A 538065-nucleotide genomic window follows, 5' to 3' on the forward strand; every position below is an offset into this window, starting at 1 on the left:
ATCTTTGAAAACATCGTTTCTCATCATAGCAGCATTAGGGTTGTTGTTTTTCACTAAGCTGTTCATAGGACATTTTTGATGTCAGACATATTCGCCTTATAATAGCTATTTTATAAAATCAGGCTTTACAAGCAGAGTATGAAACCATAGGTGATGGTCAAACAGAGATAATGGGTACGTGGCTTTTCCCCTTGGACCAAACTCGAAAGCACTAGAGTTACGAGGATGTGCTGCATAAAAGGTCCAGACAAGGCCCCAGTGGCTGAGCTCTCCCGTAATTACAGTCCAAACACTAATTTGCATGCCTTTTTGGGTTTGTTTCAAAATGGATTATGTCGCTTTTTAAATAGCCAGCTTCAGTTTCTAGGAAAGGCCCAACAGAGATGCTTATTACAGTCACCAGCTGAACGATATAAGTAAGTAGAAAATGTTAGGATTCGCTGCTCATTGGATCTTTATTTTGCTAATTAAGATTATCACACTCTTGGAGTCTCTTTCTTTTTTTTCTTTTTTAAATTTTTTTTTAAATTTTCTTTTTTTTGAACGTTTATTTATTTTTGGGACAGAGAGAGACAGAGCATGAACGGGGGAGGGGCAGAGAGAGAGGGAGACACAGAATCGGAAACAGGCTCCAGGCTCTGAGCCATCAGCCCAGAGCCCGACGCGGGGCTCGAACTCACGGACCGCGAGATCGTGACCTGGCTGAAGTCGGACGCTTAACCGACTGCGCCACCCAGGCGCCCCTCTTTCTTTTTTTTTAAAAAAATGTTTGAGTGTAGTTGACGCACGTGTTACATTAATTTCAGGTGCACAACATGGTGGTTCAACAGTCTGTGTGGGGCTGTGCTCACACGTGCAGCTAGGACCTGTCATCCTGCAACACTTTGTACTATGATCTGTCATCATACACTACCATTGACCATATTCCCGATCCCATGACTGTGACCGATTCCTTCCACAACTGGAAGCCTGTGTTTCCCAGTCCCCTCCCCCCATTTTGCCCCGCCCCCCAACCCACCCCCCTCTGGCGGCCATCCGTTTGTTCTCTGCGTTTATAGGTCTGATTCCACTTTTTATTTGTTTATTTGTTGGTTTTGCTTTTTAGATTCCCATGTAAGTGAAATCGTAGAGCGCTTTCTCGGACTGACTTGTTTCACTTAACGTCATACCCTCTAGATGCATCCATGGTGTCACAAATGACACGGCTGAGCAGTGTTCCATTGTATATACACACCACATCTTCTTTATCCATCCATCAGTCCATGGACGCTTGGGCTGCTTCCATATTTCGGCTCTTGCAAATGATGCTGCCGTAAACAACGAGGTGAATTAGTGTTTGACTTAGTGTTTTTGTTTTCTTTGGGTAACTACCTTGTAGAAGAACGCTTGATCGTATGATATTTCTATTTTTAACTTTTTGAGGAAACCCCACACTGCCTTCCACAGTGGCTGTTTTTTTAGAATCACTCATCTCTTAAGACATCTTTGATCAGGCGCACGATACAGCGAAGCGCTAGGGGATAAGAGTTTATGACACCGATGTTGTCCCGCGGATGTAAGAGATGGGTTCGTCCATTCCTCGCATCTTTCAAGCGTCCTGATCAAGAGTGGAGGGCAGTGGCTCACTGCCTCTTCAACACTGCCCAACCGCCCCTTCCAAATATCATAACCACCCCTGGGCCCGTCTCCTTCTGGGCCAGGGATGACTAACTGGTCGTAGGAGGTGTGATCATAAACAAGGGCCTAGGGACAAGGGCATTTGCCCGGGGTCAGCCCTGGGGTTGGTGTTTCCGTTCCTTGGTGCTCTTCCTTTAACTTCTCTGACCTGCTGGCCTCTGGATCTTTCCTGTCTTCATCTTAGATTTCTGTTTAATTCCTCAGGGTGTATTTGTGTCCTTAGATTTTTCAACTGATTATCTGCTCTGAACATAGAGGAAGGGCTCATTCTTTCTCTTTCGCAGACCTGGACTTCTCATCCACCATCTGTTCTGATCTTGGCGGCTCGACCGAGACTGGGAGCCAGGTCTGAGTCCTTGGCTGTCCACTCGCTTGCTGTCTCCACCCTGACCTGACCCATGGAGACAAGACAAACATAAGCGACGCACTTGGAGGCCACGGCACAGAAAGGGGAGGTCCGTGTGGATTGCGGAGATGAGGCAAGATTTTTCGGGGGGAGGTGGGACTTGAAGGATGGATTAACTCTGTCTTCCCTCTACCTGTTGGCGGGTGTGTTGCACGAGCCCACATGTCGTAAAGTGGAGTTTCTTTCACGTGCTGTGATACCGAGGCTCTTCGAATTCACACCGCCCTTTCTCGTTTCCCCATATTCTAAGACTTTTGTTTCCCTCGTATGCCGTGAACGCTTTGTGCTTTGAGTTGGTCGGGCATAGGGTTCCGCCTGTGTGCTCTCCCCTCCCGTCTTCCTGACTCGCTTCCGCACATCCACGCTTGCTAATTTTCCATCTTCTCAGGTCATAGCTCGCGGCCCCGAAAGCTCAGCTCAGAGCCGAAGATGTCAAGTCGGCCGCGTCTGCCGTATTGTGTGCAGCCATCCGCGTTACATACCGAGCAGCGAGGTCTGGGGTGGGTCTGGTCCAGGGCAGAAGAAGGGCTTGCGGGGCTAAGTGGCAGGCCTGCCCTGGCTCTGCCTGGTCTGATTCAGGGCTTGGAAGGGGAGGCAGAGAACGGTGCCAGGAGCTTTTTCTAAGAGCTCCTGTTCTTAGACCTGGCAGGCCTGGCTCGGTGACAGTGACATGTGTGGGGGCAGGACATGAGCTCCTTTATCGGGACTTTGGCAGCTCCTGCGGCTGTGGGGGTGGCTCCCTCGTCTTCCCACCCATGCCAGCTCTATAGGGGGCTCATCTCTTACCTCTCGTGGACTCAGCCGCTCCCTTCCTCCAACGAGCGTGGCATGACGTGTCTACCTGCTGTGGCCGGCAGGAGACTTTTGGAGACATTAAGAAATCTCAGCCTGTCCTGTGCTTTGGAGTCTTACCCGTGGGGAATCCTATGCGGTACAAGCTACTTTGCTCTTAAGAAAAGCATGCTGGTTCTTTTGATTCCCACCCCCCACCCTCATTTAAGGAAACCAGATGCAGAGGTTGGGGGTGAAGAGGCAGCCGGGTCGTGCTCTTGGGCTGAGGCATCCTGTGCTCACCCTGTGTCAGTAGAGACTGATTTGTGGTTGCTTCTGACATCAAGTGGCTCAGGGTCAGCCGCTCTCAATCTTTAAAATCAGCAGCGATGGGGTTACACGTAGGAGGAAGTCCTAGACCAGGAAACAGGAGCCCAGCTGTAACCCAGCCCTCGGGCAGGGTGCCCCCTCTCTCAGGCGCAGGTTCCTCACTTGGCTGTAAACTGAGAGGCATGGACGATGCTCCTAAAAGTCCCGTCCGTGGGACCAGTCTGGGATTTATGACCCTGAGTCTGGCTTCAACGTATGTCCGAGTCCACACGGTTCCTTGATGTGTGGAGCCATCTGGCAGCATCCGGTGGCACTTTCGGCCTGGGCGGGCTAATGTGTCTCCTTCTACACCTTTGCCTCTGGCCCATTGTGACAGCGAGCGTTTGTTTAAACCAGAGCAGAGATGCACAGGTAGAGGAGGGAGCTCCTCCGTGCCCTTTCTCACGACAGGCCCTCTGGGACATTGTATCTTCCACACTGCGCTCCCCGTACTGGTTTCAAAGTTGGAACTGGGGCGCCCGGGGGGCTCAGTCGGTTGAGCGTCCGACTTCGGCTCGGGTCACGATCTCGCGGTCCGTGAGTTCGAGCCCCGCGTCGGGCTCTGGGCTGTCGGCTCGGAGCCTGGAACCTGCTTCGGATTCTGTGTCCCCCTCTCTCTCTGCCCCTGCTCTGCTCACGCTCTCTCTCTATCAAAAAATGAATAAACGTTAAAAAAATGTTTAAAGCTTGAATTGGGGAGCCTTGTGGCCTGGATGACATGGGCAGCTTAACCTTCGTCTCCCCTGCCCCCCGTATCCCTCAGTTTTCTCATCTGTAGAATAAACCAATACTATGTACCTCGAAGGTCTATTATGAGGATTGAGTGGGCTAAGATTTTGTAAAATGTTTAGAACAATACCCGCTACGTGGTAAGTACTTGTAGAAAACCTAGGTACCCATGAAATGGAGCAGATATGCTATTAAAAATAAATAAATAGGTCCCCAAATAAAACAAGTTTATTTGGAAAATCTCGGTTGACCAAAGTCAAATACATTTTTTTTGTCTTTAGTACTCAAAGCAATGTGATGCTCTGCAGGGGAATTTGGAAACTTCACTGGAGACGCTGGAATTTTTTGAAATTTCCCAAGTTTTTAATTTTTTATACTATGGAGTTGTTCTCATGAAACACCTAATATTGCCTCAGGGAACCCAGGGGTGTCTCACGGAACACAGTTTGAGAAATGCAGCCCCAGGTATACAGAACCTGCTCCCCAGCACGTGAAACTTTTATTAAAGGTCCCTTCTGCTAGTTTGATCCTCAGGCTCTCCTCGTCCAAGGGATGTCTGTCCCTCATTGTGCCATCTTCTGTTTATACCTTTCATCTTGTTTGAAAGCTGCCTTTCATGTTTATAGCTTTCCTTGAGCAATTACTTAGTAATTTCAAAGACTGAGGATAGCTTAGATGGAGCCAGTCTGTTGGCTCTGCCCATCCCTGACCTGATAGCCAAGGGCTGGCCCTGTGAAGAAGGTGTAGTCTAGAAGCTCCTGGGGTTAATGAGAGCCATGCCCCCGGCTCCGTGGTGCATAGGATAGTGTCGTTTTTGTAAAGCTGGAAATCCTTCTCCCTGTGCTCTCGATATGACTTATAAACAAGCAAATGTGGTTACCTGTTACCTGGCTCAGCATTCCACGGGCCTTCCAGAAAGCCCAGCGTGCAGCTGAACTTGTGAGGCACAAAGTATGTGCCTGGGTGCCTGCGGACTCAGCCCAAGGACTCTGAAAGCCACAGGGATTGGATTAGGGATTGGAGCTTCTTGGGACCAAGGACCTGGGTGGCCCTTTATTACCTACAGAATGAAGCCCGAACACGTGGGCCCAGCAGGGAAAGCCTTCCCAAACTGGACCAACCTGGCTCCTCTCCCTCACCTATCACCGATAGCTTCCTGCTCACTCGCTGGGACCCCCTCCCCAGTGTGACCCTGAACTGTTTTGCCTCTGAACTTTTGCTTGTTTTCATGTCTTCTGTCAAAATCACATGATCTTTGGACCGAACTCAAAATGGTCACCAACGTTTCCCTGATGCCCGCCTATCCTCTGTCCGTGGGGAGATTCGGGGTCCCCTCTTCTATTTATACTGGTCTCGTATGCTCTTCATTGAGTGCATGTCTCCCCCTTTGCTTTACGTCCTGACTCTTGGGGGGGACATGATCTCCACTCCTGGAAAATAATGTATTTGAGGGCAGGGACTGTACTGCTTATATCCGAGTCCCCAGTTACATCTTAATGGGTCTGTTCCAAAAAAATCTCCTAAATCAAGTTGTGGTTTCCTAACTGTGTCACATGCAACATACATATGTGTGCGCAGGGTTATTTATTTTGTATCGTTTGCCATGATTGAGTCTCCTCTGGGCTAACTGTTCTGCAGGCACAGATGATTTTTCTTATTCTTCTGAGCTTACGGAAGAGGGTGTACATGCATAAGAGTGGTATTTGAGACTCTCCACCTCTGGGCTCTATATACCTTTATGCACACAGAGAAGGGTGTAAACTCTCCTGGTTCCCTTTAAAGAATAGCTGGGAGGGGAGGCCTGGGTGGCTCGGTTGGTTAAACGTCTGACTCTCGGCTTTGGCTCGGCTTATGATCTCAAGGTTCGTGGGTTCAAGCCCCGTGCCAGGCTCTGTGCTGGCGGTGCGGAGCCTGCTGGGGATTCTCCCTCTCTGTCCCTCCCTTGCTCTCTCTCTCTCTCTCTCTAAATAAATAAATAAAGCTTAACAAAAGGAGTTTCCTGGGTTGTTCTCTGGGCCTGCTGTATTGAAATTTGGGTTTTTTAACAACTCCCAGTGGGATTCTCACGCACCCCAAATTTAAGAACGGCCGCATCGCACACCAGGGCTTACTTATTTACGCTTTAAAAGATTATTTATTTAAAAAAATTTTTTTTCCAATGTTTATTTATTTTTGGGACAGAGAGAGAGAAACAGAGCATGAACGGGTAGGGGCAGAGAGAGAGGGAGACACAGAATCTGAAACAGGCTCCAGGCTCCGAGCCATCAGCCCAGAGCCTGACGCGGGGCTCGAACTCCCGGACCGCGAGATCGTGACCTGGCTGAAGTCGGAGGCTTAACCGACTGCGCCACCCAGGCACCCCAAGACTATTTATTTTTAAATACCCAGGGACGGTGTATTAATAGCACACGCACAAAACGGAACTCGGCTTTGATAGAGTAAAAAGTGGTGTACCTTAACTTCATTTTCTCTTTTCCTTTCTGAACTTAACTGCCTCCTAAACATGAACACAGTCCATATGTTCATGGGGAAAAAAAAATCTCCCCCCATTCCGGAATGCGAGGCTGGCCGGGCCACACCGGACTGAGTCTGTCCGGCGCTGAGAGCGGGCGGAAGTTGGACGCACGCTTCTCCGGCGCAGTGAGGGCACCTAGTGCGGTCACTGCCCTCTTTTCGAGCCTGCTTGGTCTGTGCTTTTTTTTTCCTGACCCGAGATGAGATATTTCTGAGGCTTAGAAAGAAAAATAAAAAGGAAAGCAAGCTCAGATAAGGCGCTTTTTGGCAAAAGAACAGGATAAAATGCATTGCAATGGGCTCTAAATCGGTTATGTTATCTGATTTCGATCTGTGTTTTTAGAAGCTAAGCCCCAAACTCGTAACCCCCCCTCCCACCAGCTCCCCAGTTACGCTGCAGGTAAAGTCGCCGAAGCTCTGAACCTAATGAACGAATTTCTGTGGGGAGAGTGTATACCCTTCGCCTCCTTGGTCACCTTCCACCGCCCAGCGACAGCACCCGGACGTCAGGAGATCGTAAGCTTTGCCGACTGCAGTTCAGGGCCGCACAGCTTTGTGGGCCCCATAGTCTGGCACTAAAAGGCGTGTGGGTATTGATCTGTGTGCTACGCTACACGGAGGATTTTCCTACGGCTCGTAACAGATTGGGAACAGGACGCTACCCGGACACTGCGTGGACCCCTCGAAAGAGCTCGTTCAGTGTCCTAGCTTCCTGGAAATGGAATAATGAGTGCCCTGGAGCTTGTCTAAGGGAGAAAACGGAAGCTGATGCCAGGGGAGAATCTTTATTGGAAAGACAGACCAGCCCAGTTTCCCACTGGAACCGCGTCTCTGGTTCAAAACGGACCGCACCTCTCGGAACTGCCGAACCCCCACGACGAAGTGTGAAAGCAGCTCTAGCTGGTGACGTGACGCCCCTGGGGGCCTTCCCTGACTTTTCTGCAATAAAATCCGGCCGCGCCCCTCTCAGATTTACGTCTCTTGTTTTATTAGCACGCTTGTGCCTATGTGTCGGGCAGTTAGGCTGGTGTCTGTGTGTGTGTGTAGATTACGGGGGTGTAGATAAAATACCAAATGGGGACTCAGAGATTCAAAGGCAGAGGGACCCATTTTTCACAGACATTTGCCAAAAGCTACTTTCGTAGATGCTTGAAACTTGAGACTGGAGGGATCGCTCTCGCTCGCCGGGTTCGCCTAATATTCTGGCTTCCTACAGCGTTGCAGCCTTCTTGAGGCAGAGGAAAAGGAAAGTGGCACGCCGGGAGCGTTTGTCTTTCGGTATTTCGGTTGAAGAACCGTAGGGAGATTTATGGTGTTTTATTCATAGGCAGAGTTCTTACGGCAAATCTTTTGAAAGCTGGTGGGATTTTCTAGATCTCCTTACCACTCCATTCCCTCTGGCTGTTAGCCAGCCCCCAAATCAGAACATGTCTTTGGTAGATGGAATTATTGGCCTCAATTCTTTGTTTAAAAAAATGTTTATTTATTTATTTTGAAAGACAGAGAGAGAGAGAGAGATAGAGAATCGGGGAGGGACAGACACAGAGAGAGACAGACAGAATCCTAAGCAGGCTCCACACTGTCAGTGCAGAGCCTGACACGGGGCTTGACCTCACGACCCGAGCCGAAACCAAGAGTCGGACAGTCAACTGACTGAGCCGCGGAGCTGAGCCCAGCAATACCCAGCCTGTGAGCAAGGATACGTGCTTCCTCTTTTAATCCACTGGATTTTGGAGTGACCCACTTCAGCAGGAACAAGTTAGAGCCAACCAACACAGTGTCCTTAATCCTTTTATCTCTCAAATTCATATATTGACGCTCTGCTCGGTACGGTTAAGGGCAAATAGATAAAATCTCCAGCCCCTTCAAAATGCCGCAAGGGCCGATGCTACACGTTGGCTTCAGCGACAACACGTTGCTAGAGACCAGCTCCTTTTTCTGATTAAAAATGATCTCTGGGGAAGGGATAATATCTCCTAAGCTCTAGGCATAAGGCACTGAGCTTGCACACGAGACAGTTCCGCCCAGGAGGGAAGGGCGTGACTTTGGGGATCCAACAGCCTCGGAATTAAGTGAAGCTTTAGCCACTTAACAACCGTGTAGCCTTGGCAAGGCCACTTAACTCCTCTGCATCTCCATCTCCCCATCCGCGGAGGTGGCCGGGAGAGAGTTAGCAGGGAGAAGGCACATACAGTGGCCGGCACGTAGTCGCTGTTAAATACGAGGCGGCTGTTGTGTGTGCAGAATAAATCGATGCGTGCTGCTTTCCGTCAGTGGTGGTGACCCGGTTCCCTTCACAAGGTACCTCTTCCTTCCTGCCACACACGGGACCTTCCGTGGGCTCTTTCCAGCGCCTGGTGGGTCTGGCGTTGCCTGTCAGCAACGTGTCTCCCTTCCCTAGTCCCTGCTCAGTCAACTGTCCACGTGGGCATCGAATAGTAGACCTGGTGGTCCCGGTCAGATGGTGTGCTCTGGGTTAACAGCAGCAGCAGAAACGATAATAGCGGACATTATTGAGGGCTTACTAGTTCAAATGCTTTACAGGAATGATCTCGTTTAATCTTTCAAGAAACCCTATGCTATGGACCGAATTGTGTCTCTCTGCCCCCCTCATGTCCTACGTTGAAGCCTTAACCTCTGACGTGAGGATATTTGGAGATTGAGCCTTTAGGAGGTATTTAAGACGAATGAAGTCATAAGGGTGGCGACCTGACCCAATGGGCTTGGTGTCCTTATAAAGGGAGAAGGAGACACAAATTTTCTCTCTCTCTTTATTATCTTATCTTATCCCAGCCCATCTTCTCTTCTCTTCTCTTCTCTTATCATCTTATCTTATCAAAAGAGAGAGAGCATGAGCAGGGGAGAGGCAGAAGGAGAGAGGGAGAAAGAGAATCCCAAGCAGGCTCCACCCTTAACTCGGAGCCCAGCAGAGGGTTAGATCCCACGACCCAGGGATCAACACCTGAGCTGAAATCAAGAGTCGGACACTCAACTGATAGCCACCCAGGTGCTCCTCTCTCTCTCTCTTTCTCACGCGCGTGCTCTCTCTGCTTATGCACAGAGGAGAGGCCGGAGGAGGACACAGCAAGAAGGAGGCTGTCTGCCTGCAAGACAAGGAGAGAGTTCTCATCAGAGACCAGCCATGCTGGCACCTTCACTTCAGGATTCCAGCTTACAGAGCTGCAGGAAAATACATTTCTGTTGTTTAAGCCACTCGGTCTGTGGTGTCTTGTTATGGGAGCCCGAGCTGCCTAAAACCCCCTACGTGGTCGATATTGTCACCGATCCATTTTGCAGTTAAAGAAACTGAGGCTCAGAGAGGTGAAGTAACGTGCCTTGCTCCTATCGTCCAGCAGGTGTGAGCCAGCATCCCCCCCCTCAGGGGCCCCACTCCGGAGCCTGTGCAGGGGTCACCCGGAACTTCTGCCTCGGTGGGCTCTGGGTGGCCTCAGCTGCTGCTGCAGGTGGCGCTCAGGCCCGAGGGAGGGAAGCGGTGGCCAGAGGTACACACAAGACCTGGTGAAGGTCAGATCCCGGGCCCTCCGCTCCGGTTTTATGAATGTGCTTTTGTGTAGAGTGGAATTTTGAGAAGAGCCCAACTCTGCTAGAAAGGAGTCCACCTAGGAAAGAGGACGCCCCTCCAAGAAACTGTGTTGTGGTTTTGGGGTAGTAATAAATTCTTTATGGTGTAAGCAATTCCATTCAATGCACATTTTATCAAGTCTCTGCCTGGCATAAGAAAAGTAGCTGGTTATATAATATTTATAAATATTCATAAAAGTACAATAGAGTATTTCTGAACTACCTCTCAGTTTATCTTGCCCAGGGGGCAGTTGGTTTCTCTCCCCTCACTTATTTCAGCATCGAGGCCCCAGAGGAGGTCCCAGGGCAAAAGGCATCTTGAAAAGGAGGAGCTGACCACGTGGGGGAAATTTCTGACACACAGAAAGTTCGCCATTGAACCCCCAGTGAGGCGTGGGGACGGGAGAGATAGGCGGAGCAAGGTAGGGAAGTGTCCATGTCCCTACCCCCTGCTCACCCCACTCCCAGATAAAACCCTGGGCTAGAGGGCAGGAGAGGGAAGTGATGCTGTGTGGTAGAAACATCCAAGAGGCTGAAGGTGACTGAGAATCTTGAATCTAGTGGCCTGCTTTCCTCTGCGTGGAATGGGGTGCTGTGAACCTCTAAGATAGATTTTCTCGACCTCGGCACTATGCATGTTTTGGGCCGGGTCATTTTTGTCGTTGGGGGAGCTGTCCTGTGCATTGTAGGATGGTCAGCACCTCTGGCCGCTACCTACCAGACGCTAGACTGTCTCCAGATACTGCCCGCTGTGTCCTGGGAGAAAAATTGTGCCCATAGGGACAATACTCCGTACTCAGTGCAGAGCCTGACGCGGGACTTGATCCCACAACGGTGGGATCATGACCTGAGCAGAAATCAAGTAGGACGCTTCACTGACCGAGCCACCCAGGAGCCCCCGCTGTGGCATTTTGTATCAATGGCCCCAATTCATTCGCTTGTTCCTCTTCCTGTACCTGTAGGACTAATGGTGTGGTTCCCTTTCTTTTCTGTAGCTGTGCTTAAAGGGACCATTTCTAGCATTTAAATCCTGTTGAGTGCTGATTTCTCATCTCTCAGTAGCCCAAATACTCTCAAGACTGAGAAGGAACTAAAGGGAGCGTTTGTTGCAGTAGATTATTCATGGTAAAGAATTTGCTGCCTCGGGAGCAACAAAGATGTGTTTGTATATAGGCTGCATGGGTGGCATCTGCGTCACCCTGGGCACCATAAGCAGAGCACTGGGCACTGAGCTTAGCCCAGGCCCCATGAAGTGGCCCTCAGTATCAATGGTCTGTAGACAGAGTTACTGGATACTTCTTAGCATTTCCCTGGCCGTTCTTTCTGAAAGAGCCAAGGACTCAATGTTTTGGAAGATAAAAGTCAATTACACTAAAATGAGTCTTTGTTTGTTTTGAATAGCTATCAGTTCCTATTTAAAAATGACTTTTGGTCAGTATACAATGTCTTCTGACCTTCCTCAGCGATCAGCTTCTCGTCTGGGTATGAAAAGTCCCCAGAACAATCTGTGGATATCCACAACAGCCTTCTGGTTTTAAGAAGGCTACATCTTCAGAATCTTGTGAAACAAAGAAATGCTTTTATTTTCGAATCATTGGTGCTGAGTAGATTTCATGATGTTGGGAATTAACTTTTATTTTCTATTTAAATGCTGACTGTGGTAGGTGAAGGATCGCCGGAAGTTCTCTGACACTCTTCCCATTGAGCAGCAGGTCTAGCCCTCCACCCACGTCTGGGTTGGCTTGTGCTGCTTAACCAACGGAGTTAACCAGTAAAGTTGTGGTGCTTAACCAACAGAGTTAACCAACAGAGCTGTGATGTTTAACCAACAGTTAACCAACAGAGTTGTGATGCTTAGCCAACAGAGTTAACCAATAGTGTTGGACTGTTTAGCCAATAGAGTTAACCAACAGAGTTAACCAATAGTAGTGTGCTGTTTAACCGACAGAGTTAACCAACAGAGTTGTGCTGTTTAACCAACAGAGGTAACCAACAGAGTTAACCAATAGTGGTGTGACAGTTAACCAACAGAGTTCGTTGTAAGTAACCAGGTGTAAGTCAGTAAGAGTTGTGATGTTTAACCGATGGAAGTGACACCGTGTCAGCTCTGGGCCTCGCCCTCAAGGGGACGAGCAGTTTCGCACTTCGCCCGTGGGAATGTGGCCGAGGGTCCGCGTGGGAAGTCTGACTACCCTGAGGCTGCCATGCTGTGAGAAGCACAAGCCACCCGGGGAGCCCTGGAGGATGAGGTGCCAAGTATGGAGACAGAGAGAGGTGGAGGGAGAGGGGCAAAAGGGAGGCAGGGTGGGAGACGGACAGTGAGCAGCGCACTATGGCATCAGGCAGGTGATTGAAGATGTCATGCCAGAATCCTAGAAATGGATCCTCAGCCCCGGCTGGAATCAGAGATGAGTCACCCAGCCACGCTCTTCCCCAATGCTTCACCCACAAAATGGCGAGCAAAATAAAATGGTTTTTATTTTATTTTATTTTATGTTAGGGTCCCGAGTTTTGGTGTAGTTTGTTATACAGTAATGGACAACTGACTTTTCAGCTACTACAGATCATCACTGAAGATAATTCTAAGAGACTTGTCGGGCACAGCTCGGGAAAGACATTCATTCTTGGGATGTGAAAGCTGGAAGGGGTCATAGAAACCATTGGTTCCAGTACTGTTATCTCACAGAGGGAGGAAACCGAAATCCGGAGACATTAAAAGAGCAACGCTCAGCCACTTGGTCACAGAGCTAGGGGCTTAACCATTGCCTCAACGGTTTTGTGACAACTTTCCCAGAGAAGAGCACTTCTCGGTCTTCAAATTTCTTCTGAGGAGAGTCACTAAGTTCAGAATCTCTCCTTCCCCGCACCTGCAGTCTGTGGTGTGCTCCTTCCGAGGGCCCCCGTGTCCTCCTGCTACCCAGGGTCCTTCCTTCCACCTCCCACCGCCTCATCCCCGAGCAGAATTTATTCATCTTCAAATGCAGAGAGAGCACAAGGGACATTGTGATTCATGCCACCAAGTTTCTTCCTCCAGGATAGGTGCTTGAGCCGCTCAGCCGGAAGCCAACGAAGGGCACGTCCCAGGAGAGCATGTTAGGGAGGCTCCCGGGTTATCTGCCTCTTGACTGGGTCCCTTGCCCGGGTCCCTGTGGTCCGCCCAGCAATTGTACACAGCTGATTACATGTAGCAAGCCAGAGCCCCGGATTCCCCATGGCACACACTGCTGTTTCTACAGCCACATGGTCCGTGCAGAAGCTGACCACATAGCTTTCAAGTTCACAGGGAAGGGCGTCTCAGAGGAGACCCAGCTCAGCTGACTTCCCTCCATTTAAACTACTCCTGGTGGGGTAATCCCTCATGAGGAAACCTCTCTGATAGTTTCTGTCACTGTCCCGCTGTGGTCCAGGATACAGCATTCTCCACTACATCTGCCCCTGACCTACTCAGTAAGGAGTCGCTTCAGCTTTCAGAGAATACGAAGCTTCCAAATGGGTTGGGGGAGGGGGTTGGAAATCCACCGGTGCAAATGAGGGGAATTTTATGCTTAGGGAGAAAACTGGGGAAAATAGTTAAAAGTCATCCCCAAATACAAGGGACAGAAAAAAAAATGTAAAGAGAGAAAAGCATAAACCTTAGGCCAGCATTTTTCAGAGTGGTTCAAGGGCCATTTGCATCAGAATTACATAGGGTGCTTACGAAAAATGCAGATTCCAGCCTTCCATTCTGGACCCACTGAGTCAGGCTCGGTGGGGGTGGAAACGTACATTTTCAACAGCTCTCCGGGTGGTTCTTGTGCTCATTAAAGTTTGAGAATAGCTGCCTTAGATTTGTTTTACAAACAAATTTCATGAAACATTTTCTGAGAAGTCCATGCAAATTTCAGCTTTGATTTATGTGTTCTTCCTAATGCCCACATGTGCACACGCACATGTATACACACACACACACACACACACACACACACACATGCACACACACACTGTTCTATAAGCTTCTAATGGGAATGGAGAGAAGGGAATGGATGTGGGCTAATTTCAGTCTTTATGTGTGGTTTTTAGACCTTGAGACATACCTCCCTTCCCGTTGGCTCATCTTCTCCCCTTTACCATTTCTTTTATGCATGAGGCATCCCCCCCCCTTCATGTTTTCTGGCCACAAGGGAAATTCCCAGGTGCGAGAACATTCAGTCCTCAGCCTCAGGAAAGACTCTGATGTGCATCTTTGAAGATGGCAGAACTTAAATATTAAAGGATCCACCAGGCGCCAATAGAGTCGAGCTGGAGTCCCAAAGGGGAATTTGTTTTCAACATAAACACTAATAATACACTGATTGTGAAGGCGAATATTGACAGTGTGTTGAGTGCTCCGATCAGCACCTCCCTTTGTGCTCTTGAGGGATGTCAGGGCGGCTAAGTCAGGCCAACTATGGGGAGGTGGCAGACCGGGAAGCTTGTGCTGAACGTGTGTATTCCTTCGTCTCCAGCCCTGACCATTTGGGGGTCCAGGCCTCTCCCCGCGAACCCTTGGGTAACAAAGCCTTTCTCAAGTGGTCTCACACACTGCAGAATACAAAACTTGGAACTCAGTAGAGGCTTGGACAAGCATCAGATAAAAACACCTGTTTTCATTCCAAAGAGCCAAATAGTGCTTCAATGCTACCCATTCTTCGAGATTTAGCTTGAATGCTGAATTCTCCAGGAAGCACTTACCATGTTACAAATAGTATTATGATACTCTTTTATCCGAATTAATGTTATAATATTACCTACATAATATAGAGACCTGAATAATATACTAGTTTTAAAATGCTGGCAGTGTTACTATGCTATATATTAATACCTGTAATAATATCACTCTTATCCCGTTAAAGTAATGCTAGCCGGATAAGGGTAACAGCCGTGACAATAATGGCTGATATTTATTGAGAACTTACTGGGAAGATGTCAACCCTGCCATGAGTATTATCACTTAATGCTTACCACCATTCTGCAAGGTGGATCCTCAAAGGGCTCTCACTGCAGAGGAGGAAAGGAAGCTTCTGTCAGCTGCTAAATGGTGGGACCACAGTTTGCACCCACAGCCCATTCTCCCAATCAGCAGGTTACCTTCCTCACTCCCCTGGGTCCAGACCATCGTCTGGCCTTTGGTGGGAGCCCTTGACCACGTGCTGCCTTTCCTTATAGTGATTTAGCAATTGCCCAGCTCCTGGAGGGCAGGATCCGGTCGGCCCCTGAAAGCGTTCATCCCGTGCCATTCAAATGTCTCTTGGATAGGTTAGAATTTCACCCGCCAAGAGGATCAGGCTTGCAGACGACAGTGGCAGTCTACCTTCTTCCGCATAAAGGGAGTGCCGATTATCCACGACGTATCTCGAGTGATGGCAGAAGGTAATTTCCACGCCAGTTTCCTCCAGCAAGGACCTCGGCAACTGTTACCCAAACAATTGCAAAGTGTCCATCAGATTTATGATGAGTCCGGCTGAGCTCTATAATACTGTAACCTATAATTACATACTACTATATGGAATACTATAGAATAACGTGCACTCAACACCTACCGTGTGCTGAGCACTCGGCTAAACCCTTGGCGAAATAATCCCATAGCCCTTGCCACTCTTCAAGGCAGATAGTTATCTTTTCTCTATTGAGGGAAAAGCCAGTGAGTCACAGGGTTTGGACCTGAAATCCAGTCTGACTCCAAAGTCTCCGCTTTTAATCATGTAATCGCTATTCTAACCAACCTCTTTCCCTCTTCCTTCCTCTTTGCTTTCTTTTCAAGAAACGTGTATTGAATGCTTCCTCTGTACGAGGTGGGTCGGGCGGATACTGCAGAGGTGAGCGAGCAAAACCTGGTCCTAGCCCTGATGGAATATTGGGCAAAGTCAGAAGACGGAATAAGCAATTAGGAAACCCAGTGGCGAGGGTATGGCAGAGTTTGCAGAGCTGTGAGAACAGAGGCGGGACGGCCATGACCTTGCTTGGCTCTTGAAGCGTAGTCGGATTTACACAGCAACCCTCTGGGCTGCCTGTCAGAAGCCCCGTTTGTGTGTGACAGTGCTGAGTTTCAGAGAGGTCCGGACACTTGGTCAAGCCCATGCAGATGGCAAGCGACAGGGCTGCTATTCAAGCCCGGGTCTGGAACACTCAAGGCTGGTGCTTTCCTCCTTGGACCAAGTCACCCGGAACCAATGGAAGTAACCTCCAATGGGATGACTGCTTTTTACTGTGGTAAGTGACGTGTTTTCTACTAAATAAGAAGCAGTCCATTTCTTTCTAGCCAAACCATCATCCGTCTACATACTTTAGGGCAAGAAAAAGCCCCAAATTCCTGTGTTTTGAGGATTCTTTCTGTGAGGGAAGTGGAGGAAATCCTTAAGGTAATCGACAGATCCCTTGACAGTTATTTCAGGTCCTGCTCGGATGGAGTTCGCTAGGTTAGTTATTCCTCAGTTTACATTTATTTAGATCTCAAGCCTGCCCACGTTGGATGAATGGCAAGGACCAACTTCATTTTGGGCTATGATGAACCGGTCAAAGACTAGCACTCCCTGCAGAAAGAAATGCAAAGAGGCTGATGTAGGTGACGTTCTCGGGTCCTCGGGACTTCACTGTCGACTCGCTGCAAGTCTGGGGACACTTCACCTCTTGTCAGTCCTCCGGATTTTCTGTACTTTTTTGTGAAATGAACACAGTAGCAGGGAAATGGCTTCAGAGGAAGGAGAAGCCACCTGCTGCTCGGAGAGCACTTACACGTTGCCTGGCAGAGGAGGTGACATTCTGAAGCTTCTACACTCTTCGTACACACCATGTATTCTGAGCGGCACCGGGCATTTTACAAGTATCTGGTTACCATTTTTGAAAACCGTTCTTGCGAACGGTGTTTGGACATGAGACAACTAATTTCCTGCGTCATGTGTGGATTTCCAGAACGATGCCAGAGGGGGCTGAGAATACGGTTACTCTGTTGAGAACAAAAAAATGCTTTTCACATCTGCCCAGGGCCAGAATTTTATCTCTCCCAGTATATTAAAAACACCACGCCGGGGAGTCAGTGTGAAGGGAAGGATGTATAATTAGTCGGGTGCTTTTGAAATCCTCTCTTTGAGTTCTGAGATAGCGCTGAAGAATCAAAGGCCCCAACTGGCACTGACCCTACTTACCTGAAGGCAATATTTAAACAGAAGAGTCTGGTGTCCCTCCGCCCCATCCTCTTGGCCCCATCACGCCCACCACGTTGGCCAACGTGACAGACGGCTAACACACTGTGCCAGTGGAAGTCAGTCTCGGACGGCCAGAGCTCCAAGCAGACCCCAGCTCAGGACAGCCAAGCCATCATCTCTTCTCAGTACTCAATAAAAGCATTCAGACACCCCAATATGTCTTTTTTTTTTTTTAAAGGCATTGATCTTCTGTGTAGGGAAGAGATGATTCTGAGCAAGATTCATCAGAGTTGCTGGTGAAAGATGCTGTGCTATGGGAAAGTGAAGCCAGGGCCTTCTCGGCCTTGCATGATACAAAATTAGGGACAGGAGGGGCCATGCGGCAAGTAAAAGCCTGTGAACAGGTGGCTCCCGGGCTACCTGGAGCCCTAAATGTGTCTCGTTTGACCTACACAGAGCTTTCGTAGAACTTATCATAAGATAAGAACTTATCATAAGACAAGAACTTATGATAAGTTTCGTAGAACTTATCATAAGAACAAATCATAAATCATAAAATAATAAATAATACAAAATAACAGTAAGTAAATAAAATAAAACAAAACAAAAATAATAAAATAATCAGCTCCAGCTCCTGAAAGGGGTGGGGAGACAAGAAAATAGAGGAGGATATCTTTGCAGTCTCGGGGTCGGCAGAACTTTCTTCAGATGGAACACCAAAACGGTGACCCATGAAAGGAAAAAAAAAAAAGCTGGACTTTAGCAAAATTGAAAACTCATGGTTTTGAAAGGCACTCTTAGAACAATGAAAGAGGAGTCACAGGCCGGAAGAAGTATTTGAAAATCACAAATCTGATGAAGGACGTATATACAGATTAATAAAGAACCCTCAGCACTCAACAATACAAAAATAACCCCATAAAAATAGGCAGAAGATTTAAATAGACGGTTCACCAAAGAAGATGTAAGGACGGCAAATAAATGCATAGAAAGATGCCCAACTGAACTGGTCTTTAGGGGAATGCAAGTTAAAACCACGGTGAGATACGCACATCTACAAAAACGACTCAAACTAAGAAGACTGACTATACAAAGTGTTAACACAAATAGTCAGCTATTGTACGACCTAGCTCTTCTGCTCCTAGGTGTTCATCCAAGAGAAACAAAAGCATATGTCCAAAGACTTACACAAAAACATGAAAGCAACTTTGTGCTAGTAGCCTCAACCCCAAACTAGAAACAACCCCAGTATCCATCAACAGATGAATGGATAAACAAATTATGGCGTTTGCATATAATAGAATACTATCCGGCTGTAAGAGGGAATGAGTTATTGATCCACACGCCATGAAGGGGACTCAAAATTATTATGCCGGATGCAAAAAACCTGACCCAAAAAAGTACATACTATACGATTCCATTTGTGGAAAATTCTAGAAAATGCCAATGAATCTGAAGGAACAGAAAGCAGATCTGTGGTTGTCCCGGAATGGGGATGAGGGTGAGAAGGCTGGATTATAAAGGGATACAAAAGAACTCTCGGGAGTGGTGGATGTGTTCATTATCTTGATTATAGCTCTGGTTCACAAGTGAACGTGTATATAAACCTCCTATATTGCACATTTTGAATCTGTGCCATGTATCGTCTGCCAGTTACATTGCAATAAGGCTGTTCAAAATGGACAGATCACATCTGGGTTTGGGAGATGCCACATTTCTCTTAAAAACTTACCAGCTGTGGGCTTATATTCCTGTATGACACCAACAGGCTAGCTGGGAGCCCTGCTGTCCCTGGACGTGGTGTTCCCTCCGTGCCCACTGCTCTCGTGAACTGGCTCCACTCCTCGTATTGAGGTCGCCTGCTTGGCCTCTGCAGGCGTTCAAATTTAGAATCCTCAGTCTTGCCACGCTCCTTGCGGGCATTACAGTCTTTAAAACTTCTCCTTGCTTCCCAGATTAAGTTCCTTTAGATAAGTTCTTCAAGAGTGAGCCTGGGGTCACAGATCATTATGACAGAAGGGCATCAGGGAACTTTATGAGAGTGACACACTTCTTTGGACTCCCGCCAGCAAGTTGAGACAATAGTTCCCTTGCTTGCGTGGGAGGCTGATTTCAACTCTTCAACTCATAAATAACTCTGGCTAGCATGAATCAAAGGAAGCTTTATTAGGAGAGAAGAGTTGAGGGGCTCCTGGGTGGCTCAGTCGGTTGAGCGTCCGATTTTGGCTCAGGTCATGATCTTGGCGGTTTGTGGGTTTGAGCCCCACGTCGGGCTCTGTGCGGACAGCTCAGAGCCTGGACTCTGCTTCATATTCTGTGTCTCCCTCTCTCTCAGCCCCTGCCCTGTTCGTGCTCTATCTCTGTCTCTCTCAAAAATACATACATGCTAAAAAAAAAAAAAAAAAAAAGGAGAGAAGAGTTGAGGGGCACCTGGATGGCTCAGTCAGTTGAGCACCTGACTCTTGATTTTGGCATAGGTCATGATCTCATGGTTTGTGAGTTCGAGCCCCAAGTGGGGCTCCACGCTGACAGCACGGAGCCTGCATGGGATTCTCCCCCTACCCCCCCTAAAAATAAATAAACATTTTTTTAAAAAGAAGAGAAGCGTTGCAAAGGTTTCTATAATATTCCATAGCTAAAATGGCAAGGCTCAAAGGTCGAGCAGGGCATTCCCCAACATGACTATCAGCCTGTCCTCGGTTGAAGCTTTCCTGAAAGCTGGGACTTGGCTGGCCTGATTCTGTCCCATAGTCCCTTGTGGCTGCCCTGAGAATACCTATCTGCTTCCCCAGGGCCTCTGACAAGTCTCCTTGAACTCTAGATTTTAGCATGGGGAGGCCAGGAAATGTGCTGATCTGGACAATTATTATAACACTTCTGGCCACCCAGGGGCAGATGAGGACTTCCTTTCTTTTGAGATCTATGCCTTCTGATAATGGCACAGAGACAAGGCCATAAACAGTAGACGCGGAGATCTTAGCGTGGGATCATCGTGTCTGCTCACCTCCATGCAGCCCAGTCCTTCGAAGCTCAGAGCTTGGTCTAGACCACAGGCTAGCAGCACACCAGATGGTTGAAAACTCTCCTCCAACCCCGGTGTGCTTCCTGACTCTCTACAGGGGGGTTCTCTGGTTCTTCCTTGAGGGGGACTACTCCGCATTTATGCTGGTGCTAACTTTCTGTTGGCTTTCTTTTTCCGAAGAGTCTCAGGACCCCATGCCTCCTGGAGCCTGCCTCAAGTCCCAAAGTCCTTAGTTTTCTTTGTTAGGAGCTAATTTGGCTGCACTGGCTACAGGGAAATTCCCCACCATTTTGAAAACCCAAGCTCTGTCGTCATTTCTGTCTTCTAGTACCTGTCTCCCTTCAGAATTTGCTTTGTACCACGGAAGAGTTTCACCTGGGGCTGGAGAACATCTTTGACTTTCTGTTTGCCTCAAAAGAAGCTAAGTGCTGCCTATCTATAGAAATTTATGCTATTTCTACAAGTGCAAACTGTATAACTACACAGAGCTTGGAGACTGGGGTTGGAAAGGGAGTAGTTCAGCTTGAATCTATTTTTGGCCAGATCCAATTTAGAGGAAGAACGCCACTTTCATGATGATGGTGATGATGATGATGATTACTCTTTGAAGGAGTAGCTCTTCTAGTGCCACGTGATGAGTGTCACGTGATCGGCATAAGCACGCACGAGCACACCCTCCGTTCTACATTAACGGAGGGACGGGAGGGAGGGTTTCAGTAAAATTTTTAAATCATAAGGATACATACACAGAGTCAGATGTGATGACTTCAAATCAATCACAGTTGTGGCCAAGCCGTATTTTCCAACAAAGCTGCCAGCTGCCACTGTCTGTAATGCATCCGGAACTCCTCTTTTTTGCTACCTTTTATAAAACCCGTGTCAGATTACTTGGAATGTCCTCAAGAACGTACAGATCTTTGGGTTTTTTGTACTGTGATTTTGGGGACTGTTCCCGGTTGAATAGTGAACCCCCCAAATTCACATCCACCTGGAAGCTAAGAACATGCAGACATATTATGAGGGCAAGTTTAGGGTGGATCCTATATCCTATATAACTGGTATCCTTAGAAAGAGGAGAGAAAAGAAGAGACATAGAGACAGAGACATACAGGGAGAATGCTGTGTGATGGACAAGGTCAAAGTGCTGTGTCTACAAGCCAAGAAATGTCAAGGATTGCTAGGGACCACCAGAGCTAGGAAGAGGAAGGGAAGACTAGACACTATAGAGAGTGACACGGCCCTGCCACGACCTTGATTTTGGACTTCTAGACTCCACAACTAGGAGAGAAAACATTTCTGTTGTTTAACCCACTCGGCGTGTGGTACTTTGTACGACAGTCCCAGGAAGCTAACACAGAAGCTAAGTCGGTTGACTGAGGAAGTAATCAAGCTGAGTAATTCTGCTGCTGATCAAACAAACGCTGTGATCAACCAGACCAGACAGATTTAAAGGACACAACAGGTAATGGTTGCCTCTGGTGGCGAGCGCTCTAACACTGGTACCCTTCGCGTTATCTCACGGGTCCTCGAAAAACTGTGGTGTGGTGTCTTAGCTCCATTTCATAAGAGGAAGAAGCTGAGGAGTTTATAGGTTGAGAAACTTGCCTGTGATGGTGCAGCTGGTCGTGGTCAGAATTTAAAGTTTATGCCTCCTTTTCTACACCACACTGCGTCTCAATGTCTGAGGATGACTGCCAAAAATGTTTGAGCAACAGACCTGTCTTTGAACTAATTGTACCATGCCCCAAGGTGACAGATGTGTAGAAAGGTTCTCTTGGACAGTTATCTCTGGCTTTTGTTGGTTTGTTTAAAAAAAGAAATCCTCTGTGATTACTTTCTGGCCACACCTCGTCTATGTTATGTTGGATTCTTTGCCTGCCTAACTTATATTCCCACTCCCTTAGGAGACACTGGGACTTCTTTTCCATCTTGTGCAGAACTGAAGAAGCTGTCAGCACTTAGTAAATAATCAGTACCCACGCCAGCACAGCGATCCCTACAAATTATGACCCTCAGGCTCTGAAGACTAAGAAAAATGTTCAGTTGTGCAATATTCCACTCTTTTAATAATCTTAACAGTGTGGGTCATGTTAGTCCTAGTTTAATATTATAATCCAAACAATATTTGACTCTGAATGCGGAGTGAGGCTCAGGACTCACCCGGGCCAGCGTATTCTAAGACGACTCAGGGTAGCCGGTCGGGCTGTTTTGACCTTTCCAGTACTTGTGAACTGGCTGGGCTTTTTGTCCATCCACTGCCTACATGGCACTCACCACACACATAATAATAGAACAATGGTGCCATTTTTCTTTTCCCTTTCTCTTCTTAAAATCTTGTTAAGAAGAACCAGCTCAGCTTTGCCGTTGTGGTAGATTGAGGGCCACCATGTCTGTTTGCTGGGACCACTTTGAATGGACTCAAGCTGGACAGGGTCCGTCTCCTCTACTCGGCTCTCCTCTACCCTACTTTATCTTTCTGTGTCCCCAGTCAAAGAAATGGGGCTCCCCTCAGGTGGAGAGGGTTTTTTGCAAACGGTCCTTGACACTTCGTGTCCCTCTTTTTCTCCATGCGGTGTGAGGCGTGTGCCAGGGCTCATGACATGGCAGTAAGGGAGGATGGTCTTGCTTGGCTGAAGACCAGCTTTGGGTTGAAGCCAATCTTAAATTCTGTAAGAAGCGTTCCTAGACTGTAGCCTTGGTCTCATGCTTCCTTCTCGGAGACGCTTTCTCTTTGTGAAAGAAAGTCTTTGACTTGTCTTCTTTCATTTTCCAGTCTTCCTTTGCTATAAGTCACTTATATCTATTTTTTCCTTTGGAATATCAGTGGCATCATCTCTTGGTCTGTCACACTTTGGGTTCAAAATTGTTTAATAGGTAGGCGCTTCCCAGGTAAACTTCAGAGTCTTTGGCCTATCGTTCAAGGCCCACCTACCCCTCAATCCCACCCCAATTTGTCTGATATTCATTGATTCAATGAGAGGCAAAGGTGCCATGAGAGGATGTAGGCAGGACACGTGACCCAGAATCTGAGGCCAAGAGACGCTTTGCAGAGGAAATGATGTCGAGGCTGAAACCCGACTACGAATTGGAGTGGCCCAGATGAAAGATAGAAAAGGTTTTCCTGGTGGGTGGAATGCCATGTATAAAGCCTAGAGGCAAGACTGCAGAGTGCACTTGGGAACTGAGAAGTGCTCTGTAGATGGAGGGCAGGGAGGGGTTGGGCAGGGACTGGGAAGGTGAAGGCTGGAGGCAGAAAGCAGGGACCAGATCCTGTTGGACTTGAAAACCTAGTGGGTTAGACTTTGCCCTAAGGTCAGTGAGGAACCATGGTAGGTTTTAAGCAGGGGTGGTGGTGGTGAGGGAACCCTTAAGATTTACCTTTTATTTAAAAAAATTTTTTTTAATGTTTACTTTTGAGGGGGGGAGGGGCAGAGAGAAAGGGAGACACAGAATCCGAAGCAGTCCCCAGGCTCTGAGCAAGCTGTCCTCACAGAGTCTGACGTGGGGCGCGAGATCATGACCTGAGCCAAAGTCGGACGCTTAACCGACTGAGCCACCCAGGTGGCCCAAGGTTTCCCTTTTAAAAAGATCATTCTAGCTTCCTCGAGGATAGTAGATCAGAAGAGAGCAAGATAAAGAGACTGGAAACCCAACTGGAGGCTGCAATTCAGACAAGAGATGATAGCAGGAAGTCGGAGCACGGCCAAGAGGGCGAGAAATGTGAACAGACTAGGGATATTTAGGTGTCAGGCTGGTTCCGAGTATGTTACCTGATTGCATTCATACCAAACGTGCTCCTGCTTGTATCCACAGAGACAAATTCTACCCACACCGATGCTGTCTCTACATGAAGCCTGCTCTGACCTTCAGCCCCCAGAACCTGTATAAATGCTCGAAAGCTTTTTTGCCCTGTGCCCTTATTTCACGAAGACAACTCATGTACACGGTCAGTTCTCGTTTTCATAACGTGTGTCTTTTCTCAAGCGGATGGCGTGCATTTTGAGCAGAGGCCACGTCGATACGTCTTTTATATTCTGTCCTCCTTAGCGAGTCCCACATCATCTCACGCAACGTGGATGGGGCGGTATTTGTCCCGCCGCCCACCCGCGATCGTGTTCCACTTCCAAACACCTGCTGGCTATTCTCATGCAGGTTTCCTTTTAAGTGGCACAACCAAGCGGTCAGTCTAGTGATCCACTCATTCATTTATTCATCTGCTTATGCTTTTCTTCACTCACTCACCACAGCCTTACTAGGCAGCTGCTGTCTCCCAGGTACTGTTCTAGGGCTGATTCTCTCTGCCTTTGGCTGATCGGCCCACTTCATTTTGGGTATGGTGTTTCTCGTCACGGAGCCAGACTCCTTCTCCCATTTGCCACATTCAACGAGGATTCAGTGTACCGGACGTGTTTTTCTGCTCTAAGCGCAGCTTAGCGAGTGGTACCCAGATGAGTCACATCATGGGGAGGAACAAAGGTGTGGAAAGATTCCTTTGGCTCCCCAGGTAGAGCACTCGCCTTCCTGCAGTTGGCAAATGTCTTGCCCAAGGGACTCAAGCTTTGGTATTTGAATGTGTACCGGACCGAGTTAATCCTGTCCTGTTTTTTGAATAGTTGCTGATGTTTACCCAGTTGAAAGAGAATTCGAGAGCGCCAGAGACTCCGTGGATGCATGAATCAGAAGAATGGCGGAGTCCTAATGCAAAGTTCTCCACGTAAAGACACATTTTGCCTCTTGCCCCCGACACGGTCCCAGCTCTCGGGCTGCCATTACCTGGTACCCCACCCTACCAAGAATGGGCATTGGACTAACTGCGGTTTGGGAGGGAAGCTTCTGAGTTCCAAGATTCTTCTGAACTCCACTTGCTTTAAGTGATTTTCACTGCAGAGTTGCATCAAAGCTCTTTTTTTGGCAAAGAAGTTGCCATATACGATTAAAAATAATTTGGGGGGCAGGATCTCTACCAGGAATTGAACAAACAATGTACTGTCTTAAGCTGGTTCCAAATTCCTAATGCATCTGTTTTGTACAGTCCCCATTTCATAAAACTACAATTCCTCATTTGTCTGAGTTCTTTCTGCTTGCGCGTTATAAAAGTCACACCCGTTTATTCCTGGCCCTGGAGGCACCTTCCCAAGTTTGGGAAAGCCTCTTGTTTGAAGTCACAGAAGCCCTAAATAATGCAGTTGTTGTCAGCATCTCTATTCAACATTTAGCAAGTTACCCCACTGCTTTTCTTGACCAGGACAGATGTAAAACGTCTGACTCCTCAGTTAATTTCCTGAAGATTTCACAGCCCTGATCCATTTTCTGGCCAGAGCCACGATCTTAGATCCGCATACCTCCCCTAGTTTCTCCGTTGAAACTCTCCAACGGGGCAGCCATGGCCACACAGCGTAAGTCCGCTGTTTTATTTGTTTAATTATTTTATCTCAAGGCGAATTGTGAGGCTATGGATCAGAAATTTCTAGGTTCGGGGCGCCTGGGTGGCGCAGTCGGTTAAGCGTCCGACTTCAGCCAGGTCACGATCTCGCGGTCCGTGAGTTCGAGCCCCGCGTCGGGCTCTGGGCTGATGGCTCAGAGCCTGGAGCCTGTTTCCGATTCTGTGTCTCCCTCTCTCTCTGTCCCTCCCCCATTCATGCTCTGTCTCTCTCTGTCCCAAAAATAAATAAACGTTGAAAAAAAAAAAGAAATTTGTAGGTTCAACAGGCTGTTGTCCTCGGTCTTCATCTCAGCTGTGATCATAGAAATTTTCCTGATTTGCTGACACCTAATTTAAACTTAGGCATTCGATTTGGTTTGTTTTTGATGCTGAATCTCTACATCAGTCGGTCACATTAATTTGCAAATTGCAACATCCTAGCCTAAACTGGCCGACACAAAAATGAATCCCCCGGCTTACAGAAACTGGCACCTCCAGGGGGCACGTTAAGGCACAGCGGGATTCGGGTTCACAGAGGATTTTCGGGACTCAGTTTCTCCCGGTTTCTTGGCTCTGCTTCCTGCGAGTGTTGGCATCAGGCTCACGGTCCATGAGCGGGAGACGCAGGACTTTGCAGCGACGGGAGCACAGCCTCCTTTCAGGCCCCGTGGAGACAGGTGGGTTTCTCTCGCCCCGAGGTTCCACAGAATCCTGAACCTGAGTCTTGTTGACCAGAAGTTTTTCACATACCCATCTCTGAATGGGTTCCCCTGGGTAGGGGTAGGCTGATTACTGTAGGACATCCCTGAGGGGAAGAGATGGGGACAGAGAGCCCTCCACACAACAGCAAGAAGAGATACCCACCTCAGCTCCTAAGTAAGATGGGAACCGTGGCCCGCTCTCTGTTCCCCCTTTGCCTGTCATAGGATCCAGGGTTGGGTTTCAAGAGGATCCGGCACCGTAAAACTACTTAAAACTCAGGCGTCCGGGTCTGAAGGAACCGTAACCGTGCGCACGTGAATGTTACGGTTACACTCGCCGACATGACTTTATTTTCGGTACGGTGACGATGGTGACTTTTTTCCTCCAGTTTTTATCTCCGGGGTTCTTTGCATTTCATGCCACATTTTCCAAGTGGGGTATTATTCTAGCAGACCCTTTGAAAATGACTCCTTTGCAAAGTTAACATGGCGTTTTGGACGCCGTTTGGGGAGGCTGAACCGGTAAGTAGGATGTGCTGGCTTTGACAAAGTTTACATAATTCAACTGTTGAAAGAGATCCGGAAGCATTATCTTCAATGGGACTGAATTGAAAAGAAGCAGAGATTAGCGTACAAAATCCTGTAAGTGTTGGAGAAATTTGGCTTAGTCGAGGCCTCTGTATTGGCCTCAACAAAATTGACCGAAGTGTCCTTCTTACAGCTCCTCATTCCCCTGAACCTGGCATGCCCAGGCCTATCTACGGTAATTATTCTTAGTGCTGCCTTATAGGCCGGGAGGCCACCCGAGATTTAAATAGAAGTGAGCAAACTTCTATCACCTCGGTGATTATTATTATTACCATTACTGTTACTAATAATGATACTAATAATGGCTGCCAGTTATCGAGCGTTTACTATGTGTATAGACTAGTACTTAGATTTAGAATTTCTTTTTTTTTTTTAATTTTTTTTTAACGTTTATTTATTTTTGAGACAGAGAGAGACAGAGCATGAATGGGGGAGGGGCAGAGAGAGAGCGAGACACAGAATCGGAAGCAGGCTCCAGGCTCTGAGCCATCAGCCCAGAGCCCGACGCGGGGCTCGAACTCATGGACCGCGAGATCGTGACCTGAGCCGAAGTCGGACGCTTAACCGACTGAGCCACCCAGGCGCCCCAGATTTATAATTTCATTGAATATTCTCAACAGCCGTACGAGATAGGAAGGATCATTCTCATTTCCAGGGGAGGAAATCAAGGCAAAAAAAAGCTCCCCTGAGATTTCACAAACTAGTACATTATAAACCTTGGGATTGACATACAGGTTAGCAAGTTAGTCAGATTTCAAAGCTCATGATTTTTGTTCAGGTCCTGTTAACTGGGAGACTTAGTCTTCAGGTCTATGGAATAGAAATACCATTGCCTTGGGAAGTCTTTTTCCCTGGCCCTCATTGACCAGGGACATTTTACCCTGTCTTTCATTTTGTAGATTTATTTTTCCTCTTTCTTCCATCTTTCAAATTAAAGAAAGACTGAAATTATTCTGGAGAATAACTGCTCACTTGGCTGCTGTGTAATGTGTCCACCGTCACCGTGTGGGGACCGGGCACAGTTTTGTGCGTCCGCTAGGTCCTATGTTGCTGTTTGTCACATTTGGACCTTCGTTATCTGTCAGTCCTCACACGGGTAAGCCACCTGTAAACGTTGCTACTTCATCATTACCTTGTCAGGTTTGGGAAAGAAGAGATTAAGGACATTGATTAAGACGGGTTGGAAATGCTACCACAGTTCATAAAAGCTGCATTTCTGTGCTGTACCTTAATCTCTGGGAAAAGAAGGATGAATCCATCCATTCCTGGACATTAGCATATCATTAAGAACAGGTGGCTCTCCATTAAGAGTAGGCTCAAAGTTCCGAAGCATCTTCAGGAAAGGCTCTTCAAGGAGAGCCAGCAGCCTTGTTCAAAATGGCTGACCGAATTTGTTGGCTACCGTAACTGAACAGTTCAGGCAGAATTCACTTCAGGCACAGCTAGGGCTAGGGGCTTAAATGGAGTCATCAGATTACCGAGTCATACAGCTTACTGTGGCTCTCCACCTTTCACCTCTGCTCTTTCTCTCTTGGCTTAGTGCTCCGGAAGGTTCTCCCCTTCTGGTGACAGAATGGCCACAGGAAGTTTCACGCTTACAATCTCTCAGCTTTCAAGCACAGTGGAAAGACAGTACCTCTTTCCTAAGACTTCTAGCACGAATCCTGAGAATGACACTTTGATTTGGCTCGAGTCACACACCCACCTCCTGAATCAATTACCGAAAACAGGAAAGAGAACTGGCCGGACTTGGATTGCTTGCTGGCCTCTGTAGCCTAAGAGTGGGATGGACCTCTCCAGAACCATAAATACTGGAAACGTGTAGAAAGGTGGCTTTTCGAAAGAAAATCAGGGCGAAGGGGGGTCAAAAGAACAGAACAGCAAACAATCACACTAAGAACCCCCAGTGTCGACCATGCTTTTTCTAGAACTCAGTTTCTCCACCTGGAAATAAATCCAGCTGCAGACTACTGTGTTCCCAGGTACCCCCTGATGTGGTAAAGCAGGAGGAGAAAGAGTGGTATTTAGGGGGACAGAGAAATGCTCTGAGCAGTCTCGGGGTCCAGCAGGCCTGGAGGCTCCTGTAACTGGGACAAGAGTGGGTCCCCATTAGGCGGGTGGGTGGGAGAGTGCAGGACCAGTCCCGAGGGAAAACGGCTGGATTTTCAGACATCTACTTGCGGTGGTTATTAAGTAAGCTTTTTAGAGCACTTATAAGGCCAGCGTCGTGCTCTCCCCTGCCAGGCTGCATTCTCAAGATGTGACATTGAGAGATGATGCCCACTGTCACCGGTGGCTAAAAAATAGGGTTGAGGCGACAAACTACATCAACACTACAGGACAGTCAGGGACAGGAGTGACATGGGGGGCACTGAGTTAATTAGAGGTCTTCTGGAAGAATATGCATTCGTACATTTTGCAGACATCACTTTATCATCAGCACGAACACGAAAAAGACCCGTGGCTTATGTTGCAACATTTTTTTAAAAAAAGAAAGATAACAAAACCCAAAGAAACATCTTGTGTTCCCAGTGGCAGAGAGTGGTCCTCACTCCGCGAATGTTATTAGATACAGAAAGACAACAAACCTTCGGTTCATAGCAGGGAATCCTGGGTACCTATTAGGAGATAATAGAATAAATTATAAGCCCTCCAGGAAAATGAAACAGAGGGCCCTGGCTACAAAGAGAAACCCAAGTGGTGGAGACGCTCTGCATGTAATTTTCATAACTTATCACAAAATAAAAATTCTTAGGACTTTCCTCAATTCTGGAAACTTAATTGAGTTTGATGTTAGAGAAACTCTCTTGTTGTTTTCAAATTAAAAAAAAAGAAAAGAAAAGAGAAAAAATAAAAGACACCCTATGTTTTGCTTTCCTGCGCTGTGATGAGTGACAGAGAGCTAGGCTTCGGGGACTAACTGGCGACACCAGGCGGGAAGGCTGGCCTCCGGAGGGCGGGCCGGGCGGCGGAACGGCCTCGATCCTAAAGTGGATGTTGGCCAAACAGCCAGCCCTGTGCCTGTGAAATTATAAGCTCAGTCTGGCATATGGGATTAGAGAGGGATCATGGAACCTCAGACATTTCCAAGAAAAATGAATAATATAAGCCCCGGCCTTGGACGATCTGCAGCAAATTAACCCCCCTTTTCCATGATGGCAGGCGGGTGCCGGGATGTGGGCTGCAGGTGGGAGGCACACTGTCCTGGGGTTTTGTTCTGTTCTCTAGGCTCCCATTAGGCACCAGAAGTATCCCTTTCCTGGCAGGAGCACGGGTGTTCGATTCAGTCTTTGCGTAACTTGGACGGCTGGGTGGGCCTTGAACTATCCGAAAGGGCCGATGGGAACCCCACTGTCATGACAGGCTCTGCCTGACCCAGCTTCCCCGTTCCGTCTCTCCGACTCTGGGTCACCGGAGAGGGCCCACACTGACCTGTCCCTCCTCAACTCTCAACCTCTGACCCACTTTGAATATTGCCACCAGATTTGACGTCTTGAATGACCACGTAGAATGAGGCACTCGGTCTCAGAAGTCGACAAGGATGTCCCTTTGTTTTCAGAAAAGCCCTCGAACCCTCCACCTCAGAGAAGCCCATGTCCTTCAAACCTTCTAATCATGCATTTCTTTGAGTCTTTGCCACTCTCCTCGGCGGGCCTGGAATATTCCCTTTGCGCCAGTCCCACTGCCCATCACCGGCCCTGTCCAGACCGCCCAGCTCTCAAGGATTCTCCTGCCACAGCTTTCTTGGATCACACAGTAGCTGCCCTTCCCCGTGGGAAGTCAATTCCGCCTTATTTTCTCTTTCTTTTTAGCACATTTTTGCACACTTGCGTTGGCGACACTATCAATTTCTTCCTCTCCTGTATCTCTCAGAAGGGTGAGAACTTCGTAGACGTTTAATAATCATTTATCGAGTAAATGAATACATAACTAAATGGTATTGGATAACACTAAAAACATTCTTGTTATGTGAATAAAATGTCATGTTAGAAAAGTTATAACCCAGCCCCCTTGTTGTTATTTCCAAATCTGAATTTGATCTACAAATAGGTCAGTGTGTCCGCCCCGCCCCATTCCTTGTTCTAAGCTGCAGCAAGAGAAGATACTGGAAATATCTTTCATCGGCGGAATATTCCTGCTGTCCCTCCTCTGCTTAGAGACCTACCGTGATTTCCTATGGGGACCTCGTCCATTTCAAACCGGCCTCTCTACTTCTCCTGTCTCCTGACTCCTTGCTTTTATCACCTCCCAGAAAGCTTAGCTGCCTGGTTCCTACCTTATTCGGCTTCTGGATTCTGACCTCATTTCTGGGGAGGGCTGACCGGCCAGCCTTTGCCACTTCCCTCACCGTGGCAGAGGGCTCCCTTCCCTGCCTTCTGGGCACAGAGCTAGGGCCCTCTGAAGTTTTATCTTTAAAGCTGTGTAAAAGCTCCTTTTAAGCTGGAGTACCAAACAGGCGGGGGGGTGGGGGGGTGCGAAATCTGACTTACCATTCAGTGTCTATGACTTGTGAGATTAAAAAATAAACAAAAGCAGGCATACTTGAAGCGTTAAAGGCACATCAATGACTTCCAGCTTGTGCTATTTCCTTTTGAACTGTCGTCTTGTGCATGGTGCGGTCTCCCTGCTCCTCGGTGCCTTTTCCCCCTTTGGGGGTCTGGCCCCGCCCTCCCGGGGAATCTCAGGGACAGGAAGCCCGGAAGAGTACGGCAGTCCCTGAGCTGAGCCGGCACCCTCATGACTCGGCACACCCATCTGCCCATGGTCCCTGATTCACAGGTGAGGGGGTTGGTGACAGCAATCCACACCGATGAGTGTGGCTGGAACACAGCGCCAGGCCTCGCTTTCCCCCTCGGCTGGCTTTTGCTTTGAAGTCCGCTTTACTTTCCTTGGAGGCAGCTCCACAAAGGGGCCAAGCATCGTAGGCCATCTCATGGTCAGGGTCAAATCTTCAGGTATGCTTTAGCCCAGAGACTGCTGGGGTCAGGCACTGCACTCTCTGAACTTCCCTGGGACTTCAGTGTCATGGAGGGGACAGGGCCCTGCTCACGGTGGGGTTGAGCATCGGTGAGAAATACACAGGCCAAAAGAACATCATGGTTAAAGGGATCGGAGAGACCAGTCTTCCTTAGATGGATGAGAAAACTGGGGCCCACCTGTTTCTGTAAAATCTTTCTGGGGGTTTCTTATTCACCCATTCATTCCTTCTGCCAACATTTATTTAAGGCTTACTACGTGCCAGGCCGAGGGTCCAAGGTCCCGCGCTGAGGCAGAACTGGGACCAAGAACTCCGGCTTTCTCATCCCTCGAAGTACTGTGCCCCCTACAGCATATAACAAGCCAGTATAGTCTTTAATTACTTGACCATTTGTCGAACACCTACCAAATTCCACGCACTGTGTATAAGTGTGGGATGTAATTATACTATCTTGGAAGACACGTGATGCGTGAGCAAACCGAGGTCCAGAGAGGTTGCACAGCATGCTGGATCCTGAAGGAGCCAGGGCTGAGTTGGGGGTCCATATGACCACGAAGTCCAGTCTCCTTTCGTGGTTCCTTTTCACCTGGCCCCCAGACTCCCCACTCCCCACCTAGGGCTCCACTTTTTTTCCCGCCACCACGCCTTGGCGAATGCAGTTCCCCTGCTTGGCCGTGCCTTCTTTTCTCCCCCTCTACCTAACTACCCCTGGGACTCACATCTCGATGAGCTCAGACTTCGGGAATGTTTAGGGATGATGAAATCTGGCCACCAAGGCTTCGCTCAGCTGAGCTTGCTGTTTAGGGAGACATCACTCCTTCGAACGCGTTTTCTTTTGTCTGGCTTTACTGACAAGCCCAGGTCAGACCGGCAAACAGGATGGCTACAAAAACGTGTGTCCCTGGCCCTTTAGAAAAAAGAGGGAAGACCTTGACCCGACTTCTTTCCTCTTGTCTGGAATAAATTGCTACTTGCCTGGAGGAGGTGGTGATTTGCTATTACCGGCAGAGTCGGGGAAGGCTCTGAATAATCAGATATTCCAATGAATAGAGTGGCGTTCCACGGATCATCAGCTTTCAAGGAATTAGAATGAAATGCACTTCACACAAATACTGTACGAAGCGTAATGTAATTTGCTTGCTGGTGTTTGCTGCTGATCCTGTGATCACCAGTTACCACTTGCCGGGAGTTGAGGTGTTAGAGAAAGAGCACTGGGGGATTTTGAGGCATTCACCCTTTCACTTCAAAGTCCTATTTCCTCTTCTGTAAAACAAACGTGGTGGGTCAGACTCCGTCTGGTATGCGTGTGGCAATCGAGCCATCATTCCCTGCTCCTGGATCCGGATCAGACATCGCTAATCGATTGTGGCACTTTTTCCTTCGATCTCTGACAGCCCCTGGATCCTTCTAAACCCAATATTCCAACAGGAGCCTTCAGTCGATTAGAGTTGGCACAGGAAATAAAATCTATTTGCCGTCATTGACCTAGATGACCCCCAGGGTCTCAGCTTTCATGAGTTGCCTGAAGCGAATCGTGCCGGATGGAAAGCTGGATGCTGGTTTGTGGTATTATGAAAGCACTAAGTATTTGACCACTCGACTGAGGTTTTCTCCTTTCTTTTTTATTCTTTTCCTTCAATTCACTGATACCCAGGCCAAGATGGCTGCTAAAAACGATGGTAGGAATCATATCTAAAATCCTCGATGGGTGGGCCCAAGTGAAGGGTGGTGACAAGGGAGGTCTGGTCAGCGGGGCTCTATGCCTAAGACTCAACTCAACTGTTACCTTCTCTTTGAAGCCCTGTTTCCTAAAAGAAATAGGAAGAAATGGTCAAACCCACATCTGAATCCCCCAACCCACAGCACTAGGCTGGGACGTGTCATTTTCTGGGACGGTGAGTGGAATGTGAAATACAACCCCCCAAGTAGATTATACGCCTCTTGGAATCAGGGAGAAGCTTCTAGTTATTTTCTGGATTCACAGCCTGATTCCACAACCAATAGGTTGTTTAACCTCTGAGAAGCTGCTTGACTTCTCTCTGCCCCAGTTCTTAATTCATCAAACGGGGAAATCATAATAGTCTATACTTGAGTTCTTCCAGCATATCAGATAAGATCATTGATTTAAGTACTTCCAAGACTGTCTGGTATATTGTTGTTTTTGCTGTTTTTGTTCTTATAAAATCACAGCCTAGCACAATGCTTTATGCAACAGGGGCTAACATAGGTTGACTAATTTCATTTTTAAATGACCATTAGAGATGAACATCCACCTTTTGAGACTGATCCAAGAACCATCAGAACGACATTCAGGGCGCCTGGGTGGCTCATTCAGTTGAGTGTCCAACTTTGTCTCAGGTCATGATCTCACGGTTCGTGGGTTCGAGCCCCGTGTGAGGTTCTGTGCTGACAGCTCAGAGCCTGGAGCCTGCTTTGGATTCTCCCTCTCTCTCTGTTTCTCCCCTGATTCTGCTCTGTCTCTGTCTTTCAAAAGTAAATAAAAATGTTTAAAAAAAATAATAAAAAAGAAAGACAAATATGACAGGGTCTGTCCACAAGATGGTGGGGAACTGAATGAGCAAAGTTAGCACAAAGGGTCTAGATCCATCTGCTTCCGAGGCCACTAGAAACTGCTGAAGGGAACCACGTGACAAAGAAGGAAGCTCTACTCAGTTTTCTGGGCTTGAGAAATTTTTATTCTTCTAGAATCTTCCATTTTTTGAAGAGTATTCACAAATCCTGAAAGCACTCTGTGAGAACACGTCACTTTTATCTCATTGTGTCCTCAAACACACTTGTGAGCTCAAGCTCAAAACAGCGTCATACCTATGTGACTAATGAGGGGAGTCTGAGGCCCAGAGAGGTTATGTGACTTGCCCAAGGACACACAGCTTGCGAGGGACAGAGCTTGGTGCTTAGACTCTCGGCTCCATAATCTCCTCCACCCTCCCTGCTTTCTGTTCTCTCCAAGAACATTTCAGTTGTGGGACTCCCAACAGTTTTTTCTAAACAGCATCAAAAAAGCACAATTGTGTCAATTTATTAATGTAAACAATGCGTTGATAAGGGACTTTTATCTTCCTCAAACTCTCCAACCCCATGTGTCAGATTTATTTTGCGGCTACAGGAAACCATAAATGTATAAATGAGCAAAACTTAGTCCCACAAAAGGAGTCTGCAAAGCATGCCTGGGCGTGATCGTGGAAAAAGAGGACAGGAACAGCATATAATGCTTAATGAAACGTGTAAGGGACAGAACTGGGCTTTTATTCGAAACACGATCTTCATTTTGCTGCCAAATAAAATAAAACGAGTATGAAACAGGCACAAACCACCATGGGATGTGTTTCCCAAAAGACTGGGACACAACGTGAAGCCAGGCGTTTGCGTGCTGCTCATTTAAAAACGAATACAAGGTGATGTACCTTCTAAGCAGACGGGACTTTTAGTTTTCTTTTCCATGGTGGGGATAAAGTTGCAAGGGACCATTATCGATTCATCCCTCCTTTCTCCTGGAGACCAGGATGTACAGGAGACCCATCTTCCAAAGCTGTACCCCACCATGACTTGCAATGGGTGGGTCTCAGTCACCAGATGCCCCAATGTCTGGGCAGAGTATAAGCACACCATTTGCTAGACAAATTGTGTTATTATGGATTGAATCACCTCCTTCTTCTCTGAGCTACTTTGAGTGGATGTTTGCTCCTGATATCCAAAGAGGTTTTACTTGGCATCATGCAGCTTCCTTTAACTGACATCTAGGTCGGTGGCTCATTCCAACCATCAGGCAAGTCTTCTTTATTTTAATTTTTAATGGGATGATTGATTGCGTGTTGAACATGTTCCAGAACCCGTGCAAAATATTTTAGTGCCTGATCTCATTTAAGCCACGCAACAATTTGGGTCAGTACAGACAACTGAGTATACTCAACCATCAGCAACGAACACCGTTTTAACCCAAGCCGACTGAGTAGAAACTAAGAATGAGAGTAGGAACAGGTGAGCTCACCCAAGTTCATGCAGGAAGTACATGACAGACTTACTGTTGGAACCTAGAACTGGGCATGGCCATTTAACCTTTCTTAGCTTTGGTTTCCTAACTGCATAATGGGACAGTAGTGTTTGCAAAGAACAAATGTTTTGAGATCTAAGGACACACACATATAAAAGTGCCTAACACCGTGCCTGACACTCAGGGCTTGCTGAATATTCGTTTAAAATAACAGTAAGGCAAGGATTCTTAATTGGGGTTCATCAAAGGGCTCCAGGAGATCTGATTACTCTCCCAAATTATATGCGGCATTATATATATATATATATATATATATATATATATATATGGCAACGCCCATTTCGGGGAGGTGGGGGGTGAGTGTCTGTTTTCAACAGTCTTCACACAGGTCTGTGCTGCCCCGCAGCCCCACCCAAAGTGAAAACCATACACTTAAGATTCTCTTTTGCCCCAACTCATCACTTACTCAGTCCCAAGAAGGAAGACTTTTGCGGAGTTGTGAGCCACGTGGAAATTTCATGCGAACAGTAAAAAGGGAAGTGCCTGACTTTTGCATGGGAGACCAGACCCTCTGGGCTGTGTCCAGAGTCATTTCTCTCTCTTGGTATCTGTGTGGCTGAAACTGTTAACACCAGGCTGCTTCCTTGGGAGATATTTGAGGAGAGGTGGAAGCCTTTTAGGTCTCTCTGTACCAGGCAAATAAATCCTCTTGGGTTCCTGGGTCTGAGCCTCACTAGTCAGTGGATAGGTGCCAAAACCTAGGGTCTTTCTTTGCCAGATTACCTTATCGGGATCTCACCGGTGGTGGCTTTTTAACAGGAGAGAATTTGGAGGTCAAGACTTCATCTGCTTTTCTCTCTGCCTCTCAATAGAATAGTTCAGTAGTCCCTCCCATCCTTTGTGATCTCTCTCCCTCTCCCCCACCCCTAACACACACACACACACACACACACACACACACACACAGTAGCAAAATCTCAGATGGAAGGCTTCCAACCATTCCACTGGCTTTAACTGATAAAGATCTAGGCAATTACATTTTCTCTCTTAGCTTCAAAATTTGGGAAAGCAATTTCACGAATAAAATAAGCCATTTTTGTCTCTTTTTAACAAATAATCCAAATAATAGTACAAAACATTTATTGAGCACTTACTTTATACTAGTAACTCAACTAGTGTGTTACATGCATCATTATTATTATTCCTCTAACCACCCCCGTGAGATTGGACATGTTATTATGCCCATTCATAGATTAAGAAGCCTTGGAGAGGATAAAGAACATATCCAGAGTCACCTGGGTGGGTATCTTGCTGGACACTTCAATTACTAAATTGTCACTGATTTGCCTCATGCAACAGTAGAAAGTGTGAGGTGTATTGAGTGGAATGCCATCTGTGAGGACACTGGGTTTAATTTTCATGTCTCCCACAGCAGGATAAATCAATTCTCAACGTTTCCATCCAACAAATCAGGCCTCCTAATACCTGCCTCCCACTCCGTCAATGATGAGACTTCTTCCTGAGGGTACACTCACGCCCCCAAAAGACAAAGACTTATTCAGCTTGGTTCTTACGTTTCAGATTCTTAGAGGCCAGCCAGCAATGACATACCTTCTGAACTCTGTGGGGAAGAAAATCCAGATTTGTTACTCTACTGAGCCAGCAAGTGGTAGAAATTAAAGTTTCAAGAACACCCCGTATCTTCTCACTTCCCTACTCATTGAAAAATGGAATTGTTGTATTAGCTCGGGCTGCCATAACAAGATAGCATGGATGGGGCGCTGAGACAACAGACATTTATTTCTCATTGTTCTGAGAAGTCCAAGATCACGATACTGGCCGATCTGGTTCCTGGTGAGGGCCTTCTTCCTGGTGTAAAGATGTCACCTTCTTGCTGGTCTCCATCTTTCCTCCTCTTCTTATAAAGCCATGGGTACCATCACGAGGGGCCCCAATCCCCCAGTCTCCCATCTAAGTCTAGTTGCTTCCTAAAGACCTAGTATCTCTGAAGAACCATCACACTGATGGTTGGAGGAACCCAATTCAGTCCATAGCAATTGTGGTTTAAAACAACTGGGGACCAATATAGGGCTGTTGACATTATTTTACTAAATAAGTACTTATTTAATTAAAATTAATTAAATGTGATTAGTTAACACGGGAACAGACCGGAAGAAGGTCCTTTAAATGAAATGCACTTAGATCAATAAAATATCTACTCCAGTATCCTAATATTTTTGCTTCCTAAGGACTGATGAAAATTGCCATGAAATGAATTTTGTGAACCATTGCTGTTGAAAGGTTTTGTATGAGTTTACAACTAAAGAGACAGAAAGCTTGCTTTGTTTTTTAACGAACGTATTTTGAGTTGGACTAATTTAATTTGTTCACTCAGTTTTCCTAATTTTCGAACCGTTGGGGTTCTGCTCTGAGGCGATACTTACAGACGAAGAAATTGGGAACAGTCATTGGTGGACATTCCAATGTAAGACAGGTTTATTCAATTTCAAGGACACTCAAGTGAACAATTTTATCTCTCATCTATTCATGGTTTATATCATCCTTGGTTATTCGGTGTAAAAACGTTGACTTTGATCTTTGATGAATATTAGGCTTATAGGTATGAACCCCTATAATTAATGTCTATCCCAACTAACCACATGCCTCTGAATGTAGTTGGAGAAGAATTTCAGCTAAGACTCAGGACATCCCAGCTCCAGCTGGGACTTCAAATGGTGTTTCCAGAACACAAAGAACATTTGATAAAGCTGGAGAGAAATATTTTGTGAAAATGTGTCACCAGGCAGCTTGGGAGTGATTTCACAGAACCATCCTACAGGGTATGAATTTAACCTTTGATCTCTGCAATGAAGGTCAGCAAATTTGTTTTTGCTTTGCATCTTTTATAGTCAACTCAACGTCTGGGTAAATGGGTTTCTGAGGAAGAGACTGTGCTTGTGGTTAAGTGATACTTTCACTCTACAGTTTTTAGTCACTTGGCCCTCTCTTCCCTGAATTAAATTCTACTGCTTCCCTCAACTTTATTTATTTATTTTTTTTGTATGTGTGAGAGGGAGAGATCTAAATCTTAAGATGTGATATATTAGAAGGGGGCGATATCATACTGGAATAAAACGTCCAACAAAATGTTTCAGTTATTTTTTTCTTCTTGGAGACAAACACATAAAAAGATGCGGTTTTTTATCTGTCAGTTCAGCTGATGTCTTCTTGCTAAATAAATAAAGTTTTATTGGAATGCAACCATGCTTATTCATTTAAGTATTTTCCCTGGCGGCTTTCATGCGGCAACGGCAGAGTTGAGTAGTTGCAACAGAGATTGTTACGTGCCACAAAGCCTAAAACATTTACTTTCTGGGCCTTTACACATGTTTGCCAACCCCTGCTTCAAATCAGAGAAAGAAGCTTGGAGTGGCGACTTCGTGAAAATACATCCTTAGCCCAGATACAGCAACGGCTTGGAGGTAAATGACGATGGATGGACACTGGTTTTAATTCAAATATTCACTTCGCAGAAAAGAGTCAGAATAACATCAAGCTGATGAAAAGAACAATAGTCGGGCATGTGTTGTAATGAGATATAGATGTAGCAGCCAGATTTACTCCTCTGATTCTCCGGCAGCCTATCTAATAAAAATATGTTACGGGAGAGATGAACCCAGAATCTTCAGCTAATGTCAGCCATTTGGGAATACGAGTTTCTTCTCTGCAGCAGATGTGTGGCTCAAAGTTCATCACAAGTGCGCTCACAGGGAGAGCACAGTATGTGTTGCTCTGTGGGGGACCAGCACTGGCCTGTCAATGGAATAACGAATTTGGGTAAAGGACACAGTGGAGGTGGGGCCAGGCTAGAACTTAGAACCAAACAGTTTTAACCCTTTCTGGGCGTGACTTTATTTACTTTAAAAAAAAAATCTTTATTTATTTATTTTCGAGGGGGAGGAGAAGCAGAGAGAGAGAGAGAGAGGGAAGGAGGGAGGGAGGGAGAGAGACTCCCAAGCAGTTTCCATGCTGGCGGTGCAGAGCCGACGCAGGGCTTGAACTCACAAACCGTGAGATGCTCTCACAAACTGAGAGTCTGATGCTGAACGGACTGAGCCACCGGACGCCCTGACTCTATTTACTTTTTAAATAACGATGATTCTAAGAAACGCCTATAGAATTTAAGGCCAGTCATCCATCAAGGGCCACGGGTTGCAAGCTCCAATCTCCGCTCTCCTGTCTCAGAAGTGGACTGCGTAGGCTCCCTCAGCTTCGCTCTCCAGACCAACCTGCCCGGCACCAATCTTCTGCCTGGAATTGTACTTCTTTCCTGGAAGAAGAAGGCCAGAGACCCACCAACGGGCTTGTGCATTGCCGGATTTTCTGTGTTCTGTAGGACGCTGCTTTGCCCTCTTTGGGTCCTTCCTCACTACAGACTCTTTCCATCTTCCTAGCAAACATGCTTGGGTCTCGCCTGCCTGAAAAATACGAAAATTCAAAACCTGGGATAAAAGCATTCCATCCTTGACTTTGTGGTTCTCTTTGCTACCTTTCTTCCTACCGGCTCTCTGTTAGCAAGGGCAGGACGAGGTTATGATGGCAAACACGCCCTCCATCCTGGCATGACAAGAATGTGTTGCTTCTTTGTGCCCCTAGAAGAGCAGGTGACTCTCCTCAAGGGTAGTTACCCTTAGTTCAGTGACTCGCAATCAAGGGTCTTCAGTCTTGGATTTTCTTATCTATCCAATGAAGCCTCTTCCATGACCACTGTGGCAGGGAGAGGGAGGTGGAAGATGCAGGCATGGGCTTTTCACTGCCCCATTTCAGAAGTGACTCGCTGCACATTTCACCAAAGAGCTGCCATATATGTCTCCTCCGAACTGCAAGGGCACCATCTTCCATGTGCTGGGGAGGGGAGCAGAACCAGGGATTGGGGATTCAGTAATGCTTTCCACGGAGTCCAAACTTCTGTAAGGAGGTGCCTACATGGTGTCATGACTTCTCCAGGGTCCTCTCACTGCCCTCCAGCCCATATCTTCAGTTGCCTTTGTCACCATCACTCCAGTCAAATTCCTTTGAAAATAATCTCTTCTTACATGGGTCTTCTAGTTTTATATCTAAACATATTTTCTGTGCTATTTCTTCTTTTGTCCCTATGGAATTTGACCGACACTTCAATCCTCTTCTTCCTAAATCCCCTTTTTGGCTTGCATGACAGCATTTATAGCATTCTGAGTTTCCCCATGTCCTTTTTTACCCACTTTGTTTGCAGAATCATTCAGTAATTTCTTTTGCTCTCCTGCCTGTTCAATGTAGAGAGTCCAGGAAGCTCCTCTCTGCACTCTGTCTTTGTGCTCCCTTGGGCTTCAACATTTTTACTCTAAGCAACTCCCCAGCCCATCCGTCTTTCCATCTACACATCCATCCATCCATCCATCCATCCATCCACACATTCATCCATCCATCTGTCCATTCACCCATCTATCCATCTTTCCATCCATCCATCCATCCATCCACCCATCCATCCATCTGTCCATCCACACATCCATCCATCTACCCATCTATCCATCTGTCCATCCATCCATCCATCCATTCATCCACCCATCCATCCCTTTCTCCAGATCTTCAACTATACTTCAAATTTTCACCCACATTACACTTGCACCTCTAAATTAATGTAATGTCACAGTTTTTCTAGAAAAAGCAAAAACTAAACCATGACCTTTCTCCTGACCTAAAAATTTCTGTTAACAGAGCTGTATACGTTAGAATGCTAGGTGATGCAATGGCTACTCGTGACAGAATAGCCCAACTCAATTGGCCTAAAATATAAGGACATTTATTATCTTCTGTAAGGAGAAGTCTAGGTGCTTCTCTGGGCTCTGGCCTGCTCTGTAGGTCAGTTCTGACTCATGTAGGTCCTGTCATGGTAGGTTGATATCCACAGCAGCTCCAGTGACCATATGAAGATACATCAGCCTCCAGAAAGAGAAGCCAGCTCTTCTCTGTGTGTGTGTTTTTTAAGAGTGATACAATGTTTTCCAGGAGTCTCTCTAGAAGTCTTCTTTTTGGTTCTTTAAGGAAAAATTAATAACTGCTTTATTGATATGTTATTTGCCTACCAAATAATTAACCGATTTAAAATGTACAACTCAATTATTTTTTGTACCATCACAGAATTGGCAGCCATCACCACAATTAATTTTAGAAAATTTTCGGGGCGCCTGGGTGGCTCAGTGGGTTGGGCGTCCGACTTCGGCTCAGGTCACGATCTCGCGGTCCGTGAGTTCGAGCCCCGCGGCGGGCTCTGTGCTGACAGCTCAGAGCCTGGAGCCTGTTTCAGATTCTGTGTCTCCCTCTCTCTCTGACCCTCCCCCGTTCATGCTCTGTCTCTGTCTCAAAAATAAATAAACGTTAAAAAAAAAATTTTTAAAAAAGAAGATTTTCATTGCCCTTGAAGAAATCCTGTATCCATTAATGATCACTTCCTATGTCCCTCTGCACCCCAGCCCCTGACAACTACTTTCTGTCTTTAGATGGATTTGCCAATTCTGGACAGTTTGTTTGAATGGAATCATATAATATGTGGTCTTTTGTGTGTGAATTTTCACTTAGTATAATGTTTTGAGGCCTCTCCATCTTTACCATGAATCAGTATTTCATTCTCCTTTTATTGTCAAATAATATTCCACTGAATTGATATACCACAATTTGTTTATCCATTCCCTAGTTGATGGACATTTGGGTCGTTTCTGCTCACTTGCTTCTTTTCGCCAAGAATTTTTGCCATATGCTCGTGCCTGGTCTGATTACTGGCAAGAAAATGGAGCCACCTGGACGTCTTGGACAAATCAATACTCCACCCCCTGTCCCCTGGGGCTAAGGATAGATGCATCTTCTCTGAAGCAGTGGCCAGTTACAGGAGGGTGAATATTCGAACACAATGTTAGAAGGGAGGGGTGACGGGGAATGTGGGATAGGAAAAAACAAAACAAAACAAAACAACAGGGTCTGCTACAACAAACAACCAAGGCTTTTAATCCTGAAATTTTGGCTCTTTCTTCTTCCTGGCCAGTGATCCAGCTGGTAGCCAGTGATCTTTTCAGTGTCTCTTCCCTCCCTCCCTTCCTCTCCCCTTCCCTTCCACAACTTTCGACCTCTCCCCAGCCCCACGGTCATATTACTGTCCACCTACTTTTTTTTCTAAGAGTCTCCTGCTTACCCTAGGCTTTCTGTTGCGTCCATCTTACACATCTTGGCAAGAGCAACATTTTCCACATCACGCATCTCCTAGAAACATCAGAGCCCCTGTTCAAAAGTTTTCACAGCAAAACTGCCTGGAAAACCAGGCCCCAATTCATCATGCGCACATTTGCAATTGACCGCGTCATAGCTTCAATGATTTTTTTTCTTTAAGTTACAAGTGCCTTTCCCTCTTGATGAAAATCCCACCCATTCTTTGAGGCGTCTCAAAGAATATTAGCTAACATGTATTAAGCGGTTGTTATTTGCTTGCACTGCTCCAATACTTACTGAGATTATTTCACTGATTCCTCGTAAGAAATCGATGAGACCCCTCCCCATCTCCCCCTCCTTCTCCTTCTTCTTTCTCTCCTGTCCCTTAAAGCGCTCTTCAGACTCCCCATACACGCTTATGGGGACCTGACCCATGTGGTGACCCGATCACTGACTTGACGCTGGTGGTTCAGCCAGGTGCTGCGGAACCGAATGAGGCAGGGCCACGGGGACAGGGGTGAAGCCATCTTCCCACCAGGTCGCACCTCCTAGTGCGCAGGGCCTGACGGCCTTCTAGAATCTGTGTTCCCACGTCTCCAAGCTCCAGGCTTGAGGAGACTCCACTCCGGACGTCACCTGCCACGTGGAACATACCACAGACAGGCAATAATAATAACAGTGGCTAATATTAAAGGAGCAGCCACGATACGTCAGGCACGGTGAGGAGCACCGAATGTGCTCCCGTCTTAAGGCACTCCTACCTCAGCCACCCCTCGAGCACCCTCATTTTATCAGTGCGGAAACGGGGGCCCAGAGAGGGTAAGCAACTTGGCCGACGTGGCACAGGCAGGATTCCAAACCGAGTCTGCTTGACTCCAAACCCCCTACGCTTTGCCTCCCAGCCCCAACATGCTGCCTGCACAGCGGGCAGGCCTGGTGGGATCGTGGTCTGAAAGCAATTAGCCCAAGCAGCTCTCCAGCAAACCCCAGAAACAATCCAATCTGTGGCAGGGGAGGGGAGAGCCATCTTAAAAGAGAAAGCCTTTTTCCTCCCCAGCTGGTTGAGGGGGAGCAGTTTGCCACAGGCTGCTGAGGGCAAGGAAGGGGCGGAATGTTCACTGAATGTTCATTCTCCCAATTGTTTGTCCATGACATTGAGCTCACACTCCAGGGAAAATGCAGGGCCTGAACTGAAATGTCGTCCAAAGCCATTCAGCCGGGGCTTTAAAAGACGCTTTTGTTGGTGAAAAATCTCTTGACTGTCCTGACTCTCCCTGGGCTCCGGATTGCCTGATAAAATACGGGATAATCAGCTCATTTCGAATTTGAGATAAATAACAAATATTGTTTCAGTAGTGTAAGTATGTCCCATGCAATATTTGGGACACACTCAGATGAAAACTGAATTCATTGTTTATCTAAAATTCCAATCGAGCTGGGCATCGCGTATTTTTATTTGCTAAATCTGACAACCCTGCCTGGGCTTTAAGGAGAAGCCTGTTGCCTTTTGCCTTGTGCCCAAGCAGAATCCAACAGGTTATGTCATTCTGGTGAGGGCAGCGGAATCCCAGGACACGTTCTGGAAGTTGAGTGCTTACGCTTCCTCTACCTTGAGCAAACTTTCAAAAAATGATGTAGGCTTTGTAAGTAATAACAGCAGTGACCATAATAATCCTTTCGGGAACCGGGAGATGTCCTGAGGGTTTGGGGGGAATCCACTTTCCACTAAAGTCCTGGAAGCTGCGTGGCACCATTCGCATTTAATAAAGAGCAGCCCCAGTGTCTCGTGCGGGAGGCCCTGGTCCTCCCCGGACGGGAGGCTCCTCTCCGAGACCCCTGCCCATGGAGTGTCAGGTGCAGGAGAGGGAGGAGGCTTCTGGGCCCGTTCTGCATCATCTCTTCCACTTCAGTGCTCCCTGCTTCCCTCTCCGCTGGAAATCGGAGAGCACATTCTTGGCATCGAGACTCTCCCCCTTGGACCCTTCTCTTTTCTCGGTTCCTGGCACAGCGAACTTGGCCGTTTGTTGCAGTGATGAGTCGTTCCAGAGAGCGCCCCGTCTAACCAGCAGCAGGCCAGCTGTCAGAACAGCCTCTTCCAAAGGGAAGACGCCCTGGGAGGGGGAGGATTTGCCAAGCAACGAAGTGTCCCCATGTTTCCAGGTGTTTAGTATATGTTTGTGGGTGTGCACAGCGGGGAGAACAAGGACCCATTGTGTGCTGGACCCTGGCGCTGGCTGAGGGCCTGGTAGGCAGGGTGGGTCACGATTCGCTGCAACTCAACACGTTTTTATTGAGCTTCTGAGCCCGACGCCCTGCACTCAGCCCATAAGAAATGTAAAGATAAGGCTGATCTCTGCTTTCAAGGGACTTAAAATCAAATACAGGATAAGGCAAAGAGACAGCAGTGTGATTTGCAGAGCAGGCTAAGTACCCTCAGAGGGGTAAAAGCCAAAGTTTTTAAGATGTTCAAGACAGAGTGAAAACATCTGCCTGGAGGAGAGTCCGGAGAAATGTGACAGAGGTGGCTTTCAAGATGAGCTTATTTTTTAAAATTTATTTATTTTGAGAGAGAGAGAGAGAGAGTGGGGGAGAGGCAGAGAGAAAGGGAGAGAGAGAATCCCAAACAAGATCCGTGCCGTCAGCGCAGAGCCCGATGGAGGGCTCGAACTCACAAACCGTGAGATCACGACCTGAGCCGAAATCAAGAGTCAGAGGCTTAACTGACTGAGCCGCCCAGGAGCCCCTCAAGATGAGCTTTGTAGGGTGGGTGAGATTGCATCAGGTTGTGCTTGGCTGGGAGGACGTAATTGACGATTTTTTTTTGTTGTGGTTCACACAGGAATACATCCCATTCCTAACATAGATCCGAAAGGAACGCCACTAATGGTGATCGTGGTCATACACGGGCAGTACTCAAAGCAGACAAGCAAGAACAATTTGATTATAATGCTTCCTCGCCTTGCTGTAACCTCAGTGGTCTCAGTGGCTGACGAGGACAGCTAGAGCAAAACACCAAGCCCACATCCACCTGCCAGACATCGTGCTAGGTGATTCACATGTAGTCTCTTATTCCGTATGAGTGCGTGGCCACTGCTTGGGTAATATTATCGTCTCAATTGCAAGATTCGGAATGTAGTCAAGTGAGTTCATACAAGCCCACGTCGCCCACCCATCCACCCAGATGCAAGCCTTCTTCCTTTATAGGGGGTGTTATAAAGCCATTCATCTACTCTGTTTTTCCCTCCACGTTTTTTTAAATTGATTTGCGGTTTGGGCCCATGTGTGGAGAGAGTAAAAATGACCAGTAAGACTAATGTATAACAAATTGCTGTTTTTTCTCCTTTATATCGCAAAAGTCTTGCACGAGTGGAATCCTGTTGTAGGGAATTTCACTATAACACGGGTGTTGGATTTGTTCGTAGTGGTGCCATTTTGAACTCTTGTTATCACTGCAGGCTGCTGCGTATGCAGATGTCACACACTTAATCAAGAAGCCATGGATAGTAAGGTTTTGGTAGTCTCTGATCAATATTTGTCCATCTCTTTAGCAATTTTTAAAAAAAACTTTTAACGTTGATTTGTTTTTGAGAGAGACAGACAGACAGACCGATAGAGCGGGTGCAGAGGAGGGGTAGAGAGAGAGAGAGACACACACACAGAATGTGAAGCAGGCTCCAGGCTCTGAGCTGTCAGCACAGAGCCTGACGCAGGGCTCGAACTCACGGACCGTGAGATCATGACCTGAGCCAAAGTCAGATGCTTAACCGACTGAACCACCCAGGCGCTCCTAAGAAACAATCCCCTTAAACTAGCCTCCTCCCCCCGGATATAAGTGGTAGAGTACCACTCCACTAGGTACATGATTGCTTTCTCTCAGGAGGGCCCCTGTGTGAGCTCATCAGAGAGACAGTGGCAGGAGTGAGGGCTCTCCCAAGATCCTGGGCAAGTTACTCACTCTCTTCTCACTTCAGTTTTCCCGTCCAGTACATGGGCATCATACTGTTGTTTCCAGAGCTGGTATGAAAATTCATTTATTCAACCAGAGGTACTGAGCACCTCTTCTGTGCCGGCTCTCTGCAAATAACAGCCTATGTCCCCTGCCTCGATGGAGTGACCACGTGAGAAGGGTCACAGCAGAGCCCACACGAGCTTGAGGGAGGCTACCGTCCTGGTTATGAGAAGTGCAAGCGTCCACAGGCCAATTTCTCAGCCTTCTTTGGGAAGAACATGCCAGGTGAAGCACCCACCAGTAGGGCACTACTTAGGAGTTCTCAGATTTAGGTAGACCCCAGAGTGAGCTTTTTCTAAGCCTGGAAGCAAGACGCAGGTGGGCAAAGCAGGCATCGATAACAACAATGCCTCATGATGGAAAGGTTTTCAAAGTAGATTCCTAAGGTTGGAAGTTGTTTTTCTTTTTAAATTTACCGTATTGACATATCTGTTATAGGTACACGCCTGTAGTTAGCAAGTGGTTCATGTGGATACTTCAACAAAGAGGTTTTTTTTCTTTTGTTCTTTCTTTGCCTCCCTCCCTCCCTCCTTCCGTTCCTTCCTCTCTTCCTTCCTTCCTCCCTCCCTCCTTCCCTTCTTCCTTCCTTCCTTCCTTCCTTCCTTCCTTCCTTCCTTCCTAAGAAAAGCATCAACACTAGATCTTACACTCTGAAAATCCTAATTAGTTCATCAACAAAGGACTTGTCATAACCCTCCATCTACTACAGAAATGGCAGTCGTAGTCCTATTAGAAATTAACCAATGTCTCCATCAATCAACGGAAAATGTCACTGTGGTGTTGCCATATTGGGGGTGACAATATGCACATACCTGTTATCTTACTTTACCACGTAAAAACACATTATTCCCTCTGAAATATTGAGGTCCGAAGCTAACTTGAGACCACGCAGAAGATCTTCTAGGACATTTCTTCTCAGTACAGACTATAAAAAGTAACAAAAACCGAGAACAAACTGAGGGTTGATGGGTGGTGGGAGGGAGGGGAGGGTGGGTGTTGGGCATTGAGGAGGGCACCTGTTGGGATGAGCACTGGGTGTTGTATGGAAACCAATTGGACAATAAATTTCATAAAAAAAAAAATTAACAGGGAATGACGCTTTTTGTGTCCTGGATATTTAAATGCCATATGGTGCAACCAGACTGTATTTCTAGTATACGTCAATGAACAAATCAATCGCTCCACAAACAGTTATTGAGTATGTGCTTTGTGCAAGATTCCATGTTGGATCCTGAAGGAGTTACCGACCCACACCCAATTTAAGTGAACAAATAACAAGACAGAATGTTTCCCTTTGGGAACCATGGATTTGGGAGAGATCACAAGAAGTTAATTGACAATTCAAAGCCAAGAGACAGTTGTTCCTTTCAAAAATGACCAACAGGAGAGTCCTGGGAGGGCTCTGTGAAGAAAGTTGGTCTTCAAACAGAGGTAGGGTTGAGGTGACTCATTTTGTAAAACTCGTATAACAAATTAGGGACACATGTCTTCCTAGCAGCTTCAGCTGCCATGTGGTGCAAAACAGACTGTATTTCTCATATTTATCAGCTAACAAATTCATCCGTCAACAAGCATTCCTTGAGTATCTGCTTTGTGCAGGAACTATTGCTGGATCTTTTACATTTGTTTTTTAATTTTGGAACTTAATGAATTTCAAAACATATGTGTTGAATATCTGAGGACAGACTTTCAACCTCTGTAGTAATGTTCTGGGGGAAGTTGAGCCCAGGTCCCTAGAGCTAGCCTCCCCCTCTCTTCCCAGAGCCTCAGAGGCTATGTAGTTGGCATCCCCCATAGGATAGATCATTTGAAACCCACAGCGTAAGAATGATGGCATTCTGCTGAGCCTTTCTCCACTCATGGGAACTTTGCATCTGAGTAAAAGGGAAGTCAAGACCAGGAAGCTGATGAATCTCGAGGGGCTACTTCCTTAAACTTTAAAGAAGCAAAGGTCCCTGTGTCAGACAGTGGAGTTGCTTCGGTTCAGAAGGAACTCATGCATGATAACCAAAGCGAAAACACAGACTTACTCCTTGTTGGTTTCCAGGTTCCCTGGACCTGAGCCACGAATGAAGAAGGGGTTGGTCCGTCAGGAAGGAAGGATGATCGGAGGTGCCGTGGAGCCGCCATGTTTGATGAGGCTGGGAGTGGCCGAGGTTTGGAAATATTTTTCTGCCTAAAGCTCTGAGATTGCATAGGTTTTCTTAGCCCTGAGGAATTCCTCTAACTGCCTGGGGATTTCTAGGTTTCTAAGAAGCTTGAGGTGGTTGTTAACCTAATACCCAGTTGAAGGGAGCCAAGACAGGCTTTCCATGCCAGCTGTGTAGTAGGCTGTCTTCTTAAAAGGCTCTTTAAAATCAGGCGCGTAAGGGAATCCTTCTTTCCTGAACTAGGGCGTCTGAAACTGGGTCAATGGTTCTCATCCCCATCTTCCAGTTTGCTTTGCCGAAGCACAGTGTAAGCAAATAAATATCAATGAATTGCTTAATGATTTTCATAAGGTCCCATATTTTCAAGGCAAGGGGCTCTCCTGAAATGTTTGATCTACTCCGTATGAATCTGTTTTCCAAATGGCCAGCACATGTTGAGGCCTGCTGCCCTCCGGGTTACAGGAAGATGCCTTTGATGGGTTAACCGCAGAGCAAGTGAGCTCTTTTTAAGTCCTTTTCAAAAGTTCCTTTGTCCTGCTGTGGATCTTGCCACTTGCATTGGATCAGCAGGAGACCGCTCCTGGCAAAGGGTTCTAGTACATTCTCCCTCTGATCCGGGTTGGGTCCCTGGGTAATGCCATCTGTAATCTGGAGTCCCAAAGGTTGGAGTTTAAGCACGAGGCAGCTGGGAAACAATTACCGAGCTCTAGGTGGGCCACACACTTTTCCAGCACTGTCCACCCAACTGTGAGGCCGGAATGAATTTCCTTAAAGCCAAATGAAATCACCATCATTCTCAACCATCTTGGGGGAAGGCTGGTCTTGCTATTAACGAAACTTCTTGGCAGCTACCTGATGCTGCCCTTGGCGGGATATGACTACGTTCGAAGCGGCCCTCCGTGTTCTATGGGCTTGTCCGTTCTTTTCCCGGCCTGGGCGGAAATGCGTAGACCATACCTTTCTTGACCCCTCACGCATGCCTAGTCAAAGGGTGATTCGGTTTGGCTTATTTCTACAGATTCTGAGACACATTCAGGTCACAGCATAATGAATGGACACACAGGGCTATCATCTAGTCGGGTGGCCATACTGGAGAAATTAAGGGCGAAGAAAAAGGCAATCCGGGTCCCTGCCGGCACGTGGGTGCAGTTCCTTGGGGACCCAGCAATCGTTGAGGACCAAGATATTATGTTTTAGTTGTTCTATAAAAACCAAACGTGTTGTGAGCAACGCTGAACTTTCAATCCAAAAGTGTCGTAACTACTTATAAAAACACAGCAAAATGTATCAGAGAATAAGATTTAAGAAAAGAGAAACATCTTTTCCTCTTTGTTCTGTTCTGAATGGTTTTTTTAAATCATAAATATTACCATTATTAGGTACTTCTTCACCCTAGATTGACTATATACTTCCGAGATAACTTTTATTTTTTCTTGCCAGCTGTGATCCTGGGTATTCATTCAAAAGCAACAACTCCTTACTTCTCTATATTGCTGGTAGCTTTGGTTCCATCCGGTCAACATTTATCAGGTGGTGACTTGGGCAGGCCCGGTAGTATCTTGGCCTTTAAAAGCAGATGATGTTTCTATTGCATGCTGTCTCTCTCTCTCTGTCTGCCTCTATCTCTGTCTCTCTCTCCCTCTCTCTTGATACTAATTTAGGTCCAGTGATGGCCAAACCTCTTTTTTTCTTTTTTTTTTTTTAATTTTTTTAAAACTTTTTTTTAATTTATTTTTGAGACAGAGAGAGACAGAGCATGAACGGGGGAGGAGCAGAGAGAAGGGGAGACACAGAATGGAAGCAGGCTCCAGGCTCTGAGCCATCAGCCCAGAGCCCGACGCGGGGCTCGAACTCACGGACCGCGAGATCGTGACCTGAGCTGAAGTCGGACGCTCAACCGACTGAGCCACCCAGGCGCCCCCCAAAGCTCTTTTTTTCAGGCTGCTGGCACTTAGTTCTCTTCGAGAGTTATTTCCTTCTCAGGCAAGAGAGTCTTGCTAATTTCAGACAAGCCTTCAAACTACATTTTCTGTCTGGACTAATGGAATTACGGTCCACACAGCCACCTAGTCCAGAAATCTGGGAGTCTCTTCTTTCCAACTGTCTTCCCACATCCAATCAACCACCAGCTTCTGTTGGGCTCCTGTCTTGCAAAAACCCTCATTGCAGAAGTCCGTCCTCCCACACTCCCACTGTGGACTCTTTCCCCACCTTCCACATTGTACCTCTTACCTGGATTTGCCTCCAAATGACCTGCTGATTATTCTCTTTGTCTCCATCCTCTGTCCTCTCCTCATCCGTTCTTGTCCTTTCTCGGGCAAAGGTTACGTTGTTCTTGCCCGAATTACAATGCAATAACCACGAAATCATGCAGCTATGAGTCAAACTCATTGGCAAAGCTTTTTTTTTTTTTTTTTTTTAATTAAGATTAGGTCTAGAATTTTACTGAATGTTTTCCATTATCTATTGTCGTACGTCCAGGAGATAAATTACATGACTGATTTTTGAATGTTAAACAATCCTTGCATGCCATATAAAATATATTTTATATGCTATTTATGCACACACTCACTTTGTATTTCTTGCTTGTATTTATTTAGTATTTTTGGATCTCTGTTTATATGTGAGATTGAGTCATCTTCTGTTCTTGTCTGGCTTCGACATCAGGATTATAATGGCTTTGTAAAATATGTTGGGGAATTTTTTTCTGCTTTTCTGTTCCCTAGAATGGTTATTTGTCAGGGGTTATTTCTTTCTTGAATTTCTGGAAAAAATTGTCTGCGAAATCTTCTGGAGTTAGTACCGCCCGTGGTATATTTTTGACTATTGAGTTCATTTCCCGCCACCACCCCCCTCCCCCCGCCCCATTACTGGTTGTAGGTTTATTCGGTGTCAATTTCTTCTTTGTTAATTTCCATAATTTATGCTTTCTAAAAACTGTGCAGTGTATCTAAGGTTTCAAATATATTGGCCTAAACGTTGTTCATGTGATTATCTCATGATTTTTAAATATTTACTTTTTCTGTTTCAATGTCTCTTTTCATATCTAGTACTGTTTATTTCTGCCTCTTAAGAAAAAATCATTCATGCCAGGAGTTTGTCTGTTTAATTACTTTCCTGAAACAACCAGCTTTTCATTTTGTTGATCAGATGACCAACCATTCACTTCTGACACCATCACAAGAGTAATTTTTAGGAAACCCAAATGCACGTTTGAAGACCCACACTGGGCTCGCCACCCCGCATCCAGCCTCTATCTTCTTCACCAGCTCCTATCACCGCACTGAGCCCCCATCTTCTCTCCCCTCCAACAACATCAGATTCCTTCGGGGCCCCAAAATGTCAGCTCATTTCATGCTCTGTATCTTTGCACAGACTTTTCTTTTTCTCCCCTCCTCCCTCCAAGCCCCCACGCTATTCATTTGGTCCAAGTCTTTAAGTTCCATCTCAAGTTTTCCTCCTTTGCACTGACCTTGTACCTTTTTTGCATTCTTATTTTTGCCTTCCCTTCTGGACCACGAAATCCTTGAGGGTAGGTGCAATCTATTTTTCATCTTTATCATGGGCACTTTTAACTTCTTTTTCTTACCCCCGTATCACTCCTTTTACAAACAAGAAGCATAAACAGCACAGACGAGATTACACTGTGTCTTTTCCCTCTATTTTAAGACAGGTTGGCATCCAAACCACTCCACGTGAGATACCAGCTAAATTAACATCCCTCTTCCTCCCTTGTCAACATGCACTTAGCATTGACCCACCTATTTGCTAACATCTTTAATCTTGCAATTTTTTAAGGCAACATTTATGTCTGGTAAGTTCCAAACTGCTTTGTGTCTGGACATCTCAATGCACCTCAAATGCCAAACCAGATCTGAATTGGGCTGTCTGATGTCTTCCTCGTTGAGAGTTTACTTCTAAAATTATGCACTGTTTAATGAAAAGGGATGATCATATTTCACGAGCAAGCCCCCAACTTTCCTACTGAGGCAAAATATTGCAAGTAGGTAATCCAAAGAAATCCCCATTCTAGCTCATAGTTTTTCTCACTGAAGAACTTATACTTGTAACAGTCAACCTAGATTTGCATACACCAAATAGGATGCTGTTTAAAAGATGCTATTTAAAACCACTTCGGCTGAGTGGTTCCCAAGCACAGGAGTTAGGAAGCCTGGCCTTGACCCCCAGCCATACCCCTTCACAGCCCAGCGGGGACTTCAACCCCTGAAAGTCTCGATAGTCAAAGAGTAACGATCATACAGTGACCAAATAGTGATGACTTAGGGCTAAATCATAGCGTTCGCAAGGAAATGCCTTGTGCGTTTCCCAGAGCACAGTAGTCTGGAGCACTGCATTTCAGTTGAACTTGCACGAGGAGAAGTCACAACTAAGCCTACCGTGCAAATGGTGATTTCTCATTGACAACACTATTACCCAGGCATCCAGCATTAGCCGATTTAAAGAAAATCCCGCTTTCCTTGAGGCTCCGTTTGCTTTCTAAACTTTCTGGCCCCGACCAACACCCTTTGCTAATCCATTTTATTTTCCTTGTTTTCCTCCAGGGACGACGGATCGGACGCTGGGATTTGGAAGCCCGGCTTTCTACGCTGAGCGCACACAGACCACCGAGTCGGGGCAGCTGGCCCCGCGATGCTCTTTGCTGAATGGTCAGAGCGTCCCTGTCCCTGCTCTGCCTGCTCGGCACTAACCTGGCCACGCTTATCACCCCAAATCGGGACATCGAGTTTTCCATTCGCGAGAAGACTCCAGCTCACGCAGTGCCTCTCTCCCTCTGTGAAGGCCAGTAACCAAGCCGAAATGTTCAGCCAAAAAAAACATTTGCCGACATCGCTTTAAAGTAATCATCTCCCCTCAGGGCCGGCCGCTCTTTCACGGGCACCCCATCCTGCCGCTGGGAAAGCAAACCTTTTCTGTGCTCATTCTGGGCCTTCACCAGAACTGTCCGGTAACTGAAAGTCATTTTGGGTTTTGGTCACCCTCCGGGCTACGGGCCCATGACCCATCCACTTTGCTACCGAAATCTGGGGTGAGGAGAGGTCCCGGGGGAGATGTGAAGAGCCAGCGGCTGGCTTTGGCCTGATCAGCTGAGCCTTGGCCTGCGGCCTTGGCTCCCTTGCCCCCAGGACTGATAGAGCCTTTGCATGTCTGTCCCCACGGCTTCTCTGTGTTCTTGGGGCCCGTGTGGACTGGTGTGGGACAGGAGGAGAGTGAGGGGGACCTGGGCCCCATCCGGGGTCTCCATGCTTCCAGTCTGCCTCAAGTTGTCCAGGAAAGGCTGACCCATATTCCACATACCAGCTCTGAGCAGGACACATCTGCTCACTCCTCCTCCCCTTCCTCCTCCTGTTCTCCCTCCTCCCCCTCCTCCTCCTTCCTCGGCCAACAGGGCAGCCAGACCTGCATACCCGGTCTCTCTCGTCAGCCTGCTGGCACGATGGGGCTCAAGGGGGCCACCAGGGGGTGAGCCCCCCCAGTCTGAACCTCCTGGCCTCCCCCCATCGCATGCCCTCCAGGAGCACGGCAGTAACCAGAAGGGTACGGAAAAGTCCATCTCTTGGGCTTGTTCACAATTATTTCCTTCCAGCCTTGGTTTTTGGAATGCTTTGCTGCGTTTCTTTTGAGTGGGCAGATGGCAGGATGCTGGAGGTGTAAAACAGCTATGAAAAACAAGATGATTCCGACAGAAGGAGTATGTACAGCCCCTGCTGGACCATCCCGATATTAATCAGGAGAACTGGCCTTTTGTTTTTGTTTTCGTTTTTTCCCCTGGGATCTTTAAAGTTTGCATGCCTTCTCTCTGCTTTCCAAAAAAAAAAAAAAAAAAGAGAATATGTAAATGCACCACTTTAAGGGCTTCAGCTGGGAAAGCTGGTGTCATTTTTGGGATTCAGTTTATTGTGAGGATGAGCTCGAGCTGAAGGACCTTAGAGCAAGACCCGGGGAGGCTTCGGGGAGGAATGCGAAAATGGAGCTTCGGGAGAGAAAAGCTGACGGCGGGTCACCAGCGATGGTGCCCATCCGTGGTGCAGGAGCCGTGCCTGAAAGAGATAATTTCAAGTTGAGCTGTGGTTTACCGCAGTGTCCTCGTGATCGGCTGAGTGGTCAGATGTCAGGGGTGACTGAAAATAAGTTCATTTTCCCACAGTGAGAGAAAAAAGAAGAAGGAGGGAAAAAAAAAAAAAGGAACAGCCCTGCCCATATGAAACAAATACTTGCACATTTCAGAGTCCGGCCGGAGCAGGCTTGAACGTGCACCATCACGCATGTGACTTTTGTGAAGCCAGCCGGGGAAGAAACGACAATTATTGCCCTGGATTAGCCTAACACGTTACCCCTCCCCCGCCACCCCCGTTGAGCACAGACGGTCTTTCACGGGGCGATCGCTGCGCCCCACTGTTGGGCCAACTCGGAAGATCTTTGGGGAACGAGGGTGGCGCGTCTATGTCATTATGTCGCCGGTGGGGATAAGGGAAGGACGGGTGGAGCGTCTGGTGATCCCACCCCACGAGTGTGGGACTGAACACCGACCAAGGGTTCTCTAGACCTTCCTACCCGACCCTCCGGTGCCTCCGGGCTTTACGGAGGTGCGCGAGCTGTGTGTGTGTGAAGGCTCTGGGACTCAAAGTGTTAAAGTGTCCTCTGCAATGGCGAAAAATGGCTTAACCGCAGACTCATCCTGTGTTGGCCTAGTTGTGTGCTTCTGTGTGTGTGTGTGTGTGTGTGTGTGTGTGTGATTTTTTTCTTCCTTTTCAAATACTATTCTCTTTCATGATCTCATATCCTAAAATGTCTCCTTTCTGATTCAGTGAGAGGGATTCCATGGTTCACCACCCAGCACAGGGTACTTCCTTCCATCACAGATGCCAGAAAAGCACTAAAGATCTCAAAGGTGGAAACGCAGAGCATCAAAGCACTGATCGGAAGGCCAGAGGCTTGATTTGCAAATCACACACCAGGCAGCCGCAAATCCCGCGTCCCGATGCCTTTTCTTTTCTCTTGTCCTTTTGTTCCTAATGCAATGCATTCTGACCCCATCTCTTCCATCCCACCGAGCCCGCAGCACCTTGAGCGATTCAGTGGCTGTAAACTCCCCGGCCGACTTTGTTTTGGCTGGAATCACAACCCATATATGGGAGAATCCAGCCGAAACATCACAGAGCTAACAGCGCGCCTCCGTGCAGTGGTGGCCGGTCAGCAGAAAAAGGTGACATCATGGCTATTCCAGGACTTCAGGTCTGCAGCACAAAGTGACTTCCCTGCTCTACATCAGAGTCAGAACTTGGATTCGAGACAAAAACAACTCTCCCTTCCCATAAATATCTGCTCTGGGGCTCAAGACTATTCGAAGCGCAACGGCTCAGAAATGGTCCCTTTCCTTGGAGACCCGTCTGATTTTCCAAATCCAATCACAAACTTTTTAATAGCATGTCATGAACCTCTCAGCTCATTATTTCTCTTCAAAGCCCTCCGGTTTGCCAGCTTAGAGCCTGTCAAGTGTTGTTTGATGATGTACTACGCCATAAATAAACGCATAGGACATGCTAGAAATCCACCCTTCACTACTTCTGGCTTTCCCGCTAGGAATACTGCCATATAATCAGGGATGTGTGATTTGCGGCAATTGCTCTGAATTGAGGGTTGTTTTTTTTTTTTTAACGTGTCCAGTGTGTAATGTAGGTAATATAACAGATTTATCACCTTTACATAAATCCCATTTGTTTTTCCTCTTCCTGTTCCTTCTACCCCCTCTCACGGTTAGGACGTTGGGAGCAAAGAGTAGGAATATAGACAAACCCTCTGAAATAGCCATCATGGCCTTACCCCTTCCTTCCAGCAGGAAATCAAGGCACTGGATAAGTTACTACATACACCTCTAATATCCACTGTTCCCTCCGATGTTTTTAAGTTGTGAGCAGACAACCATTTTACATGGGTAACTGGCCATGAAGGTCAGCACCAGAAGGGAGGTTACTGTTGTAATCAAATAAAGCTCATAGACGCTAATCTGACATGTGTTTTGACTAACTTTTTTTCACTCTATGGTAATTAGGCAAACACGACAAGCAGTCGACCCAAATAACTGTGTCATCTGTCCTGTTTTGTCGCATTTCGCGGTGAGATTAAGATAGGTTTCGGGCAGGGACATCCTAGTCTCAATCAGTGTCCTTCCCCCGGTGGTCACAGGGGGCAAGATATGCAGAGAAAACAATGGTATGCACAGGGACTTTTCATTAATATCTATGGCTGTGGACATAAAGCCCATTGCGTGGTCCAGGAAGCATCGTTAGCAAAACTATAAAGTGAGGTATGTTAAAGCTTGATATATAATAAGAGTATTATTAGGGTTCTCCAGGGAAATAGAGTCTATAGGAATATATATATATATGTGTGTGTGTGTGTGTGTGTGTGTGTGTATATATATATATATATATATATATATATATATTTCTCCACTGGAAGTCCCAAAGTCTACCATCTGTAAGCTGGAGAACCCAGAAAGCCAATGGTATATTCAGTTCAAGACCAAAAGCCCAAGAATTAGGGAAGAGAGGTTGGTGTAAATCCCCAGTCTGAGTCTGACAGCCTGAGAACCAGGAACTCTGTCTGAGGGCAGGAGAAGACAGATGTCTCAGCTCAAGCAGAGGGAGCAGATTTCCCCTTCCTGCACCTTTTGTGTTCTATCAGGCCTTCAACAGACTGGACCATGCCCACACCCATTCGTGAGGGTGATCTTCTTTATTTAGCCCACTGATGAGAATGCTAATCTCTTCCCGAACCATCTTCGTAAACCCGCCCAGAAAGAATGTTTTGTCAGCTGAGTGTCCCTTGGCGCAGTCAAGTTGACCCATTACAATTCACCATCACAATAAGTACTTTTGGTAGGCAGACTGTATGGCCCCTTGAGATGTCCACCTCCTGGGCACAAGATTCTGAGATTATGTCCTGTTGCGTGACGAGGAGGGATCAAGTTTGCTAGTCCGCTAACTCTAAAAGAAGAACACTATCCTAATTACCTAGGCAGGCCCCATGTAACCCCAAGGTCCTTTCAGTGTGGAAGAGGGAGGAAGAGGAGTGATCTCCAAGGTGATTCGATGGGAGAAGGCTCAGCCCGCTGTGGCTGGGTCTGTAGGAGGAAGGGGCCTCCAGGCAAGGAGGGTAGGAGCTCCCAGAAGCAGCAAAAGGCAAGACATCAGACTCTCACCTGGAGCCTCAAGAAAGGAACAGAGTTGTCCTGCTACCTTAACGCACCATGGGACCCACTTTGGAATTCTGCCTTCCAGAACTGTAAGATAATACATTTTTTATTGTTTTAAGCCACTAAGTTTGTGGTAACTTTTTACAGCAGCCACCGGAAACTCTTACAGTACTTGATAAATGTTAGCTAGTAGCTAGCGATTTAACTTTTCCCCTTATCAAGTGATATCCTTCCTGATTGGCGAGTTCGGGGAGATCCACATCACAGCCAGTGTCTCAGTGTGAATCCCGCCTCACCTCAGCATCTGCCTAGTGTTCTCAAAATACGTGCTCTGCAGGGCAGTTAAGAGCACAAATTATTCTTGTTGTATTGTTGTCTGACCGTAAGCAACGGAAACGGACTGTCTAACTGAAGCAGGAAAGGAATCCGTTGGCAAGATATTGGGTAGTTCCCAGAATTAACTGGAAGACCGGAGGATCAGACTCAGAAAATTAGCAGGAGTCAAGAAAGATTGGGAATCGATCAGAGCTGGAAGGGTTCGGAGGTTGCCCCTGGACACTCAAGGCCAATAACACTGGACTCCCGATGCCACCACTGCTTCTGTGAATAATTGTCTAACTCTCTATCTTTGTGTCCCTCAAGATTGCACGTTCTGGGCAGAAATGTCCGACTGAGATCCTGCAACTGTGACAGAGGTGGGTCAGCCTCTTTGGTGTTTACAGCGATTGATGGTGCCCTACCTGCAACCAAGTCATATACAGTGAGGGTTCTCCCAAGTAAGAAGACGTTGGAGCCCAGATAACTCCCCAAATGACACATATCTACTACACTTAAGTCCGTGCAGGTGGCTGGGATTGAGCACCATAGCCTGGGTAGTCTCTAAACAACAGAAATTTCTTGCTCACCATTCTGAAGGCTGTGATGTCTCAGATCAGGGTGTTGGCAAATCCAGTGTCCGGTGGGGACTTGCTTCCCGTGTCCCCAATGGCCATCTTTTCACTGTCTTCGTACGGCAGAAGGACAAAGGAGCTCTCTAGGGTCTCTTTTATAAGGGCACTAATTGCATTCATGGGGTTCCACATTTATTGCCTAATTGTCTCCCCACCTTCAAATGCCATCATATTGGGGATTGGGTTTCAACATAAGAATATGGGCAGGGGACACACAAACGTTCAGTCCATAGCACCGAGCATCAGTGTTCTTGCCCACACCACGGGCATAAGGATTTCTACTGATTCTATTCCACCCCAAGTGCAAGGTACATTTCAACTACAGCAGCTGCTGGGAGTTTCCTGAGCGCAAGCGCTCACCTTCACCCCTCTGCTGCTCCTTCTGTCTGAAATGCCATCTCTCCTTATGTGTCTTGTGACCTACCCGTTCTCCAGTACCTAGTGTGCTATTCCTGGGCCTATTGCGCTCTCCAGTTTTGGGTTCCTCTGTTCTGTCCTGCTCTGGAAGGGACCTACTCCGGCAGGCTATGTTTCCTGGGCTTCTGACTGGGTAGGCCACCGGGGGGCAGTGGCCGAAGATGGCAGGCCAGAAGAAGAGAGAAACCTACCATTCCCCCTGTTCCTTGGGTAGTATCTTCCGATCCAGCCGTGTTCCTTCTTTCTGGAAGGTCTTCGTTCCAACTTCTGCCAGGTGACCCTAGACCCCGAGCTTCATGAATACCAACTCTTCTCCTTGTCCCTAGAGATGGTGGCCCCGTGCTTCCTGCTGTTGCTAATCGGGGTGGGGGGCTGGCCTCCCCGTCTTGTCTGGCTTCTTAGCAATTCCACGACTTGGAGTTCTTGCTACTGTTTCTATGTAACAAATGATCCCCGAATTCAATGGCTTGAAACAACCGTTCTGAGGGTCGGGAGTTTGGGAAGGCACAGCCAGCAGGGTTTCTCTCTTGTCCACTCCGTCTGGGCCTCAGCTGGGAAGACAGACGCTGAAGGTGATGTGACGCCGGACGTGGCGGGGGGCGGGGGGTGGGGGCGCTGGAATCGTCTGAAGGTTATTTACGCACACGTCTGCTGCCCGGGGTTTTGATGACTCAAAGGCTAGGACTGCTGACCAGAGCACCCACACAGGGCTTCCCATGTGGTGCGACTTCCTCACAGCACGACAGCCTCAGAGCAGTCAGACGGCGCCCACAGCCGCTCAGGCCCCAAAGGCCCGTCAGTGTCCCATCCAGCAACAGACGGAAGTCCTCTTTCACGTCCTAACTTCTGAAGCGGCAGGGCATCACTGTCCCCCTTCTCTCTTAGTTGGAACAGTCATGCATCCACCCAGGTTCAACGGGTGGGGGGAACTGGGGGGTACAGACCACGACCCTCGATGAGACGAATGTCAAAGAAGCTTGGGGTGTTGTTTTTTTTTTTTTTTTTTTTCAACGTTTATTTATTTTTGGGACAGAGAGACAGAGCATGAACGGGGGAGGGGCAGAGAGAGAGGGAGACACAGAATCGGAAACAGGCTCCAGGCTCTGAGCCATCAGCCCAGAGCCCGACGCGGGGCTCGAACTCACGGACCGCGAGATCGTGACCTGGCTGAAGTCGGACGCTTAACCGACTGCGCCACCCAGGCGCCCCGGGGTGTTGTTTTAAAACCGCCATAGCTCGGTTGTCACCTTCAGGACAAAACGGCTCCATTTTCCTTACTTAGAATATTTGCTGTCTTCCCAGTCGGACCCTGAACATGGAGTTCAGTTCTTATTCGCTCTATTAAAATTTCCCAAATTCCCCTGATTCAAACGGGTGGCTCCCACCTTTGTGCTACTGTGACTCACGATAACATTTGGATAAACCATTCTTTTTTTTTTTTAATTTTTTTTTTAACGTTTATTTATTTTTGAGACAGAGAGAGACAGAGCATGAACGGGGGAGGGGCAGAGAGAGAGGGAGACACAGAATCGGAAACAGGCTCCAGGCCCCGAGCCATCAGCCCAGAGCCCGACGCGGGGCTCGAACTCATGGTCCGTGAGATTGTGACCTGAGCTGAAGTCAGACGCTCAACCGACTGAGCCACCCAGGCACCCCTAAACCATTCTAACCATACACGTTTCCCTCACTAGACGGTGGGGTCCCGGAGGGGCCAAAACTTATCTATCTCAGCGTGCTCCTTTTTTTTAAAAAAAGTTTTTTCTTGATGTTTTTATTTTACTTACTTGAGAGAGAGAGAGAGGTGTGGCAGAGAGAGAGAGAGAGACAGAGAGTCCGAAGCAGGCTCTGCACTGTCAGCACAGAGCCCGACCCGGGGCTCAAACTTACAAACCTCGAGATCATGACCTGAGCCAAAGTCGGACATTTAACCAACTGAGCCACCCAGGTGTCCCTCAGTGTGCTCATTCTTGGCGCATGCCTGGAACACGGTGGCCAACGAACGATATATATTGAGTGAATGAATGCATATTTTACTGTAACATCACCGATCGCCAGAACCATTTTGGACTCAATACCTGGAGAAAATTGGTTGGAAGCACCCACAATTTTGCAAAGATTTTGACCCTTACAGTGGAGCAACTCAAATGCCAGCAAGGCCTCCCTCGCAGGTAAATAAGCGAAGCAGGTGAATGCAGAGGGTAGCAGGGGTGAGGCGGGCTGTGGTGAGTGTTTGCCCCGTCTAAAAAGGCCACCCGAATGCGGCCCTTGACACTTCATGCTGCCTGGGACTGAGGGGGTGGCTTAGTGTCCCTAGAACTTCTGCTTTTGTAGGAGAAACTAGAATCTCACTATTTTTTTAAACACGAGAAAAGCACACAGTTTTAATTCTCTTTTTTACATGCACGTGGGAGTCTTTAAAAACTTTTAATTGAAGTTGACGTACAATATTATATTAGTTTTGTTGTTGCTTGTTTATTTGTTTCTTTTTCAGATTCCACGTATAAGTGGTGTTTGTCTTTTTCTGATTTATTTCATGCAGGGCCTAGAAAGTATTATACTAAATAGAATCTTGAATTTTATAATATCTTCTGATTTCTTTTTTTTTTTAATTTTTAAATATTTGTATATTTTTGAGAGAGAGAGAGAGAGAGAGAGAGAGAGAGACAGAATGCAAGCAGGGGAAGGGCAGAGAGAGAGAGAGGGAGACACAGAATCCGAAGCAGTCTCCAGGCTCTGAGCTATCAGCACAGAGCCTGACATGGGGCTCGAACTCACAAACAGTGAGATCATGACCTGAGCCCCAGTTGGACCCTCAACCGACTGAGCCACCCAGGCACCCCTATAATCTCCCGATTTTTAAGTGTTGTGAAGTAACACAACGGTTTTAAAACTCTTGTGCGGGCCAACCTTCTGCAAACCAAACTCAACATAACCAAAGGCAGGATTCTGCCGGGACCATTCATTCGTGTCTTCTGATTTAGAGTTCCTTGGGGATAATTCTCTGATAACTTCATCAACCCAAACTTTCATAACCTGAGCTCATTCGTCCTAAAAACGTAATTTGTGAGAGAGGCATATAAGTTTGTTAACTATTTAGACTCTTTAACATAACAAAACAGACAATAATTTAATAGGATAATATAGTAAACTGCACTTGAATTTGTTCAGTTTGCTTCATGATGCCAACCTTGTTTGCTTTAAACGCTGCCAACTGGGGCACATGGGTGTTTCAGTCGGTTAAGCGTCTGAATGGCTCAGGTCATGATCTCACGGTTCGTGAGTTTCAGCCCCGCTTTGGGCTCTCTGCTGTTAGCCCAGAGCCTGCTTCAGATCCTCTGTCTCCTCTGTCTCTGTTCCCTACCTCTCTCTCTCTCTCTCTCTCTTTCTCTCTCCCCCTCTCAAAAATAAACATGAAAAAAGAAAGCTGCAAACCTAAAATTCACAAGAGCTTCATCTTTGGAGGACAAACTATTTTCTCCATATTTTGCAACTGATCAAATGCTCGCATGTTCAGGGAGAAGACACAGGTTGCTATCAAGTGATTCTCTCACTCTTTGAGCTCCTCATACAGATGACAGGCAGGCCGATGTCTCTAAGTTACGTAACTAAAAGAATATAAAAGGAGAGCCTTGGACAAGAAGTCTGGGTAACTGTCCTACACTCTGCCTGACACGCAACGGGCACTGGGCGATGCTTGCACGAATTACACCCGAAGGAATGAGGAGCAGCCACGAGACTTTGGACAGTGCATCTAAGCTGTTTGTGTCCCTCAGTGTCCTTTACGTTTAAAATGAGATATTTGATGGGGCGCCTGGGTGGCTCAGTCGGTTAAGCATCTGACTTCCACTCAGGTCGTGATCTCCCGGTCGGTGAGTTCGAGCCCTGCATTGGGCTCTGTGCTGACGGCTCAGAGCCTGGAGCCTGCTTCGGATTCTGTGTCCCCCTCTCTCTCTGCCCTCCCCCGCTCACGCTCTGTCTCTCTCTCTCCTTCAAAAATCAATAAACATTGGGGCGCCTGGGTGGCTCGGCCGGTTAAGCGTCCGACTTCGGCTCAGGTCATGATCTCGCGGTCCGTGAGTTCGAGCCCCGCGTCGGGCTCTGTGCTGACGGCTCAGAGCCTGGAGCCTGTTTCAGATTCTGTGTCTCCCTCTCTCTGACCCTCCCCCGTTCATGCTCTGTCTCTGTCTCAAAAATAAATAAACATTAAAAAAAATTAAAAAAATCAATAAACATTAAAAATAAAATGAGATATTTGAAATAGTCATTTTACTTTTATTACCTTGGTGAACATGTCCAGCACAAAGCCCAGCATCATGATGGGCAGGCTCTTCATTTCCTTTCTGTGGTCCCAGCTCTAAAATTCTATAAGCAAGGGGTTCCAAATCGTATAGAATGCATTGGCTGGTTATGCAACTACCTGATGACATCTCTGTCCTCTACTTTTGAATCAGGGGCAGGGAACGGACCGAGATCTGAAATTCATCAAAAGTCTTGGACTGCAAACCCCGGCACACGCACACCTCATGCACACGCACACACACACACACACACATACACACACGCACAAGCGGCATCTGGTTGCTGACATCTTCTTGTGACTTAGGGCAGATGCTCATGGAGCTGAAGTCCTTGGACCCCCTGTGTTTGAAGATTCCTTCACTCCATATTTCAGTGAAGCTTTTTCGTGTGTCTGACATCAGCCAGGGAGTCTTTCTCTCTCCCTATGGAGTGCCACACCGCAGAACGTTTATCCCACACCCGAAGCGTGTCGGAGACGACTGCCCAGAATGCTTTATTTTGCTGAACGGACCGTCTTCTTCCAAGTCTACCCATCCCTGTGCACATCTGCAGAGACACAACTGCGGGTGACCAGTGACCAGAGAGCGTCCAGCAGGGGGGTTCCCCTGGTCAGCCCGTGGCTGGCCTCCCGCTCCATTGCATTTCCCTTCCTTCTTTCCTGCACCCCCAGCTCCTGTCCCAGCTCTGTTCTGTCATGTTGTACCTCCTTTCTGTCTCATCCCCACTACCCCGCACACAGCAGGCCCTCTATGTGTGACACGCTCTTCAGAGGGACCTGACGAACCTCTTCTGACAGAAAGTTCGGACAGTCCTCTAAGCTGCCAATCAGAGAGTCAGATTTTGTAATAATTCCTGGAAGGAAAGCCTTTGTTTTCAGTTCTGCATGTCCAACCGCCCACGCCGCCCAGCCTTCCACAGAGACGCCCAGACCTTCTGTCTCTGGGGACTGGGCTCGAAGCCGGGCTTCGTGCGAAGAGGGGGGTCCCGGGCTGCAGCTGGAGGGTCCGGGGACGGCAGTTTTGTGACCCCATCTTCGCCTGCCCGTGTGCTCTCCCTCCTGCAGGGCTGTGGTCTTTTTGCTATGAGACTCCTTTTCTGATGTTTTAAGATGCTGTTGAGATTCCGTCCACTGGGTCAAGGGCCCTGTCCTTAGTCCTACGAGCATTTATTTACCCCCCTGTGCTGGCCTTGGTTCCTCAAGCATCTTTCCCCCTGTCTGGACTGTAGACCCCTTGGGGCAGGACTGAGTTCAAGTCACCGTTCTGTGCTCAGCTCCTAGCTTGACCAGTTGACTACTCTCACGGGAGCGTGTTTCTGTCGTGCATGTGTGACACGAATAACTCTGCGGGTCTACACGTCACGGGACGCAGAGGCCTGTGGCTGTGGATAATCCCTGCTGAGATCACACGAGTTAGTGGTGTTCTGGGTTTCAGTTCAGACAATAGTCACCGGGGCAGCAGAAGGGAAGGGTCTCTTCCAACACGTGGGCCCTGAACACTCACCCAAAGTCTTTGGGCCACACCGAATTTTTCTTTGGCCTTCTGTAGCTTTGTCGAAGACAGAGGCAGTGTTTAGGGAAACGTTTGGGCAATGTCTCGGGGCAGCCAACTTGAGCGAGCTCAAAAACACTTCTCTTCTCCAGACCAGGCCGCCCGTGCGATTTACCCACCGCATTTTGGAGCCTCGGTCCCCGGCCAGGCCGGGGGCTCCGGGCTGTCTCTGCGGGTAGGGGGTAAGCTTCCACGATACTCTCGAAGTTGCCTCATCAGGCTTTGGCTCTAACACGACAGTGACCATCTGTCCTGCCCACTCCCTGAAAGGAACGACGGCTAAAGAGGCAGCACACTGACATTCAGGCTGGAGGGAGAGGGGCCCACGCAGAGAGACTTCTCCCTGGTCGCCCTCACGGCATCCAGAGGTGGGAGCGGGGGACAGAGTTCCACATGGGCTCTGTCTCTATAGACGTGTTTCTACAGGATGTCCGCACAGCCCTTGGAAATCGGCACCAGCTTTGCCCTGAAAAAGCTTGTGGTATCCTCTCCCAATGTCCTCGCTGCCTTCCCATCACCAAAGGAGTTCACGGGTAGCCCGCTGCCCTTTCTCTGGCCTGAAATTCACCGACATTCTGTGAAAATGCGACGGAGGCTTCAGAATTCTGAGCCAGGTTTCTGCCTTTCCAGGAAGAGAGGGGCTTAGTACCCATACGCTGCGAAGAACAAGAAGCTTGCCTCCAGCGCCCTTGGCACTTTTCTGCTCCCTGCCTCCTCCTCCTCCAGGCCCGGATCTGTCCCCTGCGGCCTGGCCCTCAGCCAGCTGTCAACTAATCCTTGCTAAGGTGCTAGGTGGCAAAGGCTCACGGTTACTAATCCTTGCAGGAGCCTTTCCACGTTAAACAGAACTTTGTTAGTAAATCAAAGGGCATTAAAAAATCATCGCCATAACATAAAAACAATTTCTTTATGCTCCCTATAAATCCTTACCTTTGGAAATGAATGTAGTTATGATTATAACCTATCTGCAGCATCTGGGTGGGCTTTTCTCCACAGAGAAGTACATTTCACGCATTTCTAAGTGTCCCATTCTTCCTCCTCGTGATACTTTGAAGGTAATTTCTGCACCATCGGCCCATCTCAGCAGGAACTCCTGCCCCCAAAGCCAACAGTCCTCCCCCTCTGCCAGCCTCCGCACCAATGAAGGGAGCCTGGGTGGGGGACCTCTGGAGAGCCATGACCTTGTGCCCACCTGTGCCTAACCCCTGCCACAGCTGAATGAGCAGGATGAGCGCCAGATTCAAGGTGAGTCTACCTGAGCCTTTCCCCTAGACGTGCGCCATTAAAGCCACGAGAAAGGCTTATCTTGTAGCTGAACCTGCGACATGTTAGCCGAGAGGTGGGGTTTCCCGCAATTATGTGCGGAGAGAGGTGGACGGGATGGTGCCTCCGTGGGGCCCAGGTCCATTCCCACTCCCGACGTCCGTGGCACACACCTGTATTTTTCGGTTAAGCCAGCTTTGGCTCATTCTTATCTCTTGCACATAAAAGAGTCCAAACTACTTACGGTAATGCTGATAAGAGCGGCCACGCTGCACATTCGCCAGAGACTTGACTCACACTGGCTCACTTAATCCCTCCCGTTACCTAAGGAGTTAGCTCAGAGATGTTGAGTAATTTTTCTAGGATAATCCACCTTAACGACTTCTGCCCTGGGATTTGAACCCTGGTCTGTCTGATGCTACTACAGTCTTGGTCTTAACTATCTATTACCTTATGTGGGCGTAAGTAGGGGGAAGAAATCAAGGCCTTCCAGGAATAAATTTCAGCCAATCTAATCTTCAGAGGCCGAAGAGAAGACATCATGAAGTAGAAACCACGACCTGCTCAGCCCCCTGGAACAACCCCGTGTAGATGGCAACACTTCTTCACGGTCCTAGCCCCTGGCTGCCTCCTCGAGCACTGCCCTCTCTCCAAAGCAAGAGAAGTGAGTGTTGAGCCTGTTGCCCAAATATGTCCATAATCCGTTTGGGATTATCCAGGGCACCTCTGTAAAGGGCTCTCTTGCCAGCCACCTGTGCCTGGACCACCTTTCCTTGCTTCTAGACCGTACCTTCTTAGGCTATTCAAACTAGTGCCAGTCCGTCTATCTATAAAATGTTAGTTGGCCACCGTCTACAGGCCTGTCCTAATCTTGAGCATGCAGGACAAATCAAACGCCATTTCTGCCCCCTGAGAGACCTCAGTGGCATTTGAAGATCCTCCCTCACCACACCGTGCATCAATACCAGATGAGAGGCACACCGGCTCTCTCCAGAGCTCAGAGGAGGGGGTAACTAATTCTGTCCGAGGACTTTGGGAGCTATGAGATCTGGCACTAACCTAAGGAGAGGAAATTCACAAGTTTTAGTCTACTGTGGTTAATCATCTGTTGGGAACTCACACTGAATTGCAAGGCTGTTTCCCCCACCCGTGTTTCCCCTCAAGGATACCATGATCTCAGGAACTGCCAGAATGGGTTACAAACCCCCACGTGCACTAAGGATTGTTAGCCAGCCGTTCAGGGGTATTGCCTCAGCCAAGAGGGAGTCTCTGAGCAAAGGCCTTGCTTCGTGCTCCTCATGAACAACAGCACATCTCTTCAGAACGTCAGCCCAGTGGAGGAAAAGGATGATTTTCTGCATCCTAGAGATCTTCAAAGATGGCCACTTGGAGCCATGACTCTACGCAAAGCTTATCTCCCTCCAAGATGGGCACAGGGGAAGAAAGTTGTAGCTGGAGCAGAAAGGCAGCTCAGGGTGGAGAATAGAGTTTCAGAAAATTCATACAAAACGACTCCGTTGGGAATATTTTTTAATCGCAGGCAAGTGATTGGGTAGGAAAACAGTCAGCGTTCCCAGTGCAGAGACTTTCCATTCTGGTATTGATCTTGCGGCGACTCCGAAAGCCGTTTTCAGGGAAACGGTCACTCTTTCCCTTTACATAATGTTCATAAATGTGCAGGCAAAATAAATGTGTCATAGATGAAATTGCCAACCAGAATACCACCCGGCTGTCTCCTGTGAGCTTGGTTTATGGATCCAGCGTTCTCCAGTGAGCATCGCAAATCCACATAATGTTCCCGGGTGCTAAATTTGGAGCTCTGATTTAGCTGACAGATGTTTAAAATCACATCGAGTTGGACAACTCCCTGAGGAGGACACAGCTGCAGATGTGAAAGAGAGCAAGTTATTTCCAGTTAAGGTCGGCGGGAACTCAGCCGGAAAACCTTCCATCTCCATCCGCCTTCTTCAGACAGGATGAGATGGGCGAAGGAACGTTTGCATGCTGATTCCACCCACCCTTGGCCAAACCTCACCCCCTTGTCAAACTGTTTGCCAAGATAAAAGCAGAAGTTGCATCTTGGGCCAATTGTGGGTGCTCCAGTCAGCCTTCATTGAGTATAAAGGGGGCTGCCAGCCCTTCAAAAAGTGTCACAAAGCCACATTTTGGAACCTCTCTGGTGGCATCTTAAGCCTGCGAATGAGGATGATCTTGGAATTCTGCACTTTGAGATTCTTCGGATGTCAACCACTCAGGATAGGTGGAAATTCATGTGCTGAATGAGGACAGAGAGGCCATGGCTCCATTCTCCCCACCGCCCCCCCCCCCTGCAACCGCCCACCCCTCCTCTGACATCCAAAACAGTTCCTCCTTCGTTTTTTAAAAACAACAAATTTAAAATTATCCTAGAATCTTCATAACAAAAATCACATATTTTAGACTTGTTTCAAGACTCAGACTGAAATGGATTTGTTTAAAAAAATTGTCTGTGCATTTGATGTGGGAGACTAGTGACCTTTGGTATTTTGTGTTAAAAAAAAAATGTTTGATGTCTAAAATTTCCCTACTGAGCTTGTATTGTTTCTAGTCTCTTTCCATGATCTTTCCAGCCTACATCATTCCCCATGTTCAAAATCAGTCCTTTATTTACTCAGCGGAGGTTTTGACATAGTTATGAGCTCATCCCGATGGCAGCTTCGAATCAATGCAAATCGCATTATGATGTCACAATTGATGCGATATGAGTGTTAAGTTAAAAGATCGTAAAACGATTTTAGGACAGAGCCCGAGAGACATTTCTCGTGCTGTCAGGGGAATGGCAGGAAGGGGGCCACCGAAGGTGCACTGCATTCGCATCAGGGAGGACTGTGTGCACAGGTTCTTACACAGTCCGCCTTATCATTGGTGGAAATTGATGGGCAACTGGCTAGGGTGACAGAATGGGTGTGGCTCACACTCTTCATGTAGTGTGTTGAACAGATACTACGTCAGGGGGGTGACAAACTGGGAACGTGGCAAGCTCAGCCCCGGTGCCAATTAATCCCGGGACCTCCTTTGCAGATGGTCAGGTTGGGAGGCGTCTAGCTGGGAAGAAGAATTCAGGCACAGGATGAAGAGGAAAGGCAGAACTTGACTCTAAGGCTGATGGGAGAATCTCAGATGGATTCCTGTGCCGCCATTTGTAAAGACTATACTTCCTGACTTCCTGGAGGAAGGACGTTTTACTATGTGACTCAGTCTATGATGTTAAAGTATGGATTTCCATAGTCTGGAGTGGAAGATTATACACCAATCCGTTCCCGCGGACAGCTTCAGGAGAGTGAGGTTGGAAAAAGAAAGGAGGAAGTGATGAATTTCAAAAACAGGCCTAAACTGTTTGGTTTGTTGCAGCAAACACTTATTTTATACCTAAGAAATATCAATACAATAATTGAATCACACGTGCATAAACACCGTCCTCCTCCTGACAGAAATTTCAACGGAGGAAGGGTCAGGAAACCAGAACTGACTAGGCAAATTCTTTGACCTCATCTCTGAGGAATCACGCTATTTCTGGGAGAATAAAATGCATCAAGAGGCACAGACAGGACTTTGAGAAGTTGAAAGGAGTCTGCAGTGCAAAAACGTTACTGCCATCGTTCATGGTGAGACGTAAAGGGTCGTTTATAAATCTTGCTGAATGGCTGTGATTTTAATGGTAATTCCTGTAAGAGAGTCTTTTGCTCATACATTTTCAGAGGACTTGGGACACTGAAGATAAAGGTTTAGGATTATGCATTTAGGGTTCTAGTTAATGAAATCTCATTTGACTTTTGGAAAGAACCGTCTTTTAAAGTCCATTTTGAACCCTGACCCCACCACTCACTTGTTGTGATAACTCTGGGAAAACTAGTTAATTTCTCTGAGCCTCCATGGCTATAAACAGAGGATGTCATAATGCCTTCCTCCTCGGGCTATAGTGAGAAATACATAATATGATAAATGTCCACTGTCGAACCCTTCTATGCATGGAAATCATGGCCACTCACTTCACTGGGAGGTCTCTAAGCAACGCGCAATTTTTATCGGATGAGCACAAATGTTTGTTCTTTTGTGCCAATGGACACACCGACGTAATGGGGAAACGATAAACTCAAATCTGCAAGGTGGATTACGGCAATGGTTAGGAACAAATCCCAGGCCTAAGATCCGGCTATTAGGTCGTAATGGAAACCATCCGACAACATTCTGTAGATGTTCTCTTGCCTTAGGAGTGTTTGGGCTTGTAACGTCTGGATGTCCGAAAAGACAGGCTCACCTTCTCACCCGAAACCCAGGGATCCTTGGCATAAAGATCATGAGGAAGTGGGGAAAGAAGAGTGGAGTCTATGGAGCTCTGCCACTGATGAGCGCACATCCCTCAAGCTAAAGAGCATTTTGGACACCCCAGTTTCTCCTGGATGTTCATCCTGTGGACTTTGTTCGTTTTCTCATTCTTTTTTTTTTTTTAATTTTTTTTTTCAACGTTTATTTATTTTTGGGACAGAGAGAGACAGAGCATGAACGGGGGAGGGGCAGAGAGAGAGGGAGACACAGAATCGGAAACAGGCTCCAGGCTCTGAGCCATCAGCCCAGAGCCTGACGCGGGGCTCGAACTCACGGACCGCGAGATGGTGACCTGGCTGAAGTCGGACGCTTAACCGACTGTGCCACCCAGGCGCCCCACGTTTTCTCATTCTAAACACAAAGCTAACAGTAGACAATGTCCTCACGTAATGGTTCCTTCCTACTTAGCATTAAAGTATGGTGTGGGACGTACCACATTAATCATCAGCTACGAAAGGACTGGTTTGGAAAAGTACCCGGGAGTGGGCTGAGAACACCTAGCTGGGAATCCCATCGGCGGGTCTCACCTTGTGACCAGTTGGTAAAGTGAAGGTACGAAGACAGAGGAGAGAGGGGTTGCTAAAGACCCCCACCTGTAGCTGAGTGAGCAAAAGGATCCCCATTTCCAACTTGGCAGAAGCCATCACATCAATAGATTTATAGGACATTAATTATAATTTTAATTGGGGCTGGAAAAAGGGGGTAGTTGCACAAATGAAAAGGAAATATATTACCTGCCATCACCGCGGGGAGTAACCTCCAGTGCCGAGCCTAACACCCTTCCTCAACTTAAATGGGCTTTAAGGATATGTGCTTATGGGTGCCAAGGCGTTTCAAAAGAAAGTCCTACTTGGAAACAGTTTACGCGACTGTCCCTGGGAACCAGGTGAATGAATTATGGCCTACCTGCACAACAGTCTCCACCTGTAAACTGAGTAAGGAAAATCTCTGTGCCTGTATTTATAGCTACCAACCGAGTACGTTCTGAAATGAAAACCCAGCTACCTCGCTGTGTGTGGCGTATGCTAATTTTTTCCCCAGGCGTATGAAGAATAAAACCGGAGGCACGGAATGTATACAGGACGAGGCAGAAATCTAAGTCGGAATTTTCAGAAGAGCGAGATTGATCGGGGCCGAGAGGAGGGGTTACTAAATATCTAACCGCACCCGAATCCTTGGCTCCGAGGTTAAAAGAACACATCCTCTGTGCCCGCTTCACGTCCTAATTCCTCGACCAACAAATCACTCAAGAGAACAGGAACTGGGAAGATGAGCGAACTTGGGTTGGTTCCCTTGGGTATCGCAGGCATTTCCTCATGACACCATTCTGATTTTTTCTTTCATCCAAGATCAGCAGATCGGCAGGTGTCAGTGAGGGCTGGCTTAAGATTTCTCTTCGCCAAATGCCTATCATTTGGGCAACTGTGCTAAGGGCTTTATAAACAGGAGCTCCTGCAAGGATATAACCCAACGCGGTAGCTCTATGAAGGTAGCTGTTATTTGCCCATTTTCCAGATGATAAAACTAAGACTCCAAGAGGTGAAATGATGTGACCGTGATCATAGAACAAGGCAGAGTTTGGACTGGAACTCATTTGGCTTTATAATGACTGACTGATATTAATGGTAATTCCTGTAAGAGAGTCCTTTGCTCATATCTTAGCTCATACTAACCCGACTTCCTGGAGGGCACTGTGCTTTTCAGGCCTCCGTGGAAGGGTCCTCGGGCTGATTTAGACAAACAGCAGTGCTTTCCTTAGCCTTGAATTTGTATTCCTTTCATCTGACCTAATTTCAGTACTTGACCAATCCACTGATACCACTAGAAAAGAGAATTGCCTTTTTGTTTTGTTTTGTTTTTCCTCTTTAAAACGAAAATCTCTGGGGCGCCTGGGTGGCTCATTCGGTTGAGGGTCTGACTTTGGCGCAGGTCATGATCTCACAGTTCGTGAGCTCGAGCCCCGCATTGGACTCACTGCGGTCAGGGCAGAGCCCGCTTACGGTCCTCTGTCACCCCTCTCTCTCTGGCCCCTCCCATGCTCAGGCTCTCTCTCTCTCTCTCTCAAAAATAGACAAACATTAAAAACACATAAATAGAAATGAACATTTCCTTAAGGAAGTCAGAGCAGACCTTAAGGGCATCGTGCTGAGATAAGTCAGATGGACAAAGACAAACAGTATATGATACCACTTACGTCAGACACAAGCGTTTGTGCTTGACATTAATGAAAGATACTACGATTGCTTAGCAGAAAGTAAGAAAGAACTTTTCATGACTTTAAAAAGCCTTACTGCAAAACAAACACACCGACAGCACATTCTTTATTGCTTTCTAGGAAAAAATACCGTATGCGTATGTGCTTGCCGAGAGCAATCGCCAACAGTTCAGATAGAATTAGGGAACGGATAATTCGGAGGATACCGGAAGGAGTTAGAGAAGAATTTGCCTAGATATGCTTCAGTAGTGAACATGAAATTCAGTGATTTAAGACAACAGAGATTTATTTCTCACCCCTACTATATGTCCAACGTGGGTCAGCAGAGGTGAGGGAAGCTTCACCACCGGATGACATTGCCTGCTCAGGACCAGGCTGTAGGGTCCACCCGAGCAGGGGAAAGGGTACCCGCTGTCAGATGATGATACACGGAGGTGACGGAGAGCGCTTCTGCTTAAATTTCATTGGTCAAAGCGAGTCACGTGGCCACGGCTACCTTCGAGAGCAAGAAATCTTGGTGAACCCTGGTAATGTGTACCCCTACCGTGCTTTCCCCTTAGGCTTATTGTAGGGATTAAATGTTAATTATGATTGTTACCATTTTTTTTTTTCAGTATTCGCTAAGAGGCGAGGCATTAGATGATTACAAAAATGAGCAGCATCGGACGTCTGACTTTGGTCAGTTCAGAGTTTAATGGAAGGAACAAAATTAAACCAAGAGCCCAAACACAATGGGGTAAGCGTCCCACCCCCAGACAGCTGTGCACTGGGAAAAGAGAATAGGGATCGGATGAATCCCTTCCGGATGGGCAGGTGGGGCATGAGGGGTCCTCATGGGAAGCTTCCCTGTGAAGGTCATGCTTCGGAGTTTTGACAGATGAGGGATCTCAGATGGTGGGCAATAAGAAAGGCCACCCAGATGGAGAAAGGAGCCTATAGAAAGGCTCAGATCCAGGAGAACTGCCCTGGCCTGAACGTTTGTGTCCCCCTCCCCACATGCATGTATTGGAATCGAATCCTCAGTGGGATGATTTTTGGAGGTAGGGGGGCCTTTGGGAGGTAATTGGGTCATGAATGGGATCAGTGCCCTTCTAAGATGGGTCCAGAGAGCTCTGCTCTTGCCACCGCATGAGGAAACAAGGAGCCAGCAGTTTGCAACCTGGAAGAGGCTTTCGGCAGACCCCAACGATGCAGGCACCCTGCTCTCAGACTGTCTGCCTCCAGAACTGTGGGGAATACAGTCTGTTCTGTTTGTTTATAAGACACCCGTGCGTGGTATCGTTAGAGTGCCCGAGCTAAGACAAGAGTGCACAGTAAGTATTTTCTTGGAAATCTAAAGACCAAGAGTTCATACTGAGGATCTGTGGGAGGTGATCTGTAGGGAAGTGGGCAGAGCCCAGACCAAGGGAGACCTTGTATGTCTATGTCATAGACAGCAGTTCTTTTTAAAGTGTATTTTTATTTATTTTGAGGGAGAGATAGAGAGCCATCAGGAGAGGGGCAGAGAGAGAGGGAGAGAGAATCTCAGGCAGGTTCCGCACTGTCCGCGCAGAGCCAACCTGGGGCTTGAACTGACGAACTGTGAGGTCATGACCCGAGCTGAAATCAAGAGTCAGACACTTAACCACCGGAGCCACCCAGGCGCCCCGACAGATTTTGTTTTTAATTGCAGGATTACTGGTGTGGTGCACATAGTCTGTGTTAGCCACGGAACAGCATGGTGCAGTGCAGAGCCCTCTATCCGAGTCCCCTCGGTGTTCAATTAGTTGTCAAATGAAGGGTGCTCATTAGCTCTGTGACCTTTGATATCTCAGGGTCCCACGACCCTTATCGGTAAATGAAAGGTTTGAGGCAGGTAAATTTTGACGTTCTTTCAAACACTGAAGTTTAAGGACTATGACTCAGCTATGCACTCTCCAGGGTGCCTCAGCCCCAGGAAGCCAGTTGACCAGATAATCTTACACACACACACACACACACGGTTTCAGCACACCTTTCTGGTACAGGCAATTCAATAATAACTACAAAAAGTATAACATTTAGGAGAAGCATTTAGATTTAGGCCTTGCCAAGCTTATTCTTTGGGCTTCAAAATCTGCACTCCATGGCGGGGGGTGAGGGGGTGGGGGGAAAGTATTTCCTACCATGAAATCACACATTTTCAAGGCCTTCTATATCTCAGAATTGCTGATTTGAATTACACTGTGGTTCCTGCACTATTCACAGGTGCCAACAAAGGATTCTGACCCGAGGATTAAGTCTGTGGCTAACAGCACATCTAGCATTGATCCTTGATACTTGTCAAGACATTGTAATTATCACACTTTATTCTGGGCCCTATGAAGTCTTCTCGGGTTCTTGTCTGATTTGCCGTGGCTCCTTGAAGCGCTGTGGGGCTTTGGTGAAGAATGCACATTTCAGAGACAGACTGTTTAATTTCTCAGGGCCCCAGTTGCCTCCTCTGAGAAGGGAGAACGATACAAAGTTTTTTAATAGGCAGCCAGACCCTGTCAGAATGGCTAAAAGTAACAACTCAGGCAACAGCAGCCGTTGGCGGGGATGTGGAGAAAGGGGAACCCTTTTGCACTGTTTGTGGGAATGCAAACTGGTGCAGCCACTTTGGAAAACAGTGGGGACGTTCCTCAAAACATTATAAATAGAACTACGCCAGCACCCAGCAATTGCACTACTAGGCATTTATCCCAAGGATATAAAAAGGCTTATTCCAAGGGGCACATGCACTCCCACGTTTATAGAAGCACTATCAACAATAGCCCAAGTATGGAAAGAGCCCAAATGTCCATCGATGGATGAATGGATAAAGAAGATGTGGTATATATATATATATGTATAAAACATGAGGGAAGGATGAACATGAGGGAAGGAAAGCAAAAATAATATAAAAACAGGGAGGAAGAAAAAAACATAAGAGACTCTTAAATACGGAGAGCAAACTGAGGGTTGCCAGCGGGGTGTTGGGTGGGGGGACGGGCTAAATGGACAAGGGGCAACCACACTCGTTGGGATGACCACTGGGTGTTATATGTAGGGGGTGAATCACTGGGTTCTACTCCTGAAATCCTCATCGCACTAGATGCTAACTAGCTTGGATATAAACTAAAAACTAAATAAATGAAAGAAAAAAAATCGGCAGAGTGAAAAAAGCTTAAAACCTCCGAGCAATGCCTGATGCACATGGTAATGCTAGCTATAGTGACTATTAAGAAGTTGGGTTGAGGAACACGAAGAGAATTTGAGTTCGAGCAGGTGGGGTAGGAGTCGGGTGCAGAAAAATCACAACGGTGGTTGGAGCGGGGGAGGGTGCGGTGCTCAACATCTCTGAATGCCTAGAACACCTTTGTGAATCAAAGTAAATTCTAAAATCCCAAACCAGCCAGGTTTTCATATATTTGGATTTGAAGAATCGTTATTATTCTTTCTATTAACCCTGTTGGCAATTACATTATCCCAATCAAAAGTGGATTTACTGGTAAGCTAATGAAGCTTAAGTTTTAGTCCTTCCCCGTTTGGGAGAACCCCTTCTAAGTTTATTTTCACATGTATTTTTTTTTAAAGAGAGCTTTCCACCACAAAAAGTATAAGCTTCGGCACCACCGCTCTCCCCACGCCCCCCCACCTCCCCACCCCAGCTGGATCTGCCCGGATCACGGTGACTGGGTCATAGGGAAGGATGGGTAGGGTACCAGGTACGAGTCAGAATGCCTGAGTTCAGGCCTCAGCTCAGCCTTTTGCTGCCTGGGTTACTGTAAGCAAATTACTTTCACACCCTGCACAGTTAGTACTAGTGGTTATGACCGGCTGATCTTTCCCTTTTGAGAAAGAAGAGGGTCTTGGTTTGTTCGCAGGTGATCTGAGCGTTCTTCAGTCGCCCCTTTAAGACTAGCGTCACACATTACTGTTCTTTGAATCCCTTTCCCTTCATCTCCCCAGCGGCTGGCGGCTCGTGCTGGAGAAATTCGCATAGTAAACGTCCTGAAAATTAGAGAAATGATTGTCCCTTCTGGGGTTTTCTTATATGGGGTACTCTATTGCCAGAAGATGCGCTGGTAAAACTTGGTTTGCATAGGTAAATTCTGAATGCTATTTATTCATTCATTCATTCATTCATTTGTTCATTTATTTATTTAACCAGGCTGAGGACCCAGGTATCTGTGAGTCATGAGAGCCCTTGGATAGGCAGGGAAGTCACTTCCCAGGAAAGCTCACCCTCTCTAAGCTTCCCCGCAGGCTCCCTTGAGAAGGTGAATGCCGGATTTGTAGCAGGTTTATGCACAAAGACCCATGAAGAAAGAAACACCGGGCAGTGGAAAAGAACGCTCGAGGCTGTGTCCTCCAGAGATTTGAACCTCAAATGGTAATGTCTGGGTCACCGAGGAGGCTGCTCCCAAAATAACTCCCCTGATTTCTGGCCAAAACAGAGGACTTCTCTCCCTCTACGATTAACGCAGAATGTTGGATGCCCAGCCGTCCCAGAATACTTTGCACTCTTGGCATTTCTAATTCCATTCCTTTTTAGAGTGGTGGAATATTCTCTTTCAATCAGGCCAGCAGCCTAGAAGTTGGGGGTGAGGCTTGATCTCCCAGACAGAAAGATGCTATTCTGGTCTTACCAGGGTTTCATCACGTCACAGTTCAGACCCCAGCTTTCAAGGCAATCTTGTTTCCTTTAAACAAGCACACGCACAGCTCCGTGACAAACGACTTCCACTTTAAGAATACCCACAATGCCATGTGTGCTGCTGGAGGAAGGTAGCTGGCCAGTGGCCAGGTGCTGCCCTGAGCAGAGCGGGGGCACAAGAGCTGGGCCGTTTCTGCCTGAGTCACTCCTTGCTCGCTCGGCTGATCTTTGCTCTGGCGCTCCAAGGGCCGGCCTGACTCAAGCTCAAGGTTGCATGTTCTGGCTCTTCCTACCTCCCGCTCCTTCCTTTCTTCTCGCACGGATGCCAGCCCTGCATCACTGTCTGGAAGCTCTCCCACCGGCATCTCACGGCCTGCTTTCCAGAACGCCAAACTGATCCACCACAGGTTCTATTTTTAATGAATTACAAATCTCACAGAGCGAAAACCCCGACAGTTTGGCAGATATTTGAGGATACGCTGCTGCAAGGCCAAGAAGCACCAGAGGAATGCTATGTTGGGTGCAGGGGTTGGGTTCCTGGAGGAAAACACGAGTGATATCTACTCCACACCTAAGTAGGAAGAGCATGTAACCTACAAACTGTAGAAATCTGAACAGTGCGGTCAGACCCTCACATTTTGGCTTTGAGTACGTTTTAAAAACGATGATACCATACGCAAAAATCAATTCAAAATGCGTGAAAGACCTAAACGTGAGACCGGAAACCATCAAAATCCTACAGAAGAAAACAGGCAGCAACTTCCTGCGGCAGCAATTTCTCACTAGGCACATCTCCAGAGGCAAGGGACACAAAAGCAAGAACGAACTATCGGGACCTCGTCAAGAGAAAAAGCTTCTGCACAGCGAAGGAAACAATCGACAAAACTAAAAGGCAGCCGACAGAATGGGAGAAGATGTTTGCAAAATGACATATCGGATAAAGGGTTAGTATCCCAAATCTATGAAGACCTTATCAAACTCATCCCCCCCGCAAAACAAATCATTCAGTCAAGAAATGGGTAGAAGACAAGCATAGACACTTTTCCAAAGAAGGCATCCACATGGCAAAGACACATGAAAAGATGTTGAGCATCACTCAGCATCAGGGAAAAACAAATCAAAACCACGATGAGATACCACCTCACACCTGTCAGAATGGCTACAATTAACAAGTCAGGAAACAACAGATGTTGGCGAGGATGCAGACAAAGGGAAACCCTTTCGCACCGTGGTGGGAATGCAAACTGGTGCAGCCACTCCGAAAAATAGTGCGGGAGTTCCTAAAAAAATTAAAAATAGAACTACCCTACCACCCAGTGATTGCACTGCTAGGTATTTATCCAAAGCATACAAAAAAAGGTTATTCAAAGGGGCACGTGCATCCCAATGTTTATAGCAGCGCTATCGACAAGAGCCAAATTATGGAAAGTGCCCAAATGCCCGTCGACAGATGAATGGATTGAGAAGATATGGTATGTATACACACACACACACACACACACACACACACACACTGCAATACTACTTGGCAATCGAAAAGAATGAAATCTTGCTATTTGCAACAACATGGATGGAACTAGAATATATTATGGTAAGCAAAATAGTCAGAGAAGGACAAATATCATATGATTTTACTCATGTGGAATTCAAGAAACACAACAGATGAACATAGGGGAAGGGAAGGAAACACAGGATATCAACAGAGAGGGAGGCAAACCATAAGAGACTCTTAAATACAGAGAACAAACTGAGGGCTGCTAGAGGGGAGGTGGGTGGGAGATGGGCTGACTGGGTGATGGGTGTTAAGGAGGGCACTTGGGATGAGCACTGGGTGTCGTACGTAAGTGATGAATCACTGGGTTCTACTCCGGAGACCGATACTACACTGTATGTTAACTAACTTGAGTTTAAACATATAAATTAAAAAAAACGTTTTAAATTAATTCATTAGTTAATTAAATGAATAAAAACTAAAGTCTTTTCAAAAAAAGAAAAAGAAAAAAAAGATGACCAATGATGGAAAAGAGGCCTGAGAAGAAATGGGGAAGAAAAGGGACATAGGGGCACCTGGGGGGCTCAGCTTATTAAGGGTCTGACTCTTGATTTCAGCTCAGGTCATGATCTCATGGTTCATGAGATCGAGCCCCATGTCAGGCTCTGTGCTGAGTGTGGAGCCTGCTTGGGATTCTCTCTCTCTGTGTCTCTCTGCCCTTCCCCTGCTTGTGCTCTCTCTCTCTATCTCAAAGTAAATGAGTATTAAAAAAAAGAAGAAGAAAAGGAAATAGACAATCTGGATGTGCAGACTGGGAAGGGCATACATGATCCAATAACCTCACAAGGGGCTCGAGGCCACACCCGCAAAGGATGAGAGTGGCCACGGCTGGACTATTCTCAGAGAAACTTGTATCTTAAACATCTTGGGAAGGACACCAAATTCTATGGGCTTACAATCCAAAGGGGAAACTTTGGTGTAAGATTTGCTCGTAAGCAGAAAACGTTCTGTGAACGGTGGGCGGTGGGATGCCTTAAGGATAGCGCCATGTTTTATTAAGGGCTTTTCATAGGCTTTTAAACTTTATTTTTATTTCTCTATTAAAGCAACACTCATTACATCTCTTCTCATATCTGCCACCAGTTCTGGGTTGGATTATCTCGGTACCTAACTCTACGCTTGAGGGTTTCTCAATGGAATCACCACTGATCAACCTTTGTTGGGCAGGAGAGTCCTGCACCTTTCAGACCATTGAACATCTGTGGCCCGTGTCCACTAAATTCCAGGTGCGTCCCCACCAACTAGTCCCTGGGACAACCAGAGAGCATTCCATATATTTCCAGATGCCCTCCCCTACCACGTTTGGTTGAGAAAAAGAGCCCTTCTGTTCTTAGCCTCTACACAGTGCCTACCACATAATGGCTGGGCATGGCTATGGCATTAGGCCCACTGGGGCTTAAATTCCATCTCTGCCACTTTCAAGCTAGTATGACATTAGTCACCTCAGTTTTCTTATCTGTAAAATGGAGATAAGAGTACCAATGAGACGATGTGTGGAAAGCTGTAGGTGGAGGGCCTACAGGGACCACTACAATCACTACAATATTGTTAGTGGCCTTAACCTATGGAAACCAGAAGCAGCAGACTCTTCCTTTCCAGGAGTGGCTCCATAATCATTGCATCAACTAGAACTCGTTCTGCCACAAGTAACTTACATAAGCGAGCTCAGGTTGGCTGAAGCCAAACAAGAAGTTATGGATTCTAGCAGCTATCCCGTCTGTCCCCGGGGCTTAGCACGCAGGCCCCTCCAGACTCTGCGGACTCGGGATAGGAAAAGCAAGGGCATCCAAGCAAAGTCTTTGGAAGGAAAGACAGTACATGTCAGAGAGATAACTACCAAATGTTCACTGGAGTGCGGATTGTTGGGAGTCTGCAATCACAGATGAGTGAAATTCAGGAAGGCCTATCCTCTTTGGGGAAAAAGCAATCTAATGCAAACTGCAGGTGAATCCGATATATCAGACTTCTTTGGGCACTTTAAAAAATATTTGGTAACCGTGAGATTGAATAAAATGTTTTCGTGCCCAAGACTCTAGTTTGGCATTCACAAAGGATGGACGTGAATCGACAGTTCTCTGAATAAAGAAGTATTTACGAGGGACTCCTGAGAACAGTTTCTCCGTATGTAAGTAGGATTAGTCTACTAAACTAAGGTCCCATGCTTGAAAGCATTTTATTAGTTCTTTTTTGTCCCTCGGTTTCCTATTTTTTCACTGCTTGTTGGATGCTGTGGCAGAAAACCAAAGGGACAGTGACATTGGCCAAGTCTCAGTTGTCATTCTCGTCCAACCCCAAACCAGGGCCCAGCCTAGCTCACTCCTAGAGGGAATGTGAGCTGGGGCAGGGGACCCAGGGTTCCCTGGGTCAGATGCACTGTTTGGATGCACTTGTCCCGCAGTGGGCCAAGGACAGAAGCCACGAACGTCTGAGGGGCGTTCCCAACAGTCACAGTGTTCCCGAACCAGGCCGCGAGGTCCTGAGAAGTCCCCCTTATCGGTGGTGGCTTCCACTGTCCTTTGAGGGGCCCCGAGGGGAACGCAGGAAGGCCTGTTTCAACCCCAAGAGTTGCTCCTTCGTAAGTGGCTGGCTTGTTTACATGACGAACAGAAATTGTTTGAATTGCGTCCTAAAGCAAACTTTGAAATCGCTTACCTCACCGGACTCCTTCATGCTTCTGAAGGTGCAGGGCTGAGATGAGGCCCCTACGCCGGCTGAGGACAGAAGCCTTCCAAACTCTGAGGCCATTTTTAGATTCCGGGACCCAGATGACCTCTTTGACGAGACAGGAGAGGAGTCCGACATGACGTCTGTTTCTACATATAGAATCCCTCTCAACCTGGGTACTCCTTGCTGTGTCTGTCCCTCACAGATGCAAATTGGACCCACCGGACCCCTCCTGTGGTCAGGGTCTCCTTTCTATCCCACGGAGCGGAGCGTCCCGCTTTGTCTTCGGGCCTCCCCCCACCGCTTTGTTCTGAGGATGGAGGGGCCTTTGCCTCAGTCTTCAGGTCAGGCACTTTAAGGGCAACTTAGAGGCCAACCTTGTTTGTCAGATACGGGTCCCCTTCAGCCTCACTTGCCTGTCTTGGGCCTCAGGGGTTCCTAAACTGGAAGTGGGGACCAGGAGTCTCTCCCCTGTGTGCTGTGACACTGTTTTGAGAGGGGAGCCCGTGCACTGATCTGCTCGGTGCTCCCCCCCACCCCGGCCCCGTCCCCGCCCCGGCCCCCCGTGAGTCTGGTTCTGCCCAGCATCCTCTGAGGCATCTGCGCAGTGCCCATCCTACAGCAGACACTCTGGAATGTTTGCTGATTTAACCCACCACCCGAATCTATGGGCCGGAGAGGCCCTCATGACATCCTGCCAGTTCATTTTTTGCCAGTCGGTGAGAGACCACATTTTTTAAATACTCACGTCTCACCACTGGATGACCATCCCAGATCCCAAGCAAACACCTTTCTGGATGACCCCAGCAGAACCCCAGGAATGAGCTCACTTCCCAGAAGGGTTTCTCCACCTAAACATCAAATCCTTGCTTCGGGGAAGCAAACAAGAAATTCCCTTGGAATGTCTCTCCTCGAGCTGCTCGAAAGCCAGGCTTCTGCGTGCTGAGGTGCCTTCCGCGCCGCTCGCCCATAAACTCCTCTTGGCGGGCTGGTGGCCCGTGTGATAGTCTGAGGTCTAGCAAAGATTCGGCTCTAAGAGGCCACCGAGAGGTCACGGTCTCAACGATTTCCTCTGTTACTTATCTCTGGCTTGCGGTGTGGGAGCCTGCCTTTGATAGAAGGCATTTCTACCACAACGGCACCAAATGAAGCATTTCAGTGCTTTGCTTTTTTTTTTTTACGTTTATTTATTTTTGAGACAGAGAGAGACAGAGCATGAACAGGGGAGGGGCAGAGAGAGAGGGAGACACAGAATCCGAAACAGGCTCCAGGCTCTGAGCTGTCAGCACAGAGCCCGATGCGGGGCTCGAACTCACGGACCGTGAGATCGTGACCTGAGCCGAAGTCGGACGCCCAACCGACTGAGCCACCCAGGCGCCCCTCGGTGCTTTGCTTTGAGGTGGAGAAGGGACAGCTTCTCGTGCTGCGTCGTGTCACCGAGTAAATCGGGGAGTATCTCACTCTGCCCTGTTCGGCTGAGCAAATTCATTTCTGTGGCTTCCCTGGAGGCGCTTCCCAGACTCGGGGCAGGAAAGGAATCATCTCGGCGAGGTCGACGGTTTTTCTTTGAGTAATTCCGTTTTCCGTTCTCTAGGAGGCACTCGTTCGGCCCCGAGATGGAGAGCAAAGCATTTCTCAGGCCTCCGGGGCGCGTCTCTCCTTCCCAACCCGGTTCTCGACTCCCCCACCACTGCCCTGATGCGACCCAGGGCCTCCGCCGGCCGAGCCAGTCTTCGGATGTCTCTTCTTGGCGACAGCGGGTCTTGGTGCAGTGCACGTGTCAACGGCAGGATCATCCCCCCCGTCTGGTCAGCTCAGCAGGTTCTTGGGTTCCCAGAGCCCCGGGGAGGATTTCTCAAGCTCATTTCATGAGGGTTTTTGCACCCCATCCTGTTTCGTTCTGATTTCGGACGACTGCTGTCTCTCCTCTGGGTCGGACAAACAGGGCTTGCATCTGATTTTGATCTGACGTGAGGGGCCTGAATCAAATACCCGGCACCGTGGCCCGGGAAATTGGTCGCACGCATTATGCCCTCTGTTCTTGTTGCATCGAGAAGCATCCCAGCCAATGGAAACGTTCGGTCCCTTTCTGTCCGACGCTCCACCTCTGCCCCAGGGTGCTGGGACAGAGATGTGCTGAGCAGGGCGGTGTCCATCACAGGAAATGACAGCACACTGGCTGGAGACGCAGCCACCTGTGGGACAGGATAGCTCCCAGCCCTGCCATAAGACCGGGCAGTGCACAGTGATGGGGGTGTGCCCCGGGGAGTCACATTCCCTCAACAGCCTGCCCCTTCTCAGGGCGGTCGACGCGTCCCAGCCTCTCAGCCCGTCCAGGTCTGGACAAAGGGAGAGCTGCGGGGACGGGGGCAACGGAGGACAAGGGCAGGGATATATTTCACGGGCCATAGTTTATGGCAGTGCTTTCCTATACGAAACCTGGTCCACATGGTGACCGAGGGCACTGAAGCCAACGCATTACGCAATAATGGCCACTCTTCACCATGTGTCAGCATTCTTGATCTTTTTTTTCTCTTTCTGTTATTTTAATTAAAAAAAAAAAAACCTTTTTGGCTCATGAAATTGCAATTGCGAACCACTTCTGAAACAAAGCCCATATTTTGAAAAGCAACACTGCCTTAGTGTATGTGGAACCTTCCTGTGATCCGGGTCCCTGGGCCCTTCTCCAGGGATTCTAATTCCGTCTCAGGGCCCCAAATCTGCATTTTGTGTTAGCCTAGCTCAAATAGGACGGTGGTGAGGGCAGGAAATGGCTCTGATCTCCCATCTTTCCCAAGTGTTCTGAATGGAGAGCCCGGTACAGAATAGACCCTTGACTGATGTTGGTTGAATAAGAGAGCGATGGAAAAGCAGGCGTGGCCTGGTGATTTCGATCCATGTCCTAGAGGTCACTACTGTGTTCGATATGTCTCCTAATCCTCTTCTTTGTGGGGTCGCATTTTATTGGACCATAATTTCAAGCTTACAGAAACGAGGCGAAAAGAGGACAAAGGTGTCCATGTATCTTCCACCTAATTTTCTAGTTTAGCCACTTTTCTTTTCCTTCACCCTCCCTTTGATCTGTCCGTCTAGCTATCTTTCACCTGTCCGTCAATCATCCATCACGTATCAGTGTAGCTATGCATCTATCAACCCATCTACGCACCTATCATCTATCTGCTTATCTACTGTTTTTTTCTTCCAAACGGTCTGAGAGTTCATGGTGAACAAAATGCCCCTTAATTGCTAAATATTCACTATGTACTATCTAAGAACAAGGACATTTTCTCATGCAGGTTACAGTGTGAGGGCCCCTAGACCGGAGGCTTCATGCCTTATAACTGGAGAGTGGGCAATGCTGATCTTCAGGTGACTTCAGCCTCCCTCCCAACCCCCTCCAGCACAGCCCCCCCCCATTGTATCTGTATTAGTGCCTTGGATTTTATAATGTAAACAGTCAGATGATCTCTAGACTTCTGAGCCTCAGAATTGCTTTGAGATCCCACGTGGAAGCAGCCTTACGTCTTCTAATCTGGGGATTCTCAAGTGCAGAAATTCTCTGACTGCCCTTGAACGCCCTGGGGAAATTCAAAGCAAATGCAAATTTCCAGACCTCAGCCCTGAGAGCTCCAGTTCAGATGGATGGAGGTTTGTGCCCCAGGAAGCTGCATTCTACCCCCCCCCCCCGCCCCCTCCTTTGTAAAAAAATAATTAAATAAAAGAATGAAGATCGAAATGTCTTCTGGTCTGAATGTTACCTATTTTGGACTTTGTCTCTTAGCAGCGTATCATAAGAATTATTCCAGGTAGGCACATTTTCAAGTGACTGCATTAAATGCCACTGCTTTGATCTATTGGAATTTATTAAGTCACTTCCAATCAGTGTTCACTTGGGTTGTTTCCAGCTTTTCACTATTATAAGTAATGCTGGAAATACACATATTGCCAACAAATCAATGTCTACATCCCTGATTATTCCTTGAAGCCAGATTCTTAGAAGCATGATTATTGAGTCAAAAAACATGCTTAAGAAACCGCATTTGATACATGCTTCCAGCTCACTTTGTGGAGAGGCTGTGACAATTTTAACTTCTGTTAGTTTTGATCTCCTTTTAGAATTTAGTAATTTTTAAAAAGATGCCACTTTGCATTTCACTGCGGTTTTTAACCTGCATGCTTTTGTTTACCCATGAAGCAGAACATGATTTTATATGTGGGTATATATGTGTGTGTGTGTGTGTATACACACACGTATATATACACATATATTTGCATATAAAGTATTTACACACACGTACATTTATATATATGTATATATAGACGTGTATATATTTTTATCACTTACTAGGCAAAACATAGTTATATATATTTATATGTGTGTGTATTTTGTTCCTCTTTTTTTTTTTTTGGCCATTTTTGTGAAATCGGCTATTAAGTAGAAAAGAACTATAATGAGCCTATTTTTCTGCTGTAGAGAGATGGTGTCATTCTCATAGATTTGTAAATATCTTTCTCCCCCTTTTATAAGCAATATCCATTCTTTTCTTTCCTTTTTAAAAGACTTGTGGTAAGATACACACACCATAAGAGTGACCGTTTTTAAGAGTACAGTTCTGGGGCACTCAGCACCCTCAGGCTGCACTGAAGCCACCACTGACGCCTACCTTTTGTGCTTCTCCGTCTCCCTAAAGAAACCTCTGTACTGTTCAACCTCAGCCCCCATTCCTTCCTCCCCGCCTTCTGCTGTCTGTCTCTGTGAATCTGACTCCGCTAGAAACCTCAGCTAAGTGGGAGCCTGTATATTTCACGACTGTCTTAAGTCACTTAGCATAATATCTTCAAGTTTGCACCCATGTTGTAGCGTCGGTCGGCGCCCCCTTCCCTTTTGAGACTTCATGATGTCCCGCTGTATGAATACACCACGTTCTGTTCATTCATGCCTTCATCCATCGACGGAAGCCAGTGGCTTCCACCTTTGGGCTATTGTGACTAAGGCTACCATGAACCCGAGTGTAGGCCTGGCTATTCCAGTCCCCGCTTTCACTTCTGGGCATATGCCCGGAAGACGGATTGCTGGGCCATGTGGTAAAATTCCATGTTGAAATTTTTGAGGACCCACCATGCCGTTTCCCACAGTGGCCGCGCCATCTGACATTCCCACGAGCAGGGCGGGAGGGTTCCAATTTCTCCGCATCCTCGCCACCACCTGTTGGTTTCGGTTACGGTTTGCTTTTGTTTGTTTGTTTGTTGTTGATAATAGCCATCTAGTGGTTGTGAAGGGGTATCTCATTGTGCTCATTTTCTGTTTTAATCAAATGAAAGATGACAGCTTGCCCTGATTTCCAGCAGCCGAATGGGAAATTCATTCTGTCATTTGGTGGGGGGTTGCAAAGGTTGCTCTCCCTGCTTTCCAGAATCAGGCCAGCGCTTGGTGCTAGGAAATTAGAGGAATGGTCTCTAACTCAACATCACCGCAATGCCCTGACGGCTCCCTGCCTACCCTTAGGGGCTCTTTGCTTCCAGGGAACATGTGTGGGCAGGGTTCTGGCTCTATAGGTGGTCTTACTATCTCTTTGAAGACCTACCACCAAGTAGGTTTCCCAATCTCACCCCCAAGCTGGACCCACCTATTTTAATTATGGGAAAATTCATCAATTGGCTTTAAGGTACTCCAGATAATGTTTCTCCTTTATTAATTCTCAAATTGTTATTTCAAAGAGATTACGGAAAAATAAAGCCTATTCCCTGGAACTCACAACTCAGTTTCGATACAGTTTAACATTATGCCTTGTAAAAAACGTTTATGCTATGCAAAAGAGACACATGCAAAGATAGTTATTACAATGTTTGCAGTAGTGCAAATTTATTTATTCATTTTTTTAATGTTTATTCATTTTTGAGAGACGGAGCACGAGTGGGGTAGAGGCAGAGAGAAAGAGAGAGGAAGACACACAATCTGAAACAGGTTCCAGGCTTCGAGCTGTCAGCACAGAGCCTGATGTGGGGCTCGAACTCACAGACCACTCCAAGATCATGACCCGAGATGAGAGGTCGGACCATGAGAGGCTTAACCAACTGAGCCACCCAGGCACCCCTGTTATAGTACCAATTTAAAGCAACTCAATGTCCATCTGTGGGGAAATGGATAAACAAACTCACATATTCATAAAATGGAAGACCGTAAGGTAGTGAAAGTGGCTGAAATAAATGTACGCAAACCAACAGAGAAAAATATTAAAAATATAACACAGAGGGGCACAAATTTCTAAATGACTATATACAATATGCTGTGATTTAAAAACTAAAGGAACGTTACCAGATTTTTATGAATACATAAAGTCAAAATATAAATATATGGGAGTGTGTAAATAATTTTTAAAACAAAATAAATAATAAATAAGATAATAAAAATTTAAATTATGGGAATAGTTTCCTTGTGACCGGAGACACTAGGTAGGAACAGAGAGATGGGACTTCTGTTTAATTTGTATTTCTTAAAAAAAAAAAAAAAAAGAAAATGCCAAAAATTTAACCTTGGGTAAGAAGTTTATTTTATATTAAAGATATTATACTTTTACTGTAAGTCATTTTAAAGTATACTTTTAATAAATGTCCCATAAACTTTTAGTCTTTTTTTTCTGACAGTTTTAAATATTTGTCTATATTTTCCTCTTTTTTTTTAATTTAGGGAGGATGCGTATTTGTTTATCTTTATCCATTTAATCCATCTGGAAATTATTGTAATGCAATGCATATCCAATGAGGATACAATCACATTTGATTTCTCTTTTTTCCCTTCCTTCCTCCCTCCCTCTCTTCCCTCTCCCCCCCCTTTCTGTTTCGTTCTGTTCTTCCTCTTTCTTTCTACGAAATAGCTAGCCAATTTCCCTCAAATCATTTGTTAAATTATTCTTCCTTTCTCATTGGTTTTGATTGCTTCCTTTATCACATTGAGTGCTATTATAGCATTAATTTCATTGATTTGTGTCATTTCTAGAACCAATGGTAAACTTCTTTATTTAATTTTACACTATGTCTTAATATCAGCTGATAAGTCCCATATTTATGACCTTCTGGCTCATAAACTATTATTTTCACCTGTTAATTTTTCTAGATGAACTTCAGAATTATTTTTTCATGTTAAGAAATTCCATTGTGATTATGTGGAATTCATAAATTAATGAGAGGAAAATGAAAAAAAATAACATCCACTCTTCCCCTTCATGGACATGACATATCTTCCTACTTATTTAAATCTTTAAAAATATTTGGTCAAATTTTGAGAACGTTTCCTCGTATAAATTCTAAACATATCTTGTTAGAGATATTCCTTTGTATTCTATGCTTTTATAACATCTTTATTTTTATATGTTTATTTAAAAAAATTTTTTTTTAATTTTTTTTTTCAACGTTTATTTATTTTTGGGACAGAGAGAGACAGAGCATGAACGGGGGAGGGGCAGAGAGAGAGGGAGACACAGAATCGGAAACAGGCTCCAGGCTCTGAGCCATCAGCCCAGAGCCTGACGCGGGACTCGAACTCATGGACCGCGAGATCATGACCTGGCTGAAGTCGGACGCTCAACCGACTGCGCCACCCAGGCGCCCCTAAAAATTTTTTAAGTTTATTTATTTTGACAGAGAGAGCGCACATGTATAGCATGGAGAGGGGCAGAGAGAGAGAATCCCATGTAGGCTCCATGTTGTCAGCACAGAGCCTGACGTGGGGCTTGAACCCATGGACTGAACCATGAGATCATGACTTGAGCTGAAATCAAGAGTTGGATACTTAACCGACTGACCTCCCCCGCCCAGGAACCCCGACATTTTAATTTTTTTAATGTTTATTTCTTTTTGAGAGAGAGACAGCATGTGAATAGGGGGCGAGGCAGACAGACAGGGAGACAGGATCTGAAGTGTGCTCCGTGCTGACAGCAGAGAGTCTGATGCGGGGCTCGAACTCACAAACCATGAGATCATGACCTGAGCTGAAGCCAGACGCTTAATCAATTGAGCCACCCAGGCGCCCCTCTACGTTTTTTCGTTAATAAAAATATGTACAAGATACATTTGCCTTAATTATTATGGCATATAGAAAGTTACTGATCTTTGAATATTTATACTTCAGCCTCTCTAGCCACTTTCCATTAATTTCAGAAGTTAGTTCGCCTGAGTTTTCCAGGAGTATGATCATATTGATGGCACTCATAACCATTTTCCTTTCTTTCCTTATGTTTACACTTCTTTAAATATGTTCCATGCCTTAATGCATACCCTAGGAATTTCAAGATACTGATGCAAGGATCTTTTACTTCTTTCCAATTTAATGTAAATGATTCTAGTGATTTGTTCTTAATTGTGATGTTTGTTATGGCTTTAAAATAGTCTTTATTCCTTTAAGGTAGCATGCCCCTTTTCTGAGTTTATCATAAGGTTTTACCAGTAATATATGTTAAGTTTATGACATGATTTTTCAGCATCTACTGAAGTAATTATAAAGTTTTTATTATTGCAACTATTAATACAGATTATTGCATGAATGGATTTTCTAATTACAGGCACATTCTGTTAGATCTTTTCTATACCATAGAGCTAATCTGTCAGAATGCTATTCATCCAGGATGGTCACTTTTCTCAACAGAGTGACACTTGCCAATTTTTTTTTTTCTCCATAATGGTCTCTGTATCATTAACATTTTGTTTTCTGACAAGCTTTTGGTTTGCAGCAAACGGTTTGATTGTCGTCCAAAGGGTAAATAAACATGACTCATTGTAATGGTTAAAATACATTGTGCGAGTTTGAGGTTGGTGACTGTCTTACAGAAGTGAGTAGTACAATAGGTCTGACTCTTAACACCTTTAAATCAATTCCAGTAAAAGAAGACCGAGGAAATGAACATGGAAGCCAATAAATCTTCATTGCACCATGGCAGAATTTGCTGCTACGGGTGCTTTACTTATTATTTGCACGGGGAAAGTATCACTTCTCCTGCTGTGGCACACGTTGTCCTCACACAAATGTGCTAACTACACAGGCCATTGTCCGTTACATGGACCACTGTTAAGTGTTGTACTTCTAGAATAGTTTCTCTTGGGTTTCTTAGGATGGAGTGCTCCTTTTCACTTAAACATTTTCTTCTTTTAATCTTTGAATTATTCAACAAAAATGTATTCAGGGTCTACTCTGTGCCCTATTGTGTGCTGGGTCCGGGGGAAACATTTTAGAAACTTTAGACATGATCCCTCTGGTTACAGAACTCGCTTACATATCCGTAAGTAAGATTCAAAGTGTTTTTCATGCTCGTTATTTGTACCTTGTCAGAGTTCATCAATTGTTACTTTTCTGTGTCTTTTGTTACATGTTTTAAGTACATAATACAGCTTAATTGTTGATGGTTTGAATGTTCTAGAACTAGTCATTCAGTATGTGCCAGGTAGGATTCTGGATACTGGAGATTCCAAAGTGAAGGAAAAAAGACAAAAATCTTTGTCCCCATGGAGGCTACTCTATTCTAATGAAATCCCAATTATGCCATCAGCACAGAGCCTGATGTGGGGCTTGAACCCACAAACCGTGAGATCATGACCTGGGCTGAAATCCAGAGTTAGACGCTTAACCGACCGAGCCACCCAAGTGCCCTGCTGTGTCCTTGTACGTCAGGCTCTGCTTTTGTGGCTCCCGTAGTTTGAGTGGCAAGTGGATGCAGAAGGAGTTAAGTACGCATGTGATCAGGATCACAAAGATGGGAAGATAAGATTGGCTCAAGGAAAACAGGATGCCATGTACGTTAATGAGCACAGGAAAAAGCCATAGTAGCATTTATTCATCCATTCACTCAAGAGTCAACAAAAATTTCTGAGCTAAAATGACTCTGAGCCCATATGTACAGTGGCAACTTAAATACGGTCCCTTGTGAGTTTCCATAAACACTGACGTGGCTTTCTAGCCGGGTCTAAAGTGTCTATACAACCTACAAATGCAGTGGTGTTTATGAGAGAAGATTGTCTTCCTACGTCATATTTCACTAACGATAATAGTAATACTAACAGCTAAAATTTATCGAGCATTTTCTACGTGCAGGGCATATGCTAAACCCTTTACGTGTATATTCTGTAATCCTCAAGAACCCTAAAGTAGGTAAAATTAATATCTCCATTTGAGCGATGAACATCCTGAGGCTTAGACGCCTGAGAAACGGGTCCAAGGTCACAGCGAGTAGGTGGTGGGTTTGAGACGGCATGGATCCACCACAATGTCATGGAATGAGCTTCAGTTTTAAACGAAGGTCAGGGACAGGAAATGAATCCGCATACTTCGCCAAACATGTTAAGAATGTGAAATAACTCTCTCCCGGTTTTCACAGTGTTTCCGAGTAAATAATCTTCAGCAGAATCCACCCCAAGCATGCAATTCTTTGCATGCAACATACATAGTCACAAAGGACAAGACATTGTTCACTGCAGAGAACGCTCCCACATTTCGCACCTGCCCTACTGCTGGTAATGACCTATCCTGGTTTCTTGTCAAGGACCGCATCTGAGCAAAACACCCTTTCCCCAAGCAACAGGTGTCTGCATACCCACTGGAGCAGAACAAGAGAAGGTGGCCCATAGCTGGTCTCAGGTAGACACTGCCATTCTGCTACACGAAGGTTTGAAGAAAGGTTTGACGCTTTGAAGCTTCCGTGTTTCGTCGGGTCTCCTGTCAACACACATGCTCGCCTCACCATCCGCTCTCCCAAATGTGCTACATAAATGCAGACAGAACTGGCTTTCACCCGAGCCTGGGGGCACCGGGAGGATCTGCCTGTCCTCTCCCTCCCCGTCTCTTTCATCATTGCCATTATCATTTATTAAGCACTTACTGTGTGTCCAGCACGCTGCTAAGGTTTTATCTGCATTCATGCCTCACAGCAATCCTATGAAGTAGCTACCTTTAACTCATTTCTCAGATGATAAAGCAGGCTGCGAGGTGGCTGAACTGCCTCAAGGTCACAATGAGGAGCAAAGTCTGGATTAAAACACGAATCTATTTAACCCCGGAGGATGTGCTCTTAACTGCAAAGCTACACTGCTTGCCTTAAAGGATTTACAATAGGGTGTAAGATCAAGGAACAATGGACCAGATGTGTGGATCTAAGATAAGCCTGTATTTACATAAAGTGATAGGGCTGAGATTTAGAGGTTCTTAATCTGGGGTCCATAGACCTCTGTGTGGTTAAAAATAGACTGTGGCGGCCTCGTAACCCTCTAGAACAGGAGGCAGCGATCTTTTCCTTTTTTCTTAAAGGACCAGATAGTAACTATTTTAGGCTTTGCAGGCCATATGGTGTCTGTCGCAAACAATCATCTCTACTGTTGTAGTGCAAAGACAGCCACAGACAATATACAAACGAACTGGCCAGGCTGTGTTCCGATAAAACTTTATTTACAAAGATAGGCAGCTAGCCAGCAGGCTCTAAAATGGTGTGTGAGTTCTATGTATATACGTGCATTTTTGCTGTCCTTAGAAGATCCGAAGTTTTCCGTAGCTTCTCACGACGATTCGAAATCCAAGACAGCCAGGAACTTGTCTAAATGGTCTCCAAGCCCCTCCGAACTGAGACATTCCAGCATTCTATGGATTCTGCATGTGTTTTAAATTAACATTCTCTTAAAGATTCTTTCTCCCTAACAGCCTCATTTGATGCATTCTGCTGTGAACTCTTAAGCGGATTATAATCCCCCGCCCGTCGTTGAGAAAGAAACGAAGGACGTACTGCCATTTCAACTTCCCTGGCTTTCCTGGCCAGATGGTAGCGGCTGGAACACGAATACACTCCCGACTGGAAAACAGCAGCTCGGTCCCGCACCAGCTAGTTTGACGTTTGCTCAGCCTTTTTCTTCTTCTTCCCAGAGATCACATTCTGTGTCCCACTGAGCCTTCACCACCGAAAGCACTCACTTGTCTTGACCGTATTGATAACGCAGTTTGGACTCATGCAGTCAGCCAGGTCGGCCCAGGTATGGTGTGGAGGGAGAGACGCCGTCCGATGCGTTTCACTGACACATCTCTGCGTCTGTTCAGAGACCGTCCCCCTCCCAAGAAAACTTGGTTCTTCCTCTTAGGGTTCCCCAGCTCCGCGAGCTGCAGCATCTTATTAACCGCCTGCAATGACACCCACGGGTACCTTTACCCTGCCTGCCGCTCTGTGGGACTTGTGTGCCCCTAACTGGGATCTTTGGGTGGACCTCGCTGATTATGTTCCATTTTTGTCCAGAGTCTGGTACCCTGCTTGGCATATCTGTTCTAGCTTTTTAGCACCAAGATCCCTGAGAGCTACAGCCAGTTTTAAACGCTTGCATTACCTCTGAAAATCAAAACAGTGATTGTCCCATCAACTCGAATAAGAAGCCAGATTGCTTTAAATTTGAGGGAGGAAAAAGGAGACACGTTCAAACAGGGAATCACAAATTTGCACTTATATTGCAGGTTTCTGAGCACGGCGCAAGAAGGGGAGAAAGGACAGAGGGCTGGAGGATGACGAACGTCGAGGCCGACAGGGGTCTGCACGCTGCTCCCCGAGCGCGCCTGCGCCCGAACTCGGCGTCGCCAGCGCGCGGCGATTTCTCATCGCGAGCGACCCCCGAAGAAGGAAATAAGCCCGCAAATGAAAATAAGGGGAACATCAGTCACTCAGCCGGGACTCGCGGAGACTTTATTCCAGGCTAGACGCGTGTATATATCACGTCGGCGTTAGTGCGAGCGCTCTGCAATGAAACCTAAGAGCGCCACGTGGTGTGGCTTGTCCCTCCAACTCGTGTTTCAGCTCGGCCTTCTGGTCGCTGTCGCCGGCCAGCAGCGTGGTGCCCCGTAAACAGAAATGGGTCGCGGGCGCGTGGGTTGCTCGTGTCCTGGCAGGTCATTATGTGACCTTGGCTGGCCAAGCCCTGTGCCTTAGTTTCCTGATTTGTCACGTGTAAGAATTCCCTGCTCTGCATACTGCAGAGGGGCGTTAGGGGGGCTGGAGTGTATATATATATATATATATATATATATATACTTGCACTTGGATGAGTATAAAACACCAGATAAATGTGAAATTGACCTTGTTCTTTTTGCTTAACAAGGTAGTGGGTAGGCGGGGGGTGCGGATGATGGCATTTTGCACAGAAGGCTTAGTGACTCAATGAAGTGTTCCCCCCCCCCCCCCCAGTAATATCTGGTCTGGGATTATTACCGCGTTCTCGGTGTTTCTAGACATCCTTCTCCCCTTCAGAAATGCCAGAGGTGAAAAATACTATTCCACTGCTATAATTTGTCACCCTGGCTGCCTGAGCAAGAAAGACCTGCATAGACGGTTTAGTAATTAAGCTTTTCAACACAGCATCATAAAGTTTTATTCTGGCGGAGGCTATATTTATCAGCTAACAAGTATTAAATCACCCCACTGCTCGAGCCGTTTCTCACTTAAATTCGCTCCTTTCAAAACAGAGCGGCTCTCCGTGGCTGTCTTGATTTAATAAACGTTCTTGTTTGGAAATACCGTGGTGCTGTGTGGTCCTATGGGGCTGACAGACACACGCCCCCGTCACCTCTCCCAATACTGCTGACTCCTATTTCCCCGGGGGGGGGGCATACTGGACACCCCAGCGCTGGGTCATTCAGGGCATCTTGGCCCTCTGAGTTTTGTGGCCCTCTGGGATGGCTTCCAGATTTTTTCTCTAACCATTTTAATTTCTGCAGGGAAAGAGGTGAATGAAAATAAAGAACACAAGCATTGGATAAATTTTGTTTCCTTATTTGAGCATCAGGAAATTGGTCTTTTCCTCGCAGAGAGGGATCTAAATGTAAGATGAGTTTTCAAAACGACTGAAATGATCCACCTACTAGGCAGGGCTGAGTCTTTTCCCATATTTGCCACAGAGGTCTCAAAACAGATGCAGCATTATTAGGCAAACATACTCGGAAGGAATTGAGATTTAAAAGCCCTCAGTAATGACTTAGAAAAATCTTTTCTCCAAGTAACTCACCCCAACTTTATAAGTCATTTCCCTTCTCTTTTCTTTGGAGGATGTGCATTCATGAGACAAACGTAACACTTCCTCAGACTTCAGGACGCTCTCTGTCAAATGGCTCCAGAATTACATTCATTAAAAACAAGACGGTTAACACGTTCGAGTCTTTTCTGCTAGACTTTAAGGGTAAAACCAAATTGATCAAATCGGGGCAAAATGATTAAAGGAATCTCAATATTCTTCATCATATCACACCAGAAATCACTTAATTTCCCCTTTTCTTTCTCTGCTTTCAAAAATAAGTGACATTGACCATATGTAGGCATTTCAGTGTTTCATGAGTTGGTTGCTAAAAGGACATGTAACAACATTCCGTAGGGTCACAAAGCCTGCTTTGTGCTACAACATAAGCAATTTCTGCCCATGCTTTCAATGTGTGTGTATATATGATACAAGGCATGTGAGTGTGAAACCTTCAATACCACCAAGGTAAGAAGTATTTTGTTGAACTGTTCATCGTCTGAGAGGCCGCAATAATGTCTTTCCTTGCACAATTATAAAATAGCACTTGCCATTTTGCTTTTCAAATTAGCAACAAGTAGCTTGTTTAGAAGGCCGGGGATCAATTTCTCTGCAGCCAGTCATTGGCAGGAAGCATGTGGGTCACTGAAGCATGTGGGTGATACGCTGAACCACTAAGCTGGCAAATATTGAACTATTTTAAGTGCATCTATTTTCTAGCTCAGTAAATTTTCTTGTTGTATTAAATTCATTAAACCTGACACAGTCTAAATGCCACAGCGCATCCTGGAGAGCGCGTGAAGGTAACAGCACCAGCCATCAGGGACAGCCGAAGATAAAGATCGATATATTTTCTCTCAGTTTGTGTTTAATTGTTACTTTCATATTAAGCCTGAATTTTCTTTTTAAGTTTAGAAACTATCGTAAGACTTGGAAAGTCCAGTTGAATCTGGTTATTTTCTGAAAATGTGAAGACAGGTTTCTTTGTCAGTTGATTGCCCTCCAAACCACAATCCTGGAGATGATGACACCTGAGACCTACAGGTCAGGATCATTTAATAACTTGAGAGACACAGAAAGAACCCTCCGTTATCCACAGTTCAGGGGAATCGAGTAGTTCGGCAATCTGCAAAAACATTGAACCAAGGTCATGCTCGAAGATTGAAAATGAAGATTTGATATTAATTATTCTTTATTTGGAATTGAAATTCTCAAAAGAATCAAGGTTTTGGAACATCAACTATTATTTTGATTTGACATACTTTTTTTGGGGGGGGGAGGGTTATTTGTTATTCTTAAACATTATTTTTTATTTTTCTTTAACAAGGAGTAATCATGGCAATTCAGAAACCCCCTGAAAGGTGTACTGTACAGAGAATCTTCATTGCAACTTGCATTGTAACTATCAAAATTACGAAATCGATTTTATACTCCATACGAAAAATTTTCCAGTAATTTCTCTCAGCAAAATAGAAAACAAAGTAATCTCTCACAGAGAACTGTGAAACCAGAAACCCCAAGCACAGGTAGAGAATAAAGATCCAGGGGCTAAATTTGGTTCATTAAAGCTTCTAGAACACACAGGGCAGAAGAGACACAGCCGTCGAAGTTGGACTGGGTGAACCCATCCCCTCCACACACAAGGAAAGGTTCCCGATGAAGAGTCAATTGGCCATGAGAGTTGGCAGGAGCACTTATCACCTAAAAAAGTTAAAAACAACAACAACAGACAAAAGGATTGCGATTGACGTTCTCTGCCCCATTACGTGATGTCAACACTCACCCGGGGAGTTCTCTACCTGCAGAAATCACGCTCGCTCTCAAGGAACAACGGCGCACAAAACGAGGACCCCTAAACCCCTCCCCTCACCCAAGTATTTACACCGACCTTCTCAAATGTCGACACTTTCAGGTGGTTGATACACTTAACCCAGGTGTGTTGAACTTCAAAAATAGTAGGTCACGATATGCTCAGTTAGTTGAAGGTACACCATTTTTTTTGATAAGGAGGGGGAATGATATTTGTGAAATCATTTACCGATTATTGAGTCCCGGCTATGTGCTAGACAAGGTAAACAGAGCAGAGATTTAAGGACTGTATCCCGAAGGACTTTCCAGCCCAGCACGGTCTGCTAGCATATAACAGTGTCTAAGGGCTAAGACAGGGTGAGTAAGAGGGTGCTACCTTGGGGAGGGAGGGGTGCCCAACCCAGCACAGCCGGATAAAGAAACCTTCAAAGGGGAGGTGACGGGTCATTTCTCTTGAGTTCTGCCGGATGCATGGGAGTTTACCAGTGTAGGAAACAGGCCTTTCCAAAGAGAATGAGTAGCATGTGCAAAGACCCCATAGTCCATGGGCAAGAGAGAACAATGTGTGTTTAGGAAACTGTGGGGTTGGTCACACTGTGTGTGTGTGTGTGTGTGTGTGTGTGTGTGTGGTAGGGCTACTCAGAGGAAGGGACATGGCTGAAAGGCAAGTTAGGAGGCATTTAGTGTTTCAAAATTAAAACGTATAAAACTTATAAACACAGGTCTATTAAAAATGTAGAACTGACTTACTAATAAGCCAAAAGGGAGAGAATTAGCTGAAGTCTGGGATTTATTTTATTTTATAGAACCAGGTTTATAACATTTGAAATGGTGAAAAGGGCATAGAGGTTATTTCCTGGAGAAAAAAAAATATATATTCTCAGACTTGGGATGAGTGTTGCTAATAAGCTTTGAGAGCTGGGAGAGTGAGCCGGGTGGTGGGGGGTGAACAGAGTCGTTTTGGACACTGAGATGATTTGGCCCCTAAAGCACCCCAAGCCCCTAAAATGCAAATCACACAAACTTATTATAAAGGCACTCTCTGGGCGCCTGGCTGGCTCGGTTGGTAGAGGATGTGGCTCAATCTCGGGATTGTGAGTTCAAGCCCCACATCGGCGCTAGAGTTTACTCAAAAAATAAATATATAAATAAAATCTCTTCTCCTATGAAAAAAAAAAGGCAATCTCGTTTGGGGTTGTTTCCCGGCACAACTTCAGGGGATGCCATTCACACAGACGACAACGTGGCAGTTCTGGTCTCTTACACGTTTTCACGGAAAGGAACAGACTAAGGCCCACGAAGATTTGCTATTTTAAAAATTACCAAAAACAAAAAATAATCAAGAAACATACCAAATACTATTTGGATTATGGGGCTGAGATTTGGTTTTAGATAGGTTGAGTTAGTACATGCTTTTACAACTTTTTAAAACCAGAAAAACTTTGCAGAGGTTTTTCAATTTACAGGCCATATTTTGCTTTAAAAAAGAGGTTGGGAGGGCGCCTGGGTGGCTCAGTCAGTTAAGCATCCGACTCTCGGTTTTGGCTCCCAGTTTGAGAGATCGAGCCCTGCACTGGGGTCTGCACTGACAGTGAGGAGCCCGCTTGGGGTTCTCTCTCTCCCCTTCTCTCTCTCTGCCCCCATCCCCCAAGATAAATGAATATACTTTAAAAAAAGGAAGTTAGGTACAGCTACTCCTTTGTTGAATCCCTAAAGATATGGACGTTTAAAGTCCCGTGTTGCGCATATTCGATGTAAACTTTGAAGAGTGCCTTCTCACTTTTCTAGAGGCCATCTGACAGGAGCAGCACCTTTCACACACGTTGTAGATAATCTTTGTTTTAAATTATGCCGTAGTTTTAGCTTATTGTGTTCAATTGCGATTTCATTTTTTCCTTGCTTTATTGAGGTATAACTGACAAATAAAAATTGTATATATTTAAGGTGTACAACGTGATGTTTTGATATGCGTGTATACATTGTAAAATTGTTGTCATAATCAAGTTAACATATCAGCTCATATAGTTTCCATTTTCTCTTTCTTTTCTTTTCTCCCTTCCTTCCTTCTTTCCTTCCTCTCTCTTTCTCTTTCTCTTTTTTCTTTTCTTTTCTTTTCTTTTCTTTTCTTTTCTTTTCTTTCCTTTTCTTTTCCTTCCTTCCTTCCTTCCTTCCTTCCTTCCTTCCTTCTTACCTTCCTTCTTTCCTCTCTCTCTCTCTCTCTTTCTTTCTTTTTTTCTTTTCTTTTCTTTCCTCTCTTCCTTCTTCCTCCCGCCCCTTCCCTCCCTGCCTTCCTTTTGGTGAATCACATTACGATGTATCATCTTGGTGAATTTCAAGTATACTATACAGCCTTGTTAACTACAGTTGTGTTGCTGTATGTTAGCTCCCCTGAATGGACTTGCTCTGTGTAACTGAAACTTCGTACCTTGGACCAGCATCCCATTTTCTCTCCCATGGCTCCTAGCATTCACTGCTCTGCTCTCTGTTTCTATGGGTCTGACTATTTTAGATTCTGTATATAAGTGAGATCACGAATTGTTTGTCTCTCCATAGCTGAGAATCTTGAAATCAGCTGAAACGATCTTTGAGAGGCTCAAAGAGACAGCACAGAGGACAGACACTGAAGAACAGACCTGGGCGTTCAACCAGAACCTTTAAACTCCTACTTTAGACAGAATTTAAACAGGTTGGATTATTTGATTTGTCGGTGAAATACTAAGGGAAGAACAAAGCCTTTAGGTTCTTATATATATTAATGACTTCAGAATGCGGTAACAAATAGTTTGAAAGCAAGGGAGGCTATAGGAACACTCAAAAACCAGATGAGGATGGGAAGAAGCTTGGCAGTCTGGTGCCATTGAGTAGAGGGGCAAAGAATTTTTTGACCCTTAATAGGCCCTGAGGGTGCCTGCTATGTTTTCCTGCATTCACTAATGCTCATGATGATGTCCCAGTATCCAAGAACCAGTCCTAATATGCATAAGATACTACTTGTGAGCATTTCTCGAATGTTCACCACAGGCCAAATGCTTTACGTGTGCACCCGTTTCATGAACACAGCAACCCTGCAGGGTGGTTACGACTATTCTCATTTTATAGAGGAGAACACTGAGGCTCGGGAAGACTGTCACCTGTCCCAGGACAGAGAGCTAGGAGGTGAGGAAAAAGAGACTCGGAGAGAGCAAGCAGACTCTGGAACTCATCTTTTTAACACTTTCAGAAACATTTCCACGAAGACGCGATTTAAATGAAACAAACACAAATGTGTGAGAGTCACTGACAGTTTTACGCATCTGGAAAACTCACATAAATGGGACAACTCATCCATATACATGTGTACGTATGCACACGTGTATAATACAAAAGAATGCATGCATGTATGTATGTATAATTTTTAAAACAAAACAAAAAATTTGACAGCCTCTTAGCTTAATGCACCTAGAAAATTCACATAAATGGGATAACCCCTTCATATGTATTCATATATACATACGTGTGTGTGTCTTTGTATAATGGAATTCTATTTGATGAGTGGCATTTTGAGTGGCAAATGCCAGATGGCAGGTCACGTGGCTGGAAGACCCGGCCACCCATGAGCCGGTCTGCAGTTTGGAGGAAATCAGTCTCCCTGCGTTGAGGTGCGACCGTCCATTTTGCAATCACCCAACAAGGAAAGTACGGAAACACGAAGCGTGTGCTCGCAAGTTCTTTCCCCTGAGTGATGTAGATGGCCCCTCGCTGGAGGGGCACGCGGTGGCCAAAGCCACAGGCTGTCACTGCGCTTCCAGCCACAGTGAGGAACCACAGCTCAATGGCTATGTTTCGGACGGGTGGCACAGCTGAACTGCCCCCTTGGAAATCCAGGTTGTGTCTGGAGGGTCAGAAAAAAGTCCTGCTGTATCAGCTGACGCTCTGGGTCGCTAATGCAACGCTTCTATATGCTTCAGTGATGACTGGACCAGACATATAAATTCGAAGCAGAAAAAGGAGTTTTATTTCTAAGCTGTCTTAGCCCCTGCGAATGTGTTTTACGCCTCTCTCCACCTGCGGCACAAAACGGAAACTCGTTGGCTCCCCGTGGAAGTCCTTCCATGACCATGTCTTCCCTCCATTCAAGCCTCCTCTCTTGTCCTGCCTCTCACCTTCCGCCATGTGTCCTGTCTACATTCGCCCTGACCTTCTGCAGAAACGCCCTTCCTTGTCATGTTTCTGTGACTTTGAACGAGCCATCCCACGCAGTGACGTTGTAGTTCTTTCTTCCCTGCCAAGAAAATTGCTCATCCCCAAAGAACTAACACAAATGTCGCCTGCTCTGAGGTCTTCGTGCCCTGAGAGGCAGGCTAAGTATCTTTTCAGGGTGTTGTTTTTATCTATGATGTTACTTGTTAGTTTGCACTGTAATTACGTCCGGTCTTGTCTCTCTTCTAGATTGTGCGCTTCTAAGAGCAGGGCTTGGGATGCACTAATCCTTGTATCCAAGTCTGGGAACGGTGCCTAGCCCCTATTAAGTGTGCAATAAATGTTTATTGAGTTTTAAAAAAAGACAATATTGTACACACAGTTGATCAAATGAAGGTCTTCGCAGGGAACCATCTACACAAAAAGTGTTATTCAGAGGCTCCCACAGGGCTGGGAGCAGCTCAAATGGAAGAGATACTGTATTTAGAATGTTCTCAATAATGATGAATGAAGGGCTGTCCTCTCCTCGCGTCTCAGGCTGTGAGCTGCTTTATGTGAACATCTTGTGTGTCATGTATTAAGTGGAATCACACAAAGCTGCTGATTCTGTACGTCAGGAATGCTAAATGTTGTCCATTTTTATACAGTTTAACCTGTTTCTTCGTACCATGCTTATTAGCTATAATGATATACACAAAAAGTGTTTTCATTAAAGATGAAAAGAGAGGCACAGACAAGAAGGCTAACGGCGACTTCAAAATGGCGATTACTGGGGCATGTGGGGGGTCAGTTGGTTAAGCATCTGACTTCGGCTCAGGTCATGATTTCATGGTTCACAGGTTCGAGCCCCGTGTCGGGCTCTATGCTGGCAGCTCAGAGCCTGGAGCCTGCTTTGGATTCTGTGTTTCCCTTTCTCTTTGCCACTCCCCTGCTCACGCTCTGTCTCTCTCTCTGTTTCCCCAAAATAAATAAACATAAAGAAAAATTCAAAATGGCGATTAGTAACAAAGCAAAGGTGATAATTAGCAAAAAAAAAAAAAAAAAATTCCAGTACACACACGACTATGCACATTCTTCCTTCCACACCTAAGCTGACAGCAAAAGACGGTCCTCGGGCTGTCAGACATCTACCCAAACAGAACGATCTTGCTGTTTGGCCGAGAGCATGGCTGTATTTTAAGTTGATTCATTCTAGTGGACTGTCCAGCCCGAGATTTGGTTCCTTAAAACCCACCTTTCTGAAATACGGCACTAAGTGATACCCATGCAGAGCTGGGCAAGAACTGAGGTCTCACAGAGTCTAATCTTAGGTGTGCAACCAACCTGATAAGAAAGTGAGGACAACGTTTAAACAATCAGGCTGTTAACACTGCATTTCCTCACTTGTCACGAATGCAAATTATACCGCCTTTCATTGAATCTAAGGCACCGTCGATTGGATGAGGCACCAATATTTTACGTACCAGTGAGACGGAAAATGGTGGCAACATGACACCAAGCTTCACACTTACTAGAAAGGCTCTTTTAGACTTATCTACAAGTAGATCTTATGCCGAGATAGAAAGGAAATAAGAGGGGAACACAGGCTCAGCCCTTCCAAAAACGTCTTCACATATAGAGTGTGACCCCTCTGCCCTTTAACTCAGAGTTGTCCACATCCACGGTCTTCCCCACATCGTCCGCCCCCTGCGCCTCCTAGAGCGTGGGTGACGGGTGACGTGACATTTCTTACATGGGTGACCCACCGAATTGTTCATGCTCGCATTTTCTTTTTTTAAGTAGAGTGTTTTATTTATTTTTTTAATTTGTTATTTTTTTTTTAACGTTTATTTATTTTTGAGACAGAGAGAGACAGAGCATGAACGGGGGAGGTTCAGAGAACGAGGGAGACACAGCATCTGAAACAGGCTCCAGGCTCCGAGCTGTCAGCACAGAGCCCGACGCGGGGCTCGAACTCACGGACCGCGAGATCATGACCTGAGCTGAAGTCGGACGCTTAACCGACTGAGCCACCCAGGCGCCCCCATGCTCGCATTTTCTGGGAGCCACTGATACCTGTCTCGCAAGTTCTGAACCATGCACTTTCTCTTCGGTGGGAAGGAGAGGTCTTCCGAGGGTGAGAGCCACCACGACTCGTATGCTTTTCTCAAATGGTCCTCAGGTAACCTGCTCGTTAAAATATCAAGGGGCTGCTGTGGAGGGAGGTCCCACGTTACACCAGCCGAAATCGCCAAGTTCACACGTGTGAAAACAACCTCCTGATGTGTCCTGATGCATACCGACTTGGTGGCATCTCACAACGGGTGAAATAATGGCAAATACAAAATGGGGGAAGGGGAGAAGTTTGGTGAGTACTTAATGTGAGTAAATGCCTGGCAAGTCTAACGATAATGAAAAACAGGATTCTTTAAGCAGGGCCTTTCCTGGTAACGGCGTCTCGGGTCCAGACACTGGGGTCTTCAGCATTGCTGGTTTAGAGCAATGCCAAACCCCAAGAAAAGGCGCAGGCTCAAGTGAAACTGACAGAGACAGACCGGTGAGCAGAGAATCGACTTGCTCCTTCGAACAGGTAAATGGACCGATTCCAGGACCGGGTGGGCAAATCTCCTCAACCGTGTCCTAGATGATCGGCGTGACCCCGCGAGCCAACTTCTGGCAGCCATCACTAATTGACTGTGGCGTTCTCTCCCGCTGAGCCCAGAAGTGGCCACAGCATCCTTCCCACCTCATTGCTTCAGGCAGCCACGACCAGTCCGTCGGAGTTGGCACTGGAGGGGGAATCCTGTAAACCCATCCTGGGTTAGAAGACTGCAAACACGGAATTAGAAATAAGTGAATTAAATATTCTTCGCTGTTTTTTGTTTTGTTTTGTTTTCTCTTTTCTCGTTAAGCCAGGATAGTCTGATGCATCGCCTTTGTCGAAACCAGACATGTTTCAACGCCAAGAATTAGGAGCACACCACGAGCCATTTCCTCTGGACGATGCCAGGGGCCCAATTCTAATTTTTTCTAATAATCTTCTAATCATCATCTACAGCCCTTGGTTCTTAACCTCCCTCCACACCGTCATCCCTCCACAGGTCACACCGGGGCTTTGACTGCCGGGTGAAGATACAAGGCACGCATTTTGGCTACAGCTGCATGCTGCAAATGTGAGCATCACAAGTATCAGGTCTTGTGGGAAAAGCAGAGTTGGAACAGATCTTCCAAAACTTCTAGAACCCTGACCCAAGCACTCACAAAAACAATACCCATCCTAGTAAAGTGACTAGCACAAGGAGTGTTCTCCTAGCCTCTGCGTCTGGTGATACCTTTGCAGCCTGAACTCTGCTTCCTCCTCCAAGATGTGGGTCCCGGGGGAGAGTTGCTCCGAAAAGAGACCATTTCGATCTAAATTTAAAATATCGAGGAGGGAGCCTTCATCAAGGCGTCATCTCACTAAAGGGGAGACATCTTTGCGAATTCTTCATTAGCACTTAACAATTTCCCCAGAGAGTTGACCGTGGCAGGAACCCCAACAGTTGTCAAGGCCACTGTGACAACCACCGTTTGCCCTAAAGAAAGGCACCTCCGGAGATTTTTCAAGTTTTTTTTCTCAGATTTTCCTATTTGCCAAAGCTTCGTCTCTGCTTGTGAGAAAACTTACCCCGGTCACTTGAAAACATAAACACGTACGACACCAATACGATCCCCCTATGACCCTAATTTCCTATTTCTCAATTGCATTTGAAATAATTCACATTAAAAAAAAAAAACCCACGTGCTACAAAAGACTGAGCAATTTTATGACTCTCTTGTGTTACATTACGTTCCGGAGGGTCACGTTCATTGGACGTGGGATGCCTGGGTCTGGACAAATGGAGATGTCTGAGGCATCACTTGCACTTTCGATAGCCACACTGAATATTTAAGTTGATTTCTATCAATTTCAGTGTCTGAGGGTGTCTCTTTCCTCCGATTGTCCCCGGAGTCCAGGGAAACCTGATTGTCTCCTGGATGCACACTAACTTGGTTGGGGCAAACTCTGAGTGAACATCTCCTTTTGCGGGCATTTCCCCAGACCATTGTGTGTGGGGGGTACCGACCACACTGGCAATAAGAACAGCAAGGAAGGCTGAGATGCAGTGGGGCTGATTCATACATTTCCTCACTTCCTCTCCTCGGCCGCCAGCGTAAACCTGAACCCATGCCATGGTACATAAACAGCAGAAATGGAATATTTGGTTAACTTATTCTTTTATAGCCCCGATGCAAAGCTCAAAGGTAGCGGTTCCCAAAAGTCAATCTATGGCAAGAAGAGGAAAAATAAGGAGAATTACGAGCTTTTTCACGGAGCCGAATGTATTCTATTTATAAATCGGGTATGAGGTTACATCTTTACTATTTTTTTTTTCTTTTGGTTATCCCTTCCATTAAATTCTGGAGGCTGTGTTTGTGCTTCTCAAATTCTTAAGGGCAGAACGCAAAGATAGCAATATTATACTGCTTCCCAAGACATTTAGAGGGATTTTACCGGTCCATGAAATAAAAACACTTGGACTGTTTTCCATAAAGCCGGGGTGCGCGAGGGGGAAGGGCAGAGGGGAGGCTTTGGAAAACCACCAGGAATCTCAGGTAACACTGCATAACCTTTGGTTTGGACTTGGTGAGTGGATGAGCAATTTTTAAAAAATGGAATAAAATCTCGTGTACGACTCATTTCCCAGAAACTTGCGAAGCCCCTCCTGCAGCCAAATATTAATCTAAACAGAACTAGAATCTAGGGTAACACGTTCTTCCTCTGTTCACCTGTGGCTGAACACTCGGGTAGTAAACACAGGGCTGCAGAGAAAAATAGGGATGGGGAAAGACTTAATCAAACGTAGAATAAATGTCTGCCTTCACACTCTATGACCCTAGAGAGAAAATGTTGTTTGTGTTGATTCTATGCATACATCTCCCCATTCCCACCATATTCTCAAGGCACTGATTTTAAGCATCTATCATATGCCTGTTTACAAAAAACGGGGAGAAATGTAAACAAATGAAGAGAGACGAGGGACTGTGCTGATGTTAGTGGAAACGTCTGTTTACGTATTTATAAATGAGGATCCAGCCCAGGGCCTCAGAGCAGGATGAGACCTCATTGTTGGGTCAGTTGTGAAAAATATTATCAACCCCTGAGCACTGGTTTTTTTCTTGAGTAAAAAAACTGTGTTCCATTGGCTAAATTAAAGATGTAATGTTTCTATGCTTTTATTTTATAAAAGTCCCTTTGGGGACTAATGGAAATACAATAAAATGTTGCTGATTCCTCTACACTTAACTCACCAAAATGCAGTTTGGTAAGAGATATTTGTTACTGAAAAGCCTTGCGTGTCCTCAGAAATCGTGAGCTACCAAGGCTGTTTTATTCATTTTTGTATTCCCAGCATCTCTGACCCCGCTGAACGTGGCTGCTGTTGAATAAATGTTTGCTCAAAGGACGTGTGCATGTGGGCCAACAAAAAAACTAATTAGAACTTACGAAGGTTTTAAAGTCTCAGAATTCAAAAGGTCTTTAAACATGGAGGAACTTTTTTTCTCTCTTTCTATGAAAATAATTTCCTTTGGTTTTTCAGTCTCTAAATTTTCCTTTACCTTCTGAGTTATGCTATTTACTTCCTTCTCTTCTATAACACTTAACACCTGCCAGTTGTCATTTAGTTCTTTAGCACTTGAACTGTCCAGGAGACAGCCCTTCGGGCCCCAGACTCCTTGTTCTGATGGCCCGAAAGCGGAATCCTCTGCCTCTGTCTGGCTCACCTTTTGTAGGTACCAGGCAAAGTCACCAAGAATATCTGAATCAGCCTGAACTTCAAAGAGCGAACGAAGATGGCTTCCCACCCAGACAATTCAGCCTCACCTTATAAAATGCTACTTACTGTTAACGACACCCTGGGAAGTGTGTAAGATATCACTAGATGAGCGTGTACGTATGAATATGCATATGTGTGTGATAGGATCTACAGAAGTTTGTCTTTTCTTTTTTTAATGTTTATTTATTTTGACAGAGAGAGAGAGAGAGAGAGAGCATGAGCAGGCGAGAGGGAAGAGGGTGACAGAGAATCTTAAGCAGGATCCACATCAGCGAGGAGCCCAATGCGGGGCTCGATCCCACAACCTGAGCCAAAGAGTTGGACGCTTAACCAGCTGAGCCACCCAGGTACCCCTGCCTTTATTTTTAAAAATGGAGACCCTAGTGACATGGTCCATGATATTTCCAGTTTAATGTCAAAGCTGCGGTGAGCCTGTGCAGACATAGTTACTAAATAATCCTTTATATAATTTTCTTTCCTGGGACACAGTGAATATATTCTAGAAAGCTATAGGTGTCAGGGAGAAAAGAAACCAATTTTTCTGGGTGACCTAGCCAATCTATGTCTATATTAAAAAAAAATTCTCTCATAGAACAGTCAACTCTCTGTGCTCAGATTTTTGTGGTGCAGCCAGAAATCATACACATATGGAATATATTTGCTGTATTATTAAGAAAAGTGATGATACGGGTTATTTCTTAACCATACGTTGCATATTATTGAAGATAAGTCTTACTGAGAACTGGGATAATCATGATAAATTGGAGTGCCGATTATTCCGCTTAGTCTATTTTTAGATATATTTCCTTAAAAAAGATTGCACTCCTTTTGGCCACTGATTTTTGAGGCTCTCAGTCCTATATTATCTTAGTTACAGTACTTAATATTCGTAAAGAGCTTTATCAACACACGGGTGCTTTCCCGCAGAGATGGTACATTTCTAATTGGTTCTTACGCGTTATGATCATTATCTCATCTTGCTCCTGTTCTATTCGTCTCTCCGGTGTTCTATTATATTTAATGGTGATTTCATAAGCCCGTTTCTTTGTCGTGCTTTAGGGGAAAGTTTGCTTGTGTTGTGGGCTCCTGGCTGCGGGGCTGTGTATCTGGTACCACAGAGAGCCGCTGTAAAATGACTATTGGTTGGAATACCCTATATGGGAAGAAAGTGATGTGGTTTGGCCAATCCTCAGTGGAGCTTTTCACTTTATTGGTATTTGTCTATTCTATTTTAATAAACCATGGGGTAGATGCAGGCAGAAAGTGCCACAAATCAATTATATGATCCACGCGGCAGCTCTAGTGGGGGCTTCAACTGCGAAGGACGCACTTTGCTGAAATTGTATATTCAATTCCTGAAGTCCGCATTAAATCCGTTTAGATCTATTCTACCTTTCAAAGTCCAGGAATCACCGGAGCGGTCTGTTTCGATGAGGAGTTGTTCACAAGTACACAATAAAGAATGAGATACTGTTTTCTCTAGTGCTGTTGCAGTAATAACAGACGAAACAACAGTCGCATTACAGTCCCCTTTAGAGTTTTTAATTTAATAGAAAATTGTCCTGCCCTTCAGCAAGTTTTCGTACATGCACGCATTAACTCTTCAAGCATGTGTCGTGTTCCTAGCACTTACCGAGCCTGCGGAGGGGGCTGAGGGCACAGACACCACTTCCTAGCCATGAGGTGACCTACCAGATGGGGATCCTTTTGTTTTTGCCTAAATATAAATGTTGCACCACAGTGTCTCAAAGGATCCGATTGCTTGGCATCCTAGGATGCAGAGGGCCAAACATGCTTTCGATTTGTGCGTCTGGACATAAATCTAAAATCATCCTTCCTACTCAAGTGAGCCTAATCACTACTTCTCCCCCGTTTAACAGCTGTTCAATTCCCCACCAGTTCAATCCTTGTCCCTTCTCCCACTCCATTTCCCGTCCTCTTCCTGAGGACCCAGAAGAATGGCCATTATTTCTTTCTGATCCTCACTCGTGCTGAACGGCCCCAACAGCTTTTTGTTTGCGCTGTGAGAATTTTGGCCAAAAGATTGCCGCCATTTTGATCTTCGGATCCAGAAACAACCTCCTTTCTACTGTTAATACTGTGAAATTAAAAGAATCAACACTTGTGCTCCTCAGAGAGACAATAATGGAGGATAAAAAAACCAGGGGTTTTAAAAACCAGCTTAATTGGGTGTGATTTATATGCAGTGAAATTCACCCTTTTTATGCTCACTGTTCTATAAATTTCAACAGTATACACAGTCGTGTTAACTACCACAAATACAATATAAAGAACATTTCTGTCACCCGCCCCCCCGCCCCCCCCATTTCCCTTGTGCCCCTTTGTAGTTCATTCCCTTCTCCCAATCATAGCCCCTGGCAACCATTGATCAGTTTTCTGTCCCTACAATTTTGCCTATTCCAGGAAGCCATACAGGTAGAATGATACAATAGACAGCCTTTGAGCATGGCTTCTTTTGCTAAGATAATGCTTCTGAGATTCACTCATGCTATTGTAGATAGTAGTGGCTTGCTTCATTTTATTACTGAGTATTTTTTCATTTACGGATGTGCAACCTTTTGCCCATTTACCAGGTGGTTAATACTTGGGTTATTTCCAGGGTTTTGGGGGGTTTTTTTTGGCAATTATTAATAAAGCTGCTATGAGCATTTGCAAATAAGTTTTTATGTGGATGCATGCCTTCATTTCTCTTGGATAAATCCTGAAGGGTGGGGTCCTTGGGTCAGATGGTAAGTGTATATTTAACTTTGTAGGAAACTGTGAAACTCTTTTCCAAAGGGGTTGGGGCCATTCCACATTCCCGCAGTGACAAGTGAGGATTCCATTGACATCCTTGCCAGTGCCCGGTACCTTCAGAGTTTCTGATTTGAGCCACTCTACTAGGTGTTCCATGGCATCTCATGGGGGTTTTAATTTACATTTCCCTGATGACCGATGATGTTCAGCATTTTTTTGCCATCCAATCTCTTCTTTTTTGTGGCTATCCATAATAGCCACTGGCAAACACTTATCTGCTTTCTGTCTCTATGGGTTTGCCTATTCGAGACATTTCATATAAATGGAATCATTCAAGATGTAGCCTTTGTGTCTGCTGGTTTCTTTCACTTAGCATGATGGTTTCAACATTCATCCACGTTGTAGCATCTATCAGTGTCTCATTGCCTTTTTTGGTCCTTCAAATGTTTAATATGTATATTTCTGTATAATTTCCCATAGGTCTTCTTCTTAGAAATATGTTGAAGACATATTTCCCACCTAACAAGTGATTTTTTTAATTGAGGTATATTCATTGCTTTTCATGGCTGAATAATAGTCCATCTTACGGACATGCCATATTTTGTTTATTCATTCATGTCCGTGATGGATATCCGTGCTGTCTCCATCTTTAGTTATCGTGAACAGTGCTATAAGTTGTTTGTGTATACGGTTTTGTTTGAACACACGTTTTCAATTCTTTTGGGTATACGGGAGGAAAATAGTTTGGTCATATTGCAATTCTATGTACGATTTATTGAGGGACTGCCAAACCGTGTTCTAGTGTCCAAACCATTTTATATTCTAGCCAGGAAGGCAGGAGCATTCCAGTTTATCCACATCCTTACCAGCATTTGTTCTTTTCCTTTTTCTTTCCTTTTTTTCAAATTACAGTCATCCTAGTGGGTGGGAATGGTATCTCATTACAGTTTTAACGTGCATTTCCCTAATGACTAAGGACATTGGGCATCTTTTCATGGGCTGGCTGACCATTTGTATCTCTTCTTCGGAGAAATGTCTACTCAAGTCCTTGACCCATTTTAAAATTGATTGCTTGATGGTTTGCAGTTGAGTTTTTATAAGAGTTCTTTATGCATCCTGGATTGTAGACCCTTATCATATAAATGATTCACAAATATTTTCTCCCATTCTATGGGTTATCTTTTTGCTTTCTTGATAATTCTTGGATGCACACAAGTTGTGACATTTTGATGAAGTCCATGTTATTTACTTTTTCTCTTGCTTATGCTTTTGATGTTATGTCAAAGAAACCATTGCCAAGGGTGAATATTTACCCTTACGTTTTCTTCTAAGATTTTTATGGTTTTAGCTTGTACAGTTAGGTTTTTAATCCACTTGGGTGAATTTTTGTGTGCGGTGTGAGTTCAGGGTCCAGCTTCGTTCTTTTGTATGTGGATATCCAGTTGTCCCACCACAGTGTAGACTGTTGTTTTCCATTGAATATTTTTGGAAACTTATCAGAAATCAATTGATCATAGGTGTGCATTCATTTCCAGAGTCGTGGTTCTATTCCATTAATCTATAGGTCTATTCTTATGCCATTACCACATTGTTTGGATTAGGGTAGCTTCGTAGTAAGTTTGGGAATCAGAAGGTATGAGTCTTCTAGCTTTCTTTTTTTGAGATTGTTTTGGCTATTTGGGGTCACTTGCAACTCCATACAAATTTTGGGGTATTTCTGAAAAAGCCAGTGGGAGTTTGATAGCAATTACAATAAATCTGTAGATCACTTTGGGTAATATTGCCATCTTAAAAATATTAAGTCTCCTGGGGCACCTGGCTGGCTCAATTGATAGAGCATGTGACCCTTGATCTTGAGATCATGAGTTTCAGCCCCACGAGGGACATAGAGCTTACTTAAAAAAATAAGTAAGTCTCCCAATCTATGAACACACAGTGTATTTTCCTATATTTAAGTCTTTAATTTCTTTCAGCAATGCTTTATAGTTTTCATTGTAGAACTCTTACATGTCCATGGCTATATTTCTTTTTTTCAACGTTTTTTTTTTTTTTTTGTTTATTTTTGGGACAGAGAGAGACAGAGCATGAACGGGGGAGGGGCAGAGAGAGAGGGAGACACAGAATCGGAAACAGGCTCCAGGCTCCGAGCCATCAGCCCAGAGCCCGACGCGGGGCTCGAACTCACGGACCGCGAGATCGTGACCTGGCTGAAGTCGGCCGCTTAACCGACTGCGCCACCCAGGCGCCCCCATGGCTATATTTCTATCTCTTCTTTAGTGAAGTGCTCTTTCAAATCTTTTGTCCATTTTTAAATAACTGGGTCATTTGTTTTCTTATTACTGATTTGTGACAGTTCTTCATATATTCTGGATACTAGTCTTTTATCACATGTATGTTTTTTCTCCAAGTCTGTGTCTTGTCACTTCATTTTCTTAACAGTGTCTTTCAAAGACACGGTTTTAAATTTTCATCAAGCCCAATTTATCAATTTATTATTTTATGGTTTCTGCTTTTTGTGTCTCATTGAAGAAATGCTTGCCAAAACCAAGATCATAAAGATTTCCTCCTATGTTTTCATCTAGAAGTTTTATAGTTTAAGGTTTTATGGTCTATGATCCATGTTTAGTTCCTTTCTGTACACAGTGCGAGTCATGGGTTTTCGAATCTAAAATGAGATGTTCCAGTTTCTATTTTTCGACTTATTAGTGGCATCACGTTAGGCAAAACCATGCGCCACGAGCCTCAGTTTCTTCATTTAAAGCAAAGAGAGTAATATTTACTTCCTGATCTGTCAGAATTGTCATGAGGATCAAATGAAAAGAAGTATAAAAGTGTTTTCTAAAACCAGAGCAAAAATGTTAACTATTATTTGTAGCTGACAGCAGCGAAAGAACGATGACAGAAGAATGTGTCATAATTGGGGGAAAGCCAGAGCTCAAGCAATTACTGGCAGTCGAGGGAGGTATCTGAATGCCTGTGTTTGAATCCCAGTTTGGCCACTTCCCAGGGGAAGAGCCTCACACGAGGGACTGAGCCTCTATTTCCCCACGTCGTCTGTGCAATGGAGAAGCAGACCCTCCACAGGGTGGATGGAGACTGAGCAAGTTAAGCACAAAGCGTGATGAGCTACACAGAGTGGGGGTAGGGGATGAATAAACGACTTTTTTGAGACACACACAGAGAGAATGAATATCTATAGAATACATAATGAACACACACACACACACATACATAGTGTAATAAAATGATGATGTGCACTGTCATGTTTTAAAAAAATTTTTTTTTTCAACATTTATTTATTTTTGGGACAGAGAGAGACAGAGCATGAACGGGGGAGGGGCAGAGAGAGAGGGAGACACAGAATCGGAAACAGGCTCCAGGCTCTGAGCCATCAGCCCAGAGCCTGACGCGGGGCTCGAACTCATGGACCATGAGATCGTGACCTGGCTGAAGTCGGACGCTTAACCGACTGCGCCACCCAGGCGCCCCTGTCATGTTTTTAAAAATGCTATAAAAGATGATGGCAAAGACCAAGGTACAAACAAAGAGTGCACCTTTCACTCTCCTGCCTCTGGGAAAGTGCATGTCTTGCTAGAATATCATGCTAACGTCATTCCCTTTGCCAGTTTGACTTCATTTTGTAGGAATCAGCTCAAGACACATCTTCTCTTAGGAAACTACGAATTACCACTCTCACCTCAAAACGCTCTGCATTCAAGACAATATTATACACACCTTTCTTTCAGCAAATTGTGCTATATCATGGTTATCTGATTCTTAGTCAGTTTTCCTGATTATATAGGAAGCTCCTTGAAGGAAGGGAGCTGTCTTTGAGTCTTCAGAAAGCTGTATGATGTCTGATTTAGAGTAGGAGCTCAATATATGTGTGTGAAATGGAAACATGAATGTACATCATTAATTTCTTTAAAAAAATTAAAAAAAATTTTTTTTAATGTTTTATTTATTTTTGACAGAGAGGGAGAGAGAGACAGAGCATGAGCGGGGGAGGGGCAGAGAGAGAGGGAGACACAGAATCCGAAGCGGGCTCCAGGCTCTGAGCCGTCAGCCCAAAGCCCGACGCGGGACTCAAACTCATGAGCCACGAGATCGTGACCTGAGCTGAAGTCGGACGCTCAACCGACTGAGCCACCCAGGCGCCCCTAAAAATTTTTTTTTGATGTTTTTATTTATTTTTGAGACAGAGAGAGACAGAGCATGAGCAGGGGTGGGGTAGAGAGAGAGGGAGACACAGAATCCGAAGCAGGCTCCAGGCTCTGAGCTGTCAGCACAGAGCCCAATGCGGGGCCTGAACTCACGGACTTGAGATCACGACCTGAGCTGAAGTCAGACACCTAATCAACTGAGCCACCCAGGCACCCCAAATGTACATCATTAGTTTCTAATATGGATATAAATAGTGTATGTCAGCAAGACTTTTGTTTGCTGTTTGTATAGCATAATACTGAGGTCTATCCTAAAGACCAAAGAGACTTACCCTTTATGGAAATGTGCTGGAATAGGGTCTATTTCTCTCAGGGTATCCACACCCATAAATAACATCCGCCATCAAGTTTTAAGTAGTAATACTGACTGCAGATGAATATATACAGCATTTGGACACAGACTGCTTTAAAAAGCTTTCTATAAAGCAATGCTGCTCAAAATAATTAGTTCTTCTGAAAAAGCGTCACACTGAATACAGGCAGGATTAGTCTCATGAGTACTTAAGAAAAAATGATTTAATTAAATGCATGTGTTAAAACATTTAATAGCTCACAGAATATGGAATTTTGTGAGGAGGGGAAATCTCTGCTCATATAAACTTCAATTAAACTGTGACTGTACATCCCTAATTCAATGACCAGAATTTCTCAGCCAATGATCTCACCTATATGCAGCTACCTCCTAATAAACTGAAGCAACTCATTAGTTAGGGGCCAGTGACAAAGAGGTGGGAGATGACTCAATGGAATGCTTAGGACTGACACCTGTTCCATGACTAGCTGTTGACAGATTGGGTCATGCCATAGTCCACTGATCCCGGAGGGCCTGTTTGGGCTCTCCGTACGTTCCCGTAAACTTACGGCACCTCGGCAAGAGTGCTCTTGTGGCCGTAATTTCACTCCAGGAAATGTTGACTCATGGCATAAGTGTGCTAAACGACCAAACTCTAAAAAATGTGCAAGTTGGTCTGGGAACAAATGGCAAGAAGCTGAAAAATCCATAAACTTAAAAAAAAAACCAAACAACTAATTGACAAAGAGTTCCTTGCATCCATAGACATCCACCTCTTTGGTCTCACCTTGCTCTGATGTCATTCAACAGTCCTTATGGTGTGACCGTCACAGCCCCTGGCATTGACTCAGTCCTTCAGAAACATGCCTGTCCACAGCTATTTGCGTAACTGAAGTCGAGAGTGCAGAAAAGAGAGAAACAGAAAAGACAGTAAGAGAAGTGAAAAAGGAGGCCACGAAGTGAAAAGCATGTGGCCATGAAGAGAGGGAGTCGAGGACAAAAACAAGGGATGCACGAGCTAAGCTAGTAAGAAATGACCCCACTCCTTCCCTTCTTCCTCTTGCCGTCCCTGTGTAGTAAAACCTACTCAGAACTTGCTGTGTCCTGGCATCTGCAGTAAACGTTTTCTACTGTGTTGTCTCCTTTCGTCCCAACGACAACCGCTGTGGGGTAGGTTCAGATGTCACCATTCACACACAGGCCCTGGGGCTCCGAGCGTCAAGTCTAGCTCGCTCAGAGCACACCAGGCGCCCAGCTTTGAACCTAAATCTGTCTGACTCCAAGGTCCAAGATCATAATCGCCTCGTTAAAAATCCAGAAATTATAAAGCACAGATATGGGGGGAAAATTACAGGACCAGGGACAGGATGAGCGATAGAGCATGATTTCATCGTGGAAATAAACTACAAAGCAACACACGGGATGTACTTGATTACTGTACAATGATTATTTCTTTTTCAACGTACCTATCCTAGAAGGCTGTATGTTTAAATCTGTGACAGTGCACTGGCCAATGTCTTTGAGGTGTACCAGCTTTTTCTAAAATGTTTTTAGAATCAGCTTACCAGCCACATTAAAAACAGGCAAATGTAAGTGTCTATATTTCTTGAGTTACATAAATAGAATAAAAACATTAAAGAAAAGTGTCAAAATTGGCCATCTATTTTATTAAGAAAAGGTTTTTGTTTGATGTTTACTTATTTTTGAGAAAGAGAGACAGACAGAGACAGAGAGAGAGAGAGAGAGAGAGAGAAAGACAGAAAGAGAGAGAGACAGAGAGAGACAGAAAGAGAGAATGAGCAGGGGAGGGAGACATAGAATCCAAAGCAGGCTCCAGGCTCCGAGCTATCAGCACAGAGCCCGATGCGGGGCTCAAACTCATGAACCGCTGAATCATGACCTGAGCCGAAGTCGGACACCTAACCGACTGAACCACCCAGGCGCCCTGTTGTTATTTTTCTAATGTTTATTTATTTATTTTGAGAGAGAGAACAAGTGCAAGTGGGGGAGGGGCAGAGAGGGAGAGAGTGAATCACAAGCAGGATCTGCGCTGACAGCCCCACATGGGGCTTGATCTCCTGAACTGTGAGATCATGACCTGAGCCAAGATCAAGAGTTGGATGCTCAACTGACTGAGCCACCCAGGTGCCCCTATATCTGTTTTTAGATGGGCTGTGTTGTGTGGTGGCTAAGGCCACAGGCTCTAAAAATAAAGCCGCAATAAAACGAGTATCACGATAAAGCAAGTCAAATGACTTTTTTTGGTTTTCCATGCGTATGAAAGTTATGTTTATAGCATACTGTAGTCAGTTAATTATGCAATAGCATCATGTCTTTAAAAATGTACATACCTTATTGGTACAAAATGTTAACCATCATCTGAGCTTTCAGTGAGTCCTAACCACTGAGCACAGATCACCACAATAAATATCATAATAATGAAAAAGTTGAAGATATTGTGACAATTACCAAAATGTGACACAGAGATGCGAAGTGAGGAAATTTCATTGGGAAACAAACAAACAAACAACCAGTGCTGATAAATTTGCTTGACCCAGCATTGCCAGAAATCTTAAGTTTGTAAATAACACAGTATCTGTGACACGCTAAAGCCAAGTCCCATAAAACAAGGTATGCCCGTATTTTAAATTTCTTTTGGTGGCGGAATGGTGTTTCTTTGAGCGCAACACAAGACCGGGCCATGAGGGGCTCTTGATTTATGCAGGTCATACTAGTATAACGTTTATAGCAGGTGCTCTTAATGCTGGACTCGAGGGAGGACCTTGGGTTGCTTATAAATCCTCATAATTGTATGCAATTTTTGTGGTCATGTGTACGTGTATATTTTGAAATGATGGGAACCTCCATGCTCATAGCGTTTATCAGGTTCTTAAAGAACTCATGCTTCTTCTAAAAAAATATGAATGGACTGCCACTGGGGAGAGAGAGGGCATAATCTTAGGGCAAAGGGCCACGTAAAGAAATGTAACTACAGAAGATACCTTATTACTAATCGTGCTGCAAAAGCTTAAGAGGCTAGTACGCATCCGTGTATTTTGTCAAAGATACCGATGTACTCATTCATTCACCACCTCCCTCTTCTCTTTCCCCGCCCCTTCAATTCCTCTTCTGATTGATTTCCTTGGTATTTGAAAACGCATTCAGTGTTTTGTTTTGTTTTGCTTTGCTTTGTTTTTTTTTTTGAAGAACATAATCCATGGGTGCGCTAAATAAAGTGGGGGGAAGGGCCACTGGTATTTTGGGGGACTAAAGAATGTGGGGAAAAGCAGAGTTACTCACAAGCAAATCAGACATTTCCTCTAGTTTGAGACAGGCTTCACGATGAGCCCCAGAACAAGGGAAAGCACAGCAAATAGGAGTGAGTTTCGGGGCCCTCAAACTGATCACCACGTCCCATCCAGGTATGCCGGAAGCCATTTTTAGTTACTACTCTCCTCCTGAAAGGGCTAATGTATCACACCAGTTACACAAATCTTAACACAATGCATCCCAGCTTAGACATCAAGTTATACTAACTGGATAAACAGTTCAATTATGGACGGCAAAGAGCACCAACGGGAAGACTAAGAACCAGGAAAACCTGCCATTGCTTCGCTACGTTTGTTCAAACCACCTATTCAAGCGTGTTATTCGAACCCACATGGGCGGCACCGAGTGGCTCCCAAGTCTTTCACACACGCCTTCCTCCTTCATCCGCCTCTTTTCTCCCGGCAGAGCAGCGCCCACAAGAATGCACCGTTTTCTTACTCAAGACCAAAAATTCAACTTCGTGTCTTAGGAGAAGGCCATCAGCAAATCCTCGTCTGCAGGGTTCTATGAGCAGAGTCCCAGGCACGCCGAGGGCATTTATTAAGTGCTTATTGAGTAAATGAGTAGCCAAATGAATAATGAGCAGACATCTTTCACTGCCCCCTGCCACCGTGGGCAAGTCACATTAGAGGCAGCCCTGGGCATGGGAGAGCAGCCACTTCCTGGGGGTGGCTTGAGCCCTAAGGGGTGATGCTCTCCTCAGAGGTTTGATGAGGTTAGGAGGTACTGCCTCCTAAAGGAACGTACCGAGGGAAGTCTGGGGGAAAGAGGGTGTGGTAGACAGAAATCATGCTGCCTCTACCAAAGATGGCCGCATCCTAATTCCCAGCATCTGTGAATGCTGAGGGAGCATTAAGGTTGCAGCTGGAATAAACGTTGGTAATCACTTGGACCCCGGATGGGGAGATTTTCCTGGATTATCTAGGCGAGCCCAAAGTAATCACAAGGTCGTCAAAGGAAGAGTAGGGGCAAAAGCGAGGGCCACAGTGACGCACAACAAAGACTTGACCGGCTGCTGCTGGCTCTGAAGGTGCGGGAAGGGCTCCGAGCCAAGGAATGTGGGCAACTTGCAAAAACTGTAACAGGCAAGAAAATGGATCCTCTCCTAGAGACCACAGAGAGAAAAACAGCCTGCCCACACTTCAAAACTGGTCTTGAACTTCTGACCTCCAGAACTTAAGGTAATAAATTTATGTCGTTTCCAGCTACTAAGCTTGTGGAGGCTTGTGGCCACAGCCCTCTGGTACAGAAGGTCCGTGAAGAGCAGGGAAGGACAGAGACGCTGGGAAGACTACCTTTGTCATGACTAGTCATGGGACCTCAGGGAGGTCATTCCATGGTTTTCTCATTGCTATAGTGGGCTAAAACTAGCCACCTCATCAGACTACTTCCGATACTAAATGGGATCACATATCGCAGTGGCCCAGCTCCTGGGCTGTCACACTGGGTGCCCATCATTGCTCTCTCTTTCCCTCTTCTCCCCTCCCCTTCACAGCCACTGGGTACCAGGATGCAGCGCAGGGACGCAAAGGAAGAGAAAAAAGGGAAACGATAAAATGAATGGAGATAAAGAGCCCATCCCGAGGGGTCTAGGATGGGGAATCCACACCACTCACTGCTGCCTGGTGTAGGGGACACCCATCCCGTGGTCTCTCTAGGGTTTTGTAAAATGAGGTTTTGAGGGGCTTTATCATTTGGCAGAAAGGGGGTAGAAAAGGAAGAGGCTAGAGTGTGAAGGATAGGAGATGTTTGGGGTGGAACAGGAGAGGAAGAGGAAGAAAAGAAACACAGGGTGGGATCCAGGCTGGAAGCAAATAGGGGTGGGATCTCCCCATTATGGGGACTACACTGCTGCTCAGAAATGAAGGGAACTTCCGAACAAGTTGGTTGTTCCTCTTTCTTTTTTGTCCCTGCCCCTACACAATCCTCCCCTTCCATTTATGCACATGGTAGACCACAGTCATGCACATACATCCATGAACTTGTTGAAGGTAGCTCAGGTGTTCCGGGACAGTGAGGGAATAACAGGTGCTTACATTGATGTCAGGTTTCAAAGGTTATGACGGACCTTTGAAAAGCACTGGAGAAATGTTCCCTTGGGAACAATAACTGAAAACTAGTTAAATCCTATTATACCTCTGGACCTGTCATTCCTATTCCTTTTTCTAAGGTGGTGTGGGAGATTATCTATCTATCTATCTATCTATCTATCCATCCATCCATCTATCCATCCATCTACTTACCTACCTACTTATCTACCTATCGTCTATTTCACAATATGGGCAAGATTTCTGCCACAAATGACAATGTTATGCTTTGTACCCTCAGGCTACTAGGAGAAGAGTAGCAAGGAGAAGAGTAGAGAATGCAAGCTTCTAAGTTTAAATGAAACAGCTCACTCCCTTTTAGACTCTGCAGCCAATGTAGATTTCATGACACAGAGCTGTAAACGCACTGGGACAATTTCAAGAGAGAACATCCAAATTGTAATAAAAATCATTGCTACGGCTTGGATGTACTTTGTGTTCAGATATTTTTTTATTAAATTTTGCGATATTGCACAACTTTGAATAGGTCATTTTGTGGTTAGGACAAATCTATTTCTATTAACGCATTAAATTTGAAGACATAAGGTGGTTTGAGCCCATCTTTTAAGTTTATTATTTTGCAGAAATCACAAGAAGAAACTCACAAACGATTGTTTCTTTTAAAGGAATATTTATAAATTGCCAAATGACTGTGTAATGTATCTAGCTTCAAATTATACCGACAAGATGATTTCCCTGTCTTCTTTTTCAAGTCAACCTAAAATGGAATTAAGTATCACTTAAAGACATTAGCTATTGGGATCTTTCAATGCTTTTTAGAAGGAAAGAGGAAAGTCTTCTAAAGTGACCATGATCTGTTTAAGTAAATATTTTCCCCAAAGGTTCACTGTATAATTGAACTTGAGATGACACGGGTAAACACACAGACATGCTGTCATATTTTAGGAAGTAATTTACCATTTCCTCTGATTTTGGATAGCCCTTTAAAATATACAAAATCTGCTGCAATTTCTCACAATACTGCTTTTGGGTAACCAATAGTGCGGATAAATTGGTTAATCAACAGGCTCAGAAATCTTGGGGAAGACACGTCACCGCTCCTTTTCTCCCTCTGACCTTCACTCCACTATCCCCAATGGCTTTACAACTGAGTTTACAGATCAAAAGATTTTTTTCTACAAATATTCACAAACTTCTGTTGGAATATGCAGAGGTTGTCGCAAAAGTCAACATTTACTTAGAGTAAAGAGCTTGAAGTCTGAGCCAGTAGAGTCATCAGTAGGTTGATCAAACCCTGAAAAACAGCTTGCATAGCTGAATTCTACAGGTATTCACCTTTGTCCCCCAAAGAACCCTGCTTGCGGCAGTCAAAACCAAAGTGGGAACTTAACAAAAATGAAAATTGTGGTAGCGAAATACACTAACAAGGTTAATCTAACACATTGCAAAAAACTGGGGAGGTTCAAGTGGTTTCTATATAACCACAGTACTGATTTAGAAAAACCCCAGAGAAACAGCTGCATTTTGATATACAACCTGCCTTGCCTGAATAGGAAACCCCGTATTTTCAGGGTGTGTAAGTCTTGAGATGCTAGTCTTTGAACATAAGCCCAGGGGAAATTGCGTGCATCGCTTATTGGGAAATAACAGGCTAAAAAGACCCGTAGAAGTTCACAGCCATGTACGAGGCAAACAAATATTTGCCCCAGAGATCAGATCGTCCATTTCTTTTACTACAGAGTGGCAAAGATGAGAAAAAAACATCATCAGTTCTGCTGACCCAGTCGGTTTGCTTAAGAAAACTGTGCCCATACCCCTGGATTCTCTGATTACCTGGGAATATCTCCACTTCTGGCATTTGGTGACAATTGGTTGAGGCAGACCTGGCAAAACGCTTTCCAGCTGCTGGTAGATTAGCTCCCGCACGTCCTCAGTGCTGTGCTCCAGGTATGTGACTGCAAATGGGACAGTGGTGTGAACCACCAGGGAAGGTCCCACTTCTGATGACTCTGGTATGAGAGGGACACAAAGACGCACCTTAAAGCGGGTAACACAGAAGCATCTGTCAGCGTTTCAAACCGGGTTTAAGAGTAAATCGTTGTAATCAGATAATACGACAGAAGAAAAACAGAGTCTCTGACCACAAAACTGGGCTACCTCTGAAATTCAAAGTCAAGCTTCTCCGAAGAGAACAGAGTTACGATGTTATTTCATGTCATGTCATGTCATTTCATTTCATTTTTCATTTCATGTCATCTTATTTTATTTTAAGTGTATTTACTTTTGAGAGAGAGAGAGAGAGAGAGTGTGTGTGTGTGTGTGTGCACGCACAACTTGGGGGGAAGAGCAGAGAGAAAGGGTGAGAGAGAATCCCAATCAGGCTCTGCACTGTCCACACAGAGCCTGACACGGGGCTTGATCTCACAAACCACGAGATCACGATCTGAGCTGAAATCAAGAGTCGGACGCTTCGCTGCTGAACCCCCAGGCACCCCCCAACATATTTTAAAGAACAAATTTTCGGTCTTGCTAAAGAAGTGGAAGGAAGGAGAAGAAGAACACCTAATAAGTTCTGCCTTGGGTATAATCAAATTTATCACTAAATTATACGTTCTCTAGGCAGATGCTGTTTCTTATCACGTATAGCTTATATTCTCCTTAAATTCTGAGAACAAAGTAGATGTGCAGTAACTATGTATTCATTTTATGTTAAATGGATTGCAAAATATTTTGTTGAAATTATATTAGAATAAAATATCTTAGGGATGCCTGGGTGGCTCAGTGGGTTGAGCATCTGACTTTGGCTCAGGTCATGATTTCACGGTTCGTGGGTTGAAGCGCTGAGTTGGGCTCTGTGCTGACAGCTCGGAGCCTGGAGCCTGTTTTGGATTCTCTGTCTCCCTCTCTCTCTGCCCCTCCCTGGCTCGTGCTCTGTCTCTCTCGCTGTCTCAAAAATAAATACACGTTAAAAAAAATAAAATAAAGTAAAATATCTTTACCACATAAAAAAATCAAGCTTCTCTCTAAAAATGGGCTTGACCTCATAGCATTAAGAGAAAAAGCTCCCTCATTCATGACATGGAGATACTTTCCAATTTTGGTTGCCGTCAAATTTTTTTTTTTTTTGCTGTATTTTCGTAATTTCAAATAATGTACATCCACTTTGTACCTTTCACTCTTTCCTAGAATATAGAAAATCAAATGAAGTTTTAAGCTGAAAGCAGAGTGACCAAGGCATTAAAAAGTACAGTCTTGGCAGGAACGTTAAGAGTTCGCCTGTTGTTATTATTTGTTTAAATCACACAGAAGAGGAAGTTGGGAGGAAAGTAGTAAGAGATCTGAAATGCATGAAAACAACATTAAGATATTTGGTTCTTCCCCCCACCCCTTGCCGACACAAAATATTCATGTGTATAAGGTACTGATAGGGGTTGGCAAGCCCGATTCTGAAAATTCTAATTTAGGATTCTAAAGGCTACGGCAATGATCTATTGGAGGTTGGCTTGTACGGTTTTTACACATTAAAAAGAAAAAAAGCAACCCGTTGAACAACATAGACCACTTGCTTGCTATATGCCCACTTACTCTCTTTACCTGGCAAGGTTTTCGTTTTGTTTGCTGTAAAAGCAGAATGTTAGTACCTATCACACAGGTCTGCGGTGGGGACTATGGAACGTAACGCACGTGAGGTGCTCGCCACGATTTCTGGCCCAGAGTAGGCGCTTCATAAATGTGAGGTATGAGACGAGAAGCAATAAGTCAGATATGTACAAAAGAAAAAGTTCTCTAGTGTTGCCCAAATGGTGGGTGTGCATTATCTTTTTAAGCACTTCACTTCTTCCACTGCTCGGAGCATACTTGGAGTATGAATTTTACAGCAAAACACAAGGGAAGGGAGTCCCAAAATATGCTGTAAGCATTTGAAAGGGAAGCCAGTGCTCCTAAATTTTTTTATATGCGTGAGGCGGGACAGCTGGCGTCAGAATCCATGCAGCAAATACAGGGGCAAGGAGACCGTCCACTGTTTTCACCTCACTATAGCTGCAACAGCTTGAAAGAGGAAGCACAGGGACCATCTCTGAACATTCAATGTTTAACCAGCCCGGGTACATTCTGCAGATACCTCACAGAGGGGAGGACCAAGGATTGCAAAGCCTCAATGCCTCTCACCCATGGGGCTCTGGGCTGGGTCAGTTGGTAGAGTTTGGGAGTCTTTTTTTTTTTTTTTAACATTTATTTATTTTTGAGACAGAGAGAGACAGAGCATGAATGGGGGAGGGGGAGAGAGAGAGGGAGACACAGAATCGGAAACAGGCTCCAGGCTCTGAGCAGTCAGCACAGAGCCCGACGCGGGGCTCGAACTCACGGACCGCGAGATCGTGACCTGAGCCGAAGTCGGACGCTTAACCAACTGAGCCACCCAGGCACCCCTTTTTTTTAATTTTTAAAAAAAGTTTATTTATTTTTGAGAGAGAGAGAGGGAAGGGAGACAGAGAGAACGAGCAAAAGAGGGGGAGGGGCAGAGAGGGAGAGGGAGACACAGAATGTGAAGCAAGTTCCAGGCTCTGAGCTGTCAGCACAGAGCCTGACGAGGGGCTTGAACCCATAAACCAGGAGATTATGACCTGAGCTGAAGTCGGGGGCTCCACCAACTGAGCCACACCCAAGTGGTAGAGATTACTTAAAAATAAAACTTAAAAAAAAATCCTGTTACCCATTATTGCCTCAGGGAATGTTATTTACGTTACCAGGTAATAGATTCAGAAAGGCTTGTTCGACAAGGGGGTGTCAATACCACCCCTCTTCCATAAGGTACCAAATCTTCCCGCAGACAGAGAAAACTTCTGGGTGCACATTCTGATGCACAAGAGCTGGGGTTCTGAGCTCACTCATCGATGGCACGCTTCCACGGACAGTGAAGGCTAGCCACGTGCTGAGAAGCTGGAGGGTGCTCCCACCCAGCTATGTGTTCTAGGGGGGCTTGTCAAACTACCAGGGGCAGCGATGGTGTTTTGCCAGACTCCTCCCATTCAGCCATCCAGTCCAAGAAGAACAATAAAGAAGGAAATTTAAGACCCAAGACGAAACAGTTCTCGCATGGCAATGAGAGAACAACCTAGTTGCTTGGTTTTATTGAAATCAGACTGAAAGTTTTTAGAATTTAGATCAAAATTTGAATAGCTGCAACCTAAAACAATGCATTTTAGGGAAACGCACCCTCAACCCCCAAACGAAAGGGTATTTTTATAGAGGCTGAAGTCCAAAAACACGAAGAGCCGACCAGAGTTTAAACACAACGAACGTTTGGAAATAAGAGCCTGGTAAAGAGCCACAAACGTGGTAACAGGATTCAGAGCATATGGTCATATAATTATTATTCTTTGGCCACCGGGAAGGCAATGTTATCTTTCCTTTTCTTCTCTTCATTCAGTTTAACATGCACAACACTTTGCTTTGGGGATATTAAATGTAGTCCACAGTAAGGTGACAACTATTTGTGTATAGTGGGAGATCAGTGGCTTTCGTCCACAGAGAAGTTCTTGACCCCAAGCATTCTAACAGCCCAGTGGTCCTGGACAACTTAATCTCTCAGGCTTCACCTCCTTACACCAATGAAAAGGGAGCAGTACTACTTACCTTATAAGGCTGTCGCAAGGATTAAATGCGTTAGGACGCATACACATCCTCCTTCAAATATAAGGTACTACACAGATGTAATGCATCCCCAGACAATATTCTTGTTCTGACCTGTCTCTGGTGTAGTAAGAGCGACTTTAGAAACGGAGAACTGGGTTAGCGTCTCTCAAAGCAGGAAGATTGTTTATTATATCAATATTATATCAAAACAGTGGCAGACTATTCCTAGATATAGGCACAGCAGTGTTGAAATGTTTCTTCTTTATCGTGGTAAAATCTACATAACATGAAATTTATCATTTTAACCTAGTTTAAGTATACAGTGGTCTCACCTTAAATACGCCCGCATTGTCCTGTCACCATCACCGCCATCCGGACCCATAGTCTTTTAATATCTCCATATAAACTCTATATCCATTAAACACTGACCCTTACCTCCCCCTTCCCCTAGCCCCTGTCAACCAGCATTCTATCTTTCGCTATGAATCTGACTACTTTTGGTAGCTCATATAAGTGGAATTCTATGCTATTTGTCCTTTTATGACTGGCTTATTTCATTTAGCGTGATGTCTTTCAGGTTCATCCATGTTGTAGCAGGTGTCAGAATTTCTTTCCTTTTATAGGCTGCATACTATTCCCGTGCATGGAAGGGCCACATTTTGTGTATGCGTCCATCCGTCGATCCATTCATGCATTCTTCCGCCTTTGGGCTACTGTGACTAATGCAGCGGCTACCGCATTTCTTCGTTCCCACCGGCAACGCAACAAAGGTTCTAATTTCTCCATATCCTCGACACTTGTTACTTTGTCTGTTATAACAGCCACTAGTCTACAGTTCTGAGTGGAGGTCAAGACACAAAGACTTGGTAACAGCAGCAGGAGCCTCAGTAGTGGCAGCGAAGCAGCATTGCCACCTGCATTGATACAACACCGAGCTCTAGAAGGTTCTCGAGTGAAACACTTGTAATCAAAGCTATAGAAGTCCCCTGTTCTCCAAAGAGAAATGGAAACTTTTCTTCGGAGAGTACATGAGCTGCCTCGGATCCATGGTCATTTCAGTCATAAAAATAACCATTAACAGGGGCGCCTCGGTAGCTCTGTCAGTTAAGCAACTGACTTCAGCTCAGGTCATGATCTCACGGTTCGTGGGTTTGAGCCCTGCGTCAGGCTCAGTGCTGACAGCTCAAAGCCTGGAGCCTGGAGCCTGCTTTGGATTCTGTGTCTCCCTCTCTCTCTGCCCCTCCCCCACTCATGCTCTGTCTCTCTCAAAAATGAATAAACATTTACTAATCAAACAAGAACATTAATTAAACATTTTTTAATTTAAAAAAATTTTTGCCTTCTTTTTGATTTTACCCCCTATTCCATTTTCCCTCTTTACCAGTTTGGAAATTATATACTTGGTTTCTGTTTTTAGGGATTATCCACAGACTTAAGCATCCATATTAAAGTCAAAGTTTCTCCAGAATCATATAAGAACCCTCGAGTATTTTAATTCTGATTATACACACACACACACACACACACACACACATATATATATTCAGTTTTGTTTTAATACAGTCAATGTTTGTTTATATTTATCCATCCACAGCTTCCTTCTGGATCTCACATCTTGTCTCCAGGGTCATTTTCCTTTTCCCATGTTGTATCTCAAGTTGAAGTTCCTCAATGAGGTTCTGTTGAAGGCTTTTGCTGTTCTAAAAGTGTCTTTATGGGATGCTCGTTTGCAAAAGATTGGCATGTGACAACAGATTGAAAATATCTTCTCTCAGCACTTGAAAGATATTGTTCATATAGGTTAGCTTTTACTGATGCTGTGAAGAAGTCAACTCTTCATTCAACGGCAGGTCATTTGCAGGTGACTTTTCTCTCATATCTGGATGTTTCCATTGTTTTCTCTTTGCCTTTGGGGTTCTGTAGTTTTACTTGGTTATCTTGAGGTGGGACTTTCTTTTTTGCTTACCTCTTTTGACTTCACTGGGTTTTCTGAATCTTAAGACTCATGTTTTATAAACTAATTTTGGAAATTACTTAGCTGGTGGCTCTCCCTTTGTCTCTATTCTGTCTTCATGGAACTTGGGTTAGAGATACAGCAGCTGGTCGGATTCTATCTTCATGTGCCTTGGTCTCTTTGTGATATTTTCCATCTCTGTCTCTGGGCTAGATTCTAGGTGATTTCTTCCGATTTATCTTCCAGTTTACTGTTCTCCCTTTATCTGTGTTTATTCTCATGTTTACGTTGTCCCTTGAATTTCAAGTTGGAATTCTTTTCTTCTTCCTTTGTAAACATTATTCAGGTCTGCATGATCAGTTTGGATTGTCTCTTTCTCTCTAGCCACACTATTAACATTCTCTTTTATTTCTTTAAAGATAGCCGACGTAGTATATTGTGTGTTTGGTTGTCCCCAAATCTGCGGTCTTTATGAGTCTCATTCCCCTCTCTGTTGTTGGGGATGGCTATTGCCATGTGCTCATGATAGTGTTTTCCTCGTGTGTTTTGTGATTTCTTTTTCCCCCTACTGCGAGCCTACAGTTCCCGGCAACTTTATCTGAGAAATTCTCAGAGGCCTACGTTTAAAGAGCGTCCCTTTGGAGATTTACTTTTGTTTCTGCCTGATGCCTCAGGGGCAATACTGCCCATAACTACTTTAACTAGATTTTTGGAATATACTGGCAGAATGAATTCTGGCACCGAATCTGCCTGAGGGCGGATATGTGGTTTGGCATCTCAGGGGAGACATTTTCTTTCTTTCTTTTTTATTTGTTTTTTTTGTTTGTTTGTTTGTGTTTTTTCCACCCCACTCAAGGACAGGCAAGCACCCACACTGTTTTCTTCTGCCAGATGGCATGTATCAGATATAGGGTTCTTGAAGGTCAGAAAAGTGTACATGTCCACGCTGATAAACTTTTATTTTTATTTTATTTTTTAATTTTTTTAAAAATATTTTTATTTATTTTTGAGACAGAGAGAGACAGAGCATGAGCAGGGGAGGGGCAGAGAGAGAGGGAGACACAGAATCCAAAGCAGTCTCCAGGCTCTGAGCTGTCAGCACAGAGCCCGACGCAGGGCTCGAACTCACAGACTGTGAGATCATGACCTGAGCCGAAGTCGGACGTTTAACCGACTGAGCCACCCAGGCACCCCAGATAAACTTTTAAATCTTAAAGAAACAGAGTGATTTTTCTTGGTAGACAAACGTTATCAAAGTTATCTCAACATGAAAGAAATTGGTATAAACCAAAATATATAAAAGAAATTGAAAACACAGTCAATAAATTAATTAAAAAAATGACTTCAGGATCTGGTTGCTTTACTTGTGATTTGTTTCAAATTGTCAAGCTAGTAAAATGCTTATTACAGGTATACACATCACATTTACACATTTAAATATAAACAGAGCTGCAAACTATTTTTCTATTAATATGAATAGGTCTCTATTTTTTCATATCAGTAGGTATACGTAAGAAAACATGATAATCTCAATATATATCAAAAGGCATTGGGGCTCCTGGGGTGGCTCAGTCGTTTAAGCATCTGACTCTTGATTTTGGCTCAGGTCATGATCTCATGGTTCGTGAGTTCAAGCCCTGTGTCAGGCTCTGTGCTGACACCATGGAGCCTGCTTCAGATTCTCTCTCCCTCTCTTTCTCTGCCCGTCCCCCACTCATGCTGACTCTCTCTCTCTCTTTCAAAAATAAGTAAAAAAAAAAAACTTAAAAAAATAAAGGCATTCATTATGATTTAATATCAATCATTTGAGAAAAAGATACAATATGAAAAAAATAGGTTTCTCAAAGTTAGAATATCTTGAGCTGATCGTTTTTAAGGATACTTTACAGTGAAATAATATAGACTGTCACAGTAAAATCAGCATAAGCCAAGGATGCTTAGTAATACCAGCACTATATATCATTGCTCTGGTCAGTGCATTAAGATAAAAAGTAGAAATAAAGTTCATAACTATTATGAAGAAAGAAAATCAGATGACTGAAAACAATAGTGAAACCAACATAAAATCCATCAAGTTAATTTAAAAGTTTTGCTATTAAATTGATTTCCCTATATACCAGCAATAACTGGTAAGGAAAAAATTAATTCTACAAGAGTTTATTGGAATTTGAAAAAAACAAACCTAAAGGAAAACATAAAGCAATGAGAATACATTTTTTTTTGAAAAATCAATGAGTCAAGACTTATTTTGTCATATATTTAAATACATTACGAAGCCACGGCAATTGAACATGCCTGGTCCTGGGGCACCTGGGTGGCTCAGTCAGTGAAGCGTCCTACCCTTGATTTCAGCTCAGGGAGTGATCTCCTGGTTCATGAGTTTGAGCCCCATGTAGGGCTCTGCACTGACAGTATAGAGCCTGCTTGGGATTCTCCCTCTCCCTCTTTCTCTGCCCCTCCCCTGCTTGCTCTTTCTCTCTCTCTCTCAAAATAAAAAAATAAACTTAAAAAAAAAAATGCCCAGTCCTGATTGGCAATAATAGTCAATGAATCAATATAAGTATCTCTGGAAACACATCCTGAAACATATTAAGTATTTAGTGGCTAACAAACTTAAAGCCATAGAGGAAGATGCATATTTTATATCGTGCTAGAAACTCAGAGCTATAGAAAATTAAGTTAGACTACTCCCCTCCTGCCTCTGACCTAAATTTGTCACCATTTCTGCTTTTCCTCTTTCCTACTTCCATAACCATGTTGAGGAATGCACCCTCTTTGGTCACACAGCAAGCTCAAACTCCCTGGGACACCGTAGAGACCTTTTCCATGGGAGAAACTTCATTTTTTGGGCAGTTATCTATCCAGGGACAGAAACTGGGCCGTCAAAGGACCGAAGTGTCAGGCCAGCTCTAGGTTCCGTGTCCTACAGAGAAGGAAGGGGTGTCACATACTGTAGCTGTAGGCCCAGAGCATCAAGAAATGGGTGGCAACATTTCTTTCTTTCTTTTTTTTTTTTTTTAACATTTATTTATTTTTGAGACACAGAGAGACAAAGCACCAACAGGGGAGGGGCAGAGAGAGAGGGAGACACAGAATCTGAAACAGGCTCCAGGCTCTGAGCCGTCAGCACAGAGCCCAATGCGGGACTCGAACTCATGGACCGTGAGATCATGACCTGAGCCGAAGTCGGACACTTAACCGACTGAGCCACCCAGGCGCCCCATGGGTGGCAACATTTCTTGAATTACTGATTCGGATCATGCGCACGTGGGCACCTAGTGCAGTGTTTGGTGCTGTGGGAAGGACTGCACGGAGGCCTTCAGACGCTGGCGTCTTAAACTGGGCGGGGGGGGTGACACACAGGCTGGACAACCAGCCAAGTGTTACCTGCTAACGGGTGTGTTGCTGACAGCGGGGGCGGGGGGGGCACGGAAATGAAGTTCAGCAGACAGACAGGTCCCCTTGAAGAAGGGAACGACACAGGAAGTGGAGGGTCGTGCCAGGTGCAGGTGGCCACGGGGCACCCACTCGCCTGGCGCCTTCCTCCTGGAAGTAGAAATTGCTGGTAAGTCTCCTTCTCCCCATTCCAGGCAAAACTGGCTCAACTACCCTTGCCCTCTGATCAGAGACGCTCTTACGACAAGTTGGCCTTAGCATATGGCGTCAGGGCCCAGCAGCAAATGTAATGGACAGTAAGCCCAGCACATCCCCAAGTCCGACAGAACCATCCAACTCACCCCGATGATGAAAGCAAGAGGAGGGGCACCCGGGGGGGGGGGCTCTGTCGGTTCAGCGTCTGACTTGGGCTCAGGTCACGATCTCGCGGTTTGTGGGTTCGAGCCCCGCGTCGGGCTCTGTGCTGACAGCTCAGAGCCCGGAGCCCGCTTCGGATTCTGGGTCTCCCTCTCTCTCTGCCCCTCCTCTGCTCACATTCTCTGTCTCCGCCTCTGTCTCAAAAATAAATAGACATTAAAGAAAGAAAACAGACTAGCTGCAAAAGGAGGGACGCAGATCGAGGAGAGGAAGGGAGACAAAGACAGATATATATGCCTTCTGAGGTCTTCCTCTCCCTCACCACCTCGCTGGCAAAGCCCATCCCAACAGGCACAGAGCGCCCGCCGTGTGGCCCTCTGTCCCCTTGGCGGCATGTCTGCCCCTCTGTGCGTCCACCGCTGGCCCAGAAGCACGAACTAGGCCTCACTCTTCAAGGGGACCACCTGCAGATTTCATTTGCTCTTGAATCATCTCAACCCGTTCTCATGTGGAGGTGAGAGCGGCCCAGACTCTTCTGAGACCCCCACTGGCGTCCCAGGCAGCTTCCTCACCTCCTCCTCAGGAGCCTGACTGGCAGGCAACTTCATTACCTCTGACTTCAACGGTAGCAGTGATTTTGTAGGAAGTATCGATATTCGATTGACACAGTTTTATGGTTTTAGCTGCAGAGGAGGGCTGTGCAAGTAGAAACCGCTGAAATAACAGTTGGTCAGGCACAGAGAAAAGATGGTTTTACCCCCAGTCCTCCCTCTACTTATGTCATTTTTATCCTATCACCTTTGAAGAGAAATGTTTGTTTTATTCCCCTCCCCGGAGAGGGGTGTGTATTCATTGATAATGGCAATTGTTTGAAATATCCAATGAAAAGCAGTGAACGGGTCTCAATGAATAGCCTCATTTGGGAGACATGTATTCGGGAACTCAAGTGTTAAGAGCGGGTTCTTTGCCCCCATTCCTCACTCTTCGCAGGAAACTCCGAACTCTCCTCTGAGATTTACAGAAATTTCTGGAATGCTATTTCCCCACCTAAGAAACAAGGTAAGTTTTATTTAGTATGAATGAATCAGAGCTCCTGCTCCATTCTGATGGCACAGTAAGTTTCTGAAGGACATCAACTGAACTTCAAAGTATCTTTTAAAAGTTTATCTATTTATTTTGAGAGAGAGAGAGAGAGAGCGCATATGCACAAGTCGGGGAGGGGCAGATATCGAGGGAAAGAGAGACTGCTAAAGCAGGCTCCAAGCTGTCAGCACAGAACCCAATGCGGGGCTCATGAACCATGAGATCATGACCTCAGCCGAAATAAAGAGTCAGATGCTTTACCAACTGAGCCACCCGGGTGCCCCTCAACAGAACTTTGGATCTTGAGTCAGAAATTCTGTCTCCCACTGCCTGGCTAATATGACTTTAGGGTGGTCATAATGTCCCCATGATTCCTTAGGTCAGTGTTGCCTCAGGAGGACTCATGTGACATATTAACAGTTATTAGGCAAAGCAACAACAACGAAATTCTTTGCACAAATAGATTTTTGAATGCCTGTTTTAAACAAAATGAAATAAGACTTCTTAGAGTCCCTAATATGATCCTGTACAGTAAGATCCTTTAAAGGAAAAATAGTAGAAAATTATTTTTGGTGGTTTAAAACTAGTTTTACCTAAATTAAAAAAATTGCAAAAAACAAAAATGTCCCTCAAACACCGTGGAAGGGTAAAAAGTGAAAAATAAATAAAAGTATTGCTTCTATCTTAGCCCGGCAGCCCCACTCCCCAGAGTAATGATTGCCGATAGTTTCCCGTGTATCCTTCTAGAATTTTCTATACACATGAGACTGTGTATCTATTCCCCTCTTTAAAATGGAAATACACTCTTACTATACCTATTGTTCCTGAACTTGCTTTTGTTCATTTAACGTATCTTGGATAGCTTTTTATCAGTTCATGTGGAAATACTTAATTTAATAGTATGGAATTACCCACAGTTTATTATTGGTCTTCCTTGGTCAGATACTTCTTTTCTTTTTTACCAGTTTCTGTAACAAGCAATGAATGTTGTAATGAGCGCATTTATTCGTGTATCTTTGTTGCACTTATGTGAGACTACCTCTAGGATAAATTGCTAGAGACAGGATTGCTGAGTCAAAGAGTGAGCACATTTAGAATGATTTCAAATATAGCTAAAGGGTCCCCGCAAAAGTACACTCTCCCCCAATGGCATATAAGAGGACTTGCTTCTCTATGCTCTTACCGACACTAAGTTTTGCTAATCAACTAGGTTAAACTATATCTCATTTACTTTTAGTTTTCAGTCAGTTACATGTGAATGGGGTATTTTCACATATAAACCCAATTTGTACATTCTTTTCCAGCGACCTGCCTTTGTCTTCCCCTCCTGGTAACCATGGTGCCAACCTCAGGACCATTGCGTAGATGGAGTCCATGCAAAGTGGTAAATTCAGAGGTCGGTGTGCATTTGGAAGAGCTACCTATGGAGGCCGACGCGCTCCATCTCAGGGGGCTATAGTTACTGAGGTTTCACTGTGCCTTCGCGCGTGCTTTGCACCTCACCGACGGGAAACCTAAGTCTCAGAAGATGAAGCTTCATGGGAAGAAAGTGTGCCCTGGAATCACAGCATTCATCATATTATATTTCAATGGTCTATTTTCTTGTCCGTCTTCCCTCTAGACTGAAAGCTCCCTGAACTTATGGATCCTGTCTTGTTTTACATTTCTCATTCCTCCCTCAGGATCTGGCACAGAGTTAACAGTCCATATTTGTTGAAGACCTGGATGAACAGAAGGACGAAAGCAGTAACAGTTCTGTTGGGGGCATGGACAGGTAGGGCGAGCCTCGCTGTCTGTTGAACGAACAGGATGGGGTCAGCTTTACCGGACAAAGCGACAGCACATTTAGAAGCTGACAGAACTGAATGCTCGCAGCTGAACAATTATAGCTCTGGTTCCATATGTGACCCTAAGAAAGTTTTCCATCATTGAGTTGGAAATACTAGCTTTAAAAACAAACAAACACGCCTGTTAGTTTCTTCTGTTCTTGTGGTCTTTGACTTGTTTATCCTAGGCCTGTGGGTGTGCATTTTCCATGAGTGTCTTTGGGTGCTGGTGTATCTATGGATGTAGGCATTGGCCTTTATTTAAATAAAGGATAGAAGGGAAATTTTAAAACAGATACACACGTATGTTTGTAAACCTTGTTATTCCAAGCTACATATGTTTGGATTTCTTATGTTTAGCAAGATACACAGACATCTTCTAAACAATTCCATATAAGATGACCATACTGATAGGCATTTAGTTAAATATAAACAAGCATGTAAAACCCCACACGATGAACTGGAAATAAAACGAGAATCCCCCTACAGTTCATACTTCCAATTTCAGAAGATGTTTCCCCACAGCTCCAGTATAAATAAATGTATACAAATTCAGGAAATAACCTCCCGGTAAACAATGGAAAATTGTTCACAGAAGAGTGCTCTGCCTTCTCTCGCCAGCTGAGAAAGTAAATGATAACATTCGCCAGTAATCCAAGCTACTTGAAAAATAAACAGCATGTTGCCTATTTCCGCAATACCTGTGAGTGCTGGGAACTTGGAGATAGGGTCGGGAGGGTGGGAAGAGAGCCTGGGCTGGACCACTACCTATTAGAGAGGCATCCCCAAGCCCCGAGAGTGGAGGAGATGTAAGAAGACAAATCTGAGGCAAATCTTCAAAGTCGACAAGGTTTTCTAGTAGACCAGGTGATCAGTGGAAAGGGATGACTTATACAGAGGTGAGGGATGACCCCAGGCTGGGTGTGTTGGCTGGATGGGGAGTACTTCTAGTTCGAGGAAGAAAAAATACACATTGCCTACACAAATTCACTTCCCTATTTCTTTTCCTATTGGACCAGCTTTGGGTCTTATAAAGGGGCTCAACCCAGTTCACACGGTGAAGGTCTTCTACCTGAGATTCTACTTAATAGATTCAAGGAGCCCAGAATCTTAAAGAGAAGAAACGGTAAAATTCACCTGCAGGTCAGTTATGACAATCACAGGGGTGAATGTCTACACGGCAGACGTCACCTGCTCGGCATCCACTGGCTCTTCTGTGGCAACAGTACCCAAATTTTGATGTAAGCGGTTAACCCTCTCCCACTTTCATCCCTGGCAAAGGTAGTCCAGGCTGAACTGCTCAGTTAACCCATCCCACCTGGTCACAGTGATTGGTTCCGCAATGGGTGCATACACTGAGCCAATCAGGCCAGTGAGGTTCAATTCCAGGAATACTGTTGAGCTTCCGGAAAATGGGTTCTTTTTGCAACTTGGCCCTGACATGCTTGGTGCCATCCGGTAGTTCACCGTAAATGAATCTAAATCAGCAGAAGGTTGAGTCAAGAAATGGACAGAGGCTAAGTCTTTATGATATTGGTTGAATCCATCCAGACAGTGTTACTATTTGTACAGTTCTGCAGCTTGACTCCTGGATTTTTCAGAAACAGTAACAATAAATTCCCCTTTTTGGCATGTTCCCTCTAAGTTGGGTTTTATGTCACTTGCAGTCTGAACTATCTTAAACGTGTGAAGCATCTAGTACTCTGGCTGGCACGTGTGGTTTCCTCCCACAAATGCCTGTTTCCTTTCCTTCTGTCCTCTCTTCTCACCTGCCTTTAAGTTTCCTCTATATCTCCAGGATATAAAGGTTAGATTGTAGCAGTTTCTTTAAAAAGCTTGACCAAGTAATTATGAGAAAAATGCTTCATGGGCCTAGTCCATTCTTTCAAGTTTCCTTCCAGCTTTGATTTGCCATGAGTCTATCAAATGGAGGTCCAGTTGGCAGTGCTGGTCGCTCCCCGTTGTCACCATGGTAGAAACTCCTGGTCCTCAGAGACTAAAAACTAAGAATCCACAGGACCCGGGCGATGAACATGTTTCCCTTCCTCCGAGCTTTCTCCATCTTTGAGTATGCCCTAGATTTGAGGACCTTAATCTCCATCCCACTTTTGAGCCTAAACACAATGAGCTAGTTTGTAGTATGGTCACAACAGGTGCCACACGGTTTGGGGATATCCTGGTCCTTGGTTGCAGCTCTGCTATGACACCGAGAACAGCTCTCGGCAATGCCAGACATACTCGGTTCACACACTGAAAGGGATACACAATTCTCAGGTGTCACAGTTCTGTGGGAGAGGATGCGTAACTAACAAGAGTGAAGCGAACAGACCCAGAATTGCGACTATTGCGCTTTGTAGAGATATGTGAAGTTGGATTCAGGTTTATTCTGAAAATAACATTACTTTTGCTTACATGTACTTTGACAGATGTGATCTTGACAGCGAAAGAACGGCAGGCCTCTCGGGATCCCCAAGAACTTGACCTGCCCCCATGAAGGGTGCTTTGAGCGTGAATGTCATTTGTCACACGAGCGATGGTAGGAAAACTAGACTTCTAAGTTCTTGCATGTCTGGGATTCTCGAAGGGGGCAGGTGCTGGCGGAGCTTGGACTGGCCTGGTAGGGCTGGGGGAAGAGGTGCGCCCTTGAGGGTCTGGTGAGCACAAATCTGGGAAGTCGGGGAGGGGAGCAGGTGAAACCCCAGATAACACGTTTGGTGTTAGTATCTCATCGTTCAGAAACGAATTTTAAAAGCCACTGTTATTTTCAATATGACAGAAAGTATAGGTTGGAGAAGAATCTAAAAAATGAGAGTCTTGTTTCCAGGTATGGATGAATCTCAATGTATGGGAGGGTGGGTGGTGAACTAGGGAAGTCTCTGTGGGGAGTTTTCCTTAGGAGTTCCAGGACAGAGATTTTTGCTTTTATCAAAACAGAATGATTTAGAGACAAAGAAAGCTCAGGCTGAAGTCACGGTTTTACTTAATTTCCCTAAGCTTTAGCTTCCTCATCTATAAAGTACGGATAATACGATTTACCTCATAGAGTTGTAGAAAGATGATGCACAATAAAACATGTCAGGCCCTTAGCACAGCTTAATAAAGATGGTGGGCGTGAGGCTTCCAGAGGTTGAACAACATTCTGGTTTTCATTTCATTTCTTTTAACTTTCCCAACTCCTGACGCAAGTTGTTTTAAATTACAGCTGTAGAAAACTTCTCTTTGCTTCTTATACAGAAGCAAGTTGTAATGGAGGAAAAACCTGTCCATATTTTTTTCATTTTTTTTTTAAAGGTTTATTTATTTTTGAGAGAGAGAGAGAGAGAGAGAGAGAGAGAGAGAGATCGTGAAGCAGGCTCCAGGCTGCAAGCTGTTCAGCACAGGGCTCAACATGGGGTTCGAACTCACGAACCGTGAGATCGTGACCTGAGCTGAAGTCAGACGCTCAACTGGCCGAGCCACCCAGGGGCCCCAAACATGTCCTTATTTGTAATTTAAGATCTAATCACCACACACGCAAGCTGATATGTATGTATACACTGACATATCAAGAGGGAAGGGGTGACTTAAGCTGTAAAACACACGCATGGCATCCCCAAACCCAGATACACGTTGTATAAATCAGAGCTCAAAATTCATATGTATTTCTACATCAGTAGGGTCTTAGATAACATTTCCCCTAGGCTTCCCCCACCACCTTTTCAGGACTTGATTTTTCCAATCACATTTACAACTAAATTGTCAGCTCTGATGATCTTTCGAATAATTCTGGCCTTTACAGAGGAAACAAGTTCTTGAAGCTTCCCATTGTGGCAAACCAAGGAGGCAAGATTTCCAGATTCCACGGCAAAGATGAGCCCTTGCAGATCGACAGACTCCCTGCTAAAGACCCTCAGGAGGTTACGTCTAAGGGAAGTCCGCCACCTGGCCAACAGGGACTCACGTTTGAGTCCCGTGCTCTCCATCATTCCTTAGGTTCCTGCCTTTATTTGCACATGCAAGAAGAAGGTCTGGTTTTGTGCCAGAGACAGATCTCTCCAGATGAGCGCCTTCGAGCAAGCTATGTAAATCGGGAGACTGATTTCAAATTATAGAAATGTTTCTACCTTCTTTGATGGAGCAGACATGTTTATTATTATCCCTTTAAGACAAGGTACATTTTTATATTCCTGTAAGTGTAACTCAAGGATTGCCAAAGACCCAACAAGAATTACTGGCCAGATGAAAAGACAATGTCTCACGGAGATACAGATACCTCAATTCCACAAACATTACATCGACCTCAAAGTACAGATCCTCAAAAAGTTTGCAAAAATAAAATAAGGGAACAAGAGAATATTGGATTAAATGCTATTGAGGGGCGCCTGGGTGGCTCACTTGGTTAAGCATCCGACTTTGGCTCAGGTCGTGATCTGACGGTTCATGGGTTCGAGCCCCGCATCGGGCTCTGTGCTGACAGCTCAGAGCCTGGAGCCTGCTTTGGATTCTGTGTCCCCCTCTCTTTCTGCCTCTCCCCCACTCACGCTTTGTCTCTCTCTCAAAAATAAATACTTAAAAAATTTAGAAAATAAAATAAACACTGTTGAAATTTTACTTATTATCATGTTCAAATATGTTTTAATATTCCCTGTTCAATGCAAGCACTAAGAGAACTGTCTCATTTACCTGAACCCCTAGAATGATGCCCAGGTGTGGGAGTGCAATAAATGTTGATTGAACGTATGACTGACGAATCACTTATATAGACATAAATAATTTGGGAGGCAAAAGAGAAACGACATAGATTTCTTTCCTTGGAAAGATCGCTCTCCTACAGTCCATCTTTGGACTATGATCTTTTTTCCTTTTATAATGAAACGTGCCATAGGATTATTTTTAAATGACTGAAGCTTATAAAGTCTATAGAAAAATCACGGGCATAACATGAAACTGTTGCAAAGCGAGCATTTTCCTCTACTAAACATTAAAAGTCTTTGTAGGACAGTATCTGAGGGTGACATGAGAGTAAGGCACTGGTAATTACACACCGAGTGAGATGTTACCATAAACAAGGTAAAGTAACATGTAAGAAAAGCTTTTTTAAGCTGGTAGAATATATATAAAAATATTGGTAACATACCAGGATATGGGGTTTAGCATACCTGTAGGTAGCCAGTTTTATTTAATATTAGGAAATCTATTTGAACTGCTTGTTATGTTCGAGAGTGCAGGGAGTTCATTGTTACGGTGCTCCTTGAGCTCTCTGACCATTCCTAGCCTGCTTGGCAGCTAAGCTGGAGCCACGTAACTAGTTTTGGTCAGTGGATTATGAGGGGAAGCGAAGCGTGGCACATCTAGTCCAAGTCGGTTAAAAGCCACGGGCCTCCTCCATTTCTTTCTTACTTCCACGCGGACCTTCAGACCTTCCGGGCTCAGGTTCCAGATGGCAAAGCTACAGGATGAAGATGGGCTGCCTGACCTGCGTATGACTTTGTGTAAGTCACAGTGTGTCAGCCACAAGTGCCTCCGTAGCATTAAGATTCAGGGACATGCCTATTAATTACCCTGACTTGTACCTATTGTTGATTTCAAGTGCAGAACTTTTTCAATAAAATGCCCTGGAAAGTCACAGACTTAAAGCAACTCGTATTTCAGACCTGGGCCCAAATTGTTGTCTTTTGTTTTCTTCCATGTTTTGATGAGATCTCATTAATTCATTCTAAATTTAGGAAACATTTAATTAAGAAATGACTGTACGTGAAGCACTGTTCCAGGTGCTGGAGATTCAAAGATGGGCAAAGCAAATCCAGTCTTTCCATTCGCGGATCTCACAACTGAAAGGTAAAGCGGACATTAAGCAAGGGCTTGCACAAATCAATGTATGGTTACTGATAATTAAACCTAGTTAAATCAGGAATTCAGGAATGGTCTCTGCAGACAGTGAGACAGGCAGTCTGCCCAGGAAGAACAGAATGGGCGATGGTCTTGAGTGGGCAACACCACGGCAGGAATGAGAGATGTGTCAGGAGGGCTAAGTAAGCTAAGGAGTGAGCAGCTGGTGAAATCAGCATGTGTTAGATGAGGGGTTGGCCAAAGAAGGTCCTTGGGCCAAATCCGGACGGCCATTTGTGTTGGTAAATAAAGTTTTATTGGAACATAGCCACTTCCAATCCTTTCTATAATGTCTGTAGCTTTTGTTACACCAGGAGATCGGTGCAGTTGTGACAGAGACTGTATGGCTTACAGAGTCCAAAGTATTCACCATCTGGCCTTTACAGAAAATGTGTGTGACCCCCGCTCTAGGTCATTCAGGACCTGTAAGTCATGATAAGGATTTGAGATTTAGCGCTTGGTGCAAAGGGAAAGCAGCAAAGGGCTCTGAATGGGAAAGTGAGTGGTTTGAACAGATGTGTGTTTTAAGAAGACCGTTCTGGCTCTGAAGAACGAACCAGAAAGGGACAGCACAGAGAGGCCCGTTAAAATAAGATGGTGTCTCAGTTGTGACAGTGATGATGCAGAGAAGTGAGTTCGACGTCTGTTTTGGAAGCAAGATCAGTATGATTTATTTGGTCACAGGTTGGATATTGGGGCAAAGGAGAGGAAGAAACCAAGGACGGTTCCTGTTTTTTGGCTAAGGAGCTAGGAGATTGGTGACTCCGTTTTCAGAAACACAGATGATTAGAGAAGGGAACAAATTCTGAATTTTGAAGACAGGCAATCAAGAGCCAGTGCTGCATATGTTAAGTTTGATGTTAACATATATAGTTTTAAAAAAGGGAGTAAGGCAACTCTGGCGAGCATATTCTGAATTCTACTTGCTGTCCAGGGCTGGAATAATCTTTCCTCTATGTTCCTTGCATTAATTCCTTAAAAAAATTCCATAAATTCCAGGGGCACCTGGATGGCTCAGTCGGTTAAACACCTGACTCTGGATTTCAGCTTAGGTCACGATCTCATGGTTCGGTAAGATCGAGCCCCACATCGGGGCCTGCTTGGGATTCTCTCTCTCTCCCTCTTTCTGTCCCTCCCATACTCACTCTCTCTCTTCTCTTTCAAAATAAATAAGTAAACTGTAAAAAAAGTTCCATACATTCCATCGATTCTGCCCTTTTAAAGAAAGGGGCCATGTTTAGGGGAACAGCATATATTTTAGGATCTGTTCGGGAGAAGTTTTTTCTTTGGCTAAGACCTCCCAAGTTCTGTGAAAACATCTATTTATCCTGAGGCACAAGGAGATTTTCAGCCTGTTGCAGCTTTTATTGGCACCTGCCAAAAGGAAAAACGGAAGGATTTCAATAGTCCTTTAATTGGGCCCTACCCAGGTCCCCAGAGCAGAGGATTTGTCCTAACTGGCACTCGGGCTCGAGTTCTTGGAGTTCTTCTGCGGTGTGAAAGCCCTGTTCTTCTCTGATGACAACCCCTATGAGCTGTGTCTTCCCAGAACTCAGCAGCAATCAGCAGCCATCCCCCACGATACGTTGTTATTTTGGCCTCCCCCTCATCGCGCCATATATGAAATGTTGTGTGTTAAGTGGTATTATGATTGGACCCTTTTCCCAAATTGGGCAAGGTTTTCCCCTTGAACCAGCAGACTGGTTTGCCTCTAAGAATATCACTTGATCGCCGTAGTTGTGAAACTGGGCTCAGCTGTAGGTTTGTAACTGATCCAAAGGATTCCGTGAGTGGATGAACTACATCTCTGGGCTGGACGATTTGACCTAAAGCTTTGCTCTAGTTCAAGTAGTGCATTAAAGGGAAGCTTTAGTGTTCACCTTATAAAATGTTGACTTACAACAACCGACACTAAGCAGATGGTGAAGGTTTTATTTATGATTGTGTCCAAATATTTCTGGTCCTTTTCATAGAGGAAATGTACTGGTTTATTGAGGACAATCTTACCTCCTTTACTAATAAGACCAGTGGAATTATTCTCCTTGTTATATTTTCACAGAAAAATAAAAGATTGAATCTAGGTTTTGGCAAAAGTTCCTAAATCAAAGGGACTATAATCTTTATGATATTATTAGCTACTACTGAGAAACCATTATGATGAAGAGAGATGGTGGAAAATGGAACAAACAGACATTTTATTTTTAATAAAAAAGAATGAGTTAGGTTCGGTTGAGCTCAAGGTTCCAAAAATGCCCTTCCTGACTCTATTAAATAATGTAAGGATATATAACATTAACAACAAAGATTTCACCAGGTATATGGATAATAGACATCTATTTCAATGAGGAAAACTGTATTTTAAATTCAAGGATGCTTCATTCTTACAAACATGAATTTGGAATATTTTATACTGAAGAATTCCCCTAGTCCCACAGATCGGTTATAAATATTAATAGAATTTTAATATATTCTTTTCAGATTCCCATGTTTAATATTCATTCATATTATGCAGGGAATCCAGTGACCTGTAAGGTATACACGGATACTTCTCATTATCTAAACGAGCACATATATGAAGTCTGTAGGGGCAATGGTCATTAAAACTAGTAGGGTCCTTTAGAGGGCATATCAAAGCCTCTTCAGCTCACTTAAAAACAAGAAAGTCACTCGTAATAAACTAAAGGGCTCTTTAGGCGAAATTGACACAATAATGTCATATCTGAGCAAAATGATGGACTGGTGATTCTGGACAGAGCTAAAAATGCTAACTGACATAAAGTGCTTATAAAACACAATGCAGCGATTTCCTGTGGGGAGACCCTGCGGTCCGCCTTCGAAACCTGCTCTCACGTTTGTCTCGGCCCTTTGATTTGCTGACGACCTAACTCCAGTGTCTTACTTTTCTCAGAGATGCTGTCGTGTAAATTTTTTTTGGACTCGTGTGCATGCAAAATGTCACCCGAGATTCCACAAAAAGAAAGAAGAACCACATCTAATTTAATGCTGTCCCTCAATACCTTATTCAGGTAAAGAGGTATTGTTTACCCCCCAAATAATATGTGTTATTATTTTTGATGAAAGATAATATACTTGTTTTTAATGTCCACTTAGTTTTGAGAGAGAGGCAGAATCCGAGAGAGAGGGAGACACAGAATCTGAAGCAGGCTCCAGGCTCTGAGCTGTCAGCACAGAGCCCGACAAGGAATTCGAACTCAGGAACGACGAGATCAGGACCTGAGCTGAAGTTGGACACTTAACCAACTTAGCCACCCAGGCGCCCCAAAAGATAATATAATTTAATTAAATTTGTACCCCTGGCAATTTCCTTTTCTCTTCTCTTTCTCAAAATCAAAGAAGTTTGTATAATAGACTGGGACGGTAAAACAACTTCTATGTGACAACAACTATAAAGACAGCATTTTCTGTCCTAGTACTAGGCGGCACTAGGAGTTTTGGAAATACCGTCGCACTCAACCCCTACAACATTCCTGGGAGACATTATTAGCCTTATACTCAGAGTCCAGGTTACTGAAGCTTAGAGAGAGTACGAAACTCACTCATGGTTACAGAGCTTTGAGGTTGAGTCCCATGAAAAGGCTGGTATTCAACCATTTTCTTTTTTTTTCTTCAGTTTATTTATTCATTTTGAGAACAAGAGAGAGGGAAAGAGAGAGAGGAAATCCCAAGCAGGCCCCGCCACCCCAGTGCAGAGCCCAGCGCAGGGCTCGATCCCACCAGCCGTGAGATCATGACCTGAGCTGAAATCAAGGGCTGGATGCTTGACTGACTGAGCCACCCAGGCGCCCCTGGTTTCAAACATTTTTAATCCACCAAGACTAAAGCAATATAAACGGCTCAACCTAATTCGGAGTGTTGAGTTCTAATTCCACCCTAGGTCTACGTGATTGCAAAGCCCACTGCATCATGCTGGATAATACTGGTCATTTCTGACCCTCTGTGGTAATAAAAGCCAGGTCATGAATCCAACAGTGAAGAACTCATCACTCCTGAAGCTTGGGTTAATGTGAACTCATCGTTTATGGCAAGGTTTTTTATGCAAGATACCATTTCATTTCAATGCCATTGGGATATACAAAAGGGATATCTGCCAGACTGTGGCAGACTAATGACACATTTGCAGAGCTTATCACATATATTGTAAGTTAAATATTTCAGCTGGAGCACAGTTGCTCTTTATCCAAGTATTAAAAAGAATTATCTTTCCCAAAGAGAACAGCGAGAGCCTCTGAAGCATAACCTTGGAAATCAAGGTCTGTGTTATAAGGCATCATTCGAAATAGATGTCTGTTCCCTAGAGACCACGGTAAAGTTGTTACTGAGGGTACTTGAACCTCTTTGGGGAGAGGGCTCCATGAAATGTCCAGGTCTTACCGGCGATACCTGTGAGATGGTCTAGCCAACTAGTCCCAATGTTTAAGGCATGGCACAGAGCCTCCCGAAGAGGCTTCTCATCATCCTCATTGCCAAGAACTCACATATGCTTTTCAAAGGCTTCCATGTTCAGCAATTACAAAGAAAGATAATTTATTTTCCATGATTTAAAGGGCACCGGTAACAGACCCTTAGATTGTTCTAGGGATGAACAATTGGCTGACTAGCCATTACTTTTCCTTGCCTGCTAAGTGGGTGACCAGTGCTGATGTACTAATTCCCAGTGCCAGTGACGTATTAATTCTCAGGACCAGGGAAGGGTAGCTCAAAGGTGCATTGAGGATGACGGGCTCAGCAAATTATTGAGCGCCAAATACGCACTCTTGTTATGCTGTGATGCCAGAGTCTATCTCTTATTTTCAGTCTCGATTCAAATAAGGGGGATCAGCTGATGAACAGAATGCATAATGGACCATGTCATGTATCTTGCTACAGGAGAGAACTTCTTTTTTTTTTTTTTTTTAAGTTTTTTTTAAACCCTTATTTATTTTTGAGAGAGAGAGACAGAGACCAAGCAGGGGAGGGGCAGAGAGAGAGAGGGAGACACAGAATCCGAAGCAGGCTCCAGACTCTGAGCTGTCAGCACAGAGCCCGACACGGGCCTCGAACCCACGGACCGCGAGATCATGACCTGAGCTGAAGTCAGACGCTTAACCGACTGAGCCACCAAGGGGTCCCCAGGAAAGAACTTCTAATTCTGGAGAAAGCAGCAGGCTCTGCAAATGGGGCCTATCAAGTCTTCAGCCCATGAGATGTTTAGACTGACCTTAGGAGGAATTCTTGACAGGGAGGAAAATGGTGAAATCTTTTCTGAGGGAGCTCTGGGCAAAGGAAAAGTCCCCCCCCTGCGATCGATGTCATCATAGTCCCACATAAAAATGGACCAGAATTGAGATTCGTCAAGCTCTCGTCCACCTCAGCAGTCTACACTATCTCCCAGGACGTGAGGCTCACAAGCTGTCTAAGCGTTATGCAGCTTTACAAGACTGTTCTCAACTTTCAGAGGTTGAGAGATGCCTCCAGAATGATGAAAAACAGGCACTTGTCTGGGAAGCAGAGCACAGCACATCATTTTGAGCCTTGGCTTCTAACCCAACGTGTCGACAGCTTCCCCTCAAACCACAGTACGGACTTAACTTCAAGATCCTTCAGAACAGTTCAGTCCCACAGAGACAGTTTTTTCTTAATTCCAAGTTCTCCCAATGGGTTGAGATGGTCATAGGTATTATGGAAGCAGCAAGTTGGGTTGGCTTGAGGTCCAAAGGACGAGAAGTCCTGTCTTGATTCAAAATAAGGTTCTCAAACGGATGTGGGCTCGCCATACTCCAAGCTTCTGCTTAGAAATGAACCTGAAGAAGCCTCAAAGTTCCTATGTAATTTCATTCTAGATATTCCAAAAAGTGCCTGGACTGTGTTGACTTACTCAACAGGACCCCCAATAAAAAGCCAGCGTGGATTTAAAGCAGTCGCTGAATCCAGAGCTATGTTGGGTCGTAGGGGGCTATGGGAGGGGTCACAGATCAAATCATCCAGCAAAAAAGTTACAAATCCACACGGTCAGTCATCCCTGAGGTCAAGCCAGAGCCTTTCACCACCTTGTTTTCTTTTTCCTCTTCCCCTTCTCTGCCCCCTGCCTTCCCCATTGTCTAGGGATGTCTGAGATTTTCTCCTCAATTAAGCAAAGAAATTCAGGTCTCCGTTTCCACTCCCAATTGGCATCTCATCTCTTTTGGGTGCTCAGCAGACAAAAGAACCATCCCTTAAAAGGACTGTGATCACAAATAGCCAAAATTAGATGTTATTACATTTAACGCAGCAGGGGTTTTTTTTCATCACATAAAAAAAGTTATACGACCTTTGTTAGGCAGAGAGGTCAGAAAGGCTGTGGCAATTCCCACCTGTGCCCTTCTGCTGATCTTTCCCCCCTTGCTGTTCACTGGCCTTCCTCACCTCCTCACCAAGCCAACATAGGGTATTTTTTCCCCTCTTCTAAACCAGCAGCAGTAATGGCAGCCTTCCTCCCTTTTTCTTCTGTTCTCGTCTATGACCTGTAAATTTCAGATCCATACACCCATTCACCATAAACCATCACCCGATTCTCCCTCCTGCCTTTCGCCCCACTAACGGTGGATAAAGCCACACGCAGTCACCAGCATATCTGGCTCCTACATTCAAAACCAATTCTGGGCCAACATAAAGGTCTTTGGTAAATCTCCGCCTGACAGCCACGACTTCAGACCGACAGCCCAAGCGAAAATACCATTCTCAGAGAGCAGGGCAGGCAGAGCACAAAGGTGGAAGATTGACACAAAGAGAGATTTAGAATATTTAATGTTTAAGATTCCCTTCTTAGTGTGGCTGCTACGTAAGTTTGTAATTCGTCGTTGTTTGTAGTTATAGAAATGCCGGGAAGCTATAGCCTCCAGACTTTCCTTCCCCTTTCCTTCACTGCCTCTCGGACATTTCATGACTTATTTGTATCTATTGAACTTTTTAGTAGCCCTGGGAGAAAGTTAAATAATGGGCCAGGCTAAAGTTTCTGATTTATTCATGGATTTCAATGTTTCATAGCCCCCATCTTTCATTTCTTCACCTAAAGAAAGAAGATTATGGGCTTCATGTCGACAAAAGGTCTTAGGTGCTCTTTTAGAAGCTCATATTATTGGGGTGCCTGGGTGGCACCCATGATTTTGATTTTTCAAACCCACCGTTTTGATCACAGATGTGAGTTAACGTTCTCTATAATGTATGTATCAGTGCATCCATTTATATTATGAGGACGCTTCCTTGACTCTAAGTCACTCGCCCAACAGACTTGGGATCTCCTTCCTTCAAAATTCCTCATGTGAGTAGACTTCATGGAGCTTCATTTCGTGAGGGTGGGGACTAAGAATCCTTAGTTCTTAGCGCAGTGTCCGGCACAGAGGCATTCGAGGCATATTTATAAATAACTGCTCAGCGGGGCGCCTGGGTGGCTCAGTTGATTAAGCGTCTGACTTCGGCTCAGGTCATGATCTCACAGTTCGTGAGTTCGAGCCCGGCGTCAGGCTCTGTGCTGACAGCTCAGAGCCTGGGGCCTGCTTCGGATTCTGTGTCTCCCTCTCTTTCTCTGCCCCTCCCTTGCTTGCACTGTGTCTCTCTCAAAAATAAATATTAAGAAAAAATTAAAAAAAAACTGCTCAGCAAATTGAGAATGGAAACATATAAATCAGATATTTCTGAGTTCGGTTTCTGTGAAAGAAACCTCCATAAAATATATTTTCCCGGTAATACACTCCACAGGATATTTTTAAAGTTTGTTTCTGATGTTATATATTTAGCTGCTTTTCCACTTTCCCTCCATCTCTGGCACTGATTTTCATAGGAGTTCATTTGTTTGGCAAGTGGGAGAACGGGCTATCTGGGATGCAAATCTTTCCCACCGAGGACAGCCTGATGGGGAAACCAGGGGCTCAGAGGGATCTGTTGTTTGTTTTCACTTTGCAGGCAAATGTCCTCCTTACAATTGGGCTCAGTTATGTTATCCCCCAAAGAAAATTCTTTTTGATTTTAGAATCGGCAAATATTACGTGAAATGAGATCAGTCAATTTCATAATTTGAAACCCAAGGATTTAAGTGACAACAGTTATTTATTTTTACGTCTATGTACATACACAGGTATACACACACATATATGTTTTTCCTCCTGAGACATCACCCCAAGATTTTAATATTACAGTCATGTGACATTCTGTGATATCACTGTAATGATGAGATGGATATTTGTAATTAGTATTTGCTGTTTGGTAATTGTCTTTACGTGGACAGCAGCCGTTACATAATGGAGTCACAAATGACTACACCTATTACACAAGACATCGTATCATGCATTTTGTAACTGGCTATTGCCAGTTATTTTAAGATGGTCATTGCTATTTTACCAGAGAACTCTGCTTCTGGAGTTGGTATTTTAAAACAAAACTTAACAGAAGCCCGTGAGGGAGGGGAAGGAAAAAAAAAAAAAGTTAGAGAGGGAGACAGCCAAACCCTAAGAGACTCTTAAAAACTGAGAATAGGGGCGCTTGGGTGGCTCAGTCGATTAAGTGTCCGACTTCGGCTCAGGTCATGATCTCGCAGTTTGTGAGTTCGAGCAGCATCAGGCTCTGTGCTGACAGCTCAAGAGCCTGGAGCCTGCCTCAGATTCTGTGTTTCCCTCTCTCTCTGCCCCTCCCCCTGCTTGTACTCTGTCTGCCTGTCTGTCTCTCTCAAAAGTCAATAAACATTAAAAAAATTAAAAAAAAAACAGCTGAGAATAAACTGAGGGTTGATGGGGAGTGGGAGGGAGGGGACGGTGGGTGATGGGCATTGAGGAGGGAGGGCACCTTTTGGGATGAGCACTGGGTGTTGTCTGGAAACCAATTTGACAATGAATTTCATATTAAAAAAAAGAAATATATTCAAATATTCAAATAAATAAATAAATAAAACAAAAACCTGAACAGGAAACCTGACCGTTTTTCATGATTACAGTTCTTTTTTTTCCTTTCCCTTTCTCGCTATAGCCCCGTTTCCTTCTTCTCCCTCCTGCTCTTTTGTTCTTATAAAGTGCTACCTATGTGGATTGCATTGTCTGCAGGTTTAGGGAGAGATAATTCCACGTTTATTTGCGTCCTAAAGCAGGCCGCTTTGTGTTGTCAACGGCGCAGCTCTCTGCTTAACGGAAACAATCATAAACTCCCCTTTTTTTAACGTTTACTTACTTTTGAGAGAAAGAGAGCATGAGCAGGGGAGGGGCAGAGAGAGGGGGAGACACAGAATCCGAAGCGGGCGCCAGGCTCCGAGCCGTCAGCACAGAGCCCGACGTGGGGTTGGAACCCATGAAACCATGAGATCATGACCTGAGTCGAAGTCAGACACTCAACCGACTGAACCACCCAGGCGACCCAATCATGAACTCCCTTAAGCAAACCCAAGATGACTAGATGTAAGGCCCCAGCCTCATCCCAATTATTTATGGGATTTTATATTATGCTCCTGTCTTTTAGAAAGAGTTGATGTATTAAGCAGCTCTACGGAATAACATTTCTGCACCTGTTGTAAAACAGCTATTAAAGGCAATACACGTTATCTTAGTGTTTGTTACTCAAGGATCCCTAATAATAAAGTTCTTGCAGGTATAAATTCCATGGCATGAAAAAGTTTGTTCGTTTGTTTGTTTTCTTTTGGGATGAACTGAATTGAACCCTTTGGGGAGTTACTGAAGCTATGTAATTACGGTCATTGGCCACCACATTTCTAGAGTTGCAGATTGTATTCATCTCCTCAGGTTGCTTCCCATTGGCTCTTTTACTAGCATTAACACTCCTCCAGATGGTGAACAGGGAAGGATGCTAAAACTGTGGCCAATCATTTTCAGGGTAACGTCTATACTTTATTTATTCAGGCCATGCTGCCTCCTATCTGCCCTGGTAGCAGAGAGTTGCATTTACCAAAGATAGGCTTTTATATTTACACCCTTTGCTTTGGAAAATATAATATTCAGATTCTAGACTGGCATCGTTAGTTGGAACAGTAGGTACCATAGATACCGACTTATTTGTTAAGTGCTACATGAAGCTCTTTATGTGTTTAAACCATTTCATCCTCAACTTTTTTGGGGTGGGTATTTGTTTCCCTCACATCTTATTGGTTAGTAAACAGAGAGGTTAAGTAATTTATCCAACATCACACAGCTAGTAAGAGGTAGAGAACTGACTTGAATCCAGGAACTTACTCTGGCCAGTCTAACTCCAAATATAAGATCTTGAGAGGGACCTCTGAGATCTTCTTGGGAGGTGTGAAATAACAGGAAGAAAATCTGTATATCTATATCTATATCTATATCTCTATATCTATCCATATATAATCTATATCTATATCTATCTATATCTATATTTAGATCTATATCTATCTACATTTATATCTGTATCTATCTATATCTCCCTTCGGCTCTCGGCACAGATCTCCTAAAAATCTTTGTAATTTCCCAAGTGATAAAAGCACTAAAAACATCTTTTGTTCTAATATTTGATCCTTGGGGCGCCTGGGTAGCTCAGTCGGTTAGGTGTCCAACTTCGGCTCAGGTCATGATCTCAGGCTCTGTGAGTTCGAACCCCGGGTCGGGCTCCGTGTTGACAGCTCGGAGCTTAGAGCCTGCCTTGGATTCTGTGTCTCCCTCTCTCTCTGCCCCTCCCCTGCTCACACTCTGTCTCTCTCACTCTGAGAAAAATAAATAAACATAAAAAAAAAATCTAATATTTGATCCTTGATCCTGGTTCCTAACACAGAGCTCCTAAGTCCTGTGGAATCTTTTGAATGACAGGAGTATCTTTTGAGGCAACTTTTGGTGGGTTCCAGGGTGGTTTCAGGCTTCTTCCATCTTCAAAAAAAAATCAGTATTTTCCTTTCGATGGCTCCCACGCCAGCCTTTGCTGCCCCCCTTATTGGCCTACAATTCCTGTCCAGGTCTGAAGCCAGGGTTTCTCAGGGGTGTCCAGGGGAACCATTTCTGTGGGACATTAGTAGGTGTGGTGCTCAAATAAAATATCCCATGGTCAAATACATTTGGGAAGTTATAGATGAAATGAAGTGAGAAGGAGGCTTTTCTATAGGAATGTCTTTTAATTGGATAATATGACCTGAGACTTTAAACTAGAAGCCAAGTCGGTAGCATTTTGCAAACTTATGTGATGGCAGAACCCTGTTCCAAAGAGCGTATCAAGGAACTGGTGTTCCATTGAGCACATCTGGGGAAACACAAACCGAAGTATAATGGCTCCTACCCGTAACCATAGGGGTCTATAGTTCAAGTTAGGTCTCATGTATCTTGGTATTTAGACCCTCTGCCTCAGGCGATTTGGTTCTGGGGGTGGCTTTCTGCAGGTGCGGACCATTCCTAACCTCTGACGTTGACGACTCCTCGTCCTTTGTCTGGTCTGGGCCACTAGTCCTTCCTCCTCTGGATCTCTTCAAGACTTAACAACAGACTGTATTTTGTGGACTCAACCCTGTTACCTTTTATCTTGTTGCTGCCTCACCCTGACGGGACAAAAATGCCCCCCTTCATTCGTTGAGTGTGCCCATTTACGGCATTAGTTTTAGATTCAATCCAACACTCCAAGTAAAGCGTGGGTGTGGGACAGTGTCGGTAACATAAAGAGACAGCTCTTGCTGGGCTACTTAAAAATCAATAAAATACAGTGGAGTCACTATATGGACATTTATATCGTGTGAATTCAACTAGACACACTTAGCACCCTGGCCCCAGATAGGGAGAAAAAAAAGTTTAAGTGCAAGGTAGTTAGATTTTATGTTAGGGGATGCCATTACTGCAGGCCTCTCATAATTTACAACTTGCATAATCCAAGATTAATTTTCCATAAAACTGGCGAAGGAAGGCAGGCGTTTCTTTGCTGTCTGAAGAGGCAACCTCAGAAGCGGTAGCAAAAACATGGCTTCTAATCCACCCAGCCTTCCCGCTTTGAAATTGTGTGGTTGCGAACACACACACACACACACACACGCAAATTTCTTTTCATTTCGATTGTTTCAGATGTTGCCAATCATGTGAAAATGTATTAATATTTTACGTTGCACTCTTCCACATTTGCACAACTCTTTAATAAAGTGCTACCGCCATGCACTGTGTGTGTTTTCCCCCACGACCCCACTCTCATTTGTACAGCGATTTAATCTGTTAGGAGATCTGACTGCTGTTTTTCCCTTTCCCGTGTGCCTTTCACAGTAGAAAATACCACTCCGTCCTCTATCGGCAAGCCAACTATTTCATCTGGCCTCACCCAAAGAAACAAATCTACTAAACGCTGGAAAAATGGCTACACTCAATTTACTGAAAGTTATGTCACTCTCCGAAATGTCATGGCGTTTAAAGGGATTTTCAAAGAGAATTTTGAATATCCGTGATTCTTCTCTTCATGTGTTACCTCCCATATAAGATGTGACTCTACTTGGAAAGAATTGGGCTTACATATTGCCAACCTAGCGTCCACTACTCCCTTCTTTTTATTTATTTATTTCTCTTAGCTCCAAAGGCTGGGAAGTCCAAGATCAAGGTGCCAGCTGATTTGGTTCCTGGTAAAGCCTCTCCTCCTGATCGCAGACAGCCCCCCTTCTCGCCGTCTCACTATCCTCACCTGACCTTCCCCTGGTATGTGCACAAGGAAAGAGATCTCTCTCTTGCTCACTTAATAAGACCACCGATCATACTGGATGAGGACCCCACCCTTATGACCTCATTTAACCTTAATGGCATCCTAAAAGCCATCTCCAAACATAATCACACTGAGGATTTGGGCTTCAACACAAGAATTTTGGAGAGGAATTCAGTCCACAGTGGATAATATAACAAATGACCTTACGTTATTTAAACGAGTTTAAATGGATTTTTCTGTTATATATTACCGCATGCACCCTGTCAGATAGCATATCTCATGAAGCAATACACAAAGGATAATGTCTAATTCGTGGCATACAACATGAGAAGATCAAGGGCCATTCTCCTCTTCTTAGAACAAAGCAGTTGTAGAGTTAAAAATAGTTAGTCCATTGCCGTTACAGGGCATTTCATGAACTGCTGATTGTACATATATGTGGTATCATGTTAACATAAACAGTCTGGCCCCGAGGGAGTCTTAAGTTATAAAAGAAACATTTTTCTAAGATCATGTGCTCTGATATAAAAACCATACTCCAGCCCAGTTCTGTCATTATAAAGTTCTGGCAAGCCGGGAAACGTTAGTTGGTGATTTTATCAAGCGAGACGTCTAACTAACGGCTTGATGAAACCATCCCCTGCACCATAAAACAACACAACAAATTGAAATAACGATTCCCTTCAAGAATTTAGTCATTTTCCATCATTACAGTTTATTCTTCAAGAAAAGCAGTATCTCAGGGACCATGCTAATCCTACAAATAAGAATACCCTTTCTCCTTTATTCCTAAGATGAGCATCATGTTTATTCTAGCAATTCAAATCTAATTTTAATAACAACCTTCCACAAAAAATGTGGAGTGGAGATTTTAGCCCTAGTATTCTAGTAAAGCTCTTACGAAACCTTTTACCTATCATTGTCGTTATATTGTAGACAAAGTAATTTTGTGTAGTCGTCCGGATGAAAGTGAGGTAAATAAAATTATATGAAGTGAAGGGTTTTCGTAACATAGTCAAATTCACTTTTTTACTTCTAGCCTGGGAAGTGGAGAGAGCAGCGCTTACCAAATTTTAAAAAGAGCCAAACGAACAAAACACAATGAGTAGAGATACTTCTGCATATAGATCGACCCATATTAAAGCAATCACACTTGGGCCATTTTGAAATCTTCAAACTCCTGACACGATTTTCATGAACTTGGTAATACGAACCGTGTGGGGAATGATTTTTCTGAAAAACTTTGCTGGTTGCACTGTGTATTTTATTATTGGCCAAATGTGACATTAAATTTTATCCCCTGTGGCTTGGAGTTAAATGCTTGCTCTGTTCAGAATGGCAACACTCAATTAAACAGCATTTTTCGTGATCTACACCCACCATTGTTACTGTATTTAAGGGAAATAATGGGGGTACTGACCTATATTGCGTTTCTTATTATCGATGGAGATGAAGCGTGTGCAGGGATTACTGGTGATGTACTGTCCAGCCCAAGGGACATCAATCTTCGTGCCAGCTTCATAAAAGAGGCCCAGAGCGTAGCGAGAAGAGTAGCGCACAGACTCCAGTTGCTGCCTTTGGCATTCACTAATTACTGCAGGAGAAAAAGTACAGGGCATCAAACTTGAAAACATCATCTTTCCTGTTAGTGCATCAAACACAAAACCCCTCTAAGACAGTCCCCACCGTGCCCCTCACCTCCGTCTCACTCATGATGAACGTTGAAAGGCAGTGCAAGCTAGCGTCAGCTCTGATTTCTTTTCAGAACGATCACTGACCTTGGCACAACTGCTTTTTTTTTAAAATTTTTTTTTTCAACGTTTTATTTTATTTTTGGGACAGAGAGAGACAGAGCATGAACGGGGGAGGGGCACAGAGAGAGGGAGACACAGAATCAGAAACAGGCTCCAGGCTCTGAGCCATCAGCCCAGAGCCCGACGCGGGGCTCGAACTCACGGACCGCGAGATCGTGACCTGGCTGAAGTCGGACGCTTAACCGACTGCGCCACCCAGGCGCCCCAACACAACTGCTTTTATCAAGCTGGAAGTCCAAACTCTAGACCAGCATTCAAGGCTCTCGAAATCTGACGCCGAGTTGCTTTCCTAGCTTTGTATCCTAGTTATTATCTGACAACGTTAGAAAATCCTTATCCTGAACATTTTCTGTGAGACAGGGTCTTTGCCAAACGCTCGATATAGGCCTTTCACTGTATCCTAACAACCACCGTATAGAGAGTGGTATTTGCATGTTCCCGGTAAGAAGGCTAATGCTCCATTCCTTATGGACCGCTTTAAATTCTTCCATGTCGTATAGGGACTTATTTTTCTGTCACCATTCTTGCAGTGGATTAGAACAGTTCCTTAAGCACGGTGACCATGCCTTAGGCATCTCGGTCATAGCCTCTACCCTACTCATACACTACTCATCCAAAAACGAAAGGATAAAGGAACAGAAAGGCAAACACAGACACACAAAGTTAGTTAAAATGTAGGAGTTAAATATAGCAAAACCTTGGTTTGCAAGCATAACTCATGGTGGAAACATGCTTGTAATCTGAAGCACTTGTCTGTCAAAGTCAATTTCAAGAACGATCGGCTCAGTGGTGATCACGTGATGTTCAGTGTCGCATACAACTTGCATTGCAAGACATCGCTCATTTGTCAAGTTAAAATGTATTAGAAATATTTGCTCGTCTGGTGGAACACATGCAGAATGAGCTACTTGCAATCCAAGGTTTTACCGTAATCAATCAACAAATGGAAAAAAAAAACAGGAAAGGAATTAGGCAGGCTTGGGTTCAAATTCTGATTCTACCATGTGACATTGGTCAAGCTACTTATCCCTTTTTAAAAAAAAATTTTGATGTTTTTAATTTATTTTTTGAGAGAGACAGAGAGAGAGAGAGAGCACAAGTGGGGGAGGGGCAGAGAGAGAGGGAGGCACAGAATCGGAAGCAGGCTCCAGGCTCTGAGCTGTCAGCACAGAGCCCGACACGGGGCTCGAACCCATGAACCCTGACATCGTGACCTGAGCCAAGGCAGATGCTTAACTGACTGAGCCACCCAGGTGCCCCTCAAGCTATTTATTCTAATTATAGTCTTCTTGTCTATAGGTGGCAATAATAGTACAGGATGTTGTTAAGTCGCATGAAACAATACATAGCACAGTGCTTGGCATAGGATAAGGGTTCGCTAAATAGTCACCTTTTCTGTTATAGAGAAGAAAATGTTTAGCAGGGGCATTGTTCCATGTTGGGATGGGGAGGGAGGAGATTTCCCTCGCTTTTCAATCTCCACCTCCAATCTTCCCACCCTCAAGGGTGTCAGGGAATCGCTTGTTCATATCTGTGCTGCATCAACGATCTGGGTTTCAGAGGCCATAGTTCGATTCCAAAGGCTTAGGTGGGATGGCTCAGATACGGAACATACACAATTTTTTCATTGAATTATTGAAAACAATCCTAATCTAAAACGGAAGGGACAGGCAGACCTCAGGGCTGGGGAGTGCTTTAGCTAAACCTTAGGGAAGAGGCTTTAGGAGGTAGACAGAAGGCTAAGAACGATATTCAATGAATTATTTAAGGACACTAAGAACCCTATACATGATCATAGTGTATTCTTGGCCACAAAACATTTTTAGAACTGAGACCTCATTGAATCTTCACAAAAACCCTGACAGGTAGGTGTTTTTTCCATCCTCACTTTACACCCCCAGGGAGACGATGTTCAGAGAGGTGAAGTGACTTGCCCTGGGTTACACGGCTTCCAAGTTGTGTGGCCAACGAGCCAGAACTCCCACATCGGAGTCCTGTTTATATCCTGGTTACTCCTCGCTCGGACCTCCTGAGCCGTAAGGCTGAGCTGCAGAACGAACATCGGCACCCATTTCTCCTGTGACATTAATGGTTATTTCGCACTCAGCTTAGAAGTAAAAGCATCGTTCCTTTTAACCATCATTTTCGGCCTTATTAAAAGATTGAATTGTGTGATGAACGAATGATCTGACGCTGGCCTTGTGACACTCAGTGTCTCTTGGGTTTCATTTTATTATTTGATCCGCTTCTGCAGTTACAGCTGGATGTTATGCTTCCCGCTTTCTGAGAGGGGCGAGGGGAAGGAGACCCTTAGTGAGGGTGGAGCATGTGGCAGGTCTGCGTGGGCTTACTTATCGTGGTTGCGCATTTGATCGGTTAAGAAAAAAAGCAACAAAACTGTCGGCCATGTAGTAACTGAAAGGGCCTAAAACTCTCTCTCCCTCTTTTTAAAATTTTATTTTATTTTATTTTTATTAATATGCTAATAATGTTAATAATTCTAAAATATGATTCTATTAATATAATAATTAATTTTTATTAATATGTCAAATTGGTTTCCATACAACACCCAGTGCTCATCCCGGCAGGTGCCCTCCTCAATGCCCATCACCCACTCCCCCCCCATATTTAACCGAACTGAAGGGCCAACCAGGCTGACAACCAAACTGGACCTCCCCCTCCTCCTCCCCCACCCCAACATTTGCACATTTAACCAGGCTTTATTTATTTTTTTACTCATTTTCTAAATGTTTATTCATTTTTGAGAGAGAAAGAGAGAGCGCGGGCCGAGGAGGGGCAGAGAGAGAGGGGGACAGAACATCCCAAGTGGGCTCTACGCTGACGGCAGAGAGCCCAGCGCGGGGCTCGAACCCATGAACCTCGAACTCACTAACTTCATGAAGCCGAAGTCAGATGCTTAACCAACTGAGCCACCCAGGCACCCCTTAACCAGGTTTTAGACAAGCTACGGAGGGGCAGACAATACTGGGTAGCTCTGTGAAAAGGTAAAACTTGTCAGTGTCTCCAGACACGGGAGTCAGATGTAAATGGGAGCCCCACGGAGGACAGGGAGGCAGGACTTCTGATGGAAACAATCTCAATCTCTGGACACATTCACCTACAAAAATTCATCTTCAGGACCTGAAAAGTGTCGAGTTGTTGTAGAACCTAACAAAATGGCGTTATTTTGTTTGAAACTTTCTTCTTATGCAGAATACTGAAGGGGGCATCCCCAGGTCCCCAATACATGTATTTTTGGCAAGTAAAATAATAGTTTTTTTTACTAGCACGTGTTCAAAAGGGCCGTATATCCGCAAAACAAGGCTCATAGAGAAACGCCCGATTCCAGTATAACGCGTCTTTACCTGGATCTCCCCCTCACTTGATTCTCGGCCACTAGGATCGTATGACTGCACTGCATGGCAATGTGTGATGTGTGCCACATGGAGGAGATGAATGACAGAGAGAGAGGGAGAGAGAGACGAACCTGAGCTGCACTCCTGAATAACATCAAGGGAGTGATTTCAGTTTTTTGCTTCCTAACCTGTGAAAGAAGGCTGCACATACAAATTCTGCCTACTTCTTATGTTTTCTGGTGATGATCTCATTCATCCATCCATTGCCTACTTTGTGCCGGGCACCGTTCTCGATGTCAGGGCCATAAAGCAGAAAGCGAAAGTCCCCGCTCTCATGTAACTTACATACTAGTGGTGGAGAGGCCAGTTATAAATCAATGACCAAGTCAATGGCATGTCAGCTGGTGAGAGGAACTGTAAAGAAAAATGAAGCAGGATAAAGGGATAAAAGTGACAGGTCTGGGTGGTGAGGCCAGTTTATGTAGGCTGTCAGGGATCTATGTCTCCTCTGAGGATTTTATTCTGATTGACATGCGGAGTTACTGCTGGTTATGAGCCAAGGACGGATATCACCCAGATTCTGTTTTAAAGACTATTATCCCAGCCACAGGCAAAGACTCCAAGAGAGGAACTGGGCACACAGTGATTGGAATCATGTTAAAATGACACTCAGAGGAGCATCAGAAGCGGTTACGGTTTGGATGGAATATATATGTGTGAGTGTGTGTGTGTGTGTGTGTGCACGCGCACCTATGTGTGTATAAATACATATTTATATTCCATATTTTATACATGTGTGCATGATGTGTGTATATGTCGCATATACATGTACACGTTTATAAATATATATCAGGTAATTTTCTTAATGTTTATTTATTTATTTTGAGGGAGTGAGAGAGTGTGCACGCTGAGCAGGGGAGGGGCGGAGAGAGAGGGAGAGAGAGAATCCCAAGCAGGCTCCGCACTGTCAGCGCAGAGCCCAATGCAGGGATCGACCTGACGAACTGTGAGGTCATGACGTGAGCTGAAATCAAGAGTTGGATGCTTAACCGACTGAGCCTCCCAGGGGCCCCTATCCTATAATTTGTAATCGACGATTACCATACATACAGAAAAGTATGCCTTGATGAATTTTCATAAAAATGTGCCAGCATAATTGCCACCCAGATTAAAAAACAAACAGAGTATTACCAGAACTCCAGAAGCTACCTTCTCCCCACTTTTCAGGCACTCCCTGCCAAGGATAATCAGTGATTCTGAATTCTAACCCCATGGATTAGTTGAGCTGGTTTCGAATGTCACATAAACGGAATGATGTGGCGCATACTCCCGCTGTCCTGGCTTCCTTCACCCAACACCACTAAGCTTGTGATATTTACAAATGCTGTTACACGTAGTCGCGGTTAGCTCCCACTGCTGGAGAGTTCTGCGGATATAGATATACTGCCCTTTATGTATCCCTGCTACTGTTGGTAGACATTCGGATCGTTTGTAGTTTTGGGTGATTACAAATGTAACGCGAAGAACACACTATGTGTTTCTCTTGACTATATAGCTAGCACTGGAACTCCCGGATCACGGGGTCCCCTTACGGTCAGCTTGCGTAGATCCTGTTCAGTGCTTTCGAAAGCCATTGTACCAATCTGCACTCCGCCCTAGGTGCACAGAAGTTCAGTTGCTCCTCATCTTCGTCCACAATTGCTACTCTCTGCCTTTTGAACTTGAGGTGATATCACATTGTGGTTTTAATCTGCGTTGCTTGAGGACTACTATTTGGAAACCTTGCCGTGTTGATTTGGATATCCTTTTGTGATCGCCTGTTCAAACTTTTGCTCGTTGTTCTTTTGGGTTGCCTGCCTTCTTCTTATTGTTATGTAGGAGTTCTTTACATATTCTGGCAGGAGTCTTGTACGCGACTCGTAAAGACTTTCTTCTCTGTGGCCTGCATTTTTACTCTCTCCATCGTGTGGTGTGATGGACAGAGTTTTCATTTTAATTTAATACAATTCACCATTTTTTCTTACTAGCACATTCATGTCCTGCTTAAGAGCTCTTTACCTACTCCAAAGCCTTGAAGACATTTTATTTACTTACTCTTTCCGAAAACTGTATTGATTTACCTTGCCTAGGGTTTTGGGCATATTTGGAAGGTAAGGCAGCCATGATCCCTGTGGGCTTGGAAAGGTGGTCCAAGGGGCAGAGATCAAATGCGGCAGAGATGGGACACTCCTTCTCACCTACTCTACTTAGACAAACAACACCTTTCTTCTTCTCTAATTCTTGAAGTTACAATCTAAAAATAAGACACTAGATCACATGCACATTGAGTCAAGGACTGTGACCTCAAGAGTGTTGTGTGTCCAGCTCCTCCCAACAAAAACGAGTACAACGTGGGCATCCAGTAAATATTCACGATGCATCCTCAACTTAGAATATTTGGGAAGTGCACAAATGCATACAGAGGCAAAAGGGGAAATAATCACCATAATTCTCACTATTCAGAGAAACAGCCACTATCATGAACATTGTGACATTTTTTTTCTTCAGTATTTTCCTGACTTTATTCTTTAAACCTGGCTGTGCTGATATCACACATACAATTCTGCGTACTGCATTTTTGCTTACCTTATGACAAAGAAAAAATCTCATCGTAAACACGATTTGCAATGCCCCCATAAAATCTGATGCAATGGACGTCTGTGTGATTTGCTTAACCATTCCATTCCTGTGGGACATTTGTTTCCTTTGTTTGGTCCGTTGTAGTTAAAGCTGTTATGTATATCTTTGTGCATCAATCGTTATCTGTGTTCTTAATCATTTCCTTAAGACAGAATATTGGAAGCGGAATCACGGTTAAATTGATTTTCAGAAAGACTGCACCAATTTATACTTCCGTTAATAGTACGTACTGAAAGACCCACTTCCCTGTATCCTTGCCCGTGTTCGGTATTACCCATGTTTCTTCATAATTCAGTAGGAAAAATAGATCTTATGTTGGTCTTAACATAGATTTCTTCTCTACTGATGGGACTAAACACTCTTCACTTATGTAATTTATCTTTTGGAAATAATGTGCTATTTTGCTAATTGATCTATTAGATTCTTCATGTCATTATGCTGATTTTTATTAATGGGTGATCTGTTATAGAAATTCTCCATTTCTTGCATGTTATGAAATTCCTCCGATGTGCTGTTTACATTATTAGTATCGTATAATATATTATAATACATACGGAGGCCATCTGTCAGTTGTTTCTTCTCTCTCTCTCTCTTGCTTGTTGAAACACGGAGAGACCGAACCTTGGTTTGCACTGGTTACTGCTGCTCCCCCATATCCACTTCTGCCCTTCTCTGCGCTGCTCTGGGCCCAGGGTTACTGCAGCCTCTGAAGGCCGAATTCCCTCGAGCTCTGGTTTCTGGAAGGCTGTGGCCAGTGCGAGGCATGGGCAGTAGACTGCAGGGTGGGAGGAGACAGAGGCTGGAGGCTGGAGGCTGGTTTCTCCTAGCAAAGCCCTCTGAAAGCAAAGCATGCTACCTTCCACTCTTATGGCCGGTAGAGTCCACCTCTTTTTAAAAAATGTTTTAATGTTTATTTATTTTTTGAGAGAGACAAAGAAACAGAGCATGAGAGGGGGAGGGGGAGAGAGAGGGGGAGACACAAAATCTGAAGCAGGCTCTAGGCTCCGAGCTGTCAGCACAGAGGCCGAAACGGGGCTCAAACTCACGAAGCACGAGATCATGACCTGAGCCAAAGTCGCTGCTTAACTGACTGAGATCCACCTCTTAAAAGCAAATCCTTTTGCCCAGAAGTATTCTGAGTGAGAATACCTTGTGATCTCTTGAAGGTCTGTGTTTTCATAGGTAAACAAAGGATCACTTTCATCTATGGAGATGAGTTTCTCTTCATCTCTAACTGACTTTTTGGCATAACAGCCAATATTTCAATGTTAATAGGACAAAAGACACCTTCTAGCTCCAACTTGACATTCATTATCAATCCATTATCAATAGTGTCATGAATGGTAAATCTGCTCACTTTGATGGCTGGTGCTCAAAGCCTTAACCTCTTTCCAGAAGTCTGGTTGCTTACAGTCGATTACAGGTGATTGCTAATTTCCCGGTTTGCCACTAGATATAAGGATTTCAGCTCGGAGACAGCTGAACTTAGGAAGTCAATTTGTATTATAACTATTTAAGTGCTGCATCAGGGGGCACTAGCTGTTCTTGGTCTGTTTATTTATTATTGCTTTAAAAAAGTTTTTTTAAGTTTATTTATTTTGAGAGAGACAGAGACAGCACGAGCAGGGGAAGGGCAGAAAGAGAGAGAGAGAGAGAGAGAGAGAGAGAGAAACAGAGAGAGAGAGAGAATCCCAAGCAGAATCTGCAGTGTCAATGCAGAGCCCGACACATGGCTCGAACTCATGAAACCGTGAGATCATGACCTGAGTTGGAACCGAGTCGGATGCTTAATACACTGAGCCACCCACGCACCCCTATTATTGCTTTTTTAAAAAAAGTTTGTAATTTAATTTCAGGTGTACGACACAGCAATTCAACACTTCCATATGGCTTTTTTTGATCTTTTATGCTGAATTCCAAGAATGGCAAATTTTATGCGCCTTCTCAACTCCTACATTAGCCCATCTGATCCTGTGGTTACATGAAGCCAATAGCATCTTAGCCAGATTAGCTGATTCCTCTTTTCTCAAAGTGGCTGTAGAAACAGTGCCGAAAGACCCATTTTCCATAAATAGCTCTCCTAGCCGGCCAATACAGAGTTTGAACTTTTTACCATTCGTGAGTCATTCCTTTTGTGTAAAAGCATCACAGAATCAGTCTTGTTTCACTTCACCAGGAACAAATTGAATGCTCACTTGGACTCTATAGGTACAGAAGTCATTAAGCCTGGGAGCACAGTTTCAAAAATAGTTTTAGCAAGCAATAAATCTAGAGTTTATTGGTGACAGACTTCAGCAGTTACATCAATGCGGGATTTCCCTGGGGAAATATATTTCTTTCGTCCTGAGAGGCACCTCTGGAGTCAGAAAAACTGGGGTTTGAATTCTGGTTCTGACGTGTATCTATGTGACCTTGGTCAAGTTGCCTAACGTCTCCAAGCATCTGTTGCCTGGTGAGATGGGAGTAATGACAGTGCCTGCCTTAAAGGATTGGCAAGAAAATTAAATGAGGTGATAGTACGTGCTTAGCACAGTCAAAGGCACGTGATCAGTGTATTGCGAAAACCCAACAGTATCGTTCTTGACTTTAAAAGCCTTGGGAAGTGTCGATGTGTGTATCATACTTCAGAAAAAAGTTTTTAACAAGCCTTTCGAGGTAACATCCTAACATCTCAAGCATATCAGGATATTACTAAGTCAAAGACAGCTCTTTGGCTGGTAAAGTATACTGGATACACCTGACTGGCCAGAGCCAAGGGTCAAGAAACCAACATTCTTCTTTGAAAAGTAACGAGTAGTGATGATGCCAAGAGCATTTCAGACAAGAGTTTGTTTTTTTTTTTTTTTAATTTAACATAAATTGGGGAATTCTTTAGCGATCGAATTCAGGATGCTGAATATTTAGAGACTTATCTTTTGGGGAGGAATAGAAACCCACACTCCGGGGGATCCTTCCTGTGGTCTGCCCGCCGTTACAGTTTCTCAAGCCTAATCCTATCCCGCAATGGTGTAAAAATGAGAAGTGCCCAAGAAAAAGGTTTCTCTGTGTGGTCTTTCGGGCGCTTGATAAAAACGTTTGGGCAAAAGCTTAGGATGAATCTAGTTTTCCACTCCTGCGTTGAGGCAGAAAGCTAACGGTCACCTGGATGCCGACGTTCACGGGTGCGTTTCACCAGCTGCTATGCCCACCCGTTGTTTGGAACTCACCGGAACGCATTAAAAAAGCATAGGTATAGGAGGACAATGAGGTGCATGTCTAGTGAGAGAAGTTTATCCTAACGTGCCCCAAACTTTGGGGGACCCTCACGATCAATGCGTTAAGTGGAATCAAAGAGGGAAGAAAAGAACATCAAGATAGCTAATGTTTCTAGAATAGAATAATACTTCATTGATCCTGACCTTACCTTTCTTTCTATAAGGATAAAAATAAATTATAGGAGCACGTTGTTAGGCGTCCAGGAGTAAACAGGCAAATCTGCCCCACCAGGCTAGAATGTCTTTGCAGTAGAGTGAAGGCTCAAAGGGTCAGCACTGTGACCAGCATTCGTGAAGAACCTGGTCCCCCCTTCTCAATCCAGGAAGAGAATTCCCATCCCTGCTGCGTCCCCATCTCCGGAATCACAAAGAACCGCGTGTCAGGGAAACAGGACAATGTTTTCTCACTGCTCTCTGCTTCTACTGCCTTCCCGCTACTCCACGCTGGTGGCCTTTGAAAGAGACTTTTTCGCCCTCCAGACGTGCCTGTAGCTGGCTTGCCATAAAGCCCCTGACTTTCCCGCAACCACACCAAGTCTCTGCTGCCTTACAAACTCGCTAACCACTCTTGTCTTTATCTGGATGGAGGGCCTGTGACATTAAAACGGCTCGATCGTCTCTCTGGCACCTAGTTCTAACCACGGGATTAGAAAAAGTAAAAAAAAAAAAAAAAGTTTTTAAATGGAGGACCCGTTTTCTGAAAGAATGTGGGGTTATTTAACTCCAGCATCGTCTTCCGTAGGCTCACTGTGCACCCAGCCCTACACCAGTCAGACAGATTGTGGACCGAGACATAACATAACGTGCCCCTGGTGATTAAGGGTTTTATCCTTGGGAGGCTTCCCTTTGGGTTTCGAAACAGAAACGTAGCAGGCTTTCCCGTCGTCTTTGCACAGCGTACACAGTGAGTCCCAAACCCACAATAAGAAGGTTGGAAATGCTAGCCTTATTTCCCTGCGTTTCTAAACTTTTAGGCTACTGTGCCATCGTTGTTTTTGTAGAAGTACCGAGTTTCAGACAAGAGAGACTATGAAAGTAAAGCACTGTGCGCGCGATGATGCAAAATGTCACGGAATACCGTATTTTACAGCCACTCGTCCCAACCTACCCATTTAGTTACTTTACGGCCGTGGCGTTCGTGAGCATGTACAATCGTTCCAAAATTCATAGTAATAAAAACGTTGTTACCTGCCACCTCGCATTTTTATACAGATATATATTTTTATATTGATGGCCAGAGTTACTTTGTACGGAGGCAACGACTTGGCAAATTAATAATCTAATTCAAAACTTTTATACTTTTAGAAATCAGAAAGCAACGCTTGCAGGGGCCTGGAATCTGCGGTATCGAGGTAAAATGTCCGAGTCCGGTAGTGTAAGCTCCAGGACACTGGGACATATGTTTATCTTGTACTTGGCAAATCCGCTAATTCTCTTCTGTTTACAGAGCAGCAAATGCCCACGATGCTCGGCGAAAGCCAAAGAGAATAAACTGGACGTGGGGGGAGAAAAGTGGAAGTGGCAGCCGAGCTCATTTAGTGGAAGCGTTTTCCTTACTGTAAAATCAGCATAATCACCCCTATAATGAATACAAACCTCGGTTTGATGAAAAACTTCATCTTCCATCTTCCTATTAGCTTACCTTTTCTTTGTAATACTTTTAAAGTTCTTCTTACCCATATACTAGTCTTTACCTTAGTAAACTACTGTCCTTTTGTCTTCGTTATCTCTCTGTTTTTTTCATGAGAGAGAGAGAGAGGGAAATTCAGCGGAGCGAGGGCAGGGGAGAGGGGCAGAGTAGGGGGGGCAGAGTGGGGAGGAAGAGAGAATCTTAAGCAGACTCCGTGCTGTCAGCATGGAGCCCAATGCGGGGCTCGATCCCACCACCCTGAGATCATGGCCTGAGCTGAAATCAAGAGTCGGACACTCCACCGACTGAGCCACCCAGGTGCCCCTATTATTTTTGTTTTGTTTCCATTTTATTCATGCTATTGAGCTGAATGTTTTTACTGCCGGGTCTCAGTCATTTCTCCCTATTTCTCATCTGACCTTTACGTCACGGCAAACGTTTGACCTGAAAGATCTGATGACAGAGGTCCTCCTTAGCTGAAGGCTCGCGTTTCCGAGCCTCAGCACAAATCTTGATGTATGTAAATAAATGCATATCAATATAATGCGATATATATATTTCACCTCACTGAACTTCAGTTTCCTTATCTGTTTGTTAAGTAGTGAGTACAACTGACCTTACAAGGCAGTTATGAGGCTGATTGGAAATTTTATATTCTAAATATTACCAAAAAACATTTAGAGATGTTATATTCTAAATATGAAAAGGGGCGCCTGGGTGGCTCAGTCAGTTAAGGGTCTGACTTCGGGTCCGGTCATGATCTCACGGTTCACGAGTTCGAGCCCCGTGTCGGGCTTTGTGTCGGGCTCAGAGCCTGCGGCCTGCTTGGGATTCTGTGTCTCCCTCTCTCTCCGCCCCTCCCCCACTCACGCTCTGTCTTTCTCTCTCTCAGACATAAATAAACTTAAAAAAAAAAACTTAAAAAAATAAATAGGATGAAAAGTTTTAGAAATTTTGTACTCCACATATTAGAAAAATTATGTATGCAAAAATACTCAGCACAGAGCAGGGACAAATAAAAATTAACAATGACAATTATCACTGCTGTGCTTGACATCGCAAGGAAAGGGATGAACAAGACAGACTTAACTGCTATGGGAAGGTATAGTTGCCAACAGGAGATTCACAAGTAGGAGCCAGGAAGGAAGACTACAAAGAATTTTTCCTGGCTCATCTCCACAAAGACGTTTTTACAGCTTCAAGATATTTGCTCCTGATCTACAGCTTAACTTTAGCTGAATACCATTTCATCAAAACGTTCACCCTATTAAAAAGATTTCTGTAACCGGGTATCCATTATTAATCAGAGTTGGTGTATAACTTAACTCTAATGCAATCAATCACCGCACCTCTGTAACCTGAAACCCAGTAAGCAGTTTTCTCCCTTCTTATGACCCATGGTTCTATCCTGTGGTGTAGAGTCAGAAACATACATCCCTCCTTCGCTTTCCTGCCCTGACACACCCACCCCACACACCTGTTTACTCCTGTTTGCAGGTAAATGTGTACATCTGCTCGGGTGTGATCTCCGTGATGGGGTGACAAACGGGGTCTCGTGTCTGTGTTACTTAAAGAGCAGATTCCGAAGAGCAAACCTTTCCCCACACCTGTGTCTGCTTAGGGACCCTCCAACGATCACAAGGAAACTTGTGGGACACAAGGAAACGTAGGGACACTCACCGATCACAAGGAAATCCCGGGGAAAATTACGGGGTTACCTGCTGAGATCTTTTCAGACATTATCTGGTTTCACGGTAGGTTATGGATGCCCCGCGTGTACAAGAAGAATTCAAGTGGAGATCCTCCTTCCAAGCTTCCACCCGCCCCCGCCCTCATTTCCAGCTTAGGCAGCACACAGGCTGTCCTGCTCTGACGTCCAGCTGGTGGCCGGCTCTCGGCCCCTGCTCTCCTCCGCCTTACACTCCAGTCCCCCTCCCCGCGTGTCCTCCTTCTCACCCAAGGTGTCCTGCCATCAGGAAGATCTCATCTCAGCGAACCCACTGCCTCCCGTTCCCTATCTCTTTCATCCTACTTAGGAACAAGACGTCAAACAGGACAGAAGAAGTCCTTGCCCAACATAAATTGAAAGTGGCTTTATGTTTTTTTTTAAGTTTATTTGTTTATTTTTGAGAGAGAGAGAGAGAGAGAAGGAAGGGCAGAGAGAGAGTAGGAGAAGGAATCCCAAACAGGCTCCATGCTGTCAGCACAGAGCCCGACGCGAGGCTCGATCTCATGAGACCTCATGAGATCGTGACCTGAGCCAAGATCAAGAGTCAGACGCTTAGCTGACTGAGCCACCTGGTGCCCCAAAGGTGGCATTAATAGTAAGTGATGCAGGGATCAGGAAAGCCACATGCTTGCTACTGAAATCAGAAGTAATAAAGGACCATGCTTGTAAGAGTCCCCTGATGTCCGTCCCCTTCCGAATCTCATGAAACACTCCGTCCACGTCCTCATCTGGCATTTCCTCAATACCCAGTGTCCACTATCAATAGAACAATTGAATCATTCTCCGTCTTATTTGAGCAAATGGAAGTAAGTCTATTTTGTTAACGATAAATAAGTTTTTGTGGGCTAGACTGAGATAGCAGATGAGAACTTTGGTTCTAGGGGAACACACATTGCTAATCTGAAACAACAGATGACCAAAAAGGAGTTTATAACCCAAGAGCTGCCTGAAGCGGGAATTTGATTTACGCTATCGTTTCTCACTCAGTACCGATTTCACCCTGCTAGCTGTCCTCCTGCACAAAGATTCGGGGACACGGTGCAACACAAGAACATCCGAATAGGCAGTCCGTAAAAAAATTAATTCACCTCTATTTCAAATAATGCATATTGAGAAATGGAACTGAACGATGCGGCAAATAAAATATTGATTTCTTATCTGCGATATAGATGAGTCAATGTCATTCTGAGAAATTTAACTTTTTAATTTGCTAACCTGGTGCTTGTATTTTATTAGCAATTGCAAAAGAATAATCCGTTATTCTCTCGCAAGTGTCGAAAAGATGATGTTGTGGGGAAGACAGTTCCATCTATTATTCCAGCATGGCTGGAAAAAGCATGTAGTCTTTTCTGTTCTTTGCTAGTCCCTGAATCTCCTGCCTTATTTCCATGGTGGCGGATACCACAATCCGGGGGGGGGATCATGAATTTGCCTAACAATTGTACGGCAAGTCAGTCGTGCGAAATGCAAGCAAATTCTTCTGCTGCATACCGTGCGGCTACTTAACCACACAAGTAACATTTATAAACATCACAGGTACAGTAAATAAACATAAAATCATACATTTACATTTATAATCTGAAAAGAACCCAGATGGCTTTGGGAAAGAACGGAAAACTTATTTTCTTTTCCGAACAATTTTTCTCTGTTCTAATGGTCTTGGTAAAAATACCACCCTCCAGGCTGATGTACTTCGCACATAAAAAACAATGTAACACCTTACACTTCACCAGAGATATCAACCCATTAATTAAAAATCATTTATTAAACTTTAATGAATTCTTTTATACAGGCAAATTCTCTTGGAACAAAATAATATTTGTATGGCTCATTAAAATCAGACAAGATTAGCTACACCTGAGCTTTCTATTTTCTTGAAAATAATTCACAAATACTCTTTAAAAAGCTCAAATCCAACATAAGGTGTCTTTTCCATGTCTCTCTCTCATACTCGCAAACACACGCGTAGAAACCATTTTTCATTCACTTCTAAACTTATTCATTCAACTTGCAGTAGAAGACAACTATATATTAACTATTACTGGGGGGAAAATGCAAATTTATGTTCAGTAGAGTGCTTTAATGTCCAAGAGTGAGTTCAATTAAGGAAAGGGACTTTCTTTGTTTTTGCTCATTTAAATGCGAAAATGTATTGCTATTTCAGCAGGATAACTTTTTCAAAATAAATGCCTTTTTCATATCCTAATAAAATGGCCAGTTTTTAATAATGTTTGGAACAAAGAGAAATTCTTCCCAGACCAAGGTTTTGTTTTGTTCTGTTTTAAACTGGGGGAAAACACAGTGATAATATTTAGCCCACTGCTTTTATTTTTCTCATCTTCCTTTTGATCCCCCCTCCTGCTCCTTCTTCCAAAGAATGAACGAAACTGGAAGAATTATCGATCTGATGTGTGATAAATGGTCGTGAGTTATTTGATTTGAGTTTCCTTGATAACCAGTGGGGCAGATAGATTTTTTCCATTCGGTTCCAACAAAACTCCTCATCCTACATCCTTTGTACCAAAAGGTAGGGTCTCTATCCCCTTGTCTGGAATCTGAGTGTGTGCCTAAGGCAGAACTGACACTATGTTACTTTTGAGTGAAGTCATAAAAAATGATCCGATTTATGCTTGGTTCTCCTGGGACACTCAGTCTTGGAACCCGGCCACTATGTTATGAAGAATCCCAGGCCACTTGAAAGGATACATAAGTTTCCGGTCAACAGCTCTAGCCTACACCAGCGTCAACCCACAGACATATCAGTGAAGATGCCTCCGGAAGATATCATCCGCCCGCCCCCAGCTCTTGAATCTTTCTAGCTGAGACCCCAGACATTGTGGAGCAGAGATAAGCTGTCCCCACTGTAACGTGTCCAAATTTTTAACTTGCAGAATTCTTGATGTAATATGATGATTGTTTTGTCACTAAATTTGGGGGGGATCTGTCATACTGCAATAGAAACAGCAACAACATGGGAAGTCAAGTCGATCATCTTTTCAGATGTTTACTAACCATTCGCTTTCCTTCTGCTTGTTGCCTGTTCATAAACTTTGCCCATTTGGATCCTGCATTGTTTTTGTTTCGCTCATGTATTCTGCAATGTAATCCTATACTTGTGACATATATTGTCAATGTATTCAACCGGTGGCTTGTTAGGTGATAGAACACTTTCAACTTTACATAGTCAAATTTTTCAATTCTTTTCCTTTTTAAATTTTGGTATTTTGTGCCTTTTTGAAAGAAAAGCTTTCCCAGTTGAAGGTTATTTACAAAAGAAACTTCCATTTTCTTCTAGGACTTTCATATCTCTATGATCAACCCTATAATCCATCTTTAATTTATTGTTTTATATGGTATGGAGGTAGGGGAAATGGAAATCTTTGAAAACAGATAGGTTTTTTTGTTATTAATTTTTTTTTATTAAGTAAACTCTACCTTGAACTCATGACCCCAAGGTCAAGAGTCACATGGTCTACTGACTGAACCAGCCAGAAGGCCCTACACAGTCGACTGTTTCTATACTACTTATTTAAATAATCCACTCTCCACTGATAAAAGATGCCTCTTTTACCAACTAAATTCTTCAACTAAATTCTTCAACCAATTCAATTCTGCAATTGAATTCTTCAATTCTTCAAAGCTTGAGAAAATAGCTTTGACTTTATAGATTAATGTGGGACCAATTGGCAGTTATATTATATTGAGTCTTCTTATACATGAGTATGGTATATTTCCCTATATATCCGGGTCATCTTTTAGGTCCTTCAGTAAGTTTGCAATTTCTTCACCCACTCACAAACAATTCTTGTTAGGTTTATTCCTAGTCAGCTTACGGTTTCTGTTACTCTTGTAGATAGAGATTTTGGTTTTTTGGTTTTTTTGTTTTTTGATATTATATTTTCAAGTTGGCCATTGATGCAGTATAATAAAGCTACTAATTGTGCATTCGCATATTCATATCTATATGTACCAAGAAATATTTTATATTTCTTATATCTGGCTTTCTTTTTCTGTGGATTTCTTCATTAGGTGACTCCCCTTGAATTTCCCTTTGAACTATGTGGCCCTCGCGTCATCCACAAATAATGGCAGAATTACCTCTTCCTTTCCAAAATGTGTACCCTTCAGTTTCTTTTCTTGGTATGATTGCATTAGCTAGCACCTCCTCATACCAGGGCATCTCAGACTTTAATGTGCCTGCAAATTACCTAAGGATCTCGTTAAAGTGCTGATTCTGATTTCCCCAGGGTGCCAGATGAGGCAGGCCACATTTTGAACAGGTAGGTCTCTACATATGTTAAGTAGTAGTGATGATACAGGTCTTATTTACGACCTCAGTAAGGATTCTAATTATCCACCCCATTTCTACGGATGAAGAAACAAACTTAAATATATTAAGTAGTCTGACCAAGTAGCCAATGGCAGAGCAGGACTCGGCCCCAAATGAACAATTTCAAAGCTCTTGTTCTTTCTTTTTTTTCTTAAAGCTAATTTTTTAATGTTTATTTATTTTATTTATTTATTTATTTAAATGTTGATCATCTTTTTTTTTTTTTAATTTTCTTTAACGTTTTATTTATTTTTGAGACAGGGAGAGACAGAGCATGAACAGGGGAGAGTCAGACAGAGAGAGACACAGAATCTGAAACAGGCTCCAGGCTCTGAGCTGTCAGCACAGAGCCCGACGCGGGGCTCGAACACACGAACAGTGAGATGATGACCTGAGCCGAAGTCGGACGCTCAACCGACTGAGCCCCCCAGGCGCCCCTAATGTTTATTTATTTTTGAGAGAGAGAGAGAGGCAGAGTGAGAGAGAGAGAGAGAAGAAGCACAAGTGGGGGAGGGGCAGAAAGAGAGAGGGAGACCTAGAATCTGAAACAGGCTACAGGCTCTGGGCTCTCAGCCCGGAGCCCGATGAGGGGCTCGAACTCATGAACCGCAAGATCATGACCTCAGCTGAAGTCCGAGGCTCAACCGACTGAGCCCCCCCAGCCGCCCCAAAGCTCTTGTTCTTTGTATTTACTCTATAGTATCTTTCTGTGATAAAACAAAGATTAACATGTGCCTGACAGAGCCTGTTTTAAAATGTAGATCCTGTATTACCTATTGCAGAAAAATTCTGATCAAAGTTTTTAGATCAACTTTAATATTTAGTTTACTAGAACAAGTTTTGGTTATCCCATGGCCCATATCTGACACCTGCCCACGGTTGTATGGCCCTCCAGCTGACAATGGTTTTTACATTAAAAGCGTTTTTTTTGAATGTTTATTTATTTTTGAGAGAGAGACAGAGACAGAGCATGAGTGGGGGAGGGACAGAGAGAGAGGGAGACACAGAATCCGAAGCGGGCTCCAGGCTCCGAGCTGTCAGCACAGAGCCCGACGTGGGGCTTGAACCCACGAACTGTGACAGCATGACCTGACACTTAACCAACTGAGCCACCCAGGTGCCCTGATGGTTTTTAAATTTGTAAATGATTCAAAAGCATCAAAATGAGAATGATATTTTGTGACCCATGAAAATGACGTCACGCTCAAGTATAGTATCCACACGTAAGGGTTTGCTGGAACCAATGACACTCATTTTGTGCTCTTACTGTCTCTGGACCGCCCTCCTACCACAGCGGCCAGGAGAGCGGTTGAGGTCCGTTCTCTGAGTGCCCTGCACTGTGACAAAGTACGTACACCACAAACCACACCGATGCAGTTACAACCCGACCGTGATTGAAGTACCACACGGTACTGTGATTTCTCTTAATATTAGTTTTTAAGCGCCACTGCAAACTTGTCAGGTCAAAACAAGAAGAGGAAAGCAGACTTCCAACGGCGTGTACAGTGCGGTGTGGATGACTCTGTTATCAAATTAGTTGGCAAAGCATTGCATTTATTCTGGAATGACACCAGACCAGATACAAATACCGTATTCGTTGGAATTAGTGGGGCTAAACGCTCATCACCACTCCCAGGAGAGCAATGGTCATTAAAAAAAAAAAAAAAATTTTTTTTAAAGTGGACTATCTCATCGTAGCAGAATTTTGTTTGTTTATTTATTTGTTTGGAGAGACAGAGACAGAGAGAGAGAGTGTGGGCGAGGGGCAGAGAGAGAGGAAGAGAGAAACCCAAGCAGGTTCTACGCTGTCAGTGCAGACCCCAGTGGGCATGAACCACGAGATCATGGCTTGAACAGAAATCAAAAGTCAGATGCTTAACCGACGGAGCCACCCAGGCGACCCCACAGCACAGTTTGTTTGTTTGTTTGTTTGTTTCACAAAAAGAGTTGAAAAATGAGGCTCAACAAAATAAGTTTCTAAGTGGCTCGTTTGTTTCCTGAGTAAGGAAAGCCGTTAGTCGATGGTGAGTAAACTAAATTGTGCTTGGTTGCCGCAAAGAAATTGTCCAGGAGAAATAAACCTGTTTAATTTTAAGACCACTGGCTTCGTTGGCTTGAAGAATTTGCAGCGTCAGAAGCAACACCGTTCGTCAACTAAGAACCAAGGCAAATGATTTCGGGTGGTTTTCCGTCGCTCCCGACGAGGTGACCGTTGTTACTGATATTGCACAGTTATTACTATCTGAGGATTCCGTCCTGCCTTGGAAGTGACTGAAGAATTGGCTTCTATGAGCATTTTGCATTGTAAAACAACAGGCGGGAAGGTTTTCAAAGAAACGGAGAGAACACTAATTCAGTTCCATCTGAAGGGGAATCTTCTAAGACGTGTTCCAAATGGTGGTGGTGAGAGGATTTGTTCTGAAGCAGAAAAGAGACTCAGCTAAACTTATAAGGCATTTTAAACCTATGGATCCTCATTGTGTTATTCCCCAGCAGGTGCTTTGTGGAAAATACTAAAATCCATCGTGACCCACGGGTAATGGGGGCCTTCATTTCTGTGGACCTCAAGCATCATCAGTTCTGTATTGGTCACAGCAGAATCGGAATATCCTATTTCTCTGCCATATAGCAGATCAATGGCTAAAAGGTGACTGTGATGGTTTTGATGGCCGAGGTTGAAATTTTTGTGAATGACCCGTGCCACCGTCGACCACAATAAGGTTTTGGAAATGAGCTTTTGTTGCAGAACTGGTAGTTTCTTAATGAATGTGACCTAAAATTACAAGGTCAAGCGGCACTTTGAAGTGAAACTTAGACTGTGGTAAAGGTATTTCGACGACAACTAATGTTGGCATCGCCCGTAATGTCGAGCTGCTTTATCCATTTTCTGTGCTGTCACAAGTGAAAACAAGAAGGCCTCCATTGTGCACCAGCTCTGTTTTCTTTTTTAAAAATGTTATTAAAGTTTTTAATTGTTTATTTTTGAGAGAGACAGAGGGAGAGAGAGAGACAGACAGAGATCATGAGCGGGGAAGGGGCAGAGAGAGGGAGACACAGAATCCGAAGCAGGCTCCAGGCTCTGAGCTGTCAGCACAGAGCCCGACGTGGGGCTCGAACTCACAAACCGCGAGATCATGACCTGAGCCGAAGTCGGACGCTTAACCGACGGAGCCACCCCGGCGTCCCATGTGCCAGCTATATTTACCAGCTATATTTTCTAAGCTCAAACTACAGTTTCAGTGGCATTTCTATGGGCCTTACTTCAAGTGAAAAGGAAATTTCCATATTTCAAAATCCATTTAACGGCAGTGAGGAGAGAGTCTGCCTACCCTTCGATTCTAAGTAATTAATTTCATGACACGCTAAAAAGCAAATACCAAGAACTGAATAGAATTCTTTCAGCGCCTTCCAAGCAATGAACGTGCTCCATTAGTCGTAGGCTCGTGGACAGACACCGGTGCTTGGCAATATCTATCAGTGTGAAAAGACCTTTTCAAAGATGAAATATGTAAAATCTCATTATGAATCAGCACTAACAGATGGTCGTGTGCAATCACTTCTGATGGCAGGAAACACTAACTTTGAACCTCAGTTAAATGTTACCCCCCTTCACAATAAAAGAATTCCGTTCACTTATGAGACCTATGATACAGAGAGTTGTACTCCGTTATTAGTATTGTTATTACATTTTCAATTTTGTTGATCGAGATCTGTAGAAATTGTTCTCTCTCATTATGTAACTGCCTACATAGTATCCTTGATTCTGCCTCTTGGTCTGCAAGGCCTGACATTCTTACTCTCTGGTTCTTTGCAGAAAAATGTTGCCAATCCTTGACCTAGACTGTTCTCTTCTGTCTCTTACTGTCACGGGTATGGAGTAAAGACAATTCTCAAAATCATGTCTTTTGAGTGCCTGCTATGTGCAAAGCTTTTTCTTTGTGAGAGGGCATAACTCTTTCCAATTCATAGTGCGGAGAAATTAAAGTTCAGACCCTTCCTAGGGTGGCATACTGCTAAGTGAATGAAGCATGATTTAAATCTGGTCTTCCTGGCTGCAAAGCCTAGGCTGTGTGACCTTGTGAAACATACTTAACCTCTCTGACCCTGTTTCCTCATCTGTAAAACAGGGATTATAATGATAGAACCACCTATATCACGGGGTCGATTTGAGCATCAAATTAATTGATATATGGAAATCGGAATAGCTTCAGGGGAGAGCAGTCATGACCAGCTTTGCTACAGGTTAGCTGTATGACCTTAGTCAAGTCACTTAACCTCTCTGATCCTCAGGATCCTCCTTTGTACAATGTGGATTAAAAAGAGTCTACCATACAGAAATGTAAGGATTGAAACAAAATGCACCCAAAATACCCAATGTAAGGTTGTTTTAAGAATGAACTCAGTAAATGCTAGTTCATTTTCCCTGGACTATAGCCCTTCTATATTGACCCAAAAATTAAAAAAAAAAAAAAAGGGGGGGGGTTCCTGGGTGGCTCAGTCAGTTGAGCGTCTGACTTCCGCTCAGGTCGTGATCTCACAGTCCGTAAGTTCGAGCCCCGCATCGGGCTCTGTGCCGACAGCTCAGAGCCTGGAGCCTGCTTTGGATTCTGTGTCTCCCCCTCTCTCTGCCCCTCCCCCACTCATGCTCTGTCTGTCTCTCTCTCTCTCTCTCTGTCAAAAATAAACAAACATTAAAAACATTTTAAAAAATAGTACAGCTAAATCAAACAACAATAAAACAAACCAAGGTAAAAAAAAAAAAAAAAAAAAAACCCAAGCAAACAAACCTCAGCGTACTGATTGGGTGTTGGAGGACAGGAGACTCTAAGAAGTACAAACAAGGAAAGCAATTTACTGGAGTTGCCAGGTAGGATAAGGCGCGTCCAAGCAAATCCGACTTTCAGAAAAACAGCGCATTTTCATTTTAGTGTAAGTATATCACAAATATTGCACGGGGCATACTTACACTAAATAAGCTATTAAGTGTTTATCTAAAATTCGGATGCAACCCAGTGTCAGGTATTGTGATTTACTCAACCTGGCACCCCAGACGTGACAAAATCTAGTAAGGAATCTCTTACCCTGGGCCCGCAAGGCTCGGAATGCAAAAGCTCCTAATGTGTTTCCCAGTCTCTAATTGCAAAGGCTTCGGGGCAAAGGCTGACCCCCACCCTCCGGGTCCCTGCCCAGCAAAGGGCCTGGACTGGAACCCCCAGGCGAGCAACCACCCTCCAGCACCGCCTCGGAGGGAGCCCTGAGGGGGGGGGGGGGACTGCCAGGCACACAGTGGCAGCAAGCCCAGTGGCCCCTCGGGTCCCTCTGCCCCAGGCTTTCCTCGGGTGGGGCCCTGCGGTTACAGTGTGGTGACTCTTTGTCTCTGCACCCCTGCCACGCCCTGCTTGGTCCACCTGCGGGTGGGGGTGTAGGAGAGAAAACAGCTTTGGAGGAAGGGGAAAAAAAAAGGCTTATCAACGTAACATTCTTCTTGGCGGCTGCGTGCTTTGCTGCTCTGCCCCGCAAAACTTTAATTACTACGTTGAGGCCGACTGGCTGCAGGTTGTCATTGCCAGGCCTGATTGAACAGCCTGCTTTGCACAAAGTCCTAGGGATTGCTTTTGCTGCACTTTCGAACGGCTCGTGACGGTGGCTCTTTTACGTTAAGGAGGAAACTCTGTGGTTAAACTGTAGCCTAGGTATTTTTAGAGCCGTTACCATGTTAACCGGATTTCGTACATTTCACCTGCAGGATATGCAGTCGTGCTCAGGGCCTTCCCTAAACTCTAACCAAAAAAAAAAAAAAAGATTTAACAGTTGTGAATATTGTGTTTTGGACCAACTCCCAGGCATCAGAAAGCTCCTCACCAAATACGTGGGCTGCTGAGAACCCCTTCTTGGATGGGTGGTACCATGCCACCAGAGAGGTTTTATTATTTTTTTTCCCTCCATACGTAACTTGATTTGAAGGAAACTAACCCAAAGGCTAAAATTGGTTAGTTCTAAAGGTCAGAGCCTGAAGGCAGTGACCCGTTGGTTAATGATTAAGCTTTTTCTAAGCTGTCTCAGACAGAATTCTGGCTTTCTGCCACTTCTCTGGTCATTTTAAGCTGCAAATTCTTGTACTGTTAGTTTTTAAGTAGGTAGCAAAGGTTATGAGAAAGACATCACTCGTTAGTTATTTTTCCTTATCAAATGTCTTTAGGGTTTTGGAAGGCAGAGGCTGTTCTGTGTTAAGGGAATCTTCTGAATGTCCCCGGCTACACAGCCTTTAAAGATGGACCAGAGGGCCCTGGGGGGTGGGGGTGGGGGTGGGGGTGGAGGTTTCTAGCTATTACTCCCATGTTAATTAGCTGCCAAAGAAGAAGCCGGAAGTGAGTGACAGGACACCCACTTAGAGATTAGGTATTAGTTCCCAAATCACTGCTATCCAGGGTGGTTTTTCACCGATAATCCCAGCACGGAAGGTTCAAGAAACAGGAGCCTAACAGCCACAATATATTTATCATGTCTGTCATCAGTTAAGAACTGGGAGAGCTTTAAAATACTCTGAATGAAATGTGAAGCCCAATGAGGTTTAAGTGATATGACGTTTCACTCCCAAATTTAATGCCAGTTTATTCTCTGGTCTATCTGAATTAGAGTCGATTTGTACACCAAAAAAAAAAAAAGGAAAAAAAAATCCCTCCCATAAACAAATCTAAATGTTATGCGGCCAAGCTGTTAAAACACTTGCTCCAATATTGAACATGGAATAGTTGTTCTCTATTTCTCAAGGGAAAATATACACAGTCAGACCTTGCTTATCCGTAACCCAAACTTCCGGAAGGCTTAAGTATTTGGAATTGCTCCAAACCCTGAAGGGGTTGGGAGGAGAGGGGAGGAGAGGGATGGAGAGGGAGGGAAAGTGGGAAGAGAGGCTGGCGATGGGGGGGGGGGGGGGGATGGGGGGGAAGGCGGGTTGGGAGGGTGGAGGGGGGTGGTGAGGATGAGAACCGGCAGAGAGCAGGCAACTCAGCTTTTGGAAGTAGACCTGAAGCCTTAGCAACACAGACAAGAGACCTGGAGGTTACATCTGATTGGCTTAGCAGCCGGGAGGAATGGTGCGCTCTGATTGGCTGGCGATGATGTCTCCAAATACCCAGCCTTTTTCAGGAAAGCAAATTTATGTGGCAGAAGGGACAGGAGACCGAAGAAGCAGGCAAGAAAAAAAGGGAAGGGAACGGGGCAAAATCAATGGCAGATGATTCCTAACGGAGGTGATGACTGTGATGAAAAACACAGAGTAACGGCACCTACTGATGTAACTGCTTAGGGTTTACAGAGTGCTTTTACGTGTAATCACTGATACTGTCTTTCTTAAGACCTGCAGGGCTCCCAGAAGTTCAATCGCGGGCTCCAGGTCACTCAGCTCCTGAGAAAAACAGCCGAGGGTTTCCAGCCACAAATCCAACACTCTTGATGTCACAGGGGGTGTTGCGGAGGTCGCGATCTGGAGTTGTGGGCAGCATCCAGGGCGAGCAACTGCTCTGATCGCAGAAAAGAGAACCAGAAGCCCCATCGGTCTGTAGGTTAGCAGGAAATGCAAATGCGGGTGAAGGGCTCTCTGCCCTTTGCGGTCACAGACCTTGAAAACACAGGCGTGGGGAACATCTCTGTGGGTATCTGGAAGGGGAGACGGTGGTGCAAATGGGCCCCGAGTCCTGCAAGCTCGCAGGGCGGCTCGGACTGCATTTCACCGGGGTGTCTCAAAGTCTTGTCACACGCGTCATGTGGAGCCTGGCACCTAATCATTGTCCCCCACCTCTCCTTGAAAAGCCTCTCCTTCCTCAGCCTTCGCGATATCATTGCTCTTCGGCCGGCTGCTCTAGCTGGAACCCTGAAAGTCACCCTGGTCTCTCTCCCCCTTCCCCCTTCCTAATTTCTTGGCAAGTCACAAAGATTCCATTTCCAAATCATGCCTTGAATCAGGTGATTCCTGTCCATCTCCACAGTCACCGGCATTTTTCCTCCCCGGCAACAGCTTCCTCGTGGATGTCTCCAATTTCTCGCTCCCCGTCCTGTCCTCTCCACCTCCTGCCCCCTTCCCTTCAAATCCGTTCTGTGCATCCTGTCCACGCCCTGCTTAAAACGTGCCCCGAGAATAAAACTTGCGATCCTTACTAGGACCTGGCCCCTGTTCACTTTGCGACGCTCTGCCTAGCATCACTGGAGTCACTGAGGCCTTATTTCGGTTAGGAAAACACACTACAGTCTTCGCAGGCGGGGAGCCGGCAACCTTGCTGCTGTCAGGCTCCACGTCCTCCGTGGCTGGCTCGTTCTCCTGCTTCATGTAACCCGCACAGACAGGGCTCCTGTCCCAAGCCTGGCAGAGGAAGACACTCCTTCGTCCTCACGCGCAGTGCTTGTTTGTTAACTTCCTCCGATTCCTCACTCTGGAATCACACATGCTTGTATTTGGTTCCTTGTTTATCGTCATCTTTTTATGGGTCTCCCCCACCCCCCGCCTCCACCCCAGCAATCATCAAGCTCAGTGAAGGCAAAAGCGCAAGGTTTCTTTCGGTCATGCTGTAGCCCCTGAGCCCACAGCAGTGGCACGAGGGAGGGAGCGTTTGCCGAAGGAAGGAATGAAGAGCAGGGCCTTCACGTACCCTGCGGGGCACGTCACCTGTGCACCGACTGGTTTGTGCCCTGTCATTTGTGAATTCCTCTTGCAGTCGTGAGTCGTGGGGTGCTACAGCTGCCATCGTGTGGGCGGTTTTGTGGAACCTCAACACCATGATTTCTGGAAAAGGGAATAGAATCTTGTTTGCAGTGGGACTTGGGGATAGTATCCATTCACTCCCCAGGTCTCTTAGTAGTAAACGCTTGAAATGCATCCTAAATCGGAGCTGTTCTAGATAGCTGTTGTGGAGCGGGTAGGAAATTGTGGTATCGGTTTGCCTTCTGGGATTCCTGTGCGGAAAGGCGTTCATTCTTTTTTAGAGCCAGGAAAGTAGAGGTCCCCACTCCCCAACGGTCAAGAAAAGCGTACTGCTTTCTTGACAGTCTGGGGAGCTCACGCACTGGCCACGACCAAGCCTGTATCTATTTTTGATCTGGCCAAGTTGCGTCTGTGAATGAGGAACACATCCCCGGCAAAGTAAATCACTCCCTAGAGATTTTAAAATCGCGATGGAATCAGTATCTTGATCAAGGTATTGCTGCTTTAATGACATTCATTTCAGTATTCTCGTTTTGGGGATCTCTTAGCTGACCTGTTCCGGGTACTTCTGAAAATGAAGTTTACCATGGTGCCCTCTGGTGGAATCAAATTTGTCCGTTTTTTTTAAAACGAGCCTTAACTAGTGAGACTGCATCCATCTGTGTGACAGAAATGTAAGGAGCAACTCAAAAGGAACATGTCCATCAACTGTTAAGAAGGGTTCTCTTGCTCTCGGGGGGACAGCAAGCATGACATGCCTCAGAATAGCTGCTTGCCGGCCAATTCAGGGGTACAGCTGGCTGGAGCTGCAAAGGAAGGGCCATCATAAAAGTGCATGTAATTCCACATCCATTAGATGGATGGATGGCTCCGGGCCAGGAGCCACCGCATTGCGAATCACCTGGTTCCACGCAAGCTGACTAATTAGGTATTATATTCAGAAGGTCGCAAGAAGGGTAAAGCTATTACGGCGTTTGCAATACTATTCATAAATAGTCATGAGCTCAAGAGGGAGGTAGTATTTTGTTGCAGTTTACTGAGAACCCGTGGAGATTCACTGCACATGACTACTATCAATTAGATTCCTCACGGAGCTGATACAAACACAATGTGTCCATCAAAATGGCCAGGGTGACAGTGCTTGCTCCTTGAAACTGTTGTGACCATGAAATTTAGGGACTCCTTCACTTAGCTCCACAAGGGGACAAAGTCACGGTCTCTTGGAGACAATCTAGGTGACATACCACAGGGATCCTACTCGAGGAACCGAGATCATTGGACCAGCCCACTTTCATGTGAATGGAAGTTAGACACAAAGCCCTTCGCTGGCTTAGGGTCTTACGGCAGAGGGAGGCAGTGTTATTCTGTATAGACCAGTTCCTGTATTTGTTCATCTTAATGTACTAAGTAAAACTACCATTCAAGATAAAAACTGAGGGGCTCCTGGGTGGCTCAGGTGGTTAAGCGTCCGACTTCGGCTCAGGTCATGATCCCGCGGTTTGTGGGTTCAAGCCCCACGTTGGGCCGTGTGCTGACAGCTCAGAGCCTGGAGCCTGCTCCCTCTCTCTCTCTGCCTTTCCCCCACTTGTGCTCTGTCTCTCTCTCTCTCTCTCTCTCTCTCTCAAAAATAAATAAACATTGAAAAAAATGAATAAAAATCGAGAAGGAAAACATAAAAACCAAAGCTCATGAACATCTAGTCCATCAAAAAGTCTGCAAATTATTTGGTGATTATTTTATATTCAGTACCTTGAAAAGTAGGGTGTGGGGTCAGAGTAATAGTGAGTTGTGCATACAGCACACTTACATTTCATCAGCGTGTTCCTTTTCCTACTGATGACCTTTCTTTGAAACTTGACCTCCTATTAAAACAAAATAAAAAACAACTACCAGTTCATCTAAAGCAGTAGTTCTTACAAGAGTGGTACTGCCCCCTAGGGGGTGTTTGGGGACCACTTTTTGCGGGCGGGGTGTCTCAAAGTGTCTAAATAATTATGGGGCTGTTACTGACATTGAGCGTGCAGTGGCTAAGGATATACGGAGTTCCATGTTATGCTAGGTTTGCCCACCAGCCACTCACGTAGATAAAAAACCCCCATGTAATCACCTAACCCTAGGACCAAGTTTAGTGTTACGTAAGAACACTCATAGTTTTGGCAAGGTTTTAATTTTTCAGAAATGCAGATCCCAAGGAAATCAAAGGGAGATCATACTTTGTTTTGTCTGGAACTTTGCCAAGAATTGCTCAGAATTCTTGAAAACCGTGACACTGATGGCCACACATGGTATCTGGGGGCCCCAGGAGCACAACCGTAAGTAATCACCTTTTTTATTTGTAATGCCCAATTCAAACAGATTCTGCAAACAGGTGTAAATGTCTGACTCTTTCATTGTGCCTTCTAGTGTCGTTATACCTGAGCGTTTTCAATTATTATTAACATAATTCCTTTTTTCTATTATGGTTAGGGAATTACACTGATGGTTTTGAAATTATGTATATTGGTAGGTTATATTATCCCTGAATTTCATTTTAGGATAGCGAAGGATGTTATTAAAATTACTTGTCATTAAAAGAGGACATTGGGGTGATAGTGAAAAATCTCAGGGTAAGGAACTCTGAAAAACTTGTCCTCCATGAAAGCGATAAAAATACTGGGAAAAATTGTCAAAATGTACTTTGCAGAACTCTGGAAATTAACCGTAGGCTTGCAGCTATCAGGGGAGCTTTTATTCCAGAAAAGTGGCTAGATATCAGTAAAAACGGTGATACTTGTTTGATTTTACCTTGCTCTCCTCCCATCACTCCCCAGCTCTGCAATAACCTGGAAAATCAGGTAAGAAACCAGCAGTCCGGCAGCCAAGGAAAGGCAGAATAGAGCCAGAGATCTTTCAAAGTCCCATTCCCCAGAGAACTGCCACTATTTCACCTGTCTGGTGGTTCCTTGGAACATACTGCTCAAACCACCATCTATATATGACTTGGCTCAGAGCTCATCCACTCATTGTAAACAGCCTTTTTCTCAACAGAAACAATTTTCTGTCATCTGCTGAAAAAGAGTCAGGGGCAAGTGTTTACCATTACAGTTTCCAGAGGCAGTAGATAATAGGCAAATAGCAGGATTACCCAAAGCTTAAAATGAGAAGTTGTGGAAAGATACGTTCCATAAGGATTTTTGAAAAGCAAAGACATATTGAGGAATCTAGAAGGCCAAGTGCATGCATACGGAGGTGAACATATCTATGTTCAGCAAAGACTTGAAAAGGGCCCAAACTCTCACTTGTGCCTCACCTTGAGGCTCTGTGCAAGCAGGAAGTAAAAGTGAATGCAGAGTTGCATGGTGCCTGTTGGGGTGCTGAAGATGCTCCCCAAACACAAGGACAAAGAAATCAGACATTAAAGAATTAGTTCAGAAAAACCCAACCAACCCACAACAAACAGCAACGACAACAAACCATTGCGAGGCGGGAGAATCTGCCTTCAAGAGTTGCCACGTTATATTATTTAAAGTGTGTACGTTTTCAACCAAAATTTGGGAAACATGGAAAGAGACAAAAATTGTGGCCCTCACACAGGACAAAAGTGGTCAACTGCCCCTGAGAAAGTCCAGGCATTGTACTTATTAGGCAAAGATTTAAATGAGATAGCTCAGTTGTGTTCAAAGAACTACAGAAAATTATATCTCAAGAAATAAAGCAAAGTATGAGAATGATTTCTTGCCAAGTAGAGAAGACCAATACAGAGACAGAAATTATAAAATAGAGCCAAATGAAAATTCTGGAGTTGAGAAGGAAAATCATAGGAGTGAAAGTTTCACTAAAGGGGCTCAAAGAAGATTTGAGCAGGCGGAAGAAAGAATCACTAACTTTAAGATAGGTCAACTGATATTATCAAGAACAAAGAAGAGAAATAAAAAAGAATGAAAAAAAAATACACAGAGCCTCAGAGACCTGGGGAATACTATCAGTGTGCATATGGATAATACGTATGGATAATACGTATGGATAATATGTATGGATAATACCAACATATGCATCATGGGAATCACGTAGGAGAGGAGACAAAGCAGCAAGCAGAACATATGAAGGAATGCCAGAAACATTCAAATTTGGCGAAAACCGTTAATCCACACATCCAAATAGCTCAACAAACTCTAAGAGTAAAATCAAAGAGATTCACACCTAGACACATCATAATCAAACTGCCGAAAGACAAAGACACAAAAGAATCTTGAAGCAACAAGAGAGAACGACTCATCACATACAAGGGATCCTCGATAATATTAGCATCTGATTTCACAGAAGAACCCACATGGGTAAGAAAGCAGTGGCAGGGACATATTCAAAATTCTGAGAGAAAAATTTATCAACCAGGAATTATATATCAGTCAAAAATGAAGGGGAAACCAAGGCATTTTCAGATAAACAAAACACTGAGAGAATTCATTGCTAGAAGGTCTGCTCTGCAAGAAACACTAAAGGGAGTCCTCCAGAATAGAATGAAAGGTCACTAGATAGTAAAACTCAAATCCAGACGAAGCGCTAGGGAGCACTGGTAAAAATAACCATATAAGATGGTAACTTTGCAAAACAGCATAAATATGATTTTTGTTTGTACCACTTTATCTGATTTAAAAGACAAATTATAAAGTAATAATTATAAATCTGCGCTGATGGGCACACCACGTAAAATGTAGTTTATGTGACTGTAACAGCAGAAAGGAAGGGGAAGGGAATGGAATGATATAGGAGCAAAAGTTCTGTATACAACTGAAAGCAAACTGGTATTAATCCAACCTAGAGTGCTATAAAGAAAGATGTTAGCTGTAAGTCCAGAGAAACCACTAAGAAAAAAATTTTTAAGAGGTTGTTAAAAAATGACAAGGGCATTAAAACGGTACACTAGAAATGATCTACTTACTACAAAAGAAGGCAGAAATGGAGGAATTGAGAAAAAAAGTCCTAAGACATATAGAAAACAAATAGCAAAATGGCAGACATGAATCCTACCGTTTCAGCAGTTACGTGAAGTGTAAAGGGCTTACACACCCCAATTAAAAGGCTGAGATTGACAGAAGGGCTAAAACCCTGAGCCAACGCTATGCTGTCTATAAGAAATCTATTTAGATTCAAAGACATAAATAGGTAGAAAGTAAAAGAATGGAAAAAGATACTATGCAAAAGGCAACTTATGTAGAGCTGGAGTTGTCACACTAATACCAGACAAAACAGATGTTAAGACAAGAGACATATAAAGATATTTCATAATAATAAAAGACTCGATCCACCAAAAACATATAACAGCAGCAATCATATGTGGACCTAACAACAGAGTCCCAAAATACATGAAGTGAAACCTACCAGAAGTGAAGGGAGAAGTAATAGTTGGAGACACCAATACCTTACTTTCGATAGCGCGTAGAACTATCAGACAGAAGGTAGGAAACAGAGGACAAGAACAACATTATACAGCAATTAGACCTGACAGACATAGAGAACACTCCGCCTAACAATGACACAATAACACATTCTTCTCAAGTACACATGGGGCCAGAAGAGACCCTGTGTTAGGCCATAAAACAAGTTTCACTATATTTTTTTTTAATAATTTTTTTTAATTTTTTTTTCAACGTTTATTTATTTTTGGGACAGAGAGAGACAGAGCATGAACGGGGGAGGGGCAGAGAGAGAGGGAGACACAGAATCGGAAACAGGCTCCAGGCTCTGAGCCCTCAGCCCAGAGCCTGACGTGGGGCTCGAACTCCCGGACCGCGAGATCGTGACCTGGCTGAAGTCGGACGCTTAACCGACTGCGCCACCCAGGCGCCCCGGTTTCACTATATTTAAAAGGACTGAAATCACACAAAGTATGTTTTTGATCACAATGGAATGAAATTAGAAATCAATAACAAAGACTCACAAATATGTGGAAATTAAACAACATACACCCAAATAATCAATACGTGAAAGAATACAAGAAGAAAAATTAGAAAATACTTGGGGATGAATAAAAACTAAAACAAAACATATCAAACTATACGGGATGCACATAGCAGTATTTACAGGGAAGTCTGTGGTTGTAAATGCCTATCTTAAAAAGAAGAAAGATCCCCAATCAATGAACTAAACTCCCACCTTAACAAACCAGAAGAAGAGCAAACTAAACCTAAAGGAAGCAGAAGGAAGAAAATAATGTTAGAGTGGAAATAAAACAGAAAACAGAAAAAGAGAAAATCAGTAACTGACAGATTTAATACAATCTTCATCAAAATCTCAACTTCCGCTCTTGTTTTTTGCAGAAATTGACAAGCTTATTTTAAAATTCACATGGGAATTCAAGGAACATAGAATAGCTAATTCAATCTTGAAGAAGAAAAACAAAAAAGTTGGAGGATACACACTTCCCAGTTTCAAAACGTACTACAGAGCCAGAGTAGTCACCACAGTGTGGTACTAGCCCTGAGGAGAGACCTATAGATCAATTAAATACAAGTGAGGGACCAAAAATAAACTCATAGGTCTAAGACAAATTAATTAAAAAAAAATTTTTTTTTGAGAGAGAGACAGAGTGCGAGCCAGGGAGGGGCAGAAGGAGAGGGAGACACAGAATCCAAAACAGGCTCCAGGCTCCCAGCTGTCAGCACAGAGCCCCACGCGGGGCTCGAACCCACGAACTATGGGATCATGACCCGAGCCGAAGTCAGACGACTCACAGACTGAGCCACCAAGGTGCCCCTAAGACAAATTAATTTTGAAAAGATGCCAAGACCATTCAATGAGGGAAAGAAAGATTTTTTTTAAATAGATACATTCTGGGACAACCAGGTATCTACATGCAAAAGAATGAAGTTGTGTTTTCATATAGGTGTGACAGGCTTTGTTATTATTTAGGTATGCCAAGGCCAAACGATCAGGAAATGAGTAAAAGTGAAGACAGTCTGTCACACTCACAGTTCCCAAGAGATGCAGGCACATTACGGTATGGGGTACTACGTGGGGAAGCACCGGGGTAGGTCAGGAGGCAGAGGGAGAGGGCAAAATTGTGGGCAAGAGCCTTTACTGTGGTTTCTATGGGAAGAAGGAGGTGAGCCAGAGTAAACACGTTTAGGACTAGCTAGGTGAATAATTTTAGCAGGTTCTGTTGAATAGGGGCTATCCCTAGCTGTATGCTATCTCACCCTGGAGTAATTGGGGAAGGTGAGTAGCGGTCTGGAGTGGGAGAGCCTGATGAAAGAGGTGGTTGGGTGCATGGCCACTGGACTGGTTGGTCTGCATTTGAAAAAAACATTCATGGGTGAGTTGCTTTCTATTGCTAGGAACCGGATAACCTTGGGGGGCAGTAGGGTCTGCAGGGCCACAGATGTCGATCATCAGAATACAGGAAATGAAAGACGTGATTCCTATAAGCTGGACCCCATCTTACACCATGTACAAACATTAACCTAAAATGAATCACAGATATAAATATATAAGAGCTAAAAGTATGAAACTCTTACAAAACTATAAAATCTCAGAAGAAAACAAAGGTATAAATCGTTGTGACCTTGGCTTTAGTTAGACACTAATGGCATAAGTGACTAAAAAGAGATAAATTGGACTTCATCAGAATGAAAACCTTTCGTGCTTCAAAGGACACTATCAAAGAAGTAAAAGACGCACGCAGAATGGCTATTTGCATATCATACATCTGATAAATGACTTTTATCCAGAAAACATACAGGACTCTTATGATTCAGTAAGATGATAACTGGAATTAAAAAGTGGACAAATGGACCTAGTAGACATTTCTTTCCAAAGAAGATGTGCAAATGACCCACAAGCACATGAAAAGATGCTCCATGTCATTAGTCAGTAGGAAAATGCAAATCAAAACCACAGTGGGACTATACTACGTCACACCTACCAGGATGGTTATTACACAGGGACAATAACAAGGGTTGACAAGGATGTGACAGCGTTGGAACCCTCCTACATTGCTCTTGGGAATGTAAACGGTGAAACAGGTATGGAAACCAATTTGGCGGTTGGTTCTTCAAAAAGCGATACATGGTTACCATATGATTTAGTGATTCCGCTTCTAGGTATATACCCAAGACAGGTGAAAATATATGCCCACACAAAAACATGAATATTCACAGAACTGTTATTATTCATAATAGCCAAAACATTGAAGCAAGCAAATATGCCTCTACTGATGAATGATAAACAAATGTGGTTTATCCACACAAGGGATTATCCAGCAAGAAACAAAAAGGATGTACTGATTGATGCTATAATATGATGATCCCTGAGAACATTATTAAGAAAAAAGAGACAGGCACAAGAGCACGTAATTGTATGATTCCACTTATATGAAATGTCCAGAAGAGACAAATCCACAGAAACAGAAGGTAGATTAATAATTTCCAGGAGTGGGAATAAGGAGTGACTAGTAACAGGCATGGAGTTTCTTTTTGGGGTGATGGAATGTTCTGGAATTAGTGGTGATGGCTGCAAATCAAAACCACTATTTTTTGAATATACGAAAAACCACTCAATTATAAACTTTAAAGGGGTGAATTTTATGGTATGTGAATTATATCTCAATTAATAAAAGAGGATGTCGGGTTGGTATTAGTTTCCAGTGGCTGCTGTAACAAATTACCCCAAGCCCGGTGGCTTAAAAGAACACAGCTTTATGTTCTCACGGTTCTGGAGGCTACAAGTCCAAAATCAGTTTCACCGGGCCAAAATCAGTTTCTTGGCAGGGCTGTGCTATCTCCAGAGGCTCTAGGAGAGAAGCTGTTTCTTGCCTCTTGCAGCTTCCAGAGGCCACCACACAACATTCCTTGACTTGTGGCCCCATCACAAATCTCTGTCTCTGTGGTCATGTGACCTCCTCTTTTTTCTTTTTAACAAAATTTTTTGATGTTTATTTTTGAGAGACAGAGACAGAGCGTGAGCAGGGGAGGGGCAGAGAGAGAGGGAGACACAGAATCAGAAGCAGGCTCCAGGCTCTGAGCTGTCAGCACAGAGTCCGATGTGGGGCTCGAACCCATGAACCATGAGATCATGACCCAGCTAAAGTTGGATACTTAACTGACTGAGCCACCCAGGCACCCTGCTTCCTCCTCTGTTGTGTTTATGCCTAACCTCCCCCTGCCTCTCTCTGAGAAAGACATTTGTGATTTGATTTAGGGTCCACCCAGATAAGCCAGGGTAATTTCCTCATCTAAAGATGCTTAACCTTATCACATCCGCAAAGATCCTTTTTTCCTTATAAATTAACATTTGCAAGTTCCAGGGAGTCAAGCCTGATATATTTAGGTGGCCGTTATTCAGCTTACTATAGGGTTTGTTTGAGTTGAGAACCACCCGTCTGCAAGATCACGGCTCCTCAGTGTGACCTTGAGTGCCATACTTTGTCCAACCTCCATAACTTTGTATCTCTCTCTCTCTGGTTTATGGAAAAACATGTTGATTTTGTTCATGTATGTTTTGTCATATTGGTCTTTCAACTGATTTTCTCAGAATAATTGGAAGTACATTTCTTGGGGCGCCTGAGTGGTTCAGTCAGTAAAATGTCGGACTCTTGGTTTTGGTTCAGGTCATGGTCTCATAATTCGTGAGTTCAAGCCCTGCACTGAACTGTCAGCACAGAGCCTGCCTGGGATTTTCTCTCTCCCTCTCTCTGTCCCTCCCCCACTCTTGCTCTCTTAAAATAAATAAACTTAAAAAAAAAAGTGCATTTCTCGTAATTGGTGTCTCTCTCAAAGGTAAAAGTAACCTTGCAAATCAACAGCAGCCCTAGTATACTGGGGTAAGGGGCAAAAAGTTGGGGCAAAGTCCTGGAATTGAACATCTAGTATAATTTGAATTTTTGTTTTCTAAAGTAAAATTAAAATGTTTTGTTAGAGGACGGAAGAAATGAATGTTACTTAAATATTAAATATGCAAGAAATAATATTAAAGAAATCAAACTGGATAGCACGTTGAGGTATTTCAATTACATATTTATAAAAAATGAAGATATCCTTCTAAATAAATCTATGTGACATACAACCATTGGGAATAACTCCCCAAAATTGAGAAAGCAGGATCTTTCCATGAGAAACAAAAGTCCTGAATGGGTAGAATTTTTTTTTTAATATTTTTAACAGTTTTATTTATTTTTGAGAGACAGAGAGTGAACAGAGGAGAGGCAGAGAGAGAGGGAGACACAGGATCCGAAGCACGCTCCAGGCTCTGAGCTGTCAGCACAGAGCCCAACACAGGGCTCGAACCCACGAACTGTGAGATCATGACCTGAGCCGAAGTTGGACGCTTAACCGACTGACCCACCCAGGCACCCCTACGAGTTGAATTTAATTTAAGGCTGCTTTTAATGGGCAGTGATGGCTCAGGCACTTACAATGGCATATTGATAGTCAACTGTCAATTCATTCATTCAAAATACATGCATTTTAATGCCTTTTATATGCCAAGCCCTGTGCTTAACACATATGTCAATTAACATGTTATATTTCTCCTGCAATGGGAAACATGGTCTAACAGGAAAACTAAGCATGTAAACAAATTATGTGATAGTGTCAAAATAGGAGTACTATGAGAGTAAGGAGGATAGAAATGTCGTTTCTTTCTTTCTTTTTTTAATGTTTTATTTTATTTTTGAGAGACAGTGAGAGCAGGGGAGGGGCAGAGAGAGAGAGGGGGGCAGAGGATCTGAAGTAGGCTCTGTGCTGACAGCAGCAAGCGGAATGTGGGGCTCGAACTCACAAACTGCAAGATCGTGACCTAACGTGAAGTTGGATGCTCAACTGACTGAGCCACTCAGAAGCCCCTAGACATGTCATTCCTTACCGAAATTGTGGAAGGATTCACAGAGAGGTGACTGACAAGGACCTGAAAGATTGGGAGTTTGACAAAGAACGGGCAGAATAATTTCCCTACAGATGACAAAAGCATGCTGGAGAGATACTGGATAGGAGTTACGGAGGGAAAAACCAGAGCAACGGAACGCACAAATACTAAACGTGGTCTTTTAAACATTTTTTTTTCACTGTTTATTTATTTTGAGAGAGAGACAGAGATAGAGCTTGAGCAGAGGAGGGGCAGAGAGAGAGGGAGACACAGAATCTGAACCAGGCTCCAGGCTCCAAGCTGTCAGCACAGAGCCTGACATGGGGCTCAAACTTGCGAACAATGAGATCATGACCCGAGCCGAAGTCAGATGCTTAACTGACTGAGGCACCCAGGCACCCCTACACATGGTCTTTTTAAAAGAAATATGATCAAAAATACATATTAAAAGAGCACATCATGTCCCTAAAAAAAAAATCAACCAAAAACAGCCGTTGCTGAGATACGTTCTAGTAAAACTATGAGACTTTAGTTTTATTTTTTTATTTTTTTTTTTCAACGTTTATTTACTTTTGGGACAGAGAGAGACAGAGCATGAACGGGGGAGGGGCAGAGAGAGAGGGAGACACAGAATCGGAAACAGGCTCCAGGCTCCGAGCCATCAGCCCAGAGCCTGACGCGGGGCTCGAACTCACGGACCGCGAGATCGTGACCTGGCTGAAGTCGGATGCTTAACCGACTGCGCCACCCAGGCGCCCCGAGACTTTAGTTTTAAAGCTAAAAGTTTCTTTTAAAAAACGGTAATAAATATTTGAGTATCCAAGCAAAAAATCCAAGTCATTTATAAGGAAAAGAAATTCGGGGGTGTCTTAAGCATCTCTTGATTTAGGCCATGGTCTCATGGTTCAAGATCATGCCTCACATCAGGCTCCACGCTGATGGTGTGGAACCTGCTTAAGATTTTCTCTCCCTCTCTCTGCCCCTTCCTCGCTTGCACTCTCTCTATCTCTCTCGAGATAAATAAACTTAAAAAAAAAAAAGAAATTCAGGTTATCAGGCTCTGTGACAGTAATATAATTTTAAAGATTTGTTTTGTTTTATTTTATTTTATTATTTATTTTGTTTACACCCAACACGGGGCTCAAACTCACAGCCCCAAGATCAAGAGTTCCATGCACCTCCGACTGAGCCAGCCAGGCACCCCTATCACAGTAATATTTTACGCAGAAGACAATGAAGTATGGCACTTAAAACACTCAAAGGAAGAAAAATGTGAGCAATAGATTTTATAACCAGCCAAAGGATCTTCAAGTAAAAAAGGCCATAGGGCAACTCTTAGGAACAGGCAAGAACTCAGGAAGTATTGTACACTTTACAGATAATCTCTAAAAGTGCAGGCTCTAGACAAGCAATTACTGAGGAGATACTGAGAAAAGTAAAGAAGAACAGCCTACAAGTTAATGAATGGAATGTTCTTTAGAACTGATTTAGCTAAAAAAGTGAAACATCACATTTTTGGAAATCTCTAACGAATTAATGGATGTTGGCAAAAGTCATCAATAGTTGATAACAGCTTATCTCCTGATAGAAGAATACACTGTCACCCATGAAGTGGTCTTCTCTGCGCGCGCGCGCACACACACACACACACACACACACCCGCAGTGAGTCTGGATATGATCAATCTTCTATACCCATCCATCAGTTTATAGGAAACACAAGGTTCAGAGGAACATGCTACGTGACACCATGGGGACACGCCTGGCAAAATGCAGACTGTCGAAACTATACCAGATAACCCTGGGTATCTTCAACAGAAAACCACGAGGGGAAGAAAAGGAAAGGACAGGGACCCCATAGATTGAAAGGGACTTAAGAGACATATGTCAACTGAAGGACCCAAACTGTTACACGTACACACACAGATGGAAATTGGGGAAGTGTGGACCCAATTTGCTATTTGATGATATTAAGCAATCATGTGACTGGATACTCACTGGACATTAAGAAATTATTGTTAATATTTGTGGGTGTGATAGCTATTGTGGTTATGGTTTTAGAAGAGCACCTTCATGTTTTAGCAATTCACACTGGACTATTTACAGATGAAATGATAAGAGGCCTGAGACTTCCATGGAATAATTATGAGGGACAGATGCGAGCTATGGCCAAAACGACCTTAACCACATACTGATAATTGCTGACTCTGGCCTCACGATTCTGTGCTCTCTATGCTTACACACATTTATACACATTTGTATACAGTGCAGTGAGGAAGAACCTGTTCTGATTAACTGAAGAGTTTCGTAGATTTTGGGTTTTTTTTGGGGGGGGGTCCGGCCAACTGAATACATAAAATCCTCCAGCATAATGTAGCAGGAAAGTCTAGTTTATAACGCATGTACTATTCATTGGTAAGATCACATAATTTACAATACAAGTAGCTTTCTATGAAATTGCTTCAGATTTACAATTTCCATACCTTTCTCATCGGGCAGTTGTCCCCTGTCCATCTCGTTAGTGTAGCATAAAGTGTGTTACAAGGCTTTGTGTGTTGGAGAAACATCATGCAAGGGACAATCAGATGACCTTGCCTTCAACCTGCCTCTGCTCCTGGGAATCTCTGTGATGTGGGACAAACTATTTAATTCCTTTAAGTCTTAAGTGTGTCATCATCTTTATAATGAAGGAGCTGGACTAACCTTCTCTACATTTCAGACCTCTACTATCTCTTATATGTGGCATATTTTTGGGACATTTTGTTCTGCTGAGAAAATAGGAAAGGATTTTCCTAAAAAAGAAAGGTAGGAGTTTAGAACTATTCTCAACCCTTAAGTCAGGGGCCAAGTCATTCAAAATGGGAGAGTAATTTACCCAGAGAAAGAACTTAATCTTGAGTTAGAGAAAGGGGAAAACATGACTCACGTTTAATGGGAAAGATCCAAAGATCATAATGGATTCCGAACTTACCAGGAAGTAGCAAAACGGTGTTCCAATGGACAGCTCAAACTTGATAACGTAAGGTGCATAAGTAACCATAGCAGAGAAACCATGAAGCAATCCAGATACCCGACTCAGCTTTGCTCGAAGCCCATCTCCTTTATTTTTAGGTCATCTTAGTGACCTTAGTCGTATACTTGGAGACTACCCAAAGGACAGACAGAAATGTGTTGAAGGGGTTACAAAACAGGCAAAGCTAAGGGAACTAGGATCCGTTGGCTCGGGGGAAAGAATGCTGGAGTGCAGAGAAGCTGTAATAACAACCTTCCAGTAGGCAAAGAAATATTATCCAGATGAAGATAAGTTGCTGTTTTAGTCAGCTGGTTAGAGTTCGGGCTTCTATTACAGAAGAAAGAATTATAGTTAGGCTTAGGGAAAGCTTCCTGGCACCTGGGAAATTGGAAATGTTCCTTCTCTGAGGATCTCTGAGCACGGGGAAGACGACCACCTTGAGATGATTCTAGTGTAACCTCCTTGAAATTGTAAAGATAACTAAATGATGCGTATCTAGTGATTTACGTTCAAATCTCATAGATGTGGGTAAAAATCATTGCTTTGGTGTGGACTGCTGATACAAATCTGGCAGACGTAGATCAGGCCTCATTTCCTTCTCTGATTCTTTCAATTTCCTGCTCCCTTGAACTATCATAATCGTCAACATCAAAAAGATCTTATTAAGCTCTTGGTGCGCGTGGACTGTGCCAGCCGACTACCAGTGAAAGAACATAATCTCCACTCTCTCGACCGCCTCCGCTCTCTCCCCATGAAGAAACACAGCAGGGAAAGGCTGGCTTACAGTTTTCATTGCTGGCTCGGTCTGGTTTGTGATTCTTTTTTTCCCCGTGGCTACCGTGTCTCAGGTTCCTCTACGGTTGAGAGAGTGAGGAAAAGAGAGACGACCTTGCTATATGCGACTGACGCGTTAGGAGAATTAATACCACTACAGAGGAGGAGAGAGGCATGACCATGAATGAAGGTAACAGATGAAATCGTCAGGAGAGGAAAATAGAGGGAAAACAGCAGGCGTTAGCGCAAATAATCGAAGAAAGGCCAACTCTAGTTCCTTCAGTAGGTCAACAAATATTTATTAAGTGCTTAGGAGCCAAACGCAAATAGAACGGGTGCAGTTCTAGGCCCCATGCTGCCTAGCACCGCCCTGCTGCAGCTGCTGGCCTGAGGGGATCATCATTGATGGGGCTAAGGACAGCCAGCAGGGTCTCTGCTCGGAAAGTCGTTATTAGAGCACTCTAATTTCAGTATTAGCATTAACTCTGTAATACGCGGAAATCCATTTTTGTCGGCAAAACATGAAAGACACTGGTGATGTGCCTTGCCACGGGGGTGAACATGGAGCATAAAAATCCGTCCATCTCAGGAAATCATTATTAGCATGAACTTTGGCTCCGCCATCCTCTCTACTGACTGGCTGGATGTTTTCATGTTAGTTGCCTTCCTGCCGTCCCCAGCGGTGGACAGACGAAAGGCCACAAAGGCAAATTCTTAAAGAGAGAGCACGCAAGTCCCAGAAATGCAATTGCTAAATATGTCTGGACTAGACCTTCAGCGCCTCGGCTAAGGACGTCTAGAAAGTGGCCAAAATAGATCTTAAAGAGATAACCATGGCGGCTTTATGAGGAGAAGAGTCGTGCAGTTAGATGGGAAAGCTATTCTCGCTTTTCTTTTTTTCTTCTCATTGAATCTGTAAGGATTACACAGAGAGATGGGACTTCTCCCTTTCCACATTTTAGATAGTGAATGATACTTTTTCCAATCTGGTGTTATATATAGCATATTTTTAAATTTGGAAATACTTTTCTGGCTTATTATTTATTTTTAAAATATTTTTTAAGTTTATTTATTTATTTTGAAAGAGACAGAGTGCAAGCAAGGGAGGAAAAGAGAGACGGAGAGAGAGAATCCCAAGCGGGCTCTCCACTGCTAGCCAGCATAGAGTCAGACGTGGGGCTCGATCTCACAACTGTGAGATCGTGACTTAAGCCAAAATCAAGAGTCGGACGCTTAACTGACTGAGCCACTGAGGTGCCCCTATTTTTTATAACTCTCCTTGCATCCGAAAGGATTTGAGTTGGCTTAGTAGTAAATTATGTTTCTCTATGAAAAGCATGATTTGTTTTATTAAAAAAATTTTAAGTTTATTTATTTTTGAGAGACAGAGACAGAGCACGAGTCAGGAAGGGGTAAAGAGAGAGAGAGAGACACAGAATCCGAAGCAGGCTCCAGGCTGTCAGCACAGAGCCCAACGTACGGCCTGAACTCACTAACTATGAGATAATGTCCTGAGCCAAAGTCGGACGCTTAACCAACTGAGCCACCCAGATGCCCCAAGCATGGTTTGTTTTAATTGTCCATGGTTTTTAAAAGATAATATGGTGAGAAAAGAAACCTTAATGAAGACCCATTTCTAGAGTACCATTTAAGTTGGTAGGAAAATATAATCCAACTTATAAAAATGTTACTGTATTCCAAATTGTTCAACTGTTCAGAAAGCTTTCTGCCATGTCGTTTTTGTTTTTTTTTTTACACACTTGGTCACTAGTTAAATGTACACCAAGGCCACTATGTCCAGTCAAAGGGATCAGGAATGACTTCTCATTTTCAGGTATTGTTTGTAAACATTTTTGCAGTAATGCGATTGGGAAGACAGTTTCATTAGCCTTGTTTTCCATTTGGAATCCAAAATCTTCTTTGGAGAAAGAATGTGTAAAAGCATACATCTCAAGGCACTGGAAATGCATTTCTGCACCCTGTGCCATAAGAACAAAGCTCATGCACTAATACTGGATGAATCACGACTCCTTTCTTACTTCTGCAAGAGCCATCACGTATATGAATCATTAATTTCAGTTTCAAATGATTTAAATAGAGCCCAGAAAGACTTTATGAGTCATTAGGGCCCCTGACTTAGAGAATGATTTTATATCTCATCTTCTCCACTTTCTACCAAGAAATCAGTTCTAGATTGCAGACCATCGCCCCTGTGTCTGTAAATGAATGTCACTTATGGTTTTCAAAGGACTAAATAAAGTAGTAGAGACAAATAGCTCATTTACTATGCATATACGATGTTCGTTATATTAAGGTTCCAAACATATTTGGTGGTAAGCAAGCAACTCTGATAGCTAGTTGTTTGAAAACATTGCTGGTGGAGTTGAAATTCATTTTGATGGCTGGTAGCTTTTTCTTTTAAAAGTGTTTTTCTTTTTCACTTTTTTTTTTCAACGTTTTTTATTTATTTTTGGGACAGAGAGAGACAGAGCATGAACGGGGGAGGGGCAGAGAGAGAGGGAGACACAGAATCGGAAACTGGCTCCAGGCTCTGAGCCATCAGCCCGGAGCCCGACGCGGGGCTCGAACTCACGGACCGCGAGATCGTGACCTGGCTGAAGTCGGACGCTTAACCGACTGCGCCACCCAGGCGCCCCATCTTTTTCACTTTTTAAGATAAATTGCCCTAAAGTCTGTGGGCTCAGTAGCTCTGGGTTCTACACTCTAAAGAACAGGCTTTACTTACTTGCCTTAATAACCACTGTCATGTTGAAGACCAGCATCCTTTTGCTACAAAGGGTCAGATGGTAAATATTTTTGGCTTTGTGTATCATACAGATTTTGTTACACTCTAGCATGAAATCAGTCATAGACAATACATAAATAAGTAAGTGTGCCTGCATTCCAATAAAACTTTATTTACAAAGGCAGGGGTCAGGCCAGATTTGCCCATGACTCTAGTTTGCCAACTTCTGGTCTACATGATGGTGATATTCATAGAAGAGCAGCGAATACAGGAAACATTTTATGCTAAGGTTCATAAAGGTATAAAACTCTAAAGGTCTTTCTTAAAATTTATTTTTCCCCATTTTATTGAGATATAACTGACCTAACATTGTATTAGTTTTAGGTGTGCAACCTAATGATTGATATATGTATATATTGTGAGATGATCACGACAATAGAGTTAGTTAACATCCATCACCTTGCACAGCTAAAAATTTTCTTTCTTGTGATGAAAACGTTTAAGACTCTACCAGCAACTTTCAAAGATACAATATAGTATTGTTAACTATAGCCACCATGCTGTACCTTACATTGCCAGAACTTATTTATGTTATGACTGGAAGTTTGTGACTTTGGGCCACCTTTACCCATTTCACACAACCTCTAACTATGACTCTGACAACGACTGATCTGTTCTCTGTAGCTCTGAGTTTAGTTTTTTAAGATTCCAGACCAAAGTGAGATCATACCTTTCAATAAGTCATTAAAAATATTTACAGTTTTATCATTCAAATGATTACACTAGAGAACTTGAAATTTTGATCATAATTTCACAGTTAATGATTTTATCGTATAATTTTTCTATTTATTATTTCTCATTTTATTCGTCTTTCCATTACAACTTCAGAAAAGAAAACTTGAGTTTGGCCCATATCAGAACAAAAGCTCCAAAGGGTTAAATTTATAGTTCTCAGTTGTCCTCTCTAGACATTTTGCTACTAAGTTCAAACAAGAAAGGTGTTGTGAGGACTGAAACTAAATTATAATTTTGGTCCCAGGAAGTCACAAAATAAACTAGTCCCCACAAAAATATGATGTCTAAGACATAAGCACAGTGGTCAGTGCTAAAATATGAGAGTTTGAGACATGTGATGACACAATATCACCAGCTCTTTCTAATGTATTGAGGTGGCTTAAGGGAATCTTTAGACAAGAGTTAGAAGACATACAAACACACATAGAAACACAAGATTCCAACATCATTCTTCTATGGGAGCTCTTATGTGGCTGAACTCTGATTCCCTCCTCACAGTCGGCTAACTTTTCATGATTCCAACACCTGAGGAGATTTCCCACAATGCCCTCGGCTGCTTCTCATATCAGTCAATGATTTCTGTAGAAGTTGGTCATGCACAGACTGACGGTCAACCCCACAGTGATCCTGGGGCCTTATCTCACTCTGTGCACTCCAAAAAACTTACATATGAGCATCTGATCATTGCTCCATGTTCTACAACGTTTATACTCCTCTATATTCCATTTATTTTGAAAAGGTCAAATTGGTTTCCTCACTGGACCATGTTATACTCATGTTTGTTGATACCCAGACTCTAATTCTGTTCCACACTGCCTTCATCATTGATTCCGTACATCTGCCCACTTACTGCTGGTTGACTCACCCTCACATTCATACTGGCTCAAACTCCATGCTCTATTTTTTTTTTCACTCTGTCCCTGCCCAAACACAGCTCATTGTTTATGTAATGAAATCAACAAACATGTATTGAGCATACTAGCTGCCAGGCCCTATGCAAAGAACAGGGCACAGATACAGCCCCTCATGGAGCACACACCTAATTGGGAAGACAGATAAGCAAGATTAATGGCGAAAACATAATGTGTACATTAGAGAAGACTGAAGCACTGTAGAGGGAGAGTCAACTCTGTCTGCTGTAAAAAGAATTTAAAAAGATATACTGGTGAGCTGGATCTTGAAGAACACACAGAATTAATCCAGCCAGAGAAGGAAGGAAAAGGCTTTCAAAGTAGAGCAAGAGTCAGGTGCAAAGGTAGGAAGGTGTGTGAGCACACAGGACACTCAGGGAACTACAGGTAGCCCAATGTGGCCAAAGTGAAGGGTGTGGGAGACTGTTGTGGCTGTTAGTGAGGCTGTGGAGATGAGCCTGGGTCACACGATGCTTAGGATTCTGGACTTCACCTATCCTACAGATCACCGGATTCCCCTGAAGAACTTTAAGTAGGATGTGATATGATCAGATTTGTATTTCAGAAAGTCCACAGGTGAGGAAAGGACTGGAGCCATGACAGGCTGAAGGCAGGAGGGACCAGTGAGGAAGCCACTGAAATAACTCACAGAAATAAGATAGTAGCAGTGTGGATGGAGCAAAGGGAAATCCAAATAGAACTCAGGTTGATCTTATTTTTCTACTATGTGCCAGGCACCATGATTTGCCTTCATGAAATCCTCACAGCAAGGAATGTGTTGAATGAAGCCACAAGCACCTCATTTTATAGATGAAGAAACTGCCTTGGGATTAAATAGTTTGTTTGGGTTCACAAGATGACAAAGGGGAGATCTGTATTCACATCTCTGTGGTTCCAAGCTCACACTATAAATATTTGGAACACACACCATTGATAGAAAACTCAGGTGAGGCGGATGTTTTAACCAAGAGGGAATGATCATTAATATCAAATACTTCAACCTAAGTTGAAAAAAGAGAGACCTGAACAATATCCAAAGGTTTGGACAGTCATGGATGACCTTGGAGGAGGCTTGAGATCAGATGGCTGGGGAAGAGAAATGGGGGAGAGCTGAGGGGATTACACACGTACCTCAACCACTCTCTCAAGACACTTAATAATAAAAATAAAGGGACTCTAAATATTCTGTGGTTTCTCAATTGCTCTCTGTAGATTGTGCCCCAAACCACTGAGCTTCTCAACATAAAGAAAACTTTACCCATGCTTCAAATAGAATCTGTCAAATAATGACTAGCGTTGAATGAATAAACATTCATCCTTAGCACTGATTCTGAAGAGAGACTAGACATATTTAACATCTTTGTTTTGGACATAGATCTGTGGAGGGACATCCCAGCCCTAGAGGAGGAGTATTTACTCACCTCTGTGTTTGAGGAATCTCTTATGTCCCTTTAAAGTGAGAGAAAATGTGAGCTCCTGTGACTAAGAGGAAACCAGGAAGTCAGATCCCCTTCCCAAGGTCACGTAATAATACATTGAGGCAGAGGCTGAAGCGAAGATCTCCTGGTTCCCACTCAAAGGCTTCCAGGCACTGTGCTCCTGGATCCTGTTCTGGCAGTAAATGTCTTTTTCTTGGTCTTTTCTTCTGCCCCCTCCTCCTCACTAATCTGCATCTTATGCTCCAACTCTGTTAATAGCGTTTGCTGGCCTATAGTTTCCTCCAGTCTTCCCGTGAACACATTGCAACTCCATTCCCAGCATTACCTGACATTCATTAATTCATTCGACAAATATCAATTAAGCACCGCGTTTGGCACTGGGAAAACAATGGTGAATGGCGGTGTGTTCCCTCCCTCATAGAGGTGAGTCTTCTTTCAAGAAGTTCTCACCTACTTGGTCGCACACTGACTCCATCTTACGTCAACTCGATCTTAACACCTTCCTTGCTTCATACGTATGAACTTCCTCCCAGTAGGCAACCAAATGCTCACTGCTCTGTTTGCAGCTTGGCGCAGACTATTAATTAGGCATCAGTGAGGTAAAATGGGGTGAGGGTGGGTCGCAGTTTCCATTAGGTTAAAGGACCTCTTCCTTCCTTTCTCATATCTCTCCCTTTCTGTGCTTCAGTGGTTTTGCTGGTGGGCAAATCAGACTCTTGCTTTGTCTCCAATTCGCACATTCAGATATGTTTCAGTTTATCCGAGCGGATCTGACCTGTGCTATTTTCTATTTCTCTTGCAGGTGCGGATAAAGTTTCCTCATGTCAGTATCTTTTACTCATCATTTGGGTTTAATAGGTAAGCCCCCAAGAACCCCGATCTTATTTTGGTCCTCTCATTTTGTATTTCATACCAAAAGAAAACAGTCTCCACAACACATCTGTACCAAAATTAAAGATATGGAAAACACTTTCTACCTGAAGAAATCAGTACAAATAACGTAAGTCATTTTCTTATTTAGGCTGGTTCTCTAGATACATGCTTTCCACATTAAATAGATTGTAAGGAGCTCTATTTGTTTGTTTGTTTTGTTAGTTTCTTCTTGACACCTGGTTACCATGAATCAAGTGGTCTGAATCCACCTGGAAAAATACACAGGAGGCTTCTAATTTGGTCTTCCGTTCATCTAGGTTTGTCTTAACCACTGCGACGGTGCACTAAGAGCAAGCTTTCCATGAGCATAAGAAAAAGGATGGTTAAAAGTCCTAGAGCCAAAGAGACATCAGAGATTAGGAAAGTCACATCATAGGATTTGGAGATGAGGAAACCGAAGATGGGAAGGATGAGGTTGTTTCTTAGACCGGTTCAGGGAATAGTTCTCATTTCCTTTCTTTGGTCTACGTCTGCTTAAGCCATGGGATCTCGAGGTGATATCCATATGTGTGTGGACACATCGCTTATCAGATTCTTAAAGAAGACTAAGGCTGCTGTCTGAGACTTGATTTTAGAGACTCTGACTATGACGCCTTCTTAATGTGAAATCCTCAAGTATATGTGCACATTTTGCTTACTGGATGTATGGGAAAAATCACAAAAGCAGAAGGCTCTTTTGAAGTTTACAGCCCAGTGCAGCCACTAGCAAACTTGTGGTCCTTGCTAACTTTTATTTTAATGGCATATAGGGTGGGGATTGGGGTCGTGAGTAGTGAGAAGCCCGTCTTGCTCAGAAATGACCCCTCCAATCTACCTGCCTATTTGGGATCCATTCAGTTAACCAAATTTATCCTTGAAGCTGATAGGAATTAGCTCACAATTTTCTCCCGTGTCTCTCAGATCTACTGCAGTGAGTACACTGAAGTCTGATCTTGGGCAGGGAGGAATACTTTTGAGAAATCAGGCAGTGGGGGGCTATAACTCTGGGTGACAAGTCAAAAGGAGACTGCAGAAGTACCAAAACCCTCTCTGGTTTTCAATGCTGCCTCCAACAAAGTACCCAGATGGAAAGTATGCAGATGCGGTAAAGCGTGTATGAGCCATTAGGCAGGTCGCACTCTGGGCATGGTAAGAAGGTCTCAGTTGAGACAGACACTCCAGGGGGCTGGGAAGGCAACAGGAGTTCAGGGGGAAAGATCATGAGCACGTGGGCAAATGAACCTGTAAGAAATGGTTTTGTGGGATAGTAAAATATTTACTTCTCTTTGCCTGTTAATGATGCCGGCTCCCGCCTCTCCCCAAACAAACGACTCATGTTGAAAATAACTCAAGGTCATTATGAAGCTTAGAAAAGGCCTATGGCATTTGAAAGAACTGGAATTCAAGAGTGCATTGAGGTTTTATTCATATCAAAAGAACAGATTATTCATTTTGACTCAATGGGCTGGACTGATGATTTTATAACCAAAATCTCAACCATGCCATTTATGAGGCTGAGCTGATTTGTGCTTTTTTGAATGGCTTTCTTCCCCGCCTCCATCAGTGAGGTGAATATATTGCCACTGGTGTGTGTGCCTAGGGAAACATTCAAAGAATAAAAGTTGACTTCGTACACATTTATACGTTATATGACTAAGTTACTTGACCTTTCTAAGCCTCAGTTTTGCTATCTGTAAAGTGGGGATAATAGCAGTCCTGTCTCATTGGCTTGCTGAATCTCATTAGGATTCAATGAGATGAGCACACACGACCATTAGAATAGATCCAGGCATGCAGTAAGTACTCAGTTCGTGTCAGCCATTACACTCTGTACAGGCAATCGATTCCTGCTCCCAGACCAGAATGCACACAAGCTGGTTAATCTCGAAGTCCAAAGCAGGTAAAAGACGAGGACCCATTACTAGGGTTTCACGGGCAGCAGCTCTGATCTTCCAGGCTTTCTTCTCTCTGTGCCTGACCTGACTTCCAAGTTCTTTTGGGAGTCTGACCTGTGGGGCTCCTCCTTCCCTGCTTTCATTAGACCTTCAGTGTTCTGACCACAGTTAGCATGACAAAACCTGTCTCTGCCCTTCCTGACCCTGACCTTGATTCCTGTTTCTGTATTTGCATCACAGCAACTCTACCGTAAGAGTTGAAGCACATTAAAAACTCCCACTCTCTTTTCCTCAGAGAAAATGCTACAGCGAATTCTAAGTAGGTGAAGGTTTCAAAATTATTCAATTGCCAACCGATAACCTGACCTCATTTTTCCTCTTTGCTCTGTGAAGAGAAATATGAGAATTGTATCTAACAAAGTCTGTTAGATTTTTCTTTTTGAGGGCTTTCTTTTTTTTTTTTTTTTTTTTACTTTATATGCATTTCTATTTTTGAAATGTTTTACAAGCCTATGTCATTTTTGCAATTAAAAAAACCCTACATGTGCAAATGTATTACCGTTCTGCCTAAAATTTGGTTTGTCCTATGTATCCTTATTGAAAATTGGGTTAAAAAAAGAATGGGGCAATTTTACAAATATCTGTATGTCCCTTTATGGCAATAGAGTTGCTGAGTAACCGACCGAATTCTCTAGAACCCAGAATTGTGCTGGATCCCCAAGATTATCCTTCTCCAGTTAACATCTGGGGTTTCATTGAGGGAAAAGGTCATATCTTAAAGAATTTTATGTTTATTTTTGAGAAACCAGATTCTCATCCTATATAGCTCCATGAGAATTTCCGCGAGGGAGGTTTCTGAATTCTTTCGCGGATTTCCCTGTGGGAATTCTCACAGAATTATATAGGATGAGAATCTGGCCTTCCTAGACTTTATGTCTGGAGGGAGGAGTGGGAGCTCAGCTAGGTTATTTTTATTTTCTGCTGAATTCTTCTGGGGGAGGTTGTGCGTCTCGAATCAAGATTTTATACGTTTCAAAATTTCCAAAGGCTTTTGAAGAGAAGGCTCTGAAGGATGTAGTTATTATTTGGGAGCCAAAAACTTGGATTTGTACACTGTGGTTCGAGAAGAGATTTCCCCAACCTTCCACAGCGATGTTTCCTCTCACGTGCTTCCTATAGAAAATCTTGGTATAAGGCACCACGCTCAAGTTGGAATTTGGACTTAAAAGCCTTTGATTAATGAAGTAGTTCTTTTCTAAATGACAAGAATCCAAATTTATGGGAAACTATTCTCGGTAAAACTTTACACAGAACAGGTGTAAACAGTCAACTGTGTTAATCTGACAGGCAAAGTAACAAATAGTATACAGTGTGAAAGATAATACATGTTTCCCAAAAAGGTCAAAGTGCCAAAAATGCTAAATAAAATGGCACTCTTATTTCTTGAGGCAACTCGGAGGCCAAATATGAGTTGCATATTTAAATGTCCCCGTTGTTAGACAATGTCGAGGACTTCCGCCATAACATTAATATCTACCCTGGGGAAATGAGACAAACAAGGTGCATTAAAAATGTACTTCATTTTCACTTTGTGAAATTTCAAGCTTACGACCTCAGCTGCTTATGTTCTCTGGAATCTTTATGATTTTGGCTTTTTGTTGCCCACACGCTCTTATGGACTGTAGATGCCTTCTCTTTAAAATTTTTTTAATGCTTATTTATTTTTTTGACAAGAGAGACAGACAGAGCGTGAGGAGGGGAAGGGCAGAAAGAGAGGGAGGTACAGAACCCGAAGCAGGCTCTGTGCTGACAGCTCAGAGCCCAGTGTGGGGCTTGAACTCACAAACCGCGAGGTCATGACCTGAGCCCAAGGTGGAGGCTTAACCGACTGAGCCACCCCAGTGTCGTTGCAGACGCTTTCGAAGATGCAGATATGAATACAGTTTTTTGTGACAGTGTTGACATCCCTGACTCACTTTACATTCGTGTGTTGTATAAATGCCCACTTCCCCTTTAGAGTTAGTGACCTGAAATGAAGGACTAGAGACTTTTAAAATACAAAAAATATCCACGTAAAATGAAACCAAGGTTCAGTAATCATTCAGTGAAATCCGGGAAACAATGAACCTTGTCTTTTTTTGTCATTTTGTTTCTAATTCCTCGCTGGAGATGCAGAAATAAGCAGCCATGTGTTTGCCTTGATGACGCTAATGACTCAATAGACTTTTTTAATTGCTCGCCTCTACGTGCTCAATACTTTGTGTTACTGCATTTGCTCTTTGCAACAACCTCAGTAAGGATCATTAAGCCTGTCTCACAGTTAAGGAAATAAAGGTTCAGGGATTATTTCCCTGACTTTTTCCAGGTCAGTCAGTTGGTGTGTCACACGTTGGAGAACTGAACTCAACTCTAAAACTGGGTTCTGCTCACGCTACTACAGTAGGAAACTTACACAGGGTGTATTCGGTTATTTTTAGGAGATGCAGAAAGCGTGTATTGTTGAGTCCTCCATATGGTGCTATCCCTGTGCACACCGGTTTTGTAATGACATTACTGAAAACATGGCACTGTGTCCTCAACTTTGACCATCTGAAATGGTAGAGTCTGTTTCATCAAAGGCTTATGAAATCTGAGTTGAGGAATTTCCTGAATGGCTAAGAAGGTTCTCATTCAAGATAAAGATCAACCATACGTTGTTCCTGTTTTCTGCCTCCATTGGCAAGATTCTCCAGGAATTGCCCAGGCACTGTAAGCGGCCAGGATGTTAAAGCTCCGTTACACATCTCCATCTATGACGTCTTACTGAGACCTCCTGGGTTACATGCAGAGACGCGAAAGCCGAAACTACGCATCGCGTTTATGTTCCTGGGCAAGAGGGTCTTTACAAATGTGATGGAGAACTTTAGGACTGACGGATTGAAGCAGATGATCTGTGGGACCTCAGGGAAGTAGCTTTTCTGGAAAGGACTGTGTTCTTAAGCATCCTATGGATGCCCGTTTGAAAGTAATTTCCTAAATGGTCTCACTCTGAGAGGCTGGCCTACAATCTCCTGCTGAACCAGCCCTGATGGCTGGGCCACGACTTCAGCGAAGTTGCTTAAACACCCCATTGGCTGCCCTGGAGGAACAGGGCCAGGCGTAGAGAGGCCCAGATTCCCTAGGACTCCCTACAAGTCTGAGATTCTTTCGATCCTTTGCTGAAGCCTACTGTAGGGGGAGTGTGGTTCAAACAGGGGCTTCAGCAGACCCCTGGCACCCACAGAAATCCCATCTACTACGAACGGTGTGTTTGCCATACGAGTGACATTTCAAGGAGGTCCCCTAGCTCTTCCTCACAAGCAAACTGCCCCTTCTACTACCTCTGAAGCCAGACCTGGTTCCGGGAACGTAATTCTGCCTGAGGTCATTTACACGCGCAACTGGTCTGCGGTGGGGCCACTCACTCTATCAGGATCAGAGGACTCCGCTGTCCACCCAGAACTGCCTCTGACCTCTCTGTGGAGGGCGAGAGTGGAGGGGAACGAAGGAAGACAAGGCTGGGCACACTTTTTCTTTTCCTCCAAGTCATTGCCTTTGTTTTCCAGGCTCAATTCCTGTTCCTTCTTATTCTTTTGCATTTCTAAAGACGTAGGGATCAGAAGGGGGGAAAAACCTATTCAAACATTTAGCTGCCTTTTGGAAAAGAAAGAGCATTTAAGTTAATTGCTCTATTTTCGAATTTTGAGGGGTGTTTTCTTCTTCCTTGAGATGCTGTTCCACTGCACGTGTCACTTAATAGGAAGATCATCTGACAGAGAGCCCAAAGGTCCGGTCTTCTCCAGCTCTTACATGGTTTTAGCTGTATTTGGTCAACTATTTCATCATTTGTAAAATGGTGGTTTAAACCCATCACATTGGTTTTTGGAGAGAATCAAATGAAACAACGTCTTAGGAAGACCGTGATGCAGTGCCTGGTATATAGTAGGCTGTTATTTCATAAAGCCAGTATTATTATTATCCATAACATTATGCATAGCCCACATCTTTCTTGTTGTGCACCGAAGTGCCATATAAGTCATTAAGGCTTATTAACTATAAAGCTGGCTAAGGCTAACTCATTTTAAAAATAGCTCTCTTAGTTTCCAGGTGTGCTGTAACAAATTACCATAACTTGATGGCTTAAAACAAGAGGAATTCATTTTCTCATCGCTCTGGAGATCCAGAAGTCCAAAATGAAGATGTCGGTTGGGTCTCACGCCCTATGGAGGCTCTAGGGGAAAATCTGTTCTATGGAACTTCTAGTTTCTGGAGATTGCTGGCTTTCTTGGCTTGTGGCCACCTCACTCAACTCTCTGCCTTTGTCACCACAGAGCCTCTCTGTTCCCTCCGTGTTTCTCTCTCTCCCTCTCCCTCTTTTAGGTAGGCTCCACACCCAGCACAGAGCCCAACGTGGGGCTCAATCGCCCAAACCATGAGATCATGACCTGAGCTGAAATCGAGTCAGACACTTAACGGACTGAGCCACCCAGGTGCTCCTCAAAACACCCTCCTTTCAAACCCATGTTGTTGTGTCTCACTTAGTACGTGTGCACCTTTGCCCCATTACACACAAGATCAATCAAGACCCTCTGATGGCTGGCTGTCCTCTTGCCCACAGAAGGAAATGCCAATCTCTGAGCCTGGCATTTAAGGTTCCACACGACCTAGTCATAGCCTCTCGTTCTGCCTTTTTCCTGCTCCAGCCAGTCTGGTCCACTGCGATGTCTCCGCCACGTTTTCTCTGGCCTTTGCTGCTGGCCGCTCTTCTGCCCAGAATGCTGCTTATCTTCCGCTCCTCCTCCTCGGAGGAGACCTCACGAAACCCCGCACATCCTTGTTGTCTTTACTGCACTTTCCACAAGGTCACACTGCCTTGTATTTCATTTTTTATGTCCCTCTTGTCACCTCATCTTGACTTGGATCCTCAAGGGCAGAATTTTTTTTATATCTTTCTAGGCCCGACAGGTCTATCATCCTTCTTCATAAGTAGCTAACTCTTGATAAGGATAACGCTTCTGGAGGCAAAAGCTCTGTCTTTATTTCATTAACTTCTGCTCTATTTGAAATAGTCACTTAAACATTAAATGATAGCTCCAAATATTAAAGGTGGCTTTCCTCTCGGAAGAATGAGAGTGTACTCTTCCCTGGTATCTCATCTCGTTTTCTGCGAACACCACCTTCTTCATTGCACGCGTGATTTTAAAATGGTCCTATATTGAAGGATGGGGGATATGAATTAGAAACCTAGAAGAAAAAAGTGGTTTCCAGTATGGATATAATTTTACCTCAGGCAGTCACTGTTTCAAAACCCATCTACGGCATGTAGCAAATCACTGAAAATGTATACGGCCTTTTCAGTATTTCTTTCAAGGAACTGGGATTGGAATTTTATAATGGCCCGGGTCTCCTCTGATGCGACATCTGCTGCTTCCTTATCCTTTCTTCCAGATACCCGGAAATTCCGAGGATTAATTAATTTAAACTCCATCAGGGTGTTCTGTTTACTAATTGTGAGCAAACCTCAGAACAGACAGCGGACCTGGAGTTTGAAAGTGTGCCTATTTCATGATTTGGTTTTCCTATTAAATAAGAAGTTTGAGGGGCGCCTGGGTGGCTCAGTCCGTTGAGTGTCCGACTTCGGCTCAGGTCACGATCTCGCGGTCCGGGAGTTCGAGCCCCGCGTCGGGCTCTGGGCTGACAGCTCGGAGCCTGGAGCCTGTTTCCGATTCTGTGTCTCCCTCTCTCTCTGCCCCTCCCCCGTTCATGCTCTGTCTCTCTCTGTCTCAAAAATAAATAAGACATTTAAAAATTACTTTAAGTGAGAAGTTTGATAGAAATCCCACAAAAGAATAAGAAAGATTAAAAAAAAGAGACAATGGAAGAAATCACTTTCTTTCCCTTTTGCTGCTTCCCTACAGTTATTGCGATTTTTCCAAGTGGGTGCTTTTTATAAAGGGAACGCTTTACAAAACGCCGGGGCACTGGTGGTTGAATCCCAAATCACCGAACACTAGTTCCAAGGTAAGGCACTCTATTCTGTTCATGCTTCCAGGGCCTTTTCGGTGAATCGCATTCCTATTGTCCCCAGTAGCGCTGTTCACGGCCCTGCGTTGTAGAAAGACAGCGTGGTTAGGCCTGCCTCGTGTAGATCTGTGCTGCACGCACACTGACACACGACCGGTCAGCATCTTCCCCATCTCTGCCCCCGTGAGGGCACGCGCTATTTATCTGCACCCTGGACTGTTTTTAAAAGACAGTGTGGCGGAACCAGCGCTCGTAACGCTTCCTGAGAAACTAATTTGGCCGCGCTGGGCACAGGCTGACTCTGTTAAGGTTGATGACTCAGCATTTCGTCGCATGTGAAGGAACGGTCACTGAGCCGCGTCGCCGAGCAAGCTGTGTGAGGCCGCGTTTCTGGGTTTGAGCCCTCCCGAAACGGGCGCACGCTTCCTAGAATGAGGATTGAAAAGCGGTAGCTGTACAGCAGAAAAGCACCGTTTCAACCCGAGGATCTGACGGAAACGCTCGCCAAGCCTGCCGACTGCATACAAACAGCGAGGTGGCCGTACTGGCAGCCCGGGGGTTTCTCTGCCGAACCCGGCTCATCGGCTCATCTGTTCTCAGTCGCCAGGGCTGGGCACTGGCGCCACGCGCTCCTCGCCTCCTTGGGCCCTGGCACCGCGTGGCTTCCCGCCGGGACCGCCACCTGCAGCGCGCGGGCCCCTCCCCGGGGGGGACCCGCTCCGCTCTCCGTTTGAGGACGTGTTAGGGTCAAGCCTGGCGCGGAGGAAGACGAGCATGCGCTGTCGAGCCGGGTGGCCCGGCGTTTAAGCCGCATTCACTGTGTGTGTGTGTGTGTGTGTGTGTGTGTGTGTGTGTGGCCTCGGGCCAATCACTCGTCCCTCCTGTGCCTCGGTTTGCTCACCTGTCACGCGAGGCATCTCCTCCCCGAGCCGCCACCGTTCTCCTTTACCCGGTTGTCTCTTCCTTGGTGGCTCCACCGCCACCGGGGGCACGAGCGCGTTCGCCGGTCCGCCCTCACACTCCCTGCCCTGCGCTGGAAGGTCCGAGGGGGCCGGGACTCTGCCTTCCTCACGCCGCACACGCCCCGGCGCCTGCCACCTGAGTCCACCTGCAGGGGGGTCGCGGGGTCGCGGGAGGCGCGAAGGGCGGGATGACGGCCTGGAGAAGGGAGCCAGGAGCCGGAAGTCCCTCCTCTCGGAGTCCCTCCTCTCGGCTGCTCCCGGAAGACCGCGCGGATGGAGCAGAGAAAAACCGGAAGCTGGTGCGGAGGCTGGAGGAAGCGACCCAGGAGCAGGGAGGGACGAAAGGCAGCTCGGCCGCGCGTGGCAAGGAGACGGGGAGAGGAGGCGGCCTCAAAAGGGTCTCACGGCCGCACATGGATGGCACGTCCCCCGGCCGTGAGGAAAGCGGGGCGCCGCGCTGACGGAAGCAGAGGCTAACGGGAGGCCAGGGCTCCCTGCCCAGCCGGTGACTCGAGGCAGCCCACACCCATCTGAAAGTGTTCTTTCATAGCCTCCAACCAATGGAACGTTCTTCTCTCCCTTCTCTCCCTGGTGGACGCAGAATGGAAGGCCAATGTCAATGGCATGATGAGTGAAGGAAGCTGCTGATGTAGCTGCACACAGTGCTGACGCACGACCCAGGTGGTGATATTGAGACAAGGAAGAGATACAAAACGTTTTAATGCAGGAACGCACCCTAAGGAAAATGCGTGGGACCAGATGCTCCTGGCAATTGGGGCAGAGTGTCCGGTGTCAGGGCCAACCTTGGTCCTCGGCACAAGATCCTCGGTCACTGGCTGCTCTGAGATTTGGAGCGATGGCTGGTAATGCTTTTCCCTTCGGCTGCGTTTCAAAAGAGGCACCTACCAGGATTTCAAGTACGAAGCAAGAATTTACGTGACCTTCCAGCATCGTGCGCGTTGACGATTCTTTACGCGGCTTTGGGTTTGGTAGCTGTGAATTTTGTCATAATCAAGATCCTCAAATACATTGCCGCACGCTGTAAATTTGGGTGATATCCACACCACAGTCATTAGCACCATGTTCCTGAAAGGTTTGAAGAGGAGGAGGGAACTGTGCATATAACACTGCACCCCCGTCTACGCCTTCCCCACACTTCTTCAGAACAGATGGCAGAGAGGCATTAGTTGTCTCATGTTTTGTTTTGAAACCTTTCGTGGTAAAATAAACAAATTCTGCAGTAGGGTTTTTATTTGTTAGGGCATGCGACTCGCATGCAGTTAAATGCCCTTACCCCACAACCCAGGCCCCAAAGCCCAAAGTGAACAACGATAAAAAGACGCAGCGAACAAAACTAATGCACGAGCGTAAACAGCAACTGATCAAGCTCCAATTCTACCTGCAGCTTCCATTTCTGTCCTGATGTGTTTCACGCATCACATCTTCCTGTTCACCCACAAATTTATGTTCCGTGGTGCTACATGTACTGTTATTTTGCATTGCAGTTATGTTTAAAGTGGTTTAGACCAAGTGGTGCCAGCAACAATTATTTAGTTATTGGTGCACCAAGTGTGAGCTACAATGCTGGGTATAGGAGTGGAAGACGTGGCCATTGCTTCAAGGAATTGAAGGTCCAGTTAGGGATTTTTCTTGTAAAATGACAACTGAAAACACACAGCAGTGGTGAATGTTAAGTGGCAGCTAATTGGTTTAGACGGCAGATGCTACGGGAGGTCAGAGGAAGGGGAATGTGTGGGACTGAGAAGGAAACATTCACGGGAGGTACGAGTGGAGACTCAGCCAAGCAGAAAGGGAGGGAAAGGCAAACGCGAGAGTAAAGGCAGCAACACACGCGTTACGTTTGAGGGGACAATGAACCAGCAAGAATGATGAAGCTTGGAAGAAGGTAGGAAGACAGAAAATAGATGTGTCAGAGTATCCCTCCACATGTTAAAGTTCCACGATTGTCCCAAAACTAACTAGGAAGTTTCCTCTGTTGCCGAACAGAGGGCTAGTGCACTATACTTCAAATGTGACTGTGTCTGTCCGTTCAGTTAGGTGGCGGTTTACTGAGTGTCCCTGGGTGTGTACTAGCTGCTGCAACTGTGAGGAGTTAGGATATGGTCCTTTGCCCTCAAGAAGATGACAGTCTAACGTGGGATACAGAGAAGTCCATGTGAATTCGAACCCCAGGTGACAGTCGTAGCCATGTCAGAACCGGAGCACCTTTGATGGTCCACTACAACCCCGTTTTAATGAAGTGTGTTCATGTGAATAAGGAGGAAGCCCAGACTGGAAATCAAGAAGGGACTCATTGGCACTCAGGTCTTCAATACTGCCACCCAGGACGACTGTGGTGACAACTTAAGGGGGCTGGAGGCTGTACCCACATAACACTTTGCCCTCTTTCCTGGACTATTGGGAAGGAAGCAAAAAAGGAGATCAAGGGAAAGCAATCCTCACAATAGGAAGTCAGGCCTCCTGAATGAATAGGTGCTTTCAGAAGAGAGAAAGGGGCAAGCATTCTATTAGTCCTAATTGCTAGCACTTAATCATAGCTGGCATTTGTGGATCACCTATTACCTGCCGGGCACTGTTCCAGGTGCTTTACAGGTATTAACTAAATTATCACCACAACTCCAGGAGACAGGCACTATTATTATCCCCTTTTTATAGGTACCTGGTGGTCAGATAAAGTTGCCCAAAGGCACCCAAGTCAGTAAGAGGAAAATGTAAGATTCAGACTCAGCCACACTCTTACTCAGTGTGGCACACAGCCTTCTCACACGTGCGGAGATCCCACGGGGTGACAGTGCTGCAGGGAAAAGGGGGTGCTTCAGAAATATATCAAATAAAGATCAGTTAGATCTGAGAAAAGTTAGAATGGGTAGGGCAAACTGATGCAAAGAGCCCGCATTTATCTGGCTTGGTTTTGTTTATACATTTTTTTTTCCCATTTCTTAACACCATGGTTAGAATGAAACATAAACAGGGAATGGTTTCTTTTAGATAACTAATAAAAGTAGTATTTAATATTCATTGAACAGGGGCGCCTGGGTGGCTTGGTGGGTTAAGTGTCTGACTAGGCTCAGGTCATGATCTCGTAGTTGGTGGGTTTGAGCCCCACGTCGGGCTCTGTGCTGGCAGCACAGAGCCTGGAGCCTGCTTCAGACTGTGTGTCTCCCTCTCTCTCTGCCCCTCCCCTGCTCACACTCTGTCTCTCCTTCTCTCAAAAATTAAAAAAAAAATTAGAAAAACATTAAAAACAGAGTATGCATTGAGCATCTATATATGCCGGGTACTCCACAGGGATACCATTATTATCACCATTTTACATGGAAAGAGAAGAGAAGAGAGAAGAGGGAAGGGAAGGGAAGGAAAGGAAAAGAAGAAAAAGAAAAGAAAAAAGGAAAGGAAAGGAAGGAAAAGAAAAGAAAAGAAAAGAGAAAAGAAAAAAAAGAAAAGAGAGAAGAAAAGAAAAAAAAAGAAAGGAAAGAAAAAATGAAGAGTCTCACATTTAGCAGAGAGAGGCTCGTTTAGTCTTTACCTGGATGCGCACAGTTAAGTGAGGATGGGAACACGGGCGTGTCTGACTCATCTTCCCGTCACACTGTGTGCAATGATACCTCCAGGTTACCGGCCTCGTGGATTCTCTGGGTTTGCTCTTCTTCCGTTAGTCCGTCAGGGTGCCCAAAGCCCTGCTTGCAGAGTGCAGTTGAGACACAGCGTCGAGGCATAATGCTGTATTTCTTTGACAGGGTGCTGGCTCTTCGTGGCCCTTAGGAGCCAGAACTATTTGGGAACTAGATGGGCTCACCCACACCTCCACCTCCACCACAGCCTGGGAGACTGTGGGTCTCTTTCCCATAGCTACTATCTCGTATTTACCTATTAACTATTCTTCCACTTGAGGCGAGATTTGTTACCCACCGGACACATTTTCAGCTATAAACTCTGGAAAGGGAAGGGAACATCACATCTCATTTCAAGCTGCACGAGCAGACACCCATGATCTCCTGAAGGACGGGAGCTGGCTGCAGATGGCATTATTTCTGTGAAATTTCCGACTGCCGAGTAAGAACTTTGATCTCAATAAAGGCACACACAGCAACAGCGGTTTAGAACAGAGAGAAATTAGTCACATTCTTCACCTCATTAGGAAAGATAAAAATGGTGCTTACTGGATAGGTCTTCTCTATGCCTGTCATCTGACATGTTTTACAGTAGCTCATTTGGTTCTCACGAGGACCCATGGAGGATGCCCTCATTTTATACATGAAATCGTTGAACTTCAGCATGGTTAGATAAGCTCCACACCCCCCCCCCCCAGGTCAAACAATTAACGAGTGCCAGAGGCAACTCGGACACATCTATGCTTTTTTTTTTTCCCTTAACTATGTTGCCTGTGTAGGAGAAAGCAAGAAGTCAACTCTTCGTTCCTACCAGAATTGTTACAAAGATTAGAAATGCCCTGAATGATGAGAAGAGAGGTTTGTAGGCGGAGATAATGCGAATCAAAAAAGGACAGAAACTGTTGTTAGAGGCAGTGGCACTTGAAGGAGAACATTTCACTTCCAAACCACTTCTTGCTCCGTTTCTGTTTCTTGGGATAGCATGATACTGAATTTATTTGCCAAGGGAAAGGTTTACACTATTAGCAATAAGAAAATACAGTTTTGCGTTTTTCTGGGCAGCATGCTGAAATGCACCCCCTCCCCCGCGCCAGGTGTTAAATGCCTGGCTAAAACACGAAAGGCTCACGTCTATTCATGTACCTTTTTCGAATATTGTCTTGTGCACTAAGCTTACTGGTCTCAATTTGATTCTCCTGACGGCGCTCTGCTTCAGCTCTCAAATGGCTGAAACCATGTCTAGAATCGCCACTGAAGAATAATCTGACTGACACTGATAAGATTGTGCATGTGGTTTTGACCCTTAGAGAGGATAGTGGGAGGATATTATCCTTTCTACTTTGTGCCATTCTCAGAGGACAGTCCCAAATGTGTAAGCAAATGTGAAAGAGATATAAAGGGAGAGCCAGATTGCCAGAGATCCATTACTTTACCCCTGAGGCGTGTGGCTATCACAGAACTGGGGCAAATGCCAAGAGCATGGAATTCTAAGGGAGGCTCCCTGAAGTGACTCATCTATTTAGACAACATCAGAGGAATATCGGGTCAGATCCTACCGGGTGACGGGGTTAATACACCATGGGCATCTGGTAGTCCCTTTGGGAATTACATACATTTACGGGCAACCTGAGTACAGCGTGGTGAAGTGTCATTAAAGACGAAGGCCAATGTATTTCTATTCAGAATTCAGAATGGAAGGGGTGGTTGGTCTTGTACATTTTCCCTTGGGCCATGCACTTACAAACATGGATGACGACCATGATAGGTGTGAAAGGCAACAGATAAATACCTACTTTACTGAGCAATATCTGGGGGTCTTGAGAGAATTGATGCTGTCATTAGTCTTCTCATCTACCAAGAAATAGCTTCTTTTGAAAGATCAGGGTGCAAATTACCATTCTACATAGAGATGCAAAGTAAGACAGTAGAAAAGCGAGCTGACTCTAAGGTCACAGGAACCTGTGTTAGAGCTGGACCGTGCCACTTTCCAGCAGTGTAACCTGGAGCAGGACACTGAATCCCTCTGAGCCTCAGTGAATCGTGTGTAACATGGGCATAAAACAGAACATAAGCTCCTTATAGAGTTGCTGTATAATCAAGATGACGTGTAGAAAATCCATCTGTAATGTGAACAGTGCTATACGAAGGTTAGTTATTCCTGCTATATTTAGAAGGTCAAAAAAAAAAAAGAAAAAAAGGATCACTAGAGTAATGTTAATCAAATTGCAGTTTCCTAAACAGGAATGTTGAACAAACCTGGAGTTCAAGCTGATCCGCCCTCCAGGACTGAAGGACAAAAGTTACTGGAGCCATTGGCTGAGCTCAAATCCCATGAAGGGCAAGAGTGACTGGAGCCGTTGGCTGAGCGCAAGTCCCATTCATCAACCTGCTCCTTAATGGATCACGCTTTTGGTGTTATATTTAGGAAATCTTTGCCTAATCCCAAGCCCCAAGGATTTTTCCTGTATTATCTTTTAGAAACTTAATAATGTTAGGTTTTATACGTAGGGTCTATGATCCACTTTGAGTTAATGATCCACTTTGATCCCATGTTGTGAGTTATAGATTGGAGTTCTTTGTCTTTTCTTTTAAGGGTGCAGTTGCACTATTGATACAGCACAATTTGATGAAAAGATCATCTTTTTTCTTTCTCTGAACTGCTTTTGCATCGTTGTCAGAGATCAATTGTCTATGTATGTGTGGAACTATTTCTATCAGGTCCCGCCGACCTACTTGTCTACCTCCATGCTGGTGCCACAATGTTTTGACTACTGCAACTTCATGATATTCCTGGAATCAGGTAATGCTAGTCCTCCAACTCTGTTCTTTTTTCAAGTTGTTTTCCCTATTCTAGATCCTTTGAGTTTTTACATGAATTTTAGAATGTCAATTTCCACAAAGAAATTTGATCGTAGGGAATTTGATTGTGACTGCACTGAATCCACAGATCAATGTGGGGAAAATATTGAGTCCTCCAATCCCTGAAAAAGAGATCTCTCTCGATTTATTTAGGTCTCCTTTAAGCCTATCAACAATGGTCTTATAGGTTTTAGGTATGCGCTAAAAAAAATATTTTTAATGTTTATTTATTTTTGAGGGAGACAGGGAGTCACACAGGGCATGCGTGGGGAAGGGGCAGAGAGAGAGAGGGAGACACAGAATCTGAAGCAGGCTGCAGGCTCTGAGCTGTCCGTACAGAGCCCAATGCGGGGCTCGAACTCACTAACCACAAGATCATGACCTGAGCTGACGTCAGAAGCTTAACTCACTGAGCCACCCAGGCACCTCAGGTATGCATTTTAGATGTAGACTTTGCATATCCTTTGTTAGATATATCCCTAAGTGTGCGGGGTTTGTCAACGCTATTGTACATTTATTACTTAAAAAATTTTTGTTTTATTTCTGATTGTTCATTGCTAGTGTATAGAAATGCAGTTAAATTTTGCATATTGATCCTACAATTTGCAATTTTGCTAAACTCACTTATCAGTTCTGCTGTTTTTTTAGATTTCATTGGATTTTCTGTATAGACACTTACATTGTCTGTGAATAGACGCAGGTTTACTTACACCTTTCTTTCCATTCCAGGTACTTCAGATTTCCTTTTCTTGCGTGATTGTAGTGCCTTAATCTCCCAGTATAATGTTGAATGAAAGTACTAACAGCAGTCATTATTGTCTTGTTCCTGATCTTAGTGAGAAAGTATTTGGTTTTTTATTATGAGATATGGTATCAGCTACAGGCTTTTCGTAGATGTCACTATCAGATTGAGGAAGTTTTCTTCTATTCCTGGCTAGCTGGGAATTTTTATAAATAATGGATATTGGATTTTGTTAAATGTTTTTTCTGCATCTGGTGAGAGGATCATAGATTTTTTTTTTTTAAGTTTCTTTATGTGGTGAATTGCATGGATTTTTTTGTGTTAAACTAACCCTGAATTCATGAGATAATTCTCATTTGGTTATGATCCTTTTTATACACAGCTGTTACCATTTACTACAATTTTGTTCAGAATTTTTGTCTTTCTGTTCATAGGGATATTGGTCTGTGGTTTTTTTGCTTGTAATGTCTTTGTATAATTTTGGTATCAGGGTAATAATGCTGGTCTCATGGAATGAGTTGGGAAGTATTCCCTCTACCCCAATTTTCTGGAAGAATTATGTAGGATTGATATTACTTATTTCTTAAATGTTTGGGAGAATTTTCTTAGAGAAACTCTCTGGGCCTGGAGTTTTTTTTGTGTGTGAGAGAGAAGGTTTTAAACTATAAATTCAGTGTCTTTAGTATGTCTAGGGCTATTCTGGTTTTCTCTTTCTTCTTAAGTAGGCATTGATGGTTTGTGTTTTTCAAGAAGTTTATCCATTCATCTAAGTTGTCAGATTTACAGGCATAAGTTGTCCATAATATCCCTTTATTATGCTTTTCATAACTGTAGAATCTATAATGATGTTAACTCTCCCATTTACTGATATTGGTAACATATGTCTTCTCTCCTATTTTCATGATCAGTCTGGCTACAGATTTTTATTTGATTTTCTCAAGGAACCAACTTTTGGTCTTATTGATTTCTCTATTGTTTCTGTTTCTTATTTCATTAACTTCCACTTTGATCTTTATTATTTCCTTTCTTCTGCTAATTTTGGCTTTGTTTGCTCTTTGTTTTTTAGCTCCTTAAAGTAGAACCTGAGGTCTCTGATTTGAGACCATTCTTCTTTACCAATATAGGCCTTTAGTGCTATAAATTTCCTCCTCAATACTGTTTTAGTGGTATCCCCCAAATTCTGATATGTTGCATTTTCAGATTCATTCAGTTCAAAGTGCTTCATAATTTCCCTTTTGATTTTTCCCTTGACCCGTAGGCTATTCAGAAGTGTTATGCAGTTTCCAAATATTCTGAATTTTCCCATATTTCTGTTATTGATTTCTACTTTAACTCCACTGTAGTCAGAGAACATAATTTGTATTATTTGAATCCTTTTACATTTACTGAGATTGTTTTTATGTCTCAGGATATGGTCTTTCTCAGTAAATTTTCCAGGTGTATTTGAAAAGAATGTGTACTCTGCCGTTGTTGATGGAGTGCTCTTTAAGTCAATTAGATAAAGTTGATTGATAAGTAATATTCAAGTGTAAAAGGTCATTGATGTTTTTGTGTCTCCTTTTCTATAAATTATTGACAAAGAAAAATTGATGTCTCTTACAATTATTGTGGATTTGTCCATTTCTCCTTGCAGCTCTATCAGCTGCAAAAAAAATTTGTTTTGCTTTCATGTATGTTGAAATTCATTAGGTATATATGCATTTAGGACTCTTTCATCCTCTTGAATTGGCCCCTTTATCATCATGAAATGAACTTCCTTTTCCTGTTAATATTTTTTGCACTGAAATCTAATGTTAATATAAGCCACATCAGCTCTATCAGCTATATCAGCTTTTGATTAGTGTTAGCCTGATATAATATATATATATATATATATATATATATAGTAAATATATAATATCTATAGTAAAAAGTATATATACATTCATACTTTTTACTTTTAATATATTTGTGTCTTTATATTTAAATGTGTTTCTTTCTGGCAGCATATAAGTTGCATCTTGATTTTTTTAAATTCAACCCAAAAATCTCTGCTTTTTAAATTTTTTTTTAACGTTTATTTAATTTTGAGAGACAGAGAGAGACAGAGCATGAGTGGGGGAAGAGCAGAGACAGGAGGCACAGAATCTGAAGCAGGCTCCAAGCTGCCAGCATAGAGCCTGACGTGGGGATCTAACCCACAAACTGCAAGATCATGACCTGAGCCAAAGTTGGCTGCTCAGCCAACTGAGCCACCCAGGTGCCCCCCAAAATCTCTGCTTTTTAATTAGGACATTTCGACCATTTATATTTAATGTCATTATTGATGTGATTGGGTTAAAGTGTATCACTTGCTATATTTTCCCATCTGTTCCTTGCTCCATCTCCTTTTTTTTTTTTTTTTTTTTGGTCTTCTTTTGGATTCAATGATTTTTTTTTTATGATTCTTATTTTATCTCCTTTGTTGGCTTTTGAATTACACCTCTTGGTTTTGTTATTTTAGTGGTCGTAAAGCACTTTTTAAAGTCAAAGTTTTCAAATCAAATACCAAGAAGGATATAAATCTGACCCCCTTCAAGGAATCTGTGGTTATGTATCTCATCTTCAATTTCTGCAGAGGCATTAAAAGGAATGGGCTGAAAAGATCAAGCTGAAATGAATGTTTGCAATTCATAATGTTTTAAGTGGAGCTAAAATGCCAGAATACATTTTACTGCTTTTAAACCAAATTCAATCATACCTAGTACAGAGATCAAGTGAGATTCTGGAACCAGCTGAAAATTCTTATTTTTAAATAATGTATAGTTCTCAGTAGTCCCATGCTGAATTTCTTGATAAATTTTGAATATCAGAAATTGTGTTTATCCAGGCCAAACATTAATAACTGGCACCCAAAATAATTGACTAAAAACTCATGTTAATCTAGTGGTCATGGAAAAAAATTATTATTTCAATAAAATAAGGAGAAACACTAGTTTCAATTTTATATATCTCTGATTTTTTGCTGAACACATAGATGGGTGTGATGAGTTGAGCTGGGGACAGAGCAGGGAAATTCCAAGAGGTCTGTGCTGTTAGTGAATCCTAAGATCCACATATCTACAAGGTACACATCTCCATATAAGGGATGGAAACCAGTATAGAAAAACACAGTGGTCCACTTGGTTCTTCTGTGTATTACTGGGGAAGCAGGGCAGTGTGGCATCAGCATAAAAATTTAGAGACAGATAATTGGAGTATAAGTTTTCATTTCATCGCTTGATCTGTGCTTGGGGAACTGTGCTAATTCAGGATAAGTCACTTAACCTCTCAGAATATGTTTCCTTATCTCAGTATTTAAATATAATAATTTAGATATCACCTAAATATCATATTTATTTTATAATACTGTCATGAGATAAAAGGAAGCAATTTTATAGACAATTATCTTTGATTAATTAAGCAGTAACAAATGTACATTATTGTTCTTCTTATTTATTTCTTTTGCTTTTCATTAGTGAAGAAGCAGAAATTAGGCAGTAATGAATAGAGCAGAATTCCATTCTTGGAGCCCAGATACTCATCTCAATAGCTCTGTGAACACATGGTGGTTACTCTTACTACTAGTATTATTGACAAATAACTAATGAAAGGAGTAAGTGAGGACTTAGATCAAACCTCCTTAGTCAGCAGAGGCCATGAAATTTCACTTTAGCCACACCACTCAGTGTTGATAATCTAATGCTTTCTGCTTTTATACTCTCCTGCCCAGAGTACAATGACCTAGGTAATAGTACCAAAATCAAATTAATATTTGTATTGTGCTTATAATTGTTTCACTACAGGCTTGCTATTTTTTCTCCAGGTAACAATGAGTCTCTTGGAAGTCTTCAGTGCAATGTGTTTGCTTAACAAAAGCTTGAAGTGTCCAGCGGCACTATTAAAAATCAGCCTGGTCTACTAGACTCCTCAGTTGATTAGCTTATTCAGTAAGCTTCTGATTTGTCAATGTTTTCTCTTTGACTGAGCTCATTCTCTCTCTTATTTCAAAGCGTATTGCATAGCTACCTTAAAACAGAGGTGCATAACTTTTGGAGCATTGAGGTCATATTGGAAATCTTTTGCAAACCTAAGGGCTAATTCTCTGATGTTTACTGGCAGGAAACATCAATGCATTATTGGATGTAGTCATATCAAAAACAAGCCAGGTCTTGCCATTTGCAATCTCCCAACAGAGTAAGGGTGCGTGTGTGTGTGTGTGTGTGTGTGTGTGTATTAACAAGGTGATTTTCGAAAAAGGGATAACAGCAAAACCAAGGAAACTGAGGTAGTGAGGCTTAATTCAAAGGTGCTTATGAGATGGGTTGAGAATTAGGAAACTTGGATCCTACTTCAGGTTCTTTCTGTGAGGTCTTGGGGTACAGGCGTATGACGTTTTCCTCTGCATCCTGAGTTCTTATTATGTGCCAAGAATTATTTGCTGCACATGTAGACCCATTGCTACTATTACATCACTATTAGCTCTGAGTTCCTAAGCAATCATTTAACATTTCTGAGTCTGTTTCTTCATCAGCAAACTGGAAACAATAGTCATAAAACCTTATAGACTGTATTGTATGGACAAAATGAGCCATTTTTATCCAAACTAAAAAGCCTATAATGAAAATCAGAATAGATACTGGTTGGGAGCACAGGCTGTGGCATTTGGATTTGGTTAGAATAAAGAGGATCTCAGATTGTTGGGCATATTTCTAATTATAGCTACTTCATTTGTGAAATGGGAGTAAAGATTGGATCAAAATGGTCGACTGATTCCAGGAATCCCTATACCCTCCCAGACAAAAATCTCATGAAGTGACAACAGATATTTTAAACAGTTAGTATACAATCACACAACTTTGGAAGACAAGGCTGGGTGCTATCAAAGGGCCAGAGATTTTGAAGCATCCCTGAAAGTTACAAATCAGGTGGAGACTAAGATCGGAGAAAACCTTGCCCCCAAACACGAGGAGGGCAACTCACGAAGGTGAGAGTGGTTAAAAACGTGCGGTTGCTTGGTGCAAATAGACACGAGTCACAGAAGCAGGCCTGTGTGATTCACTGGCAAATGAAATTCTGACCAGCTGTCTTGTTATTCCCTTACCTCAACTCTTCATTTGCTGAAACTGGGAGAAAGGGCCCTGTGACTGGGAGGGTGGATGCCACCGGAAGGAAAGTTTCCAGCACACCAAAATCATCGTATGTCTCTCCTTTCCCCTTCATTCATGAGCACCTGTAACTAGACCCAGAACCTTCTCCTGCCCCCCAGCCCAGCCCCCAAGGATTTTCCAACACAACGTGAAAAGACAAGAATCAAGCTACCAAATATTTGGAGTAAAGCAACATGAAACCTATGAACAAAGATCAACAAATAATGCATCCCCCCAAACACATAAGGAAACAGAATTCAAAGAACTAACAGAATACTTCAATATTTACATAAAAATAACACTCTAGAAAAGAACATAGAGGACAGTCGTGCCATAAAATAAGAAGAGACCGTTACAAAAATGAAACAATGCAAGAATCCGGAATTTGAAATTTCCAGGCAACATCAAAAGTGTCTCCAGGGATGGCTATAAAGCAAAAGCGACACAGCTTCAGTTCAAAAGGGAAAGAATATTAAGGGATTGTAATACTGGGATAATAATAATGGGCCCCTTTGGTGTTGTTTAGAGGATTAAACAACAGAAAGCATGTAAGATTGCTTAGTCCACATAAGAAAATTAAAATAAAGAGCTATTTTTTAAATTATTGTAGTTGTTAACAGCCACACTACATAATTCTTAGTTCCTAATGTTATAATTTTTTTAATGTTTATTTGGTTTTGAGAGAGAAAGAGAGAGAGAGAGAGCAGGCGGAGGGCAAAGAGAGAGGGAGAGAGAGAATCCCAAGCAGGCTCTACACAGGGCTCAATCCCTCGAACCATGAGATCATGACCTGAGCTGAAACCAAGAGTTGGACGCTTAACCAACAGAACCACCCTGGTGCCCCTGTGATTGTTATTATATTATAACTAAAAATGAGGCCTCAAGAGTTGATCTATCAGCAAGGTCCTAGGGCTGACCCTGGTGAGCTGATGACGTCGAGATGAAGAGGCAGAGAGGAACCGGGACCCTGGGGCACAGTGATGATCTTCAATAGAGAGTTTAGGGGAGGGACTGTAGGAAGTAAGGTGTGAGTACGAGATGGAAAGGGGCAATGGGAGGGTAAAGAGGGATTTGTTAGCTGGCGCTCAGGGAGGAGCAGCCTCCGGGCTGCTGGTTGTGGGCTCACTCGGGGTTCTGGCGAGGTAAGCTGCCACACTAGTCGAGTGAAAGTGCGATGGTCCCAGGGGTTGGACGGAGGCCCTGTGTGCACCAGATGCCACACAGGACGCCAGCATTGGGCTCCGCCTATGGCTTCTTGAGCCCTGCCCACCAAATCATCCCTGTGGCTCCTACAGGTCAGAGATAAAACCTTGGCCCACATGGGTCTCCCAGGACGGTTCCAAATAACAAGAATCCCAGGCCTCCATCCTCTATCAAATCCATAGATGTACGAAGGTTTTATGTTTTATTTCCGTCGAGGCTACCAAGCCACTCACGATGATAATTTTGTAGTCAATCAAAGCTTCTAGCACTGAGTATGAACATTGGCACCAAAGCAAATTTCAGTTTGCTTGTGAGAAATCTTGCCAAACTATAGACCATTACATGCATCCAGAAAACTCTACTGCAGACGAACCCCCAAGTTCCTTTTAAGAAAGTTGCTTCTTTAGAACTCTCTTTTGGGCTTCAAGCTGGTCTTGGTCCCTCAGAATTTTATCAGTAACCTCAAAGCTAAATAAATGTCTTTACTTTTAAGAGAAACAGGACAGCTGGGGACTCATTTCTAGACATTTTATAAAGAACTCATCAAACTAAACATGATACTTCATTACCAGTAAGTGCCCAATAATAAAATCGGTTTGCAGATACCATGTACATTTCCATATATTATTTATACGAGCTTGAGGTTTGTGATTTCAAGACCAAAAATGTTGACAGAAATTTGCATATTATTGAAATGGCATAATTTATTGATGAGGCACACAAATAACAGAGGTGATGCTTACAGCAGTTCGGAGGCTAATGCATAATTTACAACCCTAAACAACTTCATGAACAAGAGCGAAAATTGCACATTAGGCCCTGCCTCAGAAAACACTAGCTATAAAACTAAGGCATTTCAGCTTTATTTTTTGTAACAGGGGTATCTTTGTGGGAAATGGATAGACCATTGGCTTTCAATCTGTAAGCGATGTAAAGAAGCATCAGTCTGCCTGAAGGCAGAAGACAGGCAATCATCTTCTTGCCTGCCTGCCTCTCCTGTCCTCCAGTTAATACCGACATTCATTAACATTTGATGCAGAAGGGATATCAAAAAAAGGTTGTACCTAAAGTGCCATATAGATGGGGCTGAATTTTGTCATCGACAATGTTACTCAAATTTATAGTTTGAAATAATTTATTTTAAAATCAAGAGATTTATGTTATGGCAAGAATTACTGCAATGATTGTATCCAAGGTTTATGTCTTAGGGAGAAATCCAAGTCCAAGTTTACCCAATAGACCAGTTTGCTACAGAGAATTTCCAGATACCAGGATAATGGACTATGTTCTTGATACTGCTGAAAGTCTTCCCAACTCTCATTCCCACACCCTGAGCCATCAGCACAGAGCCCGATGCAGGGCTCGAACCCATGGACTGTGAGATCATGACCTGAGTTGAAGTTGGATGTCTAACCGACTGAGCCACCCAGGAGCCCCCTCACACCCTGCTTTCTAATAAAATTTTGCATCCACTCAAATACCCAGTCAATCCGCATGTGACTCAGGGCTCATGCAAGGCTGACTTCATCCCCATTTTCAGGGACTGGGGGAAGGATGTTCTTGAGTGTAAGCAAATCATAGACACCCCATTTCCTGTGCTTATGGGTGCTCCTGCGGTTCAAATCTATCCAATGGGATGTAAAGGAAAGTCTGCTGGGGTGCTTCTGGAAAAGGTTTCTTCACTCTAAGAAAGAAACTCAGGAAGCATACTCTCCCACCAAGAGTACCTCTAACTCATCAGTAATAAGCAGATTTCCAAAAAATGACATTAGGATGGGGAACAAATGCTGGGCAGGCAAAAAAAAAAAAATGGCATATGATCCGTAGGTTGGTTATGATGCCTTCAATTCTGCAGGTGACATAGATTTGTGGTCAGCTGAACTTGCATATGGAGGGAATTTACCAGCTTCGATGACAAGAAGACCAGAGTTGGGACCGTCTTTAAGACTGATTGGATCAACAGATCTTTAAAGTTACCAAGTCACAAGTGTTTCCCATTTTCCCCTCTCTGCCATCATCAGTGTATTGCTTTTGCCCTCTGGCTGGATAATGCAAGATGGCTGCTGCATTTTCAGGCATCATATCCAGATATGGCAAAATCTGGAAAGGAAGTGAGACCTCCTTTCCCTGAGTTTCTTTCAGGACAGATCCTTTTCTCTCCCCTGGAACATCAAGGGAATGGGCAGGCGATATGAATTTGGCCAAAAATATGTTTCACCCCTTGCCTTTAATCTTAAACTATTCACGTGAGAATGAAAGGAATATGGGCAATAGTATTTACTGCAGCTGTGGGTGACCAGAGGGCCACCAAAGACTGGCTCTCCCTCCCTCTCCTCTGTGGCTCCCCGAGAGACCCTTGGTTTCTGCACATTCCCAAACCCAGTCCTCCAGGCTCCTTTTTACTCTTTCAGCTGCCCTCCATATACACATCCATGTAATCCCAGTAAATTCCCTTTCACTTAGGTTAAACAATTGATTTCTGTATCTCGCCAAGAACAACGACAGGGGCTGACCGAGATCACCAGGGAGATCCTATTCTTAGAACCAAAACCCAAAAGTGAACTTGAATGGATATATGCAAGTCAATCCAATATATTCTTAAGTGAGACCCAACAGTTTTCTCCCTGTTACGTGTTGTTTTACTTCTCCTTTCTCACATAACAAAAACCACTTTAACCTTAATAGAACTACACCAAACTCCAAACTCTCTTCAGTCATGAAAGAACAGGCGGTTATTGTTACCATGGCTGCTTTAAATCTCAGAGTCCTGCCCAGGAGGGGATCCTCAGTAAGAACATGGGATCTTAAACTCCAGGTGTCGCTGGTGCCATTTAATTTAGTCTTCTACTTACTGCGAGTATTATAAGCTCCAACAATTCCAAGTGACTTTGTCAGACAGCGGAAAACACGACAAATGTCTTTCTCTTCTCCTCAGAGCAATTGTAGGCTCTTAAAACCAACAGAGGTGTCTTGCCACCAAGCTTGTTAGTCAGTGAAAACATTTTTGTGAGTTAGGACCTACTCAAACACCACCCACACTAGAAAGGGATATATATGTACAATCAGGGTCAACTTTTGGCCAAAGAATATGGGAGCAAAATCTGTGGCAAAAAAAAACGAAGCAGGTTGTGCGTAGTATTGGCATCTCTTGAGGCATGTGTAGAACCGTGAATCATCTGAGTTGAAAGATCCCTTGTAGACGACCCACCCAAACTCTCATTTTACAAAGAAAGAAACCAAGGTCTAAAGTAGCGGGAAGTAATTTGCCCACAGCAACAGAGCTGGAAGTCAGACTTGGAGCTCCTAGCTATAAGGTTTTTCCTTATTGTTTCTCTCAAGGAAACATTTCAACTGTCTGGACCGTCCCTTCTGTACTGCCTGCCCAGATCCTGGTAAGACGTTATCTTCTGTTTGAAAGTTTCTCCAAGTCTTCCTGTAAAAAGTACTCCCGTTGGCAACCAAAGCTCTCTATTTACTCTGACATCATGGATTCGTTCGTGAGCTGCTTGTAATATGGCTGACTGGGTGCATACATATCTGTTACCCTTACTGATTATACATTCTCTGAGGGCAAGGATTGTGTCTTCTTCATCTGTGATTTCATTTCCTTCTAGATCCTAACATTTTATATGTGATAAATGTTGGCTGAGTCATACTGATGTGTACTCAACAAATGCAAGCATTCCCCAAAATGTTTGTGGGAATTCATGGTTTAAGATGTCAGTCCCCTTGGCATCCGAACAGGCACAGTGCTCTCGCCTAACGCAGCCATTAATGGCCAGGATTTCAGGTCTGGTGATAGGCAGGTAGAAGAGATAATCTGTGGTTGGTACTCCTCCTCCAATTCAAGCACTGAGGCAGACACAGCCTTCAGTTACTTGCAGGGTCTGCCCAGACACGAATATGAAATGTTAATCATAAATGGATCACTCAAGACACTTTCAGATGCGAAGAAAGAAAAGCCCCATTCACCTTGACCCAAATAATAAGGAAATTAATTCTCTCAAATAATGGGAGGTCAACAAAGAGGAAAGATTTCAAGTTTGGCTAGAGCCATACCATGTCCCCTTGGGCTAAATTCCTTGTCTCCTCTACAATCTTTGGTGTTGACTTTTTCCGGCTGGTTTCTCTCCTCTTCATTAGTTATCTCTGGCTAGCAATGAGACTACATCCTTCCTTATTCCCGTCTGGCATGAGAGAGAAAATCCCTCTCCCAATTATGCAATAAAAATCCTCCCCGGTGGTCTGAATCTAGGTCATATGGCCAACTAACTAGCCCCATTACGGTCACTACAGGAGGGCTGGATCCTGCCTAGTGTAGAAATTCAAGACTGACTCCGAAACTGGGGATGTATTTAGCTTCCCCTCAGTCTCCTGGGCTACTCGAGGAAGGGGTAGATGACTAAATAAATGCAGGTTCTGTTAGAAGGAAGAAGGAGGGAGGGATGTTTGGTAAGGAACCACTGGCATACGTGATCTCAAATTGACAATTCTTCAAACTTGTACATTAGCACAAATAATTTTGAGTTAAGTGAAATTTTTATCAAATTTTGAGTTAAGAGACACAAAAATCCCTGTTTCTTTTTATAGGTAAGAATATATCATAAATAATATATACTTCAGTATTATCTTCCCACTGGATCAAATGAGTTCTATCCTGAAGACTCAGGAATCGACAGAACAGAGAAAACTTCTTCGTGCCTGGTAATGAACTTCGGGAACCCATGGCAACTCATAAACCCCAAGATAGCACAGTTTCTCTAGGAGGAAATTCACTTTAATTTTCCCTTCCACTTCTTCCAAGCTCCTATCCTTGTAGGAGCGAGACAGAGCTCTTCCTTCCCTCCTACTTATAATCAAGTTGGTGGTGATTCTCCGGAACTATGCTATGCTGACCACGGTGACCAAGGAAAGAGGGGAGGCACTGCTATGCCAGGAGGTGAGCATTTTTGTCCAGATTCAAAACATTGATACTGAAAGGCAAACCACTTCTGGGTCTTCCAAGTCTCCTGGGAGACCCTCAGTGCTGAATGCATCAATGCTAAACGCAGGCGCTTTGTGCTTTAGGATATTTGGATATTCTGTGTCCATCAGCAAACATGGTTATGCTCTCTTTAGTCACTACTTGCTAGGCAGGGACGGAAGTGAGGGCTGCCTTTCCATGATACGGACAGTAACCCAGGGGTTTCTTTCCTGGGGGAAGAACTCATTCTCTAAGCATCAGAAAGACAACCAAACGTCTAAGACGGGCTGGGGAAGCAAGGGCTGCTGTCAAACGCTACTGTTTATCCCATGACTAATAAACACAGAAAGGAAGTAGGAAACCTTGACAGGTCTCAGCGGGGCCCCTGAAGAGGACAGCTCCCAGCTTATGATGCTTTCACTTACCCACGCAGCCAACTTGAAGCTTCTTGTGTGCAAGGAAAAAAATAGCTCATCTGACGCACAGGAGGCAGGGTTACTATGCCCCATGGTGACACCCTCCCAAAGCTTCTCTCAACAGGAATGGTGAGCTCACACAATAGGGCAAGAGGCTGGGAACACTGCTTTGGGATTTGGAAATGGTTCAGGAGCTCTTCTGCAGAGACAGGGGTCCCTGTGGGCTCTCGATCATACGATATAAAACTGAGAAGGGGCTGACTCTCTTCTTTGTAGGAGAAGACAGTTTTATGTAGGATCTTGGGGTTTAGTTGTTGTTGTTTTTTTTAAGAAGTACAGAAAAGGCAAATACTCTGGTGCTGCAGAATATTACTCTCTTAAGTATATTTTGTATATATTATATCAAAACTTTATTCATTCAGGAAGGGCGTCAATGTATGTGTGTTACTGAAGTGGGTTTCCCTTCCATTCACAACACGATTGAACATTCACCTGGTTAAAACTAGGTTTCAATGCTGAGAATCTGGTTTAAAATGAAAGGGCAAAAAACTTCCCCATTGATTCACTACTCACAGTTGTCTTATATGTTAATCTTCTAGAAAAAAGCAGAACCCACTACCTCTTCTTTCCTTAAGCCATGGAGTTATGTGTTCGTACTCTTCTCTCGGGTCCTCGGCGTTTTTCTCCTGGCCATGGGCAGGAGCCAAATGCTCAGCACACGCTCTCTGTTATCTCTCTCGCCCCCGCTGGCTCTCCACCTCTCCCCACCAAGACTTCTTTCTTACTGGCCTCTGACGCTTCCTTCTCCTTGGCCTGGGCCACGTTCCACAAGATTTTCTTCTGTGCCTTTGGTTTCTCCACGCTTTCACACTCCTCCTGGTTGAACACCTTGCTCACGCACATGCCTTTAGCAGTAACATCAACGCTTCCAATTCTGGCGCGTGTACGTGAGCCATGGAACCTAATGTGAAGCTCTCCAGCCGACGTCCCTCCTTCCAGTCCCTCAGGCCAAACTTCCAGTCCGACTCGGCCAAATCTTACCACGGTATCTCCCCTCCATGTGCCCTTCCCTAAGTAAGCCTGCAACGACTCTTCGCAATCGCTGGATGACTTTAGAATCCCGGGTCCTCTTTTCTTGCCTCCACACCCACATCCAAGGCCTGAAGGTTAGGCCTGCTGCATATCCGCCAGACCTCCTGCTCGGTCTTTCATCGTCTGTATCCAGGTTCTTCCCGCTCATCTGAATTTGGCAATAATTTTCTAACCTTTATCCCAGCTAGTGTGAGATTGCCCTAAGAATGCAGTGCATTCTCTGCGTTTCCACACTGGCCAGAGTGACCTTTCTAGAACCCTTTTTAAGAGTTTCCTTAAAGTCCTTAAATCCTGTTATAATTCTTTATAGCTTTCATAGGTCAGTTCAAACTTCTAACGAGTGCAAAAGGTCTTTCTTTTGTTATGGGGTGCTGGGGTGGCTCAGTGGGTTGAGTCTCTGACTCTCGATTTCAGTTCAGGTCATGATCTCATGATGTATGAATTCGAGCCCCGCATTGGGCTTCGTGCTGACAGTGCAGCCTGTTTGAGATTTTCTCTCTCCCACTCTCTCTGCCCCTTCCCCACGCTCTCAATCTGTCTCAAAATAAATAAACAAAATTTTTTTTAGAAAAGGTCTTAAAAAATTTTTTTTATTCATTGAGAGAGAGAGAGAGAGAGAGAGAGAGAGAGAGAGTACAAGTAAGGAGAGGGGCAGAGAGAGAGGGAGAGAGAATCCCAAGCATGCTCTGTGCTGTCAGTGCAGAGCCCAATGTGAGGCTTGACCTCATGAACTGTGAAATCATGACCTGAGCCAAAATCAAGAGTTGGATGCTTAACTGACTGAGCCTCCCAGGAGCCCCATTAAAAGGGCTTTCTTGATCTGTTTAGTGAATACTAATCTCATCTCTCCACTACCTTCCTCTCTGACCACCAAAGACTTTACTTTTCCTGGACACAATTAAATAGTCGTGATTCCCAAATATGCTCCCATTTATTCATTCATGCAAGTCCCTGTGGATGGAATAAAGTCTTTTCAATGCATTTAACTCACTGAACCTTCAACACTCAGCTCAAGTGTGACCTTCTCCAAGAAGCTGTTTTATTTTCTCCCTCATTCTGATTTATATTCTTCTCCTCTGAGTTATCTTGGTTTACTTTCCACTTTCCTTTTATTACCTAATAGTAATTCTTATTAACTCACAAACTCATGAAGGGCAAGGACTGTTATTCATCTTTTTGTCAATAGCTCTTGGTATTCAACAAATGTTTGCCTAGTGAATGAATGGATGGGAAAATGAACCCATTTTCTGTTTCCCATTTTATTTTCTGAGGGATAGAAAAGACATCTCTGACTTCTTCTCCGCCCTAAATAATCTTAAATTTTTCATACTAGGGTTAAGAAATTAAAAGACAATTACAAAATGGAAAGGCATATAATTAAATATTGAAAGTTGGTCTGGCTACCAGTATAGCAAAAGCATATTATGAAATCCAATGTATTTTTCTTTTTCTTAATAAAAAAATGTTTTAGCCTTTCTAACATTAAACTGAGGAAGGCTGAAGTTTTTGCTTCGGGGAGGGTAGGACACAAAAGGAGCCTCAAGAACAAAAAGTCCAATTCTTGGCCTTGAGTTTCAAAATAGGTCCTTGAAATTCATGGCAGAGACAACCGTTTTGAAAGTCAAAGAGCTTTTGATTCGCAAGAGCTGGGCCTTTTGAGGGGAAAAATATACTTCTAAGTTGCAGTTGAGTCTGGAAGACCCAAAGGTGGACATTATATCAAGAATCTTAGAGTAGGGAAAGCTACAGAACTTGATGGAAAAGTCCAGAGAGAGGAAATCAACACCTTTCTTGGCACAAAGCACGGGGCTCAGAGAGAGAAAGGAGGAAGAAGGGAGAGAAGGATGACATAGGGGCGGAATGTCTCTTCTCCGTTCCCCACCCAAGGTGGAGGCTTTTACAGTCAGATAATTAAAAAATAAGGTAAGTTTGAGAGGTAGGTTCTAGAAAAGGATCTCAGAGTAAAGCCTAAAACACCTGTGCCTGTGAGAAAATTCCCACCTTAAGATGCCATCTGAGAGGGTCTCTGCAGGTGGACCTGAGGTCAGGCTCACAAACTTGCATACCTCAGCAGGAGGTAGCAAGAACAGCTCAGAGATTTCACAGCCTTTTGTGGAAGGCCCACAAGTACTAAGAGGGCTATCAGACTAGAAGTCAATAGAAGGACCATGAATTGCAGAGGACAGCAGCGCACGCCATATGAAACTGACTGGGGGGGCGGGGTGGGGGGGGGAAGAAGAGGCATGCAGACCAACCCCCGCCTTGGAACTCAGACCATCCACCAGCCAGGAAAAAGAAAAGAAAAGGAGGCGAGGGACTCTTGAATTAATAACAATGGTCACTGTTAGTCAGCATTTAAGTATCCTTCAGGGCATCCTTTCTTTCTGAGTTCTTTCTCTAGATCTCCTAGTTTGATCTGAGTTTTCTTATTTCCAAATATTCTCTTGGATATAGCCACTCTGTTTCCGTATCTGTCTCTGCTACTAGTTTGTCTCTTAAAGGTAGGGACTTTTGTCTTTGTATCTCCACCATTTACTACCACAGTAATTTGTCAATAGGTATTTGTGGGATAAAAAAAAAAAAAGAATATATTGATCCGGAATATGGATAGTGGTGTGGAGTGATGATAGTGGATTTCATGAAGTTACTGGAATACAGACAAGACTAGATGCTTTGGAAGTGGATGAGATTATTGATAGATGATCCACAGAGTGAGAAGACAAGATGGCTTATCACAGAACCTGGAGAAATGCCAACTCTTCAGGGGTGAACTGAAAAAGAAGAGCCCATGAAAGAATGGCTGGGGAAAGAAGAGAGAATCAAGGAAAGGTAGAAGCCTAAGGCACAGAAAAATTCAAGAAGGGCATGTTCAACCGAGCCAAATAGCAATTGTAAATTAATCAAGACAAAGAAATGACTATTGGATTTGATCATTAGGAAGCCATTGGCAACTTTTCTAGGGACGTTATTTTGGTGTTACGGTGGGAGGAAAAATATCTCAAGGTCAGTTTTGTAGATCCAACTTCTCCTATACATGGTTGCTCCACTGATGTGTGAGAAATACATACGAAGCACCACCTTCAGCCTCCTGTTTCAGTCCTGTTCTCTAGGACCCCTTCAGCAGGGGGCTTTGTTTTTTAGGAAGCCATTGGGGTTCCATGAATAATACTTCCTGTATCTATTTTCAATGGTTAGGATTTAGAGAGGTCCTGTACGTGATTTCAACCTTCAAACCTCCCACAAGGTCAACTCCTCAGTGAAGGCTACAAAGCCTAAACAAGAATTATTAAGAGCTCAAATAAACAGGGGTGGTTAAGTCACTCAAGGGAAACATATTAAAATCAATTACAGTTCAATAGGAGTAGGTTTATCCGATTTCTTTGCCCTGTGACCGAGGTAGAACTTGTTCCCAAGTGTGGGTGTGAAGTTGGGGGTGCACCTGGGGTTGGTGGAGAACACAAGAGCCAGGAGCACACTGTGCCTACTTCCCTGAGACTTAATCAAGTCTGGACATGTTGCCTGCACTTGAGCTATTTGATCTATGTAAATAGTCTTGTTAATTCAATTCACCAAGTATTTCTGGAGTACTGTGTATCTGTCAGGCACTATTTCAGGACATGAGAAAAAAGATTGAAAAAATACAAACATAAAAATAAAGAACACGGCTTCTGAACTCAAAGAGCTCACAGCTGAATAGCTAGAGAAACACACGAAAGTTCAAAGGCATTGTCGGAGCAGCGCATAGGAAGCCTCATGGCGCTAAGGAGCCACAGAGGCACTCAGTCAGCCCCGGAGGGAGGTGAAACCAGGAATGTCCTGGGTGGGGTGTGGAAGGTAGCTCATGCAGGTTGATTAGGATCGAGGGATACCAAGGTAGAGGGGGTAAACTCTACCTTTTTCTAGAAAATCTATACCAACAAAAGTTCTAAACCTTCTAGGGCAACCCGTGCAGGTCATTTAAACCCTGTGCAGGGAGGGAGTTATTCCCATAATTACTTCTAACTTGATGGCCTTATAATCCATTTTAAGGTGTCTCCTTTCTCTCCTTGCAGGGAGGAAGAAACTGGGAACAGACAGTTAATGTGGTATTTACATTTCGGTTGGAAATATCTTCCAATGACTCGGTTATTCTCCAGAAAACAAAAGAGTTCCCTGGATCACTGTATTGCAATGCAAGGCCATTCTTCATTTACTCTTTTTGTTTCAAAGAGAATACTAATCCACCTCCATTCAAAGGCTCCCAAGGGGCCTTAGATCCACTGAACATGAAACATGTTTAACCGAAGGGCTGAAGGGATGTTAGAAGCTACACGAGAAGTCACCAAGAACATTCTGTGATAAAACTATTCCTAATCAGAATTCTCAAAAATTTGGAAAAGGAATCATGTTCGCCTCATTGCAAGGGGACTCTCTTATTTCCCATCTCAACTAAGTGAATTAGGAACCGTTCTTTCCATGGCATTTCTCCCCACATTGGGCCCTAAATCTCAAGTTAGTCCAAACTGTGTTTCCAAAAGGACTGAATAACCACCCAAAGCTTTAGCAGAATTAAAGTTCCGATGGCTTTCCTGAGGTAAACTTCCAGCTTGTTTTGTTTCTATTACGTTTTTCCTTGATAAGCCAGCCAGCTAGCTAGCTAGCTATCTTATAATGTACTAGTATCTTAGTAATGACTATGAAACCCATATTCACAAATTCTCAGATAACACTGGAAGATCGAGAATACAAAAACGACCATGAGATCAGTTGAGAAGTGCAAAGGACTATGGGGAATATTTACAAATAAGGTACAGCTAAGGTACATATAGATATAAGGTACACAAGGTTCTATGCCTTGCCCAAGGGCAAGTAGCTATTGAACAGAAGAGATGAGATGAGCATCCACGTGAAGGAACCAGGTCCCCCATCAGCCACATCACAGACAGGTCTACGCACTGCTCAACTCAAAGGGCAGCATTCACACGGGACGGGCAACTTCACACACCTGGACGTATAGCGGGACCCGGAGCCTAGTTGGGGCTCTGATGGCTCCTGGGACTCACAGCCTCAGAGCCACCAGGAACCTGTCAACAGCTTCATGATTCTTCTGTTTGAGATGCCTGACGAAGTCAAAAACAGTCAAGATATCCTGCCAGCTTTGTTCCATCTGTAGGATCAGTTTCCTCAAGAGAGGGGGGCCAGCCTCGTGGTTGGCCAACGCCCCTCACCATATAACTCCTATGATTTCAAATGTTTTCTTCACTGTCCTCTTGCACAATTCCAGTGGCTTTTGGAAGGATCCTACTGAGTCATACTCGTAGGAGTTATATAGCAAAAGCCTTCTAGGTGGTTTGATAAAGTTGAACAGAAAATACAGGCAGCCTCCCTCCTCCACCCACGTTACAAAAATCCATACATTTTAGGAAAAATCCCAGCTCCTGCTGAAATCCTGGAAGCCCTCGTGAAGCCTCCAGAGTTTTCCTCCCCCACCCCGGGGCATCTGCACCGTGGTGGTGCAGCCCAGGCTGGAGAAATCTGACCAGAAGCAGCCCTCCCCAGTTACGCTGTGGTCTGAGTGGCACATGTGATGCCCCACACCAGCCGCTGCACCCACCCTCCAGAATGCAGAATGGTTGTTTTTGTAAAGAGTCTGGGGATTTATGTGGCCAAAGGAGGTAATAAAGTGTAACGAAATCATGGTACTAAATGTAAATCATCATACTAAATGTTAGCTCGTTATCTGAAGTATCAGTCCACCACAATGAGGAAAACATCAGTAGGAGGTGAGAACAATGCCAATGAAAAGGGTGTAAATCATTAAAGAAACCATTTCCACCTCAAATGCATAATAAAGCCGGCCCGGCCTGCCCCGTGGCCCCACATTAACAGTAAACCTAATGGATTTCCTGCTGAAGGAATGCATTGACATTCAGACCAACAGCAAGGCATCATCTCTGGTGTGGGGTGCATTGCAAGGGAAAGGATGTGGGGTCTATGGGGTTTCTGCTATGGATACTTATAATCTCTGGCGGGGGGCGGGGGGGGGGTTGCTTTAACTCTGAACTGGGAGGTGCGTTTTACTAGAATGAAATACTCCTTAACCCCTTAGTCTTCAGTGTCTAGATATCTTCATCCACAAAGCCTCCTGAACTCTCCAGCGACCATGAAGGTCATGAAACTAGGTGTGACCGAAGAGGCAGCAGGCAGTGCAGGGGAGGCACACAGGTATCATCTGGGGCCAGCCAGGCTCCCTGAAAATGATGTCCCCTCTTATATGCACTCTACAGCCTTTTGGGGGTCTCTCCTGATTCCGCACCCCAATCCTTTTCCCCCTGAAGGAGCCTGTCCTCCCAGGACATCCATCACCAGATGAGTCCGAGGTAGCCTGTCCCCCTCTGGGCTAGCCTTGTTGTCCAGCCTGGTCTATCAGCCAAGCACGGTTCAAGCTGTGTCCATTGGTCATGCGCCATGCCATTTTATCTCGGAGCTGGGCCACCGCCATGCTGCAGAGACGGGCACTGGGGTGACCGGGGGCCCTGCGAAATCTTCTGTTGGGCAAGTTCCAAATGGGGCATAGAGCTTCTCTTTTGTGAAGCAAAGACCTTGTGCATACACAGTTCTTTCCTCCTCTGGTAAGACCTGCCCCCTCTTCTCCCCAACACTTGCCACATTCACAGCATCCAGTCCTCAGGGCCCAGCCCCTGGGGAGTGCTTCCCACCTCTCCAAGCTGCTGGAGCCCGAACAGGTTGCATTTGCTGATGAGTTCCTACCAACTCTTCAGTACAAGTGTTTGATGGTGAGGACGCACTACTTGGGTGGCTGGTTTTCTTTTTCTATGTAGATGTTCTGAATTCAGTGTGCTCTAAACCCCCTAGAAAATGGGACCTTGTCTCATAGGTCGTTCTCTCTCCCTACAGAATATGGCACACACAGGTTCAAAGGAAGAATAGTACATATTTGTCTATGGTTTAAGACAGAGGAAAAAATCATAACACTCCTCAACCCAGCTTTGAAAAGAGCAAACATTCTAGTTTTGCCATCATTGATATTTTAGATATGAGCCTCTGGCTAGAAGCCAAAGGGCAGATTTCCCCAGGGAACGCTAGACCATGGCTTATAAAACCAGCCAAAAGAAGACTGTTCCAGTGAGGAGGGAAGGAGGAAAGGAGGGAAAGAGGAAGAAAGGGGGTGGGGAGGGAAGAGGGGGGAAGGGAGGAGGGGGGAAGAGAGGATGGTATGGTAACATGGGCCCTTAGATCTGAAGCTTAATGCTTCCAATATTTTCTCATAAACCAGAAAGTCACTGTTCAGTAGAAACATATGGTGTGAAACCTTCTTTCTTTCTTTCTTTCTTTCTTTCTTTCTTTCTTTCTTTCTTTCTTTCTTTTGTTGTTGGATGGTGGGTGTAGAGAGGAAAGGGGACCCGGTGGGGGCGAGGACAGGGAAGGGAGCTGGGAGAAGGAGGCGGAAGGGCTGTTTACAAAATGATTCAAGCTGGATAAGGGCTTTTCCTCTCCTTTTCCTTTCCTTTCTTTTTTTTTTTTTATTTTGCTATTAAAAAGATGCGTTTTATAGCGTCTCTGTTTTCCAGCACTTACGTCCTTTGATGGAAACATGTTCTGATGTCGACAATGATTAAGTCTGTCCGTGGGTAAATCTGGTGTTCAACTGAAGAGACAGAACCACAAGACCAAATCCACCACCTCTTATTGGAAACGTCAGGATCAAGGAACAGAGGCAAGTCATTAATTTTAAGCCTACACGGGACAGTTAGCTCTCTCTGTCTGTTCCATGTTGTCGCACCGCAGAAAGTATTACGTGTACGGTCGCGGCTAAGACAGTCCAAACGCCCCCGGAGCTCGCCCATCAATTTTGGTTAGAGTCAGCATAGCCCAAGACACTGTTAAGACATTCAAGGTTTTCAGTGATCGTGGAAAAGGAGAACAAACGGCCAGGCCTGCTTTCTCTGTGTTTCCACTGCTGGGCAGAGGACAAATCATGTTCCCCGCTGACTGACCACGCGGGGTGCCCTTGACTCCTTTCCAGCAGGACGTAAACCCTCAGGTCGGCCCTCCGTCCACAGTAAGGCACCTGGGTCCCTGCACAGAGGCTGCAGGGCACTGGACCATTCTGACGTCCGACGGCACCAAAGGGACTAGGGGTTGGATGTGCAATTGAGGTGGCCCCCACAATACACAGCTCGGAAGTACACTGGCCACCAAATAATGACCTCACATCCCGGGCACTCGATGGCATCGTTTAGCCCGGCACCAGAGAAAGAGGGCAAGAAGGAGCAGTGAATGCTGACGAGAGTTCGTGGAGGAAGGCTCCAGCAGGTACGAGAATCTCGTGACCCTGCGAGACAGTGATGGCTGGCACCAGGCCAGATGCCTGCCCAGCGTCCCTCCATGGAAGTCTGTTCATCAGTCAGACAAGAGAGCGATCTGGTCGGGGGTATTCTGCTTCCTCTCTCACTCCCATTTTCAAGCTGGTGAATTGAAGAGTGAAGATAACCCACCTGACTTGTGTTCCTTCGGCCTGCCCTTTTGCACAGCTGACTCCTCGTGCTTCATCAGCTGAAATGTCATTGTCTCCAGGAAGCCCTCCCGGGTTACACATCTGAAGGGTATCACGTTCCCCTTACTGACATTCTGGCCCTTGTCCCAGTTTGTAATCCTCTTAACCATGACCCATCTTCCCCACAGAGTGCAGCCTCCACGAAGAAAGGACGGCCTCTATCTTGCTTCTGATCTGGGCCCAGAGCTGCCCCTCACAAATCCCCGCTGAGCGAACGCATGCATGAATGCACGGAAAGTCACCTAGGAACTCAGAGCTACGACCTGCGTGGAAGCGTTCACCCGTGCAGCCTCATTTTCCATGTCAGCGCCCGGGGACCCTGCATCGGTCACGCTGGACGGCAGTCACGGCAGGAGAGGAAAGCCGACTCGCTCTGCCCTGCCCCAGGAGGATGTGGGCTGCTGCTCCCCCATCTTGGAGGAGAGGCCTGTCTATTTTGGACCCACACGAAGGAAATGTCGGTGGGTGGAAATCCAAGATCTGGTGGCTTCTGGGTCTGCAGGAGGGTGGAAAGACTCAGTAACAGCAGGAAAGACTCCTGTGGCACAAAGAAACTTGCCCTGATCATCCCCCACCCTCCTCAGGGAGCTCCTGTGTCAGTCTGCCCTTAGGTTCCGGGCCGTGGCAACAGGCAAAAGTCCTCTTTGGATCCTGAATTCCTTTTTTTTTTTTTTAATAAATATGTTTTTAAGGTTTATTTATTTTTGAGAGACAGAGCACGAGCGGGGGAGGGGCAGAGAGAGAGGGAGACCCAGAATCCGAAGCAGGCTCCAGGCTCTGAGCCATCAGCACAGAGCCCAACGCAGGGCTCGAACTCACCAACCGCGAACTCATGACCTGAACCAAAGTCGGACACTTACCCGACACAGCGCCCCAGGCACCCCTGGATCCTGAACTTCTAAGCTCAGGTTCTGCCCCCAAGGTTCAGGATCTCCCCAGAGCTCCTGCGGGCAGGAAGCACGGCCTGTGCTTGGGCTGAGGGGTGGAAGGAAGCCCTCGGGTATTTTCGGTTGGCCTTTGCAACCCTTGAAATCGGTGACATTTCAGCTGTCAATTCGGAGTCCAGTCAGGGTGAAAACAGACGGTCTGACCACCCCTTTAAAGTATCCACAAAATTTAGGGGTGCCGGGTGGCTCAGTCGGTTAAGCATCCAACTTTCGATTTGGGCTCAGGTCATGATCTCAAGGTTCGTGGGTTTGAGCCCCACATTGGACTCTGTGCTGATAGCATGAAGCCTGCTTGGGACTCTCTCTCCTTTTCTCTCTCTCTCTCTCTCTCTCTCTGTCCAAATAAATAAATCAACTTTATAAAAAATAATGTATCCACAAAACTTAAAACAAGCAGGCTTTCTCCACAAAAGTCAGCTACTCTTGTATTTAGGTTACCTTTCAATAAGCACAGATGAAAGCACAGGGCAAGTGTTCTTAGCCCCTGGAAGCTTTCTCTGACCGTCACCACGCCTTTTACAGAACTTCCCTACCTTGCATCAAAGTCACAGTCTTCTGGGGTGCCTGGGTGGCTCAGTCAGTTAAGCATCGGACTTTGGCTCAGGTCATGATCTCATGGTTCATGGGTTCGAGCCCCGCATCGGGCTCTGTGCTGACAGCTCGGAGCCTGGAACCTGCTTTGAATTCTGTGTCTCCTCCTCTCTCTGCCCCTCCCCCATTCGCTGTCTCTCAAAAATAAACATTAAAAAAAAAAAAGTCACATTCTTCTGTGTCCAGGATCGTGCCCAGGTTGTGGTCCCATGGAGGCGACATGTCTCATACATTTTCCCATCCTTCAGTCACGATCCTAGTGTCTTGACAGGTGCTAAGAACATAACATGTGCACAATACGTATTTGAATAAGGAATTTTGGAGATAAAAGTGACCTTGACTAGTGGTTTGATATTTTATAAAGCCTAAAGAAAGATAAAGTTATTGCCCAAGGTAGCTACAAAGTAGCAGATGGGATACATGCAAGTAAATATTATTTCTTTATTTCTTTATTTAGAGAGCATGTGCACATGCACCAGCTGGGGAGGGCAGAGAGAGCGAGAGGGAGAGAGAGAATCCCAAGCAGGCTCCACGCTGCCAGCACAGAGTCCGATGAGGGGCTCGATGTCACAAATGGTGAGATCATGACCTGAGCTGGAATCAAGAGTCAGACGCTTTTGGGGCGCCTGGGTGGCGCAGTCGGTTAAGCATCCGACTTCAGCCAGGTCACGATCTCGCATTCCGTGAGTTCGAGCCCCGCGTCGGGCTCTGGGCTGATGGCTCGGAGCCTGGAGCCTGTTTCCGATTCTGAGTCTCCCTCTCTCTCTGCCCCTCCCCCGTTCATGCTGTGTCTCTCTCTGTCCCAAAAATAAATAAAAACGTTGAAAAAAAAATTTAAAAAAAAAAAAAAAAAAAGAGTCAGACGCTTTGCCGACTGAGCCACCCAGGGGCCCTCATAAATATTATTTATTACATGGAGTTAAATTGTCATGATAAAGACTTTCCCAAAGTTTTAAAATCTAAAACAATTGTAAACACTCTGTATCTAATTATAATGCTTGGACTTTTAAAACATTACAGGGCTTCAAAAGACCATACTTCAGAGGATTTCAAATAATGATTGTCCTGTAAAAAGTGCTGGCTTTCCTATTATCTTTAAAAGTATCTGCTGGGTGAATACTAATTTGGGTTAATTATTTTTATCCACTGACAAATCATTGACCAGACAGTGGGTGTATAGACTGTATTAGATAAAATGTGATGTGGGACTTTCTCTAGTTCTAAAATAGTATGCTTCTATGAACTCTTCGACATTGATTCCATCTTCAGTGAACTTTGACCGGATATTTAAAGTTTCCCAAGCATGGGGCGCCTGGGTGGCTCAGTCGGTTAAGCGTCCCACTGGGTTCAGGTCATGATCTTGTGGTTTGTGGGTTCGAGCCCCAGGTCAGGCTCTAGGCTGACAGCTCAGAGCCTGGAGCTTGCTTCGGATTCTGTGTCTCCCTCCTTCTCTGCCCCTCCTCTGCTCGTGTGCTCTCTCTCTCAAAAATAAATAAATAAACTTAAAAAAAAAAAAAAGCATCCCTAGACATTATGTACCAGACATACGATGCCAGGTATTGGGGAAATAAATAAACACTGTTTTATAAATAAGATGTACAATCCCTGAATGTAAAGATACTACAATGGAGGCATGCGCTTAATATTATGGGGACATAAAAAAGGGAACAGGAATCTGCGTAGGAAGAGTTAGAGAATGCTGTCTTCTAAGTAACCTTTTAAATACATCGGAGTTGGAAGCTGAGGATCAAGAACTTATCAAGAATTCACTCAGAGTAAATGAAAATATTTGTTCTGCTAAGAAAAAAAACAGACGAGAGGAAAGCCTGTATAAACCAAGGCAATATCTCAAGGTGATGAAACTATTCATTATGTTCTTAATCTCCAGGCAGTGTGGCCCTGAATTACAGGGACTTTATTTAAAAGTATATGATGGGTTTAATGGTATTAAATAATTCAATTAAAGTAAATACTTGCCACTTACATTTTCTTTTCCTGATAGAGGGGAAGCCATATTGCCTATATTTAGGGTTTTCCTGTTTGATAATCAAAGAACTAATCTTTACATAAATAGGCAGTGTTACGGGTTGAATCTGTATGTTGAAGTCCTACGCTCTAGAACATCACAATGTGACCTCATTCGGAATATGGTCACTGCAGATGTACTTAGCAAAGAGGAGGCCATCGTGGAATAGAGTCAGCCCCTAATCCAATACGATCGGTGTCCCTTTACGAAAGGGGGGAAATGTGGACACAGACATGCACACAGGGAGAATGTCCTGTGCAGATGAGGGCAGAAATTGGGATCATGCTTCTGTCAGCCAAGGAATGCCAAAGATCGTCAGCAAACCTCCACAAATGAAGTGCCACGAACTGAACGTTTACACACCCTCCACAATTCATGTTGAAATCCTAACACCCGAGGTTCGGAAGCAAAGCCCTCATGAATGGGATTCGTGCCCTTATAAAAGGGGCCCCCCCAAAAGAGATCTCTTGACCCTTCTACCACGTGAGAAGATGGCCAACATCCAACGAGGCAGCAGGCTCCCACCAGACCCAATCTTTGGGCGCCTTGATGTGGGGCCATCCCAGCCTCCGGACCTGTGAGAAATACATTTCTGTTGTCTGTGAAGGCAGCCGGTCTGTGATATTTCATTACAGCAGCACAAATGGACTCACACACTAGGGAAGAGGCCTGGAAGAGATGCTTCCTCTCCACCTTCAAAAGGAGCCAGTCCCTTGATCTTGGACTTCCAGCTCCCAGAGCTGTACGACATCGAATTCTGGTTGTTACAGCCCCACGGTTTGTGGTTATTTGATATTGTAGCCATAGCAAACTAATACAGATGGTAAATTCTTTTGGGGGACATCATGAGGGACCATAGGAATTTTAGACTAGATTCTCCACAGGACTGAACCATTAACTCCGTGAAAAAAAATCTCAGAGAGTTGAAAGATTACTACCCCTTTTTCAGTTTCTGCAGATAGCAGCTCCTTAGGAACATGTAAATACGTCACATATACTTTTTTTTTTTTTTTTAACTTAACTTTAGGCAAGTCTGGGGTTAGGCTAGAAAATAAAACACATTTTTTTTTTTTTTAATCTCTTTCTGCTAGCGTCCTGGGAAGCCACTCTTGTGGCCGTGTGTGTATTATTCTTTGGGAACTTAAATCTATGAGGACTTGGGAGTTCTCACAATAATTGGCTTTTAGCATGTGAAGTTTCCTTTAACTTCTCTTGCAAAGGTGCAATAGTGACCAGTGTTTCGAACAAATAAAGCGTGAGGGGGTGGTACGACAGAAAGAACACTGGATTGGGCATCTGGGGACCAGGAGTCCAGCCCCAGTCGGGGCCCTAACGAACTGTGTGGCCTTGGACGGCTGCTTTGTTTTTAAATCGCTATCAGCTCCACAAAAACCTGGGTCAGAACGGTTTTTGAGACTGGCCATCACCCACTGTTGGAAAAAAACCAAAAATGTCATATCCGCGCTTCAGATGACAAAGAGCTCGCAGACAGTCGACAAGAATAGCCCACTGCAAACCGGTATCCTCAGCAAGGAAAAGAAGCGACGACGAGAAAAATTCCTCTTCGTTGTCTTCAATTTCACAAAAGAATCCCCGCTCATCCTTTTCCCCTTCTCGGGGTACAGAGGCGACCTGAAAACGTGAGTTAACAAAAGCAAACGATTCCGAGCTAATATGTTGTTGTCTTTAAAGTTATAACGGCATCAGATGATTTTATAGCCCATCGGGGCCAGAAAAACCGCTTGGAAGCCGGGCGCAGTTACGTGAGCAAGCCAGACTACATCAAGCGGCAAATGATGTTAGACAATTACAGAAACCTTTATGTCTCAATCGGTACCCCGGAGACGGCCGAGAATGTTGGCGAGCAGTGCTAACACAGTCAGCAAGAAGACGTGAGGAAAACCCACGCCAGAACTTTTAACAAATTACGGGGTTCTGAAAAAGAGCAGAAACGTCTGCGGTAATGGCTTTGCGTTAAGGGTACAGCGGCCTCCCCGGGCTCCCCGAGCCATAAAACACTGACAGCGAGGAACTGAGAGAAGAAACATGTGCACGCTGCAAGGAAACGAGGATCGGAGAAACGGACTTCGCACGGGGGGTGCGGTGACCACCAAGCGAGGTGTGGAAGATCGGCGGTCCCCTGATGTGAAGACGGGGCCCGCCGTGGCCCGCGCGTGGGGGAGGCCACAGTGTGGCACCGTTTTCACAGCCCAGGGGCTAAAGGGGGTTCGGGTTGAAATGGCTGGGTTCCAACCACCAACTACAGAGATCTGGGCAAGTAACTCAGTCTCTCGATCCGTCAAATATGGCCAATGGCCGTGCCCACCATGCTGGCTGTTGTGAAGATTACACGAGTTGATGCAGGCGACGCGCTTTGAATGGTGCCTGGTAACTGAATCCTTGGTGAACGTCAGCCGTCACAACTCCTCTCCTAGGAACCGGCCCCCGTCAAACAAAACCAGACAGCCTTTTCCAAATACGTCGATAAACCTGGAAAGCATTGTACGATACTGGTAGACACATTCAAAAGCTGTTATTTGGGGGCAAGTCCCTATGTTTCCATGTCGTGGGTTTCTTCATCGTGTTACGGATTTATATGACAAATATTTACCCAGCAAGGTGCTGGGGCAGGATTCTAACAGCGAACAAGGTACATAGTCTCTGACCCCAAAGGGCTCACAGTCTAGTTGGTGGAAAGCAGACAGGACATTCTGAGGAGCTGTGTTCCAGGTAAGTCCAGGGTTCAAAGAGGAGGGAGGGAGGAGGGCTTGATCCAGACTGCGGGGGGTGGGGGCCGGCTTCCTTCCCTAGAATGCTTGAACTAAAATGTGACGCCCTACTGTTTCAGTTAGAATGAAGACAGCCAATCACATGGAGGGTTACGGCCGGAACACCTTGAATTCCCTACTATCGTCACTGGCAAAGAGCCTGAAGTCTGTTTTTAAAGCTAACGCCTATCTTTCTTTTTCCTCCCATTGGTGGTTGCCTATGAAATCCTTATATGCCATGATTTTACATTATTTGCCCTTTCAAAGGAAATACTACTCTTAATGACAACAGCACAAGTTTCTAAGCGGTGATTTGCTGCAGCCACCACCTAGGTAAGGTCTGTTTGGACTGAGGAAGTCCTGCAGGGCCTCGGGTTGACCGCTACTGACCATCAATAAGGTTGTCCGGACCTAGGGCCCCAGGACAGAGCTCCTCTGGGCACTAGTGTGTGTAACTGGGTTTCTGTTATGCCACAGTCAGGCAGGAGGTAAAGGTAAGGTGACTGTCACATCCATTGTCAAGGGGGGATGACAAGGAGGTAGGAGGAAGGAACTCACTGTGAGCAGACAGGATGCTAATGACAGCCAGCGGGTGAGGTACCGTGTGAAATCCAAGCCATCCGGATCTGAATCCAAGCCATCCAAGTCTGAAGGAACAATGTCATCCAGAGATGGGCGACTGTTCCCTCTGGACTATGGGGAGAGGGCTACCTCAGAAAATGTCCCCGACACCAAAAAACAGAACTCAAGACTTTGTGCCATGAAACTGACCACTGTTTATTTTAACATGCACTTATGACAAAGGGACATTTTAGGAATCCCTTGAGAAATTCTCAGTGAAGGCACAGACTGAATTCGCTTCCTGTTTTCATTCAGCTTTCTTGTGTAATCTCCCCTTTGAAAAATGAGCAACAGACCGAGGAACTTCAAAGAATAGAATCCTGCCTCGCCCTTGCTCTGCACGTGAAAAATAGTGAAGAACGTTTTTCTTCTTTTTTTTTTTTTATTGAGTTGTGACCCTCAAAATGCGTTTCCTTAATTCAAAGAGTCCCTCCAACAATTCGGAGTTTAAACATTTGGTTTAAAATATGCGAACGATCTAGGTTTCATTTGTTGGAAATCAAGACCGCTCAGAGAAAAAAATAGAGATGCAAAGAATGTCTGAGAATACTGGATATTTCATTCTTTTTAAAACCACACTTCACTTGCTCAATGAAAAAAAAAAAATAAAAGACCTTTATTTTTAAAGCTTCTGTCAAGCCGAAATGGTCTATGCCCAAGCCATAGCCTAGAGCAAAATTTTACAGCTGAGTAACAAACTTCTTAAAATGAGGATTTATAATAAAAATGCTGTCCGAGAGTTAATTACAGTGGGTTCCAGAAGGGTATAATTTTTTTCATCAGTTTGGAGGGAATGCCAACCTGATGTGACCGTATTTATCCCAAACCTCAGACTCCATTATTTCATTCTGTTGGGCTGCACAGCAAAAACCAGTGTGCAGGTCCCTCCTTTGTTTTTTGTTTTTTGTTTTTTTTTTTTTTTACTTTATAACCCTAGTTTGCCCAGAGGTTTCAGAAAAAAGAAAAAAGTTCTTTCAAATGAGGCCAGTATCAATAACAGGAGTTTTAAATTAGGACAGCCAAAGAGTGAAAAGGGAGCCCTGTCTGTTCTTAAGGGAGAAAACGCAAACACACGCTTAATAAAAACAAACTTTACAAATTTTAAACTTAACTACCTTTAGAGTTCTTTTAAGACTTTGACAGGGTACGGTTTTCTTTTCCCAGGAGGTCTGTTTTCTGAAAGTGCACCTGCTGCCTCATCAATGACTGTAGAATTCAGCCTGTGAACCGAAGGGACCCGATGAGTCCACGCACCAAACACTAGAATTACCTGGGGGAATTTAAAAAAATACACCTGCTTGAGTCCCAACTCTAGAGATTTAGAGTCAAGCCGCATAGGGTGCAGCCTGAGGGTCAGGGGATTTAAAAGCTCCCTAGTGGATTTTAACAGGCAGCCAAGACTCAGAATCAGTGGTACGTGCCCTTCAACTAAAAGTGGAGACCATGGACCAGAGGCACCGGCATCACCTGGAAACTTACTAGAAAGGCAGAATCTCAGGCCTCACCCCAGACCTGCTGGAGCAGAATCGGTTTAGTAACAAGACCTTCAGGGGATTCACGAGCACATGAGAGTCCGGGAAGCAGTGCCCTATATTATAGCCACTCCAAAATACCTCCTGACAGTCTTGGACTCCGTCTTAAAGGAATCCCAAGATACCCACTGAAAATATGATCTGCTTGACAGTCCATGAAATCCAAACAGGGAGCATTCTTCCATCTGATTGGGAGTTGGAGGACTACAAAAGGACGGGGCTGAGGAGACGGGTGTCTCTACAGCTTTCTGTGCTCTGGATCCAGGACACCTTCAGAACCAGAAAGTGGGATGATGGGAGGGAGAGGGAGGCAGGTGTTGAAATGAGTTATGATTCATCAATGTTTATACTGTAGCAGTCATTAAGAATTTGAAAATCATCTCTTTTTTCTGTTCGGGCCCACCCCAGAGCATTTCTTGTTATCACTCTGAAACATGCCAGGTTCTTTCCATCACCGGGTCTTTGCACTAGGCTTTACTTCTACCTGGAAAGCTCTTCTGCAAGTCTTCCCAGGGCCAACGACTTTTTGGCATACAGATCTCGGCTTGCCATTTCCGCAGCAAAACCCTCCCTGGTTACCAGCTAAAGTAGCCACCCGGCATTTTATAACATCATCCTCATTTTTGTTCCCTCCATAGCACTTATTCCATCTCATGGCTCTCTTATTGGCTGGTTTACTCTCTCTCTCTTCCCTCTTTGAGAGTTATACTTCATGAGAATGGGGACTTTCCTTATTCGGTGCTCTACCTGCATTCACTCACTCATTCAAGCAGGGCTTACTGTTTCCTGGCCATGTGTTTTGTTCAGGGACCATTCTAGATGCTGGGGATGGAGTCCTTTCAATAGTACCTGCCCTATAGTTAATTGATAAACCTTTACTGGTAAACTAACTCACGCTCTTCTACAAACATTTTTCAAAGGTCATTATAGATGATTCAAAGTGCTCTGAGCTGGGGAATTACAAGTTCAGTTTCCAGCTATAAAAAGTTCACATCCTAGTAGAGAATACAGACAATAATACAACCTGAGAAGCACTAGAGCTGTCTTCAGAACAAAAAAGGTACGGGCAGGACAGGGGTGAGTCAAGAGTTCTACTTAGGAAAGAGCTGAAGGGAATCAGTGGTTGGAGAGGAGGTGACATTTCTAGAACACTTTGAAAGGTAAATCAGATGCTACCAGGCAGACAAATGACAGAATATTCTAGTCAGAAGACAAGGCTAACCAAGAGATGTTAAAGAAAATGAAATGGGTGGGATGGTGGAGAGGCTCATGGGGCCAGAGGAAAAGTTACATTCAGGTAGAAAATGAAGGAAATGATGCCAGAAAGTCAGGTTGGGCCCCAAACATGACAGGTGTACCACGAATGGTATTTTTATTTGGTCTATCTATCTAGAACATAATTTAGCTACATGCACCAGGAGTTTTTAAATTGTTAATTCTCTTTGACTCCATATTCCCACTTCTCAGGGGTTTTTTTTTCTAAGGAAATAATCACATATATAGACAACGATTTATGTCTAAAATGTGTGTGGGTAAAGGGTTTATAAAACCCTTCCCCATTTCTGCAGGAGAATTTTTTTTTTTTTTTTAACATTTATGTATTCTTGAGAGAGAGAGGGAGACAGAGCACGAGGACGAGAGGGAGACACAGAATCCGAAGCAGGCCCCAGGCTCCAAGCTGTCAGAACAGAGCCCAACGTGGGGCTTGAACTCACAAATTGCAAGATCATGACCCGAGTCAAAGTAGGTCGCTCAACTGACCGAGCCACCCGGGTGCCCCTCTGCAGGAGAATTTGACCTTCATTTACCTGGTAACCTGATGAGAGGGCACATCAAGTATGTTGATAATTAGTCACCATGACTTAGAGTAAAACTGATCCTGGGCTGCTACATGGCAAGTACTCTATGGGAACCATAGTCTGATAGAAACTGAGCTTCCCTGAGTGTGTGCACTTGTAACTGGACACGTCCTTTACAAGGCCCCTGACACCTATCCCTTTGAAATTGTTGTAAGAGTTACTGGTTCTTTGTGGGGAATAAGGCTTCTAAACCAGGACAGTTCCTGTACTTGCTTTATGTGAATTTCATCTCTTTGCGCATGAGTTTCTAGGGACCACTGCAAGGACTCCTAAAGGAAAGGAATGTTCCTTTTCAGCCATGTTCCCATTTTACACACTTTGGAGCAGAATGGTGTCAAACGTGGTCTTGTGAGTCTGAATGCTGAGAACCAAGAAGAATTCTTGATGCTGAATGTATAAGCCAGAGCTTTTTAAACCAAATTTAGGACAAGCTAAATGCCTAACAATAGAGGAATACAGTTCACTCATTAAATATAGTTCTATTGGGATCACTTCAAAATAAAAAAGCTTCTGCACAGTGAAGGAAATAAGCAAAACTAAAAGGCAACCTACTGAATGGGAAAAGTTGTCTGCAAATGACATATCAGATAAAGGGTTAGTATCCAGAATATATAAAGAACATATACAACTCAACACCCAAAAAACAAACAATCCAATTAAAAATGGGCCAAAGAACTGAACGGATTTCTGAGACTGTGTGAAGAAGACACAGAAGACATACAGATGGCCTACAGACACATGAAAAAAAGATGCTCAACATCACTCATCATCAGGGAAATGCAAATCAAAACCAAAATGAGATATCACCTCACACCTGTCAGAATGGCTAAAATCAAAAGCACAAGAAATAAGTGTTTATAAAGATATGGAGCAAAAGGAAGTCTTTTGCACTGTTGATGGGAATGCATACTGGTGCAGCCACTGTGGAAAACAGTATGGAGGTTCTTCAAAAAGTTAAAAATAGAAATACCCTATGATCCAGTCATCACATTACTGGGTATTTACCTAAAATATACAAAATTACTAATTCAAAGGGACACACGCATCCCTATGTTTATAGCAACATTACCTACAACAGCCAAATTATGGAAACCACCCAAGTGTGCATCACTAGATGAATGGATAAAGAACATGTGGTATATACACACAATGGAATATTATTCAGCCATAAAAAATAACGAAGTCTTTCCATTTGCAACGACATAGATCTATCTAGAGAGTATATAATGCTAAGCGAAAGAACTCAGAGAAAGACAAACACCATATGTGGAATAACGAGCCAAGGGAAAGAAGAAAGAGAGGGAGAGAAAAACCAAGAAATGGACTCACAACTCTAGAGAACAAACATGGCTACCAGAGGGGAGGTAGATGGGGACTGGATTAAATCAGTGACGGGGATTAAGGAGTGCGTGTGTGGCGACCACTGCATGACGTATGGAAGTGCTGAATCACTACATTGTACACATGAAACTAATACCACACTGTATGTTAACTCTACTAGAATTTGAAATAAAATTTAAAAAATAAATAAGGGGCACCTGGGTGGCTCAGTCTGTTGAGCATCCGACTTCGGCTCAGGTCACGATCTCGCGGTCTGTGAGTTCGAGCCCCGCGTCGGGCTCTGTGCTGACTGCTCAGAGCCTGGAGCCTGTTTCAGATTCTGTGTCTCCCTCTCTCTCTGCCCTTCCCCCGCTCATGGTCTGTCTCTCTCTCTCTCTCAAAAATAAATAAACGTTAACAAATTTTAAATAAATAAATAAATACACTTCATTCATGAAATGGAACATAATGTAGCTCTAGAAGCTCATGTTTCTGAAGAATATTTAATGTCAGTGGAAAACAAGTGTTCATAATATATTAACTGAAAAAGTATAATATGAGAAGGAATATATAGCATGAATATAAAACACATATTTGTATGAAACACATTAGGAGTTCCAACCAAAGAGTACAGAAAGAGAATAAGGCAGCGTATTAGGACATCTTGTATCTTGTCACCTTTTCCCTCCTCTCTTTTCCTTGGTGCAACTAATTTTCTTGACTCAGGTATTTGTGATTCATGCCATTTCGGCCATCACAGAGCTCAGTGCCCTGGCCACAGTGCCCAGCTCATGACCAAGGCCAAAGATCAGAGTCTTATCCCCTTTCTCATAGCGACTGTTTGGGGCATATGGCTCAGGTAGGGCCAATTAGGGTCACTCCTGCGGATCTTGAATGTACAAACCCTGGGACAAATAAACTGAAGCTCTTGATTTGTCTTTGGATGTAGAGATGAGAAAGTAGTTGTTGTCGGTGCCCAGGGTCCTGCTGTGAGGGGGAAGCAACAGTTACCTTTCATCCCATGAACTGCCCAGCTATGGACGGTCAACTCGTGTAAGGGTTAGACAGTCACTCAGTCTAAGAAATCCTGAATAAAGAAGGGGTGTATTGCAGGCCTTCTTTAAGAAATATATCTGCACCAGAACAAGGAGAGGATGTGAAATGCAGTGTTTGTCAAATTTATTTAAACAACACAACTTTTCTTTGTCTCTTGTTCTCTGAACAAACCTGCTAGCATTGAGGTCTGCTGGTAAGATCTATTCTTAGAACACAGAAAAGAGATGCTATGGTAAGGAAATGATGGGTTAGGTTATGGGTCATGATTTTCTTCTTTGTGCTTTGTTTCATTGTCTAGGTTTTTTACAACTAGAATGTTTCATATACATATTGAGCAGAATTTCTATACAATAGACAAATATGTATATATATATATATATATGGCTTATGAAATGGTCACATGCAAGTGATTTCATATGTTTTTAGAGACGGACAGAGAGAGAGAGTGCACATGAGTGGGGGAGAGGGACAGAGGGAGAGAGAGAATCTTAAGCAGGCTTCCCACTCAGCACACAGCCCCACATGGGATTAGATCCCATGACCCTGGGATTGTGACCTGAGCCGAAATTAAGAGTTGGACGCTCAAACAAATGAGCCACCCAGGCGCCCCCCATAATTTTCATTTTTAAGCTTAATAATGTGCCATAAGGATCCTTCCGTGCCAGCACAGAGGGCTCCATCACTCTTTGTTAATTGATCACTCTTTATCAGTCCAGTATGAATGGATGGATGGGGTCATACAGATCTTAGCCATATGACCTCATTTCACCTCCGGGTGCCTCCGTGTTTGTCTACGTGGGGATAACCTACAGAAGATCTGCTATAAACTTAAGTGAAATACTGTACGTAAAACACTTAGCACAGCCCTAGAACACAATGTGTTCAGTAAATGGAAGCTTTATCGCTATTACTACGAAGGAATTCGTATTCCGTTAATATTGCTTTCAATGGATAATTGGGTTATTTCCAATTTTCACTTCACCAAACAAGACCACAACACACAGTTTACCCTGTGTGAAGACATCTATAGAATAAACTCCAAAATGTCTCAGGAATGCAAATAGGTGTGTTTACCTTAAATATATTACAATCCCAGGCCTTGGGTATACAAAAACACTCTCATCAGGAAGACTATTTCAGGGGCTCAGACACTGTCTCCCGGGAGCTGGCCAAGGGCTAGTCCTGAAGTAGCATTTCTTTGGCAAGTGCAGGGTCTGAACAACCCAGTCCTGCTGAGTTAACCCTTTTCCGCCCATGGGAACTGGCAAAAAGCAAAGACAGAAAGGTGGAAATGCACAATGCACGCGTAGGGACAAGAGTGTAAAGCAGTGGGGGTTAAAGAGAAGAGGAGAGAGAGAGATCAAGTGGAAGGGTAGCTTGGGCCAAATCATGAAGAGTCTTCGATGCGTATAAGCACGGAGAGGAGAATGGATGCACGTGAGAGTGGTTTCCAACAGAAGCCGGAGTGAAGAGTCTGGAGCCCGGGGAACCTGCCAACAGGACATGGGACAGGAGCGTCCGACACAGCGTGATGGCGTGGGAATGGAAAGGGTGTGTGCAGGAGACCGTGAGAAGCAACCACGGTAAGACTTCCAGAGTCACTGAAAACAGGGGGACAAAGGTAGACAAAAGGCAAGACAGGACTAAAGAATCTTCTAGGACTGTGAGGCCATGTGGTTAGAGGTAACAGCCTCTCGATAGGAATCAGGAGAACCTTTAGGTACATTCAACAACTACTTATCAAGGGCCTACTGAGTCCCGAGCTAAAAGTCTTCAAAGTCTAGTTCGCGGTCCGTACTCCATCATCTGAGGGACTTGCTGACAAAGCGCGTGACTCCCCCTAAGAGCTACTAAATTTAAGTCTCTAGTGCAGGGCTTGGAAATCTGCATTTTTAACAAGCTCCCCAGATATTCTTACCACTGAAATTTGAGATTCTCTGTTCTCTCTGGTGCCCAGAAAATCACCTCCACTGGGAATACACTGGGAATTTAAATATGTCCCAAGTTGGGCAAATAGGAAGGGAAAAAAACCCCAAAAAACTAGAGAGCACAATAGAAACATTTTTTTCCCTCCAGGCAACTCAGGATGGGAGTCTCCATGGTAGGCACGAAGGTGGGGCTGAAACTGGTGCTGCAGTTTTTGGGGTAGCAAAGAAAGCCAACACACACACACACACACACACACACACGCACACGCACACGCACACACACACGGACTGGCTGTTAGGAAAGGATGGTTAAATCCTGCAGACTCGGGGCATGTCCAAGTGCATGCCCCATGGCCCCGTGTGCATCACAGATCTATGATAAAGCCTCCTTTACCAAGAGTGACAAGGTCTTTGCCAAGCACAACCAATGACCGCTACACAAAATATATGGCATACATTTTGGAAATAAGCACATTAAACAGATGCCTTTATATAGAGAAAATCGAAAATTTTGTTTAAATTTAAATACAGCCCTGTAGAAAGTTTATGAAGGAGATTTCTTAATGATATTTCAGAGAAGTAAACACTTCAAGTGACAGCCCAGAGCTCACAGTATAGAAGACAAATTAAATAAAAATCCAAGGATGTTTTTCTCTCTCCTAATCTCTTTGCCTAGCATTTCCCTCCCCCTCCTCCATCCCTCTCCTTTCCTAAATGAGTCCTTTCCACTCCTGGTCGACAGTGTAGAAGACAGCATGTTCCAGAATATGCAGCTCTCTTAATTTAATACAGTGTTGATGGTTTCTTTCACTGAGTTTTAGCATCCTTCAGAAAATCTGGAGAGTACTATGATACATGCTATCTCCATTAAATGTATTAAAAGAACATTCAATCAGGAAATTAGTTAACTATTCTCTAAATAAATTACTTTTGAGATGTTGCATATAAAATATGATAATTCTGAGAGCAAATCAAATTATACATAATATTTTAATGTACTGTTGAATAGAGTGAAAAAAAGCATACGCTTTAGAGCCAGACCGAGATCAGTTTGATTTATGGCTCTAGATTCGGGGAAGTTATTTAGGCTTTCAGAATCCATTATTAGATTCTCATCCATTATCATTGTTTCCGAATGGGCCATTATCGGCATTTGAGGCAGGACCATTCTTTGTTCCACAAGGTGGTTCTCAGCTTTGCAGGACGTTCCTCACCACTGTCCTCCTCCTTTTCCTAGCTATTAAATCCCAGTAGCTTTCTCACTCCAACTTTGAGACAGCCAAGTACCCCTACAAATTTGCAACTGCCCCCCGGGAGGGTGGCGATGCCCCCCTCCCCCCCCCAGTTAAGAGTAAGGGCATTAAATGGGTTATAATAACACCTCTTGAAGTTGGAAGCAATTTCCTGGCACTTTCGAGTAAACAACGAGGTAGTCAAGAGAACGCGTTGTGGTCACTCCGACCTGGGCTTAATCCCAGCCCTGTCAATAGTGACCCCGTGTAGCAAAATGCTTCCCCTAAGCCTGGGCGTCTGGCCTATAAAATTATGGGAGGAGGAAGACCTGACTCCAAGGAGTATCGTAAGCATGCAATCGAGTGCCGTGTGCTGAGCACCGAGCACCCAGCCCGGTGCAGTGTCAGCGCAAGGTCAAGGCGGCGCCCGCCCTGAAAGCCAGATGCCCGCGACCAAGGACAGAGGAGGTGGCGAGGAAATCAGATACGTTGTTTAAGAAGTTTTGCAAAAACAGGCAAGTGGGAAATAAAAGGTGGCTAGCCGGTGTCCTTCCCTACTCCCTGCACCCCTCCCCAACCCTTGCCTAAGAGAGGAAAATGCCGTGTGTATATCTGAAGTCGGTTGGGGGGGAGGTGGAGGGGAGGGGAAGATGCCCAAGAAAGCGAGGCTGGGATTCAGGAGGATATAAGGGCTGCCACGTGAGGTGGGGTGACGAGGAAGCCAGCTGGGCACACCGGGACAAGACGTCACCAGCGCTCCACTGTGGCTCTGTCAAGCCTGAGGCTGCGCTTACTTATTCACAGACCGTGTCCGCTTGTCCCGAGACCTTCACCTGCTCTGTGCTCTCTCAGTGCCTCACTCTGAATGTGATGGCCAGCACGCAACATCAAGTGATCATCAGGCTCAAGGAAAAGGAAGTTGGACGTGGTAGTGCAATGGTTAAATGAGGGAGATGCGGGGCAGGGGGGGTTGGTGCCTGAGGGGCTCAGTCGCTTAAGCATCCGACTCTTGATTTCTGCTCAGGTCGGTGATCTCACCGTTCGTGAGTTCGAGCCCCACCTCGGGCTCTGCACCGACAGCATGGAACCTGCTTGGGATTCTCTCTCTCCCTCTCTCTGCCCTCAACCCCCCCCCGCCCCCAAAACAAATAAACTTTTAAAAAAAGATAAACAAACGAGGGAGACGGAACCACCACGAAGTGAAGCAATCTCTTCCCTATAACGTGTGGCTGCCACGAGACCTGGGTGTCGGAGTGCTGACATCTGACGGCATTTCAAGGAAGGCTTTCATGTGTGGGTATTTTTTAAAAGTACACTTTCGGTGACTTTTTTGACCCTCAGTTGCCCTCTTGTTTCCTCTGCCTTCTGTGGGTGCCACTAAAAAGCCTTTTCGCATCTGGTTCATTCCAATATCCTTTCGGTTTCTAATCTCACCTTCATATGCCAGGAAGTATTTTCCAGCACAGCTATTTCCAAGTCGCCCCTCCAGAGAAGGCTCTTTCCGTATTCTCTGTGATGATCCGGAAATCATAAAAAAAATGTAGGGGTCCCTGGGTGGCTCAGTCGGTTAAGTGACCGACTTTGGCTCGGGGCATGATCCCATGGCCCATGGGTTTGAGCCCCTTGTAGGGCTCTGTGCCTGGAGCCCGCTTCGGACTCTGTGTCTCCCTCTCTCTCCGCTCCTCCCCCACTCATGCTCTGTCTCTCTCTCAAAAATAATAAACATAAAAAAATTTTGAATGTAGTCTCTGGCTTCCAGGAGGTGGGACTTCATTCCATTTTGATCAACTGGTCATTTTTTTGAAGATTAGGTTTATTTATTTATTTTTGAGAGAGAGAATGAGAATGAGTGGGGGAGGGGCAGAGAGAGGGAGAGAGAGAGAGAATCCCAAGCAGGCTCCACTGTCAGTGCAGAGCCCCATGTGGGGCTCAGTCCCACGAACCATGAGATCATGACCTAAGCTGAAATCAAGGGTCAGATGCTTAGCCGACAGCCACCCAGGCACCTCTGTTTTTGTTTTGTTTTGTTTTGTTTTCAAGCGAATGAAAAGAAACCCATGATATCAGAAAAATGGGCACATGAGTACAGCAGTAGCATTACAGGTCATGTTGCAAAAATTAAAAAAAATAAGGGGAAAACCAAGTTTGAAGAATTAGACTGCTGTATTAATACTATGTAAGAAGCAACTGCAGGGGTGCCCGGGTGGCTCAGTCGGTTAAGCGTCTGACTTCGGCTCAGGTCATGCTCTCATGGTCCGTGGGTTCGAGCCCCACGTCGGGCTCTGTGCTGACAGCTCAGAGCCTGGAGCCTGCTTCGGATTCTGTGTCTCCCTCTCTCTCTCTCTCTCTCTCTCTCTCTCTGCCCCTCCCCTGCTTGTGCTCTGTTTCTCTTTCTCTCATAAAGAAATACGCGTTAAAAAAATTTTAGAAGCGACTGCCAAGTTTAAAACAGCTACAGAATACTAACTCTTCAGGAAGGTCCTCCATAGGACAATGCTTGTGGCTGATGCTTGACAAACCCAGGGTTTGAGGAGGCCAGAGGCCCTGCTTCCCGGAGGTTAACGATGCAGCCTCAGAGGAGTCCTGAAGACAAGAATTTACCTGACTTCGTTTACCATTTTCTCCCAAGCCTTTCTAAGGATGGCATGTCCTTTCCTGGTGTACCTATTCATACCCCACAGAACCGGCATTCTTTAAACAGGTATGGTAAAGGACCAGAATTTATTTTTTGTTTCGGTTTTGGTTATTGTCACTCTTCGTCACTTTTTTTTTAAAACTTTCAGTCAAATTGGTAACTGAGATTTTCGATAAATACACAAGCATATGTTTGAATGTCATGGCTGCATCCAGTTACTGTGAAAGGTTCCAAGCGCGTACTCTCAATAATATCTCAGTTATCTTGTCGTCGACTGGTGGGGCACCTTGTACATAGGCACTGGCTCATCGGCTGCCCTGAGGAGCAACTCAGTCATTCACCGGGTACCACCCTAATCTCAGGAAGAGGACAATGAAACAAGCGTCCACATCCACCAACATGAGCCTGTGACATATGGAAACGTACTGTTCCTTTATCTTGAGGAAGCCGCTTCCTAAACCAACAAGCTAGTAACATTTCAAAGCCAAAGTCTGGACAAAAATAAAAGCCACCTCCCTAAACTGTTGTTTAAGAAGAATATATCTTCAACCCAAAAACCTTTCTCTGCAGATGTAGGTATTTCGCAACAATAAAAAGATGGCCAAATTTTTTCCGTTATCTATTTTTTAGAAACCTGCACAAATGGAGCTCAGAGACAGAGAAGAGGGGCCGGTTCTCCGTTCCTTGTCTACCAGAGTACTTACTGATGTTCCTGAAACATGCAAGCCCAAAGCATGGTTAAACAGCAAAGGCACCGTGGTTCCTTAAGTAGCAAGTCTTGCTGAATTCAAATTTCATTGGACCTTTCGTGAACAGGGGATATGTCGCTGTAAGTGCTTTACTCCGTGTTCCTTTGCCACAAAAGGTAAGAATGCGATCATAGTGTGACTTCATTTTTCCCGTGCAATGAATTTGCTATAATATAAGTGGAACTTAATTTCTTGGATTAGCCCCAAATAAGAATAATTTAAGCAAATTACATTTTTGCATCAATGTCATTAAATGATGGATAACCATCTATTATTAGAGCATGAACAGGAGAATGGGACAGTGTGACCTAAACTAACAACCATTCAGGGCCCGTTCCACGTCTAGATTTGCCTCTTAAGCGGTGACATTCAGGATCTGTTCACAGAAAAAAAATGACTAACAGAGCAGCAAAGTGGGTGCTTATCACCTTGCAGAATTCCCACCATGGAGGCCAAAATCGAGGGGGCTGAGGGTGACAGTGGGGATCCTGCTGAGGAGGGCGAAGGACAGGAAGATGGCGAACGGGGATATCGATGACCACAGGGGTGACAGTGATGATGACGGGGACTCAGAGACGATGACAGACAAATTCGGCGGCGTCTGACTCGCTGATCATCTTCTGTGTGCCTGGAATTGGACTAACGGCTTTCTGTGCGTCACCCCACTTAATGCCCGGGACCTTCTTGGGCGGTGGGCACTGCCCCTGTCTCTGTTTCACAGCTGGGGAGTTTTAGGTCCACAGAGGGCCAGCCGGGCATTTTGCTGAGTTCACGCAGCTGGGACAGGACCCCCGTTCTGCCCACCCGTGGGGCACAGGCCGTTGCTGACGTGGCTCTGTCCTCATCCAGTATGCAACACTAGGGCTGTGTAATGTAGGTCTGTTGAATACACGCATGGAATCCCATGAGGCCACGTGGTACGTCACCTCTCTCAGACAGACTGATGTTTGTTTTGGTTCGATTTTTGCCTAGTTTCTTTGTAAAAATCCACAAATATTAAAATGTGAGAACTTTAGGGGCGCCTGGGTGGCTCAGCCAGTTAAGTGTCTGACTGTTGGTTTCCACTCAGGACGTGATCTCATGGTTTCGGGAGTTGAAGCCCCGTGTTGGGCTCTGTGCTACAGCACGGAGCCTGCCTGGGATTCTCTCTCTCTCTCTCTCTCTCTCTCTCTCTGCCCTTCCCCCACTCACTCTGTCTCAGTCTCTCTCAAATAAATAAATAAGCTTTAAAAATTAAAAAAAAATAAAACTTGAGAACTTTAAAATGATGCTGCCATCTCTTAGCCTTTCTCATTTGGGCAAAAGTAATCCAAATGTCTTTTATTGCCCTTAGGAAGAACCTATTTTCCATTCATTGTTTTTTTGGCATCAGCCATTCTTCTCTGTATATCCTTTTTCTTGCTACTGTTTTTAAGGTATAATAGAAAAAAATGGATACAGTATATGAAGAAAAATTCATCAAGAGAGGTTAATGAAACACTCCTTTTTAAAGCTTTCCTGTCGCATTTTTAAAAATATATTCTTGCATCATATTAGCTTTTTACATTCATCAAGTGTTCACCCACGGTTAAGCTTTTTCTCTTAAATTGATGAGTCAGTCTTCATCCAGCATGTTCTCGCAGTACTGCATTTTGCTATTAATAACATATTTTGAGTTTTAACTCACCCTTTGAGAGCATTAGAAATGTCACCTCAGAGGGGACCTTTAAATCTGGTAAGCACATTCCGAGTTCTATTGCCAGGGTCATCAATTAAGTACAAGTTCTTTGGCATGGCTTGGGCTGAATTTGATAGGTTCTTCAAAGTTGATGCCTCACCATGGGTAATTATCCTGTAGGGGAAACCTGTATAATTCATACTTTTCTAAGATTATTATGAGACTTTAGTCACATTCCTTCTTCTATAGGATTTAGGGGAAACCTTCATTCAGGTCAAGGCTTTTCTAAGATTCTTACGGAACTGAATCTGTACTGTTCATTCTTGTACATGTGTGTATGTGTGCGTGTTTCTGTGTGTGTGTGTGTGTGTGTGTGTGTGTGTGTGTATTGCATATATTGTAAATAGAACTCATACTGGTCTAGTACAATATTATTTTAACAAAGACACGACTGGTGATATGCAAATATTTTACATTTTTAGTTGATGGAAATGAATTCATTTCCATGATTCATTCCACGTCTCCTTTCAGTTCTATCAGTTTTTGCCTTGTGTATTTTTTGGCGCTTTATTGTTATGTGTGTATATATATTTATAATTTTGTATAATTTTGTATAATTTATAATTTTGTATCTTCCTGGTCTAGTGACCCTTTTGTCAATGTGAAATATCCCTCTTTCTCTCTAGCAATATTTCTTGTTTTAAAGTCTATTTTGTATGATATCATTATAATGACTATAACTTTCTTATGGCTACTGTTTGTCTAACAGTATTACCACCTTTTTCCATCATTTACTTTAAATAAATTTGGGTTTTTGAATCTAATTTGTGTCTCGGTAGACCACATATAGCTGGATCCTGCTTTTTAAATGTAGTACAACAAGATGTTAAGACGATTCACATTTAATATACATGGTTGGATTTACATTTTCTCATTTAGCTATTTGGTTTTCATATTATGTGTCCTGTCTTTTTTTTTGTTCTTCTATTCCTCATTTATTGCCTTTTTTGTTAAGTATATTTTTAGTGTAATACTCTAACTCTTATGTTGATTTTTCAGTGATTTTATTTGGAATTATTTTCTTAATGGGTGCTCTAGGAATTACAATATGCATCTTGACTTATCACATTCAACAGCGGACTAATGGTAAATTAATTACAGTAAGGTATAGAAAACTGGCTCCTTTATGGTTCCATTTCCTCACCATTCTTTGTGATATTATTGTCATACATATTTCATATATATGAATGTGTACCTACGTATGCAAATACAATAATACAATATTATGATAATTTATAGAATATTGTGCCTTTTTAAGAAGTCATGAGAAGAAATGATAAAGATATGGAGCCTTTTTTTTTTTTCAACGTTTATTTATTTTTGGGACAGAGAGAGACAGAGCATGAACGGGGGAGGGGCAGAGAGAGAGGGAGACACAGAATCGGAAACAGGCTCCAGGCTCTGAGCCATCTGCCCAGAGCCCGACGCGGGGCCCGAACTCCCGGACCGCGAGATCGTGACCTGGCTGAAGTCGGACGCTTAACCGACTGCGCCACCCAGGCGCCCCAGATATGGAGCCTTTTATATCAACCTACATGTTTACTGTTTCTAGTGTATTCCGTTGCTTTCTGTGAATCTGAGTTATCTTCTGGGATCACTCCCTTTCTGTCTGAATGACTTCCTGTGGTATTCTACTACCAATGAGTTCTCAACGATTTTTACTTTTCTCTTGTTAATCTGGGAAGGGGTTTTATTTCACCTTTCACTGAAGGCTAATTTTGCTGGATCTATAATTCTTGGTAGTTTTTTCCCATCAGCACATTGACTATGCACTTCAGCTGCTTTCCGGACTCCATTCCTTCAAATGAGAAGTCAGTCAGTAATGGCATCAAATCTTCTCCATGTCATGTGCTGTTTCTCTCTTGCTGCTTTCCAGGTTTTCTCTTTTTCTTTGGTATTCCACGGTTTGATTATGATATGGCTACACGTGGATAGTTTTGTATTTATTCTTTCTAAGATTCATTGAGTTTTTTGGATCTGTGAAGGTAGTTTTCAAATTTGGGAAGTGTGGGGCCATTACTTCATTAAACTCCTTGTTTTTTGTTCTTTGTTTTTGTTTTTGTTTTGTTTTGTTTTTCCTCGCTGCTTTCTATCTTTCTTCTCCTTTTGGGACTCCTCTTTCATTCATGTTGGTATTCTTGATGTTGTCCAACAAATCTCCAATGCATTCTTAATTTTTCTTCAGTCCCTTTTCCGTGTACTTCATATTGGATAATTTCTATTGATCAGTCTCAAGTTCATAGAATCTTTCTCCTGCCATCTCAAATCCGCTCTTGAGTCACGCTCCATTCTTCATTTCAGTTCCTGTATTTTTAACTTCAGAATTTCCATGTGATTCTTTTTTTTCTAAAATAATTCCTGTGTGCTTATTGAGGTTTATTACCTGTTGATTCGTGGTGTCATAACTTCCTCTAATTTTTTCAAAATAATTTCATTTCACTGCTTTGAAGTCTTTGTCTACTAAACCAAACATTTAGGGATACTCAGAGAAAGTTTCTATTGACTGATTTTTTCTGAGTCACATTAGCAACTCTGGATTCCCAAGTTCTCCCCCTAACATGGTGGCTGTTGATTTTTATTATTGTTTGTTTGTTTGTTTTTGGTTTCTTTGGCAACTTGACTGGATTAAGTCCATGAAATGTGTCTTCCCATGGAACACAGCCTATTATATCCATGCTTGGTTTTCTTCTTCTTCTTCTTCTAATTCTTGTTTTAATTTTTAAACCTGGACTCCTAGGGGTCACCCTTGCAACTGCACAGTTTAAAGATCAGCCAAAGATTGGACTGAGGTTATGCCCCAACATCTTGAGCTAATGAAGTTTCCATCCTCTGATGAACAGATCCAATAATAAATAGTTTCTCAAGTATAACGCTTCTCAGATTATTGTATGCCTTTGGTTGATTCTACAGCACTTAATTTTTCCCCCAGTTTTATAACTGCTTTTGGGGGGAAGATTAGCCAAGCTCCTCATTGGCCGCAGCTGGAAGCCCTTGAAATCAGGATCTTGACTTTTCATCTCTGCATTCCAGGGCTTAACACACAGTAGGCCTGCAGTAACTGTTGGCAGAGAAGTACACTTCTCAGTTTCCTTTTTTTAAAGATGGATCAATTTCCTAAAGACTACATGGAAAATTTTATTAACGGTGCTTTTTCAAACTGATGGCTACTGATTCCATGATGACATTTACAGGTTCCTTAAATGTCATACGATGCACCCCACAGAGCTTGCTTATTTGAATAAGTTTAGTATTTCTTAGTACTCTCCCCCTACCCAGCTGTATTGAGACATAACTGATGACCTGATACACTCATATATTACAAAATGATTATCCTGGAACTCTTGAACTATTTCTTCTCTGACTCTAATTGTGGTTTTTGTATTTTTACTTCTCAAAGACCAAATGCAATTTTTCTTGACAATTGCTGGGTCCCCTTCTTTGCTTGTTTTTCTTTGTTCACAACAGTTCCTTCCAGAGAATCACTAACCTCACGCTACATACTGTGCAGGCAATTTTACTCTAAATTAAGTAAAATTATATGAGAACCTTTCAAATCAGTAGTAATAACTGAGTGTCTCTAGCAGATTACCTACTTTGCAAATGAACAATCAAGTGAATATAATGAAGATAATGAGGGATATTACATCACAATATGTATTATTTTCTTTCTTTATTTTATCCAGAGTAACACAGTTTCAACTACATCTTATGGAAGATACTTATAAATAACATGCTATTTATTATGCCCCCAAATTAAAAAGCCATGTCTTCGTAACATATATCCGTTAGCTATAACTTCTACCAAGTCTTTGACAAGATGAGACCCGAAAGCAAATTTTCATCAGAATTGTTAACCTGAAGTATGAATAACACAGAAGTTTGACGAAAGCTCTCAGTAATAGCTTGCCAGAATCACAACAGCTACCAAGCCAACCCTACCAGAGAATCCAACCAATTTCGAATTCTAAATCTTTATTGTGACAAATCTTCTTCAGAAACATAGGCTTCCCTCTTGAGAAATGCACTTGACACATGTTCTGAGTATTCACTGATAAAGCACAGGAGCAAACTCAGACGGCAGCATTTAGAGTTCAACGTGCATAGTTGTACTTTCCTACTGCTGCCGATTGTCATTCCTCTATGGAAAGGCAGGACAGGGAATGGGAGCGAAAAGGTAAGTGGCATCCCTAAACACAACAGGCCGTCTCTTTCTCCACAAAGGCTTTCGTAACAGGGGGAAAGGAATTTACGAGCTCGGTCTTATTTCTTCTGTCTACAATCCTTGCCAAAGACGCTAATGAGAAGTGAAGTAGCAAAAGACAGACAGAAAAAATGGAGGAAGAGAAAGAACAAAGTGCCTGGAGAATAAATAGAGCACCTAATGATTCCAGGAATAATTTATTTATAAACACTACATTTCTAAACTTTCCATCAATCACTTTTTCATTAGGGACTGAAGATAGAGTCAAACAACACACCTTTAAAGTTATTATATCTTAATTTCTTTGGCGTTGGGCTGCAGCACAGAGAGGAAGGAAAAAAAAAAACAATGCCAATAAAGCAGGGCAAATCTTTTAAATGGTCAGTTGAAGCATATCTCTCTATGCATTTAGGTATTTGATTTCTCTCAGCAACATTTTGTGGTTTCAGTCTATAGAACTCACACATAGATACATCCCGAAGCATTTCTGTTTTTTTTTTTTTAAGTTTATTTCTTTTGAGCCAGTGAGAGAGAGAGAAAGCATGCATGCAAGTGGGGGAGGGGCAGAGAGAGAGAGGGAGAAAGAGAATCTCAAGCAGGCTCCAGGCGGTCAGCTTAGACCCTGATTTGGGGCTCGAACTCACCAACTGTGAGATCATGACCTGAGCCAAAACCAAGAGCCTGATACTCAACCGACTGAACCACCCAGATGCCCCACCCCATAGCATAAGCATTTCTTATTATGTGATGCCTTCATGGATCAATTCTGTAAAGATGTCAATTTTCCCCACACTGATACTATAGATTCAAGAAAATCCCCCAAATCCTCATAAGTTTTGAAGAAAGTGAAAAACTGATTCTAAAACTCACATGGAAATGCACAAAACCTAGGTAACAAAACAACTTCAAAAGGAAGAATGAAACTGGAGGAATGACACTACTTGATTTCAAGATTTATTTTTACTTTATTTTTTATTTTTTAATTACACAAATTTTAATGTTTATTTTTGAGAGAGAGAGAGAGAGAGAGAGAGAGAGAGAGAGAGAGACAGAGCATGAGTGGGGGAGCGGCAGGGAGAGAGGGAGACACAGAATCCGAAGCAGGTTCCAGGCTCTGTCTGAGCCGTCAGCACAGAGCCCAGTGGGGTTCGAACTTACAAGCCATGAGATCATGACCTGAGCTGAAGTTGGATGCTTAACGGACTAGACCACCCAGGTGTCCCTCAAGATTTATTAGAAAGGGTTTTTTTTTTAATTTTTTTTAACATTTATTTATTTTTGAGACAGAGAGAGACAGAGCATGAACGGGGGAGGGTCAGAGAGAGAGAGGGAGACACAGAATCTGAAACAGGCTCCAGGCTCCGAGCTGTCAGCACAGAGCCCGACGCGGGGCTCGAACTCACGGACCGCGAGATCGTGACCTGAGCCGAAGTCGGCCGCTTAACCGACTGGGCCACCCAGGCGCCCCGAGAAAGGTCCAGTTTTGAAGACAGTGTGGCATTGGTGTAAAGACAGACTTAGGCTAATGGCAGAGAACAGAAGGCCCAGAAATTAGCCCACATATATAGAGAGAATTATTTTTTAACAAAGGTGCAAAGGCAAATCGGTGGAGAAAGAACAGTCTTTTCATTAATTTGTTCTGGAACAACTGTAGTGGATATCCATATGCATAATATGACCTTTGTTCACACCATGCACTAGAGGTAAGAATTAACTCAAAATGGATCATAGGCTTCATGTCAAACCCAAAGTCCGTAACACTTCTTGAAGTAAAGTTTGGGAAAATTCTTCATGACATCAAAGATATAATCATAAAAACTAAACTCGCAAATTCTCCTCCTTCAAGTTAAAAGCTTCCATCCTCTGATAGATACTGTTAAGGAAAGAAAAAGACAGCCAGAGACGGAGACAAAATATTTGCAAAGCATATAAGTGATGAAGAACTTGGACGTGGAATAGCTATATAACAAATTCCCAAGGCTCAAAAATAAAAAAAGCAACCGAGTAAAAAATGTAGAAAAGATTTACAGAGACACTTTGCCAGAGAAGGTATGCAGATGGAAAACAAGCACGTGCAAAGGTGCTCCATGTCGTATGTCGTGAGGCAGACGTAAATTAAAACCACAGTAAGTCAGTTCTACACATCTGCTAGGACAGCCGAAATGAAAAAGACTATATAACACGCGTTGGCAAGAAGGCAGAGGCGCCAGAATTCTCATACACTGGCTGGTGGGAATGTAAATGGGAGAGCCATTCGGAAAACAATTAGGCAAATTTCTTAAAAAATGAAAAGCACACCTCACACACGATCCAGTCATTTCATTCCCAGGTATTGAACCAAGGGACCAGGAAATCACACGTTCAGACAAAGACTTGCACACAAATAGTCACAGTGGTTTGTGCTGGCGTGAAACTGGAATCAACTCCAATACCCATCAACAGATAAATGGATAAACACACTGTCATATATCCGTACACAAATACTAATTATCCACGACAAGGAATGACCTATTGGTACCTGTGACAGCGAGATGACTCTCAAACTGACTACGCTGAGTGAGAGAAGTCAAAAAAGAATACAGACTGCATGATTCCGTTACAGAAATTCTACATAAGTCAAAAGTATCTACAGAAGCAGAACACAGATCAGCGGTCACCTAGGAATATGGGGGAGAGGGGTGAAATGGTATTTGCAGAGAACCTTGACAACGTGTGGGGGATCGCTGGATACTCTCACTATCGCCAGTGGTTTGTAAGCGCACACATTTAAATCTTATCAGACTTTAGATATGTGTCTCTGTTCAGCGTCTGATTCTTGATTTGGGCTCAGGTCATGATAACAGTCGTGGGATCGAGCCCCGCATCAGGATCCGTGCTGACGGCTCGGAGCCTGCTTGGGATTCTCTCTCCCTCTCTGCTCCTCTCCCGCTCACACACTCTCTCTTTCTCTCTTAAAATAGATAAATAAACTTTAAACAAACAAATAAATAAAGATGTGTTTATTGTATGTCAAATATACTTCAATAAATTTAAGAAAAAAATAGCCAAATGCTACCTATTGAAAAGTTCAAAGAGATAACTGTAAAGACAAGACCAATAAATGAATCAGAGGAAATAAGATATAAAGTATAAGAACACAGACCGAACAATGAAATAAACATGAAGAAAGAGAGGTTGAAGGCTAAGAAAGCAGAAGTACCGGGCACCACGTTTTCCATGTTTCCCGTCACAGCAAACGAGTGTGCTACGTTCTTAGGTAAAAGCGGAAAGTGATGCGGCTTCATTTCAACTGTTGGCGGAAGGGATTGGGGTCACAGTTGCAAATGGCCAGGCCGCCAACACTTAAAATGAAGCGTATGCGTTTGAATATTTAAGAGACTTAAAAAAATATGATTTGTTCATCAGTTCAGACCGCATGGCCTCTTTCAAAATGCCATGTGCTCTTCAGGACACACGCGTGATTTGAGTTGGGATCGTGATCTCTCAGAAGAGACACTCAACACGGCAGTCTTGCTCTGAAATCCAAGACTTCTGAGTCTTGCTCTCAGTTCCATTCCGGGCCTGAAGCCGGCTGGGGAGCAGGCGATTTGCCTTTTCAATGCCTTCCAACTGAAACACGGGAAGAGAGGCTTGTGTTCCATATGGGGAGAGACCAATTATGGTTTTCAATACTTTCGGTTCCCTGGAGACAGTCCCTGCCCAGGTGAAGTTATTAATTAAATGGCATCTTTGCCTTTATCCCTGCTGTCCTCATAACGTAAATGTTAAGTGCCCTCCTATTCTCATTGCTTCTAAGAAGACTGCTTTTGTCTGTTCAGAAAAGAGAAGAGAGAAATCAACCCTCCAGTACATTGACTGATTACCCATGTATTTCAATGGCACTTTATCACCATGGTACCCGGGTACTCGGACCCCGGCGGCAAATTGGGAACGAGAACATCAAACCCACAGCTGTGTGGCGAGACTGGTATCAATCCTAGCCCATGAGTCCTTTGACTCTGTTCCCTTTGTGTTAACAAGTAGAAGGCCAACATGGACGTGAAGCTTAGGGTTCCCAAGGTTATTCAAATGGAAACTTAATAGCAAGAACCTCTTCAATTTGAGCTCCCCATTTTCGCACAAGAACAGCTACCTCTTGCAGAGAGGACCGTACCAACACGACAGACTTGTCGCAGAGAAGCCCATGTCAGCAGATTCAACCAGACAGCCATGTCTGTTGGATCTGTAAGACTCGGTTCGTCATCTGAGGTTTTGAGACCATCGATTTTGTATTCTAGGGCTGTTTCTACATCAGAGCAATTCCGAATACTGAATCAGAGTATTCAGGCTGTAATTTCTTGTGAGACGAGATGGAAAATTCAAAAGTCTGGCCTTGATCAAGCTACAGACTCTTTTCTGAAATACTGATTTTCCGGATTGAGTAACCAGAGGTGACACAATGCCACGAGGCTGTCCGTCGCATGGCTAAAGGGACCACCTGGATAGGAAAACTGATTAGAATGACATTAAAAGTGTCTCAAAACTCTTGAAAATAAACTTTCTGTACGGATTTTGGCTAGATGTGATGGGGAAAAAAAACTAGGTGGCGGGATGCTGATTTCAATTTGTTCCCTTTGCCATCAGAAAGACCTGGTCTAAGCTGATTTTGGAGTAAGCTGGAGCAAAGCATTTACCTTTTAGACACTGAATTACTGAAACTATTTTGCAACGCCCCAAGGTCATTCTCTAAGATTTAAGCTCTAAGTTCATCAAATGTCAAATAGTCGGAGGTCATTTTAAAAGAAGCATATGCAAAAATTAATTAATTAAAATAAAATAAAAGAAGCACATGTACTATGTAGCTACTTTAATTTGAGCCAATCCTCTACCGTGGAACTTTCAACAGGAAGATTTTCCTCACATTTATCTATGAACTTTTTAAGCTCGTAAGTGGGAGCGCCTATAATCTTTACAAAGAAGAACCACACGCACACCAAGTGAACATTGGCCACGACTATGACAATAAATTACTTAACGAGATCAGAGAATACAGGAAGTTGTCTATTTTTTTAAGGTCAAGAATCCTGTTTATCCTTAGCAAATGTCAACACAGTTTTTGCAGGAGTAATACGTTCTAGGTCTCTTAAACATATCTTCATAAACTGCAAGTTACAGCAGCCATCTATTTTAAAAATATGATACACTTATGTTTTGAACTTGATTTCTCTTGAGGCACGGCCGGTTCAAATTCTAAGCACTGGCTGAGAATTCTAAGAATTCTAAGGTCGTGCAAGACAGCGTCGAAATATCAACCTCTTCTTACCTAAACCTGGGATTTTTCAAAATTTAAAATTTTGTTTTCCTTGTAAAATTTCATAAAATGACTACAGCTACACAATTAAGCCACAGGATACCTAGGAGTTACCTAGGAGCTGTAACATATTAAAGCCTAAAACCAGAGGGGGGAAAAAAACAACCAAACCATTGTCATAAATATTCTCCTGTGCTGTGGACCCAAAAAACTGGAGTGAAATGGACTGTATTCTATCAGCTTCCATTGACTCTTAAATATACATGAGCTACCTACCTACCTACCTAACTAGCTAACATACAATTTCCAGAAAGCCAGTGTAGTACTCGGGCTCGTATTTCAAAACTGTATTAAATGTATCAAACTAATTTCTTATTAAGCTACTATTTACTAAACTTTCCTCATCACAACCGAACGGTGCTGGGAGTGCTCCGTGCACAGCCCCGTGTGTCTGTGGCGTATGCGGAAGGAGACGGAGCATTTAACTACCTGTCACAGTGACCGCTGATTGCACTGCCAAGCTGGAGGAGGTAGGGATGCCAGGAAAAGAAGGTGATGAAGGACCACGAAGGTGGAGGCTGATGCAATGTTTCCTTTTTTTTTTTTTTTTTAAGTTTATTTATTTGAGAGAGAGTGTGTGTAAACAGGGAAGGGGCAGAGCGAGAGGGAGACAGAGAATCCCAAGCAGGCTCTACCTTGTCAGCACAGCGCCCGACTCGGGGCTCGATCCCATGATCGAGATCATGACCTGAGCCAAAACCAAGAGTCGGAGGCTTAACTGACTGAGCCACCCAGACGCCCCATATGGGCTTCTTTTTTTTTCAACGTGACTTTCCTGCCCAGTTTTGTGTGTGTGCAGTTTTCTCCTTGGTTTTCCATCTCTGTCTCCAAATATTTACCGAGAGGCAATCTGTAGATGGTTCGTAAAAGTGGGGGATACAGTGACCACACTTAGAGACACAGTATTCTCTCCTCCCTCCCAATGTTCATGATGGTCCTCCTTCCACGCAGGACAAAGCTCTGGGTGTGAGACATTTAATTTCTGAAAGCGATTAAAGTATGAAGCCATTTGGAAACATTTTATCACTCAGAACATTTGCAGACAAACGTTATCTACAAGAACGGACCTTTTATACTCCTCAACTTTTTCTGTCTGACAAGAAATTAAATCAATGCTTATTTTTCTCTGTCTCACCAGCCCAAGTCATCTCTGGCTTTGGCATGTTTTTACTCACAAGCCAGCTTCAAACGAACCGTTATGATAACCTGATGGGTAGTCAGGAAAGACAATAAAGGGGCATGTAGGAGAAGTTACACGGATTCGAATTTTTTTCATCGGCGAGGTATATTCTGATATCCTGGCAAAGCTGATAAAAAATGGAGTAGGTGGATATTTAATAGGGGCTTTAGCAGATTATAATCTTGTTTTTCCCCCACCCCATGCAGAGTATCTTCTGACTGATGTTAACGGAAACTACATAGTAACGAAAGGAAGCAGGAAAGCTGAACATCAGTCAGGAGTCAACGAATAGCCACAGTACAACGTCAAGTACTCCCTGATTTTATGTAACACTTGGCAAACTGTCCTTCCCTGCGTCACTTTTTCCAGGTTTTCCCCTGATTATTTTTTTATTCTGTAAACTATTTTTCTAGTTTTTCTACTCTACTTTTTCTTATTTCATAAACCAGCTCAAGAGCCCCGTCTTCCATTCTTGCAGGGCTATCACCTCCGAGTTTAGGTCTGTTTCTATTGTGGGAATAATACAGTTCCTCTTCTTTTTCTCCCTCTCCTTCCCTGTCCTCTTTTTTTGCCTTCTCTTTTTGTTATAACTGCAACAACGTGAAAGGCACAGATCTTCATGACCCTGGCTGTTTCCTTCGATATGGTGAGGGATGAGCAGTCCCTCCTAGCTGTATTTGTCCATGTTGCTTTTTACCACTGCTGATGACTGGGTTATAAAAACATTCCCCAACAGTTTGGAACACTAGTAGAGGATAAGCAAGATGGGAAACACCGAAAGCCATTCAAGTGACAATGTCTTGCCCTCTGACTCTGAAGTTAACCTGATTATCGTTTGTCATGATAGTACAAGATGGATGTCAACAACCATGCCCGATACGCACAGTAGGTGCGCGCGCACACACACACACACACACACACACACACACACACAGAATAAGTAGGTAAAGAAAGCTGGGGCGCCTGGGTGGCTCAGGTGGTTAAGCGTCCGATTTCGGCTCGGGTCATGATTTCACGGTCTGTGAGTTCAAGCCCTGCATCCGGCTCTGTGCCGACAGCTCAGAGCCTGGAGCCTGCTTCGGATTCTGTGTCTCCTTCTCTCTCTGCTCCTGTCCCACTTGTGCTCTGTCTCTCTCTATCAAAAATAAATAAATGTAAAAAAAATTTTTTTTAATTAAAAAAATAGGTAAAGAAAGGGGAAAAAAAGAACATAAGGATTCCTTTAAAACACATGCAGTGACATGAACAGGCTTTTGAGAGGAACAGGGAGAGCAGGAGTTGGGGAAGTTCAGATTTTGAATAGTGCTGCAATTAGTTTCAGAGGGGAGAACGTTCCGTGACAGGAAGTTACGTGCACAGCGTTAGGCTATTTGTTTGCAAAAAAGTGAAAATATGAAAAAAAGCTTTGTGACTTTCACTTTCTTGACAATCAGCACACAAATGGAATATTCGTTCATCTATCCATTTAAGAAAACGTTTTCGGGGCGCCTGGGTGGCGCAGTCGGTAAAGCGTCCGACTTCAGCCAGGTCACGATCTCGCGGTCCGTGAGTTCGAGCCCCGCGTCAGGCTCTGGGCTGATGGCTCGGAGCCTGGAGCCTGTTTCGGATTCTGTGTCTCCCTCTCTCTCTGCCCCTCCCCCGTTCATGCTCTATCTCTCTCTGTCCCAAAAATAAATTTAAGAAGTTGAAAAAAAAATTAAAAAAAATAAAATAAAATAAAATAAAAAAAGAAAACGTTTTCTCCAGTCATGCTGTGAACAGGCCCTGTTTGAGCCAATGCGAGACATGAGGATAAAAAAAAAAAAGCTTAAAAAGGAGTGAATAAAATTAGCTGAAGACTCTACAATTTAATGAAACCGTATTTATCGTTAGCCTTTGCATTTAGTTAAAGTATTTATCTGCAGCTCCGCTCGCTTTTCAAAAATTATTTCTTACATTGTTTCTAAGGGGACCTAAGATTATTCAGAAATTATGTGTGAGGTCTTTGGGAATGTGAGTGGTGCCATATTGAAAAGCAGGCCTGATAGAGAGACTACTTTCAAAGGCCAATATTCCCAGTGATGGTGGAGACATAACAGAAGAGCATCACAACCGGGACCAGAGAACGTGGCCCAAGCCTCATCCCACTGCCATGGCAGTTGTGTAACGTGGGGCAACCGTGACAGGTGTCTCTCCAAATCAGTACTGTACTTCTCTCTAGGCCAGGCTTAAGTGTTTTATTCTTTTTGATTAAACCATTAAGCAAACATTTCAGGACACCAAGACGCTAGCTAAAGTTACTCCCATTCTATATCCTAACAAATAATAAGCAACATTCAAACATTACCAATTCCTTTTCTTTTATCACTAGATAAAATGAGTGCGACAAGGGAACGTTGGGTCTGTGGCAACTGGTTGTGTTGTGTTAGACACTGTCTTTACCAGATGGAGCCTATAATACATTTGCTCTCACTGCCTCACGGAGATTGTGTCAAAACAAATCATCTCCATTTAAGTGAGTGGAGCCCACTGAAAAGAAAGGAAATCAAGAGGGGCTGCAAAGTGGGTGGTGAAAGAAGAGGTTAAATCTGGGGACAAAGGATGCAGGAATGGAAATGAGACGGACAGCGTCCGGGGGTAAGGCGGTGCCCGGAGGGAACAGGGAAGGCGGTAGGAGAGGAGAAAGGGAAGGCACAAGAAAACATGGTTTGGGCACAGCTAGGGCAAAGCTAACTGACAAAGGAATTCAGGCGTAAGGGCGATGGGAGTGGAAATGAAAGACGGTGATATGTGCAGCTCAGCATCTCCTCTTTTGGTTCAGGATTTTGACAAGTGTCAGCTTCGAGTGGGAATTTTGAAAGGGAGAAAAGCATATCTGAAAAACCGGGGCAGGACGGAGGCGGGCAGGTTTGCAAAGTTGTGGTTGGGGGTGGGGGGCAGGAGACAAGAGAGGGACGGAAGGCAAACATTCTTCATTTGTCTGTTTCGTCCTCCGTATGGGTCACAGGAGGCAAAGGAGACGGAAGGGAGAGGGCAGAGAACAGTTACCCAGAGTCTGTACTCCAGGAGGACACCTGGCAGGAAAACTATTGGTAATCATCTGCCTATGAAAGCGGGACAGCGATCACCCAACAGAGGAGAGTGAGTGCAGGCTACACTGTGTGAATCCAAGACCGTAATTATAGCCCCTGGAATTCCAGAATTGATAGTGTAGCAGGATTCTCGCACAGAGAGTCGTGACACTGAGGCATTTCTTTCCGGGAAGCAACTTTGTTTGTGCTGGCACGGCTCAGTTGGGTGCGTGCCCGAAGAACTGAGCCCCCAATGCCACGTGGCATAGTTTGGGTTTTTTTAAATAGGAAATTTATTGTCAAATTGGTTTCCATAGGTGGCATAGTTTTCTATACATTTTCTATTTCTTTGTCTCCCGCAGATGGTAACGCACAAACATGCGGTCTGATTAAGTGGTCTCATGTCACAAGGTCGTGAGGGATGTTGTCACGCACGCGTGTAGAGCTAGGTTGCCTTGAGGGTTTTGTTTTGTTTTTTTAGTTCCTCGGGGAGGGGACCCTACCACAACAGGATTTTCAAATCGTAAAGCTGGGTTCTCTTGGGAGAGTATATTAAGAGAAAAGGATCAGAAACCTCCAAGAGAACTCTTTAGAACTTCATTAACCTGGCAAAGGCCAAACCCAGCACCCTCTCTGAGAAGGGCACGGAGAGGGAAGACTCAGGCTGGATGGTGTTCTTCTTCTTTTTTTTAAAGTTTGTTTGTTTGCTTATTTATTTATTTAGAGAACAAGCGGTGGGGGGGCACAGAGAGGGAGAGAGAGGATCCCAAGCAGGCTCCTCACTGTCAGCATGGAGCCTAATGCGGGGCTCGATCTCACAGACCCGGACATCATGACCTGAGCCGAAATCAAGAGTCGGATGCTTAGCCGACTGAGCCACTCAGGCGCCCCGATGATTTACTTCTTTAGATACTGAAATGCAGAAGAAATAGTCTGGTTGGCTTTTAGACTACAGAGTATGAGAACTTAAACCACAGAACTCAAGAAAGGGAGGCAGGATGCTTTTGAGAACTTGATAGAACTATAAACCCTCTCGCAGGAGAAGTGCACAAAAATCTGCATAGTTTCAAGGACTTCAGATGCTCCCCGTGATCGTGTGCAACATCCTTTACCATACACAACATACAACAAACTGGAATTCTTTTAAAGGAATGGAAGGGAATGGTCAAAGCTGGGATAGGCAAACACACTGAACAGCTCAAGAAAAATGGTAGCTGCACTTCTAAAAAGCATTTCGCTACGAGGTGCATCCAGGAAAGGTTTCAAGTTTGAGAACTAGAAATTCACCTCGTATTTCTTAAGAGGGAGACTATACGGGAACTTCTGAGGGAATACAGACATAGCCATGCAGACGACCAAAGCACAGGACACTGTAAAGTGAAGGCAAGAATAGGTACACTAAGGGTGGAGAATCTCAAATTCAATGTCCTGCTTCCCGGGGAAACATCTCAAAATGAAAACAAAGGGAAAGAGCAAAGTGCAGAGGCTCTATAATGGCCCCCGTGAGAATGAACTTGACTGTTAGCAGTCTCGCAGGTGGGGGGAAGCATATGGAATCTGAGGTAAACGGAAAAGTGACTAAATTAATTGTAAAACGTGAGCTCACAGCTGTTTTGGAAGACAGGCTGAAATTGTTGCAAATACCGAAGAAACGCAACCTGAGGGGGAAAAAACAATAATACAGATGACGGACACAAGTCAGTTCCCTGGAAGCAAAGTCACTAGATAGGAAAGTACAGAATTCCCTCATTTTCACATTCTAGTGTTTCGACGTGTGAGATGACAACCGCCGGGACGCAGGCTTCAAATTCCAGTTGTCCACGTGGAAAGAGATTTTAAAAGGCTTAATGGAGGTGATCTTCCAAAGCTCAAATGGCAGAGGTAGAAAGAGGTCACAACAAAGAAAATAAAAGAGTTGGAAGCTAAAATCCAGGAATATCAAACAACAGCAACTAGCAATGGGAAAGTCTTTCATGAAGGGAGATGTTAAATGCCAAAACGTGAGAAACAGACGTGGATGTGTTTCAGGATGTGGGCATTAAAAAGAAAAAAAAAAATTTGTTTAAAACCAGGAACAGGCAGGAGAGAAACTGGGACAGAGCAGAAACATCATGTGAAATGTCTTACATAACAAACCGGTGGCTTCAGCCAGTAAAAGTTGGGGAGAGAACCAGCACCTGGCCAAAGGGCAGGTGTGAGAAGGAAGAGGCACAACACCTGGCCTCTGAATGTACCATGGAAAGACATTTGGAGCCAACTAGCTAGAATTTTGGAAGAAACTCTGGGTAAGGCAGAGTTATAAAATAGTGTTTTTGCGGTCATTTGGGAGAGAAAGAAGCAAAAAGCCCCGGTCAAGCGCATAAAATTTATCTGGACGTGACTCAAGCAAGAATCATCAATGGATGCTCAAACCAGTCGGTGAAAGAAACAGGACATTTACACAGTCTCAAAGCATCCCCCTACAAATCCCTTACTCATTACAATGAGGAAAAATTGTAACTTAACACTGGAGAAATCCGACAAACACCACCTTAACTAAGTGATCGTGGTCAGTTAACATCACCGTGTTACTGTGAGGGGGTAAGTTAACCAATGATGGAGTAAATCAGCCTCGTGTGCCTCCTAACATAATGTTCTGAGAACACTCCAGCCAAAAATGCAAAACCTGAATCTAATCAGGAGGAAACATCAGACAAACCAAAATCAGGAGACACTTCGAATTACAATTGTTAAGCGCTTCTCAGCTTTTCAAAAATACTGAAGTCGTCAAAGGCAAAGACTGAGGAATGCTTCCAGATTGAAAACAAGAAAACAACAAAACAAAGCAAAACATAAGCCTAAAGAAACATGAGACCTAAATGTGACATGTGGTCTTGGATTGAATCTTGGAACATTAAAAAAAAAACTTGTTATAAAAGGCATTACTGAATCAACCGGCAAAATTTGAATAAAGTCTGTAGATTAGATAATATTGTATCCATGTTAATTTCCTGATCTTGACAATTGTACTATGGTTATGTAAGAGAATGTCCTTGTTTTAAGAAAATACATACTGAAGTAAGTATTTAAGGATATGAACTGTCACTTCTGCAACTTACTCTCAAACAATTTAGAAAGAAATAATAACCATATTATAGAAAGAGAGAAAGAGAGACAACACATGGGGTAACGTGTTAACATTTAGGGCATCTAAGTGAAAGATACACAGGAATTCTTTGTATTATTCTTGTAACCCTTTTTCCAAGTCAACTGAAATTACTTTAAAATTAACAATGAGGGGCCTGGGTAGCTCAGTTGTTAAGCCTCCAACTCTTGATTTCAGCTCAGATCATGATCTTGAGGTTTGTGAGTTTGAGCCCCACATTGGGCTCTGCACTGACATTGTGGAGTTTACTTGGGATTCCCCCTCTCACTCTCTCTATTCCGCCCCTGCTTACTCCATCTCTCTTTCAAAAATAAATATTAAAAAAATTAAATTAACAACGAAAAATTCCCTAGAAAAAAAACCAGCCCGAAACAATTCATGAAATTTGCTTGGATCCCTGTTCAGTAGGAGGGGTGGGGGAGGACCGGCTATAACACTTTGAGAGAACTGGGGAAATCCGAATACAAACAAAATATTTGGTGAAATTATAGAAAGACAGATTTTTCCGGGTTGAATCATGGCAGTGTGCTTCCGTAGAGAGGTCCTCAGTCTTAGGAGATGAGTGCCTGGCAGTAATGGCAGCAAACGCATCGTGTATGGAGAAGGTTCCATCATTGCTCCCCAGATGGGGCGGCAGGTACGGTATTCACCAGCCCGCACTGCTCTGCCAGGCACAGTACTTCCTCTTTTCTTATCTGGGCACAGCCTTTCTGTCTTGAGCCCCAGGGTGCCAAGGCTCCCATTTGATTACTACTCTGTTAGATGGGTTTTAAAGCAGGATTTTTTGGTTCCAATGAGTTTCAAAATTTAACGAAAATGGCCATTCAGCATTTCCTTCCAGTTTTCCCTCCCTAGGATTCAGGCGTGTGTTTGTAACAGTGAACGTGGGGCAAGCCCTTAATAAAAATTATTTGCCACTGTGACTGCTTTATCAGGGCTGGCTTTTTTTCTTTTCTTTTTTCTTTTTAAAAAAATTTGTTTTAATGTTTATTTATTTTTGATAGAGGGACAGAGCGTGAGCAGGGGAGGGGCACAGAGAGAGGGAGACATAGAATCTAAAGCAGGGTCCAGGCTCTGAGCTGTCAGCACAGAGCCCGACGCAGGGCTTGAACTCGTGAATGGTGGGATCATGACCTGAAAGCCGAAGTCAGATTCTTAATCAACTGAGCCGCCCAGGTGCCCCAGGGCTGGTTTTTTTGTTGTTGTTGTTTGTTGGTTTCTTAAGGGGGCTGGCTTTTTTTTTTTTCTTTCTTTTCTCCCTCACCCCTACCTCCTCATTAGAAGGTTTCTCAGTGGCTCTGTAGGTAGATGTGTTTGGACCACCCCCACAGTAGCCAGGTAGACATAAATCCCAGAAGTGGACACAGCCTGAATTATTTCTCAAGTAGCATTTCAGGCTCTCCTCCCCCACCACCTCTACAGTCAATTTCTGCCAGCTCTGACCCACCACATTTGCCCTTCTATCCCGAAAGCCCAACAGTGGATCCTGTGTATCATCCAGCTGAGATCCCCAGAAGTACATGCTTAAGAAATAAGCAGATAAGCAAGAAAGATGCACCGTGGTCTAATGAAAAGTGTCAGATAAAAGGGAGAAGTAGTAACTTTCTGCATCTATTTATAAGATATGCACATTTTCAGAGATTGTCCTACTGGCAAGACGAGGCATGGGGAATCATGAACATGTATGATAATAAATACCTTTTACAATGAACCTGTAGTGATTTCATGACAGCGAAGTTCTGCTTATGGTTAGAATATAGTTTTCATAGTGTTTTCTAAACTGCTATTTCTGTTGATGCACCAAATAGAACTTTTGACTAACGCCACATGAAATTTGAGGGATTGTTTTCAAATGCCCTAACTATAAGTTACTTTCTGTCTGTCTGAACAGGGAGGGAGGCATTGCTTCATTATCTCACCAGAGGAGTCGTCTCCCCTGCCACGTCATTGGAGGCAGCGAGGAGGGCCACGTGCCTCACTTTCAATACTGGGATTTAGACAGACCATTATGTAAGTTGTTCCAGCATTGATCTCTAGAGTGACTTAAGGCTTTACTGGTGTTAGTTCTGGCCTATTGTTCAGGGACACATGAGGAGTTGTTAATGCTTCTGTGGTCACCTGGACTTTTAGATACACTCTGAATCTTCCCACTTCGTTTAGTTTCATTCAGGATAAAACCAGTTCTTCAAAACCACAGAGACAAACTAAGGCAAGCAAATCACACTCTTTAGTGTTGACATTTCTCTGAAATTGAGATGAGTGTTTAATCCAATCATTGGTATTTAATCCGAAGACATATTTTAAATTGTCATCTTCTTCAAAAGGTTTGGCTTGGTTGCTATATTTTTACCCTTATCTTACTCTTCCCTTTAAGAGATTACTCACAAGTGGGAGATATGTAGTAAAAGTGTGACTCTATCTAGAAAATGGAAAGTTTGATTGTTTTTCCTTACCCTAAATGAATAGCCACCATATAATGAGATTATTGTCTTAACTCAAGAGATAATATATGATAGATGTATATACACTAAATACTACCCCTAATTCATAAGCGCTCAGTAAAAGTTAGGTATTATTATTTTGATGCTGCTGAACTAGGAATGTCTTTCTCCTGCTTGCCTATTAGAAAAACTGAATGTCGGGGCGCCTGGGTGGCTCAGTCGGTTAAGCATCCGACTTCGGCTCTGGTCACGATCTCGCGGTCCGTGAGTTCGAGCCCCGCGTCGGGCTCTGTGCTGATGGCTCAGAGCCTGGAGCCTGTTTCCGATTCTGTGTCTCCCTCTCTCTCTGACCCTCCCCTGTTCATGCTCTGTCTCTCTCTGTCTCAAAAATAAATAAACATTAAAAAAAATTTTTTTTAAAGAAAAACTGAATGTCAACGATACCAATTTAATTTCATACTACCTTTGTCATTTGCATATTATTTATAGTCAAAGCATGTAGATTCCTCTTTAATCAATGACCTAAAACCTTGGCACTTATCAGAGAAGTCATCTACAAAAGGAACAATTTTTAGCACTTTGCAAGACCGGCTTGAAACATCTGATTCCTTAGAAAAGCAAACAGTGATATATGCCTCTCTATTTTCAGGGCTCCTATTCTATTCTGCTCATCCAAACAAGAAATCTGCTCCCATATGATCTTCAGTCCTTACCGAGAGCTGATAGGAGAATATGGAATCAGCCTAATTCTTTATACTCCTATTATAATGCTTTATTTATGTCTTTCTTCTCCACTAGTTGGCAAGTTTCCTTAGGAAATACAGCACAGTGTAAGACCACAGCATTCATCTTTGTGTCTATCATACTGCTTTATGTGTAAAAGTGCCCTGAATGGAAATCCACAGAACAGCGTATATCAAATCAGGACCCATTTATCACCAGAATTAGAAACACCAGGTGTATCTGCTTAAAATGAAGCTTTTTTTATTCTACCAAGATCTTCTAACTTATAATTGCTGCTGTTGGGACCTGGGGACATTTTAACAAGCTCTATAGATGATTCTTATGTACAATAAAGCTTGGGAACTCTGTTACGAAAGAAAGGTCTACTTGTTAGAAAGATGTGGCTGTTTCCGATGAACAGAAAAGTTGATGGTTATAAGAACAGCTAGTCTGTTAGGTTGGTTTTTCAGTGATCGAAAGTATTTATGTTCCCTTATTGCAATAAATCTCAAAGGACAGCAAATTAACATTGAAGACATAGGTTTTCTTTTTTCTCTTTCTCCCCCCTTTTTGTTCTTACTTTTCATATTGGAAAACTTAAAACAATGTCTAAAAGTAGACAGAGCAGTAGAATAAGCCCCAAAGCATCTTTCCACCATAGAGCTTCAACAATTGCCAACTGCTAGCCTTTCGTTTTTATCTATTACTCCACTCATTTCTCCCACTGTGAACAGGGTTTTGTCTTTTTGTTGTTGTCGTCGTTTTTTATCATTGCCCTCAAAACATTAAAACAAAAACAGCACAGATGTGTAAGATATCCACTAAAATTTCATATAAGGCGAATGGTCATAGCAACTGATTTACAACTTGGAAACTCAATCAAACTATCAAGTTGTGATTTAAGAGATGCACGGTTCTACTCTGGAGAAGTACTGGATGGTTGTTAGGATCACATGGGATAACGCTTGGGACATCATAGAGCCCAACAGCTGTCACAGAATATGTGTTTTGAGCTTGAAATCTGTGCGTTAGGCAATGTGGTGGTTTTAAAAATATGTTCGCAACTTTTAAAAATTAAATTCCATTCAACTTTACGTTCCAGTGTGGTAAACATAGAGTGTAATGTTACTTTCAGGTGTACAATCTAGTGAGTCACCCCTTCCATCCATCCCCCTGTGCTCCTCACAACAAGGGCCTCCTGAGTCCCCATCACTGATTTCACCCCCACCCCCTGCCCCTCTGGTGACCATCAGTGTATTCTCTGTAGTTAAGAGTCTGTTCCTCGGTTTGTCTAGACAGACCTTCTCTTTCTGAGACAGACTGTCTCTTTCTCTCTCTTTCTCTTCTTACACTCCCCCCCTCGCCCCCCCCACTGCCCCAGAGGTGGAGCGTATTCCACTTGCCTTGAGTGTGGGCTGGGCTCTGCAACTCACTTTTAGTTTAATAAAACTCAGAAGATATGATCAATGACACTTCCAGGGTTAGGTTATAAAAGGACTGCGGTTTCTGCCTTGGATGTGTGCACGCGTGGGCGCACACGGTATTATCACGCATCCTGGAGGAAAACAGATATCATGTCAGAAAGTGGCGCGGGGGTGGAGGGAAGGAAGCCAACTGTTATGTCTGGAGGGACTCGGGCAGCCTATGGGTAGGGCCAAGTGGCAAAGGCTTGTCAGCAACCACTGGCTGGGCTCAGAAGTGGATTCTCCAGCCTCTACTGGGCTGCAAGATAACTGGCCCACAGCTTGATTGCAGCCTCTTGATTGACCTGCAGAAGGCCAGCTAAAAGCTGCATCACTTACTACAAAGAAATTTGGGGAACAAGGTAAATGTTCATCCATAAGACACTGAATGATCTACAAAGCACAATGGGGTATACGTATTTTTGAGAAAGAACGAGGAAAAGCCTTTATAAAGTGATATTATGATGATACCCAGAATAAATTGTTGTTTTTGTTGTTGTTGTTTAAATCTTTATTTATTTATTTATTTATTTATTTATTTATTTATTTGAGAGAGACAGAGTGCGAGTGGGGGAGGAACAGAGAGAGAGGGAGACACAGAATCTGAAGCAGGCTCCAGGCTCCGAGCTGTCAGCACAGCCCAAGGGGGAGCTCAAACTCATGAATTGCAAGATCATGACCTGAGCCGAAGTCAGACACTTAACTGACTGAGCCACCCAGGCACCCCCACAATAAATCGTTAAATGAAAAAAACAGGTGCCAAAGAAGATACATAATATTCTCCTTTTGTATAAGTAAGAAGGGGAAGGGTACATGCACTTCTTTATTTTTGTCAAAAGAAACAGAGGGGAGGAAAATAAACCTGAGACTAACAAATATAAATGGAATTAAAACTTTTCAATTTTTCTATGATTTCGACTTTAGCCATGTAAATACTTTACATATTCAGAACATAAAATTAAATCAAAATAGTTGGGGGAAAGAAAACCCTAAAATAGAAAAAAAAAAAAAACCAGAAACAACTACAATAAACTGCACTATCAAATCGACAGCACAAACATACACATGTTATTATTAACATAAACTTAAATAAAAAATAATTTAAGACACTTCGAAGCACAGAACTCAGACTCTCTACTGCACTAAATCTTATACACCGTAGTAAATTCTATAGTCACAAGGAAATCTAGTTTTCTTAGTAGTTCCATTATTGTTGAGGTATCACTGTTGTAATTCCGAATCTAATCTGTAGGTGCTAGAGCAAATAAGCAAATATATACATATATACTTCAATGTTTCCAGTAAAAAGATTTTCTAGAGAATCAGAGTTTTCACCATGAATGAACTGGATACCAGTGAGAACCGGAATGGGGTGAAAAAGAACAGTGATGCTGCATTTGAACCGAAGATGGCAGTTTCTGTCACTTCTTACGAATTTAAATCCTAGGTCTGCCCTCTGACAGCTGTGACACTCCGGGACAATGAGAGCCCCCCAGCACCCAGATATTGTCTTCCAAATGATAGTCCCTATTTAGAGAAATGGCAGATTCCAGGTGTAGAGCAGAAAAAGTGTGGGGCGAGATCTGAACATCTTTTGCCAGAGAACAAGGCGATGCCCGGGAGTAATAACGTCCTTTCATAAGGACCCAGAAAGGGCTGTTGTTGGATAAATCTGGAAAATGCTGAGACTCCAAAGTAATAAAAATGGTAATAAATTATAACGCATCAAATTAAAAGAAAATCTTGATCCAAAGTGAAATTCAGAAGGGGAGTAGGTGAGAGAAAAGGAGAGGATGAGAGGGAGAGGGAAAGAGAACGGAGAGACAGTGAGAGAGACAGCGAGCGAGAAACTGTATGTGCACTTGGGTACGTGGGGCGGAGGGAGAAAGAGACAGAGAAACACGAAATGAGGGGAAGAGGGTAGGGGTGTCTGGGGAGGGAGAGAGGAGGAGGAAGACAGAGAATTCTTTTTTAAAGAATAATAGATGTGTTGACAACTGATTCAGGCTAGGATTATCCCTGGGTGCTAAAAGCAGGTTGCTGAGGAATAAAAATTCACATTGTCTTCTCCCTGTAGATTACTTATTAATTACAGAGCATCATTCCATAGATACCTTATTAATTTCAAAGGGGAAAAGTGATCCTTTACGTTGGATAGATTTACCAGTCGGCATGTGACCAAATGATCAAGCTTATCACCAGTACTGGATCAAGCTTCCAGCTTGTGCCCTTTGCTGTGACACAGTGAGAAGGGCACGTGTCATTGATGTCAACAATGTTCAACCCTGTGGTTTTCAAAGTGTGGTCCTTAGATCGGGAACATCAGCAGCACCCGGGAACGTGTTGGAAATGCTGTGACTGCACCCTGACACAGACCTGTTGAATCAGAAACCCTGGGATAGGGCGGGCAGTCCGTGTCCAGAAAGTTTCCCTATGACGCTAAAGCATGCTAAAATTTCAGACCCCCTAGTTTAACCTGAATCTGATGAAAACATCAGACAGATTCAGATCACAGATTTTCTACTGGCCTGAACTCTGTAAAAATGTCAAGGTCACAAATAACACAAAAAAGTAGAGCCTGGGAGGGTTTGTAGGAAGAAACTTTTAGATGAAAGCTAAAGAGATAACAATCGAGTGAGTTTTAACTGGATCCTGAATTTAAAAAAACAAAACAAAACAAAACAGAACCTCTGTCACAATGTCTGCAACTGATCAACTTACTTTCGAGCGACGCTCAAAAAATAAAAACAAACAAGCAAAAACAGATAAAAAGTAAACAGATAAATAAAATCTATATATTTTTACCCGTGTGTAGAAAAAGAAAAAGAAACCTGAAATAACGGTAACAATTAATGTACATCAATGTCACTGAGCTATTTTTTTCAGCTTTTCTGCAATTCTGAACATTTTCCTAGGGAGTGGAACAAAAATTAATGCAAAAAAAAGAAGATATCTAGACATTGAAAGAAAGCTGAGTATTCTAAAAAACAAAACAAAACAAAGAAACAAAAAAAAAAAGCAAAGAAGTCAACACACAGAACAATTTTGTGAATTCCTTTTTGCAAAGAGAGAGAGTGTAGACTGAAGCCGCTGTGGGCTCGACCACTGGAGTGGCACAGCTGGGCTCCAGGGTTAGTAACTACTGAGTGCGGACGGCGGTTCCACAGCCACCCACACACGGACCACATTAAACAGTGTCGTACTTCTAATCTTCCCCTTTACCATGGAGGAAACACGGAGAGAATTAATAACATTATCAGCCATGAGCTTTTAAGGTTCAGCATCCCCATAAAACCGAAGAATCTCGACTTGCAGCCTCAGCAGTGAAATTACTGCCATGAAAATCACCGCCAATGGCCGAGTGGCACGAAAGAATAATTATACGTGTTTACTGGTTAGCCATCAGTCAAGTCCAAGCACCACGAGATGAAATGTGAAATGCAATTAAATATGAATGCGTGGTCTGAGGGCCTCCCAGCCAACAGACACACACACATACACACATACACACACACACACGCACGCACGCACGCACGCGCGAAATGAGTATAATAATCCTCTTTGGATATTTTTCCTGGTAATTCTAAAAGGCTATGGGAAAGTACAAAACAGTAAGTCCTAAATGACATCCTTTGAAGAAGGGGTTCAATCAGCTGCAAACAAATCAATACAGAAAGGGTTTGTGGAGGTATGAAACCTTTCAATTCGCAATCATCCGTTCTTGAGAAACTCTACAATCATGGCAAGATGCGCTCCCCATATTTAAAGTGCATGATTTATGACTGACTTTCGTCTACAGCTTTTATGAGGAGGCATTTTTTAGCTGCCCCATGGGAGTTGCTAACATCTGCACTGATGAAAGAATTGTAAAGAGCAAAATTCACAAAGGATTACCACTATCAGATTTTTTAAAAGAGAAGCAATACATTATAATTTGATGTACTGATAGTTTTTGAAGTACTTTCCAATGTAAACTTCAAAAGATCATAATGAATATTTAATTTCGATGCAGCACACATTGAGAGTTCAAAATTACTGGCCACTAGGAAACTAAATCCACCGATCAAAGAATGTAACCATTTATTACATCCACGGGCATGATTTGGAGCTGTGATTATATGTAAATCTCATGTCTTTACAATTGATAACTGGGGGATTAACCGGATCTTTCTGCAACCTTAAAATAGGGTAAGCAGTCAATAGTGAGAGGAGTTAATCAGTTAATGGATAGCAGTTGCAGCTGCAAAATGAAACACATTCTTTGAAAATCTGAATTCTAATCTTGAATGGTCTCTAATACTATAAGTAAGCACTATTTTGAAGCCTTTTATTAGTAAGTCTCTTTGCCCGTCTTCAGTTGCCAGCTGTGTATCCATTAGACTTGGGGGGAAATAGCAAAGTCCAACTGAGGAACAGCTCGGAATCGAGGGTTCTTGAGTGAAGGCTCTTGAGTCAACCAGGGCTTCAGAGAGGAACCAGAGCCTGTGGTTATGACCGTGTTCCATGCAGACAGAACTGTGTTGAAATAACTCCACCACTACGAGCTATGCCGCCTAGCAAAACTCACATCAGTTTTCCATGCCTTAACTTCTCTATCTGTAAGATGGGGATGTTAACAATGGCCTACCGGGGCACCTGGGTGGCTCAGTCAGTTAAGCATCTGACTCTTGACCTTGGCTCAGGTCACGATCTCAACGTCGTGGGTTTGACCCCCATGTCACGCTCTCTGCTGACGGCGCAGAGCCTGCTTGGGATCCTCTCTCCCCACTGCACCCCCCTTGCAAAATGAATAAACAAACTTAAGAAAATAATAACGGTAACTACCACACTGGTGGGTTGTGATGATTCCACGAGACAACGTGTACAAAGTACATTAAGTGCCCAGTGAATGCAGCGAGGACAGCGGCTGCCGCTGTCCCTTAGCATTTCTGTCAGACACGATCCTAATAGCCTTTGCTAGCACTTCCCTATCTGTAGCTTGTGAGTCGGTTGGTGGTTAAGGTTGGCGATGGTCCGATGGTCCGGGTTGCGGCGGTGGTGGCCGCGATGGTTGTGGGGGTGGGGAGCTCTGGTCCCTTCTGCTGGTGAAGCCAGATTTCCCATAATCCCCTCCACCAATTTCCCAGTATTCCAGCCCCTCCAGGAAGGTCTATCTGAGACAGTGTGTGTAAGAAGAAGACTGTGCAGAAACTTGGCACTGGGGTCCAGTATTCCCCCTCCCAGCTTAATCCCTGAATATAACTGCTTGTCTACCGGTCTACTGTCGCCCTCCTCTCTCCCCTCTCAAAGGCACTGCACACTTTCCTCAGGGTCCCAGCATGCAATAGTTTTTAAAGGACAGTTCTTCCTTTGGCAAGGCACTTTGTTGGGGGTGTGGGGGCGCTGGCTCTTAAACGTCTTCTAAGATCACCCCCGTGGAGTTCTGCTGCGTTCCTAAGCTGAATTTCCCTGTGGTTCTTATTTGACCCCCGGTGAGGTGATACCCAACACATGCAGAACTCTGAAGTCCAGGGGCATGACACGAATAAGCACCTAGATGAGATCATCGCTCTCTTCTCTATTTGTATGACGATGCTTTTGTGACGGGCTGGTCTCTGACACTGGCACGCAGAGACGGGCAATTAGATCCTGTTCCCTACTGCCCTCCTGACACCTAGCAGAGCAGCCGTTGTGGCTAGGTGTTGGGAAAGCATTTACTGAAGGACAGAATAAGTGGCGGAAAGAAAATAAGAGAGACAGGGGAGAGAAAGGGAGAGAGGACAGGTGGAAGGAAAGGAAAGGAAAGGGAAAGGAAGGGAAGGGAAGGGAAGGGAAGGGAAGGGAAGGGAAGGGAAGGGAAGGGAAGGGAACGGAACAGAACGGAATGGAACGGAAGGGGTATTCTAATATCAGTTCTGAACTCAGAATGAAATCTCTCAAACATCTGATTGCCTTAAAAAAAAATTGCCAGCCAGTGGTTAAGTTCAATGTTTAAGAACAGTTTAGGTCAAGAAAATGAACGATTAGGGGACAAACATAAAAGCAAAAAGTGATAACACAGGTGAAGTGTTCTCCAAGAACACAGTGTTAAAATGGAGGGAGTTTAAATGGTAACACCTGTAGGGAAGGATCCCCTCGGAGCTGATCATTAAATACTAAAATAAGATACCGATGGGGCATATCATCTCTCTTCTTCAAGCATCTTTGAAAACAGGAAGAGTGATGCCCATCTGCCTGGAACAATTTAGGACTCTTTCTGCCAAGATGACTTATCAAGCCCCATTCCCATGCTGATAAATTTTTCATAGTCTCCTTTCTGACTATGTCCAAATGGCCATTGTAAGTAATCTCCTAGGATATTAACATTTGGAGTACATGTGCCTACCGAGGCTTTTAATATAAATGAACATTTAGAGAATAATTTAGGATTAGAAGTCTCCACCGTTTCACATTTCATGAAAGTATGTCAAATTTATGTCAGACTTTCAGATGGAGGACGATATTTTTTCCGACAGAATAGCATGTCACGTATACGAACTGAATGCATACCTGGGATGCCACACAACTGCTGCTTTCCCAGGAGACAGGACTTCACTTAAAAAACAAGAAACAAAAACATTGGGGCAGATGAGTCTAACCATCCTGATACAAACGTATGAGAAAACAGCACAGGAAAAAAAAGAAAAAAAAAAAAAAGACAAGAGAAGCGTTTTAAAATTTTTTCAATTATTTAAGCTAGCAAGGAATTATTTAACGGTGTCAATTAAAATTTCCACTGACTCACATCAGAAGCAGCTTCAGAACCAAGCTTTTGCCAGACTCCTCCTGTCTCTAAAATGTATCACTCTGTAGTGCCCCGCTTATGGCAGTATCTCCGTTATAAAGAAGATATATTTATGTCACCGGGGATGAAAGGAAATAACAGATACGCAAGTTGATGTTTATTAAAGGCTGGCTATGTGCCAAGCACTATATTAACCCGCACTTTACATACACTTAAAACTTTCACCCACGTTAAAAGACCATATGAGGCAGGTACAATTATTATACCCGTTTTCCAGATGAATAAACTGAAGTTTTGAAAGGAACCCGAGGAAAACTTAGGCTCCTGGTCTCCCACAGCTGCACTGAGACCCTCAGGCCCTCATTTCTCAGGGACATCAGCAGCTCGCTCATTTCCTGAGTGGCCGAGACATGGGTGTGAAAGAGAAGAGTCAAGGATAAAGCCGTAGTTTGGGGCCTGAGCCACTCTGGAGGCAGACAGGACTGTCCTTTCCTGAGATGGGAAAGGAGGGAAGGAGATGACGGTGCAGGGAGAAACCAGGAGTTTACCTTGGGCGAGTTAAGTTTGTGGTGCTCATTAGGCAAGCAGGTGGAGTTCAGGGGAGAGACCCAGGGTGGGGATGTTCACGTAGGACTTCAACTCACGAAACTGGGGAGGGGGTAGATGGGGCCGGGGGACTGAATCCGGGGCACTCCCACACTCGGACGAGGTCTAGGGGAGGAAGCAAGAATAACAAAAGGAAGCTGAGAGAGGGAAGAAAGACTCAGGAGACAGCCTCGTCCGGAAGCCCAGTGAAGCCAGTATTTTGAGAAGGAAGGAGTGACGGTAATCTACAACTCAAGTGCCCGGGCAGGCCAAGTATGACAAAGGCTGAGTACTGATAGCTGGATTATGCTACCTGGAGATCACAGACATCCTTGACAAACCGACGGTCACGCTGTAGATGTGATTCTGTGTCCTATTTCTTTCAGTTGTCAGTAAACACTCCTTGAAACCATATGTTTTTTAAGTAGGCTCCACGTCCAACGTGGGGTTCAAACTCACGACCCCAAGATCAAGGGTCGCACGCTCTATCAACCGAGCCACCCGGCTGCTCCTGAAACTGTATTTTTTAATGCCTGTAAAATATCCCTTAATATAAATGTACAATGACTTATTTAATTAAATTGCTAATGCTGGATATTTAGATTATTTCCAGTTTTTTTTTTTTTTACTTTTATAAATAACATGCAGAATCATCCTTGAATGCCAATCAGTAATACTATATTTAAGTGAGTTCACGTGAGTATTCTAGCATGCACCGAAGCGGTACAAAATACAAGGGAACTGTTGCTACGGAGAGCATATTTACGATAATAACCGTTCATAACATTTGGGTCCGTTATAATTGAGTTCTATGACACTTAATATTAAAGAGCATACCCATAATGATAATAATATAGTTGTAATATTGTAACAAAAAAGCGGGGAAAATTGTGGCACAAAGTAATTCCTACATAGTGCCAACTGGTTTTATTGGCTATTATTATTACTTTCTTTTTTGCAGGAGGACAAGAAGTTCGAGAAAAAAGCGTTTGGACCCTTTTGTGTCGGGAACAAGTCCCCTTTGGCCATCATTCTCGCTGCAACAAATCGTGCAAGTTGTATTTGGGAGGTTTCTATTACACATAAGGAGGGGCTTCTTCATATGTGCATGTAACATGTCGGCTTGGCCACTTACAATAAAAATGCCCCGAGTTCGGAAACGTTCCCCATTCTACTGCTAGAGTGACGCTCGGGAGACAACGACAGCGGCAAAAGCCCCATGAAGCCAAATGTCAGAACTCGTCAGGCCTTCCTCTTCTCTAGCCTCGCCACCCAGGATCGAAAAGTGCCTCATCTCCAACATCACGCACGGCTCCCCGTGGTCTGTAAAGCAGAGTCCCCGTCTCTGGACGTGGACGCATCTGGCAGGTGCTGCTCATTTTCCTTCCCTCCCGCTACCCCTACGCCTTCTGCAGCTCTCTGCACCGCCCCCCGGGCTCCAGCGAGCGCCTGCCCTTCCCCACTCTGTGCCCTTCTGTCAGGCCGCCTCCTCGCTTGGAGTGCAGGGCTCCCGTCTGTCACCACCAGGCAGAGTGCCAAGGGCAAAGGTTTTGGAAGCAGACAGGCCTGTGTCCCGGCTGTGCCTTTCTCACGTGCTAGTTGTGTGACCTTGGGAAATTAGCGAGCTTCTCAGAGACTCTTTTTCTCATCTGCAAATGGCCATCATGATACCTACCTTGCAGGACAGGGCTATGGTTTATGTAGAGTCAGATATCAAAAGGGGCGCCCGGGTGGCGCAGTCGGTTAAGCGTCCGACTTCGGCTCAGGTCATGATCTCGCGGTCCGTGAGTTCCAGCCCCGCGTCGGGCTCTGTGCTGACAGCTCAGAGCCTGGAGCCTGCTTCCGATTGTGCGTCTCCCTCTCTCTCTGCCCCTCCTCCGTTCATGATCTGTCTCTCTCTCTCTCTCCATCTCTCTCTCTCTCTCTCAAAAATAAAATAAACATTTAAAAAATGTCTTTTTAAAAAGACAGCAAAATATCTGGCCCAGGGGTGCCTGGGTGGCTCAGTCGGTTGAGTGTCTGACTTTAGCTCAGGTCATGATCTCGAGGTCAGTGAGTTTGAGCCCCGAGCCTGCTTCGGATTCTGTCTTCCTCTCTCTCTGCCCCTCCCCCGCTCATGCTGTGTTCTCTCTGTTTCTCAAAAATGAATAAACATTAAAAAAAAATTGTTAATAAAAATAAAAAATTAAAAAAAGTATCTGGCCTAATATCCATTATGTTTTTAAACTCTACTTCTCAATAGACAGCAAATGCACATGATTCAAAACTCTAAAATATATGAGATAATAGCTCTCCCTTTCACTCCATCCTCCAGATGAAGTTCCCCTACCACAGGGTATATATTCTTTTTCCCAATTTTTTTGTGCATCTTTGTGGAGATACTATACACGAATCGTGGTATACATAAAGTTACTGACACCTTTCTTCTCTCACTTCATAATATATCTTGGAGAGCCTTCCATCTCCTAGGGGACTATATACATATATTATTTCAGAGGGAGAGAGTGTGTGCGCACACGGTGGAGGGGGAGAGGCAGAGAGGGAGAGAATCCTCAGCAGGATCCATGCTCGGCGTGAAGCCCGATGTGGGACTCGGTCCTACGACCCGGGATCAAGACCTGAGCCGAAATCAAGTGCGGGACGCTCAGCCAAGTGAGCCATCCAGGCGCCCCTGTCTTATTCTTTTTTAAAACAGCCTAGGGGCGCCTGGGTGGCGCAGTCGGTTAAGCGTCCGACTTCAGCCAGGTCACGATCTCGCGGTCCGGGAGTTCGAGCCCCGCGTCGGGCTCTGGGCTGATGGCTCAGAGCCTGGAGCCTGTTTCCGATTCTGTGTCTCCCTCTCTCTCTGCCCCTTCCCCATTCATGCTCTGTCTCTTTCTGTCCCAAAAATAAATAAACGTTGAAAAAAAAAATTAAAAAAAAAAATAATAAAATAAAACAGCCTAGTATTCCAAGGTATGGATGCACCATCATTAAAATAAGCCACTCCCCTACAGATAGACTTAAAGATTCCTGGTAATCTTTTTTTCTCCAACACATTATTATAAAAGTTTCCAAATGTAAACAAAAGTTGAATCCAACAGTAAATGCCCATGCACTTACCAGCTAGATTCTATAAATAATTTATCATGCACTTGCCTTATCAAATGTCTAATCACCCCTCCATCCCTCTATCCATCTCTCTCATATTTTTTTTAAATTTCAAAATATGTTGCACGTATCATTGCGCTCCCCTCAAGATATCATCTGTTATTAGGTAGTAAACTTTGGCCATTAGCAATGCAAACCTGTATAAACACTTGTCCACCCACGTGTGGCTATTTCTCGGAAACCGAACCGTGGGGAATGTGCACTGATAATTTGCAGGGATATTGTGAAACTTCTCTCTGTTGAGGGTGTAGCAATTGATGCTTCCATAGGCAAAGTAAGCAAGCCTCTGTGTTCACACCATTATTTCAAATTTTTAAATATTTGTCAATACCAAAGGTAAAGAAAAAAAAAAGGATGGTTTCATTTTGCATCTTTGTTTTCCTATGCATAGGAAAATACCTGCATTTCTTTTTCTTTCGATTCTCTGTTCTTTGCCTATTTTTTCTACCAGAAAAATAGCTGATTAGCACAACTCTATATACCGAGGACACTAGCCCTTTCTATTATGATTTGCAATTATTTTTTTCCAACTTTGCCGTTTCCACTTTGATGTGACTATGACTTCTTTTTCCAAGCACAACTTTATTTTTGTGTTAGTTTATTTCCAAGAAGTACTAAATACCTAGTATTTCTCCATTACTCGCTGCCCCAGTCTCAACCCTTACAACGGCTTGACTCAAATTCTACTGAGTTACTTGCAGGGTCCAGTTGTGCTGTGTCTTTCCCACCTATGGGCTCTTGTATATGTTGCTTCTTTCCGGAACATTCTCTCGGTTCGTTTCTCCGGGCTGATTGCTACTAGTCCTTCGAGACTGAGCTGAGAGGCTGTGCCTACAGCACAGATTCCCTTAATCCCCGAGGCAGGTTTCATGGTCTTGTCCCATCTTTGCCTAGTGCCTTATGTGCACCCTGATCAGAACCCTTTCCTTCTGTGATCTAATTAGCTGCTTCCTGGCTTTCTCCTCCAGATCTGTGAGGGAAAGGACTATAATTTATTCATTCATCATTGTCTCTTCAGCCTCTAGCCCAGGACCGGGCATATATGTAGGTGCTCAATAAGTGTTTAAGGAAAAAGGCAAGGGAGGAGAAGCAAGGGAGGGTGGGAGCGGTAGAGGGTGTTATGGACTGAAGTGTGCCCTCTCCAAATTCGTACGACGAAGCCCTAACCCTCAGTGCCTCAGAACGTGACTGTACTTGGAGACGAGGACTTTAAAGGGTGATTAAAGTAAAATGATTAGGGCCCCCTGTTTACAGGGGGCCCTAACCCAATCTGACCGATGCCCTTATAAGAAGAATAAATTTGGACCTACGGAGAGATAGCAGGGATGCATGCACACAGACAACAGACCATGCGAGGACACAGCAGGAAGGTGGCTGTCTGCGAGTCAAGGAGAGAGACCTCAGGAGCACCTACCGATACTCTGACCTTGGACCTGAAGTCTCCAGAACTGTGAGGGAATATGTTTCTGTTGCTGAAATCACCCGGACTGTGGAATCGTGCTATGGCACCCCTAGCAAACTCCTACGCAGCCCTGGAAACACACGAGGGAGGCTTGGAGGGTGCAGAGGGAGCACGGCTGGGTCGCGACTATCTAAATGTAGACCATTCGAGGCCCACGGAAGATTCATGCGTCTTGGCAAGTGTGTCACAACTCAGGGGGAAAAAAAGTGGTTCTTTATTTTCCATTCAGAACAAAGAGAGGAGGCTGATTTTCAACTAAAACCTCTGTTCTCTAGATTATAATGTGAACATATAATTAAATTTGATTTTGATTGGGTAAGGCTCTCTCAATTATAATTCTCATGGATTTAAGTCATAAACTATAATGGATTTACATGGTGTGAGAATTTAGTCTGATTATAATAAGCCACTCGAGCTTAAGGAGGGACGTGCATTCACAGCGACACTGCCTTGTTGGGACTGCTGGAAAAATCACTGTAATTTTTAGTCTGCCTAGAAAGTTGAATGCTATTTTTCAGATTTAGTAGTTTCCTCTTTACTGCTGGGTTAGTTTGTTTCAAAGAGATGCTTTCCTTAGAAAATGAAATCTGATACACTGCTGTTCTCAGTGGCGTTACGAAAAAAGAGAAAAATTAATCATGGGACATGAAGTCCTTGAGAGTGCTCTTGTGGCCAAACGTTTCCTCTCTGATGAAGGCCATAATTTTGTGTTAAAAACTATACGCCAACTTGGACAAACTATTCATTTCCCTTCGTATTTTGGGGTGAGTCAGTATATCTATGGCAGTACATAAATCATTAAGTGAAATCAAGAAACGTCTGGTTTTCACTTCCAAATATGATGGAAGCGTGTGAAATTATATTCCGTCCATATGATGATGGCTATGATCTGGAGGCTACATGGTTAATTTCCCTGACAGACTATAAAATCACCCAGCCAGGGACGGTGAAAGCTGTTAATCAGGAAGATAACCTTTGAAAGCCTTACCCCTTTCATAATGGCTGCTAGTTAAATATGAACATCTGGGAAATCATTATGAATTCATTGTGCATAAATCTATTGCCCTATGTACAGAACTCCTTTTTATTACAAACAGACTTTACATAATAAGCAAGGAAAAAAATGTATCAATGTTCTTTTTTTTTTTTTTACCATGCACATATTTGATGTACCATTTATTAACAAAATTCGACATCGCCCTTGGATGTCTGCAACACTGGCTATAAAATGGGGATAAGAGTATTTAGTCGAGAACATATCTAAAAGGTTTTAATGTTTTAGCAATGCTTTGAGGATTTAAATGCTTTAACTGTGCTAATTTTTATGATGTTGATATTGTCTCAGAGGTTTACTTTGATATCTTATGCGTATACAATATAAACTGAGAGAAATGGCCTTTTGTTTTCTACATACATACATAAGACAGGTTGACAAATTTGAGACGGGATTTCCACAAGCCACTTTTTTTCCTCCCAACATTTTTCCCTGTATTCTAGAAAGAACCTTCCAACGTGGGCACCTACACCATTCAGCGAAGAGATGTCTTCTAGATTTGTTATGGACGCAGATGTCGGAATGCCTAACTTACTTACGAAAAGTGAAAAACCGAATAAAGACTTTCCCACCTAATGAGGCTTGATTGCCAACGCCGGCAGATTTTGAGAGGCAATTCTCGTGCCATTTGAGAAAGGAACACTGAGTTTTACACAATGAGAAAACAATGACCAGATTACAATTCTGGCTAATGGTGTTAAGCCACTAAGACTCTTCTGGTATAAACCTTAATTTTCTGAAATGTGTAACTAAGACAGACCCTAATCCCAGATGAAATTTAATTGAAGGTTGTTTTTAAAAACCTGGCAGGAGATATTTCTCTTTGGAGTGCTGCCAACTAAAACGGACTCTGGACATTTCTTCATTGTTACTTCAGCCAAGTTAGACCATAATGAGAACCAGTCTTTTGGACTTTAACCCGACAGCTTAAATAAGATTTAAAATCTAGCTTCTTTATTAAAATACATTAACAAGTGCTTTCAAAAAGCTTGGCAATTAATGTATACATATTTATCCATAAGAGTAAGTAACATACATAGGCAAATATAACCAAAGGCAAAATATAGTGTGCCTGTGCTCATTTATACTTGCGGACAAGGGATTTCTATTCCCTACGTGAAGCTTTCCTGCATTAACACTAGAGGAAAAATTAGTTCAATACATCAATATGAAGAGAAAACGCAGCTAAAACAGAAGGCTAACGTACTGGATAAATTAGGTCAGAAGATCTTGTTAGAGACCCTTATAATTTATGTAATTTACATTTGTGACACTTGACAAAATTGTAATTGAGTAAATATCAGCCTCATTGGTTTGTTGCTCATCTCCCCATGAGAAAGCAGGGGAGCGAAAGCCTTGTTTTGGGGAGCAACTGTTTACCTAGAGAGAAGGCCAGGGAGAACGAATGGTTACTGTCTGTCTACTACAGGTCAGCTCCTATGGTATAGATGCTTCATTTCTTTTAATACTTCATAGCTCTGTACAGAAAGAAATAGGGTCTCCATGAAGTGCTGAGAGGTTGGGATAAAAGAAGGGAGCCCGGGTGACTCGGTCGGTTAAACGTCCGACTCTTGATTTTGGCTCCGGTCATGATCTCACGGTTTCTGAGTTTGAGCCCCGCATTAGGCTGTGTGCTGACAATGTGGAGCCTGCTTGGGATTCTCTGTCCCCCTCTCTCTCTTCCACTCTGCTCCTCTCTCTCTCTCTCTCTCTTTCTTTCTCTCTCAAAAATAAATAAACATTAAAGAGAGAGAGAGAGAGAGACAGAAATTAACTGACTTTCTCCATCAGCAGAGCTAAGATCAGAACTAGATCCCAGAGGGGCGCCTGGGTGGCGCAGTCGGTTAAGCGTCTGACTTCAGCCAGGTCACGATCTGGCGGTCCGTGAGTTCGAGCCCCGCGTCAGGCTCTGGGCTGATGGCTCGGAGCCTGGAGCCTGTTTCCGATTCTGTGTCTCCCTCTCTCTCTGCCCCTTCCCCGTTCATGCTCTGTCTCTCTCTGTCCCAAAAATAAACAAAAACGTTGAAAAAAAAATTTTTTAAAAAAGAACTAGATCCCAGCTCTCTACTTTTTCCATCTGAACACGATGTACCCTCAAGGTCAAGGAAAGAAAAGATAATACTTTGGCTTTTGTTCTTTATAAAGCCAAAAACCAGCACTTTCTCCATCCTCCAACCAATGGTTCATAAGCTGGGCTGCTCATTAGAATCGTCTGAGGAACATTCTAAAAGTATCTGGGTCCCACAGCCAGAGACCTTGATTCAAAATGGCTGGGATCCACCCAGGCACTTCGACTTTAAAGAAATCTCCACAGTTGAATCTGATGCATATTCAGGCTTGAAGTGCTGTTCTTGCCCAAGCCTAGCAAATGTTCTATCCCTGTCCTCTCCTAAATTCCCAGTTGAATGGGGAAGATTATACAGGAATCCTTACTGAACAGCTACTTAAGTTCCAAGAATTACATAAAAGGATTTAATAGATACATACCTCATTTAGTACGTGGTAAGAATCAGATCAACGCTTCCACAGACCCAGTTACCGTTTCTTTAAACTTATGGAAACAGTAACCTTATTTCTGAAATACACCTTGTCTCTCCCTTAAAAATTCCAAAAATCATTGTTTATTTCAAGAGCTCCTTCACCAACTGACCGACCAACCGACCGACCGAAAAGACAGACTTTCCTCTAAGCCCAAGACACTTAAGAATTCGTGCTGTTCTACCTCCTGGTCCTACCCGTAAAACACTCTGTCTGTGATGCCCTGCAGAGGCCTTCAAAAATGTTCATGACCTCTGACCTCTAAGGGTGATCTCCCGTGTGCTCTTGGACAAGCCCGGCCAACTACTCTGTGGGGCCTGACGTTTCCTCTTCTGCTTTGGGCACCCCCACCCCCACCCCACCCCCACGATGCCTGAAACAGCCTCTGAAGGCTTCAGTAGTGTCTAAGTGTATCTACCAGCTGCCTCTGGATGACAGATCACTGACCTGCCACCATAACTCGCTGGACGCTGTTGCCTCTGCCAAGCATTGTGCCGTTTCCGACGGGTCCTACTTTCTCCTGGTGCTTTTGTGCCAATGAGCAGGAGTCCTTGAAGAGCTAATGTTGCTTTGGGCTCTCCGAAGTTAGGAAAGTGCAGAAGTCACTCTACATTGCATGATAAGTGGGTGGGTGGCTGGGAATGCCTCACTCTTTGATTCAGCCTTGTATTTTCCCACAATGAGCTCCCGGGAAGTATTACCCCACAGGCTTCCAGGACTGTAGTGCAGAGCGCTCCGTTTTTCTTTCAAGTTCCCCCCTGCCTACATCTCTGTAGGATTCACCTGGTGTTTCAAGTGGGAATGGCTGGTAGACAAACCAAGCGATGGGCACCATAATGCTGCAGATGTATCGCTCCCAACAATCACTAAAGCTTTATTATTCGGCCAACTTTGCCTAACTCCATCTGCCCTGTGAAAGCGTTCTCTCTCCAGAAGTTCCAATCAGTCTCTCCTAGGAACTGTCTTCCGGCTGGCTGGTCAACCACACCAGCCCGACAGACATGCCCATGACCTGTGTGAATTTGAGTAACGGGCCTGGAGTAGGTTCAAGCTAGGGACCACCGTGAGGTCCACATCAATAAGAAAGTGCTTCCGGGTTTGAGCTGAGGTCGTGAAGGGGCAGGTGGTCCTCCACGTGGCTTCCGTTTGCCTTCCTCTGGGTCTCACACACAGAGCAGGGCCGAGCCACACGGTGAATCAGTGTCTCACCGAACACGTGCCGAAAGCGTCTATCCAGAGGAAAAGTTCTAAATCCTGAGCAGAACTAGGTCCCCTGAATACTGGCCTAGTGAAAACAAGCTTGAGAGAGTTGTAGGAAGCCAAGTTATCAGAAGCTTGTAAACTATGTAAACACTAGTTTAGACGGATTTGCCAGACAGAGCTTGCATTCTCTTTTTTTTGTTTTCCTCTACGGATCATTTCTTTATGTCTTCTTCCATCGCAGGCTTTTCCAGGCTTCTTATTCTCCCTTAGGGGGTATCTTACATCTTTCCTGTCCACACGCATGGCCTTCTTTAGGCTTTACTGGGAAATGTGCTTAAAATCTCTTCTGCCCAAATCACCCTATCCTTGAATTAGCCTTTTCTAGTTCAGACATCGACCAAAGGTATTCTTTTTCCTTGTCCTGACTTTCAAAGATCTTGCCTTTCAGGGAACTGATTGGATGGTTTGGAGGGGAGGTGGGAGCACTCACAGAGGCAAGGCTCTAGAATCATTATGTTTAATATTCTGACCCCGTTTTGTTCCCAGGTTTGTGTGTCCTGAAAAGGTTGGGACTTCATCCTGCAGACAGCGGGGAACCACTAAAGATTTTGAGAAGCATGATACGATGAAATTCAGTCTGCCCACGATGGTTAACACGAACTAGGGAGCACGAAGGCAGGTGATCATGATGATATAACAGAAAAAAGAGTGGCAGAATGAAAAAAAAAAAAAAACGAAGGAGGTTTTAAGTGAAGGATGTATGGAACCAGTAAAAGAAATGCAGCTATCAGAATTGACAACTTGGGAGAGAATAAAATGTACTCAATTGGAGACAAAACATATTTCCGAAAACGGTGTTTGAGATTGTTAATGATATCGAACTTGGTCTTCGATAGGGAAGAGATAAATAGAGAAAAAGAGTTAACTGTAGCAGAGGATCATACTACCAAGGAAACGAACAGACAGAACCGAATTCCAAGAACTAACTAACCCCTAGGAACACCCAGAGTCGCCAGAATGGAAGGTGAAAAAAGGAAATTCAGAGTTTGGCCACGAAGCGGACACTAAAGGGTGACTTCTATCGTAACTCTTGTTAAATGGTCTTGCCCAAGGAACAGTCCGCGTTGCTTCACTTTCGCCCTGGAGTAAATGCTCAGACCAGCTCTGGCAGGCTCGGTTCGCTGGTTGGTCCTACACCAGAGCATCACTCTGATGTTGCCTTTGAAGTCTCTCATTCTAATGAGGACTGTTTTATACTTCATTAACTACATCTCCCTAAAACGGGGCCAATGCACTCTCGCCTTGGGCCACAACAGAGTTGTGGTAGCGATTCCAAAGTATTTGTCGATACATTAAAAATTTGCATGGCAGGAGAGGCAGAGCCTGAAAAAATGGGAGTTCAATAAACATATGTTGAGGGAATAAATGAGTGGCTGAATGTGAAAGCTTGAATTCTGCACAAACCAGGTGTAGACACTGGAATACCGAATAAAATTCTTTTTTTTTTTTTTTGAGAAAGAATGCAAGCAGGGGAAGGGCAGAGAGAGAGAGAGAGAGAGAGAGAGAGAGAGAGAGAGAGAGACTCTCACACAGGTTCCACATTGTCAACACGGAGCCCAACGTGAGGCAAGAACTCACGAAGCCATGAGATCGTGACCTGAGCTGAAACCAAGAGGCAGACGCTCAACCGACTGAGCCCCCCCAGGCACCCCTGATACCACATAAAATTCTTGATGGCCATGATATTGTACAGGTTGGCAAAGAGATAAAACAGTTAGGATTTAACAGCGTAGATTTTTCTACATAAAACCATCCTGAGCCAGTAACGTCTTAGCCAACCTGGTGTTGAGTACCCGTGACAAGCACAAAAATGTGCCCCCATGAAAAACAGAGTTAAATACAAGCCAATGGTGCTATGCTATAATTTCAAAGCCAAGTTTTACATAAAAGTATTTGCGGTATGTCACTGAAGATTGACAGCAATTTCACCCCGTGAGGCTCAGCACCAAGCAAGCCTTTGTAAGGGAACAATTAACTTCCGGTTCAGGTCTACAAACTGAAAACATCAATAGGATTTGGAAGGAATCCCAGGAAGACTGATCACAGAGATTAAAGGAATAAAAAAGGATTAGAAAATTAGCCCCAAAGAGAAAGATGAAAAAATGCAATTTATTTAACCTAAGAGGAAGCTGATAAGCAAAGAAATTGTCTTCAAGGAATTTGTTTTGTTGTTGTTGTTTTTTATATGTAATTTCTTGTCAAACTGGTTTCCATACAACTCCCAGTGCTCCTCCCAACAAGTGCCCCCCTCCATGCCCATCACCCACTTTCCCCTCTCCCCCACCCCCCTCAACCCTGTTTGTTCTCAGTATTTAAGAGTCTCTTATGGTTTGCCTCCTTCCCTCTCTGTAACTTTTTCCCCCCCTTCCCCTCCCCCCTGGTCTTCTGTTGAGTTTCTCAGGATCCACACATGAGTGAAAAAATAGTCTTTGAATATTTTGTCAGTGGGGCAAACAGCTCTTTAGCCCATAGGCAGCACAAGACAAGATGGGCTTCCCAGTGGAGACCCCAAAATGGAAGCACCATTAGTTTCCACCAATGGAAACCTCTGCCTGCAGGGACTGGGGTGTGCTGTTTGATAGACTGTCACAGGCAGTAGGTCCAGTCCTTCTCTGGACCTTCCTTAACATGAATATACAGCTTTGTATCTAAATAGCAGTCCAGGGAGGAAGGAGAAATTCTAGAAAGAATTTCTATCTTTGCAGTTTTGAAATTCTCACAGACACTTAGGCATCAAGAAATGTGAGAAGGAACTCTCACGAGAATATTTTTTCTTAAGATGCTTAAAATGGTGAATTCCGAACCTTAAATCATGAAGATCATTTGCTAACCTTGTTCTTGATTAGCTACAGGTCGGCTTTGCCCATGTCCCACCGTGCCATTCAGTAAATAACTTTATTCAGTTGTCTGAATAAAGAACACTCTATTTTCTACTGCCCCACATATCTGAATGTTGAAAGACTTCTGGAAAGTAAGTTATGACTTTTCTGAAAGGAATCGTTCATATAATATTCATATCCAGCCTCTAATATATATATTATAATATAATAATTCATATTCAGCCTATAAAGCAAAATGACGAGATGGTGGCATTTTTATTATCACCCTCTTCCAATTCTTGTCTCCTTTAGAAGGAAGGGGTCACTTTATAGTAGGTTCCAAGCTTAGGGAACACCCAGCTAAAGTCAACCCTTTCCCGTGAGGTAAGAAAATTAAGAAGAACCAACCGAAAGAGGACTCTCTCCGATCCTTTATCTTACATTCCAGAATCTCAGACTCGTGAGTCAAAGTGTAGTTTTTTGGTCAAAGACTCCGTGAAAAAGAAGTAAAGAAAAGTCCTTTCTTGATATTGCATGGAAATGCAGAATCTAGCTGGGACTCACACAGCCAGAGTGGTTTCAGAATTGCTTGCGGAACAACAAAATCACTGTTGGAATCATAAATTTACCCCCACCATGGAGCCAGGACCATACGTACGGGAATAAGCGAGTGGTGGGTTCACACCTCAGCCAATAGACATCTGCTTGCTGGATGGATTTCATCCGGGGGTTATGGTCACTCAGCTGTAATCTGGGACGATACTGTATCCTGGTTGAACCATAGTTTCCTGGATGTGCCATTCGCTATGCTAAGCTTGAATCTCTACTTGATTTTGGCCCGTGTTTGTGCTTTAACTTTTGAACTCTATCTCCCGGTAGTTTCTGACCATATATCATTTCTTCAAACTGATTAATTGTAAACGTTCTTCAGGTCTCTTGGCCTCTGTCCTCTTTTGTTGGCTGTGGGCAGTGTTCCCTGATGGCCTTCTGGGCCACATTCTCCTTTCCTCCCTGTTCTAGAACAGCAGCAGAACTGTTTGCCCCTCCAACCTTCATCAGTCAGCTTCACATATATGCTGTGGCCTTGAAAACTTTTCATTTATTTCAGGCCCAATTCAGCAACAGAAGTTGTTCTCCTCAACAGGTAGCATAATATACTAAGTACATAATATAGTATAGTACTTAGTAAGTGCTTCATGTCTGTTGACTAGACGTGGGAATGAATGACCTGTGCCATAGTCGAGCTACTGACGATTTCCAGTTTTATGAACTAGACCTGCTATTCAATATAACTTTATTCTGTTGTCTGCATTCCCAGGTGTTTGTAAAAGAACACTCTATTATCCATCAGCTGTTTAAATTTATTTTTTTTAAGTTCCTAGGTTACTAATCCTCTCATAAAAAAAAAAAAAAGTCTGCACAGTCACCACAGATAAAGTCACTGCAGAATCTTTACTTCTTTTGTCCAACCTGCAGCTCCCTTGGGTGCGACCAGCACTGGCTTCTGCAGACCCCTCGACGTTCCTCATTCTGCTCTTGTGTTCCTTTGGCTGTTTCCTCGAGGTCTTTTCTTCTCGTACAGGCATGTCTTGCGAGTCTATGTTTGGCTTTATGCCTTCTTGCATAATTCAAGGAATCGTAAATCACGCCAAAGCCAGGTGTCTGGGCACAACCAAAATGGGTTCTGAACCGAAACAAAGATGACATTTGGTGCGGTCTTGTTCGTTTTGGCTAGTTTTTCCCTAATTTCTGTCTTAGACACTGTTGCCTTCTGGGGTGAAGGACATCAATGGCCATTTGTTTCTGCTGAAGCAGTCGGTTGGTCATGAACATCCTGGTCTGCACAGTTACTGTGTCCTTCATGATAGTGGCCAAGCTTCAAGCACCAGGGAAGAAAAGACTGGCTATTTACATTGAAATTCATTGAAATTCATAAAGTTAAATACAATTTCAATTCCTCAATCACACTATACACATTTCAAGTACTCATCAGCCATAGGAGGCTATTGCTTACCATGGAGATCTAGAATATTCCCATCATTAGAGAAAGATCTATTGGACAGCAGGGGATTAGGCCATTTTCAAACTTATCGATACAATATTGACTTTCTGTATAATCTTGTGCCAAATACTGGCTATAACCTTTCAATGCACTTCAACCCTTGCCCTAGTCTGAAAACAAATCACACTCCAGTTTATTTTCCCAATCTGGCAACCCAATGTCAAGAAACGTCAGCAAAGAGAAACTTGACTCTTTTTTTTAATGTTTATTTTTGAGAGAGAGTGAGCACATAGGGGAGGGACAGGGAGAGAGGGAGACAGAATCTGAAGCAGGCTCTGAGCTGTCAGCACAGAGCCCGACACGGGGCCCAAACTCACAAGCCGCTAGATTATGACCTGAGCTGAAGTCGAACGCATAACCGACTGAGCCACCCAGGTGCCCTAGAAACTTGACTTTTCTAAGTCATCTGAACAGTGAAAGATACTGCTGCACTGACGTGTGCGTGTGTGTGTGTGTGTGTGGGTGTGTGTGTGTGTGAAAGAGATATCTAAACCAAAGACTTAATATCATGATTCTTTCATTCTACATAAAATCCTGCTGATCAGTCCTAATATGAAATATACTCTACAGAACATAAAGAAACCTGTAAACCTTTTCCTTTCACAAGACACATTCACATTTATAAAGGCCCTAGGAATTGCATGGAGAGCATCTAAGTAATAAAACAATTCAGATGGCTGAGTCCACAGCAGTGCGGAACAGCACCCAAAGCTTACAGGTTCATCTCTGAACAGGTTTTCAGAGGTCCTCACTTTTATTTTTTATTTTATTTAGTTACTTTGTTAACAAGAACTCTATTTACAAATAATACTCGCTGAGTTTGCAATCATAGGTGAGATGTGCAGTTACATACATATATCTACACATATGCACATCCATATATGTGTTTATGTACACACACACACACACACACACACACTCACTGGTATTTAAACTGATCCTGTGGTGACAGAAAAAATCCTCAGTCTTCTAGATCACTTTATCTTACCAAATTAGATATTCAGGGTTGTCATCAAGACGTTACATATACATACTCACCCAAAAAGAAGAAAAACTCAGGTCAATAGGTTGTAAAGAATATGGCTTTCTATTGATTGGCCAGAGCGCCTCTGTGGAGTACAGCTAGACCAGTACAAACACCATATGGCTGCGTGCGTGTCTGCATTCGTTTGCAACATGAAATCACAGTTGAAGCCAACACTAGAGATTAGAACACCTCTAGTAATGGTACGATCATGCATGAGCTGTCCAGGTCTCCTCGGACCCTTGGGAAATCACCATAGGACATTCACACACACACACACACACACACACACAAGCCCCAAACCCACAGAGGCCAATCGAGATTTGTGGGATCATGTGAAGTCCAAGCAAACGTGCGTATCAAGGTGCACGTGGATCCGGCAAAGTGGCACCTGAACCCTTGATTAAATCCGCTTCATCCTCACAATCCGGCGATGGACGCGGGTGCCTACACTCCTGCCAATGAGATCGGAAAAAGATTCTGTGGAGGAAGCCTACGGATTAGATTACGTTTAAAAGATCGAAACAGTAAGAGCAATGCAGCATCTACATCTTGAGCAAAATGTAGCAGATCCTTAACCACCAAACTCGGAGCTCATTCTGGAGTGAGAATATGCAAAAATTCAGTAACACAGAGAGCTTGCCCCAAACGATAAAGAAGTTATGAAAGTTCCAATTAAACACGAAGAATTGAGCGCATGTGTTGTTTCTGCTTCTTTATGAGTTCCCACTAAAGTGACACGATACACGTAAAAACAGAACAAACAAAAAAAGGACAAAGAAAACTTGAGAGGAGTCAACGGCAGATGAGGCACAGAAACAAAATTTTGGAAGCCGTTTAGTAGATGGATAAAGGGAAGTCTCCCAGGCTCATTAGAGAGAGCCCGAATCCTAAGTTTGCAAAGGAGGTAAGAAGTGCAGGAGATGCAAAATTCCAGGAAGATTCAGCAAGTGTAGACACCAGGTGTCTCTGAAGGATGCAGGGAGGGATGGAAAAGAAAACAAGAGTGTGGTTGAGAACCTGGATTCCCGGGATCCCCACGTTTCCTTCTCTACTCCGCATGACCAGAAGACCTCAGAAACCCATCATGGCAAAAGGCAGGAAGCTTACTCTCTGAAATGTGGCATCCGATAGGCTTGGGAATCTGGGTATGGGTAGCTCTCCTTGGTGCAACGGAAGATTAAGGGAAAGTCTACATACTCCCAGTGAGACATTCTCCCCTCCCCAGCTTTCTTCCTCTACTTGCCTTCCAGAACACTAGCAGCCAGAACTTTAGGCTCTCCCCACCCCCACAACCCCCTCCAAGCTCACCTCCAAGCAGAACACTAAAGTCTGCCTCTGAGAACATGACCAGCTGAAGAAAAAGGCCTTAAAACACTAACATTTAGGAGCAGGGCCTTCACAGTGTATCAGGCCGTTATCTGCCTGAGGGGGTGAGTGAAGAATGAAACCCAACACATGCTCCACTTACCGAGTCATGTGCAGGGAAGGGGCGGGGCATCACCTTTTTCTAATTAGCACGAAGGCATCCATCGGTCATCAACCCATAGGCTCCAGGGGATCCTCTTCCTAATTCATACAAAGGTACTATATGGGTTTTCCTCAGCCCTATTGAGTGGTCCCCTCTAAAATGGTCAGGACTTGGCCTGATTGTCCTTCAGTGGAATGTGCCAGTCCACTTCTTCAACTGGCATTTAAGCAGTGGTCCTTTAAATATGGACAGCCAAGGGTCATCAGCTGTGAAGACACCGAGAGCAAAAAGACTCAAACAAACAAAACAAACGCAGGAACTGAGAGGAAAAATAAATTAAACTTGAGAAGCAGTTTGTTATCCTCAGATGGGGAAGAGACGATATTGCACCTCATTTTGTAAGAAAGGACACTACAATAAAAATAAAATAGTAGAGAAAAATGCAGCAGCAGGACGGAAGGATAATATTGAAGGAGTCTTAAAAAGGAGAAAAAGGCCCCAAAGATGGAAGGCTAGGAGAAGGATGCTTTCAGAGAGGCATGGCTGAAAGATGTATCTCCCCTGTACGTGCTCTGAGGAAGCCACTAGGTGGGGTGCCCCATCCCAACAAAGGTGCAAGCACGCAGGAAACAGGACCCAACAGAACGCAGCGGAGAGGTGACGGAAAGTTCTCAAGTGACGGTGGACAACAGCAGCTCTGAGGCAGGTTGACAGAGCAACCAGTTCGGAGAGGGTAGTTCCAGAAAGGAGGGCACCAAGGGAGACCGTCTCTCAGATAATTCGATAGTAAATGAACAAGTGAATGAAAATACACACGTGGAATTCACGGATAAGGGTATCTGCTGGGGCTGGGTGGACCGAGAGAACGCCATCAGCTGCGCCAACTGGGCTGTGAACTAATGACCCGTGTCCTCAAAATTCCTCAATATTCCAAGCGTCTGGAAGCCACGGAAGGCAGATTCACTGTTGTCTGGGTGGGTCGGGGAGGGACACAGAAACACTTCTTCCTTACTCTTCAGACCCCCACTAAGGACAATCGTCTCTAAACTCTTACAGTCTCTCCCGCACCGCGCAGTCCTCCACAGTCGTGAATTTAGGCGAGAGGGGCTGTTGGGAGGCGCTGGGTGGACGGAGCCCAGCGGCTTCCTCCCTCTTGCTGGAAAACTCGAGTCTGGCCTTGCTCCTCACGGCCATACATTCCACAGGGGCAGGCCCTCCCCTGCAAGGTCGATGATTCTCCAGGACTGCCTCTGGCGGGTGGGTAGGTCCACTCAGTAGTAAAAGTCCACTTTCCGGGCGCCCGGGTGGCTAGGTCGGTCAAGTGCCCCACTCTTGGTTTTGGCTCAAGTCATGATCTCACAGTTCGTGAGCTCAAGCCCTGCATCGGGCTCTGTGCGGACAGCGTGGACCCTGCTTGGGATCCTCTCCCTCTCTCTGCCCCTCCCCCCATTCATTCTCTGTCTCTCTCTGTCTCTTTCAAAACAAATAAACATAAAAAAATTAAAAGATAGAAGTCCACTTTCACCACACACCCAGTCACATTCTCCAAATGTCTTGTAAGTAGCATTTGTATTTGCCAGACTTTGTCTTCCTCTCTCAACTGGTTCCAAATTTGGGTGGAGAAAAGGCCCGTGAGTTATTGCTTTCCCAAACACCCACATCGTTATAGTTTTGTACGCGTGCACTGATGGGTAGCAGTGTATTTTACCAAAGGAGCAACATGCAAAAGGAACAATTACTCGTACGCAAAATTCAGGATTCAATGACCAACTTCATGACAGAAGAGAGAAACGTCTACTTCCTACAACTGTTTAAGAGAAAATATTTTCATTGTGAAATATGCCAAATATACAAAAAGAATAGAAAATATTATGAAAACACTCATGAATCATCATCCAGCCTTAACAAATCATAACATTTTTGCCATGTTTGCTTCATATCATATATTAAAAACAAACACATAACAGATACAGCTGAAGCCCTCTGAGATCATATATTGGTTTCTTGTCTCTCTTCGAGGTAACCATTACCCTGAAATTGGTAAATATCATTCTGTCATTCCGATGAATGGGCTTTTCCAATACTCTTTTTTTTTTAAGCTTATCCATTTATGTTGAGAGAGAAAGAGAGAGAGAGGGAGAGAGAGAGAGAGAGAAGCAGAAAGGGGCAGAGAGAGAAGGAAAGTCAGAGAGACACCCAAGCAGGCTCCACGCTGTCAGTGACAGAGCCTGACACTGGGCTTGAACTCACTAACCGTGACCATGACCTGAGCCGAAATCAAGAGTCGGCCCCCCAACCGACTGAGCCACTCAAGACACCTCTGTTTCTCCAATACCCTTAATACACACTTATGTGTACGCCATATAGTGTTGGGTTTTTTGTTCTCACATTTTTAAGTGGCATCATACTATGTACACAATTGTGCAGCTCACGTTTCCCGGGCAACATGACCAAAGAGAGCGATGCCCCTGGAGACTGGTAGGCTCAAGAGCACCTGACCTGAATCTACTCCTGGATCCAAGACCTTTAACCTGTGTGACTTCCGGCAAGAGACTCAACCTCTCTGTACTCCAGCAACTTCATTCACAAGATGAGGTACTAGCTGTCCCCTCTGCGTGGGCTGATGTTAAGAGCTAATATGGACGTAGACCTCCGAGTGGTGCCTGGAACACACCAAACACCCTGCGAGGACTCTTCCTCCCCCCCACCCCCCCCCGCGGTGACTGATTCGTCTCCATGAGGCTGATGACTAACACACTGAGCTTATTTCCATCATCTTATTTTGCATTTTCTCCTGCATTTTGCTCATCTGCTCTCTTTTCTCGACTTCCTTTGAACTAATGTTGCCCCAATTCTGTGTTTCTCCCCTCTGTCAGTTTAGAAGCTATCATTTTATCGAGTTATTTTTTGATGCCGCCACAAATTTAACCACCACTGAACATGCGTATAGGCCGTCTCTTTGTTGTCGTCTAGCATTTTAGTTTCATGTTAAAAAACAGCTATTTGTTTACAGTTGGCAGTTAATTGCATTTACGATACGTTTACAAATACACTATTGCTTTCTCGTGTGTCCTATTTTTTTCCTTTGGTCTTGCGTTTTCTTCCTGTGTAAGTCTACATCTTTAATGATTCTCATGGTGGTTGTATGTAAATAATAATAATCCTTTAGTCTTTGGGTAACTGAAAATATATTATGTTTCTCACAAAATATGGCTTCGGCTCTGGCTGAATATCATGTCACATGTAGAAAAAGCTCTCTCATAATTAGTATGTGCCGATGACAGAATAAATGAATGGAAACAGAAGGCAGCATCAAGGCAGGGTCATCAAAGAAGCCTAATGAGATAACATATGGTTTCCAGAAATGCATGTCGGTTCACTCTCTAATAAATTGTTTCCAATGAGAATTCACTGAAAAAAAGTTTGATGGGAAGACCGAAAATGTCTGGATTAAGTACATGACTTGGAATACACTTGTGTGAATAAGACAAAGCCCCAACCCTCAAAACCTATGCAAAGGCAGGCAAGATAGGCAAACATAATATTACTATAAACGTATTTTAACATACAACAAAACAAACATCTATACTATGTGTCGAGTTCTGGTTACACGTGGTGAAGACAACATACATGCACCTCCCTTCCATCAAAGCATGAGCTCGAAGGCTGCAAACAGGTCTGACTTTGTATCCTCATACAGTGCCTCATACTTGTAGAGGCTTGATGTTTTTGAGTCAATAATAACACTCTGGAGATTTTCTTTTAAACTGTCAAACTAAATTGCTAGGGGTGCCTGGGTGGCTCAGTCGGTCGAGCATCCGACGTCAGCTCAGGTCGTGATCTCACAGTTCATGAGCGTCAGGCTCGCTGCTGTCAGCTCAGGGCCCGCTTTGGATCCTCTGCCCCCCACCCCCCCCCCTCAAAATAAATCAACATTAAAAAGAACCAAGAAATCTTAAGTTGCTTGAGAGTAACTGGACCTGCATTCAAATTCAACAAAATGAGATCAACTGTGCCGGCCTGGGCACCATTCTGTTTTTGAGAGCTGTAAAGGTTAAAGAAAAGATGAGGCTGTCTTGTGGTATTTGGGTCGAACTGAGCAAATGTTTCTTGATAAATGCTCCTGAAGTCCCTGGTGCCAACACCTGGCCCAGCTAAAGGAAAGTGAAGGAAATACCACGTTGCAACTGGAGAGGAACAGAGAACAGCGTCTGATTTCAGTTGTCACGATTACATGGAGGGATCGAGAGATACATCAGAAGGAAGCCCTCTTTATTAAGGGCCCTGCAAGTTAATAGGCCTTGCTAGGGCGACAAAGAGAAACCCGACGGCAAAAGGATATTTGGGTGCTGAAGAGAAAGAGAAGTATGAGAAAATGGTTTACGAACTCATCTTTTGGATAAGTTGTCTATTTTAATTGGACCACAAATTATATTTATCAGAATACTTTATTTACCCACATCAGATAAGGTACACTGTAATTCTACTGAGTCCAGATAAAAGCTTTATAAGAGACAGCAAGGACATTCGAGTTATGGAGGCGAGTCTTTGTTTCCCTAGTCAGATGTTAGCGATGCAGGTGCGCGTGACCACGAACTGCTTCACAGATCGCCACGCTACTCCATCACAGCCACATATTTCCCACCATTCTTGAATTTTGGCCACTTGACTGATTTTTGTACAACAGCACGTGCTAACTCAGGGCATTATCTTCTTCCAGAAATTCCCTTTAAAATGCCCATTCCAATGACCTGGTAATAGTTTTAATGGTTTCCCAATGGTGTGTGAAGTATTCTCATGACTAAACATCAAGTAGAATGACGTAACTACTCTTTGTTCTTGTGTAGGATTTATTTGTTCTCAGACTGAATGGCTTTAAGTTGGATAAAGAGAGGGCGACTGGGGAAAATGTTAGCTCAGCTCTTAGTGGTAGAAACAAAACCATTATCACATCCTCAGACAGGTACTGAGGTAACCCCTAAAATAAGATAAGGCAAAGCTAAGGTCAACAGAATTGTCCACTTCTCCCAAACCCAAACTCTACTTACTTAGGAGTAAATGAAGTAATCTGCTTAAGGCATCCTGCAGTGAGATTTTTAAAAAGGATCGGGCTATTAAAATCATTTTCCAAAGCCCCTTCTAAGTTTTGGACGGAGAAGAGAATGTTGTCAATTAGAATCTTAACTGATGTTTACGTCAGCCTTTACACTTATGTTAAATAGTCTGGTTTATTTATACCTTTTCATTTTATGTACACATTGTAACACACAAGTAATCATTATACATGATAAGCCAATAAGCATTTTATAAGACTTGGAATACAGGTTTTACTTAAGTTTTCAGAGAAGATTTTAGTTATCATATCTTTTCAGGATACACGATTGGTTATATCTGAAATTGAGTCTCTGATGTGGAACGCGACACCGTATTAATGCACTGCTCTCATATAAAAAAGAGATGATCCATTTTTCTATAAACTAGTTTTACAGTATTGTTTCCAACGATGGAATTCAGCCAAAGGCAAGGATTGGTTCTACTGAGGAACCAACAGAAGACAGATTCAACAAATACTTATTAAATATTTATTATGTACAAGACATTTCCATGGATTCAGACATAGGTACAAAAACGAACAAGGCATGAGTCTTGCCTTGCAAGAAACTTAACTAACACCTGTGGAACAGACAGTACTCAAACACTCGGACAACGGTAAGCACCAGAGAAAACCTAAGGAAAAGTGTTAAGTAATCACAGAAAGTCTCACAAGTTGTTTAATGATTACATCAATGGTAACCTATTGCTAAAAGAGAGTATAGAAATATCTGCATAATTGCATAAAGTTCAGTGAAAGTGGAAACAGGGAAGAACCACTCAAATTCCATGCAAAGACACTCATAAGTGACAATATGGTAGAGAGAACACAAGTAATTAAACAAGTGATAAGGGATTGACATGGTGCTTTTTACTTTTTTTTTTTTAACGCTTATTTATTTATTTTTGAAAGAGAGAGACAGCACAAGCAGGAGAGGGTGGAGAGAGAAAGAGAATCCCAAGCAGGCTCTGCACTGTCAGCGCAGAGCCCGATGTGGAGCTCGAACCCATGAACTGTGTGTGAGATCATGACCTGAGCCAAAATCGAGAGTAGGACATTTAACCAACTGAGCCACTCAGGTGCCCCGACATGGTGTTTTAAAAATCAAATTAAAGTAAAATGCTCTAAATAAAACTGAGTTTCCGGAGTTTTTAAAAATCATTTATATCTGTGCTGCAAAAGTCAAAATCAATGTGACTGAATCATTTTAGAATTGTCAGAAACTCATGCCAAAAAATCAACAAATACCTTGGTCGCTCTTTGTACTTTCCAAGAATTAACACATAACTTCAATTATAACACAAATGTTACCAATTATAAGGAAAATAAGTTTATAACTTATAATTTTGGGGTATGTTTTCAAGTTAAAGCCCCAAATCAACCCCCTTATTCTTGCCTAGTATTAAATTTTGGTCCCATTCCCTGTTTGAAGTGGCTTCCCTTGGACTGGCCTGTTCCCCTGGTGTCAATCATCCCTGATTAAAAAAAGACCACCAAGTATTATTTTTGGTTGAGGATACAAAGAAAGGATGCAAGGAAGTGGGGCCTTGGAGGATGAACCGGGTTTTCACAGAAAGGAGGAAATGCTTTCTAAAGAAAGAAACAGCATTGGGAAAAGATTCCAAAATGGGAAAGTGTAGCCATACCAGGAGGAAAAAATGATTAATTTGACTTGAAAGATCAGTTGAAATCAGATCAGGCACTAATGGGCCAATTTTAGTTGGCATGCACTGGGGAACCCCTCAAAGTTTATTTGCACGGAAGAGTGAAAGGTGAGTTGTGAGGATGGGTAGAAACGAGGGACAGGGAAGGTCCCTTACAAAGCTTCTATGGAAGTGTAGGCAAGAGTTCGACGACGCATGGGGTCACGAGGAGAGAATGACAAAGCGATGGGGTGACCCCGCACTGGACATAAGGGCAGGCCCAGGTTTGGTGAGGAGAGAAGACGTCGAAATTAGCTTTGCACAAGTGGAACCCTCCATGAGTAGCCTGAGCCCTGGGTCGAAGTCATGAAGGAGAAATCAGGGCTAAAAATGAAGATTTGGGGTCTTCCGCACAGAAAGCCCACGAGTAAATGAAACCGCTAACAGAGACAGCACAGAAGACACAGCCTTGAGTCCTGCCTATGTTTTAGGAGGAAGCGGAGGGGCCACCAACAAAGAAGAGAGAAAGCACGATCGCAGTGGGAGAGAAAACAAGAGGCATTCGGGTCCAGAGCAGCAAGGGCAGAAGAGCCTCAGAAGGAGGCACTGACATAAGGAGAGGTTTACCTGTGATGATGAGGTCATCGAAGCGGACTTAAAGAGAACGGTTGTATCAGAGAACTAACAAAAGAGGTTGAAATTTGCTTGCCACGTGGCCCCGCACCGGTCACCCCTCTGGATGTGGACATCCTCACGTATAAAATATGAGATGGCACACGCTTGGGGGAGGGGCCCACACCCGGCTGGCATTCCATACTACCATTACAAGAAATAATGAACAATAACATCCCTTCTCCAATGGACAAGATGTCGAGAGGTTATTAAAAGCATCGGCTGCAGAGGCGACTGATCCTGACTGACTCGGGCGGGGGCCCTGATAGAGAAAAACATGGAGGCAAAATGACAGATTTTCAACATCAATCAAATCTGAGAGCTGGGTCTCTCAGTGGTAACTATATATTATTCTCGGTTCTTTTTTGGTACATGTACATCATAAGCATCCCAATTAAAAAGTATTGGTCAACTGGGACAGTAATATTTGCACAACATGAGAATAATGCGGGAGTCAAGTATGTAAAAAGTATCGTCACTTTCTTCACACGGTCAGTGCTCAGTGCACGGTTGCCGCTGTTACTTGTTACTCTCGGTGTTATTACTAGACCATTCCAGGAGACAAAAATACAAGCAAGGAGGAAAGAGTAAGAATGAGTGTGCAGCGTGCACACGTATGCAGGGCAAGCGGAGGACGGCGCGCAGGGCGGAAAAGGAACTGGCTTGATTGAAACCAAGAGGGCAGGCAGCCTGGCGAATTAAAACGTTGAGTTTCTACAATTTAGAAAACGAATGATATGAAGTCAACACAGTAACTCTGGCTGATGAGAAATTCTCAGTAATGTAAGTTTTTCATCAATAAAATTGAAAAAACAGGGCCGCCTAAGTGGCTCAATTGGTTAAGCCTCCAACTCTTGGTTTGGGCTCAGGGAATGACCTCACTGTTCGTGCGTTTGAGCCCCGTGTTGGGCTCCACACAGATAGTGCTTGGGATTCTCTCTCTCCCTCTTGACCTGTCTCTCTCTCAAAACAAATAAACGTAAAATAAAAAAAGAATACCTGGAAAAACATAAACTAAAATTAAAAAACTAGAATACGTTGATGACCCCTGTGTGTACATCCAAGACAAATGTGTGCAAATTGCTCACCAAGGGGAACGCACAAGAATGCTCACAGGAGCACTACCTATCACAGCACCATCTAGAAAACTACTCAAATGCCCATGAACATGAAATGGATGAAATGCGCTATGTCTATACAACGTAACATCTATACAACCTAATTCTACACAGCAGTAAGAGAAAAAAAAAAAACAATTTTAACTCCACGTATCAAGAAGATAACGCTCACCAAAAAAACAGCAAGTGAAAGAACCTAAACACTAAAGAGCATCTACTGTTTGATTCCATTTACATGGAATGGAATGTAAATGGAATTCCATTTACACGGAATGCCTGTAACTGGCAAGAAAAAAATCTACGCCGCGGGGAGTCAGGCAAATGGCTGCTGGAGGGCGGGAGGGTCAGCGACTGGAAAGGAGTGTTAGCAGGGGCCATCTCAGGGCACTAGCGTGTCTCATTTCTTGGCAGGGGCACCGGCTCTACGGGTGTATGTTTGATTTGCCAAAACTCATCAAGATGTTTCCTTAATACTCGTGCATCTTTCTATACGGATATTTCAATAAAAGTGAAAACAAAAGGCAGGGGGAAAGGTGGTGCTCATGATGGCAATGTTATAAGTGAACTCCTTCCAAATCTAGGGTCCCGAGGGGGACCCTGGAAGAGAAAAGAATGACATACTTGTTGAGTCACTTGAGAATTTTAACAGTGGAAAAATATAACTCATGTGCAGAGATGGTTCACATAGCACAATTGTGTGGACTTGAGGAATTTATATATGAATTCAAAACAAGCCTCAGATGCAGAGATCCAGATGGGGACTTTATTTACTTATATGTGAGTCCAACTGGGGGAAAAAAAAGTCCATCTTTGGAGATTAACCTGGAGATTAACTCCCACAAACAATAAAGTATCTGGCATGCACACAGGGGAAGATTCACTCTGGGCCCAGAAGTTTGCTGATTTTGCAACGGATGCGCAAAGGAAGAACTTTATTTAAAAAGGGTTGACTAGAAACAGCTGCACTTTGTCATCAGAATAAAAAATGCACAAGTATTCTAAGACCTCAAAAAATATAACAAACAACGTGACCTCATTAACCCTTAGAAAAGACATTTCTGCCATGGTGTCTCTCCTCGAAATCTCTTGCCATGCCCGCCTTTAGAGATGCTTCCAGAAAAGTGTAAAGGAAGCAGAACGTGAAAGAAATAATAAAGTACTTCATTCCTAGTGTGAAATCTGATTTTTCTTTCTTAAGTTTGGAGCAGGCTCACTTGGGGTGTTTTCAATTGCACAGTTAAGAGGGCTTACCTATGGGTTGAGGCATTTAAAATAGAAGCAAAACGATAGAAAAATTGAGAAAGATTTAGGGGACAGTTTGAGACATTATCCTGTCATGTCCTTTGTTCCAGTTTTCTACAAGGAACCTACTTAAGAAAACACACATGACTGCTGACTTAGGTTACTGTGTTAGGTTATAACACGCCCTGGCTGGGAAATGTTTAAGAAAAAAAGTTAACTGGCCCTTTTTTTTTTTAATTATTTGGACTTACTTCTCCCCAAAAGGCAGTGGCCAAATAGGGTGTCTTCCAGATTTATGACTTCATTTTGTTCCCTGTTTCCATAAACAATATTGAGAGTCTCTCTAATGGGGTGACACATTCCGTGGCCGCCAGAAAACATAAGCTCTAAACCATCGTGAACATAAACTACAGTTTGAAGGGATTTAGAAACTGTTTCTACAAAGACTAAGCGAGGTGGACAGTTGATAAATTAACCAGCTAATTCAGGCAAGAGCAACTCCAGTTTTTGAGAGGGGGGGAGAAAAGACCTTCAGATTAGCTGTTGTATTCTCTGCATAAATGGGTGAGTCTACGTGGTCCTTTGTGGAGATATAGCTCAGATGTCTTCTTGTTGAATAGTAACACTAACTTGGAGTGAACAGATTGTATAGTTCACAAAATGCTTTCACACAGAGTACTCACATATAATAGTACGTATTGGAAATACTAAGATTTGGGGGTGGGAAAGATTGTATCGTTTAAGAACAAAGGAGAATTCAGAAGATCCTGGCTTATATTCTAATGTCACAGGACTCTGGAGACCATGGGTCCAAATTCATCACACTTCAAAGCAGAAAACAGAATGCAGAGATCTGGAATGAGAACACTTCCATGGAATACAAAGATTCCTGGGTCGGTGTCTTCCTTCTGGAGCCTTCCAGTCACTAGAGTGTAAGCTCCAAGCAGTAAGGATGCGGTTTCCCTGCTACGTTTTCCTTGACATCTAGCGCATCAAACGGAACCACGGTAGTTACTCGGTAATGTGTTGAATGAGTTAACTTCTGTAAATATCTAACTTGCTTTTGTAACATGGACATATCTGATGCTTTCTTGAGTCTGACTTCAGGTTCATAACTTCAGGGCCAATGTAACGTGTGTAAAAGTTAAATCATTCAAAATATTGATGGAGGCACATCTGTATTTACTTTTGAACACTCCATCAAACTATACGGCAACGCATCAAGCATTCGTGATCGAATTTTTCAATATTCACATTCATTTATTCTATCAGCAGATTTGTAACCACCGTTCATGAACAAAAATACTGTGTTGTCACTTTAATAATACAAGCCTCCGGGTGCCTGGGTGGCTCAGTCGGTTAAGCATCTGACTTCAGCTCAGGTCGTGATCTCGCCATCCATGAGTTCGAGCCCTGCTTTGGGCTCTGTGCTGACAGCTCGGAGACTGGAGCCTGCTTCAGATTCCGTGCCCTTCTCTCTGTCTGCCCCTCCCCTACTCACACTCTGTCTCACTCTGTCTCTCAAAAATGAATACATGTTTAAAAAATTAAAAAGAAATAATACAAGCCTCACGCTAACAAAGATGAGTTAATTTGGAAACCACTGCCACCACAATGCCAATACAATTTCAACTATAAAATTTATATTGTGATAAGAAATATTTCAAGTAATCATCTGTTTTTCAAATATAATAGTTTTCCCTATTTGGGGAAGTCTTACTTTATTAACATGCCCTTCCTACTGAAAGATGTCGTTTTCAAAAATGCCTGGGGAATAACTATGCTGGTTATGCTATCATGGCTCCTGGAAACTTACAAGATCACCTATTTCTCCAAAAGTCAAAGACAAGCATGTCATAAGCTATTAACGGCAATTGTATTCGGGGTCAGAGTGGTGAAAATGTCTAAAACAAGGCATCCACTACCTCACTATCGCACATGTCACTGTAAACTATTACATTTCTTCAACAAATACGTAAGAACGAAGACATCCAGACAGTTGTGCTGTTTCACAAGTGATGCTGTTATACCAGAGCTGTTACCGTCATTCTAAACATGGTGAGGAGTTCCCTTCTGGAATTACTTTTCTTAGGGAACGCAGCTCACTCTTCTGAATATCTGCAAGGACAGCAAATCTTTTTCCTTCGACAGTGGAAAATAGTTTGAGAAGAGTCACAAGTTGTTCAGGCCATGGTTAGAGAAGTAGGTGTGCACCTAAAAGAATGTGTGATTACAACAGCGATGTGAAGAATTTTTCCAGGGTGGCCCCAAATTCCCACACCCATTTTTATGTAGTTGCAAAAAAAATATTTTGTTCTAGTTTATTTAAGAGAGCGGACAATAATTTTATCTTTTCAAAAAAACTCTCCAAAAATTTCAAGAGAATATTTTGAGAATTGTATAATAAGTAGAAATTTCCAGAGGAATTCTCTCAAGAATACACATTTTCTTTTCTCTACACATAGATTTCTATGCCTGTTTTCCGTCAACTGCATTTTTTTCTTCTTACCTTTTGACCCCCTTCACCCATGTCTGTCACCACCCCACAACCTCCTGCCTCTGGCAGCCACTAATCTGATCTCTGTATCTATGAGCTTGCCTTTTTTTTTTTACGATTCACATATAAGTTTATATAGTATTTGCCTTTCTCTGTCTGACTTAGCTCACTTTGTATAATATTCTCAAGTTTCAACTATGTTGTCGTAAATGTCAAGATCTCATTCTTTTTAATGGCTGAGTAATATTCCATCGTGTATATATACGTATATATACTTATACATATACGTATATATATGTATACACACATATATATAAAACATACATACACGATGGAATATATGTATGTATACATATATATACTTATATAAGTATATATATGTATATATATATATACGTATATATACGTATATACGTATGTATACATATACATACGTATATAAGTATATATATGTGTATATATGTATATACACATATATATAAAACATACATACACGATGGAATATATGTATGTATACATATATATACGTATATAAGTATATATATGTATATATATGTATATACACATATATATATATATATACACGTACATCTTCTTGATCCATCCGTCAATGGATACTTGGATTGTTTCCATATATATATATATATAAATATGCAAATAATATATATAAGTAATACATAAATATGTAAACAATAGAAATATATATTAATATACATAACATATAAATAATATATATAAATAATACTGCAATCAACATAGGGATGCAAATATATTTTTGAATTAGTGGTTTCATTTTCTTTGGAAAAATACTCAGGAGTAGAATTGTTGCATCATATGATAATTCTATTTTTAATTTTTTGAGGACCCTCCATACTGTTCTCTGGAGCCCAAATTTACTTTCTCAGCAACAGCGTACAAGGGTTCCCTTTTCTCCACATCCCCACTAATACTTGTTATTTCCTGTCTTTTTGATAATAGCCGTTCTGACAGGTGTTCGGTGAATATCTCCTTGTGATTTTGATTTGCATTTCCCTGCTGATTCACGATGTCCAGCAGCTTTTCATGTACGCCTTCTCTGGAAAAATATTTAGATCTTCCGCCCGTTTTTATTTACTTTATTTTGTATTTTGCATTTTTATTTTAGAGATAGAGGGCTCACACACACAAGCAGGGGCAAGGGGCAGACGGAATCTTAAGCAGACTCCACGCTCGGCACGGAGCCTGACGTGGGGCTTGAGCCCACAACCCTGGGATCATGACCTGAGCAGAAATTAGAGTCAGACACTCAACCAAAGGAGCCACCCAGACGCCCCTAGATCTTCTGCCCGTTTTTAAACTGAATTGTTTTATGTTGCTGTTGAGTTGTACAAGTGCATCATATACTTTGGATATCAACCCCTTATCGGACCCATGGCTTGCAGATATCTTCTCCCATTCCGTAGGCTGCCTTTTCGTTTTGGTGATGGTTTCCTTTGCTGTGCAGAAGGTTTTCAGTGTGAGCTAGCCCCACCTGCTGATTTTTGCTTCTGTTGCTTTTGCTTTTGGGTGTCAGATTCAAAACCTCATCACCAAGATCTTTGTCAAGGAGCTCACCTCTTATGTTTTCTTCTAGGAGTTTTATGGCTTCAGGTCTTATGTTCAAGTCTTTAATCTATTCTGAATTAATTTTGTGTGGACAGTGTAAGATAGGGGTCTAGTTTCATTCTTGTGCATGTGGCTGTCCAGTCTTTCCCAGCACCATTTATTATAAAACTGTCTTTTCCCCACTGTATATTCTTGGTTCCTTTGCCATAAATGAATTGAGCATATACTGTGAGTTCATTTCTGGGCACTCTATTCTGTTCCGTTGATCTACATGTCTGGTTTTATGCCCGTACCATATGGTTTTAATTACTATAGCTTTGTAATATAGTTCAAAATCAGGGGGTTGTCCCCCACGACAAGGCTGCTGCCTGAAAACTGCATCACGAGCATCTCTATTACATGGAAAGGAAATACTTACACTTTGTGAGCAGTTTCAGAATGCAATATACATCAATCCGTAAACTGAATTCTCTGAGAGTTTTCCAAATTGCAATGAGAAGTTTAAGACTTTTTAAAAACAAGGCTGCTCCAATAACAACTGAGTGGAACAGTGTGTCTTCTTCGCTCACACATCTTCACTCTTTTTCCTCATGATGTAATTCACTTGCTCCATGTTGATTTTTGGCGGATTCTTGCTTTTCTCAATGAAAACAGACACTTGGCCATGATCTGAAGTTAAATGCTGAAACAAGATGAAACATATCCTCCAATTTCTACATACCCTGTTCTTATTACTATGTAGTATGTTATGCAAATGACCCAATGTGTCTGACACATTCAACCCCTTTGGCCTTTGACAAGTAGCAACAAAATAAGAAGCACATGAACCTTCGAGACCGTTCCAAGAATTAGACTTGAGAACATATTGTACTACAGTACACAGGAAACCAAGGCAGGAAAATTATGTCTGTAAAAGAAAGAATTCTAACCTTCTTAAGCTTCAGAAGCCAACCGACCCTAACAACAGCTCCTTCGTTAGCCTTAAAATTTATGTCTGTATTCTGGTCAAATCTGGGCTTGGGTCACGTTGACCCCTGAGGCAAGGAGAAATATTCTTGTGCCACTCTGAGTCAACATGGGGAACTAACAAGGACTTCCTGCCTATGATGTTTATTTGAAGATTCTTTATGAAGGAGAAAGCCTCACCCAACGATGGAGCAGGGGCAGGGGGTAAGGGGGGGTCAGGGTATTACATGGAACCCTCCACAGCCAGCTCCAAGGACATGATGAGGCTTTTCTGAGAGCAGGTGGGGGGCCAAAGAGCAGGGAGACACCTTTGCATTTTGCTTGGGGGACCAGTCATGTGACCGTCAGAGTCTCCTTCCACTGAATTTCTGCTTAATTACAAGGCTTGTTTAAAGATAGATAGATCCCTGTGATATAAACATTCAAGGTCACAGTGAAGGGAGAGCTAGCACGTCGGACTGATGCCAACCCCCTTGACTGCCCCCCCCCCACCCAAGTCCTTAAACCTAGTGTCTTGGAATCAGCTCCCACCACCTAAGAGTGAGGCTGAACTTGAGCGCCACCATTCTGAGCTGTGGTGAGAAGAGAAGAAAGCCCACGGGGCCAAGCGTGTGACCGGGGACGAGGAGTCTGGATCTCCGCTTTTGCTCCTGCTGTAGACTCAGCACACTTGGGAAAATATGCTTTTCTTTGCTTTCATTTCTTCATCTGAAATGACAACAGGCACCTCTTCCAGAGAGGGTGGCATTCACAATCCCAGCCCAAACTTTCTTCTGTCAAACTCGGTGTGACCCCAATGACCTCACGGTGAGGCTTGAACACTGGGGCTGGAAAGGTTAAACGATTCATTTGCCAAATTCACTTGCTAGGAAGAGATGGGACGATTCCAGGCAGCATAAATCAGCTGCGCATTTAGAACCTATTATCAGGAGCACCGGACAGCCCTGCAGGACGGTGTGCAAACCTCGAGCGATGTCAAAGCTGTAAGCCTGCCCGGCTGCCAGGGGCCCGAACGTGATAATAGATGCTAAAATTATTGCTGAAGAAGCATATTTGATTACGAAGGGAGCCGAGAGCAGTAAAGCCCTTGGAAGGCTTCCCTCTGAGTTTTACAAGAAATAAGATAAAGCAGCGTCTCCAACCGTAATCACAAAATATAGTAAACATGCTCTGGGCGCTCACAGGACTCACAAGTATCTCTCTCTTGAGTGATAGAAAACCATCCTTTTCCTAGTGCACAACATACACAACAGTGAAGACAGCTGCCCTCAAATCTAGCCAAGGTCTAGCTGGTGACACAGACAATACCCCAGGAGGAGTGTTCCCTGACTGTGTTTTTAAAGAGGTGGACTTATTTCCATTGGCCCCAACCCCTTGCCTCTCCCTTTGTCCTCATGTGTCAGATACAATCCTTTGCTCAATATTTCCAGCCAGTGTGGCTGCCAGAGGTCCCCCACCCTCACCCTTCTGCCTCCTGCGCCTCCCGCACTCCCCTCCTGCACCCCCTCGGTCATTCCCCCTGGGGTCTCTCTCTTCTCACTTGCCAAGTGGACAACTGATTACAAGAAAAATCTGGATGACCAAGAAGCACGCGTCTGCCCTACCGTAAAAGTTTTGCTTCTGAATGGATAAAGTTATGGATGTTAGGGGCACCCAGGTGGCTCAGTTAAGCCTCTGAGTCTTGGTTTGGGCTCAGGTCATGATCTCGTGGTTCATGGGATCGAGCCCCAAGTCCAGCTCTGCACTGACAGCATGGAGCCTGCTTGGGATTCTCTCTCCCTCTCTCTTTGCCCCTCCCCGCTTGTGCTTTCTCTCTCTCGAAAATACATAAACATTTTTTTACAAAGTTATGGCTGTTAATAAAATGATTATTCAGATGTTATCCTCAAAATATTTGTTTTCTGTTAAGTCTGAAAAATTCAAGGCACGCCCATGTGCGGCCGGACAGCCTGGATGGGAACCCTCGTGCAGGCTCGGTCACTTACAAGCTCTGCGACCTTGGGCAAGTTACCTAACTTCTCTGTACTTCAGCTGCATCGTGCAAACAGGGACAACACTGTTAGGATAGAGGCTGGTTTGAATTGGTTAGTACACTTCAAACATTTTGGAGAGGGCCTGGTTAATGGCGAGTGCTATTTAAATGTTAGCTATTCTTGTTTCTCCTTTCTCTTTTTCAGTCAGAGAAATAGGATTTCTCTATATCCTTCTGTTTGTCTCATTAGAAAGTTCCCGATGGATCAAGAAGGGCAAACAGCTACAGGTGTTTGTCCTGTGGGGCTGGTCTGTGTCAGGGACAAATGCACTGTGGTGCACTCTCCTGAGTTTCATTTCTTCCCACCTCCAATTTCCACCAGTGCGAAGGATGACAATTTGCCTGTCTTCTCCCCCGCTTACCCCTACTCTTCAGCCCTCTCCTCATGTGCCCCTCTTATTCTCCTAACACCTTGGAGAAAAGTTTGGCGAATTTGGGGTCGGGCAATACCTGGGGCTATTGGGCCATCCCACTAAAGGTTCTGACTTTCCAGAACCATTTCCAGGGTACCTCTGCATTCGGACAACCCAAACGTGGCTTCAATTTAAAATGTCAAGCACAGCCCAGAGATGACAAGTCTGAGAAGAGGAGGATGTTCGGCATTGCCTGATTCCGAAATAACAAACAGCCCGGGCGCCTGAGTGACGTATAGCCCACTCTAGGAGACTCTGTAAGTGCACTGAGATGGAATGGTGACTTCCAGTCTTTCACGACTGACATGGGAAAGACCGTGTTGCGAAGAATGCTCTTATATAGAAGACAGAGTTTTCTTTTTTGTTTTTTTTGGTTTTTTTGTTTTTAATTTTTTTTTTCAACGTTTATTTATTTTTGGGACAGAGAGAGACAGAGCATGAACGGGGGAGGGGCAGAGAGAGAGGGAGACACAGAATCGGAAACAGGCTCCAGGCTCTGAGCCATCAGCCCAGAGCCCAACGCGGGGCTCGAACTCACGGACCGTGAGATCGTGACCTGGCTGAAGTCGGACGCCTAACCGACTGCGCCACCCAGGCGCCCCTGTTTCTTTTAATAAAAGTTTGAAAGATGGTATGCTGCCTGTGTTGGACGATATAGAAAGCAGAATGAACCTTCTGGTCCGATGACCCAGGCATCCCCAGAATGATCCCATTTGGCGGTCGTTTGAGAATGACGGTAACCCTGAGGGTGCGTTACCCTGGACGCTTCTGCTGTGTGGGTCCCCACCATCGGCAGCCGGTCCGATAATGTCCCCTGGGTCGCAGCACCGCCTGGAGAAGCCCAGGGCTCAGCGGCAGCCTCTCCCCTGGACTCGCTGCTTCCCAAGGCCACAATCTCCCCAGCGCCATCTGTATTTTCAATGGGATAAATCACTAAGGAGTTCCCCGTGTCTTCTCCTGAACTTTTTATCTTCACTGTTCTAGAATACTGACCCCAAACTGAAAGAAACACAGAAAGACTTTAGTAAAAAGGAGAAAGTAACGTCAACACAGACTGAACAGCGCAGTCCGTCATTATACAGCTCTTGTGTTAAAGAGCTGACAGTCAAGTTCCCAGCAAGTTCATTTTGTCGAAAGATACCATTCTGTGTCAGTTTCTGCCGTGATACATCTCTCTATATCTATCTCTAATTAGAAACAGTGTGAGACTTGCTGTTTCAGGGGAAAATATCCAAATGGATGCACTCTGATTAGTTGGAAATTTTAAGTAAAAACAGTTTCTTTATCGGCAGCACTAATGAAGAATAAAAGTTAACTAAGATAGTCATTCCAAGGTATTTCAAGAATTTGAATCACCTGTTCTTTCATTCAGCAAGTAATCATTATATAAAAAATTATGTGTATGCTCATGTGAAATGAAGTGTCCTAAATTTGTAGGTGGTATTGAGAAAAAAAATACATGTCTGGCATATACAATGCTGCTGAAAAGTAATTATTCAGAATGTAAAATATATTCAATATTTACATATTTTAATGGCAGGAGAATTCTGCAATTACTTGCACACTGAGAATGAAAACAAAAATCCAAACCTACCTAATTCTCTAACTATTGTAAGTATATTTGACTGCCTGTGGCCTATTAACATTAATAGATAAAATTCTATATTCACTTTCTATATTTATCTTATTATAAAGTCATTTGGAAATGCAAAAGAGTATTCTGGCACTGTCGCTTATTCAGAGCACTTTAAATTATTATAAAAAGGAAAAAAAAATGCCTCGCTGGTCTTTTCATCTACTTGAACCAAAAATGAAAATTATAAAATTCTAAAATAAATAATGGTGACTTTACAAGCGCTGAATGGTTGAAATAGAGACAGAGCTCACTGATTTATGTTGAGCACAATTAAGTAAGAGAATTAAGCTGTACCCTTTGTGCTAATTGCAAATAGACATTGTGTTTTTTTTACTTTCATATGAGAAACAATGAATAAGTCAATGAACACTACCACTGAAAAAAAATTTTCTGATAATGATATTGGTTAAAAATAGCCAATTTTTGGCTTCATGTTAGGGATAAATAGAAATGTCGCAATCTAATCCATGATTCAGAAGACTTATATCATATGTCAATGATTAAACAAGAAGTTATCCAGGCAAGAAATGTTCAAAATCTTTCTTAACTAGCCATAAACTTATTAGCAGGCAGGCTAAATACAATTTCTGCATAATAAATGTTAGAAAATCCAACAGTGTCACTTCAAAGGCAACAAGAGCTTTCAAATCCTAAAGTGATTTCTTCCCCAGAAACCAAAACGATGCTTAGGCAAGAGACTGCCCCATGGGAATGACAAGGAAAGAATTATGGGGGGATTGTATATGCTGGGGATGAAAGGTGGGGGGCACGTGAACTTTTCCATCATTATTCTGAAGCCGTGGTCCTAAAGGGGATATCAACCCCTGGAGACAATCTCCAGAGATGTTACGTCCGTAGTTCAAGACTTCCTTCTCCTATTTACTTTTAAATCCTTTTCTCTTCTCACATTGATTTGCCATAGCACTAACTTAAAGAACACACTCCCGCCCGATCCAAGGTCACTGAGCTCCAAGGGGAAGTACACGGGAAAGTGTTTCCATGTGCCTGTCCTGGCATCTGTGCGTTCGTCCTGGGTTGCTAGAGGGAACTTTATGAATTTGGAGAGCACGCTTCTCTTCAAAGAATTAGTGGGGTCTTACAAAACTTACTAACAGGCACATCCTTGCAACATGCTAAGTGAAACGACTGTGGATGAAAAAGATTTTCTCTGGGTTCAAGTAAAGACATTTCCAAAATATCAGCATTTTGAAACTTCAAAGCGATTTTGGCTTTCCCAATAATGGGTGCGATGTAAGTAACTGTCTATGAAGGGACAAACCCTTTTCTCTGTAAAACAAAACAAAACAAAACAAAAAAAGCTATCTCCTTCAAAGGCCTAATTAAGTACCTAGATCATTTCCAAGTAAATTGCTCTGAGTTTCCTAGAACTACTTAGATGATCAGTTCTTGACTTAGCAAAACCATAAGGATGTAAAGACTCTTTCAAACTTGCAGAGAAAGCAATTGGGATTATTTATAAGAGACAAAACAGGTAAATCCTTCATCGTCCCTTCATCCTCAGTGAGTAATGATCATAATGTTCACAATTACGATCATTCTCAGATGAGAATGAGCGAGCTTCATTAAACACATTATTACAAATGAAAATAATTCCTGGGAATAGCAGTTTTGCCATACTGCTGTAACAAATTGCCACACACATAGTGGCTTAAAATAACACAACTATATTATCTCACGGAAGTCTGAAATAGGTCTTAGGGAGCTAACAGCATGGTGTCCACGAGGCTGTGTTTGAGCCTCTGGAGGCTCGAGGGGAGGATCTGCTCCTTGCCTGTCCCAGCTGCCGGACGGCCCATGGCCTTTGACTGGCAGCCGCTTTCACCTCCAGAACCAGAAAGCGCATCGTTCTGAACCCTGCTCTCTCCATCACATTTCACCTGCTTGCCCTGCTCCCACGGTTCTACTAGACTTACAAACCCGTGGGTCATTTGTTGGGCACAAGAAGCACGTAAATAGTAAGGAGCAGTGTGGTGGAGTGGTTAGGGCCTGGCCCCTGGATTCAGCCTAACTGGGTTCCAATGCCAGCTCGCTCGTTAACTGAGTCATTGGGCAATTTTCTCATCTTTAAACGGGACCTACTTCATCAAGTTGTTTCAAGAACCAACTTACTTCGCCACGTGTGAAACACTATCATATCCAAAACAAAATATCGAAAAAATGAACTAGATTATCTTTTCTTAGTAAACACACTTAGATCTTTTTTTTTTCCAAGGTTGCAGATCAGAGGAACGGTTCCGATGGTTTGGAGTTTTTGCTCCTGTTGAAACTACGGAATCCTCTGAGAGCCCCCTGGTCAGGACACCAGGTTCACCAGCAGGGATTTGCAATGTTAGTCCAGTTTTCAAATAACCCTAACAACCGCCATACTCTCTGGCGGTCACCCAAGAAACCAGGCATTGTGACCACGAATATGATCGTGAAATTTTAACAGAAAAGCCGAATCGGGGGGTGAGGTTCCTTGTCTTTCTTAAATGCCTTTGATTTAACGTGTCCCCAAATCTCTTCAGACAGATCGTGTTGGCTCACGGCATCCTTCCGTTGAACACAGAAGAGTGGCTGGTGAGGAAGGAAAGCCTCTGAGGCCTGACAAACAAACACACTGGTAGACGTGTGTTTCACACAGCACCTGCCTCAGCTGTACTATTATTCTTCTCCGCTGTGCTGTCTGGAAGGGCCGAGACTGGATTCCAACACATGACGTACAATATGTGTTGCTCGAGATATAAACACTCAGTGGACATTAAATATGACATCAGTTTTCTTCCCCCCGAATAATTAAGCAGTGTGTTTCATGAGGAGTTTTAAAAACTCCTTCTGGCTGAGCTACCAGGGACAATGCTGCGGAAATGGAAACCACGGCGTCCAGAGAAATGTCTCCAAACGCCAACGTGTATTTATCAACACATTCCCTAATCCCAGCGTCTTCACTTGGTCATCTGCTTTATTTAGTCAGCGGCCAAGACTCTGGGTACCTGTCTCCAAGCATCCAAGCGCGATGACGTAACCACCTCTGCGGGCAGTCAAGAGTCGCTGAGACCACCACTGTGGGAGAAGCTTTCCAGATCGCCACACTGAGGAGGCAGCATCACCAGAACCACCCCTACATTTGCTAATTTAATAGACAGACTCGGAGGGGCCTGGGTGGCTCAGTGGGTAGGACGTCCGACTTCAGCTCAGGTCATGATCTCACGGTTCATGGTTTCGAGGCCTGCGTCGGGCTCTGTGCTGACAGCTCGGAGCCTGGAGCCTGCTTCGGATCCTGTGTCTCTGTCTCTCTGCCCGCCTCCTCCCCCCCACCCCCCACCCCCGCCTCCCCTAGCTCATGCTCTGTCTCTCTCTCTCAAAAATAAATATTTAAAGAGATAGACTCAGTGAATTCTTAAAATTTACGTAGGTGCACCTCACGAGGTAACTAGCTATGTTACACTTTCACATTATTACAGATATATCCCTACCTATTTCTGAGGAGAGATATACTTTTAAAAGTCCACACACTCAAAGGCCAACAAATCATAGTAGGATTCTCTTGACACACACGGAGTGTTGAGCATTCCATGAAGCTCAGGAATGAGCAAACGAAGGCACGTATATCGTTGGACAACAGCATCAATACGTACTGAGGTATGCTTGTTCGGAACCACTAGGAAGGGGAGCGGACTGCTACATGTGAATGTTCGGCAGGGCATCTGGCTTAGTGTCATTTCACACTTAGGGGAGTGAGGCTGGCGGACTGCGTCCCACGTGAAAACTGCTGAATGCTCCCATGCACACGGGACCACGGAGCAACCTGGGGCTCTCGCCACGCACCTGCTGCCCTCTGCTATCTCATCTCCTAAAACTCAGTCCCTCGTGTGTCAAAAAACAAAAAACAGAAAACAAAACCAAACACCAAAAAACAAGCAAACGAGAAAGCCAAAAAACAAAATGCACTGCCCATGCCTGTAGAAATAAATTGGCAACATATCCAATTTGCTTATGATTCTAAATGTGCTTCATAATACAAGATAAAAAGGGGGAAAGTTGAAAAATCATTCTTGTTTTGAAGCGCTAAACAGAAGGGAATGAATGAGTAGTGTAGGACAGATGAATTTAGAGAGGTAGAGAAATGTGCCACTCTGGAGTCAACCTGGAAAGCCAGTGTTGGCATCAGACTGATGGGCTGATTTACAAAATCAGCGAATGTTTGGTGCATAAAGAACCTTACACATCATCTACCCGGACCTCATGTCGTAGTTAAGAAGACTGACACCCAAGAAAAGTGGTTTGACTTCTTTTTTTTTTCTATTCATAAACTGAAACCCAGGTTTTAAACTCCTCCACGTATAAAACATTATCAGATTTAAAACAACTAACACTGAAACTTACTACTGTAGAAGTTGGTATTAAACCCAGGAGTTGCTTCAGAATATATACAAATAATTATGTCTTAAAATTCCATTCCTCCTTCATCACAATATCCACAGTCACACCCACACCTACCCACCTACCCACACACAAAACCCCCAAACTTTCTTTTCTTTTGGTTGTTGCTGTGCTTTGTTGTTGCTTTAGACATGGCTCTTTGCAAATGGGGAAAAGATCACCCCAAATTCCTGCTAGGATCCATTCAGTGGTTTTATTGTACAAGTAGAATGACTTTATAGAAATAAAGATTATTGGGGCGCCCGGGTGGCTCAGTCAGTTAAGTGTCCAACTCTTGGTTTCGGCTCAGGTCATGAGTTCAAGCCCCACATCGGGCTGTGTGCTGACAGTGCGGAGCCTGCTTGAGATTCTCTCTCCTCTCTCTGTCTGTCTGTCTCTCTGCCCCTCCCCCACTTGTGCACACATTCCCTCTCTCAAAATAAATAAACTTAAAAAATTTTTAAAAAGAAAGATTATTTATGTTTGTAAAACTTCAAAAAATCATTCCACTAAAATATAGTAGTTTGCTTTTCTTTTTATGGGAGTTTAGTGAGGGAACAGGCTAAGAGGAAGAATTTTTTTTTTTTTTTTGGTAACTCACTTTTTTTTCTTTCTTCAACGTACTATACGTGGATAGTAGGTGATGGGACAGTTGAGGCTAGAAAGAGTACAAATTGAAGAAGTCTTACTTTCTCGTAGTCGGCCACAACGTGTAACCAACTACACCGGGGATTTCATCATTCAATTAATAATCCACGCATTCAAGAAATATTCCTTGGGTGGTGGAAGACAGTGGAGCCAGAATAAGACTTGGGGAACTCAAATTTAGTGGATGAAAGAGAGAAGCTAATCACTGTTAAAAAAACAAAAAAAACAAAAAACTTTTTGAACCTTGGTTTGAATAGGAGTTTTGCTCTTTCCTCCCCCCACATCTAATGTATTCGGGAAAGGTGAAAACTTGCTAACCAAGCTGTCTGTAAACAACAATGAAATATTTCCCTCTCGCTCCTCCTCTTTGACATTTTATAAACATGCTTTCTGACATCTTTGCCCTGTGAAGTCATGTTCAAGAAACTCACATTTCAAACAGCGGTTATACACACAACTGCCTTTTTGCAGGATCGTTTCAGATCAGACTGTAGACTAAATTTTAGACTTAGAAGCCTCGTTGGAGGCCTGGACGTCAGTGGTCTTATTTTACAGAGGAAGAAAATGAAGTCCAGATAGACTGGCATTTGCCCAAGGTAACCGTTTAAAAGTTGATACAGAGAATTCTACATAGAATTCTAATTATTCTAATTCAATAGTCTGTCCAGTTTTTCTGCAGAAAACACACACCCAGAAGCTCCTCTTTGTCAAATTGGGAACGCTTGCCCTTTGAACTCAAGAGGCAATGGCCGAGCCACTGAGCCACATGCGTCAGCCGCCCAGCTTCTTAACTGTGTCATACCTTAATGGCTGATGTCCTCTGGCCACCAGGGACCGAGAAGTACAAGGCAAAGACAGAGAACTACCCTGCAAAAACCCCCACAGATTTTCAAAGCTTACCACTTACGACTAAAGAAAAATCAACGTATCAAAACAGCCCTTTCGTGAAAAATCAAAGTGATAAATTTTATCAAAAAACTTTAAATACTTCCAAAGTCTAAAGAAGAAAAGCGCTCCCTTCCCCCACCCCCTTTAAAAATAATTCTAGGGGCGCCTGGGTGGCTCAGTCGGTTGAGCGGCCGACTTCGGCTCAGGTCATGATCTCGCGGTCCGTGAGTTCGAGCCCCGCATCGGGCTCTGTGCTCACAGCTCAGAGACCGGAGCCTGCTTTGGATTCTGGGTCTCCCTCTCTCTCTGCCCCTCCCCTGCTCATGCTCTGTCTCTCTCTGTCTCAAAAATAAATAAAAACATTTAAAAAAATTTTTTTTAATAAATAAATAAATAAATAAAAATAAAAATAATTCCACTGTCAGTTGACACAGAAAAATCAAGTGACGCAGATGGCAAGGACTGAGAACTATTTGGGGAACTCTGGTCTGTCCGTGGACTAATAGTCACACTTATTTATAAAAATGCAGATCTCTACATCTTCGCTCATGGATGACATCATCAGGCATTCGGATCCTGAGTGTTTGAGCCTGTGCCCAAATGAAATTCTACTGCTTGTGATCATAACACACCCTCATTTTTCAAAAAGAAAAAAAAAAAAAAAAACGAAAGCACTGAGAATCAGAAGGGACCTTGGAAAGAATGTGCAGCAGGAAAAAGACGTCAGGCTTTACAGTCAGCAGTTTGGTTCTTCTAGTAAGTAGCGCTGTAGCCGTAGACGGTGACTTTTATCTCCCTAGTCTCCCCTACACAGCGAAAGCGATTCACTCTAGTTCTAAGTTCCCAGCTAGCCGGGTGCAGCAAGAAGTGATAAGCAGCAAGGGAACAAAAGGGAACCGAACCCTTCTGGCAACAGGTGCCAGTCCCGTGACAAACACAAGTTGAACAGCAACAGCGGCAGCCTCTGTTGTTGACCCCTGGTCATGTGCCAAGAGTGCACCAGGAGCTTCAATACATGATCTTACTTACTCTTCCCAAATGAATGCCCTGATGGGGTAGGAAGTATCATGTCAGTTGTTCAGAAGAGAGATCAGGGAGTCAGAGAGGTTCTGTTGTGTGCCTGAGGTCACACAGCTAACAAGCAGCAGAGCCAGGACTAGGAAGAAGAGTGCAAGAAATGGCCAGACCTTGCTCTGAGCCCAAGTACGTACAAAACAACACATGTCGGAAGGACTGGAAGAGAAGTAGAGACAGATCCTCCCGCTACGACCTCCTGAAAAGCCGGGGTGAGGGCTCCTTAGCCTCTGTGAACTCAGAATCTGGGACAATTCCTGGAATACAGCAAGCGCTCAGTAGACGCATGTAGGTTATAATTAACTGGAACGCAACTGGCAGTGTGGGTAATAAGGAATCACATTCTCCCAAAACCAAGTCTTGGTGATGACAGTAAGTAGCAAAGGCAGAGAATTAGTGAGCACATTCATGAAGAAAGCCATCAGTTACAGACTAAAAACACCTTTATGTATCTCCTGTCTAATAATGACTGCTATGTTCACGGAGCTTTGCCACCAGTACATCATCATATAAATATTCCAATCACTGAGTCTTGGCATTACCTTGAAATGTAAAGGACAGGGGCGCCTGGGTGGCTCAGTCGTTTGAGCGTCCGACTTCGGCTCAGGTCACGATCTCACGGCTCGTGAGTCTGAGCCCCGCATCGGACTCTGTGCTGACAGCTCGGAGCCTGGAGCCTGCTTCGGATTCCGTGTCTCCCTCTCTCCCTGCCCCTCCCCCGCTCATGCTCTGTCTCTGTCTCTCTCTCTCTCTCTCTCAAAAATAAATAAATATTAAAAAAATTTTTTTAAATGTAAACGACAATGAAGGGGATATGTGCACAAACACACACACGCACACACGTGTATCTGTATTTTGGGACGGCTTAAAAACACTCTATTCTATATGCTATATGGCAAATATCTACATAAAAGTTGTAAAAGTGAATCAAAAGCTCAATTGTCTTCTTTGTTTTAATTCAGTAGGCTCCATGTCTGACGTGGGGCTCGAACCCACGACCTCGAGATCAAGAGTCGCACGCTCTGCCGAATGAGCCAGCCCGGCCCCCCAGCTTAGTTTTCCTTTATTCAGTTGATATCTACAAACTAAAGTCAGGGCAGGATAAATTCACAGTCTTGTTAGATATGTGCAGCCACATTTATACAAGTGGAGCTTCAGTAATTTGATAGCTTGTTCTTTTGGGGGGCAGAATGGAAACGTTATGAAAACAAAGAGAATGTTGGTCTAACAGAATTCCCAAAGAAAATATCACCGTGGTCAAACCGAAATTCCCCACAGCAACAGCCGACATACGGACCGCACATCCAGTGACTAAATTGTGTTTACGCTTTTCTTAAGCAATCGAGTTCATTCTGACCATTTATCTACAAAGCCTTGTGCCAGAATACTGCCTATTCATTTTCTATATTCTGTTTGGCAAACAGAGCATGACACACAGCAATAGAGAAGAAAAATAAAATCCCGGGATGCGTTTGCCATCATCGCAGGGAAGTGTTCTAAATGGTCTTGGGCCTGTGGCACCGGCTTTCTGAACCACATTTCAACACTGCCACATGCTGTTCATCTCTGTGTCCTGCAGTCTGTGAGCCCCACGCGTGGCCTCAGTTCAAGGATGAGTCACAGCCCACGTTTACAACGCTGTTAACTCTTCGAAGCACCAACCAGTCTTGGAAAAGGGAAGCGTAACAACCTTAAGAATTAGCAATTCTTTTTTTTTTTTTTTTTAATGTTCATTTATTTTTGAGAGAAAGAGACGGAGAGCGTGCAAACGGGGCAGGGCAGAGAGAAGGGGACAAGGGATCCGAAGCAGGCCCTGCGTTGACAGCAGACCGTCCAATGTGGGGCTCGAACTCGCGAACGGCGAGATCATGACCTGAGCTGAAGTTGGACCCTCAACCGACTGAGCCACCCAGGCGCCCCAAGAATTAGTAATTCTTCAAGAATTAATAATTTCTAATCAAGATTCTTTGAAACATCATATGTGGAATTTAAGAAGCACGACAGATGAGATAGGGGAAGGGAAGGAAAAATAAGGTAAAAACAGAGAGGGAGACAAACCATTAGAGGCTCTTAAATACAGAGAACAAACTGAGGGCTGCTGGAGGGGCGGTGGATGGGGTGGGGGGATGGGCTAGATGGGTGATGGGCATTAAAGAGGGCACTTGCTGGGAGGAGCACTGGGTGTCATATGTAGGTGATGAATCACTAAATTCTATCCCTGGAATCCTTATCACACTCTATGTTAACTAACTTGGATTTAGGTTTTTAAAAAATTCTAAAATGAAAGAAAAAATAAATGAAAAAAGATTCTGTGAAACATACTATCGTATTCATGATAAAGCGGGTCTCTATGAGCACATTGTTTGCCTGTTGGAAGAGCAGAGAATCCACCAGGAAGATGTGATATATAATGCATTGAATTTACTAATGTGTTTGAATTCATTTTATAAATTTCATAACATTCTCTCTTGACTAATGCAGATTCTATGTGGTACCCCATAGGCACCCTTTTACATACTCTAAGGAAAAAGATATTAAAGGCAGTGCAATACCCAGGTACCTGTAGTGTGCTTCAGGAAAGGAGTCGTGTTATATGCGGTTTGTTCTTTTGTGACTGATAACAGAGAAGAAGCTGAGAAAATCCTTGTGCAATGAATATGTGGATGAACGAACAGGCACGGTTCGGAATTTCAGATATTTCTAGAGAATGATGACCACGTCCTCAAAGAAACTACCATGTGCCTCTAGTTTCCTTTTTAAAGAAAAGAACCTATCTAGAAAAAGATCCAAAACTACTTGTCATTTTTACATGTTCTCCCCATATCCGGCAGCAGCTTCAACCAAAGCAAAGGTTTCCCTGAGTGAACAAATCAACCACAAAAGGGCTTCCGCAGGCTCTCACCTCCCAACACATGCCCTCGCTCCACCTGTGCCCCGCTGCCCTGTCTCCCCTGCTGTTCAACTGGGGGGGACATTCCAGCTGCCACTGAAGGCCCCAACCTCTGTCTCCTACTCAGGACCCCGGGTTGTTTCTACAACACAAGATTCTGCCCATCTGGTGCTACACCACTAAGTCTCCCCTTCCTACTAGATCCGTCCCATCAGCATACAGACGCGTTATAACATATCCCATCTTAAAAACACAAAACAAGGCCATTCTCAGTAGGGGTGATATCACCCTTAATGGGCAAAAACTGACTCTTGCGGGGTGGAAAATTCTTACTCTTTTTGTGTAGAAAGCATATATATACACATACGTACATATATATTATTCACATACATATAATATGTAACAAATATAAACCGTATCAGTGACACCAGAATTTCATTAGGGTGCGGGAAGAACAATTAGAAAAAAATGTCTAAAAAAGCTCCTTAGGGAAGGGATCATGAAAAAACCGACGGACAAACGTGGGTCTGAACCAACAATCTCGATGTCTTCTCTTCCTGTTTTTTCTCAAGCCTTCTGCAATCTGTTTTCCGCTCCCAGTACCCCACAGAAACTATCGTCCATGTCACCCATGCCCGCCATATTCCCAAATCCAACGGCCAATTCTTACATGAGACTATACGCAGCATACTGCATAGCTGACCACTTCCTCTTTCTTCCAACACGTCCTTGGCATTTTCTCCCTGACTACCTGAACCCTCGAGATCCGGTATCAGGAAGAGGACTGATGCAAAAGGTTAGGGATTCTTGTACGTTTGGATTTCAATCACTCTTGGACACACCGCCAGCCAGCACAGCTATCGCCCAAGCCCTGCCTTTCTGGCCTGTATGTCTACAGTCTCCGTCCGTCTGGCAGTCCAGTCCTCTGACAGTCTAACTTCCACACAGCAGCAGAACACCTCCATAACCTAAGTCCGATCACGTCATTCCTTCCACGGCGTTCCATCTCTTGCGGAGTAAAAGCCAAGGTCTTTGTCACAGCACAAAGCCACACGCAGCTAGGCCCTGCGTCCTCTCTGCCCTCGTCCTCCACCGCGGCCCCTCCTTGGGACCGTATGCCAGCTACACTGGCCTCCCTGAGAAACTGCTGCTTCTGCTTGGAGATCCCTCCAGACATTCTCATGGCTCACGCTTTCACTACCTTCAGGTCTCTGCTGCTCAAACTCACTCGTCACAGAGCTGTTCCCACTGCATGCAGAAGTACGCCTTGTCACTTTTTATCTCCCTATCCTGTTCCATTTTCTTTCCCAGCACTATTACCTCACCTAGATATTGCCTTATTTCTCCTCCTCCTCCAGGAATAGAATATTATAGGATATTACGTCTCCTTCTCCAGGAATAAGAGTTCCTTGGGGGCTTTTATTGTTTGGTTCACTGCTATACTTGAAGTGTCCAGAACAGTTTCTTACTGTATGTTTGTATCATGAAAAACCCGATTTCAACATCTAAATAGAAGACTACCGCTGCCATATTTTAAAAATAAAGCTGGATTTTAACTTTCCTTCTTGAAATAAAATCTCATCATCTCATAGGCCCGTAGCAAATAAAACTATAAGATACAAAAAAAAAAAAAAAATGTCTAACAACTCACAGAAATGGAAAGCAAACTCTGCTTTGGCTGGAGTGGTTTTCTTTGGCTACTATTTCGTGGAAGAAATTTTAGGAGACGCCAACATTCAAATAGCTCCCTCAAAGCAACAGAAACTTCTACACTGGTAAACACAACACGCTCTTTTAGATTATCGCTCTCATTCTGTTCTAGAGCAAACATTCAAGTCAGAATGGGAAAGCGTCAGACTCTAGTAACAGCACTTGGGAAGAAGGAGGGGGGACGCGCGTATCCGGTCAGCGCAGAGCCCTGTCTCACCGATCCGACACGACGGAATGAGAAACTTTCTATAGGAGATCCGTTTGTGACAAAGAAAAACAAGTTGGGGGGACAGCGTATCCACCGCAGAATGCTGGTATTCCTTTAGGCCTCCCCGCCTCTCTTTTGATCTCAATGTTTACAATTCCTTACTTCAAAATTGGGGGCACCTGGGTGGCGCAGTCGGTTAAGCCTCCGACTTCAGCCAGGTCACGATCTCGCGGTCCGGGAGTTCGAGCCCCGCGTCGGGCTCTGGGCTGTTGGCTCAGAGCCTGGAGCCTGTTTCCGATTCTGTGTCTCCCTCTCTCTCTGCCCTTCCCCCGTTCATGCTCTGTCTCTCTCTGTTCCAAAAATAAATAAACGTTGAAAAAAAAAATTTAATTCAAAATTAGTAGCCGAAGGTGGTAATACTTTCTTCTTTGCGTGTAGCACGTTTTATCCGAACCTTCCGAGATTGCCGCTAGAAAGCTACAAATCTCAGCCCTCAAATTTCTTCTCTTTCAAATGCCTTTGTCAGCGCAGAAGGGAAACGGTTTAGTTCCATTCACTTGGTGACCGAGTCGGTGATAACGATGTAATTCGATAAACTATAGCTCTTTCCTCTTTCATCGCACCCCACATCTCGTTTTGACGTTTCTTCGTAAAGCCTTTCTGTTTTCCAAGAACTCTGAATGGAAAATAGAGTTCGGAGTCCTGAAGGAAGTGCACAGTCAGTGAGGCAGCATTAAGTAGGGATCTTTTCTTCTGCCAGAGCAGCAACCTGGTGGCCTCGTTTGCAACATCACACCGCTATTGACAGCGTGTGGACGAGAACACAAAGGCCACAACACTAACATCGTTGACGTCTTTATATCAAGCATGGGGAGATCACACACACCTGTGCTGGGGAAAGGGACAAGAAGGTAACCAGCCGGAATCACCAGCGCCTGGAGGAGACTGGATTCCGGATTGGCCACCCCACAGCTATGTGACCTCAGACAGGTTCACTTGGCATCTCGGAGTCTCACTTTCCTCTTCCATAAAGTGGAGGTTAAATACTCACGAGGCAGGGGTGCCTGGCTGGCTCAGTGAGTTAAGTGTCCAGCTCTTGATTTCGGCTCAGTTCAAGATCTCACGGTTCATGAGTTTGAGCCCCGCATCGGGCTCCGTGCTGCCAGTGTGGAGCCTGCTTGGGATTCTCTGTCTCCCTCTCTCTCTGTGCCCCTCACCAGCTGTCTCTCTCTGTCTCTGTCTCTCTGTCTCTGTCTCTCTCTCTCAAAATAAATAAAAACTTTAAAAAAGTATATTATAAAAAAAATACTCACGAGGCAGCTGTGAACAGTAAACGATACAGAGAAGGTGACTACTCTTGTTACTGGTTACCATCACCTTCCAGTCACCCTTCTATTCAGCCCCCAGAGGGACACAAAAGTAGGGAAACTTGCTCTGTCCGGCCAGGAATGGAATGGGCAGCCAGGACAAGGAAGAGGGATGCCAGATCCTTCCAGACTCCAAGATGGAGGCAGGTGTCTGCCATTTCTGTTGACGGATGAGTTTCTGAAGGGCGGCAAAGATTAGCCTTGGTTGCCTCTTGGGCACTAAGAGAGAGAAGGAAAGATTAACTGGAACCAACTCCCAGTCTCCGATACTTCGCAAATAATAATGAAGACGAGTCGATGAGGTAGATACAAAAAGTGAGGATCAAGACATAACAAATAAAAGGAATTTAATAGTAACAATTGGTTTTTCTAAAATTGAGATCTCAGTTCATAAGCGTGCAGGCAGCCCAACAGAGCAGCTAATATCGGAGGAAGTCCAGAAACTGAATTATTTCCCCTCCTATGGAGACGGTCTGCTGGAAAAAGCAACGAAGCATGTTCCCTGATGAATAAAGGACCTTTGTTTCTTGTGCTTTTAATCAACGTCATTTCACCAAAATGTCAAAGAAAAATGAAGAATTTAAACTTCTTTTAGCAAAAAAGAACTGGTTCTCATTTTTCCATCAGAGATCATGGGAGATCCTAGCAGTCGTAGGGAGGTGGTGAGAGGTGTTCGTGGAGCAGTATTTATCATTTTATTCCACAGTACATAAGGTCTGAGATTATGCACCTTTACGGTTCGGTTTACTAAAGTTCTGAGTGTCTATTCAAGGACAGCACATCCGCTAAGATTGGAAGCCTTTGCAAAAACATCCCTCCAAGTCCCGCAAACGTTTTCTTCTTCCCAAACCAATGCCGTAAATTTACGTGCCAACTCGAGGTACCCAGTCAGGTTCTAAAAGGTAGATTCAGTATTTCTGGTGAACGAGGACCTCTGTTTGTTCAACACTGTTCACGTGCAAGGCTCACCACATTCTGCCCCGAACCCACATTTCCGGCCTTATCTCCCCCAATTCCCCACCACAAAGCCTGTGCTCCCACCAAGCCAGTCCGTTTTCAGCCCCCAAAATATAAAATAAGCATCTCCATTTCCAGCTTTTGGCGAAGGCCTTTTTTCTCCTCCAAAGTATTTCCTTCTTTCCCTTCGGCCTGTCCTCCGAGACGTACTTCAGACTGTGTCATTCATTCGTTCCTTCATTCAGTAAACAGAGACTGAGGACTGAGCATAGGTGAGGCACTCACCGGGGATCCCGGGAGCACAGGAACAGGTAAGCTGGAACCAGCTCCTGTCTCCCTGGACTTCACACTCTACCGGAAAAGACACACATCCCCCGACAGATGAAGCCATTAATTATTTACAGTTGTGATAAGTGTTAAAACCATGAGGCGCAGGAAACGAGGATAACGCAGAGTGGGAGAAATGGCCTGGTCGTGGAGGTCAGGAGGACATTCTTGAGGAAGCAGCTCTGCTTAGAGTCTGAAGGACGAACAGGAGGCTAACTCACGACCGAGGGAGGCCAACGAGTCAACTTTGCTGATGGGCGCATGGTTATCACTGAGTCGGGAGATGTTATTAAAGGCGCAGGAAGGACATTCTTGCCTTCCGGGCCTCGAAACTGCAGCGGAAGTTTCCCTGTCACGCCGGCCCTCTGTAAAGTTGGGAACAAGGAGCACTAATGAAGCGACGCTTGCAGGGCAAGAGGCCACCAGGAAAAGGACCGAGCCAACTGCCGTCAGACGGTTGTGAGACATCACCGAGGAAGAACCGGCCTGACTACCCTGAGCCCCCCACCCAGTCAATACGGAGAGAAAAGTCAGAGGGATGTGACACGCAAAAGCTCGGCTTTATGGGAACGTCAACACTCCCAGAGAGAAGCTTTGTCCATCCAAATCTTGGGACCGGGGAGAAGGGGATGCCCTTCCCTAGGAGCCCCCCCGCCCCAGGATGGTTCAGAAACAGTCCCTGGAGAGAGGGAGCTCCAAGAAGGAGCGGCCGTGTCCTCTAACCAGGTACTTGCTCAACTGCAGAGCCCTGGGGGGCTGAGGCAAAGCAGCCCCGCCCGTGGGGCTGGCGGGGAGAGCCACGGCCGCCTCCAGCCCAGGGGACGCAGCCCTGGGAAGGTTCAGCATGAGGCTGAAATGTGTCCTCGGGCCAACAACACACACCACGCCTCCTCTGCGTGGAGACCCGTCACCGAGCATCGGACAACAGGAATGAACTCTGGGGAGGCCGAGGCCACCTCCCCGCCACCCAGGGCAGCCAGTCCCAGGAGCCATGTCCCCACGGAATACAGTCTGAGGGGGGCAGTGGGCAGATATTCAAAATCAGAACCCCAAATCCACCCAGTCACCAGCCCTGGTACCTGCCTGCCAGCCTACCTGATCAGGCCGCGGGAATGAGCTCTGACCTGATGCTAACACAACCAGGACTGAGCCTTAAAAACTAACACGGGGGCGCCTGGGTGGCTCAGTCAGTGAAGCGTCCGACTTCGACTCAGGTCACGATCTCGCGGTCCGTGAGTTCGAGCCCCGCGTCGGGCTCTGGGCTGATGGCTCAGAGCCTGGAGCCTGTTTCCGATTCTGTGTCTCCCTCTCTCTCTGCCCCTCCCTCACTTGCACTCCGTGTCTCTCTCAAAAATAAAATAAAATAAAATAAAATAATAAGGGGCACCTGGGTGGCTCAGTCGGTTAAGCGTCCGACTTCAGCTCAGGTCACGATCTCACGGTCTGTGAGTTCGAGCCCCGTGTCGGGCTCTGTGCCGACAGCTCAGGGCATGGAGGCTCCTTCGGATTCTGTGTCTCCCTCTCTCTCTCTGCCCCTCCCCCACTCATGCTCTGTCTCTGTCTCAAAAATAAATAAACATGAAAAATAATAATAATAATAAATAAAAATTTTAAAAAAACGCAAAAACCAACATGAGGCTACTCAAATAGCCAAAAGTGACTAAAAGGTGTGGCAAATGACCATTAAGGCCCTTACTCTGTAAAGACGTGAAGTTCACACAGGAAACTTCGAGGTCTCTTCCGGGGAAGAATAAAGCTTTCTCATGCTTACACACATACAGCCGGGACTCCCTAAAAATGACTCACAATCACAAAGTGACTATAAAGAAAATAGTGATGACATTGGCACCTCAATAAATAAATGGGACAAAATGGATATCCAGAAACAAATGTAAGTATATATGGAACTTAACATACGGCAAATAAAGAATTTCAATTCACTGGGAAAAACAAAGCTCATGATGCTGAAAAAATCGGTATCACTTTGGGGAAAGAAAAATACCACCAAGTCAGATCCCTATCTCATACTTTGTAAGATACATATTACAGATAAAGATTTAAATGTAAGGCATAAGAATTAAAAGTATTAAAATACAATTTAGAATATTTATATGACTTTAGAGTGAGGGAAATAATCCTTAGCAAGTCAGAAACTCCAGCATCTATGAAAGGAAAGACAGATATACTTAACAAAATTAAAATCTTAAGAAATTATTATGGCAAATGATATAAAAAAAAAAGCAAAAGACAAATAAATGATAGTCTGGCAAATGTCTGTGTTATCAAATGGAAAACATTAGTCTCTCTTATATAGGAAACGCTCCTACGAGACAAGTAGCTGACAGCTCAGAGCCTGGACCCTGCTTCAGATTCTGTCTCCCTCTCTCCCACCCCCCCCCACTTGTGCTTTGTCTCTCTGTCTCTCAAAAATGAATAAACGTAAACAAATAAATAAATAAATAAACAAAGTAATAAAAATAATTTGGGAGAAGAGAAGAAAGACTATTTAATTTTTTTTTTTTTACTTTACCTGACAATATCCAATACAGTAGGCATCCAAAAATTATTTGTGGAATGAGATAGAGAGGTAGAAAGGAATAGGAGGGAAATGAAATAGGTTTAACTATGTTTGTAGAGGGTAAAAAGATAACCACTAATGGAATGACAAAGCACAGTAGATCCTATACATAAACAACGGGAGAGAGGGAATAAGAGACACTTGATAAAGTTGGCCAAAAAAAAAAAAAAGGAAAATGGAAAAAAAGTGAAAAAAAAAAGTAAAGTAAATAACAGACATCAATGGAAGCGATAAAAGCAACATACTATTTATCCCAGTAAATGTAAAAGGGTTTAACTCCACTCTCAGAAGAAACAGATTTTTCATGGTGGATTTAAAAACTTAGCCAGGTGGTGTTTTCTGGAAACACCTAAGTAAACGTAAAACAGAAGTGACACTATTCCCAATCTCCACAGATACCATAAAAGACTTCATAATAATAGTAACAAGAAATGTCTAAGATCTTAAGACAAAAGCTATAAAGTTTTACTGAAGGACATAAAAATTCCTAAATAAATGCAGGATTATTTCATTTTTTTGAATAGAAAGACACACTATTGTAAGGTGTCAATTCTCCCCAAATTAATGCTTAATTAAGTTCAATGTAATTCAAATCAATATTGCAACAAGAGTTTTTAAGGAAGCCTGATTCTAAAGCACACAGAAATAAAACACTGATTAGCCAAGAAAACTCAGAACAAAACTCATCAAGAGGGCCTTATTCTAGTCTATATTAAAATTAACTATTTCCATGAGGAAAAGAATGTAGTGGAGAAAATCTTTGTTTCAGCTTTGCACTTAACACTTTGTGAACATTCTGTGAGCAACACTTTGTAAAACTGGAAACCTCCTAAATGTCCGTCAAGGTTTAACACATCAAGGTAAATCCAAAGAATAGAACAGTATGTAGAAAAAATCATGACACACATGAATATTCATTGGCATTAGAAAGATATTCCTAAAATATTATAAAGTAAAAAAAAAGAGGAGGAGGGGTGGCTGGGTGGCTCAGTCGGTTAAGTGTCTGACTCTTGATTTCGCCTCATCTCATGATCTCAGGTTCCTGGGATCGAGCCTTGTGTCAGGCTCCATGTTGAGTGTAGACCTTGCCTGAGATTCTCTCTCTCTCCATCTCCCTCTGCCCTTCCCTTGCTCTCTCTCTCACTCTCTCTCTCTCTTTAAAATTAAAAAAAAAATTTTTTTTAAAGAGAGGGAAAGAAAAGAAATATATTTTTTATTTCTACCTTTAAAAATATCCAGAAATAAGTATTAACTAGGTTAGTATCTAAGGGGCTGGAATTATGAGTGGATTTCATATTATTTTTAGTTTCTAATTTTTCATCAGTAAAATATATTAATAATAAAGTTAATTAAATGGAAAGAACAGGGGCATCTGGGTGGCTCAGTCGGTTAAGCATTTGACTCTTGATTTCGGCTCAGGTCATGATCTCACAGTTTGTGAGTTCGAGCCCGGCATTGGGCTTGCACTGATGGTGCGGAGCCTGCTGGGGAATCTCTCTCTCATTCTCTCTCTCTCTCTCTCTCTCTCTCTCTCTCTCTCTCTCTGTCTTTCTCTTTGCCCTTACCCTCCTCATGCTTGCTCTCTGTCTCAAAAAAAATGAACTTAAAAAAATAAAATAAAATAAAATAAAATGGAAAGAACAGAATATATTAAGAATATATCCTGAGCAATTCTTAGGCCCAGCATGAAGGGTATCTGGAGCCAGGCTGTGTGGCCGGAGAAGGTGTGGGACAAGAGAAGACGGCGTGGGACGATGCTGGCTCACTGGGGAACCGATGTGAGGAAAGGGGAGGAGTGCTAGGCAGATAACTACTGAGAAAGTGAACATTCACTAGGGCATCGTCAGAAAGTTAGAAATGGACCCCCAAGATCTTCAATAGTCCAGCAAAAACCTACCATCTGTGAATTTACTGAAATTTTTAAACTATTATGTTTTGGGTGAACAAGTGTTATAATTTTAAAAATATAAACAAAGGAAGCATTTCTTTTAGACTCAAACAAATAATACTATGTCGGATGGCAAACTTCTGTACAATGCATTAAAGCACATATACCCTTATTCTAAAATTGCCTGCTTTAAGGCCTCATGGTTGCTTTTCTTTGGTGGCTGTATTCTAGAGTGGCCGTCACAAGACCAGAAGGTGAATCGTGAATGATAAGAGGTTCTCTACATGGGCCATAAAGATTCCCTGTTCTCTCACCTGGGATACTGTAATAAATGTAATACATAACTGCCTCCCCAAAATGTAGTTCTGTGTCTTCCGTAAAAAGCAAAATAGGAAAAGGGAGCGGTGCGTAGGGGAGAATCCAGTCCACGTGAAATCAACAGGGAAGTCTTTCACGTAAGAGATGGCATTTGTATTGACCCAAAAGGGCAGATGTGACTTACAAAGGGGACGGGGACGAGAAGGAAATGCAGAGAAAGCAAAGGCAGGGGCTGCTCACGGTTCGTGGGAATGCGAGGCTTAGAAGATGGCACCCAGTTCCGCCCCTGACCAGCTATGCACTTCCGGGTAAGTCGGTCAGTCAGTTGTCATGCGTCTAAGTTTATTTCCCTGTGATGACTGTCGGGTGTGGGGAATTATGTTACAGTTACAGGTTTACGTATATTCCCTATTGCCATCCTCTTCAGAGTCCTCGGTAGTTTAAAAATTCTGAGGGAGCTGCAATGCACACAGGGTCCACTAGATGGCAACACGTGGCTTTGTAGATGAAGGTCTTTCTCGCAGGAATGGAAGAAGTGGAATCAAACGAGAGCGTGGTTAAGGTTCTCCAGAAAACACAGACAGAAGACATTGATGATCCTCATACTGAGCTCATTGTTGCGATTTACAACAAAGAGAAAGCGGATGTTTTCAATCCCTTTTGTTTTAGACCCATAGGTAGTAAAGGGTCAGTGTTGGCACATTCTGCCAGGGTGACTTATTTCCTAACAGTGAACTAAACACAGAATTATTCACATGGGGTCCAATTCTGAACTGAGCCAACCCAAAACCCAAAGACCATCACCCTCAGTCAAGTGTACCAAGTCAATCATCCATGAACGTTTTCATCACAAAGAGCCCACATAACCCATCGTACGCCTCCAATAAAAAGGAAAAGGAAAACAGTTCTATTTCCTTTGCAGCTTGGTAACATTTTTTAAAATGGTGTCGTTATCATTGTTTATAGTAAAAGTAAACTGTCCTTATTTTTAGAGTTATGACTATTCACAAAATTGTAAGAAAGGAAATTAAAATCACCTTCAAGCAATAACAATGTTAATCTGTTTCTGCCAAACCATTTTTTGTCAACAGAAAAGAAATACAGATGCATCTATATACTTTTTCTAATTTAAAAATATTGTGGAATCCTTCCATATTAATAAAAATATTATTATACTAATGATCACTGGCACCCAATCTTTATAATCACTAGCAACATACTCTGACTGAAATGTCTGGCCGTTCTTGACAACACTATGCTTTGTGAAGTCGACAGAAATGGGATCATGGAAAAATGGGTAATAATTAGAGAGGGACCCAAGTAGAGAAGCTAAGGAAGACAGAGCATAACAGAACCTCACAAATGAGCTGATGAAAAATACATCCCAGAAAAATGTGGCTGGAATGAGGCAATGACCTGAAAACAGTGAATAATCTATGACCTCTTTGAAAAATCACATAGGTGATGAGGAGAGAAGGCCAGCAAAAGAAAGTACAAAGTAATGCCAAGACCAAAGTTGAAGTGAGTTGAGACAAAATGGCAGATATGGGAAGAAGACACTTTGTAGTTGTTGAGATACTGTGAGATCCTCGTCAAAGGGGGAACAGAAAAAACTCTTCAAGTAAGTACAGTATCAGGAGGAAAGAGCTGAAAATAAGAAAAAAGCTGTCTTCAAGTCAAAAATGGACAACACGCCCCGTAAGAAATGATCAAGAAGGTATATCCTTATGAAATTACTGGACTCAAAGATAAACAGATACAAAAGGTTCTTCTGAAATGAAGTATCTCTGAAAGGTTAGAAGTAAAAATGTTGAGCCAGACACATGAAAACCAAAGAATGAGCATCTCATTTATTGGTCAAGGTTGACGTGAAGGCAAAATAAAATTAAAATGAGACTAAAGAGAGACCTTTTTAAGTTAGAGAGTATCATTGTAGTAAAGATACTTTATGAATCAAATAATACAGTATCAGAAGATCACAAAGCAAAAATTGCAGAAAAAAATTAATAGCCATAGCCCCAGGAAAGACAGAAAGAAACAAAATAATAGTAGAATTAAGGTATCTCTCACCCCCACACAGTTCCAACATTCAAAAAAATAAGGATACAGCAGATCTAAATAAAATTATCAATTAGCAGAGCCTCCAAGATCTTTAGGGTCAGTCCATGCCATGACATTATGTTGTATATGTCACCATTTACAAATATGGAGAAGTGCTTTCAAAATGCAATGTTAAAGGGTCTCCCCTCACATACAAAAATAGGTAGCTTTTAAAAACAGGAACATGCAGGGGGGCCTGGGTGGCTCAGTCGGTTGAGCGTCCGACTTCGGCTCAGGTCATGATCTCACGGTCCGTGAGTTCGAGCCCCGCGTCGGGCTCTGTGCTGACAGCTTGGAGCCTGGAGCCTGTTTCAGATTCTGTGTCTCCCTCTCTCTCTGCCCCTCCCCTATTCATGCTCTGTCTCTCTCTATCTCAAAAATAAATAAATGTTAAAAAAAAAATTTAAAAAAAATAAAATAAAAACAGGAACATGCAATTTACAGCACAACCAAATGTAATGACCAACCGCTGTGTTTCAGGTAAGTGTTACAGTATGTTATTTACCAGTCTCCAAGTCAGCCCACCTGTTACAGACTCCAGAGCAAGAAGTCCTTCTACGTTAAAGCGACAATAGAACAACAGAGCAGAGGTAGGCTTGTAAAAGAGATCCTTGAAATTGGTTTTGTGCCCTTAGCTGTCTGGCAAGCCTTCCAGTCCCTTCTATGTTGTCATCTCAGACTGTGCTGGAGAAGGACCTACGTTGTTACCACGCGGTGGACCTGATATTCGGGAAAAATACACTGCTTTCCAGGTGTAATAAGCAGCGATGTTCTTCCTTGGAGAACAATTCCCATCATGGCTCTAAAAATAAGATCTACAAACCGTATTTATTACCAGTTTTCGTGCTAATGGGGACATAAAAGGCTGTTCCTCAGTTAAACCCAATGTCAACTTTAGTCCTACGAGAAAGGCAAAAGCTATAGGCACGACCATATCCACCACCATCCCAGAGGCCCTGAAGCCCCGCCCACCACTGCTATAACCCACGGGCTTCAAAGCAAGATGACGTTAACTTCTAGAAGTCAGTGGCTCTGATGAGTCAGGTCCAGTCACACATGACGGAAGAGACCAGGAAAATCAGCAAAACCTGTTATACGCGGAAGCAAAGCAGGACCACAGAAGGGCTTTTCTTAAGGATCCAGGGAATAGGGAAATCGACAGAGACACAGAGTAGATTCTTGTTTGCTCGGGGCTGGGATGGAAACGGAGACAGAGGGAAGGTGCTGAATGCTTTAGGACTTGGGGTTTCTTTGCAAGGTGATGAAAATGGGCTAACGGTCGCACATATCGGGGAGTATACCAAATACTACTGACTCGTACATTCTAAATAAGTGAACTGTATGGTATGTGAATTATACCTCAAGCCTGTTTTTAAAAAAAAGGAGGGGAGAAGCCGGGTAAAGAAAAAGTGAACCCACAAGTCCCGAGCAGGGAAGAACTGAGTAGCCGTCGCCCTCAGGAGCCATCCAAGATGAGGCTTGCCAGAAGCTTGACGTAATCAACTCTTGAATCAGAAAAGCCTTCCTTTCCCCCACGAGGGCCACAAAGAGACTGCTCTTCATTTAGGCCAACCTACACGCATGTCCGTCAAAAATATCTACTTCTTAAAAGCAAGGGCAATAACAACAATGTTCAACCTCCAACCGGTTAAAGAACCATCCTCTGGGTGTCAGTCTGACCTAGACCGATGTCACGAGCAAGTCCATGGTACCAGTTTTTAAAACACGCAAAGCGAGAGAATCCATAACACACCCTCTGCTAAGCCAGTTTTAACCGAACTCGTGCCCTGTGAGAGGAACTCCAGTCTCTCGGGCGAGCGGCGCAGGCCGGGACTCACAGTTGGCGATGTCACCTCGGAGCTGCAGAATCTGCGGAACCGGCATCGTGAGGACAACGATGTCAAACCGCTCGGGGGAACCTGTTTCCTTGGACACTTCCCACTTGCCATTTCTCAGGTTGATCTGGGTCACACGGTGTCGGAAGGAGACCTCGGCACCTGTTCCGAAAGCGAAGTCACGTTCACATAATCAGGATTGCCGTGCGAACGAGGACGCCGGGAAGAATCGCAAACTGAATCCACTCAGGTGAACGAGACAGTGAAGTCTGTCGTCTACGGCCCCGGGGGCTCACTTTCTTTCTCATCCAGTAGGATTCCTCTCCTTCCGGCACCCTTGGACCTCCGGGTCCATGGCTGCTCTGGGGGGGGAGGGGGAGGGGGGAAACTATTGCTACAATCAATAATAATAACCACAGCTGTCTTTTATTAATTGGTGGAAAACCTTTATCAAGAAGAATTGGAATTAGGAGAAATGCAATCTAGAATGGCCAGTCATCTCATTTTCCTTCTTTGCATTTATCACCGAGGCATTTTCTTAATTATTTGAGTAGTTATTTGGTTCTTATCCCCTTCCCTATTAAAATGTGAGCCCATGAGCAACGAATTACGCCTGTTTTGTTTCCACGAATACCACATCGCATACACAGGACAGCACTCGGCACATTCTATTTCATCAGTACCCGTTGAAGAGAACGAAACATGAACCATAAACCAAAAGGTAAGAAAATACAATGGGATCAATAAGCCTCCTTGGGACACAAGCACTTACCTCACATTTCAATTTTCAGAAAACTTTGATTTAAAAACGACTTTACTTTTTTTTAATTCCTTTAAGCTTATTTATTTACTTAGAGAGAGAGTTGGGGGGGCGGAGAGAGAGAGAGAGAGAGAGAGAGAGAGAGAGAATCCCAAGCAGGCTCCACCCAGTCTGCACAGAGCCCAATGTGGGGCTCAAACCCACGAACAATGAGATGAGCTGAAGTTGGATGCGTAACCAAATGAGCCACCCAGGCGCTCCTACTTTTTTTTTTAATGTGTATTTATTTTGAGAGAGACAGAGCGCAAGCAGGGGAGGGGCAGAGGGAGAGAGGGAGAGAGAGAATCTCAAGCAGGCTCTGCACTGTCAGCGCAGAGCCCGACTAGGGGCTTGATCTCATGAACCGTGACATCGTGACCTGAGCAGAAATTGAGAGCAGGATGCTTAACCGGCTGAGCCACCCAGGTGCCCCCAAAACAAGTCCACTTTTCATGCAGCCTCAGGAACAGAAAAAAAAAAAAAGTGAAGAAAGAACAAAACAGAAAAGCTCACTGAAAGTCCTGCCCATCGTTACCTGCCACACCTCGGGCTCCCAGCCGCTCAAACACAGGCTTACATCCAACCTGGGCCACGAGGCTTCCCTCCTGTGGCTGCTCTGGCTCAGTGTGAGCCCCCTCATCTGTGAGGTCCCTCCACCATCAGTGCCTTGATCATTCCTTCTGACTGATTCAAAACATCTGCGTGTTTTAGGTACATTGGATCTATCCCAGGGGTCAATCTCTTTGAGGCAATTAACACCATTCCGTTAGCAGATTAGAGCAAGGGCTTGTAAACTGCCTCCGACCTGCCTGAGGGTTTGTCCAAGGCCCCAGCCTGGGGAAGGTGCAGGTAACTGGGTGTCCGACTCACAGACACCGTCTCCACTCCTGCCAGAGCAACTCTGCTTAGCTTGCTTCTGTTTATTTAGGATGTCCCACCCTGGCCAGGTCACCTTGCTCGCCTCGCTCTAGTCCTGGCCCTGATCTGGACCTCAAGTAGGCCTAGGAATTGTATATGTTCTATGCTGTTGTGTTTTCCCATGATGTTCCCTTTGAAAAGAGCATCGCGTGCTTATCGGTGATGTGTATTTAAGGGTATTTAAGGGCTCATTGGTAGGTGTGTATATTTAAGGGGTTAGATACTGGCTTTAGAGATTTGAAGCCATCCGAAAGCATCATCTGTGCTATTCAGCATTATCCCTATCCTAAAGCACACAGATAACTTCCCCGGAAGTCGGCTCCAATCTAAGCTACTACTGACTGGTTCGTCCAACAGCTGGTGGGCTGGTAAGCCTAACCGATTCCGAACTGTAGAGTAGTTTTGGAATCTCTTGGCAATTTGGGTTCTTCTGCACTGAGGGAAGACAAAGGTCAGCCTCGTTAGAGTAGCTTATTTTCTGAACCAGCATTGGTCAAGAGACAGCTATGTACCTGGCCTGTTATTTGCTTGGATTGACAATGAGTGTGTATATTCTATAGTGGGTATACTACAAAGTGGGTACTATTACTACTCTTATTTCTCCAATGAAAGAACCAGGGTATTGATTTTTAGACGTTCCCATTACTACATAACTAGGAAGGGGTGGCAGAACATTAATTTGAATCCAGATCATTCTGATTCCAGAAACTCTCCCAACTTACGTTGTGGAATCACTAAAACTTTTGTGGACCATTTAAAGGACAGAGAGCTTTAAAGAAGCTTAAAGGGATATAACTGTAAATTTTAAAATGGTATAGATAATGTCTATAAATACTATAATAACAGTTCTGGGTAGAGAGGGGAAAAGATTTCTGAAATATGACAAAGGTAATATTAAAATAAACAAAGAAAAAGTTTATATACACTCAAATTATGTAAACCTTGAACTCAATTATATCAACATTTGTTTTTATTTATTTTTTTAATGTTTATTCATTTTTTGAGAGGCAGAGAGAGACAGAGCGTGAGCAGGGGAGGAGCAGAGAGAGGGAGACACAGAGTCCGAAGCAGGCTCCATCCAGGCTCTGAGCTGTCAGCGCAGAGCTTGACGCGGGGCTCAAATTCATGAACCGTGAGATCGTGACCCGAGCCGAAGTCAGAGGCTTAACGGACTGAGCCACCCAGGCGCCCCTCAAAATTCATTTTTAAAGAAAGCGTCTGACTCTTGATTTTGGCTCAGGTCATGACCTCACGGTTTGCGGGCTGGAGCCTTGCACTGGACTCTGTGCTGACAGTGTGAAGCCGCTTGGTATTCTCTTTCTCTCCCTCTCTTTCTCTGCCCTTCCACCACTGGCTCTCTCTCTCTCTCTCAAAATAAATAAAAACAAAAAATTAAATTAAAAAAAATTAAAAGCAGAAAGTAGGTCACAAGATGGGCTTATTATTGACAGATATAATGACATTTTTCCTGCCATTTTACTGTATTTTCCAAGCTTTCTACCAGTAGTGCACAATCTAAAAAAAAAAAAAAAAATTACTTCTTGGGGGCGCCCGAGTGGCTCGGTTGGTTAAATGACTGACTCCCGATTTCGGCTCGGATCATGATCTCATGGCCTCTTGGGATTCTCTCTCTCTCTTTCTGCTCCTCCTCACCCTCTCTCTCTCAAAATAGATAAACTTTAAAAAAAATAAAAATTACTTTTTGAAGTAAATAGTGTTTTATATAGTGAGAGAAAAAAATCTACAAGACTCACTGTCACAACAGGCTGTACAAATTGAAAACAGAAACAGGTCTTTACTAAGAACTAGTTAAATGAGAACTGATAGGTCACCTAATGCATATCACTGTATTAAATATATTTAACAACACCTCCAGTATACATATGCACCTATACGTATACAGAAATAGATACAGACACAGAAACCTATCATGGTATAGATCATGACACTTACTAGGTACAAGGGAATATCCATGCCCCCAAGAGCCGGCCCCATGGTCACCGGGTTCCGATACGAGACGAAAGCATCCTTAGCCCACTTCCTACCTCAGGGAACACCTCTTCCCCTAATCCCTATACTTGTGGTCATTGCAACTATTAGCCTCTTCATCCCACCAGGTGCTCTGACCTTACGACTCACAGCAGGTCACCTGTTAATTCACTTAATGAGGAGCTACTCCAGCCCTAATACACGTCAGCACCTCTGTCGCCCTCATTGCCTTTGTTATTCGTGTCTTACTAACAATTCTCGAATTTGCTGTGGCCCTTATTCAAGCCTATGTCTTTACCCTGTTAGTAAGTCTACACCTACAGAAGAGCACCTAACGAGCCACCAAACCCACGCATACCACATAGTTAACCCAAGCCCTTGACCACTCGCGGGAGCTCTTTCAGCCCTCCTGGTAACTTCAGGATTGGCGATATGATTTCACTTCAACTCGACATCCTTATTAACTGTAGGGTTGACAACCAACCTGCCAACTATACACCCCGATGACGAGATATTGTCCGAGAAAGCACGTTTCAAGGCCACCACACACCTATTGCTCAAAAGGGCCTGCGGGAGGGAGTAATTCTCTTCATCATTTCAGAAGTATTTTTCTTTGCAGGCTTCTTCACAGCCTTTTACCACTCAAGCCTTGCCCCGACTCCGGAGTCGGTGGGCTGCTGACCACCCACAGGTGTTACTCCTCTCAACCCCCTAAAATTCCCAAGACTCAACACCTCCGTACTATTAGCCTTCAGAGAGTCAATCGCTTGAGCCAGGGTACCCATCCAGGGTACCACGGATAGAGACGACTACGTTATAGATCTGATCCTCTCCTAGTAGAGTGCTGGGTGGGCCAAGTTCAGCTCGAATTAGAAGTCTAAGGGCGGTTCCTACTACGCCAGCCCAGGCACCAGTTAGGAGATACAGAGTGCCGACATCTTTGCGGTTAGTAGGAAATGGCGGTTTATGAACATAAGTAAAATGGCTGAGTAAAGCGTTAGACTGGAAATCTAAGAACAGAAGTTGAAGCCCTCTTCTGGCCAAGCTCTGTGGTGAAATATCACATTGAACTGCAAATTCAAAGAAGCAGCTTCAACGCTGCCTGGGCTTCTCCCGCCTTTTACTCCTAGATGGCGGGGAAGTAGATTGATTAGGGTGTTTAGCTGTTAACTAAAATTTCATGGGATGGAAACCCCCCAATCTAGTCAGGACTTAGCTTCATTAACGTGTTTGATTCGCAATCAATTGATGTAAGATAGATTCTTGCAGTCCTTAGAGTTAAGTGTGCAGACTTACATGGCTATGATGCACTTGGGGCTTTAAAGGCTCTTGGTCTGTTTTAACCTAAACTCCTAATGCAGGATGGATAATATTGGTGTGAGTGGGAGTAGTATGGTGGAGGTTACAATGGGAGGGGGTGTATAAAAATACAGCTTGACTAATGTTATGAGGCTAGTCGTGTAGGTATGATAATTATCTCATTTTTTGTTAATTCTTGGATGATTATTCATTTGGGGATAAATCCCGAGAGTGGCGGAAGGCCCCCTCGAGATAGTATTAGCATCAGCACGAGGTGGTTAGGGGTGTTTTATTTCATGTTTATGATAGGGATAATGTTGGTGTAGCAGGGCTGTGTATGAATAGTATAAAGGTGGCGAGTGTTATAATGATATAGTTAGGTTTTGAATTGTGGCTGTAGGATCATATGGTATGATAGCTGCGGCATGGGCACGACAGCATGATGGAACAGCCATGGTAACTGTCACTGCCCATGCATGCCCGTGATGTGTGCCTCGTTCTACGTGAGCCGCAGGTAATTAAATATAACCTCTTTTCCCAAGACCTTCCAAAGCAAAATTGGAAGACAAAACATACATTCCCCTAACACCTACCAAAATAAGGATGTAGGCACTGTGTATTGAAGAACTGTCTCTTTGCCAGAACATCAGCTGTAAGAGAGCAAGGACTTTGGTTCATGTATCATTAGCGCCTAAAACAGTGCCTGGCATATAGTAGCTACTCAGTAAGTCTATATTGAATGGATATATGGCATGCATGGATGGGTAGATATATAATACGGTTAGTGAGTACCTGAGGATTTCAGTAAACATGCACCTGTAGATTGGGCCAAATCACAACAGAAATGAGATTTTTAAAGTTATAGGGTATATGAAGCTGATGGAGACATTCAATAAAATATCCAATGGTATCATAATCTACAGTGGTTAATTTTATGCATTAATTTGACTGGGTCACAGAGTGCCCAGATATTTGGTCAAACATTATCCTGGGTCTGTCTATGAGGGTGTTTTTTGGATGAGATTAACATTTAAGTTGGTAGACTGAGTAAAGCCGATTACCCTCCCTACTTAACACAGATGAGTCTTATCCAATCAGCCAAAGGCTTGAATAAAACAAAAAGCCTGACCCTCCTGACAGTGAAGCAGAATTCTTCCCGCCTGACTGCTTTCAACCTGGAACGAGGGTTTGGAGGGTTTTCTTCCCCTGTACTTGGACTTGAACTGAAAAGTCAGCTCCTCCTGGGTCTGGAGGCTGCTAGCCTTCAGACTGGAATTGTACCATTACGTCTCTTGGTTCTCAGCCTTCAGACTGGAACTAAACCGTTGGCTTCCCTGGGTCTCCAGCCTGCCAACTCATCCAGCAAATCTTGACATTTGCCAGCCTCCATAATCACCAAAACCAATTCTTTATAATAAATCATATATATATACATATATATCCTAGTATATATATCCAATGTATTCTAGCATGTGTATATATATATATATATATATGTGTATATATATATATACACACACACACGTATACGTATCCTATTTTGTCTATCTCCTATTCGTTCTGTTTCTCTGGAAAATCCTGAGTAATACATGACCACAGACTGAATCCTAGATGGAGAAATGGTCTAACCAGAATGGTATTTACTATGTTCTCATATTGTATATTCAATCTCACTGATCTCTCCCTTGCCTGGGATAGTTCTCAATAACTAATATTTGATGAGGATCAAAACAATAATTATCCTAGAAATAGCTTATGAAACAAAAATTCTCAGCACCTTTCTTCAGTGATCTTGAACTGGGCATTTTATTTAATGATGACTCATCAAGAAACCTACTTCTGTTTAAGAAAAAAATCATTTGTCATCCAAGATCATTTATCATCATTTTTGAAAAGGTCATTTTCAAAAAAAACAAAGGTCATTTTCAAAACATTCATAAAACACATAAGGAACAAATGAACATCCTAATAGAAAAGAGTCAAAGGTTATAAATAAATTCAAAGAAAAAAAATGCAAAGAGCTGGTTAAAACAACTCACTCATTAAGTAAATGCAAATCAAAACACAAAAATATACCATCTTTAACCTGTCACATTGGCAAAACCCAAAAATCTCCATAATACCAAGATGTAATGTCCCATTCACTGTTGATGATGAGATGCTCTTTAAGAGGAAAAGATAGCATTGCAAATACACGTTATGGGGCGCCTGGGTGGCTCAGTGGGTTAAGCAACCAATTTTGGCTCAGATCAGCATCTCATGGTTCATGAGTTCGAGCCCCTAGTCAGACTCTGTGCTGACAGCAGGGAGCCTGCTTCAGATTCTCTGTCTCCCTCTCTGTCTGCCCGTCCCCTGCTTTCTCTCTCTCTCTCAAAAAACAAACAACAACAAAAAAATGCACATTACCATTTGACAGCTATCGAACTACAGATATGCTTACAAAAGTGCATCAGGGTCAGATAATGCACCAACATTGGTATTAGCAAAAACCAAAACAACCCGTCACCCCCCCCCCAAATATTTACCTAAATATTTACCAGAAAGTTAATAGCTAATAAACAATGTATTCATGTATTTATTTATACATAAATAATGTAATACTGAACAGGCATTGAAAAGAATGAAGCATACTGAATTTGTTGACATGAAAATAGACCTAAGATATGATTCTGTCCATGATGATGTGTTAAGATTCTCCAGAGAAACAGAACCAATAGGAGGTAGATAGATAGAAAATGAGGCCGGGGGTGGGGGGGGGGTGGGGGGGGGGCAGTTGATTTATTATAAACAGACCAAACAACTTGTAGAATGGTTTATGTAAAATAATCCTGTGTGCATATCTTAAAAAGAGCAAACATAAACACGCATGAATAAATACATAAAGATAGTCATATAAGATCAATAGATACATAAACATTTTTCTGGAAGCATACATTGAAAACTATTATCAGGGATTACTTTAGGAAGAGAAAATTAGCTGTTGAGCAGTGAATAGGAGAACACGTATTTTATGACTTTCTTTATAGTATTAATATTTAACTATATATACAACTCTTATTTGTAAATGCTAATTTTATTTATTTATTTATTTTTTAATTTTTTTTTTTAACTTTTATTTATTTTTGAGACAGAGAGAGACAGAGCATGAACGGGGGAGGGGCAGAGAGAGAGGGAGACACAGAATCGGAAACAGGCTCCAGGCTCTGAGCCGTCAGCCCAGAGCCGACGGGGGGCTCGAACTCATGCGACATCACTCGAGATCTCGCGAGATCGTGAACTCACGGACCATGAGATCGTGACCTGAGCTGAAGTCCGACGCTTAACCGACTGAGCCACCCAGGCGCCCCTGTAAATGCTAATTTTAAAAGAAGGCAGAGAAAACCTTATCCGCACCTGATTCTCCCAGGTAATGCTCAACGACTGAAGAAAGTCCTTGCGGTGCCACAAAGTTACAGTCTCCTTCTTTCATTACCATCCCTTCAATTGGAGAGGTCAGAGGTTTCAAAAGGCCGTGAGCTAACAGTTCATCATAAAAACTGAAATAAATCAACATATATAATTACATACCGTAATCAGTTCGCTTAAAAATACTATATAGTCTCGTCCAAGAATTCTTAGAGATTATCATGCTAAATAACCGCTAGAAATCTTGATATGAGCAAGTGAATACATGTTTCGTGTTGATAAAACATAGCTCAGGGCGGGCCTGGCTGGCTCCGTCGGTGGAACATGCCACTCTTGATCTCTGGGTCGTGAGTTCAAGCCCCTTTATGGGCACAGAGCTTACTTAAAAAAATAATAATAGGGGCGCCTGGGTGGCGCAGTCGGTTAAGCGTCCGACTTCAGCCAGGTCACCATCTTGCGGTCCGTGAGTTCGAGCCCCGCATCGGGCTCTGGGCTGATGGCTCAGAGCCTGGAGCCTGTTTCCGATTCTGTGTCTCCCTCTCTCTCTGCCCCTCCCCCGTTCATGCTCTGTCTCTCTCTGTCCCAAAAATAAATAAAAATGTTGAAAAAAAATTAAAAAAATAATAATAATAAAACAGAATTCAAGTGACGAACAGCAACATTTGGAGAATCCATAAAACTTCTGACATTAGCAGAAGGCCCATTTTCTTGCATATTTCAAAATTAAAGTCAGTGAAGAAGGTAAACAGAAAGGCAGGCAGGGCACCAATCTTGAATTTGGTGCAGACTGCCTGGCGTCACAGCCAGCCTCCCTCTTCCTCAACCCTGACTCGTTCAAGCACATTTACTGAGCCCCCGTGGGGTAAGAGCTCCTCCGGTCTTCTCAATAACCCCGGGAGACCTGTATGTATCCCAGCTTATCCACTTCACTCAGGTTCGCCTCTTCCTGCTACCGCCACCGACAGCGACAATATTGTCCTGCCCTCACTACATTTTGTTACAAGAGGCAGAGTTAAAAATGGATGATCTCAACATGTTTACATCATACACTCAGTAAGAAGGATTCCACCCCTTGCAACTAACTCACCTTTGGTGTTTTTTAGCATAATGGGGAGTGCGGGTGATGTACTGGGCTCCCAAGTCAACGGTGCTCTGTGGATCGCAAGGACTCCGGGCAGTAGCCATTCTCCCCCCTTGAATGAATCCACAGGAAACGTCTTAGTGCATCAGAATGAACCTCCTGAGAGTCAATCTGTTCAGCTCAGGTCGGGCCGAACAGATCATAGCCGTCTTTTTAAAAGACCTTTTGGTGTTTGTTTTTGTTTCAGTTTTAGGCTCTGCAACCTACCATGGTCAGGCAGCAGTCCAGAGGCAATTTGGTCACCGTGAGGCCCTTTCTCAAAGAGGGCACAAGAATGGGGCGGCAAGCGTTGTTCAGCTGGGCGCCGGGAGCACGGACTCCCATGTTTCATTAAAGAACGGATGAATGGATCAAATAAAACGACACAACGAATGACATGTCAGGATGCATCAGTCAAGGAATGCTTTCACTCTTGCACTCAGGTTTCATGAGAAAACAAGGATTCTGTACAGCAGGTCACCGTAAAGTCCTGGCCAACGGGCACTTCGGGATCCTCGAAGCGGGGAGAAGGCCACGAAGGCACCAGCAGGCCGCGTTGTAAGCCCACGTATTGGCCAAGACCCCAGGCCCAAGCGTTGCAAAGGGCCAGAGCTCCTCCGGGCTCCTCCCTTTCTCCCGCCCGGGGCTCCTCCCGCTCCTCCCGCTCCTCCCTTCCTTCCCCCTCCCTCCCTCCTTCCCGGGGCCCGGGACTCCTCCCGCTCCTCTCACTCCTCCCTCCCCCCCACCCCTCCTTCCCTGCCTCCCGCTTCGCCGGTTCCCCTCGCTCCTCCTGCCGGGGGACCCCTCCCGCTCCCCGACACCACCCCCCACCGCGCCACGGTCACAGCCCCCCCCCCCCCGCGTCGGGCCCTGGGGGAGGGGGGGAGGGGTAGGTCTAAGGCCCTGGTCACGTGGCCGGGCGCGCACTGCGCATGCCGCGGCCGGGACCCGCCGGCCGCGGCCGCCACTGGATTTTCTCACCGACTCCCCCAGGGGGGCCGCTCGCCGCCTCGGAAACCCCGGCCGGCGGCGGCCTCCTTGCCCCGGTTTCGGCCGCCGGACGACCCACCTGAGTCCCCGGCCTCTTCCCACACCGTGAGGTGCACAGGCCGGGGCGTCTCTTTCCTCAGCAGCGCCGCGCACAGGCTGCCCGTCAGCCCGGCGCCCACGATGAGCACCCGCGCCATGTCCGCACCCCGCTCCGCGCTCCGGGCCCGCCCCCCCCCCCCCCCCGCGAGCAGCCCCGCGGCCGGCCTGCAGGGGGCAGGCGCGAGGCGAGCGGCCCGCCGGGCTGGGGGGCGGGAGCCGGCGCTCCGGGGACGAGCGGAGCGGGGGGGGGGGGGGGGGGGGGGTGACTTGCGGGACGGCGCGCGCACCTGCCCACCCCCACCCCCCCTTCCGCGGCTGGAGCCGCAGCTGAGCCCCGGTCCCCGTGCGCGCCCCTGCCGGCGTGACACTGAGGTCTTGAGGGGCGCAGGGGGGACCGCACCAGCGATGCCCGGAAGGATGTCGGAATCCTGGGACGGTTCTAATAAGATTGGCCTCCGGGCTCTGTGTGTGTTACCTCAGCTCGAGCCTCTGTTTCTCCATCTGGGGAATGGGGACACTAGTGTCTTCGTTTCAGATCTGTGACGATTGCAGATGTGTGATTGACCAGAAAACGTGAGATCGCTCCGCTCTTCAGTAAATGTTTTTATGCCGGAACACATTCCGATATCCTATGGGATGCAGAGATGGACAGGACAGGGTTCATGCCTTTATCGCTGATCTGTTTCCCTCCAACATTGTCCTGGAAATTCTCAGTGAAAACGAACAACTATTAAAACATAAAGAATTAAGTTACAGTGGATTGCAGATAAATTATCACCTGGAAAACTACAGAAACTGAATAGCTATGACAATGGTAGTCAATTACAATGAAAACATTTAAAAATTGGAAGGTTTACTTTATGTAAAAATTACATCATAAGAAATTACCATACGTCATTGGTGATGGATCGGTACATACGTCTGATAAAAGACGAACTAGATGAAAATATAGATGAATATATATAGTCTGTAAGAAGACCTACATAAAAATAAAAGATGGAACTGAACAGGAAAACAATACATGATTATTTACAACTTGTATGTCCAAAATGCACAAGACAAAATACAAGTAGCAAATTTGGGGGCAGGTATGAAAGACGAAAGCTAAATATCCTTATATAAAATCTTAAAGACACAATGAAGTGACAAAATCCAAAACGAAAATGTGCAGATTCAATTTTTGAATGGAAACAAATAACAGAAGTCCAATAAACATATTAGAAGGTTTAACTTTCCTATGTTCAGATAAAAATTAAAATGCAATACCCAAAAAAGCCCAAAAAATGCGATATCGTTTTTTATTTTTGGGGAATTGCTTTTTAAAAGGTTATGTGCCTACATTTGGCAGGAATGTAGCAGAACGCACTTTAATGCAGTAGTGATGGAGGTGCCATGGCTAAGTTGACCGGAGCAGCGTTTGATCATATATCAAAAGCCCTAAAACTGTCCTTTAAATGAGAGATACCAGATGTAGACATTTATCTTAGGAAAATAGCGTATAGCTATACATTAGGATTTATGTAGAAACGTGTTTCCCTCAGTGCTATTAGAAACATTCCGGTAAACAATCAATGGGATTTGATTGATCAGATTATAGCTATCTGAACATTTGGATAAAGCTACTAAGAAAATACGGCTTAAACGTTTGAGGGTGTATGGGGAAAGTGCTCATCGTATAATGACGAAAAACTGCTTCGAAACCAGTAGAATCCCAGAGGATGGGAAACACACACAGAAACAAGGACATACGCAGTATTAGAGAAATAGGAGAGGAAGCAGATGTACTTATATTCTTCTGTTAATTTCAAATGTTTTATAGAAGCCATGTATTTATTCATTTATAGATCTCAGAATTGTGAGGCGCCCCGGTGGCTCAGTCGGTTGAGCGTCCGACTTCGGCTCAGGTCACGATCTCACAGTTTGTGAGTTCGAGCCCCGCGTCGGGCTCTGTGCTGACAGCTCAGAGCCTGGAGCCTGTTTCAGAGTCTGTGTCTCCCTCTCTCTCTGCCCCTCCCCTGCTGGTGCTCTGTCTCTCTCTGTCAAAAATAAAATAAACATAAAAAAATTAAAAATAAAATCTCAGAATTGTCTGGAAAGGATATTTGAAATAACCTATGACAACGGGCCTCTGCCACCAGCATAATGTAAATACAGACACTGAGTTAACATGAGTCTGCCCGAGGCTCCGCAGTGTCTCGCGGTTGAGGGGAGGGCAGGTCCCCGTGGGTTTTTTGAGTCTGTTCCCCCCATTCCCACCATCTCCTCCTGCTTCCTCGTTTCTTGCACCATCAGGGCTCCAACCTCATGGTCACCTTCAATAACTTCTCCTCTCTCCTCCGGCTAAGTGTTAGTCTTCTGGTCTTTGACCTCTTCTCCTTTGTCTCTTAAATCCAACCCCACACCACTCTACACCAGAAAAATCCAACTTCCACCAGAAATACCAGAAATGGACTAAAGTGCCTGTTTCGCTGCGTTCTCGTCATCTGTGCACATTTAGCATTTTGAAAAGCAATCACAGGGGCGCCTGGGTGGCTCATTCAGTTGAGAGTCTCACTCTTGATTTCGGCTCAGGTCGTGATCCCAGGGTGGTGGGATCGAGTCCCGCATTGGGCTCTGCACTTGGGTGTCGAGCCTGCTTGAGATTCATTCTCTCTCTCTCTCTCTCCCCCATGTCTCCTTCTCCTGCTTGTACTCTCTCTCCCTAAAGTAAAAGAAAGAAAGAAATCACCAACAGATGAATGCATTGCTTAAATTCAAGCAACCATTCATTCTTTTCTTTTTTTTTTTTTTAAGAATTTTCTTTTTTTTTTTTTTTTTTTTCCAAAGTTTATTTATTTTTTTTGGGACAGAGAGAGACAGAGCATGAACGGGGGAGGGGCAGAGAGAGAGGGAGACACAGAATCGGAAACAGGCTCCAGGCTCCGAGCCATCAGCCCAGAGCCTGACGCGGGGCTCGAACTCATGGACCTCGAGATCGTGACCTGGCTGAAGTCGGACGCTTAACCGACTGCGCCACCCAGGCGCCCCTTCATTTTCTTTTCTTAAAGTTTGTTTTGAGAGTGTGAATGGGGGAGGGGCAGCGAAGGGAGGAGAAAGAGAATTCAAAGCCGGCTCTGCCTTACCAGTGCAGAGCCCGATGTGGGGCTCCAGCCACGAAGCCCTGAGATCACGACCTGAGCTGAAACCAAGAATCAGACGCTTAACCCACTGAGCCACCGAGACGCCCCGAGCAACCATTACTTCTTAACAGGATGGTTCTAGTGGTTTTTTAAGCGCTCTCCCTGCGCCTAACCTGTATTCCGCACTGAGCTTCTGGGTCAGTCACTACCATGCTCAAATAACTTTCAGTAGCTCTCAGTTTCATAGAGAATCCAGGTGAAGTGCTTGGCATAAATAGTGTTCACTGATATTTCCCCAACCTATGCTTATATCTTATCTTCATAATCTTCATCTGTCCTGCGCTAGAGCGACACTGAATTATTTTATGTTCCCTGATTCCACCCTCAGGTTTTCCACGCATCTGTGAAAGTGGTAAACCTTTCCTTATGCGGTTCTGGAGTCTAAGCATCCTTTTTTGACTTGTGTTTCCAGTTGCGAGTTTGCATCAATCCTTCATTCTCTTATGCTTTTCTGCTATGATCAATAATATTTTCTTTAGAAAGTTACGGAGAGCTGGGGATTGTTATGACCGTTGAACAGAGGTGGCCACGGTGGCTGGTGATGTCTCATTACCTTAGTCTTCAGAGAGTGGGCTAGCCTCAGCCTCCACCCCCACCCTCCAGAATGGGTTGTATTAGCCCAGAGCTATAACTGTAGGGTTGTGGGTCCGTGGTCGGCTGCTGTTACTAGGGTATCTTTCTGGGAAATTTGGGAATGACTAAAGAGAGGAGGAGTGCAAAATAGCTAAAACGGATGTGTTTAAATTGAGTCTTGCTCGTCACCTTGAACTTTTATCTTCTTTCCTATTCCTGATGTTTCCTTATGCTCGTTTAAATCCCACTTAAGGGGTGCCTGGGTGGCTCAGTCGGTTAAACGTCTGACTTCAACTCAGGTCATGATCTCACAGTTCATGAGTTCGAGTCCCACATCGGGCTCTGCTGATAGCTCAGAGCCTGGAGCCTGCTTCGGATTCTGTGTCTCCCTCTCTGCTCCTCCCCCGCTTGGTCTCTCTCTCTCTCTCTCTCTTTCTCTGTCTCACAAATAAACATTAAATAACTAAATAAATCCCGCTTAAAAGTCACCTAAAAGAAGCCTTCTCTAACCATTTGACTTAAAACAACCACCTTGTGACTCTCTATTCCACTAACCTGTTTAATTTTCTTCCCATCACTTAATACTTTTAGAAATTACCTTGCTTTTTTTTTACTCACTTCTTTATTGTTTACTTACTAGAATTTAAGCACCAAGAGAAACCTTGTCATAATCAATTCAGTATCCTTGACAACTATAATCAAAGGTAGAATTCTCAGAAACAGAGTTCACTAACTGCTTGCCTGGAAGGTATACAAGTCTTTCAAGGGTAATGCTTAAACTAAGACAGGCTGAATGGTAATTCAGTGGGGGCAACTTCAGTGTTGAAAATACTTTCTCAGGGAGTGCTTTTTTATGGTATGACTACAATAATAGAAAAGTATCATGCCCATCAGCAAAGGATATTTACCAGTGTGATGCACAGCTACACCCGTTCTCACTTAATTGTATTATAGACGGCCTAAAATCAAGAGAACCTCCTAAGGTTATTTTAAGATCAGGAGTTCAAGAGATTTCAATACAAGTCACTGACACAAATTTAACCAAAAAAAAAAAAAAAATTGGACAAGGCTATTCAAAGTATCTAGAAAATAATTTTACAGAATCAAGGGAAGGGGGCTTAGAATTTTCCTTGGATTTAAGCTCATTATGAGTTAATATAAGAAAGCTGTCAAGACAAAAAATAAATATAAATGGATTATAGCTGCAGAGCAAGACAGGTGATAGTCCCACACTATTTAGACTAGCCAGATCACATTTAAAATACTGTGTTCAGGGCTGGAACCCAGATTTTAAGAGGATCATTCAGAAACTGTTATCATTCCAAAGAAAGGTGTCCAGGATGGTAAGCAAAGTTGAAATGAACTTATTTGAATAGGTAAGAAGGATGGAAATTTCTAGCCTGGAGAAAACTCCAGGAAAACATGAGAGTTATCTTCAAATATGGAAAAGATCTTAAGAGAGACACATAATTAGATATATCGGCATACTAAAATCAATTGATGAAACTATAAGAAAATAGATTCTGGCTTAACGCAAAGAACATATGTAAGGAATGATTTTAAGTAGATACATCTAAAAATGGAACAAATTTCCTCAGGAAGTAGCTCTCCCAACTGGGGAAGCCTGCTAAACCTGGATGAGCACAATAGGGGGGATATTGCAAAAGGAGTCGAAGCATTGGGTGGGACAGCAATCGTCAAACTGCACACACGCGTAAGTAAAGGCAGATTTTCTAAATGGTAGTCATAATTTTAAGGAAGTCGTTTTCCACATTCTCAACTGCTGAAAGTACTTTCCGCTAATATATCTGTAAAAGCCTTTGTGGTCTAGCACATTCTCCTTTCCTACCATACGTTCACGATCGCTGCTTGCTAATTTTACAAAAGAAATCTCAAGACTCACCCACCGCCATGAAACGTTAAAGGATTCTGAATTTAACTACATATTTACCTTACCAGTCAGTTTTATAGTTTCAAGTGATTTCCTGTTTCTTAGTATCATCCTTTCATCTCACTTCGAAGAAGCCCCTTTAATGGTTTTTACAAGACCCCTTTGGTGGTGATAAACTCCAGTTTTCACTTGTCTGGCAAACTATGTTCCCTTCAATCTTGAAAGGCAACTTTGCTGTGTTGAATATTCTCGGTTGGTGGGTTTCTTTCTCTTCCTTCCTTCCTTCCTTCCTTCCTTCCTTCCTTTTCTTTCTTTCTTTCTTTCTTTCTTTCTTTCTTTCTTTCTTTCTTCCTTCCTTTCTTTCTTTCTTTCTTTCTTTCTTTCTTTCTTTCTTTCTTCTTTCTCTTTCTTTCAGCACTTTGAATATACATATCATGCCACTCCCTCTGACCTGCAAAGTCTCTGCTGAAAAATTTGCTGATAGTCTTATGGAAGTTCCATTGTAGATAACAAATCATTTTCTCTGACTGTTTTAAGATTCTCTCCTTGTCTTCAACTCCAGACAATTTGATTATAATGTGCCTTGGTGTGGGTCTTTCGGGATTCATCTCCTTTGTAAATTTGTTGGCTTCCTGGATCTGAATGCCTATTTCTTTCCTTAGATTAGGTAAATTGACAGCTGTTATTATTATTACTATTATTATCATTATTATTTTAATAAGCTTTCTACCCGTTTCTCTCTTTCTTCTCCTGGGAACTGTATAATGTGTATATTGGTCCATTTGTGAGTGTCCCATAAACCCTTCAACTGTCTTCAATCTTTTTCATTCTTTTTTCTTTTTGCTCCTCTGCTGAAATGAATCCCACTGCTCTGTGATTAGTGAAGACTAATCTTTCACTCCACTTGATCTAGCCTGCTATTGAAACTCTCAACTGAATTTTTCAGTTTGGTCATTTTATTCTTCAGTTCTGTGATTTCTGTTTGGTACTTTTTAATAGTTTCTATCTCTTCATTGAAATTCTCGCTTTGTTCATGCATTGTTCTCCTGATCGTGGGGAGGAGCTTTTATGACTGTTATTTGAGCTCTCTATCAGGTTAAGTACTGATCCCCATTTCGGGAAGATCTGTTTCTGGAGTTTTATCTCTTTCTTTGGTTTGGAACACATCCCTGTGTTTCTTCATTTTCCTTGACTCTCTCTCTTGGTTCCTGTGCATCAGATGAGATAGCTACCTCTCCTAGTCTTGACAGATTGGTCTCATTATAGGAGATGAACCTTGTCAGTCATCCCAGCCTACTCGTGAATGTCTTTTGCGATTACCCAACCCGCCTTATTTGTTCTTAGTGGCTCCGAGTAGTTGGAACCGTGCCCAGACCATCAGTGTCCTAAGAGCAGTCAGTGCCCTGATACAAGCCAGCTCATCAGGCCGCCACTGGAAAAGTATGTATTTAGGCCCCTTCTAGGGAGACACTTGTAGGTGGGCATTTTTGCTTGCTTCCTCTGCACTCAGCCTGGGTGTATGCGGGAGAAGAGGGCTGCTCTTGACCCCATTAAGAACTTCTTTGTTTGCTGCTGTAGCAAACAAAGCAGTAATTGATTAGGGGCACCTGGGTGGCGCAGTCGGTTAAGCGTCCGACTTCAGCCAGGTCACGATCTCGCGGTCCGTGAGTTTGAGCCCCGCATTGGGCTCTGTGCTGACAGCTTGGAGCCTGGAGCCTGTTTCAGATTCTGTGTCTCCCTCTCTCTCTGCCCCTCCCCTGTTCATGCTCTGTCTCTCCCTGTCTCAAAAATAAATAAAAAGTTTAAAAAAATTTAAAAAAATAATTAAAAAAATATCCAAAATACATAAAGAACTTATACAACTCAACACTGAAAAAACAAACGACATGACTTAAAAACGGGCAGAGGATCTAAATAGACTATTTTTCCAGAGAAGACACACATATGGCAACAGGCACATGAAAAGATACTCAACGTCACTAATCATCAGGGAAAGACAAATCAAAACCACAAGATATCACCTTACCCCTGTTGGATGGCTAAAATCAAAAACCATGAAGTAACGAGTGGTGGTAAAGACATGGAGAAAAAGTAACCCTCGTGCACGGTCGGTGGGAAGGTGAATTAGTGCAGCCACCACGGAAAACGGAATGGAGGTTCCTCAAAAAATTAAAAATAGAAATACTCTATGATCCAGTAATTGCACCACTCCCCAGTGCAAATGGGTTTACCCAAAGAAAATGAAAACACTAATTCGAAAAGATAAATGCACCCTTATGTTTACGGCAGCATTAAAATTCTAATAAATCTGTATTTCTGAAATAAGATGGCTGGAGCCCTGTCTATTGTGACAGAAACTAATTTTTTTTCATATCTAGCTGAAATTACTTAAGAAACGTGAAAGATTTTTAAGCATTTGCACTATGGCTTTGATTTTTTACGAGTCACAAATTGGCACTTCTTTGTAGAGCTACAAGGCCTCCGACACAAAATTACCCGAAATACTAACCGCAGTGTCTCTCCCATCGCACAACTCATCTGAAACCAAAGAAAAGTACACGAAATCTTCAAATTTTGAGTCAATTGATTTTTATATTCTTAGAAAGTTCTTGTATTTGTGGGCAATTGTTTGGTGGCTTTATTGAAGATCTTCAACTTGCAAAATATTATTTGTAGACTTTTCCTTTTAATTTAGTAACAACATTTCTCCAACTATAATCATTTTTGTTTAGCAGCTCACCATCTAAAAATGGTTTTCTTTTCTTTTCTTTCTTTCTTTTTTGTGTGTGTGTGTGTGTGTGCAAGAATCCAAAGCATTTTACAGAAGTCTAAATTTACAAGCTCAGATTCTGTTAAAGAGGGAAATGTTTTTGGGACAGAAAAAACTTCTGATTTCATGGATTCTTTTTTGACATTTCTGTAGAAACTCCTTATCAAATTCATTACGTGTTTGCTGAAAATGTCTCTCAACATTGTTTACGATCTTTAATATTTCTTTATTAAAAGGAAGGAAACCTTTTCATTTTGCTCTGTCGTGCCAAATTACATTTGCCATTCATTTTGAAAATGCAGACACAGTCTCGTTCCAGTCTTATTTTTCCCTTTACTGATCTGGTGTAATACCAGCTTCTGCACTGTCACTCAATTTTGCATCACTAACGTGCTGTCATTTTATTTTAAATTTTTTTTTCTTTTTTTTTGTTCAACGTTTATTTATTTTTGGGACAGAGAGAGACAGAGCATGAACGGGGGAGGGGCAGAGAGAGAGGGAGACACAGAATCGGAAACAGGCTCCAGGCTCTGAGCCACCAGCCCAGAGCCCGACGCGGGGCTCGAACTCACGGAGCGCGAGATCGTGACCTGGCTGAAGTCGGACGCTTAACCGACTGCGCCACCCAGGCGCCCCTGTCATTTTATTTTAAAAAGCGTCAGGGCACCTGGGTGGCTCAGTTGATTAAGCGTCCAACTTCTGCTCAGGTCATGATCTCATGGTTCGTGGGTTCGAGCCCCGTGTTGGGCTCTGTGCTGACAGCTCGGAGCCTGGAACTCGCATTTAGCAGAAAAAAAATTTCACAGTTTTAGTTTATAAACTAAAAATAATTCAAATGACATTAAAGTTTTAGTTCCTACATTTCAAGTGCTCAATAGCCACATATTGAACTGCAGAGATCTAGATTTTAGTGAACTTTTTCATCAGTTGTATTGTTGTATTTTATTTTTTTAGCATTACAATATTGCTTTTTTTATATAATTTATTGTCAAGTTAGCTAACATACAGCGTATACAGGGTAGTCTTGGCTTCAGGAGTAGATTCCTGTGATACAATTGATAAATCACTGTAAACACCGAATAAAGTCAGTAATTTTTTATATATAAAAAAATAAAATACATCTTGAAAATAAATGTAGTTTAAAACTTTCAAGTCTAGATAATTTGTAGCAAGTTGTTAAATTATTGCACTGCAACCAGGCTAACAAACATATAAGAAAGACATAGCAATTATTTGCACATAAATTATTTTCCTAAGTTGCTGGTAATAGTTTGTTCTCTTAAGTGAGGAAGTCTAACACACAGTAAATGTTAGCTATGTGACTGGTATTATACTAACAAAGCGTCATATCCCATTTATCAAATTTAAGTTTTATCACGACCCTGAGAAGGAGGCATTATTCACATTTTATAGGTAGGGAAACTGATGCTCAGAGATGTTAAGTAACTTCCTTTAAGTCACATAGCTTGTGAGTGGCAAAGCCAGACCTATGAACTCTGCACAATGTCCTTCCAGGTACAGTGCCTGGCTTATTGTAGAAGGTTCGTGAGATCCATAAGTCATGCTTTTGGGAGAGAATGTGGGCAGTGACCTCGGTGGCTCCCTGGTTTCTTATTCTAGAAAGAACTTAAGAGTCCTGGTTTCCCAGAATTTAGGATACTCAAAACAAGCATTTCTGTATGCAGTAAAATCTAGATGCTGAGAGTCTGGATGGAAGTTGAGTTATCCAATCTTCCTAATCTCCTCACCTGTCCTCCTGCCCTCCCCCAAACCCAGCAACCTTTAAACACACTTTAAATAAGTGTTAGCCTGGTAAGAATATTATTACATCCTTAATTCAGCTATCAATGAACTTGTAGTATATGATAAAGTTTTTGGAACTGGGCTAGGCAATTCTATGATGGAGACTTCAAAGAGGGGGTTTGCGCTACAAAATAGGATGGCTGGAAAAGCATGGGTTTGAGAATGAAGCAGGAACGAATCTGAATCTTGACGGCCAAGAACGCCCTGTATCTTTAGACAACTTACTTAATTTTTCAGAGCTTCAACTTTCTTATCTGAAACTGGTAACATTCCTTAACTCACAGAATTATTCAAATAGTCAAATGTTATTACTTGTTGCAATTTTAATAGTATTAATGTCTCCTTTGGTATGTAGATCCCAAATGTGGTACCTTTTCAAAGTGATGTCTTTCATTTTAATTCTTGGGACTACTCATGGTGCCTTTCGATCCCGAAGATCTGTAAACCCTGAAGCAAACATGAATATCGTAAGCTGCTAGGAAATAAATGCTAAGTTGCCAAAAATAACAGGGAATACTACTATTTCTTTAATTAGGGGGTGCTTTTATTTTAATAGATCTGCAGTCAAATTTACATCCTCGCATTTGTATATTTTGATATGAGTCAGCCCATAGTCCCCATTTACTGTTCTGTAGCTTTAGGCTTATTTTGTCCCTGGATGAAAACATATATAAATATTTATGGAGGACTTACAAATTCTCTTTTGTATACACGCCTAAACATACAAATTTCAGACCTAAGCTTACCTATGAGCATAGACATACAAACATCTTTGAATAAACATATATTTTTAAATTGTATCTGGTTGAGTAAAAGCATGATCGATTAGTAGTTAGAAAAAAATAATGTATAAGACTGATGAATATAATGTATAACACCTTGGTAGGTGTTCTATAAATATCTATTACTGAAGGCATCAATGAACTAGTGAAAAAAATAGTCCTAATGTTGAGACGGTATGAAGGTCCATTATTACATTAATAGGTTACATTGTTATCACATTACATTAACAGACCAACATACCAAAAGGTTTCCTTTTTCTTTATCTAGAGCCAAATTATTTCCTATTGGGGCTACCCAGGTGAAGTGCATGATGTTGTAACTGAAGATGGTTATATCCTTGGCCTTTATAGAATTCCTTATGGGAAGGCGAACAATGACAATTCAGGTAATATTCAATCGAGAACACATTGGTGACTTTCTGGGACCTGAGATTCTTCACTTTGCCACTTCTTTTCAGTAAGTTTAGGACAAGAAAAGCATTTAAAGGTTAAGTGCACCGAAAACTTCGCATACAAGTCTCTACATGCCTCAAAAAGAGAATGTGATTTTCCACTGGTTTCCGGTTCACAGAGGGTTTTGTTGTGTGTGTGGTTTTTTTTAATGTTTATTTATTGTTGAGAGAGAGAGCGAGCAGAGAACAGGCAGAGAGAGACAGAGACACAGAATCTGAAGCAGGCTTCAGGCTCTGAGCTGTCAGCACAGAGCCCGACATGGGTCTGGAACTCTTGACCCGCGAGATCATGAACTGACCCAAAGTCCAATGCTTAACCAACTGGGCCACCCAGGAGCCTCTGGAATGGTTTTAGAGTGAGGTGGAACACAAATTGTTCCACGTTTTCTTTGTGGATCACTCTACTCATACGTGTTGATTCACGACAAGTTCTTTGTTTCATGAGGGGTTAGAAATGTAACAGGGTAACATTATTCTGTAGGTTTGAAAAATGGCTGGTAAAAATTTCTGTCCTCGTCTTTCGGCTCTCTTGTCTACGAATAGCAAAGAGATCAGGTTGGTAATAGCCTCATGGTTCTTTACTCCAACAATAAGGTACATCACTGTCAGAAAGTGAGGTGAAAACATAAAGTACTAAAATTTGTCACGAGGATTATAATTCTGTATCGGCCACTTATGAGCAGAATATGTAACAGATTACTTCTGCTTACTCATCTAATTGCTCAAATAAAAACCAACCTGTTTTGGGCTGCCTTGGTGGCCCAGCCGGTTAAGCGTCTGACTTTTGATTTTGGCTCAGGTCATGATCTCCTCCTGGTTTGTCGGTTTGAGCCCCGCATCGGGCTCTGTGCAGACAGCTCAGAGCTTGGTGCCTGCTTTGGATTCTGTGTCTCCCTCTCCCTCTGTCCCTCCTCCTCTCATGCTCTGTCTCTCTCTCTCTCAAAAATAAATAAACATTAAAGAGAATTTAAAAAACAACAGTCCGCCTTTTTTTTCTTTCCTCTTTAGATTTTCTCCCTGAGAAGAATGTTTCTCATATTATAGAATACCATCTCAAGTTCTCATTTTGAATATTAAAGAACATTTCAGAGAAGATATTAATTTGAAACCACCTCGACCAATGTAATTCGGGATCCCTATAAAGGTCACAGCTACTGGACAGAAAATATTCACATAGATTTAACATAATCATAGTGATCACTTTTCAGGGTATGATCTAATTTCACGAATACTGTAATAAAATATTCAAAGGGAATCTAAAAATGCAGTAAGGGCTTTAGAGTTGTCTAGAAGCAGGGCCAGAGACAGAGATTCAGGTGCATGTGATTTATTGCTGGTCTACCGTCAGGAGAAGGTCCTGTGGAAATCAGGGGAGGGCAGGAAGGAGCTAAGGAAGGATGGGACTCAGCTAAGTCCAGATGCAATCTGATCTCAGAGGAGCTCGTGGGTCCGTGAACTGACTACCAAAGTGGTCCCACCTTGAAGTTAGGGAATTAGCCTCACTCTCCATGTTGCCACACCTTTGCCTGAAGGCTACTCATAGAAATAGATATAATCTCCTGCGTGAGGCAACTGCCACTCGCCCGGGGCCAATCCTACACAGAAAGGGGCAATAATGAACACTCAGAAAGTAAAACCCACAGCAACTAGAAGAACGGTCCCCCTGCTTAGTAAAGGAAATCTAGATGGGGCACCAAAATAACAGAGTGCACCCCTTGTGTTGCTAGATCCGTCTGTTTTTCACATTAAGTTTATTTCATCCCGGTACAGGTTTTCCAGGATTTTGGAAGGTCCAAATTTCTGGGAAAACTTACAAGAGGAGGGAGGGGGGAAGAAATTATGACATCTGCTTTTGCAGGTGACCCTAAGGCCATGACTGGTACTCATACATTCCCAACTGTATTACCCAGTGTCGATTCCCCTCCCTCTGAGCTGTCTTCCCTGATGTGGCCATCCAGGTCCTCATCCCTAAGGGCTACCGTGTCCATAACAGGTCACGGTTGTAGTATTTACACACTTACAGGTGAGACAAGGCACGGGAGTAACAACAAAAGATATCCCAGTGAATCACATGAATACCAAATGTATTTTTCTATCCTCATTCTGCATCAGAAGCCCTACCTCCTCATGATGATCAGGACCCATTACTCCTGCCCATGTAGTGATTCTTTTCCTTGCCCCCAAGTCTTCCAACATGAGGAGCCCAAAGTGACCAGGCGGCAGTCATAGCTTGCTTCTTTCTTTTCTTCTTTCTTTTCTTTTCTTTTCTTTTCTTTTTTCTTTTCTTTTCTTTTCTTTTTTCTTTTCTTTTCTTTCTTTTCTCTTCTTTTCTTTCTTTTCTCTTCTTTTCTTTCTTTTCTTTTCTTTTCTTTTCTTTTTTCTTTTCTTTAGATGTTTACTTCATGAGCTAGTGGAAGTGTTTTTTGCCTTAAACCAGGACCTCCAGATCTGAAGAGCCTTAAATTGTGAGGACAGAAAGTGCAAACCCCTGAGTGAGTTACTGGGTATTAGTGTCACACCTAATCCCTTATTTCTCAGATTCATGTGTTCTACCAATTAGGGGAAGCAGCACTATGTTCTGGGCGTTTGTTTAAGGTATATAATGAGTCCTGAAGGATCAAACCCGTGCTTACAGGACTTCATCTCCCAGGTGGCTTCTCTACCGGGGTGTTGTTTCATTGCTCTGCGAGGCTGACAGCCTCGTGAGGGTTGTTATGTGGTAAAACCAGTGGCCTTCTAATGAACGCACCCTCTTTGACCTGGAGTGAATTCCTTTATTCAAAGTAATATCATGAGGGGTTCCATATTTGTAGATCAGACGTTCCATGAACTCTTGAACAGTAGTGCCGGGTGTGGTTCTGTGTGGTAAGAAAGGGAAATCATAGCAGAAACAGATACCAATCCTAGTCATAGTGAACTGTGACCCTTTCTAGGAGAGAAAGGGTCTGATGTACACAACTGGTCTCCAAGCGGCTGGTTTGGTCTTTTCAGGGGGTGCTACTGTGTAAGATCTCCTTTGCAGACAGGTTAGACATACTGCCCGGGCAGTAGCTAGATCTGCTTTGGTGAGGGGCCCACACTGGGGGGCCAGTTTAGTCTACATCTCTGTCATCATGGCTCCTCCTTGGTGAGAAGCCCAAACTGGGGCAGCCGGTTTAGTCTACATCTCTGTCTTTATGGCCACTCTTTTTGTGAGCCCCCTGCATAGCACTGGGGTGGCCAAGACCACTGTCCAGCTGACATCTGCTGTTGAGTCATCCTATGCGCTTTTGGTTGGCTAGTGTGCCCTGGGAAGTACTCGTTTCCCTCCCCCGACTGAGTATTGTTCTGGAGGGCAGATGGGGAAAAGACCAGAGGAGAGTGTCTTACCTTCCTGCGACAACTGCACCACAATGGACACTTCTGTAAGACTCTTTCCAATCTTTTCTGTGAAGTTCATGTAGGGTTCATGGGATGGAGCTCATAGGATGATATGGACTTTCCCCATTTCGACTGTACCCTGTCCTTCACACCCTGTCCTGCCCTTGGAGCCAGAGAACTGGCCTTCACTAATTCTTCAATTATTCTTCCCAAACTATTCATATTGGGTATCCCCCATGAAGAAGGGCTATGTCTCCTCTTTCCCTGTAAGCACCTGTCTCTCCTCAGATTTGGGGCCAGATTTTTGCTCTGTGAATCAGCTCCCTGATTTGTATATTATATATATATATGTGTATATATATATATATATATGTGTGTATATATATATATATCAGGGATATATATATTTATATATATAAATATACATATATAATTATATATATAATTATAATATATATAATTATAATTATAATAATATTTATAATTATAAGTATAATTATATATAATTATAATATATAATAAAGATATATATAAATATAATTATAATAAATATAATTATAATAATATATTATAATATAATATATAATATATATTATATAATATAATTTATAATTATATATAATATATAATATAATTATATATAATATATAATATAATTATATAATATATAGTTATAATAAATATAATTATAATAATTATATATAAATATAAATATAATTTAAATATAGTAATAGTTATAATAATACATAATTATATATTTATATTATATATGTGTATATATATATACACATATATATAAAAGCAATATTTTTTCCAGTTTATTATACATCCCAAAACGGAAGTAGAAGTTCTCCACTTCTGAGCTTTTAAATTTTGCTGATGTCCTCACCAGAGTATTTTTTTCAACCTGGTAGGTGTTCTATCCTGTGGGCTCTCCCAAGGCACGTTAAATCAGTTGGTGGGTGTTCTTTTCTCATTCAATAGATTAGCCTCCGTATCTTTTCTGCCACAGTCTGCTTTCTTGTTCTGGAATTGTCTAAGCTTCTGAGAAACCCTGGCAGAGTATGAGGACTGACCCCTGGAACCACTGTGGCTGTGTTAAATCTTGTATCGTAGGAACGCACTCACGTATGAACAAACTCTCCCTTATCCGGCATATCCGTATGTATATGTTTCCTTTCTATCTAACATTTAGGCGGACTCTTCCAACTTCTGCGGTCGTATACGTATTAGCCAGATTTTGTAGCTCTCTCAGCCTACAATCTCACCTCTCCCTCAGCAGACCCAACACGCTCCAGTCCAGCCACTGGGGACCTCAACCAGTGCTGGTGATGGAGTATCCAGGAAGGCACTGGGGAGGATCTTCAGGAGGAGAAGACCTGTTCTGAAAGATAAGTCAGAGGGGGCATTATGCTCGAACAAAGAGGAGTGGGTTCAGGGAACCCTGAAATGTAAGCTTCCAAAGTTCTCATTCAGTCTCAGAGTCCAACTTCCCCTGTCAAAGCCCTGAATATGACATAGATTCTTTCCAGCGCTGACAGTTCAACCTTCCCGAAGTCCCACTCTCCTGGCAATTAGTTCATGACCATGACTCCGGTTGAAATCAGTTTGCCCTCTGACTGTAGACGACGAGGTGCTGAAATGCCACTGAAAAGGTCTTAGGACTTGCACCCTTTGCTTTGAAGTGGTGAGTGATTGCCCCGGGTCTGCAATTTTCTCTCTTTAAAACACCATTGGCACTCAACAACAGCCGCCTGCTCCCCCAGACCTCATAATTACGTTTCCTCTGTGCTTCCTCACTGTCACAGATACTGAGCAAGCCAGTCACCCCTTTCCTGTATCGGCACAGGAAACATGAATATCTTAGCCACTGGGCTAAGCACCACAACATCCAATGTTCTTTCAGTCTCTACCTACAATCAGTGACAGGTCCTCATTGTCGGCCAACCAGCAAGGAAACCAACTCCACATCCCGTCCTTAAATGTCTACTTCCTGGGTCACTTTCAGTAGTACGTCTAGGTCAAGTTCCCTAGAAACAGAGCCCGTGGCAGGGATTTGAAGGTATGTGATTTATTGAGGGGAATCTCAGGGAAAAGGAGATAGGAGAAGCAGAAGAGAACAGAGGATGGGGCCCCTGGCTTTCTAAGTGGTTAAGCGTCTGACTTCAGCTCAGGTCATGATCTTGTGGTTCGTGAGTTCAAGCCCCGCATCGGGCTCTGTGCTGACAGCTCAGAGCCTGGAGCCTGCTTTGAATTCTGTGTCTCCCTCTCTCTCTGCCCCTCCCCTGCTCATAATCTCTCTCTCAGAAATAAATAAACATTAAAAACAATTTTCTTCATAAATAACTTTTAAAAAAGAAGAGAGCAGAGGAAGGAGTTAAGCAAATATGTGGTCTCGCCTGGAGTCTAGCCTCCCCTTCCATCCCTTGGGGTGATACACAACACGAAGTACATCAGAGTTGGTCCAACCCAGAAGCAAGGGACTCAGCTCTCTGTACCTTTGTGTCAGTTGGTTGAGAAGGTGGCCTCCTTCCTCCTGTGGTGTGGAAGCTCCCTTTCAGCCAACACCGTACATTCTCAGTCTCCCCCGAGAAGGGGCAGCCGGGTACAGCTTGGTAACACGATAGCTGGTGGGCGCAAACATCAGCCTGGTCAGTGGGTCTGTGCGGGGCGCCCACAGCATTGGGGCAGTAGACGCTAATGATGCGGATTATGCGTAAATCACAATTCGGGGCTTAACAAAGTTACTCGTGAGCACATTTAACATTACTCAAAAGGTGTTATTTCCCAAAAAGCTTGCAAGCATAATCAGAGTTCTGGGAACTCCGTTGGGTAACTAGCACAGTGGTTCTAATGATAACACATATATTGAATATGTCTGTGAAAATGTGATTATAAAGTCATCTTACGAAATGGAAGAGTGGGAAAATCATATACAATATAATATTTTATGCAATATGCTATTTAAAATGGATATGAGTGCTCCCATCACTCTTAGATATTTGAATAATCCTTAAAAGTTTATATATTTAGGGGCATCTGGGTGGCTCAGTCGGTTAAGCATCTGACTCTTTATTTCAGCTCTGGTCATGATCTCACTGCTCATGAGTTCGAGCCCTGCATCAGGCTCTGCACTGACAGCACGGCACCTACTGGGGATTCTCTCTCTCCCTCTCTCTCTGCCCCTACTCCCCTTGCATGCATTCTCCGCCCCCCCCCTCTCTCTCTCTCAAAATAAATAGACTTTGAAAAAAGTTGATGTATTTAAATGAGACACGGCCTAATTATGCACTTGGTCATTTGAAAAATATCCATTAGTAAACTAAGGCGTTTAAACTAATGTGTTTAGGGGCGCCTGGCTGGCTCAGTCGGTTAAGCGTCCAGCTTCAGCTCAGGTCACGATCTCGCGGTCCGTGAGTTCGAGCCCCGCGTCGGGCTCTGGGCTGATGGCTCAGAGCCTGGAGCCTGCTTCTGATTCTGTGTCTTCCTCTCTCTCTGCCCCTCCCCCATTCATGCTCTGTCTCTCTCTGTCCCCAAAATAAATAAACATTAAAAAAATAAAATAAAATAAAATAAAATAAATAAACTAATGTGTTTAACACATTATATCTCTGACATAGAATGGGACTAAACATTAATAATTTACCCTATTTCTACAATATAAAATTAAACAAATTTTTTTAATCTCCAAACTGTCATGTATTAAAGATTGAATTTCCCATGAGCTAGTTACACAGATATTATAAAATTCATTTAAAAATTTTTTTAATCTTTATTTATTTTTGAGAGAGAGACAGAGTGTGAACTGGGGAAGGAGCAGAGAGAGAGAGAGACAGAATCCGAAGCAGGCTCCAGGCTCCGAGCTGTCAGCCCAGAGCCCGACGCGGGGCTGGAACTCACTGACTGCGAGATCATGACCTGAGCCGAAGTCGGACGCTTAACCGACTGAGCCACCCAGGCGCCCAGATATTATAAAATTTAAAAAGAAATTCTCTGCATCTTTCTTTCCAGCTCAGAAACTTGTCGTATACTTGCAACATGGCTTGTTGACATCTGGCAGCAGCTGGATTTCCAACCTTCCCAACAACAGCCTGGGTTTCATTCTGGCCGATGCCGGTTATGACGTGTGGCTGGGGAACAGCCGAGGGACTACGTGGTCCAGGAAACACCTGTACCTGAAAACAAACTCCAAGGAATTCTGGGCCTTCAGGTACCAATAAACTCAAATAATGTTTCCTTTTATTTGATAAGCGTATCGAACGTTTGATTTGGTTTTTAAATGAAATGAAATAGAATGCGGCTCTTTTCTCAGTCAGGTCTCTTAACAGACCATCAACGTGGATGCAAATTTTGGCTTGAAAATTAAAGAGCGCTTGTCGGATTTTAAGCCTGTTTCTCCTTTTTCAGTAGTGACCTTCCTTGGCCAACCCCACCCTTCCTTCAACCATTCTTTTCCTCCATTACACTTAGTGTATCTCCCTGTACATAGAATACACGAACACCCTCTTTATAAGACTATCTTAGGGAGGGGCGCCTGGGTGGCTCAGTCGGTCGGGCATCCAACTTCGGCTCAGGTCACGATCTCGCTGTCCGTGAGTTCGAGCCCCGTGTCGGGCTCTGTGCTGACAACTCAGAGCCTGGATCCTGCTTCAGATTCTGTGTCTTTCTCTCTTCTCTGCCCCTCCCCACTCATGCTCTGTCTCTCTATCTCTCAAGAATACCTAAACATTAAAAAAAAATTTTTTTTTAAAGACTATCTTGGGGCTATTTTATTTCCTTGACTTTGTGTTCTCACGGAAGTTTGTGTTAACAGCCCGTTAGTAGCAAGGGAATTTCAACGTTCTTTTTTCTTTTTTTGTCTTTTTTTTTTTTTTTGTAGTTTTGATGAAATGGCTAAATACGACCTCCCCGCCTCCATTGACTTCATTGTGAAGCACACGGGACAAAAGGAAATATTTTACGTGGGCCATTCCCAGGGCACCACTATCGGTATGGTGCTAATGTTCCTTAAGGACTCTTGCAGGGTCTACAGGCATCCTTCTCCAGGGTGTGGGTGAACTTCCAGAGCTGCGAGGGAAGTAAAGGAGAGCCGGAGGCAGGAATGCCACAGCAGCGCCTGGCAGCTTCCCCCCCCTTCCCTTCTACCTTATCTTCTCTAGTCACAAACAATGGATTGTCAATAACATGTTGTTTGCGGTTTTGTTGGTTTCCAAGGGTACGAAAGTTGGCTATGCATCTCGAGATCATGACTGCCTCTTGGGCTACAAATAGAAATTTCATACCGACTCTTATTGTTTAAATGTAGCAAAGGACGTTGGGAGGGAGAGACTTGAAAGGGAAGTTTATGTTTATGCATTCAGGGTGGATGAGACTTAAGATGTGCACAAGGGCGAGGAAGGTCATCACATGTTTAAAGACGACTAGAAAAGAGCTGCCCACAGCTCACGGCCGTCATACTTCTGGCTCATGCGTCACAGCTTCACTTTCAGGAAAACAAATACATTCCCTAAGACCTAACATAATTCTCTTACGTGGTATGCTAAACTTTTGTACTTTCACCCTTTCCACTTTGGAAGTTACAAAGGCCATTTTATGATAGAAGCCAATATTAACTGAGTCTGTTCTAGGCTGAAAACTATCATTTTCTTATGAGAATATTCCATTTCCCGCTTTATTTTTTTTCAACGTTTATTTATTTTTTGGGGGACAGAGAGAGACAGAGCATGAACAGGGGAGGGGCAGAGAGAGAGGGAGACACAGGATCGGAAACAGGCTCCAGGCTCTGAGCCATCAGCCCAGAGCCCGAGGCGGGGCTCGAACTCACGGACCGCGAGATCGCGACCTGGCTGAAGTCGGACACTTAACCGACTGCGCCACCCAGGCGCCCCCCATTTCCCGCTTTAAAAGATGTGTTGAGTAACAGTCTAATCCCATTTTCCATTGATCTGTTCTCTGATGTTAGTTAGCCATGTGTCGGTTATCTGGAACCAGGAATCCTGGAAAATCATGAAATAAGAAGCAAGTGGGTTACGTGTTAGAGCTTATCGACTCATACTATGATATATAATTCTTTGGTTATTTGCCTTCTCGGAACTCAGAAAACAGAAAAGCTATAAAAATATTTAAGATGTGCAAATATGTAGCTTCATAAGATGACAAATAAGTGTCATATCAGTGACTCTAAACTAACAATATAATATAAAGCAGCATTCGGTATCCTCTGTGCAAGAAGGCAAGGAATTTTTAAATAAATTAAAAGTAAATATTAAACTTATTTGACATTTATTGACTCTGTCACCTAAAGTGTAAGATTCAAATACCAGAAAAACCAACTTAGCGTGTTTTCACCATTGCTACTTATACAAATGCTAAATGTTGTTTCTGGTTTTTAAACTACGTGTTAACAAGACTGTTTTATTGCTGGTTTATCACAACTTATGATCTAGGTATTATTTTTAATACTAATAATCTGCATTATGTTGTGATTGATATGCATGTCTCATACTGGGTGATTGGTAAATGTTTGATAAGGGAATTAAGAAATGAGTAAGTCAACAAATAATCCGGTGAAGAAATGGGCAGAAGACATGAATAGACACTTCTCTAAAGAAGACATCCGGATGGCCAACAGGCACATGAAAAGATGCCCAACGTCCCTCTTCATCAGGAAAATCCAAATCAAAACCACACTGAGATACCACCTCACGCCAGTCAGAGTGACTAAAATGAACAAATCAGGAGACTATAGATGCTGGAGAGGATGTGGAGAAACGGGAACCCTCTTGCACTGCTGGTGGGAATGCAAACTGGTGCAGCCGCTCTGGAAAACAGTGTGGAGGTTCCTCAAAAAATTAAAAATAGATCTATCCTATGACCCAGCAATAGCACTGCTAGGAATTTACCCAAGGGATACAGGAGTGCTGATGCATAGGGGCACTTGTACCCCAATGTTGATAGCAGCACTTTCAACAATAGCCAAACTATGGAAAGAGCCTAAATGTCCATCAACTGACTAACGGATAAAGAAGATGTGGTTTATATACACAATGGAATACTACTTGGCAATGAGAAAGAATGAAATCTGGCCATTTGCAGCAACGTGGATGGAACTGGAGGGTATTATGCTAAGTGAAATAAGTCAGGCAGAGAAAGACAGATACCGTATCTTTTCACTCCTATGTGGATCCTGATAAACTTAACAGAAGACCATGGGGGAGGGGAAGAGCAAAAAGTTACAGAGAGGGAGGGAGGCAAACCATAAGAGACTCTTAAATACTGAGAACAAACTGGCGGTTGATGGGGGGTGGGAGGGTGGGTGATGGGCATTGAGGAGGGCACCTGTTGGGATGAGCACAGGGTGTTGTATGGAAACCAATTTGATGGGGCGCCTGGGTGGCACAGTCGGTTAAGCGTCCGACTTCGGCCAGGTCACGATCTCGCGGTCCATGAGTTCGAGCCCCGCATCGGGCTCTGGGCTGATGGCTCAGAGCCTGGAGCCTGTTTCTGATTCTGTGTCTCCCTCTCTCTCTGCCCCTCCCCCGTTCATGCTCTGTCTCTCTCTGTCCCAAAAATAAATAAACGTTGAAAAAAAAATTTTTAAAGAAACCAGTTTGACAATAAATTATATTTAATATAAAAAAATTTTAAAAAATAAATAAAAAGAAAGGACTTTGCCTGGGTGGCTCAGTTGGTTAAGCACCTGACTTATGATCTCTGCTCGGGTCATGATCCCACAGTCCGTGAAATCGAGCCCCATTTTTGCCCTGCGCCGACAGCACAGAGCCCGCTTGGCGCTCTCTTTCTCCTCTCTCCTCCCTGACTCACACTCTCTGTCTCTCAAAATAAATAAACTTTAAAAAAGTATTTAAAAAAATAAAATAAAAATAAAGGACTTTAAGTCCATCAGAGTACTTACACCAGAGTACAAGCCTACATTTAGTAGTGGATTTAACTTAAATAAATAGAGCTAACCAATTGTGATAGAAGTCATACTAGAGGAAGTGACCTATATTTTATTAAATGTTTTTATCTCAAAGTTAAAAGGATTACCCTCAAGAATGTCGTAGACTTAAAACCCTTAGCTAACACCATACTCAGTGGGGAAAAACAGAGTTTTCCCCTAAGATCAGGAGCGAGACAAGCATGTCCACTCTTAGGGGCGCCTGGGTGGCTCGATCAGTTAAGAGTCTGACTTCGGCTCAGGTCATGATCTCACGGTTGGTGAGTTCAAGCCCCACATCAGGCTCTGTGCTGACAGCTCAGAGCCTGGAGCCTGCTTCGGATTCTGTGTCTCCCTCTCTTTCCGCCCCTCCCCAGCTCACACTCTGTCTGTCTCTCAAAAATAAACATTAAAAAATTTTTAAAAGAAAAAAAATGAGCAAGTCAATTATTCAAAGTCTATTGAATTTACTCTTTAAAAATTGTTTTTTTGAATATTTATTTTTGAGAGAGAGAGAGAAAGAAAGAGAGAGAGAGGACAGAGCAGGGAAGGGGCAGAGAGGGACCGAGACACAGAATCTCCAACATGCTCCAGGCTCTGAGCTGTCAGCACAGCTGACACAAGATCATGACCTGAACCAGAGTCAGATGCTTAACCACTGAGCCACCCAGGCGCCCCTGAATTTACTCTTGCTTGCCACGATGTCATTTATTACGATGGTAGTAACTGCATAAGAGTAGTTAATCTCTGTCTTATTTTCTTTCAGCTTTCATAACATTTTCCACAATACCAAAGATAGCTGAAAAAGTCAAAATATTTTTTGCCTTAGCTCCAGTTTTTTCTATTAAATACTCAAACAGCCCTTTAATCAAAATGGCATACAAGTGGAAGTCAGTGATAAAGGTATGTTATTCCTTTCCTCTACGTAGTTGATAATCCAAATGACAATATTCTCTCCTTTCAAAACGAAAGGTCTTGGCTATGTGTGAATTTAATTTTGTGATTTTATTTGCACTGGATTCTTGCTTTTGTTTCTACAAAGGAATAGGGTTTTACTTATAATACCTTTGGACATGTTATTATGAAGGAAAATCCAGCGGTCAACTTATCTCTACCTTGTGTTTCCAAGTTTTGCCCTTAATGTAAATGTTTTAAACTAATGTGAGATAATGCGTTTGATTATAAATATAGTGAACTCATCACACCATTTCCTGATTGATTATTTTGGTCTTCCAAATACAAATAAAGTAAATTTATTTTACAGGCTTTTGTTGGCAACAAAGCCTTCTTACCTAATACTTCATTTAAAAGATTTGTTGGTTCAAAGCTGTGTCCACTAAAGATTTTTGGCAAGATTTGCCGTGAGGTCTTGTTTTTGATGTATGGATGTGACCTGGAGAACTTAAATATGGTAAGAACAAGTTGAATTTGAAATGTATTTTGTCAGTTTTTAGAAAGCAGCTCGTAACAGTGCCTTGTGTGTTATTTTGTGATTTTCCCATATATACTGATAGTTAGATTCTTAGTCTTTCTGATTTTGTGACTGTACCAACATTCTGAAACTGATCAGCATTAGTATGTTGAGATAATTTTGCTTTCGCATTTGTCTTGCTCTCTGTAAAGAACAGAGGGCAGCCGCTGTGATGGGTATCTTTACTGGTCTTTGCTTCTGGGTGTTAGTTTCCCAAAATTTCTTGTATTTGTCTTCTATCACTTGTTTGTCACAACTCCTACTCTTTTGTTTTTAAGTTTATTTACTTATTTTGAGAGCAAGAGACTATGAGTGGGGGGAAGGGCAGAGAGAGAGGACAGAGAGGATCCCAAGCAGGTTCCATGCTGTCAGCACAGAGCCCAACGTGAGGCTCGATCCCATGAACCGTGAGATCATGACCTCAGCCAACATCGAGAGCCAGACACTTAACTGACGGAGTCACCCAGGCGCTCCCACAGCTTCTACTCTTATATCTTGGTTCCTAACATTCCTTCCCTTTCTTGTTGATCTCTTTGTAATTAGCATTAGTGCCCGCTAATTATCTTACATGCTCCTGGCATTTGTCAAAATTCCTGCAGTGGAAAACTGTTTCAGTGCTCAAGCCCCTATTACCGAGGCCCTATGGGTTGGTTGTATCTACATTCTATTACAGATGTAGGCATTCACTCTAAGACTTTTTCAGCACATTAGATTTAAAAATCCAGATTTGGCAGGGGCAGTTGCAGCATTTAGACTAGTGGTTGGTTCCTGCACCTGTACGATTTAATAATTTCTCAGTGAGAACCAATCTATTCATTCAAAGAAAGAGAAGTTGTCAAGATGCCCATTCTTACCAACTCAGTCCATAGATTCAATGCAATCGCAATCAAAGTCCCAGGAGGTTATTTTGAGGATATTGACAAACTGCTTCCAAAGTTTATAGAGAGAAGCAAAACTGAGAGTTACCAACACAGTATTGAAGGGAAAGACAGAGTTGAAGGACGGATACTACTCAACCCCAAGACTTATTATTAAGCTACAGTCACCTACAGTCATAGTGTGGAATGAGTGAGAGAAGAAACTACTAGATCAGTGGAAGAGAATAGAGTGCCCAGAAATAGAGCCCCATAAGTATCATCAACAGAGCTCTGACAGAGGAGAAAAGGCCATGCGATAGAAAAATGACAGTCTTGGGGCGCCTGGGTGGCGCAGTCGGTTAAGCGTCCGACTTCAGCCAGGTCACGATCTCGCGGTCTGGGAGTTCGAGCCCTGCGTCAGGCTCTGGGCTGATGGCTCAGAGCCTGGAGCCTGTTTCTGATTCTGTGTCTCCCTCTCTCTCTGCCCCTCCCCTGTTCATGCTCTGTCTCTCTCTGTCCCAAAAATAAATAAACGTTGAAAAAAAAATTTAAAAAAAAAAAAAAAGAAAAATGACAGTCTCTTCAACAAATGGTGTTGGAGTTGGAACAAGCAGATGTCCACGTGCAAAAAAAATTTCTAGACACAAACTTTACACCCTTCACAAAATTAACTTGAATTCGGATCATAGAGCTAAGTGTGAGATGCAAAACTGTAAAACTCCTAGAAGATAACATGAGGAAAAAACCTAGATGGCCTTGGGCATGACAATGACCACCAGGGTGCTACATGTGTTACAACTGATGAACATACATTGACACATCGTAAGTACCCCAAATCTATAGTTTACAGTAGGGCTCACTCTTGGCGTTCTACATTCTAACAAATGTATAATGACATGTATCTACCATTATGGTATCATATAGAATAGTTTCATTGCCCTAAAAATCCTTTGTATTTCACCGATTCATCCCTGCCTACTCAGCTCTTGGCAATCATTGATCTTTTCACTGTACCCACAGTTTTGTCTTTTCCTACTTGGAATCCCACAGCTTGTAACCCTTTCAGATTGTCTTCTTCCCCTTAGTAACACACATTTAAGGTTCCTCCATGTCTTTTCATGGGTTGGTAGCTCATTTATTTTTAGTGCTGAAAAATATTCTCATGTCTGGATGTATCACAGTTTACCTATGCACCTGCTAAAGGACATTTTGGTTCACGTGTTGACAATTATGAATAAAGATGTTATAAACATCAGTGTGCAGATTTTGTGTGAATGTACATTTTCAACTCCTCTGGATAAATACCAAGGAGCGTGATTGCTAGATTGTATGCTAAGGACTCCTGTTGCTTTATAAGAGACCCACCAATGTGTTTTCCAAAGTGGTTGTGCCATTTTGCGTTACCCTCAGCAATGAATGAGAATCCCCGCTTCTCCATATCCTCACCATTTGGTGCTCACAGTGTATTGGACTTTTATCATTTTAGCAGGTGTATAGTCATCTCTTACTGTTCTTTTGAATTGCATTTCCCTGATAACGTATAATGTCGAGCATCTTTTCATGGTCATTTGCTATCTGTGTATCTATTTGATGAGGTACCTGTTAAAGTCTTGGCCCATTTGTAAATTGGGTTGTTTGTTTCCTCATTGTTGAGTTTGAAGAGTTCTTTGCATTTTGAGAGTAACAATCCTTTACAGATGTATCTTTTGCAAATATTTTCTTCCAGTCTGCGGCCTGTCGTCTAATTCTCTTGATACGGTCTTTTGCAAAGTAGAAATTTTTAAGCTTATTGAAGGCCAGCTTGTCAGTTACTTTCTTTCACAGATTGTGCCTCTGGTATTGTATCTAAAAAGTCATCACTAAACTCAAAGCCAGCTAGATTCTCTCTGCTATGTTACCTCCTTGGAGTTTCATAGTTTTGAGTTTGACATTTAGGTCTGTATTCCATTTTGACTCCTTTCACTCTTGTGAAGGGTGTAAGGTCTGTGTCTAGATTCTTTTTGTTTTTTTCTTTTTGCATGTGGCTATCTAGGTGTTCCAACACCATTTATTGAAGAGATTGTTGTGTCTCCATTGCATTGTTTTTTCTCCTTCGTCAAAGATTAGTTGACTCTATTTATGGGGGTCTATTTTGGGGCTCTCTGTTCCATCTATGGATCTCTTTGTCCATTCTTTCACCAATACCACACTGTCTTGATCCCTGTCGCTTTGTAGGAAGTCTTAAAGTCAATTAGAGTCAGTCCTCCAACCTTCTTCTTCCCTCACAATATTGTGTTGGCTATTCTGGGTCTTCTGCTTCTCCATCTGGACTTTAGAAGCAGTCTGGGGGTTGTTGATTTCCTTAAAATAACATGCTGACACGTTGATAGGATAACATTGACGTTATATGTCTTGGTCACTGACTGAGGTTCCCAGGGACTCTGTAGGCAAATGCAAACCTACGTTGACATGAAGGCTACTCTATTTGTGGTCGCTTCATTTTTGAGTTGTGTGAAACTTCGGGACCCCAGTTTGTCACAGAGAGAGTTTCTTATTAAATCTCCCAACTGCCTTTGGCAGGCCCTGGGCTGATTTTTGTTTTCTTCAACTAGCTAAGTTCTCAGAATGAAACTTCAGATCCTCTAAGGCTGGCAAAGAACTTGAAGGAAAACTGGCTTCAGTACTTTGCTTTTTTGAGGGGTCTTTGGTTTTTTTCTTGTCTATTTTTCCTGGAAAATTTTAATTTAATTTAACTTAATTTAATTTAATTTTTTAAGTCTATTTATTCATTTTGAGAGAGAGAGCATGCACGAGTGGGGGAGGGGCAGAAAGAGAGAGGCAGAGAGAGACAGAATCCCAAGCAGGCTCCACACTGTCAGCACAGAGCCTGATATGAGGCTCGAACCCACAAACCATGAGAACGCGACCTGAGCTGAAACCAAGAGTCAGATGCTTAACCAACTGAGCCACCCTGGTGCCCCCTGGTAACTTCTTCCTATATTTTCTGTTCTTTTGCCTTCAAAAAGGATGTGTATCTATGTGAGTTCCAAGAGTTCTGAATGTTTTCCATATGGGATGACGGACTATGTAACTTAGAAATCTAATAATAGCTTCTACATTAATGTAAAAACTACACATGTAGTAAGTACATTTATGTATTTAGTGGAATATAATTTAATCTTTTGTTTATATTATTTGTTTAAAAATAACTTTACATTTTCTTACAATTATTTACTTTAATAAATATCAAAGATTATGTTCTCTATGATTGGGCTAAGCGTAAAAATAATTTTTTAACCCCTCAGAGTCGTGTGGATGTGTACATGTCACATAACCCAGCAGGGACATCTGTTCAAAACATGCTTCACTGGAGTCAGGTATAACTTTTAAAGTGCATTTTGGTACGATTTTAATCTTTACTACTCTTGGTTTATCCCCCTCATTCTCGGAATCATGCCATTGTCATAGGATGATAAATTTGGAAGGATAAAATGAAACTTACATATTCGTGTAATTCTTCATAGATTATAATATGTTAATATCATAATCTATCCGGCCCTCTAACCTAAGCAACGATCAGAGCAATATAATTATTTTCTGTTTTACAAATAAGAAAATGTTAATAATTCAGAATAGTAGACTAGGAATCATCTAGGTCATGCCCCTCATTTGACTTGCCCCAAAATTCAAGGCTACTCCTTTAGAAAAAAAACCTAAGATGAGCACACAGGTGTCCCAATGTCTAGTCTGTCACTGGACTACACTTTCTCCTCTGTGAAACTGTGAAGTCCATGAGGGCCGTGAGCCAGTTTTGTTCACTTTTGTATTTGCAAGGCTGAGAGTTCTGGGGAAATAGCAGACACTTAAGAATGTTTGTTGAATGCATATTGGCGAAGAAAAAAAATCCAGTGTGAGTATCATGTCAATGTTGAGAGCCAGGATAAGATCCTAGAAAAAACACTGTACTTGAGATCAAAACACCAGATGCTTTCTCTGAACTTTACTGGCAGTGAGAGGCTGAGCAAGCTCATTTAATCTCTATGAATTCAGTTTCCTTAATTTTAAAAATGGAGTTAATAATAATGCTCTGACCTAACAAAAATATTATGAGAGTTAAACAGGGCGATGATTATGAGTGTTATTTAAACTTTATAAACACCGATGAATTTAAAGTATTGTTGAGATAGGGGTGCCAGGTGGCTAAGTCGGGTAAGCATCCAGCTTTGGCCCAGGTCATGATCTCACGGTTCGTGAGTTCAAGCCCCACAGAGCTATCAGCACAGAGGCACCTGGGTGGCTCAATCAGTTAAGTGTCTGACTCTTGATTTTGGCTCAGGTCATGATCTCACAGTTTATGGGTTCTAGCCCCATGACAGGCTCCATGCTAGCAGCATGGAGCCTGCCTGGGATTCTCATTCTCTCCTTCTCTCTCGGCCCCTCCCCTGCTTGCTCACTCTGTCTCTCTCTCTCTCTCTCTCTCTCTCAAAATAAATAAATGAACTTAAAAAAAGTTTCATTGAGATATTGGTTAAGGGCTTTCTCATTTAAAAATGTTTAAATCTAGGGGCACCTGAGTGGCTCAGTCAGTTGACTGCCCAACTTCGGCCCTGCTTGTGATCTCTCAGTCTGTGGGGTCGGGCTCTGTGCTGACAGCTCAGAGCCTGGAGCCTGCTTCAGATTCTGTGTCTCCCTCTCTCTCTGTCCCTCCCTGCTCACACTCTGTCTCTCTCTGTCTCTTGAGAATGAATAAATGTTAAAAAAATTTTTTTTACTGTTTAAATCTGTTCAGTGATTGCTTTTGAGGTAAATTATTAAAAATCTTCGGCTTACCGTTAGATTTAGCTCATTGCTGATGATAGCCAGGGCAGGAAATAGAAGCAACCTTTGCGTGCATATTGAGCACCTAGTATGTGCCCTATGTTGTTCTATGCTCACTGTACTTACCAGTGAACAAACTAAGTATCCCTGTCCTCCTTAAGCTTACATTCTAGCAGTAGATATACAGACAGTAACCAATAAGCAAAGCAAGTAAGTAAATCATCAAAACTTAAGAAGGGGCTAGAAGCTATGGAAAAATAAAGGGGGGAAAGGAGGGTAAAGAGATGAGGCATACAGGGCAGGGGATTGTGTTTTTGAATAGAGACACAGGCCAGCCTCAATGAGATGGTGACATGTGAGAAAAGACTTAAAGGCGCTGAGAAAGTTAGCAACGTGAACAACTCGGGAAGAGCATTCCGTACAGACAGAATAGCCGGTATACAGGCTGTTAGTCGGGAGCATTTCTGAGAGTCACGGCTACAAGGTCCCTCCAGCTGATGTCAGTGATTAAGGGAGGGCGGAGTAGGAAAAGGGGGCAGAAATGGAATAGAGCCAGAAAGAAACAAGAGCGCCATTGTTAGGACGCTGGCTTTCTAGCTCAAGTGAGTAGCCCCTGCAGGGTTTTGAGCAGGGAGGGGACATGATCTAATTTACGTTTTGGGGGCGCCCGGCTGGCTCACCTGGCACAGTGTGCGGCTCTTGATCTCAGGGTCGTGAGTTTGAGCCCCACGTTGGGGGTAGAGTTTACTTGAAAAAAAAGAAAGGAATACTTTGGGTGCCATGTTGGATAGGCTGAAGTGGGGCAAGAGTGGAAGCCGTGAGAAAGTTAGTAGATTACTACTGTAATCCAAATAAGAATTGGTGATGGCCTGCACCGATGTGTTCCCAGGAAGGGTGGTAAAGAGGGTTGGATTCTGAATATACATGTGTTTTGTAAACACGCAGCCAAGGACACTTAATGATGGATTCTACGCGAGGAGAGAGAGGAGAGTCTTGGATAACTACAGAAGTTCTGGCCTAAGCAACAGAACGATCCAATTGCCACTAAAGAAGATTGGGAGGTTTGGGGGTGGAGTGGGTTTGGAGGAAAGATACGATGTTGTAGTTTGGAGATGTTAAGTGTGAGACATCCGAATGATTAATCTGAAGAAGCAGTTGCGTACAGGAGTCTAGGATTTAGAAGAGACTCACAGAAGAAGACGGACGTTTTGAACACGGACGCCATTGAAAGCCAAGAGACCGGATGAGAACACGGAGTGAGTACAGATAGGGAGAAGGGGAGCAAGGCTGGAGGGCTGAGACATGGAAAGGCTCAGAGGTCAGGAAGCAGAGGCTGGATGAATATGCCAAAGAGACAAAAAAAAGGAGCAGTGAGAGAAAAATGAAAATCAAGAAATGATGGTATTGTAAAAGCCGAGTGAAAAAAAGTTCTCAACGATAGAAATGAACAACTGTCAAGTGTTGCTCCTAGGTGACATGGGAAAATTTCTGCGAATTGACCAAAGTTCTACAAATGTTAAGGTCGTAAATAACCCTGGCCATTTTGGCGGCAGGAAAGAGCTGCAGGGGAAGCAGTGTTCTCGGGGAAATCAGGTGGTCCAGACGACAAGGAGGTGAGGGAGCCCATCAGAAATGGGTTTTAAGATACAGGCTGATGACGAATTCCCGATGGTAGAGAGGGCTTTAGAGCTGGGGGGGAATTAGAATGAGACAAGATGTGGGGGCAGGGGGTGTATGGAGACCTGTCAGGTGTAGAATCCCAGAAAAAATAGTAACCCGAGAGTCTGAACCTCCTTGCAATGAAGACATTGTCAGGGGGAAAAAATGGGCATGATCAGATTAGACCTAGTAAGTTCAAAGCAGGTAGTGGTGGTGAGGCTGCAAGCATGGAGGGTGAAGCGAGGGATGGCTTCTGGCCCATTCTTTCGAGCGCTGTTGGTTGAAGCAAGGTGTTTAGGAAAGTATCACTTTAGCCCTAGTGCACTTAGTCCTAGACGCTCACTTTTGACCTCTGTGGATGAAACGGGATTTCTTGGGAAGCCTGACATTGTCCCCAAGCACACCGGCCCCCTTTAATAAGGTAGTAGACGTCGGGGGAAACATGCATTTATATGAAGATGATAGGATTATATTCTGTACGTCCCCTGCACCCCGTCTCCTACCTCTTCCATTTCTTGCCCTTTACGAGGGAAGGGAGAAGCAAAGAAGTCTACCTGCGTATGAACCAACAGACAATACTCAACGCACACCTCACGCTCTCCCCTGCCGCGCTAATAAACACATGAGTATAATCTTACTTTAAAAATTTTTTCTTTCAGCTTTTTAATTCTAGTCGCTTGAGAGCTTTTGATTGGGGCAGTCCTGTTCTGAACTGGATGCATTTTAATCAGGTACATAATTATGTCTAAGCTAAAAACTATCTCTGGGCTCAGTTCAGATGACGTTGCAATAGATAAAAGTTCATATAAAGCCCGAGAGTATAATAACAGAGTCAGAAGAACCCGCAGGTGAATGTCACCGTGATTTGTCTCCATATTGTCTCATCCAGCCAGAAGGGCATTCCCATATTTTCCCTGTATGCTACCAAATATCTTGGATAAGCCCGGAGAAGTTGACAGGCTGTAGAGTGATTCATCCCATATATATTCAATTACATATATGTTATATATATAATTGAATATTATATATTCAATTATAATATATATAATATTCAATTCAATATATATTCAATATATATTCAATATATTCAATATATAATATTCAATTATATATACATTGTTTATAATAGGCATAACTCTGTGCCTAGTTAACTAAGAAATAAAAAGCATAATATGGTTCTTGACCCTAAAACTATTTATTGTATTTGGGAAGATAAGATAAACTCATTATAATTAGGAAAATGTAAAAGTCAATGAGAAGGTGGTAAAAATTGTTGAGTAGCGGGACAGAAGTCTGGTCTGTCTCCTTCAAACTTACCCTTTTCCGCCATACTTTTCTGCCTTAGCTAAACTCCACGCTTGATGCGGCTGGTTTGTGTAAAACTCCGAAGTCAATCAGAAATCAGAATCGATAAAGTCATATTTGACTTCGACCGCTGATTTTTACCATTTACATATCAGCAATTATGCAGCCACCAAAAATTTTGATTAAAATGCTTTCACGTTTGGGGTGCCTGTGGGGCTCAGTCAGTTAAGCATCCAACTTCAGCTCAGGTAATGATCTCACAGACGGTCAGTTCAAGCCCCGCATCCGGCTCTGTGCTGACAGCTCAGAACCTGGAGCTGCTTCGGATTCTGCGTCTCCCTTTCTCTCTGCCCCTCCTCTTCTCACACTGTGTCCCTCTCTCTCAAATAAATAAACGTCAAAAAAAATTAAAATACTTTCACTCTTTACAAATGAGACCGCAAATACCTCTGTGGATTGTTTGAATGCTCTGAATTAGAGCAAACTGTCCAGTTTTGATTGGTATCTGACGTATTTCTAAGTAAAAATCATGGGGCGCCTGGGTGGCGCAGTCGGTTAAGCGTCCGACTTCAGCCAGGTCACGATCTCGCGGTCCGTGAGTTCGAGCCCCGCGTCGGGCTCTGGGCTGATGGCTCGGAGCCTGGAGCCTGTTTCCGATTCTGTGTCTCCCTCTCTCTCTGCCCCTCCCCCGTTCATGCTCTGTCTTTTTCTGTCCCAAAAATAAATAAAAAACGTTGAAAAAAAATCGTAGTAACAATTCTTTCCTATCCATTGCTTCCACGGTAATAATTATTTTAGAATCAGCTTATTTTACAATGGTGTATTAATTCATCATTTAAAGAATCAGTAAAGAACACCTTCTGTGTATCATTTTCGGTGACGACTCTTGTTTCTACCCATTGATGTTTAGACAACGTCTCCATTTTACAACGTGACATGCATGAATGTGTCAACCTCAACTTGGAACGGGGCCCGTGACGTGTTGGCTGATCCTCAAGATATTAATAATCTACTTTCTGAAATCACAAACCATATTTACCACAAAACCATTTCTTCCTACAATCATATAGACTTCTTGTTCGGATTGGATGTGTATCATCAAGTTTACCGTGAAATCATTGACATTATCCAAGGCACTCTGTAGAGAACCACGGTCCTCTGTGTTGAAGGATCTACATAGTTTCTATTAAAACCCAATCATCTCCTCTTACTATGTGTGTTTTTCCAGTTATTTAAAGAAAGTCTGGAATGTTTCGTGTTTTTTTTTTTCACGGCCCCAAGGCTTCCATGCATTAAATCAGCGGCATTTATTACATGGGGGGAAATGGCGGGTTCGAACTCAGCCCAGGGCCGTCTGTTGAGTTTCTACATGCAACGCGCATCCCTAAGAACACAATCTGAAACATTTTCAAGGGCAACGGGTGACTTTTTGAGAAAAGGGCTTTCTTTTCCTCTGAGAAATATGAATGTGTATGACATAAAAAGAGTTTGAAAGAAGGTTTGCCGCTGTGCAGCTGAGTTTTCTCTACGCCGAGCGAAGAGTAGAAGAAACACTTTTGAGCCAGGTAACGGAGTTTGGGGCAGGAAAAAGACAAGAAAGAGTGCCTGGAAGCCAGGGTCATGGTCATGTTGTTGCTTCCGGCCCCACTCCCGGCCACGCTGCAGAAGTAGACGGACAGATCATAAAAGCCATGGTGGGGGGTGGGGGGCTATACCTCACTTCCCAGGGTGGATAGCCTGCCTTTCCGGCCAGTGCGCGTGGCAAGTAGCAATGGTTGAAGCATATTTCTAGGTAAACCAAACTGATGGTGGCCTCGCGGAATACACACTGCAACTTGGCACACGGGAGATCCAAGAGCCTCCCGCACACCAGAAGAATGTCGATCCGTTCAGCAGAGCTGGGAAGGAGCCTAAGGTTTGGGATGGAGGGATGCTGTCGGTAAATGCAACACGTATCACAGGAGCCACAGCCAGCGGCGAGCCATGGACATCAGCAGCCGATGAGGGACACATCGCTTGCAGGGACTTATGCCCCAGGGGAGGCTGGACCCCTAGTCCTTCCGACTCCTGGATAATGCATAACTTCGCGGGCTTTCCTTAGTCTGCGGGAGAGCAAGACGTAAAGGAGGAGTTCTGGAATTGAGTGTAAATTTACCACGTGTATACCGGGGGGAAAGAAACAATCTATAATTGCCTGAATTGGAAAATTATGTTTCCTGCCCCAAGCAAAACGGAGGCCTGAAGGCCAAGTCAAGTTCTCTCTGAGGTTGCTAACTTTGCACTTAACACGGGCTTACGGGCTTTAAAATGCATTATACAGAAAATAAATGGAACAGGCATAGGTAGTGAGAAGAAATAAAACACATGCACACATTACTGGAATGCAGCGAAGGCACATAACTTTAAAGGTCACAGTTAAGGCTACATACAGTTCATCCCTTCCTTTCTTTGGTATCCTTGGTGCTAAACGAGTAGAGCCCTGAGAATAGATGCACATGTAGAGATATCTTTTTAAAGGGTTCAAGAATGTTCCTTCAAAGTTGTCAAATGATCCTTCACAGAAGACAAATGTGGGGGGTAATTATGCAGAAGAATTATTCATGTTGAGATGTTAAAAATAAGTCGGGAGTTTCTGGTAACAGTCAACTGAGTAATTCAGACCTGGGACAACTGTTAAAAGCATTTATTTGAAGACAAAGGGAGGGGTGCCTGGGTGGCTCAGTCAGTTAAGCGTCTGACTTTTGGTTTTCGCTCAGGTCATGATCTCTCGGTGCTTGAGTTCGAGCCCCGCATGGGCTCAGCTCTGGCACTGCAGAGCCTGCTTGGGACTCTCTCTCTCTGTCCCTCCCCCACTGGTGCTTCTCTGTCCCTCTCAGAGAGAGAGAGAGAGAGAGAGAGAGAGACAAGGAGAGCTAAAAATGCAGCGAAGACTTACAGGTCCAAGAAAAAGAAGCCCAGAGAAGTATACCTGGCATTTTAGATGTTTATACCCTAGCAACATCTGCTCATTCCAGGCTAAAAACCTCCAAACAATTGTAGAAATTGTAAAAATTGTAATTTAGCTTACCAAAAGGAAGTCTCTCTGATAAACCTTGATCCTCAGGCTTTGGATTGGAACCTCCAAATTCTGTACCCTAAGACTACAGTCAAACTAGAAATTGATCATCCTTTCAGAAACCGTAGCCCACCTTTTGATCATGTGAATTCCTCATGTACAAAGATGATTTGGGAATACTGATGCCCTAACCCCCTGTCAGAAGCAAAAGTAAATCTTCTCTGAAGGAAAATCAAGTCATCCAAGACGCTAGAAATAATGCTAACATTTTGCAATGTTTCAAGATAGGTCAGTATACAAAAATAACTTCTGTGTTTGTATACTATACTCACATAATTGCAAAATGATATTTTAAATATACCATTTACATTATGATAAACAATATATAATAATATAATACTGAAGAATACAGATAAATATGCTCAGGTTCAAAGACAGTATTATTAAGATATCCCTTCTTCAAATTTACCTATATATTCAAAGAAATGCCAATCAAAATTCCACTAGGCTTTTTTTTCCTGGAAATTATTATACTGATTCTAAAACTTTTGTAGAATTACAATTAATTTGGAATTGACAAAATAATTTTGAAAAATGTCCGGGGACTTGCACTACCTAAGTGAAAGACTTAAATCACATAGGTGCATTAATTAAGACAGTGTGGTGTTAGTATAAACATATCTAGATCCATGGAATGATACAGAATCCAGAGATAGACTACATCTATGCAGTCATTTGATCTTCAATCAGGTAAAAGATTGTGTTTTCCAAGGTGGATATGATTACAGAGAAAAGATGAACTTTGACTTTTACATTACATCATACATAAAATTTAATTTGGAATGACTCCTAGACCTAAACCCCAAACCCAAAACCCTACAACTTCTAGATGACAACAGAGAAGAAATCCTTTGCAATGTTGGGGTAGGGAAAACGTCTTAGATGAGACAAAGCTTGAGCAACTATAAAGAAAATTTTGATAGCTTGAATACCATGAAAATTAAAATCGTCTGCCTGTCAAATGACGCTTAAGATAGTGACAGACAAGCCATCAACCTGGGAAAAAATATTTACAACAAATACATTTGACAAAAGATGTTTCTCTGAACTATATAAAAACCACTCTGAAGCTAATAAGAAGAAAAGTAACCCAAGAAAATGTAAGCAAAAGACTTAAACAAATTCTTCACAAAAGAAGACATAAAAATGGCTAGTGAAAGGGGTATAGGAAAAGGTGTTCAACATCATTAATCATCATGGAAATGAAAATCAAACCCACCACACACCTGTTAGGATGGCCATTAGCAAAAAGTCAAAAGATACCAAATGGTGCAAAGACGTACAGAAAAGAGAACCTTTATGTACGTTGTTGATGGGAATGTAAATTGGTACAGTCACTATAGAAAATCCTATGGAGGTTTCTGAAAAATTAAAAATATAATTACCATATAATCCAATAATCTCACAACTGGGTATATATCCAAAGGGAATAAAATAAAATAAATAAAATATCTCAAAGAGATACCTGCATTTGTATGTTCATTGCAACATTATTTACAGTAGCCAAGAAATGAAAAGAGCCCAAATGTCTGTCGGTGGATGGATGGATGATAAAGATCCAGGGGTGCCTGGGTGGCTCAGTCAGTTAAGCATCCAACTCTTGATTTCGGCTCAGGTAACAATCTCAAGGTTTGTGAGCTCAAGCCTCACATCGGGCTCTACACTAACAGTACAGAGCCTGCTTGAGATTCTCTCTCTCTCTCTCTCTCTCTCTCTCTCTACCTTCTCCCTTTCCTCTCTCTCTCTCTCTCTCAAAAGTAAAATAAACATTTTATGGGGCACCTGAGTAGCTCAGTCAGTTAAGTGTCCAACTTTGGCTCAGGTCATGATCTCATGGTTTGTGAGTTTGAGCCCTGCATTAGGCTCTGTGCTGACAGCTCAGAGCCTGGAGCCTGCCTTGGATTCTGTGTCTCCCTCTCTCTCTGCTCCTGCCCTGTTCATGCTCTGTCTCTCTCTGTCTCTCAAAAATAAATAAATAAACGTTAAAATAAAATAAAATAAAATAATAAAATAAAATAAAATAAAATAAAATAAACATTCTAAGAAAGATTATCTATATATCTATCTAGATGTATATATAGATACATATGTTCATGTGCTAGCATCATCTTTATGTATAATCATCATTATCTACATAATAATTCTATACGTACATAAAATGCAGCTTTAAAAGAGAAGGAAATTCTGCCATTTGCAAGAACATGGAAACATGGATGAATCTGGAGGGCTTTATGCTAAATACAATTAGTCAGACAGAGAAAGACGAATACTGTAATATCTCATTTATCTGTAGAATCTAAAAAAGTCAAACTCATAGTAACAGAGAGTGGACTGGCCACCAAAGTAGACTTCGCCACCAGGGGGCGGGCAAAACGGGAAGATGTTGGTTAAAGGAATCAGTGTCAGTTATAAGATAAATAAGTTCTGGAGACCTAACGTACAGCATGGTGACTATGGTTAATTCTTGAAATTTGCTAACAAAGTAGATCTCAAGCATTCCCACCACACACATACGCAAAAGACAACTATGTGAAGTGATAGATATGTTACTTAGCTTGATTGTGGTAATCATTCCCTTATGTATATGCATATACAATGTACATCTTTTTTGTACGATTTTTGTCAACCATACCTCATCAAAGCTGGGGGAGAAAAGGAACAGCCAATGAGCCTCTGAAACGATTCTCGGCATCATTAGTCACCAAAGAAATACAAGTTAAAGCAATCTGAGACATTGAACAGTAACTAGAGTAACAAATTAAAAGAGAAGCAATACTAAGTATTAGGAAATCTCTGGAATAACTGGAACTCTTTGACCTTGCTGGCGAGAACAAAAATACCACAAGCACTTTGCAAAAACAGCCCGGTGATTTCTTATAAAAGTAAAAATGTACTTAAGAGCAGTTCCACTGTTAGGTATTCACTCAAGAGACAAGAAAACAAGAACACCTAAATAGTGACAACCAGCCTACGAAAATCACCATATGAAGAGTACAAGGGTGGGGGGCACCTGGGTGGCTCACCTGGTTGAGTGTCCGACCCTTGACTGGGGCTCAGGTCATGATCTCGGTTTGCGGGGTCAAGCCCCGCGTTGGGCTCCGTGTTGGGTATGGAGCCTGCTTGGGATTCTCTCTCTCCCTCTGCCCCACCCCCGTGTGTGCTTTCTCTCTTTCTCAAAATACATAAGTAAACTTAGAAAAAAAAGAGTAAAAGGGGGCAGAGGGGTGTCATGTGGTCATTTCAATAAATGTGAAGAAGTATTTAGCAAAATTTACAATCTATTTATGATAATAACTTTTGAAGTAAGAATACGGTTTCCTTAATCTGATGAAGAGTAGCACAAAATCTGATGAAGAGCCAACAGCTTTCCTGCTGAAACTGGGAAAGACAATTATGTCTTGTCACATTCGTGTCAATGTTGTAGTATAGACCTAGCCGGTACCTTATGGCCAGTTCAGGAAACTACAACGTTGTAGTGTAGACCCCAACTAGTACAATATGGCAAGTGTAGGAAACGAGGGTATGAAGATTAGTAAAAATGGAAAATGAATCTCATTATTATCAGTTGACACAATCAAATACGTGGAAAATTGGAAGATATTTACATATAACTCATTAGAAGGGGCGCCTGGGTGGCTCGGTCGGTTAAGCGTCCGACTTCGGCTCAGGTCATGATCTCGCGGTCCGTGAGTTCGAGCCCCGCGTCGGGCTCTGTGCTGACCGCTCGGAGCCTGGAGCCTGTTTCAGATTCTGTGTCTCCCTCTCTCCCTGCCCCTCCCCTGTTCATGCTCTGTCTCTCTCTGTTTCAAAAATAAATAAACGTTAAAATTTAAAAAAAAAAAGAAAAAAAAGAATTAACCAGTGGTTCAGCAAAGTTGCTTTGACTTAAGGTCAGTCTAAACATATTATATTTATATGCACCATTTATATGGAAGCAAAACAGAAACTTTGCCCTCCCCCACTGTCAATAAACATACATAGTACATCTAATGGCCGAAAAGAAAAGAAAATGACTTTGTACCCTAAGATAAACAAAAAGGAACTGGGTCACTCTGTCCAGGTGTGGTTCTCAAAATAAATGCAACTTGGAGCTTCTCTCATAAATTGTTGACTCTCAATTAAAAAAAAAAAAAGAAATCTTTGGTACTATCTTGTATAGTGCTGATATCTGAATGAATTTCACAATCTTTGTGGGTATGATAATTATATGAAAACATGGCTGTTTTCCAACTTGAATGGGCTGATGTAACCACTAAAACCTCTGCAATCTTGTGTTTTTCTCCTTTTAAATACTCGTTCTATTTCTTAGTTGGCAAGCCAGGCCTTCTAAAATCTGTCTCCTTACACCTTTTTGAAAGAAAATCCCTGATTTTCTCTTCTAATATCATTTCTTTCTGAGTTCTCCATCCATATATGTCCAGAGAGATTCACCTACCACAGTTGAAAACGGCAGTATGCCAAGTGAATCTTCCATTGGCCCCTCGCATCAAGCAAGCCTTTTCTTGGTGTTTAAGGTGATCTTCTGTAGTAATAGAGTTCTCTATCTCTTTCCCCCCATTCCTCTATTTTCTACCTCTTCTTCTACTTTGGTTCCAGATAATGCCCAGTTCTTGCTCCAGTCTCGTTCTGGTTCTGGGACTGATCCGTGCGTGGCCAACTATGTCCCTGTTGATGTAAAGACGAAGACATTCGATTCAACGATCTGATCATCTGGCGATCACCAGCTTTTGTAAGCAATGCAAAAGAAGAATCTCGGCAAAGAGCTGTACGAATTACTCCCAAATATTGATTCTACAGGAAGTAGATTAATAGTTCCAGTCTTTTGTCAGCCAGTGTGCATTATCATTACAAAGTGACCCTTGTCAGACTGTACCAAGGGCTGTAACCAAGAATTGCAGGACACTTGCCCTACAGAAGCCCATGTCTTTCTGGAGGCAGAGTGCCAAAATCAACACCAGGTAAGAATCATTTACCCAGGACAAAATTGACTCGAATGAAAATGTCTTTCTCCCTAATTTTTGCAAAGCTGATGTCTGAAGAAATACTGTGTTTTCTGTGGATGTGATAATTATGTGAAAAAGTAGCTATTTTTCTCCCATACACAGTCTGATGATAACCGTGCTTTTTTTAAAAAAAAACACCTGCTGGATTTTAGTTTTTAACTTGGCAAGCCAGTTCTCTTAATTTCTGGCTTCTTACATTAATTGCAAGTAAATTTCCTTTAAATTTTTTTGAACGTTTATTTATTTTTGAGACAGAGAGAGACAGAGCATGAACGGGGGAGGGGCAGAGAGAGAGGGAGACACAGAATCGGAAACAGGCTCCAGGCTCCGAGCGGTCAGCCCAGAGCCCGACGCGGGGCTCGAACTCACGGACCGCGAGATCATGACCTGAGCCGAAGTCGGACGCTTAACCGACCGAGCCACCCAGGCGCCCCACAAGTAAATTTCTTTTAAAAAATTCTTCTGTCTCCCACTTTTTTCCCAACCAGAATAAACATAAAGTAAACTTTTTAAAGTATGCTATTTATAATAACATCAAAAACATCAAATCTTGGAATAAATATAATAAAAGCTGTATGAGACCTCTACGCAGAGAAAACTAGTTTTCTAACATGTTTCTGTTTAAAGATAAATTATGGAATGCATGAGTCAATGGACAGATATACCATGTGCAAAGATTAAGAACATTAATACTGTAAAAATGTCAATTCCCTTATTGTAAAGCCACAATAATTAATACAGGGATTAGTCAATGGGACAGAAGTAAGAACTTCTGCTTATCAAAACAGGTAAGGTAATAAAAAAAAACCACTCATAAAGCAGGAGGTAATAATTATAACACAAGTTACTGAAGGAGGCTCTAATCTATAATACATACATAATTTCTACAAATCTATACAGATAAGCGTTAACTTAGCAGGTCAGTGTTGTTCAAAATCTGAACATTCCCAATAAAGGCTTGTCCTCAGGATTAGCCAGACACTGAGGCTTCGGAAAGTTCTGCCTACTAAGACTACTTTTGTAGACTTGAGGCCTTGGCCAGGTGGTATAAGTTTGATCAGAGAGTTTGTATAAACAGTGTGATTTACAATGTTGCCTGTTTTCATCTGGGGGCTGGAGTCTGAGTGGCTAAGGTCACTCACACAAGCACTGCATGCCTACAGTTTTTCACACATTTAAAAAAACATATTTTTATTTATTTTTGAGAGAGAGAGAGAGAGCACAAATGGGGGAGAGGCTGAGAGAAAGAGAGACACAGATTCTGAGGCAGGGTCCAGGCTCTGAGCGGTCAGCACAGAGCCCGACGCGGGGCTCGAACTCGTGAACCGCGAGATCATGACCTGAGCTGGAGTCAGACGCTTAACGGAGCCACCTAGGCGCCCCTTGATTTTCATACATTATTTTGGGGAGAATTAAATATAGCTCCATGTACCTCCACTGGGAGAAGACATCTGGAAACTTGCATCTGGTTTCTCCTCGGCCTCACCCTGGTGTTGTTACCTTTGCTGATAAGAATCTGTATCCATGTGGGTCTAACTGTTTTTCTGGGGCCTGTGGGTCCTTCTGGTGAAACACTGAGCCTAAGCCGGGTCTTGGGGACTTCCAACGCAAATCAAGAAGGAATGACAGACAACCCAACAGTAAAAGAGGCAGGAGACTTGAACAGAATTTCATAAAAGAGAAAATCCGAAGTACCACTAAACATTTCAAAACAGGCTTCACATTTGAAAGCTTTATAAAAATAAAACTACAATGATATGACAGAATAACTAACATTTAGAAGCCTGGTAATGACAAGTGTTGGTCAAGGATATGGAACAACTGGAGGTCTCTTACATCGTTGGTAAAAATAGAAATCGATAAAGCTACTTTGCAAAATCTCGGCATTGACTGCTAACATTGGTGAACATATACAGGCACTGTAATTTTGTAGTTCTATCCCTAAGTATATCGCCAAAAAAACTGAAGGCCAATGCGCACCAAAAATGTAAAAGAATGTTCATGATAATATTATCCTTAATAGCAAAGACCGGAGAAATAGCAAACATTCATCAACGGAAACAGAGAGCATAAATAAAATGTTATATTCAGACGATATGATACGCAGTGATGAAAATGAACAAACCGTTGCTGCACACAGTAACACAGAGGAGTCTCAAAAGCCTATTTTCCAGTGAAGTCAGACACAACAATGCCTGGTTTAATTAACACAAACTTCAAAAACTAATTTGTAGAGCTAGAAGTTGAGATAGAAAGAGAAGGGGGTAGAGAGAAAGATCGGAAGTGAATGGAACAAGGCATAAGACCTGCTTCATGGGTCTTCTCGGGTGTTGGTAGTGACGTACGTATTGATCCAGATGGTGTTATATGGATGCGTTCATTTGTGATGGCTCATTGATTTGTGCACGTATAATGAGTATTTTACTGTTTGTGTTATATATCAACCGTGAAGCTGGGAAATACCTTAAAAAATAAAGGCCTTAATTAATTGGTCGGGTGACGTGGGAAATATTAGAGATAAAGAACCCTGAAAGCTTAAGAAAATGGTGGCCAAAAGAATTTTGAGGAACATAAACGTGACAGCCTCCTTATACAGTCTTCCTATTAAGAAAGTATGGTCAACAATAACTAAGGAAATGACATTATCATCTTACGGAACATTGAATGTTTGCTCGTATGCTAAAAGTGCTACATCAACATATACGCAGGTGTAACAGGTGCGCATTGTTTCTCTCTTCTGCACTCTTCGTTGTTACAACTTTCTCCATCAGGGCTTTGTGTTAACATTCTGCTCTGATAGGGTTTATTTTATGTTTGGTTTAGTTTTTCTCGTGCATTTACTCCTCTGCTATCTTTCTCATCAATATTTATTTTTCTTTCACATTCAAACATTTATTTAAGATCTCTATTGGTTAAGCACACACATGCACCTACCTGGTGCTGGGTTACCTTACTGAGAACATAGAGAACATTAACTGTTGGAAACCTCTTTCTCCTCTCCCTCGAAAGTCCATGTCCCTGTTGATTCTAAGACCTCTACCCATATTCTTTATCTTATTCTTTTCTGTCTCTTCTAGGATCTCATTCTATTCATTTTTTTCATCCCCCCTTTTGCACCTTCCTTTTTTCATACACAGTGTCATTTTCTTCCATCAGATGATATGCTTAGGTCTTCACGTAACTGACTGCATAACTTACGGGAGTCCAGTGCAAAAGAAATTGCAGGGCCTCTTGTTCGAAAACTACCAAGTGTTTCAAGTATTAGGTGTTTCAAGTATTAGCAGCAACGGAGGATGGGCCCTTTTCAACATGGGACCCTGCGTCACTTTGCAGGTCACGTCTCCGTGATCCTGTCACTGGGTCTTCATTTACTTAAATGAAAGTCAACTCAATTGTGTTACCCTCCGTAACTGCTCTTCTGTGTGGGTCCTCGTCATTTCCAGGATGGTAATGCATCTCTCTCCAGAAAAGAGATCAAATCTTCTTGAGAATGCAGTAAGAAGGAGAAGGCTGGGAAAACTCAGAAATTAATTATCTTGTGCAAGTAAAGTAGTTATTCGGTTTTTGATAGGAATGGGTTGGGACAAAATGTGATCACTCGGTCAGCACTTACCACTAGATCAACCTGAAACAAATATATTTATACACGTTCACCATCTCATCTGTACCATCCAGAGACCTAAAGGATCACCTCTTAAAAAAAATAAACGCTGTATTTTCCTAACATCATGCTGACTTTCGGCCTCCGTTTACTTATAAAACTACCCTTCTCTTGAGCTCCACTCCTGAAGCTCCCAGACAGAGAACAGGACTGCCTTGGAAAGGACTAAAGCTAGAGATGTCTAGAATGTCTGGTATGGGATGAGCAAGGGGAAGATAATAGGAGGTGGACATCAAGGTGAAAGCAGGATCTTTTAAGCAATCGTTAGAATGTTAGTCTTACATAGAGTGGAAGGAGGAATCATTGCAGTGGTTGCAGGTGAGAAGGACATGGCCTGACTAAAAATGTCTTAAAAAGGGTCCCTCTGGCTGTTTCATTAGAATGGACTGGACACGGCACAAGTGAGAGCAGGGAGATCAGTTAAGGGGATACTGTAATAGTCTACAGGAGACATAGTGATGGCTTCCCAAGGCGAAAGCAGTGAAGGTGTGAAAAGTAAATTCTTGTTCTAGCTAATGCAATAAGACAATACAAGAAAATGGAAGATATACATGTTGGGAAGAAAGAAATAAACTATCTTTGTTTGTAGATGACCTAATCATCTATGTAGAAAATATGAAAGAATAAAAAAGCTCTAGAGTAAGCATTTACAGCAAGGTTGCAGAACACCATGTAATACACAAAAGCCAATCTATTTCTTATATTTAATTTGAAATTAAAGACATAATATATTTTAAGTCGCACCAAAAACTGAAATACCTAGGTATAAATGTTACAAAATCAGTACAAGATTTTTCTCAGAGAGACTACAAAACTCTGGTGAATGAAATCAAAGAAGAACTAAATAAATGGAGAGGTATCCCATGTTCCTGGATAGGAAGACTCAGTCTTGTCAAAATGGCAATTCTTTCTAATTTGATCTATAGCTTTCATGCAATCTCGGTGAAAATCACAGCAACTTATTTTGCAGATCTTAAAAAACTGATTTTGAAGTCATATTATACAGCGAAGCAAAAGACCTAAAATACCCAACACAATATTGACAATATTGACAATATTGAGGGAGAAGAACAAAGTTGGAGGGTCAACTTTACCCACACACACACACAAATAAATCTAGACATAAACATTATAAATCTAGACACAAAAATTAAATCACAGTAGATCATAGCTGAATATAAAATGGAAAACTATAAAACCCCTAGAAAATACCATAGGTGAAGTGTTGATGACCTTGGGTATATACATGACCCTTGAGATACAACACCAATGTCGTGGTCCAGAAAAGAAAGAATGAAGCTCAACTCCAATAAAATTAAGAAATTCTACTCTATGAAAGACCACGTCAAGAAAGTGGGAAGAAAAGAACAGACTTAGAGAACATATTTGCAAAAGACATACCTGATAAAGCACTGTTATCCAAAATATACAAAGAACTCTTCAAACTCAGTAATAAGAAAACAACTTGATTTTTAAAATGGGACAAAGATCTGAGCAGACACCTCACCAACGATGATATACAGATGGAGAATAAGCATATGAAAAGATGCTCCACGTCATATATCATCAGGGAAATGCAATTTAAAGCCACAATGAAATACGACTACACACCTATTAGAATAGCCAAAATGAACACTAACAACATTAAACACTAGTGAAAAACGTGAAGAAACAGGAGCTCTTATTCATTACTAGTGGAAACATGAAATGGCACAGACACTTTGGAAGACTATTTGGCAGTTTCTCATAAAACTGAACATATCCTGGGGCACCCGGGTGACTCAGTCAGTTAAACGTCCGATTTCGGCTCAGGTCATGAACTGGTAGTTCATGAGTTTGAGCCCCGCGTCGGGCTCTGTGCTGACAGCTCAGAGCCTGGAGCCTGCTTCGGGATCTGTGTCCCTCTCTCTCTCTGCCCCTCCCCTGCTCATGCTCTGGCTCTCTCTGTCTCTCAATAATAAATAAACATTTTTTAAAAATTTAAAAAAACAAACCAACTAAACACATCCTCACCATACAACCTAGCAATTTCCCTCTTTGGTATTTATCCAAAGGAGATGAAAACTTATATCCACACAAAAACCTTCACACGAATTTTTGTAGCAGCCCTATTCATAATTGTCAAAATTGTATGCAACCAAGATGCCCTTAAGTAGGTGAAGGCATAAATAAACTGTAGTACATCCAGGCAATGGAATATTATTCAGCATAAAAAGGGATGAACCATCAAGCCTCATGAACACATGAAGGAACCTTAAGTGTCTATTACCAAGTGAAAGAAGCCGATCTCAAGAGGCAACATACTCCGTGATTCTAAGTATACGACATTCTGGATAATACGAAACCAAAAAAATAGTAAAAAGGTCAATCAGTGGTTGCCAGAGATGGACATGAGGGAGGGAGGAATGAATAGGAGGAGCACAGAGGGTTTTTAGGGCAGTGAAACTATTCTGTATAACACAATGGTGGATTCATATCATTATGCTTTTGTTCAAACCCATAGAATGTACGACACCACGAGTGGACTGTAACATAAGCCTTGAACTTAGGGCAATGATGATGTGTCAATGTAGGGTCATCAACTGTAGTAAGTGTACCACTCGGTGGGATATGTTGATAATAGGGGAGCCCATGCGTGTGTTGGGGCGTACGGGACATCTCTGTATATTCTTGCCAATTTTACTGTGAAGCTAAAACTTTTCTAAAAAAATTGTCTTCTTAAAAAAGTAGACGATTTATGAATATATTACTTTAAAAGAGCCAATAGGATTCCCTGATTAAATGTGCGATGTGAGAGCAAGAAGGGAGTGAAAAGTGACTTTTTGTGACAGAGAGAGAGAGAGAGAGAGAGAACCTCAAGCAGGCTCCACGTTCAGTGTGGAACCTGACACAGGGCTCAATACGACAACCCTGGGATCATGACCTGAGCTGAAATCAGGAGTCAGATGCTCAACCAACTGAGCCACCCTGGTGCCTCAAGAATGAGTTTAAAACTTTCAAAGTTTCATTCCTGACCAAAAGGAGGATTTCCCAGAGAAAAAAAAGACCATTTCTGAGCCACAGGAGCAGCAGAAACCCACCAAAAAGTCGAGGAAAGTACTTCATATTTTCAAGCAGCTCTGATCCATCCAGGGAGGCCTGATTATGAGCCCTTTCTTCTCGAACTGGAGTTCTGATATCCCACGAAGCACACAGACATGAAGGAGGGAAGTACCTGAAACCACCAGATAAACTTGTGAGTCTTCCTTGTACATCCATTTTACTTGGATAGTAAATTATCTAAATTCTTCTTTTGTCATGCATCTGTAAGGACTATGACGCAAAAGTCATAGGAGGGTTGAAAATAAACTGAGAACTTCCCACTTGTCAGGTGGGGAATCCCATCAGAGTGTTTCAGGACCAGGAAACCATTCTCTCGTGAATGTAACAGTGAGCCCACTCATGAGAATTACGTATTTATTTTGTGGGAGAGAGAGCAGCGGTGTGCTAGAGGATGTACCACAAGTGTCTTTCTGGGGGAAAAAATACCCTGATTTGTAGGGTTTGCCAATTTCCCTGGTGTCAATATTCCTGGGAGAACTGATTTCAAGCCACCACCCTGAGGTCACTCAGTGCAGAACTAGTAAAAGGAATGAACCCTCCGTTCTCCACAAGCCAATACGGACAGGTTCCAGAACACCACCGCATGGGGATCAGGAAGAGGCTGGAGGTGAGGAAGATGATGGAGTGTCCTCTCTGCTAAATAAACTTTATCTTGTAAACAACAGAGAACCTTTGTTTTTTTTTAAAGGGTTTTAGAACATATGGATTGGGTCACACTTGATAATTTAGAAATTTCACTTGGAGAGCCTGGGTGGCTCAGTCGGTTAAGCATCTGACTCTTGATTTCGGCTGGGGTCATGATCTCACTGATTGTGGGTTCGAGTCCCGCGTCGGGCTCCACACCAACAGTGCGGAGCCTCCTTGGGATTCTGTCTGTCTCCCTCTTTTTCTGCCTCCGGCCTCCCCTCCCCCTGTCTCTTTAAAAAAAAAACAGAAAGAAATTTCACTTTGTGAGCAAGATGAAGGAAAGGCTGTCCCTGAGACCAAACTGGGGAAAGGTGAGTCGGTGAGGAAGCAAGAGTCCAGATGAGAGTTACTGTCCCAGATGGAGTAAAGTAACAACCACAAAGTGGGAGAGGAGGTTCCATTTAAAAAATGGTAACCCTTTAACGGTGTCACAGCTGAAAAGGCTGTGGTCCACAACCTGTGGTCTACGTGGTGAGAAAGAAGGGATCACAATAAGAACCCCTCCCACCCCCGATTAATTAATTCAACCAATAGTTATTTACTGAGCACTTACTATATGCTAGGTGCTCTGCTAGTCTCAGGGATAGAGCCTTAAGGAAACAGTCTGTTCTAAGGGATGTTATATTCTAACAGGTTGAGACAGAACAAATAGAAGAAACAAGGGAACCACAGAGGGGGTTGGAAAGGGATATGAGCAAGGGAGGAAAAAATACAGTGAGGGTGAGTGGTTTTGGACTAACGCTGTCATTTTTAACAAGACCGTTCAGGTTGAAGTTTTCTGGAGACCATGCATCACATTCAAGACCTGAAGGAAATGTCTGAATGACACCAGCTGTATCTTAAGGGGGATTTAGGTCCAGTAGCGGAGAACACATGGAGAATTCGGATTGATTCAGTGCACGAGCTCTGTCTCGGCTGGCGGGTCGGGGCTGCGGCTGATGGGGACACGACTTGGGTGTGGAAGGAGCAGGGAGGGGGTGTTTGCTCTGCCTGCGACTCAGCAAAACGCTTCAGTGAAGGGCAGGACAAGTGAGGGGCAGCCTGAGTCCCCTGAGATAAGGGGCTTAGCGGGGTGACAAATGACTCAGGGAGAAATCCGAAGGACAAATATTACCTTTTACACTTTGGCCAAGCTCGTTAACTGTGAGAAAGGTTTTAAGAGTGACATCTCGGGGCTCCCGGGTGGCTCAGTTGGTTAAGCATCCAACTTCGGCTCAGGTCAGGTCATGTTCACACGGTTCGGAGGTTGGAGCCCTGTGTCGGGCTCTGTGCTGACAGCTCGGACCCTTCAGCCTGCTTCGGATTCTTATCTCTTTCTCTCTCTACCCCTCCCCTGCTCATGCTCTATCTCTTTCTGTCTCTCAAAATTAAATAAATGTTAAAAAAAAATGTTTAAAAAAAGAGTGACATCTCAACACAGGTATAAGGGATATCTCTGGCCATTTCATAAGGTAAGTGTATTTAATTAGCTTTTATCTAAATAATATTTCTTTCCACAAACATCAAACAAGTGGAATAGTTAACTAATTATTTATAGTTCTATGCTAAAAATGCCTGGCTTTGCTACTGGTCACTGCGATGCAGGAACAGAACACATCATAAGAATCATGTAGATTTTATGAGTCAGTGAAACGAATGTATAGGCAGAACGTGAAGAATTCATAATGTGCAAGAAATCTCAAGTTGGTCTGAAAGAGGCAGCTGAATGCAAAGGAACAAGGGTCCTTTCCTGAGTCAGAAAACCTGGTTTTAACCCTTTACAAGTAACCGGGCTTTTGCTGCACTAGGATGAATTATCTGCTGTCGGGACTGTAGAAACTACACCATTTAGTTAGCTCTGTATTTCGTCAGCCAAGTTCTCCAGATTCCGTTCTGACTGTGACACTCTAATCAGAGACTAGAAGCCAGGGGCTCATGGATATATTCATTCAAGTAGCATTTAGTGTATGTATCTTATAATCCTAGAATAATCTCCAAGCTTGTGGGGGGGCACATGAATTTACCTGAAGCACTGCTGTTCCCTGAGCAGTCGGATAGAAGGAAGCACAGCAAACAATTTTACGTCTACGTTACACCGATGATGTTCTCTGCATCAGAATGTTAAAGCTCCGGGCGCCTGGGCGGCTCAGTCGGTTAAGTGTCCGACTTTGGCTCAGGTCGTGATGTCATGGCTCGTGAGTTCAAGCCCCGCATCAGGCTCTGTGCTGACAGCTCAGAGCCTGGAGCCTGCTTCGGATTCTGTGTCCCCCTCTCTCTCTGCCCCTCCCTCACTCGTGCTCTGTTTCTCTCTCTCTCTCTCTCTCTCTCTCTCTCTCTCTCTCTCTCTCCCTCTCAAAAGTAAACATTAAAAAAAAAAGAATGATAAAGCTCATATGATATATATTTGCCTCTTTGACTGTCTCTCCCAAGCCTTTGAGCTCTTCAGAATAGAGGGTCTCCTCTAAGATGTTCAGAACTTGGCTAAGGTGGAGAGAAAGGCATAGAAAGAAAAGAGAAAAAGGAAAGACAGACACATGATGCCAGTTCTGCTTTGCAAGTACGTCTTCATATCCAACACTTTTGTGTCCGGACCCTTCTCACACCCTCCCCAGATCCCTATAGTTGTATCTGTCCCTTTACCCTGTCACCTCCCAGGTGATTGGGGCTGTCATCGGTTACCTCTCTGTGGAAGGCTGGAGATGGGACAAGGTAGGTGCAGTCTAGAACGGTCACAAGATGTGTCTGGGAATGTTGGGGTAGCAGATAAAATGCCATGAGTTACAGAGCAGACCCGGTCAAGGATTTCCAGATCATGGGCTGGTTAGGAAAACAGTACCCTTAGATGTTGCACGAAGGATTCAAACAGAAAGGTCTGTGAGGCTCAAGCTTTTATTTCTACTCTGAGGAAAAAAACAAATTGGCCACACATTTTCCTTCTTTTACTCATGAAACTTGAATTCTGCCAAATCACTCACGGAATTGCTACTGTTTGGAGTTCATATTTATCTCTGTCTACCTACCTACCAATCAACCTATCTCTGTACCTCAGTTTCCAATATTTACCTCTCCCTAGATTTAATTCTTTTTTATGTGTGGGGATACATTTAGTATTAAAAGCGATAAGCAACATGTGAGAACATCTGCAGAAAAGTGAATTAATGAAACGAATCATCCAAAGTGAAAATTTTCTTATGTCACCGCCCTATGTAGATTTTATGAAATAATCGGACATTCAAACAGCCATCACTTTTGCCACACACAAATAGTGTCTAGGGCTCTGTTTGAGAGGTTGAAGAAGGGGAAAATTGAGTTATTTAAGCATTTATACAGTAACCTAGGTACAGTGAGGACTTGGGATAATGACTATAAACTAAATTACAACATTTTGGGAGTCACACGGGTATCTCTTCAATCAAGACGCCGAGCAAGAATTACAATTGCACACACGCTCACTCACACACGTGTTATATACAATATATCCTGACGTATGTGTATATGTGTGTGCATACATAGACACATATGAATACATATAATGGATATATTATATATGCATATATCCATAAGGACCCCAGCTTAGAATGATAGAAACTATTCTCTCAGTAATCTCAAAATTTGAAGAAATTACTAAAATACTTTGAAATTACTAAATTACTTTTCCAGCCTAAAATCCAAACTATACAATGCTGGCAAAGGTTGAGAGAACGATAATCTGAACATTCCCATACGTTTTTGCTAGGAGGATGAGTTACAATAATTTTTGGAGGACAATTTTCTATTATTCACTAAAATTTTACTGCTTGCCCAAATTTTAAGCTAGACACCTTTGACGCCACAATCCACTCCTAGGTGTCCGTCTTGCAAAAATATTTGCAAATTTGAAAACTAATTAAAAAAATGTATCACCCACCATGTCTACCAACTGAAGGATAAATACTAATTTGTGGCACTGTTCATACTATGATATAGAAACCAGTGGTTTAAAAAATGAATGTTTATTACTTATGATCTCTACAACATATTTCTACATAAAAGAGAAAACTAAAAAAAAGTAAAAATTCTATTTATCTATTAAAAATATATGAATCTATATGAATAGAGCATATATGAATACATGGATTTTTTATGTATATTCAAGTTAGTTAACATAACAGGAGTAGAACCCAGTGATTCATCACTTACATACAACACCCAGTGCTCATCCCAACAAGGGCCCTCCTTAATGCCCATCCCCCACTTAGCCCATCCCCCACCCAACACCCCTCCAGCAGCCTTCAGTTTGTTTTCTATATTTAAGAGTCTCTTATGGTTTGCCTCCCTCTCTGTCTTTATCTTCCTTTTCCTTCTCTTCCCTTATGTTTGAAGCTCTGTTGAGTTTGTCAAATTCCACATGAGTGAAATCATATGACATCCGTCTTTCTCTGACTGATTCATTCCTTTTCGCATCCAAAGGAAAGACTCACAAGGTGTTAATACTGATCGCCTTAGAGAGGAAGTGAAGCTTCCTCTCACTATAGAATTTGGCTGCAATATTTTAGAAATAAAATTCATGCTGTCATTTCATAATCTCTCTTAATTCTTGTAAACGTCTCATGAATTCTTAAAAAGAATATGTTTGGTGACAACGGGTGTGGGTTTTAGGATGATGCTTGCGAATTGTTCTGTTCTAAACTCTTCATGCCTATTGATTTTTGTTGTCTTTGTTAGATTGCTGTGCCCATTTATGGAGCAGCTGGGTCAAAAGCCCCACCTCTACTCATGGGTGATTCAATTTCTTGTGAATCTGGCAGCTTTATCTATTTAAAAACTTTATTTGCAGGTTCAGAGTATAATATCTTCCTGATGATTTGTTTCATGTGTTTCGGCCTTAATCTCTTCAGCCTGTTTCGTATAGTTCAACCCTAAGTTTTAGTGTGTCTGAGCTTTCTTGTTCAATATTTTCCAGATAAAACTTCCCATCCTTTGCTCTGTACCAAGAGTCCTTTGACGTACATTTGTGTCTTGAAAAGTACATGTAACAAGCATATGATATTGTTGATAACCATTTCTGAAGCTTTAAATATGGGTTTAATTTTAATTTATCAAAATAATTAAAATAGTTAGGTTACTACTGCTCTCTGACCATCAATTTTCTGTTACATTTTTCTTTTTGACTGTATTCTGTTGGATTAAGATACTTTCTTGTTTATTTGTTTTTCACCTACTGATTTAGGTGATAAATCGTAATTCTCTACTTTTACACGTACCTATAAATGATTTTAAAAATCTGCTTCACCATCCATTTTTCTAACACACTTTTAAATATGTGTCATTAGCCTCATCCTAACCTAGACAAGAAATATACTGTAATTGATCCTTAATATCTCTCCTTTGTTTCACTCTTTGAATTCTAGAAATTTCATTTTATCATTATTTTGATCGTTGTTTAAGTATACTGACACACAATAAACTGCACATAATATATACAGTTTATAAGTTTTGAAGGGTGTGTGCATCCATGAAACCCTCCCTCCACTCAAATTTTCCTTGTGCCTTTTGTAAATTCTTCCCCCCCCCCCCCACCTCCTCACCTCTTTCCCTTCCAGCTACTTGCTTACTGTACATTGGTGTGCTTTTTCTAGAATTTTATATAAATAGATTCATATAGCATGTAATCTGTTTTTTCCTGGCTTCTTTCACTCCATATAATTATGTTGAGACTCATCTATCCTGGACTTTGACTTGATAGCTCATTCCTTTTGACCATGAACTAGTATTTCTCTATGTGCGTATACCACAGTGGGTTATTATATTCACCTGTGACATACGACCTGTGAAATATTCAGCTGTGTGAAAGACCTCTGGGTTGTTTCAAGCTTTTGACAGTTACAGATAAAGCTGTAATGAACATTTTAATACATGTTTTTGTGTGGAAATGTGCCTTCATTTATCCTGAGGATACACTTAGGAACAGAACGGTCAGATGACACAGGAGGGGCATATTGAACTATTTAAGAAACTATAAAACTGGTCTCCAGACTGGCTTGCATTTCCATAAACAGTCTATGGGAGTACCAGTTCCTCTACATGGGTGCCAAAATTTGGAACTGGTAGGTCTTTTTAATTTCAGCTGTTGCAATACGTAGGTACTAGTGTCTCATTGTGTTTTCAATTTACATTTTCCTAATGGCAAGCGATTTTGAACTTCTGTTCATGTGCGTATTTGCCATACACATTTCTTCTTTGTTGAACTATCTATTCAGATCTTTTGCCTACTTTTAAAAATTGGATTGTTCAGGGGTGCCTGGGTGGCTCAGTCGGTTAAGCGGCCGACTTCGGCTCAGGTCAGGATCTCGCGGTCCGTGAGTTCGAGCCCTGCGTTGGCTCTGTGCTGACAGCTCAGAACCTGGAGTCTGTTTTGGATTCTGTGTCTCCCTCTCTCTCTGACCCTCTCCCGTTCATGCTCTGTCTCTCTCTGTCTCAAAAATAAATAAACGTAAAGAAAAAATTAAAAAAAATTGGATTGTTCATTTTCCTTTTGTGGCATTTTAAGTGTGCTTTATAGATCCTAGATCCAAGTCCTTTAGCAAACATGATTTGCAAACATTTTTCCCAACCTATGACTTGTCTTTTCTTCTTAGGTGTCTTTTAAAAGGCAGTTTTAAATTTTGATGAAATCAATTTTTCCTTTTATGGATCATTGTTTTGTTACTTGTAGATAAAAAACCTTTGCTAATCCAAAACCGTATTTTTTAGCAATATTTTTAAAATTTAGGTTCTACATGTAAACCTATGATCCATTTTGAGCTAATATTTGTATATCATGTGACCTCTTGATCGAAATTCAGTTTTATATATGAATATATTTATTTTGGCACTATTTGTTGAAACAACTATCTTTTTTCTCTGAAATGTCTTTGCAACCTTGCAAAAACCAATTCTTCATAAAGGTGTGGAATTATTTCTGGACTCTCCTTCCTGTTCTGTTGATCAATTTGTTTATCATTATATCAATTCCACACTGTCTTGATTACTCTAGCTTTAAAATATATTTTGAAATCAACTCACGTGAGTCTTGAACTTGTTCTTTTTCAAAATTGTTTGGCTCTCCTAGTTCATTTGCTTTTCTGTATAAATTTTAGAGTTAGCTCGTCAAATGCTCCAAACATGTGATTTTGACTGAGACTGTGTTGAATTTATAGATTAATTTGAAGATAATTACAAAATATTTCTTCTTGAAAATAATTCTTCATTGACTTAGGTGTTTTTTAATTTCTTGCTTTTTAAATAGTTTTTAGCATACAGATCTGGGCCCTATTTATTTAAACTTAGAGTTAAGTATTTCCTGTTTTCTAGTATTATTGTAAATGTATTATTAAAAATATTTTCATTTGTTTCTGGCTAACATAGAGAAATACAGTTGATATCTTTGCATCCATGACCTTATTAAACTCAAATATTATTTCTAGCAACTTTTTTGGATAGGTTCTCTGGGATTTTTAATGATGACAATTATCTGTAAAGAGAGGCAACTTTGTGTCTTTCTTTTCAACCTTTAGGTCCTTTACTTTTTTTTTTTTTTTTTGGTCTTTCTATATTAAACTAGCAAGGACTTCCAGGATGAGGCTGATATAGGAGGTTAAAAAAGGCACCCTGTCTTGTTCCACGTCTCAGTAGGAAAACACCCTTTTTCACAATTAGGTATTCATACCTATGACTATTAACATCCACACCTATATCTAAAAATAAGACATACTTGTACATAAATTTTTTTAAGATTTAACTCTTAGAAAAATTAAGTAAGCCAAGACTTAACCATTAACTTAAAGCTTTGCAGGTATAATATCTCATACAGATTTCAAGATATTGGTATACAAGGATGGCAAACCAGATCATTATACATTGGTAAAATTAGACTAATGGACTATATAAGTTGATAATCCACTTTAGCTTTACCTGACCACCGATTTTATTTTAAAATAAATATAATTTATTTTAAATAATGTACATTTAAATATATATACATTTTATAAAATAATATGTTTATTAAATATATATTTGATATATATTATGTATTGAATTATATACATTTTAATATATATTCATTACTTAAATAATATACATTTTATAAAATAAAATATGTTTAAATACATTTTATTAGTTTGAGTTTTATTTGTTTTAATAGTATTCCTTGCCTGTACACATAATTATTTTTGTAATTGAATTTGATGAGGCTGGCCTTCCCAATTCTCAAGTACATTGATCTACATGAGAGGTAAGTGTGGATTTTTCCAACGTCCCTCAAGGACACTTAAATTTTAGTGGAGTTTTATTCTTTTTAGTAAATATAGAAGAGAAAGTCGAGATTCTCTCTATGCGGACAATAATTTCTCGATTTTCTGTTTGACTCATTTAGTGTCATTTCTTTGTGACACCTTCCTAAGGAAAAATGTAATTCCTGAGCTTGAAAAGAATAATTGCTTTATTTTATTCTTTAAAAGAATATCAGGCAATCTCTGGTGATCACAACGTGTTAGCATACATAACTGAAAGAGTTATGCTTTAAATATCAAACTCTATGGCTGGGTATTTTCAAGCAATAAAACTAGAATTGTTTGACAACAAAGAAATTAATAAATATCTCACTGAGTGTGCACTTGAACTCACTCTGTTGGCATTCCATTGTTCCCAGCAGAATATTTCAGAAAACGCATGCCAAGTCTTTAGAATTCTGTCAACTGAACTTCTGACTGCTCCAGTGCATGTGACAACCCTTGGGGTTTCCCTTCACGTTTCTCTGGATGTATGGAGATTCCAATCTCCTGATTTCCTCCAAGGCACAGAATTTCCGATCAAGTTGTTGTTAGCCTACTACTTAAGAGCCTCAGACTCTTGAATCCTAACTCTCTCCGCCGTTGAACATTCCATGTGGCTTCTGTGATTTCGGCAATCTAAGCCAGCACTTATGATACTGGGGAGACTCATTAAATCATAAACAGAAGCAAGTTTATAAGCAGAGCTTGTAGATTGGTCTCTTACTTGCTTTGACCTGGAAAATCTCTTAGAAGTCATTGGCTGGCAAGTGAACCATTTATACCTGTTGGCTTTATACCGTCATGGAAGCCTCCCTGATGCCTAGTTTTCTAAGGTAGTGTCAAAAACTCCTTAATACAGATGACTTCAGTGGAACGAGGGTCCAGATTTCCTCTCTCTCACCCATTTCTGCTCCCAACCAGGAAAACAAAAAGGTATACATTTCAGAATGGCTAAATATTGTTCTAGTTGGAGCTATAAAATATTAATATTTGCTTTTTGATAATACTCATACCAGAAAAAAATGTTTCAGTTGCTAGAAACTTTATTTTGAGAGCATGAGCGGGAGAGGGGCAGAGAGAGAGACGGAAAGAGAGAATCCCATGCAGACTCCTCACCATCAGTACAGAGCCGGACGCGGGGCTCGATCCCACCAACGGTGAGATCATGACCTGGGTCAAAACCAAGAGTCAGATGCTTAACCGACTGAGACACTCAGTTGCCCAAGAAATTTCATTTTGGTTATAAAAAATATGCTCCATAAATATGAAGTCACTGAAACTGTCATTCTGAAATAGTTGACTGCTACAAGGCTAAATTGTGTTCCCCCCAGATTCCTATGTTGAAGTCCTAACCCCAGTACCTCAGACTGTGACTGTTTTTAGATGTAATCTTTAAAGAGGTAATTAAGTTAAGTGAAGTCCTTACAGGGGATGCTAATCTGGTATGACTGGGGTGCTTCTAGAAGAGGAAGTTTGGACACAGACGGTACAGAGGGAACATGTTGTCAAGACACAGGGAGAAGGTAGCCATCCGCAAGCCAAGGAGAGAGGCCTCAGAAGAAACTAGCCCTGCCCACACCTCGATGCAGAACTTCCATTTCTAACGTGTGAGCCACCCAGCCTGTGGTACTTTGTAATGGCAGCAACAGTAAACGAATACAGTGAATTTTGCATGGGTGCTCTGGAGAACCCCCCGGGTCACCCAGAAGGCGAGCTATGTCTCTAACCTGAAGCCCTCCTCCTAGGTCCTCCAGTCACTAACTACACACCCTCAGCCAAAGGAACCTCCCAGGGCTGGTTTTCTCATCTGTAAATTGGAGGTGATGCCTACTGGCTATCTCACAGATTGGCTCTAAAGATGATACATACTAATACAAGTAAAAGCACTTATAATATCCAAAGTGTTTTCTGAACTGAATGGCATCTTAATATTCTTAAAATTTTCTTAAGGTTTACTTATTTTTGATAGAGATACAGAGACTGAGCAGGGAGGGGCAGAGAGAGTGGGAGACCCAGAATCCGAAGCAGGCTCCAGGCTCTGAACTGTCAGCACAGAGCCCAATGTGAGCCTTGAACTCAAGAACTGTGAGATCATGACCTGAGCCAAAGTCGGATGCTTAACCAACTGAGCCACCCCGGTGCCCCTTAACGTTTTTTAATCTGTGCCACCTACTCTGAGCATAGCATGACATGGCCAAAGACAACTTTGTTCTTACACCTCTGTCATATATTTAGACATTGATTGAGGCAGTAGATTCTGTCTATAAGTCCTTACTCAAAATATCCAAGTATCCTACTCCCCAAAATAGGATTTCATAATTCTATCCTGACACCTCTCTCGGCCAATGCCTCCTCAATTTCCTTCCTCTGCTATCTCCACTTGCCTCCATTGTGTTAAGGACCCTTCTAAACTCGTCTTACCTGAGCAGTGGAGGCAGGAGAGGAGGGTCAGGGACGAACCTCAGCAGGGTTAGGGCAGGAACTTACGTTCAGTCTAAGAGTAGATCAACACCCTTATCTCTAGACATAAGGATCAATTCAAGACCAATTAGCCACAATAGGAAAACAGGTACCAACCCAGACTGGTCTTTATCTAGAAATTTCAAAACACACCTCTCTTTGTTTCTTGGAGAGAGCCAACAAAGCAGGTCCGGTTTGATTTTTGCTAATCTAGTGTATTGTTGCGTTAAAGATTAGGAGTAAAAATATTGTCTCTCCTCTAATCTCGGTCTGTGTGGAGGGCACCAAAGTTTGCCGGGAGTAGTGGGGCTACTCTGGCAGGGAACTTTACATTGGCTGACGCACAAGTGGCCTTTTTTTCTAGAAGCTATACATTTTGACACCAACCCACTTTCACTAATACTAAAAAATAACATAAATAAAACACACAGTCTCTTCTAGCGAAGCATAGTTTTACAAAGACCCAGTGTTGCTTCTAAGTGCGAATACGTGTGAAAATTCTTTCTTTCTGTTCATTTAGCCTAAACCTCCACAGTACCATGTGACGGACCAATGTGCTGTCGATGGGAAGAAGTCCCACATCTGACCCAAAAGATGTCAGCAGCTTACTGCATGCAAGCCCTAACCTCATTCGCCTTCTGTCTTTACCTCCTACAATTGGAGTTGACCTGGGAACTTGGAGCGTTTCAGAACATTCGCTACAAAATTCACAAAATCATGGACACACTAAAGAAAACCTTACTAGATGCAAAGCTCTGTATTTTTTTTTTTAACTTGACGATGGAATTGTTTTTCCTTAATGCTGTTGTTTGTTTTTCATATTCTTTCACCGTGGTTCTTAAGTTTCACTGTAACATTTTCGTTCTATGAACTAGTTACAGCAATAATTGTTACTATATTTAGTAACGATGCCATTTTTTTTTAATGCTGACATTGAGTTCAGAATACTCGTAAAATAACCTATTGCATCGTATTTTTTTTTTACCTACAGGGAATCCTTCTGTCATTGTAAATATTCTTTCTTCTGCTTTTCATTGCCATTCAGTCTCATTCAACATGCATTTAGTGAGCACTTTTGAATTGTTATATGCAGGATTATTAGACATGAGGTAGTGGCGATGACCTTTCTACTGGTGAAGGATAAATTTGAGAATTTAATGGAAGTTATGGAGACACTCGCCTTAGAAATGCACAGACATAGGGGCGCCTGGGTGGCGCAGTCGGTTAAGCGTCCGACTTCAGCCAGGTCACGATCTCACGGTCCGTGAGTTCGAGCCCCACGTCGGGCTCTGGGCTGATGGCTCGGAGCCTGGAGCCTGTTTCCGATTCTGTGTCTCCCTCTCTCTCTGCCCCTCCCCGTTCATGCTCTGTGTCTCTCTGTCCCAAAAATAAATAAATGTTGAAAAAAAATTTTTTTTAAAAAAAGAAATGCACAGACATAAATATACACGTATTTACATGGGCTCCAGGTTATGAACATCTGTCTCTTATAATGTCAGTGTCAACCATTCAGTGTAATGTGATTTCTAAGGGGAGGTTTCTAGGGTTCTAAGAGGAGTTGTAAAGACAATGTTATCACCCCCAAGTGATAAAGACGCTTTGGAATTTTATGAGAACAGTCAAATAAACTCTTTTCCTAAGCACCACGAGTTGCCTCATGTATTTGTGAAATGATGCAGGAAATAAGCTAATTCTGTTAATATCTAAACTACTAAGCACCTGCTGAGTGAAAAGCCCTTCACCACATTCTGTAGTGACATAAATATGTATTCTAATGAAGTTCATCTTCTTGAGTTAATAGGGCATGCTCTGGAGTCATTAAGAAGGAACACAAACAACAGAGACATACGGGCCAAAATGAGTTTTATGGTCACCAAAGTACAATGGGAAATCATAAGAGAAAGAGAGATCCATTGGGGCTGGGAATTTTAGAAACACTCCACTCCCTGGAACAGAAGAGTTCTCTAAAAATGCCTATTCCATGGATGAGATACATTCCTCTCTGTTTGAAATTCTCGGAACACTGAGAGCCACGGCAGCTTTTCAAGCCCAAAGGTGATACCATGGAGCTTGCAGTTTAGAACTTAGATTGGGTAACGGTTTGGTAATGCATTGAATAATGGAAGATTCGAATCTAGAAGACAATTGACAGCAGAAATCTTAAGTAAGATGTAGTAAAGCCTAGACCAGGATGATGGAATGAGGAATGAAAATAGATGAACAGCAAAAACAAACAAACAAACAAACAAACAAACAAACAAACAAAAATGATGTCTCAAAGACAAAAATAGTAGGACTTGGGGACTGAATTTAAAGACAAGGAGTAGGTGACTTTATAAAACGTGATTCCAGTTTTTTTAATATATGCATCTATGAAAATATTCCCGTTCACTGTCAAATCAGAAAAAATAGAAAGGGAGATAGGACAAGTAACATTATCAATAGTCTTGACTCCCAAGAGGTCGTGGTTCAGCTGGACCAGATGTATTCTTAATATACGAACTTCAGGGAATCTGCACGAACCCTCAAGAATTATAGGCAAAATTTTGTGTGCGCTCGTATGTAACGCATTGCTGGGGAGAGGGTCCAGAACTTTCATCAGGTTTTTCAAGTGTGAACAAGAAAAGCGCCATGCAGCCTCGCCCACCCTAACAAGGAAGCACCACTCCCCTTGGGTCTGGTCCAACTGGTTTCATACATGTCAACTAGCTCAAACCAGACCGGTTGCCTCAGACTTAATTCTGGATTCAAAACTGAGCTACAATACGTGTGTGAGACTTCAGTTACTACGTTGAAAACCCTTTGGAGCTGGAAAGATCAGGATTAAGAATAGTGGGCAGTGAACGTGGGAGGAAGCTGAGAAGCATACTCTAGGGGGTGAGAGAATTGGAAATATCTGTGGGAGGACAGATGTTTCCAGAACAAGTCATTTCCCAATCGACTGCATTCCATTTAAATGTCAGAGTAAAGTGGAAGCTCTCGGACTTTGGGATCCAACAAATAATCAGCAGAAGCGTGAAGAAATCATGAACCACATTCTTCCCTCACCTCTCCCAGCTTGTCACAATAAACAGAAGAAAAATAGCTCAGAATATGAGGGAGGATCATGGCTCCTTTCTAGAATGTGAGTAGTCAATGGACTTGAATAGAATCCTGAGACAAGCCCACACTTGATTAATGATACAGGTGGCATTGAGTTCAGTGGGAAGGTGGCTGAGGGAGTGAGGCATCCGTACAGAAAAAAAATTAACATCGGCCCCTCCTCTCTCCAAATAGAAAAATTAAATGAACGTGGATCACAAACCTGAATGTAAAAGGTAAAACAATAAAGTTTTTGGAGAAACACATAATTTCACGATCTTGGTGTAGGCAAAGATTTCTTACACGTGGTTCAAAAAGTACTACAAAAGAATTGAGAAGTTAGATCTCCTTAAAATGAATGCTCTTTTCCCCAAATGGTACCATTCAGAGACTGTAAAAAAGCAAACCCCTGAGAAGCTAGGAGAAAATATTCATGGCACGTTGCATCTAACCGATACCCAAAATACCGAGAGCATTCCCACAAATCAATAATAAAAGGAGAGAATTCAATTAAATCGACCAAAAAAGATTGACTCGGGAACTTCACAACAGGATCAAAACACCCAGTAAGTCTGCCAGCACGTTTGTCGTTATTAATCAGGGAAAGGAAATTAAAACCAAAATGAGATATTTCATACCTACCAGAATGTCTAACAAGCAGAAGAATGACCGTGGTAAGTGTTGGGGAGCATACAGAAAACCTGGAACGCTCATTTATTGCTGGAAGAGGTGTAAGTTGACATAACTCTTTGGAAAACTGCGTGTCAAGATCCAATTAAGTTAAATGTGCACATATCCTAATGACACAGTAATTCTATCCCTAAGAATGGACACAGTAAAAATGGAAATGTATGTCCATCAAAAGCCATGTATAGTAACTTCATTCGTAAGTGCTGATAAACCAGAAACTCAAATATCTACCAATAGGAGAGTGAACGGGTTGACGTAAATTCATACAATCGAAAGCTATAGAATTAGAAAAAGAATGCACTAGTCATACATGAGGCAACAACGGATGAAGCTCACAGAAATGATGTCGGACAAAAGAAGCAAGACACAAAGAAGATACGCACTGTGAAATGCCACTGATAAGGAGTTTAAGAATGGGTAAATTGAACCCATAGCTGGATAAGTCAGAAAATCACTTACTTCCTGAGAGGGAGGGAGACGAGCACCTCCAAGGTGATCCTTATGGAATTTTGGAAACGTTCCATATCTTGACCTGGATGGTGGTTACTCCATTATGTACACGTACACAGAGTAATCAAATGTGTACCCAAGATGTGTATACTTTACCGTATGTGTACTATGGTTCAATCAAAATAAATTTAAGAACACTACATATCTTTCATCACACTTGATCCCTTATAACACTGAAACCAGTTAGCCACATTTCTTCACAACAATCTCCTCAAGGGGCCTAAATTTGTCTGTTTTCAATCCTACCTAGCTGCTCTTTGGCAATTCCCCTTTGCTAGGGACCTTTGGTCTCGCGGTACTGTGGTGCCTCAGAGCTCAATCTGGGACCATTTTCTCTTCTCTGTTGGCAATCTCTCCCCGGGGCCAGTGGTTTTCAGCTCTCACAAATGCATCAGAATTAACCTGAAGCTTTTTAAAAAATGTAACCCCAAGGTCTAGTTACCCCCCTACGCTTCTGATTCATTTGATTGGGGCTGGAGCCTGGCCATCTGTATTTAAAAGTTTCCCAGGGGCACCTAGGTGGCTCAGTCGGTTAAGCGACCAACTCTTGGTTTTGGCTCAGGTCGTGATCTCACAGTCATGAGATCAGTCCCCACGTTGGGCTCCATGGTGAGTGTGGAGCCTGCTTAAGATTCTCTCTCCTTCTGCCCCTCACCTCTGCTTGTGCTCTGTCTCCCTCCCTCTCTCTCCAAAAATTTATATATATATATAAAACCAAAGTTTCCCAGATGATTCCGGTATGTTACCAAAATTGAAAGCCACTTGTCTAGGTGACCCCACCTGTAGGTACCATCTGTATATTAATCACATCCACATTTATGTCTCCAATACAGGTGCTTCTTGAACTCCAGTTTCATATGGAAAACTGCCTACTTTTAATTATCATCTACAGGCCAATTATATATAAAAAAAAATGGATGTATTGGCCTCCCTCCTTCAACCCTCATCTGTCCCTTCCTTATACTCCCATCTGTGTAGCTGTCACAGTCAGTGCAAGGACCTTTGATCACCTCGTTTTCTCTCTTACCTTCACCCTGACTCCTGCTGAATCTGATGCGTTGGCAAATTCTGTGACACTAACATCCAGAAAGTATCTTGCCATCGGTTTTCTTTCCTTCTCCACCTCTCTGATCAAGGACTCTCATCTCTCAACTGGAGCACTGCAAAAGCTCCTAACTGGTGTTCTTGTTCTCATTCTTGCCTCCCCACCCCCCCACCTTTTTTTTTTTACACAGCTCCCAGGTTGATTGTTAAAAACATGTAACAAGCGAAGGCACTCCCCTGCTCAAAATGCTTCAACTTGTAAAATAAAATCAGAGGTTTTTTTTTATCATGGGCTAAAGGAACCAAATGGACAGGTCCTGTCTCTCCCCTTTGTTCATCAGACCCCTGCCACGTGGTGTCCCTCCAAGTGACAAGTCATTTTGCACTTCATGGTCTTTGAACTTGCTCTTACCTTTGCCCAGAAGGTTTTTTCATGGACTCCTCACAAAGCTGGTTCCTTCTTTTTTTTTTTTTTTCATGTTTATTTATTTTTGAAAGAGAGAGAGCGCAAGCAGAGGAGGGGCAGAGAGAGAAGGAGACACAGAATCCAAAGCGGGCTCCAGGCTCCGAGCTGTCAGCACAAGAGCCAGATGCGGGGCTCGAACTCATGAACCATGAGATCATGACCTGGGCTGAAATCAAGAGTTGGATGCTTAACTCACTGAGTCACCCAGGCACTCCTTAAAAGGATCATTTGCTAAGTATTTATGCTATGCCTGGTGCTATGTAGAGTGCATAGATTATTTTATATAATTTGTATACAAATCATCTGAGAAGTAGGCACTGCCATCTTGATTTTACAAATGAGAGGCTGAAACCGACGTAAACTCATCCAGACAACAAGTGACCGTGCAAGAATTTGAGCGTAGTCAGTTTGACCCTAAAGCCATGCATTTAGACATATGGTATCCTACCCTCTGTCCAGAAACAAGCGTAAGACATTCCCGCAGCATAAAGGAACCACACCTCCAGGCTGGTGTCCCCTTATGGATCCTATCTTTCTTCAGGAAGGCCAACACAAAACGCCATTGAAAACACGATCCTATATTTACTTCTCTAACTCTTTGCGTTTTCCAAAGCATTTGCTTGTGAATTATCTCCTTTGATCTCTATTCATGTGTTCATTCATTTATCTATCTGTTATTTCCTTCATCAAACACAATCTGGACAGGAAAACAGCTTATATTTAAAATATGGAAAGTACCAGGGCAGGGGTACCAGTAAAGACCCAGAGCAATGAGGTGAGGAGACTAACTCTGCAGGGAGATCCGGATGTCACCATGCAAGTGACATTTGAAGTGAATCCTGAATCTTGAGGAAAAGATACCAAGCAACAAAAGGAAATCAGGGCATTTATGTGACAAACCTACTAGGTAGCTGGGCAGGTATTGTTATTATTATACAACTTATTACATAAACTAAGACCCAGTGAATAAGTGATGTGCTTTGAATCACCCAACATATGGTTATAGGTACAACAATTCCTCCTTCCCTTGATCTCTTCTCTCAACATTACGGTCTTATTCAAAGATGATTTCCACACCAGATTCGTGTTTTCCTTTGTCCTCATTAAAGACTCAAGCATGACTTGCATCAAAGGTGTCTGATGATGACTATCGCAAACATCATGGAGTCAGGGTGATTTCCATGGAATGATTTGCACAACTCTTAAATTATGTCTTTCCTTTCAGCGGCTTATAAATGGCTTTCTGTTACAGTTACTAAAATTTCTTACATCAGCCTAAAAAATTAGATAGTAATATTTTAATACATATGTATTTTCCCAATGTATATTTAAACATCCTCTTCTACAGTAGAATGTGCATTAAATTAATCACATTTCTTTATACCCATCAGGTAGTTTACTATTACAAAATGCATATGGTACGCTTATGCATAAGTGTATACAGACGATTTGGCAATTCATGTTCTTTCTTTGATCATTTTTTCATCAAATACTTGCGGACCATGTACTTTGTTCCAGGCAATGGGCAGGTACTGAGGACAGAACAGTGATTGAAGAAGCTGGAGCCACTACAGTTAAGGAGTTTGTGTGTGTGTGTGTGTGTGTGTGTGTGTGTGTGTGTGTTGTGTCCAGGGAAAGAGATCTAACAAAGAGCCTATGAATCAAAAAGTCCTATAAAAGGGATAACCATAGGGTCTGTTGTAATGCCTACAAAAGTACCAAGCCCAATATGGAGACATGATAAACAGTGTCAGGCTCTTGTTCCTCAGGGAAATAAAGGCTGAACTAAGACCTGTGTGTACATGGACAGTTGCAAGAGAAAAAAGATGGTAAGGAGGGTGAGAGAGGTTAGGGGGGAACTGTTAACATTACGAAAAGCATCATGTTTCCTCATGGACCTAAGCACACGCTGCACACTGAAAACTAACTCCCTTTTACTAGTTTATATGACTACCACAGTTACCCCGAACTAATCAGAATTTAAGGTACTGATAAAGAGGGAAGAGTGTGCTTGGCCATTTGGCTGCATTAAAGAGAACACAGATCTCTTTAAAAGACTACTAGTATTTATATATGCCCAGACACTGTCCCCAAATCCTTTTCAATTACAGTAAAAGACCAAGGGAACACATCCTGAATTCTCTTGTTTAAATCTATACAATGACATGAAAGATACGGTTAATCTGCTTCCCACTTGCTGGCGAAGTAAACTCAGCTCCTGTCAGCCTTTGGTTAGCTACCAAAACCTTCCTCTTCTTTATCGATCCTTCCTTCCGTGTTGACCCTTATGAGAATGTGCCACTGTTCGCCTTTCAAAAATCCCCTCTGGTCAATGACAATCAACCAGAGTTGAGCAAAGCTGAGATATTAGAAACATCAAAATACGCAAGTGCGTGTGGTATTTGCTAGACCCTAACTTTTTCCTAGTTTATTAAAACCGAGCGAATGCAGTCAGTTGTGTTACAATGTGTGGCGAAAAGCTGCCGTTTGATAGCTTGCCTTTGCGTTCTTTTCAGCAATAATTATTTTTTCACCATTTCTACTAGCAACTTAAGTACTACTGAAAAAAAAAGGAGTGATTCCTAAAGTTAAATTGCAAACTATTTTAAGATGTCAAAATAGGATTCTCTTTTTCTCACACTATAAGCTACAGGTGCTCATGGTGTTTGCAAAGGATCAACTGTATTTTTAAATATTACTATTTTAATTCCACAAGTCATTTATTAACACAATGACACTGTTCAAACTCCAACTAATGATTTTATATAAGGAAAATGACACCACCCATATGTTCTTAAAGGGCAGCGGCTGGGTTTTCTCTACGAGCTGTATCACTATCTGCAGAGTTAGAGACCCTAGGCAAAGACCATAATAAAACACTAATCCCTGCTGATTACATTCATTTGCAGGAGGTTTTGTAAATATCCAGTCAGAATAATTTATGTGCTATATTTTTAAAGAACAAGAGGAGATCTTTGATCATCTCGGGCCCCATTATCGGAGCCACACTACATAATCACTTGCCTTATACCTTTGGTCCAACACTTTCTATATGTTTAAGCTATCAAGAATCATTTTTACTGTTTTCTAAATCACTTCTAGTCATAACTCCTTTGACCAATATTTGTGGCTGTTAGAAGTTAAAGGTGTGAACTCAAAATATTATGTGAAAATGAATACAGTATTTGATTTTTAGGTTTGTCCTTTGATAATTAGATGATGTCCAGATAGAAAGGATTATGGAAATTTAATCAGTGGCTGAGTAATTCTGGCCATTATTGAAAGTTTTGTATATAAGAAGTAAATGCAACGTAGAGCAAATTACTAAACATCAAGAGAAACAGAATCTTGTTTCTGAGGAGACGGTGAGTATAACTTCTGTTGGGCAAAATTCATGTTTGAATTATTGGACTCATTTTTCCTATAACGCAACTCTTGCATTTATTAAAAGCTTGGGTGTTTATCGAGTATTCATCTATATTAATGTGTCTATTTAAGTTAGGGCTCACTCTTCTAAGATCTCATTTCTTTTTTCTTTGATTTTTTATTTATATGTGAAACTATTAATTACTAGCTGGCAGATTTGTTTATTAATTCAGGATTTTTATGGCGAGGGCCTAGCTCGTAGTCTCTCTTATGCTTCCTTTTGAGAAGCAAAAATCAGTCCTCTAGTATCATATGAACTAGCTGTATTAACATGCTATATCGAATAATTTCATCCAGGTTCTGTTGAATCAACCTGTATTAACACCATTGCTAAATTTCAGAGGCTACTAGTGGGGAACATAATCTTTGGAGACAGACTGCCCAGTCTCAACCTTGGGGTCAATTGCTTTCAACACACCCGTTGGGAAAGCCCTTGTTTAGTCTTGCCTTCCTCTTCCACAAAACGGGGACTAAAATGCTATCTACTCCCTGGGGTTATCATGGGAGTCAAATGGGATGGCAGTAATACTAACTGTATTTATTCCGTGTTAACTACACGCCTAACACGTTATGAAGAGCTTTCCTTTCATTATCTTCATGAATTTTGGTAATAGCTTTGGGACATACACTATTGCCAGTTCTATTTTCCAGAAGAGGAAACCCTCCCAGAGAAGGTAACTGACTTGCACATGCGATATGTTGGACACACTGCCTGGCACATAGTGAGCCCTCTGCAAATGTTAGCTACTGCTTTTGCCCTACAACTTGTCAATGAGCACGCTTATTCTACCCCTGAACCTCTTTGAGCCCAAGTGTATGACTGGGTGGTTGGGATATCCTATAACTCAAACCATAGGTCAACTGTCCTCACTGTGCAGTGGCAAATTACTTACTGAGGCAATAGATGGTAAAAAAAAAAAATTGTGCGTTCTTGAAATAGCTGATCAAACCCTTCTGGTTTGAATGTTAAAACACTGCTGGTTGTTCTTTGTGTACGAGTTTGTCCCTTTCTAAAATACCATCGTAAAGGCACAGTTAAAAATCCATTTTTAAGAGGCACTATTATATCTAATCCTACGCTGAATAAGTGGTCAAACTTGTAGACCAGAGGCTCAGATTTAGGTCTTGAGAGTTCCCGTCTGGCTTTAGCGGTAAGTCGAAAACTACGGTAAGTGTTGTACATGAATTACGACAAATGGTTGTACTGCCTGTGTTGAAATATCAGCAACTGATTAAAACACCACTTTTCAAAGAATCCCACTTGAATCCAGTCATCCAAATCACACAAAGCTCTTCACTATATGGAATTAAAACCTCGTAAGTGTGACTTCCAAATATTGCTCCCAGCACGCAGTGCTTTCTTCTTCTTTTTTAAGTTGAGAGAGAGAGAGCATGAGAGCAGGGGAGAGGGGCAGAAGGAGAGAGAGAGAGAGAGAGAGAGAAAGAGAGAGAGAGTATCCTAAGCAGGCTCCACACTCAGTGCAGAACCCAAGGCAGGGCTCGATCCCACGACCCTGGGATCATGACTTGAGCCAAAATCAAGAGTGAGACACCCAATCAACCGAGCCACCCGGATGCCCGCACACAGTGGTTTCTTACTAAATATTTATTGCATGATTTACATCTAGCACACTACCAATGAATTGATTTAAAACTGTCCTCCACATGGCATCTCTTCAAATATTTGAGAACAAATATCTCTTCTCCCTTGAGACTTTTTCACCAGCTTGATAGATTAGATCTGAAGATTCTAACTTGTAGTTGGTGATTGCAAGACAGAAGGGAGTTTACATGTTCTACGTCTAATGTCAAATAGTTTATCTGTGCTGAGAAATAAGTGATAATTGCCATCACAAGATCAGAAAAGTAGGGGGCTATCACAAAGTGGTCATTTGGAAAAGTTTATAAATTGGATTTTCTTTTTTTTTTTTAATTTTTTTTTTAACGTTTATTTATTTTTGAGACAGAGAGAGACAGAGCATGGGGCAGAGAGAGAGGGAGACACAGAATCCGAAACAGGCTCCAGGCTCTGGGCTGTCAGCACAGAGCCCGACGCGGGGCTCAAACCCACGGACCGTGAGATCATGACCTGAGCCGAAGTCGGACGCTTAACCGACTGAGCCACCCAGGCGCCCCTATAAATTGGATTTTCAATCAAAATGTAAAAATCCAAAAGAGCACCAATTCAATTTTAATAAGTTTGAGTATGTAGGCAATTCCTTATTGTCCAAGAGAAAATGCTGACCAGGTGCCCCAAGGACCACATGTTAACAAGCAAGGCTGATACATTTTTAGTTGGGCAACCCAGTTTTTCGAGGAAACTCAGAATAAAAACATTCATTCCTTTTACAGCAAGCCCATTTTGTCATGGAGCTCTCTTGCTTTATAACTGCAAGAAGCCTAACAATGTCGGTGTTCTAGTTTTACTTTTTAAATGATACATTTTAAATTTTATAAATGGCACTACATAGCCTAATATGTACTAAACGAACTGTATTCTGTGCCTTGTTTTTACAATCCATCTGAGATAACTTTTCAAATAAATACACATGTATCTCCTTCCCTTTCCTCTTTGGGGGGAGAGAATGTTATAGTATTTCTTCTTTTTATTTTTTAATTTAAATATGATTGATATATAACATTATATCAGTTTCAAGCATACATTAATGATTCAATATTCCTGTATATTGCCAAGTGATTGCAACAATAAGTCAGGTTAACATCCATCACAATACATCATAACAGATTTATTTTTTATTGTGATGAAAGTTTTTAAGGCCTACTCTCTTAGCAACTTTAAAAAATACAATACAATATTACTATTAACTATAATCTCCATGCTGTACATTATATCACCAGGACTTAATGATTTTATAGCTGCGAGTTTGAACTTTAAAAAAAAAATTTATGTTTATTTATTTTTGAGAAAGAGAGAGAGAGAGACAGAGTGCAAGCAAGGGAGGGGCAGAGAGAGAGGGAGACACAGAATCTGAGGCAGGTTCCAGGCTCTGAGCTGTCAGCACAGAGCCCGACGCAGGGCTTGAACTCATGAACGGGGAGATCATGACCCGAGCTGAAGTCGGATGCGTAACCCACTGAGCCACCCAGAGGCCCCACGAGTTTGTACTTTTTAATCCTCTTCACCCATTTAACTCTCCCTCAATCCCCCACCAATCTGTTCTCTGCGTCCATGAGCTCAGTCATTTTGCTTTTCTTTGGGCGTTTTGTTTGTTTGTTTGTTTAGATTTCACATATAAATGAGATCATACGGTATTTGTCTTTCTCTGTCCGACTTGTTTCACTTAGCATAATGGTCTTAAGGTCCACCCACGTTGCCCGAAATGGCAACATTTCCTTCTTTTTAAAGGCTGCATAATATTCCAGCATGTGTCTCTGTGTCCCACATTTTCTTTATCTGTTCATCCATCAGGGGACACCTAGGCTGCTTTAATGTCTTGGCTATTGTAAATAATGCTGCAGTGAACATGAGGGATGCAGATATCTTCTTGAGAGTTTTTGTTTTCTTGGGATGAATACTCGGAAGTGGAATTGCTGGATCATATGGTAGTTCCATTTGTGAGTTTTGGAGGAAACTCCTTACTGTTTTCCATGTCGTTGAACCAACTTACGTTCCCACCCACAGTGCCTCGCCAACACTTGTTATTATTCGGCTTTTTGGTAATAGACATGCTAACGAGCGTGAGATGATACTTCATTGTGGTTTTGAAAAATCGTATTTTTTTTAACGTTTATTTATTTTTGAGACAGAGAGAGACAGAGCTTAAACGGGAGAGGGTCAGAGAGAGGGAGACACAGAATCGGAAGCAGGCTCCAGGCTCTGAGCCGTCAGCCCGGAGCCCGACGCGGGGCTCGAACTCACGGACCGCGAGATCGTGACCTGAGTCGAAGTCGGACGCTTAACCGACTGAGCCACCCAGGCACCCCTTCATTGTGGTTTTGAATTGCATCTCACTTTTTTCTTTGAGCAATATGCATGACATTCTGTTTCTACAATTTATAAGATTATTATGTTCTCTACTGATAGGCATTTAGGTCATTCCCAATCTTCCCCATTAGAAACAGTGTTGTAGTGAACATTCTTGTCCATGTGGTTTTAGACACATTCGTGATTACAGCTGAGTTAAAATCTAAATGTAGAATAGAAGGGTTAAATTTTCAGGAATATTGCCAGCTTCCTCTTGAAAGACCGCGCAAAAGCTTATACTCCTACAAACAGCATTTAAGTGTCTGTTTCACCCAACTTTGCCATCATTATGAATTATCAGACTTTGATAGGTGTTATAGCATGATAGTTTTAATTTACATTTCATTAATTATAATGTAATTGAAAATATTTGCAAATGTTTTTAAGTTGTAGAGTTTTAAGCCACTTTTCTCTCCGGGAAAGATTTTTCATGTGCTAAACCAATAGTTAATGGTTTGTTGGGTTTTTTTCTTACTGATTTATAAAAGCTGGCTAGACATTAAAAAAATTTTTTGTGTTTATTTTTGACACACAGAGAGAGAGAGAGAGAGAGAGAGACAGAGACAGAGCATGAGCAGGGGAGGGGTAGAGAGAGAGGGAGACACAGAATCTGAAACAGGCTCCAGGCTCTGAGCTGTCAGCACAGAGCCCGACGCGGGGCTCGAACTCACAGACCACGAGATCATGACCTGAGCCGAAGTCGGACGCTCAACCGACGGAGCCACCCAGGCACCCCTAGAAGCTAGCTAGACATTAAAGGAATTAATCTTTTGTCATAAAAACTACAGCCGTATTATGGAGGTTAACATATGTTTTTGGACTTTTTAAAATAGCTAATAAAAGCTTGCCAAATTTGTTAGAGCAATTATGTGAAAGACTGATCACGTAAACGATCGTACTAATTTGATCCACTTGAAATTATCGTTAACCTATCTGCGAAGTGGGTTGTTAGATCTTACCTGTAAAATACGAGGGGGTTGAATGAGACAGTCACTAGAATTCTTTTCAAATCATGATACTAATTTTCCTTTTTGTTGTTAAATCCTTGCAACCAAAGATATTGTACCCTCCAACACATTGTTAATTTATCAAGACCTACCTAAGTCATTTCAATTAGGTAATATCTCAGCAAAAAAGCAAAAGCTTCCCTGAGGTTATACACACACACACACACACACACACACACACACACACTACTTTAGTTATGGCAGCACTCTGAGTAGATGGTGGCAGCTTTTAAATCCACATAATTACCCCAAATCAATAAATATTTATGGAGTGGCTGTTATAAACACTATCCGAAACGCCACAATGAGTTCGAATGCATGTCACATTGAGGATGAATCTAGAAGAATCAAATGTGTACACAACACACACACAACCTTGGGCTCTCAAAATGAGTTGACAAAAGCCTTAAACATGCGATATACTAAGAATGGGATCTTATGTCAGACAATTAGAAGACATTTTTATCAATTCATGTTTACTCAGCACGACTGGAAAACCGAGTGGGAAATGTTCTGAAAGGAATCAAGTCAAGCATTGCGACGCCGATATCCACGTGTCCCAGTTTATTGCCCAACAGAATATAATCCAACCCACGCCTTTCTCTAGTTTGCGTGAAATTAGCACAAAATACAAGTATGAAGAAAGTGTAATAGTTTAACCATGCACGGGTCATTCTTCTGTTTCAGGCAAGACCAAAATGCTGTTGCTATTAACAGTGGCCAGTTTGATATCTGCGCTTGGAACCACACATGGTTTCTTGGGAAAATTACACCCGACAAACCCTGAAGTGACTATGAATATTGTAAGTCACTGGGGGGCGGGGGGTAGGGAACCTATAGAACGAGGAGCTACCACCGTGACTTAGAATCACGGTGAGGTGAAGCCTTGACATGACCGATCAAGAGTAACTAACCATATCTGCTTACCAGATGCGTTTAAAAAGTCAACTAAAACTTAAAGCTGTGTTTTTCCTCCCCAGAGTCAGATGATCTCCTTCTGGAAATACCCAAATGAAGAGTATGAAGTTGTGACTGAGGATGGTTACATCCTTGGGATCAACAGAATCCCTTATGGAAGGAAAAATTCAGAGAATAAAGGTATAACTCTGCCTCCCTCCCTTTTTCTCCCTTCCTCTTTCCCTCACACTTTTCTTCCTTTCATTCTTTCCTCCCCTCCTTCCTCCTTTCATTTCCTCCTAAGGACTTAATGAGTCTTGCTTGTTCTGGAAATGTAACAGTGATGAAACTTTACCTCCGGTCTTCAAAGAGATCACCATCAAGTCAATGAGATAGATACATGGACAGATGGTTACAATAATAGGTGACACGTGCTAGACATGTACAGAGAATATTAAACTAGACGTTCTGGCAAAGGTGCCTAACTGGGCTAGCAGAAGTCAAGAAAAACTTGCTCTGGAAACAATAATTAAGCTGAGTCCCGGAGATCAAGAAAAGTTAGCCAGAATGTGCGAGATGACTTGAGGCTCATTTCCTGAACAGATAAAGGTCATCTTTTTGGCTATCGCTGCCAAAAATTTATCTTTTTTCTCATTGCAAGAAAACGGTGAAGCACAAAAAAGAGTAAAATTCAGCAAGATCACCTATCACTTTACCACTCACAATCCACTTAAATTAACAACATGCTGAATTTCCTCAGAATGTAAGTTTTTCAATGGCTTTTGAGATAGAATTGGCATCCAATAAACGGCACATATTTAAAGTGCACAATTCGATGTGGCTTGTCACTTGAGTAACTGTCACCGTGATTAAGATAGTATATTCAAATGGTCAACTCAGTCAAGCAAACGTATTGCATTCTTGTCCTACGAAAGCCTAGTTCTGTCTTTGTGTTTATCTGAGAATAAGGGATGAGTTTATAAAGCTTGAATACACTTTTCTCCCTTAGGCCGGAGACCCGTTGTGTTTTTGCAGCACGGTTTGCTCGCGTCAGCCACAAACTGGATTTCCAACCTTCCCAACAACAGCCTGGCCTTCCTTCTGGCCGATGCTGGTTATGACGTGTGGCTGGGGAACAGCAGGGGGAACACCTGGGCCAGGAAAAACCTATACTACTCGCCAGACTCAGTTGAATTCTGGGCTTTCAGGTAAAGAAAAGGGACAATTAAAAATAAATACTGAGTTTAGAAAGCGTGGGTGGTCGCGTGTGTCTGTATTCCAACCCAGACCTATTGTTTTTTAAATTTTTAAGTGTTTATTTATTTTTTGAGAGACAGAGGGAGGGAGAGAGAGACAGAGCATGAGTAGGGGAGGGGCAGAGAGGGAGAGGGAGACACAGAGTCCGAAGCAGGCTCCAGGCTCCGAGCCGTCAGCACAGAGTCTGACATGGGTCTTGAACCCACGAACCTCGAGATCATGACCCGAGCCAAAGTTGGACCCTGAGCCGACTGAGCCACCCAGGCGCCCCCGACCCAGTCCTATTTTAACCTATTATCCTCCAAGTGGGATAAAAGCAAGTCATTCGTATCCTAATCCCTTTTTGGTTTCTTCCATACACCTCCCTGCAAGGGTAGCTTTCCCCCCACACTTTCTATAGATCTCAGCACCATTATTCGCAGATTCCCTGAATACGCTTTTCCAAATGGAATGAGCAAAGCCACCTGAAACAAGAACACTCACTGCCCTCGTCAGATTCCCAAAGGAGCATCCGCAGAGATTCGGGAGGATGTTAAAACTCAGTGGGAGATTCAAGAACCTGGGAGATTCAAGGCTGAGGCGGGGGAGGGAGAGAGGAAAGATCGGGGACACTGTGGAAAGATTTGCACAGGTTTCTGATCTCCGGCCCTCTAGGGCCTCGTCCCTGGAAATTGCAGATAAAAGGGGAAACAGCAGAGATTTCTGTGATGATGCTGAGGCACAGAAGTGCTCTGAGGGTTCCAGGGCCTGAGAGGAAGCCCGTGAGTCCTGAGTGATGAGGAAGAGAGACAGGACGGGAGATGACAGATGCTGAAGAGGGCCAGGTCAGGCCAGCTACAAGGGTCACGCTGAGGGCCTGGGAACTCGTCTGAGTGTAATGAGAAGCCACCAGAAAGTCTCCACCAACGGAGTGGCATAATCTCCGTTTGCATTTCCTTTTCTTTTTATTTTATTTTATTTTTTAATTTTAACGTTTATTTATTTTTGAGACAGAGAGAGACAAAGCATGAACAGGGGAGGGGCAGAGAGAGAGGGAGACACAGAATCTGAAACAGGCTCCAGGCTCTGAGCGGTCAGCACAGAGCCTGACGCGGGGCTCGAACTCACGGACCGTGAGATCATGACCTGAGCCGAAGTTGGACGCTTAACCGACCGAGCCACCCAGGCGCCCCTCCTTTTCTTTTTTAAATGTTTATTTTTCAGAGAGAGAGAGAGAGGATGAGCAGGGTCCGGGGGCAGAGAGAGAGGGAGACACAGAATCCCAAGCAGGCTCCAGGCTCCCAGCTGTCAGCACAGAGCCCTAAGTGGGGCTCAAACTCATGAACCACGGGATCATGACCTGAGCCGAAGTGGGACGCTTAACCGACTGAGCCACCCAGGCGCCCCTCCCCGTCTGCATTTTCAAAAGCTCACTCTGGCTCATCCGTGGAGAGTAAAATAGAGGAAGATACGATTCACCTGAGCAGGCACTGGAACACTGCATACGAAGGATTATTAAATCTGACTTTCATTTTTAGGTATAGGAATAATCCCCATCTGCAGATGCTACCTTGTTTGGATTAAACTGCAGCTGCAACGCTGTGCCTCAGAAATGATGTCATCTGTTTATAAGAAGCCGCCCCTCCAAAGCACCTAATGCTAATGGTCTATCAGCATTAGCTAATGGTCGATCAGCAGCAATGCTTAGAGAACCTGGTTTTCTGTTTCTCTAAGAGAGGCTTAGCTATAAATATGCTCGACTCTTAGAAATTATAGCAAGGAAATGCATGTCGTTTTATTTTTATTCTTTTTCTTGCAGCTTTGACGAAATGGCTAAATACGACCTTCCAGCCACAATTGACTTCATTTTAAAGAAAACTGGACAGGATCAGCTCCGCTACGTTGGCCATTCCCAGGGCACCACGATTGGTAGGTAGAAGGGTTCTTATAGACCTCCTTCCAGCAGTGGGGCAGGCATATTGGCCATTTGCTGATCGTTTTCCATTCATTCTATGATGTAATGGCCACAACGACCCAGTGACGTGGGGACAATTATTATTCCTATCGTATATATGGGGAAGCAAAACAGGAGGGTAAATCATTTGTGCACACGTAACACAGGTGCAGCACAGAGGGGGACTCAGATGCTAGCTCGGGCCATCTGACGGCCAAGCCCACGCTCAGAGACATGGCTTCGCACGGCCTCTGGATTGACCTTACTCCATCCATTCAACCGCATTTATGGAGCACCAGCCATGTGTCCTAAGAATACGGCAATAAACGAAGTACATTAAAATTTCCATCTTTGTGCTGCATATACTCTAGTGGGGAGGCAGAGAAGGTGACAAAGATCAAAAAGTAAAATAGGAGTGCCTGAGTGGCTCAGTAGGTTCAGCGTCAGACCCTTGACTTCCGCTCAGGTCATCATCTCCTGGTTTGTGAGTCTGAGCCCCCACGACGGGCTCCGTGATGACAGCATGGAGCCTGCTTGGGATGATTCTCTCTCTCTCCCTCTCTCTTTGCCCCTCCCCTGCTCGTGCTCTCTCTGAAAACAAATAAACTTAAAAAAAAATTCTTTTTAAGAGAGTAGGTAGGTAATAGTAATGTTACGGGAAACAAATAAATCGGGAAAGCCTCTCAGGGAGCATCAGAGGGGATTCGGCGAGTTCAGAGAAAACCACCAGCACTCTCGGAGTAAAGGCACGAAGGAGGTCAGGGTCTGAGCCGTGTGTATACCTGAAAGACTGATGTTCCGGGAGGAAAGGAGGACAAAAGCAAAGGCTCTGAGGCTGCAGCGTGTTCAAGGAACGGCAACGAGGCAAGGCATGGTGTAGCTGAACCAGATAGAGAGACAGCGAGAGACGAGATGGAGGGGTGGGATGTGGTTTGAGGAGTGCAGACTGTTCAGGGCTTTTTAATGTTTATTTATTTTTGAAGCGGGGAAGGGACAGAGAGAGGGAGACACGGGATCCGAAGCAGGCTCCAGGCTCCGAGCTTTCGGCACAGAGCCTGACGCGGGGCTCGCACTCACGCACTGTGAGATCGTGACCTGAGCAGAAGCTGGACTCCTAACCAACGGAGCCACCCAGGCGCCCCAGGGCTTTCTGACTGTTGCCCGGATTTCAGCTTTTACTCTGAGTGAACAGGGAAACCACAGAGTTTTGAAGAGAGGAGTTCTAGCATCTGACCTCAGGATCCTCAACAGGATGGGAAGGTACAGGGTCCTGTGAACAGGATCCCTCCAGCTGCTGATGGAGAACTGGGTCAGGGAACCCAGCTAGAGGACGCTTAGAGTAACCCACCCGCCTGAGACTTGACAGTGACCTGGCTGAGGGTAGGGAGCTGTGGTGTACGGTTAGTTTCCAGATATTTTCTGGAGGGGCAACGTACAGGACTTGCCTCCACAGTGGATATGGGCTGTGAGAGAAAGAGAGGAGTCAAGAATGACACCGGGATTTGTGACCTGAGCACCTGGAGTCATGGAGACACCCAAACCCCGATGGCAAAGGCTGTGAGAAGGGCCGATATGGCACCAGGGAACAGGGGCTGCATTCTCTAGCTGCTGACTCTTAGATACCTGTAGGAGATTTCAGTGCAGGGCCAAGCAGTCGAGTAATGATACAAACCTGGGGTTCAGGGGAGAGGACTGGACTGAAAACACAAAATGTACATGAGACAGGATGCAAAGGAGTGAGGTCAGACAGGAAAGAGGAGGTGTCCCCCGACTAAGGCCTGGGGCGCTCTTAACCTGGAAGATGAGAGAGAACCAGACAATGATCCTGGGAAGTGATGGTGACAATAGCCCAGAGGGAAGCCAGGAGTGCCTGGTGTTCTGGAAGTCAAGAGGAGAATGTGTTTTAAGGAGAAGGTGGTCAACCGTGGAAGAGGCTGTTGAGGAGTCAGGTGAAATGAAGTCTGAGAAGGGACCGTTGCACTTGGCAGCAGGAGAGGTGACCTTCCTAAGAGCAACCTCAGAGGAGTGGCTGGGATGTGAGCATCTAGTGAGTTCAAGAGCGCATGAGAGACAGCCAGACAGGGAAGGGAAAGGGTGGAAGCGAAAGGGGGTGGAATAACAGTGTGTTTTTACGCTAGTCCCCACTCTCGGCTGATGGCCTGAGCCCGTGCCATGATTCGAAGCGATCGGAACGTCCGTGTCTAGACACAGATGCAAGGGAGTCGATGAAGTTGGCGGTGCTCTCTTTCGACCGCTTGCTCTCCTACAGCACGGATCTCCCCTAGAGAATTTGAGACGGAGAAAGAGGTCTGAAGAAGAGCTTCCGGGTGTCCTTTGTCATTGTGGCATACGGCGTGTTTCCAAGGAGATGAGGATTCGTATTCGGGGCGTGTACATAAACACTGCTTGAGCGAAGGCCAGAAAGGCGGGCGTAGCAGGGGAAGAAGCTGGGATGTGATGCAGTCCCCAAAAAGTCCTCAGCGCACTCTGTCTGGGATGGCTTTTCAGAGTCTTTGAGCGAGACGAGGTGGCTGGGCCTTTTTACCCACCTGTTGGCCAGCCATTCAATGCAGGCTGCCCTGGGAAGAGATTCTGTTGAATTCTTTGAGAACCCTGGATTGTCTTGAGCAAAATCCAAATGAGAGAGGAGCCGCTGGGGTTGAATAAATGCCTCAGACGTGTAAGGAATCCAGGCAGGGCAGCACAGCATCAGACCCACACGGCCCATAATCAACTCACACTCCTCTGTCAAAGAGTGGCAGGTGCTCTAGATTACCAAAACTTCACCCCTTTAGTCCCAAAACCACACAAAAATCCCATCATTTGGAGGGAAATCTGCCTTTGACTCATGACACACTTCTGCCTTTTTTTAAATGTTTTATTTCTTTTTGAGTGGGGGGGAATGAGTGGGGGAGGGGCAGAGAGACAGGAGGACAGAGGATGCAAAGCAGGTGCTGCACTGACAGCAAAAAGCCCGATGAGGGGCTCAAACTCACGAACCATGAGATCATGGCCTGAGCTGAAGTCAGATGCTCAACCAGCTGAGCCACCCAGGCGCCCCTACGCTGCTGCTTTTTTTAAATAGTACACACCGAACAGAGTTTAACCTTTTCTCGATGACCTTGGGTCATAAAATTATTGCCTTGAGATACACTGCAACAGTGTCCTTAGGATTTGTTGAGATAGGACTGACACTAAATAACTCCCAGTGACCACTCTTTGGAGTCAACTGAATTAAATGGGATCATTCTTCTTTCTTACGAATGGATATCTTATCGTTGCTGTCACCCCACTCCTATTCTTCTGGAAGGTGTTTCTAATCTTCTGTGTCCTGGGAAGTTAGATAAGCACCCTTGTTAGAATTGCGCGTAAAATAGGATTGTTCATTTTGAGCCAGCAAGTGTATTCTGAGACGTCACCTGTCTTGACAGTGTGGGGACCTACTGATACCCACGCGGGTTCTTCATGTGTGATTCTTGCTTTCTCTGGGTGATATGCTGGTTGTAATCTGCAGAGTTAGGCAATCAAGTAAAGAATCCCGTAATAAATGTAGTCTTCTTGAAAGACCATTCTTCCTCAAGTAAAATTAGGCTGTATATTACATAGGTGACGTTAAGTGTCTACATTTGAAACTTTTTTTTTTTCAGGCTATTCTTGTGTCTAAAAAAACCCCATTATTAACTGTGGGGAGAGGTTATCCTACGTAGTTTGACTGTATAGAATTTAGCTCAATAACTATTTGGTCACATCCTAGTCTACCAATATGCTACTGTTCATAAAATCAGTTAATTACAGACAGGAGCTGAGTATATTTACCGTGTGTAGACGTTTGAATTATCTTGGCCACTCACTTGTCCAGCATTTACGATATGCCTCGTGTCCTGGTAAATACCTTCTATAATTCACCTCACTTGGTTCCTAAAAAACCTAATGAAGCACTCATTATTATCCCCATATTTCAGATGAGAAAACTGAGGCTCTTAGTTTTAGGTGACTCCTCCAAGGTCACAAAGCCAGTAAACCACAGAACTGGGATTCAAATCCTGTTTGGTCAGATTTCAAACCTGTGCTTTTAATCTTCCCATTTACATACCCTACTCATCTGCAATGCTAATGATCTCCCTGAGATGACATGAATTTGAACTCATCAAAATCCATACGTTGTATACATCGCTCTTGTCACCATTTGATTAACCTAAAGTTAGCCTATTTTCGAAAGTCAGATAAAAGAATTTATTATGACTTGAAAAGTTCTAGCCTCATGTTCCCAGACAGTCTATGAGAAGAAAACGAATCTATGAAAATCTGATCGCTCTGAGCAAGCAGAGATGGTCAGTGTCTCAGGTCGTTGCTCTTAGTAAATGGCACTTGGAGTAAATCCAGAATAATGTCACGCTTGTAACACACGTGCACACACACGCGTGGACCTTCTTCGCCGATTCCTTGTTCTATTTCAGGTTTTATTGCCTTCTCTACCAATCCCAAGCTGGCTAAGAAAATAAAAACTTTTTATGCGCTGGCTCCTGTGGCCACTGTCAAGTACACGAAGACCCTGTTAAACAAGCTCATGCTTCTTCCGTCGTTCCTCTTCAAGGTATGTGATTCTCTTTAATTGAATCTAAGATAACAAATCGCCCCTGGGTTTCAGAGTGATGCAGACAGAACAAAATCCCCTGGAGTGGTTCCCAATCACGTTTTCACCCAGGAGTGGGGAGGGATACATGCGCGTTTTATTCCTTGTGCGCAGGCGTGGTTTATTCCTTGTGCGCGCGTGTGTGTTATTTCTCGGCTAGCGCCGACCGCAGTTGAGTCCCGGTTGAGCTGCTGAGATTCCCGTTTGTTTCTGCATGTCCCGTTACTTTCCAAGGGTTAGCAACTCCAGGAGTGTGGGTGCTCCCTCACAGACGTTCGGTTTCCTTCAACCTGTGTGAAAGCCGCGATTCCACACCAGGGAGGGGAAGGGGAAATAAGAACAAAACCACACAGTCAAAAGAAGAAGCGTAAACTACCCATCGCGGAGAAAACCAGGAAGAGGAAGGGTAGAAAACAAAGGGAAGGGGAGGGAAAAGGAAGAAGAGCGGAAGAAGGCAACGCTTGGCGAGGCCAGGACCTTGAGGCCCTTCATCAAATGCCCTTGGCTTTCCAACGCTCTTCCTAAGAGTTTCCTCCTTTAGTGGGGTTGCGGAGGACTGGAGCATGGGTCGCAATAAACCGGAAGTGCCTTGTATAGGCGCCTACAGGGGAAGGAATTCGTAATCTTTGTTCTTCCTACACTTAATCCCCTCCTTCTCCCCCCTGCAAAAACCAACGCTCACATACGCAGACACAACATCCTTTAGAACAGTTTTACATCAGGCTGTAAAAAGTCATGATGCTATTTCCTCCTGCGGTTTTGTACTATTCATTTGTTTTCACTCCGAACGAACGTGTGTGTGTCGCAAGCCTAAGAGACTTTACCTCCAAACTACATCTGTAAAGCTTCTATTCAGAATGTGAAAAATCGTAATGACCTTGAGTATAATTACTGGCTGCGTTGATGCAGACATTTATTACCTCCTTGTGCTCTGAGGCTCTGATAGGCGATGTGGACAGATGGTTTTAAAATAATAATAAAAAGCACTAGACCTTAAGTCAGGGGCTTGAGGCTTGGGTCAGGATTCTAGCTATAATCCAGTTCTACTTAGTACAAGCCCCTGACTCTTTACTAGCCTCCTGTTTCCTCATGCAGCCTTCTTCTTTCCTCAAGAAGACTTGAAGCAAATCTTTCAATTGTCTTTCAACCCATGCAGTCCTGGCTTCGTTGTCTTTCCAAAGGCTTTGCTGAAAATATGGCTGAGTCACCATTTCCGCTCCTGATCTTTTCATGTTTTATTGCTGAAATCATGTATCTCGGCACTTAATTATGACATTCTGCCACATTGTTTTATGATCTTATTTCATAACGCTTAGTAGCCCAACTAGACTATAATTCTTTGTGTCTTATACTTCTCAGCAGCCAGTACATTTCTCGGTGGAACCATAAATACTCAGTATGGAGCATCGGCCCTATCCCCTCCACAACTATGTTGTGGGAATAAAGTGAGAAAAAGTTTTCAAAGATTCCTAAAACAACATAAGATGAAAATCCCATCAGCCTAGTCACACCTATACCAGGAAACAAGACAAATTAATGCGTCCTTTCTGCAGCTTAATTTTTGGAAACTTCTAACGATGCTTTTGTTTTTCAGATAATATTCGGGAACAAAATATTCTACCCACACCACTTTTTTGATCAATTTCTTGCCACTGAAGTGTGCTCCCGCGAGATGGTGGACCTCCTCTGTAGCAACACCTTATTTATCATTTGTGGATTTGACACTAGTAACTTGAATATGGTTTGTATGCATTGACATTTCTTTTTTTTTTTTTTTTTTTTTTGCATTGACATTTCTATTCTGAAGATTTTGAGCAACACTTTGATGACTTGTCCTACCATCACTTAGAAATGATCGTTCAGGGGCGCCTGGGGGGCTCAGTCGGTTATGCGTCCAACTTTGGCTCAGGTCATGATCTCGCGGTCTGTGGGTTCGAGCCTCGTGTCAGGCTCTGTGCTGACAGCTCAGAACCTGAAGCCTGCTTTGGATTCTGTGTTTCCTTCTCTCTCTCTGCCCCCCCCCCCCCCCCGCCCTGCTTGCGCTCTGTCTCTCCCGCTCTCTTAACAATAAACATTACACAAAAAAAAATTTTTTAAAGAAATGATCGTTGAAACAGCCAGGAATAGCTTCAGAACTGTGTCCCGGCCATGTAGCTCAGCCCAAGGGAAGTCACACCATTGCTCCCAGTTTTGTTCCCTTCAGCTCCCTGCTGTCACCCAAGGGCCCCCTAAAGTAAACAGCAGGTAGAAAAAATAGTAGATGGTGAGCACTACTCACTTTTGACCACCTGAATAATTGGCATCATCTTTAAATTCTGTGAGGGGAGGCATTGAGCCATATGCTTTGGCAGCCTTCTCTGTAGGAAAACAATGTCTAGGCATTGAATAAATGTTCTTTATAAATATTCTTAATGCTAGGGCACCTGGGTGGCTCAGGGGGTTGAGCGTCTGACTCTTGATTTCCATGCAGGTCATGATACAACAGTTCATGGGATCGAGCCCCATGTTGGGGCTCAATAAATAAACTTTAACAACAACAACAAAAAACTCATTTCAGAGAAATTATGTTAGTGCTCGTCCACACTCTTTATCTGCTATTTCACTTGCTTTGCCTTGGGTAGGGGTTTTAAAGTTTATTTATTTTGAGACAGAGAGAGAGAGAGAGAGCATGAGTGGGGAAAGGGCAGAGAGAGAGGGAAAGAGAGAATCCAATGCGGGCTCGAACTCATGAACCGTGAGATCATGACCTGACTGAAATCAACAGTCCAACGCTTAACTGACTGAGCCAACCATGTGCCCCGGATTGGGGTTTTAAGACTGCAAAATGCAGAATCAAAAGTAGTTAAGAGTATGGAGTCAAACTAAGAGGCTAAATTCAAATCCTGTTTTTGGAGCTGACTTACACTCATCTTCTTGGTTTGCTTTTCCACAGAATGTACCATTGTGGAGATTAAATGAACTAATATGTGGAAGACATACAGAACATGTTCAAAGCACATCACTCATAGCAATAGCACATTTTGCTAGTGATACTATTATATATCGACAATTATCCTCACTCAAAATTGTCAGTTTAGTTACATACCCTTGAGCACCTAAAAAAAAACAAAAACAAAAACACCAAGTGCACAGATAAGACGATATAATTTTACCTACAGGTACCTACTCACTAAACAACGTTTACTGAAGACACTACTAAGGGTTGTAGCTACTGGGAACACAATGGTGAAAAGACAGATATGTTCCCTCCCTCATGGAAATCAAGGACATTCAGGTCTTTTTCTTAATGTTAGTCAGAATCTGTAGATATTTTAAAATATATACGAACAAAGGGAACTTTCCTTAGTTCCTATTTTTGATGGTAAATACAAGTCTCATCCTTTTCCCTTGGAAGGGAGTCACTCTCTTTGGCTCTGGGAATGTCTGCCATTTTGTATGTGGAGCTCAACAGAGTAGTCTACCTTTACCACACCAAGAAAAGGCAGACCAAATTACTGGGTTCCATCCATAAAAGCCTTATGAGAAAAATAATAATAAAATAGATACATGAGGAAGCAATTAGAGAGTTCATCCTCTGCATGAAAATTATGTGAAGAGATACTTCCTTCCCCTATGAAGATGGTCAATTTGTTTGATCCTATCCATGGTCTTCGATACAGTGGAATTAAGACCCACTATGAACTAATCTATGCAAGATGAGATGGGGATTTCAGTTTGTTGTCCGGGGTCTGACCAAGGACACTGATAAGACAGCAGGATGGCATAGAGATTATAAATGTACCATATATGTATACTGACTATCACATATATGGCGTACACATACATATGTCTAGATATATATACATATATAGGTCTGTAGAGCAAGAGGCTTGTGTATGGACGTTACATTTACTGCACTCCGGCACCGGGTAGGGAAGAATGAAGAGCTGAGACATTAGAGAGCTAGATTAAAGTCCCTGGCTCCACCCTGATACAAACCATGTGACATTGGCCATTTCTCGAAACTTCTTGGGAAGTCTTCTCATGGAGTAGCCGCTGACCAAACAAACTGGCTCCTGCAATTGCCCCTTGCAAACTCTAGACTGGCATACAGCCGTGTTGCTCCTATCTTTCGGGTAAACCCTGCCCTTAAACACCTGACCTGGATCAGAACAATTTCAGTCTTAGGCTATTTTTAAGAAACCAAATATACATCGGTGTCTGTGTGTCTGTGTTTGCTTTCTAGAGTCGCTTGGATGTGTATCTGTCACATAATCCAGCAGGAACGTCGGTTCAAAACGTCCTCCACTGGTCCCAGGTATCATTTCTCAAATACTATTAAAACTTCTGTTGTGTGCCTGAACCCCTGGCACTTTACCCAAAGCACATTCATTTTTATTTTTTAGTGTTTATTTTTATTTTTGAGACAGAGAGACAGAGCATGAGCACAGGAGGGGCAGAGAGAAGGGGAGACACAGAATCCAAAGCAGGCTCCAGGCTCTGATCTGTCAGCCCAGAGCCTGATGGGTCTCAAACCCACGAGCCACGAGATCATGACCTGAGCCGAAGTCGGACGCTTAACCAACTGAGCCACCCAGACGCCCCCCTAAAGCACGCTCTTAAGATAGTTTGTCAAATGCTCCTGGCAGGAAATTTTTCTGCCATGTAGCTAGTTGCTGATAATAGCTATCAATCCATGTGAATGGAAATCCTCTGAAAACAATCACTTTTGGGAGCAAAGAAATGAATGATTTTTAGGACGTGGCATGCAAGAAAAAAATATTTCAAGCAAAGCTACATTTGAATTTGCATAGATATCTTGTCCTAGATGATGAACAGTCTTCGTTTTTTGGAAGGAGAAGAATGTTTTTCAATAACTGTTTACATTGGAAGTAAACTTCGTAGAAAGCTTTGATTTTCACACAGTGAAGAGAGTTTTTATTTCTTTGTATTCTTAATTTCTCTCCATTAGGCTGTCAAGTCTGGGAAATTCCAAGCTTTTGACTGGGGAAGTCCGGTTCAGAACATGATTCACTTTCATCAGGTAAGCTTCTTGAAGTTAAAATTATTCACATTTTGAAAGACAAAGATATAAAAGGTTTGAGATGACATTACAATAATCACGCATACACTTTCCAAAGGAGTGTTAGTGCCCAGACTCATCCTTAAGGAAATGAGAAAGTGGACGATAATTTCCTTAGAATCCTGTCATCAGACCAGACATCGCACCGTGAACTCCTGCTCCAGTGGCTGCACTCAGGGTACCGCACCACCACGTGCGAGGAACGTTCTAGAACGCATCACCCCTCACCCTCTTGCACAGACTTGCCCTGGATCCTACACCCCAGCGCACAGTTCCCTCCTTCCGGAAATGCAATTCTCTGATACGACAAGCCAATAATTGGAACGGCTTGCGAGATAAAGCTGAAATCTCTGGTCTTCTTACACAACACCCTTTCCTTTGTCGAAAGCCAGAGAAGTGATTCCACCACCCAGATGTGGAATGAGACAATGTCTTCCAGCCCTCAGCGCAGGGTGCACCCTCAGACCACCACTGGCCAGATTCGAACAGGAGAGCCACCCTGCAGTTTTGGTAATCCTCTCCCCTTCCTTCTGACCCCACCCCACATTTTCCACCCAAGTATTGGTGGGGAGCCTCCCGGTTTCCATCTGCTTCCATGACTCAATGTTTAGAAGGGATTTCTATCTCTTCACCGCAGTGTCGTATGTGTAGAGAAGATGCCTTCTGCTTTTGTGCCATTTTCGATGTCTTTAAAGAGGGTTTTCTCACAACACCATCAGATCAAGCATTGTTGAGATGCCTTTTCCCCGACCATCACCTCCACAAGGCCCCACAACACAGACTTGCTTTGCATCTACCTTTCTACTGGGCTGTACCTACCAGCAGTCCCAGGCACCCATCTGGGAGGACCTGGAACACCAAGTACCAAGCGCACCCTCCCCCCCCCCCCCCCCAGCCAAGCCCGAAATAGCACAGGATGGTCTTCCGCTGAGGCAGTGACACTAATTTAAGAGCCAGAAGCCAGCATCTAATAAACCCTTTGAACAGTGGAACATGAATAAAGGAAAGTAGGTTTATTATTATGGATATTCTCTATACTACTCTTTCCCTCACTATAATAAAGTGTTAAAATACTGTGAACAATTCTATATGATTCGTTATTTTGCTATGACAAGTTGGCTATTCTGTAAGGTGAGAATATAGAAAAATTTAGTATATTGGATGGTATTCTTGAGAACATGCTCGGAAAAAGCCAACAAAATTCTCTGTTGATAGTGGTGAAATTGGTAATGGTTTGCTTATTTCCTTGTCCTGCTTTATTAACCTTTTTAAAATGTGTGTGTAAATGGTGATTTTCTAGAAATGCAAATGGGGCTGATGATAGCTTTTATCACAATTTGATCCAATATTTAGAAAAATCAGGTAAGTATTCAACAAATACAACCCCTTCACTGAACTGACTGACCTACCTACTGACCCTACTGATACATCAATACGAAGCCAAAATAAATGACTCAAGACATTTCAAGATCATATTTTAGAGGGTCTGGGTAGAAACAGTCAATTACAGTTAGAATCCAGTCGAATCCACTTCCTTTCGCTTGGGTAGAAATCTAAATTTTTAATTTGTAAGAATTGTTATCCAAAGCCTTGCTATTCAAGGCCATGGTCCAGGACCAACAGTGTCAGCATCACCTAGGAATGCAGAATCCTGGCCCTTCCCCCAGATCAGAATCTTCATATTAACAACATCCACAGGTGATTTACAGGCCTGTTAGAGTTTAAGAAGCACTGACCTAAAACATATTGCATCTACTTTGCGCTGTGGATAAGGGTGACTTTCTCTGAGCAATGACTGTTAAGAATCTTCTTAAAAAACTAGGTCATGCCATTTGCAAAACATGGATGAAACTTGAGGGCTTGATACTAAGTCAACTAAGTCAGACAGAGGAGCATACGTAGTGTATAATCTCACTTCCATGTGGGATCTGAAAACAAAAACAGCAGCTGAGTTCATAGATACCGAGAGCAGTTGGTAGTTGGCAGAGGTGAGGGGTACAGGGTTGCTAAAATGGCTGACGGTGGTCAAAAGGTACAAACTCCCAGTTCATACAACAAGTAAGTCCTGAGGGTGTCACGTACAGCATGGTGACTGTAATGAACAATACCGTGTGGCGTGTTTGAAAGTTGCCAAGAAAGTAGATCTTGAAAGTTCTCATCACAAGAAAATAAATGGCGACTATGTGTGGTGGTGGACATTAACTACACTTATTGTGGCAATCGTTTCATGATATGTGCATATTTTCAATCATTATGTTGTACACCTGAAATTAATATAATGTTCTAAGTCAATTATACTTCAATAAAATATCTAGGTCGGCTAATGTTACACACATATATATATATGTATATATATATATATGTATGTATGTGTGTGTGTGTATATATATACACATATACACACACACGTATGTTATATATTAAATAATATATAAATATATTATTATATATTAAATATGTAAATATATATTAATCTAGCCAAGGAATAAGTATTTAAAGTGCAGCTACCTACAAAACTGAGATTCTTTCTGCCTTGCATTTTAGCCCACACCCCCCTACTACAACCTGACGGACATGCACGTCCCGATTGCGGTGTGGAATGGTGGCAATGACTTGTTGGCAGACCCTGAAGATGTGGACCTTCTGCTTTCCAAACTCCCCAATCTCATTTACCACAGGAAGATTCCTCCTTACAATCACTTGGACTTTATCTGGGCCATGGATGCCCCTCAAGTAATTTACAATGAAATCGTTTCTATGATGGGAGAAGATAATAAGTAGTTCTAGATTTAAAGAATTATCCGTTTATTTTTCCAAAATTAATGTCTTCTCTCACATATGGTTCTCTATAATGCTTTGGGATACGGTGATTCTTCCCGTAATTTTGACTTTAGAAATATATTCGCATCAATAATCTTTCCGTTTATTGTTTTGGATTTAAAATAATTTTAAGGGGCACCTGGGTGGCTCAGTCGGCTAATCGTCAGACGCTTGATTTCAGCTTGAGGTCACGATCTCACCGTTCATTAGTTCAAGCCCTGCATCGGGCTCTACGCTGACAGTGCAGAGCCTGCTTGGGATGTTCTCTCTCTCTGCCTCTCCCCTCCTCTCTCTCTCTCTCTCTCTCTCAAAATAAATAAAGGAAAAAATAAACAAATAAAATAATTAAAAAAAATTTTTGTGCTTAACATGGGGTGCAGAAACTCTTGAAAGAACAGATTCCTGGAGAGGCGAAACGTCTTTTCCGGCCTTCTCATTCCATGCATCTGCTAGACCCAACCTAGAACATGAGACACGAGTGGCGAGTGTTGCCAAGAGATGGTCCTGGGATGGAACACTGATGCCCCCCGTGCGTGCGTGAGATCGAGTACCCGTGTGCATCACCTTCTATGGCCTACGACCGCTGCAGCCCATTCTCTCCCTCTCTGCTGCATATCACGTGCTGTTTTGCGTATTTACCTCCATGAAATGGCAAAGCAAGCTATAAGCTCAAAGGCAGCTCACTCTCACTTCCTAGAGGGAAGAGACCAACGGGTAGCCGTGGTTCTGGAAGTTGGGGACGAAATGTGTTCTCTATCCCTTCTGCTCTTCTATCCCACATCCCTGGACCTTGACCACAAAATGTGCAACAACCAACCACAAGATTTTTCACGCCACTGCCGCCATCCTGGCAAACACGGGATCCAGAAGCACGCCCATCCACCCACCCCCCCCCCCCAATAAAATGTCTGCTCCAAACGTCCAAGATCTCCAGTAAGCACGGTCTCACCTGGGAAATTCTACCAACCCGGTGATATTGTGACCTCGTATTTTATACAATGAAGCTTTTTGGGTCATGCCTAGCATGCTATGGTCGGGCTTAATGGGCAAAAAATACATAGGAGATCAAGACTATCTGGTACCCACGTTGTGTATAGAACATAGTGGGTATTCACAAAATGCTGTTAATGTTTCGTTACACTGCGAGGTCCCTCAACCTTTGCTAGAAAGCCCGAAGCTTTCTTGTTCATTTTATCCCCTGTATTTTTAAAGTGGAAACAAGAAATTGCTCAAAGAAGATCACGTAAAAGCCTTGATTTCAATATTTCAGTGAACTTTGTTGGCGGCCTTCAATAAACTGACACGAGCGTCTCAGTGCTTAGTGACTAATATTCATGGTGGCATCGCTGGTTAAGGAGTCAGATGCTTCATCAACTCTGCCTTCTCAAGAGAAGAACGATCATTAAAGCGAACTCCCGTTTCTTTTAGTCCGCATTTAGCAAACGCGGACAACTTTGGTTTTAGTTGTTGAACCCCAGTAGGTATATAGTTTATAGAAATAAATTTATTTCTACTAATATCTCTCATTCCTAAATCTGAACGGTCAACATCCCAGCTGACCTTCAAGGATTTATTTCACTAGTTACTACCTAGTTCCCACAGTAGTTTGAAGCAAATTTGAGACATTATATATTTCACCAATGGGTATTTCAGGATGTATTTCTGGAAGATAAGGTCTCTTTTTATTTCTTAATTTTTTAAATGTTTATTTATTTTTGAGAGACAGAGAGAGAGAGCACGGGGGAGGGGCAGAAAGAGGGAGACAGAATTCGAAGCAGGCTCTGTGCTGATAGCAGAGAGCGGGATACGGAGTTCGAACTCCCCAACTGTGAGATCATGACCTGAGCCGAAGTCGGATGCTTAACGCACTGAGCCACCCAGGCGCCCCTGACAAGGTCTCTTTTTAAACATAACAATACTATTACCACATCCAAAAATTCCTTAATATCGTTAAACATCCAGCGTCTCTTCAAATTTCCAATTGTCTCAAAAATGTCAAATTTTTTTATAGTTTGCTTGAATCAGGATCCAAATAAGCTCCTCGCCTTTTTATTGGTTGATCTGTCTCTTATCTCATTAGGTCTACAGGTCATCTGTCCCATTTCTTTTTATTTCTTTACACTTTTTGGTTGTTGTTGTTAGAGAAACTGTCTTTTGCTTGTAGTTTCATACCAATGAGATTTTTGCTGATCATATTTAGTAGTATTATTTAACATGTTCCTCTCCCCTTCTCATGTCCCGTAAGTCAGGAATTCTTAACCCCAACACGACTGACATTCTATTTGCCAGATAATTTTGCCCAGATAAGCCTGGGCTTTATAGGTTTTTGCAGCATCCCTGGTCTTTACCCACCAGATGTCAGTAAAACACACGCCCGAAGTGGTGACAGTTACCAAGTCTCCAGATGTTGTCAAATACCCCCTTAAGGGAAAAACTGTCCCCCCTCCCTGCCAAGAACCATTCTTGCGGGGCCGGATGGGTGGCTCAGTCGGTTAAGCATCCGACTCTTGTTTCCGGCTCAGGTCATGATCTCGCGCTTCCTGGGTTCGAGCCCCCATCGGGCTCTGTGCTGGCGGGATGGAGCCTACTTGGGATTCTGTCTCCCTCTCTCTCTGCCCTTCCCTGCCCTTCTCTTTCTCTCTCTCAAAAATAAATAAACATTTAAAAATTCTTTTAAAAAAGAACAATTCTTGTAAATTATAACCTTGGTCACATTAAGATCTGTTTTAGAAAAACTACTTCAGAGACCGAGGATCATAATGAAGAACTGCTCATCTTTTAGGAGGTCAGGAACCATTTCTTTTCAGTCCCCAGATTCAACCGTTCACTAGGGGCTAAGGAGTGGAGATGGTCTAAGTGAATCAATTTTTTTTTTCATTTATTAGCTTGGATACTTCCATAGGAGAGAATTTTCTTCCTGTATTACTTGGCTACCACAAAATATATACTTCTTTCCCTTTTTCAATTTCCAAAATTAATTTTCCTTCTTTTAGTATCATAATAAATTCATGGTCCTTTGCATATTTGATGTGTTTCAATTGAATGCAATTTTTATCCTTAGTGATATTAAAATCATTCCCTTTTATTGCTTGTGAGAGCCTCTATGAATGGTCCCATCGTCCTTTTGACCTCACCCATCATCTTGTGTATTTGCCTCCCCTGCTCTGGAATCAATTATTTCCCTAAGAAGTCCTGGCTCCTTTGAAGACGTCATATTCTAGGGGCACCTGCGTGGCTCCATGGGTTGAGCGTCCAACTTTTGATTTCAGCTCAAGTCATGATCCCAGGGTTCTGGAATTGAGCCCCACATTGGGCTCCGCACTGAGTGTGGGGCCTGCATGGGATTTTCTCTCTCTCCTTCTCCCTAGCTCATGCTCACTCTCTCTCTAAAATAAAAAAAAAGATATATTTTTTTAAATTTAAAAAATCATATTCTAGGGGCGCCTGGGTGGCTCAGTCGGTTAAGCGGTCGACTTCGGCTCAGGTCACGATCTCACGGTCCGTGAGTTCGAGCCCCGCGTCGGGCTCTGTGCTGACAGCTCAGAGCCTGGAGCCTGTTTCAGATTCTGTGTCTCCCTCTCTCTCTACCCCTCCCCCGATCATGCTCTCTCTCTCTCTCTCTGTGTCAAAAATAATAAACATAAAAAAATTTTTTTTAAATCATATTCTAGTAGTGAGGGTGATCGTTGCTATTGGGTTGGTCATTGTCTTTGGGCCTTTAAGACAAAATACATCAGGCGTTCATATTCATTTTTCTGTCAAGTTTTTAAAACTATCAGCTCTTCATCTCCTTCTCCACCATGATATCTGTGAACACACAGTGCTCGAATGGTTGCAGTAGTATCTCAAATGGCCTTCCTTTCTCTAGTCTCCACGCTTAATATTCCAAACTGATCCCTAACATCCTCTCCATCTTCAACTTCCTAAATTCAAATTCCTCAATTTACCATCCCAACTCCTCCTAAATCTAAAGTTCCTTATCTATTCTAGCTCTTTGGCAACTACTTTATCCAGTAGCCTCCCTTCCAGTCCAATCATCTCTTCCTCATGTCGCAAATATACCTCTTAACTTGCACCTTCACATTGTTGTTCCCAGCCCCCTCCAGAATTCTTTCTAATTTATTTGGGGGTTGCCAGTAGGTTTCCATGTTCTGTGCCTAACTCGCATTGAAGACCAATACCCATGAACAGAGAAGTGTGTTGTAATTTAAAACTCACCAGAAATAACGTGACTCTAAATTGTGAACATCATGGTGCTTTGAAATTAAAAGAGATCTGAAGCAACTACTGGCTTTAATCCCAGCATTTTCCCAGGGAGGATATGAAAGTTCACAGAGGTTGAGTCCCAAGACTGGAATCCACATATCCTAGTGCAAGTAATCTTCTCTGTTTGCCTCACAAAGCTGACATAGCTATCTCTGTCATGTTGCCCAGATTAAATGTGTCTAGAGTTATCTGAGGGAAGAAATGCTGAGGATTTTGTGATGCATTATTCAGGGTCGTCCTGCACGTCTGAGTGCCTAGGCTCCAGACACATTTCTGGTGAGAAAATCGCTGGGTGAATGTAAGAACGTGCAAGAAGGCAGAACTAGCTGGATAGATGATAGATTGAAAACGAAGAAGTGGAGACAAGAAAAAAGTCAAGAGAGCAAGATATTGCAGGGATGGCACGGGATCTGCACCTCCCGATGTGCACCTCCTCTGTTTCAGTTGGGCATTGTCCTAGCCCAACTCGGAGGTTATAAAAGCCACATACACTCTAAGCTAACAGGGGAAAGCGTTCAAGGCATACACATCAGAGGCCACTCTAGAATTTTCTTTTGAAAGCAGCACTCAAAAAAACAAAGCGAGATGTGGACAAGATGAGCTACTTAAATAACCCACCCTAAGAAGTTGGTTTTCAGACAGGTTGCTGGTGATAGCAGTGAGTGCAAAAAACATTATCGAGGACATTCAATTAAAGCTAAATAAACTGTAAAACATTTCAAGGCCTCGTAAGAAGGCGATGTCATAACAAGGTCTACAGTGAGTGAGGATACATGGGAACCTAAAACTGAATGGATTCTAGTCAATTTGCAGGTAGAGAAGAATATATACGTTGTCAAGAAAGCAGCAGGACAAAACTGTCGGAAACATGAATGAGGAAGTCAACGCGACCTGGGTTCGAGTGCAGATCGTTGATTCATTTTGCGGAAAAAGGAGTTATCTTTTTGAGACTCAGTTTTCTCCAGTGGAAAGAATGAAAGCATTGACTTCACAGAGCTGTTGTGAGGTTTTCCATATTCACTCATTGAACAATAAATATCCATTGCGTGGTTTCTCTATGCCAGACTTTTAATATAAGCAGTAACACCCAATCAATATCACCCATTATTATTTTTATACCTCCACGACACTCTCTGTTAAGGTCATCTTTCTTTGCTCTTATATTCCAGATAATCTTCTCACAGTAACTTAGCTTCAGGATAGAATAACCACTAAGTGAGAAGTTGTGAGAACAGCCAATGTTAAGTGTCTGCTTTACTCCGCAGCAGGTCATTTCTCTGCACGTAAAGCAATTGATATTCTGGCTCTTCGGGTCTTTTCTGTGATTTTGGTTAGCATAAATCAGTTCCTCAAAGCCTCATTATCTTTAAGTAAACTAATGAAGTCACAGTAATAAAAGCAGGAAGCCCAAGTTTATACACAGTTATGGAGACCAGTTAGACACAATCTTAGGAACCAGCTGGCCCCCGTCTGATTATTTCATTTTAATAATTATACAGTTTACATTCCTTACTGAATGATACCTCTCTGAATTTTAACCATCTGGTATAATTATTTCAAGATGGATTTCCAAGACTGAAAAGCATTGGGAAACTGTTTTCCTCTTCCTGTGTTCATTTGGTTGGCCTGCTCATTCTTCCCAGCTTCTCGTCTATCATATATCCCTATATTGTTCAATTTGTGTCACTGTAGCAAGGTCAGTCCCTATGAAGTGCCAAGGTACAATATGCCTGTGGAGAATCAAGTGACTCTGTTTGTGAATCCTTATCTCCTTATCATAAATGTATTAGCTCAACTTATGAAACACGGAAGAATATATACTCATTGTATGTGTGTCTAAAAATATATCTCTAAGCATAAATATATATATTTACAAATACCTGAGCTCTTGTATTTACAAATACGTGTTGTATATTTTATATGTGTATAAATATACTTGTGTACATAACAATCTTTGTATAACATACATATACTTATAAAATTATATATATATTCATACACACATATACTACTTAGAATGTGTGTGCACAGACACAGGCACACAGTCAGAAAAAGAATCACTTGGGTGCACCTGAGCGCCTCAGTCAGTTGAGTGGCCGACTTCAGCTCAGGTCATGATCTCATGGCTCATGAGTTCGAGCCCCACATTGGTCTCTCTTCTGTCAGCATGGAGCCTGTTCTGGATCCTCTGTCCCCCTCTCTCTGCCCCTCCCCTGCTTGAGCTGTCTCAAAAATAAATAAATATTTTTTAAAAAGCTATAAAAAAGAAAAAGAATTACTTTCCCTTGAATATTCTGCCAAAAAATTTTAATTATCTAAGCATTAATATATCCTTTCTGGTGACCTAAAGATTCTGTTTTACATCTTCATTTTGAAGCATCTCATCGCAAAATGTGGCTGAACTTATCAAAACAAGCCAAAATGGATCTACTAGATTCAATTTTTTAAAAGGTTTCTGGTTCAGGGCACCTGGGTGGCTCAGTCAGTTAAGTATCCGACTCTTGGTTTCACCTTGTAGTGAGTTTGAGTCCCGAGTCAGGCTCTATGCTCACAGCACAGAGTCTGCTTGGGATTCTCTCTCTCTCTTTCTCCTTCTCTCTCTCTGCCACTCGCCCCATCTCAAAATAAATAAACTTTAAAAAAAAGTTTTAAAAATTCAAAAAAATCTACTTCTTGTTCTATTATACCCGTTCTGCTTGTAGAAAATACTTATATTCATTTAATAAGCTTAAATTACATACAATATGTTGATATTCATTTAATAAATATTGACATTCAATAAATAATTACAGAGCTTGGAACGCCTGGGTGGCTCAGTCAGTTAAGCATTGGACTCTTGATTTCAACTCAGGTCATGATCTATTGGTTCCCGAGATCGAGCCTTGAGTCAGGCTTTGCACTGACTGCGTGGAGCCTGCTTAGGATTCTCTCTCTCTCTCTCTCTCTCTCTCTCTCTCTCTCTCTCTGCCGCTCCTCTCAAAATAAATATATAAAACATTAAAAAATGTTTAAAAAATTATTACAAAACTTGACATGACACTATTCTAGGTGCAGGAACAAAGGACAAACCTGTTGGCCTCATAGAACTTACATTTTAGTGGTAAAGGTTGATAATAAGATATAAACAGACATAGATTATGGTATCGGGTAATAATAATCACTGATAATAAAGATAGAGCAGGTAGGGGAGTGGGAAGGACACAAGGCACTATGTGAAATGGAGTGATCAGGACAAGTCCCCTTGGGAAGTGACATCTGAGCAGAGAATGGACCAGAGTGGGAGAGATGCCATTTATTTGAGTGACTGGCCCAGTAGCTCTACACCGTCTTGCAAGTCATCAAGGGATCCTGCCACAATGTTATCAACGCTGGCAAAGGACAGGAAACTCCCAGGTCAGAGACAAAGGAGTCTCTTACAGCACAGCGGACCTCATGACCTCCATCTGGCCCTTGTTGCCTGAGTCCCATAGGGATGATGTGAAAGCTGACCCAGAGGGACATTGCACAAGTGGCTCTATACCACAGTGAAGAAACCTAAACTTAGAGAACCCCCACTCGGATTAAGGGGGCATCTAGCAAACCTATCCAATCTCTGTCCCAGGGAGGGACACTGTCTTCATTATACTGGTCGGGAACAAACCAGCCCTCTCTCCTAAAAAGAGAGATACTACCTCTGTTTTCTAAGGCAGAGGGTTTGGGTCGCTATGCAAACAACTTTGAAAAAAACCTGAAAGGAAAATTGACCTGAGATGTGCAGAAATACCCTGGAGAATAGTATCCTAATGTCAACTTTTAGCATACATCAGAGTCACCTGGAAGGCTTGTTCAAACACATATTTCTAGGGCTAACTCCCAGTGTTCCAAATTTTTCTTTTTAATGTTTGAGAGAGACAGAGAGAGAGAGCGAGCAGGGGAGGGGCAGAGAGAGGAAGACAGAGGGTCCCAAGCAGGCTCCATACTGACAGCAGAGAGCCCGATGCAGGGTTCGAACTCAGAAACCATGAGATCATGACCTGAGCCAAAGTTGGATGCTTAACATACCCAGGCACCCACACGCCCAACAATGTTCCTGATTTAATTGGTCTGCAGTGAGTCTAAATTTGCGTTTCTAACAAGTTTCCACATGATGCGATACTACTGGTCAGGAATCTATACTTTGAGAATCACTGTTTTAAGTCTATTGAACAGACCACGTTTGGCTGTGTTGTTACTAATTCGCCTTCATTTCCCTATGCTTTATGATCAGAAAGTCACAATTCTAATTGCTTATGTCTATGGTGATCTTTTATTGCGTTAAATCTGGTAAGTAACAGATCTCTTCTTTTTAATGTTTATTTTTCAGGGAGGGAGAGGGAGAGAACATGAGCAGGGGAGGGCCAGAAAGAGAGGGAGACCCAGAATCTGAAGTGGGCTCTGTGCTGACAGCAGAGAGCCCGATGCCGGGCTTGAACCCACGAACCGTGAGATCGTGACCTGAGCCAAAGTCAGACGCTTACCAACTGAGCCACCCAGGTGCCCCGGTAACTTATCTCCTATTAGAAACAATTCTCATCGCTTATAATGTGGTTCAGCTTATTGACTTTTATACTTCCATTCCAGACATGAAACAAAGGAGACAGCTGAAATAGAGAAAATAATAGAAAAGAGAGAGAGAGAAAAATAGAGAAAAGTATAGAAAAAAATAGAGAAAAAAAATCCTGTTTATGGCATTATCTTAATAATCTTAATGGTAACTTGTGCCTAATGTTGATATTAAGGACATACCAGTTTATAGCCCCAGGATGTACTGACTGAGGTGCAAATATCGGCATTGTTTAAAAAGCATTGGGGGCGCCTGGGTGGCTCAGTCTGCTGAGCTGAGCGTCTGACTCTTGATTTCAGCTCAGTTCATGATCTTGCAGTTCATGAGTTCCAGCACTCTGTGGCTTGGGATTCTCCCTCTCTCCCTCTTTCTCCGCTCCTTCCCTGCTCATGCTCTCTCTCTCTCTCTCTCTCTCTCTCTGTCTCAAAATAAATAAACAAGAAAGAAAGAAAGAAAGAAAGAAAGAAAGAAAGAAAGAAAGAAAGAAAGAAAAAGGAAGAAAGAAAGAAAGAAAGAAAGAAAGAGGCACCTGGGTGGCTCCATTGGTTCAGCGTCAGATTTCGGCTCAGGTCATGATCTCGAGGTTCATGAGTTCAAGCCCCATGTTGGGGTCTGTGCTGACCGCTCAGAGCCTGAAGCCCGCTTTGGATTCTGTGTCTCCTGCTCTCTGCCCCTCCCCCACTCACACTCTGTCCCTCTTTCTCTCTCAAAAATAAAGAAACTTAAAAAGAAAAGAAAAGAAAAAAAGAAATAAAAAGGAAAAGCATTGATAATTTTCCATCTACCACAACATACTGTTCAGCTCTAAAAGATTTTGGAAGTCAAAATTGAGTTTTAAATGACCTAATAGTAATAGATATTTCAGATTGCACACAGATCCATAAATCTATACCATTAATACATAGCTGTGCTTTCTGGCTGTCTCAGAATTGTCGTGAATCTGGCAGTGTTTTGTTTTTTTTAATTTTTTTTTAACGTTTATTTATTTTTGAGACAGAGAGAGACAGAGCATGAACGGGGGAGGGGCAGAGAGAGACAGAGACACAGAATCGGAAACAGGCTCCAGGCTCTGAGCCGTCAGCCCAGAGCCCGACGCAGGGCTCGAACTCACGGACCTCGAGATTGTGACCTGGCTGAAGTCGGACGCTTAACCGACTGCACCACCCAGGCGCCCCGGCAGTGTTTTGTTTTTACAGCTCTAAAATTGAACTGTTCCATGAAATTAATTCCATAAGCGCACAGACATGCAGCTTATTCTTATGAGAAAACACTTACTGTTATTTGAAACGTTTTTGTATTCACAATCCATTTGAACAAAGAAATTTTGCGGGAACTATACTGTTACCCAAATTTGCCACTAAAATATAAATTTAGAGGTTTGCTTCCGCTCTCCCTCTTATCCAAGGCACTTACTCTATTTAATCAATAGGTGGCGCTTGTGCCCGTTATACTTAGCGTGGTAAGGCCCCAAATTAAAAATTGTGAAAATTTATCTTTAAAAAAAATTAGGAATTAAGTCGTAAAGTAATTCACACAGAGAAGGTAATATACCAGTTGTACAATGCAAGCATGCAGAGAGTAATTGTGTGTGCAGGGGCGTCTGGGTGGCACCGTCCATTCAACATCGGACTCTTGATTTGGCTCAGGTCATGATCTCACCATTTGTTAGTTCGAGCCCTGCCTGGAGCCCCACCTCCAACCTCAGGTGGGGCTTTGTGCTGACAGCATTCTCTCTCTCTCCTCTCTCTGCCCCTCCCTCGTGCACATGTTGCCTCTCTCTCTCTCGTAAATAAAGAAATTTAATTTTTTAAATATTTATTTTATTTATTTTGAGGAAAAAGAGACCATGAGCAGGGGAGGGGCAGACAGAGAGGGAGAGAGAGAGAGAGAGGGAGAGACAGAGAGAGAGAAAAAATCCCAAGCAGGCTCCATGCCATCAAATGAAGAGCCAGACGCGGGGCTCGAACTCACAAACCGTGAGATCATGACCTGAGCCAAAATCAAGTGTCAGACGCTTAACCAACTGAACCACCCGGGTTCCTCGAACAAATCAATACATTAGAAAAAATAATCGTATGTGCAAAAATCTTGTGGCAAATAGTGGAAGCAGGATTTGAATTCCGATCTGCCTGACCAAGTCTGGCACAATTGCATACCAACATATCAAGTCCTAATCCAAATAAATCTTTCCCATGATGCTATGCTACAAAGTACATTCTTGCCTTTGTTAACACTCTTCCCACTTTGTTTTATACAGCAGGTATGTGTAACAGTTATTATCACCGCTTCTTTGTTGGTAAACTCTATTATCTCTGGGAAACTGAATTGCTTCTCATTATTTCTTCCCTGCTGCATGGCTCAGGCAGACACATTAAGACGTCTTGTTTCATCGCTGAAACTTATCATTATGCGCCTTTCTGGTACCTTTACTAACTGTTTATTGACAAATAATTAATTTTTTCCACGTAGCTAACCTGTCCACTTCTTTAATGTGCCAAGCTCTCTTAAAAATCACATGTAGGGGTGCCTGGGTGGCGCAGTCGGTTAAGCGTCCGACTTCAGCCAGGTCACGATCTCGCGGTCCGGGAGTTTGAGCCCCGCGTCGGGCTCTGGGCTGATGGCTCAGAGCCTGGAGCCTGTTTCCGATTCTGTGTCTCCCTCTCTCTCTGCCCCTCCCCCGTTCATGCTCTGTCTCTCTCTGTCCCAAAAATAAATAAACATTGAAAAAAAAAATTTTTTTTAAATCACATGTAAATAGCAAACACACTTGGGACTGTCTTACCTCCCAGAAGTGTTTCTAAACTTGATACAAAACTTAAAATTTCCTGAGTTCCATCTACTTTGTCATCTTATTATGTATTTCTTTTCAAACTGTTATTTCTGAAGTTTTCCAGCACAAAAATTGAGAAAGTAGTAGATCCCCCAAATATCTCTCAGCCAAAAAAAAAAAATATCTATATTTCAGCCTAAATTATACGGCCAACTTTATTTCATCTCTACCCCAACACAGCCAGCAACAGAATGTTTTCAAGCAAACTTCCAGACATCATATCATTTCATCTGGAAATGTTTTATGATACAGCTTTATAACATTAAAAAATTTAAAACCATAGCTACAGTATCACCTGGAAAGCAAGCAAATGAAAAATTGCTTAATATGATCAAATATCCAGGCCAAGTTCACATTTCATTGATTGTCTCATAAATGTGTTTTTTATAGTTTGTTCAAATCAGGACAAAAACACTCCTGTACATTGTACTTGGTTTACAGTTATCTGAAGACTCCGTCTGGGGCAGCTGGCTGGCTCAGTTGGTAGAGCATGTGACTCTCGAACTGGGGATTGTGAGTTCAAGCCCCATGTTGGGTGTAGAGATTACTTAAAAAAAATAAAATAAAATAAAATAAAAAGACTCCATCTATACCAATTCTTCCTTCTTGTTTTCTTATTTCTTCTGCCCATAGGTTTATTGATGGTATTCTCTAATCTGGCAATGCAATCCATCCTTGAGAAAACTTTATATTGATTCTCTTCTAGAACATAGTCCCCCACCCCACCCCCTCACTGCCTTACTTATGAGTATACATATCACCCATCATGAACGGGGGCAGGGAGCAACGTTAAGTGAACTGAAGTAAAACGAAGCTATTGGGTTCATTGTTTTTGCTTTTCTTTTTTTTTCATGGAGTCACTTGATTATTTTTCTTATTACTTCTAAGAGTTTTTCTTTTGCATTGAGCAATTTGCTCTCTAATATAAAACTCAAGCATTTCCTCTACTAATCAATAACCAGTGAATGTTAGTATGTGCAAAAGCCCCTGCTGAATCCTTCAAGAACACACAGACCCAAAGATCTGAATTTGCCCTTGGTCAATCAGGTTTGGGCAGAAAGTGGCACTTAAGAGTCGGGGTAATTGAGCTAAGCCAAAAAACCGAGCAACAACAGAAATGAGCATGTGCCTTTTCATTAACACTACTGTCCTCAACTTATATTAACTGCCCTTCTGAATATAAGCATCACTTCAGTGAAAATAATTGCTGAGGTAGGGTGTTGAGGCGAGAACAAACCTAAATTTGGAAAAAGCCAAACTTCAACATTTCTGCACCTCCCATAGCTTTCTCCGACCTCACAAATCAGATGCACACGGAAACTTTATGTTGGCCAAGTACGTTCAGCTCAATCATTGTCTTGAGGTTGGAAAAGGTGGAGGTGGAGGTGGAGGAGAGGCTCTACTATCTGGCCCTTGGAGACAGCATCAGTAGCCTTCTGCCTTAAAGAACGGGGTTGTCTCTTCTCTTTGTAAAGCCAACACCACCTCCACTAATAACGGGCTGTCTCTGAATGCTAATTTCTAAATGATTCATTTGGACCTTGCAACACATTTTCCCCTGAAAATGATGCTTCTCAGACTGTGGTCTTTATCACACTTTCCCGGACAGCGTGGTGATATCACAGAGACCCAAGCGCAGGATGCTGATGCTGTACATCTGGAGTGGGCCCCAAGGCAGCTGCGTTTTTAACAAGCTCCCAGGGACGCCGGGGCTCCTTGGTCCATAGGAGCAGTCCCAGTTTTGATCATCCCCAACAAGTAAAACACACGCATGCTCGTATACTGCCGCGTGGAGCCTCTCTTCCCTCCGCACAGCTTCAGGATACCAGGAACGGGGGTGCAGAGACTCTGACACTGGTGTTGCTGCTAGTTGGGGGGAAAAAAAGGTTTGGGCAGGAGGAGAGGGTTAGGAAATGCAGACTGGATAGAGGTGGTGTCAGCAGTTGCCCTACTGAAGGATTAGGTAGGAGATAGGTAGTTGGATTGGACTCCTTTTGGTAACTACTCTCCACAGGTCCATGGGCCCTGGACGGTAAGAGGATGTCCACCAATCACAGTGAGTTCTGGGCAAATGGAGTGGGTCTCATGGGAAGGAAAAATACGGGATTTCCAGAATGCGCCATCTCCCAGCTCTTGTCAACGCATGATGCCATCTTTCCTAATCATAGTTACACATGGCGCCCACAACCCCCCTAAAGACGAAAGGGGACAGACCATTATTTAACCCCTGGTAAACATCAAGCACAGTCCTAGGCACATCGTGCACATCGTCACCTCTACTTTCCTCCCTCATTTTACAAAAAAGAGTCTTACTGCGCACAGAGCAAGAGCCCAGCTCCCACGCCTGCCTGGTGAGCGGCTTTAAGGAAATGACTTAACCTCTTCAAGCACAGTTTGTTTCTTTGCTAATCTGTAAATGAGAGCAATCATTCATACTTTGCAGGATTGCGGTGAGGATTAAAATATATAGGTCAAAAACATAGCACAGTGCCCAGCCCAGCGCTGATGTTCAATAAATGGTAGCTGGATCATCATAATTGCCATAATTGTCCTCGTTCTCCAAAAAAACAAGAGCAGAAACAAAACAAACCAAGACACTGAAACACCAGTGGATTTTTGCGAAAGCAACAGAGTCAAAATTCAAATCAAAGCACTTTTTTTTCCAAACCTCCTCGCCTCCACCCTAGCCTTGCCACTCAAATTCTGGTCCAAGTTCTTAGTAGCTTATCCGAAATAGAGAATATCAGATTCCACCCAGACTACCTGAATCAGAATCTGCATTTTAACAAGATCCCCGAGTGATCTGTAGCGCGTTAAATTTGAGAAGCTCGATTCTACAATGCTTGTGGTTGTATTCACTGGTAGAGCGTTATGCTTAGTTAAATTGAGGCTGAGAATTAGCTTTGTGCCCTTGGCTATGTCTAGAATGTAAGTTCAACAAGGGTAAAGATTCTAATTTTTTCGTGGCTGGGTCACTGTCGCCCCAAAAGTACCCAGTATATATCACAGAAACTCAGTAAATAAGTCTAAGCCAAAATTGGGGGAGGGGATATATTTTTAGAAGTGTTTTAAATACTAAAGCAGAAGGAAACACTATTCCATAGTGCATAATACATTGCCAGTCAAGGTCCAGATAAAATGGTGCTCCCCATTCTATTTGCCAAATACTGGAAAAGAGGAGGAAAGAACTGGTTATTCATGTTGCCCCGGCAAGTTGCCTTTGGGAGGACTAATGTGTACATCATCCCAGAAGCCTGGAGTTGCCAGCATACTGCTCTGTTCAGAACCCTTCTTTCAGAGCACTGGGTTTCCATTATTAAACCCTGACGCGTCCCTTGTGCGAAAGGGTCTTAAGGCTTGGACGCCACGATCACTTTTGAAATGAAAACCTTCGTCATGAAGATGCCTAAATTTAACTAACACGACTAATACATACCCAATGATCCCTAGATGAATTTCTGCTTCAGAGGGTGGTTTTTCACTGTCTGGGGCACCCAGTGTTTTCAATGGACTCACTTCTGTCGAGCAACCAGAGTACTTCTCGAAACAACAACAAAAATGACTGTATCAGTTTTGTTGTAGTCACTTGTGTGCATTTCAAACTTCTAGCACTAAATTATAAGTCCCTAAATGAGTAAGTCCCTTTCAAAAAATATTTTTGTCCAGCAATATGCGATATATTCAAAAGAATGTATGCAACACTTGTGAGCTATAAAACACGACAAATTTGACACTCCACATCCAGACCCGACAAGAGAAGAAAAGACGATCCATTCTGTTGAAACCACATGCATGTTTGTGGTTGGCTGGGGAAAAAATGGTCCTTCAAAGATATATTTACCTCACAATCTCCAGAATCTGTGGGTGATCTGTAAATAATCTGTGTGTGTGTGTGTGTGTGTGCGTGCACGCACGCACAGTGACGTATACGTGTATATACATGCATGTACTATTCCTTGTGATTTTCAGTTAAGGAAGATACTAAATTAATACTGAACACAAAATCAGTTGTAGCCTTAGCTCTGACACAAGCTATCAGTTAATCGAAGCTTGTCAAAATCGCAAGTTTTCTTGAAACAAAGACATAAGAATACATAATCTCTGAGGATCCCATGATTCCACGAAGCAATCTCATGAAGCACCCAAACATAGACAGAGACGAGAGAAAGTTAAAGATTCATACGACTGTCAGTTGAATTTGGAAACAAACCTCTTTTCTCTTTTGATGTAAAATTTACATGCAAACAATTAATGAAAAAAAAATGATAAACCCAATTTTTTACTGATACTTCAAAAGACTGAAGTGATTGTTAATGCATCAGATACCTATGTAACCGCTTCCTCTAATAAATTCAAATTGGAAAAACCTTAACATCTAAACCTACTTGCCTTTCTTTTTTTTTTAAAGAATTTATTAATTTTTTATTTTATTTTTGAGACAGACAGAGAGAGAGAGAGAGAGAGAGAGAGAGAGAGAGTGCAAGCAGGGGAGAGGCAGAGAGAGAGAGGGAGACACAGAATCCGAAGCAGGTTCCAGGCTCCGATCTGTCACAGAGCCCGATGTGGGGCTCGAACTCACAGACTGTGAGATCATGACCTGAGCTGAAGTCGCATGTTTAACGGACTGAGCCACCCAGGCACCCCCTACTTGCTTTTCTACTTTACTGCGCTTGAATGAAACAATACCCATATCCTTAAGCAGCTCAGAATCTAGTGGGAGAAACACACAAATATACAGATAACGTATTAGCTTCCCACTGCTGGACCCCACAAACATGGTGACTTCACATGTCACAAATTTACTATCTCACAGTTCTGAAGGTCAGATCTCCAAAATGGGTTTCAGTGGGCTAAAATTAATAAATTCTTAGACATGTAATAGCTCTTGGGAGCCTTAAGACAGAAATTTCTGTCGAGGCCTAATGCGGTAGAAACAATACTCCAGACTGAAAGGTTAGACTCCCAGGCAAGGCCTACACTAAAGACAGGAGAAACCATTTTTCCTCTTAGATTGTTGTTTTATGGACTGGCCCCCTCCCCAGAGGAAAAGGGGAGCCCGCTACAGATTGACGGGCGGCAGGCATTTATTTGTGGGTTATTTCGTTTTTGTTTTGGGGTTTGGGATGTCATAGTTTATCATAAGAGAGAGACATGGCGATTTTCACATGATGACAGAATTCCGAATTGTCTAGAAGGGGCAGCTTCATGTGATACCATGTCAATAGTGACTTACTTCAGTCTACATACTTTGCAAGAATGCCGACATCTCTAAATGAGAAATAATCCTAGTCATCTAGAACTACGTTGGTGCCTCCCTATTCTGGAGAACTACCCCAACTTCCACGCTGACTGGTGGAATCAGTCCACACTTTACTGTAGACCCGATCCAACAGCTACTACTGTTGCCTGCAATGTGTTTTCCTTAAGATTTTTCTGGAAGCACAGTGCCTCCTCTGTTTACAGTTTCGGCTGCACTCCTTTCAACTAAAACCCAGTCTGGGAGGGGAAGAAAGTTCCTGAACGCCCGTCCTGCCGGCAGTTTGTAGCCCGCTCTGGGCCACCGAGGACAGTAGGTGGCAGGTATAATAAGGCAACAAACCTACTTTTCAAGTTTGACTCAACAGCCACAAGGTGAGTAGGTCTCCACACCCGCTCACAAGAATCTTAAAAGTTTCCTTTAAAAAAAACCTTTTTTTTAAAGTGTATCTATTTATTTTGAGAGAGAGAGGGAAAGAGAGCAGGGGAGAGGGGAAAAGGGACACAGAGAGAGAGAGAAAATCCCAAGCAGGCTCTGCATCCCATACAGGGCTCAAACCCACGAACCGTGAGATCATGGCCTGAGCTGAAACCAACAGTCAGAGGCTTAACCGACTGAGCCACCCAGGCGCCCCAAGAAATCCTCAAAGTTTCTGTAGAGAACTTACCTGGATTCAGTTAATGTACGTAGTCCCGGGGACTCAACGGCACATTGCTCCGCAGGCTGTTCTCCCGGGCAGCCTCCACTGTGAGAAGGCAAGCAAAGTGCACGATCGGAGGACCGGGAAGGAGGTGAGAAGCCTCCGGGCGCTGGGTCCAGCCTGCGAGTCAACCAGAGGTCATGTCCTCTGGGTGACTGCCTCCAACACACATCTCAAGGCTCTAAAAGGTCAGAGATTGTGCATTTCAGGGACGGACTTTTGGAGAAATGTATTACTGTGCCATACATCTCCCTCCTCCTCTCCTCCCCCATTCTCCCTCTCCCCAGGGGCACAGATGCACCTGCTTGCCCCCCAGTTCACACCACCAGGGTGGCTTGGAGAGCATAACGCATATACCCTGCACTTTGGGAATCAGCAAGCTGGTTTCTGAGACCACCTGCAGAGCTAAAGATCGAGGGATGCCCTGCTCGGCTGCTTTCTAAGCTAGGAAAGAAGTGGGCTATGGGGGCCCGTGAGCCACAGTTGCTCGTCTTTCATCTGGAGGACTGCCTGGAAGACCGGAAGAGACCGGAGGCATCACCAAAGAGCTTAGAGCTGCAGAGGTAAGTGAGCATCTGGAACAGAGACCGTGTGCGTCGTCCAAGGAGCCACAGATAGGCTCCTCCAAAGAATCCCACACGAGAGTCAGTTTTCAATATAATCAAGTCCAGAAAACGCTGGCCATACGACAGGACAAGTAGTAAGCACTTGCTCCCATTTGGTCCGCCGTGTCCCAGCTCGAGTGGAATAGAAACCAGATTTCCAGAGCTCGGGGAGAAAGGGTAGGAGAGAGAGAGGGTGAGCCAACACTCCCTTTCCGAATGCAGGCTTCTGCTGTCAGGCTGCTTGGACGCAGGCTCACGTGGGGAAGGTGCAGAGATTTTCATTCCAAGTCCAGATGGAATCGAGGTAATTTCTCGGAGAAGCGGCGGGATTTTCCGGAGTGTTCATCCGGACAGGGGAATAATTAGCTCCATGTGGCAGAGTAACGGAAGCAGTAAGAAACAAAAATGGAGTTGTTTCAACGACACCTTGCTTGTTCAATGCAATGGTTTTAGATAGGCTTAGGGCCCGAAGGAAGGAGATGCCGGATCACCCACTCCCTGCCCTTGGCCCACACTGTACGTGTAAACCCCCGGGGCAGGCCACACACATAGGGCATGTGCCTGCCGGGCTCTCTCAGCCTCCCCAGGCCACCAACCCTCTGCTCTGCCAAGGCCGCTGACACCCATTGGGCACAATGCTTTATACTGGCTAATTTTATAGGAATCGGGTGATTTCTTAATGTGTGATTCTGTCCTTCTATGATTCATAACAAAGTAAACAGTCATTCATACACACTCTATTGATATTTAACCTCTGTGTAACTTTTCCTCTCTGAACTTCTCCCGTTGTGTCAAGTTGGGTGCTTTTATTTGCTGGTTCCCAAAGACTCCTTATATACAAAGATTATTAACTCGATTATGTAAGTTGTAAATATTTTTCTAAATTCACTGCTTTTGGTGATTCTTTAGGCTGCATTTAAGAATGTAGAAGTGCTGAGATTTTACGTGGCTTCATTAAGGATTCATTGCCACAATTTATGCCTTTGGTATCCTATTTAGAAAGCCCTTCCCCACTGAAATATCATAAAAAATATTTACCTACATTTCCTTCAGATTTTATATTATTGTATATTACATCTAAATTCTTTTGTAATTTTTTAACATTTTTATTCATTTTTGAGAGCCAGAGAGAGACAGAGTGTGAGTGGGGCAGGGGCAGAGAGAGAGGGAGACACAGAATCCGAAGCAGGCTCCAGGCTCCAAGCTGTCAGCACAGAGCCCCGTGTGGACCTCGAACTCATGAACTGCGAGATCATGACCTGAGGCCCCAGTCAGAGGCGTAGCCGACTGAGCCACCCAGGCGCCCCTGTCCACACATCTGAAACAAGCCTTTATTGGGTTCTTCCAAAGTCTTGGTATTAAGATGCATTTTCATATGGAAATTTTTTTGTTATATACTTTTGCCTAGCTAGAATGAACCCTGCTTGGTATATCAGATTCACTAAGGTTTCATTTAGCATTGATGTACCACAGTGTATAAGTAAGTATGGTCAATAGCTGCCTTTTACTTTTTTTGGGAGGGGGGTTGTTTGTTTGTTTGTTTTTAATGAGGGTAATTCTAACCCATCCGATGCATTAGAAAAAATATCCTTGATACTCTGTATTAGATTAGATAGCCTAAGAATTGTCTATTCTTTAATGATGTGATAGAACTATAATCTGTGACTCCTTTAAGTGTGATACCTTTTTCACAAAGGGATCTATTCAGGTTTTCTAGTGCTTCTAGAGTTAATGCTAATCATTTACATTTCACAATAAAGTTTTCCATTTCATCCAGAAGTGTCCATAAAGCTAATGTGCATTATGAATCTCTCTGAGTACAACCTAAAGGGGTTTTAAATGGTTTTGATCAGGAACCCAGGAACCTTTTGTTGCTTAACTGATCTTTTTGTAAGACTATGGTTCTAAGTTTCACACTTTGGAAAATGCTAAGGCCATGTCTTAGAACATCCCCTTAAATTTGGTTTTAAATCCTTTCTTTACAAAGAATTGTGTTACCTTTCTTATTCTAAATCTTGTATATTGCTTTTCCTCTATTTTATACAATTATTTTTACTCAGATAATTAGCTTTTGAATACGTGTGTTCATTTTTGCTTTTCGAACGCCTTTAAGTTTTCTTTTTCTCCCCAATTAATGGAAACGAAATTGAAATCAAGAAGTCACTAGGAATTTGTTTCCAAAAATCCAATAGGCTCTAGCTTTAAGGATTTAAACTGAGTGAAAGAAAAGGAAAAGATGCTATTAGGAGAATGAACAGGAAGAATACGTATGGTCAACGTCAAAAGGAGTGAGAAAGGAAAAAGCCAAAACTTGCAACAGGCAATGGGTGCAAACAACTTTTCAAAACGTTTTTCTAGTTTTATTGAGGTATAATTGACATTCATCACTTTATGAGTCTCAGGAGTCCAGCATAAAGGTTTGACTTACATATGTGAAATGATCATCACGATAAGTATAGTTAATGTCCATCATCTTATACAGATAGAATACAAATAAATGGAAACAAGGGGGGAAAATGCTTTTCCTTGTAATGAGAACTCTTGGGATTTATTAACAACTTTCCTATATGTAATACAGTAAGGGTAATTATAGTCATCATGTTGTACATTACATCCCTAGTGTTTATTTACCTTTTACCTGGAAGTTATCATCGGGCCACCTTCTCTCAATTCCCTCTGCCTCTATTTCCCAGGCTCTGGTAACCACAAATCCGATCTCTTTTTCTATAAAGCTTTTTCTTCCTCTTAGATTTCCACGTATAACTGAGATCATGTAGTATTGTCTTTCTCTCTCCAAATTATTTCATTGAGCACAATGCCCTCAAGGTCCTCCAATCTTGTGGCAAATGGCCTGATTTCCTCAGTGTTTATGGGTGAATAATATTATATTTAATATATATATGTATCTGATAAATCATATAAATCAGGACTCCTTTATTCATTCATCCGTTGATGGACATTTAGGTTGTTTCCATGCCTTAACTATTGTAAATAATGCTGCTATGACCACGAGGGTGTAGGTGTCTGTTTGAGTTAGTGTTTTTGTTTCCCTTGGTTACATTCCCAGAAGTGGAATTACTGGATCATACGATAGTTCCAGTTTTAAATTTTTGAAGATCATCCATACTGTTTTCCATAGTGGTTATACCAGTTTACCGTCCCAACAGCACACAAGGGTTCCTTTTTCTCTCCATCTACACCAACACTTGTTATCTCTTTTTGACAACAGGTGTGAGGTGTGAGGTGTGAGGTGATACCACACTGTGGTTTTGATTTGCATTTCCCTGATGACTGCTGAGCCTCTTTTCATGTACCTATTGGCCATTCATGAATCTTCTTTGGAAAAAGTTTACTCGGGTCGTTTGCCCATTTTTAAATAAGATTGTTTGTTTTGCTATTGAGTTGTGTGAGTTCTTTTTATATTTTATATATTAACCCCTTATCAGATATATAGTTTGCAAATATTTTCCCATTCTATAGGTTGTCTTTTAGCTTTGTTGGTAGCTGTTGTTGTTGTTGTTGTGTGTGTGTGTGTGTGTGTGTGTATGTGTGTGCAGAAGCTGTTTAGTTTGATGTGGTCCACCTGTTTTATTTTGTTGCTTGTGCTTTAAGTGTCAGATCAAAAAATCATTGCCAAGACCCACATCAAGGAAATTTTTCCCATATTTTCTTTTAGCAATTTCATGGTTTCAGGTATTACATTCAAGTCTTTAATCTATTGTGAGTTAATTTTTGTGAATGTGTAAGACAGAGATCTAGTTTTATTCTTCTACATATGAATATCCAATTTTCCCAGCATCATTGATTGAAGAAACTGCCTTTTCTCCATTGAATATTCTTGGTTCCTTTGTCAAATGTTAGTTGACTGTATATACTTGGGTTTATTTCTGAGCTCTCATCTGTTCCATTGCTCTATTCTTCTGTTTCTATCCAGTATCACATTATTTTGATGACTATAGCTTTACAGTAGAGTTTGAAATAGAGAAGTGTGATGCCTCCTGCTTTGTCTTTCTTTCTTAGGATTTTTTTAGCTACTTGGTGTCTTTTGTGGCTCCATATAAATTTCAGGATTGTTATTTCTACTTCTATAAAAAATGCCATTGGAGTCTTCATAGGGATTGCATTGACTCTATAGATGGCTTATGCTGGTATTGACCTTTTAACAGTATTATTTCTTCCAATCCATGAACATTGGGTACTTTTCCATTTGTGCCTTCTTTGATTTCTTTTATCATTGTCTTATGGTTTTCAGAATAGAGATCTTTTACCTACTTGGTTAGATTAATTCCTAAATAATCTGTTGTTTTTGATGTTATTGTAAATGGAATTGATTTTACTTTTATTTATTTATTTTTTGGATAATTCATTGTTAATGAATAGAATTTTTGTATGTTAATTTTGTATCCTGCAACTTTACTGAATTTGTTGGTTACATCTAACAGTTTTTTGGTTGAGTCTTTAGGATTTTCTGTATAAAAAGCATGTTATCTGTAAATAGAGACAGCCGTATTTCTTCTTCAATTCTAATGCCTTTGTAAATGTTTTTACTATGAAAGGATGTTGAATTTTGTCAGATTTTTTCTACATCTATTGAGATGATCATAGGTTAGTATGGTTTTATCACATTGATGAATTTGTGTATGTTGAAATCATCCTTGCATCCCAGGCATAAATTCCACTTGATCATGGTGAATGATCCTTTTAATGTGCTGCTGAATTCAGTCTGCAAATATTTACTTGAGAATATTTGCATCTAACATCTGGAATATTGGCCTATAGGGTTTTGTTTTGTTTTGTTTTGTTTTGTTTTGTTTTGTTTTGTTTTTGTAGTAATGTCCTTTTCTGGCTTTGGTTTCCAGGTAATGTTGGCCTCCTTTACAAATATTAATTCCTGGGGTGCCTGGGTGGCTCAGTTGGTTAAGCGTCCAACTTCAGCTCAGGTCATGATCTCATGGTTCATGGGTTTGAGCCCCACGTAGGGCTCTGTGAAGACAGCTCAGAGCCTGGAGCCTGCTTCCTATTCTGTGTCTCTCCCTCTCTCTGCCCCTCCCCTGCTTGCACTCTGTCTCTCAAAAATAAATAAACATTAAAAAATATTAATTCCCAAGTTGTCTGTAAAGACGGGTGCCATAGACAACTAGTTTGTAGATGAAATATTTTGAGTAGAAGAGGAATTCTTTTGTTCTTGTTGCCTCTTTCCATTTTATAAATTGGAAAGAGTTGGTCCCATCTGTACATCTAGCTTGTTGGATAATAACACAAACAGGGATAAACATTGACTTAGAAACTCCATTTGGACTGAATTATAATTTTTTTCCATATTCCAAAGCATATGGACTGTGTGTACAAATGGCCCTTTGGGATATGAGACCTATAACAAAATATCAAATATCTACATAGTAGGACCATTCAGGCATTTGGGACTCCAGGAATTAAATGTCCCAGTGAGGGGTTAATGCCATGTTATTTGTCCTCCATCAGCTAGTTCTCCAAGCACATTATAGCGTCTCTGAATTTCAGTTTCCTCACCTCTAAAATGGACATTATAGTATCTACTGAGCAGGGTTTGGGTGACAATTTGAATTAACAGGTTGGCCTCAGGACTCCTTTTCCCAGTAGTTATGGCCTTTTAAGACCCCTACAAAATTTTAAAAAGAGATCTTTGGGGCTTACAGAATCCCAGGGGACCTCACCTCATGACATATCAAAGTATGCGAGTGTTTTGACCTGTAGTTACCTCTGAATCATGAAGCAAATCCTTGCAAAGATCTTGTGGTTTAAATCTCGCACTTTAACTCAGTGTGGCTGTATTATAACAAATGATACTTCATTGATTCCAAAATGGTTTGTTTTGTTCTGTTTTGTTTATATTTTCACATCTCTGTACTCAGAATGCTTCTTACTTAGATGTCTTATAAGTATGGCTGGAGTTGTTTTTCTTTCCCAGGAGTACAGAATTTAATGAAAGGCACGTTTTATAGACGAGGGCATCTTAGATTCAACAAAATACCGTAAGGTCTTCAGGCCTTTCAAATGAAACACCCCTCCCTGGGAAAATCCGCATGCCTTAATGAATGACTACAGTCATCACAGAGGGAGGGAGTTTTGGTGATTGTCTCGTCCATAGGCCTCGTTGCCCTGTGACTCATCATCTCCAGTATACTCCAGCCATTCAAGATACCAGGTGCATATACACACAAGCGCATTCAAAAGGTTTCAGTGCACAACTTTGGAAGATTACATACCCTAAAATAGAAATCTCGAACTTCACAGATAGCCTAGGTCCCTAGCAACGGGCCCATAAAAATGCAAAGCCCAGGGGACAGAACACTAAAGCAACAAATCAAAACAATACCAGTCATTATGCAAACACCAAGGCATATAATCTCATTGAGGAAACGATGCCAAATTCCTGGCTCAGAATTAAAAGCATAGAGTTTTTTGGTTTTGTTTTTAAGACAATGTTTTTAGAGCAGTTTTAGGTACACAGCAAAATTGAGAGGAACGTGAGGAGACTTCCCATGTATCACCTGTCTCCACCAGTGCATAGTCTCCACTCTTTATTGTGCCCTCACCAGAGTGGTCCGTTTGTCACAACTGATGAGGCTACTTTGACGCATCATTATCACCATGAGTCCATAGGTTATATTAGGGTTGACTCTTGGTGTTGTGCATTATAGCCGTTCAAACAAATGTATAATGGCGTGTAACCAGTACACTGTACACTGTACACTGTACACTGTACAGTGCATTAGAGTACACTGCAATAGGGTCTTGTCATTGCCCCCCAAACCCTCTGAAGGCACAGGTTTTCAAATGTGTTCAGACTGGGGACCCAGCTCCACTCCACGGTGAAGATGCATTCCCTTTAAGACCTCTCTAACACCCAGAACACGGTTGCTGGGTAAACACACTCACTACCAGTAAGAGCTTACGGCATGAGTCAAGCAGGGATTAATTCTTCTGTTCTTTCCCGTGCTCTGCGCTGACACCCTGGAGCTTTTAGAAACCTCGATGACAGAGGGAGGATGTGTTCCTGGAACACCACCTACCTTCCAGCCTAAGTCAGGAAGGAGAAGCCAGAGAGCAAGAAGGGCCCCACCCCCTCTGGCAAGGGAAAGCATCTTTGCCCTGTTATTTTGTGACCTAGGGGTTGGGGAAGAAGTTTAAAGAAGATCCCCAAAACACAGATGTTAACATAAAAGTAGATATGCAAACAGAGTTGGATTTCTGCTCATTGAGTCAAGTCATCGGCGAGACGAATAAAGAAATGACAGATTGACAGAGATGTTTACAACGGCACAACTAGCAAAATAGGTAGAGAAATGGGTACTTTCTGCACTGTTGATGAGAGTACACAGCCTGTTCTAGAACAATCTGGCAGCGTGTAGTAAAGTGGGGCAACAATATGGCCTGTGACCAACAGATCTCATTCCTAGAAATATATCTCAAAGAAATCCTCACACAATTCCACAATGGGGAGTATAAAGGCTAATGGGTTTAACAATGGGGGAGTTGAGGAAATGACTCGAAGGCAGGGGGTGGGGACAAGATACTTAAAAAGCAGATATTGTGAGATCTTGTAGGACAGTAAGAAAAACAACACTACAGGTGCAGACTGCAACATGCTACGTTCTCACAAGCAGGGCTGACCTGACAGGTGTATCACAGATGCGACACACAGGATCTAGAAGGTTCTCACACTGTTTACTGCTCTGCTGTCTGTCTCTTGAAATCCTCAATCATTTAAAAAAAATTTTTTTAAGTTTTTTATTTATTTTTGAGAGAGAGAGAGAGAGGGGGTGAGCAGGGGAGGGATAGAGAGAGGGGGAGACACAGAATCCAAAGCAGCTTCCCGGCTCTGAGCTGTCAGCACAGAGCCCAAAGTGGGGCTCGAACCCATGAACTGTGAAATCATGACCTGAACCGAAGTTGGCGCTTAACTGACTGAGCCACCCGGGCACCCCGAGATCCTTAATCATTTTTAAACAAGGGGTCCTACGTTGTCATTCTGTACCTGTTCTCACATTCTAAGCAGCCAGTCCTGTTCATGAGTATAATGTAGAGAAAAGTGGGAAAAAGGATGAGCTTTATTGCAAAACACCACATGGAAAGGTTGTATGCTATCTACTTTACAACAGGGTGTTAAAAACCCTACAAGGTTAAAGTAGAAAGGAGGTCAAATGTGTGGGAGTGGGGATCCGAGACAAAGGTTAAAGTCAAACAAGAATAAACAAAACCACAAAAGACCCTTATAGGGATGAATGACTTATTCCCTGTAAGTCTCCAAATGACAATGATTTGGATTTTCCTTGTATGAAGGAGACCCTGCAGAAAACCTTTAGTAAAATAGTTCAAGATCAACCAAGCTTGAACACTTCACCTTTCCACTTCTTCTTGCCTAAGAATATCTGATTTTCTAGCATAGAATAGATTTCAGTTGTTTATATATTGCCAACACATGAACCATCTTCCCAGTCGGTTTTGTTTTTCCAGACTCAAAATGGCATACTAGTAGAAAAAATTACTTTGTAAGTGGCATTGCCTATTATAACCATAGGGATATAAGAACGCCTGGGTGGCTCAGTCAGTTGAGTGTCTGACTCTTGATTTTGGCTCAGGTCATGATCCCAGGATTGTAGAATCGAGCCCCACGTCGGGTTCTGTGCTGACAGCCGTGAAGCTTGCTTGGGATTCCCTCTCTCCCTCTCTATCTGCCCCTCCCCCATTCTCTCTCTGTCTCTCTCAAAATAAAGAAATAAAACTTTAGAAAAATAAAATAAGGGGCGCCTGGGTGGCGCAGTCGGTTAAGCATCCGACTTCAGCCAGGTCACGATCTCGTGGTCCGGGAGTTTGAGCCCCGCGTCAGGCTCTGGGCTGATGGCTCAGAGCCTGGAGCCTGTTTCTGATTCTGTGTCTCTCTCTCTCTCTGCCCCTCCCCCATTCATGTTCTGTCTCTCTCTGTCCCAAAAATAAATAAACGTTGAAAAAAAAATTAAAAAAAAAAAAGAAAAGAAAAATAAAATAAAAACGTAGGGCTAGAAAACTTTTCTAATAAAACAAATCAAAATACAAAACATTTTAATTAATGTTTATAATTTTATAATTTATAAATTTATAATTATATAATTATAATTTAATTAATATTAATAATTAATTATAGTAACAGAAGCAAAAGCAATCCTAACTACAATTTTAAATCAAATTGAGTCAAAAACTAATTATCAATTTTTTTTTAACGTTTATTTATTTTTGAGAGAGAGAAAGAGACAGAGCATGAGCAGGGGAGGGCTAGAGAGAGAAGGGGGCCACAGAATCTGAAGCGGGCTCTAGGTTCCGAGCTGTCAGCCCAGAGCCCAACACAGGGCTCGAACTCATGAACCGTGAGATCAAGACCTGAGCCAAAGTCAGATGCTTGACCAACTGAGCCACCCAGGGGCCCCTGAGTCCAAGCCAGTTATTAATGGACACAACCCAAAGAGACTTGAAGGTATTTAAATCATGCCACTGAGTCCTGGCTGCCGGACTAAAATGCAAGTTCCGTTGCTGGTGCATTTGCAACTATCTCCCGTGCTCTGAGTGGCCAAGAACATGCCCGAACCAATGGTGAAAATTTAGGAGCTAACCCAGGAATACTCTCCCTCCTCTTCAGATGACTTTTAAGCTGCAAAATGTTAGTGTTTGCATCACTTGAAAGGTTTACTTGGTTTAATGTCATCAAATTAGATCTGCACCCCCATAATTGTGAAAACAGAAAGCAGGAGCCCACGCAGGTCGAATATTCTGAAAATTCCCTGCAGGTTCCATACCACCAACCCTCCACCCAGTGTGGACACAGGAGCTCTTCACTGGAAAAGTGGACTGTTCACTATGAAGGAGACTGGTTGGAGGGAAGGAAGGCCCCTGGCTTTGCCTTTGGCTGGCTGCAGATCTTGAATGAGACGCTGTGTTTCTAGGCTTCAGTTGAAAGAAGTACATACGTTTTCTGTGTTTCCAGCCAGTTCTGATATTCAGTTTACATAAGAAGGTAGAGCGAATTTAGGAAAACCAAAGCAGGAATTGGGAATGAACAGCACCACAAGCATCACAATTAATGATGCAGGGGGATTAGGCATTTTATGGAGATGTTTGTATGACTGGGTCACGGCAACCATCCTTGGGTGGAATTATTTCCCGGGTGGAGAATCTATGTTCTGCTGAGGAGCTTCCAATCGATCTGAGTCTTGAGGTGCAGAACCTAGGGACGGGCTTGGAGGAGTGGGGTTTTAATCCATTCACACTTTTTTTTTTTCATCTTAGGCGAAGAACTCACCTAACGAGGTTGCCTGGGCGGCATCTGTCATATCCGAAGCCATGATTAATCTGCCTCGAGTTGAGAAATTTCTGGTTGCAACACCTTGTGGGCTGGCTGGGACAGAGCATGCTCTCCTGACAGCAGCCTCTAAGAGCTAGAATTAATCTGAAGCTCCCAGGACTTGAAGACAGCAGACACCCCCACACCCTCAGGGACTTCAGAGACCAGGTAATGACGAGTGATCTATTTGCGGGGACTGGTCACGGTATTTCAATGAAACATGGGAAATATTTGGAGGCACAGGAACTTTACATGTTGGTGAGGAATGTTGTATTTTGGTTCTACCACGTTGAGCAAGAGACAGAGAGAGTATAATGTGACTATTCTGGACAGAGAAGATAGAATGCAGAGTTTTCTAAGACATGTCATAGTGAGTTTCAGAAAGCTGTGGCACTGAGAGAGCAGACATTGCCATATTTGAGTCTCCTCCAGGGGAAGTATCCTAAATCCACACCCAGGAAATGCAAGTGGCAGATTTTGTGGATTTAAGAGACCATTCTCTTGGATTGTGCATTTAAGGGGTTTGGGAAATGATGTCTGGATCACGTTTTAAGAACTTTTTGGAATTTTCAAAAGGCCCCCTATTATCGCGTTCCGTTGGCCTTGAGTATCTCCTTCATCTGTGGGAAAATTTGGGCCAAGTGATTGGTTGGTGTTACTGTACCAAGTGACATTCCTGCTTATGGAAGATTCTTCCAGTAGTTTGCAAGGACATGCCATTCTCCTTTTCGGCTGCTTTGTAATGAAGGGCTCTACTGGTGAGGCATGAAAAAGTGGTCCCTACTAATGTGGCTATTATTGGAGAGTGACATGTTCCTCTAGCCCCATAAGGGAAGACCTGTGTGAAGGTCAGGGACGTGAGGATGGGCCAGCCTGGTGGACTCCTACCTCCCTGGGCGTTGGAAGATGGAATGATTGTCCTTTCCTTCTACGTGTCAAAGCCAAATGGTTATTTTCTTGCTTTTACAATGTACTTACCTTTTATCTTCTGTTTTCAGAAGCACAAAAGTTGGTAGCAGACTTTCTTCACGTTTGGAAAAAAAGACACCTGTTTCAATACATAATCCCTTTAGCACACTAAAGACTTCGGAAATGTGATACCGTGTGGAACTCACTGCGAGTGGGGATACGAATACAGTGTCCAGGGTCATTTTATTCTAATAGAACTGGTTTTAATGTTCCTTCACCGACCTCTTTATTCCATGTCTCCTTTACTTCATACAAGAAACTGAGGGATCAATTATCTCCTCCACAGCTCCTCCTTTGTTATCTGATTGATTGATTTTTTATTTTTTTATTCTTTATTTTGACGCAACAGTCTTCCAGAGTTCAAGGGCTTGGCCCTCCACTTTGCCGAAGAGCCGTGAAAATATGGTGCCCTCTAGTGTTGGCCAATTTTTTTTCTTTTCTCCCTTGAGCATTTAATTCCCCATTTATCCTAAAAGTCTCCCCTGTTAGGGTTTCCCCGGGCTTGAAGCACAGAGCTACTGGCCTCTCAACCCTATTTGAAGATCCTGCCCAAGCTGCCAGAGTCCTTCTTCCCTTGGTACAAAGTGCTAAACCTCCAGATCTGAGATTTGCAGGCCTGAAAATCCTATTGGGTAATGACTTCATCCCATTCACTTGTTAATACTCTCCTCCCCCTTCCAGATTTCTTCTCTCACTCTGTGGGTGGTGGAATTCAGAAAACAGAGAACCAAATTAGATCCCAATTCTGATTAACTTGGCTGCTAACAGTTGTGCAACCTTGTGAGTCAGGCTTCTTGGGTGAGAGACGAGAATATCAGGGCTTTGTGAAGGACGCTGAGGTGAGGACAAGACAGAATTTGAATTTTCGTAAACAGCCCAATTGGTTTTTGATGGATTATGTTGGATAAAAAGGGAAAAAGTGGCAAACACCAAAGCGTCTTGATCGACAGGAGAGAGTCTTGCGGCCAGCAAAGTCCCTGATGCCACTGCCCCAAAGCCTGTGATCAGCAAAAAGTGAGGTGGGGTCTGGGGGCTGCTGAGATGGTTATTACAAAATTGAAATACTCAAACTTGTGGATTTGCCCCATAAGAAGATTTCTAGGGCGTTTACTCAATAGTCATTAGGTTTAAAAGTTTACTTACTTATTTTTTGAGAGAGAGATAGAGCACAAGCAGGGGAGGGGCACAGAGAGGGAGAGAGAGGATCCCAAGCAGGCTCCGCACTGTCAGTGCAGAGCCCAATGCAGGGCTCGAACTCACAAACTGTGAGACCCCGACCTGAGCCGTAATCAAGAGTTGGACGTTCAACCGACTGAGCCATCCAGGTACCCCAGTAGTCATTGGGCTTAAATTTATACCTAATCATTATTTAAATATTTAAATTTACACCTAATTATTTCTAAAAGTCTTAAGTGCATTTTCATTACAAGAGTAATTCAAGCTGATAAAGTCATTAAGGAAAATATACAACCAATGCATAGCAAAAGAGAGAAAATTTTTATTTCTAGTGTCCAAATATAATCATTAGCATTTTAGAGTAATCCTTCCAGTCTTTTTGAAGATCATACTTTTTTGGCTTATTTATTTATTTTACAAGTAAAATTGTAGTTAGATCTTTAAGTTGCTTAAAATAGTTTTTGACTCTATGGTCCCAGACAAACTGTGCAAAACTCCATAAATATGAACAAACTTTTAGGCCAACATATAATTTTTTTTATCGTAATTTTAAACGACTGCAAGGGAGGCACTTGAAATTTAAATCGTTTTCATTTTGTGATGATCAAGTTGCATTTTCTTTTAAATTAGTCTTTGTTTTATTTATTTTTGAGAGAGAGAGAGAGAGAGAGAGAGCGAGCGCACAAGCCGGGGAGGGACAGAAAGAGGGAGACACAGAATCCAAAGACAGGTTCCAGGCTCTGAGCTAGCTGTCAGCACAGAGCCCGACGCAGGACTCGAAGTTACAAACAGTAAGATCATGACCTGAGCCAAAGTCAGACACTTAATCGACTGAGCCACCCTGGTGCCCCAAGTTGCATTTTCTTATAATTTTTCAGGGATTTCATTGTAATTTTTATTAGTATATAATTGGTCAAAGGATTGTAAATAGATTAAAACTTTAATGAATAATTGTTAAGCATTAAAACCAAATTTTACTAGCAATGAATCTCTTAATGACATGAATCGAATTTTCTAATTCATACACCCAGTGATGATTATTTATTGACAGATGAAACAAAACTCAGCATCAGTTATTTTCCATTTATTATTCAACCGTGTTGAAAAAACCATGTTTATACAACGCATTGAAAAACTGTTTATATAATGCTATTCAATTCTTTTAATTCTTTCTGCAGCTGTGTGTCACAAATCACATAGCGATAGATCCAGAAAAGTTATTTTTAATCATCTACCCCCTAACAACTCAAGTAGATTCTTTCCTAATTTTTTGAAAGCAAAGAAGTAAAACCTAACACATTTGGAGAGGTGAATTGCCCTTGGGAAAGGGACGGCTTCTTTATCAACAATATCTTTGCCGACACCAATGTCAATGTGATCAAGTGTTCCTGCATACCCTACATCCTACTAAGATTTAGGAGAGGGGAGAGGCAGACCTGCCTTTTATAGAGTTAGAACAGGAGAACCAGCGTGAAGCTAGAAACTCTCAGGTCGTATCAATGTTAGGAGTCAAAGATCTAGAATCTGATTTCTTAAAAACTACTTATGTGTCTATGTATTTCTTGGAAAATCATTGGCTATTCTGGAATGAAGACCACTGGCATATATGATTCTTCCTCCCGACAATTTTCCCCCACTTAATGCGATATCCTAAGTGTGCCTTCATGTTATGATATAGTTTTCAGAAACATTTTAAGGGCTTTGATATGGAAATGCTGGGGTTCAGAGACAGCCAGGAAAGAATTCTTGAGACGTCTTTGGTGCAACAAGGTGGGTTTATGAAAGCACAGGGACAGGAGCTGCACGGGGGTCGTGAGGAGTGAATGATTATATGCCTTTAAGTTGGCAGGGGGTCAAGGATAGCATAAGTCTCTAAGGAACTTGGAAGCAAGGTTTCTAGGACGTTGAGGGACTAGCTGTTGTTAGGAGAAGGTCATTTAGTGCTGTCTAGTAAAACCTTAGTCATGAGACCCTTCAGATGTGTATCAGGGGGCCATACGCTTGGAGGATGATTGCTAACATGTATCTGGAGAGTGGAGATAAAGGAAGTTTCCAAAGGAATTTTCATATGTTACAGTAGACTTACAGGATCCTGGGGGATCGGGCTAAGACTGCCCTTTGACCATAACAAAGTGTCAACATCAAGGCAGCTGAGCTCCTTAGTGGACAGTCCCTCTGCCTTGTCTCAAAGACTTGTCAGTGGGCTGTAAGTTGTAAGGAAATTTATTTGTTTTCTTTTGCCTTTGTTTCCCACAGTAGCTCTATCTACGGCCATTAAATAATTATCTAGTATATTTAATAAACGCATTATATTTTATTTAAGCACCTCTTTACGATTGAACATGTTTTTAAGTTTTATTTCAAATGAGGAGTGAAAGCAGCTTTGTACAAAAAGATTCCCCCCACCCCATCTTTAAAGTGAAAAATGTGTTTCCTCTTTTTTTTTTTTTTGAGAGAGAGAGAGAGCGTGCACGCATGCGTGGGCATAAGCAGGGGAGGGGCAGAGAGAAGGGGAGAGAGAGAAACTTAAGCAAGCTCCACGCCCAGCACCAGGGCTCGACCTCACGACCTTGAGTTCAGAAACAGAGCCAAAATCAAGAAAAGGACGCTAATCCACTGAGCCCCCCAGGCATCCTGCAAAATAGCATTCTAGTAGTATCCATTTATTGAGTAGAACCTCTGGGACATAAGACACGAATAGTCTTAAGAGGGTGTTGTAAAGATAGCAATGTTGTTTACCAAATGAGTTGCGCTAATTTATGCTGAAACCAGTTATCATTGAGAACACCTGCTTTGCAACATAGTTTCCAGTTTCTTTTCACTCGAGTTATAATTATGCTCAATAAAAATGCACAAATCTTCAGGATGCAGTTCGGTGAGCCTTGACAAGATACAGAGCACTGCTATCACCCAGAAATTTTCTCTTGTACCTTTCCAGCCAATGCCACCGCCAGACGCTGTCGTTTTTTCGGTCCCAATACGTTCATTTTAATTTTTTTTTTCAACATTTTTTTATTTATTTTTTTGGGACAGAGCGAGACAGAGCATGAACGGGGGAGGGGCAGAGAGAGAGGGAGACACAGAATCAGAAACAGGCTCCAGGCTCCGAGCCATCAGCCCAGAGCCTGACGCGGGCTCGAACTCACGGACCGCGAGATCGTGACCTGGCTGAAGTCGGACGCTTAACCGACTGCGCCACCCAGGCGCCCCTAAAAAAATTTTATTTTTTTTAACTTTTTTTTTTCAACGTTTATTTATTTTTGGGACAGAGAGAGACAGAGCATGAGCAGGGGAGGGGCAGAGAGAGAGGAAGACACAGAATCAGAAACAGGCTCCAGGCTCCGAGCCATCAGCCCAGAGCCCGACGTGGGGCTCGGACTCACGGACCGCGAGATCGTGACCTGAGCTGAAGTCGGACGCTTCACCGACTGCGCCACCCAGGCGCCCCACCAATACGTTCATTTTACCTGTTTCTTTTCTTTTCTTTTCTTTTTCCCTAAGGTTTTGCTTTTGCGTACTCTCTACACCCAACACCGGGCTCGAACTCAGCACCTTGAGATCAAGAGTCGCACACGCCACCCGACTGTTCTTGATCTTCATAGAAAAAGAATTATCAAGTAAGCATTCCTTCCCTTTTCGCTTCTTTCACTCAGCAACATGTTTGTGAGGTTTACCTCTGTTATATGTGTCCGTGAGTTCCACTGTGTTAATAGAACACAATTGCGTATCCCTTCTATTAAGTGATGGACATTTGGGCTACCTTCAGTAATTTGCTATTCTGAATACAGTTTCAAGGAACAAGACGAAGGCAAGTCTTTGCACAGACCTATATTTTCTTTTATTTTGAGCAACTACCTAAAAATAGGACGGTAGTCTTATAGGGTTTTAGGAAATTGCCTGAGTTTTAAGTTTATTTATTTATTTATTTGGAGCAGGAGAGGGACAGAGAGAGATGGAGAGAGAGTCCCAAGTGGAGACATTGCCTAAGTTTTTGACAGCTGTAATGTTATAAACTCCCAACGGCAATGTGTGAAAGATCTGATGGCCCCTCCTCTCCAACATTTGCTTTTGTTGGTCTCTTTAATGTTAACCAATCTAACAGGTGTTTAGCAGTCGATCACGAGGGTTTTATTCTGCATTTTTCTGATGATAAACAATATTGAGCATCTTTTCACCTGTTTATTGGCCCTCTTTTGTGAAGTGACTCTCCAAGTGTTTGGCGCATTTTAAATTTAATTGTATGTCTTAACACACTCCAGTTCCATCCACGTTGAGGGGAAAGGGGGGGATGGCCATTGGGGAGGGCACCCGTTGGGATGAGCACTGGGTGTTGTATGGAAACCAATTCGATAATAAATTTCATATAAAAAAAAGAAGTTATTTAAAAAAATGTATGTCTTATTATTACTTATATGTTGAAAGCTCCTAGTCATACGTACTTTACTAGATATCGGTGGAAATATTTTCATATCTGTGATTTGCCTTTTTATTTTTTTAATGGTGTTGTTGACGACCACAAGTTTTTTTTATTTTATAAAGCCTCCTTTATAAAGATATAAAGATATAAATATTGTATAAATATATTTTTTCTTTTATAGTTGTCGATCCCAAATTTGTAAAAATATTATCTTCTATCTTCTTCTAAGAGCTTTACAGTTTAGTTTTTGCTTTTAGATTTGCAATACACCTCAAGTGTGCTTTTATGCCTTGTTGAAGAAGTGCATCGTTTTTTTTTTTTTCAAAATTGATATCCAGTTGTCCCAGCGAAATTACTAGTAAGTTCCCAGTAATTACCCAGTAACTACTGAAAAAAATGTTTCTTTTCTCATTGTTTGGCACTAGAACCTATGTCAAAAGTGATTAGATTACATACAATTTGGTCTATTTCTGTACTTTATTCTTGGGATGCATCATTTCCAATCCTTATGCCAATACCACATTGTCTTGATTACAGTAGCTCTGTTGAAATCCGAAAATTGTGTAATGTCAGCCCTCCAGCCTCCCTATTCTTTTTAAATACCTTAGGCTACTGTAGGGACTTTGTATTTCTATCGGAATTTTAAAATCAACCTGTCATTTTTTAAGACAGAGTCTGCTGGGATTTTCCTTGGAACTTCATCAATAAAGAGTTCAATTTGGGAACTGCCAGCTTAACAATATGGTGTCTTTTATGTATAAAGTGGGCAATACCTCTCGTCTGTTTACGTTTCCTTAAGTTTTGTGATTTTCAACATGAAGATCTTGCTGGTCTCTTGTTCAGATTGTCTCGTGTTACTTTTGTTTTTTATGCCAATCATCTCCTATTTTAAAACTGCTGTTTCCTAAGCATTTTTGGTTAGCATAAGGTAAACGACTGCTTTTTTTTAATACTACCTGACGTCCCGATGCTTTTCCGCTTTTCCTCATTAGATCTAGCAATTTTTGTTCAGATTAGTTAAGATTTTCTAAATGTGCTCTTATGTCACCTGCAGCGAAATACGGTTTCACTTCTACTTTCCCAGTTCTATGCTTTCGTGTTTCGTTTTCCCTTTTTCTTTTTGCTTTATTTTATTCCATACCACCTGCAGCTCCCTGCTGAATAGATGGGAGAGGAGCAGGTATCTTGTCTTTTGTCCCACTTGTAAAGGGCAAGTATTCAGTATTTTACTGTTGATCATCATTACAGCTGGAGAATCTTTCACACGACTCTTTCGACTTACTGAGGGATTTCTATTTATACTTCACTGGGAACTTTCGGTTAGGAAGAGGAATTGAGGTTTGTCAAATATATTTTCTAGTCTTGAAACTCATCTTTCATTTGCTAATTTGATTAATTTCTGTAGTCTTCCAACAGTCCTGGCTACCAGAAGATTCAGAACAATGTGTCAGGAAGGAAAGTATCCCAACCGAGCTCTCTCAGTTAAAGTCACATCTTCTTTTGCCCCTTTTTCAACAGAAGAAATGGACCATACAGTTCAGTAGTATTTTCAGCTAAAAGAGCTAAAACCAGCAATGACAATAACAACTAAGGAAGCAAGTAATTTGCAGCTACCTGCTTCCATTCTCACGTTTGGTCGGCAAATCCAGGCTGTGGACTTACCATGAGCCACAGATTAATGGCCTGAGTTCCCATAAGTGGTGGACAGCTAAAGTGCTTGCTATAAACACATTACCGCTTCCTCAGAATAATTCCTGATTTTTCCAGACTCCGCTCTGTGAGTCATTTGAGCCGAAGTTTGCATTCTTCTATGAACCACAGCACCCGTTCGGCCTAACGACGGCCTCTGTGGGGATCTAAACCTGATTCATCTGGGCAGTTTCCACTTTCACTTCTGTTCATTTGCCTCAGAGAGCATGGTCCTCTGTAGAAGCCCTTTGACACCAAAAATCGAATGCTATTCTTCCCGCTACAGAGGGAAGGACGGCGGAAGGAACAAAGAATGATGTAGAAGGAAAAAGGAGGAAGAGAGGGAAGGAGAGAGGGAAGGAGGAAGAGATTGAGAGACAGAGGGAAACCTTCGAATGGTGCACAACAAACATCAGTAATTTCTCCTTGTCTTGAATAAAGTAGTTTATCCCAGTTTTTACCAAAGGGGTCAGAAATGAAGAAGCGGCCAGATGAACAGCCGCTTTTTTTTTTTTACCAACTTCTTTTGAATGAGATTTTTAGCTTATGACTTTGTATATTGAATTACTGAAAAGTCCATGAACATGATCATGCTGGTTGTCATGAAAAGACGGGAAATGATTGAAGGAACGCTCGAGCACACACAGGAGAGTGAGTGTAGAGGGGGGATTGACTGTAGTATCTTGAATCAAATGACCTCCACGTAAATCTCAGTGCCAGCAATTACGGCCTGTGTGAATTTAGCGAACGAACCAGCCTCTCTGTGCCTCAGTTTCTCCTTCTGCCAAACAAATGAAAAGGAGATAATAATACTAGGACCTACGAATAAAGTTGTTCCGTGGCTGAAATACGTTAATTCCTATCAACCACTTTCTAAAAGCTCCTGGCTCAAGGTTATTTTCAAAAATTATTGTTATACAGGACACATACTGAAAATGGTAGCTGCTATTATTGATATATATATATATATATATAATTTAAGTTAAATTTTAGTTAGGTGACATATAGTGTAGTAATGAGTTCAGGAGTAGAATTCAGTGATTCATCACTTACATACAACACCCAGTGCTCATCCCAAGTGTCCTCTTTTTTTTTAATTAATTTTTTAATGTTTATTTATTTTTGAGAAAGAGAGACAGAGACAGAGCATGAATGGGGGACAAACTGAGAGAGAGGGAGACACAGAATCGGAAGCAGGCTCCAGGCTCTGAGCTGTCAGCACAGAGGTTGGAGGGAGGCTTGAACTCACGAGCCTTGAGATCATGACCTGAGCTGAAGTCAGACACTTACTGACTGAGCCACCCAGGTGTCCCAATTGTTTAAATGTCTGGTAGAATTACCCTAGAAAGCCATCTGGCCCAGGACTCTTGTTTTTGGGAGATTTTTGATTACTGATTCAATTTCTTTGCTGGCTATGGGCCTGTTCAAATTTTCCATTTCTTCCTGCTTAAGTTCTGGTAGTTTGTGAGTTTCTAGGAATTTGTCCATTTCTTCCAGATTGTCCAGTTTGTTGACATATAACTTTTCATAGTATTTTCTTATAATTGTTTGTATTTCTGTGATGTTGGTTGTGATCCCTTTCTTTCACTCATGATTTTATCTGTTTGGGTCCTTTCTCTTTTCTTGTTGATACATCTGGCTAGGGGTTTATCATTTTTGTTTATTCTTTGAAAGAACCCGCTATTAGTTTGTTGATCTATTCTACTGTGTTTTTGGTTTCTATATCATTTATTTCAGCTCTGATCTTTATTCTATCCCTGCTTCTGTTTGTTTCAGGCTTTATTTGCTGTTACTTTTCTAGCTCCTTTAGGTTGTGTATTTGGGACCTTTCTTGCTTCTTGAGGTAGGCCAGAATTGCAATGCACTCTCCTCTTAGGACTGCCTTTGCTGCTGCATCCCAAAGGGTTCGGACCATCATATTTTCATTTGCTTCCATGTATTTTTTTATATTTATTTTTTAATTTCCCGGTTAACCCATTCATTCTTCAGTAGGATGTTCTTTAACCTCCATGTATTTGAGCCATACAAATTTTCCAAATTTTTTTCGTAGGGTTGACTTCAAGTTACATAGTGTTGTGATCTGAAAATATGTATGGTATGATCTCAATCTTTTTGTACTTGTTGAGGGTTGATTCATGATCCAGTATGTGGTCTATTCTGGAGAAGTTCCATGTACACTTGAAAAGAATGTGTATTCTGCTGCTTTAGGATGAAATTTGCCGAATAGATCTGTTCAGTCCATCCAGTCAAAGCCATTGTTCAGCGCATCATTCAAAGCCATTGTTTCCTTGTTGATTTTCTGCTTAGATGATCTGTCCATTGTTGTAAGTGGGGTGTTAAAGTCCCCTACAATTGTATTATTAACAATGAGTTTCTTTATAGTTGTTATTAATTGATTTCTATATTTGGGTGTTTCAAGTTGGGGGCATAAATATTTACAACTGTTAGACCTCGATGGATGGACCCCTTAATTATGATATAATGCCCTTCTTCATCTCATATTACAGTCTTTGTTTAAAATCTAATTTGTGTGTTACAAGTATGGCTATTCTGGCTTTCTTTTGATGCCAATTAGCATGATAGATTGTTCTCTATCTTTCAATCTGAAGGTGTCTTTATGTGGAAAATGAGTCTCTTGTAGGCAGCATATAGGTGGATCTTGGGTTGTTGTTGTTGTTGTTGCTGTTTTTATCCATTCTGATACCCTGTGTCTTTTGACTGGAGCATTTATTCTATTTACATTCATAGTGATTACTGAAAGATATGAATTTAGTGCCATTGCATTACCTGTAGAGTTGGTGTTTCTGGTGATGTTCTCTGGTCCTTTCTAGTCTTCGTTGCTTTTGGTATTTTTCTTTTTTCTCCACTTACAGAGCCCCCTTAAAATTTCTCACAGAGCTGGCTTAGTGGTCATGAACTTTCATTTTTGTCTGGGAAACTCTTTATCTCTCCTTCTATTCTGAATTACAGCCTTACTGGATTAAAAAAAAAAAAATGGGCTGCATATTTTTCCTATTCAGCATGTTGAATATATCCTGCCACTCACTTCTGGCCTGCCAAGTTTCTGTGGATAGGTCTGCTGTGAACCTGATCTGTCCTCCCTTGGAGGTTAAGGACTTTTTTCCCTTGCTGCTTTCAGGATTCTCTCCTTGTCTTTGTAGTTTGTGAATTTGACTGTGATATGTCTTGGCAATGGTTGACTTTTGTTGAATCCTGAATTTTGTTGAATTTCATGGGAGTTCTCTGTGCTTTTTGGATTTTGATGTCTTTGTCCTTCCCCAGATTAGGAAAGTTTTCAGCTGTAATGTGTTCACATAAACCTTCTGCCCCTTTTTCTCTCTTTTCATCTTCTGGGACTCTTATGATACAAATGTTATTATGTTTTAATAAGTTTCTGAGTTCCCTATGTCTGCCTTCATGATCCATAATTTTTGTTTTTCTCTTCTTTTCACCTTCATTATTTTCCATAATTTTATCTGCTCTGTCATTCATTCGCTCCTCTGCCTCATCCATTCTTGCTGTCATTGCACTCATTCAGATTTGCATCTTGGCCACAGCATTTCTAATTTCGGCCTGACTAGATTCTAGTTCTATTATCTCTGAAGAAAGAGATTCTCTGATATTTTCTATGCTTTTTTCAAGCCCAGCTAGAATCCTTATAATCATTTTTTTTTTTAATTCGACTTCAGACATCTCACTTATATTTGCACTGATTAAACCCCCAACCATGAGTTCTACTTCCTGTTCTTTCTTTTGGGGTGAGTTTTTCCATCTTGTTATTCTTTCCAGAAAAGAAAAAGAAGAAAGAAAAAACAAGCAAAGAAAGACAAAAAAAAAAAAAAAAAAAAAAAGGCAAAAAATCCTAGGTGTGTTTTGGTTTGCTTGTTAAAAAAAAAAAAATCTAGGTCCAAAAATTGAAATAAAATAAAAATAAGAAAACAAAAAAATAATAAATAATATAAAATATATACAAATAAAAATAGTAGAAAAATAAGAAAATAAAACAATAAAAAAGAATAAAAGTAAACAGGAAGCTAGATCTTATTTCCCCTAGAGGTGTAGCTTGGTAGCAGTCTGTCCTCAGTAGACTTGGTGGGAGCAAGGGGTTTGTGCTGGTTTTCTGGGGGAAGTGCTTGCTGTGCTGATTCTGAGGCTGATTTTTTTCAGCGGAAATGCGATTCCAGGCTTCAGCGGGTTGGGGCTTGGTGTAAACATCTCTGGCCTCCACTAGGTGGCGCTGTTTGGCTCCCTGACGGCTGTCAGCTCTGATGAGCAGAATAAATATGATGGCGCCCAGCTCCCTAGCCCTAGAGCTGAAAGATGGGGTTCCCCATTCTTCAGGGAACCCTCATAGAAGAACAATCAATCACCGCCTTGCGTCCCTTGTTTCTGTCAGAATCCTGCGGTCACACGGCCTGTCTCCAAGCTTCTTTTTTTTTTTATCTCAGGCGTGCAACTGAATTACAAAACTCCAAATTGTAGGGACTCACTTCCCCTGGGGGAACCTGCTCTGTTCTCCTGGAGGAGGGTCTTGCCAGGCTTTTGCCCGCCTGTGCAAGGAAAGTGGTGGCACACCTGTAGAAGTGGTTCAGAGTTTATGTCAAAACAGAGCGGAAGGCTGGAATCCTTGCTTGCTGCCCTCAGCCCTAGTAACCTGCTCCTGTGCCTGGAAATAGCATAGCACGCGGGCGTCGCCCATCCTTCTTTCCACCCCGGGGGTCTTCAGACCCACGCTGCCGCTCCTGAGATTCCTCCCTGCTTTGCCATCTGAGCACCCTCAAGCCAGGCACATCCCCACTGTAGCGGACTTCTAGAAGGTCAGATTTTGTGCTCCACTGCTTATAATACTCTGTGGTAGCCTCCCTAAACAGGCTCCCTCCCCGCCGTACCCACAGCTATATCTCTCCCAAGACGACTCTACACTTCTCCTACCTTCCAGAAGGTGGTCGCTTTTCTGCTAGTAGACTTGCATTTTTTGTTCTCTCGGACCTCCAGTTGGTTTCTTGGGCATTCAGAATGACTTGATAACTGCCTACCTTTGTTTGAGGGATGAGACAAGCCTAAGGTGTCCCTAATCCTCTACCATCTCAACCTCCCCCCCCACCCCCCCATAGCTGCTATTATTATCATCGTATTTTATTTTTTTCGTTATAAATATCACTAATAATACCACTTTTATCGCTGATGACTGGAAAAGGGAGAGAGATGAGTATTCAAAGCAAAAAATATATGTATTCCTGAAAGAGACATGATTTTATGGACTGGATTTTCTGGCATAGCCACGGTTCTGCTCCCTCACTGCCGGGGCATGACTAATTGTGTCCTGCCCCAGAATCATTTACAAAGGAAAGACTGGTACCATTTCTCTGCAAAACTTATAACCGAAAAAGAAATCAGTTTGAATAACGTAGCAGCACGTGGAGACTGAATGAGTTTGGCTCTGTGACCTGTCAGTTGAGTTCGAATCGAACAATATTATCAAGTATCTAACATGTGCCAAGTATTGTAAGTTCTCTTTCAGGAACTAAGCCTGTAAAACTGCCCTTAAAATGAAGACTGAGAGGTGAAATACAAAGCAGAATGCCAAGATATTTTCTAATTGAATAATTCAATGAAATGTCAGCCAGGAAGCAAAACAAAAGAGCAAACCCGGCTGATGAGCTGGAAGGGATTTGGGGGTTATTTCTACAGACATCGTAATTCAGATCTCCTTGGAAAAGGCTAAGAATTCAAGCTTACCCAATTGTTGCCAAAATACGTACTATTCGTCTTTGAAATGTTTATGAAGAAAGGGTGTGACAGGCAGCTTTCTACGTAATTTAAGAGACAACACTTAGAATTGGAACAATTTCCACTTAGAATTACCAACAATTGGAAAATGGTTTGATGTTGCGTGGTATCATCTTTAAGCTCATTAGAGGCACATTTCAGAGCAAAGGGCAGGGATTAACTCAAAAGAGTTGAACCAGGCAGGAGAGAGAGAATCTGGAGGGATGAAGGCAGGGAGATCACAGGTGTGGGAAACAGGGACAAAGGCCGAGAAACAAGAATCCCATCTGTCTGGTGACATGCTTCTCCAAGTGTGAATTTGGAGCCACCTAGATCCAGAACCACCTGGAGGTACTAGTTAAAAATGCAGCCCTTGGGCACCTGGGTGATTCAGTCGGTTAAGCTCCAACTCTTGATTCTGGCTCACGTCAGGATCTCACAGTTCTTGAGATCGAGCCCTGTGTCAGGCTCTGTGCTGACAGCGTGGAGCCTGCTTGGGATTCACGCTCTCTCTCTCTCTCTCTCTCTCTGCCCCTCCCCTTGTCACTTTCTCTCTCTCAGAAATAAGTAAACGTTTTTTAAATGCAGCTCTTAAAATAATAAGATAATAAAATAATAAAATGCAGCTGAGTCTATACTTTACCTTAGAATCAGAATCTCTGAGAGATAGGGTTGAAGATCCCAGTATTTTTAACATATACAAACAAAGACTCTGAGGTTTGAGAAAGAGTGGATGGACCTCACATGGCAAGGATATTGGGCCACTGTGGCTGCGTCTTCTTTCTGTTTTCGACGCTTTCTTAAGGTATAACTTGCATATCGTGATGTAATTAGCTGCTATAAGAGTGCAAGTCAGGACCTTTGACAAATATACCCATGGAAATGCCGTAAGATCAGTCTTGATATTAAATATCCCTCACCTTAGACAATCCCTTTATGTTTCTTTGCTGCCTAGCCCCAAATCACCCTCGATCTGATTTCTCTCACCACATATTAATATTGATTTTTGTCTATATATCTGTATATATCTGTATATACATATATTTGTATCTGACTTTCTTCTTTGGCTCAAGATAATGCTTTTAAGTTTTACCCATGTGGTTATACGTATCAGTCATTTGTTCCCTTTTTATTCCTAAGTAGCATTTCATTGGACAGATAACCCATATCTTTTCTTCCATTCCATAGTTGACAGCTATTTGGGTTATGACTAGTTGAAGCCTATTGTGAATAAACGTGGTATGAATATTTGTTTATAAATCCTTTAGAAAACATAGATTCTCATTTCTCTTCGTAAATACCTAAGGGTGGAAATACTGAGTCATGTGATAATTGTACACTGTATATTTAACCCTATAAGACTATGGACTTAGTCCATAAATACTGTATATTTAACCCTATAAGACTATGGACTATAGTACTTATTAGTCACTTATATACCTTCTTTTGTTCAAAGTCTTTGTCCATTTTATTAGCGGCTCTTCGACCTCTTATTGAATTGCAAGAGATCTTTACATATTCTGGATAAAATTTCTTGGTCAGATTTTTGCTTTACAAATATTTTCTCGGGGCGTCCGAGTGGCTCAATCAGTTGAGCGTCTGCCTTCGGCTCAGGTCATGATCTCGCGTTTCATGGGCCCAAGCCCCGCGTTGGGCTCTTGAGCTGACAGTTCAGAGCCTGGAGCCTGCTTCGGATTCTGTGTCTCCCTCTCTCTCTGCCCCTCCCCTGTTCACGCTCTGTGTCTCTTTCTCTCTCAAAAATAAATATTAAAAACAAATAAATATTTTCTCAAAGTCTATGGCTTGACTTTTGGATTTCTTAGTGTTGTCTTTTCAGCAGTACGGTTTTCAATTTCGATGAGATCCAATCCATCATTTTTGTGTTTCATGCTTTTTATGTCCTAAGATATCTTTGCCTACCCTGAGGTCATGAGGATTTCCTTTGTTTTTGTTTCAGCCTGACAGTTTTTGCTTTTATGGTCAGGCTAATAATTTACTTTTAACTTTTGCCAACGGTGTGAGTTAGGGACTGAGATTTTTTTCTCTCTCTCTTATGTACCCTCCTAGCACTGTTTTTGCAAATATGATTTTCTTCCATTGGATTACCTTCGAGGCTTTGTCCAAAATCAGTTGACTCTGTGTGTGTCTATAGTTGTGCAACAATTGTCGTGTCCCGTTGCACTAGACATTTATCATATGACACTGCCCCGTAGTGCTGATTGCCGCAGCTCGTACACCTTGAAATCAAGTCTTGTCAGTCATCCAACTTCACGTCTTTTGCCAATACATTTTGGCTATCTAGATCACTTTAAAATGTGATGTAAATTTATTTTGGCCTCATAAAATGATCTGGGAAGTGTTTCTTCCTTTTCTATTTTTTTTGGGGGGGGCCTAATTGTCATAATTTTTTCCTTAAATTTTAAATAGGATATTCACTAAGGAAACAATGAGGGTTTCCTTTGTTTATTATTCATAAATCTTTTTTTTTTTTTACTTTTTTCATGCTTATTTATTTTTTAGAGAGAGAGACAGGGTGTGAACGAGGGAGGGGCAGAGAGAGAGGGAGACACAGAATCGGAAGCAGGCTCCAGGCTCTGAGCCGTCAGCACAGAACCCGATGCAGGGGCTCGAACCCACAAACCGTGAGATCATGACCTGAGCAGAAGTCAGATGCTTAACCGACTGAGCCACCCAGGCACCTCATATTATTCATAAGTCCTCTTAAGGACTGAAGTATAACCTGCCCCAACTCAAACAAAAATCATTTTTAACAAATAAGACTAATATTTACTAGTCATGATACTCAGAAGTGAGATTTTTGTTTGTATTTATTTTTGAGAGAGTAGGCATAAGCATGAGCGGGGAAGGGGCAGAGAGAGAGGGAAAGAAAGGATCTCAAGTAGGCCCTGCACTGTTAGCACAGAGCCCAACGCGGGGCTTGAACCCATGAACTGTGAGATCATGACCTGAGCTGAAACCAAGAGTCAGATGCTTAGCCAACTGAGCCACCCAGGGCCCCCAAATTTAATTTCTTTAATAGAATACAGCTCATCAAATCTTCTACTTCTTGTTTGAAACAGAAATTGTTAAAGTTGTGTTTCTCAAAGAATTCGTCCAGTTAGTCCAGTTTATCAAATTTATTAGCTTGTAGTTTTCATCGTATTCCCTTATTATAATTTTATTATTTGTAATATCATTCGTGATATTCATTCTTTAATTTCTTATTCTGCTGCTTTATATAACTCTATTTTTTCCCAGTGCTTATCAATTTTATAAATCTTTTCAAAGGACCAACTTTGGGATTTGTTACTTTTCTCTAATCTTCTGTTTTTTACTTTGTTGATTATTTCCTCTTATCTTTATTACTTTTTTTCTTCTATTTACTACGGGCTTAATTTTCCTTCAATAAGGTAGACGTTTGTGTCGTTGATTGTTAACTTTCCTCTTTCCTAATATAAGTGAATATACATTATTATATGCTACATTATAAATTAACATAATTACATTACATATTACTAATTTTGACATGTAATATTTTTTATTCACTCAATTGCAAATATTTTCTAAGCAAGCTTTGGAAACCCAGGAAGGCCGGTTTCTGTGTATGGCTCTGATGAATCCCAGTCTGCTCAATGAATAAAGCTAACGATGGAGTCTCTGTACCTTCATATTCTGCCCAATTCTCACCCCAATTTTGCAACAGAGTGAAAAATTGGGGTGTGGATTCACTGAGAGAGAGTGCTGTCCAAGCATCGACATCAGCCCTGGTTGAACGTCTGCTTAATAAGCCTGACAGCAACTATTCTGAAGCAATGAGAAAAGTAGAATGAAAGTTTCTATTTGTTTCTGTCATTTTTGGGTTGAGAAATCGGTATCCTTGATGCGATCGTCAATGTATCTTGTCAGTGCAAACTGCATCCTGAGAGCTGCCTCCCGATGATCCACATGAACGTGATATAAAATAGTGAAACTCAATGTGAGACAGAAAAGGCAGCAGGACAGTGTTCTCTAGGAAGTTAACAGCCTGCGTCTCCCTGGCTGCACTAGCTGGAGGGGGAGACAGAAAACAACCAGGAGAGAAAGAGTTTTGAGTAGCGGAGGACAGTCCTTCAAGCAGTCCCGTTCCTGATTGCCTTTCTCCAAGCGAACTCGGGTAAGTGCATAGCAGGATCTCAGCACCGCAGAGGACATCTGCCTGCAGAAAACCTTCACAGATGACATTACAATTTTTGGCTACTTGTGTCCTTTTAGTCTTCACTTAATTACACAGATTTTTTTTTTTGGTGTAGAGAATAGAAAAAAAGAATATATATGCATGTATATATATGTAATAAAGCAGCATTTCCCCAAGAGCGTTCCTTAGAAAATTTGGGCCACAGTATGTTTAACGGGTGTTAGTCAATGAATAAAATTTCACAAGCAAATGGATCTGCAGAAAAGTAGATTATAGTCAAACAGGATCAGAATTGCAGAACTACACTGATCCTTAATTATAATATTGTCAACCAAGACTCTCTGAGCACATCATCATATAGCATTTGGATATATATGTGTTTATAACGACAGCAGTATTTTTCACTCCAGGGGACATTTATAAAGATGAGGAGGCGTATTTGCATGATCTACTGCATGGCTTTTGTCGTTTCATGGGCAAGAACCAGGGATGATAAACATATGATCATATGTAATTTATATATATGATATAAGCTATATATGTGCATACCTATGTGTGTATAATATATACAGTCTAACACATGCTTTCCCCTGAGCTCTTACAAGTAGCATCTTTCGGGAATCATGTTTACTAGAAAAAGCAGTGTGAAATGCTGATTTAGAGTGATAACTCAATATAATTTACATAGATTATATATATATAGATTATATATATAGATTATATATAGATAGATTATATAGATAGATTATATAGATAGATTATATATAGACAGTTTATATATATAGATAGATTATAGATAGATTATATAGATTATATATAGATTATATATAGATATATATATGTAGATAGATTATATATAGATAGATTATATAGAGAGATTATATAGATAGATTATATATAGATAGATTATATAGATAGTTTATATAGATAGATAGATTATATATATGTAGATAATATATATGTATATAGATTATAGATAGATTGTATATATATAGATTATATATATATATAGATTACATATACAGATAGATTATATAGATAGATTATATATAGATAGATTATATATATGGATAGATTATATAGATAGATTATATATATAGATAGATTATATATATAGATAGATTATATATAGAGAGATTATATATAGATAATATATATATGTATATAGATTGTATATATATAGATTATAGATTATATATATAGATAGATTATATAGATAGATTATAAATATGGATAGATCATATATAGATAGATTATATATAGATAGATTATATATAGAGATTATAGATAAATAGATAGATAGATTATATATATATATATATGTCTAATATATAATCTCTCTATATAAATAAATCTAAAATACGCATAACCTGTGTTGACCAAGTCTGGCGACTTGAGGCCCCAGGATCTCACCTTTAAGGACTGAGCACCCCCCTGGCACTTATCGTGTCTGCGCTCTTAGTCCTAACATCTCTGGGCACCGCTGTGAATCGGCAGGATGTCAACGTGAGATGCTGTCATGGAAACACGTCAGAGAAACACGAGGACTCTTGGAGTGTCGCGAAGGAGAGGTGTCTAAGTCGGGCAGACTCACCCGACAGTGATAGCTAATACTACGAGGCTCAGATAGGGCCGAGCAGGGCAGCCCTGGAAAGGCCAGGTAAGCAGAGGCCTGGGGAGGGGTGCCTGAAGAAAGGCTGTTGGGTTAGAACCTGCCACAGGATGGAACACGCAGGCTCCTCTTGTCGGGACACGTCGCCCTTCCAAACCCAGACCCATTGCACAGAGGTATGAAACAAAGCGGCCAAAGGGGCTCTGTGTCACGGCTGCAAAGCACAGCCTGTCATGACCGGTACATTCTTGCGCCATCCCTTGGGAAGCCTCCAGCTCTTTCTACCAGCTGCACCCCGGCGAAGCCACCTAGCGCTCCTCCTCTGCACAGGCCCCCTCCCCCGCTCCCCGTCCTCCCACCCCCCCACCCCCCACCTCGGCTCTCCAGCGTGCCCATCAGATTCACTAGCAAGGATTGCAAGGATTGTAACTCGGAGGCCTCAAATGCCAACCACTCTGGAGAAACCGGGGCATCTAAGTTGTAAATGCTTTGAGACAAAAGACCGTTAAAGACAAAAAACTCCCTAATGATTTCCCATAAGATAAATCCTGAGTTAAGGGTGTAATCAACTCTCAAAGCCTACCTGTCAGAGAGGACCCATGAAGGGATGGGGGGTGGGGGCGGGTAGGAATTGTTACTGATCCATGATCACAGCAGCGGACTCGGGGAACAAGCAGGTAAACCCTGGAGCTCCGAAGGCCAGCTTCCCTCCAGGGGGGCCCAGGGATCCCGACGAATAGAGAACAGAGTTCTGGGCTGGCCTGCCAGCACTGTTGCCCAACAAACTCAGATAAACTTGGCTCAAGAGAAGCCCGACAAGGGTTTGGAAGAGAGAAAAGGATTAATTTGGGGCGGGGGAGGGGGGGGAGAGGCGGCAGCTGGGGGAGGTGACAGGCTCCTGTCTTAACAACCCACTCCTCTGTGGCAAGGACACCTAGGGTTTCATGGGAGAGTTTGGGGACAGGGGGAGGGTTATGTGCAGGAGAGGAGGCAGGGTGCTCCGTCTTGGATGGGGGGGCATAGCCACAGGCAGGGAAGGGCACCTGTGGGGGTGGTCTTCTAGGCCTTTCGCTATTGCCATCAGGGCTTTTCTGGTCTGCTGGTTGGAATGTTCTTGCAAAACCTCTTGGTCAATGCCTCAGGGAAGTGCGATAAAGAGTAAATCAACGGGTTCCAGTTAGAGCGTGTGTGGAGCTCCGTTTCTGGTTCTCCCTGTTGTGTCTACACCTGAGCCAGAGGGCTCGCTGGCGGACGAAATAGTGAGTCAGCATGGGGTCATCTTTAAGATTAAGTCGTGCACTCATTCAGTCTTTCACCCGTTTATTTATTTGACAAGCCTTCATAAGAACCTCCATGCTGTAATCTCACGGTTTGTGAGACCCTCCGTGCTAGCTCCGGAGAGACAGAAATGAGAAGGAAAACACTTCTGTTCGCAACGAACCCAGCCACCTAGCTGTTTCTCACTCACTGGAAGACATATGAATCGCTTGGAATCTGAAAATGCAGATCCCTGGACACCCCCACAGAGTCTCATTCACTTTGGCTGGGGTGGATTCTAAGAGTTACCACTGTGGGGTTAGGGGCGGGTTTTTTTTAATGGTAATCATGATGCCTATACTAATCAGACACTTAGTAGCCAGAGGGCCCTGTAAACCTTTTCCGCATCCACCAGTTGGTCAAGGGCACAAAATGGTCGGCCAATTTCCTTCGCGGTCTGGCAACAAGAGTCAGATTCTGCCGCCATCACTCTGTTTGAGCTCAGGCACATGACTTGACCTCTCTGAGACGCAATTTCATTTGAAATAAAATGGAGATGATATTTCTTATCCCTTGGGATACTTTTGAGAATGAAATGAGATCATGTATGTCTGACACCTAACTTGGCACATAATCGGCTCTCAATAGTCGCGATAGTGATCATTGTTACTGTTGGTGGTGCTAACACTACCATTGTGATCAACCAGAGTTAAGTTCTATTAATCAATATTAGTTACATACAAATGTGCTATGTTGATATAAAAGTACGTCTTTACTACATTAATCGTATTAATTATACTATACATTAATTATGTTCATACATATATACTCAACAGAGATTATGATCTTGATGAATCCAAGAGAGAGATTTATGGAATTTTCTATGACAATACTGAAGGCATCTTCTGAAAAATGCTTCCATTTCCTACCGGCTGCGACTTACCCTCTGTCTTCATTTTGTTGCTTTTAAACTTAAGTGGTTTCAGGGCAGCTGGGTGGATCAGTCAGTTAAGTGTCAGAGTCTTGATTTCAGCTCAGGCGATGATCTCGTTGTCGTGGGATCCGGCCCCATGTCAGGCTCTGTGCTGAGTGTGGAGCCTGCTTAAGATTCTCTTTCTCTCCCTCTGCCCCTCTCCTCTGCTCATGTGCTCTCTCTCTCTCTCTCTCTAAAATAAAAAAAAAAAAATTTTTTTTAGTTAAAAAAATAAACTTAGGTGGTTTCAAAGCCAAATGAGGAATCTTTCTCCCCCATCGTTTCCAGAATTTCCATCCAGCCTGGATGGCTCAGTTGACTGAGCATCCAACTCTTGATTTCAGCTCAGGTCATGATCTTAGGGTCTTGAGATTGAGCCCCGTGTTGGGCTCCAGCTGAGCAGGGAGCCTGCTTGAGATGCTCTCTCTTCCTCCCTCTCTGCCCCTCCCCTGCTCATGCACAGATGTGTGCGTGCACGTGCTCTCTCTCTCTCTCTCAAAAAATAAAAATTAAATTAAAAAATTACAAAGCATGGAAAGTCCTAGGAAATGAGAAAGGGATCACCCAAATAGTCACCATCTAAATATAACCGTAATTAAAATTTGGTGCTTATGTAACTGAACTCACATGACTTCACTCCTTGGTGAGTCATAGGTAGAGACTGGTCTATGTGGTCGCACAAAATAAACTTTATGGGTAGCAAATAAGGAGATCACGGGGAATAACTTCCAAAGCCGGGAATCCCCAATGGGATGGGCTCCTTTCACGTAGGGTTAGGATGAATATTTAGAGAGAGGAGCCTCGTCATCCAATATGGAGGTAGGCATAAGGTCGTACCTGCACCTTAAGGAAACATGCTTATACACAGGTTGTATGTTATGTAAATGAGGCTTCTGCTCCTCCTTGGGTGGAGATTTCAGTATTATAATGAGGTAGAGGTTAACAGCTGGTCACAGCATGGTCCTCTGTGTAGGTGTGAGTCAGGGGTTGAGTTCAAACTGGTCTGGGTGGTCTGGGCCACCACAGCTCTCCCTCCGGCAGTCATTATTGCTTGAGGGATCGTTTCTGTTTCCATCATGGGATGCTGTGCCCATCATGGGTTTTTCCTGAGTTAAGATATAAGCTTAGAAGTAAGTTCTTAAAAAAGAACTTTAGGAAAGTGTGGACAAATATAGACAGGTACATGCAGGTAGGCAGTAAAGGTCAGGTCTTGGGGTCAATCATGAGGGGTTTCTCTTTTTATTTTTTTTTTCCTCTTTATAATTTGTTTTATCACTGGGCTTCAAAATATATGCACAATTTACATCACTTTTCTCTCAATATTATATAATAGAAATTTCACATAACACTTATAACCATACTTGGTGGCTGAATAATTCCATTCTTTCTCACCCATAATTTATTTTATCGATCTCTTATGTGGTAAATTTCACTATATTAAGATATATAATCAGGAACAATTTTATAATGTATTTTTTTATTATTACACATATATTGTTTTTCCTTTGGCTAGACTGCTGGAGATAGAATTACTGAGTGAAAGATACGAATTTTTTTTTTGTTCCCCCCAGGGGGTGCACCGTTCCTGGACTCAACAGCAATACCAGGGTGATGCATGGAGGGAACGGAGCAAGCTCCTATTCCCTCTTCTAGTTCCAAAAATCTATTTAATATATTGTCCTCAGATAAAAGATGCATCAGATATTACACTGAAAAGAACAGATCTTAGCCAAAAGGCCAAGAAGCAATAAGACATGAATATTTTTAAGTTTTTTTTTTAACGTTTATTTATTTACGAGACAGAGAGAGACAGAGCATGAACAGGGAAGGGGCAGAGAGAGAGGGAGACACAGAATCCGAAACAGGCTCCAGGCTCTGAGCTGTCAGCACAGAGCCCGACGCGGGGCTCGAACTCACGGACAGTGAGATCAGGACCTGAGCCGACGTCGGATGCCTAACCGACCGAGCCACTCAGGCGCCCCGATGAATATTTTTAAATTTCCAAGACATGCTAATAAATTTCTCTCCATAAAGGTTATGCCAGCACTCACTCCCCTGATCAGAAGAAAAGGAATTACGTTATCTGATAACTAGAGATATTAAGTGTGCTTTATTAATATATTGGCCATTATATTTCTCTTTCTGCAAATTCTACATTCCCTTCTTTTGTTCAGCTGTCTATTGGAGACTTACTTGAAGTTGACTTCCTTCCTTTCTTTTTTTCCTTCTTTCCTTCCTTCTTTGTTAGTAAAAATTTATACTTTCTGATTTTTCATGGAATGAGTCTTGAATACTACGTTTACTGCCTCGTAAAGTGTAACCTAGAAGCATGTTCCCATGCTCTCCCGCAGTAGTATTATACAAGGATTCTAGCAAAGTTCACTTTCAGAGTTCTGTTTGATGACACATATGTTAATATTTTCTTTCCCAGGAAGACCCCCCACAATGTGGCAGCTTTTAGCAGCAGCCTACTGGGTGCTTCTTCTTGGACCTATACATGGTTATCACAAGAAAGGAGGCGTCACAAATCCTGAGGCTACTATGAATATTGTAAGTCATTCATTAAGAAGAAAACATTAAGATAAAGAAGTATTAATTTATCATCATTTTATATACAGTAATTTAGATACAATCGATGTGCTCGTCTACAACCAGTTCTACATGGACTAAATCTGTGCTTCCTCCCCTTTCCCTGCTGTGGTTAGCCAGTGGCTGAAAGTTGCTAATCTAAGCTTTGAAAGACCCAAGCCAAGTTGGGCCAGTAATATTCCCTTTCCTGGTGGCTTCAGCTACCATCTGATGGTGGTTTCCTGAAGAGCAGTCTCAAGAGTTCATACTGATGACCTTTATATCAAAATGTATTTATATCAGAAATTTATATTAAATTTATATCAAAAGTGGAATGGAATAGTGTGCTAGTCGAAGAATATAAGAAAGAAAGAAAGAAAGAAAGAAAGAAAGAAAGAAAGAAAGAAAGAAAAGAAAGGAAAGAAGGAAGGAAGGAAGGAGGGAAGGAGGGAAGGAAGGAAGAGAGGGAGGGAGGGAAGAAAGGAAGGAAGGAAGAGAGGGAGGGAGGGAGGAAAGAAGGAAGGAAAGAAAGAAGGAAGGAAGGAAGGAAGGAAGGAAGGAAGGAAGAGAGAAAAAGAAAAAGAGGCAAATGACTGACAATGTCCACCATTAGGGCTTCATTCCAATGGGATGCTCCACAGCTTGTATACCTTATGCACCAGTGATGTCCTCACCAGTGCCAAGTTTGTGGTAGAACCTTAAGAAGAATGACATTGCCAAAGTTTCTAATTATTGTCTCCTGTGTGTTCGTCTCTCCACACTATCCAGCAGGTGCCCCTAATCTCCTACTTGGCTGAACCCACAGTCCATGGCTATATGTCCTTGTATCGAAATTTCCCTCTTCCTGTCATATTCGCACACATTCTCGTCCTTCCTGGCCCGGGTGCTTTTTGGTTCTTAATTATTCTATAAAGATAACAAGAATTATAAACATCGCTAGAGCACTTATGTCGTGCCAGGCATCGTTCTAGATACTTTATGTGTAACCCTCAGAGCAAATCTGCGAAAAAACACTAGTATTATTTTCATTTCACAGTTGAGGGAAGCTAGGGACAAAAAGGTTAAATAACTTGCCCAAAGTTGCCCGGCTAACAAGAGAAAGAGCGGGAATTCGATGCCGTACAGTTTGTCTCTAGAATCTAGGCTCATAACCACTGTTTTAAATAGTCCCATAATATATGCACACCTCTGGTGCACGCTGCATGGGCAAATGCAGAATCCTGTGGTAAAGGCGTGAGCTTTGGAGCTCAACTTACTCAGACTTTCCTTTTGTCCTTAGCTTTTCCTAGAGTACAGTTTCAGGTAGATTGCTCATCTCGCTGACACTGTTCTTTCAGCCGCAAAATGGGTATAATCCCATCTCAAAGACCTGTCATAAGGATTAAAAAAGCAGGGGACATGAACTGCTCTGTGCGGAGGATGACCAGGAAACGGTACTTCCCCTCCTGCGTGTGTATCTCTGTGGGACGTTTCTTTTATCTGGGTCCGCTCTGTCTTCTTCACACCTTTCTCTCTGCCCAAGAAGCTGAGCTGTAAGAACTGAGGCAACAAGTTCCCTTGACTTTGGTTTTCAGTTCAGTTCAGCCGACTGAGATCTTGAGCAGGAGATCAGAAGGCGGAAGGAGGGTGAGATCAGATGATTTATTGCCCTGGATTCCTCCATGAGGTCACCCTAAGCGGGCTGTGCCCTTCTGCTAAAGGCCATACTTCCTCCCCATGTGCCCTTTTCTCTCTATCTCACTCTGGGCCTGGTGACCACTTTCTCCCACCTCCCTTCATGGGTGGTTGGGAACAACTCACTCGTAACTAGCCACAGGGTACCACACAATCCCCCATGGTTTCCCCCATCAGATGACCATATAATTCGTTTGCAAACATTTTGAGAGTGAACCCTGGGTGCATTCATAATACCAAGCCAGGCAAACCAGGATGTACGGTCACCCTACCTCGCCTTCCCATGCTTCTGTATGCAACCTCTTCCTAAAACCCTCCCCAAGTTATCCTGCTTTTCCTGCTGCATTCTGTCCCAGGACGTCACGGAACAGTAGTTGTATAACGTGAAGTACCACCTTGCGGTTTATCAAGACATGACATCATGAATGTGTTCATTTTCCTCCCCTCTTTTCAGAGCCAGATTATTTCCTACTGGGGTTATCCTTATGAAGAGTATGACGTTGTGACCAAGGATGGTTATGTCCTCGGAATTTACAGGATTCCCCATGGAAGAGGATGTCCAAGAAAAAGTAGGATTTATTTTGTTTTGGGAGGAATCATGCCTAAAGCAGAGATTCCTAGGTCTCCTCACAGTACCAGGGTAGCCTTTGTTCTGAAATAGTCTGGCCTGTTCCAGAAGAAACTCATCACCTCCACCGCTAGACTCCATTTCACTTGTATAATCCTTGGGACTTTTGAAAGCAGTTAGATATACAGTTGGCTAAAACAACAGGGGGGTGAGGGACACTATTAGCCCCATTCCAAGCAGCTGAACGCTCACATATAACTTTTGACTCCCCCAAAACTTCACTACTAATAATCTAATGTTGACCGGAAGCCTTATCAAGAGCATAGACAGTCAATTAACATATATTTTGTACGTTATACATATTATATATTGTATTATTATAATGAAGTAGGGTAGAGAGAGGAAAATGTTGTTAGAAAAATCTTAGGGAATAGAAAATACATTTCTAGTATTGTACTGTATTTCTCAAAAAAACATCCACATATAAGGGGACCCAACAAGGTTCAAACCTATGGTGTTCAAAAGCCAATTGTACACTGTTTATGTAGTCTTTTTTTTTTCTCCACCATTTTGTCTTCCTTCCAAAACACACACACACACACGCGCGCACACACACACACACACACACACAGGGTATTCTAGAGATACCCTCTCTTCAGGCTTAAAAACCAGAACCCTAAGAGTCACCTTGACACTTTTTTCTCCCTCGTTTCCTATATCCAGCCAATCACCAAGATCTATCAATTTTGCGTCTAAATTTCTCTCTCCTCCAAAAACTCCCCTCAGCTTGGACGTGATCATCATCTTTTGCTTCAGCTACTATGATAGCTTTTCAACTTACTTCACTTGTAATTAGTTCTCTTCCTAAGGCATTGGGACTTCATTTTCTAAGTAAATCTGACCCGGGGCTCCTGGGTGGCTGAGTCAGTTAAGCGTCCGACTTCAACTCAGGTCACGATCTCACGGTCCGTGGGTTCAAGCCCCGCGTCGGGCTCTGTGCTGACAGCTCAGAGCCTGGAACCTGCTTCCGATTCTGTGTCTCCTTTTCTCTCTCTGCCCCTCCCCTGCTGCTCTGTGTCTCTCTCTCTCAAAAATAAATAAATATTAAAAAAAATTTTTTTTTAATTTTTGTTTTTGAGACAGAGAGAGACACAGCATGAACGGGGGAGGGGCAGAGAGAGAGGGGAACACAGAATCGGAAGCAGGCTCCAGGCCCTGAGCCATCAGCCCAGAGCCCGACGCGGGGCTCGAACTCACGGACCGCGAGATCGTGACCTGAGCCGAAGTCGGACGCTTAACCGACTGGGCCACCCAGGCACCCCAATATTAAAAAATTTTTAAAGCAAGTCTGACCCTATTCGTACTATACTTAAACTTAATTAAACACCCATTTCTAGTTCCCTATAATCAAGATGGATCCCTGTAGAGGAAAGAGGAAGTCACTTGGCAAAGCCACTATTTGCTTTCTTCTCTCATTTCTTAGCTCCTTCGATACTTTGGGGGTGTTGTATAACAAAACCTCCCGGTACCACAATCCTTAATCATGTGAAGAGAAAATCTCGATTTTCCAAACCAGAGGGAGCTGTTGTTGACTTTATGGAACCAACCGCCAGCCCCCAGAAAACTCCATGACCTTTGTAAACACTCGTGAGAACGCCGTCTGCCCAAACTCGATTTCGGTTCTGCCAGGCAAGGTAGCTGCCAAGACGCGTGAGCTGGACGGCTGTCTGTGTGATGAGAAGCTGTGGGGGCTCAGATCAGAGAGGGCCTACGGCCTCTGACTGCTCTTTGGCAATGATTTAGGAGAATTAGTAGCACCTCTTCTTTCCATTCCCTGGAAAGTTCGATTGAATGGACATAGACTTCGGTTCCTTGGGTCGTGGTGGCCAGAGCCCCTTCCAGAGTATCTCCCAGTGTAGCCTGTCCGATCTCGGGAAGCTGGGCTAGCCCCACAGTGAGCTCAGGGGGTCGTGGGTACCAGCACAGGACCACAAACCATTTGTAAAAGCCGGGGACATGGCAGTCCCTTCTCTCTCTACTCTCTGTGTCTCAACACCACCCCCCTACCTCCTCCTTTTCTTTTCTCCTCAGTCAAGCTGCTCCAATTCTACATTGTGAGCAGGACTTTTATATCAAGTTAACAACTTTACGTCACATAACATTTCACGGAACATCTCTGCATTTTGCTTCCCGGCGATGTAAATGAAACGATGCGGTCGTGTGTAAAATCTAGCCTAGTGCCTGGCATTCGTCAATATTCAAAATTGGCGTGTTTATTGTTTCTGGCGTGTTTATTATTTTGAGAAAAATTGAGTTTTCTAATCAGAGACTCCTTGAGAAATAAAATGTTATTCGTAGAAATAATAATAATAGGGGAAATGATTTATTGTGTTGGACAGTCTCTTATGTATTTTTATCCTAATTTAATTCCTCTGACTCTACTATGAGATAGCATTTGTTACTGTTGCCCATTATACAGATCAGTTAACTGAGGCACAAAGGGGTTAGTGCTGGGAGGAATAGATTCTAAGCAAGAACAGCCTGACTCCAGCACCTATGGAACAACACAATATATTATTTAAATCAAAATCTTACAAGGAGGAAAACAAGACACGAGAGGATAAATAACTTGCCCAAGTAAGTAGTTCATAAAAGACTAGAACCCAGGTTTACCCCGTGCCACATTTCATCCCTTAACCTCTGTCCTATATCAGAGGAAGTCAGGAACAGAATTTTCCGATAGATGCTCAGAGGGTTCAGACATGAAATTCTTGTCGCCCGTGTCTTGCAGCTCCAAAGCCTGTCGTGTATTTGCAACACGGGTTAATTGCGTCTGCCAGTAACTGGATTTGCAACCTTCCGAACAACAGCTTGGCTTTCCTTCTGGCAGATATCGGTTATGACGTGTGGCTGGGGAACAGCCGGGGAAACACTTGGTCCAGAAAACACTTGAAATTTTCACCCAAATCACGAGAATTCTGGGCCTTCAGGTAAAGAGATACGTACTGGTGAAGTGTGTACTTTGTTCATTTATCTATTTTTTTAATGTGTATCTATTTTGAGAGAGACAGAGAGAGAGAGCACAAGCAGGGGAGGGGCAGAGAGAGAGGGAGAGAGAGAATCCCAAGCAGGCTCTGTGCTGTCAGCACAGAGCCCAGTGTGGGGCTTGATCTCACAAACCACAAGATCATGACCTGAGCTGAAACCAAGAGTCAGAGGCTCAACCAAGCGAGCCACCTAGGTGCCCCTGCTTTGTTCATTTATATGGATCAACACCCTTTGATTTTTCCCTTACTGTGCAAATACACCCAGTGGAATACTCAAGAAAGAAACAAACGTATCTTCCTCTACCCAGGCTCTGAAGAAATTGTCCTTATTCATTGCACTGATGTTTGTTTTAAAAATCCCACTTGTTGGGGCGCCTGGGTAGCTCAGTCATTTAAGCATCTGACTTCCGTTCAGGTCATGATCTCATGTCTCGTGAGTTCAAGCTCCGCGTTGGGCTCTGTGCTGACAGCTCAGAGCCTGGAGCCAGCTTCAATTTAAAGCCAGCTTTAAAATTTAAAAATTAAAAAAAATTTTAATAAGGAAAAGAAATAAAAAGCCCATGTGTTGGTGTCTGGAGGGCGTGTGTGTGCAAGGTATATATGCAAAAAAAAAAAAAAAATCAAAACGCAAAGGTCATCTTTAGAAAGGTTAACTCCAGGACTCTGACTTTGTCAGTGTGGACCCCAAAGGAAGGTTACAAGGTGTGCTTACTAAAGAGGAAAAAGGAAAGCAATCGAGAAATGGGACCAGAAACAAGATTCTGGGCGAAAATTCTGGGAGCCAGACATCCCTGATAAGCCAAGAGGGAGCCTAGAGCGAGTTTGCGCAGATGGTATTTTAAATGTTGATTCACTCCGTAGTGAACAAACCATAGGCTGGCGGGGCTGAAGCCGTCCCTGGAGCCAGGTCCCGGGGAAAGAAAGAGAAAGCCTGACCACAGAATGACTGAGGAGCAGTGCCCCTGGGGCACGGCTGCTTCATTACAGCAGGAAGCCCCGTGCTGACACAGGAGCTAAGAAGCCTGCCTTGAAGGTCCCTGAAGTCATTTGTTCCTTGGTTTCATTCTTAGAAGCCACATGGCATTTCCTGACTCCACACCCCAGTGCTGTTGTGTCACGGGTGATGACAGACAGCATGAGGATATGCCCTAGGGGAGCGTTTTCCCAACTCTGCACAGGAAAAGAGGCCCTGTGAAAACGTGCAGATCACCAGGCCTCTTCCCCGGAAATTCCGAGGCAGTCTGTCCAGGCTGAGGTCTACAAATCTACTTGCTTTATTCTGTTTACAACGTAGGCATTCCAGGAATTGTTCTTTTCAAGGGAGTTTGGCAAATCTGCCGTAGAGTGAGGTGAAACATGACCAGCCTTACAGGAAGATCCTCTGTGGGCCTCTGCAAAGCAGATTTTTCTGACTCTGGTTTCTTAACCCTGTTACTCTTGCAATCAAGGTGACATCCTCAGAAGTTGCAGAGATGCCTAATGCTATATACTGACTCCAGTCTTAAATCGACAAGCGCCAAGTATCTGTGGCTGCAGTAAAGGTGTTCGAACACTGTAGGCCTGGCAATGAGGTGCTTTTTCTCCAATTTTGTTGTTCTTTCTCTTTGGCAGTTTGGATGAGATGGCTAACTACGACCTTCCAGCCACAATCAATTTTATTGCAGAGAAAACGGGACAAGAGCGACTCTACTACGTGGGCCACTCCCAAGGCACCACCATCGGTGTGTTTGGGCAGGGGTGACCTGAGAGTGTCAGAGGACCTTCTGTGTTCACGGAAGGGGTCAGGGCTACCTCCCTCTGCGCAGTGTCTCTAGCTTGTGGACTCGACCTGGGAAACCCTCTGGCTGGTTTCTGAAGTAACTAAACCAAGGATGACAACAGGGATACACACACACACACACACACACACACAGGCTGCCCCCCCCCCCGTTGAATTTGGAGATTGTTGGAGATTGATAGCTAAGCCCGAGGGACAGAGAATTATTCATTTGTGTATACCACACACATTTGTCACACCGGTTTAGATGCTGGGGAGGCAGAGACAAAAATCATATGCATCTTTCCCTTAAAGAGCTTGCAGTCTAATGAGGACACCAAAAAGAAAGCAGAGAATTACAGATCGTGGGGACGAAATGTGGGGACCATCGGTGTTTTTTGCAGTTCTGAGAGGCACTGAGGCCGTGTGGGCAATGCCACGAGGCACCTCGCTCCCTTCCCTGATCCCCATTAGCTAGACGCCTCAACAATACCAACACCATTTCCACCAGGCTCTTTTCTGTATCTGGATCCTAATCAGGTTTCTGGCGTAAAGTAGGTCTCTCCACGCCTGTACTAGGCGATGCATCTTCCCCACGCCTCTCATGCGACCTACAAACATTTGAGATCGCTATCATCCGTGTGTTACAACCGGCTGAATTTGGAAATCCTTTCTAATGGTGAGAATGCCAAATAATACCTTCAGTTTTATGCATACGTAATTTAACCTTCAAAAGATTCGTCCGTGAAGGATCCTGTTTTCCACATTTGCAGATTGGGAAAGCGGAGACTTGCGTAGGGAGGTAACGTGCTCAAATCTCCACGCATCTACTGAATGGGAAGCCACAATCATAGCCCAATGTTGTCCAGTATTAAGGAGAGTGGCCAAAGGAGAATGGCCCTCGGGGTTTACCTAGGTATGCCCCACAGTGGGTGTTTGAACCCTTTCTGCAACACTCTCTACGAGTAGACTTAAATTCTCCAGGGACAGGAAAGTCACTGTATTTTGAATTAGTCAATTCCATCCTTGAGAAGTTTAGAGAATTCTTCCTACAGATGGTACTTACTCTAAGTTGTTTTTTTTTTTTTCAGTTCCTGTTGTTCTTTTTAATAGGACTACTTTTGCTATCATTTACGATGAATGAAGACTTGTTCGAAACCTACAAACTAGTGTCTTCTTCCCTTCCAGCTTTCATAGCATTCTCTACAAATCCAGAGCTGGCTAAAAGGATTAAGATATTTTTCGCATTGGCTCCAGTCATCACGGTGAAATACACCCAAAGTCCTATGAAAAAATTAACAACTCTTTCCAGAAAAGTAGTCAAGGTATGTGGCTCCTCCAAGTTTAAATCTGTAGTAACTAAAACGAGCTCTGTTTTCGCTGATTTCAAGGGAAGAGAACCTTAGACAAAATGGCATTTTATAAACTTCTGAGACGATAACAGATATAAGCTATCGATGGAGACGTACCGTGGTATAATTTTACCAACAGGGTTCAGAGAGCTCACTCCGATGCCATTCTACGCTATTGTCTAAATCCACATCTACAGGCTTCTGTCCGTGTCATTCCTCAATCACAGATAAAGCAAATGTTGATTCGATTAATTGATTTGTTTAATCTAGTAGGTTAAATTTCTCTCTGGCAGCCCTTGGTTTTTCAGGAGAAGTATGGAGTAGTAGTTAAAATCACCACACGGAGCCAGATGGCGTGGGGTTGGATCCTAGCTAGCTGGGTAAATTTGGCCAAGACCTGAAATGTTTGGGGAGTCATTTTCTTCATCTGTAAAGGGGGGATCATAATAGTTCCCACGCATAGGGCTGCTTTAAGGACTGAGGTCAGACATGTGAATCCCTTAGAACCAGGACTTGCGCGTTCTAAGCTTTTAATAAATATCAGCTACTTGTTGCTGTCATGATTTGCACAGACCATACCTTCCCCCCATCACTGAAAGTCCAGCTTTTAGTGATTCTCAGTCTGTCAAGTCCTCAAAATCTGGACAATATCCTGAAGTCCAGATTCTCTGTGCTGGCTGACGGCTGACTAATCTGATCAGTTATTCAGCTGAAGTGAACTGGTCCATGTGGCTTAGTGTGTTTTTCTCTTCCATATTGATACGGGCTTCTCCCAGGGCTGACTAAGAGCGATCCTTGTGTTCAGTGATTTCAGTGAAAGCAGATAAAAGTAAGATAATCTTTACGGAAGCCAGAGATTTGGGTTTGTGAGAAGTAATTAAATTAGCCCATGATGATTCAATTCTATACTGATACAACCCAGAAAGACACAGATAAATGAAAAGATAGCCTATGTTCACAAATTGGAAGGATTAATACCATTAATATGTCCATACAGCCCAAAGTGAATTGCAGATTCGGTGCAGTCCCTATCAAAATTCCAATGGTATTTTTCACAGAAATAGAAAAAAAAAAAAAAAAAAGAACCCTATCCGAAAATTTGTGTGGAAATACAAAGACCCCAAATAGCCCAACCAATCTTATGAAAGTAGAACTAAAGTGAAGACATCACACTTCCTGAGTTCAAACTATATTGCAAAGCTGTAGTAATAAAAACAGTATTGTACCAGCATAAAAACAGGTACGTAGAGCAGTGTGTTAGGGATCCAGAAGGAAACCCACTCCTATTGTCAACTAAATTTTGACAAGGGTGCTGTGGACACAGTGGGGGAAAGATGGTCTCTTCGGTACATGGTGTTTGGATAACTGGATAGCCACGTGCAAAAGAATGAGGCTGAACCCTTATGTTATACCACTCACAAAAATTAACTTGAAATGGATTAAAAACTTACATTTAAGACTTGAAATCATAAAGCTCCTAGAAGACAACATAGGGAAAACGCTCCTTGACCTTGGTCTTGGCCAATGATTTTCTGGATAAGACAGCAAAAGAACAGCCAATAAAGGTAAAAATAAACAAATGGGACTAACTAAAAAGCTTCTGCACAGCAAAGGGAACATTTCGATATGTTGAAAATGCCACCTACAGAATAGGAGAAAATATTTGCAAACCATGTATCTGATAAGGGATTAATAACCAAAATATATAAAACGCTCATACAATTCAATAGCAGAAAAGCAAGTAATCCAGTTTTAAAAAGGGCATTTTCCCAAAGAAGACATGCAAATGGCCAATAGGTACATGGAAAGATGTTCAACATCACTCACGATCAGGGAATGCAAATCAAAACCACAATGGAGGATTACCTCCTACCTGTTAGAATGGCTATTATCTTTTTTAATGTTTATTTATTTTTGAGAGAGAGAGAGAGAGAGAGAGATCATGAGCGGGGGAGGGGCAGAGAGACAGGGAAACAGAATTCCAAGCAGGCTCCAAGCTACCAACCAAGAGCCAGATGCGGGTCTTGAACTCATGAAGCCTGAGATAATGACCTGAGCTGAAATCGAGTAAGGCACTTAACCAACGGAGCCACCCAGTCACCTCTAGAATGGCTATTGTCAGAAAGACAAGAAATAACAAATGTTGGCAAGGATGTTGAGAAAAGGGAGCCCTTATACACTGCTGGTGGAAATGTAAATTAGTATAACCCTTATGGAAAACAGTGTAGAGATTTCTCAACAAATGAAAATGGGAAAATTTTAAAGAGTATTAAAGAGCCAAAAGAAAGTAAGGAAATACAGCCATTTGCAACATGGGTGAACCTGGGGGGCATAACACCAAATGAAATAAGCCAGACAGAGAAAAACAAATACTGCACTGAATCACTTATATGTAGAATCTGATATTAAAAAGCCAATTTCCTAGAAAAGGGGAATAGAACGGTGGCTACGAGGGGCTGGAGGAAGGAGAAATGGGGAAATGTAGGTCAAAGTGTACAAACTTTCGTTTATAAGATATTTAGTGTCTTATGGCGTCAATTATTCCTCAATAAAGTTGAAAGTGAATGAATGAATGCACGCGTGCATGGATGAGTGAGTAAAAAAATGGGTAAAAATGTGTCAAGTTGTTTGGGAGATTCACTGAGATGATACATGTTTAAGCATAGTACCAGGCCTACAGCAGGTATTCACTAGATATTATCTAGTAGTATTCATTGAGTTTATTTTGGATTCAAAGCCACAGCACTTGGCGTTTCTGATTTCCTGTTTGCCAGTTGTTTATCCCCTCCTTCGCTCCCGCCCCTTGTCTGGTCCCTGGGCATTTACGTGTTCTTGTATCTTGCTTGCTTCGACCCTTTGCTCCTTACATGTTATTTAAACAGTGAGCCTTGTTAGTATTGTCTTCGTTTCTTAAAAGAAAACTGTGAGGCTCAAAGAGGCTAAGCAGCCTGTCCCGAATGACCCAGCTAGTGGGTGACAGAACCAGAACTTGAACCCAGATCTGACCAGGTCATCGATGGTGGGTGCTCTTTCTTCTGTGTAGTTCTTTCCCCCACCTTTTCAATGCCAGCCTGAAGAAGTCAGTCCGGGATCCTTCGGGTGCCCCGCTCAGCAAGCCACGGACAGCTGCATCCAGCCCATGGGCGGCTTGGCAAGTCACGTGACCTGGCATGCAGCCATGTACCCAAAAGAAGTGGTGCCTTTTTAAATTCACCCAGTTACCGAAAGAGCAAATTGAAGAATCTTGTGCTGTTATGGGACACACACGCCCCCTCCAGAATGAACTTGGAATTACATTCTACAAGCCACGTTTACCACGCTATACAAATGGGCCCTGCGTTACTGGCCTGCGTTACTCTCCTCTCTTTTTAGGTTAGGGGGAAGGAGCAGTTATTTGTCCCTGGGTAAATATATGACCGTTTTGCTGAGTCACTCATGAATGGGTGTAGAGGTAAAGTCAGCGACTGGCATGCTAATTCACCCAGTATTTGGAAACACCGGCTGTCAGAATAAAGAACAAGGGCCTTTTATGGCAGATGGAACCTCTTTCTTCTTCTTTTTGAATGTTTATTTAATTTTGAGACACAGAGAGGGAGAGAGAGGGAGTGCATGTGAATGGGGGAGGGTCAGAGAGAGAGAGAATCCCAAGCAGGCTCCACGCTGTCTGCGCACAGCCCGACTTGGGTCTCCATCTCACAAACCGGGACGTCATGACTTGAGGTGAAATCAAGAGTCAGACGCTTAGGCGACTGAGTCACCCAGGTGCCCCTAACCTCTTTCTTCACATCATGCTTCCACGGTTGCTCACTTCTCTGAACTGGTACTTCCTTTTCATTCGGAGTTTCTGCCAAGGGTGGATGATGAAGATATTGGTCGTTGAAAACGAAAAATGTTAGGGGAGGCCTGGGTGGCTCAGTCGGGTAAGTGGACTCTTAATTTCAGCTCGGGTCGCGATCGCGTGGTTTTGTGAGTTTGAGCTCCCCATTGGGCTCTGCGCTGGTCGCACTGTTGCTGTCTCTCTCCAGATAAACAAATACACTATACAACTTTTTTTTAATGTTAAAAAGAAAAAGAAAAATGTTCACTGGTGAAAACCAGACCCTGCTTCCTACCTTCACTACTTATTCATGTGCCAGCCACTCCATTTAGATTATTGCACTTGAGAACAGAATAGATGAAAACGTTCCTTTCAGAGGTAAGTTCAGGGGCACCTGGCTGGCTCAGTCGGTAGAACGCGTGACTCTTGATCTCAGGGTTTAAGTTTGAGCCCCATGTGTACATATTACTTTGTTTTAAGTTTATTTTTCTTTATTTTGATTGAGAAATAGAGAGCAAGCAGGGAAGGGGCAGATAGAGAGGGAGAGAGAGTCGTTGTCAGCACAGAGCCCAATGCGGGGCTTGAACTCACAAATGCGAGAGCACGACTGAGCAAAATCAAGAGTCGGATGCTTAACCGACCGAGCCCACCCGGGTGCCCCGGGTGTAGATATTACTTAAAAATAACGTCTTTTGGGGCGCCTGGGTGGCGCAGTCGGTTAAGCGTCCGACTTCAGCCAGGTCACAATCTCGCGGCCCGTGAGTTCGAGCCCCGCGTCAGGCTCTGGGCTGATGGCTCAGAGCCTGGAGCCTGTTTCTGATTCTGTGTCTCCCTCTCTCTCTGCCCCTCCCCCATTCATGCTCTGTCTCTCTCTGTCCCAAAAAAATAAATGAACGTTGAAAAAAAAAATTAAAAAAAAAAACGTCTTTTTTTTTTTTAAAGAAGCCATTCTTTAAAAACAAAACAAAAAAAAGTTCTCTCTATGTGTCTGTGGCTACTACTAATTACCATGTAGACAGTTACACAGGAAGAGTTACAATTTGATAAGTGGCTTAATAAATTATCTAATATATTGTTCAAGTGTCCCAGTGATTGAGACAAAATGAATAAGAGGCCAGAATGAATTAGATAATGTCTGCCATGGTTAATTATTGCCTTCCCGACCTAAAGAAATATGATTTGAACTAGCTTAACAATTATAGCCTCTTTTTTTTTTCCCTTCCTCCCTCCCCCTCTCCCATAGGAAGGGGTAGATAAAGTCACGGTGTGTCATAGAGTCATTAATATTCCATGGGATATCAAATATTCCATTAAATGAAGATTACCTTTGATCATATAAAATAACCACTTTTCAAATTCAGAATTCAACCAACTCTACCCAGGAGGAATTCACCGGATCGAGTTTACCAAAGATAGCCTGAGATCTTATTGTGCACTAACGCAATAAAAATAAATGCTAGTTATTATTGTTCTAATCTAATCTAATTGATTGTTATAATCACCAGTCAATAAAGGATTCCAGGAAAAAGATAAGCGAGGTTTGTTTTGTTTTGGTTGTTTTTTGTTTTGTTTTGTTTTTTACTGTAAATGGATGTTTCTGAAAGAATTAAAAGATACTTTTTCATCCTCATATCTAGTTTATTATCCTAAGATTATAAAACTAGTTTTTGTGAAGCAAAGGTAAGATTCGTCTTATATGTACAGGAGTTTGATATGAATGTGTGTGCTAATTTGAAGGGATTTCTAAAGTTCAAAAAGTAAGTTCAACTCACTGGCAACATTGCCTGAAATTTCACTAGTAAAGATTCATTTTAGGGGGATTAAGTTTTGCCTCTGGAAGCGTTTACTAAAAGATTCTGGAAGGAATGGCTCATTAAGTCTATATCATTCACTACTTGTAATGATAGCTATTGTTTGGGGAATGTTTACTAGGTTCTAGAAGATTCAGTAGGTACCTTTTAAACATGACTTATGATCTTGACAACAGTCCTTTACAACATAGCATGTTAATTTTTTATTTTATCATCGAGAAAGTTCAGGATAATAGAAATTAAATACTTCCTTAAGGTCTAAAGACAGAGTCCAGAATCGAACCAAGGTATCTGTGACTCCAAAGCCTTATCAATTTCCTACGGTGGCTAATTTCTCAGAGGGCATTCTGAAAAACACCCCAAGTAGAGGACCTTGGGAAAGGGAATCATGAGATGTGTTGAGAAGACCACAAAGGTGGGTTGGGAGAACCAAAAACAAAATTTACCAGGCCTTTCCATTTTACTGAGGACTAGCACTGAGCAGATATCACCTCTGTCCAGTCCTTGGCTGAATGACCACTCACTTTCCACTTTTGACATCCACATCCGTGAAATCTGATGGCATCTCAAATTGATCTTGCAGGCGTTTTTTGGTGACAAGATGTTCTACCCTCATACCTTTTTTGACCAATTCATTGCCACCAAGGTATGCAACCGGAAGCTATTCCGTCATCTCTGCAGCAACTTCCTGTTTACTTTGAGTGGATTTGACCCAAAAAACTTAAACATGGTATGTGTAAGTAGTCGGATCCAGAAAAGCAATTATGTTGTTGCACAGAGGAGAGGAGAATGTGCTCTGAGTTGCGCGAAAGCCACATCTCAAGGTCTCCTTTTTGTCTCCTGATTTGAAATTATATGTTGATGGCCTCCGACTGAAGCTGGGGGGCGGGAGGCGGTTCCACCTGCTTTAGTAGGAGGATTTGAGAAGGCTTTGCCACTGAACATTCTCACCAACCCTTGCTGTTGGCCAAAGCGCCGCCATTGGAAAAGTCCTCCACTGACATGAAGACTATGGTTTTGAAATTTATCTTGCTGTGCCTGAGGTCTGTCTATCTCAGACCTACTGAAGTAGAATTTCAGTATGCCCAAGCATCTGTAATTTTTAAACCAATTTCCCACTTTCATAGGTGATCTAGAAATAGTCATTTTGTGAACCACTGACTTCTTTAATCCATTGGGATTAAGGGATGGCTTTCCAATGATAGCTACAGATTCACAGTTGAAGGGACACTGAGAAGGATCAGTTGGGTTTCTTGGGGAGTCCTCTCCAGCTGAAATCCTTTTCTTCTTTAGTCACCATGAGCTGACTAGGGGGGGTGTGGAAGACGGAAAGCTGCTGTTCGCTCCCCAGCCAGAGAGGAGGTATCTTTGAAGCCAGAAGCAGGACATAGTTGAAAATGGTCTCCGACTATCTCAGATTTCCGCCCAGAGCCTAGTCTCCCTCTGTTACTGGAGAGCACTGATTAAACACTTTTCTTGCTTTCAGACAAGATTTGTAAATAGCCGTTTATGCAAAGCCTGCCTTAACCCCTGCCTTTTCACACTCCTTTTCTGTTTTCTCCGTTTACCAAGGGGATTGCACGTGCCTATCGCTTAGATGGTAGCATATCATGTAGGCAGAGCTGGCAAAGAGCTGTAAGCAAACACAAGAGGGATAATTTCAAAAGCATCTTCTCGACATGGCCTCAGAGTTTGCCAGAGGAAGACTTCCTAACGTGACCCTCTAGAACATTCACTGAGGGCCCTTGTTGTACATTTATACAGTCAAATTGCCCCCCCCCCCTTTTTTTTAACTGTTGGGGGCCGGCCTATGGAATCTCTGCAAGGATGTCTATTTTAGTGGAGGATATCCTGGGATGTCTGAGTAGCGTTTGTGGAACTTTGAAGGAATACACATGTCCAGGACTCAACCCTGGAGATTTTGATATCGATTCAGTAGGTTTGGCTAGCTCATGAGGGGTAGTGTTTTTTTTTAAAGCTCCATGCTCCTTCTGTGCTCACTTTGGTGGAAAAATAACCATTTTGTATACTAAAATGTAAAAAAAAAAATGGCAATGAAAAATATCAAGTTTTTTTTTTTTTAATCCGGAAAAAAAGTCTAAATGTCAGTGGAGGTTACAATCCTGGATGGATTATGTTCCACAAACTTTCAGAGAGCCCTGTGGAATACTCACTATGTTCTTAAAATCCGAAGGCAGAGGAAACATTTAGATCTTTTCTCAATGTGTCATGATGAACAACTCTCAGAATGTCCTTTGGGACTTAACCCAGGGTGACGAAGGTCACTGGGGCTCTCGCACCCTCAACCCCCCTGTACTCTTGGGCCATCTGAGGTGAGGCGGGAGAGAAAAGGCATGTTCGTGTCTTTGACCAGCGGGATGGCCTCTGTGGGCTTTATGAAGACTGTACAGGACAGAACAGAGCTACGGGAGGAGAAAGTTCTTAAAGAGGGCATGGTCCATGTTCATTCCCCAGAGAGAGAAAGAGAATATTCAGGTTTACTTGCGGTGTGGTCAAATGATTAGCCTCCCGGTGAGAAATAATCTCCATTTTGCAGAGTCGCTTGGATGTTTATCTGGCACAGAGCTCTGCGGGAACATCTGTGCAGACCATGCTGCACTGGGCCCAGGTACGTGCTTCCTACTCCTGGTCTGATGCACACACATCGCCCCGAGAGCCCTGAGGAGGACTCCCAGAGCCCATCGCAGGGTTTTTCAGGCACCTGCCTCTGTCAGGTGGATGCTTCCGAAATCAGCATCAACTCGTGTTCCTTCGCCGTTCTCTCTTCTGTTCTCTGTGTCCTCGGTTTCTGGTGTTTGGGCCTGGTTCCCACCTATTCGGACTGAACTCTGATTTTTGGGTTACTCCCAACTGCCTTTTCTAGGGAAGGTTTGTACTTCCTCTTTTGGGAAACCATCCGTTCTAACAGAACTTTATATGACATGATAGAGCTATTCCGGAAAGATCTGCGCATCCTCCTATTGGCGAATGGGCCATTTCAGAGTGTCGAAATAATGCTCTACTCTGCGCAAGTGAAGTATGAGATAGAGACGAAAATAGATTAACGGTTTCTGTTTTCACTCTCAGTTTAAATTTGTGTGTGTGCTGCCGTATTGCTCAATATTCAGCAAGTTCAGGGAGAAGTCATATTCAATTGGCCCAGCTTTCTGAACCAAGTGTGATGAGTGTGGGGGGGGGGGGGCGGGGGAGAGAAGGGTCTTCCCAAAGTTTTGACATATCCGAGATCCCTACGAGTTTACACTTTCACCTCCACACCGATAAGTTTGCTCCATGCTTTACGGTTGAGAATCACTGCTGTAGATAGCCTGAAACACTAGTTGAGGACTTCTGAACTCCTTTGAAGAGTTCCACGCCCAGGAGATAAGCCCTCAAGTTCCTGCCGGAAGAAAGATGCTCAGGACAGAATGTCTCCCCCCGGTGAGGAGACAGAGAGGGTCTGTGGTGGGTAACACAACTCCAATTTCACTTTCCCTGAGCACTTACTATGTGTCCTTGCTGTTCGTACGTGTGATTTCCTTCGGTGTCACTGAATTCTCTTAACAGTCTTTCCACGAAGGCATCGATACCCCTTATGCCACAAATGTCCTGGCCTGTCCCTTACGTGTCTCACAGCTCACTGCTCTTAGAAAGATCTCTTCTCCTGTGGCAGAAAGTCCTCTTGAGGACAGAAATAAGTCAGGGGGGGTGGGGAGGGGGATGAGGTGAGACACTTGGTCATAGGTTATGCGGACGGCTACGGCAAGGGTGACGACAATGACGAGAGTAGTAATGTTAGTAAAAAGAGGTTTGTTGAGCATTTCTAGGTGCTACACCCTAGCACCCTATTTAATGCATCACCCAGTTGAATCTTCACTATGAGGAGAATGTCATCATTCCCATTTCACAGACGGGAATTAGGGGAGATACATAACTTGCCGTGGATGACACATTCAATAATCCGTTAAGCCTGGACTGAGACCAGGTCTGTTTGCTGCTAGAACCCAGGTACCTAAGGAGCCCACGCTGCTGCTTCCCATTGCTGAAAACCGACCGCGGCGGACCGCCTCTGTCAATAGAGAGCATGATGGGAGTAATTTTAAACGAAGCATCAGGATTAAATCAATGAGTGTGAAAAAAAATCTCTGAGATTCAAGTTCAGGAAAACAAAAACAAAAACAAAAACAAAAACCATGGGACAGACTGAGAATCGCCTACTGGAACGTGTGAGGTGAACATGAACGTGACCTCCTTCCTCGGTCCAGCGTGGGTGGCAAGTCACAGAAGAAGGAAGCCCCAGGCGTGCAGGTGTATGACCGTTTCCATTCTCGTAGCGGAAGTCTGAACATGAAAATGTCCAAGTGGCGTGCCCGGTGTCTCAGACACTCAGCATGTGGCCCTGCTCCTGACGGACAACACGGCTGGCTGCTGGGGGGACAGAGCCCCTCACACGGGAAGCGCTGAAGCTACTCCGCGTGCACGTTCCCTTCAGGAGCAACAAAAAGTGTTCAAGAACAGGGAATGTAGTGACGACACCCTGACAGGGATACTGGACACAGCTGTGTAGGAAAACATCAGTCACTTTTCAATGTCGATGAACAGCTGGTGCCTCTTTCAAAAAAATTATGACGATTCCTGAAGCTAAGATGGTCAAGAATCATTCAATCGCAGCATCCTTGTAGACGTTCCTCTGTAGAGTGTTATAACACCCGAAGACGTTGTCGTCAGGGCGCCTCGGTGGTGCAGTCGGTTCTGCGTCTGACTTGGTTTCAGCTCAGGTCATGGTCATGATCTCACAGTTCATGAGTTCCAACCCCGTGTCAGGGTCTGCGCTGACAGCACGGAGCCTGCTTGGGATTCTCTCTCTCTCTCTCTCTCTCTCTCTGCCCCTCCCCTACTCATTCTCTCCCTCCCTCTCCCTCTCAATAAACAAATAAACTTAAAAAAAAAATAAACACATTGCTATCTGAGAATTTTCACTGGAGAGGTATAGAGGAGAGTAAAAGACGGTCAGTCAGTTCTGTGAATTACTCTATCGGCTCGTATCAGTCTTACTATCCGGCTTATTAATCTTTACTGGACTTTAGCTCTTGTGCCTAAAGAGTGGGATGTAATGTCATCCTCTTTGTATATTTTCTGTTTACTGTCTTTATTTATTTTAATGTTTACTTATTTTTTGAGACAGAGAGAGAGAGAGTGGGGGGGGCAGAGAGAGAGGGAGACAGAATCTGAAGCAGGTTCCAGGCTCTGAGCTGTCAGCCCAGAGCCCGGCTTGGGACTTGAACACACGAACCATGAGACTATGACCTGAGCTGAAGCCGGACCCTCAACTGACTGAGCCACCCAGGTGTGCCTCTGTTTACGGTCTTTAAATGCGTGTTGTTTTCTTATATCATCGTAATGTGTTTTTATTTCTATTTTATCATAGGCTGCTAATTCTGGTCTGTTCCAAGCTTTTGACTGGGGAAACCCTGATGAGAACATGATGCACTTTCACCAGGTACATGGATGACCGTGGTCATCAGTCTCCACTCACTAAGTACCTGCTAGGTTCCAACACTGTGCCACGTATTTTATATAGATCAGATTCCACTTATTGGTTTCTTATCATGTTCCATACCATTATTTCTAAATTTTTTAATGTTTTATATTTTGAGAGAGAGACAGCTGGGAGGGGCAGAGAGAGAGACACACACACACAGAATCTGAAGCAGGATCTAGGCTCTGAGCCGTCAGCACAGAGCCCGATGCAGGGCTCGAACCCATGAACCATGAGATCATGACCACGGCCAAAGTCGGACCTTCAACTGACTGAGCCACCCAGGCGCCCCTTTTGTAAAAAAAAATTTAATGTTTCCATATTAGTTTTGATCCTTACAATGACCTTACAAGGTAAATATGTTGCCTCCACGTTTGCAGAGGCTCAGAGAGGTTAGGTACATTGTCAAAATTATTTAGCTTAGTAATGAACCAGGATATGACTCAGGGGTTCCTGGATTTTATAGCCCTACTTATTCCTTCTCAAAAAATAGAAACTCTTGGGATACCTGGGTTGCTCAGTCGACTAAGCGTCCAACTCTTTCAGCTCAGGTCATGATCTAACAGTTCGTGAGGTGGAACCCTATGTCAGGCCCCGAGGTAGCAGCTTGAAATTCTCTCTTTCTCTTTCTGCCCCTCCCCAGTTCCCTCTCTCTCTCTCTCTCTCTCTCAAAATAAATAAATAAACATCAAAAAAAGTAGACACTCTCAGCACTTAATTAAAACCATGTTTTTCTTAACATTTATTTACTTATTTTGAGAGAGAGAGAGACAGAGAGAGAGAGAGAGGCAGAGGGAGAGATGGAAAGAGAATCCCAAGCAGGCTCCACACTGTCAGCGCAAAGCCGGACTTTGGGCTCGAACTCACAAGCCGTGAGATCGTGACCTGTGCCGAAACCAAGAGTCAGGCACTTAAGTGACTGAGCTGTCCAGGCACCCCAAGACCATATTTTAAAAGGAGAATTAAAGATATGTAATCTTTGTTTCTGGAACATATGCTCTCATTTCTTACCCATCTATTATAAAATGAACTAACACTGCCCTATTAGTTCTTTGGGATGACAATTACTGCTCATTTAACATATGTGTGTATATATATAACTATATATATACATATAGTTATATATATGTGTATATATATAACTATATATATGTATATATATAACTATATATATGTATACTATGTATACATATATACATGTATATATATATAACTATATATATATAACTATATATATGTATACATATATATACACATATATACATATATATGTATACATATATATAGTTATATATATGTGTATATGTATATACACATATATATATACATATATATATAACTATATATATACTATATATATGTATATACTATGTATACTATGTGTGTATATATATATATATATATACACATACTATATATATATACATATATATATAACTCAGGTTACACAAGTGGCCATCAAAGATACATGAGGTTTTCAAAAAAGGGGTATGGAAATTTGGAAATTTTTCAAAAAAGCAGATTTTCAATGCCACCATAGTAACTGCGATAGAGAAGATACGTAATTTCAGCTGGAGTGAAGAATCTGATCTTCCTCCCAAACTGCTATAGTTTTCTCCCAGGCTGCTTGCCACACACAGACCCACATAGTCCCAATTTGTCTTGTGAGTAACCAATTTCTTACCCTAGCAAGAGTAGATAGTTGCTAAAAGGAAAGAGTCTTGGATGATGAGCTTACCTTGTGAGAGTTAAACGTCAACTTGGATGAGAGCTGTGTCACAGGGATGATCTTTCCCATCTTCAGGATACATGGTGATTCAAGTTTACATATGAATCGTTTGCGCGGGACCTTGGGAAAGAAATGGAAAACCCCAAACAAGCTGAGGGTGAACAACATGTATGTGTAAAAAGCAATAACCTTTGTCACAACTATGAGTAATCAACCATAAATAAGACGGGCATAATTATCAGTGTAATCACCAAACCTTCATTACTAAGTAAAAAAAAATTTTGGCCCAAAGTCAGCATGTCTCATTTGCATCCTGATTTGCATATTCATTTTTGGCTCTGCCTTCTTCTGAGTTTCCTTTCATCCTTCACAGCATCCTAAATCATTGCGGTAAATGTGTTCTGATTTCAGGGGCTCCTCAACCCCACTCTCCTGCCACGAAGCTTGCTAATATTTACAGCTGTCTTTCTACTCTTTAACTTTCTCCATCTTTGCATCTAAGTATTTATGCTTTGTATTATCCCGCTGAGAAACCCAGAGTCGGGAAAAGCATGCCTCCTCTTGCCCCAGTTTGCTCTTGGCCTTTGGGGCCTTGCGCGGGCTCTCCCCAGCCCTTAAAGCACCACTGTGAGCCCTGATCTGTGCTCACTGGCCTCCCTGCCTTGTCGCTGCCTTCTCACCTCCTCCTTTATCACTTGCTCCTAAGCCCAGGGCCACGGTCTCCCAGCAAGATAGGGGACAGGCGACATACTTAAGATATTCAGTAACTCTAAGACCCGGACACCAACCCATCGACTAACAGTAACTTCTGTAATGATCGAGCCTGTGATCTCTGCTTGTATATCGCCCTGCCGAGAGAACTGAAGGTGCACGGTCCCCAAGTCAGCCCCCCCCGCAACCAAGTCATCAGGTACATTACTAATTTAGGAAACCTCTCCCTGGCCAAGGATACAGTTTCCCAAGGATCTGTGTCTTTGTCCACGTTACCCTTTCTTCCTAACCTTGCTGCCAAAAATTGTTAACAACAGTGTAGAAATCTGCTCAGGATGCCATTAAAAAAAAAAAAAAAAAAAAGAATGACCATAGACTGAGTGGCTTAAACCACAGAAATCTATTTCTCACATTCTGGAAGCTGGATGTCCAAGGTCAGTGTCCAGCTGGTGGGGCTCTGGGGAGGAGCCCCTTTCTGGCTTGTAGACAGTCACCTTCTTGTCATGTGCTCACGTACCCTTTCTTCTGCGAGTGTGCTTGGAGAGAGAGAGAGAGATCTCTCTCTTCCCCTTCCTATAGACTGCCAGTCCTACTTAATTAGGACCTGGCCCTTATGACTGCATTTAACCCCAATTACCTCCTAACAGCCTTACTTCCTCATACAGTCAAATTAGAGGTTAAGGTTTCAACATCCAAATTTGGGGAAAACACAATTCGGTCCCTGGAATATGGTGGCAGTCCGTATTCTCTCAGTTGTGCATGGCAGGAGACAACGTGACATTAGGTTTAAAAAAATCTATTTACTGCTTTACTGTACTGAACAGGGTGGTGATCAACTCACAATGGCTGGGAACTGGAACGCTGTCCTCCGGGCTCTCCTTCTCCCTGCGCCCCGCCCTCTCTCTCCCAGTTCTGCTCACAAATGCTCTTTCCCTTCTCAGGCTATTTCAAAAATAGCCTGATTGTGGAGAGAACTCTGGCCCGGTTTTAGCCACGTGCCCATCTCTCATCCAGTCACTGAGGCCAGAGGGATGAAGGACTGATTGGCCAGGCGGGGTCATCCGGGGCCACTGAGGAGCTGGGGGATGGGATTCGGTGGATCCCAGAGAGAAGGGAAAAGACATCACGTTCTCTGGAACAGGCTGGCTCCTTGTTCACGTCATACTTCAACTGTTTTCATCCATTGGTCTCAGTGCTCCCCAAAGAGTCTGCTCGAGTGTCAATAATCCCCCCAAGCCCAGATTTCTGCACCAGAGAAGAGGTATTTACATTTATCCTATACTCCGACTTTGAATATATCCTATATTCAAAAGGACATACTCCGAATGCCAAGCCCTACTAGAAAGATGGTCACCCATAAGGGCGCCTTGGGTGGTTCAGACAGTTAAACAACCAACTCTTGATTTCAGCTCAGGTCATGATCTCATGGCTCATGGAATCGAGTCTCATGTCAGGCTTTGTGCTGACAGTATGGAGCCTGCTTGGGATTCTCTCTCTCTCTCTCTCTCTCTCTCTCTGACCATCCCCCCTACTCAAAATAAATATACGTAAAAAACGTTTTTTTAAAGAAAGATGGTCCCCCATAGAAATAAAAGCCCCCTTCCTCAAGGATTCTTTCCTATTTTCCCCAATGTGCAAATCAGAAATATCACGGTTATCTTTTTCTTTATTCACAGTTCATACCATTGCACAGAAGTGCTCTCGAGCACTTCTAACATTTTGATGTTTGGAAATCGTTAAGTGCATTCTAACTGCATACTTTTAGCATTTGAAGAACTTGCTTAACAATCGATAAGGTTACTCCCCCAATGTGGTTTTCTGCGAAATCTGGTTTTTTCTCTCCGCCTCTAATCATACTTAGCTCACACCTCCCTTGTACAACGTGACCAAGATGCAAGTGCCCACAGCTGTGTGGAGCGGAGGACACGACCGTGTGGCTGACCTCAAGGACGTTGAGAATTTACTGCCCCAAATTCCCAGGCTTATTTACTATAAGTTGATTCCACACTACAATCATGTGGATTTTTACCTCGGACAGGACGCACCGCAGGAAATTTACCAAGACCTTATTAGACTGATGGACGGATGTTTGCAAAATTAAATAGCTTCCCTTTCTCTAAGCAAGTGGATTCTTAAAATAATACTGTGGCGCCCAGACCCTAAGGTGACCGCTCCAATGATTTTCGCCTCCTAGTGCCCGTGTGTTGGTGTAACCCTCTCCCCTTGAGTGTGGGACGCCCTTGAGACTTGGTTCTGGCCAACAGAATTGGCAAAAGTAATGGCGTCACACCCTTGTTTGGATCACGTTTATGGCAAAGGACGTCAACTCCTGATTGCGTCATATTATAGGAGAATCCATCAAGCAGACTGGAGAAGAGATCTCCCTTGTTGGTTTGATGAAGAGGACAGATATGTGGAGGAAGCCTACATGACCTCTAGGATCTGTGCCTATAGCAGATAACCAGCAAACAACCAGATTCTCAATCATACAGCTGTGAGATCAATTACATCTACATCCTGGATGAACTCAAAAGCCCACGAATCCCCCAGTAAATCTTCCAGTTGAGAAAGAAGGCTGGCCACCCCTCATTTGCAGCCCCGGGAGACACCCTGAGCTGCAGGGGACTAGCTGTGCCATACCCAGACCCACAGCCAGAGTGACAAAATAAATGCATATTCTTTGAAACCACCAAGTTTGTGGAAATTTCTTATCAGCAATAGTAAACTACTATTAATGGTAACAACAAATCATTATTATTATTATTATTGTGACTATCGTTTTGTCTCTTTGGTTAAAAGCTTGAGGGGCGCCTGGGTGGCTCCGTCGGTTGAGCGTCCGACTTCGACTCAGGTCATGATCTCACGGCTCCTGTGTTCAAGCCCCGCGTCGGGCTCTGGGCTGACAGAGTTCCCTTATTTTTCTTGTTCTGGTGAACTTTCTTCAAATTTGTTTGGCAGATCTATCTGCTAGCGATGGATTCTCAGTGTTTGTCTGAAAGAGTCTTTGTTTTGCCATCATTTAGGCTGAATTATACGCCATTATATCTACGTATGAAGTCCGTCTTCCGTGCCCATTCACCTGTCAACGGACACTTAAGTTGTTTCCATACCTTAGCTATTGTGAATACTATTGGGATGACCATGGACGTCTGTGTATCTTTTCAAGACCCTAATGTCAATGCTTTTGAATAGATACCAGAAGTGTGATTGCTGGATCATACAGTAGTTCTGTTTTTAATTTTTTGAGGAACTTCCATACCGTTTTCTACAGAGGTTGTGCCACTTTATATTCCCACGAGCAATGTGTTAGGGGCCAATTTCTCCACATCCTGGCCAACACTTCTCTTTTGTTTTGTTTTGTTTTGTTTTGTTTTGTTTTGTTTTGTTATTAGTATTGCTTTTGTTATAGCCACCAACAGGAGTTGAACATATCTCATCATGGTTTTGACTTGTATGTCCCTGGGGCCCTCACCCCCCCACCCTGGGGAGAGAGGGAGAGAAATGGTGGGTGTATATCCTTGGGAAAATTTGAGAGGCCCCCAGAGTCTCCGGTTGGGCTGATCAGTGAAGGCATTTTGCCTTCATTTCTAAAAGACTTGTTTTTTTCGGACAAGAGAACCTTAGACGGACGTGCTTCCTAATTTGCTCTTACTCCCTCGGTCCTTTTAAATGCTGTTCATTACCTTCTGACATGCAGTTGCTGATAAGTCTGTGATTTCTTATATTCGTGTCTTTGGACTGTCTTTTTTTCCTCTTTGTCTGCTTTAAGATTTTCTTTTTACCAAGGGAGTGTTAGCAATTTGAGTTCATTGAACTCCGAGGTGGTTTTGTTGTGTATTCTGCTTGGAATTCAACTGGCTTCGTGGATCTGCAGATTTACAGTTTTCATCAAATTTAGAAACGTTTTGTTCATCATTTGTCCGAGTATCGTTGGTACCTTCACTTACTCTGGGTGTCTAATTTGTATGTTAGACACCTGCTGTTGACCCACAAGTCAGTGAAGCTGTGCTTTTTCCCCAGCGTCCTCCCTCTGTGTGCTTCATTTCAAATAGTGTCTGTGGGTGTCCTCATACCCACAAATTCTCTCTTACACAGTGTCTAATCTGCCATAATCCTGGCTGGTGCGTTGTCTATTTTGGAGACTATTATTCTCCATCTGTAGATATCCCATTTGGGTCTCTTTTATATCTTCTGTTTTTCCTTTCTTTATTTTATGTCTTTCTCTTTATTTTAATGTTTATTTATTTTTTTAGAGGGAGAGAGAGACGGAGCATGAGCAGGGGAGGAGCAGAGAGAGAGGGAGACACAGAATGGGAAGCAGGCTCCAGGCTCCGAGCTGTCAGCACAGAGCCCTACGGGGGGTTCAAACTCATGAACTCTGAGATCATGACCTGAGCCGAAGTCAGACACTCGACCGACTGAGCCACCCAGGCACCCCTTTTTATGTTTTCCTTTAAATCCTTGAACACAGTAAGCATCATTCAGGACTTATTTCAACATACTTTCTGTTCATGCAATTATCTTTCCTTTTATAAGTTTGTTTTATGGAATGATTCTCTCCTGGCTGTGGGTTATATTTTCCTGCCTTATTGCATGCTGAATCATTTGCTATTGGATGCCAGGCTATTGGATTGCCAGGCACTGAGTGCTAACTTTTATTCCTTTAGACGGGGTTAGGAATTTTTTGGCAGTCAGTTTGTTTGCAGCTAAGTCTGATTATTTCGAGACACGCTTGTTTTTGTTTTTCATCACCTAAGGGCCAGTCTACAGCGATCTCTCCTCTAAGGAAATTCTGCCCTGCCACTGACACATCTATTTTCTGAAGTCTCTACTGAATTCCCGTCCCACCCCCTCCAACCCCCGCGGTGTTCTGAAAGGTCTCTCAGGCTGGCCGGCGAGAATTTCAATGAATCCCTACGGGTACTGTGTGCACTCTAAAAGCTGTTTTGCTTATAGTTTCCTGGCACTTGTTCCTTCTCTGAAAGTTTTACTCTGTCCACTCTTGTGGGATTCTGCCTTTAGCATGGGCACATTATTATTCAGCCAGAGCTCCATGAGATGCCATCCCCTATTTCAGAAGCTCTTTCTCTGGCTTCCACTTCTTTCTCTGGTATTCTGACTCACAGGTTTTATTGTTCTTCTCCCTGAATTCCAGTCTCTGCCTCCACTAGTCAGCTAGACCCCTGAGTTTTTTGTCTTCTCCTTTCTTTTCTTTTCCTTTCCTTCCCTTTCTTTCTTTCTTTCTTTCTTTCTTTCTTTCTTTCTTTCTTTTGTTGTTATTGTTGTTGTCGTTGCCAAAGGCGTTACTGTTTCCATTGGGTCCATATCTTGGGAGAGGGCTCCAGGGTGGTGAAAAATCTGCCCAGTGGCTGCAGGGAGGGGCTCAGGCAGAAGCCCCAGCACCAGGGGGCATCAGAGGGGCCCCTCAAAGGCTACCGGGCTCTGGACTGTCCTACTTGGGCATCGGAGTGAGCCTTCCAAAGAGATACCCATGCAGACGGCCTGGGGCCCCAGGCAGGCTGTGGAGGGGAGTCAGGTGGTCATACATCTTCTTGATGAGTGTCACCTCCTCACCTGGGAAGTGGTTTTCCAGGAAGCTCCAGGGATGACGGTCTGTGTGAGCAGAACCCAGGGCGTGCAGATCCCAAAGCACCTGGCCCATGTTCTTCTCCAACCACAGTGGCCTCCCTGGCATCCGTGGCTTTACCCCACCCCCACTGAGCTTTCTTGGAGTTCCTCTACCTTTGCTGTGATCTAGAAATGGTCAGAAGGCAGAAAAGTAAGGTTTGCATAGAGAATACCTCATCTGTGTCCTTCCCTTCAGTGATAACAGTCCTGTGCAGCCCGATGTCCAGTGTCTCAAAACTGTTCTGACTTGGGTTCCAGTGTTCCGGTTTTTTGTGGCAGAATGGTAATTCCAGACGCTGTGATTCTCCTGTGGCTAGAAGCAAAAGTCAAGATTCCTTTTAAAGATTGTATCATTCTGCCAATGCATAGCTAGTGTAACCCGACATAAACAAGGTCATTAAGAAAAACCACAACTATTAAAAATTTTAAAGTTCCTCCATGTTTTATCTAAAATTGTCTCTTAGGATTCGTATGTTGCAGGAAACTAATGGAATCCAGCCCTCTGCTTTCCGCTGTGAGTATTACACACACACAGAGCTGAAGTGGCATATCTATGAGTTAGTCTAATCCTAAACTAGGATTAGAACTGTATTTCCAAAACGCTGATCCAATGTAGTATTTCTTTTTTTTCAAGTTTATTTTTTTTGCGGGGGGAAGAGAGAGAGAGAGAGAGAGAGAGCTTGCGAGCTCAGGGTAGGGCAGAGAGAGAGGGAGAGACAGAGTCCCTCTGTCAGCACAGACCCCCATGAAGGGCTCAATTTCACGAAGCATGGGATCATGACCTGGGCTAAAATCAAGAGTCAGACGCTTAACCGACTGCATCAGCTTTTCTCTGCAAAAGCTTTATTGCTTCCTCCTTAACATCTTCAAGTACAAGTTTTCCCACTGACTCATCTTCCCTATTCCTCCCTCCAAGGGTGTTTTCACCGTGAAATACCGCTGCACCAGAACTTACCGTGTCTCTACTGCTTTTTATTTTATTCCACCGAATCCTGACTTCCCTAGCTATAGCTCGGAGTTTCCCATACCTTGCTTTTCCAGCCACATCTGCTTCTGCTTCCCTAATCAAATGCATACCTTTCATTCAAACAAGGGCTCTACACCTACACACATCTTCATTCTCCTCGACAGGATCTGCCCACACTGTTTGCCTTAAGCTGAATGGAATTCTATTAAAATTAAATCACAACGTTGCGTTTCCTAATCAGGTTGGATTTTCTGGTCCTCGGTGCTTTAGTTACAAGCATTCTTTTTTAATTCATAATTTGTTTTTGGTAGAAGCCTCAAGATACGTCACTATCACTCTCATAAATCATGCGAACTTAATATTTTTAGTTTGATTTGGTATTACGTGCTCGGGAATCCAAACACTGGTAGCTTCCAGAGGGGAGACACTTTTAACCTGGAACTTCTCAGTTCCCCCTCAAGCCTACTTTGTGCAAGGACTTGGGAACTCGGAGGACTAGACTCTTCTAGGAGTGTCTTTGAGATCCTTGCCAAAGAGGTTTTCGAACGACGCCCTTCAAGTTACAAGGCGTTCATTTACAAAAATGTACCCTGCACCTCTTCTGTGTTAGAGGCAGGAGATAGGCCATGAAACAGGAAAACATGGTCCTCATCCTGTGATTTATATGGAATTTCAAATATGCCGGGGAATCTCAAGCCAACGAGGGTAGTAATAACATCATTGAGCACTTACTAACTTCTGGGGCATTTATCAAAGGCATGGCCCAAGCCGTTTATCCCTGCCCACATCTCTGGGATAAAGGTGCTATGCTTACCCTATTTTAAAGAGCCTCCGAAGACGTGCACGCTGGCTCAGGCCAAATATCGAAGAATTAGGAGCAAATCTGGGTCTTGAGCCCAGAGTCATCTGAATCCAAAATCCAACTCTTCACACTTCCTTGTGTTATCTCCCTAGAGATACAGATGAGGAAGCCTCAAAGAGATTGCCCGGTCAGGGAGACTCCTGATGTCAGGGGATTCTCGGGGCTTTGTACATGGGGCAAGGCCAGAATTGTGTGCAGATTTAAAGTAAGCAGAGAAACTAAAGCAAAAATCTATGCGTCCAGAAGTGCAGAGAGGGAGCGGCCGAACCAGCAAGGGGGGGGGGGGGGGGGGGCAGGGGGTGACCCGGACCATGTCAGGACTGAGCAGGCACATAGGTGTGTATGTAAAACAGGCTCCCCGAGTTCTGAGTCAAAACCAGACTGGCAGAGAGGAGGGCCAGGTTTGCCAGCCTGGTTGGTATTTGTCTGACAAATCTGTTGACAGGTGTGTTGGCAGCTTGTTCCACAGCCACAGCCCCTTGCGGTAGCATCCTCTTGGCCCTACCCAATCCACTTGGCCCTACGCAATCTAATTCCCGTCAGCGAAGCCCTGCCCCGCCACGCTGAGTTACCCAAGCCTGAACAAAACACTGTTCCGTCTGTATTTAGTAGAATGGGAAATTTTGAGAAGCTGCCATCCCCTGTAAGGAGAGGACTTTCCTTTGTCTGCACCTGAGCTTTCTTTCATGAGGCTGACCGGTTTCACACCTTTGGGGGGGTCCATCGTCCCGGCGCCATCTTGTGGAGCCGGCTGCAACTCACCTACTGCGGTGAACACTGAACAATGTGCAGGATTATCTAATCAGCATGTTGTGCCTCTGAAACGAATAGACCATCGTATGCCAACCGAACTTCAACAGTAAAAATAAAATAAACTAATGGGGCGCCTGGGGGGCTCAGTCAATTAAGCATCCGACTCCTGATTTCGGCTCAGGTCGGTGATCTCATGGCACGCGAGTTCAAGCCCCGCGTGGGGCTTCTCTTTCTCTCCCTCGGTCTCTGCCCCTCCCCTGAGCTCTCTCTCTCAAAATCAATACATAAACTTAAAATAATAAAATGAAATAAATTTTAAAGGGCTTTCATAGGTATAATTACCCCTTCTCTTATTGACCGAGCAGTAATGTGGAATTGCTGGGGAGAGAATGTTCATGGTAGCATAAGTCAACAGAAGTTCAGAGCCAGCACCACTACTGATTAACTACGTGATCCTGGGGAAGTCATTTATCGTCGATTCTAGCAATTTCTTTTTCTTTTTCTTTTCTTTTCTTTTCTTTTCTTTTTTTTTTTTTTACAACATGGAGACACTCATTCTTGACTAACCCATATGCTGTCATGAAGACAAAAGCTGTATATGAAGTAGAGTTGTATAGCACAGCCCTTCAGCACGGGCCCTGAAGTCTTTACGTTTGGTTCCTAGCTCTGTTGCTATCATTATGTCCAAAGACAAGTTAACTAATCACTCTGATCCACACTTTGCCCATCTGAAAAACGGAGCTATTGTTAAGTACCTCTGTTACTGAGTTGTGAGATACCATGAAAGACTTTAACTCAATACCAGTTCCAAAGAAAAGGGTTAGCAGATGTTATTATTTGTAAAGTGCTGGGCACAGATAATGGCTTAATATTTTCAATCATGACCCATATCCTATATGGAAAAATAGAATTCTTAATTCGCATAGAAATTACATATACCAAGACATTCAATGGCGTGTGTAAAGTCACATTTAATCCCAAGAACTTTTTCCTTGGCTTCCTGAGACTTGAATACATTTATGTGAGTAACATTAATAGAAATCATCTCTCCTTATTTTTTGCCAAGCACTACGCTCAGTGTTTTCTGTATGGTTATGTCACTGGATTCTCATCATAGCCCTGAAGATAGACTCCACGTTTCCTCTGTTTTACAGATAAGAAGTCCCAATGTTTGAAAAGTTAATAACTTCCTGAGGTCGTGGAGTGATTTTGGGGGGCAGGGGGATGAACCCAAAGCTGTCCAGTACAGGAGCCAGTACTGTCTCATGGTGCAGTATGACCAGCGTAATCGTATTTGTCAATCAATTATTCTCCATTTATGCACACAGTCAATTAAATGATATCTATTATTTTATCTGATGCCGTACTATCCAGTGCTATGGGGGGGAGGTACTGAGTGTGTACATGGGGACGAGGATTAATATTTATTGATTCCCTGCTATGTGACAAGACATTACTGAACAAGACACACATTATCTCATCTATCCACATAATAGTTTATGACTTAGATATTAGTATGCCCATTTTGTACATGAAGGAGATCAGTACCAGAAATAATTAACTAAGTACCCAAGGCCAAATGGCAAATAGCTCACTGGTTATTCTAATTCCCAAGAGCACTTCCGTATGCCTCCACGGTGTGGATATAATCACGTGTACTTGGAGGTTGACGGCGTACCGTCACAGACCCTAAGCGCCACATGAATGGTGGGGCACAGTGTTATTGAACCTCAAAGACAGGAACGATCATAGAAAGCTGAGGACAGAGAAGATATCCCAGAGGAGGAAGAGAACGACGTGAGTTGTAAAGACAGCCTTGGGGGTATTCACAGAAAGTAAAAGGCACAGAGAATGTGGAGATTAATTTGGTTTCCAAATGAACTTGGGCAGGAGCCCAACTGCCCAACGACAGTGGATTTGTCTCATTGTGCTTACACAGAACCAATACTCAATAAATAGTTGCTGAATGGTTAGGAGTACCTTCTCTGTCCTCCAAGCACTGGAGTAGGTCCTATAGGAATAGGGGTACTTTCAAGACACGCAATTTAATATATTTTGGCTAAGACTCACTTGTCAAGAATTTCTTGTCATATGGAAAGGGGAGGGTATAGAATGGGAAAGGGTGGCTGGCACAGTGCCAGGAGGCTGCATAGAGAGGCACCTCTTTGGTGACTATGGCATCGCAGACTGGCATATCCTGACTCGATACTGTCAGTGTCCCAGAAAATGACTGCACTTACACATGCTGAGTCACATAACTGAAATTTGCAAGGGACAAAGCATAAATCAAAACATGTGTTTAGAATCTGCATTAGACACCACAGCTGTCACAAGAATCGTATCCATTTTTTGGCCAAACTAGTGTATTCTTTCCCTGTAATAAAACACATAGGAGATCCTAGGAGTGCGGGGGAAAAAAACCACGGAGGAAGTTTATGATTTGACGTAAAATCATCACCTACACATCCTTCAAATACGTGGAGACTTTTCCACATGTAACTAACAGTCTAATCAGTATACATGTATGTTTAATCTTCATGATAGTCTTATAAAAGTGGTACTTTTATCATCCCTTCTTTATAGATTAAGGAACTGAAGCTTGTAGATATTTCCCCCAAATTAGCAGTTTTCTAAAATTCAGAATCTCGTCTGTACTGAGCTCTGACTCTTAATGCTACAATGCTGTGAGTGCCTGTTGTGATCTAAGTAGGCATTCAGACCACAAAGAGCAACAAGGTAGAGGCTGTTGTGCCCAAGTGAAATTTATAGACTAAAGAGTAAAAGCAGATCTTTAACAACTGCCCCCTCACAGAATTTAAATCTTTAATCATAATTGTGGTGAAGCCACCAACAAGAAGGGCACCCTCATCAAGGTGGTCAGGGAAGGAAGTCTTGTCTGAGCAAATAAAAGTTCATCTCAGATCTGTGAAGTCTTTTGGCCATTCCAGGCAGGGGAATGGCTCAGGTGGCAGGAGCTAGGCTCACTGGAGACAGTTGAAGAAGCACAGAGAGCCAGGGAGAGAGGGGACGAGGTGAGTGCCAGAGGGGTGCAGAGCCTGGGCTCTAGGCTTTCCTGGCCGGTTACAGAACTGTGACTGCAAAGCCATTGCAGAGTGTTAATTTCAAGAGTGCTTAAAGGAGACTTAGATGGTGTCCCTGAGGGCTCAGTCGGTTAGGCATCGGACTCTTGGTTAGGGCTCAGGTCATGATCTCAGGGTTTGTGTGTTCGAGTCCCGTGTGGGGGCTCTGTGCTGACAGCACAGAGCCTGCTTAGGATTCTCTCTCTCCATCACTCTCTGCCCCTCCCCCACTCACACTGTCTCTCTTTCTCAAAATAAATAAATAAACATTAAAGAAAAAAAACAGACTCAGATGCATGTTTTAAAGCAATGACAGGGGTGCCTGGGTGGCTCAGTCAGTTAAGTATCTGACTTTGGCTCAGGTCACGATCTCGCAGTTTGTGAGTTCGAGCCCCGCGTCAGGCTCTGTGCTGACAGCTCAGATTCTTCGGATTCTTGTCTGGCCCTCCCCTGCTGGCTCATGCACGCTCTCTCTCTCTCTCTCTTTCTAAAATATAAATAAACGTTAAAAAAATAAATAAATAAATAAATAAAATAAAAATAAAGTGATGACAGTAGGGGCGCATGGATGGCTCAGTCAGTTGAGTGTCTGACTTTTGGTTTCGGCTCAGGTCACGACATCACGGTTCATGAGTTTGAGCCCCACATCAGACTCTTCACTAACAGTGCGGATCCTGTTTGGGGATTCTCTCTCGCTCCCTCCCTGTCTCTCTGGAGCTCTCTCTCTCTTTCTCTCAAAATAAATCAACTTTAAAATAAGATAATAAAATAAAATAAAATAAAATAAAATAAAATAAAATAAAATAAAATAGTGATGACAATAGCCACAACATGGAGAAGGCATTAGACAGATCCAGGGAATCTAGATAGAAGTTTCCAGAGCTGCAGCTGAGATAAGGAAGCTTTGGCTACTACATGGCTATTTGGAACCCCAAGGTTAGCCATGGACAAATACTTTCTCAGTTCCATATTAAGGACTCAGTCATCTTTTAGGGACAATCAGTCAAAGTGTGATCTCAAAGCAAAACCTCTCCAAAAATCCGTACTAATTGCACACATGTCTAACTCTTGTTTGTTTAACCAACACTCTTGGAAGAGGTAAATCCAGGAAGCTGTCGATCTTGTAAATGAATTTAAGTAATAGTATAATCAGGGCACCTGGGTGGCTTAGTCAGTTAAGCATCCAACTTTGGCTCACGTCATGATCTCGCAGTTTGTGAGTTCGAGCCCTGCGTGGGGCTGCCCATGCTGACGGCTCGGAGCCTGGAGCCTGCTTCAGATTCTGTGTCTCCCTCTCTCTCTGCCCCTCCCCATTTCGCTCGAGCTCTCTCTCAAAAATAAACACTAGAATAAATAAACAAACAAATAAATGATGCCATAATCATTTCAGTGACATTTTCTTTACCAGGAAATATGAAATCATTTTTAAAAAACTTTAAACAATAGTTTGGCGCTTGTTGTTGGAGTAGAGTCAACGTCACAAGCTCTCTAGATTTACTGACCTTGAGAACACTGGTGTCCCTTGTGCTTTTGATAAAGTATTGTCGCTGCATATTGGTGAGCAAAACTTTTTGCGGGATAGTGAGACTCAAGTCTCGGTGGGGGAGCAGAGGCCAAGCACTTGAGAAAGGAATTTGATGATGCAGACAGTAAGTAGTTGGATAGGCAGATATTCAACTAAGGTCAAATATACGATGCAAAGTTACGTCTTCGAGGGGAGTCCCTTCAAGTTGGAGGAAAGTTTCAAGACCGATAGGAGACAGATTTAGCCTCTAATACACAGTCACTATGTGGCCAGTAAGCACTTACAATGCGGTTAGTCCTAACGGAGATGTGCTGTGAGTGTCTCAGAATCATCAGGTTTCAAAGACTTAGTGCAAACAAAACAAAACAAACAAGAAATAAAGTCTCACGTGAATAATATTGATTGCATGTTGACACGATCATATTTTAGATCTATTAGTTTAAACGAAGTATAATATAAAACTTAATCTCACCCATTTCCTTACCCTTTAAGAGACGTGGCCGTAAGAAACTTTAA

General features: G+C 43.3%; 4 protein-coding genes, 2 long non-coding RNA genes, 1 other non-coding gene and 2 pseudogenes across 15 annotated transcripts; 5 read left to right on the top strand and 4 right to left on the bottom strand.

Moving 5' to 3' along the window:
• Window positions 1-29406: 29406 nt before the first annotated feature.
• RNLS (renalase, FAD dependent amine oxidase) lies at window positions 29407-359752 on the bottom strand. Of its 5 annotated transcripts, none has more exons than XM_043598009.1 (7): window positions 358728-359137; window positions 358467-358572; window positions 357368-357510; window positions 348973-349131; window positions 155135-155308; window positions 122785-122960; window positions 29407-29559 (listed from the first exon to the last, which is right to left on the bottom strand). In XM_043598009.1, exons 1-7 carry the CDS (start codon window positions 358849-358851, stop codon window positions 29425-29427), a joined length of 1017 nt encoding a protein of 338 aa, XP_043453944.1. In that variant the 5' UTR covers window positions 358852-359137; the 3' UTR covers window positions 29407-29424. The 5 variants fall into 5 exon arrangements, with proteins under 5 accessions (XP_043453944.1, XP_043453941.1, XP_043453939.1 ...); XM_043598006.1 differs by lacking the exons at window positions 29407-29559; window positions 358728-359137 and adding exons at window positions 68536-68904; window positions 359569-359725; XM_043598004.1 differs by lacking the exon at window positions 29407-29559 and adding an exon at window positions 68536-68904 and having other exon boundaries at window positions 358728-359138.
• LOC122493441 lies at window positions 49034-57424 on the top strand. Its single transcript, XR_006299891.1, has 2 exons — window positions 49034-49332; window positions 53889-57424. It is a non-coding gene; the product is annotated as an uncharacterized LOC122493441 (long non-coding RNA).
• TRNAR-UCG lies at window positions 258217-258301 on the top strand. Its single transcript has one exon. It is a non-coding gene; the product is annotated as a tRNA-Arg (tRNA).
• Window positions 359753-370163: 10411 nt separating the features above from the next.
• LIPJ (lipase family member J) lies at window positions 370164-393636 on the top strand. Its single transcript, XM_043598010.1, has 9 exons — window positions 370164-370271; window positions 370855-370972; window positions 378410-378608; window positions 379278-379387; window positions 383104-383240; window positions 383602-383748; window positions 387950-388021; window positions 391781-391852; window positions 393337-393636. The coding sequence occupies exons 1-9, from the start codon at window positions 370167-370169 to the stop codon at window positions 393568-393570; spliced, it is 1194 nt and encodes a 397-aa protein (XP_043453945.1). The 5' UTR covers window positions 370164-370166; the 3' UTR covers window positions 393571-393636.
• Window positions 393637-433613: 39977 nt separating this feature from the next.
• Window positions 433614-449513, top strand: LIPF (lipase F, gastric type). 3 transcript variants are annotated; one of them, XM_043598012.1, is made up of 9 exons: window positions 433614-433736; window positions 433914-434031; window positions 434840-435038; window positions 436886-436995; window positions 441478-441614; window positions 443248-443394; window positions 445879-445950; window positions 446605-446676; window positions 449260-449513. In XM_043598012.1, the coding sequence occupies exons 1-9, from the start codon at window positions 433632-433634 to the stop codon at window positions 449494-449496; spliced, it is 1197 nt and encodes a 398-aa protein (XP_043453947.1). In that variant the 5' UTR covers window positions 433614-433631; the 3' UTR covers window positions 449497-449513. The 3 variants fall into 3 exon arrangements, with proteins under 3 accessions (XP_043453947.1, XP_043453948.1, XP_043453946.1); XM_043598013.1 differs by having other exon boundaries at window positions 433914-434028; window positions 434936-435038; XM_043598011.1 differs by lacking the exon at window positions 443248-443394 and having other exon boundaries at window positions 433728-433736.
• A 16934-nt stretch (window positions 449514-466447) lies between these two features.
• LOC122493498 lies at window positions 466448-467516 on the bottom strand (annotated as a pseudogene).
• A 10662-nt stretch (window positions 467517-478178) lies between these two features.
• On the top strand, window positions 478179-527423 carry LIPK (lipase family member K). Of its 3 annotated transcripts, XM_043598016.1 has the most exons (11): window positions 478179-478297; window positions 483776-483891; window positions 502597-502715; window positions 504862-504976; window positions 507767-507965; window positions 509634-509743; window positions 510967-511103; window positions 517342-517488; window positions 519316-519387; window positions 522184-522255; window positions 526596-527423. In XM_043598016.1, exons 3-11 carry the CDS (start codon window positions 502611-502613, stop codon window positions 526833-526835), a joined length of 1197 nt encoding a protein of 398 aa, XP_043453951.1. In that variant the 5' UTR covers window positions 478179-478297; window positions 483776-483891; window positions 502597-502610; the 3' UTR covers window positions 526836-527423. The 3 variants fall into 3 exon arrangements, with proteins under 3 accessions (XP_043453951.1, XP_043453952.1, XP_043453950.1); XM_043598015.1 differs by lacking the exons at window positions 478179-478297; window positions 483776-483891 and having other exon boundaries at window positions 502464-502715; XM_043598017.1 differs by lacking the exons at window positions 478179-478297; window positions 483776-483891; window positions 522184-522255 and having other exon boundaries at window positions 502462-502715.
• LOC122493646 lies at window positions 501735-501914 on the bottom strand (annotated as a pseudogene).
• On the bottom strand, window positions 516949-525695 carry LOC122493444. The gene is made up of 2 exons (XR_006299892.1): window positions 524033-525695; window positions 516949-518391 (listed from the first exon to the last, which is right to left on the bottom strand). It is a non-coding gene; the product is annotated as an uncharacterized LOC122493444 (long non-coding RNA).
• Window positions 527424-538065: the final 10642 nt, after the last annotated feature.

The sequence above is a fragment of the Prionailurus bengalensis genome, chromosome D2 (genome assembly GCF_016509475.1).
Source record: "Prionailurus bengalensis isolate Pbe53 chromosome D2, Fcat_Pben_1.1_paternal_pri, whole genome shotgun sequence".
NCBI classification, from domain to species: Eukaryota; Metazoa; Chordata; class Mammalia; order Carnivora; family Felidae; genus Prionailurus; species Prionailurus bengalensis.

Bases quoted from the DNA above. Each gene is read 5' to 3' on its own strand.
- RNLS (XM_043598004.1), bottom strand. From the start codon at position 358,851: ATGAAACATGGGAGTCCGTGCTCCCGGCGCCCAGCTGAACAACGCTTG. The intron at 155,309-348,972 runs GTGAGTCCCGGC...TTTCTCCTGCAG, and splicing joins CCGAGGTGACATCGCCAACT to TAATTAGTGAATGCCAAAGG. The intron at 68,905-122,784 runs GTAATCAGAGAA...TCACATCTGCAG, and splicing joins AGAAGTGGAGATATTCCCAG to CTGTGTCCTCCTCAGGGAGT.
- LIPJ (XM_043598010.1), top strand. From the start codon at position 370,167: ATGTGGTACCTTTTCAAAGTGATGTCTTTCATTTTAATTCTTGGGACT. The intron at 378,609-379,277 runs GTACCAATAAAC...TTTTTTTTGTAG, and splicing joins AAGGAATTCTGGGCCTTCAG to TTTTGATGAAATGGCTAAAT. The intron at 388,022-391,780 runs GTATAACTTTTA...TTTTTCTTTCAG, and splicing joins ACATGCTTCACTGGAGTCAG to CTTTTTAATTCTAGTCGCTT.
- LIPF (XM_043598012.1), top strand. From the start codon at position 433,632: ATGCTGTTGCTATTAACAGTGGCCAGTTTGATATCTGCGCTTGGAACC. The intron at 433,737-433,913 runs GTAAGTCACTGG...TTTCCTCCCCAG, and splicing joins CTGAAGTGACTATGAATATT to AGTCAGATGATCTCCTTCTG. The intron at 434,032-434,839 runs GTATAACTCTGC...TTTCTCCCTTAG, and splicing joins GAAAAATTCAGAGAATAAAG to GCCGGAGACCCGTTGTGTTT.
- LIPK (XM_043598015.1), top strand. From the start codon at position 502,566: ATGACACATATGTTAATATTTTCTTTCCCAGGAAGACCCCCCACAATG. The intron at 511,104-517,341 runs GTATGTGGCTCC...TTGATCTTGCAG, and splicing joins TTTCCAGAAAAGTAGTCAAG to GCGTTTTTTGGTGACAAGAT. The intron at 519,388-522,183 runs GTACGTGCTTCC...ATTTTATCATAG, and splicing joins CCATGCTGCACTGGGCCCAG to GCTGCTAATTCTGGTCTGTT.